The 472,500-nt window shown below is 46.2% G+C and overlaps 9 protein-coding genes across 26 annotated transcripts in view; 3 read left to right on the forward strand and 6 right to left on the reverse strand.

Annotated features, from left to right (window-relative positions):
- Window positions 1-4,934, reverse strand: part of LOC129704454 (dynein axonemal heavy chain 12-like) — a 14,423-nt gene extending 9,489 nt beyond the window's left edge. Inside the window, exons 1-3 of the mRNA XM_055647535.1 lie at window positions 3,554-4,934; window positions 1,923-1,972; window positions 158-289 (exon numbers count right to left, since the gene is read on the reverse strand). Of these exons, the coding sequence (XP_055503510.1) occupies window positions 158-289; window positions 1,923-1,972; window positions 3,554-3,678 (307 nt within the window). The 5' untranslated portion in view covers window positions 3,679-4,934. The remainder of the gene's footprint in view (window positions 1-157; window positions 290-1,922; window positions 1,973-3,553) is intronic.
- A 4,655-nt stretch (window positions 4,935-9,589) lies between these two features.
- Window positions 9,590-146,098, reverse strand: dnah12 (dynein, axonemal, heavy chain 12). Its single transcript, XM_055647536.1, has 74 exons — window positions 145,977-146,098; window positions 145,076-145,251; window positions 143,659-143,749; window positions 143,492-143,518; window positions 141,347-141,536; window positions 137,187-137,268; window positions 135,679-135,837; window positions 134,282-134,477; window positions 132,102-132,290; window positions 131,082-131,244; window positions 130,112-130,203; window positions 129,088-129,266; window positions 126,905-127,040; window positions 125,201-125,326; window positions 123,921-124,055; window positions 121,007-121,200; window positions 119,628-119,874; window positions 117,715-117,900; window positions 116,303-116,503; window positions 112,287-112,481; window positions 110,793-110,914; window positions 109,293-109,575; window positions 105,838-105,957; window positions 103,908-104,064; window positions 102,947-103,119; window positions 101,037-101,189; window positions 99,800-100,039; window positions 98,397-98,642; window positions 96,943-97,062; window positions 95,471-95,580; window positions 93,352-93,535; window positions 91,713-91,853; window positions 89,748-89,831; window positions 88,982-89,170; window positions 87,132-87,251; window positions 85,725-85,913; window positions 84,664-84,815; window positions 81,376-81,514; window positions 79,880-80,046; window positions 77,784-78,039; window positions 76,403-76,702; window positions 75,461-75,639; window positions 73,410-73,602; window positions 72,147-72,308; window positions 71,155-71,349; window positions 69,298-69,431; window positions 66,037-66,199; window positions 65,165-65,245; window positions 63,431-63,607; window positions 62,628-62,759; window positions 57,952-58,041; window positions 54,512-54,652; window positions 51,238-51,479; window positions 49,089-49,236; window positions 45,610-45,755; window positions 40,764-40,978; window positions 40,195-40,387; window positions 36,876-37,068; window positions 34,670-34,842; window positions 32,907-33,047; window positions 32,139-32,297; window positions 30,252-30,396; window positions 28,671-28,821; window positions 26,213-26,466; window positions 25,300-25,440; window positions 23,862-23,999; window positions 22,060-22,293; window positions 19,244-19,432; window positions 17,747-17,850; window positions 16,588-16,792; window positions 13,953-14,090; window positions 12,794-12,885; window positions 12,164-12,231; window positions 9,590-10,157 (listed from the first exon to the last, which is right to left on the reverse strand). The coding sequence occupies exons 2-74, from the start codon at window positions 145,249-145,251 to the stop codon at window positions 9,967-9,969; spliced, it is 11,916 nt and encodes a 3,971-aa protein (XP_055503511.1). The 5' UTR covers window positions 145,977-146,098; the 3' UTR covers window positions 9,590-9,966.
- Window positions 146,099-149,125: 3,027 nt separating this feature from the next.
- rps23 (ribosomal protein S23) lies at window positions 149,126-154,092 on the reverse strand. 3 transcript variants are annotated; one of them, XM_055647537.1, is made up of 4 exons: window positions 153,942-154,092; window positions 151,870-152,029; window positions 151,172-151,292; window positions 149,126-149,339 (listed from the first exon to the last, which is right to left on the reverse strand). In XM_055647537.1, exons 1-4 carry the CDS (start codon window positions 153,943-153,945, stop codon window positions 149,193-149,195), a joined length of 432 nt encoding a protein of 143 aa, XP_055503512.1. In that variant the 5' UTR covers window positions 153,946-154,092; the 3' UTR covers window positions 149,126-149,192. The 3 variants fall into 3 exon arrangements, with proteins under 3 accessions (XP_055503512.1, XP_055503514.1, XP_055503513.1); XM_055647539.1 differs by lacking the exon at window positions 153,942-154,092 and adding an exon at window positions 153,616-153,634; XM_055647538.1 differs by lacking the exon at window positions 153,942-154,092 and adding an exon at window positions 153,397-153,468.
- A 2,179-nt stretch (window positions 154,093-156,271) lies between these two features.
- On the forward strand, window positions 156,272-165,077 carry pde12 (phosphodiesterase 12). The gene is made up of 3 exons (XM_055647554.1): window positions 156,272-158,189; window positions 161,122-161,200; window positions 163,322-165,077. The coding sequence occupies exons 1-3, from the start codon at window positions 156,603-156,605 to the stop codon at window positions 163,762-163,764; spliced, it is 2,109 nt and encodes a 702-aa protein (XP_055503529.1). The 5' UTR covers window positions 156,272-156,602; the 3' UTR covers window positions 163,765-165,077.
- Window positions 165,078-168,795: 3,718 nt separating this feature from the next.
- Window positions 168,796-185,485, reverse strand: LOC129704463 (ADP-ribosylation factor 4-like). The gene is made up of 6 exons (XM_055647558.1): window positions 185,329-185,485; window positions 177,088-177,168; window positions 175,636-175,745; window positions 174,901-174,972; window positions 173,118-173,243; window positions 168,796-170,012 (listed from the first exon to the last, which is right to left on the reverse strand). The coding sequence occupies exons 1-6, from the start codon at window positions 185,393-185,395 to the stop codon at window positions 169,926-169,928; spliced, it is 543 nt and encodes a 180-aa protein (XP_055503533.1). The 5' UTR covers window positions 185,396-185,485; the 3' UTR covers window positions 168,796-169,925.
- Window positions 185,486-188,672: 3,187 nt separating this feature from the next.
- On the reverse strand, window positions 188,673-225,848 carry dennd6aa (DENN/MADD domain containing 6Aa). The gene is made up of 20 exons (XM_055647555.1): window positions 225,606-225,848; window positions 222,459-222,497; window positions 222,328-222,370; window positions 215,819-215,922; window positions 214,694-214,774; window positions 210,657-210,762; window positions 210,311-210,390; window positions 205,965-206,027; window positions 202,469-202,524; window positions 201,310-201,432; window positions 200,111-200,206; window positions 199,869-199,963; window positions 197,440-197,505; window positions 195,615-195,679; window positions 193,874-193,963; window positions 193,274-193,327; window positions 193,063-193,172; window positions 191,884-191,986; window positions 189,913-189,987; window positions 188,673-189,471 (listed from the first exon to the last, which is right to left on the reverse strand). Exons 1-20 carry the CDS (start codon window positions 225,798-225,800, stop codon window positions 189,340-189,342), a joined length of 1,776 nt encoding a protein of 591 aa, XP_055503530.1. The 5' UTR covers window positions 225,801-225,848; the 3' UTR covers window positions 188,673-189,339.
- Window positions 225,849-226,907: 1,059 nt separating this feature from the next.
- On the forward strand, window positions 226,908-349,950 carry slmapa (sarcolemma associated protein a). Of its 13 annotated transcripts, XM_055647541.1 has the most exons (25): window positions 226,910-228,025; window positions 259,723-259,870; window positions 261,227-261,299; window positions 265,808-265,844; window positions 273,224-273,286; window positions 274,689-274,784; window positions 275,775-275,846; window positions 278,721-278,861; window positions 281,053-281,190; window positions 284,447-284,615; window positions 285,317-285,367; window positions 293,746-293,796; window positions 296,696-296,761; window positions 304,231-304,290; window positions 312,009-312,089; window positions 312,939-312,998; window positions 321,636-321,698; window positions 329,810-329,935; window positions 332,326-332,400; window positions 333,978-334,298; window positions 339,974-340,091; window positions 343,124-343,295; window positions 344,746-344,883; window positions 347,757-347,849; window positions 349,786-349,922. In XM_055647541.1, the coding sequence occupies exons 1-24, from the start codon at window positions 227,828-227,830 to the stop codon at window positions 347,841-347,843; spliced, it is 2,604 nt and encodes an 867-aa protein (XP_055503516.1). In that variant the 5' UTR covers window positions 226,910-227,827; the 3' UTR covers window positions 347,844-347,849; window positions 349,786-349,922. The 13 variants fall into 13 exon arrangements, with proteins under 13 accessions (XP_055503515.1, XP_055503518.1, XP_055503520.1 ...); XM_055647540.1 differs by lacking the exon at window positions 347,757-347,849 and having other exon boundaries at window positions 226,908-228,025; window positions 349,786-349,950; XM_055647546.1 differs by lacking the exon at window positions 321,636-321,698 and having other exon boundaries at window positions 226,911-228,025.
- An 8,408-nt stretch (window positions 349,951-358,358) lies between these two features.
- On the reverse strand, window positions 358,359-380,932 carry LOC129704462 (uncharacterized). 2 transcript variants are annotated; one of them, XM_055647556.1, is made up of 9 exons: window positions 380,357-380,932; window positions 377,906-378,328; window positions 376,386-376,492; window positions 372,795-372,875; window positions 366,123-366,242; window positions 365,159-365,224; window positions 364,142-364,245; window positions 360,896-361,045; window positions 358,359-358,882 (listed from the first exon to the last, which is right to left on the reverse strand). In XM_055647556.1, exons 2-9 carry the CDS (start codon window positions 378,237-378,239, stop codon window positions 358,507-358,509), a joined length of 1,338 nt encoding a protein of 445 aa, XP_055503531.1. In that variant the 5' UTR covers window positions 378,240-378,328; window positions 380,357-380,932; the 3' UTR covers window positions 358,359-358,506. The 2 variants fall into 2 exon arrangements, with proteins under 2 accessions (XP_055503531.1, XP_055503532.1); XM_055647557.1 differs by lacking the exon at window positions 380,357-380,932 and having other exon boundaries at window positions 377,906-378,653.
- Window positions 380,933-390,539: 9,607 nt separating this feature from the next.
- LOC129704464 (filamin-B) overlaps window positions 390,540-472,500 on the forward strand; it is a 171,675-nt gene continuing 89,714 nt past the window's right edge. For 2 of the 3 annotated variants that reach the window (XM_055647559.1, XM_055647560.1), the window contains exons 1-10: window positions 390,540-390,697; window positions 424,152-424,597; window positions 454,363-454,611; window positions 459,651-459,748; window positions 466,315-466,462; window positions 466,563-466,681; window positions 467,476-467,553; window positions 470,115-470,277; window positions 471,050-471,244; window positions 472,151-472,288. In XM_055647559.1, coding sequence (XP_055503534.1) covers window positions 424,240-424,597; window positions 454,363-454,611; window positions 459,651-459,748; window positions 466,315-466,462; window positions 466,563-466,681; window positions 467,476-467,553; window positions 470,115-470,277; window positions 471,050-471,244; window positions 472,151-472,288 — 1,546 coding nt within the window. In that variant the 5' untranslated portion in view covers window positions 390,540-390,697; window positions 424,152-424,239. The remainder of the gene's footprint in view (window positions 390,698-424,151; window positions 424,598-454,362; window positions 454,612-459,650; window positions 459,749-466,314; window positions 466,463-466,562; window positions 466,682-467,475; window positions 467,554-470,114; window positions 470,278-471,049; window positions 471,245-472,150; window positions 472,289-472,500) is intronic. The other variant, XM_055647561.1, reaches the window with a different exon arrangement.

The following is a 472,500-nucleotide window of genomic DNA, read 5'->3' on the forward strand; positions in this document are numbered from 1 at the left end:
GTATTGTGTTCAGTTCTGGGCACCTTGTTACAGGAAAGATGTTGTTACTCCAGTTGAGTAGAGGAACAAAGAGGTCCTCCTGCAGTTGTACAGGGCCCTAGTGAGACCACTGGTGTAGTTCGGACTACCGTGGCGCGGTTAGATCTGGCGCGGTCACCTTGCAGCGTGGTGGCGAGGACAGCTTGGTTTAACTTCACTGCAGCTTCGTGTAGAGGGATCCAGCCCCTCTCATCGGCTTCATCAAAGGCAGACTGGTGCACGGACAGCCGGACAACCTCTGCCTCCAGACCTGGACATAAATGCACAGCAGTCTCGACAATACCACGGTAACGTCCATAATGCCACGCCACCCCGCACAGCCCACCTCCATCCCAACCAACTGAACTAGGGCACAGATAGATAAGGTAGACAGTCAAAACATTTTTCCCAGGGTGGAAGCGTCAGAGACTAGAGGGCACGGCTTTATCATGTGGGGGTCAGCGTTTCAAAGGAGATATGTGGGGTAATGTTTGGATTTAGTTAATTTAATTAATTCAGTTAGTTTGGTAAGTTTAGTTAGCTTAATTAATTTAGTTAGCTTAGTTAGCTTAGTTGGCTTAGTTACTTTAGCTTAGTTAGTTTAGTTAGCTTTGTTAATTTAGTTAGCTTAGTTAATTTAGTTAGTTTAGTTAGCTTAGTTAGTTTAGTTAGCTTAGTTAGTTTAGCTAGCTTAGTTAATACAGTTAGTTTAGTTAGCTTTGTTAATTTAGTTAGCTTAGTTAGCTTAGTTGGCTTAGTTACTTTAGCTTAGTTAGTTTAGTTAGCTTTGTTAATTTAGTTAGCTTAGTTAATTTAGTTAGTTTAGTTAGCTTAGTTAGTTTCGTTAGCTTAGTTAGTTTAGCTAGCTTAGTTAATACAGTTAGTTTAGTTAGCTTAGTTAGTTTAGCTAGCTTAGTTAATACAGTTAGTTTAGTTCGCTTAGTTAGTTTAGCTAGCTTAGTTAATACAGTTAGTTTAGTTAGCTTAGTTAGTTTTAGCTTAGTTAATACAGTTAGTTTAGTTAGCTTAGTTAGTTTAGCTAGCTTAGTTAATACAGTTAGTTTAGTTAGCTTAGTTAGTTTAGCTAGCTTAGTTAATACAGTTAGTTTAGTTAGCTTAGTTAGTTTAGCTAGCTTAGTTAATACAGTTAGTTTAGTTAGCTTAGTTAGTTTAGCTAGCTTAGTTAATACAGTTAGTTTAGTTAGCTTAGTTAGTTTAGCTAGCTTAGTTAATACAGTTAGTTTAGTTAGCTTAGTTTGTTTAGTTAGCTACACTTAATTTAATGTAATTACATGCAGTGGGTGGCGGGTGCCTGGAACGTGCTGTCACAAATAGTGATCGAGGTTGATACAACAGTGGCGTTTAGAAGACTCGAGGACTAGATCGTGTAGATGCACGGAGCCTCTTGCCCAGAGTAGGGGAATCGAGGACCAGAGGACATAGGTTCAAGGTGGAGGGGAAAAGATTTAATAGGAATCTGAGGGGTAACGTCTTCACACAGAGTGGTTGGTGTATGGAACGAGCTGCCAGAGGAGGTAGTTGATGCTGGGACTATCCCAATATTTAAGCAGCTAGGCAGGTACATGATAGGACAGGTTTACAGGGATATGGACCAAATGCGGGCAGGTGGGACTAGTGCAGCTGGGATATTGTTGGGCGGTTTGGGCAAGTTGGGCCGAAGGGCCTGTTTCCACACTGTATCACTCTGTGACTTTAGGACAGGCATATAGAAGATATGCAGGGAATGGAGGAATATGGATCACATGCAGGCAGAGTGGAGTTGGTCTTGGTATCATGTCCAGCACGGCCATGATGGGCCGAAGGGCCTGTTCTGTTGGACACTGTGTCGGAGCAATACCGTAACAATGTATTTAGTATGAAATCATCTGGTTTTATTAATTCACCTGTCTTTATTGCTTCAACAATCTCCCTGTTCACCGTGCTTTGTAAAGACCTGCACACAAAGGGTAAATTACAGTTGAACTGCACATTCATTATTGTGATACATCTCACAATCACCTCTATCCCTGCTCGCTCCTTGCTCTGGGTTAAACTGGCACTGAACGTTATTGCCTTATCATGTATCTCTGCTCTATAATGGTTGCTTGGTATTCATGTGGATAGATGCAAAATGCTGGAGTAACTCAGCGAGACGAGGAAACACTTTTTCTCACAGAGAGTGGCGAGTCTGTGGAATTCTCTGCCTCAGAGGGCGGTGGAGGCCGGTTCTCTGGATACTTTCAAGAGAGAGCTAGATGGGGCTCTTAAAGATAGCGGAGTCAGGGGATATGGGGAGAAGGCAGGAACGGGGTACTGATTGGGGATGATCAGCCATGATCACATTGAATGGCGGTGCTGGCTCGAAGGGCTGAATGGCCTCTACTTCTGCACCTGTTGTCTATTGTCTATTGTCTATTGGCAGGCAGCATCTCAGGAGAGAAGGAATGAGTGACGTTTCGAGTTGAGACCCTTCTTCAGACTGTAATTGTGTGTTGCCTTTCTGCTGACTGGTTAGCACGCAACAGAAGCTTTTCACTGTACCTTGGTACACGGGACAATAAACAAAATTGAACTGAGAAGAGTTAAGATTGTTTAATTATCCAAAGTGGAACGATGGCATTCATACTTGCAGCAATGAGGAAGTGAACCAGATGAATTCCGACCCGTCTGAAGAAGGGTCTCGACCCGAAACGTCACCCATTCCTTCTCTCTGGAGATGCTGCCTGTCCCGCTGAGTTACTAAGCTTAGGCAGAAGTGAAGTTACTTACTTTACACCAGATGACATGAAGCTGATGAATTCTCAACAACAGCGTGAAATTACTTCACTTGATCATCGATGTAATTATATTACTTCAGATACGTGAAATATCCAGTGGAGGCAAACAACACATTTAAATTATAGGAGCAGAATTAGGCCATTCGGCCCATCAAGTCTACTCCGCCATTCAATCATGGCTGATCTATCTCTCCCTCTCAACCCTATTCTCCTGCCTTCTCCCCATAACCCCTGACACCCGCACTAATCAACAATCTGGCAATCTCCGCCTTAAAATATCCAATGACTTGGTCACAGCTTTCTGTGGCAAAGAATTCCACAGATTCACCATTCTAGTGCAAACCCTCGTTTCAAGCTTGTGCAATTGGGTAGGTGACGTTTCGGGTTAGGGCCCTTCTTCAGACTCGAATCAAAACGTCACCTATCCATGTTCTCCACAGATGCTGCCTGACCCGCTGAGTTACTCCAGCACTCTGTGAAACGTCACCTATCCATGTTCTCCACAGATGCTGCCTGACCCACTCAGTTATGGTGCAGCAACATCTATGGAGCTAAGGAAATAGGCAACGTTTCGGGCCGAAATCCTTCTGGAAATAGGCAACGTTTCGGGCCAAAACCCTTACGGGTTTCGGCCCGAAACGTTGCCTATTTCCTTAGCTCCATAGATGCTGCCTGACCCGCTGAGTTACTCCAGCACTCTGTCATTTGATGCATTAGCCAGCATCTACAGTTCCTTGGTGTAACATGCCAAAATGTACCTGATCTCCTCCACTTCAGCGGCTGGGCAAGAATCTCCGGTACAGATGCGGGAGAGACTTTCTTCTATAGCGTGCTGCAAGATGGCATCATCATCCCACTCTTCATCTGTCGCGGGCACATCCATGGCCAACTACGTGTGGGACCTAGGTGTCCCTTTAGTCCAAGTGACCAATGGTCCAGCACTCCTGTCAACTCATGCAAGTAAAGAACATCACTCTCAATATATTATTTTCATTCATTTAACTGAGAACAATGTGTACATACCTGTTGGCTGGTGCAGCGGTAGAGTTGCTGCCTCACAGCGCCAGAGACCCGGGTTCCATCCTGACCACGGGTGCTGTCTGTACGGAGTTTGCACGTTCTCCCCGTGACCTGCGTGGGTTTTCTCCGGGATCTCCAGTTTCTTCCCACACTCCAAAGACACGCAGGTTAATTGTAGGTTAATTGGCGTTGGTAAGAATTGTAAATTGTCCCCAGTGTGTGTGTGTAGGATTGTGTTGGTTAGGGGATCGCTGGTCGGCGCGGACTCGGTGGGACAAAGGGCCTGTTTCCGCGCTGTATCTCTAAACTAAACGGTGGTGGACAGGGCCATCTTGTCCGCTGATGTGTGCCGGGGCAGCAGGGCCTAGGGTGCAGACGGCAACAGGATCAACAAACTCATCAGGAAGGCTGGCTCTGACCTGTTGAATTCACGGGAGGTTGGTCTTGGAGGGGAGGATGCTCCTCAAACTGCGGAGCATCCCGGCCAATACAGCTCACCCCCTCCGTGACACACACTGGTCAACCTGAGGAGCACCTTCAGCAACAGACTGGTTCCACCAAGATGCAGCACAGAACTCCACAGGAGATCCTTCTTCCCTGTTATCTTATCGTATCGTAAACTGAAAAACTCTTTTACATAGAAACATAGAAATTAGGTGCAGGAGTAGAGGCCATTCGGCCCTTCGAGCCTGCACCACCATTCAATATGATCATGGCTGATCATCCAACTCAGTATCCCGTACCTGCCTTCTCTCCATACCCCCTGATCCCCTTAGCCACAAGGACAACATCTAACTCCCTCTTAAATATAGCCAATGAACTGGCCTCGCCTACCCTCTGTGGCAGAGAGTTCCAGAGATTCACCACTCTCTGTGTGAAAAAAGTTCTTCTCATCTCAGTTTTAAAGGATTTCCCCCTTATCCTTAAGCTGTGACCCCTTGTCCTGGACTTTTGCACTTCCAATGGCCAGGAGCCATCAGAGAGACAGATTATTTGTGCTATTTATATTCAGTAACTGCAGTAAACAACGACATTGATGAGGTGAAGGTAGACACAAATGCTGGAGACACTCAGCGGGTGAGGCAGCATCTATGGAGCAAAGGAAATAGGCAACGTTTCGGGCCGAAACCCGAAAGCGTTTCGGCCCCGAAACGTTGCCTATTTCCCAAGGGATTCGGCCCGAAACGTTGCCTATTTCCCAAGGGATTCGGCCCGAAACGTTGCCTATTTCCCAAGGGATTCGACCCGAAACGTTGCCTATTTCCCAAGGGATTCACCCCGAAACGTTGCCTATTTCCCAAGGGATTCGGTCCAAAAAGTTGCCTATTTCCCAAGGGATTCACCCCGAAATGTTGCCTATTTCCCAAGGGATTCACCCCGAAACGTTGCCTATTTCCCAAGGGATTCGGTCCGAAACGTTGCCTATTTCCCAAGGGTTTTGGCCCGAAACGTTGCCTATTTCCTTCCCGACTACCTCATTACAGACATTGGAATATTGTAGGCGGACGAAAAACGCTGGAGAAACTCAGCGGGAGAGGCAGCATCTACGGGGTCGAGACCCTTCTTCACACTGAGTTTCTCCAGCATTTTTGTCTACCTTTCCAATTGTTCCAGCATCTGCAGTTCCTTCTTAGCCGTTGACAAGGTGTCACGTTCAGCCGACAGAAACACACGGGGACTCAAGTACAAGTTGGCGAGGACTCTGGAGACAAAGCTTCCGGCAATTTCTACTCACCCACTGCTTTGTTAGTCAAAACGTCGACAGGCCTGGGTTGCCTGTTGTTGTCGTTGCTTGCTGTCAGCGACACCGACTCTATCCAGGGCTATATATACACATCACCCCTGCGCTCTTCCATCTGTCTGTCTGGCACAGTTCGCACCCTCGAAGGAGCCAAGCCACAACTGGCAGGGAGGGAGAGGTGTGGGGGAGGAGCAGCCATGGAGTATGGTGTACAATTCTGGTACGCCAAATTATAGGAAAGATGTCAACAAAATAGAGAGAGCGCAGAGGAGTTTATTAGAATGTTGCCTGGGTTTCAGCACCTAAGTTACAGAGAAAGGTTGAACAAGTTAGGACTTTATTCTTTGGAAGGGCAGGAGGTTAAGGGGGGGTACACAAAAAAGCTGGAGAAACTCAGCGGGTGCAGCAGCATCTATTGAGCGAAGGAAATAGGCAACGTTTCGGGCCGAAACCCTTGGGTTTCGGCCCGAACGTTGCCTATTTCCCATGGGATTCGGCCCAAAACGTTGCCTATTTCCCAAGGGATTCACCCCGAAACGTTGTCTATTTCCTTCACTCCATAGATGCTGCTGCACCCGCCGAATTTCTCCAGCTTTTTTGTGTACCTTCGATTTTCCAGCATCTGCAGTTCCTTCTTAAAAAGGTTAAGGGGGGGCCTGATAGAGGTCTTTAAAATGATGAGAGGGATAGACAGAGTTGGCGTGGATAAGCTTTTTCCCATTGAGAGTAGGGAAGATTCAAACAAGAGGACATGACTTGAGAATTAAGGGTCAAAAGTTTAGGGGCAACATGAGGGGGAAGTTCTTTACTCAGAGAGTGGTAGCTGTGTGGAATGAGCTTCCAGTGAAGGTGGTGGAGGCAGGTTCGTTTTTATCATTTAAAAATAAATTGGATAGTTATATGGACGGGAAGGGAATGGAAGGTTATGGTCTGAGTGCAGGTAGATGGGACTAGGGGAGAATATGTGTTCGGCACGGACTAGAAGGGTCGAGATGGCCTGTTTCCGTGCTGTAATTGTTATATGGTTATTATATGGTTATGGACGGGAAAGGAATGGAGGGTTATGGTCTGAGTGCGGGTAGATGGGACTAGGTGAGAGTAAGTGTTTGGCACGGACTAGAAGGGCCGAGTGGCCTGTTTCCGTGCTGTAATTGTTATATGGTTATATTTTGAGGCCAGACCTTGCACAATGCTGCAGATGCCGGATATCTGAGAGCCGGTCTCGCTGGAGATAGGAGCAGATCTTCAGGTCGTACAGCACGGAAACAGGCCCTTCGGCCCAACTCAGGATGCCCCATCCAAGTTAGTCCCACCTGCTGGCGTTTGGCTCATGACCAAACCTCTGACCTATTGCAGATGTAGCCCAGACCATCACGATGACCATACCCCCCCACCGTTGACTCCATCTACACTTCACGCCCCCTCGGGGAGAGCGGCCCACACAACAGACGACCTCTCCCAACCCGTGATAATTCCCTCTTCTCCTCTCTCCCACCGGGCAGGAGATACAGAAGCTTGAAGCACGCACCACGAGACTCAGGAACAGCTTCTTCCCCTCTGTTAGGGAATTTCTGAATGGTCCTCCCTTAAGCCAGAATGCGACACTAATCTTCCAACCTACCTCATTGCAACATTGCACTTTTTCTGTGGATCTGTAAGGTTACAATAGACAATAGGTGCAGGAGTAGGCCATTCGGCCCTTCAAGCCAGCACCGCCATTCAATGTGATCATGGCTGATCATCCCCAATTAGTACCCCGTTCCTGCCTTCTCCCCGTATCCCCTGACTCTGCTATTTTTAAGAGCCCTATCTAGCTCTCTCTTGAAAGCATCCAGAGAACCTGCCTCAAATGTCTCCGTTCTAAATGTCTTACTCATTATTCTTAAACTGTGGCCCCTGGTTCTGGACTCCCCCACCATCGGGAACATGTTTCCTGCCTCTAACGTGTCCAAACCCTTAACAATCTTATATGTTTCAATGAGATATCCTTTCATCCTTCTAAACTCCAGAGTGTACAAGCCCAGCCGCTCCATTCTCTCAGCATATGACAGTCCCGCCATCCCGGGAATTAACCTGGTGAACCTACGCTGCACTCCCTCAATAGCAAGAATGTCCTTCCTCAAATTAGGGGACCAAAACTGCACACAATACTCCGGGTGAGGTCTCACTAGGGCTCTGCACAACTGCAGAAGGACCTCTTTGCTCCTATATTCGACTCCTCTTGTTATAAAGGCCAACATGCCATTCCCTTTCTTCACTGCCTGCTGTACCTGCATGCTTACTTTCATAGACTGATGCACAAGGACCCCCAGATCCCGTTGTACTTCCCCTTTTCCCAACTTGACGCCATTTAGATAGTAATCTGCCTTCCTGTTTTTGCTACCAAAGTGGATAACCTCACATTTATCCGCATTAAACTTCATCTGCCATGCATCTGCCCACTCCCACAACCTGTCCAAGTCACCCTGCATTCTCATAACAAGTCTGTAAAACTATTATCTGCGCTTCATATTCTGCGCCCTGGTGGTTTTTTTGGAACTATCTGTTGTACCCACGCATGGCTTGATTGTACCCATGTATATATAGTATGTTCTGAACTAATTGGAGAGCGTGCAAACAGAAGTATTTCACTGTATCTCAGTTTGCATGATAGAAACATAGAAACATAGAAAATAGGTGCAGGAGTAGGCCATTCGGCCCTTCGAGCCTGCACCACCATTCAATATGATCATGGCTGATCATCCAACTCAGTATCCTGTACCTGCCTTCTCTCCATACCCCCTGATCCCTTTAGCCACAAGGGCCACATCTAACTCCCTCTCAAATATAGCCAATGAACTGTGGCCTCAACTGCCTTCTGTGGCAGAGAATTCCAGAGATTCACCACTCTCTGTGAGAAAAATGTTTTCCTCATCTCGGTCCTAAAAGATTTCCCCCTTATCCTTAAACTGTGTGACCCCTTGTTCTGGATGATCTGGATGATCCTAAATTAATATCAATAACAACATCCAGAAGCTGTTTTTCTAAATTATTCCTGACCCTACCGCAGAGGAGTTCCAAGGTATATATAATGTGGAAACAGGCCCTTCAGCCCAACTTGCCCGCACCGGCCAACATGTCCCAGCTACACTAGTCCCACCTCAACCAATCAACATTTATTGTCATCTTGCAAAGCAACAGCTGTACAGTGCGAAATGAGAAGAGGTTTCCCAGGGAAAACCGGAGCATCGCACATGAAACTTAAAACATTGCACACATAATAACACTAAAAACAGTCCAGTCCCTGATGAAACAGTATAAATAGTTAAAGGCAGGTAAACCTGCCCGCGTTTGGTCCATATCCCTCCAAACCTGTCCTATCCATATACCTGTCTAACTGTTTCTTAAACATTGGGATAGTCCCAGCCTCAACTACCTCCTCCGGCAGCTCGTTCCATACACCCACCGCCCTTTGTGTGAAAAAGTTACTCCTCACATTCTATTAAATCCCTTCCCCTGCACCTTAAACGTATGTCGTCTGGTCCTCGACTCCCCTACTCTGGGCAAGAGACTGTGTTTGGTCCACAATGTCTTGCTGTGCTTAACTGTGCAACAGAGAATATTTACAGGTAGTCAGAAATGCTGGAGAAACTCAGCGGGTGCAGCAGCATCTATGGAGCGAAGGAAATAGGCAACGTTTCGGGCCGAATCCCTTGGGAAATAGGCAACGATTCAGAAATGCTGGAGAAACTCAGCGGGTGCAGCAGCATCTATGGAGCAAGGAAATAGGCAACGTTTCGGGGCGAAACCCCTTGGGTTTAGGCCCGAAACGTTGCCTATTTCCCAAGGGATTCGGCCCGAAACGTTGCCTATTTCCCAAGGGTTTCGGCCCGAAACGTTGCCTATTTCCCAAGGGATTCGGCCCGAAACGTTGCCTCTTTCCTTCGCTCCATAGATGCTGCTGCACCCGCTGAGTTTCTCCAGCATTTCTGACTAGCTGTAAATATTCTCTGTTGCACAGCAAGACACCCGCTGAGTTTCTCCAGCACTTTTGTCTACCTTCGATTTTCCAGCATCTGCAGTTCCTTCTTGAACAGAGAATATTTACACATTGTTTGTGAATTAGAAACACTTTGGTCTTTATTAATTTGACCTGATTTTCACATTTGATTCCTTGTGGAATGCGCCAAATGTAACCTTTTTTTATCTATGAAAGGCGAGACATACAAAGGAATCCTCATCCGTGTTAAGTAGAAATATCATCTATCTTATAGTTAATATAGTTTCGAAAAAACAATAGTAAAGTATTTTTGAATGAATGCTAAGTTGAGATGGGGGTTGGGCACGCACGTGGCTTTAACGGAGCGCATTTGGAAGGAGTTGAGTTTGGTTTTGCCGTCCTTTGAGAGAGAGAGAGAGAGGTCCATGCCGCTAGTCGTCCAGCTGGCAGAGCAGAGCCACTCCTCGCTTGATCCACTGTTCGACGGGCTTGTCGGTGGGCAGCATCATGGCGATGACAAAGTTGGTGGAGTGGCCCGTGGTGGACAGCGTCCCCTTGCGCTCGCTCGTCTTGTAGACCGGGCAGACGTAGTCCGACGAAGTCCTGAAGTTGACTCGTTTATCTTCAAGGGAAAAGAAGAGTTTCATTTCAATGTGGAAGGAACAAAAACTGCGGATGCCGTCTTACACCGAAGATAGACACAACAAGCTGGAGTAACTCAGCGGGACTGGCAGCATCTCTCGAGAGCGTGTTCTTCAGACTGAAGAAGGGTCTTGACCCAAAACGTCACCCATTCCTTCTCTGATGTTTCGAGTTGAGACCAAATATATTTCACTAATTTGTTCTATATCTCTCTTTACCCTAGTCTGACGAAGGGCCTCGACCCGATATGTGGCCCATTCCTTCTCTCCAGAGATGCTGCCTGACCCGCTGAGTTACTCCAGCACTCTGTGAAACGCCACCTATCCATGTTCTCCACAGATGCTGCCTGACCCGCTGAGTTACTCCAGCACTCTGTGAAACGCCACCTATCCATGTTCTCCACAGATGCTGCCTGACCCGCTGAGTTACTCCAGCACTCTGTGAAACGTCACCTATCCATGTTCTCCACAGATGCTGCCTGACCCACTCAGTTATGGTGCAGCAGCATCTATGGAGCGAAGGAAATACGCAACGTTTCGGGACGAAATCCTTCTGGAAATAGGCAACGTTTCGGGCCGAAACCCTTCTGGGTTTCGGCCCGAAACGTTGCCTAATTACTTAGCTCCATAGATGCTGCCTGACCCACTGAGTTACTCCAGCACTCTGTGAAACGTCACCTATCCATATTCTCCACACAAGCTGCCTGACCCGCTGAGTTAAAAACTAGTTTTAAAAACTAAAACTCTAAAAATGTTAACGTTTTACATGAATTGATTTTCTAAATGTTTAGTTATTAGTTTATCAAATTAGATGTTGATTGGTCACAAAACTAAAACAGAAGTGGGTGGGGGTGGTTATGCATATTGAGCGGTGCTGAACTACTATCTACCACATTGGTGACCCTCAGACTATCCTTGATCGGACTTTGCTGGCTTTACCTTGCACTAAACGTTATTCCTATATCATGTATCTGTACATGGTAAATGGCTCGATTGTAATCACGTATTGTCTTTCTGCTGACTGGTTAAGGCCCTGTCCCACTTGCACGACTTTTTCGGCAACTGCCGGCACCTGTCATAGGTCGCCAACATTTTCAACATGTTGAAAATTCAGCGGCAACCAAAAAGACGCTACAACTCTTTGGAGACCTCTCACAACCTCTCAGGACCACGGGTGCCGGCAGTGGCCTGTAAAGGTTGCGTAAGTGGGTCAGGCCCTTTAGGTCGCAACAAGAGCTTTTCGCTGTAAACATAGAAACATAGAAATTAGGTGCAGGAGTAGAGGCCATTCGGCCCTTCGAGCCTGCACCGCCATTCAATATGATCATGGCTGATCATCCAACTCAGTATCCCGTACCTGCCTTCTCCCCATACCCTCTGATCCCCTTAGCCACAAGGGCCACATCTAACTCCCTCTTAAATATAGCCAATGAACTGGCCTCGACTACCCTCTGCGGCAGAGAGTTCCAGAGATTCACCCACTCTCTGTGTGAAAAAAGTTCTTCTCATCTCGGTTTTAAAGGGTTTCCCCCTTATCCTTAAGCTGTGACCCCTTGTCCTGGACTTCCCCAACATCAGGAACAATCTTCCTGCATCTAGCCTGTCCAACCCCTTAAGAATTTTGTAAGTTTCTATAAGATCCCCTCTCAATCTACTAAATTTTAGAGAGTATAAACCAAGTCTATCCAGTCTTTCTTCATAAGACAGTCCTGACATCCCAGGAATCAGTCTGGTGAACCTTCTCTGCGCTCCCTCTATGGCAATAATGTCCTTCCTCAGATTTGGAGACCAAAACTGTACGCAATACTCCAGGTGTGGTCTCACCAAGACCCTGTACCTTGGTACACGCGACAATAAACTGAACTGATGGAAAACAATTGTTGCACAATGCAGCTTAATTTTGAATAGATCTGCTTTTTGTCCACAAGCCAGCTGCGCAAGGAATCATCGTCTGGCAGGGATCAGACATGCATCATTATTTACTCACTTGGTTGAATCCAGATGACAGGCATTGCATCAAAAAGGAGCTTTGGAAGCTGTTCAGCTATTAAGCCACTGAAAGGAGAGGGAATATAATATGTCACATTTGTTTTTAGTTCCATTTAGTTTAGAGATACAGCGCGCAAACAGGCCCTTCTGCACCGACCACACTAACACTATCTTACACACACTAGCGTCAATTTACACTTGAGCCAAGCTAATTACCCTTCAAACCTGCACGTCTTTGGAGTGCGGGAGGAAACCGAAGATCCCGGAGAAAACCCACGCAGGTCACGGGGAGAACGTGCAAACTCTGTACAGACAGCGCCCGTAGTCGGGATCGAACCCGGGTCTCTGGCGCTGTGGGGCAGCAACTCTACCGCTGCGCCACCTGATTTCAGAAGATTACAGAAGGCTGATAAAATAACTCGTCAGTTCTAGGAGCAGAATTAGGCCATTCGGCCCATCAAGTCTACTCCGCCGTTCGATCTATCACTCCCTCCTAACCCCATTCTCCAGCCTTCTCCCCGTAACCCCTGACACCCGCATTAATCATGAACCTGCCAAACTGCATCTTTAAAACTGCCCACCATTGTCTCCGTTGAATGGGAATAGTGCGCTGATTGATATTACTCACCTGCTTCTGTCCCATCGGGCTCCATCCAGGAACAGTCCATGGACATAGGCTCCGTCTTGAGGAGATCTCATCATCATATCTCGGGGCAGGACCTAAAACAGAACACGTTGACAATCTCAGCTTTCAAGTAGGAAATGCAGAGCTAAAACTTCACATATGCAGTAACTTTAGACCTTAGAGATACAGCACGGAAACAGGCCCTTCTGCCCATCGTCTCCGTGCTAACCAGCAATCCCTGTACACCAGCACAATCCTACACAGTAGGGACGATTTACAATGTTACCCACTAACCTGTCGGGACTTCTCTTAACGCTCCGATGTTAATAACCAGGGCGCACAGCTGTTGGAGCCGCTGTCTCAGTGCCAGAGACCGGCGTTCCATCCTGACTGTGTGGAGTTGGCATGATCTCCCCGTGACCACGTGGGTTTCCTCCGGGTGCTCCGGTTTTCCTCCCACATCCCAAAGACGTGCGGGTTTGTTGGCTAATTGGCCCCTCTGTAAATTGCCCCCCTAGTGTGTGGGGAGTGGATGAGACTGTGGGATAGCATAGAACTGGTGTGGGAACGGGTGATGGATGGTCGGCGTGGACTCGGTGGGCTGAAGGGCCTGTTTCCAATGCCGAAAGGTGAGATGCTCCCGATGTTGGGGGAGTCCAGAACCAGGGGCCACAGTTTAAGAATAAGGGGTAAGCCATTTAGAACGGAGACGAGGAAACACTTTTTCCACACAGAGAGTTGCGAGTCTGTGGAATTCTCTGCCTCAGAGGGCGGTGGAGGCCGGGTCTCTGGACACTTTCAAGAGAGAGCTAGATAGGGCTCTTAAAGATAGTGGAGTCAGGGGATATGGGGAGAAGGCAGGAACGGGCTACTGATTGGGGACGATCAGCCATGATCAATAGACAATAGACAATAGACAATAGGTGCAGGAGTAAGCCATTTGGCCAGCACCACCATTCAATGTGGGGATGATCATGGCTGATCATTCCCAATCAGTATCCCGTTGATCACATTGAATGGCGGTGCTGTCTCGAAGGGCCGAAGGGCCTACTCCTGCACCTATTGTCTATCTTTCAAATTCTAAAGCACAAGGTGCGATGTGTTTATGGATGAAGGGGTGAAATTTACACTGGAGATTGGCAGATACAACGAAGCACTTTACCTCGTACTCGAATCCCAACAGGTCGATAGGGATGGTGTACTTCCTGGCATAGTTCTGCATGACTCCCGTCAGGAACGCCTGGGTGAAGAAGAATCCAGACAGCCAGAAGACATTGGGCTTCGAGTCATCAAACCATTTCTGTCAAGTGGGGAACAAGACAATGAGGATTAAACCTTCATGAGAACGAGAGTCAGGAGTGTTTCATTGTGAGGCAGGAACTGCAGATGCTGCTTGCAACCAAAGAGAAACACAAAGTGCTGGAGTAACTCAGCGGGACGGGCGGCATCTCTGGAGAGAAGGAATGGGTGACGTTTCGGGTCGAGACCCTTCTTCAGACTCTTTCTTTAGTCTTTTCTTTGGCAGACTTATTTTTCTGAAGAAAGGTCTTGACCCGAAACGCCACCCATTCCTTCTCTCCAGAGACGCTGCCTGTCAATAGACAATAGACAATAGGATCAGGAGTAGACCATTCGGCCCTTCGAGCCAGCACCGCCATTCAATGTGATCATGGCTAATCATCCCCAATCAGTGCCCCGTTCCTGCCTTCTCCCCACACCTTCTGAACCTTCCGAATGTTGTAGTCGGCAGGGCAGTACTCTGCATACCGCCAACTTGGACAATTTTACATTTACACCAAGCCAATTAACCTACAAACCTGCACGTCTTTGGAGTGTGGGAGGAAACTGAAGATCTTGGAGAAAACCCACACAGGTCACGGGGAGAACGTGCAAACTCCATACAGACAGCGCCCGTAGTCGGGATCGAACCCAGGTCTCTGGTGCTGCATTTTGCTGCAAGGCAGCGACTCTACCGCTGTGCCACCGTGTGCCCGCCCGATCCCCTGACTCCACTATCTTTAAGAGCCCTGTCTAGCTCCCTATTGAAAGTTTCCCCCTGTTACTCCAGCATTGAGTGTCTACCTTGAGTATAATTGTCTTAATTGCCGACCACGTGACATTACTCATTTCTGCACGACATTAATACAAGGGTTAGTTTAACATGGACATTGGTGGCGGTTTTGTGGTGTGAGGGATTATATTCATGTTGGTTCTCCCAGCTCTTTCATCCATCAGTGACAATGGGTTTTGCATTTCAACTTCATCAATTAAATTAAAGATCAGAGTCAAAGGGCCACAGGACACAGAAACAGGCCCTTTGGCCCAACTTCATAAGGTCAGGAGCAGAATATAGGCCATTTGGCCCATCAAGTCTACTCCGCCATTCAATCATGGCTGATCTATCTCTCCCTCCTAACCCCATTCTCCTGCCTTCTCCCTGTAACCCCTGACACCCGTATTAATCAAGCAGGTGTCAGCTTGGCCAACATCCCCCTTAACCTTTCCTTTCCGACTACCTGTCCAAAGGTATTTTAAAAGCGCTCTCAGCTGCCACCACCTCAGGCAGTTTGTTCCATATACAATCTGAGTGAAAAAGTTGCCCCTAAAGACTGAGCTGGTATGGGAGTGAGTTTCACCTATTTCTGGGCGGCTAAAGCCCTTTCAGGTTAGTGGCACAATGAACAGCGGATGCTGGAATCTTGCTTAGAACATGAGATGCTACAGTAACTCAGAGGGTCTGGCAGCTCAGAGGGTCTGGCAGCATCTCTGGAGGCTGTGGATAGGGACCATTTTCAGAAATAGAGGCTACACTGCAAAGGTGAAGTCATATTGAGGAGCCAAGATTATGTGTAGGAATGAACTGCAGATGCTGGTTTAAACTGAAGATAGACACACAAAGCTGGAGTAACTCAGCGGGACCGGCTGCATCTCTGGAGGGAAGGGATGGGTGACGTTTCGGGTGGGGACCCTTCTTCAGCCAAGATCACGTGCCTGTTTCAGCTGATCAAGGGGCTTTAAGGATCAAGCAAGGCACAAACCTATATAACAGGGCGGCACGGTGGCGCAGCGGTAGAGTTGCTGCCTCACAGCGCCAGAGACCCGGGTTCGATCCTGACTACGGGTGCTGCCTGTACGGAGTTTGCACGTTTTCTCCCCGTGACCTGCGTGGGTTTTCTCCGGGTGCTCCGGATTCCTCCCACACTCCAAAGGCGTAAAAGCAAACTAAACAAAACTAAACTATGACGTGCAGGTTTGCAGGTTAATTGGCTTCTGTAAATTGTAAATTGTTCCTAGTGTGTAGGATAGTGTTAGTGTGCGGGTCTGCGCAGACTCGGTGGGCCAAAGGGCCTGTTTCCGCGCTGTATCTGTAAAGTCAACTTTTGTCATTCAACGACGACTGATTGTTGTGAATATTTTGGTGTCCAGCTGTCGACAATCACAACTTCACAAGTTATAGAAGTAGAATGAGGCCATTCGGCCCGTCGAGTCTACTCCACCATTCAATCATGGCTGATCTCTGCCTCCTAACCCCATTCTCCTGCCTTCTCCCCATAACCCTTGACACCCGCTCTAATCAAGAATTTGTCTATCTCTGCCTGAAAAATATCCACTGACTTGGCCTCTACAGCCCTCTGTGGCAATGAGTTCCACAGATTCACCACCCTCTGACTAAAGAAGCTCCTCCTCACCTCCTTTCTAAAAGAACGCCCTTTAATTCTGAGGCTGTGACCTCTGGTCCTAGACTCTCCCACCTGTGGAAACATCCTCTCCACACATCCAATTGAGGCTGTAGTTACCTGCAGGAACTCGAGGCGGGCCAGGAAGTCGGTGATGTAGCTGCCGAGCGGTTTGAGGCTGGGGTAGGAGTGTTTGGCCCACCTCTCGGGAAGTTTCCCCACCAGCAGGCTCCCCGCCAGGGCCTCCAGCCCCGAGTCCATCACCACCAGCCCCTTGATGGCCTTCTGCAGGTTCTGCAGGGTGAAGGTGCAGGTACGGATCAGGCTGAAAAACAAAGAGGAGAACTGTAGGGAAATGAATCACCATTCTTGTACCGTGTGTGGTAGATTTACCAGGTGTTGACCATTGGTCTGTCTAAAAGTAACGTCCAGTAAACCCTCCTTATAATGGGCCATAGGAGGAGAGGGGGGAGGGGGTGTTAGAAGGAACTGCAGATGCTGGTTTAAACCGAAGATAGACCCAAAACGCTGGAGTAACTCAGCGGGGCAGGCAGCATCTCTGGAGAGAAGGAATGGGTGACGTTTCGGGTCATAGAAACATGGAAAATAGGTGCAGGAGTAGAGGCCATTCGGCCCTTCGAACCTGCACCGCCATTCAATGTGATCATGGCTGATCATCCAACTCAGTATCCCGTACCTGCCTTCTCTCCATACCCCCTGATCCCCTTAGCCACAAGGGCCACATCTAACTCCCTCTTAAATATAGCCAATGCACTGTGGCCTCAACACCCTCTGTGGCATAGAATTCCAGAGATTCCCGAGGGTCGAGACCCTTCTTCCATCTGATCATTATTCCTAGTCCTGATTTACACTTACACGCTGGCTAATTTAAATGAATTTTAATTTTATAATTAAAAAAAAAATTATGACGCGGATAGATCTACATCTCCAGATTTGAAAAATTCTCTTTTAAGGGGCCTTCTCTTCTACTTTCCACTTTCCACTTTCTCTCTTCCTTTTTTATTTTTTATATACACACTTCACGTTTTTCTACTCTTTACCATCTATTTTTCCACTTTTTCCTCTTTCTATTGTTTTCTTTTTCTTGTCCTGCTTACTTCCTTCTCAAAACATAAAACTAGAGGTTGTACATAGAATGGGTTACGGTATTACATAGTTGCCACCTAAAATTAGGTTCCACTGTACTGTTTTGTGCTGTATTAACTTCTAATAAAATAAACAAAACAAAAAAAAACAAGTAAATGAGAAGTGTAGTTACGTGTTGAATCTCTCCATCTCCTGCACCAACACGGTGTTCATGCTCTCTTCATATTTCACCGGATATTTCAGCAGCGCATTGTCAATATCAAAATCCTTCGGCAACTGTAGACAAATAAACTTGTGTTACAAAACTACCAGAACCAGGCAAATGATATCGAAGGCAGACTCGCTGACTGAAATGTCAAGTCATTTGAACATGGCATGCAAGGGCGGCCCCGGTGGCGCAGCGGTAGAGTCGCTGCCTCTCAGCGCCAGAGTCCCGGGTTCGATCCTGACCACGGGTGCTGTCTGCGCGGAGTTTGTACGTTCTCCCCGTGACCTGCGCGGGTTTTCTCCAGCTGAGGGGCACAATCTCGGGGTAAATAGCTGGGAATGTGGGGCGGGTGAAAGTGGGGTTAGCGCGGACGGAGAGTTGAGGAGCAGTGTGAGTATGATGGGCTGAAGGGCCTGTTTCCATGCGCTATGTTTCTATGACAAGGGCGGCGCAGCGTTAGAGTGGCTGCTTCACAGCGCCAGAGACCCGGGGTTCCATCCTGACCACGTGTGCTGCCTGTACGGAGTTTGCACGTTCTCCGGCTTCCTCCCACATTCCAATGACGTGCAGGTTTTTGGTTAATTGGCTTTGGTAAAAATTGTAAATTGTCCCTAGCGTGTGTAGGATAATGATAGTGTACAGGGTGATCGCTGGGCAGCGCGGTTGGTGGGGCAAAGGTCCTGTCTGCGCTGCATCTCCAAAATCTAAGGTCTAAAGACTCTATGGGCATGCTCTTTGTCATAGTCACATTGATGGGGAACTTGCATAACAAAGTGTGTTCTTGCCCCATCTACCTTGGTCACTATGCCCCATCTACCTTGGTCACTATGCCCCATCTACCTTGGTCAGGATGTCCCATCTACCTTGGTCACTATGTCCCATCTACCTTGGTCACTATGTCCCATCTACCTTGGTCACTATGTCCCATCTACCTTGGTCACTATGTCCCATCTACCTTGGTCACTATGTCCCATCTACCTTGGTCACTATGTCCCATCTACCTTGGTCACTATGCCCCATCTACCTTGGTCACTATGTCCCATCTACCTTGGTCACTATGTCCCATCTACCTTGGTCACTATGTCCCATCTACCTTGGTCACTATGTCCCATCTACCTTGGTCACTATGTCCCATCTACCTTGGTCACTATGCCCCATCTACCTTGGTCACTATGTCCCATCTACCTTGGTCACCATGTCCCATCTACCTTGGTCAATATGCCCCATCTACCTTGGTCAATATGCCCCATCTACCTTGGTCACTATGTCCCATCTACCTTGGTCACTATGTCCCATCTACCTTGGTCACTATGTCCCATCTACCTTGGTCACTATGTCCCATCTACCTTGGTCACCATGTCCCATCTACCTTGGTCACTATGTCCCATCTACCTTGGTCACTATGTCCCATCTACCTTGGTCACTATGTCCCATCTACCTTGGTCACTATGCCCCATCTACCTTGGTCAGGATGTCCGAGGCGATGTTCTCCAGCATGTGATCACTGGACCCTGAGGTACCACCCTGGCCACTCCCTCCCTGGGTCAGCAGCAGCGAATCAAACAGTATCTTGGTTTGGTGCAGATCTTTTGAAATGTCTACATTTTCATGCATTCCAAATACTTCCGGGTGCTGCGTAGAAGGCAGTTTCTGTGGAGACAACAACAGGCTTGAAACAAGGGACAGAGATCCAGTTTTAAGGAACTGGTTTGCAAAAAAAAATAAAACACAAAAAACCCACAAAGTGCTGGAGTAATTAAGTAGGTTTGTGTGTTGATTATGGGCTGGCCGACAATTGTCCCAATATTTAACAGCTGGCAAAGAGAATGTCATGACCCGAATCGTCACCTACCCATTCCCTACACAGATGCTGCCTGACCCGCTGAGTTACTCCAGCACTCTGCATGATTCCAGCATCTGCAGTTCCTTCTTTAACAAATCTCAAGATGGAGTATTAGTTAGAAACTTTGAAAATAAGTGCAGGAGGAGGCCATTCGGCCCTTCGAGCCAGCACCACCATTGAATATGATCATGGCTGATCATCCAAAATCCTGCTTTCTCCCCATATCCCTTGATTCCGTTAGCCCCAAGAGCTAAATCTAACTCTATCTTGAAAACATCCAGTGAACTAGCCTCCACTGCCTTTTGTGGCAGAGAATTCCACAGATTCACAACTCTCTGGGTGAAAACGTTTTTCCTCATCTCAGTCCTAAATGGCCGACCCCTTATTCTTTAACTGTGACCCCTGGTTCGGGACTCCCCCAACATCGGGAACATGTTTCCTGCCTCTTAGTTATTCTGGTCTAAACTGGTTAAGTTTGAAATTGATTGCATCTCTCCGATACGGACAACTACATTTAACTTGCTTTTGAAAAAATATCCTAATGTATAAACTTCAATGATTTTACATGTTCATAAGGCCATTCAGCCCATCAAGTCTACTCTGCCATTCAATCATGGCTGATCAGGATGGAACACGGGTCTCTGGGGCTGTTAGGCAGCAACTCTATCACTGTACCATCTGATTTCATAGAAACATAGAAAATAGGTGCAGGAGGAGGTCATTCGGCCCTTCGAGCCAGCTGGATGTTTTCAAGAGAGAGTTAGATTTAGCTCTTAGAGCTAACGGAATCAAGGGATATGGGGAGAAGGCAGGATTTTGGATGATCAGCCTTGGTCATTCATTGTGATCATGGCTGATCGTCCCCTATCAATAACCCGTGCCTGCCTTCTCCCCATATCCCTTGACTCCACTAGCCCCTAGAGCTCTATCTAACTCTCCATTAAATCCATCCAGTGACTTGGCCTCCACTGCCCTCTGTGGCAGGGAATTCCATAAATTCACAACTCTCTGGGTGAAAAAGTGTTTTCTCACTTCAGTCTTAAATGATCTCCCCTTTATTCTGTAATTTCAGAAGATTACAGAATGCTGATAAAATATCTCAGAAGTTCATAGGTTCTAGGAGCAGAATTGAGGCCATTCGGCCCATCAAGTCTACTCTGCTATTCAATCATGGCTGATCTATTTCGCTTCGATCGTCCCGACAACGGATGGTTGGACTGCCCCGGCCGCGGGAGAAGATAATATGTTAGTGCCTTCTGTCACCGTGCGTGTGGTGGATGTTTATGTTCATTTTTATGTAGTTGAGTGTCTTGTTGCTTTTGTGGTATGACTGTGGCAAATCAAATTCCTTGTATGTTATTACATACTGGGCTAATACATTCTATGGATCTTGTTGTTTGTATCTCTCCCCCTCAACCCCATTCTCCTGCCTTCTCCCCGTAACCCCTGACATCCGTACTAATCAAGAATCTATCTGTCCATCTATCGACCTCACCCATGGCGGTAAGGTCGAGGGGGAGGTCTCTGACAAAGAGCCAATCCAACCAAGACCTCAACGGTGGAACAGGCGGAGGACGATGGCTGACCTTAGTGGAGCTAACGTCACAACGGCTGGGAAGGCGGATGAAGGCTGCGGCAGAAAAGGGTCTCCGGTCATCTTGGGCTCCATGCCACTGGATCCTGACCCAGATCTGTCAAGGACCGTGGGGTGGCTGTCTGTGCACCAGTCTCCCCACGTTAAACAAAGTCACGGGGCACAGGCGTCCTTGATCAGCCATGACTGAAGGGGGCCTAAGGACATCTATCTCTGCCTTAAATATATCCACTGACTCAGCCTCCACAGCCATCTGTGGCAAAAATAATCCCACAGATTCACCACCCTCTGACTAAAGACATGGCTTTACATGGTTTATTCTCACACCAAAATGAATTTCAAAATATAATATTGATATTGAATGTGAAAACAGAATGGGTTTAAGTTAGCTGCGCTGAAATGGAAACAATATAAATATGATTTTTATAGTTTCAACATATTAATAACATAGAAAATAGGTGCAGGAGGAGGCCATTCGGCCCTTCGAGCCAGCACCGTCATTCATTGTGATCATGGCTGATCGTCCTCAATCAATAACCCATGCCTGCCTTCTCCCTTGACTCCACTAGCCCCTAGAGCTCTATCTAACTCTCTCTTAAATCCATCCAGTGACTTGGCCTCCACTGCCCTCTGTGGCAGGGAATTCCACAAATTCACAATTCTCTGGGTGAAAAAGTTTTTTCTCACCTCAGTCTTAAATGGCCCCCCCTTTATTCTAAGACTGTGTGTGGCCCCTGGTTCTGGACTCGCCCCAACATTGGGAACATTTTTCCTGCATCTAGCTTGTCCAGTCCTTTTTTATAGAATAGGTTGAGTGAGAAGCAATACACTTGTAAATACCTTAATGAAGTCAATGTAGTCATTGTAGGTGCCTCGAGGGGGAGATGTGTAGTTCCCACTGGGGGAGAAGATATATCTGGGATTCTCGATCATTTCAATGTTGTAGAAATCGGCCAGAATTGTCATCAGCAGCCGCCGGTCCCAGTCATCAGTCACACGGCCCCCGTAGTTACATTCCCCAGTTAGGTACGTGATGGCCTCGAATGGAACACTGTCGTACTCATTGATGAAGAGCTGGGAATCACAAGGACAGGAATTCACATCCCAGACACCACGTCATTCTGATGGTCACAACACGTCAGAGTAACTCAATACCATAGCACGCCTCAGCGGGACAGGCAGCGTCTCTGGAGAGACGGAATTGGGGACGCTTCGGATCGAGACCCTGCTTCAGGCTGAGAGTCAGGGAGGGGAGAGGGAGGCTAGAGATACGGCAGGGTAAGGTGTGAAAACGACCGATCAAAGCAGATGTTGATAAGGAGATGTAGAGCGTTTTATCCATATCCATATCTCTAGTTTCCCTCTCCCCTGACTGAAGAGGGGTCTCGACCCGAAACATCACCCATTGCTTCTGTGCAGAGATGCTGCCTGTCCCGCTGAGTTACTCCAGCACTCTGTGAAACGTCACCTATCCATGTTCTCCACAGATGCTGCCTGACCCGCTGAGTTACTCCAGCACTCTGTGAAACGTCACCTATCCATGTTCTCCACAGATGCTGCCTGACCCGCTGAGTTACTACAGCACTCTGTGAAACGTCACCTATCCATGTTCTCCACAGATGCTGCCTGACCTGCTGAGTTATGGTGCAGCAGCATCTATGGAGCTAAGGAAATAGGCAACGTTTCGGGCCGAAATCCTTCTGGAAATAGGCAACGTTTCGGGCCGAAACCCTTATGGGTTTCGGCCCGAAACGTTGCCTATTTCCTTAGCTCCATAGATGCTGCCTGACCCTACTGAGTTACTCCAGCACTCTGTGAAACATCACCTATCCATGTTCTCCACAGATGCTGCCTGACCCGCTGAGTTACTCCAGCACTCTGTGTCTTTATTGTAAACAAGCATCTGCAGTTCCTCGTGTCATCTCAATGCCATATAAAATCTTATGTAAAAGCTTAAATGCCATTGGGTGTGAAGCAAGCTGGAGATTGGTATTTAGAATAAAGGGCAAAATATGTGCAGCAAGCTTTAACATTTCGAATAGCTACATATGTTCAGAATGCTAAGCAGTTTATCATTAATATTTATGTTACTCAGATTATGATTCACCTGCATAGAAATATATTATTAAAACAAAAACATATTTACAATTAACTATATCCAGAGGACACGGGTTCAAGGTGAAGGGGAAAAGATTTAATCGGAATCTGAGGGGTAACTTTTTCACACAGAGGGTGGTGGGTGTATGGAACGAGTTGCCAGAGGAGGTATGTGAGGCTGGGACTATCCCAACGTCAAAGCAGCAGTTAGGCAGGTACATGGATAGGACAAGTTTGGAGGGATATGGATCTAAGCGCAGGCAGGTGGGACTAGTGTAGCTGGGACATGTTGGCTGGTGTGGGAAAGTTGGGCCGAAGGGCCTGTTTCCACGCTGTATCACTCTGTGACTAGGACTCTAATCAGGCAGCAGGAACAGACAGACAATACTGCCGTGATCCTTATCTATGTATCACTCTCCCTCCTGACGTCAGTCTGAAGAAGGGTCTCGACCTGAAACTTCGCCCATTCCTTCTCTCCAGAGAAGCTGCCCGTCCCGTTGAGTTACTCCAGCATTTTGCGTCTATCCGTGCTGCCCACCGCTCACCTGGAGTTGTCTAACGCTGATCCGGAGATCAGACTCGTTGAACCCGTACGCAATGTTCCAGCCAAGAGGTCCAAACTTCCTCCTCTCCTGCACGATGGCGTGGAAAAAGCAGAGTCCGTAGAGAAGTTTCTCCCAGGCCTGAGAGAGAGAGAGAGGTGTGACTGGATTGTAAATGCAACAGGTAAACCACTGAGGTACAAGGACATAGAAACATAGATAATAGGTGCAGGAGGAGGCCATTCGGCCCTTCGAGCCAGCACCACCATTCACTGTGATCATGGCTGATCGTCCCCTATCAATAACCCGTGCCTGCCTTCTCCCCATATCCCTTGACTCCACTAGCCCCTCGAATTCTATCTAACTCTCCCTTAAATGCTTCCAGTGACTTGGCCTCCACTAACCCTCTGTTGCAGGGAATTCCACAAATTCACAACTCTCTGGGTGAAAACGTTTTTTCTCACATAAAAACATAGAAATTAGGTGCAGGAGGAGGCCATTCGGCCCTTCGAGCCGGCACCGCCATTCAATATGATCATGGCTGATCATCCAACTCAGTATCCCGTACCTGCCCTCTCCATACCCCCTGATCCATTTAGCCACAAGGGCCACATCTAACTCTCTCTTAAATGTAGCCAATATTCACCTCAGTCTTAAATGACCTCCCATTTAGTCTAAGACTGTGGCCCCTGGTTCTGAACTCGCCCAACATTGGGAAAATCTTTCCTGCATCTAGCTTGTCCAGTCCTTTTATAATTTTATATGTTTCTATAAGATCCCCCCTCATCTAAACTCCAGTGAATACAAGCCTAGTCTTTTCAATCTTTCCTCGTATGACAGTCCCGCCATCCCAGGGATCAATCTGGTGAACCTACGCTGCACTGCCTCAATCACTAGGATGTCCTTCCTCAAATTAGGAGACCAAAACTGTACACAATACTCCAGATATGGTCTCACCAAGGCCCACCTGCAGTACAACTGCAGTAGAACCTCCCTGCTCCTATACACAAATCCTTTTGCTATGAATGCTAACATATCATTCGCTTTCTTTACTGCCTGCTGCACCTGCATGCCTACTTTCAATGATTGGTGTACCATGACACCCAGTCCAGTCCTTCTATAATTTTATGTGTTTCTATAAGATCCCCCCTCATCCTTCTAAACTCCAGTGAATACAAGCCTAGTGTTTTCAATCTTTCCTCGTATGACAGTCCCGCCATCCCAGGGATCAATCTCGTGAACCTACGCTGCACTGCCCCAAACACAAGGATGTCCTTCCTCAAATTAGGAGACCAAAACTGTACACAATACTCCAGATGTGGTCTCACCAGAGCCCTGTACAACTGCAGAGAGAGACGTGAATGAATTGTAAATGCAACAGATGAAGCACTGAGGTGATTAAACGTGACTGGTGTTTGCATGGCCTGAGATGTTAACTCACCAAGTCCTTTCCAGCGCAGTTGCTGAAGAAGGCTGGGTCGGAGATGGGGTCAGTGAGGTAGGACTGGAGGAGGTTCAACCTCAGGCCGGTGGGAGGCTCGTTGGTCATCTTGACTCCGTTCTGTAAGATGGTGACTGGGAACTACAACAAGACAAGCAGGCAATCAGATGTAACGCAGTCCCGTTTAGTTTAGTCCAGAGATATACCGCGCGGAAAATAGGTGCAGGAGGAGGCCATTCGGCCCTTCGAGCCAGCACCGCCATTCATTGGGATCATGGCTGATCGTCCCCTATCAATAACCCGTGCCTGCCTTCTCCCCATATCCCTTGCTCCACCAGCCCCTAGAGCTCTATCTAAATCTCTCTTAAATCCATCCAGTGACTTGGCCTCCACTGCCCTCTGTGGCAGGAAATTCCATAAATTCACAACTCTCTGGGTGAAAACGTTTTTTCTCACCTCAGTCTTAAATGACCTCCCCTTTATTCTAAGACTGTGTGGCCCCTGGTTCTGGACTCGCCCAACATTGGGAACATTTATCCTGCATCTAGCTTGTCCAGTCCTTTTATAATTTTATCTGTTTCTACAAGATTACCCCTCATCCTTATAAATACAAGCCCAGTCTTTTCAATCTTTCCTCATATGACAGTCCCGCCATCCCAGGGATCAATCTCGCGAACCTACGCTGCGCTGCCTCAATCACAAGGATGTCCTTCCTCAAATTAGGAGACCAAAACTGTACACAATACTCCAGATGTGGTCTCACCAGAGCCCTATACAACTGCAGAAAATCCTGTTTACTCCTCTACTGAAATCCTCTTGTTAGGAACCAAGTATGATGGTCAAGCCTTTGGCAGGGGCACGAGGGCGAGGGGTACCGCCTGGTCGGTGGCGGGTCAACGCTCACGCCCATCACCTTTGGGGAGGGGTAGCTGGTGAGCCAGAGGCGGAAGTCGGGGTGACACGTGTCGGCGCTGAACTCCTCACAGATCTTCTCCAAGGTGGGCATCCAGGACACGGCAAGGTGGCAGTTCTGCAGGCACACCCAGGAACCGTCGAGCATGCCATCCTTGATCATCTTCCCCGCAATGGGACCCTGGCCCTGGCCCAGAGAGATGGCCTGGAACTGGCTGCCGTCCATGTTCTTGTCGTTTGTCAGCTTCAGTAAACCTGCAACGATTCGGATCAATTGTCAAGAGTGTCACAAAGAACTTGCAGATGCCGGCTGAAATCAAAGGGAGACGTGAAACACTGGAGTAACTCAGCGGGTCAGTTTAATTTAGTTTTAGAGATACAGCGTGGAAACAGGCCCTTTGACCCACCGTGTCCGCGCCGACCAGCGTTCCCCGCCCACCAACACGATTCTACACACACCAGGGACATTTTACACATTTAGACCAAGAAAATTAACCTACAAACCTGCACGTCTTTGGAGTGCGGGAGGAAACCGATGATCTCGGAGAAAACCCGCGCAGGTCACGGGGAGAACGTGCAAACTCCGTACAGACAGCGCCCGTAGTCGGGATCGAACCCGGGTCTCCGGCGCTGCATTCGCTGTGAGGCAGCAACTCTACCGCTGCGCCACCGTGCCGCGATTAAATGGCGGAGTAGGCTTGATGGGCCGAATGGCCTGATTCTGATCCTATCACTTATGACCCCACTGGGCTCACATTTCTACCGCCGTCTCCCACCACTACACCCACCCTGCTCCCATAACACTCATCTCCCATCCCCCAGTCTCTCAATCCCCTTTTATTCCCCCCCCCCTCCTTTCCCCTCCCCCCCTCCACTACACTAATGCTTATCTGACATCCTTCCCCAGCCTCTGTCACTCACTCCACTCACCTGCTAATCACACCTGCCCCCCCCCTTACCTGTATCCATCTATCACTTGCCAAGCTTTGCCCCACCCCCTCCCCCCACATTTCCCCATAGTCTGTGGATATTTTTAAGGCAGAGATGGACAAATTCTTGATTAGTCAGGGTATCAAGGGGTTATGGGGAGGGGGTTAGGAGGCAAGGATAGATCAGCCATGATCGAATGACAGAGTAGACTCGATGGGCCGAATGGCCTAATTCTACTCCTATAACTTGTGAACCTTTCTTGAGCAGCTTTCTCTCCCCATTCCATCAGTCTAAAGCAGGGTCCCACCTCCTTCAGTCTGAAGTTGGGTCCACAACTATTCTGGGTCCATAGTTCATCTATCATTCCTGCCCATTCCTCCACAGATGCCGCCTGACCCGCTGAGTTACTCCAGCACTTTGCACAGTGATTGGCTACAGATGTCGACATCTGCAGTTCCTTGTGTCTCTCTTTTATATTACTTACTACAGGTACTGCATTGTTGGTAAAAAGCTGAACTAACGCAGACGTTTCACAGAGTGCTGGAGTAACTCAGTGGGTCAGGCAGCATCTGTGGAGAACACGGATAGGTGACGTTTCACAGAGTGCTGGAGTAACTCAGCGGGTCAGGCAGCATCTATGGAGCTAAGGAAATAGGCAACGTTTCGGGCCGAAACCCGTAAGGGTTTCGGCCCAAAACGTTGCCTATTTCCAGAAGGATTTCGGCCCGAAACATTGCCTATTTCCTTAGGACACAAAATGCTGGAGTAACTCAGCGGGTCAGGCAGCATCTGTGGAGAACATGGATAGGTGACGTTTCACAGAGTGCTGGAGTAACTCAGTGAGTCAGGCAGCATCTATGGAGCTAAGGAAATAGGCAACGTTTTCGGGCGAAACCCGTCAGGGTTTCTGTGGAGAAATGGTTGCCTATTTCACAGAAGGCTGGAGTAACTCGAAGCGGGTTGCCAGCATCCTTGGAGAACATGGATGCTGCGTTTGCAGAGTGCTGGAGTAACTGAGCGGGTCAGGCAGCATCTGTGGAGAACATGGATAGGTGACGTTTCACAGAGTGCTGGAGTAACTCAGCGGGTCAGGCAGCATCTGTGGAGAACGTTGACGTTTCGGGTCGAGGCCCTTCGTCAGGCTTCGGTATAAACCAGCATCTGGTGGCACGGTGGCGCAGCGGGTAGAGTCGCTGCCTCACAGCCCCTGAGACCCGGGTTCGATCCCGGCCACGGGTGCTCTCTGTACGGAGTTTGCACGTTCTCCCCGTGACCTGCGTGGGTTTTCTCCGGGTGCTCCGGTTTCCCCCCGCACTCCCAAAGCCGTGCAGGTTTGTAGGTTAATTGGTAAAAGTTATAAAAGTGTCCCGAGTGTGTGGAGGGTAGGGCTAGCGTTACGGGGACGATCGCTGACGGGGCAGCGCGGGCTCAGTGGGCGCAAGGCCCTGTTTCTGCGCTAGTGGTAGAAGCATCAGCAGTTCCTTCCCGCACGTTACTAATCGATGATCGAAGCATGCAGGAAAACTCACTTGCCATTGGATCGGCCCCCGGGGAAAGAATAAATAAAATTGGAATGGTCGCGTTGGAGTCTCCGAAACTCTTAGATAAATCGAACGGAGGCGGCTCCACAAAACGCCTGCCTAGTTTCTCCGTCACAAAGTTCACCACCGCTGGAATGATCTGAAAAACACAGCATATCGATCTAGAAAGACGGCCGAAAGAATTCGATTTATTGAAGCTAATTTTTTTAATTTAGTTTATTGAATTTTGTCTCGTTTATTAGACAATAGGCAATAGACAATAGGTGCAGGAGGAGGCCATTCGGCCCTTCGAGCCAGCACCACCATTCAATATGATCATGGCTGATCATCCCCAATCAGTACCCCGTTCCTGCCTTCTCCCCATATCCCCTGACTCCGCTATTTTTAAGAGCCCTATCTAGCTCTTTCTTGAAAGTATCCAGAGAACCGGCCTCCACCGCCCTCTGAGGCAGAGAATTCCACAGACTCACCACTCTCTGTGTGAAAAAGTGTTTCCTCGTCTCCGTTCCAAATGGCTTACCTCTTATTCTTAATCTGTGGCCCCTGGTTCTGGACTCCCCCAACATCGGGAACATGTTTCCTGCCTCTAGCGTGTCCAAACCATTAACAATCTTCGTGTGCACAGAGGAACCTTTTAGTTGCGTGCTATCCAGTAAAAGAAAAGTCTACGCAGGATTAGACTCGATTATCTATAATAGCGTCTACATTTGATTACAATCGGGGCCTGTCCACGGTGCCCAGATATCCTTCTTCCCAGGACCTTCACAAACCCACCTCTGTCTTGGGGGAATAACCGTTTAATGCAAGATAGGATTCGGCCCTTCAGGATCAGGGCTGATCATCCACGAGATCCTTTTTCTGGTTCCCTTGGCCACAAGGGCCACATCTAACTCCCTCTTAAATATGGCTGGCATCAACCTTCAGAGAGTTCCACTCACCACTCTCCAGTTCCCATCTCTCTGTCGTGACCCCTTGGGACTTAGACTGAGACTGACCCCTTAAGAATATAAGATCCCCTCTCAAATTCCACGCAAGCCACGCCTCCTCGATGTACCAACAATCGAGCTGCTGGACGGCCCGATTGCAATCATGTACAGTCTTTCCATTAACACACAACACAAAGCCTTTCACTGTACCTCGGTACACGTGACAATAAACTAAGCTAAACATGGTACCAAACTGCCAAAAGTACTCACTAATATTTTTCACTCATAAGACCATAAGTGATAGGAGTAGAATTTGACTATTTGGCCCATCAAGTCTACTCCGCCATTCAATGATGGCTGATCATAAGGTCATAAGAGGTAGGGGTAGAATTAGGCCATTCGGCCCATCAAGTCTACTCCAACAATCATTCATGGATGATCTATCCCTCCCTCCTAACCCCATTCTCCGGCCTTCTCCCCATAACCCCTGACACCCGCACAAATCAAGAATCTATCCCTGCCTTAAATATATCCAAATCTCCCAAATGCTGGAAGAGCTCGGGTAGTCCAACAGCATCTGCGGAAAGGGAAAGCGGTTTAATATTTCAAGTTTTCTCACAAACATTGGCTTGTTTTCATTTACCTTGTCGGGTCTGAGAGTCCTCAGGACAATCATCTTCTGCAGCTCATTGATCTTTTTATCCCAAGGGTTGGGCAGGGGCCGGTTGTGGGGTTCCTTGCTCTCGTAGATCTTGTGCCAGTCCCCGATATTCGAGGAGAAATGATCCCTGGTGACAGAATGTGCAAACTCAACATTTATCATTTTCACTGCTCGCCGTTGGATGAATTCAAAACCATTGTGTGTTCACCACTCACGGCCCACAGGAATCTCCTGGGGCAAAGAGAATGTCCCACACAGATATTCTCCACGGCTCTGCGGGCAGCGCTGGCACACGGTACATTTTAAGAATAAAGGGTAAGCCATTTAGAACGGAGACGAGGAAACACTTTTTCACACAGAGAGTGGTTCTCTGGATGCTTTCAAGAGAGAGCTAGATAGGGCTCTTAAAGATAGCGGAGTCGGGGGATATGGGGAGAAGGCAGGAACGGGGTACTGATTCTGGATGATCAGCCATGATCACATTGAATGGCGGTGCTGGCTCGAAGGGCCGAATGGCCTACTCCTGCACCTGTTGTTGACTGGGCCAGCACTACACTGCTATGTGGAGCAAATCCCTTACTCTGTTATAGCGGACAGTCGGCAGGAACGGACACCAACTTCCACCCCCCCTCCGTTATAACCAGGGTTATCTGTATAATAAGATTTCATGGAATTGTATGCAAGGAATGTTTTCATAAGTTCATAAGTGATAGGAGCAAATTAGGCCATTCGGCCCATCAAGTCTGTTCCGCCATTCAATCAGCTGATCTATCTCTCCCTCCTACCCGCATTCTCCTGCCTTCTCCCCATAACCCCTGACACCCGCACTAATCAAGAATCTATCTATCTCTGCCTCAAAAATATCCACTGACTTTGTCTCCACCACCGTCTGTGGCAAAGAATTCCACAGATTCACCACCCTCTGATTGAAGAAATTCTTCCTCATCTCCTTCCTAAAGGAAGTTGGGATGTACTGTTAAAATTGTACAAGGCATTGGTGAGGCCAATTCTGGAATATGGTGTACAATTTTGGTCGCCTAATTATAGGAAGGATGTCAACAAAATAGAGAGAGTACAGAGGAGATTTACTAGAATGTTGCCTGGGTTTCAACAACTAAGTTACAGAGATAGGTTGAATAAGTTAGGTCTTTATTCTCTGGAGCGCAGAAGGTTAAGGGGGGACTTGATAGAGGGTCTTTAAAATGATGTGAGGGATAGACAGAGTTGATGTGGAAAAGCTTTTCCCACTGAGAGTAGGGAAGATTCAAACAAGGGGACATGACATGAGAATTAAAGGACTGAAGTTTAGGGGTAACATGAGGGGGAACTTCTTTACTCAGAGAGTGGTGGCTGTGTGGAATGAGCTTCCAGTGAAGGTGGTGGAGGCAGGTTCGTTTTTATCATTTAAAAATAAATTGGATAGGCATATGGATGGGAAGGGAATGGAGGGTTATGGTCTGAGCGCAGGTAGATGGGACTAGAGGAGATTATGTGTTCGGCACGGACTAGAAGGGTCGAGATGGCCTGTTTCCGTGCTGTAATTGTTATATGGTTATATGGTTAAAGGAACGCCCTTTAATTTTGAGGCTGTGACCTCTGGTCCTAGACTCTCCCACTAGTGGAAACATCCTCTCCACATCCACTCTTTCCAGGCCTTTCATTGTTCTGTAAGTTTCAATGAGGTTCCACCCCTCCCCCCCCCCCCCCCCCCCCCCCCCCCCCCCCCCCCCCCCCACTCTCCCCTATCTAAGTCATAGAGTGATGCAGGGTGGACACAGGCCCTTCGGCCCATCTTGCCCACACCGGCCAACATGTCCCCGCCTCTTGTCTGTGACAATGAGGCACACCGTTGAACTATGGTGAGCTCACCTCAGTCCGTGTAAACTTTGCAGATCACTTGCTCGGCAAATCTCATCCCAGCTCCTGTCCTGGAGCCAGGACGGGTCGGGATTCTTCAACTTGTTCTGTAGGCCCACTCCGCCTGTCAACAGGAACATGAACTCCTGGTAGTTGATGTCGTGCTTGGCCCTGGACAACGGATAAAGTCAAAAACAAATCAGCTGGTGCAGACTGCAAAACCTGAACGGGCGGGGACGCACGGTGGCGCAGCGGGTAGAGCCACTACCTCACCGCGCCAGACACCCGGGTTCCATCCTGTCTTTGGGTGCTGTCTGTGTGGAGTTTGCACGTTCTCCCTGTGACCCCGTGTGTTTCCTCCCACATCCCAAACACAACGTTAATCGGCCCTTTGTAAATTGCCCCCCTAGTGTGTAGGGAGTGGAATAACATAGAACCAGCGTGAGGGGGTGATTGATGGTCGGTGTGGGTTTTCTCCGGGTGCTCCGGTTTCCTCCCACATTCTAAAGACGTGCAGGTTTGTAGGTTAATCGGCCCTCTGTAAATTGTCCCTGGAGCATAGGATGGAGCCAATGAGCCGGCGATCGACTCTGTGGACGTGCAAACTCCGTACAGACAGCACCCGAGGTCAGGACCGAACCCGGGACCCTGGCACCTTGAGGCAGAGGCTCTACCCACTGAGCCACCGTTCCAACACCGCTCGTTCATTGCCCATAAAATAACTGATGGAAGGTCACCAACGGTACGTGGGTGGAACCTCTGGTGGTTGCTGATACTTACAAAAGCAGATTGCTGCACAGCAGGAAGGAGAAGAGTAACTTGTCTTTCTCAAACAGAGACCGGCAGACATTGGAGTACAGGTTATACGTGAAGTGATCGTTCAGATAACGCAGTCGTTTCTCCAGGATCTTTGACTTATTGCTGGCGAGGAGAAGGTAAGAGAGAAGATAATAAGGCTTGGGTAGCCTATGAACATTGACTTCTCCAATTTCAGGTAGTCCCTGCTTTCTCCCTCCTTCCCCTCCCCTTCCCAGCTCTCCCACAGCCCACCATCTCCGCCTCTTCCTTTCTTCTTCCGCCCCCCCCCCCATCAGTCTGAAGAAAGGTCTCGACCCGAAACGTCGCCTATTCCTTCGCTCCATAGATGCTGCCTCACCCGCTGAGTTTCTCCAGCATTTCTATCTACCTTCGATTTTTCCAGCATCTGCAGTTCCTTCTAAAACAGGCTTGGTCACGAGCCACTGAATAAGCAGGGAACATTTACAAGGAAGTTGCCAGGAACGGGGTACTGATTGGGGATGATCAGCCATGATCACAGTGAATGGCGGTGCTGGCTCGAAGGGCCGAATGGCCTACTCCTGCACCTATTGTCTATTGACTATTGACTCCTGTCTTGGAGCGCAGGGCATGTATGTTATGGATGTCCTGGGAGAACATGCAAACTCCACATGGACAGCACCAGCTGCCACGAAGCAACCCGGGTCTCTGGCGCTGTGAGGCAGCGGTTCTACCCGTTGCGCCGCTGTAACGTAACGGGGCTGTCCCACTTACGCCACTTTATCCGGCGACTGCCGGCACCCGTCATAGGTCGTGAAATGTTCAACGTGTTGAAAATCCAGCGGCGACCAGAACAAGGTACGACTCTTTGGGCAACTACTCACGCCCGTACAGGCTTCACCCCGCGCGCGACATGTCGCCTGTACGGTCGTGAGTCGTCTCCTCAGTCGCCCAAAGAGTCGCACCTTGCGTAAGTGGGACAGGCCCATTATGGTTCAACAGACTGTGAGCTGGAATGGAGATGCCAGCACTGTATATGGAACCTTGCTGGGGGAAACAAGTAAATGCTTGGGCCAATCCAGAGACCAGTAGATCACCAGGACACCACCGAGGTCACGGAGATACGCTGTGCTTTCCCAGAGACATCCGAGACTAGCTCGGTGTCTGATGGACAATAGGCAATAGGTGCAGGAGGAGGCCATTCGGCCCTTCGAGCCAGCACCGCAATTCAATCTGATCATGGTTGATCAACCCAAATCAGTACCCTGTTTCTGCCTTCTCCCCATATCCCCTGACTCCGCTATCTTTAAGAGCCCTATCTAGCTCTCTCTTGAAAGTTTCCAGAGAACCTGCCTCCACCGCCCTCTGAGGCAGAGAATTCCACAGAATTCCCCTTGTTCCATAGGGAACATAACTCATGCCATAATGCTAGCAAGCAGGACAGCTAGCTTGACACATAGTCACCTGGTGTTCTTAGTGATAACATTATCATGTAAATGCATGCTTCTACCATGAGAGTTCCAGCTTCATCTTTGGGGCGAGACAAGAGTTTCACCAAGGAGAGGGAGAGAGGGAGAGAGGGAGAGATGAATCATTACAGCCACCGTGCTGCCCGGACCACCCCAGTGCCACATGGGCACCACCGCCACCCTATCCCCCCCCCGTGTTGCGACCACCAAGCTGTTCCTGTGGTGACGGAGGTCTGGGACCCCATCGTGATTCTCCCAGTGAAAGCATCGATGGTCCTGCTACGGTGATGAACGCACCTGTCGTGGATGGAGTTGACGTACAGGTTGACGAACCAGCTGAGGGAGTACTGGTACATGGGGTCAATGTTGGCCAGGTCAGCGATGCTGAAGAACAGGATGGCAGAGTGCTTGGCGATGGGGCGGTATCCCTCACGTGACTCCGCAATCTTCAGCTCCGTCCTCTCCGCCACCTGGCACAGACGACAAATGTTACACCGCCAACAAAGGTAATGGCATGGCATAGCCTGGCATGGTATATATAGCATGGCATACCATGGTATAGCCTGGCATGGTATAGTATAGCATGGTATAGCCTGGCATATATATAGCATGGCATAGCCTGGCATGGTATAGTATAGCATGGCATAGCCTGGCATGGTATATATAGCATGGTATAGCCTGGCATGGTATAGTATAGCATGGCATAGCATAGTATATATAGCATGGCATAGCATAGTATAGCCTGGCATGGTATAGTATAGCATGGCATAGCCTGGCATGGTATAGTATAGCATGGCATAGCCTGGCTGGCATGGTATAGCCTAGCATGGTATAGCATGGCATAGTATATATAGCATGGCATAGCCTGGCATGGTATAGTATAGCATGGCATAGCATAGTATATATAGCATGGTATAGCCTGGCATGGTATAGTATAGCATGGCATAGCATAGTATAGCATGGCAAAGCCTGGCATGGTATAGTATAGCATGGCATGGCATAGTATATATAGCATGGCATAGCATAGTATATATAGCACAGCATAGCATGGTATAGCCTGGCATGGTATGGTATAGCATAGCATTGTTATAATATAGTGTAGCATGGTATAGCACACCATGGTATAGTATTGTGTAGTGTAGCATAGAGGGTGGCACGCTGGCGCAGCGGTAGGGTTGCTGCCTCACAGCGCCAGAGACCCGGTTTCGACCCTGACTACGGGCGCTGTCTGTACGGAGCTTGTATGTTCTCCCTGTGGGTTTTCTACGGGTGCTCCGGTTTCCTCCCACACTCCAAAGATGTACAGGTTTGTCGGCTAATTGGCTTTGGTAAAATTGTAAATTGTACCTAGTGTGTGTAGGATAGTGATAGTGTGCGGGGATCACTGGTCAGCGATGGACAGATTCTTGATTAGTACGGGTGTCAGGGGTGTCAGGGGTCATGGGGAGAAGGCAGGAGAATGGGGCTGGGAGGGAGAGGTGGACTAGCCATGATTGAATGGCAGGGTAGACTTGATGGGCCGAATGGCCTGATTCAGCTCTTAATCAAAAAGAAAGGCAGCAATTTATCAGCGTAGTTAAGTAAAGATTAAATGTTTTAATGTACTGCGGTTGTCCAACCCTGAACCGCTGTGAAAAACTCATCCCAAAGTCGGTCACGGCTCAGCGCTGATCAACGCAGAATCCACAAAGCAAATTGCTTTCTGGAAATAAAAATTCAAGAGTGACTATCAGGAAAAAAATGGAGACACGAGGAACTGCAGATGCTGGAATGTTGAGGAAAACACAAAGTGCTGGAGGAAACTGCACTGTGGAGAGTGCAGGAAGGAACTGCAGGTGTTGGTTTAGACCGAAGGTCCGCTACACAAAATGCTGCAGTAACTCAGCGGGACACTCAGCTTGTATTCACTGGAGTTTAGAAGGATGAGAGGGCATCTCATTGGAACATATAAGATTGTTAAGGGTTTGGACACGCTAGAGGCAGGAAACATGTTCCCGATGTTGGGGGAGTCCAGAGCCAGGGGCCACACAGTTTAAGAATAAGGAGTAAGCCATTTAGAACGAAGACGAGGAAACACTTTTTCTCACAGAGAGTGGTGAGTCTTTGGAATTCTCTGCCCCAGAGGCGGTGGAGGCCGGTTCTCTGGATGCTTTCAAGAGAGAGCTAGATAGGGCTCTTAAAGATAGCAGAGTCAGTGGATATGTGGAGAAGGCAGGAACGGGGTACTGATTGGGGGTGATCAGCCATGATCACATTGAATGGCGGTGCTGGCTCGAAGGGCTGAATGGCCTCCTCCTGCATCTTTTGGCTATTGTCTATTGACAGGCAGCATCTCTGGAGAGAAGGAACGGGTGACGTTTGGGGTCGCGACCCTCCATCAGTTTGAAGAAGGGTCTCGACCTGAGATGTCACCCATTCCTTCTCTCCAGGGATGCTGCCTGCCTGCCCACCCGCCCGCGCTGAGTTACTCCAGCACTTGGTGCCTCTCTTTGGTGTTTCTTACTTGCTGCTTCTTGGAGATCTCGTTGGACATGATTTTGGCGGAGTCGAGGATTTTAATGGCGCTCTCGTCTTCCAGAATGTTCCCCTCCGACCCCTCGAGGGTCTCCAGGATTTTATCCTCGATCTCCTTCAGCTGCTTTTTGTTGGACGCAGACTGGACGATCAAGGCGTTCCGCTCGTGCTCCAGCTCAGGCCTGGGGCAGGGGAGGTGAGGGACTGGACGTTAAACCACTTAAAAGCCTCAGCGACTCCAGCACCAACGTGAAGATTCCACACCTCCCTCCTCAACAACACTCAGTACAACTCTTCTGAACTTTTGGAATATTGGAACAGACATAGACAATAGACAATAGACAATAAACATTTCGGGGTGAATCTCTTGGGAAATAGGCAACATTTCGGACCGAATCCCTTGGGAAATAGGCAACGTTTTGGACCGAATCCCTTGGGAAATAGGCAACGTTTTGGACCGAATCCCTTGGGAAATAGGCAACGTTTCGGGGTGAATCTCTTGGGAAATAGGCAACGTTTCGGACCGAATCCCTTGGGAAATAGGCAACATTTTGGACCGAATCCCTTGGGAAATAGGCAACGTTTCGGGCCGAAACCCTTTCGGGTTTCGGCCCAAAACGTTGCCTATTTCCTTCGCTCCATAGATGCTGCCTCACCCACTGAGTTTCTCCAGCATTTTTGTCTACCTTCAAATATCTCTCAATCATTTATTCTATCTCTCTCTATATCTCTCTCTATATCCCTTTCCACTGACTTTCTGTCTGAAGAAGGGTCTCGGCCCGAAACGTCACCTATTCCTTTATTCTCCAGAGATGCTGCCTGACCAAACTCCAGCTTTTGGTGTCGATCTTCAAATAAAATCAATGCACTTTATCAAAAGCAGCTTTGCAAACTGCATAAAGAACCAGCTAGAAGTGTATAATACTGCGCCATGTACAGGCAAAATAGTATTTGGATAATCAGTCACCTTTGTGGTTAAACACTGCTTGCAAAAGTGATCGACAATAGACAATAGGTGCAGGAGTAGGCCATTCGGCCCTTCCCCGCCATTCAATGTGATCATGGCTGATCATCCCCAATCAGTACCCCGTTCCTGCCTTCTCCCCATATCCCCTGACTCCGCTATCTTTAAGAGCCCTCTCTCTTGCAAGTATACGACTCAAAATCGAATATGTGCATGTCCATGTCACCACATAGAGAAATTAAATAAATTAATAGACAATTAATTACTTATTTGGCTTATAGGGCATAGATGTTAGAACATATAGAACATGGAGAAAATATAGTCAACAATATCCCTTCTACACTGGTCCCACCTGCCTGCGTTTGGTCCATATCCCTCCAAACCTGTCCTATCCATGTACCTGTCTAAATGTTTCTTAAACATTGCGATAGTTCCAGCCTCAACTACCTCCTCCGGCAGCTTGGTCCATATACCAACCACCCTTGTTGGAAAAAGTTGCCCCTCAGGTTCCTACTAAATCTTCTCCCCTTCACCTTGAACCTATGTCCTCTGGTCCTCGATTCCCCTACTCTGGGCAAGAGACTCTGTGCATCTACCCGATCTAGTCCTCTCATGATTTTGTACATCTCTATATAAGATCTCCCCTCATCCTCCTGCGCTCCAAGGAATAGAGACCCAGCCTACTCAACCTCTCCCGATAGCTCACACCCTCGAGTCCCGGCAACATCCTCGTAAATCTTCTCTACGTCCCGTTAGAACATGGAACATAGAACAGTCCAGCACGAGAACAGGCCCTTCAGCCCACAATGTCTGTGCCGAACATGATGTCGGATCAACTCTTATCTGCCTGCAGGTGATCCACCTCCCTCCATTCCCTGCATATCCACGTGCCCCTCTCGCCCAAAACCTAGTATTTGACCGCCTAGTATTTGATTTTTCCACCCTGGGTGAAAAGGTTGTGTCCACCCTATTTTAGAATAAAGGGGAGGTCATTTAAGACTGAGGTGAGAAAAAACTTTTTCACCCAGAGAGTTGTGGATTTGTGGAATTCCCTGCCACAGAGGCCAGTGGAGGCCAAGTCACTGGATGGATTTAAGAGAGCTAAATTAATAGCGAGTTAGATAGAGCTCTAGGGGCTAGTGGAGTCAAGGGATATGGGGAGAAGGCAGGCACGGGTTATTGATAGGGGACGATCAGCCATGATCACAATGAATGGCGGTGCTGGCTCGAAGGGCCGAATGGCCTCCCCCTGCACCTATTGTCTATGTTTCTATGTTTCTATCTGTGTGTTTTATTGTTTTATGCTGTTCTATTGGGTCTCCCCCTCAACCTCTGGTGGGTGGAGCTGCCAGATGTGTTGTCAATGGTCTTTTGTTCGGCTTGAAGCAGTGTCACCTGACTCTACTTACTATCTCACCTCAAATCTAACACCGAGAAGTATTATCACAGGCTATTTCTTTGTACGTTTAAGAGATATTTCGGCAATCGGTTGAATAGGCAAGCCCCCTAAATGGACATGCGCCTAATGTGAACCAGAAGTTCAAACGAGGGCGGCAGGGTGGAGCAGCGGGTAGAGCTGCTGTCTCACAACGCCAGAGACCCAGGTTAGATTCTATCCTTGGGTGCTGTCTGTGTGGAGTTTGCACACTCTGTGGGGCCAGTTCAGTTGGGTCAGTATGGGCAAGTTGGGCTGAAGGGCCTGTTTCCGTGCTGCATGACTCTGTGACTGGGTGATGGCTCGGTAGCAGGTTTTTAGTTTACAGGGACACACGTGGCAACAGGCCCTTCGGCCCACCGGGTCCGTGCCGACCAGCGATCCCCGCACCCCAACACTATCCGACACACCAGCGGCAATTCTACTGGGGCCAATTAACCTACAAACCTGCACGTCTTTGGAACGTGGGAGGAAACCGGAGCTCCCGGAGAAAAACCCACACGGGTCACGGGGTGAAGTGGGCGCATGTGCGCATGTGCGGAGCTCTTCTAGTGTGTGCGCATGCGCGGGACATTTCGGGAGTGTGCGCATGTGCAAAGTATTTCGGGCGGGAAAAGCCTGCAGAATCAGCCATGTTTGCCAGACGTTTCTGAGTTTGTGTATTGCAGAAATAAGTTGCTTAAAGCTTAAATAAAGTTAAGTTAATTACAAGTAGTGAAAGTTTCATTTATCTCACAACACGGGGGGAACGTGCAAACTCCGTACAGACAGCACCCGTGGTCGGGATGGAACCCGGGTCTCTGGCACTGTGAGGCAGCAACTCTACCCGCTGCGTCTGGCTGCTTTGATGAAGTGAGAAGATGAATTAAAACTTTGGGAGGAGCGTACTCTGCGAAAGGCTTCGCTTACCTCTCCTTAGCGACAACAATCCCCAACAACTGGTCCTCCAGACCCTCGGGGGTGATCATGAAATTGAGCAGAGACACCTTTGTCGCCAGTTCCGGCAGGTAGTGCGGGTTCCTCAGCTTGGTGGTGATATAGAGGCGGAAATCCACCGAATACTCCATGATGGCATCCCCGAGCTTAATGCAATCCACGCCCGCTGGAAAAATAAATACATCGGCGGGGAACTCATTAGGTACCTCGTTACCAAAGAGGACAAAGATGGTGGAACGGACTAACACAGAGAGTGGTGCGATGCAAATCGTGCAGGTACGCCAACAATGTGGGGGGGGGGGAAGGGAATCAGTTGATACCTTGTTTAAAGGGGGGATACAGGTGAGGGGGGGGTGATACCTTGTGTGGATACAGGGGAGAGGGGGCTGATACCTTGTTTAAAGGGTGGATACAGGTGAGGGGGGGTGATACCTTGTGTGGATACAGGTGAGGGGGGGAGTGATACCTTGTTTAAAAGGTGGATACAGGTGAGTGGGGGGTGATACGTTGTGCAGATACAGGAGGGGTCGGTGTGCATCTACCTTGTTTAAAGGTCTGTTTGAGCAGGAGGGGCTCTAGTGATGGGTCCAGTTCCTCGGCCACGTTCTCCAGGAGGAGCGGCGTGCCGAACTGCATGCAGTTCTCCAGTGTGCGCATGTAGTCCAGGTCGGTCAGCTTGATGATACTCAGCTTGTTATCCCGCTCCGAGTTCCTCACCCACTTATTGGCTTGTCCTTGTGGGTCAATCATCAACGGCCTGAAGAAAGCAGCAATATTATTATTCATCCTCTCCAACTTATAACCATATAACCATATAACAATTACAGCACGGAAACAGGCCATCTCGGCCCTACAAGTCGGTGCCGACAACGTTTTTTCCCTTAGTCCCACCTGCCTGCACTCATACCATAACCCTCCATTCCCTTCTCATCCATATGCCTATCCAATTTATTTTTAGATGATACCAACGAACCTGCCTCCACCACTTCCACTGGAAGCTCATTCCACACCACTACCACTCTCTGAGTAAAGAAGTTCCCCCTCATATTACCCCTAAACTTCTGTCCCTTAATTCTGAAGTCATGGCCTCTTGTTTGAATCTTCCCTATTCTCAAAGGGAAAAGCTTGTCCACGTCAACTCTGTCTATCCCTCTCATCATTTTAAAGACCTCTATCAAGTCCCCCCTTAACCTACTGCGCTCCAGAGAATAAAGACCTAACTTATTCAACCTTTCTAGAATAGAATAGTTTCTTTATTGTCATTGTAACATGGACCATGTACAACAAAATTTAAAATGTCAGCCAGTCAGTGCAGCATTCAAACATTTCTAAAAGCTAACGATACATACACGGTAAAATAATAAAGATAAACAACTAAATAAATATCACGAACACAGCACGCATGCACACCCAACCCTCCATCCTTCTGTCGATTTCACAGTTACCACAGTCCCTTAGTCTGTATCGCCCCTGCGTTCCTTGGCGGCTACATTTAGTGCCTTTATAGCAGTGGGGTAAAAACTGTTTTTGAGTCTGTTTGTCCTTGTCCTTGTAGATCTGTACCGTCTGCCTGACGGCAACAGTTCAAACAGGGAGTGTCCGGGGTGGGAAATGTCCTTTATGATATTCTGGGTTTTTTTGGTGCAGCGGGAACTGTGTAAGTCCTCCAAGGTAAGGAGAGGGCAGCCGACAATCCTCTGGGCGTTGTCAATGGCCCTCTGGAGCGCTTTCCTCTGAGCCGCTGTGCAGCTGGTGTACCACACGCATACACAGTATGTTAGTATGCTCTCAATGGAGCACCGATAAAAGGACAGCAGCAGTCTCTGAGTGATGTGTTCTTCCTGAGCACCCTCAGGAAGTGCAGTCTCTGCTGGACCTTTTTCAGCAGCGCAGTGGTGTTCACGCTCCACGTCAGGTCCTCCTCAATATGGATTCCCAAGAAGCGGAAATCCACCACCCTCTCTACACAGTCCCCTCTGATAGTCAATGGTACCATGTCCGTTTTGTTCTTCCTGAAGTCTATTATTACTTCCTTTGTCTTTAAGGTGTTGAGGAGCAGGTTATTTTCTTCGCACCACACTGTCAGCTGCTCCACCTCATCCCGGTAGGCGTACTCGTCCCCCCCGGAGATGAGTCCCACCACTGTAGTGTCATCCGCAAATTTGACAATGGTGTTGCTGTGGTGGGCGGGGGTGCAGTCATGTGTGTAGATGGTGTAGAGCAGGGGGCTCAGTACGCAGCCCTGTGGAGAGCCGGTACTGAGGCTGAGGGCCGTGGATGTGTGATGGCCCACTCTGACTCTCTGGCTGCGACCCGACAGGAAGCTATTTATCCACGTACAGGTGGAGTGTGGAAGTCCCAAGTCCCCCAGTTTGTCCACCAGTTTGTGGGGAAGGATGGTATTAAAAGCAGAGCTGTAGTCCACAAAGAGCATCCGCACGTAGCTCCCCTGCTGCTCCAGGTGAGACAGTGCAGCATGGAGAGCTGTGGCTACAGCGTCCTCTGTGGATCTATTTGCTCTGTACGCAAACTGGTGGGGGTCAAAGCTTCGGGGCAGAAGTGATGTGATATGACCCCGGACCAGTTTTTCAAAACACTTCATCACCACTGGTGTGAGTGCGACTGGCCGGTAGTCGTTGAGGCTGGAGATGTTGGTTTTTTTGGGCAAGGGGACTATGGTGGAGGACTTCACCATAGTCCCCTTCATAGACTTCACAACTTCTCTGTAACTTAGTTGTTGAAACCCAGGCAACATTCTAGTAAATCTCCTCTGTACTCTCTCTATTTTGTTGACATCCTTCCTATAATTGGGCGACCAAAATTGTACACCATACTCCAGAATTGGCCTCACCAATGCCTTGTACAATTTTAACATTATATCCCAGCTTCTATACTCAATGCTCTGATTTATAAAGGCCAGCATACCAAAAGCTTTCTTTACCACTTGAATCAACTCATGGTTCACTGGTCTCAATCTGCCTTGTGGCATTTTACACATGAAGACGCAGAATGTGGAACTGTAACGATGTGAAGTTCAACTTAGTTATCCATAACCAGTCTACATGCAAGAGGTGACATGTTGGTGGCAGCAGCTCCACCCGCTGCGCCACTGAGCCACCCTGGTCAAGTCAAGTCAAGTCAAGTTTATTTGTCACATACACATACGAGATGTGCAGTGAAATGAAAGTGTCAATGCTCGTGGACTTTTGTGCAAAAGACAAACAACAAAACAACCAAACAAATTATAAACACAAACATAACACACATATTCTTTTACATAATAAATAATAGAAGGAAAAACGTTCTGTAGAGTTAGTCCCTGGTGAGATAGGCGTTTACAGTCCGAATGGCCTCTGGGAAGAAACTCCTTCTCAACCTCTCCGTTCTCACCGCATGGCAGCAGAGGCGTTTGCATGACCGTAGCAGCTGGAACAGTCTGTTGCAGGGGTGGAAGAGGTCTCTCATGATTTTGTTTGCTCTGGAGTTGCACCTCCTGTTGTATAGTTCCTGCAGGGGGGTGAGTGAAGTTCCCATAGTGCGTTCGGCCGAACGCACTACTCTCTGCAGAGCCCCAGGTGAGACCAGCCTGAAAGAGTTGCCACCTTCTGGTGACATTCTGTCAGCAATTTGTTTAGTTTAGAAAGAGTTTAGACATACAGGGCAGAAACGGGCCATTCGGCCCACTGAATCTGCACCGACCAACAATCACCACGCATTATCAGTATCCTGCACAAGTTACACCTACACCAAGCCAATTAACCTGCAAACCTACAGGCACGTCTTTGGAGTGTGGGAGGAAACCGAAGATCTTAGAGAAAACCCCATGCAAGTCACGGGGAGAACGTACAAACTCCGTACAGACAGCACCCGTAGTCGGGATCGAACCTGGGTCTCTGGCGCTGTGAGGCAGCAACTCTACCGCTGCGCCACCGTGCCGCTCTAATTGCTGATTGCTAATATTAATAACCAATTATTGATATTAACGGCCAAAGACAAAAACCAACAACTCGTTCCTAGTTTCGATAGTCGGCACTCGATTGTAAACCAGATCACAAAAGAGAAACTAGACACAGAATACTGGAGTAACTCAGCGGGTCAGACAGCATCTCTAGAGAGAAGGAACAGGTGACGTTTCAGGTCGAGACCCTTCTTCAGTCTCAGAGTCGGGGGGAAAGGGAAACGAGAGATATAGACGTGATGTAGCGAGATGTAGAAAATGAAAGATATGGAAAAAAGTCACGATGATTTAGGAAACAGGTTATTGTTGTGTGGGCTAGATGAATGAGTTACGGACAATGAGACTCACCAGAAGAGCAAAGAAAGTATTTTATCGGGACGCATCAGACCACCGTTTGTGAACAGCTCCACCCATGACCCGCCCAGACCATCACACAAACCAACCTCCCTTCCACTGACTCCATCTACACCTCACGCTGCCTCGGCAAGGCCAGCAGCATCATCACAGACATGTCTCACCCCGGCCACTCCCTCTTCTCCCCTCTCCCCTCAGGCAAGAGGTACAGGTGTGTGAAAAAGCACACCTCTAGATTCAGGGACAGTTTCTTCCCAGCTGTTATCAGGCAACTGAACCATCCTACCACAACCAGAGAGCGGTGCTGAACTACTATCTACCTCATTGGTGACCCTCGGACTATCCTTGATCGGACTTTGCTGGCTTTACCTTGCACTAAGCATTATTCCCTCATCATGTATCTGTTCACTGTGAATGGCTCAATTGCAATCATGTATTATCTTTCCGCTGACTGGTTAGCACGTAACAAAAGCTTTTCACTGTACCTCGGTACACGTGACAATAAACTAAACTGAACTGAAACTGGAGAGAGAAAGTAGCCTGGTATCATTCAGCAGCCAGAGAGAGGCTGGCCAGCCACGTGCCCATGTTAGTGTTCTACAGTCTGTGTTGTGCAGTTAGTACTCACCACCGCCTTGAATTACTAACATTAATACTCACCACTGCCTGGAATTACTAACATTAATACTCACTACCACCTGGAATTACTAACATTAATACTCACCACCACCTGGAATTACTAACATTAATACTCACCACTGCCTGGAGTTACTAACAATAATACTCACCACCACCTGGAATTACTAACATTAATACTCACCACCACCTGGAATTACTAACATTAATACTCACTACCACCTGGAATTACTAACATTAATACTCACCACCACCTGGAATTACTAACATTAATACTCACCACTGCCTGGAGTTACTAACATTAATACTCACCACCACCTGGAATTACTAACATTAATACTCACCACCACCTGGAATTACTAACATTAATACTCACCACCACCTGGAGTTACTAACATTAATACTCACTACCACCTGGAGTTATTAACATTAATACTCACCACCGCCTGGAGTTACTAACAATCACTCCGTTATCGATCGAGAAGCTGTCCGTGGGTAACCCAGCGATGTTCCAGGCCCGTATTATAATCGGGTCGCCCAGGGTCTTGCTCAGGGAAAATTCACCTGAAGACGGGATGTTTTTAGACTGTGAGCAGAGAGAAAAAACAGTGTCCGTCAGTGAAGGGCATGCAGGGCAAATAACAAATACAAATCGTGTAAAGGAAACTATAGTGAGAGAAGGAGATCCCTCTTCCCTGTGGTTTACAATTCATCCCCCTACTGTCGTGGGGTAGATGGAGACTGAGACTGACTCCCTCCCTTCCCCTCCCCTTCCCCCTCCCCTTCCCCCTCCCCCTTCCCCCAACGCTTCCCCCTCGCTTCCCCCTCCTTCCCCCCCTCCCCCTCGCTTTCCCCCTCCCTTCTCCCTCCCTCCCCCCCCTCACTTCCCCCTCCCCTTCTCTCTCCCTCCCCCTCCCCTTCCCCCTCGCTTTTCCCTCCCTTCCCCCTCCCTTCTCCCCCTCCCCTCCCCCTCCCCCTCCTCCTCCCCAATCTTTGCTCATCCCCCAAGCCAACTGCAACGACCAGGTTCAGGAATAACCACTTCCCCACAGCCATCAGGCTATTAAACTTGGCTCGGACAAAACTCTGAACATTATTAGCCCATTATCTGTTATTTGCACTTCATCAGTTTATTTATTCATGTGTGTATATATTTATACAATGGTATATGGACACACTGATCTGTTCTGTATCCATGCCTACTATGTTCTGTTGTGCTGAAGCAAAGCAAGAATTTAATTGTCCAATAAACTCCCTTGAATCTTGAATCTTGAAGCCTTTCCACTCATCACTTTAATGCCATGTCTCGAGAATCTTGTGTTTTTAGGATGGTTGGCAGACCAATTTCCCTCCTGGGATAAATACAGTTCTATTGCATTGTATCAATAAAGCTGTGGATACAAGGCATGTAAAAGACACTTCAGATTCAGATTCAGATTCAGATTCAATTTTAATTGTCATTGTCAGTGTACAGTACAGAGACAACGAAATGCATTTAGCATCTCCCTTGAAGAGCGACATAGCAAACGATTTGAATAAAAAAAATAAATAATAAGTGTCCGGGGGGGGGGGGGGGTGATTGGCAGTCACCGGGGTACGTTGTTTAGTAGAGTGACAGCTGCCGGGAAGAAGCTGTTCCTTGACCTGCTGGTTCGGCAACGGAGAGACCTGTAGCGCCTCCCGGATGGTAGGAGGGTAAACAGTCCATGGTTGGGGTGAGAGCAGTCCTTGGCGATGCTGAGCGCCCTCCGCAGACAGCGCTTGCTTTGGACAGACTCAATGGAGGGGAGCGTGGAACCGGTGATGCGTTGGGCAATTTTCACCACCCTCTGCAGTGCCTTCCGGTCGGAGACAGAGCAGTTGCCATACCATACTGTGATGCAGTTGGTAAGGATGCTCTCGATGGTGCAGCGGTAGAAGTTCACCAGGATCTGAGGAGACAGATGGACCTTCTTCAGTCTCCTCAGGAAGAAGAGACGCTGATGAGCCTTCTTGATCAGAGTAGAGGTATTGTGGGTCCAAGAGAGGTCATCGGAGATGTTGACTCCCAGGAACCTGAAGCTAGAAACACGTTCCACCTCCGTCCCATTAATGTGGATGGGGGTGTGCGTGTCATCTCTGGACTTCCTGAAGTCTACAATGAGCTCCTTGGTCTTCTTGGAGTTAAGGGCCAGGTTGTTGTCAGCGCACCATGCTGCTAAGTGCTGGACCTCCTCCCTGTAGGCCAGCTCATCGTTGTTGCTGATGAGGCCAATCACCGTTGTATCATCTGCATACTTGATGATGGTGTTAGTACCATGTACAGGTGTGCAGTCATAGGTGAAGAGGGAGTAGAGGAGGGGGCTCAGCACACAGCCCTGAGGAACGCCGGTGTTCAGGGTGAGGGTTGAAGAGGTGTGCTTGTCTAACCTCACAGACTGGGGTCTGTTGGTTAGAAAGTCCAGTATCCAGTTGCAGAGGGAGGGGTCGATGCCCAGGTTACCGAGTTTGGTGATCAGTTTTGATGGAATAATGGTGTTGAATGCTGAGCTGTAATCGATGAACAGCGTTCTTACATAAGTGTCTCTGTTGTCAAGGTGGGAGAGGGCGGAGTGAAGTGCCGTTGAGATGGCATCCTCCGTACTCCTGTTCTTGCGGTAGGCAAACTGATAGGGATCCAGTGTGGGGGGTAGGCAGCTTTTGAGGTGTGCCAGGACCAGCCTCTCGAAGCACTTGGTGATGATGGGGGTAAGTGCAACTGGGCGGAAGTCGTTGAGGCCTGCCGCAGTGGAGTGTTTTGGCACTGGCACGATGGAGGTGGCTTTAAGGCAAGTGGGGACAACTGCTTGGGCAAGTGCCAGGTTGAAGATGTCAGTCCAGACGTCTGTCAGCTGCGCAGCACAGGCACTGAGCCCTTGATGGCTGTCTCTAGATTGTCCCTGTCGAAGCGGCCATAGAAGTGGTTAAGCTCCTCAAGGCTTAGCCACTTGTGAAGGAAGGAACAGCAGGTGCTGGTTTAAACCGGAGATAGACACAAAGTGCCGGAGTAACTCAGCGGGACAGGCAGCATCTCTGGAGAGAAGGGAATGGGTGACGTTTCGGGTTGAGACCCTTCTTCAGACTGAGAGTCAGGGGAGGGGGAAACGAGAGATATAGACGGTGATGTAGAGAGACAAAGAACAATGAATGAAAGATATGTAAAAAAGTAACGATGATAAATGAAATTAGACAAAAGTGCCGGAGAAACTCAGCGGGTGAGGCAGCATCTATGGAGCGGGGGAATAGGTGACGTTTCGGGTCATGTTAGCCAGTGGAACGACAGTCAGTGAAGATTAATAAATGAACAGCGAAAATCGACAAAGATGGTTTGTGAGAATGATCCCAGGAATGTGTGGGTTAGCATACGATGAGCGTTTGACGGCACTGGGCCTCTACTCGCTGGAGTTTAGAAGGATGATGGAGGACCTCATTGAAACTTACAGAATAATGAAAGTCCTGGATAGAGTGGATGTGGAGAGGATGTTTCCACTGGTGGGAGAGTCTAGGGCCAGAGGTCACAGCCACAGAATAAAAGGACGTTCTTTTAGGAAGGAGGTGAGGTTTTTGTGGTCAGAGGGTGGTGAATCTGTGGAATTCTTTGTCACAGAAAGCTGTGGAGGCCAAGTCAGTGGATATATTTAAGGCAGAAATTGATAAATACGGGTGTCAGAGCTTACGGGGTGAAGGCAGGAGAATGGGGTTAGGAAGAGAGATAGATCAGCCACGATTGAATGGTCGAGTACATTTGATGGGCTGAATGGCCCAATTCTGCTCCTATCACTTATGAATTTATGAAAATACAAAACGACATCCCAATTGTTGGCAAAATCTGTGTATGTATATATATATATTTCAGTTGATGGTTTCCAGAAGAGCTGCGTGATAAAATGCGTGGGAGTACCTTGCAAATATTGGTCCAATCAATGATGCATTCGTGACGGAAGGCTGCAGTGAATGCGCCCAGGTAGGCGATCACACCTGCTGACACCAATATATCGCCAGTCAGGTTGTCGTAGACCAGCTGGAGATCGTCGGCTGCCTTTGACCACCTGCAGGAAAACACGGCTGCAGTAACAGACCACGCATAGAGTCAACGAACCAGGTGGCAACTTCCACACCAATAGTCGAAGTGGCAAGTGAAATATTAGCAACTCAGCAACATATATCTATCTATCTATTAATATATAAAACTCAAATCCGTCCGTCCGCCTGCAGTACGGATCCCTTCCTGCCTTTTGATTCGTTGACGGCTGCTCCTTCCTATCAGCTTCCAACACACTTCGAAACAAAGTTGCAAGACAGGAACACTGAACTTTTCACTGCTGCAGCAGGCAGGGGAGGTGCAATTGAGGGAGGCAGGGGAGTGCTGGAAACTTACATTTGGCAACGGCTTCAGTTCCATTGGAGGAGACGGGTGCATGGTGGAATATTGGGTGGAATCACACCATTGGGGAGCAGACCCAACGGGTCTGCACTTGGTCTAGTATATATATATATATATATATAACACAGAGGGTGGTGGGTGTACGGAACAAGCTGCCAGAGGAGGTGGTTGAGGCTGGGACTATCCCAACATTTAAGGAACTGTTATTCAGGTACATGGATAGGACAGGATAGGTTTGGAGGGATATGTACCAAGCGCAGGCAGGTGGGACTAGTGTAGCAGGGTCACGTTGGCCAGTGTGGGCTAGTTGTGCCCAAGGGCCTGTTTCCATGCAGTATCACTCTATGAGGAAGTGAAGATAGTTTGTGAAACCAACAAGACCTTGCTGTTGTTGGATATGAGAATATACTGGTTGGATAAAGGGTAAATGACCCTCACTACAACCTTAAGCCTACATCATGAGGGAACGTGCCTCTTTTAACACCTATTAAGCCCCATAGCAGAAGCATCCACATCGCGGGGCTGGAGACTGGAAGTATCCTGAGCTAATTCTGTTACCACCATCATCTACTGCCACAAGCGATGGCTTCCACTGATTGCCGCCGGAGGTGTGCGTCCTTTTCCGGGCGGACGATGGCAGCGAGGCCAACGTTTGTAACAAGATGGACACGAGAAGGAGAAGGGAAACACCAATTAGGGGAATCGAGAAGCAGTAGACAATAGACAATAGGTGCAGGAGTAGGCCATTCGGCCCTTCAAGCCAGCACCGTCATTCAATGTGATCGTGGCTGATCATCCCCAATCAGTACCCTGTTCCTGCCTTCTCCCCGTATCCCCTGACTCCGCTATCTTTAAGAGCCCTATCTAGCTCTCTCTTGAAAGTATCCAGAGAACCGGCCTCCACCGCCCTCTGAGGCAGAGAATTCCACAGAGTGAAAGGGTGTTTCCTCATCTCCGTTCTAAATGGCTTACCCCTCAGTCGCAGCAGAGGCCAAAGGTTTAGGGTGAGGGGGGAAAGGTTTAATAAGAACCTGAGAGGTATTATTGAACTATTAACACGTTTCTTCTTCTTCTTTCCATATAACCATGTAACAATTACAGCACGGAAACAGGCCATCTCGGCCCTACAAGTCCGTGCCGAACACATTTTTTTTACCCTTAGTCCCACCTGCCTACACTCATACCATAACCCTCCATTCCCATCTCATCCATATGCCTATCCAATTTATTTTTAAATGATACCAATGAACCTGCCTCCACCACTTCCACTGGAAGCTCATTCCACACCGCTACCACTCTCTGAGTAAAGAAGTTCCCCCTCATATTACCCCTAAACTTCTGTCCCTTAATTCTGAAGTCATGTCCTCTTGTTTGAAACTTATTTCGTGTGGCGTGCACAGCTTAAAGTTGTAGGACAACTTGTTCTATTTGATCTTCTGTTTGTGCACGTCTAGTTGATTGCATTAGTCGAAACAGGGTGGACCATGTGAAGGTTGCAATCTTACACCCCATTAACACGTTTAAGAAACATTTAGACAGGTACATGGATAGGACAGGTTTAGAGGGATATGGACCAAGCGCGGGCAGGTGGGACTAGTGTAGCGGGGACGTTGGCCGGTGTGGGCACGCTGGCCTGTTTCCACACTGTATCACTCTATGACCTAACCTTGACTTTTCTCCACCTAATCCTCCAATGAGTTTTGCAGCTCTCTCCAACTTCTTGGCACACAAGTCCACCTGAAACTCCAGCTGCGCTTTCTCCTCAGTCTTGTCCTGAAAGGTCTTCTTCAGGTCCGCCAGGTGGTCTTCCACGTCCTTGAGTTCCGCTCGCTTCTGGTTCAGAATCTCCATGGTCTCGGCCAAGGATCGTTGCGCCTCATTTAAACGAGCCTTCTTCGGGGCAACGACCTGAAAGGATAACGTCACAAATCAACTCTCATTTCCAATCAGAATATCGTCTGCAGTTTTCAAAAAGGACACAGAGTGCTGGAGTAACTCAGCGGGTCAGGCAGCATCTGTGGAGAACATGGATAGGTGACGTTTCACAGAGTGCTGGAGTAACTCAGCGGGTCAGGCAGCATCTGTGGAGAACACGGATAGGTGACGTTTCACAAAGTTCTGGTGTAACCCCCGTCTGAAGAAGGGTCTCGACCCGAAATGTCACCCGAGTCAGATGAAGGGTCCCAACCCAAACCTTCTTCTCCAGAGATGCTGCCTGACCCGCTGAGTTACTCCAGCACTCTGTGCCCTTTTGTGTATTAATCAGCATCTGCAGTTCCTTATTTTTAACATCTGGGTGTGAGGGGTTATGGGGAGAAGGCAGGAGAATGGGGTTAGGAGGGAGAGATAGATCAGCCATGATTGAATGGTGGAATAGACTTGATGGGCCGAATGGCCTAATTCGGCTGCTATCACTTATGGCCTCATGATCAGGTACATTTAGAGTTCTTAGAGTGGAATAACACAATGGTATGAAGTAATGAATTTAAATTTGCTACCAAGAGATTAACGAGAGAACTCTCGTGCGTATTCTATTGTCTGCTGAGAAAACCGAGTTGATTAATCAACACATGGCAGCAGAATTTATGCCGAGATATTCATGAGCCATGTTGAAGAATTAGAAATGTGATCATTTGGAGCTATCCAATTTACAGAAAGCGGATTAGCATAAATTGCCATTATTACAATGGATATTTGCTAAAACTGTGCAAAAATGCTGCAATTAATAATTGCATTGTTGCGTTTCGTAACAAATGTCAGTAAAACATTTAGACAGCCAGACTTAACTCCTGACAGCCAGAACCTTTTCCCCAAGTTGGTAATGACTAAACACTTCTTTCTCAGGCCCCCTTCAGTCATGGCTGACCACGGGTGTCTCCAGGGTTGGAGGACGCCTGTCTGTGCCCCGTGACTTTGTTTAACGTGGGGAGACTGGTGCACAGACAGCCACCCCACGGTCCTTGACAGATCTGGGTCAGTATCCAGTGGCATGGAGTCCAAGACGACCGACCGGAGACCTTTTTCTGCCGCAGCCTTCATCCGCCTTCCCAGCCGTTGTGACGTTAGCTCCACTAAGGTCAGCCATCGTCCTCCGCCTGTTCCACCGTCGAGGTCTTGGTTGGATTGGCTCTTTGTCAGAGACCTCCCCCTCGACCTTACCGCCATGGGTGGCCCTACCAGGAGCGTAGCTCCAGACGGCATCGCTCTCAGGATCTCAGGTCCACACACGCTTCTCCACCACCACAAGGTGATGATCCACGGAGGGCACAATTACACAGTGAGACGGAGGAAGTTTAACGGAGATGTGTGGTACACAGAGGGCGGTGGGTGCCTGGAACCCTCTGCCAGGGGTGGTGGTGGAGGCAGATGTGATCGCGATGTTCAAGAGACTTGTAGATAGGCACGTGGTGGATATGCAGGGAATGGAGGGATGCAGATCATGCACAGACAGAGGAGATCAGTTTTACTTTATATCATGTTCGGCACGGACTTGGTGGGCCGAAGGGCCTGTTCCTGTGCTGTACTCTTCTATATTCTATGATATTTAGATTAGTTCAAGTTCAAGTTGACATTTATTGACACATGCACCAATTGGTACAATGAAATTTGAATTACCATACAGCCATACGAATAAAAATAACATAATACACGATAGAATTTAACATCAACTTCCCCCACACACAGAATCAATGTTTCCCACTGTGAGGGAAGCCAATAACTGTTCAATGATATTTAGTTTAGATGTGTTTATTATTGTCATGTGTGCCGAGGGTTAATGTTACTGTAGTGAAAAAAGATGTTTGTGTGTTATCCAGTCAGTGAAATGATTACAATCCAGATATTTATAAGAAGGAACTGCAGATGCTGGAAAAAATCGAAGGTAGACAAAAATGCTGGAGGAACTCAGCGGGTGAGGCAGCTACTGTGGAGCGAAGGAATAGGCGACGTTTTGGGTCGAGACCCTTTGGGTCTCGACCCGAAACGTCACCTATTCCTTCAGTCTGAAGAAGAGTCTCGACCCGAAACGTCACCTATTCCTTCGCTCCATAAATGCCTCACCCGCTGAGTTTCTCCAGCCTTTTTGTCTACCTTCGATTTTCCAGCATCTGCAGTTCCTTCTTAAACAAGATAGAAACATAGAAACATAGAAATTAGGTGCAGGAGTAGGCCATTCGGCCCTTCGAGCCTGCACCGCCATTCAATATGATCACGGCTGATCATCCAACTCAGTATCCCGTACCTGCCTTCTCTCCATACCCCCTGATCCCCTTAGCCACAAGGGCCACATCTAACTCCCTCTTAAATATAGCCAATGAACTGGCCTCAACTACCCTCTGTGGCAGAGAGTTCCAGAGATTCACCACTCTCTGCGTGAAAAAAGTTCTTCTCATCTCGGTTTTAAAGGATTTCCCCTTTATCCTTAAGCTGTGACCCCTTGTCCTGGACTTCCCTAACATCGGGAACAATCTTCCTGCAAGATAGACTCTGGATTCATTTTGAAGGGGAACAACGTACAAAGTCACCAAACCATTGCACTTTGTTTTAGAATATGGCACATATACACTGTAAAATTAGCCCGTGAGGTTTTGGTAAAACATCGAAGGTAGACAAAAATGCTGGAGGAACTCAGCGGGTGAGGCAGCATCTATGGAGAGAAGGAATTGGTGAGGTTTCGGGTCGAGACCCTTCTTCAGTCTGAAAAATAGCAAAATAATTAATTTTATTGCTTAGGTAGACAAAAATGCTGGAAAAACTCAGCGGGTGCAGCAGCATCTATGGAGCGAAGGAATATTCCTTCTCTCCATAAATGCCGCCTCACCCGTTGAGTTTCACCGGCATGTTTGTCTACCTACAATCCAGATATTTATCTTTGCATTATTAATTTTGCCAACGATGACTAAAGCTAACGGTGTTTCACTGCAGAAGGGCGAGGACAATACCTTGGCCACGCGGTCGTACACCTCCATGGCGAGGATCCATTTGCACAGACCTTCCGCTGCGGATGAAGCTTTCACCACTTTCTGCGGATCGAAGTCGGGATTGGTGAGGTATTCCGTACGTATCTTTTGCATGACTGCGACCTGCGGGTGGAATTAGGATGGTGAATGTAATGTAAGCCAGGCAGAACGCAAGTTTTGACAATAGACAATAGGTGCAGGAGTAGGCCATTCGGCCCTTCGAGCCAGCACCGCCATTCACTACGATCATGGCTGATCATCCCCAATCAGTACCCCGTTCCTGCCTTCTCCCCATATCCCCTGACTCCGCTATCTTTAAGAGCCCTATCTAGCTCTCTCTTGAAAGCATCCAGAGAACCGGCCTCCACCGCCCTCTGAGGCAGAGAATTCCACAGACTCACCACTCTCTGTGTGAAAAGGTTTTTCCTCATCTCCATTCTAAATGGCTTACTCCTTATTGTTAAATTGTGGCCCCTGGTTCTGGACTCCCCCAACATCGGGAACATGTTTCCTGCCTCTAGCGTGTCCAAGCCCTTAATAATCTTATATGTTTCAATAAGATCCCCTCACATCCTTCTAAACTCCAGAGTGTACAAGCCCAGCTGCATGACAGTCCCGCCATCCCGAGAATTAACCTTGTAAACCTACGCTGCACTCCCTCAATAGCAAGAATGTCTTTCCTCAAATTCGGGGATCAAAACTGCACACAATACTCCAGGTGTGGTCTCACTAGGGCCCTGTACAACTGCCGAAGGACCTTTTTGCTCCTATACTCAACTCCTCTTGTTATAAAGGCCAACATGCCATTAGCTTTCTTCACTGCCTGCTGTACCTGCATGCTTACCTTCAGTGACTGATGCACAAGGACCCCCAGATCTCGTTGTACTTCCCCTTTTCCTAACTTGACACCATTTAGATAACAATCTGCCTTCCTGTTTTTGCCACCAAAGTGGATAACCTCACATTTATCCACATTAAACTGCATCTGCCATGCATCTGCCCACTCACCCAACCTGTCCAAGTCACCCTGCATTCTCATAGCATCCTCCTCACAGTTCACACTGCCACCCAGCTTTGTGTCATCTGCAAATTTGCGAATGTTACCCCCCAATCCCCTCATCTAAATCATTAATTACCCAATTAAAAGCACTTTGAGCAGGAATTTATTTCCCCTGCAAAATTATGTTACTCCTGCCGCTAGTTCATTCATTCCTCTGCCATTTGGGTGTCCACCTCATTGTTCTTCCTCAACAATAAATAACAACAATGCTATTTTACTGCAGTTGTAGAGGCTAAATAATTGAGCAATCTCTTGCTCCTCAGGACTGAGTTACAGAATAAAATGATGCAGATAAAATTTAATATATCAAAGTTCATAAATGTTTCCGTACAACAAGACAGTCCACAATGTCCGTGCTGAACACGATGCCAGCTTAAACTAATCCCCTCTGCCTGCACGCGATCCATATCCCTCCATTCCCTGCATATCCACGTGCCTGTCTAAAAGCCCCTTAAAAACCACGGTCGTATCTGCCTCCACCCCCACCCCTGGCAGCGTGTTCCAGGCACCCACCCCCCTCTGTGTGAAAAAACCTGCCCTGCACATCCCCTTTAATCTCTGCCCCTCCCACCTAATAGTGAAGGTCCTCGAGTCCTTGGCATTCACACCCTTCATAAAGGGGCTGTCCTACTTGGGCAACCTAATCCACAAGTTTGCCCTCGACATACTCGCAGCATGGTCGACACGAGGTCCTAGGAGGTCTTTGTAACTCTCCTTCATGCTCGAGAGTAGTCCCCGTGTACTCGAGGCCTCAGCTAGGTCGCGGCGTACTTTTCAACATGTCGAAAAATGCCCGCGAGTAAAAAAAGGTCACCATGGAAAAAATATTCGATACTTTTATTATTCGTAGGTTCAGTCGATGTAGGTCGTAGTAGGTCGGCATGTTATTCGTAGGTAATCGAGGGTAGTCGAAGGTAGTCGTAGATAGTGTTAGTATAGTCAAAGAGAGGTCGAAGGAGATTGGCTTCACTCTCCACTATTCGGTGTCCAATTTTCCCATAGCTAGTCGAAGTTGGTCTTCAACATAGTCGAAGGAAGTCTTCAACACCACATTTTTTCAAACTCTCCTAAACTCTTCTAAACTTGCCAGTGAGGTCTCGGCAGTGGGACAGGCCCTTTACCCTTTTAACTGTCGACTGGATAACTCTGACAGATCACAATATATCAGCTCATATCTACAGCCAAAATATCACAGAGTACAATCATATCTCATGCTGGACACAAAATGCTGGAGTAACTCAGCGGGACAGGCAGGCAGCGTCTCTGGAGAGAAGGGACGGGTGACGTTTCAGGTCGAGACCCTCCTTCAGATTCTTTCTTCTGCAGAAATATGTGGATAAATGTGATGTTATCCATTTTGGTGGCAAAAATAGGAAAGCAGACTATTATCTAAATGGTGGCCGATTGGGAAAGGGGGAGATGCAACGAGACCTGGGTGTCATGGTACACCAGTCATTGAAGGTAGGCATGCAGGTGCAGCAGGCAGTAAAGAAAGCGAATGGTATGTTAGCTTTCATTGCAAAAGAATTTGAGTATAGGAGCAGAGAGGTTCTACTGCAGTTGTACAGGGTCTTGGTGAGACCACACCTGGAGTATTGCGTACAGTTTTGGTCTCCAAATCTGAGGAAGGACATTATTGCCATAGAGGGAGTGCAGAGACGGTTCACCAGACTGATTCCTGGGATGTCAGGACTGTCTTATGAAGAAAGACTGGATAGACTTGGTTTATACTCTCTAGAATTTAGAAGATTAAGAGGGGATCTTATAGAAACTTACAAAATTCTTAAGGGGTTGGACAGGCTAGATGCAGGACGATTGTTCCCGATGTTAGGGAAGTCCAGGACAAGGGGTCACAGCTTAAGGATAAAGGGGAAATCCTTTAAAACCGAGATGAGGAGAACTTTTTTTTTCACGCAGAGAGTGGTGAATCTCTGGAACTCTCTGCCACAGAGGGTAGTTGAGGCCAGTTCATTGGCTATATTTAAGAGGGAGTTAGATGTGGCCCTTGTGGCCAAGGGGGTAAGGGGGTAGGGAGAGAAGGCAGGTACGGGATACTGAGTTGGATGGTCAGCCATGATCATGTTGAATGGCGGTGCAGGCTCGAAGGGCCGAATGGCCTCTACTCCTGCACCTAATTTCTATGTTTCTATGTTTCTTCTTTTCTTTGTCCGATGATGAATCTCGACCCGAAACGTCACCCGTTCCTTCTCTCCAGAGACGCTGCCTGCTTGTCCCGCTGAGTTACTCCAGCATTTTGTGTCTACGTTCGGTTTAAACCAGCATCTGCAGTTCCTCCCGGCACATGTCTCATGATGGTTAAGTGTGCTCAGGAATGGGAGGGGCAAAATCGCAGAGAACTTACCGGAATGTTATCCTTGTCATATTCCCTCAAATCCCGGAGGAAATTCATATCACCCAGCAACTTCTTACTTGGTCCCCAATAGTCAAAAATCTTGAAAATAAATCAAATAACAACATAGTATTGATCAAAAAGATGATCACACATGATCACAATACTGCCAACTAGAATGGCACTGGATAAAACACATGAAGTTCAGTTTAGTTTATTGTCACGTGTACCGAGGTACAGTGAAAAGCTTGTGTTCGGCAATAGACTATAGACAATAGGGGCAGGAGTAGGCCATTCGGCCATTCGAGCCAGCACCGCCATTCAATGTGATCATGGCTGATCATCCCCAATCAGTACCCCGTTCCTGCCTTCTCCCCATATCCCCTGACTCCACTATTTTTAAGAGCCCTATCTAGCTCTCTCTTGAAAGCATCCAGAGAACCTGCCTCCACCACCCTCTGAGGCAGAGAATTCCACAAACTCACCACAATCAACAAAACCGAGGCTAGAACATTTTAAATATCGACACTTTTTAAAAACTTTTTATATATATTGATTTTACAGAACCATGCACATGAGGCATTTTTATCGACGCACCTAGCACTTTTTACTATTACCTGATTTTGGAGAGTCAAATGCAATGAAATTTCGTTCAAGGTGCACTGTGTCTAGGTGTATATCTGAATGACAATAAAGTTTTCATTCATTCAGTCATTCATTCATTCATTCATCAATCATTCATTCGTTCATCATTCAGTCATTCAATCATCATTCAGTCATTCAATCATCATTCAGTCATTCAATTATTCATTCATTCATTCATTCATACATGCATTAATTCATTCATTCATACATTCATTCACTCTCTGTGAGAAAAAGTGTTTCCTCGTCTCCGTTCTAAATGGCTTACTCCTTATTCTTAATCTTTGGCCCCTGGTTCTGGAGTGCTATCCAGTCAGAGGAAAGACAATACATGATTACAATCGAGCCATTTACAGTGTACAGATACAGGATAAGGGAATCTTTAGTCATTCCATTGGTTCCAAAAAAGTTGGCTTCAGGACATCACTCACCCTCCCCGGCACAAAAGTCCTCATGTTTAGTTTAGTTTAGTTTCGAGATACAGCACAGAATTAGGCCCTGCAGATCAGTGTGGCCGCAACAACCAGCGATCACCCCGTACACTGGTTCTATCTCACCGCCGTTTCACATCTGACACACACGGGACAATTTACAGAAGCCAATTAACCTGCAAACCTGCACGTCTTTGGAACGTGCAAGAAAACCCACGCAGGTCACAGGGGGAAATGTGCAAACTCCGTACAGACAGCACCCGTAGTCAGGACTGAACCAGGGTCTCTGAGGCAACAACCCTGCCCCTGCGCCACCGTGCTACACATGCGTGTGACTGCTTTACTGCCTCTCTCCACTGGCTCCCTGTGTGGTTCCGTATACATTTCAAGACCCTCCTCTATGTCTACAAATCCCTCAACGGGTTTGCCCCCACCTACATCAAAAGTCTGCTCACCCACCACACCACCTCCAGGTCCCTCAGATCGGTCGACTTGGGGTTACTGAACATCCCGCGGTCTAGGCATAAGCTCAGGGGCGATCGACTGTGCCTTTGCGGTTGCAGCTCCTAGACTGTGGAACAGCAGCGTCCCTCTTCCCATCAGAACGAACTGCCCCCTCCATCGACTCCTTTAAGTCGAGACTTAAAACTCATCTCTACTCCCAAGCCTTTCTTGACGTCCTCTGAGAGAGGGCTACATGTATGTAGTGATGTATGTACTTAATCTATGAACCACCGTTGTATAACATTAACCATTTCCTTTCCCAGTTCGGTTGAAAGGAAACAGTAAAAATTGGAAAGAGCCTGGTTTTCAAGGGAAATTGGACACTTGGTTCGGAAAAAGAGGGAGATCTACAACAATTACAGGCAGCATGGAGTAAATTAGGTGCTTGAGGAATATAAAGAATGTAAAAAGAATCTTAAGAAAGAAATTATAAAAGCTAAAAGAAGATATGAGGTTGCTTTGGCAAGTAAGGTGAAAGTAAATCCAAAGGGTTTCTACAGCTACATTAATAGCAAAAGGATAACGAGGGATATAATTGGTCCATTAGAGAGTCAGAGTGGACAGCTATCTGCAGAGCCAAAAGAGATGGGGAGATATTGAACAATTTCTTTTCTTCGGTATTCACCAAGGAGAAGGATATTGAATTATGTGAGGTAAGGGAAACAAGTAGAGTAGCTATGGAAACTATGAGATTCAAAGAAGAGGGAGTACTGACACTTTTGAGAAATATAAAAGTGGATAAGTCTCCAGGTCCGGACAGGATATTCCCTACGACATTGAGGGAAGTTAGTGTAGAAATAGCAGGGGCTATGACAGAAATATTTCAAATGTCATTAGAAACGGGAATAGTGCCGGAGGATTGGTGTACTGCGCATGTTGTTCCATTGTTTAAAAAGGGTTCTAAGAGTAAACCTAGCAATTATAGACCTGTTAGTTTGATGTCAGTGGTGGGCAAATTAATGGAAAGGATACTTAGAGATAATATATATAAGCATCTGGATAAACAGGGTCTGATTAGGAACAGTCAACATGGATTTGTGCCTGGAAGGTCATGTTTGACTAATCTTCTTGAATTTTTTGAAGAGGTTACTTCAAATTGATGAGGGTAAAGCAGTGGATGTTGTATACATGGACTTCAGTAAGACCTTTGACAAGGTTCCTCACGGAAGGTTGGTTAAGAAGGTTCAATTGTTGGGTATTAATGGTGGAGTAGCAAGATGGATTCAACAGTGGCTGAATGGGAGATGCCAGAGAGTAATGGTGGATGGTTGTTTGTCAGGTTGGAGGCCGGTGACTATTGAGGTGCCACAGGGATCTGTGTTGGGTCCACTGTTGTTTGTCATGTACATCAATGATCTGGATGATGGTGTGGTAAATTGGATTAGTAAGTATGCAGATGATACTAAGATAGGTGGGGTTGTGGATAATGAAGTAGATTTTCAAAGTCCACAGAGAGATTTATGCCAGTTGGAAGAGTGGGCTGAAAGATGGCAGATGGAGTTTAATGCTGATAAGTGTGAGGTGCTACATCTTGGCAGGACAAATCAAAATAGGACGTACATGGTAAATGGTAGGGAATTGAAGAATGCAGGTGAACAGAGGGATCTGGGAATAACTGTGCACAGTTCCCTGAAAGTGGAATCTCATGTAGATAGGGTGGTAAAGAAAGCTTTTGTTGTGCTGGCCTTTATAAATCAAAGCATTGAGTATAGAAGTTGGGATGTAATGTTAAAATTGTACAAGGCATTGGTGAGGCCAATTCTGGAGTATGGTGTACAATTTTGGTCGCCTAATTATAGGAAGGATGTCAACAAAATAGAGAGAGTACAGAGGAGATTTACTAGAATGTTGCCTGGGTTTCAGCAACTAAGTTACAGAGAAAGGTTGAACAAGTTAGGGGCTTTATTCTTTGGAGCGCAGAAGGTTAAGGGGGGACGATAGAGGTCTTTAAAATGATGAGAGGGATAGACAGAGTTGACGTGGACAAGCTTTTCCCACTGAGAGTAGGGAAGATTCAAACAAGGGGACATGACTTGAGAATTAAGGGACAGAAGTTTAGGGGTAACATGAGGGGGAACTTCTTTACTCAGAGAGTGGTGGCTGTGTGGAATGAGCTTCCAGTGAAGGTGGTGGAGGCAGGTTCGTTTTTTGTCATTTAAAAATAAATTGGATAGTTATATGGACGGGAAAGGAATGGAGGGTTATGGTCTGAGCGCAGGTAGATGGGACTAGGGGAGAATACGTGTTCGGCACGGACTAGAAGGGCCGAGATGGCCTGTTTCCGTGCTGTAATTGTTATATGGTTATTAGTACCTCCACCAATGTAAAGCACTTTGGTCAACGAGAGTTGTTTTTTAAATATGCTGTAGAATAGAATAGAATAGAATCTTTATTTGCCACGCAACCAGGGTTGGTGGTATTTGGGTTCGGTACATGATGGTACACTGCTTTAGTTACATACCACTAATAACACAGATCACCGTAATAAAGTGCATCCATACCACATCACAAATCACACATCTCACCAACAATACATAGTGCAAAAGAACAAACAAAGACCATAGACAAGACACTGTATACATCAAAAGTCATATTATTGTCAGATTATTGGACGGAATTGAGAGTTCTTATTGCTGAGGGGAAGAAACTGTTTTTAAAGCGGGTGGTTTTAGTAGCAAGTGACCTGAGGCGCCTCCCTGAAGGGAGAGACTGAAAAAGGTGGTTTGCTGGATGGGAATGGTCCGAGATGATCTTTTTTGCCCGTTTTGAGGTACGTTGGAGATAGATGGAATGGATTGAGGGGAGGGGGGAGTTGATGATCCTGGAGGCCTTGGAGACAATGCGTTGTATTCTGTGTAGTGAGTGACTATCGGTGTTACCGTACCAGAGACTGTGATTGAGGAGGTGATGATGCTTTCAATGATTGATTGATAGAAACGGACCAGGAGGTGTTTATGGACTCTGAACTTTTTGAGCTGTCTGAGGAAATATAGGCGTTGTTGACCTTTCTTGATGACGTGGTCTGCATTGATGTGCCATTTTAGATTATTGGAGATATAGGCACTATAGAAATAAAGTGACTTGACCGGACTTTACTGCTTGAGGCTTTACCTTCTCCCCAGTTCCAGAAGGGTCATTGATCCTCTCAGGCTTGATCAGTTTCATCACACAAATCGCGGCCATCACCAGCTTGACGCCCTGCGGAGGATTCTTCATCGACTTCACTATCGTGATGTCCGATGGCTAAAATACAAAGAAAAGATACAGCTCGGCTTATCATCAATTCAAGCAGAAATTCCCATTACAACGAGTGAGATTTAATTTAAATTGTTTCCCAAACTAAATGCAATTTAAGAAGTGGTAACAATGAAATGATGATGCAGGTTTTCCAAGGAAGCGCTGGAGTAACTCAGCGGGTCAGGCAGCATCTGTGGAGAACATGGATAGGTGACGTTTCACAGAGTGCTGGAGTAACTCAGCGGGTGCAGCAGCATCTATGGAGCTAAGGAAATAGGCAACGTTTCGGGCCGAAACCCGTAAGGGTTTTGGCCCGAAACGTTCCAGCCTATTTCCAGAAGGATTTCGGCCCGAAACGTTGCCTATTTCCTTAGCTCCATAGATGCTGCTGCACCATAACTGAGTGGGTCAGGCAGCATCTGTGGAGAACATGGATAGGTGACGTTTCACAGAGTGCTGGAGTAACTCAGCGGGTCAGGCAGCATCTGTGGAGAACATGGATAGGTGACGTTTCACAGAGTGCTGGAGTAACTCAGAGCGGGTGCAGCAGCATCTGTGGAGAACATGGATAGGTGACGTTTCACAGAGTGCTGCCTAACTGGCTGAGTTACTCCAGCATCTTGTGTCGGTGTTCTGCGCCTGTGGATTTCTGATTCACCGCGGACTGCGCGACGTACCTTCAGCGTGTCCAGGGCGGAGAGGGCAGCCTCCAGAGCGGGAATGGCCTCTGCTAGCTCACTCTCGCACTCGTTCTTCAAGGCCTGGGCCTCCGTGGCTTTCTCAGTGGCTGCCTCCTCATCGACTTTCACAACCTTGCTCTTTGCTTCCACCTCCGCTGATTCCACCTCGATCACCTGGTGAACGACACAACAGGCAGATTTTATCTACTCAACAGCCAAAAATCTGTAGCCTCCCTTTGATCTGGTATTTTGTTGGTTCACATGCTTGTTCAATGGTGTTTTATCATTAATGTTTTATTATTATGAATGTTTAGTGTTTTCTGAGTCATTCGTAACTGTCACTGTGTGTCATGTTGTTACTTGCGGGTGGAGCACCAAAGCAAATTCCTTGTATGTGAATACTTGGCTAATAAACGTACTTACTTACTTCTACTTTTGGCCACTCAGTACTCTGTCTCAGTGCCCTACTGCTGCACACTTGTACCTGAGACTCTTATCTAAGATGTATCTAAGTGAAGATAGACACAGTAACTCAGAGAGACAGGCAGCACCTCTGTAGATGAGGAATGGGTGACGTTTCGGATCGAAGCCCTTCTTCTGAAGAAAGGTCAACAAAAGCTTCTTCTGGAGATAGGTCTCAACCCGAAACGTCACCCATTCCTTAAACCAGCATCTGCAGTTCCTTTCTACACATGTACCTGAGTGCTTCCTGACCTGAAGCATCATCCATCCATGTCCACCACAAATGACCCTGGCCCACTGAGTTATCAGAACTACACCATCCGACCATAACCAGAGAACAGTCCTCAACTAGTATCTACCTCATCCAGGAACTTGGACTATCCTTGATCGGACTTTGCTGGCTTTACCTTGCATTAAATGTTATTCCCTTATCATGTATCTGTACACTGCGAATGGCCCGATTATAATCATGTATTGTCTTTCCGCTGACTGGTTAGCACGCAACAAAAGCTTTTCACTGTACCTCGATACACGTGACAATAAACTAAACTTAAACAGAACTGGGTTACTCCAAGACATTGAGTTGGAGATTGAAGGTGGACAATAATGCTCAGCTGGTGAGGCAGCATCTATGGAGCGAAGGAAATAGGCAACGTTTCGGGTCGAAACCCTTCTTCAAGAAGGGTCTGAAGAAGGGTTTCGACCCGAAACGTCGCCTATTTCCTTCGCTCCATAGATGCTGCCTCACCAGCTGAGTTTCTCCAGCATTTTTGTCTACTGGAATCTGCAGTTCCTTCTTAAACGTGCTGGAGATTGGTCTTTGTTTGTTGGTTCCGTGACTTGAGGCAGCAAATCACTTACCGTAACGTCCCCTGATCTAAATCAGCTCGACGGGGCCGGGACCGGAGCAACGCAGCCTGCTGGAGAACGTGCCGCCGGGAACGAAGGTGGGCCCGCGCGGGGGTGCCGCCGTGAGAGATATACGGGGGGGAGGGGGGGGAGGGGGGGAGAACAGAGAGAGGGGCCGGTGTTGGGGGACTGCCGTGAACGGGGGGACCACAGGTGGACCTGGCGTGGTGGGCTTTGTCACTTTGTCAACGCCCTTTATGTGGCCACTCTTTGCATACCTTGGGTAAGAAAATCACTGTGACAATAAAGTATTCTTTCTTTCTTTCTTTCTTTCTCTCTCTCTTTCTCTCTTTCATACCTTCATTCATTCATTCATTCCTTCATTCATTCATTGTTCCAGAGTGTATATCTGACCATTACCTTCATCATGTTGGCATTCTCCACTTTTGCCGTCTCCAGTTTGGGCTGCAGTTCCACCAGCTCTTTCTTCATCTCTCCCACCTGCAGGAGCAGGACATCAAATGGTCAGTTTGACTGAAGCCCGCAATGACTGAACATCTCCTCATGGCAGGGTGGTGCCAGGGTGCGGCCACTCTTTGCCCGATCTTCGCAAAGGAAGGATCTACGACCATCCGATACCACTCTTCTAAATCGCCAGGTGATTTGCACCGACACTTCAGGGACAATTTACAAAGCCCAGTTAATCACCAAACCCGCACGCCTTTGGAGTGTGGGAGGAAACCAGGGCACCTGGAGAAAACCCACATAGGTCACGGGGAGAATGTACAAACTAACGGCATGTTGGCCTTCATAGTGAGAGGATTTGAGTATTGGAGCAAGGAGGTCCTACTGCAGTTGTACAGGGCCCTGGTGAGACCGCACCTGGAGTATTGTGTGCAGTTTTGGTCTGCACACTTGTACCTGAGACGCTTGTCTAAGATGTATCTAAGTGAAGGTAGACACAAAGTGCTGGAGTAACATAGCGGGGCAAGCAGGACCTCTGTAGAGAAGGAATGGGTGATGTTTCGGGTCGAGACCCTTCTGCAGAATTAAAGTGCGGTGGGGTAGGAGGGTGGAACTGGAGGGGAGAAAAGGCCAGAACAAATCAGGGCCGGTAACAAATGACCAAGGAAGGGTGGAGCCCACAATGGTCCATTGTTGGCTGGGATAGAGGTGATAATGAGAGGGCTACGAGGGTGCGAACAGTGGGACTAGTAGGATGGTTGGGGAGAGTGGGAAAGCAGGGGTTACTTGAGGTTGGTGTGTGTTTATTGACTGTACATGGCCGTTACCTGGGACTCTGCGAATGCCAGCTTGTCCAGGCCGTTGGTGTACCTTTTCTTGGCTTTTTTCACCGTGTCCCGCTGCTTGGTGAGGAGCTGGCGGAACGCAGCGATCAGTTCCAGGTAAGACGTGGGGGTGACGTAATTGTGACGGTTCAACTCGAGAAGAAATCTAAAATCAACAAATATTGCTTTCAATAGACAATAGACAATAGGTGCAGGAGGAGGCCATTCGGCCCTTCGAGCCAGCACCACCATTCAATGTGATCATGGCTGATCATCCCTAATCAGTACCCCCCGTTCCTGCCTTCTCCCCATATCCCCTGACTCCGCTATTTTTAAGAGCCCTATCTAGCTCTCTCTTGAAAGCATCCAGAGAACCTGCCTCCACCGCCCTCTGAGGCAGAGAATTCCACAGACTCACAACTCTCTGTGAGAAAAAGTGTTTCCTCGTCTCCATTCTAAATGGCTTACCCCTTATTCTTAAACTGTGTGGCCCCTGGTTCTGGTTTCCGTCTGTTAAAATCCTTAAAACATGATTCATCAAGTTCCTCGAGGACAGAGTGGACAAAAATGCTGGAGAAACTCAGCGGGTGAGGCAGCATCTATGGAGCGAAGGAAATAGGCGACGTTTCGGGTCGAGACCCTTCTTCTGACCTAGAAGACTGAGTAACCCTCGCCCCTGAACCCCAAAGTTCTTATGTGAGGGAAGAGAACTGCAGATACTGGTTTACACCGAAGATAGACACAAAGTGCTGGAGTGACTCAGCGGGACATGTGGCATCTCTGGAGAGAAGGAATCGGTCGAGACTCTTCTTCAGAAATCTCCGCCCAGAAACGTCACTGCAACTCCAGTCACCAAACCCATACACTGGAAAGTTGCTAGTTACCATAGACTAGAGGTGGATAAATAAAGCACTTGCCCAGAAATAACTATTATATATATATATATACACCCTCGACTGCTATCGAATAAAGAGGATAGACACAAAATGCTGGAGTAACTCAGCGGGACAGACAGGCAGCATCTCTGTAGACAAGGATCGAAACCCTTCTTCTGAAGAAAGGTCAACAAAAGCTTCTTCTGAAGAAGGGTCTTGACCCGAAACGTCACCCATGCCTTAAACCAGCATCTGCAGTTCCTCCCAACACATGTATCCGAGTGCTGATGTGTTCCTGACCTGTAGCATCACCCATCCATGTACACCACAGATGACCCTGGCCCACTGAGTTATCAGAACTACATGCGACCATAACCAGGGAACAGTCCTCAATTAGTATCTATCTCATCCGGGACCCTGGACTATCCTTGATCAGACTTTGCTGGCTTTACCTTGCATTAAACGTTATTCCCTTATCATGTATCTGTACACTGCGAATGGCCTGATTGTAATCATGTATTGTCTTGCAGTGATTGGATGGATTGGGACGAAAGCTCTTCACTGTACCTCGGTACACGTGACAATAAATGAAACTGAACAGAACTGGGTTATTCCTTCTCTACTCTGGAGAGAAGGAAAGGGAGACCCTTCCTCAGACTGGGTTTTCAGACTGACATTCCATCAGTTCCCACTTGCCCCTGGGTCCAACAACTCGGCAGTGGGGGGGGCCGGGTCTGGTTGTCCTCTCTGTGCGGAGACACAAGGAACTGCAGATGCTGGAATCTTGAGCACAACACAAAGCGCTGGAGGAGCTCAGTGGGTCAGGCAGCATTCGTGGAGGGAATGGACAGGCGACGTTTCGAGTTGGGACCTTCCTTCAGGCTGATGAAGGGATCTGGTAGACTAAACACGCTGGAGAGACTCAGCGGGTGAGGCAGCATCAGTCTGAAGAAGGGTCTCGACCCGAAACGTCGCTCATTCCCTCTCTCCATAGATGCTGCCTCACCCGCTGAGTTTCTCCAGCAATTTTTGTCTAACTTAGATTTTTCCAGCATCTGCAGTTCTTTCACAAACATGATGAAGGGACCTGGCCTGAAATGTCATCTATCCATGTTCTTCAGAGACCCTACCTGACCCGCTGACTTACACCAACACTTTGTGGGATGAGAAATGGGGATATTTTTGCACAAATTTCCAAATTAAAATCTATCTAATTTTTACTGAAAAGCCTAAAACCCCTGTCCCACGGTACGAGTTCATTCCAAGAGCTCTCCCAAGTTTGAAAAAAAATCAAACTCGTGGTAAGCACGGAGAACGAACGTAGCGGATACGTCGGAGCTCGGGGACGCCTCTTAGCGGCTCGTAACGCTAACGGCAGGTACTCGGGAAGACTCGCTAACGGCAGGTAAGCACGGGAAGGCTGGTGAAGATTTTTCAACACTTTGAAAAATGTCCACGAGAGCCCCGAGTACCGACGAGTGGCCATTACCGTAAATCTCCGAGTTCGAATCGGGGCAAACTCGGGGAGAACTCTTGGAATGAACTCGTACAGTGGGACAGGGGTATAAAGGTTCCAAGTAGAAACAATACATTCCATGTCGATATATATCAATTATTAAGAATGAAACCTTCCATGCATGTAGACACAAGGTAAATATAACACGGGTCCACACCACCCATTTTCCGGCCCCCTTTGTTCCGGAGCCCTGCCCGGATTATCCGTTGTTGCCGGACCAACGGAGGTCCCGGCCTCCGAGAGGAGTCCAGCGGTACCGGAATGTTCCGCCTCGGCCGCCGGTGGACCGAGACACCGGCCCCGCAAAGTCGGTTATGGGACCGGATCTGCCGGCTCCAGCTGGGCCGCAGTTCCAGCGCCCCGGCTGCAGGGGGCAGATTCCACCCGCCGATCGGCCGCAGAAGTCCCGACGAGGTGGAGATCTAGGCGGGACTTCACGGGGGGGAATTCCAAGTGCGCTCTCGTCATTTTTTGTCGGGATTTAAGGAGGTGTCGGACAACCAGTCGCCGGAATATCGTTGCTGGACCTGTAACCGCAACAGAATAGGGAAAGGCTTGGATAGAGTGGATGTGGAGAGGATGTTTCCACTCGTGGGAGAGTCTAGGACTAGAGGGCACAGCCTCAGAATTAAAGGGAGGAGATGAGGAGACATTTCTTTAGTCAGAGGGTGGCAAATCTGTGGGATTCTTTGCCACAGACGGCTGTGGAGGCCGAGACATTGGATATTTTTAAGGCAGAGATAGACAGATTCTTGATTAGTACGGGGGTCAGGGGTTATGGGGAGAAGGCAGGAGAATGGGATTATGAGGGAGAGTAGACTTGATAGGCCGAACGGCCTGATTCTGCTCCTGACGCCTCTGACACAGACTTACTTCACTGACAGTTTTTTAACAGACGTGTGGAAGAATTTACAAATAGGGACAATTTCAGCTCGTTCAAACTCTGTCAAATCCAGCGTCTCCAGAAAACTGTTGGCCACACGTTCCAGCGCATCTTCAGGCCAAGGCTGCCCAGAAAAACACACAACATTTTAATACATTAATAAATAATCATCAAATCATTTTTGTGTAACATTTTAATTATTAAAAGATTTAATGAAACATTAATAAATAATCAGCGATAGACACTAAACGCTGGAGTAACTCAGCGGGACGGGCAGCATCTCTGGAGAGAAGGTATGGGTGACGTTTCGGGTCGAGACCCCCTCTGCAGAATTAAAGTAGAGGTGAGTCTATCTTCAGTATAAACCAGCATCTGCAGTTCCTGCCTACAGACGCTCTTCAGAATCTGCGGAATTCTCTGCCACAGAAGGCAGTCAAAGCCAATCCACTGAATGTTTTCAAAAGAGAGTTAGATTTAGCTCTTGGGGCTAATGGAATCAAGGGATTTGGGGAGAAAGCAGGAACGGGGTACTGATTCTGGATGATCAGCCATGATCATATTGAATGGCGGTGCTGGCTCGAAGGGCCGAATGGCCTGCACCTAGTGTCTATGTTTCTACGATTAGTACGGGGTTATGGGGAGAAGGCAGGAGTATGGGGTTGGGAGGGAGAGATAGACCAGCCGTGATTGAATGGCAGAGTAGGCTCGATGGACCGAATGGCCTAATTCTGCTGGGATGGCTTATGAACTTGTGAACATGGACCGGCAGAGATGGGGAGAGTTGGGTTCCCTTCCCTCCCTTTGAGCAGCGAGGATTAGGAAGAGATTCAGGAGAAGTGTGGAATATCACCAAAGCTTTGATGAAGTAAGGAGCCCTGTGTTGGGGGATGCAGGACACTACCATGAGAGGAATAGATCGGGTCGATGCACACAGTCTCTTGCCCAGAGTAGGGCAATCGTGGACCAGAGGACATAGGTTTAAGGTGAAAGGGAAAAGATTTAATAGGAATCCGAGGGATAACTTTTTCACTCAGAGCACGGTGGGTGTATGGAACAAGCAGCCGGGGGAGGTGGTTGAGGCTGGGACTATCCCATCGTTTAAGAAACAGTTGGGCAGGTACATGGACAGGACAGGTTTGGAGGGATATGGGCCAAGCGCAGGCAGGTGGGACTAGTGTAGATGGGACATTGTTGGCCGGTGTGGGCAAGTTGGGCCAAAGGGCCTGTTTCCACACTGTATCACTCTGTGACACAGATTTAAGGTTCCTGATAAACCTCAGGGGGGGGGGGGAGGGACACTATGCACTTCACAATCCAACACGTTTGACATCACAGGATTTATTTCCTGGGGATGATAAATGATTTATCAATGTGTAGAAAAGAACTGCAGATGCTGGATTAAATGGAAGATACACAAAGTGCTGGAGTAACTCAGCGGGACAGGGCAGCATCTCTGGAGAGAAGGAATGGGTGACGTTTCGGTTCAGAATATATTGTTGCTGTAGCTCCAGATGAAGTGTAGATTAGAGGGCGCACACGGTGTTAAGGGCCAGTCCCATTTGCCGATTTTTTCGGCGACTGCCAGCGTCGTATCAGCGTCGGCAAAAGATTTTGAACATTTCAAAAATCCAGCGGCGACAGAAAAAATGTTGCGACGCTTGAAAAAAACCAGCACGGGTCAATACATCATCACGCCGCGAATGTTTCGGTGACCTGATATGTCAGTCAATGATGACGGCAGTCGTCGAAAATAAAATCGGCAAGTGGGACAGGCCCTTTACTGGAGTGACGGCAGCTTTTTGTGTGTGTGTTTCTTTGACAGCGTTAACGAGGTGGGCTTGGGTCACCTGGAACCAGTCGATGGTGCAGCAGTTGATGAGGGAAGGGAACTGCCGCAGGCGGTTACGGAAGGCGTCACCGATGGGGCTGAACGCCACCACCACGTGCAGGTTCTCCCTGCACCGGCTCACAAAGAAGGCAAAGAGCGCCAGGGGGCTGAACTCCGCGTGCTTGTTCCCCGCCTGTGCAGCAGGCCGCACCCCCTGCAACAACAACAACACACCAGTCACATCACTCTGCAACTGCTCCTTCCCTGCTGATATCACACTACGGGGTAGACGGAGACGGAGACTGAGACTGACTCCCCTCCCTCCCCCCCCTCCCCTTCTCCCCCCCCCTCCCCTTCTCCTCCCCTCCTCTTCTCTTCTCCCCCCTCCCCTTCCCCCCCCTACTCTCACCCCCTCCCCCCTTCTCCCCCCTCCCCCCTCCCTCATCTTCTCCACCCCCTACCCATTCTCCCCCCCTCCCCTTCTCCCCCCTCCCTCCCTCCCCCCCTCCTCCTTCTCCCCCCTCCCCTTCTCCCCCCCTCCCCTTCTCCCCCCCCCCCCCTCTCTCCCCCCCTCCACTTCCACCCCCTACTCTCTCTCCCCCTCCCCTTCACAGTTGGCAGATCCATTTCCCTCCTGGGATAAATACAGTTCTATTGTATCGTATCGTGAACAATCTTTAGTTTTTGTTTTGGAGATACAGCACGGAAACAGGCCCTTCGGCCCACCGGGTCTGTGTCACCCAGCGATCCCCGCACACCAACACTATCCTACAGACTCTAGGGACAATTTACACTTACACCAAGCCAATTAACCCACAAACAGGCACGTCTTTGCAGTGTGGGGGGAAACCGGAGCACCCGGAGGAAACCCACACAGGTCACGGGCAGAACGTACAAACTCCGTACAGACAGGACCCGTGGCCAGGATCGAACCCGGGTCTCTGGCGCTGTGAGGCAGCAGCTCTACCAATATTAAATGTTTACAGTTCGGACAAGGCCACGTCTTTGTACCTCCATGATCTCCCCCTTCTCGTCAGGTGCAAATAGATTTGCCACTTCGCCGGTGTTGAGCAGACTGTCGACGTCTTCCAGGAACGCCTCCTCTTTGATCTGTGTGTCCGTGATCAGGAACACAGTGGGGTGGCCCCTCATGCCCGCACTCCGCAACAGGTTCTGGCAACACCAACACAGAACCATTAGGTAAATGCAGGTAAACCACCGGGGCGGGGAGAGAACGGGGGGAGAAGGGGGAGAGAAGGGGGAGAGAAGGGGGGGAGAAGGGGGAGAGAGGGGGAGAGAAGGGGAGAGAAGGGGGAGAGAAGGGGAGAGAAGGGGAGAGAAGGGGGAGAGAAGGGGGGGAGAAGGGGGGGGGAGAGGTTGGAGAGAAGAGGGGGAAGAAGAGGGGGGAGAAGGGGAGAAAGGGTGTGGGAAAGGGGGAAAGGGGGAGAAGGGGAGAGAAGGGGGGAAAAAGGAGGAGAAGGGGAGGGAGAAGGGAGAGAGGGGGAAAGGTTGGAGAAGAGGGGGGAGAAGGGGGGGAAAGGGGGAGAAGAAGGGGGGAGAAGGGGGAGAGAAAGGGGGAGAAAGGAGGGAGAGGGGAAGGGGAGAGGAAAGGGGGGGGGGGGGGAGAGATAAAAAGGGGGGAAAATGGAAGGAGGGGAAAAAAAAATAAAACCAATAATAATAATAATAATCGGGTAGGCAAAGTGATATAAAATGGTGACAGCTGTGATGGGTCCAAGGCACCGATATTTGTCGACTCTTCCATATGGCTGTTTCTATCCAACCTGTAGTTAACCGGGGATTGTACTTATGTACAGCAATAATCTCACTGATCTGTATGCAAGAAGGTAATTTCACTGTAACTTGGTACACAAGATAATTTTGTTTCAGTTCAGTCCAGTTGAGTTTATTGTCACGTGCACCGAGGTACAGTGAAAAGCTTTTGTTGCGTGCTATCCAATCAGTACCCCGTTTCTGCCTTCTCCCCGTATCACCTGACTCCGCTATCTTTAAGAGCCCTATCTAGCTCTCCCTTGATGGGCCGAATGGCCTAAGTCTACTCTTATCACATAATCTTATGAACAGCTGAGAAGAAACTGCAGATGCTGGTTTAAACCGAAGATAGACACAAAGTGCTGGAGTAACTCAGCGGGACAGGCAGCATCTCTGGAGAGAAGGATTGGGTGAGGGTTTCGGGTGGAGACCCTTCTCCAGACTTGGTTGGTAACGAGGGAAGCCAAGAAGGGAGGCATTGAGACCAAGGGCGATCCTCACCTTCAAGTCCTCCCGCCATTCGTTGATGCCGTAGGCCTTGGAGATTTCGGGCTGGAAGATGCTCATCTTGGCCATGGCAGTGGCCAAACGGGTCAAGGACTGTCGCCCGCTGCCGCCCACACCCACCAGGAGAGCGTTGCCCCGTGCCTGCTTCAGCACCCGGCAGATGCGCGACAAATGCTCCAGCACGTACCTGCAGGGAAGTTTAGTTTAGTTTAGAGATACAGCGTGGAAACAGGCCCTTCGGCCCACCGGGTCCGCGCCGACCACCCCGTACACTAGAACTATCCTGCACACACTGGGGACAATTTACAGAAGCCCATTGGCCTACAAACCCGCACGCCTTTGTAGTGTGGGAGGAATCCGGAGCACCCGGAGTAAACCCACAGGGAGATCGTGCAAACTCCGTACAAACAGCACCTAAGGCCAGGATCGAACCTGGGTCTCTGGCGCTTTGAGGCAGCAATGTTACCACTGCGCCACTGTGCTGACCAGTATTAGCACCTTAAACAAGTGGAGCTATCCGCAGCTAAACTGAATAAAAACAAAATATAGTACTAACAACAATAATTCCAAATTAAATTTCTATTCAGAAACCAACATGTGGTTTTATATAAAAAAGTCTTCAAGGTTTTGTTGGTAGTTTTCACAGAAAATTAAAAATGCTTTTATTTTACGAAGGAGCAATTGCGTCAGCAAGTAAATAGTCCCTTCGGCCCATCAAGTCCATGCCGACCAACGATCACCAATTCCATGTTATCCCCCTGTTCCACTCTACACACTAGGGGGCAATTTACAGAGGGGCCAATGGACCTACAAACCCGCACGTCCTTGGGATAATGGAGGAAACCGGAGCACCCGGGGGAAACCCACGTGGTCACAGGGAGAACGTGCAAACTCCACAGACGCAGCATCTGAGGTCAGGGTGTTTGGTGAAACAGTATTGTTAACTTGTAGGTCAGAGGCCTAAATTAATTCATTCTGTTGCTTCGCGTTACTTCACAAAGTATCCAGAATTCAATATTGACTGAAATTTGATGATGCATGCTGATCTTGTATAAGTTAGAAAGGGTACAGAGAAGATTTACATGGATGTTGCCAGGACTAAAGGGCCTGAGCTATAGGGAGAGGTTGAGCAGGCTGGGTCTCTATTCCCTGGAGCGCAGGAGGATGAGGGGTGATCTTATAGAGGTATATAAAATCATGAGAGGAATAGATCGGACAGATGCACAGAGTCTCTTGCCCAGAGTAGGTGAATCGAGGACCAGAGGACATGGGTTTAAAGGGAAGGTCAGGTGTTTAATATGAATCTGCGGGGTAACAGTTTCACACAGAGGGTGGTGGGTGTACGGAACGAGCTGCCGGAGGATGTATTTGAGGCTGGGACTATCCCAACATTTACGAAACAGTTAGACAGGTACATGGATGGGACAGGTTTGGAGGGATATGGGCCAAATGCGGGAAGATGGGACTAGTGTAGCTGGGACATGTTAGCCGGTGTAGGCAAGTTGGGCCGAAGGACCCGTTTCCGCACTGTATCACTCTATGAATCTTTCTTCTGCATAAATACGATCATATAAAATGATGCAAAATAGCCTTTTAAAAAGTTTGAACATTTTACTTTCACTTGAATACATTTTTGTTTTAATCTATGTCTGAAATGTCAGTACCCTGTGCGGTCTGCCCCAACAATTCCTGACGCTCAATCAATTAAAAAGCCAAATGGAAATTAGTTGTTCCTTCAAACCAAACCACGCAGTAATTGCACGGGGGAACGTTGACCAAAATCGAGTACCTGAATATAACCAGCTTCCCAAAATGGAGTACCTGAATATAACCAGCTTCCCAAAATGGAGTACCTGAATATAACCCGCTTCCCAAAATGGAGTACCTGAATATAACCCGCTTCCCAAAATGGAGTACCTGAATATAACCAGCTTCCCAAAATGGAGTACCTGAATATAACCCGCTTCCCAAAATGGAGTACCTGAATATAACCCGCTTCCCAAAATGGAGTACCTGAATATAACCAGCTTCCCAAAATGGAGTACCTGAATATAACCAGCTTCATCTGTGTTTTATGGGTCTGATTATACTCGTCGAGGCACAATACAACGACTTCATTAAATTCTTTAACCGAGGGAATCTCCGAATACAAGCGGTCGTCTCCCTCCAAATCAGGATTCATGTAATCTCCAAACAACAGACTTCTCATGTCCTCTTCCATAACCTGCGGTAAAGTCAGATGTTTAGTCGTTGTTCACCATGAGCCTCAGACGTTTACTGTATAGAAGGAATCCCCTCCCACCCCCTTTAGCCAGTGGATGGGATCTGTGGAACTCATTGCCACAGCAGGCTGTGGAGGCCAAGTCAGTGGATATTTTTAAGGCAGAGATGGATAGACTCTCGATTAGTACGGGTGTACGGGGAGAAGGCAGGAGAATGGGGTTAGGAGGGAGAGATAGATCAGCCATGATTGAATGGGGGGGTCATAACTTAAGTTCATAAGGAATAGGAGTAGAATTAGGCCATTCGGCCCATCATGAATCAATCTGTCTCTGCCTTAAATGGTGCGAATGGCCCAATTCTGCCCCTACCGCTTATGAACTTATGAACCAGCATCTGCAGTTCTTTGTTTCGACATAACTACATTTGCACCAGGCTGAATACACAACTCTTAAAATTATATGTGATAGGAGCAGCATTTAGGCCATTCGGCCCATCAAGTCTACTCCGCCACTCAATCATGACATCTATCTCTCCCTCCTAACCCCATCCTTCTGCCTTCTCCCCATGACTCTGGCCTTAAATATATCCACCTACTTGGCCTCCACAGCCTTCTGTGACAATGAATTCCACAGATTCACCACCCTCTGACTAAGGAAATCCCTCTTCATCTCCTTCCCAAAGGAACGTCCTCCAACCATGGCTGATCTATCTCTCTCCCTCCTAACCCCATTCTCCCTGCCTTCCCCCCGTAACCCCTGACTCACGTGCCCCTTCTCTTTGGCCAGGTGATCAAATAATGAATCGAAACTCTCCCTGAAGTGGTCCTTGACGATGGTCCTGGTCAGGTTATAGAGCCAGGTGCGGTCTGTGTCGTCCACCAAGCGGTCGTAGAAGACTCGGAACACCTCGTGCACGAAGAGACGCATGAACACGCGCTTGCTCTCCACCGCGTCCTTCTTGATCAACAGGCAGCCTTGGATAACACGCGAGAAATCACGCAGGTTAAAGGTGTAGTGGGACTTGGCTGGTGTAGGGAGCAGATTTTCGATCGCCTTTTTGTAGACCTGGTAAATGATAAGAAGAAGAAAAGATGAAGTGCCTCCATCATCACCCCTCTCTACAGCTGAAACTATCCTGGCTGGCAAGTGAGACTAGTGTAGCTGGGACATGTTGGCCAGTATGGGCAAGTTGGGCCGAAGGGCCTGTTTCCACACTGTATCACTCTATGGCAGTAAATCAAGAGACACAGAGTGCTGGAGTAACTCAGCGGGTCAGGCAGCATCTGTGGAGAACATGGATAGGTGACGTTTGACAGAGTGCTGGAGTAACTCAGCGGGTCGGGCAGCATCTGTGGAGAACATGGATAGGTGACGTTTCACAGAGTGCTGGAGTAACTCAGCGGGTCAGGCAGCATCTATGGAGCTAAGGAAATAGGCAACGTTTCGGGCCGAAACCCATAAGGGTTTCGGCCCGAAACGTTGCCTATTTCCAGAAGGATTTCGGCCCGAAACGTTGCCTATTTCCTTCGCTCCATAGATGCTGCTGCACCATAACTGAGTGGGTCAGGCAGCATCTGTGGAGAACATGGATAGGTGACGTTTTTCACAGAGTGCTGGAGTAACTCAGCGGGTCAGGCAGCATCTGTGGAGAACATGGATAGGTGACGTTTCAGGTTTGGACCCTTTTTCAGACTGGTTTAGTTTTTAGTTGTCGAGATACAGCGCGGAAACGGGCCCTTTGGCCCACCTAGTCCGCGCCCACCAGCGATCACCCCACACACCAATACTATCCTACACACACTAGGGACAGTTTCCAATCTTTACTGATGAGTTGGATGATCAGCCGTGATCATATTGAATGGCGTTGCAGGCTCGAAGGGCCGAATGGCCTACTCCTGCAACTATTTTCTACATTTCTATGTTTCTCTGCCATTTAACCTACAAACCTGTACGTCCTTGGAGTGTGGGAGGAAACCCGGAGAAAACCCACGCTGGTCACGGGGAGAACGTACAAACCTCGTACAGACAGCGCCCGTGGTCAGGATTGAACCTGGGTCTCTGGCGCTGTGAGGCAGCAACTCTACCGGTGCGCCACCGCGCCGCCGCCCCCTGGCGTTATCACGTCCGTGGCTGAACGAACACCCACCTCGAGCGTGGCGTTGACAATCTGGTTCCCGATGGTGAAGAAGTCGGTGGGAAACTCGTTGTTGCGCAGGTAGAAGGCCACGACGTTGGAGAAGATGCGCACCATGGTCTCGTCGCTGAAGATGTTGATGGTGCAGATGTTGAAATGGCGCAGGAACCGGGGCGTGACCGGGTTACGGCCCCCTCCCGGGGGACCCATGGCCGCCACCAGCTGGATGTCCACCAAGGTGATCCTCGACGTGTCCTTCAGGTCATACCTGGCGCAGGTAAAACAGGGAAGTAATGCTGAGGCTTGGAATAGCTAGATAGGGCTCTGAAAAATAGCGGAGTGAAGGGATATAGGGGGAAGGCAGGAACGGGGTACTGATTGGGGATGATCAGCCATGATCACATTGAATGGCGGTGCTGGCTCGAAGGGCCGAATGGCCTCCTCCAGCACCTATTGTCTATTGTCTATTTGAAGCATGTCGGGCCCCTATCTGTGGGAGGATGTGCTGGCAGTGGAGAGGGTGCAGAGATAGAGATAGGGACATGGACATGGGGTGTGTGGGAGGATCTGCAGATGCTGGATTAAAGTGAAGATAGACACAAAATAGAAACATAGAGAATAGGTGCAGGAGTAGAGGCCATTCGGCCCTTCGAGCCTGCACCGCCATTCAATATGATCATGGCTGATCATCCAACTCAGTATCCCGTACCTGCCTTCTCTCCATACCCCCTGATCCCCTTAGCCACAAGGGCCACATCTAACTCCCTCTTAAATATAGCCAATGAACTGGCCTCAACTACCCTCTGTGGCAGAGAGTTCCAGAGATTCACCACTCTCTGTGTGAAAAAAGTTCTTCTCATCTCGGTTTTAAAGGATTTCCCCCTTATCCTTAATGCTGGAGTAACTCAGCGGGACAGGCAACATCTCTGGAGAGAAGGAATGGGTGACAATACGGGTCGATTCCCTTCTTTAGAGAGTCTCAGACTAGAGGTCACAGCCTCAGAATTAAAGGACGTTCTTTTAGGAGGGAGATGAGGAGGAATTTCTTTAGTCAGAGGGTGGTGAATCCTTAAGAGCTCTATCTATCTCTCTCTTGAAAGCATCCAGAGAGTCGACCTCCACCGCCCTCTGAGGCAGAGAATTCCACAGACTCACAACTCTCTGTGTGAAAAAGTGTTTCCTCGTATCGTACCAGTTTAATGCTCAGCGTCCCGCCCCCTGCTCTGCTAATTGGTGATGCTTTATGCAGATCATAGGATCAGAAAATCATGACCTTAAGTGATAGGAGCAGAATTAGGCCATTCGGCCCATCAAGTCTGCTCCGTCATTCAATCATGGCTGATCTATCTCTCCCTCCTAACCCCATTCTCCTGCCTTCTCCCCATAACCCCCGACACCTTTACTAATTAAGAAACTATCTATCTCTGCCTTAAATATATCCACTGACTTGGCCTCTACAATCTTCTGCGGCAAAGAATTCCACAGATTCACCACCCTCCGACTAAAGAAATTCCTCCTCATCTCCTTCCTAAAGGAGCCCCCTTTAATTCTGAGGCTGTGACCTCTAGTCCTAGACTCTCCCACTAGTGGAAATATCCTCTCCACATCCACTCTATCCAGGTCTTTCACTATTCGGTACATTTCAATGAGGTCCCCCCCCCCCCCCCATCAGAACCAGGGGCCACAGTTTAAGAATAAGGGGTAAGGAGGAGGCCATTCGGCCCTTCGAGCCAGCACCGCCATTCGTCCCCTATCAATAACCCGTGCCTGCCTTCTCCCCATATCCCTTGACTCCACTAGCCCCTAGAGCTCTATCTAACTCTCTCTTAAATCCATCCAGTGACTTGGCCTCCACTGCCCTCTGTGGCAGGGAATTCCACAAATTCATAACTCTCTGGGTGAAAAAGTTTTTTACTCACCTCAGTCTTAAATGGCCTCCCATTTATTCTAAGACTGTGGCCCCTGGTTCTGGACTTGCCCAACATTGGGAACATTTTTCCTGCATCTAGCTCGTCCAGACCTATGGCGTTACCAAAGAGCAAACCCACTCGTGGAAACATCCTTCCCATATCCACTCTATCCAAGCCGGCACCAGCTGGTGGAGTTACCAGTTTCCGTGGTCGAAGAACTGCCTCAGCAGCTCGATGGGCGGCTGGGCCCCGTATATCTCCAGCGCTGGCATGTTCATGTCGTCCACAAAGATCACACATTTCTTTCCCATGGGCGGGCCATACACGCCCTTCCGTCGCTTATCCAGACGTGACATGATAATGGTCTGTGCAACAGAATCGTACAACAAGTCAACGCTAATTGTAAGTAAGTAAGTAAGTAAGTTTATTGGCCAAGTATTCACATACAAGGAATTTGCCTTGGTGCCCTGCCCACAAGAAACATCATGACATACAGTGACAGTTACGAATGACTCAAAACATTAATAATAATAAAACATTAATGATAAAACACCATTGATCAAGCATGTGAACCAACAAAATACCAGATCAAAGGGAGGCTACAGATTTTTGGCTGTTGAGTAGAGCAACTACTCGTGGATAAAAACTGTATTTATGTCTGACTGTGGCAGTTTTGACAGTCCGGAGTTGCCTTCCAGAGGGAAGTGATTCATAGAGTTTGGGTGAGAAGGGTCAGAGATGATCTTGCCCGCTCGCTTCCTGGTTGTAATGATTAAGGAAGAGCCACAGATGCTGGAAAAATCAAAGGGAGCCAAAAATGCTGGAGAAACTCAGCGGGTGAGGCAGCATCTATGGAGAGACGGAAATAGATGACGTTTCAGGTCGGGTCAGTCTGAAGAAGGGTCTCGACCCGAAATGTCACCTATTCCTTCGCTCCATAGATACTGCCTCACTAATTGTAATGCGATGTGCAGGAAGGAACTGCAGGTGTTGGTTTACAGCAAAGGGAAACACAGAATGCTGGAGTAACTCAGCGGGACAGGCAGCATCTCTGGAGAGAAGGAATGGGTGACGTTTTTGGGTCGAGACCCTTCTTCAGACTGAGGGTCGGGGAAGAGGGAAACGAGAGATATAGATGGTAACGTAGAGAGATGTAGAACAAATGGATGAAAGATATGCAAAAAAGTAACAATGATAAAGGAAACGGGCCATTGTTAGCTGTTTGCTAGGTGAGAACGAGAAGCTGGTGCGCCTGAGGTGGGGGAGGGATGGAGAGAGCGGGAGTACAGGGATGACTTGGTTAGAGAAATCAATATTCATGCCACTGGAATAAGTATAAGTATAAGCTGCCCAAGCAAAATATCAGGTGCTGTCCCTCCAATTTGCATTTAGTCTCACTCTGACAATGGAGGAGGCACTGGACAGAGAGGTCAGTGTGGGAATGGAAGTGTCCAGCATGCTAGACCATTCACCCTTCACCACCTATTTGAAGATGGTTAGTTGTACATTGGGAAGGTGCAAACATCCTGCCAATCTGTGCATTGAGACACAAAACGGTGAAGTAACTCAGCGGGACAGGCAGGCAGCGTCTCTGGAGAGAAGGAACGGGTGACGTTTCAGGTCGAGACCCTTGTTAAATTTTCGGGACCACAGACTGAGAGCAACTTTCGAGAGAGAGTTGTTGGAAGGTTTACCTGGACCTGGTTGGCGCTGGTTCTTGCAGAGAAGTTGATGAAGAAAGGGACGTACAGCTCCTTGTTTAAGTTGTTCATCAACTTATCCTGAACGTACAGTGATTTGCCAGTACCCGTGTGGCCCACAAATAGTAACGGTCTGTGTGGATGAACAAGAACTTGTGTTACGCAGGGACTATCGCAACGTGCAAGGAACATTTAGACAGGCACATGGATAGGACAGGCTTCGAGGGATGTGGGCCAAATGCCAGCAGGTGGGACATGTTGGGCAGTATGGGCAAGTTGGGCCGAAAGGTCTGTGTCCACACTGTATCACTCGATGACATGGAGAGGGCAGGTTCAGGGGGATTCGGTCCAAACGCGAGCAGGTGGGACTAACGTAGGTAGATGCGGCATGTTGGCCGGTGTGGGCAAGTTGGGCCGAGGGATCAGTTTCCACACGGTGTCAGGAGTCAACAGTGTTTTATTGTCATGTGTCCCAGATAGAACCATGAAATTCTTACTTGCTGCAGCACAACACAATATGTAAACATAATAAATAATATGGCAAACGAGAGAGAGAAAATAAAAGCTCAGTGTGTATATGTACACACATACTCATATATGTCTATATATAATAATAATAATAATAATAATTTTATTTATGGAGCACTTTAAAAACAAACATAGCTGCAACAAAGTGCTGTACATCACTAATCATTGACAAAAAAGTTAATACACACCAAAAATAACAATCAAAAGAAATAGCAGGAAAAGGCATGTAAAATAAAGAAACATCAAAAACACCACAAACAGAAGCAAAGCCTCAGGCATGGTCAAAAGCCAGGGAGTACAAATGTGTTTTAACACTGGATTTGAAGATGGACAGTGAGGGGGCCTGTCTGATGTGCAACGGCAGGGTGTTCCAGAGTGCCGGAGCAGCAACAGAAAAGGCTCTATCCCCTCTGAGCCTCCGACTAGACCTCGGTACCTCCAGGAGCAGCTGACCAGCTGACCTGAGGGACCGGGCAGGAGCGTATGGGTGGAGCAGCTCAGAGGGGTAAGGCGGGGCGAGCCCATTCAGAGATTTAAAAACAAATAACAGTATCTTAAAATGAACTCGAAAGTATATATAGATATATATATGCATACATACTCAAAAAACAAGTTGCAAATCCAACGCCGACCAGAAAGACGCCGCTTTGGGCGACTGAGGAGACGACTCACGACCATACAGACAACACCCCGGAGACCACTGGCGACCACTGGCGACAGTCTAGTCGCCTGTTGTCACCTTAAAAAGCGCCTAAGTGGTACAGGCCCATAACTCTCTCTTGAAAACATCCAGTGAATTGGCCTCCACTGCCTTCTGTGGCAGAGAATCCCACTGATTCACAGATTTGATGAAGAAATATACAAGATCCGTAATATGAAGCATAATTCTTATTGCGAGTTTGAAACAAGATGCTAGTTTTTGTTCCTCTGACATCTGGGTGCAGAAACTGTGCAGATCACTTATTGGTGCCAACAGTTTTAACCCCATGTGGGTATCAGTGGTGCAAGTTGTATTTCCAATGTCCCAGACGTATCTAGGATGTTGCCAAGACTCGAGGGCTTGAGCTGTAGCGGGAGGTTGGGCAGACTAGGTCTCTATTCCTTGGAGTGCAAGAGGCTTTCTTTAGCCAGAGGGTGGTGAATCTGTGGAACTCATTGCCACAGAGGGCTGTGGAGGCCAAGTCAATGGATATTTTTAATGCAGGAATATAGACACATTCTTGATTAGAACTGGTGTCAAGGGTTATGGGGAGAAGGCAGGAGAATGGGATTAGGAGGCAGATATCAGCCATGTTTGAATGGCGGAGTGGATTCGATGGGCCGAATGGCCTAATTCTATACCTATAACGTGAACTTGTGAAGCCTGAGGGGTGATCTTATAGAGGTGTATAAAATCATGAGATGAATAGATCGGGTAGATGCACAGAGTCTCTTGCCCAGAGTAGGGGAATCAAGGACCAGAGGACACAGGTTCAAGGTGAAGGGGACCCCAAGAGGCAACTTTTTCACACAAAGGGCGGTGGGTGTATGGAACGAGCTGCCGGAGGAGGTAGTTGAGGCTGGGACTATCCCAACATTTAAGAAACAGTTAGACAGGCACATGGATAGGACAGGTTTAGAGGTACATGGGTCAAACACGGGCAGATGGGACTAGTGTAGCTGGGACATGTTGACCAGTGTGGGCAAGTTGGGCCAAAGGGCCTGTTTCCACACTGTATCACTCTAGGACTCTATCTGCTCACCAGCCTTAAGTGTGGAACTCACTGGCTTTGAGTGTCGGGACAGAGTTTAAAGATTCCCCCACATTATTGGGCGCCTCCCCACATTCCAAAGACGTGCAGGTTTGTAGGTTCATTGGCTTTGGTCTAATGTAAATTGTCCCTCGTGTGTGTAGGATAGTGTTAGTGTGCGGGGGGATCGCTGGTCGGCACGGACTCGGTGGGTCGAAGGGCCTGTTTCTGCACTGTACCTCTCAACTAAACTACTCAGTTTGAAAGCCCAACGTCAGGAAACCTAAGCAATTGAGTTGGGTGTCGTAGGGGAAGGAGAAGACACAAAATAAGACTAGAGGCTGTAGCTTTAAGGTGAGAGGGGTCAAGTTTAAAGGAGATGTGTGGGGCAAGTTTTATTTTACACACTGAAGGCAGTGGGTGCCTGGAACTCTCTGCTGGGGTGGTGGTGGAGGAAGATACAATGGGGGCGTTTCAGAGGCTTTTAGTTAGGTGCATGGATATGCAGGGAATGGAGGGATATGGATCACATGCAGGCAGAGGAGATTAGTTTAACCTGGCCTCGTGTTTGGCACCTTAAAGACAGTCACCTTAAAGACAGTCACCTTAAATACAGTCACCTTAAAGACAGTCACCTTAAATACAGTCACCTTAAAGACAGTCACCTTAAGTCACCTTAAAGACAGTCACCTTAAAGACAGTCACCTTAAATACAGTCACCTTAAAGACAGTCACCTTAAAGACAGTCACCTTAAATACAGTCACCTTAAATACAGTCACCTTAAATACAGTCACCTTAAAGACAGTCACCTTAAATACAGTCACCTTAAAGACAGTCACCTTAAAGACAGTCACCTTAAAGACAGTCACCTTAAAGACAGTCACCTTAAATACAGTCACCTTAAAGACAGTCACCTTAAATACAGTCACCTTAAAGACAGTCACCTTAAAGACAGGCACCTTAAATACAGTCACCTTAATGGTAACCAACGTGAATGGAAAGGTACTTTTAAATAGCGCTTACTTTCCTGATGTAATGCAGAAATCCAACAGGTAGGTATACCTGACAGTGTCCATTGTCGGAACAATGATGTCCTGGACTTTCGTCGTCTTGTCACCCAAATTAATGTTTTTGATCGATTCATTCCAGTGAACCCAGTGGCCTCTGCCTTTAAACTGGAAGAAATGCTCCATGTTTAGCTGGAAACTGCACAGTTAAACTTAACAATCTCGGAGCCAGAGTCTCGCAGAGCAAAAGACAGGCCCTTCAGCCCAACTTGCCCACACCTGCCAACGTGTCCCAGCTACACTAGTCCCACCTGCCCGCATTTGATCCATATCCCTCCAAACCTGTCCTCGGGCTAAATAAATATCTCCTCATCTCCTTCCTAAAAGAACGTCCTTTAAGTCTGAGGCTATGACCTCTGCTCCAGGACAATGAGGTTCGGAGGGAGAGTTAGATCAGCCATGATTGAATGGCGGAGTAGACTAGGTGGGCCGAATGGCCTAATTCAGCTCCTATCCCTTGTGATCTTACGACAACAGAATATGTAAACATAGTACACTGTAAACAATATAACAAGGAAAAAAGTTCAGTGTGTATCCATGCACATACCCACGTAAACACATATATAATATATAAACATACATATATACATACATTGTACACACAGATATGTACACAAAATCAATTGCCAAGGGGGCCTTTCAATGAGGGTTTACTGATTTCATTCTCCGTAAAAAAACAATTTGATTTAGTTTTCGAGGCTTCTGGCTGATGGACTGGAATAACATCATGTCTCACGCATGTAGTGATAGACATAGAAACATAGAGACATAGAAAATAGGTGCAGGAGTAGGCCATTCGGCCCTTCGAGCCTGCACCGCCATTCAATATGATCATGGCTGATCATCCAACTCAGTATCCTGTACCTGCCTTCTCTCCATACCCCCTGATCCCTTTAGCCACAAGGGCCACATCTAACTCCCAATGAACTGTGGCCTCAACTACCTTCTGTGGCAGAGAATTCGACAGACTTTAACTCATACATGTGGCGCATACTTCATACATGTTGTACATCATACCTCATACATGTAGTCATAGACCAAACCCTTTTCTTCAAAGGGACACTCCCACTTTCCCACAGAGGCAGGAAGAGGCTGATATGAAGACTTGATGGATACAATCTCACGCAGGAAGGCATCGAATATTATGCGGCCCGCCATGTCGCAAGATGCCCCGATGGACCATATCAGGGAAAAGGTAAACGCAGCCTGGGAAAGGGAGACAAGGAGACATCACCTTGGAGAAACAATTGCTGACAATCCAAACATACAGGTGAGCTGCAAGAACATGGTGTCAGGGGTTAACGGGGAGAAGGCAGGAGATGGATTGGCCATGATTGAATGGCGGAGTAGACTTGACGGGCTGAATGGCCTAATTCTGCCCCTATCACTTATGGCCTTATGATCGTACGCTATGCTCAACCTATCGCACTTGAGTTTGACTTGACTGTATTTATGTACAGCGTGCAAACCAACGCTTTTCTCTGCACCTCGGCACGTGTGACTATAATAATGGTAAACTTTTAAAAAATGTGGCATTGCAAATATAGAAAGTTGGGTCTGTTAGGTAATTGGACGTTGCAGAGGAACAAAGAAGAAAACAAAATGAGCAATACCTTTCCCCAAGGTAGTCAAAAATGCTGGAGAAACTCAGCGGGTGCAGCAGCGTCTATGGAGCGAAGGGATAGGTGATGTTTCGGGTCAATACGTGTGTTGGTTGGCGTGGGCGTGTTGGTTGGCGTGGGCATGTTGGTTGGCGTGTTGGTTGGCGTGGGCGTGATGTTTGGCGTGGGCGTGATGGTTGGCGTGGGCGTGTTGGTTGGCGTGGGCGTGATGGTTGGCGTGGGCGTGTTGGTTGGCGTGGGCGTGATGGTTGGCGTGGGCGTGTTGGTTGGCGTGGGCGTGTTGGGTTGGCGTGTAGGTTGGCGTGGGCGTTGGTGTGGGCGTGTTGGTTGGAGTGAGCGTGTTGGTTGGAGTGAGCGTGTTGGTTGGCGTGAGCGTGTTGGTTGGCGTGGTCGGTGTGGGCGTGTTGGTCGGTGTGGGCGTGTTGGTTGGTGTGGGTGTGTTGGTTGGTGTGGGCGTGTTGGTTGGTGTGGGTGTGTGGTGGTTGGTGTGGGTGTGTGGGTTGGTGTGGGTGTGTTGGTTGGTGAGGGTGTGTTGGTTGGTGAGGGTGTGTTGGTTGGTGAGGGTGTGTTGGTTGGTGCGGGTGTGTTGGTTGGTGCGGGTGTGGTTGGTTGGTGTTGGTTGGGTGTTGTTGGTTGGTGAGGGTGTGGTTGGTTGGGTGGCGGTGTGTTGGTTGGTGTGGGTGTGTTGGTTGGTGTTGGTTGGTGCGGGTGTGTTGGTCGGTGTGGGCAAGTTGAGCTGAAGGGCCTGTATCCTGTATGTAACTGTATATCAGATGGCGATATGAAGGGTGCAGGTTGGTACCATTATCCAGATGCGAACGTTCTTGCTATCGTGGTCGACCGCCAGCTGGTCCCAGAGAAGCATGTCGAACAGTCGGGTCAGTGAGATCACAGTGTTGCTGTCAGTGGTCGGCACCAGCTCCTGGGCATTGGACACAGAACCTGCATGAGTCATATCACTTCCAAGCCTATCCCATTAATCACCAGCAGCACTGCTGGAGTATTTTATTCTTTTAACTATAAAAGTTATATCATTTGCCTATATTATTACAGCCAGTCACAACATTGTTTTTGAGGAAGATAGGCACAAAATGCTGGAGTAACTCAGCAGGTTAGGCAATATATCTGGAGAGAAGGAATGGGTGATGTTATGGGTCGAGACCCTTCCTCAGACTGATGAAACGTCACCTATTCCTTTTCTCCAGAGACGCTGCCTGACTCGCTGAGCATCTGCAGTTCCTTCCTAGACCATTTTGTTTATGATGAATCCTGGTCTTGGGTTTGGACACTAAATCAGATAATGCAGTGTGTCTAAAGGTGCAGTTGGAGCTGAATGTAATCCACACCAGCAAAATCAAGGACCAGTCTCACCCTGGTCACTCCCTCTCCTCCCCTCTCCTTAGAGGTACAGCAGGCAACAGGTACAGAAGTGTGAAAACGCACACCTCCAGATTTAGCGACAATTTCTTCCCAGCTGTTATCAGGTAACAGAACCGCCCTATCATTAACTTGAAAGCGGTCCTGACCTCCCTCCCATCTACGAGCCATTAGGGACCGTCAAACTATTTAAAAAATCAGACTTAATTTCTTGCACTAAATGTGAACAATATGCACTAAATGACTTCCTGCCCTTTATCCTGTATCTGTAGACTGTGGACAACTTGATTGTAATCACATTTGGTCTTTCCACTGACTGGTTAGCCCGCAACAAAAAAGTTTTCCTCTGTGTCCTCAGAGGGCGGTGGAGGCAGGTTCTCTGGATGCTTTCAAGAGAGAGCTAGATGGGGCTCTTAAAGATAGCGGAGTCAGGGGATATGGGGAGAAGGCAGGAACGGGGTACTGATTGTGGATGATCAGCCATGATCACATTGAATGGTGGTGGTGGCTAGAAGGGCCGAATGGCCTATTCCTGCACCTATTGTCTATTGCCCTTTGCCCCACCAGGTCCACACAAACCCGCCCATTTGCACTAGTTCCTTGTTGACCCACGAATGCATCCGCTCCCTGCACACGATAGCCAATTAACGTACAAAGCTGCACATCCTTGGGATGTGAGGGCTTCAGTTTGTGAGCTCAGTTGAACAGGAATGGCAGCGTGCAAAGCATTTCATATTTACTTTCGTTTATCATTGCCACATGTATTGAGATAGACAATAGACAGAGGATTCCACAGACTCACAACTCTGCGTGGAAAAAGTGTTTCTTCGTCTCCGTTCTAAATGGCCTACCCCTTATTCTTAAACTGTGTGTGGCCCCTGGTTCTGGACTCCCCCAACATCGGGAACATGTTTCCTGCCTCTAGCGTGTCCAAACCCTTAATAATCTTATATGTTTCAATAAGGTCCCCTCTCATCCTTCTAAACTCCAGAGTATAAGTAAGTAAGTTTATTGGCCAAGTATTCACATACAAGGAATTTGCCTTGGTGCTCCGCCCAGCCGCTCCATTCTCTCAGCAGATGACAGTCCCGCCATCCCGGGAATTAACCTTGTGAAGCAGTGGGCCTGTCCATCATGTATCTTTCAGTCAATCAATTGTGCCCCCCGTTCTATTGCAAATACATTTTTGTTTCTTTAGTCAATTTAAATCATTGATCTGTGACGACCTAATGTTTAGTGATATGTTGCAGTGTTCTCGTGAGAAGGCGTGTTTACCTTGCATTGCTTCCGTAGAACGTGCAGGGCAACTGGGACCAGCCAGTCAAAGAGGTCCTCCAGCATGATGCGCAGGTCCTTCTGAGGCACCACCTTAGCCAGCCCGTTCAGCCAGGACACAACGAGAGGCTTCCAGCCCAACTGGGCCGGCTCCAGATAGATCATACCACAGCGGCTAACGGTGGCCGGCTGACAAGGCAAAGAATGACTCGCATCACATGATATCATCGGAAAGATGCATGTCAAGCTTGAAAGGGTTCGGAGAAGATTTACGAGGATGGGGCCAGGAATGGAGGGTGTGGGCTCCAGAGGTATAGGGAGAGGTTGAGCAGGCAGTGCAGGAGGATGAGGGGAGATCTTATATAGAGGTGTATCAAATCATGAGAGGAATAGATCGGGTAGATGCACAGAGTGTCTTGCCCAGAGTAGGGGAATCGAGGACCAGAGGACATAGGTTTAAGGTGAAAGGGAAAAGATTTAATAGGAATCTGAGGGGCAGCCTTTTCATACAGAGGGTGGTGGGTGTATGGAACAAGCTGCCAGAGGAGGTAGTTGAGGCTGGGACTATCCCAACATTTAAGAAACATTTAGACAGGTACATGGATAGGGCAGGTTTGGAGGGATATGGGCCAAATGCGGACGGGTAGAACTATTGTAGATGGGACATGTTGGCCAGTGTGGGCAAGTTGGTCTGAAGGGCCTGTTTCCACACTGTATCACTCTATGATCTTTCAATATTCTCGGAGACAATAAAGAGGAAGTTTACCGAGGCTTGAGACAGATCCATGACTTCAAATATCAGGCTCATCTGTTGGGACATCTGTATGATCTCCCCACTCATCAAGCAGAGCTGTAAATGAAACAAGCAGCAATTGTAAGGAACTGATTGAATGAGTAACGGCTATCAGACAGTCAACCTCAAACTCAGGGGGGCACAGTGGAGCAGCGGGTAGTGCCACTGCCCCCCAGCGCCAGAGATCCCGGTTCAACCATTTAATCATTTAAGCCATTTAGAACGGAGACAAGGAAACACTTTTTCTCACAGAGAGTGGTGAGTCTGTGGAATTCTCAGCCTCAGAGGGCGGTGGAGGCTGGTTCTCTGGATGCTTTCAATAGAGAGCTAGATAGGGCTCTTAAAAATAGCGGAGTCAGGGGATATGGGGAGAAGGCAGGAACGGGGTACTGATTGGGGATGATCAGCCATGATCACATTGAATGGTGGTGCTGGTTCGAAGGGCCGAATGGCCCACTCCTGCACCTATTGTCCATATAATATCCACAGACATGTGCTGTAAGCTCCTCGGGTAAATGACATTGTTGGTAATTTGAGCTTGAGTTAAAGATAAACCTAAATTAAGTTGCAACTAAACCCCCTCCTGCCTTCCAGCTCTCTGCCCCTTCCCCCCGCCACAATCAGTCTGCAGAAGGGTCCCGACCCAAAAGGCCACCTATCCATGTTCAATGGAGTAGACTTGATGCGCTGAAGGCCTAATTCTACTCCTATTCCTTATGAACAGAGATGCTGCCTAACCCGCTGAGTTACTCCAGCACTCTGTGAAACGTCACCTATCCATGTTCTCCACAGATGCTGCCTGACCCGCTGAGTTACTCCAGCACTCTGTGAAACGTCACCTATCCATGTTCTCCCACAGATGCTGCCTGACCCGCTGAGTTACTCCAGCACTCTGTGAAACGTCACCTATCCATGTTCTTCACAGATGCTGCCTGACCCGCTGAGTTACTCCAGCACTCTGTGAAACGTCACCTATCCATGTTCTCCACAGATGCTGCCTGACCCACTCAGTTATGGTGCAGCAGCATCTATGGAGCTAAGGAAATAGGCAACGTTTCAGGCCGAAATCCTTCTGGAAATAGGCAACGTTTCGGGCCGAAACCCGGAAGGGTTTCGACCCGAAACGTTGCCTATTTCCTTAGCTCCATAGATGCTGCCTGACCCGCTGAATTACTCCAGCACTCTGTGAAACATCACCTATCCATGTTCTCCACAGATGCTGCCTGACCCGCTGAGTTACTCCAGCACTTTGTAATATTTCCTGTTTAAGAAGGAACTGCAGATGCTGGAAAAATCGAGGGTAGATAAAAACGCTGGAGAAACTCAGCGGGTGAGACAGCATTTATGGAGCGAAGGAATAGGCGTCGTTTCGGGACGACACCCTTCCTCAGATTTCTTGTATTATTTCCTAGTTATTGTTCTTGCTGAATGGTATTTTGTACCTGTCCTCATTTAATAAGGACAGGGTTTGTCTGCTTTGCAAAGGATAGGAAGCGAGCCTAGCAAGATCATCTCTGACCCCTCTCACCCTGGCCACAAACTCTTTGAATCACTTCCCTCTAGAAGGCGACTCCGGATTGTCAAAGCTGCCACAGCCAGACATAAAAACATTTTTTTATCCACGAGTAGTTGCTCTACTCAACAGCCAAAAATCTGTAGCCTCCCTTTGATCTGGTATTTTGTTGGTTGCTTGACAATGGTGTTTTATCATTAATGTTTTATTATTATTAATGTTTAGTGTTTTCTGAGTCATTTGTAACTGTCACTGTGTGTCATGTTGTTACTTGTGGGTGGAGCACCAAGGCAAATTCCTTGTATGTGAATACTTGGCCAATAAACTTACTTACTTAGATGCTTAACAAAAAGCCGTGAGAACGTTAGGTTTAGTGTGTATTAAGAGTGTGGAGCATCACTGCAATGACCCCCCCCTCCCCTCACCTTCTTGTTATCATCCAGGACTGTGTTCATGCTCTCAATCCACAGCGTGTCGATGGGCCCGTCAAATATCACCCACTTACGATCGGGGGTCTCGGCCGAGGCAAATTCCCGGAAGGTGTTTGCCACGATTCCGTCAGTCCACTGTGAACGATACAAACACTCAGTCGAGATCAATCGTGAAGCAGAGACTTACAACGTATGCTACTGCAGTGTCGTAAAAACCACTAATAAATATAACTCTGCAACTAATCACGGTGGCGCAGCGGTAGAGTTGCTGCCTCACAGCGCCGGAGACCCGGGCATGATCCCGACTACGGGCGCTGTCTGTACGGAGTTTGTACGTTCTCCCCGTGACCTGCGTGGGATTTCCCCGGGATCTGCGGTTTCCTCCCACACTCCAAAGACGTGCGGGTTTGTAGGTTAATTGGCTTGGTGGAGGTGTAAATTGTCACAAGTGTGTGTGGGATAGTGTTAGTGTGCGGGGATCGCTGGTCGGCACAGACTCGGTGGGCCGAAGGGCCTTTCTCCACGCTGTATCTTTAACCAAACTAAATTAAGTTAAAATAATACCATGTCAAAAATACACAAATTAAAATCTTTCATATTTCAACAAAGTGAATTAATTTTACTGCTGCAATAAAGATTTTTTATAGTTTGAGTTTAGTTTATTGTCACGTGTACCGAGGTACAGTGAAAAGCTTATGTGGCGTGCTGACCAGTCAGCGGAAAGACAATACAGGATTACAATCGAGCCATTCACAGTGTACACATCGGAAATAATGTTTAGTGCAAGATAAAGTCCAGCAAAGTCTGCTTAAAAAACTGCAGATGCCAGTTTACAAAAAAAGATACAAAGTGCTGGACTAATTCAACGGGTTAGGCTGCATCTCTGGAGATCATGGGTAGGTGACGTTATTGGTTGGGACCATTAAATTAGTCTGAAGAAGTGTCCCGATCCAAATGTCACCTATCCACATTCTTTGGAGATGCTGCCTGACCTGCTGAGTTACTCCGTTGTTTAAGAAAGAACTGCAGATGCTGGAAAGAATCGAAGGTAGTCAAAAATGCTGGAGGAACTCAGCGGGTCAGGCAGCACCTGTGGAGGGAATGGACAGACAATGTTTCCTTGTCCAGACACAAAACGTCACCTTATCCATGTTCTCCACAGATGCTGCCTGAACTGAGTTACTCCAGCACTCTGTGAAACATCACTTATCCATGTTCTCCACAGATGCTGCCTGACCCACTCAGTTATGGTGCAGCAGCATCTATGGAGCTAAGGAAATAGGCAACGTTTCGGGCCGAAATCCTTCTGGAAATAGGCAACGTTTCGGGCCGAAACCCTTACGGGTTTCGGCCCGAAACGTTGCCTATTTCCTTAGCTCCATAGATGCTGCCTGACCCGCTGAGTTACTCCAGCACTCTGTGAAACATCACTCTCCCAACAGCGGAAATATAGAAACATGGAAACATAAAAGCAGGAGTAGAGGCCATTCGGCCCTTTGAGCCAGCACCGCCATTCAATGTGATCATGGCTGATCATCCAAACATCCTTTCCACATCCTCTCTGTCTCTGCCTTATTCCAGGGAGCCGTACGTGTATATTAACTGTTTGTAAGGAGTGACTTAAATCACTTGCCTCGTGCGAGACCAGATCAAACTGTCCGAAGAGTTGGCCCATGGTAATGGCTTTAGGATTGACAGTTCGATGGACAACCTTTTCTTCCTCGTTCAGTCCACGTTCATTCATGAGCGTCAACGTGTCCGCCAGCACTTGTAGAGTTTTGGTCTTCCCAGAGAAAGGCTCTCCAACCAGCATGAACCTGCTCAGGAGAAAAAACTAACGTCAACTCTCATTCATGTGGTAATACACTCTTCATAGAAACATAGACAATAGGTGCAGGAGGAGGCCATTCGGCCCTTCAAGCCAGCACCGCCTTCAAAGTGATCATGGCTGATCATCCACAATCAGTACCCCGTTCCTGCCTTCTCCTCATATCCCCTGACTCTGCTATTTTTTAAGAGCCCTATCTAGTTCTCTCTTGAAAGAATCCAGAGAACCCGCCTCCACCGCCCTCTGAGGCAGAGAATTCCACAGACTCACCACTCTCTGTGAGAAAAAGTGTTTCCTCGTCTCCGTTCTAAGTGGCTTACTCCTTATTCTTAAACTGTGACCCCTGGTACTGGACTCCCCCAACATCGGGAACATGTTTCCTGCCTCTTGCATGTCCAAGCCCTTAACATTCTTACATGTTTCAATAAGATTCCCTCTCATCCTTCTAAACTCCAGAGTGTACAAGCCCAGCCGCTCCATTTTCTCAGCATATGACAGTCACGCCATCCCGGGAATTAACCTGGTGAACCTACACCCTGCCCTCAGGATGGGGTACATCTTCAGACTGAAGAAGATTCTTTCATCACAACCTTTGATTAGGTTGGTTGCTTTCCTGAGGCAGTGTCACCCCCCCCCTCCGTGATACACTGGTCAACCTGAGGAGCACCCTCAGCAACAGACTGGTTCCACCAAGATGCAGCACAGAACGACACAGGAGATCCTTCTTCCCTGTGGCTATCAAACTGTACAACCCCTCCCCCTTCTGTCATGGGGTAGACTGAGACTGACTCCCCCCCCCCCCCAATCTTTGCACATCCCCAATCCTTTCCACCCATCACTTTAATTTCATGTTTCACGGATTTTGTGTTTTTTTATGACTGTTGGGCAGCTATATTTAAGAGGGAGTTAGATGTGGCCCTTGTGGCTAAAGGGATCAGGGGGTATGGAGAGAGGGCAGGTACAGGATGCTGAGTTGGATGATCAGCCATGATCATATTGAATGGCGGTGCAGGCTCGAGGGGCCGAATAGCCTCCTCCTGCACCTATTGTCTATGTCAAGTCAAGTCAAGTCAAGTTTATTTGTCACATACACATGCGAGATGTGCAGTGAAATGAAAGTGGCAATGCTCGCGGACTTTTGTGCAAAAGACAAACAACAAAACAACCAAACAAATTATAAACACAATCATAACACACATATTCTTTTACATAATAAATAATGGAAGGAAAAACGTTCTGTAGAGATAGTCCCTGGTGAGATAGGCGTTTACAGTCCGAATTGCCTCTGGGAAGAAACTCCTTCTCAACCTCTCCGTTCTCACCGCATGGCAACGGAGGCGTTTGCCTGACCGTAGCAGCTGAAACAGTCCGTTGCAGGGGTGGAAGGGGTCTCCCATGATTTTATTTGCTCTGGAGTTGCACCTCCTGTTGTATAGTTCCTGCAGGGGGGCGAGTGAAGTTCCCATAGTGCGTTCGGCTGAACGCACTACTCTCTGCAGAGCCTTCTTGTCCTTGGCAGAGCAATTCCCAAACCAGATGGTAATGTTCCCGGACAAGATGCTTTCCACCGCCGCTGCGTAAAAGCACTGGAGGATCCTCGGAGACACTCTGAATTTCTTCAATTGCCTGAGGTGGTAAAGGCGCTGCCTTGCCTTACTCACGAGTGCTGAGGCGTGTGATGCCCATGTTTCTATGTTTCTAATTTCCCTCCTGGGATACGTATCGTATCTTCTTCTTCTTGCGTATGACGTGCACAGGCTAAAGTTGGAGGACAACTTGTTCTATTTGATCGTGCACGCGGGGTTGGGTGCATTCGTGGAAACGGGGCGGACCCCGTGAAGGTTGCAATCTCCCAGCCCTCGCACGGTTATATATACAGCCGGACGCTACTCCAGTTGTACAAACCTGTTGTACATACACTCACCCATGCCTCACAATCATCATTTCGTAGGTCTGGATCATTTTGGCCAGGAAGGGCTTGACTGGCTGAACTCCTTGTTTAAAGCAGCATTCAACTGAACACTCCAGGAAAAGCTAAAGGACAAATGAAACTCGTGTTATTTTATACGAAGGAACAACAAGAGGAAAATGGTGGGTACAACATTTCAAATAACTTTGACAGTGATAAGGAGTGATAAGGAGAATTCAAGTGGGGGAAACACAATACAAATATTGTTATTCATTAGATTTGTGGAATCAGGGACAGTTATTGTAGACAAAAGTGCTGGAGAAACTCAGCGGGTGCAGCAGTATCTATGGAGCGAAGGAAATAGGTAACGTTTCGGGCCGAAACCCTTGGGTTTCGGCCCGAAACGTTGCCTATTTCCCAAGGGATTCGGCCCTGAAACTTTGCCTATTTCCCAAGTGATTCACCCCGAAACGTTGCCTATTTCCCAAGGGATTCGGCCCCAAAACATTGCCTATTTCCTTCGCTCCATAGATGCTGCTGCACCCGCTGAGTTTCTCCAGCACTTTTGTCTTCCTCCGATATTCCAGCATCTGCAGTTCCTTCTTAGACGGTTATTGTAGGTCTACTAGCTGAAGGAGGTGTGGCCAGCATGGGAAAGATGGGTCGAAGGGCCTGTTTCCATGCCGTATGACTCTATGACAGCCAGCGACTGAAAGAGATCCTTCTGCGGTTGTACAGGGCCCTGGTGAGACCACACCTGGAGTACTGTGTGCAGTTTTGGTCTCCAAATTTGAGGAAGGACATTCTTGCTATTGAGGGAGTGCAGCATAGGTTCACCAGGTTAATTCCCGGGATGGCGGGACTGTCAAATGCTGAGAGAATGGAGCGGCTGGGCTTGTACACTCTGGAGTTTAGAAGGATGAGAGGAGATCTCATTGAGACATATAAGATTAGTAAGGTTTTGGACACGCCAGAGGCAGGAAACATGTTCCCGATGTTGGGGGAGTCCAGAACCAAGGGTCTCAGTTTAAGAATAAGGGGTTGGGGTGGGAAGATTCACGTGGTCCGCCCTGTTTCGACGAATGCAATCAACCTGGCGTGCACAGTCCAATAAGATCAAATAGAACAAGCTGTCCAACAACTTTAGGCTGTGCACGTCACACGCAAGAAGAAGAATGAGGGGTAAGCCATTTAGAACGGAGATCAGGAAACACTTGTGAGTCTGTGAAATTCTCTGCCTCAGAGGGCGGTGGAGGCCAGTTCGCTGGATACTTTCAATAGAGAGCTAGATTGGGCTCTTAAAGATAGCGGAGTCAGGGGATAAGGGGAGAAGGCAGGAACGGGGTACTGATTGGGGATGATCAGCCATGATCACGGTGAATGGCGGTGCTGGCTCGAAGGGCCGTATGGCCTACTCCTGCACCTACTGTCTATTGTCTGTGACTCTATTTTACTTTGATTACCCAATCGCTGAAAACTATTCCTACCTGGTAATCAGCTTCAGGGAGAACAATACCAGGAAACAAATCACTTGTGATCCCACTAAACAGCGGAATATCGTGCGAGAGGAACTTGGGCTCATTCACATCTTTGATCGATCGCAGTAACTAGAAGATACATGGTTTTTTAATCAAATTATTTAAACAGAACCACTGCAAATTGAACAAGAATATACGCTGGAACATGCGTACTAGAGAATAAAGACCTTTTTAAATGCCTCTAAATTGTAAAATCTCGTTTCATGACAACTTAATGCCGGCATGAAAGCAAACTCAATGCTAGCATTTATTTCAAGAGGGCTTGTATACAATAACAGGGATGTAACGCTGAGGCTCTACAAGGCGCTGGTCAGGCCACATTTGGAATCTTGTGAGCAATTTTGGGCCCCATATCTGAGGAAGGATGTGCCGGCTCTGGAGAGGATCCAGAGTAGGTTTTGATCCCGGGAACGAGTGGGTTAACATACGATGAGAGTTCGTCAGCACTGGGCCTGTACTCGCTGGAGTTTAGAAGAATGAGGGGGGAGACCTCATTGAAACGTACAGATTAGTGAATGGCTTGGATAGAGTGGATGTGGAGAGGATGTTTCCACCAGTGGGAGAGTCTAGGAGTAGAGGTGACAGCCTCAGAATTAAAGGATGTTCTTTGAGGAAGGAGGTGAGGAGAAATGTCTTTCGTCAGAGGGTGGTGAATCTGTGGAATTCTTTGCCACAGACGGCTGTGGAGGCCGTCAGTGGATATATTTAAGGCAGAGATGGATAGATTCTTGATTAGTGTGGGTGTCAGGGGTTATGGCCTAATTAACCAAATGGCCTCATTCCACTCCTATTCCTTATGACCTTTTCCTCATGAACTTCCTTGTAGCATTTAATATTGAAGCAAAGTGCTGGAGAATCTGAATGGGTCAGGCAGCATCTGTGGGGGGAATGGGCAGACAACGTTTCGGGTAGGGGATCTTCATCGGACTGATAATGGAGTGGGGAGGAAACACTGGTTCTATGGAATTCCGCCTTCCCATCCACTTCCTACACACTAGGGGGGGCATTCAGAGAGGGTCAATTAGCCTACAAACCTGCACGTCATTGGGATGTGGGAGCAAACCGGAGGAAACCCACACGGTCTTAAAGAGAACGTGCAAACTCCGCACAGTAGCACCAGAGGTCAAAATTGAACCTGGGCTGATAGACAATCTGCAGTTCCTATCCAAGACATCTTTGAAGCTGGAGGATAGACACAAACAGCTGGAGTAACTCAGCGGGACAGGCAGCATCTCTGGAGAGAAGGAATGGGTGGCGTTTCGGGTCGAGACCCTTTTGCAGACTGAAGCGAGTGCATCTTGGGTGGGGGAGGGATGGAGAGAGAGGGAATGCCGGGGTTACTTGAAGTTAGAGAAATCAACATTCGATTTTCACTTTAGTAAAACACTGCCAAACCCACTCACCAACACATCTTCATTCTCAGTGGGGAATTTCAGCTTCAAGTTGCCGGCGGCAACCAGGACAGCCTTGACCGCCCGCATGCCGTAATCGTAGTGGAACTGAGACGAAAGCTGCTCCGAACACAACCTGTAGGTCATCACTATTTTCACCGACAAGGGCTTGGCGTTCAGGAAACCGTAGGAGTAGAGGGAGATCTCGGCTATCAGCGCATAGTTGGGAACCATCATCGCAACTGTCCGGAACAGCACCTACAGTACAGGCAAAACGGCAGGCTCACTCAGGAGTGTCCCCGATACAACAATGACATTCTCACTTACAGCAGCACAACACTATATGTAAACATGGTACACTGTAAAACAATATAATACACGACAGAGGAAGCACAGTGTGTATATAATATGTATATAAACTCATTGCCACAGAGGGCTGTGGAGGCCTTGTCAGTGGATCTGCTTAAGGCAGAGATAGACAAATTCTTGATTAGAACAGGAATCCAAGGGTTATGGGGAGAAGGCAGGAGACTGGGATTAGGAGGTACAGATAGATCAGCCATGATTGTTGAATGGCGGAGTACACTTGATGGGCCGAATGGCCTAATTCTACTCCTAAAGAAACATAGAAAATAGGTGCAGGAGTAGGCCATTCGGCCCTTCGAACAAGCACCGCCATTCAATATGATCATGGCTGATCATCCAGAATCAGTACCTAACTCTCTCTTGAAAACATCCAGTGAATTGGCCTCCACTGCCTTTTGTGGCAGAGAATTCCACAGATTCCACAATTCTCTGGGTGAAACATTTTTTCTAATTTCTGTCCTAAATGGCTTACCCCTTATTCTTAAACTGTGACCCCTGGTTACGGACTGCCCCAACATGGGGATCATTTTTCCTGCATCTTGCCTGTCCAATCCCATAAGAATTTTGTATCTTTCTATACGCTTTTTTAAGCCATTTAGCCACCACGAGTAGTAGCTCTACTCAATAACCAAAAATCTGTAGCCTCCTTATGCTCTGGTATTTTATTTAATTCACATGTTTCATCAATAATGTTTTATTGTTAATGTTTAATGTTTTATGTGTCATTCCCAACTGTCAATGTATGTCATGTTGTCCTTGCGGGCGGAGCACCAAGGCAAATTCCTTGTATGGGAATACTCGGCCAACAAACTTATTCATTCATTCAAGATTCCCTCTCATCCTTCTAAATTCCAGTGAATACAAGCCCAGTCGACCCATTCCTTCATCATATAACAGTTCCGCCATCCTGGGAATTAACCTGGTGAACCTACGCTGCACTCCCTCAACAGCAAAAATGTCCTTCCTCAAATGAGGAGACCAAAACTGCACGCAATACACCTATAATTTGTGAAGCGGTGAAGTGCGGTTGGATACGAGACGGTTTGTACCTTCAAGTTGTCGGGCAGTTCAGAGCGGCCGGCATAGCCCGGATTCATGGTGATGGCAACAAAGCAATTTGGATTGAGTCGTAGTTCGGTACCCTCGAATACGAAGGTCTCCATAGCGTTCTGCTTTGCTCTTTGGATGCAGAGGATCTGCTGCGCTACCACCGACAACACCTCCAGCTCAATCCGATTGAACTCATCGAAGCAGGCCCAGGCTCCTGAAGAGGCCAGCCCCTTGAAAAACTGGAGAGAAAACAAGGTTTTGTTTTAGGTTTAGAGATACAGCGCATAAACAGGCCATTCGGCCCACCGCGTCCGTGCCGGCCAACGATCCCCGTGCACTAACGCTATCCTACACACACTAGGGACAATTAACAATAACGCCAAGCCAATTAACCTGCAAACCCGAGATAGACACAAAATGCTGGAGTAACTCAGCGGGACAGGCAGCATCTCTGGGGAGAAGGAATGGGTGACGTTTCGGATCGAGACCCATCCTAGTCTGAAGAAGGGTCTCGACCCCAAACATCACCCATTCCTTCTCCCCAGAGACGGAGCTTGTCCCACTGAGTTACTCCAGCTTTCTGTGTCTATCTTCGGTTTAAACCAGCATCTGTAGTTCTTTCCTGTACAACCTACAAACTTGTAAATTTTTGGAGCGTGGGAGGAAACCGGAGCTCCCGGAGAAAACCCACACAGGTCACGGGGAGAACGTACATACTCTGGAGTCCCAGGTCTCTGGCGCTGTGAGGCAGCAACTCTACCGCTGAGCCACCGTGCCGCCATGCTGCCCCATAGCCCAATCTCTGTGAGAGATACAGGGAGCGCTCATATCACCGGGCAGTGCCCACAGTGTTTGGTGACAGATGTGCCACATGTTTGAGTAGCCCGTTAAACAGTACAGCTTCAATGGAGGCATGAAGTTTCCTTCCCGACTACATCATTACAGACATTGGAATATTGTAGGTAGACAAAAATGCTGGAGAAACTCAGCGGGTGAGGCAGCATCTATGGAGCAAAGGAACTCCTTCCCTTTGAATCCCTTGGGAAATAGGTAACGTTTCGGGCCGAAACCCAAGGGTTTCGGCCCGAAACGTTGCCTATTTCCTTCGCTCCATAGATGCTGCTGCACCCGCTGAGTTTCTCCAGCACTTTTTCCAGCATCTGCAGTTCCTCTTGAACAAATCTCTTGACGTTGTCATTCACGATATCATGGGTTGGATTTGGGAACGCGAGTTACTTTGCCCATGGCGATGTAATCCAGACCATCGGAGCAGTTGAAGACCACACACTGGACGGCCACCGCCTTGGCCAGGTCCTTGACCGATTCCGTCTTGCCTGTTCCCGCTGGGCCTTCGGGAGCCCCGCCCAAGTCCAAGTAAAACGCTCCGATCTATCAGCAAGAGAAACATTCTGGTCAAAGATTACCCCACGACAATCAGTGCCTGCCCAGAGTCGGGGAGTCAAGGACCAGAGCACATGGGTTCAAGGTGAAGGGGGAAAGATTTAATAGGAATCTGAGGGGTAACTTTTTCACACAAAGGGTGGTGGGTGTATGGAACAAGCTGCCAGAGGAGGTAGTTGAGGCTGGGACTATCCCAACGTCTAAGAAACAGTTAGACAGGTACATGGATAGGACAGGTTTGGAGGTATATGGGCTAAATGCAGGCAGGTGGGACTAGTGTAGAGGGGACATGTTGGCCGGTGTGGACAAGTTGGGCCGAAGGGCCTGTTATCACGCTACATGGCTCTAATCAACAAGCAAAACAAAGCTTTTCACTGTCAAATAAAAAACCCACAAAATGCTGGAATACCTCAGTGGGTTAGGGTGTCAAAGGTTACGGGGAGAAGAATGGTGTTGAAAGATGAAGATAGATCAGCCATGAATGAATTGTAGAGTAGACCCATTGGGCTGAATACCCCAATTCTGCTGATGTGAATTGTGAGCATCTATGGAGAACATCAATAGATGGCGTTATGGGTCAGGGACCTTCTTCAGATTTCTCACCGTGCCTTGGTGCAGCTGACAGTATGAGCCTATTATAGTCACGTGTACTGAGGTACAGTGAAAAGCTTTTGTGTTGCGTGCTAACCAGTCAGTGGAAAGACTATACATGATTACAATCGAGCTGTCCACAGTGTACAGATACAGGGGTGAATGGGATAACATTCAGTGCAAGAAAATTTACAGTATAGTCTGATTAAAGATAGTCTGAGGGTCTCCAATGAGGTAGATGGGAGGTCAGGACTGCCGCTCTCTAGTTGGTGGTAGGATGGTTCAGTTGCCTGATAACAGCTGGGATGAAAAACTGTCCCTGAATCTGGAGGTGTGCGTTTTCACACTTCTGTACCTCTTGCCCGATGGGAGAGGGGAGAAGAGGGAGTGACTGGGGTGAGACTGGCCTTATAACGAGGTTTTTGGAACATTCATGGCAAGGACAGGTTTCGGGATGATATTTTTGGATTTACCAAGGTGCGGTGACCTTCATCTGCCAGTGGGGTGACTTCTACATTTTTATATCGACATTTTGCAAACTTAAGAAAAATGACAAGTTTAGGAATGATGTTAGGCACAAAATGCTGGCGTAACTCAGCGGGACAGGCAGCATCTCTGGAGAGAAGGAACTGGCGATGTTTCGGGTCGAGACCCTTCTTCAGAATGGACCTGAAACGTTGTGTGTTAAAGGGATTCAGACAATTGGAGATATTCAGGCAGAGGGTACCAGAGTTCTGGGTCCAGCCTATTGAAAGCAGCGACATGTAGATTCTGAAGAAGAGTCTTGACCCGAAATGTCACCCATTCCTTCCCTCCAGAGATGCTGCCTGTCCCGCTGAGTTACTCCAGCATTTTGTGTCTATCTTCGGTGTAAACCAGCATCTGCAGTTCCTTCCTACACATTAGGGCTGGTGTTAGGGAGTTCCGGGACCGCTGGGCTCCGCAGGGTGTTGAATGTATCCTCAATAAGGATTGTATCATAATTGTATAATGGTGTATTATGGATATATGTTTGTATTGTATTTATGGTGGTGGGCTCTGGCTTGTTGTATTGTAGTGTAAATATTATTTTTTAATAATTGAATACATTTTTTGATTAAAAAAAAAAAAAAAAAAAAAAAAAAAAAAATTAGGGCTGGTGTTTGTGGACTTACCAGAGTACGGTAACAGCGGTCTGTGAGTGGGGTGATCACCAGCCGCGGCGAGTTGCCCAGATACTCGTAAGCATACTTGACGTTGCAGTTGATGATGTGGACCCGGACGTTCTCATTAGTCCAGTAGTACCGCAGCTGGGCAAGCCAGTTGAAGTCCGTCTGACTAGAAACCTCTGTGGCAAAGAGTGGCTAATGTCAATCAAATGCATCACGGGACACAGAGTAACACTGGAGTACAGTGCAATGTTACATCCAAGTCAAGTCAGCTCAATTTCCAATCAAGGACCCAAGCAGTCATTCCAGGTGCGACAGAGGTTTACCTGCATCTCCTCCAACCTCATCTATGTCGGTGAGACCAAGCGTAGGCTTGGCGATCGTTTCGCCGAACACCTCCGCTCGGTCCGCAATAACCAACCTGACCTCCCGGTGGCTCAGCGCTTCAACTCCCCCTCCCACTCCGTATCCGACCTCTCTGTCCTGGGTTTCCTCCATGGCCAGAGAGAGCAACACCGGAAATTGGAGGAACAGCACCTCATATTCCGCTTGGGGAGTCTGCATCCTGGGGGCATGAACATTGAATTCTCCCAATGTTGTTAGTCCTTGCTGTCTCCTCCCCTTCCTCAGCCCTCCTGCTATCTCCTCCCATCCCCCAGCCTTCGGGCTCCTCAACATTTTTCCTTTCTTCTCCCCGCCCCCTCACCCCCCCCCAGTCTGAAGAAGGGTTTTGGCCCGAAACGTTGCCTATTTCCTTCGCTCCAATAGATGCTGCTGCACCCGCTGAGTTTCTTCAGCTTTTTTGTCTACCTTCAAGTCAGGTCAAGTCAAGACAAGACAAGACAAGACAACTTTATTTGTCACATGTTGTCACTTGCGGGCGGAGCACCAAAGCAAATTCCTTGTATGTGAACATACTTGGCCAATAAACTCATTCATTCATTCATACATAATCTCTGCAGAATACCTTTCTCGATCAAGCCTTCGACCACATCCCGGGAGTGAACATCGATGGTGACCAGGGCACCGAGTGTGATGCGCGTTTGTTTGGACAGTTTCCCCCTCACCAGCTCCACGATGTTGTTCAGTTGCTGCTGCAGTTTGCCATTGTACACGTTGAGGCCCTGTGGTGCAATCACAAACCACCATGATTCAAATATCCCAGCTTAGTTTAGTTTAGAGAGATGGTGCCGAAACAGGCCCTTCGGCCCAGCGAGTCCGTGCCGACCAGCGATCACCCCGTACACTGGTTCTATCTAAAACACTTGAGTCAATTTACAGAGGGCCAATTGACCCACAAACCCGCACGTCTTTTGGGAATGTGGGAGGAAACCGGAGCGCCCGGAGGAAACCCCCCTAGTCACGCACGGGGAGAATGTACAAGCTCCGTACTGACAGCACCCGTAGTCAGGATCGAACCCGGGCCTCTGGCGCTGTGAGGCAGCAACTCTATCGCTGCGCCACCGTGAAGGCCAGTGATGGAATCTGTTTCTGGGACTTTCCCTGGACACGAGAAGACAGAGTGGGGGGGGGGGGGGGCCGGGGTGAGACTGGTCTGTGCTGTTGTTCCTGCTGGCCTTGCCGAGGCAGCGTGAGATGCGGACAATGAAATGAAACAATTTAATGAAACACTACTGTAATAATCTGATGTCAGTATTGAATTAAACAAGACAATAGACAATAGGTGCAGGAGGAGGCCATTCGGCCCTTCGAGCCAGCACCGCCATTCAATGTGATCATGGCTGATCATCCCCAATCAGTACCCCGTTCCTGCCTTCTCCCCATATCCCCTGACTCCGCTATCTTTAAGAGCCCTATCTCGCTCCCTCTTGAAAGTATCCAGAGAACCTGCCTCCACCGCCCTCTGAGGCAGAGAATTCCACAGACTCACATCTGTGGAATTCTCTGCCACAGAAGGTAGTTGAGGCCAGTTCATTGGCTGGATTTAAGAGGGAGTTAGATGTGGCCCTTGTGGCTAAGAGGATCAGAGGGTATGGAGAGAAGGCAGGTACGGGATACTGAGTTGGATGATCAGCCATGATCATATTGAATGGCGGTGCAGGCTCAAAGGTCAGAATGGCCTACTCCTGCACCTATTGTCTATGTTTCTATGTTAACTCTCTGTGTGAAAAAGTGTGGCCTTGTCCCTGGTCTAAATGCCTTATTCTTAAAGGACGGAGTGGATGGGAGGGAAGACAGGGACAAAAGTGCTGGAGTAACTCAGCGGGATGGGCAAGTGCCTCTGGAGAGAAGGAATGGGTGGCGTTTCGGGTCGAGACCCTTCTTCGATGGAAGGGACGTTGGCTTTTGCGTGACGGTCTGGGCTGCGTCCACTACTCCCTGCAGGTGTCAGAGACGTTACATGGCTCTGGTGAGACCACCTCTGGAGTATTGTGTACAGTTTTGGTCTCCTAATATGAGGATCCCTGGGATGGCGGGACAGTCATATGAGGAAAGATTGAAAGGACTAGGCTTGTATTCACTGGAGTTTAGAAGGATGAGGAGGGGGGGGGGGGGGGGTCTTATAGAAACATATAAAATCATAAAAGGACTGGACAAGCTAGATGCAGGAAAAATGTTCCCAATGTTGGGTGAGTCCAGAACCAGGGGCCACACAGTCTTAGAATAAAGGGGAGGTCATTTAAGACTGAGATGAGAAAAATCTTTTTCACCCAGAGAGTTGTAAATTTGTGGAATTCCCTGCCACGGAGGGCAGTGGAGGCCAAGTCACTGGATGGATTTAAGAGGGAGTTAGATCGAGCTCTCTAGGGGCTAGTGGAGTCAAGGGATATGGGGAGAAGGCAGGCACGGGTTATTGATAGGGGACGATCAGCCATGATCACAATGAATGGCGGTGCTGGCTCCTCCTGCACCTATTTTCTATGTTTCTATGTTACCTGCGATCCGATTTGAATTGCCTTCTCAACCTCGGCCGTCCAGAAGATCTGAGACACACAGATGACCACCTGGCCGGGCCAGCTGACCACCCACTCATTCCTCTTCCTCTCCGGGTAATCCTACGGGGAAAACACGAGCAACATGACGCACCAAACACAGCGACCCCACAAAGAAATGTCCGCCACCAACTTTACAAATGTTCTTCTACTAATGGCTGGAAATGTGTGATTTCTCAATAAATGTTCAAATGGGGAAAAAAGTGGTGTCTCTCGGTCTATCCTTTGTTTAAGGAACAACTGCAGATGCTGGAAAAATCGAAGGTAGACAAAAATGCTGGAGAAACTCAGCAGGCGAGACAGCATCTATGGAGGGAATAGGTGATAGACTTGATAGACTTGGTTTATACTCTCTAGAATTTAGAAGATTGAGAGGGGATCTTATAGAAACTTACAAAATTCTTAAGGGGTTGGACAGGCTAGATACAGGAAGATTGTTCCCGATGTTGGGGAAGTCCAGGACAAGGGGTCACAGTTTAAGGATAAGGGGGAAATCCTTTAAAACCGAGATGAGAAGAACTTTTTTCACACAGAGAGTGGTGAATCTCTGGAACTCTCTGCCACAGAGGGTAGTTGAGGCCAGTTCATTGGCTATATTTAAGAGGGAGTTGGATGTGGCCCTTGTGGCTGAGGGGATCAGGGGGTATGGAGAGAAGGCAGGTACGGGATACTGAGTTGGATGATCAGCCATGTTCATATTGAATGGCGGTGCAGGCTCGAAGGGCCGAATGGCCTACTCCTGCACCTAATTTCTATGTTTCTATGTGATGTTTTGGGTCGAGACTCTTCAGACTGAAGGAATAGGTGACGTTTCGGGTCGAGACCCTTTGGGTCTCGACCCGAAAAGTCACCTATTCCTTCGCTCCATAGATACTGCCTCACCCGCTGACTTTCTCCAGCATTCTTGTCTACCTCGGACTATCCTTGATCGGACTTGCACTAAACGTTATTCCCTTATCATGTAGCTATGCGCTGTAAACGGCTCGATTGTAATCATGTACTGTCTTTCCGCTGACTGGTTAGCACGCAACAAAAGCTTTTCACTGCACCTCGGTACATCGGGGGGGAGAGAGTGCAGTGGAGAGATAAGTTTATTTGGCCTTCCATCACAGCTATGTGATGGATGTTTATGTTAAATGTAATTATGTTGTGTCTGGGGTCTATTTGTGTGTAATGTATGGCTGCAGAAACAGCATTTCGTTTGGACCTCCGGGTCCAAATGACAATTAAATTGACTCTTGACTCTTGACTCTCTCTTGGTACACGTGACAATAAACTAAACTAAAGTGCCTGAGTACTTACATAGAAACATAGAAATTAGGTGCAGGAGTAGGCCATTCGGTCCTTCAAGCCTGCACCGCCATTCAATATGATCATGGCTGATCATCCAACTCAGTATCCTGTACCTGCCTTCTCTCCATACCCTCTGATCCCCTTAGCCACAAGGGCCACATCTAACTCCCTCTTAAATATAGCCAATGAACTGGCCTCGACTACCCTACTTGAGGCCAAAAATTACATTTCATGCAGGTCTTGAACCTAATGTAGTCAATGAAATGTGTCGGAAGGATCTGCAGACACTGTTCAAACTAAAGATAGACACAATAAGCTGGAGCAACTCAGCGGGACAGGCAGCATCCCTGGAGGGAAGGAATGGGTGTCTGAAGAAGGGTCTCCACCCGAAACGTCACCCATGCCTTCTCTCCACTTGTACAAGACGTTGGTGAGGCCGCACTTGGAGCGGTGCGTTGGGCTTCAGCCACCCTGCTATAAGAGGGATGTCGTTAAGCTGGCAAGAATGCAGAGAAGATTTACGAGGGTGTTGCCAGGACTAGAGGGCCTGAGCCACAGGGGAGAGAATGGGGTTTGGAGGGAGAGATAGATCAAAACTAGTCTTTGTGCCTCACCTTAACGTTCAAAGTTAAAAGTAAACTTTATTGTCAATTCAATTATGCAACAGTAGTTACACAGAGGATTGAAATTACGTTTCCCCATACTCCAAATGTGCAAGTAATATTAAAAACACAGACAGACAACATACCAATACAAATAGACAATAGACATTACATTATTTAAAATATTAGAATATTCACAGTGTGCCAAAATGTAGCAAAAACATTGAGGTATTTTAAACAGGGTGCAACAATGAAAGGTGCAATATAGAAAAAGTGCAAATTTCGTACTGGCGACATTGAGCCAAAGTTATTTTCACAGTTTGTTTGTCTTTGTTTGGGTACTGTTCATGGAATTTTCTTAAGTGTGTTGAGTAGTCTGATGGCCTGAGAGAAAAAGCTGTTTTTGAATCTGGTGGTTTTGCTCCGCATGCTGCGGTAACGCTGTGGCCTCTAGTCTTATTTTGTGTATCCTCCTCCCCCTACAGCACCCAACTCAATTGCTTAGGTCATCTGACGTTGGCCTTTCAAACTGAGTCGTTTAGTTTAGAGATACAGCGTGGAAACAGGCCCTTCGGCCCACCGAGTCCGTACCGACCAGCGATCCCCGCACACTGACACCATCCTACACACACTAGGGACAATTTAACATTTACATCAAGCCAAGTAACCCACAAACCCGCACGTCTTTGGAGTGTGGGACGAAACCGAAGATCTCGGAGAAAACCCACGCAAGTCACGGGGAGAACGTGCAAACTCCGTACAGACAGCACCCGTAGTCGGGGTTGAACCCAGGTCTCTGGCGCTGTGAGGCAGCAACTCTACCGCTGCACCACCGTGCCACCAACTTTGCTCTCTAGTTTTTGATTTTTCCATCCTGGGAAAAAGGTTCCTATTGTCTAAGGACGTTCTAAGGAGATGAGGAAGAATTTCTTTAGTCAGAGGGTGGTGAGTCTGAGGAATTCTTTGCCGCAAACGACTGTGGAGGCCAAGTCAATGGATATTTTTAAGACAGAGATAGATAGATTCTTAATTAGTACGGATATCAGGGGTTATGGGGAAAAGGCAGGAGAATGGGGTTAGGAGGGAAAGATAAATCAGCCATAATTGAATGGCAGAGTAGACTTGATGGGCCGAATGGCCTAATCCTGCCCCTATCACTTATGATATTGTGACTACACCTATGTGCGGCACGGTGGTGCAGCGGTAGAGTTGCTGCCTTACAGCAAATGCAGCACCAGAGATCCGGGTTCGATCCCGACTACGGGTGCTGTCTGTACGGAGTTTGCACGTTCTCCCCGTGACCTGCGTGGGTTTTCTCTGAGACCTTCGGTTTCCTCCCACACTCCAAACATGTACAGGTGTATTAGTTATTTGGTATAAGTGTACAAGTGAAGATTGTCCCTAGTGTGTGTAGGATAGTGTTAGTGTGCGGGGATCGCTGGCCGGTGCGGAGCCAGTGGGCCGAAGGGCCCGTTGCCAAGGGGACGGCGGACATGTACGTACCTCCTGTGATCGAGCTATGACATCCAGTACACTCCTCAACATGATGTCTTCCACTTGAACCAGCCACTTCTCCACGGCTCCGCGCGCTTCAGACGTGGAGATCCTCTGGATCAGCTCAACCCTCTCGCCCTCACTGCTGAACATGGCGCTGATGTCCAGGTTGGGCAGGAACTCCAGCCGGTTGATGCCCTCGAAGCATTTCTTGAGGTGGGGCTGCACCCTCAGTGGGTCCTTGGTCTCCGACAGGATCTCCAGCATCTCGTCATTCGAGAGGAAGAAGAACCTGGAGGCAGCAAAGCGCAGGCTTAGATGGGGCATCTTGGTCAGCATGGGCGAGTCGGGGCGAAGGGCCTCATAGAAACATAGACAATATATGCAGGAGTAGGCCATTCAGCCCTTCGAGCCTGCACCGCCATTCAATATGATCATGGCTGACCATCCAACTCAGTATCCCGTACCTGCTTTCTCTCCATACCCCCTGATCCCTTTAGCCACAAGGGCCACATCTAACTCCCTCTTAAATATAGCCAATGAACCGGCCTCAACTACTTTCTGTGGTAGAGAATTCCACAGATTCACCACTCTCTGTGTGAAAAAAAAAATTCTCATCTCGGTCCTAAAAGACTTCCCCCTTATCCTTAAACTTTGACCTCTTGTTCTGGACTTCCCCAACATCGGGAACAATCTTCCTGCATCTAGCCTGTCCAACCCCTTAAGAATTTTGTAAGTTTCTATAAGATCCCTCCTCAATCTTCTAAATTCTAGCGAGTACAAGCCGAGTCTATCCAGTCTTTCGATTACGGTTACCTGGCAGACAGCTTGAGTGAATGCGCGGGAAGGAACTGCGGATGCTGGTTTCACTCGAAGATAGTTTGCCGGTCGCAAGAACGGCAGCTGGGTTTTTCCGACGTATTTTTATTCACAAAAAAAATCACTTCTCAGCTCACAGGCTCCAAGGACACGTCTAGCCACAACAGTGGTCAAGTCAAGTCAAGTCAAGTCAAGTTTATTTGTCACATACACATACGAGATGTGCAGTGAAATGAAAGTGGCAATGCTCGCGGACTTTTGTGCAAAAGACAAACAACAAAACAACCAAACAAATTATAAACACAATCATAACACACATATTCCTTTACATAATAAATAATGGAAGGAAAAACGTTCAGTAGAGTTAGTCCCGGGTGAGGATAGGCGTTTACAGTCCGAATTGCCTCTGGGAAGAAACTCCTTCTCAACCTCTCCGTTCTCACCGGAGTGCTCTCCGGTCTGCACTGAACTTCCACCCGAACGCAGAACCGCGCGAAAACAAACAGCCCCCTCCCGAGTCACGTGACCGCGGCTTCCGAACGCCGGGTTCGATACCTGCGGTGTGCCAGCAGGCGCCGCTACAATAGACGCAAAATGCTGGGGTAACTCCGCGGGAGAGGCAGGCAGCATCTCTGGAGGGAAGGAATGGGTGACGTCTCGGGTCGAGACCGGTCTTTGATTCTAACGTACCTGGGAAAGAAGAGACGTTTTTTCTCCAGGTACGCGTTGAGTCCCTTCATGATTTTCTCCAGTAGATTGTTACAGTCCTGCAGTTTCGCTAGTAATCCCGTCATGGCTGTAGCTGTCAGAACCTATCGCCGGGAATGGATTAAACAGCAAATAAACACAGAGTGCTGGAGTAACTCAGCGGGTCAGGCAGCATCTGTGGAGAACATGGATAGGTGACGTTTCACAGAGTGCTGGAGTAACTCAGCGGGTCAGGCAGCATCTATGGAGCTAAGGAAATAGGCAACGTTTCGGGCCGAAACCCATAAGGGTTTCGGCCCGAAAGGTTGCCTATTTCCAGAAGGATTTCGGCCCGAAACGTTGCCTATTTCCTTAGCTCCATAGATGCTGCTGCACCATAACTGAGTGGGTCAGGCAGCATCTGTGGAAAACATGGATAGGTGACGTTTCACAGAGTGCGGGAGTAACTCAGCGGGACAGGCAGCATCTGTGGAGAACATGGACAGGTGACGTTTCACAGACTGAGTGCTGGAGTAACTCAGCGGGTCAGGCAGCATCTGTGGAGATAGCCTGGCGAATGATAGGTGGATACGCGTCCATGGAGGGGGGGCTTGATGGGCAGATGGGTGGACAAAGACCAAAGATGAACAAAGAAAAAGTGTGAGATAAAGAAATATGGATGGTAGAGATATGAAATGTGAAGCCGGAGGAAGGAAGATAGGTGGGGAGCGGGCAGAGGGGGAGAAGGAGAAAGGTAGAGATGGGTGGAACACAGGGAAGAAAGGGGGGAAAAGGGAGGGGGGGATTAGTTTACCTAAAATTGGAGAATTCAATACTCCCACCATTGAGTTGTAAGCTGTCCAAACGGATATGGAATAAAGAAAAATGTTTGTACCAAAAATACCAGTTCTTTACTATTTTGGACATATTCATAAGTTCATTTATTCTAGGGACAGAGATAGGCCACTCAGCCATAAGATAAGGAATAGGAGTAGAATTAGGCCATTTGGCCCATCAAGTCATGTCGAGTCATCAAGTTAACTTTATTTGGCACATACAAGGTGTACAGTGAAATGAAAGTGGCAATGCCTGTGGGATTGTGCAAAAACAGAACAGAACAGAACCAGTATTTACATTTTTTTTTAAAAGACACAACAGTAAGTTAGTGCCTGGTGAGATTTGAGTTTACAATTAGGGACTTCAAGGTAGAAGCTCATCTTTCATTTAGGTCGAGGGAAGCAGGAGAATGGGGTTAGGAGGGAGAGATAGATCAGTCATGCTTGAATGGTGGAGTAGACTCGATGGGCCGAATGGCCAAATTTCACTCCTATTCCTTATGACCTTATTTGAGCAGAATTGGGCCATTGGGCCCATCAAGTGTACTCCATCATTCAATCATGGCTGATCCATCTCACCCTCCATACCCCATTCCCCTGCCTTCTCCCCGTGACCCCTGACTCCCGTACTAATCAGGCGCTGATTTGCTTGCGTACGTACCTTGGGGTTTTTCACGCAGTGTCTCATGATGTCCTTCCAGTTCCTGTCGACCGTCTGGAAGAGCCGGCCCTCCTCGGGCATCTGCTGCATGATGTCCTCGGAGGAGAAGATGGGGTCGAGGTAGAGCCACTGTGCCTGGACCTTCAGCCATTCATCGATGGTCTCCTGGATGTTGATCAGCCGCTCCTCCCAGAGCTAGACCACACAAGCAGAGAGCAGTGATGTTATGTTGCAATAAATGCACCGCGATTGTCTGTTTAGTCTAGTCTAGTCTGGTCTGCCGCTCATAGACCCGGCACAGGCCTATTTGCACATTAAACTGCTTTACTGTTTGACTTTTTTTTTTAAATAATTCATCTTTCTCTGGGTATATAAATTTTAGTTGTTTAAGTTATGACATCGGATGGAAGCTGCGTACCAAATCTCGTTGCACCTCTGTGCAATGACAATAAAATATATGTGGGGTACCGCAAGGCTCAGTGCTGGGACCCCAGCTATTTACAATATATATTAATGATCTGGATGAGGGAATTGAAGGCAATATCTCCAAGTTTGCGGATGACACTAAGCTGGGGGGCAGTGTTAGCTGTGAGGAGGATGCTAGGAGACTGCAAGGTGACTTGGATAGGCTGGGTGAGTGGGCAAATGTTTGGCAGATGGAGTATAATGTGGATAAATGTGAGGTTATCCATTTTGGTGGCAAAAACGGGAAAGCAGACTATTATTTAACTGGTGGCCGATTGGGAAGGGGGGGAGATGCAGCGAGACCTGGGTGTCATGGTACACCAGTCATTGAAGGTAGGCATGCAGGTGCAGCAGGCAGTAAAGAAAGCGAATGGTATGTTAGCTTTCATTGCAAAAGGATTTGAGTATAGGAGCAGGGAGGTTCTACTGCAGTTGTACAGGGTCTTGGTGAGACCACACCTGGAGTATTGCGTACAGTTTTGGTCTCCAAATCTGAGGAAGGACATTATTGCCATAGAGGGAGTGCAGAGACGGTTCACCAGACTGATTTCTGGGATGTCAGGACTGTCTTATGAAGAAAGACTGGATAGACTTGGTTTATACTCTCTAGAATTTAAGAGATTGAGAGGGGATCTTATAGAAACTTACAAAATTCTTAAGGGGTTGGACAGGCTAGATGCAGGAAGATTGTTCCTGATGTTAGGGAAGTCCAGGACAAGGGGTCACAGCTTAAGGATAGAGGGGAAATCCTTTAAAACCGAGATGAGAAGAACTTTTTTCACACAGAGAGTGGTGAATCTCTGGAACTCTCTGCCACAGAGGGTAGTCGAGGCCAGTTCATTGTCTATATTTAAGAGGGAGTTAGATGTGGCCCTTGTGGCTAAGGGGATCAGAGGGTATGGAGAGAAGGCATGTACGGGATACTGAGTTGGATGATCCGCCATGATCATATTGAATGGCGGTGCAGGCTCGAAGGGCCGAATGGCCTACTCCTGCACCTAATTTCTATGTTTCTATGTTTCTATATTATTATTATTATTGTTTAGAGATACAGCGTGGAAGGTTTGCAGGTTAATTGACTTGGCATAACTGTAAATTGTCCTTAGTGTGTGCAGGATATAGTAAGTGTGCAGGGATCGCTGGTCAACAGGAGTGGAAGGCAACCTCATCTCAGCTACTTCTCTTCACCAGATAAAAGCTGTCCAGGGTGTGACCTCCCTAGAGGAGCAATGGTGAAGCTAAACAGACTTGGTACTGGAGTTGGGCGTTTCAATGCCAGCGTGTGGAGATGGGGGCTCCCTCCGCCAGAGCCCAGCCTGTGAATGTGGAGCAGAACAACAGACAGCCAACCATGTCATCTCTGGGTGCCCGCTCTACCACCCACCACATACAATACAACAATACAATACAATACAATTTATTTGTCACTTGAACCTCATAGAGGCTCAAGTGAAATGTTGTTTCTGCAGTCATACATACAAGAAAAAAAAGACCCAAGACACAACACAATTTACACAGACATCCATCACAGCGCATCTCCACCTCGCTGTGATGGAAGGCAAAAAAAACGTATCTCTCCCCTGCACTTCCCTCTCCCCCCGATGCCAGAGTCAAAGTCAGAGCCCCCGGCGGGCGATAACAATTGACCCGCGGCCATTAACGCCGCGCCGGGTGATGCAAGGCCGCGCTCCGGGTCTTGTTGTTGGAACCCCGGGCGGGCGCTGGCAAAGTCCCGCAGCCGTTGAAGCCACGCCGGGCGATGATGCAAGGCCCCGCTCCAGGTCGGGTCGCAGCAGCGCGCCACCACCGCTCCTCCCGCTCCGGACTCGGCCAGCTCGGTGATGGTGAGTAGGTCCGCAGCTCCGCGACTGGAGCCCCAGGACATTCCTGCTGGAGGCCGCTCCACGTTGCAGCCCCAACGACAACGGACACCCGATAGGGAAAAGTCGGGTTCTCCGTGCAGGGGAAAAATTTTAAAAGTTCCCCCCCACCCCCACCCACCCCCCCCACACACACACACACACACCCCACCACCCACACACACACACACACTCCCCCCCAAACACTCTCCCACACACACACACACACACACACACACACACACACACACACACACACACACACACACACACACACACACACACACACACACACACACACGCACACACACACACACACACACATACCCCATCAAAAAAATAAAAACTACATTAAAACGGGACAAAAAATAACAAAAAGACAGACGGACTGCAGAGGCCGCTGCGACGTGAGTCGTGCCGCCCACATGGAGCTGTGTCAGGGCCTGGCAGACATTGGCACCAACAGAGACAACAACCTGGCTGCTCAACACCCACCCGGCTTGAGATCTAACTATTCCTTTGGTTTATGTTTCATTCGCAAGAAGAAGAAGAAGAAGAAGCTGGTCAGTGTAGACTCGATGGGCCGAAGGGCCTGTTTCCACGCTGTATCTCTCAACTAAACTAAACTTTGATGAATGTTCATTCATTGCCCACTGTTCATCCATCGCTTTAGAGCATCAAATAACACGGAAGAAATGTCCGTTGAGGTCAAAATGTTGTACATACAGCTGATTAAAAATACAGGCCATGCAACTATCTCTTTATAATCCGATTCAAATGTTCGCTGGTGCCATAAAAATGAAGTGGGAGTGAACTGCTGTTGACGGTTTATAGCAAGGATCGACACAGAGTGCTGGAGTAACTCAGCGGGTCAGGCAGCATCTGTGGAGAACACGGATAGGTGACGTTTCACAGAGTGCTGGAGTAACTCAGCGGGTCAGGCAGCATCTGTGGAGAACATGGATAGGTGACGTTTCACAGAGTGCTGGAGTAACTCAGCGGGTGCAGCAGCATCTATGGAGCTAAGGAAATAGGCAACGTTTCGGGCCGAAACCCTTCCGGGTTTCGGCCCGAAACGTTGCCTATTTCCAGAAGGATTTCGGCCCGAAACGTTGCCTATTTCCTTAGCTCCATAGATGCTGCTGCACCATAACTGAGTGGGTCAGGCAGCATCTGTGGAGAACATGGATAGGTGACGTTTCACAGAGTGCTGGAGTAACTCAGCAGGTCAGGCAGCATCTGTGGAGAATATGGATAGGTGACGTTTCACAGAGTGCTGGAGTAACTCAGCGGGTCAGGCAGCATCTGTGGAGAATATGGATAGGTGACGTTTCACAGAGTGCTGGAGTAACTCAGCGGGTCAGGCAGCATCTGTGGAGAATATGGATAGGTGACGTTTCACAGAGTGCTGGAGTAACTCAGCGGGTCAGGCAGCATCTGTGGAGAACACGGATAGGTGACGTTTCGGGTCGGGACCCTTCTTCAGACTGATTAGATTGACCCAGCGAGGAAACAGGCCCTTCGGCCCATCTTGCCCACACTGGCCATCGTCCCAGCTACACCTGTTGTGGTGGGGGCGGGGCTGAAGCTGGAAGAGAGGCAGGGCAGTGACAAGTGATAGGTAGATACAAGTGGGGGAGGGGGTTCACTTTAATTTACCTGGGATTTCTACTGTTTGCAACCTACACCCACCTTGATTTTATCTTCAAAAGGTTTACAGAATGGTGACCCCCTCATCGTCTGGGTCTTGATGATTTGGTCATCGAGGATGGTTTGAATCTCGTCCACAGCCGACAGGATGGAGACACCGGAATCTCGATACAAACTTGTATTGAAGCTGATGGACTCCCACGCCTCATCCATGGTGTGCATGGCCTTTTCCAACGAGAATTCCTAAACACAGAATAACGTTTTTACTTTGTTGATCAATATCGATCGATTGGTTGATAGATACTTTATCGGCATGAGTACTTGGTCTGAAGAAGGGTCCCGACCTGAAATGTCACCCATTCCTTCTCTCCAGAGATGCTACCTGCCCCGCTCAGTTACTGCAGCACTCAAAACTTGAAACATATAAGATTGTTAAGGGTTTGGACACACACGAGGCAGGAAACATGTTCCCGATGTTGGGGGAGTCCAGAACCAGGGGCCACACACAGTTTAAGAATAAGGAGTAAGCCATTTAGAACGGAGACGAGGAAACACTTTTTCTCACAGAGAGTGGTGAGTCTGTGGAATTCTCTGCCTCAGAGGGCGGTGGAGGCAGGTTCTCTGGATACTTCCCGATGTTGGGGGAGTCCAGAACCAGGGGCCAAGAGCAGGAGTAGGTGCAGGAGTAGGCCATTCGGCCCTTCGAGCCAGCACCGGCCATTCAATGTGATCATGGCTGCTCATCCCCAATCAGTAGCCCATTCCTGCCTTCTCCCCATATCCCCTGACTCCGCTATCTTTAAGAGCCCTATCTAGCTCCCTCTTGAAAGTTTCCAAAGAACCGGCCTCCACCGCCCTCTGAGGCAGAGAATTCCACAGACTCACAACTCTCTGTGTGAAAAAGTGTTTCCTCATCTCCGTTCTAAATGGCTTACCCCTTATTCTTAAACTGTGGCCCCTGGTTCTGGACTCCCCCAACATCGGGAACATGTTTCCTGCCTCTAGAGTGTCCAAACCCTTAATAGACATAGACATAGAAACATAGAAATTAGGTGCAGGAGTATGCCATTCGGCCCTTCGAGCCTGCACCGCCATTCAATATGATCATGGCTGATCATCCAACTCAGTGGCTGATCATCCAACATTAATAATCTTATATGTTTCAAATAAGATAGCCTCTCATCCTTCTAAACTCCAGAGTGTACAAGCCCAGCCGCTCCAAGTCTGTAGCCTCCTTTTGCTCTGCTATTTTATTTCATTCGCATCTTTAAACTGGAATGTTTTATTCTTAATGCTTTAATGTTTTATGTGTCATTCTTAATTGTTCAGTGTATGTCGTGTTATTACTTGCGAGCGGAGCATCAAGGCAAATTCCTTGTATGTGACTATACTTGGCCAACAAACGTATTCATTCATTCATTCATTGGTTGCACACAATACAAGTCTACATTTACCTTGCTGGCCGCAGCACTGGTCTCTTCAAACTTCTCCAAGAAGGGAGTGAGATTCAACCTGAGCATTTTCCTCAGAGTGGTGCCCGAGTCTGGGGTTAAGTCATATCCCACCACCTCGGACATCTGCGACCAGTGGCGGGGTCTCATTCCCGGGTTGCACAGTATGGACACAATGGGAACAACTTCCTAGAAGATACAACAAAGTCAAAACCAATCAGCCATGGAGTCTCGACCCGAAACGTCACCCGTTCCTTCTCTCCAGAGACGCTGCTGCCTGTCCCGCTGAGTTGCTCCAGCAATTTGTGTCTATCCATGTAGTTTAGTTTGCGTTTATTTTATTGTCACGTGTCCGAGGTGCGTGCTGACCAGTCGGTGGAAAGACTACACAGGATTACAAGCGAGCCGTCCACTGTGTACAGATACATGATAAAGGGAATAACATTCAGTGCAAGATAACGCCCAGTAACGTCCGGGAGTCTTCAATGAGACAGATAGGCCGGGGGTCTCCAATGAGACAGATAGGAGGTCAGCACCAAGTGGGATATTTAACATGTCGGAATATAAATATATGGTATATAAATGAAGGCACAATTTGCTGGAGTAACTCAACGAGTCAGTTTGGATAATTAAAATCGCAATGTTATTTTTTATCACTTTTATTATTGTATGAGGGGGGGCTCTTATAGGAACATATAAAATTATAAAAGGACAAATAAGGTCATAAGCTAGATGCAGGAAAAATGGTCCCAATGTTGGGCGAGTCCAGAACCAGGGGCCACAGTCTTAGAATCAAGGGGAGGTCATTTAAGACTGAGGTGAGAAAAAACTTTTTCACCCAGAGAGTTGTGAATTTGTGGAATTCCCTGCCACAGAGGGCAGTGGAGGCCAAGTCACTGGATGGATTTAAGAGAGAGTTAGATAGAGCTCTAGGGGCTAGTGGAGTCAAGGGATATGGGGAGAAGGCAGGCACGGGTTATTGATTGGGGACGATCAGCCATGATCACAATGAATGGCGGTGCTGGCTCGAAGGGCCGAATGGCCTCCTCCTGCAACCTATTTTCTATGTTTCTATGTTTCTTTGACGGCACTAGGCCTGTACTCGCTGGAGTTTGGAAGAATGAGGGGGGGACCTCATTGAAACTCATCGAATAGTGAAAACCTTTTTGTAAAGTTTAGGTTACTGTCAATCGAGCTGTCCACAGCACACAGATACAGGAGAAAGGAAATAACATCTAGTGCAAGATGAAGTCCAGTAAAGTCCGATTGAAGATAGGCCGATGGTCTACAATGAGGTAGATGGGAGGGCAGGACCCAGTGGGAAATTTAATATGTCGGAATGTTATTTTTAAATCACAATTATTTTGAAGGCTGTTCTTCCTGGAGTTTAGAAGGATGAGGGGGGGCCTCAATGAAACTTACCGAATAGTGAACGGCCTGGATAGAGTGGATGTGGAGAGGATGTTTCCACTAGTGGGAGAGTCTAGGACCAGAGGTCACAGCCTCAGAATTAAAGGACAAACCTTTTATAAAAGAGATGAGGAGGAATTTCTTTAGTCAGAGGGTGGTGAATCTGTGGAATTCTTTGCCACAGACGGCGGTGGAGGCCAAGTCAGTGGATATTTTTAAAACAGAGATAGATAGATACTTGATTAGTACGGGTGTCAGGGGTTACGGGGAGAAGGCAGTAGAATGGGGTTAGGAGGGGGAGATAGATCAGCCATGATTGAATGGTGGAGTAGACTTGATGGGCCGAATGGCCCAATTCTGCTCAAATAAGGTCATAAGGAATAGGAGTGAAATTTGGCCATTCGGCCCATTGAGTCTACTCCACCATTCAAGCATGACTGATCTATCTCTCCCTCCTAACCCCATTCTCCTGCTTCCCTCAGCCTAAATGAAAGATGAGCTTCTACCTTGAAGTCCCTGATTTGGGACAGGACCACGTCACACATGGCCATGGTGGCGTTCTCCTTCTTCTCCTCGGCCACCTCCTCCTCGGCCACCACCCGCCTGCGGGGGGCTACCTTCTTCTTCTCCAGCTCGGCCTTCTTTTCCTTCTGCCGGAAGTACTTCAGCATCTTGTAAACCTCGCGGAAGAACTCGTCGACCTCCGCCTCCAGGCTTTCTCCGTTCAGGTCGAGGAATGAGCCGTCCATCCATCTGGGGGGGGAGTGGGGAGAAACGCGCCGAGGTTAAGGTCCGGCGGATCGATACTCGTACACGCCGCACATCGGCGCCATTAACCGGTTGGATGGAACCACAAGCTCGTGTGCCACTTCGCCAAGGACGAGCACTCGGCCCGCCAAGGCCCGTTGAATCTCCTGGTTGCCGAGCACTTTAACCCCCTCTCCCCATTCCCACACTGAACCTCCCGTCTCCTACATTGCCAGAGTGAAGCCACACGCAAACTGGAGTAGCAGCACCTCGTATTCCGCTTGGATAGACATCGGACAATAGACAATAGGTGCAGGAGTAGGCCATTCGACCCTTCCAGCCAGCACCGCCATTCAACGTGATCATGGCTGATCATCCCCAGTCAGTACCCCGTTCCTGCCTTCTCCCCATATCCCCTGACTCCATTATCTTTAAGAGCCCTATCTAGCTCTCTCTTGAAAGTATCCAGAGAACCGGCCTCCACTGAGGCAGAGAATTCCACAGACTCACCACTCTCTGTGAGAAAAAGTGTTTCCTCGTCTCCTTTCAAAATGGCTTGCCCCTTATTCTTAAACTGTGGCCCCCGGTTCTGGACTCCCCCAACATCGGGAACATGTTTCCTGCCTCTAGCGTGTCCAATCCCTTAATAATCTTATATGTTTCAATAAGATCCCCTCTCATCCTTCTAAACTCCAGAGTGTACAAGTTCACAACACAACTGAATCTCTAAACATTGAATTCTCCAATTTTAAGTAAATTTCTTCTGTCCCCCTCTGTCTTTCCTGGGCCCGACTGCCTCTCCCTCCATCCCCATCCCCCCCCCCCCTCCCCCCCTCACGCAGAGTCCCCCCCCCCCCCCCCCCATATTCCCCCCCCCGATCTCCCCTCCATATCCATGTGCCAATCTAAAAGCCTACCTGTACCAACACTAACCCCGGTCAATCCTTCATCTTCCCTCTCCCATCAGTTTAGTCTAGTTTAATTTAGTTTAGAGATACAGCACAGAAAGGATAGCGTTAATGTGCGGGGATCGCTGGTCGGCACGGACTAGGTGGGCCGAAGGGCCTGTTTCCGCGCTGCATCTCTGAACTAAATATCGTTATCTCACGATCGTGATCACCCTCTGGACTCTATTTACTTCTTTTCGCTGCGTTGCCATTTGAGAACCAGAGCAAAGAGTTTCTGGAAGGGCTCAGTGTTGACTTTGATGATATCAGCCAGTGGATAGGTGGTCAAGTCCCACTTGTACAGGACCTCTTCACTGTTGATGTATTCGATTAACTCCTCTGCATCTTGCAGCCTCTTCTGGACCGTCCGTACATCATTCACGTACTGCAAGCAGAAGGATACGTTGTGAAAACTACAATTAAAAAATGGCAATTGCGTTTTAAACATCATAGCATGGTATTACGAGATGTTGAAGAATGAACTGCAGATGCTGGAAAAGTCGAAGGTAGACAAAAATGCTGGAGAAACTCAGCGGGTGAGGCAGCATCTATGGAGCGAAGGAATAGGCGACGTTTTGGGTCGAGACCCGGAAGGGTCTCGACCCAAAACGTCACCTATTCCTTCAGTCTGAAGAAGGGTCTCAACCTGAAACATCACCTCTTCCTTCTCTCCATAGATGCTGCCTCACCCGCTGAGTTTCTCCAGCATTTATGTCTACCTATGGCCTTACAAGAGCTTGTTGCAGGAATTCACCCCCTGCACATCTCCTTTAAGCTTTGCCTCCCTTGCCTTAAAGCTATGCCTCTAGTCTTTGACTTTTCCATCAGAAATATTGATAGTCCACCCTATCTATGCCTCTCATTATTTTATATACTCCCCTCAACCTCTAATAAACTATTACCACTATTGAATGAAACACTACTGTAATAATCTAATGTCAGTATTGAATTAATCAAGACAATAGACAACAGGTGCAGGAGTAGGCAATTCGGCCCTTCGAGCCACCACCACGCCATTCAATGTGATCATGGCTGATCATCCACAATCAATACCCCGTTCCTGCCTTCTCCCCATACCCCCTGACTCCGCTATCTTTAAGAGCCCTATCTAGCTCTTTCTTAAAAGTATCCAGAGAATTAGCCTCCACCGCCCTCTGAGGCAGAGAATTCCACCGACTCACAACTCTCTGTGTGGAAAAAGTGTTTCCTCGTCTCCGTTCTAAATGGCTTACCCCTTATTCTTAAACTGTGGCCCCTGGTTCTGGACTCCCCCAACATCGGGAACGTGTTTCCTGCCTCTAGCGTGTCCAAACCCTTAATAATCTTATCTCCCCTGACTCTGCTATCTTCAACAGCCCTATCTAGCTCTCTCTTGAAAGTATCCAGAGAATTAGCCTCCACCGCCCTCTGAGGCAGAGAATTCCACAGACTCACATCTCTCTGTGTGAAATTTAAACATTTGAAATGTGAAACACTACTGTAATAATCTAATGTCAGTATTGAACGAAACACTTCAGTAATAATCTAATGTAACTATTGCATTAAATACTACTGTAATCAACTTTTGTGTTCTTGTTCTATGTCTGTATAAAACTTGAGAGCCTTCAAGGTACAACAGAAGTCTTGATTAGAGTAACTCAATGCTGGCAGCAAGAGAACGTGCAAACTCCATACAGACAGCACACTCACACTGTTGTACTCTCTACACAACATCTCCCTTTGTCCTGTGCAGCGCCACCTGCCGCACAGGAGGAGCAACAGGTCCTCCCACACCACACGGGTCCACCGAACATCACATCAACAAGACCACTATTTGAATAAAACACTGCTATAAATTAACGCCACTGTTGAATGAAACACTCATCAGCGGTCGCTCATCGGCGGCGAGTCTGACTGTCCTCTCATGGAGGACGCCTGTGCCCCGTGACTTTGTTTAACATGGGGAGACTAGTGCACAGACAGCCACCACACGGTCCTTGACAGATCTGGGTCAGGGTCCAGTGGCATGGAGTCCAAGACGACCGGAGACCCTTTTCTGCTGCAGCCTTCATCCGCCTTCCCAGCCGTTGTGACGTTAGCTCCACTAAGGTCAGCCATCGTCCTCCGCCTGTTCCACCGTTGAGGTCTTGGTTGGATCGCTCTTTGTCAGGGACCTCCCCCTCGACCTTACCGCCATGGGTGGCCCTACCAGGAGCATCGCTCCAGATGGCATCGCTCTCAGGATCTCAGGTCCACACGAGCTTCTCCACCACCACAAGGTGATGATCCACTACTATAAGTGACATCTATTGCATTAAACACCATGATAGTCAACTAATACCACAATTGAATCAAACACTACTGTATATACTGTGAGATTCAAAAATCACACTACTATAAGTGACATCTATTGTGTTAAACACCATGATAGTCAACTAATACCACTATTGAATCAAACACTACTGTATCTACCAATGTTACTATTGCATTAAGATCATAAATGATCATAAAGTGATAGGAGTAGAATTAAGCCTCTGTCCCACTGTACAAGGTAATTCAAGAGTTCTCCCGAGTTTTCCCCTGATTTGAACTCGGAGAATATCCATAGCGGGTCTGTAGGAGTTTGTGGATGTCTTGTAGCGATAGGTACTCGGGGCATCCGGTAAATGCGTGACGTTTATTCATCCCTGTAAAAAATGTCCACGAGTAAAAAAATACTCGTGATGAAAACAATTGTTGCTTTTTACTCGTAGTTGACCATTAGGAGCCGCTGGGAGACATCCACGAATGCCTACGGACCCGCTACGGGCATTCGCCGAGTTCGAATCAGGGGAAACACTCTGGAGAACTCGTGAATTACCTCATACAGTGGGACAGGGAGAACTCGTACAGTGGGACAGGGGCTTTAGGCCATTCGGCCCATCAAGTCTACTCCGCCATTCAATCGTGGCTGATCTATCCCTCCCTCCTAACCCCATTCTCCTGCCTTCTCCCCGTAACCCCCGACACCCGCACTGATCAACACACGGCGGATTGAGCAATGCCACTAATGAATCAACCACTGGTTCAGTAAACCACTGCCACTGTGGCGTTGAACAGGACTGGGATAGGAGGTGGAGCTGTAACCTGGGGCATCAGGTCAAGTTCGGAGCACTGGGTAAATTCCTCCGAGCGGTGTGACAGTTTCTCCAGCTCCACGATCAGTTTCTCCCGCTTGGCCAGCAGCTCCGTCTCGCCCTTCAGCTTTGCCTTCTCAACCAGCTGCAAGATCACAGAAAGAAAGCGTTCAGACTCACCGCGTAAACACCGCTAAATAGTCTCACTAACTAATACACCACATAAGATCTCGTGAGATAATTTTACACTTTGGATGCGCCCCCATTTTACAGGTATCCTGGTCTAATTCATAAAGGAACAGTCGGAGTGTAGAACACACAACAACACAATGTGGAGGAAGGAACTGCAGATGCTGGTTTATGCCAAAGATGGATACAAAGTGCTGGAGTAACTCAGCGGGACAGGCGGCATCTCTGGAGAAAAAGGATGAGTGATGTTTGAAGGAGGGTTCCGACCTGAAACGTCGCCTATCCATGTTCTCCACAGATGCTGCCTGATCCGCTGAGTTACTCCAGCACTCTGTGAAACGTCACCTATCCATGTTCTCCACAGATGCTGCCTGACCTGCTGAGTCACTCCAGCACTCTGTGAAACGTCACCTATCCATGTTCTCCACAGATGCTGCCTGACCCACTCAGTTATGGTGCAGCAGCATCTATGGAGCTAAGGAAATAGGCAACGTTTCGGGCCGAAATCCTTCTGGAAATAGGCAACGTTTCGGGCCGAAATCCTTACGGGTTTCGGTCCGAAACGTTGCCTATTTCCTTAGCTCCATAGATGCTGCCTGACCCGCTGAGTTACTCCAGCACTCTGTGTCTATCTTTGGAAGGGAGCAGCATCTTTGTTTCTACATTGTATTACTTACATCAGCGGTCGGCAACCTAAGGCCCCTGGGCCGAATGCGGCCCGTAACCCCAAATGATAAGGCCCGCAGGCGGATTTTTTCTCCCCGTAATATCTGACCGTGCCGCATCCTGCGCAAAGCCGCCAGCACTGCCGCGCACCTTCCGTGAACACGTTTAACAAAGAACTGCAGATGCGGGAAAAATCGAAGGTGGACACAAATGCTGGAGGAACTCAGCGGGTGAGACATGCAAGGATTGCGCGAAGCTGCCTCACCCGCTGAGTTCCTCCAGCATTGTTGTCTACCTTCTGTGAACACGTGATTTGATGCCTGCCATCGGGGGCGGGATCCATGTGTACACACGTGATAGATGTGGCCCGCCATCCACTCACGGACATGCGTCCCGGCCCCCGATACAGAACAAGGTTCCCCACCCCTGACTCACGTCATCATTTTCATCAAAAATAGGTACGATCTTCTTGGGCCACAAGAGAACAGTGACATGTAGATCGAGGTCTGTCTGATCGAATATATAAACGTCCAACAGATACTCCAGTCTCAGGTGAAGCTCCTGTAAAACAAATGTTTATGACACAGTCACACTGTAGCAGGACATAACTGTGGATAGCACGCAACAAGGCTTGTCACTGTACCTTGCTATACAGTAGCTGATAATGGTATGTTAGCTTTTCATAGCAAAAGGATTTGAGTATAGGAGCAGGGAGGTTCTACTGCAGTTGTACAGGGTCTTGGTGAGACCACACCTGGAGTATTGCGTACAGTTTTGGTCTCCAAACCTGAGGAAGGACATTATTGCCATAGAGGGAGTGCAGAGAAGGTTCACCAGACTGATTCCTCGGATGTCAGGACTGTCCTATGAAGAAAGACTGGATAGACTTGGTTTATACTCTCTAGAATTTAGGAGATTGAGAGGGGATCTTATAGAAACTTACAAAATTCTTAAGGGGTTGGACAGGCTAGATGCAGAAAGATTGCTCCCGATGTTGGGGAAGTCCAGGACAAGGGGTCACAGCTTAAGGATAAGGAGGAAATCCTTTAAAACCGAGATGAGAAGAACTTTTTTCACACAGAGAGCGGTGAATCTCTGGAACTCTCTGCCACAGAGGGTAGTCGAGGCCAGTTCATTGGCTATATTTAAGAGGGAGTTAGATGTGGCCCTTGTGGCTAAGGGGATCAGAGGGTATGGAGAGAAGGCAGGTACAGGATACTGAGTTGGATGATCAGCCATGATCATATTGAATGGCGGTGCAGGCTCGAAGGGCCGAATGGCCTACTCCTGCACCTAATTTCTATGTTTCTATAATAAACTACACTCAACCTTCGGTGGGAATGGTCGGGCCATGGGGAGAGTTGTAGAGCAGAGAAGTCTTGGAGTAGGGGTGTACAGAGCGCTGGAAGTGCTGTCACAAGTAGAGGGTGGTAAAGAGGTCTTCTGGTACACTGGCCTCCATCAGTCAGCCCTTCACCGAGTATAGAAGTATGGGATGTGTAGAAAGGAACTGCAGATGCTGGTTTACACCGGAGGTAGACACAAAATGCTGGAGTAACTCAGCGGGACAGGCAGCATCTCTGGAGAGAAGGATTGGGAGATGTTTCGGGTCGAAGAAGGGTCTGGACCTGAAACGTCACCCATTCCTTCCCTCGAGAGATGCTGCCTGTCCCGCTGAGTTACTCCAGCATTCTGTGTCTCCAGAAAATAGACACAAAGAGCTGCAGTAACTCAGACAGTCTGAAGAAGGGTCTCGACCCGAAACGTCACCCATTGCTTCTGCCCGGTTGTACAAGACATTGGTGAGGCCGCACTTGGAGCGTTGGGTTGGGCTTTGGTCACCCTGCGATAAGAGGGATGTCATTAAGCTGGCAAGAACGCAGAGAAGATTTACGAGGGTGTTGCCAGGACTCAAGGGCCTGAGCCACAGGGGGAGAATGCTGTTAGGAGGGAGAGATAGATCAGCCATGATTGAATGGCGGAGTAGACTTGATGGGCCGAATGGCCTAATTTTTGCTCATATCACCACTCAAATGGGCCGCGCCAGTTGTGCCGACAATTCGCGACCTCAGCTTCGTATCGATCGCCACTCCACACTCTAACTGGCGCAGGAACATTTAGAGGAATTTGACTACTTACTTTAATTCTCTCATTCAACGCCGCGATGCCTTTACTCTTGGCTTCATTCACGTAGTCTATCATCTCCAGCATTTCCTTCGTGGCCTCGGGAATGTTCAGAGCCTTGTCAACAATATTCTCAAACTCCTGACAAATTCTACACAAAGAAATCACAAATTAAACGCTCATCTCGGAGCCCACTTCTTATCCAACCAAACCTTTGGTGGTTCCTCTGTCACTCCGTATTTTATGCCAGAGAGACACAGAGTGCTGGAGTAACTCAGCGGGTCAGGCAGCATCTGAGGTGAACATGGATAGGTGACGTTTCACAGAGTGCTGGAGTAACTCAGCGGGTCAGGCAGCATCTATGGAGCTAAGGAAATAGGCAACGTTTCGGGTCGAAACCCTTTGGGGTTTCGGCCCGAAACGTTGCCTATTTCCAGAAGGATTTCGGCCCGAAACGTTGCCTATTTCCTTAGTTCCATAGATGCTGCTGCACCATAACTGAGTGGGTCAGGCAGCATCTGTGGAGAACATGGATAGGTGACGTTTCACAGAGTGCTGGAGTAACTCAGCGGGTCAGGCAGCATCTGTGGAGAACATGGATAGGTGACATTTCACAGAGTGCTGGAGTAACTCAGCGGGTCAGGCAGCATCTGTGGAGAACACGGATAGGTTACGTTTCACAGAGTGCTGGAGTAACTCAGCGGGTCAGGCAGCATCTGTGGAGAACATGGATAGGTGACGTTTCACAGAGTGCTGGAGTAACTCAGCGGGTCAGACAGCATCTGTGGAGAACACGGATAGGTGACGTTTCACAGAGTGCTGGAGTAACTCAGCGGGTCAGGCAGCATCTGTGGAGAACATGGATAGGTGACATTTTGGGATAGGATCCTTCAGTCTGAAGAAGGGCCCCGACCTGGAACGTCACCTCTCCTCCAGGCTGTTACATTTCTGCCATCCTTAATCAAAGTTGACATTTCTTTGATTAGGTTTTCGGTCATTTCCTCCATTTTCTTTTGCGTTGGACTCATTATTTTTCTCAACTCCCCTGTGAAACATGAACCAATTTTTTTCAACATGGATGGCATTTATGGGCCGGTGCCACTTGGCGATGTTTAAGGCGACTACGGGCGACTGTCATAGTCGTGGCAGGTCGCCGAAGAACCGGCGGCAACTTACGTCTTCCTGGCGACAACCTACGACAGCTCCTACGTCAGAAGTCAAGCAACGCTCATTGGCGTCAAACCCACCGTTGCCGAATTTTTTTCAACGTGTTGAAAATTTAGCGGGGACCAGAAAGACGCTACGACTTTTTACGCGACTCACAGCGACCACCGGCGAACACGTGGCGACAAACTAGTCGCCTGTAGTTGATGAAGCCGAATAAAGTTACAAAAATAAGAAAAACATTAAAATAGGTTTCAGGGCTAGCTTACAGTTTATATTTAGTGTCAAATTAGGCTTGTCTAAGGTTGCAGTGTGTGGGATAATAAATACCATAACATTGTCTCCCAAGTGAGGAAGTGACAACAAGGAAGAGAGACATAGCTAGTCAAATCTTTGAAGTGAGATGCCATAAAGCAAATGACCAATGTTTATGGGGGGGGGAGGTGATAGAGGAAGAGAGACATAGTTGGTCACATCTTTGAAGCAAAAGGCAATCAAGCAGATGGCCTATGTTTATGAGGGACCAAGTGACAAAGAAAAACCAGGGAAGTGGAGATAAAATGACCTAAAGCAAATGGCCAATGTTTTTAGTATATATTGTACCATGTAAACAAAAGGCCTTTGATGTGATGCAATCTGTGGACACCTTTTCCTGTACCTCTGACATGATTAATGTCTGTGGAATGTGCTAAGGGGACAAAAAAACCCTATTTAAGGCAATGTAATTCTGTTGTTCAGAGAAGAGGACCGGGGACAGTTGAGTGTCTACATTGGTCACTTAGCTGGAATTCTCGCTCCCTTCCATCGGCCGATGTTAAGTAAAGGTTTGAACTGGTCTACCAAACAGTTTGTGTGGTGTCTGTTTATTAAGAAGCGAACCTGGTTTAGTTGTTATAAAAGTAACTTTTTCATAGTTGTGCTGTTCTGTTCCAAGCACACGTGTGCAATTTCAGAATGAACAACTGAAATCGACATTCATTGACCATTTCGGACGTTGATTTCCGCCTGTTGTGTGTCGTGCCGTGCCGACTCACCGCTCGTTTTCCTCTCGATGTTTCGCGACCAGCCCGTCCAACAGCATTTCCGCAAAGCTCCTTGCTTTCTCCGAGAGCCCGTGTTTGATGTCCTCGCATTCTAGCCGCACCATGTGGAAGTGAGCGACCTTCTGCAGGCTGACGATCTCCACAGCCAGGTGGCGGAACTGGTCTATAAACTTCACACACATTATTTGGTCATTATGGGAAGGGACCCGTTTAAATGTTTAAATTGCTATATTTAAGAGGGAGTTAGATGTGGCCCTTCTAGCTAAGGGGATCAGGGGGTATGGAGAGAAGGCAGGTACGGGATACTGAGTTGGATGATCAGCCATGATCATATTGAATGGCGGTGCAGGCTCGAAGGGCCGAATGGCCTACTCCTGCACCTAATTTCTATGTTTCTATGTTTCTAAATGTTGGGCTTGCATTGGATGTAAGAAATATCAGACCCAAAGGCATAGCACTGAGGTGAGATCACACTACCATCGAGCAAAGGAGCAGAATTAGGCCATTCGGCCCATCGAGTCTACTCCACCATTCAACCATTGAAACCTATAAGGGTTTGGACGCGCTAGAGGCAGAAAACAAGTTATCGATGTTGGGGGAGTCCAGAACCAGGGGCCACACAGTTTAAGAATAAGGAGTAAGCCGGTTAGAACGGAGACGAGGAAACACTTTTTTCTCACAGAGAGTGCTGAGTCTGTGGAATTCTCTGCCTCAGAGGGCGGTGGAGGCCGGTTCTCTGGATGCTTTAAAAGAGAGAGCTGGATAGGGCTCTTAAAGATAGCGGAGTCAGGGGATATGGGGAGAAGGCAGGAATGGGGTACTGATTGGGGATGATCAGCCATGATCACATTGAATGGCGGTGCTGGCTCAAAGGGCTCCTGCACCTATTGTCTATTGAATGGAGGGATATGGATCATGCGGTCATCAGGAAGAGGTGATTACTTTAACTTGGCATGGACATAGTGGGCCAAAGGGCCTGTTCCTGCTCTGCCTGCGTTTTCTGAGAGAAACTTACTTTGGTGTATTCATCAAAGGTGTGATCTTCCTCCATGAATGTCTGTATCCGTTGTTTAGCCGTCCCGTTTATCAGCCAGTCGTAGTTATCGACTACGGACACAAAGACAGGCCATTTATAAGCATCACGACCACAGTAAAACACAGAGTGTCGGAGGAACTCAGTGGGTCAGGCAGCATCTGTGGGGGGGGTTTGTGGAGACAACATCTCGCGTCAGGACCCTTCCCCACTCCGACTTTCTGCTGCACTTGGTTTTTTTTTTTGCTGGAGATTCCAACCTCCGCTGAATCTTGGGTCCTGCCTCCAACATTCCCACTCCCAAAAGAGGGACAAAAGGTCGAAATACGGGACAGATTCCCCACGGCAACTCGTTGACCGACTGGGCCGTGTCTGGGTGAATGATGAGTTGGCCCCGGGTGCTGGACTGCACGCAGAGCCCAGCCGGCGGGGCCAGCTGTGGAGTTTTGGCCCAGGGGCCGCGCGCAAAGTCCGGTGCCCCGTCCGACTCATGAACCGATGGTCGGGCGTGAGAAGGGGGGGTGGTGGTGGTGTGGGCGGCAAGCGAAGGTCCGAAGGTCGGACAGCTGGCCTGGCTACCGACGGGGCCACGGGCGAGGCGCTGCTGCTGCTGCTGCGCTCCACGGGCTGCACCACGTCGGGATGAGTGAGGCGGGGCCGGACACGGCACGACAGTCCCGTCGACCCGAGTAGTAGCGGTCAAATACGGGACAAGGGCGGTCCCGTACGGGACAAACCAACTTAGCCCAATATATACGGGATGTCCCGGCTAATCCGGGACAGTTGGCAACACTAATCTTGGGTCTCCAGTAAACCACTCTCGCTGTTGATGTCAGCAAGTTCACCAAAAGGGTAAAGCTCACCAGACAAATAACCTGCTCTGTATCCACGCTGTACCTTCACAACGAAACTAAACTAGACTGAGATCAATAACAAGGACCACAAAACTTACCGTACTGTTGGAAATGTTCAGCTGCTCCTTGGAAGTTGTTTTTGACGGTGACTTTGAGGGTTGCGTACGCCCACTTCAGGAGGTCAGCCGATGGTTTGGCCTTGATATTCTCAATTTCGTCGATGTTATTGTCAGACAGCCAGGACTGCACCGTCAGGACATTCTGATCGAACGGGAAAGACACAAAATGCAATTTAATAAGACAGACGCAAAGTGCCTGAGTAACTCAGCGGGTCAGGCAGCATCTGTGGAGAACATGGATAGGTGACGTTTCACTGAGTGCTGGAGTAACTCAGCGGGTCAGGCAGCATCTGTGGAGAACATGGATAGGTGACGTTTCACTGAGTGCTGGAGTAACTCAGCGGGTCAGGCAGCATCTATGAAGCTAAGGAAATAGGCAACGTTTCGGGTCGAAACCCTTCCGGGTTTCGGCCCGAAACGTTGCCTATTTCCAGAAGGATTTCGGCCCGAAACGTTGCCTATTTCCTTAGCTCCATAGATGCTGCTGCACCATAACTCAGCGGGTCAGGCAGCATCTGTGGAGAACATGGATAGGTGACGTTTCACAGAGTGCTGGAGTAACTCAGCGGGTCAGGCAGCATCTGTGGAGAACATGGATAGGTGACGTTTCACTGAGTGCTGGAGTAACTCAGCGGGTCAGGCAGCATCTGTGGAGAACATGGATAGGGGACGTTTCACAGAGTGCTGGAGTAACTCAGCGGGTCAGGCAGCATCTGTGGAGAACACGGATAGGTGACGTTTCACAGAGTGCTGGAGTAACTCAGTGGGTCAGGCAGCATCTGTGGAGAACATGGATAGGTGATGTTTCACAGAGTGCTGGAGTAACTCAGCGGGTCATGTTCTCCACAGATGCTGCCTGACCCGCTGAGTTACTCCAGCACTCTGTGAAACGTCACCTATCCATGTTCCCCACAGATGCTGCCTAACTGGATAGCACGCAACAGAAGCTTTTCACTGTACCTCGGTACACTTGACAATAAACTCCCACTGATAAACTACCTGCATGGCATCCTCTATCTTGGTAATCACAAACAGAACAGTTTCCTCCAGATCCGAGTAAGTGGGGTAGAATTCCATTTTGTCTTCGTCGAAGATTAAGTCCATCTTAAACTGGGGCATCTTGTACTTGTCCACGTCATCGAAAAGGTCGATGTAGGCCTTCACTGTCCTTCCAAGGAATTCTTGCAACTTAGGTATACAAAAAAATATAGAAGAGTTTAAAATCACCTTTAAAATCAACAACGAATAACCTGATCAGTTTGTCATTTGGCGTAAAAGGTTTTTTTTTTTTAATTTTATTTTTATTAGCAGTACAGTAAATCACATTAATACATCGCATATATCTTATTACATTATGTTGTACCACTTCATTTTTTGAGCTTTAAAAAAGATAGAAATAAAAGAAGTAAGGAAAGTAAGCAAGAGTCGAGAAGGTGCAGGAAAGTGTTGGGAGAAGAGAACCCCTTGGGGAAGGAATTAGAGAAGGAAGTAAAGAAAAGAAATAAGACCCTAGAAAGAAAAGAAAAAAAAGAAGAAAGGAAAATCAATCGCTCTATTGTAACACAAAACTCCGCAAAAAAGGATATACCAACCATGTTTTTATTAAAAGTTTATTTTATACCCCCCGTTTCCAGGTCTTGGTAGCCTTTATGTTTTAACTTATTATTGCACCTTATGCTTGTAATAGTTCCATAAATGCAGACCACGTCTTTTGGAAGTGATCTGCTTTGCCTGCTAGGAGGAGTCTCATCTCTTCCAAGTGTAGTGTTTCGAACATGTTTGAAATCCACATTTTTGTTGTTGGTATTGGAGCATTTTTCCAAAATTTGAGTATAGGGTGATTTCACTAAAGGTCACTGGAGCGTAGATCCGCACCCACGTGACCAAAAATCTCAAGTGGAGGACATTCTAGAGTTCCTGTACATGTTAGTGGATGGGAAAACATGCACTTTCCCACCCATTAAAAACATAGAAAACGGCCAGGTTTTGATCTGCTATTTATTGTGAACAGCCAGTCGGGGTGACCGTGAGGCACAGCTACCTAGATTTACAGGGGAAAAAAAAGATAGAAACTAAGGTAAAAATTAAAGAGGGAGGTGAAGGTGCCAATCCAGCGGAAGTGAACAGCGGACATTTACCGTGGAGATTTAAAGGTCCAAAATATCGGGAATTATCGCGTTTGCTTGCTGAATTTCATCAAAAGTAAGGCATTATTGACATAGTGACCATTAGTGAAATCACCCTATAAGCTTTTTTCCCATTATTAGCCCATAATTAAGTAAGTTCTTTTGAAACATACTTAATTCATTTGACGTAAAAGATGATCTATTTGGTAACATCTAGCAAGAATTTCCACTTTGAAAGAAATACAAATGTCTTATGAAACTTTTGTCTTTAATTCATTCGATCATGTCCAGCTAAGATTATCATTTATGTGTTTTTTAAAACACAACTATAAGACCAGATGGCGGCACGGTGGCGCAGCGGTAGAGTTGCTGCCTCACAGCGCCAGGGACCCGGGTTCCATCCTTACTACGGGTGCTGTCTGTGCGGAGTTTGCACGTTCTCACCGTGTCTGCATGGAGTTTCTCCGATGCTCCGCTTTCCTCCCACACTCCAAAGACGTACAGGTTAGTAGATTAATTGGTGTTGGTAACATAGTAAATTGTCCCCCCTCGTGTGTGGAGGATGGTGTTAGTGTAGGAGGATCGTTGGTCAGCACGGACTCGGTGGGCCGAAGGGCCTGTAACTCTAAACTAAACTAAAGATCATGCAATTCGAGAAGTTACATGGTATTCCAGTGGGCGGCGCAACTCTCGTCAGCAGCGGCCTCTGCAGCCCGTCCGCGTTTTTATTATTTTTTGTCTATGTTTCTATGTAGTTTTTGTTATTTTATGTTGGGGGTGTGTGTGTGGGGGGGGGGTGGGGGTGGGAGGGAGGGGGCAACTTTTAAATCTCTCCCTGCAATGTGATGGATGTTTATGTAAAATGTAAATTATGTTGTGTCTGGGGTCTATTTGTGTGTAATGTATGGCTGCAGAAACGGCATTTTGTTTGGACCTCAAGGGGTCCAAATGACAATTAAATTGACTCTTGACTGTTGACTTCCTCTTGTATATCCCCTTTACCTGAGCCAACAGGCACTATGGGAGGCCATGATAAATTGTAGCGCAGGTTACCTGGTTACCTATCAGTACACTGGCACTGCAGTAGAAGCATTCGATTCTCTCATTCTTGATTTGCTTGATCTTGTGTTTGTCGGTGAGGAGACTGAGGACTTTGGGGTACCATGTGGTCATTATTTTCTTCTCCATTTTGCCGTGCTCGATCACCACATTGTTCTTGAAAGATTCACATTCAATCGGCCCTTTGCCTCTGAATCAATCATGAAAACATTCAAACATCGTTAACTAATTAACAAAACCACTCACTTGCAGCTTACAACGCAGTGAGTGTCGATCTCGCCACCTCCCAATTAAAGGGCCTGTCCCACTTGGGCGTCATGTTGTGAATCCCAAAATCCCGGGGCGCTGCACGCAACCGTGCGTCTCTGCCTTCGTCACCACGCCTCACGCGCGTAATGCACGCCATGCGCGCGTCGTGACACGTAAATGACCCGCAAATGACGCCCAAGTGGGACAAGCCCTTAAACCTTGCTTGTCCCCTCTCTCCGTCCATCCCCCCCCACCCTGCTTCCCCGACTAGTTCCACTGTCCTCCTGATTAAATATTACTGATAGTTCCTCGTTGTCACCTTCCCCTCAGCCAACAATCTTGATCATGATTCCTTGACCATCGTCCCCTTTGATCTGTGTTTTCACACTTTACTCTTCCACATCTCTCTGTCTCCCTCTCCCCTGACTCTCAGTCTGAAGAAGGGTCTCGACCCGAAACGTCACCCATTCCTTCTCTCCAGAGATGCTGCCTGTCCCGCTGAGTTACTCCAGCATTCTGTGTCTATCTTCGGTTTAAACCAGCATCTGGTTCCTACCTACACCACTAGGTGGCGCAGCGGTAGAGTTGCTGCCTCACAGCGCTAGAGTCCCGGGTTCGATCCCCACTACGGGTGCTGTCTGTACGGAGTTTGCGCGTTCTGCCCGTGACCTGCGTGGTTTTTTCCCCCCGAGGTCTTCGGTTTCTCCCCACACTCCAAAGACGTACATGTTAGTAAGTTAATTGGCTTGGTATAAGTGGAAATAATCATCCCTAGTGTGTGTAGGATGTGTGTAGTGTTAATGCACAGGGATCGCTGGTCAGTACGGACTCGGTGGGCCGAAGGGCCGGTTTCCACGCTGTATCTGTAAACTCAACCACAAAAAAACCCACTGAGTTCATTACCGTCTAATTTAAATACCATTAATGATTTTTAAATTCTAGTTTTATAAACTTCATTACCAATGAAATGCGATTTTAAAATGACCCGTTGCGTAATGTTTAAGAAAGAACTGCAGATGCTGGAAAAATCGAAGGTGGACAAAAAATGCTGGAGAAACTCAGCGGGTGAGGCAGCATCTATGGAGAGAAGGAATGGGTGAGACCCCTCTAATGTTAGCGTTTTGAAGAATGCCTTTACATACCTACAATCGGACAGATCCAGCAGCAGCAGGTGGGCGAAGGTGAGGTACCCTAAATCCAAAACCGCCTGCAGCACTGGGTGTAGGATGTAGAGATTTTTTTTAATCTCCTCTCGAGCTTTTACAAAGCTCTCATGCCAGGGGTTCGAGAAGTCCAAACCACTGCAGAAAGGGATAAGATTAGCATCTAAATAAATTGAAGATTAAAGGGAATAAAACGTCGTACATCAAATCAGAAGAGAGAATACAGATTTCAGGATATTGGACAATAGGTGCAGGAGTAGAGGCCATTCTGCCCTTCGAGCCAGCACCGCCATTCAATGTGTTCATGGCTGATCATCCCCAATCAGTACCCCGTTCCTGCCTTCTCCCCATATCCCCTGACTCCGCTATCTTTAAGAGCCCTATCTAGCTCTCTCTTGAAAGTATCCAGAGAACCGGCCTCCATCCGAGGCAGATAATTCCACAAACTCACAACTCTCTGTGTGAAAAAGTGTTTCCTCGTCTCCGTTCTAAATGGCTTACCCCTTATTCTTAAACTGTGGCCCCTGGTTCTGGACTCCCCCAACATCGGGAACACAACAGTGTTTAATTGTCATATGTACTGAAGTAGATCAATAACATTCTTACTTGCTGCAGCATAACTGTTTCTGTGTTATATGATTGGAGTGGGAAGGAACTGGTTTACATAAAAGATGAACACAAAACGCTGGAGTAACTCAGCGGGTCAGGCAGCATCTCTGGAGAGAAGGAATGGGTGACATTTCAGACAGAAACACCACCCCTTCCTTCCCTCCAGAGACGCTGCCTGTCCCGCTGAGTTACTCCAGCATTTTGTGTTCATCTTCTATGATTAGAATTCATTTTGTCGATGGAATTCATGATTCTACTGTCTGTGGGCAGTTTTATACCATCTGCGCTAACTTCAGTTATGGGGGGACAATCTTCATTCTAGCATTATTAAGGGTTTGGACGCGCTAGAGGCAGGAAACATGTTCCCGATGTTGGGGGAGTCCAGAACCAGGGGCCACAGTTTAAGAATAAGGAGTAAGCCATTTAGAACGGAGACGAGGAAACACTTTTTCTCACAGAGAGTTGTGAGACTGTGGAATTCTCTGCCTCAGAGGGCGGTGGAGGCAGGTTCTCTGGATACTTTCAAGAACGAGCTAGATAGAGCTCTTAAAAATAGCGGAGTCAGGGGATATGGGGAGAAGGCAGGAACGGGGTACTGATTGGGGATGATCAGCCATGATCACATTGAATGGAGGTGCTGGCTCGAAGGGCCGAATGGCCTACTCCTGCACGGATTGTGTCTTGTCTAAACTAACCTAAACTACAGGCTGTTGTTCTTGTGCTATACCAGTGAACTGATCCCTGCAGTAAATAGGTCTATTGAACATCTGGAAGTATACGGGGAGAACTTGGTCCAGAACGGTGCTGGCATGTTCAAGGACAAAGATGATTAACCGAACACAAATGAAACCTTTTGTTTTGTAGCCGGCCCTTGGTACTCACGTGGGGGTTCCTGTGGAAGTGGCTCCGAATCTTCATACTCAAGCCCCTTCACTTCTGGCTTCACTAGAACACTCCTCACTGAAACACAAAATTCAAAGCGTCTTCAGGCTGTGGAGGCCAAGTCAACGGATATTCTTAAGCCAGAGATAGATAGATTCTTGACTGGAGCGGACTCAGGAGGGAGAGATAGATCAGCAATGATGGAATGGCGGAATAGACGTGATGGGCCGAATGGCCTTATTCTGCTCCTATCACTTATGAACATGATCTATGAACTACAAACGCAAATAAAAATCTAAAACTTGCACTATATAAAAACATTCTGTTCATCAACAAAAACTGTTCACCAGCTTGATTGAAAGAAATTGGGAGACGTGCATTTAAATTCAAAGCTCCTTCTGACTGGAACACTCTGCCTAGTACCATAAGAACTATTAGCTCATTTCGTCTATTTAAAAATACACTTTTACCCTTCCTTATAAAACCATGTACCTGTTTCTAGTATTAGAGTCTTCAAGCTCTTTTATCTAGCTTGCTCTGCGTGTGATCATTTGGCATAACTATTGTATATGCATGGCCATTACACTTATGTATTATTGTATTGCATAGTGTAGCAAGGTCTTATATTGTATTATGTCACAATATCATGTAATAATGTTGATAGTATGTATTAACGTACGATGTATGATAGGTGGTATATGGTATTATGCATCAACATTATGCTGTAACACATAACTATTGTTATTATTGGATGTGTAAAGCCAATTAACAATTGTTATAAACTATAACAAGTGGGGATGGAGGGGTTTTGGGATTGGTGTGTGGGTAGGTGGGTCAATGAGAGCCTCTATGTATGTTATGTCTTGTGCTGTATGTTCTATGTTGGACCCCCTCGAAAACGAGATGACTGTCCATCTCAAGGGGTTATCCATGAATAAACTTGTTTCAAATTGTAATTATGTACAGTCTTTCTGCTGGTTGACACAAAATGCTGGGTATAACTCAGCAGGACAGGCAGCGTGTCTCGAGACGTTTCGGGTCGAGACCCTTCTTCGGACTGCTGTTGACTGGTCAGCACACCACAAAAGAGCTTCCACTGTACAAGGTTAATTCCCGGGATGGCAGGACAGTCATATGCTGAGAGAACGGAGCAGCTGGGCTTGTACGCTCTGGAGTTTAGAAGGACGAGAGGGAATCTCATTGAAACATGTAAGATTGTTAAGGGCTTGGACACACTAGAGGCAGGAAACATGTTCCCAATGTTGGGGGAGCTCGGAACCAGGGGCCACACACAGTTTAAGAATAAGGAGTAAGCCATTTAGAACGGAGACGAGGAAACACTTTTTCTCACAGAGAGTGGTGAGTCTGTGGAATTCTCTGCCTCAGAGGGCGGTGGAGGCAGGTTTTCTGGATGCTTTCAAGAGAGAGCTAGATGGTGCTCTTAAAAGTAACGAAGTCAGGGGATATGGGGAGAAGGCAGGAACGGGGTACTGATTGTGGATGATCAGCCATGATCACATTGAATGGCGGTGCTGGCTCGAAGGGCCGAATGGCCTACTCCTGCACCTATTGTCTATTGTCTATTGTACCTCAGTGAACTTAAATAGTATGACTGACCTGGCCAGTGAATTTCACTTCACCAATTGGTGTATGTGACAATAACAATGAACTTACGAATTTAATAACTTATCTTCATTCATTTCTAACGCCAGGTTCTGAGACCCCCACTCAAACGAACAAGTGCCCTATTCCGCCTGGGTTGCTTGCGTCCGAATGGCATGAACGTTGAATTTTGCTAGCCCTTGCTGTCTCATCCCCTTCCTTACCCCTCGAGCTGTCTCCTCCCATCCCCCCGCCCTCGGGCTCCTCCTCCTCCCTTTTTCCTTCCTTCTCCCCCCCCCACCCCCCATCAGTCTAAAGAAGGGTTTCGGCCCGAAACGTTGCCTATTTCCTTCGCTCCATAGATGCTGCTGCACCCGCTGAGTTTCTCCAGCATTTTTGTGTACCTTCGATCTTCCAGCATCTGCAGTTCCTTCTTGAACACAAGTGTCCTGATCCAGCTGATTATGCTTCAGTTTAGTTTAGAGACACAGCGCGGAAACAGGTCCTTTGACCCACAGAGTCCGCACCGACCAGCGATTGCCCCGTTCACACTAGTTCTATGTTGTCCCACTTTCTCATCCACTCCCTACACATTTTCTAGTAGACAATTAACCTACAAACCTGTACTTCTTCGCAGTGTGGGATGAAACCGGAGCACCCGGAGAAAACCCACGCAGTCATAGGAGGAAGGTACGAACTCCCCACACACACACACATCAACTGGAGCAAAGACTGGCCGCCAGGATAATCCAGGGACCACCAGCGTCGCCTCTTCAAGTCCAACGTTGGGTTGCCAGGAAGAAACCTGGAGACCGCCAGCACCTTCTCTCGGGGCACTAATGGCAAGAGACAGCGCCTCCATGCGGTCTGGACTACTGTACCACTGTAAATGTTAAACGTCACCTATCCATGTTCTCCATAGATGCTGCCTGACCCGCTGAGTTACTCCAGCACTCTGTGAAACGTCACCTATCCATGTTCTCCACAGATGCTGCCTGACCCGCTGAGTTACTCCAGCACTCTGTGAAACGTCACCTATCCATGTTCTCCACAGATGCTGCCTGACCCGCTGAATTACTCCAGCACTCTGTGAAACGTCACCTATCCATGTTCTCCACAGATGCTGCCTGACCCACTCAGTTATGGTGCAGCAGCATCTATGGAGCTAAGGAAATAGGCAACGTTTCGGGCCGAAATCCTTCTGGAAATAGACAACGTTTTGGGCCGAAACCCTTATGGGTTTCGGCCCAAAACGTTGCCTATTTCCTTAGCTCCATAGATGCTGCTGCACCCGCTGAGTTACTCCAGTACTCTGTGAAACGTCACACCTATCCATGTTCTCCACAGATGCTGCCTGACCCGCTGAGTTACTCCAGCACTCTGTGAAACGTCACCTATCCATGTTCTCCACAGATGCTGCCTGACCCGCTGAATTACTCCAGCACTCTGTGAAACGTCACCTATCCATGTTCTCCAGATATACCCACCGGATTACACTGCCTCTCCTCTATTTTCACAAGTTAGGTCGAGTCCATTGCAGTGTAATTACCTTCTATAACAATGTAGAAAGTCTCAAATTTGACCAAACTATTTATCTGACAATGAAAATCAGCTTATACAACTGTGGTATCATTCTGTCCACTGTGAATAGATTTGTAACCCAATATTTATACCACATTGTCTGGGTGATCAGATGTCGAGCTAACTGTTCCAGTCCCACTTCCTGGTTCAGATTCCAATCAGGTCAGTAGGGATTGTGAAAGGTGAATAGTTGCATTCCCATGCTCCTTGTAAAGGGAAAAGCACCAAAGCAACAGGTGGCACTGTGGAGTAGCGGTAGAGTTGCCCCCTCACAGCGCCAGAGACCCGGGTTCGATCCCGACTACGGGTGCTGTCTGTACGGAGTTTGTACGTTCTCCCTGTGACCTGCGTGGGTTTTCTCTAGGTGCTCTACATCCAAAAGACGTACAGGTTTTTGCAATAATGTATTGTCTCTCCGCTGGCTGGATAGCGTGCAACAAAAAAGCTTTTCACTGTATTTAAGAGGGAACTGCAGATGCTGGAAAATCGAAGGTAGACAAAAATGCTGGAGAAATTCAGCGGGTGCAGCAGTCCTGTGCAGCAACGGAAATAGGCAACGTTTCGGGCCGAAACCCTTCCTCAGACTGATGTGGGGGGGAGGTGGGGTTGGCGGGGAGAAGAAAGGAAAAAGGAAGAGGAGCCCAAGGGCTGAGGGAGAGCTGAGAAGGAGAGGAGACAGCAAGGACTACCAGAAATTGGAGAATTCAATGTTTATGCCGCTAGGGTGCAGACTGCCCAAGCGGAATATGAGATGCTGCTCCTCCAATTTCCGGTGGTGCTCACTCTGGCCATGGAGGAGGCCCAGGACAGCGAGGTCGGTTTCGGAATGGGAGGGGGGGGGTTGAAGTGCTGAGCCACCCGGAGGTCAGGTTGGTTTTCACTGTACCACGGTACACGTGACAATAAACTAGAATTGAGAACTGAAAAGAAAAATCGTTGGGTGGAATCAAAGGGTTAGTATTGAAATACATACCCAGAAACCTCTTCATGCTCTTCTCAAAATCTTTGGTGACTTCTTCAAACAGATCCCGCACGATGAGCTCCCGCACCTTCCCCTCTCTCAGTGACGGCGGCACCCGGGTCAGGATGGAGTCCAGCCACTGCTGCTGGATGGGAACCACAGGACTGCTCTCTACACAACGCTTCATGAACAGGTAGTTCAGCTGAAAGTGAAGAGAACTCAGCAGGAGAGGCACTGCAGGTAACATCCAACGCCCCAGAGCCCCAGGCATTTCTTCAACCCCCCCTCTCTCCCCCCCCCTCCCCCCCCCCCATCCCCCCCCCCCATCACCCTTTCATATTCCATCGCCACATATCTTAGGTGGACAAAAAATGCTGGAGAAACTCAGCGGGTCAGGCAGCATCTGTGGAGAACATGGATAGGTGATGTTTCACAGAGTGCTGGAGTAACTCAGCGGGACAGGCAGCATCTGTGGAGAACATGGATAGGTGACGTTTCACAGAGTGCTGGAGTAACTCAGCGGGTCAGGCAGCATCTGTGGAGAACATGGATAGGTGACGTTTCACAGAGTGCTGGAGTAACTCACGGGTCAGGGCATCTATGGAGTACATGGACAGGTGACGTTTCACAGAGTGCTGGAGTAACTCAGCGGGTCAGGCAGCATCTATGGAGCTAAGGAAATAGGCAACGTTTCGGGCCGAAACCCACAAGGGTTTCGGCCCAAAACGGGTTTTGGCCCGAAACGTTGCCTATTTCCAGAAGGATTTCGGCCCGAAACGTTGCCTATTTCCTTAGCTCCATAGATGCTGCTGCACCATAACTCAGTGGGTCAGGCAGCATCTGTGGAGAACATGGATAGGTGACGTTTCACAGAGTGCTGGAGAAACTCAGCGGGTCAGGCAGCATCTGTGGAGAACATGGATAGGTGATGTTTCACAGAGTGCTGGAGTAACTCAGCAGGTCAGGCAGCATCTGTGGAGCGAAAGGAATAGGTGATGTTTCGGGTCGAGACCCTTAAGGGTCTCAACCCAAAACATCGCCCATTCCTTCGCTCCATAGATGCTGCCTCACCCGCTGAGTTTCTCCAGCATTTTTGTCTACCGTCGATTTTTCCAGCATCTGCAGTTCTTTCTTAAACACCACATATCTTAGTTTAGTTTAATTTATTATAACGATACGATACGATACGAATAGATAGAACTGTATTTATCCCAGGAGGGAAATGGATCAGCCGACAGTCATAAAAACACAAGACGCATGAAACATGAAATTAAAGTGATGAGTGGAAAAGATTGGGGATGTGCAAAGATTGGGGGGGGAGAGGGGAGTCAGTCTCAGTCTACCCCACGACAGAAGGGGGAGGGGTTGTACAGTTTGATAGCCACAGGGAGGAAGGATCTCCTGTGGCGTTCTGTGCTGCATCTTGGTCGAACCAATCTGTTGCTGAAGGCGCTCCTCAGGTTGACCAGTGTGTCATGGAGGGGGTGAGCTGTATTGTCCAAGATGCTCCGCAGTTTGAGCCTTCCTGATGAGTTTGTTGATTCTGTTGCCGTCTGCGGCCTTTGCCCTGCTGCCCCGGCACACGGCAGTGAAGAAGATGGCACTGGCCACCACCAACTGGTAGAACATCTGCAGCATCTTGAAGGAGCATGTACCGAGGTACAGTGAAAAGCTTTTGTAGCGCGCTATCCACTCAGCAGAAAGACAATACATGATTACAACCGATCCATTGTTGACCATGGTCGATTGTAATCATGTATTGTCTTTCTGCTGGCTGGTTAGCACGCAACAAAAGCTTTTCACTGTACCTCGGTACACGGGACAATAAACTAAACGCACACTCAGCTCATAATAACCAAAGTGTAATTTTATTTCTTGATGTTTGGTGTTTATAATTGGGTCAATGGTGGACAGGGAGTGGCACCAAAAACTGCACGCAATACTCCAGAGTACACAGGAGAAGGCAGGAACGGGGTACTGATTGGGGATGATCAGCCATGATCACAGCGAATGGCGGTGCTGGCTCAAAGGGCTGAATTCCCTGATCCAGCACCTATTATTTATTGTCTATTGTCGATAGAGTTGATTCAAAATTAATTTTTTATAACTTATTTTTTTAACAAATATTTTATTTGGAAGCATCTTGCTGGAACTTACCCTTCGCTGCTTCTGCTTGCTGTTCATCTGCAAATTAAAAAAACAAACAGTGTCTCTGGACGGGTAACTTGGTCCAATAACTACTTTATACAGCACCATAAAAAAATATTCAAAAGCCTGGAAGGTTTTCACAATAATGAAGCTTTCTATCTGAGGTAAACACTCACTGTGGATGGAAACTGAGGTTCAGGGGGAGTTGGTTCTTTCTTCTCAATCTCCTGCATCACTTCATCATAAATCCTACGCGCATCATCAATCCTACCCACGATAAATCACAAATGGAAGTCTTTAACGGTGAAATATTTTCGTGCAGGTACAGGCAAACTAATAAATCACGCATTTATTATAAACAATGAAAAGATCCATTCCATTCAGTTCAGTTTACTGTCACGTGTACTGAGGTGGAGTGAAAATAGACAATAGACAATAGGTGCAGGAGTAGGCCATTCGGCCCTTCGAGCCAGCACCGCCATTTACTGTGATCATGGCTGATCATCCCCAATCGGTACGCCGTTCCTGCCTTCTCCCCATATCCCCTGACTCCGCCAGTTTCCGCGCTGTATCTCTAAACTAAACTGAACTACAGCAGTTAGTGCAAAGAGAAAAATACCAGAGAGGTCCAGATATCCATGTGTTGAAGAAAGTAGTCGTCAATATAGTGGAGGAAGGTGTGGCAAGGTGGCAGAGTATGTGGGCAACAAGTACTCGTCATCACAACAGTCTCGAAACTAAACAATAGACAATCCAGGAGTAGGCCATTCAGCCCTTCGGGCCAACACCACCATTCAATGTGATCATGGCTGATCATCCTCAATCAGTACGCCGTTCCTGCCTTCTCCCCATATCCCCTGACTCCGCTATTTTTAAGAGCCCTCCCTGAGTTTATTTATTGTCACGTGTACCGAGGTACAGTGAAAAGCTTTTGTTGCGTGTCTAGGAATAGGAATACTTTATTGTAACAGGTGACCAAGCACAGTGAGATTCTTTGCTTGCATGCACAATGTATGCAGATAGCAGCCACCTATGACACTGACAAAGTTACAAAGCACGCCGGCTTTTAGCGGCAATTTACTTTGAATAGTAAAGTCTATGCAGTATTTTAAATTGAATTAACGTATGTCTAACGTTAATCGAACAATTGTGTATATATAGAGGGATAATCAACCTACAAGCCCGCACGCCTTCTGGGGCGCGTGAGGAAACCGGAGCACCCAGAGGAAACCCACGTGGCCACAGGGAGAACATGCAAACTCCACACAGACAGCACCCAAGGTCAGGATGGAACCTGGGTCTCTGGTGCTGTGAGGCAGCAGCTTTACCAGTGCACCTTTGTGCCACCTAAACCTTTGACCCTCTTCACCCTGGGAAAAAGGTTCTGACCACCTGTCCTACTTATGCCTCTTATAATTTCAGACCTCTATCAGATCTTCACTGTGTCTGTGAGGCAGTTGAGATCAGATGTTGATAATGTATCCAAATGACATTAAATAGCAAAAGTTTGACATGTGCTTGCCAAAGTGGCAGAAAACCTGGTCATGAAACTCTTTTCCAATAAATCTGACAACTTCGAAACGTTCGACTTACATGATTTTGCCAAGTAACTGCTGGTAATATTTGCTGGAACTGTAACTCATGAGTTTGCTTGTGGAAATTTCATTATTCACAATTGATTCGGGTGTTGGATGGATGGGAGGGAGCCGTTTCCGAATGTCGTCACTCTGAGGTGCACAGACATTTCTAACTTTCTTTGTGGCCTTCATCTAAATGAATGGGGTAGAAAAAAAAATTAACAACATTGAATTACACCAAAATATCATTTAAGAATTCAACCCTCACGACTACTGTGTTTTGTTACTTCCAGGTCTGACCAGTAGGATCTTTCAAAGTCTTTCCAGTTTATAAAGCAGGCAAAGCATGGACATAATACAAACACATTCATCGTTATCGGTGAATAATCATTTAAAGCCATGTTTAATAATCAAAGCGAGATTGCCCATCAGTGGTTAACGTTATTGCTGGTGTGCGCTAGCAGTGGCGATGTTTTCCATGGTCATTGTTTGTTGGGGAGGATGAAGCCATGGGGCAGCGGGAACCGTCTTTGGGAGCAACTTCTGTCCTGAGAGGTCAAAGCCCAGGGAACACGGGTACACACCACCCTCCTTGTAGAGACCCACCCTCCCGCGTACACACCACCCTCCTTGTAGAGACCCACCCTCCCGCGTACACACCACCCTCCCGGGTGACCCACTGGGTACACACCACCCTCCCGGGGTACACACCACCCTCCCAGGTACACACCACCCTCTCGGGATACACACCACCCTCCCTGGAGAGTGACCCACCTGGGTCCACACACCACCCTCCCTGGAGAGACCCACCCTCCAGGGTACACACCACCCTCTCGGGTGACCCACTGGGTGCACACCACCCTCCCAGGTACACACCACCCTCTGGGGAGACACACCACCCCCTGGGGGAGACCCACCTTGCCGCCCGGCTCAGCTGAGGCTGGGGCAGGATTGAGGGGAGGGGAGGCTGAGCTACACGGAGGCTGAGCCGAGGTTGAGGGGACGTCAGGCTGCGAGCCGCCGCTGCCCACATCCGCAAACAACCTGGTCGCCATGGAGACGGCGAGTCCCCGCCTCCCCGGCACGTGATCCCCTCGAAACACTCCCCCCCCGACACGTGACGCCGCCTATAACACTCTCTCTCTCCCCCCGACACGTGACTCTGACCGCAACACCCCCCCCCCGCCACGTTCCGCCGCCTGTGACACTCTCACCCCCCCCCGACAAAGATCTTACCATCTCTGGTACCACCTTAGAGAAACTGAAGAGTTTTACATTAACAATGCACAAAGTCTTTTTTTTGTACGTTTGTTTTGATTTGCACATGTATTTTTATTTCCCATAAAAAATATTTTTGAAATATATAGGAAATATACTCAACCAGATTTTGGGTCAACTCATAATCTGCTTGAAGAGTTTGTTTTTTACGTGTCCTTATGTATGCGTGCATATATATATATATGTAGGTGTGAGTGTATATATATATATATATATACACACACACACTGAACATTTTTTCTTGTTTATTATATTGTTTACAGTGTACCATGTTTAAATATTCTGTTGTACTGCTGCAAATAAGAATTTCATTGTACTATCTGGGATGTTAAGAATAAGGGATAGGCATTTAGAACTGAGATGAGGAAAAACATTTTCACACAGAGTTGTGAATCTGTGGAATTCTCTGCCTCAGAAGGCAGTGGAGGCCGATTCACTGGATGCATTCAAAAGAAAGTTAGATAGAGCTCTTAGGGCTAGCGGAATCAAGGGATATGGGGAGAAGGCAGGAGCGGGCTACTGATTGGGGATGATCAGCTATGATCACATTGAATTGCGGTGCTGGCTCGAAGGGCCGAATGGCCTACTCCTGCACCTATTGTCTATGTATCTACTTCTTGCGTATGGCGTGCACAGCCTTGTTGTTGGTCAACTTGTCCTATTTGATCTTTTGTTTGTGTACGTCGGCTTGATTGCATTAGTCGAAACAGGGTGGACCACTTTGGTGAAGGTTGCAATCTCCCACCCCTATGTATTCGCTATAAGATCTTTGGTCGAAACAGGGTGGACCACGTGAAGGTTGCAATCTCCCACCCCTATGTATCTATGACAATAAAACACTCTTGACTCCGCAGCATCTTGTGTCTGCCTTTGGTGTAAACCAGCACCTGCATTTCCTTCCTACTCATATTCTGCTTGGGCAGCTTACAACCCTAACTGTACGAACGCTTAATTCTCCCATTTTAGTTAACTAAAATTCCCGCTCTATTGCTTTTGCCCCAAAGGGATTTGCACTTGTTTCTCCCCTTCTCCCACCTCGAATTGTTGCAGTGGCTCTGGTGGAGATAAAAGATAATCCAGCAAGAGTTTGAAGAGAGTCCCTGGATTTAGACCCAGTTGGATTGAACGGAAACAGTGGAGATAGTGTATGTACAGATAGCAGTGTTCCTCCAACATACCTGAAGCGCTTGTTGATGGAAGAGATTGCAGGTCTGGGAGATGCCGACTGAGTAGCCTTCTCAGTCTGGAAGGGTCCTGAACGAAACGGCACCTGCCCATTTCTCTCCACAGATGCTGCCTGACCCACTGAGTTACTCCAGCACTTTTGTGTTTTGCTCAATATTCCAGCACATGAATTCTCTTATTCCCTCCTTAGCAAATTAATGTAGTGGAATGTACTCCGTAGATACAAGGTGTAGGTGGAGAGAACTAATGTTTTGAATGAGGAATGGAATACCAGTCAAACATTGCCATGTCCTGGATCAAAGGTATACAAAAATGCTGGAGAAACTCAGCGAGCGAGGCAGCATCTATGGAGCGAAGATATTTCTTGTCCACCTTTGGTTTTTCCAGCATCTGCAGTTCTTTCTTAAACATGTCCTGGATTGTGTTAGTAGTTATCATAACTACATTTATCCTGGTAAGCATTCAGGTGAAGGGGAAATAATTTTAAGGTGAAGGGGAAAAGATTTAATAGGAATCTGAGGGGTATCATTTTCACACAAAGGGTGGTGGGTGCATGGAACGAGCTGCCAGAGGTAGTTGAGGCTGGGACTATCCCAACATTTAAGAAACAGTCATAGACAGGTTTAGAGGGATATGGACCAAATGCTGGCAGGTGGGACTAGAATGGCTGGGACGTGTTGGCTGGTGTGGGATGAAGTGCCTGTTTCCACATTGTATCACTCTATGAATCTAAGCAGAGAAAACTCCACCATGTTGCCTCTTCTTCTTGCGTATGGCGTGCACAGCCTAAAGTTATAGGTCAACTTGTTCTATTTGTTTGTGCACGTCAGGTTGATTGCATTAGTCGAAACAGGGTTGACGTGAAGGTGGCAATCTCCCAGCCCAACAAGTTGCTGAAGTATACCTTGTAGATGGAGGTTGTCAGGGAATGAACCACTGATGGGCCTGGTGGTGCGGAGGTAGAAACGCTGCCTCCCAGCACCAGAGACTTGGGTCCGATCCTGCCCCCAGGTGCTGACTGGGTGGTTTGCACATTCTCCCATTGACCGCGTGGGTTTCCTCTGGGTGCTTCAGATATCCCTGTACACACACCTCAAAGATGTGCGTGTTTGTAGGTTAATTGCTCTTGGTAAATTGCCCCTAATGTGTAGGGAGTGGGTGTGAAAGTGGGATATCATTGAACTAGCAACAGGTAATTGATAATCGGCGATGATTCTGTGGGCTAGTCCACTTTTCCATTCTTTAGTTCTCCAAACTAATCACATAAAACTCACATCAGTCTGAAGAAGGTTTCCCCACACACTCCAAAGTCTGGCAGATTGGTAGGTTAATTGATTTCTGTAAATTGTCTAGTGTGTAGGATAGTGTCTAATGTGTAGGTGGGCTGAAGAGCCTGCTTCCACACAGTATCGCAAAATTCTAACTCTAAAGAGTGCTACCTGAGACAGGTTGGGCTGACTGCTCACAGAACCTTCACCACTTTATGGGCAATGCAAGCATTTGACAAGAGAGTAAAAGACATAACGATGACAAAGCATGAACCCTCTGGTTAATACCATGAACATTTATGGGCATTGCAAATAGTAGGAAGCCAATGAGACAATTGTTAGGTTTTGAAAAAGCATGACTTTAAAAGATTTTATTTAGCATTTGTCAATGTAATGACAAGTTTAAGATCTTGGTCTCTCCTTCTTGCCCTTGTACAGGGCCAACAAAGACACGTTGGCAACTTTAACCACCTTGAAGCGGACGCCAGGGATATCACCAACGGCATGTCCCTTACGGCCAAAGCCAGCAACCAGAACCTCATCGTTTTCCTAAAGGACACAATTGAAACAATTAAACATTTACAATAGTAAGCAATTACAAACTTGAAAACATGCACATGTAAGGAAGAATTAATTATTGTAAAACAAAGCCTGGAGTATGAAGAAGGGTCCCAACCCAAACATCACCTATCATGTCCTCCACAGAGGGTAGACACAAAATGCTGGAGTAACTCAACGGACAGACAGCATCTCAGAAGAGAAGGAATGGGTGACGTTTCGGGTCTAGACACTTCTTCAGTGCAAAATGTCCTCCACAGATGCTATCAAAGTTGCTCCAGCACTTTGTTTTACTCAAGACGCCAGCATTTCCAATTCCATGTCTCCAATTAACTATTAGAATTGCTCTGCATGTTAATTCCATACTGCTTATATCACCCAAAACACCAATAGTGGAGTTAATGGGAAAATGTGGGTGTGTTTGACACTGCAGTTGGTAAGAGTAGTGGTTTTTAATAGAATTAAATGAGATTTTTGTCACAGTCTTGGCCAGATTTATTGGCCGACCTCGATTGCCCTCAAGCAGATGGTCGCGGCCCTCCTTCTAAAACCATCCACTGAAGGGCCTCTCTCAAGCTGAGACAGTATTTCAACAAGCAAAGATGAAGGAAGACCAAAATATTTCTAATTCAGGATGGTTTGCATCTTAGAGGGAAGTGTATAGGTGATGTGTTCCCACACATACCTGCTCGATTATGATGGTTTGCATCTTAGAGGGAAGTGTATAGGTGATGTGTTCCCACACATACCTGCTCGATTATGCCAGTCAACTTGTCAATTTAGGAGGCAGTAATCATATAGGTTGCAGTTTACAAGTTCCTTGCCATTAGCTCACAATGTGCCACCATAAACACAATTAATTGACCTGCACCTACTTGCAACAGCAACAATGGGCCAGGAAGCAAACACAAAACCGTTAGACTCAAGATCCACCTTGCTTCCCAATACATCTGTGTCTCATATCTGGCATTCCACAAACTATTGCCTGCTTCCACATTGATAAGCAGTCGGATATTTGGGCAATGTTTTCTGCAGTGCCTTCATCTATATAAATTATAAATTAAGATTGACTAAACTATTCTTCTGTACCCAAATGGCCCCAGGGAGAAGTGGCTCCTCGTGTGAAAGATCTCTTCAAGGCAAAAATCCCTTTTCACACTCTTCAGTTCAGTTTCGTTTATTGTCACGTGTACCGAGGTACAGTGAAAAGCTTTTGTTGCGTGCTAACTAGGTAGCAGAAAGACAATACATGATCTAAAGTGATTAACATCATTTTTAGCTGTTCAATGTGGTCATAACATTTGAACAGAAATATTATTGTGAAGATCTTCAAATATCTGCAAATAGGGGGTGTCAGGATTTTATCCCAGTGACGAGGAAAACTCAATTGAGGCTGCAGTGAAATTTCAAACTACTTTGAAGGTAGTACGTTACTTTGAGGTTTCAGGGTTGGTAGTATCCATTATTTATCTTGCAGGTTTCAGGGTTGGAATTTCAAAAAAAATAACGGAAATTTTAAAACAGAAATGTTTTACCAAATCTATTTTTGTATACCCAGAAAACTATAAAAGGCAAAAGACACCATAGTTGATTAACACCAAACAAAATGATATCAAGTGACCACATTTTCCACTAATAGAAATTAATTCCGTACCGAGCAAGTATAGTAAACATAAGTGCTTAAAAATAGCGGAGTCAGTGGATATGGGGAGAAGGCAGGAACGGGGTACTGATTGGGGATGATCATCCATGACCACAGTGAATGGCGGTGCTGGCTCGAAGGGCTGAATGGCCTATTCCTGTATCTATTGTCTATTGCTTACCTCGATGAAATTCAAGCAACCATCATTTGGAACAAAGGCTGTGATTTTCTTGCCATTCTTAATGAGCTGCACTCGGACGCACTTTCGGATCGCAGAATTGGGCTGCTTAGCCTCAACGCCACTGAAAGAGAATAAAGAGTTATTTGCAAAACGTCGACATTTAACTCGTCTTCATTCTTTGCCCTCTCCGAAAGGTATGTTTTGAAACATGGCAACCTAGAAATTGGCCGAGAGGTTTTCAGTGGGTTTTACTGTGTAATAATATACATATCAACAATTGAGTGAACAGTCGTAACGATTTATGTATTAATATGTTTAATACTTTCAGTTACAAGTCTCATCAAATGAATACACTAATACACGTGCAGATAAAAATGCTGGAGAAACTCAGCGGGTGAGGCAGCATCTATGGAGCGAAGGAATAGGTGACGTTTCGGGCCGAAGCGACCCGAAAAGTCACCTATTCATTTGCACCATGGATGCTGCCTCACCCGCTGAGTTTCTCCAGCATTTTTGTCTACCTTCGATTTTTCCAGCATCCACAGTTCCTTCTTAACCGATACAAGTGTGATATTTTCCAAACAAGAGATTAGTCTTTTTTTTAACAATTCCTTGTGAGAAAAGAGGAAAGACAAGTACCAGATGCTCCAGGGAAGTAAACTACTGCTGTAACAGGCCCTGTGTTTATAAATACTTACACTTTTTCCAAGACTATTCCTTTGGCATGGGAAGCACCCCCGAATGGGTTAGCCTTCAACGCTGTCCCCAAGTGGGCCTTCTTGTATTGCTTGTCGTGCCATTTCTGATCACGACGGAGGTTACGTAGCTTTCTTGCTGTACGGAGACCACGGCACTTACCTAAACACAAGCATTACAATCACATGTGAATGAATACATCAACGTTTCTTACAGTACAGTAATCGGGCAAGGAATTGACGTCTGACACTGACAGGTTCACAAGGTTAATTCTCGGGATGGCGGGACTGCCATGTCCTGAGAGAATGGAGCGACTGGGCTTGTACACTCTGGAATTTAGAAGGATGAGAGGATATAATTGAAACATATAAGATTAAGGGTTCGGACAAGCTAGAGGCAGGAAACATTCGCTTTCTTCACTGCCTGCTGCATCTGCATGCTTACTACAAGGACGCCCAGATCTTGTAGTAAGCATGCAATAATAATAATGTTATTATTATTAATGTTTAGTGTTTTTGTAACTGTCACTGTATGTCATGTTGTTACTTGTGGGCGGAGCACCAAGGCAAATTCCTTGTATGTGAATACCTGGGCAATAAACTTACTTACTTATGCACTGCCTAAATTTTATCAAGCCAAGGGTTATTTCCGCTTGCAAACATTTTTTTTACCCCAATTTGCCCTGCTGCTTTCAATCCGCCTCCTTCCCTGCTCTTTTTGGGGGGCGTGGGAGCACCCGGAGAAAACCCAGGGAGAGGGTACAAGCTGCGGACAGACGGGATCGAACCCGGGCAGATCGACACCAAATGCCGGAGTAACTCTTTCAAGAGAGAGGGCTATTAAAGATAGCGGAGTCGGGGGGTATGGGGGGAAGGCAGGAACGGGGTACTGATTGTGGATGATCAGCCATGATCACATTGAATGGCGGTGCTGGCTCGAAGGGCCGAATGGCCTACTCCTGCACCTGGTGTCTAACTCAGCGGGCTGTGGACGTTTCGGGTCCACGTGGAGCTGTGTGTGTGTGTGTGTGTGAGCGGCTAGGCCCGAGGCCTGGGCCTCGCGTACTGAGTGGGCCGGAGCAGCGGGCGGGCGGGCGGGACCGAGGCCTCACCCGCGGCGGCCGCTCCTCAATCAGTCTCCCCTCACCCGTGTGTCTCCCCCCGAGCGGGGGGGTGTGGGTGTGTGATGTGTGGGTGATCAGCCATGAGTGCGTGTGAATGGCGGTGTGTGTCGAAGGGCCGAGTGGCCGTGTCCTGCACCTGTGTGTGTGAGTCAGCGGGCGTGTGTGGACGTTTGTGAGTGTGAGTGTGAGTGCGCGTGTGTGCGAGTGGCCTCTCACCCATGTGTGAGCGGCTAGTGCCCGAGGCCTGGGCCTCGCGTACTGAGTGGGCCGTGAGTGCGGGCGGGCGGGACCGAGGCCTCACCCGCGGCGGCCGCTCCTCACACAGTCTCCCCTTCACCCCTGTGTCTCCGGTGTAAGTGTGAGTGAGTGTGAGTGCGAGTGCGTGTGTGAGCGAGCGGCCTCTCACCCATGTCTCTCCCCCGGTGCCGGGCGGGCGGGTGTGAGCGCGAGTGTCAGTGTGTGTGAGTGAGTGTGAGCGAGTGTGAGCGAGCGGCCTCTCACCCATGTCTCTCCCCCGGTGCCGGGCGGGCGTGTGTGTGAGCGAGTGCGTGTGTGAGCGGGCGTGTGTGAGTGTGAGCGCGGGTGTGAGTGTGAGTGCGAGTGTGAGCGAGCGGCCTCTCCTCACCCATGTCTCTCCCCCAGTGCCGGGCGGGTGTGAGTGAGTGCGAGTGCGAGTGAGTGTGAGGGCGTGTGTGTGTGAGTGCGAGTGTGAGCGAGCGGCCCTCCTCACCCATGTCTCTCCCCCAGTGCCGGGCGGGCGGGTGTGAGCGCGAGTGTGTGTGAGCGTGTGTGTGTGAGTGTGAGCGAGCGGGTGTCAGTGTCTCTGAGTGTGAGCGAGCGGGGTGTGAGTGAGTCTCTCCCCGAGTGAGTGTGAGGGCGGTGTGTGTGAGCGCGAGTGTCAGTGTGTGTGAGTGAGTGTGAGTGCGTGTGTGAGCGAGCGGCCTCTCTCACCCATGTCTCTCCCCCGGTGTCCGCGCCGGAAAGAGCGCGCCCCGCCCGCGCCGCCTCACCTAGCCGCAGCCAGGACCCCGGCCGCGCCTGCCCCGCCCGCGCCTGCTTCTACTCCACACCCCACATTTCCCTCTACCCCACACACACACACCCCCACAACACACCACACGCGCCCCAAATAAAATACTAAACTACCCTCTCTGTATTAAAGCCGCAAACATACAAATAAACACCCACACACGCCAGGTCCCGCCTCCCGCGGCCGCTGATTGGCTGCGGGGCCGGATCTCCCCTGGCGATGGTTGGTCGGGGCGGGGTCAGTCAGTCAGCGGGGCCCGGGGGGGGGGGGGGGGGGGGGGGGGGTGAGGGGGTGCGCACCGGCAATGGCGCCCCCCCCTGCTCACAGTGTGGGTACTACACCCTCCCTCACAGTGTGGGTACTACACCCTCCCTCACAGTGTGGGTACCAAAGATTATAGAGTGGAGCTCAGCTCTATGATCAGCGGGTCAAGTCAAGTCACATTTATTTATATAGCACATTTAAAAAACAACTCTCGTTGGCCAAAGTGCTTTACATTTATTATAAGAATAGTATAAACAAACAAACCTCTTAAACACTTACACTATGAGCTGGAGAAACTCAAGTGCAGCAGCATCCATGGAGCGACAAAATAGGCGACGTTTCGGACGAAACCCTGCTTAACATTGATTATAAGGGGGGTATAAACAAACAAATTCCCTTCTTCAGACTGATCAGTCTGAAGAAGGGTTTCGGCCCGAAACGTTGCCTATTTTCTTTGCTCCATAGATGCTGCTGCACCCGCCCACTGAGTTTCTCCAGCAATTTTGTGTACCTTCGATCTTCCAGCATCTGCAGTTCCTTCTTGAACAAACTACATACATATATACATATAGTCCTCGCTCAGTGGACGTCAGGAAAGGCATGGGAGTAGAGATAGGTTTTTAGTCTTGACTTAAAGGAGTTGATGGAGGGGGCAGTTCTGATGGGAAGAGGGACGCTGTTCCACAGACTAGGAGCTGCAACCGCAAAGGTGGTTACTACACCCCCCTCACAGTGTGAATACTGTCGTTATCTGAAAGCCTCTTAAACCCCTAGGTGGCACAGTGGTGCGGCAGTAGAGTTGCTGCCTTAAATGGCCAGAGACTCAGGTTCAATCCAGACCTCGGCTGCTGTCTGCGTGTAGTTTGCACGTTCTCCCTGTGACCACGTGGGCTTTCTCCGGGTGCTCCAGTTTCTTCCCACATTCAAAGACGTGCAGGTTTGTAGGTCAATTGGCTTCTGTAAATTGTCCCTGCTGTGTCGGGTAGAAACACTGTATGGGTGATCGCTGGTCGGTGCGGAATCGATGGGCTGAAGGGCGTGGTTCCATGGTGTTTCTCTAAACTAAACTAAACTAAAAACGCTTGAATTGCGATGTTACAACCAAGAACTATAGCTATGTTCAATATGGTTTGAAACATAGAACAGTACAGCACAGGAACAGGCCCTTCGGCTCACAAAGTCCGTGCTGAACATGATGTCTATTCGAAATCCTCCTAAACACCACTATTGTATCTGCCTCCACCACCCCTCCCTCGATGATAAGAAAGCTGGTAGATAATTCCGTTGCTAGACATATAAAACAATTTATGGATAATAAATTGGAAAAGCTGAATGTAGGGTTTCGAAGAATGAGGGGGGACCTCAATGAAACTTACAGAACAGCAAAATGCCTGGATAGAGTGGATGTGGAGAGGATGTTTCCACTAGTGGGAGAGTCTAGGACTAGAGGTAATAGCTTCAGAATTAAAGGACTTTTTTTTAGGAAGGAGATGAGGAGGAATTTATTTAGTTACAGGGTGGTGAATCTGTGGAATTCTATGGGGAAAAAGCAGGAACGGGGTACTGATTTTATATGGTGGACAAAAGTACTGGAGAAACTCAGCGGGTGCAGCAGCATCTAAGGAGCGAAGGAAATAGGCAACGTTTCGGCACGAAACGTTGCCTATTTCCTTCTCTCCTTAGATGCTGCTGCACCCGCTGAGTTTCTCCAGCACTTTTGTCTACCTTCGATTTACCAGCATCTGCAGTTCCTTCTTAAATACTGATTTTAGATGATCAGCCATGATCATATTGAATGGCGGTGCTGGCTCGAAGGCTGAATGGCCTACCCCTGCACCTATTTTTCTATGTTTCTATGTTGCCTGACCCGCTGAGGGAGGTATTTCAGTTTAATTCATTGTCACTGAGGTACAGTGTAAAGCCTTTTGCTGAGTGTCTTCCAGTTACTCCAGCACTTTGTGTTTTTGTTGTTGTTGTTGTTGTGTAGTATTTACCAGCATCTGCAGTTAGTTTCAGGCAAAGATCTTAACAGAGGATCTTTGGTTTCAGGTGTCCTCAAGTTCACCTCAAGAGTTAAAACCTTTTGCATGCAGGCTCCATCGTCACCGACAAACTCTCTCCGAGTTGCAATGCTGAGTTCACCTCTCTCGCTCTCCCGCAGGCACCATCTTCTCCGTTAAACTCGCCAGCAGAGGGACAGAGTCAGGCCGAGTCCCCGCGTCACGGCGTTAACTCGCTGCCCGGCGCCCGCTGTCTCTGTCTCTATCCCGGGGTGGGGAGTGAAGCCCCGGCGGGGGTGAGGGAGAGGGGCCGAGTCCATGCCCGCCCTGCTGGGCCGCGCCCTCCGCCTCCTGCAGCGATCCTTGGCCGCGGGCCCAGCTCTAGGCCGCGGCTCGTCTCTCGGCCCAGCCCCAGCTCCAGGCTCAAGCTTAAGCGCAGGCCCAGCTCCAGGCCCAGGCTCAAGCCCAGCTCGAGGTTCAGGCCCAGCCTCAGCACCAGGCCCAGGTTCAAGCTCAAGCGTAGGCCCAGCCTTAGTACCAGGTTCAGGCTCAGACTCAGCACCAGGTTCGGGCCCAGCCCCATTTCCAGGCCCAGGCTCAAGCCCAGCTCCAGGTTCAGCACCTGGCCCAAGCTCAAGCCCAGCTCCAGGTTCAGGCCCAGACTCTACTCTAGGCTCAGCCTCAGCCTCAGGCCTACGTCCAGGCCCACCTCAGGCTCCAAGCCCTTACCCAATGCCAGGCCCAGCCATGCAGACGGCCGTGGTCCGCTGTGTCCCGAGTGAGACCAAGATGACCATAGCGCTGGAGGTGTGCGGGGGGCGGCGGCGGCTGGAGCGGGAGCAGAGCGAGTGCCTGCGGGCCGCGCTGGCTCGCATCGCGCACCACCTGCTCAAGGCCCAGGCCGGGGCCCGCAAAGGCAAGAAAGGTGCTGCACAGGCCTCGGCTCAAGCCCAGGAGCAGGCCCCAGACCAGGCCTCGGCCCAAGCCCAGGAGCAGGCCCCAGACCAGGCCCCGGCGATCAGCCTATACATGGGCGAGCAGGCCATACCAGGCGACACGAGTAATGCGGAGGCCTGGCAGGAGGGCGCCGAGCTGCGGGTGGGCTCGGTCCACTACCGCGTGCAGCGGAACCCGCCCGGGCTGACGCTGCTGGCGCTGCCCGCCTCCATGTTGGCGGGATTCCCCGTCTGCCCCCGGCTCCAGGTGGAGTTTGGGCAGGCGGCCGATTGCAGCTTCGAGTGGCTGCAGGAGACCGAGGCCGGGCGCTGGGAACATGCGGCCTACGGCAGGGTCTTCACCCCTCCGCCCGACCTGGTGGGCCGCAGGCTGAAGCTGCGCTGCTGCCCGGGAGATGCCAGCAGGTTGGGGCCGGAGTCCGAGGCCCTGAGCTCGGGCCCTGTGCAACTAGGCCCCGAGGCCTGCACTTTTGACGGCCGCCACTCCTTCACCCAGCAGGCCGCGGCTGGATCTGTACTCCGGGTGGTCTCCTACAACATCCTGGCTGATATCTACGCCCAGACCGAGCTGTCCAAGACCACCCTGTACCCCTACTGCCCGCCCCATGCCCTGCATGCCCATTACAGGGAGAACCTGGTCAAGAAGGAGGTGCTGGGCTACCAGGCCGACCTGCTGTGCCTGCAGGAGGTGGACAAGGCCCTCTTCAACTACAGCCTGCGGCCTGCGCTCGATGCCTTCGGCTACCAGGGCCTGTTCCGCCTCAAGGGGAAGCAGCACGAAGGCCTGGCCACCTTCTACAGAGCCTCCCGATTCCAGCTGCTGTCTCAGCACGACGTGACCCTGGGCCAGGCTTTGGCCTCCGACCCTCTGCACACTCACCTCCTCCAGGATGTAGCTGCAAACCCCAGCGTCCAGGAAAAGGTGCTGCACAGGTCAACCACCCTGCAGGTACCAACAATATCTCTTAAACCACTGCATTTCAACCTTTGACCACACATATGTGGAAATGAGGCACTGCAGATGCTGGTTTGTACCAAAGATGGACACAAAGTGCTGGAGTAACTCAACTGGTCAGGCAGCATCTCTGGAGAAAAAGCAGATGAAGAAGGGTCCCGACCTGAAACGTTACCTGTCCTTGTTCTCCAGAGATGCCACCCTGATTTAATCCAGCACTTTTTTGTCTGTCTTTCATTGTTCCTTATGTTTTAAATATCATACTTCATACAATGTCATACATACTTCCTTATGTTTTAAGCCACTGTTTCAACCAGCAGGCAGGTGGGACTAGTGTAGATGGGGCATCATCTGTGGAATTCTCTGCCTCAGAGGGCGGTGGATGCGGGTTCTCTGGATGCTTTCAAGAGGGAGCTAGATAGGGCTCTTAAAAATAGCGGAGTCAGGGGATATGGGGAGAAGGCAGGAACGGGGTACTGATTGGGGACGATCAGCCATGATCACATTAAATGGCGGTACTGGCTCAAAGGGCCGGATGGCCTACTCCTGCACCTATTGTCTATTGTCATGGTCGGCATAGGCGGGTAGTTTATTATTGTCAAATGTACCGAGGTTCAGTGAAAATCTTTTTTATTGTTTGCTATCCCGTCAGCCGAAAGACGGTACACGATTACAATCGAGCTGTCCACAGTGTTCAGATACAGGATAAAGGGAATAACCTTTAGTGCAAGGTAAAGTCTGATTAAAGATCGTCCGAGGTCGATAAAAATGTTGGAGAAACTCTGTGGGTGAGGCAGCATCTATGGAGTGAAGGAATAGGTGACGTTTCGGGTCGAGACCCGAAACGTCACCTATTCCTTTGCTCCAAAGATGCTGCCTCGCCTGCTGAGTTTCTCCAGCATTTTTGTCTACGATTTTTTCAGCATCTGTAGTTCTTTCTTAAACACTAAAGATCGTCCGAGGGTCTCCAATGAGATAGATGGTACAGGATCGCTTTCTCGTTGGTGATAGGATGGCTCAGTTGCCTGATAACAGGTGGGAAGAAACTGTCCCTGAATCTGGAGGTGTGTGTTTTCACACTTCTGTACCTGTTGCGTGATGGGAGAGGGGAGAAGTGGGAGTGACCGGTGTCCTTGATTACGTTGCTGGCCTTGATGAGGCTGCGTGAAGTGTAGATGGAGTAAGGCTGAAGGGCCTGTTCCTGTGCTGTACGATGCTCTGGCATCGTGTTTTAAAGCTGTGTTTCAACCTTTGAGTATGTGTCAAGTCAAGTCAAGTCGAGAGTTTATTGTAATGTGTCCCAGCCGAATATTCTTCAGCCGAATATTGTGCCCCTGTTTGGTCCAGGTCATCCCACACACACCATGTGGACACCCAATTGAACTCAACAATGAGGATCATCACAGGAACAATCCGCTCAACACCACTCCCCTGGCTCCCTGTCCTATCCAACATAGCCCCTCCACACATCCGGCGAGTAGTCCTCACTCAAAGGATGCTCCAAAAGACCAAAAACTCCCCTCACCTGCCAATTCACATGGACATCTTCAACCCACCCACTGCTCGACTTCCATCTAGACGACCAATTTGGAAGAACCCACCACCAGCTGATTTCACCATCCAATCAGCTTGGAAAAAGGAATGGGAGTCCAAGGATGTCCCAAATAAACATCTGGTGTCAGACCCCACCCTACCGGTCCCTGGCACCAATCTCCCAAGGAAGCAGTGGACGACGCTGAATAGATTCAGGACTGGACATGGCCCCTGCTTGGCCAGCCTTCACAAATGGGGCAGCAGTCCAACCCCACGGTGTGCTTGTGTAGAGCAGCAAACAATGCAACACATCATTGAAGCATGCCCTCAACAAAGACTCAAAGGAGGACTTGTCACCCTTCATACAGCAAATCAAGAGGCAACTGCTTGGCTAAAGGACTTTGCATTCGCTAAATAAATGTGTCCCAGATAGGATAATGAAATTCTTGCTTGCTGCTGCACAACAGAATATGAAATCATAATACAGAACATGAGATAAAAGTTCAATGTGTCTATATACTGTTGACCATATATATACACAATAAATAAACAGATAAAGTGCAATAGTAAAAATAGACAGTTATTGTTCAGAGCTTGTTTGATATTGTGTTTAATAGCCTGATGGCTGTGGGGAAGAAGCTGTTCCTGAACAGAGCCCCAGTGAGACTACACCTGGAGTATTGTGTGCAGTTTTGGTCCCCTAATTTGAGGAAGGACAGTCTTGCTATTGAGAGTGTGCAGCGTAGGTTTACACGGTTAATTCCCGGGATGGTGGGACTGTCATATGCTGAGAGAATGGAGCAGCTGGGCTTGTATACTCTGGAGTTTAGAAGGATGAGTGGGGATCTTATTGAAACATTTCAGATTATTAAGGGTTTGGACACACTAGAGGCAGGAAATATGTTCCCAATGTTGGGGGAGTCCAGAACCAGGGGCCACAGTTTAAGAATAAGGGGTAAGCCATTTAGAATGGAGACAAGGAAACACTTTTTCTCACAGAGAGTTGTGAGTCTGTGGAATTCTCTGCCTCAGAGGGCGGTGGAGGCCAGTTCTCTGGATGCTTTCAAGAGAAAGCTAGATAGGGCTCTTAAAAATAGCGGAGTCAGGGGATATGGGAAGAAGGCAGGAACGGGGTACTGATTGGGGATGATCAGCCATGATCACATTGAATGGCGGTGCTGGCTCAAAGGGCCGAATGGCCTACTCGTGCGCCTATTGTCTATTGTCTATTGAACCTGGATGCTTCAGATTTCATTCACTTTGAACTTCATTGTCCTCTTCTCTGCAACTTAAAACATGCCTGTTCTCTCACTTTCCCAGTCCAATAAGGGTTATTGATTTGAAATATTAACTGTTGTTTTATTATTACTTTTAACACTTTTTTGTTGTTTAGGTTTGTGTGCTTCAGTCCCTTGAAGATCCATCAAGGAAAGTGTGCGTTGCTAATACTCATCTTTACTGGCACCCAAAAGGTACACATTCAGCGTTATCGTGTTAGCATCATTTCAGGGGGAGGGAGATTGCAACCTTCACGTGGTCCGCCCTGTTTCAACGAATGCAATCAACCTGGCGTGCACAATCAAATAGAACAAGTTGCCCTACAACTTTAGGCTGTGCACGCCATACGCAAGAAGAAGAAGTATAATTTCTTTGGCCCATCCACTTATTTTAATAATTTATCGCATTTTTCCATTATAAAAATAATTTAATTGACTAATTATGATTGCAGAACAGAGAGATGCATGGTTCCTAAAAGTGGTTCCTAAAAGTTCCCTTCAGTTCCCTTCAGTTTATTGTTACGTGTGCCCATGTGCAGTGAAAAGCGTTTGTTGCGGGCTATCCAGTCAGCAGAAAGACACTGGTTTAAACCAAAAATAAGACACAAAAAGCTGGAGTAACTCAGCGGGACAGGCAGCATCTCTGGAGAGATGGAAGACAATACATGATTACAATCGAGCCATTTACAGGGTACAGATACATGAAAAGGGAATAACGTTTAGTGCAAGGTAAAGCCAGCAACGTCCGATCAAGGATAGTCCGAGGGTCACCAATGAGGTAGATAGTAGCTGAGCACTGCTCTCTGGGTGTGGTAGGATGGTTCAGTTGCCTGATAAATCAGGCAGGGTGGTGAAGACGGCATTTGGCATGCTCACTCACACCGGGACAAGTACTGAGTAAGAAGGTTGGGAGATCATGGTGCAGCTGTACAAGTGTTGAGTGAGACCACACTTGGAGTTTTGTGCACAGTGCTGCTCACGCAGTTGATGAGAGGATGTCATTAAGTCAGAAAGGATGCAGCAGGAATTTCCAAGGTAGTTGCCTGGGCTTGTGGGCTTGAGTCAGGGAGAGGTTGCATAGGCTGGGAGGGCAGTAGGCCGAGGAGTAACCTTATTGAAGTGTACAAGATGATGAAGGGCGTGCATAAAGAGGAGTCTGAGGCTGGATGGCTGAAGGAGCAAGGTTTACGGGGGATTTCAGGGGCAGCTTTTTCACTCGGAAGGGAGTCCATATCTGGAATGAGCTGCCAGAGGAGGCTATAGGAGTGGATATAATTATGGCTTTTCAAAACATTTGAGCAGATGTATGTTCAGGAAAGGTTCCTAATTGCTGGGAGCTTGGATTGGCATTGACAAGGTGGACTGAAGCCCCGTTTCGCACTATATTGAATTGTGACTGACCTTAAATTACAATGAATGAAAGATAAACCGTATTGCCTTCATGAGTGATCTTAATATTTTGATATAACTTCAGTTATTTAAACATTTTAATGTTGGCATGATTGTTGTACAAAGATGAGAGGCAGCATAGTGGTGCAGCAGGTAGAGCTGCTGCCTCACTGCGCCAGAGATCCGGGTTCAATCCTGGCCTTGGGTGCTGTCTTTGTGTAGTTTGTATGTTCTTCCCGTGACCATGTGGGTTTCCCCCGGGTACTCTGGTTTCCTCCCACATCCCAAATTTGTGTAGGTTTGTAGGTTAATTGTCCCTCTGTATACACAGAACTAGTGTGAACAGGTGAGCAATGGTTGACATGGACCTGGTGGGCCGAAGGGCCTGTTTCTGTGCTGTAACTTCAAACTACACGCATAAGTTTTTGATATTCACAATTCTTAGGACATTCTCATCATAGTTAAAGCTGTCGATTAGTGGTGCAATTTGTAAGAGGACAGAAAGGAATCACTTGTTCATACATCTGTGCTTTGCAGATTAGAATCTATTATTAGTTATAAACTGATAACATTTCCAACAGATTGTTTGTTGACCAAACTATGAGTTTAGTTTAGACATACAGCATGGAAACAGGCCCTTCGGCCCACCGAGTCTGCACTGACCTGTGATCCCCACACCGTTACACTATCCAACACACACTCGGGACAATTTACAATTTTACCAAGCCGATTAACCTACAAACCTGGAATGTGGGGGAAAAGCCCAGGTAGGTCATGGGGTTAAAACTCATGTAGGTCAAACTCCACACAGTCAGCACCCGTGGTCAGGATGGAACCGGGGTCTCTGGGGGTGTGAAGCAGCAACTCTACCGCTGCCCCACCGCGCAGTTTGTTGATGTCTGATTTCTCGTACGTTGTTTTTTCCAGGAGGCCATATTCGACTTATTCAGATAGCGGTAGCCTTTCGTCACCTTCAACAGATCACTTCCGAGCTCCATCCCAATACGCCAATCATCTTTTGCGGTGACTTTAACAGTGCCCCGTCCTCGGGCTTGTATGACTTTGTTACCAAAGGAAGCATTTTGCCCGATCACCAAGACTGGACTTCAAACGGCGAGGAGGAGCAGTGCAGAATGGCCCTCACTCACTCCTTCAAACTGGGAAGTGCCTGCGGGGAGCCTGTGTACACAAACTACGTGGGGGGGTTCCAAGGTTGCTTGGACTACATATTTATGGATGAAGACGCGCTGGAGGTTGACCGGGTCATTCCCTTCCCACCTCATGAAGAGATCACCCGACACTTGGCCTTGCCCAGTGTCTCCCACCCATCAGATCACATTGCACTGGTCTGTGATCTAAAGTGGAAATGATCAATAGACAATAGGTGCAGGAGTAGGCCATTTGGCCCTTCGAGACAGCACCGTCATTCAATGTGATCATGGCTGATCATCCACAATCAGTACCCCGTTCCTGCCTTCTCCCCATATCCCCTGACTCCGCTATCTTTAAGAGCCCTATCTAGCTCTCTCTTGAAAGCATCCAGAGAACCGACCTCCACCGCCCTCCGAGACAGAGAATTCCACAGACTCACAACTCTCTGTGAGAAAAAGAGTTTCCCCGTCTCCTTTCTAAATGGCTTACTCCTTATTCTTAAACTGTAGCCCCTGGTTCTGGACTCCCCCAACATCGGGAACATGTGTCCAAACTCTTATCAATGTCCTGTGGCCTGCGGATCCCACAGCTGCTGAGAGAGTTTACAAGGTGAACAAGTGCATCAGCATCAGCATGGACACCTAGAAGCATCTTCACAGAAATGGGCAAACACAGGATTTTTTGTAAAACAAGTCAATGGAATGCATGAGAATAATAATTGAAGCAAAATTGGAATGTGATAATGATGATAACTAATTACGTCTGACAGGAGGGAAACACAAAGTTGGAGCCACTCAGAGGGCCAGGCAAGTGTGCAATTGCTTCGGGTCAGGACAATAGACAATAGGTGCAGGAGTAGGCGATTCGGCCCTTCTAGCCAGCACCGCCATTCAATGTGATCATGGCTGATCATCCCCAATCAGTAGCCCGTTCCTGCCTTCTCCCCATATCCCCTGACTCCGCTATTTTTAAGGGCCCTATCTAGCTCTCTCTTGAAAGTATCCAGAGAACCGCCGAGAATTCCACAGACTCACAACTCTCTGTGAGAAAAAGTGTTTCCTCGTCTCCGTTCTAAATGGCTTACCCCATATTCTGAAACTGTGGCCCCTGGTTCTGGACTCCCCCAACATCGGAAACTTGTTTCCTACCTCTAGCGTGTCCAAACCCTTAATAATCTTATATGTTTCAATTATATGTATACCATTCCTCAGATTGATCAGTCTGACGAAGGGTCCCAACCTGAAACATTGCTTAGTCCATTCCCCTCACAGATGCTGCCTGACCCTCTGAGTTACTCCAACACTTTGTGTTTTGCTCCAGATTCCAGTGTGTGTGCAGTTCCCTGTGTCTACACTAGGCCCAGACTTATAATGCATGCAGGAGTTTACATTTAATTGGGAGCAGAGTGTTGCTGGCATTAAGTTATGGAAACCATTGAAGCAAATCAAATTCAATGGTCAAGTGATCCAATTGTATAATTTGGTTTAGATTTCCAGAAAATGTAGGGAATTTCCATCTAACCAAATAATGCGCTGGTCAAATGCAAAATATGTAGTCTGCATTGTGTTCAACATTAGATCTCAACTGTAAATAAACACAGATGTTTAAACATATGGAACCGGCTGATCTGAGTTTTCAAATGTCAAAGTGAAATTGTACCTTAATCAAAGGTAGACAAAAATGCTGGAGAAACTCAGCGGGTGAGGCAGCTTCAGTTCAGTTTTATTTGTCATCGGTAGGTTAACACAGGGTCAACGGTACAATGGAATGTGTTTGACAAGACAATGGGTCACCTCAGCAGTGATATTACAAGGATAAAATTAAGGAAAAAAAAAAATAAGAGTGACATTGGTCGGTGAAAGACAATAATAAATAAAATAATCAACATATATGATGTGTTTATGAGTTCAGAAGCCTGATGGCATGATGGTAAAAACTGTTCTTGCGTCTGGTGGTACGTGCAGCCATGCTCTTGTATCGTCTGCCTGACAATAACAAGGAGAAGTCTGCGTGCTGGGTGGCTGTGGTCCTCGATGATGCTGTCTTCCTTCCGCGGGCAACGCCTGTGGAAAATGTCCTGAATGGCCAGTGATGTACTGTGCCACCTTCACCAATCTCTGTTGTGATTTGCGGCTGTGGGCAGAACAGTTCCTGTACCAGACTTCTATGGAGCGAAGGAATAGGTGACGTTTCGGGTCGAGACCCGAAACGTCACCTATTCCTTCGCTCCATAGATGCTGCCTCACCCGTTGAGTTTCTCCAGCATTTCTGTCTACCTTCGATTTTTCCAGCATCTGCAGTTCCTTCTTAAACATTGTACCTTAATAATCAAAGTACATTTCTAACTTTACAAAGCTTTAACAAGTGTGAATATTCCTGGTTTGTGATGAGGTTACATTTTGGAACATTCAATAAGCATAAACAATGAATGGATAGCTATTAATAAAACTGACTGGAGCATGACTCAGTGTTCATTATGAATACATTAATCTGTTGTTAGATTCAAGAGAGTTTATTGTCATGTGTCCCTGATAGGACAATGACATTTTTGCTTTGCTTCAGCACAACAGAACATAGTAGGCATGACTACAAAACAGATCAGTGTGTCCATATACCATTATATAAATATATACACACATGAATAAATAAACTGATCAAGTGCAAATAACAGATAATGGGCTATTAATGTTCAGAGTTTTGTTGAGTTTAATAGCCTGATGGCTGTGGGGAAGTAGCTATTCCTGAACTTGGTTGTTGCAGTTTTTCAGGTTCCTGTACCTTCTACCTGAAGGCAGCGAGGAGATGAGTGTGTGGCCAGGATGGTGTGTGGGTCCTTGATGATGCTGCCAGCCTTTTTGAGGCAGCGACTGCGATAGATCCCCTCGATGGAAGGGAGGTCAGAGCCGATGATGGACTGGGCAGTGTTTACTACTTTTGGTAGTCTTTTCCTCTGGAGTGGGCTAATTCTCAAAATCAGTCATCTGAGCAAATTCAAACAAACTTTAGGGAAAATATTTGATTTGAGGGGGTACAAGTCATCTTGGATGGATACAGAAAATTAGCAACCACTTTGCCTTCTACCCAATTAGTGCGAGATGCAAACAGAAGCAAAGACCTATTGGTTTGGACATGAATTTGTTTTCATTGCATTATATGGCATATGCCATTTAATTTTCATTAAAACATTGACAACTGAAAGGCTGCTGCCATATCCATTACACTCTACCAGTCTATTTCTCTTCTCTCTTGATGTTTAGTCAGGCCACATGGAAACAGGCCCTTCAGCCCAAAAAGCCCCATATACTCTGTTCCCACCTGCCAGCATTTGCCCATATCCCTCTAAACCTTTCCCACCCATGTACCTGTCCAAATTAATAGTACCTCAACTACCTCTTCTGCCAACTCCGCATATGATCTTATCAACCTCCATAATGGTGATTGTAGGAAGGTGGCTGTTCCTGAACCTGGTGGTGTGAGACTTCAAGCTTCACTACCTCCTGCCTGATGGTGGCAATGAGAAGAGGGCACAGCCCAAATGGTGGAGATCCTCGATGTTAGATGCTGCCTTCTTGAGCAGCGCCTCATGTAGATGTTGTCAGTAGTGCTGGTGATGGCCCTGCACGAGTCCATCACTATCTGCAGCCTCTTGTAATCCTGTGTTGGACCATGCAAAGCCATGGTCACACCCAAAGATCCTAGAGGAGCTATAGGATCTTTGGTCACACCTGCCAACTCTGTATTTCTCTAAAACTCTCCTTCAAGAACTTGATTAAAACCTTTCATCTTCAACCAAGCTTTTGCTCACCCGTCCAAATACCACCCATCTTAGGCTTGCTGTCAATTTTTGTGTTTATGTTAAAAAAAAGAAAAAAAAGAGTGCTTTGGTTTACCTGTAACTGGCATCACCAGAAGGTGCAATTAATGTCATGTGATTGGGCAGAATTAGGCCATTCAACCCATCAAGTCTACTCTGCCATTCAATCAATAGACAAATAGGTGCAGGAGTAGGCCATTCGGCCCTTTGAGCCCAGGAGCACCGCCATTCAATGTGATCATGGCTGATCATCCCCAATCAATACCCCGTTCCTGCCTTCTCCCCATATTCCCTGACTCCGCTATCTTTAAGAGCCCTATCTAGCTCTCTCTTGAAAGTATCCAGAGAACCGGCCTCCACCACCCTCTGAGGCAGAGAATTCCACAAACTCACCACTCTCTGTGAGAAAAAGTGTTTCCTCATCTCCGTTCTAAACGGCTTACCCCTTATTCTTAAACTGTGGCCCCTGGTTTTGGACTCCCCCAACATCGGGAACATGTTTCCTGCCTCTAGAGTGTCCAAACCCTTAACAATCATATATGTTTCAATAAGATTCCCTCTCATCCTTCTAAATTCCAGAGTGTACAAGCCCAGCCGCTCCATTTTCTCAGCATATGACAGTCCCGCCATTTAACCTTGTAAACCTATGCTGCACTCCCTCAATCATGGCTGATCAATCTTTCCCTCTGAAACCCATTTTCCTGCCTTCTCTCCATAACTCCTGACACCTGTAATAATGAAGAATCTATCTCTGCCTTAAAAAAAATCAAGTGACTTGGCCTCCACAGCCTTCTGCAGCAATGAATTCCACAGATACACCACACTGACTGAAGACATTCCTGCTCATCTCCTTCCTAAAGGAATGTCCTTTCATCGACTCCCACCCAGTGGAAACATCCTCTCCACATCCACTCTATCCAGACCTTTCACTATTAGGTAAGTTTCAATGAGGTCCCCCCCTCATCATTCTAAACTCCAGCTGGGAGAGGCCAAGTGCTGTCTGCACAGAAGTATTAGATTTTAACAACTGACACTTAGGTAGAATATGTATATTCAAAATTTTAATTAGGTAACTCATGATGTCACATACGAATTAAAACCAAGTCGTTTTCAAAAAGTAGGGACAGCAGGACTAGACATTGAGATAAAACTTTTATATTGTCAGCTTTGGTGGTTATTCTAAACATTAGTTCTTTATGTTTTCATTGTCTATGATGCAAATTTTCCACAGTCAATATTTATTTGAGTGATACCATCACAACATGACCACCTAGACTTAAGACTATGACTCAAGCTATCTGTCGCTGTTTGCCCAGAAATAAAATAAAATTATATACATTTTTTAAATACCTATAAAACAGCTATTACCGTAATTATACCTGGGGCAATCAGTGCCCTCCAAATTTAAATTGCACAAAATTAATATCGGAATCAATTAAATTGACAATGTTGTATAAACTTTTATTTCATCTGATTCATGTCAATGCATTACACAGACACCTTTCATTATCCAAATTTTGATTATCCAGTTTCATTAAGACATGTCAGCCCTGGAGAAATAACCTCAGTCACACTGAATAACATCGCACCCTGATATCAAAAGCAACATGCAACACTTAAAGAAGTTACAACTTGCATTACAATAGAGCCCTAAGTAGATAGAAATGCCATCGTGAAACCAAGCATGTTCAAGAATTTGTTATATAAAAGTTCTGATATTTACACTGCAATAGGGCCCGCAGCCTGATGCTTGTCTTCCAGCAGAAAGAAAGAATGGTGGAGTGTGTAGCATTAAACATGAGTGATGATGGATGAATGAATCTGGTCTACTGAAACCAGCCATAGTGCAAAAAACATGTACTAATTTAAACATGTCATCTTGCATTAAACTAGCCAGCATCATAAAAGATTATTGACGAAAGACCTTTGAAGTTGTTACACTACATAACAGGGTTGCCCTGGCTGTTATGGTGGATCCAAGGGTGAAACGTCAAAGGAATTTCTACACAATCAATGAATTTTCCAGAACGAAAATATGCTTTCCCAATTCTAAATTGAGCATCCACCATTTTGCTCAAATCTATGCTGCGGCCACACCCAATATTATTAAAGTGACAGTAACAGGTGACAGTTGTCACAGAATGGAATGGTATCAAAGCAAAGTGTTCTGGAATGATCCGATGCATCACAAAGTCCAAACAAAAAGGGTGAACAAAATGTTAAAATAATCATTCATTGGGTACAAATGTATTTGATGTTAAATTCTTAAGCTATTACAGAAGTTATGTACGGCCAGTAGCTTCAATTGGAAGATAAATTGGAAGAAATGTACTTTCACCACAATGAGAGAACTAAATTATCGGTTTAAACTTCCAACTTACAAACAACCTACCACAAATGTTGGCAACAATTAAGAGGTCAAAAATCAAGTTGTGCTATTCCCAAAAAATGCTCCAGAGACCACAATATTTAAGAGTTGAAAACTAGTCAATAGCAATAGGATAAAGTTACCAATCATGTCCTGTTAAATAAAACAGAGTCGCCAGATTGAAGGTGGTGCCAGGTCTAGGATTTGGACAGTTCAGCTGACAGCCAGTCAAGTCCTTCATACAAGCCGTTTCCTTCGGAAGCACACGTAGCCTGAACGTACCACTGTCCAAAAACAAAACCGCGTTAGACAAGGGACCACGTCAACGTATCTATCAAATTTAGTACAGAAACGGTTCAGAAAATAACAAACGCTTGTGATAGAAATGGACGTTTTCCTAGATATTACAGATTAAATTTGACAAATTTAGCGTGGAGTTTGCATGCTCTCACTGTGACCCCGCGGGCTTCCTCCCACCCCCCCCCCCCCAAACATGCAATTCTGTAGGTTAATTAGCCTCTGCAAAATTGCCACTGATATGTAGGGAGTAGATGAGAAAGTGGGATAACATAGAACTGGTGCGAGCAGGTGATTGATGGTCAGTGTGGACTCAGTGGGCTGAAGGGTCTATTTCCATGCTGTATCTTTCAATCTAAATTCAAGTAGATTGCCCATGAATTAGCGGGTCAGCGATCAGGAGCTAGTGTCTGGAAGGGCATCAGAACTTGTTTTTGAGAGATACCGCGCGCCCTTCGGCCCACCGAGTCCGCACTGACCAGCGACACCCGCACACCAACCTACACACACGGGGGACAATTTACAAGCCAATTAACCTACCGACCTGTACATCTTTAGAGACATAGAAAATAGGTGCAGGAGTAGGCCATTAGGCCCTTCGAGCCTGCACCGCCATTCAATATGATCATGGCTGATCATCCAACTCAGTATCCTGTCCCTGCCTTCTCTCCATACCCCTTGATCATTTTAGCCACATCTAACTCCCTCTTAAATATAGCCAATGAACTGGCCTCAACTACCTTCTGTGGCAGAGAATTCCAGAGATTCACCACTCTCTGTGTGAAAACATTTTTTTTCATCTCGGTCCTAAAAGACATCCCCCTTATCCTTAAACTGTGACCCCTTGTTCTGGACTTCCCAAACATCGGGAACAATTAGAGTGTGGGAGGAAACCGAAGATCTCGGAGAAAACCCACGCAAGTGACGGAGAGAACGTACAAACTCCGTACAGACAGCACCCGGAGTCAGGATCGAGCTCGGGTTTCTGGTGCTCTGAGGCAGCAACTCTATCACTGCGTCACCGTGCCAGCCTGCAGAGTATTGTACTTTCTACAGAGAATCCCCAACTTTCCAGCAAGGATTACTGATTTATGATCAGATGACAATATCTGGAATTATTTTGTGGGAATGCAACTTCACAAGCTTTGATATAAAGCTGTATAAGTCAACCTTTTGCCAAGTCTTCAACTACAAGCAGAGCACCCATTTCATATAAACGCATCCACTGTGGACAAGTTAAACGCTTTGTGCTCAGGGTGAAATACTTTAAAGAACACACTTTAGCACAGCTGTTGCCTCACAGCGGCAGAGGCCCAGGTTCAATCCTGACCCCGGGTGCTGCCAGTGTGGAGTTTGCATGTTCTTCCTGTGACCAAATGGGTATTCTCCGGTTTCTTCCCACATCCAAAATACCTTTGGGGTTTGTAGGATAATTGGCGTCTTTCAATTGCTCCTGGTCTGTCAGGAGTGGATGTGAAGCTGGGATAATATAGAACTAGTGTGAATGAGTGATTAATGAATGGTCAGCGCAGACTCGGTGGGTCAAAGGGTCTGTTTGCATGCTGTATCTCGAAAGCAAACTAAACTAAACCACAGAACACTAAAGCTAATAAAGTTCTTTAGAACCTGCAAAAATGGACCATAGTTCTGTGGTATGGGAGTTAGATGTGGCCCTTGTGGCTAAAAGGGATCAGGGGGTATGGAGAGAAGGCAGGGATGGGATACTGAGTTGGATGATCAGCCATGATCATATTGAATGGCGGTGCAGGCTCGAAGGGCCGAATGGCCTCTGCTCCTGCGCCTATTTTCTATGTTTCTATGTGAAACATCTTTTTAAAAATTGGCTTATTTTTCATATTCTTTCAACCATTTCTTCTCCAAATAATAGATGCTGTTATCGAATAATTCTGAATCACTGGCCCCTTGCTCTGCAACACCAAGAACCAGGCACAGTGGCGCAGCAGTAGAGTCGCTGCCTTACAGCGCCAGAAATCCGGGATCAATCCCGATTACGGGTGCTGCCTCTACGGAGTTTGTACGTTCTCCCCGTGGGTTTTCTCCGAGATCCTCAGTTTCCTCCCACACTCCAAAGAAGAGAGTCCTAAGTAGGTGAATTGGCTTGGTATAGGTGTGAATTGTCCCTAGTGTGTGTAGGGTCGTGTTAATGTGTGGGGGTCGCTGGTCGGCATGGACTCGGTGGGCCGAAAGGCCTGTTTCTGCACTGTATCTCTAAACTAATAAACTAAACTCCTCTTTTTTATTGATGTTAATGGAAAGAATGATGCGTACGATATGATGCTGGCTATAATGTATAAACTATAATATTGGCCAGGTGTCACTGGGAGGGAACAGCTCTTCACTGCTTTCTGGTCCTTTAATCCCTTCTCGTCTTTGTTTCTATAGCCTGTAACTACCCATCTCCCAATCCACCCTCCTTCCCCTCACCTGTATCCAACTATCCCTTGCCAGGCATTGTCATGCCCCCATCCTTCTCATAGTCATAGAGTGATACAGTGTGGAAACAGGCCCTTCGGCCCAACTTGCCAACAGCGGCCAACATGTCCCAGCTACACCAGTCCCACCTGCCTGCGTTTGGTCCATATCTCTCCAAACCTGTCCTATCCATGTACCCGTCTAACCGCTTTTTAAATGTTGGGATAGTCCCAGCCTCAACTACCTCCTCTGGCAGCTTGTTCCGTACACCCATCACCCTTTGTGTGAAAAGGTTACCCCTCAGATTCCTAGTAAATCTTTCCCCCCTTTATCTTAAACCCATGTCCTCTTGTCCTCGATTCATCTACTCTGAGCAAGAGACTCCGTGCATTCTGCTCCAGCTTTCTCTCCCCCACTGCAATCAGTCAGAAGAAGGACCCTGACCCGAAACATCGGCTGTCCGTGATCTCCAGAGATGCGCCTGACCCCACAGAGTTACTCCAGCACTTTGTCATCTAGGCAAGATTCCAACACCTGCAGTTCCCACTGTCCCAAGTGCAATAATACCTCTGACACATATATCGAATGCCTACATTGTAAACAGTAAAATATGTATGTTAGTGACATTCGGCGGGTTATCAAAGACTCATGATCCTTACAACTTTGTTGTGAAGGTTCCGCAGTCCTAATTTATCTGTGATTTCGGTGACGGACAAGGCATTTGGCAAGTCTTGTTTGTTGGCAAAGACTAGTAAAACGGCATTTCTTAATTCATCTTCTTGAAGCTGGAAATAAAAGGCATGAGTTAGTTCGGTACGGAAGCAGAAGGTGACTAATTGTCCCGGCACGATGCTCAGAGACATCTCCGGAGCAGGAAACCTTCTCACAGCACCAACCTTCTCAGTCATGTTCCGAATCTTACACGTTTCAGCAAGATCACAGCGCCCTTCCACACTCCATGGCACACAGAGCCATTCTGCTGCTATGTGTACAAGATCATGAGCAGAGTAGATAGGGCAATTACCTAAAGCAGGGGAATCAAGAACCAGAGGACATGGGTTCAAGGTGAGAGGGGAACAATTTAAAATGAACCAGAGGGGCAACTTTTACCCCCCACAGAGGGCAGTGGGCGTATGGAATGAGCTGCCGGAGGAGGTAGTTGAGGCAGGTAGTATAACAGCATTTAAAAGACATTTGGACAGGTACATGGATAGGACTGGTTTAGAGGGATATGGGCCAAATGTGGGCATGTTGGTCGGCATGGGCTGAAGGGTCCTTGTCCCAATCCCTGTAAATAAGGAGTCCAAAACTCCCTTGAATTTGTCCAATTGTGCTATCCTTTTCTTACATTTCCTTAAAAGAGTTGAGAATTTAACCTGGCAAGCTACTTGTTGTTAGACATATTAGTTTGTAGAATTTCCTCCTTTCTTGAAGGGAACAACATAGACTTGGGGTTATTGGCTTAGTCTTTTGCACTATTATTGTTTGTTTTTATGTGTTTATATATATGTATATACACACGCACACCCACATACATACAGTGGCTTGCAAAAGTATTCATACCCCTTGAACTTTTCCACATTTTGTCACTTTACAACCACAAACGTAAATGTATTTTGTGTTGGTCTATCACATAAAATCCTAATAAAATACATTTACGTTTGTGGTTGTAACGTGACAAAATGTGGAAAAGTTAATGGGGTATGAATACTTTTGCAAGCCACTGTATCTACACACACACACATGTTGAATTTTGTTCTCGTTTATTATATTGTTTATAGTGTACTATGTTGACATATTGTGTTGTGCTGCTGCAAGTAAGAATGTAATTGTTGTATCTGGGACTCACGACAATAAAACACTCTTGACTGTTATATTTGAAGTTTGCTGACAAATAAACATTTGGTGCTTGGCCTTATTCCCATTAGGCCGAATGGAGCAGCTGGGTTTGTACACTCTGGAGTTTAGATTGATGAGAGGGGATCTTATTGAAACATATAAGATTATTAAGGGTTTGGACACGCTAGAGGCAGGAAACATGTTCCCGATGTGGGGGGGGGAGTCCAGAACCAGGGGCCACAGTGTAAGAATAAGGGGTAAGCCATTTAGAACCGAGATGAGGAAACACTTTTTGACACAGTTGTGAGTCTATGGAATTCTCTGCCTCAGAGGGTGGTAGAGGCTGGTTCTCTGGATGCTTTCAAGAGAGAGCTAGATAGGGCTCTTGAAGATAGCGGAGTCAGAGGATATGGAGAGAAGGCAGGAACGGGGACTTGTTTGGGGATGATCAGCCATGATCACATTGAATGGTGGCGCTGGCTCGAAGGGCCGAATGGCCTACTCCTGCACCTATTATCTACTGATATCCCTACAACCGGGATTTAATGCAAGAAGTATTTACTTATAACCATTCACAAAGTGGCAAGAGTGACAGAAACATACCATTTTATTCAGCTCCTCTGCTGCCTCTTGAATTCTCTCCCGATCATTGCTGTCGACCACAAAGATAAGACCCTGTTGTAAGATAGAAACATTTTGCATTTGAGATTTACTTTGTGGAAAAAACAGGGAATAAGAATTTTTTGCAATCATAATCACAGAAATGTTGGTGGTTATGAGTTAAAACGCGCTTTCATTTTCATGGGCGGCACAGCGGTAGAGTTGCTGCCTCACAGCACATGATCTTAACTACGGGTGCTGTCTGTACGGAGTTTGCACGCTCTCCCTGTGACTGTGTGGGTTTCCTCCCACATCCCAAGGATGCGCAGGTTTGTAGGTTAATTGGCTCTCTGTAAATCGTCCCCAGGCTAGTTAGCCTGGACTTCGGTGGGCCATTTTCCACATTGCATCTCTAAACTAAGCTGAACCATACCATCTCTCTCATGTACCTACGCGTAACACACAACCCTTCCACAATCCTAAGCACTATGCTGAGCAGAGGTATGCATGTAGACACAAAATGCTGGAGAAACTCAGCGGGCGAGGCAGCATCGATGGAGAGAAGGAGCTGCTGACGTTAACGTCACCTATTCCTTCTCTCCATTGGTGCTGTCTCACCCGCTGAGTTTCTCCAGCATTTCGTGTCTACCTTAGATTTTACCAGCATCTGCAGTTCTTTCTTAAACAGAGGTGTGCATGCAGTATGTTGCCGCTGTGTTCTGGGCTGTGATGATTTACCTCCGTGTTCTGGAAATAGTGCCTCCAGAGAGGCCGGATTTTGTCTTGTCCGCCAACATCCCACACAGTAAAACACGTCCTGCTGTACTCCACTGTTTCCACATTGAATCCTTAGAAACAAAGAAAATTATTGAATGAACGAATGTTTTTTGCCCAAGTAGTCACATACAAGGAATTTGCCTTGGTGCTCCGCCCGCAAGTGACAACATGACATACAGTGACAGTTAGGAATGACACATAAAACATTAAACAACAGAGACAGCAGCAGCGCCGCAGCTTGGCGCCAACCCGGAGCATGCGCCCTTTTTAGGACGGGCACCTACAGAAGTTGAACCGGATGGCATCACCCTGCTGCGGACTTCTGCTGCCTCAAACGTCAGAAGCAGAAGATTAATAATAAAACATTAAGGATTAAACATGTGAATTAAATAAAATACCAGAGCACAGACCAGAGGTACACAAAAATGGAGTCTCTCCAACATTTTTGTCTACATTCGATTTTTCCAGCATCTGCAGTTCTTTCTTAAACAGAGCATATACCAGTATCTGTTCATCATTAGTTGTTCATAAATAAGTGAAATAACACTGTTATGTGCTATTAAAGTTGCCAGGGGTAAACAGGATGAAAAGGTTTGGGAACCCCTAATCTAGGTAAAAAAATGACAGCGTCTCAATAACTCTAAAGCCATTATCAGAACATTAACTTCCACACAGCTGGTCGTTTTTACTGATCACACAACTTGCAATAGCTGCACTGAAAGTTTTACTTGCAACCAATTCAAAATTGCTCAGTGGAGGGTTATATTATTCCTTTACTAAGCTTACACCGCTTGACGGTTTCTGTGGCAACCAAAGATATTAGTCAGTAAAATAACCCTGCTCAGAATAAAATGTCCTTCCTTTTGGTAAGTGCATCAATCTTGTTAATTTTTAAAAATCTAGAGCAAGGGTTCCCAACCTTTGTCGTCCCGATTACCCCAGGCAACTTTAATAGCACATAACAATGTTATTTCACTGATTTATGAACAACTAATGATGAACAGATACCAAACTATAGATAATAGATAATTTCTGATGCTAAATCAGAATGAGGCACCTAAATCTAGAAATTAGCAAGAAACACGCATAACAGATCTTGAAGATAGACAAAAATGCTGGAGAAACTCAGCGGGTGAGGCAGCATCTATGGAGCGAAGGAATAGGCGACGTTTTGACCCGAAACGTCACCTATTCCTTTGCTCCATAGATGCTGCCTCACCCGCTGAGTTTCTCCAGCATTTGGGTCTACCTTCAATTATTCCAGCATCTGCAGTTAGTTCTTAAACAGATCTTGATGCTGAGTCAATAAGTGGAGCTGGGGGTAAAATATGAAGACCTGACAAATGAAGCGTTCCTATAATATTCAAGAGAAACCATTCATCAATAGTTTATTGACACTCAGTTTAAACTCACCAATGGTCGGAATAGTTGTTACAACGTCCCCGAGTTTCAACTTGTATAAGATGGTCGTTTTACCAGCAGCATCCAAACCAACTGGAAGGAAAAACAAGTTACGTTTATTTTACTATTGAAGGAAAGAAAACATACCACTGCAGATGATAACTCTGGGTTTTGGTGTGGCCACAGAGGACCATCAGGGAGACAGGAATGAGGAAATAGATGATATATAACGTGAAAAAATGCAACATCGTTCACTTTAGTGGAAAGATGGTGCCATTGATTTTTAAATGGTGCAAGATTGAAGGCTCTTGTCTGAAGAAGGGTCCTGACCAGAAACATCATTTATTCATGTTCTCCAGGGATGCTGCCTGACCCAGTGAGTTACTCCAGCACTTTGTTTATTTTTTGTTGTTGTAATCCAGCATCTGCAGTTCCCTGTTTCGATATTCTGAAATGTAATATTTAGATGGAACTGGCCTGTTTTGCAAACATTTTAAGTTAAAAAGCAGTGTCCAAAAATGACTGGAATGTAAAAGCAAACAGAATCTATTAGGAGTGCCACAATCTAATGAATTGGTCATCATCGGATTTTATTGCCTTAAACATTCCAGGATAAAAACTGGCTTGCTGACACTGTCAACAGTACAGGTCGATTGCTCTGACAATTCTTCCCTCGTTACACTCAGTCTAAGGAAGTGTCTTCACCCAAAGCATCACCTGTCCATTCCTTCCACAGATGTTGCCTGACCTGCTGAGTTGCTCCAGCATTTTGCTCAAGATTCCCGCGCCTGCAGTTCCTTGTGTCGTCATCTTTTTTTTGTAATCTAACCTTCTTCTGCCCCCAGAATAAAATGAATCAACTTGCTTCCAGGTTTCACTCAGATCAGGAGACTAGTAAATTAACCTCAATGCTGTATTGCAAGTCCTGAGTTTAAGCAAAACTTGGCAAGATCTTCCCAGTCTTTAAATAAACTCACTCTTGCAAAATGCAGCAAAAGTTCAGAGTCAAACAGCACGGAAACAGGCCCTTCATCCCAACCTTTCCATGGTGAACAACATGCCCCGTCTAGAATAGTCTCACCAGCTGAATTTGGCCCATATCCCTCTAAACCTTTCATGTCCATGTACCTGTCCAAATGTGCTTTAAATGTTGTTATAATACCTGCCTCAACTACATCCTCTACCAGCTCGCTCCGTATACCCACCACCCCTCTGCGTAGAAAAGTTGCCCCTCAGGTTCCTAATTCCCCCCTCCCTCCTCACCTTAAACCTATGAACTCCATTACTTGACTCCCGTGCCCTGGGTAAAAAGACTGTGCATTCTTCACTTGATCCATTCGCCTCATTTTATACACCTCTGTGAGATCACACCTCAGCCACCCGAGCTCTGAGGAAAAAAACCCTATCCTACCCACCCTCTCCCTGTGACGCAGGCCCTCGAGTCCTGGCAACATCCTCGTAAATCTCCACTGTACTCTTTCCAGCATCGGAAACTCCAAGCCGCTGAGAGTGTTCTCCGTTCCAACGCCGGAGCTGCTCCGATCATCCCGGCGAGAGGGCCTGAAACATCGGGCCGCCCGTAGCGGCGACTACGGAGGGCTCATAGACCCCGACCACGAGTGGACAAAGAGGAAGATGATTTAACTTTGCCTTTCCGCACAGTGGGAAACGTTGATTCTGCTGTGTGGGGGGGATGTTGATGTTAAATTCTATCGTGTGCTTTCTTTTTATTCGTATGACTGTATGGTAATTCAAATCTCACTGTACCAATTGGTGCATGTGATAATGTCTCATGAGCTTAACAACATCCTGCCCACAGCAGTGCGAGCAAAACTGAATGGAGTACACCAAATGCGGCCTCACTAACCTGTTGCACAACTGTGACGTGATGCGCCAAGTTCTGTACTCATTACCCTTACAGGTGACGTGTTAAAATGTGCCCATTCTTTGCTGTTTCAGTGGGTATAAGAACACTGTTGGCAGAACACCAAACTAGTAGCATAAATACAGACAGGAGCGGCAACATCGACTCACAGGCTCCTCGCAAGGTGGTAAGCACACCACACACTGCCCTGACTCCATATGGAATGCATTTCCAGAATTGAACATTAATTTTGCCACACGTGGAATAAAACCATTCCCAAATCAGCCCTAAACTTAAATTGAAGATAGCACACATTTTATTTATCTATTATTCCGATGTAGAAACATAGACAATAGGTGCAGGAGGAGGCCATTCGGCCCTTCGAGCCAGTACCGCCATTTATTGGGATCATGGCTGATCGTCCCCTATCAATAACCCATGCCTGCCTTCTCCCCATATCCCATGACTCCACTAGCCCCTAGAGCTCTATCTAACTCTCTCTTAAATCCATCCAGTGATTTGGCCTCCACTGCCCTCTGTGGCAGGGAATTCCATAAATTCACAACTCTCTGGGTGAAAAAGTTTTTTCTCACCTCGGTCTTAAATGACCTCCCCTTTAGTCTAAGACTGTGGCCCCTGGTTCTGGACTCGCCCAACATTGGGAACATTGTTCCTGCATCTAGCTTGTCCAGTCCTTTTATTATTTTATATGTTTCTATAAGATCCACCCTCATCCTTCTAAACTCCAGTGAATACAAGCCTAGTCTTTTCAATCTCTCCTCATATGACTTGTTTTAATTGATGGCCTCCCACAGGAAGCTGTACTACATTCTCATGGACAGAGCTAAAGAAACAAGGGCAGGAGAGGCCCCAGCTACAACCTCCACAAACCGGTCGCACCAGTTCACACTGGGCGGGCGCTCTGCTGAGAAGCTTCACTGACCCGAAACATCACCTATTCCTTCGCTCCATAGATACGGCCTCACCCACTGAGTTTCTCCGGCATTTTTGTCCACCCTTGGAAAAGGTTCCGTGTAACAATAGAAGGACTAGGAAATGACGTGTTGGAGATTATGTGGGAGGAGATGACATGCGCGTGCAGTTTTGCGATTTGCAAAAACAAAAAAAGTACCAGCTTGTCGCTGCTTATGTGGCAGTTAGCAGAGGAGTAGCAAGGGACAGGGATTTCAGGACATCAATGGAATGCGGTTGAAAGAGCCAGGTGCAGATGAGGAGGCAAAGAGATGCGGCAAACTGAAATAAGCACAGATCAGCATTATAGCGGAAACAGGATAAAAAAGAGGGAAAATTATAAACTGAAGGTAGACAAAAATGCTGGAGAAACTCAGCGGGTGAGGCCGCATCTATGGAGTAAAGGAATAGGTGGCGTTTCGGGTCGAGACCCATCTTCGGACCCTTTTACCAGCATCTGCAGTTCCTTCTTAAACATCTTGCAAATTAGCAACTTCTCTTTTTTTCTATTATTTATCCAAGATTATAATCTAAATTCTTATGTTTGCACTTCAGCCATGGGGTTTGTGGAGTTACAAGTGAAATTGGGGATGCTTGAAGCCAGCCCAGATACACGAGAATTTCCAAGAATCCAGCGGACAGATGTTAAACCAAGCAAACATCTACTCCGAGTGTAGTGAAAATTCAGATGTTCTCACTCCTACAGACTTTAAATGCTGAAGGTGTCAAAGAATTCTCAAGTGTCTTTAAAGGAGTGAAATCAAATACGCATTGACAGCAAGCCAAAAAGGATAAAATTAGGGTAGATTTAATATAGACCTTTAAAAGAGATGGGGAAGAGGGGGGGGGGAAATTATGTAGCAGTGCCCTGGGAAGAAGAGATGATTAAGTAAATATGACGGGACACAATCGACCAGAGGTAGAGGTGGACAGAGATCTGAAACACCTTGCCAATCGGGATGATAAAGCAAGGGCAACACATGAAAAGGGTTTGGGTGAATTAGATTGCGAGTCACAGAGTTAGGGGTACAGTCTCTGAACATTTCAATAGACAATAGACAATAGGTGCAGGAGTAGGCCATTTGGCCCTTCGAGCCAGCACCGCCATTCAATGTGATAATGGTTGATCATCCCCAATCAGGACCCCGTTCCTGCCTTCTCCCCATATCCCCTGACTCCGCCATTTTTAAGAGCCCTATCCAGCTTTCTCTTGAAAGCATCCAGAGAACCTGCCTCCACCGCCCTCTGAGGCAGAGAATTCCACAGACATTTCCTCACATGGCTGTCCATTTGCATCTCCAACCTCACTTTCGCCTGCACATCTACACATTTGAAATCTCAGCTGAGTCTTTGGCTGCTTTCCACAACATTCCTCAACCCACTGATGTATCGAATCATCCTCACCTCCACCGTTACCCCAACAGAGTCACCATGCCCTCTTTTGTATTGTTCATTCTAGGTTGTCGCATGTTTCGGTAAACAGACACAATCAGCAGCACTCATCGAAGCCGGATATTGAGCAAGACAATTCAGGCAGCATCCGAGCAGCAAGTACCATGCGACATCACCGCTCCCCGAGCAGTATCTGACCAAATCAGCATTTGGCAAAGGCAAGTGCTATTGGAACAGCTCTGCCCAGGACAGGAAGGCTCTGCAGAGAGAACGCACTATGGGACTACAATCACCCCCCTGCAGAACCTATACACCAGGAGGTGCAGATCCAGCAACATAATGAAGGACCCCTACCACCCCAGCAACGGACTGTTCCAGCTGCTACGGTCAGGCAAGCACCTCCGCTGTCACACTGTGAAAACAGAGAGGATGAGACGGAGTTTCTTCCCACAGGTCATCAGGACTGTAAACTCTTACCTCACCTGGGAGTAATCTACTGTTGTGTTGTGTCTTTTAATTTTTTTTCTTCTAAAATGTAAATACTGATTCTGTTCTATTCTGTTCTGTAGTTTTTGCACAATCCCGCAGGCATTGCCACTTTCATTTCACCGGACAACTTGTATGTGCATGTGACAAATAAACTTGACTTGACTTGGCCTTATTGCCATTTGCATTACAAATTGTGGACCATGAATGGTGAACACATAATGTCACAAATGCTTCAATATACAATGACTGACTTGCCTCTCTGACACACGAAGGTGCAAGCTCGGTTCCCACCCCCATAAAGCAAGTGACCGGGTGTTGACTCAATCCACTAAACATTTCCAACATCACGTACTACTGTGAAAGGAATTTCTTTCCAGCTGTTATCAAGCTACTGCACCATCCATTCAACAACTAAAGAGCCTCCTGACCTCATTAGAGCCCCTCGGTCTACCTTTAATTGTACTTTAGGCCCCCCATTCTTCCTCACGTGTGACCACAAATATGAAACATTGTGGAATACATATCTTCTAATTCTGAAAGCATTGCTGTCATATGTTGATAGATTGGAGCGGCTGGGCTTGTATACTCTGGAATTTAGAAGGGTGAGAGGGAATCTTATTGAAACATATAGGATTTTTAAGGGTTTGGACACGCTAGAGGCAGGAAACATGTTCCCGATGTTGGGGGAGTCCAGAACCAGGGGCCACAGTTTAAGAATAAGAGGTAAGCCATTTAGAACGGAGATGAGGAAACATTTTTTCACACAGAGAGTTTTGAGTTTTCTCTCTGCCTTAAAGGGGGGTGGAGGCCGGTTCTCTGGATACCTTCAAGAGAGAGCTAGATAGGGCTCTTACAGATAGCGGAATTATGGCAGGAACAGGGTACTGATTGTGGATGATGAGCCATGATCATATTGAATGGCTCGAAGGGCCGAATGGCCTACTGCTGCACCTATTGTCTATTGTAGGTATGTCGTTTTGTTCTGCATAATTCATATTTTTTTTCGAAGCTTATCAAGTTAAATATTTATACTATGTCTGTTTAGGGTCAGAGGTCAAATACGGTGGGTCACGTGTGTGACTTCACACGGAAGCATTTTTCATAACTCACTTTTATCTTACAAACTCTTGTGAATTTTAAATAGCTACCAGAATATTCATATCTTTAGCAGACATGCATTATAGTTCTGTAGGAAGGAAAATAGCCATGAATAAGATTAATCTCTTACACAAATCTTTTAATATATTACTTCATGTGACGCCATTTGGTAACGTGTGTGACATTTTGGTGCACTTTCCAAAGAATGGCCCTTTACTGGACTTTATCTTGCACTAAACGTTATTCTTTTTATCTTATATCTGTACACTGTGGACAGCTTGGTTGTAATCATGCATAGTCTTTCTGCTGACCGGATAGAACGCAACAAAAAAGCTTGTCACAGTACTTCAGCACAAGTGACAATAAACTAAAGTAAACTTTAAATAGACAAAAGATTCTGGAGGAACTCAGCAGGTGAGGCAGCATCTATGGAGAAAAGGAATAGGTGACATTTCGGGTCGAGACCCTTCTTCAGACTTATTCAGGCGGACACAGTAGGCTATGTGGGAGAGCTGGGATGGGGAGGGGAAGGAGGGAGAAACCAAGGACTACCTGAAATTAGAGAAGTCAATGTTCATACCGCTGGGGTGTAAACTACCCAAGCGAAATATGAAGTGCTGTTCCTCCAATTTGCGCTGGGCCTCGCTCTGGCCATGGAGGAGGCCCAGGACACAAAGGTCAAATTCGGAATGGGAGGGGCAGTTGAAGTGCTGGGCGACCGGGAGATCAGGTTGGTTTGTACGGACTGGGCGGAGGTGTTGGGTCAAGCAGTCGCCGAACCTACACTTGGTCTCGCCGATGTAGAGAAGGTGACACCTATGACAACGGATGCAGTAAATGAGGTTGGAGGAGGTGCAGGTGAACCTCTGCCTCACCTGGAAATACTGTTTGGGTCCTTGGATGGAGTCGAGGGGGGAGGTAAAGCGACAAATGTAGCATACCCTGCGGTTGCAAGGGGAAAGTACCAGGGGAGGGGGTGGTCTGGGTGGGAACGGATGAATTGACCAGGGAGTTACGGAGGGAATGGTCTCTACGGAAAGGAGAAAGGGGAGGAGATGGGAAGATGTGGCCAGTGGTGGCATCCCATTGGAGGTGGCGAAAATGTCGGAGGATTATATGTTGTATGCGACGACTGATGGGGTGGAACGCGAGGACAAGGGGAACTCTGTCCTTGTTACGAGTGGGGGGATGGGGGAGTGAGAGCGGAGCTGCGGGATATAGAAGAGACCCTGGTGAGAGCCTCATCTGTAATAGAAGAGGAGAACCCCCGTTCCCTAAAGAATGAGGACATCTCCAATGCCCTGGTGTGGAACACCTCATCGCTGTCCGGAATACCACTGACACATAGCTATCTTGACTACACTTGTTCCCACCCTACTTCCTGTAAGGACTCTATCCCCTACTCCCAATTCCTCCGTCTACACCGCATCTGCAGGTGGGGGGGGGAGGGGAGATAGTCAGGGAGGGGAGGGTCAGAGGGAGGGGAGAGTCAGGGAGTAGTCAGGGAGGGAGGGTAGAGTCGACGGGGTAGTCGGGGGGGGGGGAGGGAAAGTCGGAGGAGGGGGGGGGGGGGGGTTCAGGTGGAGGGTAGGGGAGAGTGAGAGGGTAGTCAGGGTGGGAGTGAGTGGAGAGTCTGGGAGGGGGGGTTCAGGTGGGAGTAGTAGGGGGGGAGGGGGAGAGGGTGGGAGGGAGGGGAGAGTCTGGGGGGGGGGTCAGGTGGGGGGGAGGGAGGGGGGGGGGGGGGGGGGGGTTCAAGGTGGAGGGGGAGGGGTAAGGGAGGGAGGTGAGTCAGGGGAGGTGTAAGGGAGGGGGAGGGGGGGAGGGGAGGGAGGGAGGGGGGGGAGTGGGGGGGGAGGGGGGAGTCGTGAGGGGGTGGGGGGGGGTCGGGGGGGGGGGGGGGGGGGGGGGGGGGGGGGGGGGGTCAGGGGAGGGGGTAGAGGTGGAGAGTCGGGGGGGGGGGGGGGGGGGGGGGGGGGGGGGGTTCAGGTGGAGAGTGAGATCGGGGGGGGGGGGGGGGGGGGGGGTTCAGGTGGAGGGGGGGGGGCGGTAGTCAGGGGGGGAGGGAGGGAGTGAGGGGGAGAGGCGGGGGGGGACCGTGAGGGGGGGGGGGGGGGGGGGGGGTCGGCCACCGGGTTCAGGTGGGGGGGTAGGGAGGGGGGGGGGGAGTCGGGAGTCGGGGTAAGGGGGGGGGGGGGGGGGGGGGTGGAGTGAGAGGGGGGTAGTCAGGGGGAGGGAGTGAGGGGGAGTGGGGGGGGAGGTTCAGGTGGAGGGGGAGGGGGGGGGGGGGGGGAGGGAGGTGGGGGGGAGAGTAGGGGGGGGGGGACCGGGAGGAGGGAGGGGGGGGGGGGTGGGGTCGGGGGGACCGTAAGGGGGGGGGGGTCGGCCACCGGGTCCAGGTGGAACCCCGGGCCCGCGGCAGTTCCCCTCCATCCACTCACCCATGAGTATGCGCATCTGGCGGGAGCCGAAGTACCTCTTCAAGAGGGATGAGATGCTGAGACCCATGGCTGCCGCCCGACCGTCCACCCGCCAGCCAGCCAGCCGCGCCACGTCACCCGCCACCGCCAGCGCGCTGACGTCGCCGCCGCCCCAAACGCGCTGACGTCAGGCCGCCGCCACAAACGCGCTGACGTCAAGCCGCCGTCGTCGCCACAAGCGCGCTGACGTCAGGCCGCTACAAACGCTGACTTCAAGCCGCCGCCGCTGCCAACGCGCTGACGTCAAACCGCCGCCGCTGCCAGCGCGCTGACGTCAGGCCGCGACCGCTGTCAGATGAGGGCGTCAGCACACCTGGAGCCACAGGTGTCACAGGTATGTATACCTTCCATTTACCAGCATCTGCGGTTCTTTCTTCAATGTTACGGGTGAGCACTTATTGAGCTGACTACGTGTGTTTTCATTTACTTAGTGAAATGAATAACTCATTAATAATTTATAAAATAAAGTCCCCATAAATAATAAATTATTTCACCAAATAAGTAATATTTAGTAAAAATATCATGATATTGCAATTATTAGTGAAATAAGATCACGTGATAGGAGCAAATTAGGCCATTCGGCCCATTAAGTCTACTCCACCATTCAATCATGGTTGATCTAACAAGATGAAATAAGATGCCCTGTTTTTAACACCTCTTCTGTCGGGATTTTGCTGATGGGTCTGCCCAGGACAGAGCTGCTCTTCGGAACTAATGCTCCTCCTCAACACAAGCCCCGTCAATAGTTCTATTGTCTCTTCCGCTCCCCCAACAATCATCAAAGTCTTCAACACTGCACAACATCAACCTCAGCTCTGAACAAGAGGACACAAAGTGTTGGAGGAACTCAGCAGGTCGGCGGCATCTCTGGAGAAAAACGATGGTTGACATTTCGGGTTGAGTCCCTTCTTCAGATCGACCCAAAACGACAACATTATGAACCATGCATGGGTGCACGCAGGACTTGTTTTTATTTTTGCTCTAGTACAAAGGTTATTAATTTCTTGTTTTTTAAACTTTAGTAATATCTTATCTATGTATTGAGTTCATAGGCCTGTTACTGCTGCTGCATTTCGACAGGCACATGGATTGGAAAGGTTTAGAGGGATATGGGTCAAACAAACAGGGAGGATTAGTGTAAAACGTGGGCAAGATGGGCCATAAGGCCTGTTTCCCTGTGTGTGGCTCTATGATTCTACAAGAGTATCATTGTTGGTACACATGACAATTAAACACTCTTGACCCTACACTCACTGCATATTATCTAAATTAATTAATAAGTTTATTGGCCAAGTATATTCACATACAAGGAATTTGCCTTGATGCTCCACCCGCAAGTAACAACATGACATACAGTGACACATTAAACATTAATAAGAAAACATTATCGTTTAAACATGTGAATGAAATAAAATACCAGAGCAAAAGGAGGCTACAGATTTTTGGTTATTGAGTGGAGCTACTACTCGTGGAAAAAAAGCTGTTTTTATGTCTGGCTGTGGCAGCTTTGACAGTCCAGAGTCGCCTTCCAGAGGGAAGTGCTTCAAAGAGTTTGTGGCCAGATTGAGAAGTCAGAGATGATATTACCCGCTCACTTCCTGTCCCTTGCAGTGTACAGCTCGTCAATGGGGAGAAGGTTGCAGCCAACAATCTTCTCAGCTGATCAGACGATTCTCTGCAGCCTCCAGATGTCGTGCTTGGTGGCTGAGCCAAACCAGACCATGATGGAGAAGGTGAGAACAGACTCTACGATGGCCGTGAAGAATTGGACCATCATTGCCTGTGGCAAATTGTGTTTCCTCAGCTGCTGCAGGAAGTACATCCTCTGTTGTGCCTTTTTGACTGTGGGATCGATGGTGGCCCCCATTTAAGGTCCTTGGAGATTATGGTTTTTGGGAACTTAAAAGACTCCACAGATGTGACTGTGGTGTTGTTGATCGTGAGTGGGGTGGTCTGCTATCAATTCCACTGTCTTGAGAGCATTGAGCTCCAGGTTGTTACGAAGGCACCAGGATGCCAGCTGTGTCACTTCCTGTCTGTAGGCAGATTCCTCGTCATCCTGCATCCGTCCAATCAGGGTTGTGTCATCCGGAAACTTGAGAAGCTTGACAGAGGAGTCAGTGGAGGTGCAGTCATTAGTGTAGAGCGCGTAAATGAGAGGGGAGAGTACACAGCCATGCGGTGCTCCTATGCCGAGGGTCTGCGGGTCCGAGATGTGCTTTCCCCAGCTGCTTTCTGTCCGTCAGGAAGTTGGTGATCCACTGACAGTCATTAAAACCAGTAAATCATGGGTACAGGGACAATAGTGGAGGTTTTGAAGTACACAGGGACTGGTTGAAAATGTCTGCGTAGACTGGTGCCAGTTGTTCGGCACAGAGCTTGAGGGTAGAGGGGGGGGAAAACATTGTCCGGTCCTGGAGGTTTTCGGCTTGTCTGTCTTCTGAATGACTCACCTCAATTTCTATTGTTGGTGATGGAGAAGTGGGCAGACTGAAGCTGGGCAGCAAGGAGGGCGAAGGGTTCAATCTTTGCAGACTGGAGTCAGGCTGTGAGTAGGCATGAGGTGTTGGTGGGGGAGGGGGTACCATGGTTAGATTTCTGTTTATCGAACCTGCAGTAGAACTCATTCAGGTTGTTGGTCAGCTGAAGTCCAAGAAGTGGGGGGGTCCTCTTGTAGCTGGAGATTTTTCTTGCCCTTCCAAACTGAAGAAGCATCACCAGTTGAGAACTTGCTCCTCAACTTCTCAGAGCACCTTTCCCTGGCAGCTCCGATTCCTCTTCTCGGCTTGGACATGACCTGCCTGTAGAGGTCTGCATCCCCGCTCCTGTAGGCCTCATCTTTAGACTGGTGGAGCTGTCTGAGTTCTGCCGTAAACCAGGAGTCGTCGTTGTTGAACCAGTTTCGGGTCCTAGTGGGAATGCAACTGTCCTCACAAAAGCTGACATACAATGTCACAGTGTCTGTATACTCATCGAGGCTTGTGGTTGAAAAGCAATCAATATTGCATTTTCCATTACTTTGTCAACCAACACTTGCAGTTCCTTTTATCTCATCTCCCTGCTTGATCAGTGCTGCTTGCTGTCATTTTGAGATAACACCTATAGATCTCTCTGCTGATGCACAATCTTCTGTGGTATGCACTAATATAAATCAAAGGTTCAAAGGTTCTTTATTTGTCACATACACCAATTAGTGCATTGAAATGCGGATTGCCATCCGCAACAACAAATGCCAAGTAAGAACCTCAATTTGATAGTAACATCGAGCAACTGCAGGTTTCAATTATATATCCACAAAATAAACAAAGTTTTAAAAATAGTTTATTAGAAATGTTGTAGGGTGACTTAGTGCTTTGGTAAAAACAAAGCCTGGCCATTTCTCTGAAGACCAATGTATGCTTGTGAATATCCTGATTTTTCATTCTTAAAAGTTAGACCACATTTAAATACAAATATTCATTATTCTACAAATTAGTAACATCTTTTCGTATGAGAATAGAAATCTATATAAAAGTGTAAGCAAATTAAAATATACATTTATGCAAATAACCAGCAGAGGTCTTTGCTCAGCTTATATGAATATGGATACGTAATTTGCATTAGTAGTGAGACCTCCTAGGCCACATTGCTCTGCTTGCACAATGCTGGCACCAAACATGTCCTGTGCTTGACACCGCACCGTGAAACTTGATTGTTAAAATCATCACATTCTGAACACAGACACACACTCAGTTTTAGGCAGTGATTTGTTAGTTTTTTCCTACATCTTCATCCCAGGCAAGCATGCTCGCACTGACGAACCTCCTGGAAAAGCCACGAGCAACACTCGGCTCAGTCTTCCCACGTCCCGCTCCGCTGTGCTGCAGGGTTACTTTCCTTGCCACGCTTCTTCCGTTTCCCAGTACTCCTCTGGAATGCATGTCCGTGCCCCCTTTTTCCGATTAAATATCTTTAAGCAGAACCGTGCAAAGATCATGTTGTGCCGTTCTTCAGCAGGATGCTTTGCAGGTCTTCTGGCAACGATAGAATTATTGCTTCAATATGCATCTGCAGCTTCTGCAGTGTGTCTTGTTTCACGGGAAGGCATTGCTGTTTGGCCTGAAACTTCATTCATAAAATATGTATTAAGAACATCTCTTATTATTTTACAAATATTACAGACATATTTCAACAATAGAAACATAGAAAATAGGTGCAAGAGTAGGCCATTCGGCCCATCGAGCCTGCACCGCCATTCAATATGATCATGGCTGATCATCCAAATCAGTATCCTGTACCTGCCTTCTCTACATACCCCCTGATCCCATTAGCCACAAGGGCCACATCTAACTCCCTCTTAAATATAGCCAATGAACTGACCTCATCTACTTTCTGTGGAAGAGAATTCCACAGATTCACCACTCTGTGTGAAAAATGTTTTTCTCATCTTGGTCCGAAAAGACTTCCCCCTTATCCTTAAACTGTGATCCCGTGTTTTGGACTTCCCCAACATCGGGAACAATCTTCCTGCATCTACCATTAAGAATTTTGTTGGTTTTTCCTTACCAATTTCTCTTTCAACTTTAGCACTAAATCCACCACCTCGACCTCTGTGTGCTTCTGAATCCAGATCAGTAAATCCTGGGAAGAAACAGGTCAGATTGATGTTAATCTAAACATGTGGTCTGATGCTTTTCACAGATCATCTCAATGGACAGTAGTCAAGTGCCTGTCCCACTTGGGTGACGTTTTCGGTGACCGCCCGATAAGAGGTCGTCACGGCGCGGTTGGTGCGTGATGCGGCATGACGCAAGTAGTGACACGCAGTGTCTCCCTGCCGCCCCTGGATTTTGGAATGTTCAAAATGTTCAGGCGACATTTGGTGTCTTATCATGTCGATTGCCATCACACGCTGACGTACGCTGCCCTGCGCGTGACGCCCAGTGACGTGGGTATCTAAAGCGCCGACTTAACCATTAAAAAGTTATTGGTCTTTAAATTTATTGTAGACTAGACCAAGTGCAGACCCGTTGGGTCTGCTCCCCCAATGGTGTGATCCCCCAACCCAATATTCCACCATGCACCCGTCTCCTCCAACGGAACTGAACCCGTTTCCAAATGTAAGATTCCAGCTCTACCCTGCCTCCCTCAGCAGTGGATTGAAAAAAACTCCAATTTCACCTCCCCTGCCTGCTGCAGCAGTTCCAATTGCAATACCAATTGGCCCTCCCCCTCCTGTTGAAGCACTTGCTGTGATATCCCATTGAGGTGAAAAGTTCAGAGTGTTCCTGTCTTGCAACTTTGTTTTGAAGTGTGTTGGAAGCTGATAGGAAGGAGCAGTGAATCAAAAGGCAGAAAGGCAGCCAGACGGCAGCCACACAGTTTTAATATATAATAGATAGATAAGTTCATTTCCAATTATATTATTATACTTCGGTGTAACCTTCTTGTGTTGTGAAGGCGGGTGACGCGGTGTGTCGTAGCTTGACGTGACGCGGAGTGTCGTTAGGGCGTCAGTCACTGACATTTGCAGTCGCCGAAAAAAATCGCAAAGTGGGACAGGCCCTTAAGGATAGACATTGGTTTTGTTCAGTCAAGGGTGCTTAATTGTCATATATCAAATAACTGTTCAAACTGCTTCATTAGTTGGAAGTTTCTCCTCCTTGGTTGGGAGACCCACCTCTCAAAATAGTGATTGACAGCTTGACCCTTACATATAGAGACTAAGGTTCGTCTTAGAAATATAAGTTGTTATAGTATAAAACTCCCAAAAGGTGAGAGTAGTTACAGATGCTCTAAACAGATCATCAGTCATAAGGAATAGTAGTAGAATTAAACCAATTGGTCCATGAAGCCTATCTGCCATACAATCATGGCAGGTCTATCTCTCCCTCCTAACTCCATTCTCCTGCCTTCTCCCCATAGCCTCAGACACCCGTGCTAATCAGACAAGGCTTAACATCTTGACTTTTAGGACTCTAAAGTGTACGCTCAATATCATAAAGGAATTATAGGGCAGTTGGCCAAATATTTAAGAAGGAACTGCAGATGCTGGAAAATCAAAGGGAGACAAAAATGCTGGAGACTCAGCAGGTGAGGCAGCATCTATGGAGACCGAAGGGTCTCGACCCGAAACGTCACCTATTCCTTCAGTCTGAAGAAGGGTCTCAACACGAAACGTTGCCTATTTTCTCTGCTCCATAGTTGCTGCCTCACCCGCTGAGTTTCTCCAGCATTTTTGTCTACCTGACCAAATATTTATTTGTCCGGATTGATGATAGAGGGGCAGACCATTTGAAAATGTTCCTCTGATCACGATCGATGTACTTGCTTTAAAAGAAAAACCCGCCAGTTATACATCACTGCTGATAGGTTCTGAGGCTCACTACTCCATCCTCAACTGAGAGAAATAAATATTTGGCCAACAGGCCTCCCATTCCTTAGATGACATGTCCCACCTGTCGTACATTGTAGAATGAAATATTGTTACAAGGCAGGAAACACAGCCTACGTTTCGCTGCCTTTGCTTGTACTCACTGCCTCACACAAAGCCTCCAAGTGCAGGGCCTCCAGTTTTTGTGTCATCTCCTTCCACCTCGACCTGAACCAACCGTCAAAGTTTGGCGATTTCAGGAACTGCCTTAAGTGTAATAGGAAACAATTATAACAAGTCAGCAAAACGCAATGGATGACTGCGCACGCCTCTTTAAGTTTCATTTTTCTATGCGCGGCACAGTGGTGCCGTGGTAGAGTTGCTGCCTTACAGCGCTTGCAGCACCAGAAACCTGGGTTTGACCCCGACTACGGGTGCTGTCTGTACGGAGTTTTGTACGTTCTCCCCGTGACCTGCGTGGGTTTTGTCCGTGATCTTTGGTTTGGTTTGGTTTGGAGACCATTTCTCCGTGATGGTCGTAAATATGCAGGTACATACTTTTTTCCCCGCAAATCATCCCGCGGGCCGGATTGGGCCCCTTCGCGTCTCCCCGCAGTGGGACCGGTAGTTGGGGCGGCAGCCGCACATGCGCAGTCGGGGAAAATTACCCGAAGACAGCCAGAATCTTATTCTCTTTTTTCTACTTTCTTTTCATCAACTTTCTTCATTCATTCTTCTTTTTTCGTCTTCTTCACACACTATATATCTCGCGTCTTTCTATCCTTTACTATCTAATTTATTTTTCTTATTCTTATTCTTCTTTATTATAACAAAAAAAAAAGAAGTTGTACATAAAATGTATTATGAAAATATATATTAAGCACTTTGGTGCCATATGATTGTACTTCTAATAAAATAAAATATTTAAAAAAAAGACAGCCAGAATTTCATGAATTTCGGATAATTTCCTTCAAAGTGGAAACACTGTGCTCTGGTTTCCACCCACAGCCCAAAGATGTGCGGGTTTGTAGGTTAACTGGCCTCAGTAAATCGCAGCTGGTTTGTGTGGAGTGGATGCGAACACTAGACCTCTGTGGGACAACAGAGGTCTAGTGTGAGCGGGTGATCGATGGCCCATGTGGGCTGAAGGGCCTATGCCCATGCTGAATCTCTAAACTAAATAAATAGTTCTGGTTTGTGTAATTTCTCCACGCATTTTCACACTTGGTGTCCATTCCGGTAACTCTGCAGCATCCAACTGAGATCAGTTGAAAGTTTTAGACAATGTGGGAACATTTCTCCAGGTGTATAACCAATTATTGGCACCAGCAGTCACATCCTACCTGTAGAGACCTATCCAATCCCCTTTTAACCGGGAGGTCAGTTGAGGTCCTGCTTTTTCCAGAGTTTTCATGAACTCGTCTTCACTGAATGGCTTCAACTGTGGAGGACTCTGGAACCAGCATTGAGACACAACATGGAAAGTCCAGGTTATATATACAAGCAGCAATGAAAAAGGACAATTTTCTGAAAAGGTTGAATGTCCTGACTTACCTTCCACGGTGTGATACTCTTTTGCAAAGGCATCAAGCTGGCTACATATCGTTCCTGAAATAAAATGTGTCCAGTCTACAATTGAGAACATATATCACCGCTTAACTAGTTCCTAAAACCCCCTCAAAATTGAGGATGGTCTGTCCTTTTCGCCATGGCAGGGGATCTAAAACTGGATGGACAGCACAGTGGCGCAGTTGCTCACAGCGCCAGTGACCCAAGTTCAATCCTGACCCCGCCGTGACCGCATGGGTTTCCTCCAGGTGTGGGAAGAAACGCAGATGCTAGATTAAACCGAAGCATCTCAGGAGAGAAGGAATGGGCGACGTTTAGGATCGGGATTCCTCCCACATCCCGAGGACATGCAGGTTTCTAGGTTAATTGGCTTTGGTAAAAAATCCTAAATTGTCCCTAGTGTGCAGGATTGTAGCTAATGTACAGGGTGATCCATGGGCGATGAGGAATGGTTTAGAGGGATATGGGCCAACCACGGGCAAATGGGACTAACTCAGGTTGGCACCTGGGGAGTGAAGGGCCCCATTTACCAGCTGTATAACTCTGAGAGTTTAAAAACGAACGTTTTCAATTGGGTTAACTTACTAGTGGAATGATGAAGCTTTGAGTCAGTTCCAAGAAGTATCGTCTGAGGATTACACACTGTGCTTCTGAAGGACGCTTTTGCTGTATACCCTGAAGGGAGACAAACAAAACCCAATGTGGATGGGCAATATTGAACAGATACTCAAACTTACACCTCAAAACACACTTGCAAATTTCACCAGCAAGGTTTATTGATTTTGGACTGAATTTACAACTCCTGTGAAATCAAAGCAGCATTAAAAAGCACATCCAGGCCTGCATCATCCAGAGCACATCCGAGTGAGACATGCTAAATGAAGTGAAAAGTTGTTCTTTTTAAATCATCAAAAAGACTCATGAACAGATTCTTCCCCTCTGTGATCAGACTTCTGAACAGCCCTTCCAGAAACTAAGGCATAGTCCCAATCCTCCAACATTCCCCATTAGACAATAGACACTAGGTGCAGGAGTAGGCAATTCGGCCCTTCGAGCCAGCACCGCCATTCAATGTGATCATGGCTGATCATCCCCAATCAGTACCCCGTTCCTGCCTTCTCCCAATATCCCCTGACTCCACTCTCTTTAAGAGCCCTATCTAGCTCTCTCTTGAAAGCATCCAAAGAACCGGCCTTCACCGCCCGCTGAGGCAGAGAATTCCACAGACTCACAACGCTCTGTGAGGAAAAAGTGCTTCCTCATCTACATTCAAAATGGCTTACCCCTTATTCTTAAATTGTGGCCCCTGATTCTGGACTCCCCCAACATCGGGAACATGTTTCCTGCCTCTAGCATGTCCAAATACTTAATGATCTTATATGTTTCAATAAGATATTCTCTCATCCTTCTAATCTCCAGAGTGTACAAGCCCAGCCGCTCCATTCTCTCAGCATATGACAGTCCCGCCAGCCCGGAAATTAATGTAACCTACGCTGCACTCCCATAAAAGCAAGAATGTCCTTCCTCAAATTAGGGGACCAAAGCTGTACACAACACTCCAGGTGTGGTCTCACTAGGGCCCTATACAACTGCAGAAGGACCTCTTTGCTCCTATACTCAACTCTTCTTGCGATAAAGGCCAACTTGCCATTTGCTTTTTTCACTGCCTGCTGTACCTGCAGCTCTACTCAATCTGTGGACTGAAGGGCCATTAAACAGGATCCACCCATTGAGGACACTGGACTTTTACTCTGGGTCTGTTACACTACAGTGCTGTAAAACTATATTCCACACACTGATATTATTCTCTTTGCTCTACCTTTTGTACTTGCATTTGGATTGACTGTATTTGTGTACTGTATTATCTGCTCTAATTGAATGAATGAATAAGTTTATTGGCCAAGGATGTTCACATACAAGGAATTTGCCTTGGTGCACTGCCCGCAAGTGACAATTAAGAATGACACATAAAACATTAATAATAAAACTTTATCGATTAAACATATGAATTAAATGAAATACCAGAGCAAAAAGTGGCTACAGATTGAGTAGAGCAACTACTCGTGGGATAAAGTTGTTTTTATGTCTGGCTGTGGCGGCTTTGACAGTCCGGAGTCGCCTCCCCGAGGGAAGTGATTCAAAGAGTTTGTAGCCAGGGTGAGAGGGGTCAGAGATGATTTTACCCACTCACTTCCTGGCCCTTGCAGTGTACAGTATTTACATTAAAAGCTTTTCACTTTAACTTGGGTACATGCGACAACAATCAACCATGACCAATAAAAGATCACTCTAAAAATGATCGGACCATTTGCCATTTCACGCTTACCTTCTGCACTTGTTTAATGATCTCCTCATCTTTGCCCAGGTATGTTTTATATGAAGTGTACACCCCTGCAGAATGAAATGTAGTGGTAACTGTAGTTTTTTTTAATTTATATCAGAAACGTTAACACACCCGTGCAAAGCAGCCATGTCAAATTGCACTACAATGTTGTGAAGGAAAAGAAAACAGGTACATTCTTGCAATAAAAGAAAACCACACCGAAAACTCACTCCCCCAATTGTCTTAATTAAATAATGTTTCGTGGTTGAAGTTTATTTTCATTAAACAATCACTGATAGCCCTGTCCCACGGTACGAGTTCATTCCAAGGGCTCTCCCGAATTTAAAAAAAAAATCAAACTCGTGGTAAGCACGGAGAATGCACTTGGCGGGTACGTCGGAGCTCGGGGACGTCACTTAGCGCTAACGGCAGGTATTCGGGAAGACTCGCTAATGGCAGGCAAGCACGGGAAGTCTCGTGAAGATTTTTCAACATGATGAAAAGTGTCCACGTGAGCCCCGAGTACCGACGTAAATCTCCGAGTTCGAATTAGGACAAATTCGGGAGAACTTTTGGAATGAACTCATACCGTGGGACAGGGGTTTGAGTTTGTAAAAAATGGCCCACGAATTGAAAGAAACTCTAATTATTTGACCATAAAACATTGGACAGTACAGCACAAGAACAGGCCCTTCAGCCCACAATGTCTGTGCTGAACACGATACCAAGTTAAACTAACCTTCCTGCCTGCACATGATCCATATCCCCGCAGGGATCAACCCTGCACCAATCTAAATACCTCTTAAATACCACGGTGGTATTTGTCTCCACCGCCACTTGTCAGCACGAGACCAAGCAAAGTCGGGACAATTTCCAGGTCATAGGTTTAAGCTCGGTTCAAAAATGTAAATTACATATTGTGATACGAACCTTGGCTGCTGTACAAGATGATAAGACGATAAGTTACGGTAATAATCAACTAGTTAACGGACTAGTAATTTTCTGTCTAGTGGACCGAAGATTACTTTCAGGATCTAGATCAATTGGGAAAGTGGGCTAAGGAATGGCAGATTGAATTAAATTCAGCCAGTCCAGGAATTAAAGTGACGAGTGGAAAGGATTGGGGATGTGCAAAGAATGGGGGAGTCAGTCTACCTCATGACAGAAGGGGGAGGGGTTGCACAGTTTGATAACCATAGGGAAGAAGGATTTCCTGTGGCGTTCTGTGCTGCATCTTGGTGGAACCAGTCTGTTGCTGAAGGTGCTCCTCAGGTTGACCAGTGTGTCATGGAGGGGGTGAGCTGTATTGTCCAGGATGTTCCGCAGTTTGAGGAGCATCCTCCCAGCCAAGACCATCTCCCGTGAATCCAACTCATCCAAGCATGAGGACAGACCCTCCAGGTATAGTTAACTCCAAAATGGTCTAGCAACCCCAGTGAGCTGTAGCCTGCCTATTCGCTAACTTGTCGCAGCTCTCATATTTTGAAATAAATCACGTGCTGTTTTAGCAGCGATAGCAATATTAACCCAATATTATTGAACTATTAAAATAAAAATATCTATAGAAATGTGAGGTTAAAACAAATTGCTGGAAATAATCAGGTTAAGTAACATCTGTGGATGGAGACAAAGTCTAAGTTTCAATCCACAATGTGCTACCTGGTGCCCAATTATTTCCACTACTTTGTTTTCATTGTTAAAATAAAAATTTAAATCTGCAAACATTTACAAACAAATAATCATCAATTAATTTTACCAGTATCTGCAGTTCTGTCTTACATAAATCATCAATTAATTATACTCTAAACACATCAATGATATATATTACCAGGTTTAGAGTCCAAAGTCTTTAGATTTTTCAGTTTCTTCACTTTGACCTGCTTTGGAATATCGCCTGTAACAGAAACATCAGATCAGATTTGTTCAAGGAGTGAAAAACGAGTGGAGGAAGTGAAAGAAAGAAAAAGATTAAAAATACACAAAACACTCGCCAATTATATTCTCCAAATGCATTATAGTGCAGCAGCAACTTAAAGCGACTCGACCCGAAACGTCACCGATCCATGTTCTCCACAGATGCTGCCTGACCCGCTGAGTTACTCCAGCACTCTGTGAAACGCCACCTATCCATGTTCTCCACAGACACTGCCTGACCCGCTGAGTTACTCCAGCACTCTGTGAAATGTCACCTATCCATGTTCTCCACAGATGCTGCCTGACCCGCTGAGTTACTTTAAAGTTTTAACTCTATTGCCCAAATTAGAAAGAGATAATCATTCTTTATTGGGTTCTATAACTGTGGCAATTGAAGCAAATTAAGATGCCAGAATCATGAATAAAACAGAGGGCTGGAAGGACTCAGTCAGCATATGTGGATGGAATGGACAGGCAATGTTCCGGGTTGGGACTCTTCTTCAGACTGAGGAAGGGCCCTGACCCCAAAAGTCAACTGTCCAATACCTCCATTAACAAGGTAGTCAATCTGTGGAACTCATTACCACAGAGGGCTGTGGAGGCCAAGTCAGTGGATATTTTTAAGGCAGAGATAGACAAGTTCTTGATTAGAACGGGTGTCAAGGGTTATGGGAAGAAGGCAGGAAAATAGGATTAGGTGGTAGAAATCAGTCATGATTGAATGGAGGAGTAGACTCGATGGGCAGAATGGCCTAATTCTAGTCGTATAACCTGTGAACTCCCCAGATACTGCCTGACCTGTTAAGATCTTTCAACACTGTGTTAGGCTTGCGGCAATTCATTTCTTAATGAAAACAGGTGGGGCTGGGGAGGCCATCTTCAAGTCGTAGATGGGAGGATTATGAATATTGATTAAATTATGAGGAAAACCAAAACAGACTGCACAGGATACAGGTCCAAAAAAAAAAGTGGTCTCACCAAAATCTGAAAATATAAAGACCAGAGTAACGCAATGAGCAACCATCAATTAACTTTGTAATTTCCAAAATGAGTCTTTACTTTAGAGATATAGCACAGAAACAGGCCATTCAGCCCACCAAGTCTATGCTGACCATCGATCACCCTGTACACAGCACTATCCTGCACACTCAGGACAATTTTCAATTTTACCGAAGCCAATTAACCAACAAACCTGCGCGTCCTTTGGAGGGTGTAAGGAAACCGGAGCACCCGGAGAAAACCCACGCGACCACAGGGAGAACGTACAAACTCCGTATAGACAAACTCCACTGCTGCCCTAATATTTGTACAGCTAAAGTGACGTGCAAAGGTGGAAGAGAGTACTTTTTGATCCTGTTGATTCTCTGTCGATCTTTATCTCAACTGGAGTATGACAAAATACAATGAAGCATTTGTGTGTAGACGTCGTTAAATATTTTTATTATTTAAATCAAAGTATAATGAGTGAATGCTGCAGGAACGCAAATGGCACCCAAATGGCATCAGATAAGAATAAAGGGTAAGCCATTTAGAACGGAGACGAGGAAACACTTTTTCTCACAGAGAGAGGCGAGTCTGTGGAATTCTCTGCCTCTGAGGGCGGTGGAGGCAGGTTCTCTGGATGCTTTCAAGAGAGAGCTAGATAGGGCTCTTAAAGATAGCGGAGTCAGGGGATATGCGGAGAAGGCAGGAACAGGGTACTGATTGGGGATTCTGAAGAAGGGTTTCGGCCCGCTCCATAGATGCTGCTGCACCCGCTGAGTTTCTCCAGCATTTTTGTGTACCTACTGATTGGGGATGACCAGCCATGATCACATTGAATGGCGGTGCTGGCTCAAAGGGCCGAATGGCCTACTCCTGCACCTATTGTCTACAATGTCAGTGCGCGAGTGGAACAGGGAGGCACGCCTTAGCTGCAACTCTGTAGGTACGTGTGGAATGAAGGCTTCTCTACTATTTGAGGGCAATGGGGAGGAAGAAGGAAGAAAACATTTCAAATATGGAACGGGTGAAATGCAAGGATGTGCCCGGGATACTAGGCACGGCTCACAATCTTCTAGTGACTGATCCAGAAACTCAGACACACACAGAACAGATTACATGGCCGAATATCACATTGGCAAGACATATTCATTCCACTGGCTAACAGACTTATTGGCATTTGTGCAAAGTGATCCAATTGTTGAAATGCAGAATTTGACCAGAAACAACAAAAATCTGAAAAGGGCAAAACTGGAGAAAACTTGCACCGTTTTAAAATTGAAGGTAAAGTGATCAAGATTGTTACTTAAAAGTGAAATCTTAATAGAGATTGTCAAAAAGAATATATCACACCAGGTTTACCTGCTGGTTTCATGTCTCCTATTCGGATAATGTGCGGCCAGTGTTGTAATGTTTTGGCAAAGAAAGGATTGGTCACACCAAGAATAACAGACGGTCTATATAAGAGCAAAGAGCAAACAATAACACAGCGTTTCATTAATTAATTAAAACCATAGCTTTGCAGTCTGTTGGCATTGAACAGCCATGCACTCAAATATTAATCTGGGAACAGGTTAAGGCGATGTACGGGAGATGGCACTCACGGGGCCTGAGTCCGAGTGGTGTACTCTTTGAATTCGCTGTCGTGGATGGTGAAGTAGGGCCTGAAGTCACTGCAGTATTTCAACGGTGAAACACAGCTGCCAACATCAAAAGAGACAATAATTGTTAATTTCCCCAGGACATTTGTGCCCGACTTTTGTATCTTTTCTATTTTAATAATGAATGAGATATTCTTTGGACGAGCAGGTTTAAGTTACTTTAAAAGCTTTGATCTTTGTATTTTCTAATAACATTTGCCGTGATTTTCTTTATGTTCGGGTCATGCAACATCTTTGTGTGGAACATTTATCCTATTCTTACAAGAGCATGTGCTTAAATATGCGCTTCAAATACGTTCAGCTCCGGAAACATAAACCCATGCATTCTATTCACCACCAGCTCTCTGCAAATTCATTCATACAGCATCCACACATCACAAGTTACACCTTACACCTTTAACTTCCCACCCACCAAAGCATGTACATATAAACTACAAAAGACGTCCAGTGAAACAAGCAGCCTTATGATATGGTTGTCAGTGTAGTTTATAATGTGCAGGAAAGAACTGCAGATGCTGGTTTAAATCGAAGGTACACAAAATGTTGAAGTAACTCAACGGGGTGGGCAGCATCTCTTGAGAGAAGGAATGAGTGACGTGAAGACTAAGTCAGAAGAAGGGTCGTGATCTGAAACGTCACCCATTCCTTCTCTCCGGAGATGCTGCCCGTCCTGCTGAGTTACTCCAGCATCTTGTGTCTACTGTAGGTTATAAGTTGGATTGCAAACTATGAACATCACTGATCACATCCGAAACTCTCCGTAGTTAGCATGCAACAAAAGCTTTTCACTGTACATTAAACTAAAACTAACTAAACTTGAAATTTAAGTTTAAATTTAAATTAAAATCTTGCCGAGTATTACATATATTGCTGTAGAAGTTGATTAATATTTACTGTTCCTTCACATATCTCATTAATAAGTTCTTGGAATCAATATATTTGACAGAAGCTCTTTAAAAATAGCTCAGTGAAAAATAAAAGTTCAATAACTTTGGACTCACATACGTTGAATCCTCTGCCAGAGTGCTAAATATGCATTAAAATGTGTGCATGCAGCTTACTTTGTAAAAAGCTCTGCATCGTTGCGAAAAGTTTATCTTTTATTATCTGTGAGATTCCATTCACAAAATGTATTACTTTACCAGACCAAGGCCAGAACAGTCTCCGATGACTCAGCAGGTGATGGTGCCATGACAATCAGAGGCTCCCCAAGCAACACAAGCTCCCAAAGCATCTGAATGTGGAAGAATATTGGACAAAAACATCTACAAATGAAAATAAAGGAAAAAAAATTACCACCTGATAAAACGTCCAAGTTTGGTCCAAGTTCACCCTTGTGGTTTGGGCGGCTGCCTCAGCCACAGAAACCCAGGATAGGTTTGGGCCTTGTGTGCTGCTTGTATGTTCTCCCCATCACCTCTTGGCTTTCCACCCACACCCCAAAACGTGTGTTGCTTGGGTTGACTAGCTACTGCAAATTTTCCTCTGTATAGATTTTACAACATAGAACAGTGGTGCGGTTGGTAGAGCTGCTGCCTCACAGCGCAAGAGACTTGGTTGCAGCCTTGACCTCGAGTGCTGTCTGTGTGGAGTTTGCCTGTTCTCCCTGTGACCGTGGGGGGTTTCTTCCGGGGGCTCTGGTCTCCTCCCACATCTCAAAGATATGCGTGTCATAAAACACAACATACATGAAGCATGTAATTAAAGTGACGAGAGAAAGGGATTGGGGATGTGCAAAGATTTGGAGGGGGGGGGGGCAGGGAGAGGGGAGTTAGTCTCAGTCTACCCCACGACAGAAGGGGGAGGAGTTGTACAGTTTGAGAGCCACAGGGCAGAAGGATCCCCTGTGGCGTTCTGTGCTGCATCTTGGTGGAACCAGTCTGTTGTTCTCTTTGTCTTAAACTTACAAAATTCTTAAGGGGTTGGACAGGCTAGATGCAGGAAGATTGCTCCCGATGTTGGGGAAGTCCAGGACAAGGGGTCACAGCTTAAGGATAAGGGGGAAATCCTTTAAAACTGAGATGAGAAGAACTTTTTTCACACAGAGAGTGGTGAATCTCTAGAACTCTCTGCCACAGAGGGTAGTCGAGGCCAGTTCATTGGCTATATTTAAGAGGGAGTTAGATGTGGCTCTTGTGGCTAAGGGGATCAGAGGGTAAGGAGAGAAGGCAGGTACGGGATACCGAGTTGGATGATCAGCCATGATCATATTGAATGGCGGTGCAGGCTCGAAGGGCCGAATGGCCTACTCCTGCACCTAATTTCTACGTTTCTATGTTTGTCAGATTCCGTGGTACATACCTGAACAAATCTACTTCATGAACTGTGGGAAGTGCAAAAGAGACCTGCGATTCAACCTAAAAGAACAAAGGATGACTGTCGGTACAATTCATGGCATGCTATCAATCCGGCCTATTACACTGACCTAGATAGGCCTGCTTGCACCCCGACCACCCTCAATAACCTGTTCAAATCATTGATTTATATATGTTCAAGAAGGAACTGCAAATGCTGGAAAATCGATGGTAGACAAAATTGCTGGGGAAACTCAGCGGGTACGGCAGCATCTATGGAGCGAAGGAAATAGGCAACGTTTCGGGGCCGAATCCCTTGGGAAATAGGTAACGTTTCGGGCCGAAACCCAAGGGTTTCGGCCCGAAACGCTGCCTATTTCCTTCGCTCCATAGATGCTGCCGTACCCGCTGAGTTTCTCCAGCAATATTGTCTACCATTGATTTATGTAATAAGGCATACAGATGTCTCAATGCTTTGAAGTTACTTATTTAACAAACTGGAAATGTCCACATGTACTTATAAGTTGTTCAAGAAGGAACTGCAGATGCTGGAAGATCGAAGGTACACAAAATTGCTGGAGAAACTCAACGGGTACAGCAGCATCTATGGAGCGAAGGAAATAGGCGACGTTTCTTCAGACTGATCTGAATTCTGATTCTGAAGAATTCAGTCTGAAGACTGATCTTCAGTCTATTTCCTTCGCTCCATAGATGCTGCTGCACCCGTTGAGTTTCTCCAGCAATTTTGTGTACCTTTGTACTTATAAGTTGTTTTTTTTAAAGACACCACAGTTAAAATTCCAACTACCATGAGAAGATTTATTGATGAAATTGATTGAAGCAGGCGTTTAGGTAATTGGACTACCATTGTGATTGTAACTTGCCCATTGTCAGTGAGGAACCTCTGTACATTTCCATAAATGATATATTGATATATTGTCCTGTTGGACATAGATCAAAGACCCCCACCACCCCGGCCATGCTCTCAGTTCTCTCCTGCCATCAGGCGGAAGTGATAGGAGTTTGAAACTGTGACCACCAGGTTCACGAAGAACTTTTTCCCCCACAACCATTGGGCTCTTGAACACTAAACAACCCTACCCTCAACTATCAACTTCTATGGGCTGTCATGGTTGAACTAAGGACTTGTAGACAATAGGTGCAGGAGTAGGCCATTCAGCCCTTCGAGCCAGCACCGCCATTCAATTTGATCATGGCTGATCATCCCCAATCAGTACCCCATTCCTGCCTTCTCCCCATATCCCCTGACTCCGCTATCTTTAAGAGCCCCATCTAGCTCTCTCTTGAAAGTATCCAGAGAACCGGCCTCTGCCGCCCTCTGAGGCAGAGAATTCCACAGACTCACAACTCTCCATGAGAAAAAGTTTCTCGTCTCTGTTCTAAATGGCTTACCCCGTATTCTTAAACTGTGTGTGGCCCCTGGTTCTGGACTCCCCCAACATCGGGAACACGTTTCCTGCCTCTAACGTGTCCAAACCCTTAGCAACGTATATACGTATGAACTAAGTCATTTGTCTAAACTAAGGACTTTTTACAGGCCTGTTAAGCTGCAGCAAGTAAGAACTTCATTGTTCCGTTGTCAGTACGTGGCAATTAAACACTCTTGACTCTTGAAAAGAAAACTGATCATGTTTTCCCTGACTATGCATTGTGCAAGGGCTTTAAACGGAAGTCAGTGGACATGGCAACCAAGACAACAACGGGACAAATCCCGGTTCTGTAAATTTTGGAATAACTCTTTAACAATTATGCGCAATGCTGGGATGCAACTGGCATGCGGAAATAAACCCCAAAGCAACAAAGGAGAGGAAACTGGTTTAGTGCAAAGATGTGGGGAAGTCCTAGACACAAAATGCTGGGGTAAAGGGCCTGTCCCACTTTCACCACCTCTGCCGAGTTTGCCCTTGACTCGTACTCGCAGGATGGTCGTCACGAGGTCGTAGGTAGGTCGTGATGCTAGTCGTAGGTACTCGTGGCATCAAGCAGGTCGGGGCGATTTTCCAGCCTGATGAAAAATGTCCACGAGTAAAAAAAGTTATGAATTAGGTCGTGAAAGTGGGACAGGCCCTTTACTCGGTGGAACAGGCAGCGTAGCGTCTCTGGAGAGAAGGAATGGGAACAGGAAAGTCCAATCTATGCAGACACTAAGTTCACACAGTGACTTTCTGTAAACATAAAAAAAATTTCCCAAGGACTGACGACAGGTCAAGCCTCGGTGAAATTTGTCATGGATGGGTGAGAATTCTTGACATGTATCGTGAACGGCATCTCCAGGAAAAACAAAATGAAGAAAAAAAATCTGGATAAACAAAATATTTGAACTGTGTATCATGTATAGAAGAAATAACATTTGGAAGTGGTTTCAAATCTTACCAAAGAAAAAGTGGCATGAACTGACCAAAGTTTTCTAATTTCAAAGTCAAAGCGCACCACGTTATTATGTGGACAAAAATGCTGGAGAAACTCAGCGGGTGAGGCAGCACCTGAAGAAGCGTCTCGACCCGAAACGTTGCCTTTTTCCTTCGCTCCATAGATGCTGCCTCACCCGCTGAGTTTCTCCAGCATTTTTGTCTACCTACAATATTCCAATGTCTGTAATGAGGTAGTCGGGAAGGAAATAGAAACATAGAAACATAGAAATTAGGTGCAGGAGTAGGCCATTCGGCCCTTCGAGCCTGCACCGCCATTCAATATGATCATGGCTGATCATCCAACTCAGTATCCCGTACCTGCCTTCTCTCCATACCCCCTGATCCCCTTAGCCACAAGGGCCACATCTAACTCCCTCTTAAATATAGCCAATGAACTGGCCTCAACTACCCTCTGTGACAGAGAGTTCCAGAGATTCACCACTCTCTGCGTGAAAAAAGTTCTTCTCATCTCGGTTTTAAAGGATTTCCCCTTTATCCTTAAGCTGTGACCCCTTGTCCTGGACTTCCCTAACATCGGGAACAATCTTCCTGCATCTAGCCTGTCCAACCCCTTAAGAATTTTGTAAGTTTCTATAAGATCCCCTCTCAATCTTCTAAATTCTAGAGAGTATAAAACCAAGTCTATCCAGTCTTTCTTCATAAGACAGTCCTGACATCCCAGGAATCAGTCTGGTGAACCGTCTCTGCACTCCCTCTATGGCAATAATGTCCTTCCTCAGATTTGGAGACCAAAAGGGTTTCGACCCGAAACGCTGACTATTTCCTTCGCTCCACAGATGCTGCCTCACCCGCTGAATTTCTCCAGCATTTTTGTCTACCTTCGATCTTCCAGCATCTGCAGTTCCTTCTTAGACATTATTATGTGGAGTTTTTTTTTGCAAGTATAACTATAAATGCCACTGTAAATACGGTATCAGATCAACAACCCATTCCTTTAAACGACCCACAATACTGAAGATTTCCTGGTTGCATCATTAATGAAAAATCCTTGTAAGAGTCTATAGTAAAATGTATCAATACTGTAAAATATCCTTTGCCCCCCCAACTTACCTCATCTGTGGACTGTATAATCTGTGTTGCGCCAGGTTTATCTTGCCCAGTAGGAATTCTAACCTATTAAAAATTGAACAAAAACAGGTACATTTTTGGTGATCAGACTGCAGGACCACATAACCGATGTGACAATGATCTGCTTCTCTTCGCAGGACTGCCAACCGCTCCCTCTGCAACTCTCATGAACCCTGGGACTTATATACAGTGGCATTTTTAAGTAGGGGGTGCTGTCCTGTGTACGGCTGCCCAGCCAGCAGCTGTCTGTCTCTTCATCTTTTTATTTTTTATTTTAGTTAGTTAAGTGTTTTGTTTGGAGGTCTAGACTTTATGTGGGGGGTGGGAAGGGGGAAACTACGTTTCAGGGTCCCTACCTGGTCGGAGAGGCAGCTTTTCTCTGGGCTGCAGCTTCGACCCGTCCTCGCGGCCTACCAGCGGGCCTGGAGCGGCGTTTCCTGTCGGGGACCGCCCAGAACCTCGGCTTCGGCACAGCGCTGGAGCATTATCGCACAACGGGCGATGCCTTGCCCGGGTCGCCGCGCTGGAGCTCCGGTGAGCTGAGGATCGCTGGGGAAAACATCGCGGAGCTGCGGGACTGTGGAGCGACCAGCTGCGGGCGGCGGCGCTGAACTTTACACCGGGAGCCTGGGATCTCTAGATGAGATCGCCAGTTGTGGAGCTCCAACCGGCGCGGCCTTGTTGGCTTCGGAAGCCGTGGCCTCCAGTGCGGAAGCGGCCGTTCCAGGGTTCCCAGGCCGCTGTGAGGACTCTCCTGATGCCAGAGCAACATCACCCGGCGACAACAGCCTGGAACATCGGGCCTCCGTAGAGGCAACTGTGGAGGCCTCAATAGGCCCGACTATGGGTGAACTGGGGTTGGGGACTGGACTTTGTGCCTTCCCTCATGGTGGGAGCCATTGTGGGGGGATGTTCTTTGTGTTTAAGACTCTTATTGGTGTTATGTCTGTATTCTTTTTTTGTGTGCTGCAAAATGGCAAAAAGCATTTCACTTCACTACACCTGGGTGTATGTGAATGTGACTAATAAAATACCTTTGATACCTTTGACTTGTGGATGCTCACAAGCTCTCGGGATGAACTCAGCCATTTACTAATTACACTCCAATAATGCATTCCCACCCGAGAGCCAGGTTTGATACTGACCTAGGGCGATGTCTGTGTGTACTTTGCACCTTCTCCCTGTGGCCACGTGGGTTTCAATAGACAATAGGTGCAGGAGTAGGCCATTTGACCCTTCGAGCCAGCAATGCCATTCAATGTGATCATGGGTGATCATCCCCAATCAGTACCCCGTTCCTGCCTTCTCCCCATATCCCGACCGCTATTTTTTTTAAGAGCCCTATCTAGCTCTCTCTTGAAAGCATCCAGAAAACCTGCCTCCACCGCCCTCAAGAGAATTCCACAGACTCGCCACTCTCTGTGAGAAAAAATGTTTCCTCTTCTCCGTTCTAAATTGCTTACCCCTTATTCTTAAAGTTCCTCCGGGTGCTCTGGTTTCTCCCACATCCCAAAGGCGAGTGGGTTTGTAGGTTAATCAGCCTGCAAATTGCCCCAAGTGTGTAGTGAGTGGATGAGAAGGCGGGATAACATAGAAACAGTGTGAATGGGTAATCGCCAGACAGCATCGACTCAGTGGGCCGAAGGGCCTGTTTCCATGCCGTGTCTCTAAACTAAACTATAAACTCACAGGCGAGGTGCCTGTTCCCCCAATTTCCCAGCAGTTGCAGTGGGAAATCTTGCCAAACTACCCACAGCAGATTAACGCTGTACGAAAGCGAGTAATGTTTTAAAAATGCAATTAATTGTTTTAAAATGTTTTCCGTTCTTTAAATGTTAATTGTTTTAAATTTCATTAATAAACGTTTTTTGTTGATTAACTGTTGAATGGGATACTGAGTTGGATGATCAGCCATGATCATATTGAATGGCGGTGCGGGCTCGAAGGGCCGAATGGCCTACTCCTGCACCTATTGTCTATGTATCTATGTCTATGAATGACAGAAGCATTCAAAGTACGGTGGCAACATAATGCAATGTAATTATTAAATATATTTTACAAATTGAATGACAAAGCATGCAAATTAGTTGCCCGTCATGGCCCATCATTGGTGACGCAGAGGTAGAGTTGTTTCCTCATAATATTATTGATTACTGTATATTTATATATTGTGTTATTGCGTCAAGGGACCCGTTAAACAACAACAAGTACAAATGTAATTGTTCTGTCGCCAGTATAAACGACAATTAAACACTCTTGACATAGTTGAGATCATGGTATCTGCCCATTGACATTAAACAACTTCGACTTTCATATGAAGAAAGACTGGATAGACTTGGCTTGTACTCGCTGGAATTTAGAAGATTGAGGAGGGATCTTATAGAAACTCACAAAATTCTTAAGGGGTTGGACAGGCTAGATGCAAGAAGATTGTTCCCGATGTTGGGGAAGTCCAGAATAAGGGGTCACAGTTTTAAGGATAAGGGGGAAAAGTCTTTTAGGACCGAGATGAGAATTTTTTTTTTTTTCACAGAGAGTGGTGAATCTGTGGAATTCTCTGCCACAGAAAGTAGTTGAGGCCAGTTCATTGGTTATATTTAAGAGGGAGTTAGATGTGGCCCTTGTGGCTAAAGGTATCAAGGGGTATGGAGAGAAGGCAGGTACAGGATATTGATGATCATCCATGATCACATTGAATGGCCGTGCAGGCTCGAAGGGCCGAATGGCCTACTCCTGCACCTATTTTCTATGTTTCTATGACTGAATCAAGCCAGTAAACTTCCTGGTCAGATCATCAAGAATTTAAATAATCATAAGGAAAAAAAACAATTACATAGAAACATAGAAATTAGGTGCAGGAGTAGGCCATTCGGCCCTTCGAGCCTGCACCGCCATTCAATATGATCATGGCTGATCATCCAACTCAGTATCCCGTACCTGACTTCTCTCCATACCCCCTGATCCCCTTAGCCACAAGGGCCACATCTAACTCCCTCTTAAATATAGCCAATGAACTGGCCTCAACTACCCTCTGTGGCAGAGAGTTGCAGAGATTCACCACTCTCTGTGTGAAAAAAGTTCTTCTCATCTCGGTTTTAAAGGATTTCCCTCTTATCCTTAAGTTGTGACCCCTTGTCCTGGACTTCCCCAACATCGGGAGCAATCTTCCTGCATCTAGCCTGTCCAACCCCTTAAGAATTTTGTAAGTTTCTATAAGATCCCCTCTCAATCTCCTAAATTCTAGAGAGTATAAACCAAGTCTATCCAGTCTTTCTTCATAAGACAGTCCTGACATCCCAGGAATCAGTCTGGTGAACCTTCTCTGCACTCCCTCTATGGCAATAATGTCCTTCCTCAGATTTGGAGACCAAAACTGTACGCAATACTCCATGTGTGGTCTCACCAAGACCCTGTACAACTGCAGTAGAACCTCCCTGCTCCTATACTCAAATCCTTTTGCTATGAAAGCTAACATACCATTCGCTTTCTTCACTGCCTGCTGCACCTGCATGCCTACTTTCAATGACTGGTGTACCATGACACCCAGGTCTCGCTGCATCTCCCCTTTTCCTAGTCGGCCATTTAGATCCTGGGATCTAAATGATCTTAGCGCAGAGGATCATTGGCTGCCCTCTCCCCTCCCCGATGGACATCTACACCTCCCGCTGCCTTAGCAGGGCAAAGAAGATCATCAAAGACAGCTCCCATCCTGCGTTTGGACTGTTCGACCTGCTGCCCTCTGGAAGGCGCTATAGGTGCATCAAATCCAGGACAAATAGACTCAGGAATAGTTGCTTTCCGAAAATTATAACTACTATTAATTCTAATTCACACATGCACTGACTTCACTGCCCAACACGGACTTCCATCTGTATATATGTATATATGTATGTAGCGCCGCAGAAATTGTGCACCACCTATTCCCGCCCCCATCCCCCCCCCCTTCTCCCTTCTGTTTTTTGTTTTTTCTGTTTCTTGTTTTTTGTGCTAAATTGTATGTATGCACTGAGTACGAGCAGCTTTCATTTTCACTGTACATGTATAGTGACAATAAATGGCATATCTATCTATCTATATCTATATCTAGATAATAGTCTGCTTTCCTGTTTTTGCCACCAAAATGGATAACCTCACATTTATCCACATTATACTGCATCTGCCAAACATTTGCCCACTCACCCAGCCTAGCCAAGTCACCTTGCAGTCTCCTAGCATCCTCCTCACAGCTAACACTGCTAACAATTGAATTGTACTGATGGTGGAAACAAGAACTATATGAAACAACATTTAATATTTAAGGAATTAAACCAAGGTTTTAAAATCAGTACCTTTATAATAACTCCCGTGGTGGGAAGGGTTAGAATTCTTCCTGGGATTGGTTCGGGCCAATGATCGATATCATGACAAACTGGAAAAAAGGAAAGTTAAAATTAAATTATTGATCATTTTCATAAATTCAAAAGTGATAGGAGCAGAATTAGGCCATTCGGTCCAAGTCTACTCCGCCATTCAATCGTCGGAGGTCCTCAGAAGAAGAGAAAAATACGCCTGTGGGCCGGATAATCTCGGGTTATGAAGCATGTCCCGCCAAAAAATGTGATGGGGCTGCAGCCCTCACCCCCAACCACCCGGTTCCGCGGCCCATGCAACATATAAACAAACCACACTTCTCACCAGCTTCCAGATAAGGCTCATTCTTGTCAAAATATTCTGGAGCAATCAACTTCAACAGGAAGTGGAAGAAGTTAACATATGGAAGTTTGCTAATCAGCACCAGTGACTGGAAGAGAAAGAATATTCACTGTTAGTGGAAACCAGTCATTGTGCTTGCTTCAAGATAACAATGAAATCTTGTCCTTCTCTCAAAACCTTGATTTCTGCACTAAAGTTTAAAATATAGATAAAAATGCACATTTCCAAATCAACATTCTAGTTAGTAAATACAAATATTTGCACTGCCCAAAATCTGAATAGGTGTCTTTATGCAGACAAGAATAATATGAACATGCATCCTCTATCATTTTAATGTTAAAATTTGTCAAAACCTATTTTCAAGAGAGTTACTGAGGGAATAAACTCAAAAGGAGTCGATTGGAGAGATTAGAAAAGTGGTTTAGCAATAGGAGGAGAATGTTGTGACGTTTCTGGTCAACTCTTATCCAGTCCCAACACATGTACCATCGAATTTACCACCTGCACGGATTTGGGATGTGGGAGGAAACCCACAGAGTCAGAGAGAGCATGCAAACTCCACACAGACAGCACCCAAGGTCAGGATCGAATCCGGGTCTCTGGCCCTGTGAGGCAGCAACTCTACCAGCTGTGGCAGTGCGCTACCCACTACCAAGTTTATGTCAAAGCTTCATCTAGCTTCTCATTTAGATTTTTGGTGAGAATCTTACGCTCTGAAATTAAAATGTATTGACGAACTACAATATCAATACCTAATACCCTTCTTGCACAATGGGATTAAATTGGCTTCTCCCTACTTCTTAACCAAGACTGGGGAACTGCTTGAAAGACTATGGAACTGTTCTTTTAAAATACATGTTCTTTTTAAATACGATCTTTTCAGAATTCCTCATCAGTTTGACTCAAATCCTGCTTTGCTCCTTTTTCCAGTGGAAATTTTAAGCCACATCTATATTGAACTTGTTTTGCAAGGCAATATGGAAAATGCATTACAACACCTAGTTCAGCGTGAAGCCTTACGTACAAAGGACTGTGCAAGCTTTATTTTGCTGGATAGACACAGTCTGAAGAAGAGTCTCGACCCGAAACGTCACCCATTTATTCTCTCCTGATATGCTGCCTGTACCGCCGAGTTACTCCATCGTTTTGTGTCTATCTTTGGTTTAAACCAGCATCTGAATGCAGGTTCCTTTAGTTTGCTGGGTCAAGTTTGCAACAAAGAGTAGATTTACGTATTTTTCACCAGCCAGCCAATTCTATCCCAACGATAGACACAAAATGCTGGTGGGACTGGGCTGGGTGACAAAATCAGCGGGACTGAGACTGAGAGAAGGAATGGGTGATGTTTCGGGACGAGACGCTTCAGTCTGAAGAAAGGTCTCGATCCTAATCATCACCCATTCATTCTCTCCAGAGATTCTGCCTGTCCCGCTGAGTTTCTCCAGCATTTCGGTTTAAACCAGCATCTGCAGTTCCTTCCTACACACTTTTATCCCTTCTCTAACTTTCAAGAGAGAGCTAGATGGGGCTCTTAAATATAGCGGAGTCAGGGGATATGGGGAGAAGGCAGGAACGGGGTACTGATTGGGGATGATCAGCCATGATCACATTGAATGGCGGTGCTGGCTAGAAGGGCCGAATGGCCTACTCCTGCACCTATTGTATATCCCAATAGTTTTCCCTCAGAATGGTAAATCTTTGCCAATGTAAAGGCAAAATGTTGTAGTTTCCAGAAATCTGAAAAGTAGTTAGACGGTGAATACCAAATTAAACAGCATCTGTACTAATATTGCAAGGCCACCAGCCAGCCAGCAGGGGGAACGAGAATACTGGGCAACGTCAAGCATTGAAGTAAACAGACATTTTTAAACAGAAATTACACCAGTATTGCTTGCACCTTGTTAAAATAACTGTGTATTGTTCTGTTTAATGCAAGGCAAATGATTGATCACGTCATGTAATGTAGAATATTCATGATTTTATCTAGTGCAGTAAATGCAATCTTCCACAAAACAATGGGATTTACCCATTCCTTCTCCAGAGATGCTGCCTGTCCCGCTGAGTTAATCCAGCAAAAGGTTAAACCAGCATCTGCAGTTTAATCGTACACATTGGGATTTAAAAAAATGTTTTTATTGCTTTAGACATTCCAAGAATATCATTGGAACATTGCTAAAGAAACTGCTCCTGGCAGATTTGAATATCAAACCTGTTCTGTAACTTGCAGACTGGTTTCAGCTCGCATCAGTCTACTGAGCAAAGCCATTTGTACTCAAAAAATGCAAAGAAAATTTAAGATTAGTAGCAAATATTGTAAATTGGTTAAGAGACAGAAAACGCCACAGGAGTTGTTTTTTGGGAACAGGAATTCATTACTGAAATCAATGATTTGGCTGATCGGAACAAATGTCATTTTCCCGGGTTTAGTGACGACACAAAACTAGGCGGGGAGGAGGATACAAAGAGTCTCCAAGTTCAGGTTAAGAACGAGGCAGTTGGAAAACGACGGGGAAAAATCTTTTTTGGTGCACGAAAAGTAGTGCAATTTTTAAATGGGAACATATTGGGACATGACGATGTTTAAAAGGGATGTCTTTGCCCTTGTAATCAAAACACTGACAAGTTAAGTGAAGGTGTGAGTTCGTCGATAGATTCAGAACTGGCTTACTGAAATTCAGAGGTTTGTGGTACAAGCACCTTGTTCTGGGGGGGGGGGGGGGGGGGGGGGGGGGGGGGGGGGGGGGGGGGGGGGGGGGGGGGGGGGGGGGGGGGGGGGGGGGGGGGGGAGTCTGTGACCAGTGGAGTTCCACATGGATCTGTGCTGGGACATCTGCTGTTTGTGATACATGTAAACGACTTGGACGTACATGTAGGTGTAAATATAAATTGCAGACGGTACAAACATTGGCCAAGCTGCTGACAGTGAGGAAGGCTGTCCACGTATACACGGGACATAGATCAGCTGCAAAAATAGGCGGAGAAACGGATGTTCTAATAGAGCATCAAAACAGACTTTTTAAGAATAATCTGATTAAAATCAGATTGGGTGTAACTTAAGTTAATATCTTGTGCAGCTTCACAGAAGAAACTTTGATTTTTAAACAACATTTGGACAGATACATAGATAGGGAGGGTTTCTGGGTCCAAGGGGAAATCGGACAAGGCCAACATGCTAGCATAGATAGTATTGACAAGGTGGGCTGAAGGGCCTGTTTTCTGGCTGTAGAACTCTACGAGTAAGAAAGGGACAAAACATAAATCAACTCTTTCAACAAAGGTAGACAAAAATGCTGGAGAAACTCAGCGGGTGAGGCAGCAACTATGGAGAAGGGTCTCGGCCCGAAACGTCACCTATTCCTTCGCTCCATAGATGCTGCTTCACCCGCTGAGTTTCTCCAGCATTTTTATCTGCCTTCGATTTCTCCAGCATCTGCAGATCTTTCTTAAACTCTTTCAACAAGGTCTGTGCAAATGTTCTTTGAAAATGACGACAGGCAACAGCTCGTGGCATCAAGCAGGTTGGGCCGTTTTTCTTGCCTGATGAAAACTGTCCACGAGTAAAAAAGGTTGTGAATTAGATCGTGAAAGTGGGACAGGCCCTTTACAGGAAGGGTATGCAGTGCTCCTCAAGTACCTACTGTAAATGTGTTTACAATGATTTAACGATGACAATTAATGACAGAACTGTACATTGTAATTTGCCAACACTAAAAATACAGCCTGCAAGCTAATCATGCTTCTCAATGATACAAGGGATGAAAATAACCCCTATTGTACACTGAACATTAAGCGTCAGCTTGATATGTATAGGTAGCACTCCAGGTTGTCACAGATGAGCATTCAACGTTAGTACTCAGCCACAATGCTGCCGAACATCATGTAGAATTGAAATCAATACCCGGCATTCTGTTCAGCTGCACGGAAGCATTTTTCAAATAGTTGGCATGTTTGTCTTCTGTCCAACAAAGATATATTATCATTTTATTGTTTGTCTGAAAAATTCAACTTGAAGCATTTACCTTTTGAAAGTAACCTCTTTTTAATGATTTGTCACGAACTTGTCTAAAGTAAACATATCCATAGTAATGTGCAGAATCTGTCTGTTAAAATAAAGAAAGATAAGGATGAGGACGGAAAAGCAACACAATTCGGTGTAGTTGAGATACAGCATGGAAACGGGCCCTTCGGCCCATCAAATCCACGCCGACCAATGATCACCCATTCACACTAGATCCATGCTATCCCACTTCCTCATCCACCCCCAATGCACCGGGGCAATTTACAGAAACCAATGAACCTACAATCCCGCACATCTTTGGGATGTGGGAGGAATGCAGTGCAATAGACAATAGGAGGAGTAGGCCATTCGGCCCTTCGAGCCAGCACCGTCATTCAATGTGATCATGACTGAGCACCCGGATAAAAATCATGTGGTCACAGGGAGAACATACCAACTCCACACAGACAGCACCCGAGGAGTTTGGTTTGATTGCATCTATGTATGGTATTATCCAATGAGAATGGATAGCCTGAAAAACAAAGCTTTGCACTGTACCTCAGTACACACGACAGTAATAGTAAACCTATATGTAAAGCGTTGAGTGTACATGTACTGTCTCCCCAAAAGGAGGCGCAGCAGTAGAGCTACTGCCTCACAGCGCCAGAGACCCGGGTTCGACCCTGACTACGGGTGCTGTCGGTACGGAGTTTGTACTTTCTCCCCGTGGCCTGCATGGGTTTTCTCCGAGATCTTTGGTTTTCTCCCACACTCCAAAGGCGTACAGGTTTGGCAGGTTAATTGGCTTGGCATAAATGTAAAATTGTCCCAAGTGTGTGTACGATAATGTTAATGTGCGGGGATCGCTGGTGCGTAATCAGTGGGCCAAAGAAATGTATCCGCGCTATATCCCTAAACTAAAAAATAAACTTTGAAATGCATTTGGTTGTAGGATTCGAGTGAATTCATGGCACTACACTCAATCGAGTATGATTATCACATCTGAGGTAACACCCAACATAATATCTATGAGCGAGAGCAAGATTTGAAAGTTAGATGTTAATCAGTTATTACCTTTGTGATTTAAAAAACATGAAAAATCAACAATCCAAACATGCACTACATGGTAACTGGAAGCATATCTAACCTTCAAGTAAACAGGAGCATCTCCATCATAAAGGCAGTCAAGGGGGTTCTTTTTGCTAGCTGACTGACGAATTCTGAAACAGAACTGTGTATCTCCGAGACAACCTGTTAAAGACCAATGCAGACAGATTTGTTACGTTTTACCCCCACTCTGCGAGCAACTTCCATACAATTAAAAAAAGATCTTAGTCAGTGCAATCTTTTTTATATATCGGCTGAAATTATAATAATAATAATAATAATACATTTTATTTATGGGCGCCTTTCAAGAGTCTCAAGGACATATTACAAAAATTTAGCAGGTAGAGGAAAAACAAGGGGAATGAAATAAATAGTAGAGACATGACTAGTACACAAAGTAAAGACAGAATACAATTCAAAACACAATACGAGGCAATTAATGCACAGATGAAAAGGGAGGGGGACGTGGGGCTAAGGATAGGCAGAGGTGAAGAGATGGGTCTTGAGGTGGGATTGGAAGATGGTGAGGGACACGGAATTGCGGATCAGTTGGGGGGAGGGAGTTCCAGAGCCTGGGAGCTGCCCTGGAGAAGGCTGTCACCAAAACTGCGGAGGTTGGACTTGTGGATGGAGAGGAGACCGGCTGATGTGGATCTGAGGGACCTTAAGGGTTGGTAGGGGGAGAGGAGGTCAGTGAGATATGGGGGGGCCAGATGGTGGAGGGCTTTGTAGGTGAGGGTCAGGATTTTGTAGGTGATCCGGTGGGAGATGGGAAGCCAGTGAAGTTGTTTGAGGACTGGAGTGATGTGATGCCAGGATTTGGTGTGGGTGATGAGTCGGGCGGCTGCGTTCTGGACCAGTTGGAGTCGGTTGATGTAGGTGGAGCTGATGCCAAGGAGAAGTGAGTTGCAATAGTCCAGTCGGGAGGAGATGAAGGCATGGATGAGTCTTTCAGCAGCGGGAGGTGTGAGAGAGGGTCTGAGTTTGGCGATGTTGCGGAGATGAAAGAAGGAGGCTTTAATGACATGGCGGATGTGAGGCTCAAGGGAGAGGGTGGAATCAAAGATCACGCCAAGGTTGCGGGCCTTGGGAGATGGGGAGACAGTGGTGCCGTCGATGGTGTGAGTGGGGTTATTGATTTTGCTGAGTGTGGCTTTGGAGCCTATGAGGAGGAATTCTGTCTTATCGCTGTTGAGTTTGAGGAAGTTATGTTGCATCCAGGTTTTTATAGCTGACAAACAGGAGTTGATATGGGAGAGGGGGGGGGGGGGGGGTGTGGGGGGATTTGGTGCCGAGGTAGATCTGGGTGTCATCGGTGTAACAATGGAAGTCCAGGTTGAAGTGGTGGGGTATCTGACCAAGGGGGAGGATGTAGATGATGAAGAGGATGGGGTCGAGTACGGAGCCCTGGGGAACGCCTTGAGTGACTGTGGCTGTAGCAGAGGTGTGGTTGTGGAGAGAGATGAAGTGGGGTCTGTTGGAAAGGTAGGAACGGAGCCAGCTGAGTTCAGAGCCTTCAATGCCGAGGTCTTTGAGTCTGGGTGAGCAGGATGTTGTGGTTCACTGTATCGAAGGCTGCGCTCAGGTCGAGGAGGATGAGGATGTTGAGGGAACCAGTGTCAGCAGAGGTGAGGAGGTCGTTGAGGACTTTGAGGAGAGCAGTTTCTGTGCTACGGAGGGGGCGAAAGCCAGATTGGAGGGGTTCAAGTAGGTTATACGCAAGGAGGTGGGAATGAAGTTGCGACGCAATGATACGCTCCAGGGTTTTTGAAAGAAAGGGGAGGTTTGAGATTGGGTGGTAGTTAATGAGAGAGGAGGGATCCAGACCAGGTTTCTTTTAAGATTGGTGCAACAGCAGCAGTTTTGAAAGCGGAGGGGACAATTCCTTGGGACAATGAGGAGTTGAAGAGATTAGTGAGGGAGGGGCAGAGAACGGGGAGACAGGACTTCAGCAGGGGAGTGGGGAGATGGTTGAGGGAGCAGGTAGTGGGTTTGGAAGAGCTGATGATTATACAAATAATATTATCTTAAAAGGGAGTGGCATTCCAACTTTCTGCTGGCTATGTACATATCTAATTTGGGAAAGCCAAAGTACACATTTGTAGACTGGGTGACGTGGCAAGATCAATGCGGAAACCAATTTGAAAACCATTAATAACGCAAAGATTGTTTTTTGTTTAGAAATACAGCGTGGGAACAGACCCTTCGGCACATAGTGTCTGTGCCAGCCAGCAATCACTCATACACTAACTATATCCTACACACTAGGGACAATTTACAGAAGCCAATTAACCTACAAACTTGCACATCTTTCGAATGTGGGAGGCAACCAGAGTACCAGGAGAAGACCCACACACTCACAGGGAGAACGTGCAAACTCCATACAGACAGCACCCGTACTGAGGATTGAACCGGGGTCTCAGGCGCTGTGAGGCAGCAACTCTACCGCAGCGCCACCGTGCCACCCATGTGCTTGCTGGAAACAAATTGTTTAAGTTTTACAGTCTCAATTTATTGCCAACATTAATTAATATCCTCATTGGTTTATAAAATGCGACTTCACTGAGATAGTCAAATTGATAATTCACTGTGCAATTATTTGGAAGTCCCGCTAATCGAGCATCTGGCTCTAGAGGTGCTCGCTTGGTGCTCACTGGGGGTTTTACGCACCATGCTCTCCTGAAACTCAACGGGACACTGGAAAATTATATTATCTTGCAACATTAAAAAAAACAAATTAAAAGCCGGTTTAAGATATGAATAGAGATAACAGCCCTTGGGTCTAGAAGCAGGAGAGGTGGAGAAAAGCAGAAGGAGGAGTCACAGACCAAGGTTTGGAAGAAGCCATTTCAAACTGAGAAAAGAACTTTCCTCACCAAAGAGTGGTGAAGCTGTGGCATTCCCTGCCCCCCCGAAAGCGAATGTGATCATGGGAAACAGCCAAGGAATTCGGTCAAGGAATATGGCGGGAGAACAGGACCAGGGTACTCGAAGGGACAATCGATCTATTCCTGCCTCCAGTTCCTACATTCGCATTAGGATCAGAGAGCACGCCCAAGGCGTGTTTAAGAAGGAACTGCAGATGCTGGAGAATCGAAGGTAGACAAAATTGCTGGAGAAACTCAGCGGGTGCAGCAGCATCTATGGAGCGAAGGAAATAGGCAACGTTTCGCCCCGAAACGTTGCCTATTTCCTTCGCTCCATAGATGCTGCCGCACCCGCTGAGTTTCTCCAGCAATTTTGTCTGCCCAAGGCGTGTTTGGTTACTCATGCCCCAAATTACAACATTCCTATGCTCCATTACTGATGATTAAAAGTACTCTTCAAATACACCACTGTTCATGAATTCAGAACTCGAGTTAAGGTGTAGTTCCCCATATAATTAACTAAATATCATACCAGTCAAGACTGGAAAGTTACTCACTTAGCAAAAGTAACATCAATGCCAATCAGACTTTAATTAATAAAATAGATTACATTTATATGTCATACGCCAACAATTATAAGTTAATGTCCCATGATCAAGTATTTCAACATCCAGCACAGCACAAGCTGTTGCAAGTCAGATTTACTGCTTTCTTGCTTTTAGTGCAAACGCACAAATTCTTACGTTGCGAGTCATAAACCTACCCAGACCAAAAACAAAAAGATCTTGATCACTAACCATCTCCTTGAAATAACGGATGGATGCTGAAGGGCAAGTCTGAGGTCATTTCCATATTTAACATGCTCCACAAGTGGCACTGCAAGGAACTTAGCACTGATTGTTTGAAAGACACAGCAATGGAAACAGGCCCTTCGGCCCACTCATCAGCTGTTCACACTAGCTCATCCACTACCTACAGATTAGGAGCAATTTGCAGAGGCCAATTCACCCGCAAACCCGCACATCTTTAGGATGTGGGAGGAAACCAGAGCACCGGAAGAAACTCATGTGGTATGTATTACTATATTTGAATGTGATGCCAGAAAATGGAAAAGATCCTGAATTGCTGTTCGATTCAATGAGTCAACTAATTGTTCACATCACACATTTCCCCCTATATTTAAATCAGCTTCTCTTTCATAGTGCCCATGTAAAATGTATTACATTTAATTAAATATAATCAGTAAAAGTACAAACTAAATCTTTATTTTGTGTTCTGTTAAATATGCAAAACGGTGGTTAAGTAAAGATTGTGGTTTTTGCTTTTGTTTGCAGTACGTGAGAATTCTTCACATGCGCGGCTAGATTAATGTCAGCAAGGGATTCCATTGGCCCAATCCGGCGCCAGAAAATAGGAAGCCTGTGCCCCAAAGATTATTTGATCGTTGGCTAGGCTTCGAGGTTAGCTGTAAAGGTCATTGCTCAGTTATGAATCACAAAATCCAACTACGAAGCTTCAACTGCCTTCTTATAGTTTTGTTTGAACATTACATATCCCTGATGCTTCAACCACATTTTGTCTCATCTTTACCTCCTGGGTTGTGCCCTCTGCACATCTATACTATTACTGAAACTCTCATCTTGACCACTTACGGTCGGCGTTGTATTTAAATTTGCGCATAAACGCTACCCTATATCGCTAGGATTACTCGCCGTTCCCCTCTGCTCCAAGCCACCAAGTTTTGTTCCGATCGGTGGAAGATCACAAACGTTATGAAGGGTCAAAAAATTGTGAGATCAGCAGATGGTCTTCTCGCCTGTCAGTCACCATGAAGGTAACGCCCCTTCTGGCACCCGCTGTTCCGGGCGGGGTGAGGAGAATAAAGCCCCGGAGGCGGGACTGAGTCCTCAAGTCGTGCTGATTGAGTCCTCGAGCCTTGCGGAGGAGGGAGACCAGCGAAGTGACCAGCGCCCGCTGTGAGTCCACATCGCACCCCCAACCCCTTCCCCTCTGGTCCCCCTCGCTGGCTCCTGCCCCCCTCCCCCGTCTTTTCTCCGAGCTCTCTGCCCACACCCCCCCCCCCCTGCCCCCACACCCCCTATCCCTCCTGCCCACCCACACCTCTCCCCCCCCTTCCCCCCTGTCTTTACTGCCAGGCACTGGATGAGCCGGCCCCTTGACCCCCTAGCACACCGCCCTCTTCCCCACATCCCCTTCCCCCTGCAGCCAACAGCCCCTCTCCCCCCCCACACCCACAGCCCCCTCCCTTCCCCCTCTACACACCCCTGCATAACGCCTCTCTCCCCCGCACAGCCCCTCTCCCCCCCTCTCCTTCCCCCCCCCCACCACCCACCCCGTGGTGACAGGAACCCAACAGGTCCCATTTATTCTGGTATTAGTCTAAAGGCACCATTTTATATTGTTTGGAAGCTTAAAAGACCAGGCTCAGCCTTTAACCACGTCAACCATCTTGGCACCATGTGCAAACTCCAACAACACTCCCTCTGGGCTTATTAACCATCATGCCGTGATACATAGTAAACAGAATCCATCACTGAACACAGTGGGACATCACTATTCACCACCAAGCAGTTTGTATCCATTTGTGCATTAACCAGCATCTGTAGTTCTTTGTTTCTACTCAGACAGTGGTGACTTGTCAAAGGTTATCCTCAAGTCAACTACAATTTCTCTCATCATCTACAACGGGTAACACATCACAAGAATCTTCTAAGTCACCTTTTGAAGTCAGTGCTGGAACACAGAACAATATTCTCCTTAGATATGTTGTCGTTTTACTTTTAATTGATGCTAGCATTTTTCTTTCTAACGGGCAAATATTTACTTGGATTAGGCATTTGGGTTCATGAGATTCACCAGCGGCTGGCCTGTCAGCAAAGATTATCAGCACGGGAGCTTGGAAAAGTCCAGAGCCAGCAAGCAGTAATTGGTTTTTCTGTTGGCTGTCCAAGCAATTAAAGAGAGGCAGGCTCCAGAGGAGCAGAGAGGGTGAGAAGATAGATTAAACCTGTGTTGGCTTGAGTGAGGAAGGTGAGCAACAAGGTAAGATTTATACAACCTGCTAGAGTAAAGCAGTGGGTTAGCAGTATCTCTGGAGAACATGGATTTGTGATGTTTTGGGTTAGGACCCTTCTTGGTTGTCCATCTGCAGCTCCCTCAAACCACAGATCGGTTGTAGTTTCAATTTCTGATCACCTTCATTCTGCGTATGAACTGCAGATGCTGGTTCAAACCGAAGACTATTGACTAGCTCCCTCAAACCACCAGATCGGTTTGTAGTTTCAATTTCTGATCACCTTTTTCTTCTGCGTAAGAACTGCAGATGCTGGTTCAAACCGAAGATAGACACAAAAAGTGGGAGTAATACAGCGGGACAGGCAGCATCTCTGGAGAGAAGGAATAGGTTATGCTTCAGGTCGAGACTCTTCTTCAGACAGGGTCTCGAACCTAAACGTCACCCATTTCTTCTCTCCAGAGATGCTGCCTGTCCCGCTGAGTTACTCCAGCTTTTCGTGTCTATCACCTTTTTATTCTGATTTTTTCCATTCAAGTCGGAATAGCTTTCCAAGAGATCTCAACCATCAATGACTGTATTTAGAAGTTTGCATTTTAGAGTAGCACAGGTTAATTTGATGAAGAGAGAAATAATAAAAAAAAATACCTGAATTAGAGTCTGGGAAGGACAAGTAACAAATGCTTGTTTTCTGCAAATATAAGAAAAGGCGATTTTTAACATTACCACAGTGGTTTCCCAAAAGTTAAAGTAGAATTTGCAGGTCGTCCGATACGAACCTCTTTGTCTGATAGTTTTGCATGTGGAGGATATATTACCTAGGAAGAAGCAACATACAAGCGCTATTAGCATCTTTACGCAATGCACTGAAGTTTCTATAATGCCACAAGCTCCAATTATCTGATTTTACCCAAAGCACAAACTTCATGAAAGTAGACTCTCATTCAGTAATTCAAAAAGGAGTAAATTCTAATTTATAATACAATTTTCCCCAAAAATAGGCGATGCATAACAAAGAACATACTGAATATTTTCTCTTGCACTTAACATTCAAAGGCAGTCAGCCAGAGTACCATGTAATGTTTTACAAGTTTGAGCTGGATAATGTTATCAAAACATATTATTACATACTGGAAAGATGTGCAAAACTGATACATAGACCTGAATTTTGTGTTCAGGAGTTTTTATTGTTTTCATTTATGTGTGAAAGGATTTGAGTATAGGAGCAGGGAGGTTTTACTGCAGTTGTACAGGGTCTTGGTGAGACCACACCTGGAGTATTGCGTACAGTTTTGGTCTCCTAATCTGAGGAAAGACATTCTTGCCATAGCGGGAGTACAGAGAAGGTTCACCAGACTGATTCCTGGGATGTCAGGACTTTCATATGAAGAAAAACTGGATAGACTCGGTTTGTACTCGCTAGAATTTAGAAGGTTGAGGGGGGATCTTATAGAAACGTACAAAATTCTTAAGGGGTTGAACAGGCTAGATGCAGGAAGATTGTTCCCGATGTTGGGGAAGTCCAGAATGAGGGGTCACAGTTTAAGGATAAAGGGGAAATCTTTTAGGACCGAGATGAGGAAAACTTTTTTCACACAGAGAGTGGTGAATCTCTGGAATTCTCTGCCGCAGAAGGTAGTTGAGGCCAGTTCATTGGCTATATTTAAGAGGGAGTTAGATATGGCCCTTGTGGCTAAAGGGATCAGGGGGTATGGAGAGAAGGCAGGAACAGGATACTGAGTTGGATGATCAGCCATGATCAGATTGAATGGCGGTGCAGGCTCGAAGGGCCGAATGGCCTACTCCTGCACCTATTTTGTATGTTTCTATGTTTCTAAATGTTTAAGTTTTATGTGCGATGCTCTGCTTTTCTCTGGGAAACTTCTTCTCATGTTGCACTGTACAACTGTTGCTTTGCAAGATGACAATAAAGATTGATTGATTGAAATAAGCAGGACAGTGATCTAAAAAAACCCCAAATTGACGCATTATGGCAAGCTCCAAAAGTCCAGGACCGGTGAGAATACAACAGAAATTGGATCACCTCATCCAATTATGCAGAAGAATTATTATTCTAATGGCCAGGCTTCAACTATCAAATGAAAATAGGAACATTCAGGTCAATATAAATCATTAAAAAAAATAAAATCAAAAGAGAAGGAAAGATGATAATATGAGAAAAAGCAAAGAAAATAAAAAATACCAATCTGAATTTTTTTTACTTTACAATCTCAAACAATAATTGAAAGTTAGATATTAGACTCCATGCTAATAAAAAAAAAATTCCAGGTTAGGGAGGTAGCAGATAAAATACCAGATAGACACAAAGTGCTGGAGTAACTCAGCGGGTCAGGCAGCATCACTGGATTAAAGGGATGGGTGACGTTTGTGTCAGAAAGAAGGGTCCCAACCCAAAACGTCACCCATCCTTTTTCTCCAGAGACGCTGCCTGACCCACTGAGTTTCTCTGGCACTTTGTGTCTACCGTCGGTTTAAATCAGCAACTACAGATCCTTCCGACACAAATGATCAGATAATGTTGTTACATTACTGATCAAGATAAAGACGATACTGGATGACTCCACTAATGTTAAAAAAGTACCAAAATATCTATTACATCTGCAGACAGCAAATAAGTTAAATGTCTCAACGGACAGGTAGTGGTGCTCAGCACTCCTATAGTACTGTGATGGATGGAGCTTTGTCCTTCATCACGTTTTAGTCTTTAGAGTGAGAAAGATCAACAGTCTGTCGCTGAGACAGAAGTAATACCAATTAAACTGCAGTTCAAATAGTTATAGAGTTGCAACCATACACACAATTAACAATATCATATATACGGTAATTATGGTAAGATCATAGACTTAAATTATCATGTAACTCAAGAAGCTCAATATTTTGTCCAAAACATTTTGTCTTGACATTAAATAAAAGCAGTTACATCTTCCTCATGTTATTCCTTACTAGTGATGCCTCCTTAGTGTTTCAAATAGGATTGCAGCTCCCAGATTATTTAACAAACAGTGTGTTGCATAAATTGCATATTATTATTCAAGTTTGAGGAAAAGGTACTAGTTTACAGTTTGCAATTAGCTGATCATACACAAGGATCAATTAAAAAAAAATCAAAGACTAAAGAGGCAATCCTCATGCTTTGAAAATTGGAACAGCTTTGATAATGTACTCATACATTAGCTATTAAAGATAGACACAAAATGCTGGAGTAACTCAGTGGGACAGGCAGCATCTCTGGATTAAAGGAATGGGTGACGTTTCAACCTAACACAGGTCCGGACCCCCAAGTTAAATCCTTCCGAACCCATGCAAAGACGTTTCCATTGACAGATGTGTGAGGCAGTGAATGAGGGGGTGGAATCATGTGACAGTCTTATGACATGGGCCATAAAATTAAATTAAAATTAATTTAACGACAGACAGCTCCTGATGAGGTTTAGGGAATGGGGGGGAAGGGGGAAGGGGGGGATTCATAGACAGGAAGCTCCCTGGACAGGGTTCAGAGTCGGGGGAGACAGGGAGCTCCAGGCGGGGTTCAGAGGAGAGGGGTGTTCAGAGTCATGGAGCTCCCCCAAATTACAAATAAGGTTCAGAAGGAAGGGAGACAGTGAGCTCCCGGCGGGTACAGGGAGGGGGGGGGGATCATCTTCACCTGACCATGACATTCGCACTGCACCCGACGTCAAGACCAAGTTCGGAAACAATCGATATTAAGACGCTGAATGCTAAGGCCCACTTTAATATTTAATTGCTACTTTGCACATCACCCTCCTAACATATGTGACAAGCAGTGGTGGTGATGGTCCGTCAAGATACAGATCCCCCACAGGGGAGAGGGGTTCAGAGAGCGGGAGCGGCCGGCCGGACACAGACAGACTGTGGTAATCCCCCCAACCCCAACCCCGACTCACTTCCACAGCCTGCCCCAGCTCCAGGTCGAAGCCCACCACGCACACGCAGTGGACCCAGGCACCGAACCTGTCCCAGGGCAAGGCCGGAGAGGAGCCGGGGTCGCGCAGGAAGGCCGGGCCGAGCACGGCAGCAGCGTCCAGCAGCTGCTCCAGGTCGAGGTCGAGGTCGGGGCCGGTCAGCGCCCGCAAGGCCATGGCGGCGCCGCTCCGGCAGGCCCGACGCGATGACGCATTCTGCCCAAACTCCACCCGACGCGATGACGCATTCTGCCCAAACTCCACCCGACGCGATGACGCATTCTACCCAAACTCCACCCGACGCGATGACGCATTCCGCCCGAACTCCACCCGACGCGATGACGTACACGCCCAAGCTGTACGTCTGACGTAATGAAAGGTGTTGACATTCCCAAACTCTTGCCCTCAACTTCACTTGTGGCCCCCTTCCACTTTATTTGGCACATGCGACGATACGCAACTTACGTGGACTATCAGAATAACAACTTTACTGTCTCTTGTTTGTCCCCGCCTCACACCTCTGGCCCATTGAATGAAGCCAAGCTCCTGATTGACGTATCCGCCCGCTCCGGAGGTCCCGCCCTCCCTCCACTCGCGATCCGTCATTGGCCGAGCCGTGTGTCAGTCCGGAGGTCCCGCCCTCCCTCCACTCGCGGCCCGCCATTGGCCGAGCCGTGTGTCAGTCCAGAGGTCCCGCCCTCCATCCACTCGCGACCAGTCATTGGCCGAGCCGTGTGTCAGTCCGGAGGTCCCGCCCTCCCTCCACTCGCGGCCCGCCATTGGCCGAGCCGTGTGTTCCAGAGGTCCCGCCCTCCATCCACTCGCGTCCCACCATTGGCCGAGCCGTGTGTCAGTCCGGAGGTCCCGCCCTCCCTCCACTCGCGACCCCTCATTGGCCGCGCCGTGTGTCCGTCCGGAGGTCCCGCCCTCCCTCCACTCGCGGGCCGCCATTGGCCGACCCTTGTGTTCCAGAGGTCCCGCCCTCCATCCACTCCCGGCCCACCATTGGCCGAGCCGTGTGTCAGTCCGGAGGTCCCGCCCTCCATCCACTCGCGGCCCGCCATTGGCCGAGCCGTGTGTTCCAGAGGTCCCGCCCTCCATCCACTCCCGACCCACCATTGGCCGAGCCGTGTGTCAGTCCGGAGGTCCCGCCCTCCCCACACTCGCGGGCCGCCATTGGCCGAGCCGTGTGTCAGTCCGGAGGTCCCGCCCTCCCCACACTCGCCGCCCACCATTGGCCGAGCCGTGTGTCAGTCAGCGGCCGGCGCTCCCGCCCCGCCCCTCCCCCGGGTTGTCGCTGAGGCGATGGCGGCGCGAGTGAGCGGCCGCGGACGTGTTACAGGCCGGGGCCCGGCGGAGAGCAAACACCCCCGCGGACAATAGTTCCTGTTCCGTCCTCCTCCTACTCCTCCCGCCGCCGCCACTACCACCACCACCAGTAACGGCCCGTCCACCTCACGGCTGCAAGGCGCGCTTTACCCCCCCTCACTCCCTCCCTCCTTCTCCCTCCCTTCCTTCCCCGGCCCGGCCCGTCCCCCACAGCCCCGAGGCTTTGCTGCGATCACAAGTTCATGACTTTGGACTCGGCCGTGAATCATCGAGCGGATCAAGCCTGAGGCCTAGGCTGTTGCCTTGGGGTCGGCCCGGGGGAGAGAGGCAGGCGGCCAGCGAGCAGAGCCGGGCGTGTGTGTCCGCAGCCAGCCAGCCAGCCGGGGCGGGGACGAGGGGCCGGGTGGCCGGGGCCCGGCCATGAGCCTTTGAAGCGTGTGTGAGGGGAATGCGGCGGTAACCTTGTCCCGCTAACTGAGGCGAAACCACCGCCCCCGAGACAGAGACTGCTGCTGCCTCTCGCCTTCGACTGACAACTTTCTATTTATTGGCATTTCTTTTCACCGTTGTAACATCTAAATGACGGTAAATAAACTCGGAGCCCGTGGAATAATCTGCAAACAAGGACAGGAGATGCGTCGAATTGCTGCTGATTTATCGAGATGGATGTATTAGTGGATGAAAGATGAATCTTTCCTTTTGTACAGAAATCGTTGGTGGATGTTGTGTGTAAATATTTTCGCCTGGATATCAAACCCGGGGTTGTTTTTTTTTATAATTTCTAATCTTTGAACGACGTTGTCAGTCTGGATCAGGAAGTAGCTGAAGGCGAGTTTGCCGTCTTCACATTGACTGAGGCTCGTCACCAGTCCCATATGCCTTCGGCACTCGCCATCTTCACCTGTCGGCCCAACTCTCACCCCTTTCAGGAGCGCCATGTCTACCTGGACGAACCTGTCAAAATCGGTCGGTCGGTGGCTCGCTGCAGACCTGCCCAGAATAACGCCACTTTCGACTGCAAAGTGCTTTCCAGAAACCATGCTCTTATCTGGTTCGACCACAAAACGGGCAAGGTAAGAATCCAACAGTTCCCCCGTGTTCAAGTGGGAAAGTTGTTCGCAGACCTGTCGGTGGAGTGTTTTGCTTGCAGTCATATACTCTCATATTCTCGAGTTAAACATCGCCTTTATTAGAATGAGTGAACATTTCGCTTGAGAGAGAGATTGACTCTCTTTAGCTGACCGGTTATGAATTACTGTCAGTATGATTCGCCAAATTGAAAAGTTTCTGAAAATGAATATCTACTGAGACAGTAGGTATTTTCATTGTTTATTTTTCTATCACAGTACAATATAATAGGTTTGGAAATTACGTTTAGAATTCTCCTCTGTGTGCATATCATGATTTTTAGATTCAGCATTTCATTTTCATTTAATTTCTATAAGGATAGCTATGAAAATATATTATAGACGATGGAAATTTCAAATAAATCCAGCAAATATTAGGCATGTTGGGCAGCATCTGAATAGAACTGAATTAATGTTGTGGGTCAGTTATCTTTTATTGGAGGTGTTCTGATAAAAAATGATCAATCTAAAACCTTATTCTATTTCTATTACTGCAGGTGTGTATGATAAAAGATCTTACACTTTAATTCGGTTAGGGTAGATATTTGACGCAACTTTAGTGATGTGCTGTTACTTAGCATAGTGTAATGGACAGGCAATATAATAACTTAACAATTATAACCGTGACTTTTTTTCCTGGTATCTATCTTTTATTCTGTCAGCGGTTATTGCCCCATGCACCCTCTTCCATCTGTGGAATACTGTCACTTCTGTTACGATTTGTGTTTCATTCACAAACCTGATAACGTAAGCAAGTCAGTTTAAAATCGACAGTTGGGGCCGACTGAAACAGTAAACTGGGTGGAAATTAACATCCACTTGAGCAATCATGGACTAATGATTGTCTAGATAGATTGTTGAGGGTGAGTTGTGTTTGACCAACTGTTGTATTTTGTGATGTGATACCAGAGAGAGCACTAGTACCTGGAATTGTAGAAATTTACAAACAGTAACACAGTGGGGAAAATAGTAGCAAGTTTAGATTATTTTCTACCATTTGATTACACTATGACTGATCTCCGACAAGCCAATGTTCCCGTCTAAAACATTGTCCTATACTGTGAGTAAAACTTTGACTTTGGTCTTGAATATACTCCATGACTGGATATCAATGGCACGCAAGGAGATTAACTCATTATGCAGGCCATAAAAAGGAGCAATCTTGCCCAATCGCACATCGTGTCTAACTCCTGAACACGCGGCATAAAACATGCCAGAACTTGCAATCAAGTTATTTTTTTATTGCAATAAAGCTTTATATCTTTGCTGTCTTTTTATTTAGGGAGATCCAGACTTGCATCACCCTCTAGTTGAATTTATGTTTCCTCTAATAATAAGAGCAGACAAATATAAGAAATGGAAGGAGGGGTAAGATATTTGGCACCTTGGGTCTGCTTCACCTTTCAGTTTAGTTTATTGTACATGTACAGAGGTACAGTGAAAAGCTGTTGTTGCATGCTATCCAGTCAGCAGAAGGACAATACACGATTATAGCCGAGCCATTTACAGTGCAAAGATTCATGATGAAGCAATAACGTTACGTGCTAGGTAAAGCCAGCAAAGACCGATCAAGGATTGTCCGAGGGTCACCACTGAGGTAGATAATAGTTTGGCACTGCTATCGGGTTGTGGGTAGGATCAACAAAATTATGGTTGCCCTACCTGAACTCATTTTCCTGTACTGCCCCAATCCGTTGATTCCTTTAACTGCTAGAACTCTAGCTGGTTTAGGTTTATTATTGGTTTAGATTTATTATCAACTGGACAATGAAAAGGTTTGTCATGCATGCTATCCAAACAGATCAGTTATACTCTACATAGATGCAATCAGTTCAATCTCAAGTACAACAGATGGAGAAAAGGGGAAGATACAGAGTGCAGTATATCGTTCTCAGCATTGTAGCACATCTGTTCCTTCAACACAGTCCGATGTCCGTATTGGGTGGCGGTGAATCAAACAGTACCCTAGTTAATGAAAGGACCTGATGTCGGAGGGGAAGAAGCTGTCCCCGAGTCTGTTGATGCACCTTTGTTCAAAAATATCTATCGATCTTTGTTTTGAATTCAGGCAGTAACTGAGTTTCATGTGACGTTAACAGTTTCAAAGATTTGCACCCAATGACTCGGGAAATTCATTTCATTTCTAAATGGCCCATGTGTTTATTTGGCGACTGAGACCTGAGACTTGTTTTAGACTCCTGAACTGCGAGATAAGTCCTTCCTGTAGCTATCCTGTCAAATCATGGAAAAATATTGTACGTTTTCACGAAGACACTCTCATTCTTCTAAATTCTTCCATCTCCAAATGTGACAGATCTACCATCCTATGAATCTCTGCTGCACTCCTTCTAAAGAAAGTAATTTCTTCTTTAGATAAGGGGACCAAAATTGTCTGGAACACATCAGGCGTGATCTCGCCCAGGCTTTATGTAATCATAGTGAGACGTATTGTTTGCTTGATTCCTTTTTTTGCAGTAAAGGCTGATATGCGATTTGCAATCTGAATTGCCTGCTTCCCAAGCATGTTAGTTCTTAGTGACGTGAGCAAGGGAACTTGGGTATTTTTGCACAATGTTTACCAGCAAGTCACCATATAAAAAAAAAATCAATCATTCTGTTTTTTTTGGATGGATAACCTCACATTATCTCACATTGTACTCTATGTTGTTGCCCGTTTACCCTGTTCCGCTGTCTCTTGGAGACTCTGTTCCCGTCCCTCTCAGTCACAAGATATCAGCAAATTCACAATGTTATATTTGGAACCCTCAGCTAATATAAATTTTCAAGAGTTCAAGCCCAGGTACAGATCCCTGTTGAGTTCCACCAGCCTCTGATTCCGACAAGGGCCGATTTGTTCCAATTCTTTGTCCGTACAGGCAGTGTTAAAACTAGTATTTGATCCCTCCATTCACCAAAATTCAAACGCATTACATCCGCAGAGAGTGGTGAGTCTCTGGAACTCTGCCACAGAAGGTAGTTGAGGCCAGTTCATTGGCTATATTTAAGAGTGAGTTAGATGTGGCCCTTGTGGCTAAAGGGATCAGGGGGTATGGAGAGAAGGCAGATACAGGATACTGAGTTGGATGATCAGCCATGATCATATTGAATGGCAGTGCAGGCTCGAAGGGCCGAATAGCCTACTCCTGCACCTATTTTCTATGTTCTATGTTTCTATCCACCGATTCCCACTCAGACTTTTATATGTCAATGAGCAGAGAGAAAAAAGTACATTTGAAATTTGGTTATACAGTACCTGTACTGAGGAACAGATATTCATGGATGGAATGGACGGGGAATGAGAGGCAAAATTCGGTTGATAACCAGGTGTGATGCATCTTATTACAAAGAATGAGAAAACACCATGTATGATTCAGAATAGTACAAACCTGGTGATGTTTATGGAAAATCTTTGGTGGATGTAGGACACAGCACTTGATAATAAACGTGAGAGGTATCTGGCTTTAAAAATAGAAACATAATCATGTTAATGTTACGCTCGGCTTACCTAAGTATTTTGGTCATGCTGGAGAAGTCTATCCAACTCTCCAATACACTTCAGAAAGAACCTAGCCTCTTCAGAAAGAACCAAGAAAATACCCAAAAGTGGATCTGTGGGGGGATGAGGCATTACGGTGTCACGCTTAGATAGGAGAACTTGATTTTGTTGCAGGAGACAATTAGCTCATAAGAGATTTGATAGATTTATTTGAAGGTACACAAAAAAGCTGGAGAAACTCAGCGGGTGCAGCAGCATCCATGGAGCGAAGGAAATAGGCAATGTTTCGGGCCGAAACCCTTCTTCAGACTAGATAGATAGATTTATTTGAAACTGGTATTGGTTTACTTCTCTACATCGGTGAGACCAAGCGCAGGCTCGGCGACCGCTTCGCCCAACACCTCCGCTCAGTTCGCAGTAACCAACTTGATCTCTCTGTGGGTCAGCACTTCAACTCCCCTTCCCATTCCGAATCTGACCTTTCTGTCCTGGGCCTCCTCCATTGCCAGAGTGAGGCCCAGCGGAAATTGGAGGAACAGCACCTCATATTTTGCTTGGGTAGTTTACACCCCGGCGGTATGAACATTGACTTCTCTGATTTCAGATAACCCTTGCTTTCTCTCCCCTCCCTCTCATCCTTCCCAGCTCTCCCACAAGCCCACTGTCTCCGCCTCTTCCTCTTACTCCGCCCATCCCCACCCCATGCCCCCCCGACATCAGTCTGAAGAAGGGTCTCGACTTGAAACGTCGCATATTTCTTCTCTCCATTGATGCTTCCTCACCTGCCGAGTTCCTCCAGCAATTTTGTCTACCTTTGGTTTATTATTGTCATGTTTACTGAGATACATTGAACTCTTTTGTGTGCTATTCTGGCAAATCATACCATACATGAGTGCATCAGGCAGTGCAAAAGAAATAAACATATAGTGTTACAGCTACAGATAAAGTGCAGATTTTGTTTTAGTGCAAGTGTCGTAACAAAATGGATTTGTAAGTTTGCAGCTCTCTGCAATGCCAAGTTGAGACACATCTGAATAGGATACTTACTGTGGTGATCTGTAGACATTGGTAAAAGTCACTGGAGGTGCAGAATTTATTACTCAGTCTAATGCTGAGTCCTCGCACTCTTAAGCTTGGTATGGTGTTCCAGCACAGTTACAACACTAGCACCTACCTGACAGTATGGAAAATGTCTGAAGAAGGGTGTCGGCCCGAAACGTTGCCTATTTCCTTCACTCCATGGGTGCTGCTGCACCCGCTGAGTTTCTCCAGCATTTTTGTGTACCTTTCATTTTCCAGCATCTGCTGTTCCTTCTTAAACAGTATGGAAAATTAGCTAGGTATGTCCACAATTTATTATCCAACCCAGTCTAGTGTCAATGGTAGCAGAAATGATGGAAGCTGTTGTTTACTGTGCAACAAAGTGGCCTTTTTGCTAATGTCCATCCTGGGTTTGGCCAGGACTACTTGACTCCCGCCTTGTGACAACCTTAGTCCAAACAGTGGAGCTGCACTACAAAGACAAGGTGATAGTAACTGCACATGAGGCAACATTTGATCGCGTGTGGCATCAAGATGCTCTGGTGCAGCTAAAGTCAATCGCTCTCAAAGGGTTAACACTTCAGTGGCTGAACCCAGCCTTCTGGAGGGAAGATGGAAGTGGTTGCTGAAGGTCGCCTATCTTAGCTGAAGATTATCTTGGTTCATCAGGTCGCTATCCCTGGCTCAACTTCCTTCAGCGGTTAAGTCACCGACCTTTCTTCCAATGGTCCAAACATCCCCAATATTCATTTGACATTCGAGACATGGATAGAGGGTACTTTCGGGTCGAGACCCTTCGAACTTCTTCATTTTTTGATTTTTACTATGTTCTGTTTCATTCATAAGTCCTCAACAAATAAAGCATGTGTTGGAGCATGAGGCGTAACCTACACAGCATAGTCACAGACTGCTGCAAAAGTGCCAGGCAAACATTCCAACGAGTGCGAGACTAATGTTTACTGTAGATATTCACTGGCTGAATCTGCCAGCATCAATGTTCCTTGGGTCACCGTTGACCTGAAACTCACCTGTACCAATACACTGTTGCTGCCAGAGCAGATTAGAGCCTGTGTATCCCATAGAGAAGAAGTCACCTTTAACTACCCAAAGGCACATATGATAGAATGCTCTGCATTTGCTTGTAGGAGTGCAGCTACAACAATGCCATCCAAGATAAAGCAGCCTGCTTGATTTGCACTCATTCAACCACCTTGTATATTCATTCCTTCCAACATATTGTAGAATGTTTACCGTGGCTGTACTTTGATGCCCTCTCTCTGCCTAGATTACTCAACAGCATGCCTGAAACCACCACCTCTGCTGCCAAAATAAGTGCTTCAGATCATTGAAAACATCACCAACTGCAGGATCTTGGACTGTCATGTACTGTTCTGACCATGAAAAATATTATTGTTCTTTCGGAATTGCAAGATTTAATTCTAGAATTCCTATCCAATAGAAATGTGTAAATGTTTTCACCAAATGGACCATTGTAGATGATCATTCCAAAGGCAATTGGGGATGGACCTAAAATGCTGGCCCAGATTCTGAAAAATATATATTTTTTAAAAGCCAGAGATTATTGCTTACCTAGCTCAATCAAGGTACATTCTATAATTGCTTTAACAAAGGACGTTTTAAAACATTGAAGGGCAAAATGTTGATTTGGGGTGAAAAGATATTCTCTCTCACTCTATTTTGCCCACTTGCTCTTGTTCCTGCTCTCTTGCTTTCTCCCCTTTCCTACGCACGCGTGCACACACGCCTTGCTTTTTATGCACCACATCAAGTGTGGAGAATAGGAGTTAAATTAACAGTTGGGGGTTAAATAACTTCTAGTTGAAAGAAAAGGTAGGAACACAGCTCAATCTAAAACTGTAGGGTCCGTCTCGACCCGAAATGTCACCTATTCCTTTACTCCAGAGATGCTGTCTGACCTGCTGAGTTATTCCAGCTTTTTGTGTCTTATCTTCGGTTTAAACCAGTATTTGCAGTTCCTTTGGAGAGAAGGAATGGGTGACGTTTCAGGTCTGAAGTCTGAAGAATGGTCTCGACCGAAACGTCATCCATTCCTTCTTTTATCTCCAGAGATGCTATCCATCCCGCTGAGTTATTCCAGCTTTTTGTGTCTATCTTCGGTTTAAACCAGCATCTGCAGTTCCTTCATGCACATTTCATCTGCAGCACATTTCATCTGCAGTTACTTCCTGCACACTGCAGGGCCCTGCTTTGAGTTTTGCTAATAATGGCTCTCCCTCGGAGTAAAGACATGCCAGATCTCTTCTGCTATTACTTAATCGGTTAAAGTGTAATGTCCAAATATGACTCTTGCAGATAGCATGTGATGTGTGTAAGACTAAATATTAACTTTGTTTGAAATTGGATGATTCATGATATGCCGAGAATGGTAATTTAGTGCCATACAACCAACCTGGTCCCATATACAAAACAATGCAATCTAGTAATGCACTGTGTGTCACCACTTTTTCTAGGGTGGTGAAATTTACCTCATACTCTGAGTTCATACAGATAAAAGACTGAGGAGTTTGATCATAGTAAATGGGTGGCATATTTTCCATTAGGATCCATGAATGAGTGGTCTTGCAAAACATCTGATAGGTGATAAATGGAATACAACAGTGTGTTTGGTTTCAATATAATATAAGAATCTGGTTGGCCACTGGCTTTGTTGTGGTGGTTGTGAATTCTTGATGAAAAATAATAATTTCTTGGTAACATTAAATTCTGTCAGAGCATGAAAAACAAAGTGCTGGAGGAACTCAGTGGATCAGACAGTGGACAAGCCACATTTCAGGTTGGGATGTTTTCTTCAGACCAATGTAGGGGGAATGGTGGGTTGGACAAAGCCTGACACATTGTCAATAATGAAGCTTTCCCGGTGGGGAATAGAGGTGTGATGACCAAATACTAACTAAATGCACTCTCCACATTATTAGTCTTAATGAAAATTCCTATAGCTTGGGGAAAAATAGTAGTAGTTTCATCAATAATTGTAATATCTTTCAATTAACATAAAATTGACTTGAACTTGTTGATGGAATTATTGGATTGTCTTTCATCAAAGTGCATTGTAAGTTTAAGAAAGTCCATTTCAAAAGGTTGGTGTGAATGCACTCCTGTATAACAGTATTTTATGTAAACCATGCAAAAATTCTGCATGATAAAGAATTTGAAGCGATGCATTCACTGCCTACCTGTTGAATAAAACCAGCTCAGCATATGGCTATACTTACTGCATGGAAATTTCAACTCCTTTGGCATTGTTAGACATTTGAGATTTGTGTTAATTGCACCAATAAAATATTGCGAATACAGTCAACCCTCAATATTAAGGACCACTTTTTAAGGTTTTCAGTTGCGTGCGGATGAAATCTGTTGTAACAGAGGTGTCCGTCCGTATCGAGTTCATTGTTTCATGGCGTGACTGCTTGGTGAATGGAGCGAATCTTGTCTCAGTTTGTGTTCACCTTTCCTGTTTAGTGTATGCTTATTGGCTGTTTTTGCCAATACTGTACATATTTACCCCCGCCCTCTTACTCAGTTTTTGCAAATAATCGGAAATAACAGATACCATTCCCCTCCCCCACCACCACTACGGTCCGTTACAATGAGAGTTTTAGAGTGATACAGCGTAGAAACAGGCTCTTCTGCCCAACTTGCCCACACCGGCCGACATGTCCCAGCTACACTCCATTTGTATTTGAAACAGAAAATGCTGGAAATATTCAGCGAAGCAGGCACCATCTTTGGAGAGAGAGCATGAGGTAATGCGTTAGATTTCTCTGGTAAATGATGGATCCTTTGGCATTTATCCATTTTAAAATAGCAGCAAGTTTTGGATTTCTGTGCAGTGCTGTCAAACATGGCACATCCAAATGTACTGAATGACAGATGGTGTTGCATCTGTCAATTCATTCCAGTGCTGTTGACATTCTCCTGCATTGATGCTGGGGAATTGCCTCCCTAACCATGCGCACAATCTGAGTCCCATTGGGACTGCAGGGCTGTCCTTATAAGTGTTTGTCTGTAAATATTTTTAATGATGGATGGCATTCAATAAGCGGATTAAGCCAACACCTCAAAGCATTGCATTGCTGGGTTCAGTCATAAGTCAATTAGAATGAACAAAGAAAAATAAGGATTACAAATATATTCTTCTCCAATATGGCCCATATGTTGTAGTTATTTATGGAGGGACAATACTAACCTGATACATCTACTGTGCCAACCAGGAAATGTAACTTGGAATCTTTAGTATGCTTGTGTGATCGAAGAAGAAAAAGAGACTAAAAAAACAACACAATAATTTCTCCTGTTTTATTTGTCAAGCTTGTCAAATTAAATATTCAAGGACTTGAAGCACATGGTGTAGCAAATCAAGATTCATAATAAAGTTCCTAAATGAAAAATCCCTTGCACCTAATTGCATCAGCCCTATCTTTTCATTTGTTATTTAGTGGGTAAGTATCACAACTTGTTCAAGAAGGAACTGCAGATGCTGGAAAATCGAAGGTAGACAAAAATGCTGGAGAAACACAGCGGGTGCGGCAGCATCTATGGAGCGAATGAAATAGGCAACATTTTGGGCCAAAACCCTTCTTCAGACTGAAGAAGGGTTTCGGCCCGAAACGTTGCCTATTCTTTCGCTCCATAGATGTTGCCACACCTGCTGAGTTTCTCCAGCATTTTTGTCTAAGTATCACAACTTAATTTCTTCGGACCGATTAGTTGAGGCATCGATATCCTTGCGTTTTTGCCCAAATCTGCCCTTACTGTTGGTTTGGCTATGTTACTTTCATAGCTATGAAGAAGCACTGGGGACCCATGAGTCCATAATCCCTGTGTGGTGTTTCACAAGGACAGTGAAATGTCTTTTTAATTGTTGTAGCACATTTACAATTTAATTGTATTTAAATATTTAACTCCCTGAAGTCTACTGTTTCACAGCTTCATCCTTTGTCAATGATATTTAAGAACAGGCAGTCAGATGCATTAAGATAAGAACTATCCAACTGAAATTAGTCTGTAGAAATTCACAATGAGCAAAGCTTGATGCCTTGAAAAGGTTTTTGTTCAGTGACGTGCAAATTTAACCGGGAACATTTTTTATCAGGTTTGTTGCAGTTTGAGTAGTTTTTAAAGTGGTCTATGAATAATTATTGGTCTGCAACAACACTGCTTAGATTTTCTGAGGACTTGTATTTTTTTTTGGTTCTTTTTTAATTTTGTGTTTGCTACATATCACATGGTAATTAGAGAACCACTGGGCATGTGAATACATCTTTTGATGTGCAGAACATAACATTCAGAGTAAACAAATTACTTTCTTTAATTTAGCTGTCATCTCATTTATTTTCTTGGAACCTATTTTTCTTTTATAGGACATATTTAAGGAATAAATGTTGTTCTAATCAAAACATTTTGCACATTTTGTATATTACACGTTTTGATTTTTGATAAATGTTCCTAGGTTTTCTTATCAGATTTAAAACATCTGTATTTGAAACTAAGAAGGACTTATTAGAAGGGGCCAAAGATGGGGTTTAAGGAAAATCGAGTAGGGGGAAAAGTATAGGGAGGTCAGCTTGAAGATAGACACGAAAATGTGGAGTAACTCAGCGGATCAGACGGCATCTCTGGAGAAAAGGAATAGATGACGTTTCGGGTCGAGACCTTTCTTCAGACTTGAAGTTGGAATTGGAGATCATTTTTAATTGAGTGTATATGATTTGATGCTGAAATTTGAAATGGTTTGCATCAAAGTGGGGCAGTGGATGAAAGGCAAGACTTGTGAGATTAGGAAAATTATATAAGAAAGAACTTCAAGCTCCATCCTTGCTGTTGTGAAATTCTGCCCATTTTCGTTTGGGACTCTTTGAGATTTTCCCTCCCTCCTCCTTACATAACCTAGGGTCTGAAGCTCCCTGTTGCACTCGTTTATTGTGACTGAACGTGGCTTCCTCAGTGCATAATAGAAATTGCACGATTACTTCTGAAGAATTTTAATCTGGTTCTACTGTTCCTTTGTATTGAGCTGATGGAGGAGTAACAGGAATTTCAAAGGAAATCCCTCTATGGTATAATTGAATGCTGGCAAAGATACAGGATTGAAATTGTACAAATAAAGCCATGATATAATTAAATGGGGGTGGGGTGAGGATGTAATAACAAACGTATTTGGTTATCAAAATCTAAAAACCTGATAATGCTGGAAATCTGAATAACATGTTGGTCAGCTTGGACAAGTTGGGCCCCAGTTCCTGTTTTCATGCTGTATGGCTCTATGGTGGAAACTGCTGAAAATACTCCACAGGCCAAATAGTAACTGAAGTTAGAAATCCAGCATATTTTAAGTTTATTTAATCTTGGCAACACATTGAGGGTTTAAGGAAAATCGAGTAGGGGGAAAAGTATAGGGATTGTCAGCTTGAAGATAGACACGAAAATGTGGAGTAACTCAGCGGGTCAGACAGCATCTCTGGAGAAAAGGAATAGATGACGTTTCGGGTTGAGACCTTTCTTCAGACTTGAAGTTGGAATTGGAGAACTTTTTAATGGAGTGTATATGATTTGATGCTGAAATTTGAAATGGTTTGCATCAAAGTGGGGCAGTGGATGAAAGGCAAGACTTGTGAGGTCTGAATGACAATAAAGGAATTCAATTCAATTTCAATAAATATTGATCGTGCATGGTCTGTCAATTAATTTTTTTGCAGGCCACATTTTTTTAGCGCAGTTAGCTCTGTGCGACTGAAACTACACTTCAAATAATTTGTGAATGAAGACTGTTTATCATTTTTGTCAACGTGTTGGGTAAAACTCTGGTTAATATTGATGTAAAATTGCCTTGAAACATGGGTGAGCTCATTAATTGGTCCTGGAGATGGACCCGCACATGAATTCTGCTTTGCTTGAATATGTATCTGATAGTTTGTCAAGCTGCAGCAGGGCAGCAAATGATCTGCTTTGTGAGCACCAACTTGTTGCGTGTTGCTTGCGTGTTGTCACCGCAGTATGCCTGCGGATGATTCATTCAAGGGGAAATTCTCAGCAGTAGTTTATAGAATCTTGAAAACTAATAGACATAACCTGCTTTTCAGCTTCTAAATAGTTGAGTACAATTTAGCAGCAATTTGCAATTTAACATTTTCTGGTACAAAGTAAACCTCAGTATGATTTTTATTTTCCAATATTCTCTTCAATGAGCCCAGTCTTGACAGTTGTGGGGAGTTCATGGACTCTGTAAATACTCTTCTTCTTGGCCAGTTTACTGTCACATACTTGCAAGGCATGACGATGTATTAATATTATTGAAAATCCATAAACCTGAGCTTAGTTCTGTCTTTACCTGATGTGCACAGTTGAATAAAAATGGCTTCTTAACTATATATTTTTTTTAACTACCTGGAGAGCCAAGAGGCTGCTGATGTTGGATTTTGGGCTGGGTTACTGCAAATAGGTGGCACCCTTTCAATTTGGGGTCTTTTCAACTTGGGTCAGGTAGGACACCTGGATTATGGATACATAATCAATGTTTCAGGTCACAGCCTGCATCTTATTTTGACAATTGCTAGAATATCTTTGCTCGGCAGATGCAATGCCGGGAGAGAAATGGCACAACTTAGTTTCTTGATGACCACAAGGCTAATAGTGCGGCTCTCCTCTCTGCATTTTGTTTTACATCAACTCAGTGTTTGTGAATTAGTGATTGAGAAAACGTTCATCTTGTTCTGAATGACTCATTGCCCTGCCATTGGCTATATTTTCATCAAATGAATGAAGGTCATCAACATTTCTGTACAACGTGCAAATTCTTTATTACCAAAAAGCAATTTAATTTCTGCAGCCAAAAGCAATTGGCTTCAATTGCATTGTGCTCCTTTTTTAGAAGCTTGGGATAATCAAATTAAATGAATTAAATGAAAAGTGCTGGAGGAACTCAGCGGGTCAGGCGGCACCTGTAGACAGAATGGATAGATGACATTTCCTTTCTTCACACTGATGGCATTGGGGGTCAGCTGATGTACAACCCAGTAGATCCGGGTTGGATCCTGACCTGGGACATTGTTCAAGTGGAGTTTGTGACCACATGGGTTTCTTCCTGGTGCACTGGTTTCCTCCCACATACCAAGGATGCGCAGGCTTGTAGGTTAATTGGCTGCTGTAAATTGCTCCCTAGTGTGTAGGGAGTGGATGAGAAAGTGGGATAAGATAGAACTAGTGTGAATGGTTGGTCAGCGTGGACTCGAGGCCTGTTTCCATGCTGTATTGAGGTTTTTTTTCTGAATGGCTGAGGAAAGCAAGTGCATTGTTCAAAACAGTAATGGAAACTAGTCATTTATCTGATTTTTTTTTTTCTGAGACCTGGCTGTACGTACAATATTTGGCCGCCGTGTTCTAGCTTTTTTTTCAATTCAATTCAACTTTAATGTCATCGCACAAATACAAGTATGAGTACAACAAAATGCAGTTTTGCGTCAGTCCGTAGTAGTTGTGCATAAAGAAATAAAAAAAAAAAAAAAATAGAAAGAGAGAAGATACAGAATAATCAAAAAATACAGAATAATTAAACAATGGGGTCGGAGGGACCGGAGAAATCTATTGGTGGGACTCCGAGTTCAGAAATGTGATTGTATTGTTGTAGAAGCTGTTCCTCATCCTACTAGTACGTGACCTGAGGCTCCTGTACCGCCTCCCTGATGGGAGGAGGGCAAACCGTCCATGGTTGGGGTGTGAGGGGTCTTTGATGATCTTCCCAGCCCGTCTCAGACACCGTTTTCGGTGGAGGGCATCCATGGCAGGGAGCGGGGCACCGATGATGTGCTGCGCGGTTTTCACCACCCGTTGTAGTGCCTTCCTGTCCGCAGCAGTGCAGCTGCTGTACCATACCGTGAAGCAGGTGGTCAGGATACTCTCTATGGTACAGCGGTAAAAGTTGGTCAGGATCCCGGGGGACAGGTGGGCTTTCTTGAGCCTCCTCAGGAAGTAAAGGCGCTGCTGTGCCTTTTTGATCAGCTTGGAGGTGTTGAGGGACCAGGACAAATCCTCCGAGATGTGTACTCCAAGGAATTTTTAGCTGGAGACGCGCTCCACCTCAAGCTTGCGTTGTTTATCTGCACCCAATCAAATTGGTTAATCTCAATTAAATCATTCCTAAAAGATATTATTGTCAAGGAAATGCAAACCTAATCCATTCAAATGACTTTCATAATTTACATTTAAATTGGTTCTGCGAGGATGAATCTCCGAGCTTTAAAGTGAAGATTGCAGATGCAGAATGGGCCAAATCTGAAATGTATTACGCTTTTGCTAAGTTATGTTAAAGCCTGTGAATCTAAGTGTACAATGGACTGTAAACCGAGTGATACATAAAAATGTATTAATTGGTCACACCCAGTCAAACCAGTAAAACAGAAAAGGTGTGTCTGACAGGTTTTGTGCTGTGCACCACGTATATAATTAGTACTTCAGCTGTGATTTAATGTGGCCATGTAGAGCATACAGGTGACCCTGTGTCACAGTGGAGGCCGGCGGGGCAGGGGGTTTGTGTTTCTAGACGTACGGGTTTGTAAGGTTTATGGCTCTCTGTAAATTGCTCCTAGTGTGCAAGGAGTGAATCAGAAAGTGGGATAATAGAACTGGTGTTAACGGGTGATGCATGGACTCAGTGCTTCAAGCTGTGTCTTTCAATTCAAACATTGACCATATCATAATTTTCCATAATACAAAGCCCTGCCTTCTGTGCAAATGTCAAGACATGCAAGCTAACATAACAGCATCAATTTCATGTTCATTTATTTACTTCTTTCACTTATGACAGTACATTTTATTCCATATTTATAAATTTGTGATTTGTTAATTCTGCAAGGGTGAATTTCTGTATCTGAATTGCCATAATGGAGTCATCGTCTCTATCGATTCCTTGCATCGGGAAAACATTAAAATGTGAGCTTCCGAGTTTTTGTAATGATTACAGATGAGATTAGTTTATCTTGGCTTTGTGTTTGATTCTGACATAGTGGGCTGAATGGTCTGTCCCTGTGCCGTACTGTTCAATGTTCTGTATTATCATTCTTTTGAATTTGATGTGGCTAGTTTACATGTGTGCAGGTGTTGAGTAGATTGCCTTGTTTATTGGCCATTGTATATATTGCTTGGCTGAGAGTGTGTGGGGCCCTCACTGGCAGACCCTTGTTAAGAAGAAAAAATGGCTGGCTTTCAAACATGTATGGTACTTCTCATTATTCCCAATTGTCCAAAGCTATGGTTACATCCTTGGTGTAAATGTTGTTGCACCGTTGGAAACTCAGCAGCCAAGTTGCATAAAACAAACTCTGTCCATCAATGGAGTAATGACTAGATAACTGATTGTCATTGCGGCATGAAAGATGACCAGGCATTAGGTTTAAGAAAGAACTGCAGAGGCTGGAAAAATCGAAGGTACACAAAAAAGCTGGAGCAACTCAGCGGGTGAGGCAGCATCTAGAAGGGTCTTGACCCGAAACGTCGCCTATTCCTTCATAGATGCTGACTGTCCCGCTGAGTTTCTCCAGCTTTTTTGTCTACCGTGCATTAGGGATGATTCCCCTGCTCTTTGAAATATTACTGCTGGATCTTTTGTGTCCAACTGAAGGATCCGAAGGGCTTGGGAACAGCATCTGATTTTGAATGATAACTCCTCCCAGTGCTGCAGTGTTAACTTAGGTTACGGTGCTCTTGAATACCAATCTTTTCATACAAAGGTGAAGCTGCAACTTATATGAATTACAGGAAGTAAAGTTGAAATATCTAAACTATCAATAACCAATTCGAAGACCTGTATCTGAAATATAAATAGGGCAGAGAATAACTGACAGATCTAGGACATTTATGTATAGAACTCCTAGATCACACACTTTTCGGTACTCGTAATTGATATTTAGGAACCTACCTAGGAACTACACTTTGCGACACTAGAGCAATTACATGGGTTGTGTGTGCACTTCCAAGAGACTTATTTATACTTCTATTATTGATTAAGAATGGAAAATGCCCATGAAAAACTTGGCGTAAATTAATGTGAACCTACCTATGGTTACAGCACAGATATTAAGAAAAATACAGGATGTTGACCTCTACCTGACCCGAAACGACCCACGGTCAACCCAGGTCTAATACTGTAACTTTGCAAAGACACTTAAACATCTGTATCATTAAATGTTAGTCAGTTTTGGAGGGCAGGGGGGGTTGAATCTTTAATTCTTTCCCCTACCTGGTAGACCGGGTCGCCGTGCAGTAATTACATGGGTGGGGCTGTGTGCTCCGACCCCGGCAAAACTTCCAAGAGACCCCTTATGTTTATACTTCAATGCCTTATCGCTGATGCGGTAAGCTCCATGGCCTTCTCCCAAAATGGGGCCGCGGGCGGCGCTGGATATGGAGCGCCTCGCAGCCAAACGGAGCTGGCACCGGACAGAGCCCCCAGCTTATGTTGGGAGTCGCCGACCAGGTAGGGGGACTAAGGTTTCCCCCTTATTTGTATCAATGTAAGATTTAAATGATTATGATGGACAGCCGCTCCAGACTTTTCAATGCTACCTACCTAATCTACGCTAAAAATCTTCCATTCGGAAATCCGAAAATGTCCGAAATCCGACAAGTGTCTGGTCCCAAGGCTTTCGGATAAAAGGTTGTGCACCTGTACATGAATGAATGAAGAAGTTTATTGGCCAAGTATTCACATACAAGGAATTTGCCTTGGTGCTCCGCCCGCAAGTGACAACATGACATACAGTGACAGTTAGGAATGACACATTAAACATTAATAATAAAACATTATTGATTAAACATGTGAATTAAATAAAATACCAGAGCAAAAGAAGGCTGCAGGTTTTTTGGTTATTGAGTAGAGCTACGACTCTTGGGGGTATAAAACTTTTTTCATATATAACATGTAAACAAATAAAACCAGAATGAAATACTTAAAAGCAATTTAATTATATATCCAAACAAAACCTTTGTTTAAACAATGTGATGAAGTGTAATATTTTGCACTTTATGTTGGATGTGCAAGGCTGACAGATCAACCGTCTGTCATAAGACGTGGTTTACTCACCACCTTAGTCCACAGCAATACGTTGCTAAGCATCCCACCATTATCATTCTGTAGAATGCAGCCAAAACACAGGAACAGATCCTTTCAATGTTTTTGATGAACTTGATACCACGTTAAATTAATTCCTCTGCCTGCATCATATCCGTATCTTACCACTCCCTGCCTGCGCCTATCCAAAAGCCTCTAAAACACTACAAGCATGTTTGGTTGCATTACCACCCTTGCTGCAAGTCCCAGGCATTAAACACGCTCTGTGTTTAAAGCAAAACCTACCTTCCTTGAACATTACCCCAATTGGATACTGAGTTGGATGATCAGCCGTGATCATATTGAATGGCGGTGCAGGCTCGAAGGGCCGATTGGCCTATTCCTGCACCTATTTTCTATGTTTCTAATTCTTAGTAGGGATTGAAACTTTCACAACCATACTCAAGGTCTGGCGTTTGCCATCCATTCTCTTATTCCCCTGGTTCCTCAGTAGATCCTGTAATCCTGCAGAAATGATCTGAATGAATGAATCATCTAATCATAATTATATTGTCAACAGTTTTGATTTCACTTTGATCTTTCCCATTTGGGTTAAGTAGCAAAATGTGGTTCAGATGAAGCAAAGCTATATCCCAAGGAAACACATGCTGACATGAATTGCTTTGTATAACTTGAGACAATACTTTAAGGTGACATACTGGGATTCATTTAAAATTGGATCACCATCAAAATACAAGGCTGAATCTGTTATGAATTCAGAAACTGTGTTTGTGAACTATTAGTGACACGAGACTGCTGATACTGGAAATTAGAGCAAAAGGAAATACTGGAGGAACGCAGCGGGTCCAGCTGCATCTGTGCAGGGAAATTCGTGTTGAGACCCTTCTACAGACTGTTTGTATGCACCCATGTTTTATAGTTGCCTTGAGAGTTACAACTTTTGAAGTGCAGCATATTTTTGAACTTGTCAACCCTGCTCGAAGCACTGGAGAACAATGTCCACGGAGTGCGTTTGGAAACTGAATCTGAACCTAGCTGCTCTTTCTTCCACCAACTAACGTGGCCATGATAACCTATCCATAAAATAAGGAATGGACACAATGAATGAAAAAGCACATTGCGTGGACACTGTTGGATGGCAACAGACCCTACAAGTAATACACACGGGTTGGTTTGTAAGTTTGCAAATGACGCCAAGATTGCTGAGGTTGCATCAGTGTGGAAGGCCATCAAAATATAAGGCATGATATAGATCAGCTACAGAAATGGACAGAGGAATGGCAGATAGAGTTTAATCCACGTGTGAAGTGTTGTACTTTGGGAGGTCCAATGTAAAGGGAAAGTATACAGTTAATGTCAACTCCCCTAACAGCATTGAGGTCCAAGTCCATAGCTCCTTGAATGTGTTAACGCAAATAGTGTAGTAAGTAATGTGTATGGTATGCTAGCATTCATCAGTCGGGACATTGAGTAGAAGTGTCAGGAGGTCATGATGTGGATTTTGGTTAGGCTGCATTTGGAATATTGCATGTAGCTCTGGTCATTCCATTACAGGAAGGTTGTGGAAGCTGTGATTGGAGGGGTGCAGAAGTAGTTTACCAGAATGCTGTCTGGATTAAGGCGTATTGGCTGCAAGGAGAGGTTGAACAGACTTGGATTGCTTTCCCTGTAGCCCCAGAGTTTGAGGGGAGACCTGTAATACAAAGTTATGAAGTTATAGTATGGGGAGACAATCAGTCTTTGCCCCAGTGTGGAAAATGTCAGACAAGAGAGCATCACTTGAAAGTAAGAGGGGCAAAGTGTAAAGGAGATGTGTGGGGTAAGTTTTTTTAACGTGGTGGTGGGTGCCTGCAATGTGCTGCCTCGGGTGGTGTTGAAGCACCAACAACAATGGTGATTAAAAGGTTTTAGATTGGTGAGTGGATATGCAGGGAGTGGATGGATATAGATCATGTGCTGGCAGATGAGATGTGTTTAACAGCATCATGTTCGGCACAGACATTGTGGGCCAAAGGGCCTATTCCTGTGCTGTACTATTCAATGTCTATGCACTTCATATCATTTTACCAGAAATTAGTTGTTTGGAAGAGCTGAAGTAATTTATTTTGGTCTATTTTTAAATCATTCAACGCATCGCAAACTCCAGTCGGATTCCTGATGAGTTTTGGAATACGATTTGACAGAAAAGGCACCCACATTTTACCAGTGTAGCTTCTAAAAAGACTGCTTCCTAATTTGGAGCATAGAGCATGTCGTGCATAATACACCAGCCTTGGTAACAATTTGTAGGTCATTTGTTGCTCTCACACTGAAGAATATGAAGTATCACATTGTTCCTGATTAGTTGGCTCTGTATCCATGTGACACTGTGGAATTTATGTTTCGAGGCAATTCTTTATCACAACAAACTTGGAAATTTCACCTGACACTCGAGTAGTGCACTCAAGTCAAGTCAAGAGAGTTTATTGTTGTGTGTCCCAGATAGGACAATGAAATTCCTGCTTGCTGCAGCACAACAGAATATGTAAACATAATACAAAACGGAAGATAAAAGTTCAGTGTGTGTATAGACCATAGACACACGATAAATAAACGGATAGAGTGCAATAATAATAATAGATTGTTATTGTTCAGAGCTTATTTGATGTCATGTTTAATAGCCTGATGGCTGTGGGGAAGCAGCTGTTCCTGAACCTGGATTTTACAGTTTTCAGGCTCCTGTACCTTCTTCCCGATGGCAACGGTGAAATGAGTGTGTGACCAGGATGGTGTGGGTCTTTGATGATGTTGGCAGCCTTTTTGAGGCAGCGACTACGATAGGTCCCTTCGATGGTGGGGAGGTCAGAGCCGGTGATAGACTGGGCAGTAGTCACAACTTTCTGCAGTCTTTTCCGCTCCTGGACGTTCAAGTTGCCGAACCAGGCCACGATGCAGCCAGTCAGCATGCATTAAATGAGATAGGAGCGCATTCTTAAACTTTGGCCCCTGGTTCTGGACTCCCACAACATCGGGGGGGGGGTTTGCCCTAAAAGGAACAGACTTACCAAATCGAAAATAAATATTACCACTAAATATTATCCCACAGATTAGATTGTCTACATTCATCATTGTTGATCCTTTAAATGTTGACACTTCTGCCAATGGTGATGCCTTATTTCTCTATCTACTTTTCTCATTTTTTTTTAAAGTAGCTCTGTCAGATCCCCACCCAACTATTTCTAATTCACGCAGCTTCTCCATTTGGTCCGCATTAACACAATTTTTCATGCCTGGAATCGTTCAAATAAATCTATTCTGCATCATCTCCAAGGCCTTGACACCATTCCAAAAAATGAGACACAGGACTGGAAACTGTAGCCCACGTGGCCGACTCAGCATTTCATAAAGATTGATGTCTGTCTTCATCCTTGCTCGATAATTGAAAAGCATTTTGAAAGCTCAGGATCCTTTGGTTTTAATCACTTTCTCATCCTGCTTTGTCACTTCCAATGATTCATGCACACATATCCTCAAAGCCTTCTGATTTGCATGTGGACAAAAATGCTGGGGAAACTCAGCGGGTGCAGCAGCATCTATGGAGCGAAGGAAATAGGCAACGTTTCGGGCCGAAACCCGGAAGGGTTTCGGCCCGAAACGTTGCCTATTTCCTTCAGGGTTTCGGGCCTGAAGCGTTGCCTATTTCCTTCGCTCCATAGGTGCTGCTGCACCCGCTGAGTTTCTCCAGCATTTTTGTCTACCTTCGATTCTCCAGCATCTGCAGTTCCTACTAAAACACTTCTGATTTGCATCCCTTGTGGTACCGTCTCCTCCAGTTTTATTTGCCTCTCTTCGTTCTCTCTTCCAAAGTGTAATATTCACAAATTTTCTGCATTCGATTTAATCTGCCGTTTCATATATCCACCATTGCACTGGCTCATTAGTCTACATCCTCTTGATGTCTATTGCGATGCTCCTCAGCACACCCTACACTTCCAAGTATTGTGTTGTCTGCAGATTTGGAAATTGGGTCCTAAATACCCAAATCAGCCTCGTTAATATATGTTAACAAAAGCAGTAGCTCCAGTACCGAGGAACGTCCGTGTATATTTCCCCCTCCAGTTACACAAAAAAAAGCACTTTTATTATTTTTTTTTATTTTGTTCCTTGTCACATGACCAATGTTCTGCCACTTTTATTTCAGGGGTTTAAGTCTTAATGATAAGCTTTTATGGGGCTCTATATTAAACAATGTAGTTAGTTAAATGAATGAATGAATAAGTTCATTGGCCAAGCATTCACATACAAGGAATTTGCCTTGCTGCTCTGCCCGCAAGTGGCAACATGACACACAGTGACAGTTAGGAATGACACATAAAACATTAAACAATAATAATAAAACATTATTGATTAAACATGTGAATTAAATAAAATACCTGAGCAAAAGGAGGCTACAGATTTTTGGTTATTGAGTACAGCTACTGCTTGTGGGGGGAAAAAGCTGTTTTTATGTCTGGCTGTGGCAGCTTTGACAGTCCGGAGTCACCTTCAAGAAGGATGTGATTCAAAGAGTTTGTGGCCAGGGTGAGAGGGGTCAGAGATGATAATTGTCGACTGTATATCGTGTTGTTATCCTTGCGAGCAAAGCACCGAGACAGATTCCTTGTATGTATACATTCTTGGCTAATAAAATGTATTCAATTCACTTTAGTAATCTTTGCAATTTTCCCATTAACTACGTGGAATCATAGAGTTGTACAACATAGACACGGCCTTTCACCTCACCATGTATAAGCCGACCAGTGCGCCGATTATTACAAATACCATTTGTCTGCATTCCATATGCATCGGTCATCGGTCGTGGCTATCCCTCGAGGTCGAAGATGATGGTCTACGTTCTGTTGTTTTTATGGACTCTCAGGTGGCTTATGCGTCTAATCCTGGCTTTGCAGCTCACATAGAAAAATAAAAACATAGAAAATAGGTGCAGGAGTAGGCCATTCGGCCCTTCGAGCCTGCACCACCATTCAATATGATCATGGCTGATCATCCAACTCAGTATCCTGTACCTGCCTTCTCTCCATACCCCTTGATCCCTTTAGCCACAAAGGCCACATCTAACTCCCTCTTAAATATAGCCAATGAACTAGCCTCAACTACCTTCTGTGGCAGAGAATTCCAGAGATTCACCACTCCCTGTGTAAAAAATGTTTTTCTCATCTCAGTCCTAAAAGATTTCCCCTTTATCCTTAAACTGTGACCCCTTGTTCTGGACTCGCAGAATGAAGACACCAGTGCATGTGTTTGTTTACCGTGTACTTGATGTTGCACTCCAAGAAGCACACGGTCCTTCACAAATCAATCCACTCATTCCAATGGCAAGGGAACCAACATGATCGGAGCTGATAGATCTTCACAGCCGTTTAGTTCAGGATAATTTTGTCGGCCTGGTTCGCCGTTGGATCGTTCTTAGTCTGGGCCCTCATCCTCGACCTTACCGCCATGGGTGGCCCTACCAGAAGCTGGTGCTTCCGACGGCATCACTCTCGGAATCATGGGGTCACGCAAGCCCCTTCACCACGACATGGTCAACGATCCGAATATGCCTCGGCATCCTACTATAACTATGTCGGATCTTGGCAGGAATATGCCTGGAATGTTGTGTAAAGTCTAATCTTCCGAAGGAAGGATATGTTTTTGACAAGATGTGCAAAATTAATTCCTGGAATTGAGGGGACGAGGTTGTGCTCTGAGGAGCTATTAAGCAAACGAGACCTTGTACTTTCTACAGTTTACACGAATGAAAAAGAATTGAAATATGCAATATTCTTCAGGGGGTGACATGGTAAATGGAAGGTGGTGTTTCCCCAGTGTCTGAAACCAAGGGCCACAATCTCAAAGCTATAAAGCATTGCCATTTGGGGCAGGGATAAGAAGAAATGATATCATCCAATTCACGATGGAACAGGGCTCATTATGCTCAAGGCAAGGATTTCTTAACATTTAGGGGAAGCGGGTATGTGTGGTTTTTGGGTCGAAACAATATGATCAGCCATGATTTATTGAATGGTAGAACAGGTGCAAAGGCCAATTGGACACTTCCTCCTATTTTTTATGTTCTTGTGACTTCAATCTGTGAAGTTCATGTACTTGAACATTACATAGTTGCTGAAGTATTGTAGATACAACAAATCTGCCTATAGGGAGGAGGTCCAGAACCTGGCAGCCTGGTGTGCCAATAATAACCTCGTCCTCAACTCCAAGGAGACGAAGGAAATCATTGTTGACTTCAGGAAGACCAGAGGTGGCCACAGACATACCCCCATCCACATAAACGGGACTGAGGTGGAGCGCGTCTCCAACTACAAATTCCTCGGGGTACACATCTCAGATGATCTGTCCTGGTCCCTCAATACCACCAAATTGATCAAAAAGGCGCAGCAGCGCCTTTACTTTCTGAGGAGGCTCAAGAAAGTTCACCTGTCCCCCCAGATCCTGTCCAACTTCTACCGCTGTACCATCGAAAGCATCCTGACCACCTGCTTCACGGTATGGTACAGCAGCTGCACCGCAGCTGACAGGAAGACACTGCAACGGGTGGTGAAAAGCGCTCAGCACATTATCGGTGCCCCGCTCCCTGCCATGGGTGCCCTCCACCAAAAACGGTGTCTGAGACAGGCCAGGAAAATCATCAAGGACCCCTCTCACCCTAACCACGGACTGTTTGCCCTCCTCCCATCAGGGAGGCAGTACAGGAGCCTCAGGTCTCGCACAAGCAGGCTGAGGAACAGCTTTTTCAACAACACCATTACACTGCTGAACTCAGAGTCCCATCGCTAGCTATCTTTAGACTCCCACATTTGTATACAGTTATTTGCCTATGTACCAATTTTAATTCATCCACAATCCACACATTGTTAACCAGTATTTTTTTTAATTGTATGCTTATTTTGTATTTTTATTTTTACTTCTACTATCTTGCACTATGACTATGACTAGACGCTAAACTGCATTTTGTTGTACCTATACTTGTATTTGTGCAATGACAATAAAGTTGAATTGAATTGAAAAAATGATTTATCCCCGCCCAGCCCCAAACCATTAGTTCCTGTGAATTTTGCTTTTTGTAATTTCTTTTTTACATTAGAATTAATTCAACGTTACTTTGTAAATCAGTATGATGAACAGTTATTTTTAGTAGAGTTTGAGCAGCTGTAGTCCACATACCTTGCACCTGGTGCCCACCAGTGTCCCTCTGTGAACATATGGATTGAAGGCTTTGAATGATTAGCATTAGTGTACAAGATTTAATCTGCATGATCAGATTGCCTTGCAAAGTGGTAGCTTTCATTGGTTGCTTTCCCCTCCATTCTTTTAAGTATTTTATGACACTGTGCATGTTTGCTCTTTCCAATTCACATGTTTCTCATTCCCCAGTAAGCCTGCCCCGTCAAATGTACCTGTCTTCCATCTGTCCGACTGCTCTCCTGAATCCTCGACACTCCCACCAGGTCTGTTTTGATTGTTCATGCCCTTCCCGCCTTCCCCACCCCAGCCCCTGCATCCCCTTACTCAATTGACCATGTTCTGTTATAGTATCATGTTTCTCGGCAACACCAGACCCTTTCCCCTCCCCACTTTCCCCTTCTGGGCAACTTGTGCGCACTTTCAACTACACACCCCCTGGGCAATTTTCTGACACTTTCTGTGTTCCCTGTGATAACTGCCCTCTGTTCCCTTGCATATTGCATTTCTTGACTTGCTCCCTGACTCCTTCACAATGCCCTCCTCGATACTTCACCTTCCCTGCCCCCCCCCCCCCCCCCCCCCCCCCCCCCTGCACTCTCCACACTCACCATGTCCTCCCCAACTTTCTTGTGACATTAACCTCTGGGTGGTGCAGTCACACAGCTGGTGGAATCTTAACATTTTCTCCTCCAGATTTGTTGTCGGATTTGTCCTTCTCAATCTTTCCTCTGTTTACTTTCCAAACACTTGAGAAGTTCACGGGTTCTAGATCAGGTGCCCTTTCTGCTCTGTTATCATGCTTTCAACATTCATTGCCCAGAAAATGTTAGCTTACGGTGATGTTAGATATCCCTTGCAGTAAATTCTGGCTTCGTGGCTGATAGAGAATCTCGGCAATGAGGTGTAATTGATGTTTTAGAGAACATGCGTGTCTCACAGTGAAGGAAATGAATACCAAAAGCTGCTAATTTTGGTACAGAGCAAACCAGATGACAAATCTGCAATCAGTGGTTTCACACAAGCCATGAGTCGATGCGGAAGTACTGATTAACGGTCAATCTGTCAGAATCTTCTTAAAAGCAGTGTCTTCCCTTTTTGATATCGAATTGGAAAACGTGTTAAAAGATCCTTGAATTTGTTTAAACTGTGCAAATCCTGAAAATTGCAGTAATGTTGAATATCTTTTCTACCCCAACCCCTTTGCCACCAATTAAGAACAATATAGGGGCCTTACCATCTTTAATTATTGTGGTGTTTTTATGTGAAAATCGCCTTTATTTTGCAAGATACTCTATGGATATTTTTGTTGTACATTGGAATATTACTGAATGTTTGAATTGTGGAATGTGATAACTAGAATGCTGACATTGAAAAATATTTTTTTTAGATATCTTCAATTAGTGTACTTTGCACCATGCCATTGGAATTGCTCTCTTGCACTTTGCATTGATAAGACTTGTTATATCTGAATCTTGCAATGTCATTTCTCACTTTTTTTTGTGTAGTGCTGGCACATCAGAACCATTGTTTAGTCCTGGAACATTGTGTTGGTGCCAGTCAATGAATGAAAGTTATTTGTATTGCTTGTGCAGTCAACTGCTTTTTTTCTACTTGTTGGATCTATCTGCCGCAATCTAAATGAATATCGATCAATAATTTATGTAGAGTTGAAAAGGGAACGGTTCTTCCAAAGTGTTTAAGAAGTAACTGCAGATGCTGGAAGATTGAAGGTACACAAAAATGCTGGAGAAAATCAGCGGGTGCAGCAGCATCTATGAAGCAAAGGAAATAGGCAACGTTTCGGGCCAAAACGTTGCCCATTTCCTTCGCCCCATAGATGCTGCTGCACCCGCTGAGTTTCTCCAGCATTTTTGTGTACCTACAGTTCTTCCAAAACCTGATAGAGGAGGGAGAATGTGTCTGATTGTGGAATGTTGCTGGAGCTGCTAGAATTGTGAAAGATGATCCATTGAATGCACAGTCTCTGGGGTGGACGTTGAGAATTGGAGAATGCTATTGTTGTTTTGTAAGGACCTGTCCCACTTAGGCAATTTTTTTTTTTTAGGTGACTGCAGGTGACTAGGCTGTCGCCGGGGTGTCGCCTGTATGGTCATGAGTCGTCTCCTCAGTCGCCCAAAGAGTCATAGCGTCTTTCTGGTCGCCGCGGGATTTTTAACATGTTGAAAAATGTTCGGGGACAGTCGGCGACAGTGGGTTTGACGCCAATGAGCGTAGCTTTACTTCTCCTAGCGTAGGTGCTGTCGTAGTTGTCGCCAGGTGACGTAGGCTATCGCTGGCGCTGACATCGTTTTTTTATTGTTGTTAAAGTAATGATTCTATTTCAAATTTTATGTCGAAGGGGGCTCCAGTCGCCGGATTTTCAGTGACCTGCTCCGACTATGACCGCCGCCTAAAAATAGCCTAAGTGGGACAGGCGCATTCGGGGTGAGGGGGTGAGAGCAGAAAATTGGGCACTTTATGTGTGGTCCCCTGCAGCAGATGAAAGCCTCACTTCAAGAAGTGAAAGACTTTTGAGAGACACCTTTGTGATTGGAAAAATTGCAGTTGTCGATGTGCTGGAAAGATAGTGGTAGGGAATTGGATGAAGCTCATTGCATTTTCTGGGAGCCAGGTTGAACGCCAAGGCTTTATGATGTTACCAAGCAATGATTCAGTGCAGTGAAGCCAAACACATTTATTTTCATATAAGTAGAAAAATATGGTTAAACAAATAGGGAGAAACTCATTCAAAACAAAAATTAATACTGCACACTTGGGTTTGTCCATGATATCAAATACAATTAAAATTCTTTGCTTATTTTAATGGAATTTAAAATGAGATTAACCAGGACTGGCTAACAAAGCAGCGTTGCAGTTCATGACTCAAGCTGTTGAAGTTAACGTCGTGAGTAAACATTCAAATCCGACAGGAACAAACTTGCTCTCAGAAGTTTGGTTGGATGAGAGGTAACAGTATTGCAGTGACCTTGACAACCACCTGCCCCTGTTTCATGCGGGTGGCAAACCTGGCCTGCATCTCTGTCGTATTTGTTGTCCATCATTAATAATGGAATTAGAATGCGAGAATGAGAGAGAAACAATAATAATTGTTGCGAATTCCAAAATTACGTTTTTCAATTTAGGAACATACAGTTTAAAAAATCTTTCTTTTCTCGTGAAAAAGTTGTCAGATTCGAGGCTCCAATCTCAGTTCTCTGCAAGTGGCATCTCAGTTAGGCAGGGTGGTGAAGATGATGTTCGGCTTGCCTTCATTAGTCTGGGCTTAGAGTACAAGGGTTGGGACGTCATGTTGCAGCTGTATAGCAAGGATGTTACCAGGATTGGTAGTCTTGAGTTAAAGGAAGAGACTGGTTAAGGACCCGTCCCACTTGCCGATTTTTTTCCGGCGACTGCCGGCACAATTGACTGACGCATCAGTAGCAATGTTACAAAATTTTGAGATTTAAAAAAGAAATCAAGTCTGCAATTTATCCCATCAGAAAAAGCATAAAAAGAAGTTTAATTTGACACCTATTTCACTTTCATATCTTCAGTATTAAAAAGGTTATGGCCATTTTCATACTCGGAAATTAGCATCTTGTTCCCTATTGATTTTCCATTGACTTAACACAAAAGTTGTGATCAAGGACAGTGAAATGGACATAACTTTATTAAAAATTAAGAGAACCGAAAGACATTTTCAGTTATTATAGATAGAAGCATTCTGAAACAAATATTAAACAATCTTACTTGGATGACCTGAAATTAAAGCATATAATTAGTTAGTTACCCAATTGTAGCTAATACCAAAATTCAATTACTAGATCTAAACATCTATCCATTTCTTAAGAAAAGATTAACATTTTTAAATAGCCTAAGTGTCCAAAGAACATTCACACAAGAATTCACAATAAAACATGATTTTTAAATCTCATTGACATTAATTTATAGGCCAAATGGAAGGGATTTAGTGTTCAATTGCTGTAAATTAATGGCCATTTAAATCAGCTTGCAAGTGGGATTCTGAGGAACGCGCTGGTTTGGAGCGCTGCCATTGCGGTGGATTTGTAGCCCATATGCCCAGAAAGATACTGCGGGATTGAATGTGTCCCCAAGTCAGCTACTCGCAACATAACATTTTGAATAAAGGGATCTTAAGAAGCCCTTTTTAATGTAAAAATAAACAACCTACCTTGCCTTGTCCCCAACATAAGATCCGTCCCGTTGTCGGCGTTCGCGGCTTTAGAGGAGGATTTTTAATCTACTATATGCCATGATCATATTGAATGGCGGTGAAGGGCCAAATGGCCTACTCCTGCACCTATTTTCTATGTTTCTATAACATTTAAATAACCCAATTTAGTTTAAAAATACCTGCAGTGAACGAATTTCGCAGTGATTTTTCATCAGCAACTAACTAGGCTGAACAACCTCGATTTCAACAGCCTAGAGAAAATCGCGTTTGAAACCCGCCCCCCTCTCAAAGGCGCCAAAGTCACGCACACGGGCAGCGGCAGAACTGCAGCGCCGCTGAAGGTAAGTTTTGCAACATACCTAGTATCAGGACACCGAAAAATGTGCGGCGTGATGATGTATTGACGCCCGATGTTTTTTCAAGTGTAGCAACTCTATTTTATCGCCACTGGATTTTGAAATGTTCAAAATCTTTTGGCGACCCTGATATGACGAAAAAATCGCCAAGTGGGACAGACCCTTCAGGCTTTGGTCTTTTTTCTCTGGAGTGTGAGAGGTTGAGGGGTAACCTTATAGTGGTATGTATAGGCATGAAGGGCATCGATAAGGACAAGGGTCGTAATTTCTTCTCCCAGTTTAGGGAGTCTCGTATTCTAATACAGACAAGTTGGGCTGAAAGGCCTATTACACGCTGTGTATCTCTAATTGTTAATTTTAAATAATGTGTCAATTGATCCTTGCTATTTTGTAGCAGTTAACTGTTGGGTAACAGCAGTATCTTTTACAAGAGCATCGCATCATCTGCGATGGAAAAGCCATTTAAAAATGAGAGAAGAGTTGAAGCATTGAAGCAAACAGCAGTAATGAACAGCAAAATATCACACAGTCAAGAAATTGAGCAAGTCAATAAAGACCACTGATGTAAAATATTTCAAACATTAAATGAAATAGTTCCAAATGTTTCCTTACCATTGATATCTATAGATTATATCTCTACCGTAAAGCTAAAAAAAATGTTTAAAGTCTGCAAGCAATTTTTGGACCATAAGTCTGAGTTGTAACAGGCTTTGTTGAACTTAACACCAATGGATAAAACGGGAGACCTTTAAAAAAAATAGCCTGGTGATTTTCAGAAACAAACTTGTGATGTAATCCAATGTAAGGCCAGTATATTTAAAATAAGGATAATTGTTGACTAAGGCTGTTTTTAGAAAAAACATGCACAAAACAAAAGTTGTCCGATTTATTCTCTTGTTGTGCAAGAACTTGATAGAATTCAGAGAATTACTATTGTGTTATGGCTGTGATCTGGCTTTTATTTTGCATTCGATTTTATTTGAGCAGTGAGCATCACTGACAAGTACAATATGTATTCCTGAGCTCTGAATGGTCTTGAGATATATCCCCTATTTCCACCTGAGAGCTAAAATTACATGATTTGCCCAAAGTGTACCCTATACATGACAATTAAGTATGCACAGTGTTGCAAAAAGGAACTGCACATGCTGGTTTATACCAAAGATAGACTCAATATGCTGGAGTAACCCAGCAGGTCAGACAGTCTCTCTGGAGAAAATGGATAGGTGACATTTTGGGTCAGGACTCTTTTTCAGTCAATTTTGTTTATCAGGTCTTTACAGTGGCTGTTTTATACCATGTTTCTGATTTTTATGCATTTTTGCTTGAGGTAGCAGTATAGCTGTGGAAACAATAATTTAAATCATTTTTTATGTTTACTGCTACCTCTTCCTATTGATCAACAATGTGGGTAGACACAAAATGCTGGAGTAACACAGCGAGACAGACAGCATCTCTGTAGAGAAGGAATGAGTGACGTTTCTTCAGACAATGTGGTGCAATCATTTTCAAACTTGTTTTCTGAATCTGACCTGTCTGGTATTGGTTATTTGAATGTGTTTGCCAATGAATAATAAAATGTTGGTATGCTTTTTTTTTGTGGTTTTGGCTGTGCATTTTACTGGCTCTAACAAGATTGTACATGAGAAAGCCCAAGGATTTTTGCTGGTAATCTTGTCATAGAGACATCCTGGTTGGTTGCTGTTACTGAAGCAGAATGCTTCCCTGCCAAGACACACATACAGCTTGAAAGAATGCTCCTCCTTCAACGTTATACTTCCTCCACTATTCTACTCCTGACTCCTGAAACCCAAAATGCTGTTCAAATAGAAAATGTCAAAAAGTATTTTGTTTCTAAAAGAAAATGCATTTGTTAACTACTGTTATTTTTAGTTTTAAAAGAAAAGTGTGAGCACGTTCTTCTCTAAATGCTTTAATTTTTGAAGTAGCATTTCTTGTTTCTATGGATACAGACCAATCTTGTGTAAAACAAATATGGTTTCACTGAAACCCTGAAAAATCTCAGCAAGTCTTCTTTTCCTTTCTTCTCCAAGCTCTTGCAATAACGGCTGACAATGTGATAGCGATCCCTTTTCACTGTACCGTCATGTTTCTCTCCGTCTCGTGACACCATGCAGAGTGTATTCTGTACACCGATTATTATTGGCATTTCATTTGAAAAATATATTGTGTTTTGCTGTGTTTCAAGAGAGAGCTAGATAGGGCTCTTAAAGATAGCGGAGTCAGGGGATATGGGGAGAAGGCAGGAACGGGGTACTGATTTGGGGTGATCAGCCATGATCACATTGAATGGTGGTGTTGGGCTCGAAGGGCCGAATGGCCTACTCCTGCATCTATTGTCTATTGTTGTACTTCCCATCAGATTTCAAAACCTCACATGTTACCTTGTACTCTAAGTCCCCATTAACCTGATTGCATCCCTCTGTAGACTCAGGAACTGCAAAGATGCTGCTTTACAAAAAAAAGACACAAAATGCAGGATGAGTTCAGCAGGCCAGACAGCATCTCTGGAGAACGTGGATAGGTGACTCGTTGAGTCAGGACCTTTTTCAGACGTGTTTTAATACCCACCCTACCCGATCCAAAACGTAACTTATCCGTAATTTAGATATCTGGGTCAAGAAATAATACAGGTTGAACACCGATTTTTGCAGCACTCCAGGTTCCTGAACCTTTCTGGATTATACGTTTTTCTGGACCAACAGAGGTCACGTGGTAATGAAACGACAATATACCCCTGTGCCCGCTAGTGACTCTCCGTCAGCATCTGGTTGAGTGAGTTTTGAGCTGATCGTAGCAGTACATTGCAGGACATTCTCATTAATATGTGACCTCTCATACCTAACTGGTGGTAATGTTTTTTGTTGTATCATCAATCAGCATTGTTTGTGCTCACAAGTTGATAAAATTAAATCGTGAATTGCAGCCTGACGATTTTTGGAGTTAGGAGTTGATTAAACACAGAACCTTATTCAGTGCAGTACATTCTTGTTATAAATGTATAGTTTTAGCTAATATATGCAAGGGTAATGTAATAAAGCTTTGTTGCTGAATTGTCTACTTTAAATATAATTCGTACATAGCTTTGATGCTATTTGAGCAGTCGCAAATCTATATAATTCTGAAGATGGATGAAATATTTTGCCAATGGCATTTGCAGATTGGTGGAATTCATTGAAAAATGACACATTTTTGCTTTCTCTCCAGTTCTATCTACAGGACACTAAAAGTAGTAATGGTACGTTTATTAACAGTCAGCGGTTGAGTCGGGGATCGGAGGAAAGCCCGCCATGTGAACTCCTGTCAGGGGACATTATTCAGTTTGGCGTAGATGTGACGGAGAACACCAGGAAAGGTCAGAGCACAAATTCAACATTATATTTCTGCACAACTGCTCTACAACTCCCATGTGCCCACACAAATAAAAGTCATCCAGAAATTTGTTACATTTGTCCTGTGTTCCAACTGTGCTGCTTTGTTATCAGTTATTAACAGCAGTTAGTTTTATTGAGGTTGCAATGGGCTTGCTACTGGTGTTTCCACCTCATTACACCACCACTTTGTATATGAATTTATGTTTGTTTGTTTATTTTGTTATTGGAATTATACAATTCAGATTTTTGTCAATCATTTGTCCATGAAGTACGTGCACCATCTCACTATTCATTTTTATTGATGTACAATACAAAAAACGCTGCAGATCAGGTAGCATCTGTGGAGAACATGGATAGGTAATATTTCTGATTGGGATCCTTTTCCTGAAGGATTCCGACCCGAAAAGTCACATTTCCGCAGAGATGCTGCCTCATCTGCTGAGTTGTTTATACTCTCTAGAATTTAGAAGATTGAGAGGGGATCTTATAGAAACTTACAAAATTCTTAAGGGGTTGGACAGGCTAGATGCAGGAAGATTGTTCCCGATGTTAGGGAAGTCCAGGACAAGGGGTCACAGCTTAAGGATAAAGGGGAAATCCTTTTTAAAACCGAGATGAGAAGAACTTTTTTCACGCAGAGAGTGGTGAATCTCTGGAACTCTCTGCCACAGAGGGTAGTTGAGGCCACTTCATTGGCTATATTTAAGAGGGAGTTAGATGTGGCCCTTGTGGCTAAGGGGATCAGGGGGTATGGAGAGAAGGCAGGTACGGGATACTGAGTTGGATGATCAGCCATGATCATATTGAATGGCGGTGCAGGCTCGAAGGGCCGAATGGCCTACTCCTGCACCTAATTTCTATGTTTCTATGAGTTGTTCCAGCTCCTTGTGTCGTTATTTTTATGTAGCCATGGGCACTCACATGGGCCTTCGCTATGCTATGTCTGTCTTTTTGTTGGCTCCATTGAACAATCCTTGTTCCAAACACATTGCCTCCATTCTGTAAAGCCTGGGGCAATTGTTATTGTCCTTTCATTCCATCCACTCCACCCCACCCCACCCCAGTTCAAAAGCTAACTATGTTGCAGTTATGACAGGAAAGGAAATAAGCGACATGTCTTTATAGCTAATGCAATAGAGCGAAGAGGAAACAAGTCTTTCTTAATCTCAAAATTGTGTCGAATGCAAGTCTGTGCATGAGGAAGAAGCAACTTGATTGTTGATTTTAAAAAGCTGCAATGTCAAAGTATTCCTTTTCAACTGGATGGTTACAGACGCATTTTAAAGCTCAGTTAGATGTACTGTATTGATGTAAACAATATATATATATGTTTCTAGTTACACATGGATGCATAGTATCTACTGTCAAGCTCTTTATGCCAGATGGTATGGAAGGTCGTCGACGATCTGAGTAAGTATGCGTCACTTTGTATGTACAAGGCCACAGATTTTCCAGTTTGGCCTAGATGTGCTTTAGGGTGCTTTATTCATTATCAAACGAGTAGGGAAGAGCAAATTGAGTATATTGGTGTTCAACCCCCGTCATCCCCCCCCCCACCCCCACCCCTCCAGCCATATTATTTCTTCTGGCTTCACAATCCTTTTTTAACCATATAACCATATAACAATTACAGCACGGAAACAGGCCATCTCGGCCCTACAAGTCCATGCCGAACAAATTTTTTTTCCCCCTTAGTCCCACCTGCCTGCACTCGTACCATAACCTTCCATTCCCTTCTCATCCATATGCCTATCCAATTTATTTTTAAATGATACCAATGAACCTGCCTCCACCACTTCCACTGGGAGCTCATTCCACACCGCCACCACTCTCTGCGTAAAGAAGTTCCCCCTCATATTACCCCCAAACTTCTGTCCCTTAATTCTGAAGTCATGTCCTCTTGTTTGAATCTTCCCTATTCTCAAAGGGAAAAGCTTGTCCACATCAACTCTGTCTATCCCTCTCATCATTTTAAAGACCTCTATCAGGTCCCCCCTTAACCTTCTGCGCTCCAGAGAATAAAGACCTAACTTATTCAACCTATCTCTATCTTATCTCAACCTATCTTAGTCTTTTTATCTCTGACCTTTGTCCAAACTTCTGTATAACAAAACTAAAAACCTCACCTATCACTTGCCAGGCTATGACCTGCCCCACCTCTCTTCCAGCTTTCTCCCCCATCCGTCCCGTCCCGTCCCCCCCCCCCAATCTGTCTGAAGAAGGGTCCAAAATGTCGCCTATTCATGTTCTCCAGAGATACTGCCTGGCCTGCTACATTACTCCAGCACCATGTGTCTTTTTTGAGCACTGAGGGAAGTGTGTTTGAACATGTTGTTTCAATAGAAATGTCCTTATAGGTGTGTGGGGTGTTTTGCTTTCTGTTTTATTTTTCCCCCAAAACAATGTTTGTCATAATCAATGCTAATATAATAAGTTTAATAAATAAGTTTAATTTCTACATTTGTGCTGCTTTGGGGGAAGTAGTACATAAATACAATCAACCTCAAACATAATCATAGAAACATAGAAATTAGGTGCAGGAGTAGGCCATTCGGCCCTTCGAGCCTGCACCGCCATTCAATATGATCATGGCTGATCATCCAACTCAGTATCCCGTACCTGCCTTCTCTCCATACCCCCTGATCCCCTTAGCCACAAGGGCCACATCTAACTCCCTCTTAAATATAGCCAATGAACTGGCCTCAACTACCCTCTGTGGCAGAGAGTTCCAGAGATTCACCACTCTCTGTGTGAAAAAAAAAGTTCTTCTCATCTCCCCTTTATCCTTAAGCTGTGACCCCTTGTCCTGAACTTCCCTAACATCGGGAACAATCTTCCTGCATCTAGCCTGTCCAACCCCTTAAGAATTTTGTAAGTTTCTATAAGATCCCCTCTCAATCTTCTAAATTCTAGAGAGTATAAACCAAGTCTATCCAGTCTTTCTTCATAAGACAGTCCTGACATCCCAGGAATCAATCTGGTGAACCGTCTCTGCACTCCCTCTATGGCAATAATGTCCTTCCTCAGATTTGGAGACCAAAACTGTACGCAATACTCCAGGTGTGGTCTCACCAAGACCCTGTACAACTGCAGTAGAACCTCTCTGCTCCTATACTCAAATCCTTTTGCAATGAAAGCTAACATACCATTCGCTTTCTTTACTGCCTGCTGCACCTGCATGCCTACCTTCAATGACTGGTGTACCATGACACCCAGGTCTCGCTGCATCTCCCCCTTTCCCAATCGGCCACCATTTAGATAATAGTCTGCTTTCCTGTTTTTGCCACCAAAATGGATAACCTCACATTTATCCACATTATACTGCATCTGCCAAACATTTGCCCACTCACCCAGCCTATCCAAGTCACCCTGCAGTCTCCTAGCATCCTCCTCACAGCTAACACTGCCCCACAGCTTAGTGTCATCCGCAAACTTGGAGATATTGCCTTCAATTCCCTCATCCAGATCATTAATATATATTGTAAATAGCTGGGGTCCCAGTACTGAGCCCTTGGGGTACCCCACTAGTCACTGCCTGCCATTGTGAAAAGGACCCGTTTACTCCTACTCTTTGCTTCCTGTTTGCCAGCCAGTTCTCTATCCACATCAATACTGAACCCCCAATGCCTTGTGCTTTAAGTTTGTATACTAATCTCTTATGTGGGACCTTGTCGAAAGCCTTCTGGAAGTCCAGATACACCACATCCACTGGTTCTCCCCTATCCACGCTACTAGTTACATCCTCGAAAAATTCTATAAGATTCGTCAGACATGATTTACCTTTTGTAAATCCATGCTGACTTTGACCAATGATTTCACCACTTTCCAAATGTGCTGCTATCCCATCTTTAATAATTGACTCTAGCAGTTTCCCCACTACCGATGTTAGACTATAATCGGTAGAGTAAAGGGGAAAATACAGAATATGGCTATCGCAGTCTATTCACCATTGCCAATCTTCCACCATAAGTTCTAGGAGCAGAATTTGGCCATTCAGCCCATCAAGTCTACTCCGCCCAATCATGGCTGATCGATCTCTCCCTCCTAACCCCATTCTCCTGCCTTCTCCCCATAACCCCTTGACATCTGTACAAATCAAGAATCTATCTATCTTTGCCGTAAAATATCCATTGACGGCCTCCATAGGCTTCTGTGGCAAAGGGGATGTACAACGGGATCTGGGGATCCTTGTTCATCAGTCTATGAAAGTAATCATGCAGGTACAGCAGGCAGTGAAGAAAGCGAATGGCATGTTGCCCTTTATAACAAGAGGAGTCGAATATAGGAGCAAAGAGGTCCCTCTGCAGTTGTGCAATGCCTAGAGAGACCACACCTGGAGTATTGTGTGCAGTCTTGGTCCCCTATTGTATTGGTCCCCTATTTTGAGGAAGGACATTCTTGCTATTGAGGGAGTGCAGCGTAGGTTTACAAGGTTAATTCCCGGGATGGCGGGACTGTCATATGCTGAGACAGTGGAGTGGCTGGGCTTGTTTTAGAAGGATGAGAGGGAATCTCATTGAAATATATAAGATTTTTAAGGGTTTGGACACGCTAGAGGCAGGAAACGTGTTCCTGATGTTGGTGGAGTCCAGAACCAGGGGCCACAGTTTAAGAATAAGGAGTAAGCCATTTAGAACGGAGACGAGGAAACACTTTTTCTCACAGAGAGTTGCGAGTCTGTGGAATTCTCTGCCTCAGAGGCAGGTTCTCTGGATTCTTTCAAGAGAGAGCTAGATAGGGCTCTTAAAAATAGCGGAGCCGGGGGATATGGGAAGAAGGCAGGAACGGGGTACTGATTGGAATGATCAGCCATGATCATATTAAATGGCGGTGCTGGCTCGAAGGGCGGAATGGCCTACTCCCGCACTATTTTCTTAAACATACAGTTTTCATAATTAGATTCAGAAATTGTTCCTGCAGATAGAAAAATGTCTAATGTCACTCCATTGGTTAGAATGGAAATAATGGATGCCAAATCAACACCGTTCCCAAAAGAATTATGAATCTGTGGAATTCTTTGCCTTAGGGCTCTTAAACATAGTGGAGTCAGGGGATATGGGGAGAAGGTAGGAACGGGGTACTGATTGTGGATGATCAGCCATGATCACATTGAATGGTGGTGCTGACTCGAAGGGCTGAATGGCCTTCTCCTGCACCTATTGTCTATTGTCTATTTTCTTTTTGAAATCTATAGGGTTGAGAAAGATTCCAAAACGCCAATCAAAGAAGAGGCGGATAGTTATCTCTGTGTCCTGATCTTGATTTTATTTGCCTTTGTCCTTTTATAAAAATGCAGAAGAAGATTATGTTTCTTTGTTCCTTTGTGATTTGTACTTTTTTTAAAAACGTAAAGGCCATTAGGATCGTTTGCTAAATTGAGTTCTGTTATTGATTGATCATGGGACCTAATCCGCTCAGACTAAAGCATGCTGTCATGATCACAAGGCAGCTTAGCTTTAAAGTGTTCCTGGAAATAGTTAAAATAGGGTAGTCCTTAAATATAAATGATGTATGAACTTTTGCTCTTGGTTCAAGTTCTCTGATCCTTGAAAAGCGTTATTCATTAAATAGACGAACAGTATTAATCACCCTTGTGCTTTTCAGAAAAAAAAGTCTGCCTCTTTTTTTTCCCCCACTGTCTCCATTGTAACACCATAGACAACAAGAGCACATTGTACTGCTGTTGAGGACTTCTCAGCCGCTGCAAGATATCTTCACCAGCAGCGACACATACATATGCAAAGACATTTATGGACTTCAAGCAGAGATGCACATTTATGGAATTGTTCAGTGATTAATTTTTGCTTCAACTTGTTTTCGGGTGTATCCACTTTATATTCTTCACTGGCACAGAGAGAAATAGAAGTCAGTTTGTTGTTGAGGATTTTTTTAAACTTATCTTGTGATTTGTCTTCTAGTGTCATCCAGGCTCCTCTCCCACTTCCTATTGAAAAGGTAAGTGGCTCTTTTGTAATTTGGAATAATTATTTCCATGTTAAAGAAATGTCTCAAGTGTTTCATTGAAATATATTTCTGATAGGCATATATAGTTCTGAATATTAATATCAATATAAAGTTTAAAAACATATTATTATACGTGCACTGGATTGAAAAGCCGTCTGTAAATCAGGCATGCTCCAATTGTAATGGAGTGCAGCACAGCTGGATTTAGTGAATGGAATTATTTTGATGCTAACAGTTCACTCAACATAAAATTATTTTATTAGAAATGTCCTGCATAAGAGCAGTTATGTTGTAAGTTGACAGAAAATATCTACCTTGGGGAGGCTAAATAGACACATTTTAGTCATTTACAATTGTTTAAGAAGGAACTGCAGATGCTGGGAAATCGAAGGTAGACAGAAATGCTGGAGAAACCCAGCGGGTGAGGCAGCATCTAGGCGAGACCTAAGGGTCACCTATTTCCTTCACTCCATAGATGCTGCCTCACCCGCTGAGTTTCTCCAGCATCTTTGTCATTTACAGAGTCACTTGCTGCCAGGTTCAGTTTATGACAAGCTGCTTATCTTGCTCACGCTTTGTATTTCTCTGTGCGGTGTAAAGATTCAATGACATCATGGCCTGTGTTTTCCAGGATAATCTTAGCAGTTTCCTGCATTACTGCTGAAATTGGCCCACTAATAAATTGTTTGGGAATTCTGCACAAGCATGAAAGTTGTGAATTTGTGATCAGCTCAGTATGTCCACTCTGTGTGCTTCACCATTGGACTCCTCAGCTCCTCATTAGTTACAAAGGGGGCAACCAGGTTAAGACTGACACTGAGATTGGTTTTCCGTTGATTTCAATACCGCGTGACTGCAAGGACAGGAATAGCAATCCTTTAATTTAGATCTTTGTTAAATTTTAATTAAAAAAAAAAAAAAAAAACTGAGTATCAGTTTCCTAAAATTAACAACTTGACTGTATAATCTGATTGATTTTATACATTACTAACGATAGAAGCAAGCAAAGGAACAACTCTCATCTTTCGTGGGCTCTTTAAATTTGCTAGTACAGCCAGAAAAAAGTAAGAGCAGTTTTAAACCATACAGACCTTCAAGTCTCCTTTGCTATTTACTAAGAAAGGATGGGAAAGAAAATGTGAAGCATCATGATCTTAGTTTCGTTTATTGCCAAGTGTACTGATGTACAGTGAAAAGCCTTTTGTCCTGCGCTAACCAGTCCAGTGTACAGTCTTTCCGTTGATTGGTTTGCACGTGGCAAAGCTTTTTACTGTACCTCAGAACACCTGACAATCAATAAACTAAACTAAGATCATGCTGTGTCAGATTTTCTTTTCTATCCTTGTCCAAAGGTTTACTCCTGTCAGTCTTGACAATTGAGTATTTACAACTTGTACAGTGCCCTCCATGATGTTTGGGACAAAGACCCATCATTTATTTATTTGCCTCTGTACTCCACAATTTCAGATTTGTAATAGAAAAAAATCATGCGGTTAAAGTGCACATTGTCAGATTTTATTGGGAAGGCGGATGAAGGCTGCAGTAGAAAAGGGTCTCCGGTCGTCTTGGACTCCATGCCACTGGATCCTGACCCAGATCTGTCAAGGACCGTGGGGTGGCTGTCTGTGCACCAGTCTCCCCACGTTAAATAAAGTCTCGCTCGGGCGTCCTCCATATAGGGAATAGCACCCTGGAGACAAACATGGTCAGCCACGACCAAATGGGGCCCAAGAATAATTTTTATACATTTTGGTTTCACTATGTAGAAATTACAGCTGTGTTTCTACATATCCCCCCTATTTCAGGGCACCATAATGTTTGGGACACATGGCTTCACAGGTGTTTGCAATTGCTCAGGTGTGTTTAAATGCCTCCTTAATGCAGGTATAAGAGAACTCTCAGCACCTGGTCTTTCCTCCAGTCTTTCTATCACCTTTGGAAACTTTTATTGCTTTTATCAACATGAGAACCAATGTTGTGCCAATGAAAGTCAAAGAAGCCATTATGAGACTGAGAAACAAAAATAAAACTGTTAGAGACATCAGCCAAACCTTAGGCTTACCAAAATCAACTGCTTGGAACATAATTAAGAAGAAAGAGAGCACTGGTGAGCTTATTAATCGCAAAGGGACTGGCAGGTCAAGGAAGTCCTCCACAGCTGATGACAGAAGAATTCTCGCTATAATAAAGAAAAATCCCCAAACACCTGTTCGACAGATCAGAAACACTCTTCAGGAGTCAGGTGTGGATTTGTCAATGACCACTGTCCACAGAAGACATCATGAACAGAACTACAGAGGCTACACTGCAAGATGCAAACCACTGGTTAGCCGCAAAAATAGGATGGCCATGTTATAGTTTGCCAAGTACTTAAAAGAGCAACCACAGTTCTGGAAAAAGTTCTTGTGGACAGATGAGACCAAGATTAAATTATATCAGAGTGATGGCAAGAGCAAAGTATGGAGGAGAGAAGGAACTGTCCAAGATCCAAAGCATACCACCTTATCTGTGAAACACGGTGGTGGGGGTGTTATGGCCTGGGTATGTATGGCTGCTGACGGTACTGGCTCACTTATTGTCATTGATGATACAACTGCTGATGGCAGTAGCATAATTAATTCTGAAGTGTATAGACACATCCTATCTGCTCAAGTTCAAACAAATGCCTCAAAACTCATTGGCTGGCAGTTCATTCTACAGCAAGACAATGATCCCAAACATACTGCTAAAGCAACAAAGGAGTTTTTCAAGGCTAAAATATGGTCAATTCTTGAGTGGCCAAGTCAATCACCCGATCTGAACCCAATTGAGCCTTTTATATGCTGAAGAGAAAACGGAACTGGACTAGCCCCCAAAACAAGCAAAAACTAAATGTTTAAGAAGGAACTGCAGATGCTGGAAAATCGAAGGTACACAAAAAAGCTGGAGAAACTCAGCGGGTGCAGCAGCATCTATGGAGCAAAGGAAATAGGCCTAAACTAAGCATAAACTAAAGATGGCCGCAGTACAGGCCTGGCAGAGCATCACCAGAGAAGACACCCTACAACTGGTGATGTCCATGAATCGCAGACTTCAAGCAGTCATTGCATGCAAAGGAAATGCAACAAAATACTAAACATGACTACTTTCATTTACATGACATTGCTGTGTCCCAAACATTATGGTGCCCTGAAATGGGGGGACTATGTATAAACGCAGCTGCAATTCTACATGGTGAAACCAAAATGTATAAAAATGACCTTTATTAAAATCTGACAATCAGCACTTTACCCACATGTGAGTTTTTTCAATCTCAAATTGTGGAGTACAGAGGCAAATAAATAAATGATGGGTCTTTGTCCCAAACATTATGGAGGGCACTGTACGCAACTCTTCCTTAAGAATTTTTTTCTCCACAGCATTTCATCTTAACATTATGACCTCTCGTTCTGACCTTACTGCCGGAGAAACAACTCAGTCAAGTTTCCAAGTAGATTGTTTCAGGGAGATCTCATTCTTCTAAACTCCAGAGAATACGGGCCAATTCAAGTCAATTAACCCTTTCTGTAAGCAGTTTAGTGAACCTTTTTCCTCGGACATATACGGTACGAAAGCCCATGGCTCTGGTTTAGGTGTTGCCAGAGCTAGTTCGATGTCAGTCATTATTACATTGGCAGCATTCTCAACTCTGATTCAGAAACTAATGGGACTTAAGCCTGAGAATCTATGGCAAGAAAAGCCAGTGCAGTAAAAAGGAAGCACTGTGTGGTGAGAGAAGCCAACTGCCAGTGTGGTTTTGTAACAATGATTGAGAAATAAGTGTCGTCATCATCCCGGATCAATATTTATCTCTCAATGAACACGACTTATCTTGTTATTTGCTATTTGTAAAACTTTATTGGACACAAATTGCCTTTTGATTGTAACAAAACAACCGTATAATTATTTCATCAACTTTGCAATATTTGCAGGTCAAGAAAGATGCTACCTTAATGTAAGATCTTGCATTCTCCTGTGGTTTTTTATACGACCATCTTGCAATAAAGGCCAATAAATTGTTTACAGAAACAGGAAATGCTGAAAAAACTCAGCGTCGGGTAGTATTTGTGGAAAGAGAAGTGGTCTGTGTTGTGGGTCAGTTGCTGAGTTCCAGCACTTTTATTTCACATTTCCATTGTTTAAAATTGTTTTTAAAAATCCACTAAATCACCCCTTTCCTATTCATTGTTGCACCTGGATGTTAACTTTGTTTCAATAGAAGGAACCTAAGAATTACTGATCTTTTTTCTGAAAGGAGAAGAAATGTAATTGTCGACTGTAATATTAGGTGGAGAGAAACTGAAGGGATTAATAGAGCAAGAGAGCTTGCTCATCCATACTCCAACCCTGTTTTGATTAAACTCCAGATGCACACCACCTTGTTCACATACTTAATGTCCAAGGTTAATTCCCGGAATGGCGGGACTGTCATATGCTGAGAGAATGGAGCAGCTGGGCTTGTACACTCTGGAATTTAGAAGGATGAGAGGGAATCTCATTGAAACATATAAGATTGTAAGGGCTTGGACACACTAGAGTCAGAAAACATGTTCCCGATGTTGGGGGAGTCCAGAACCAGGGGCCACCGTTTAAGAATAAGGAGTAAGCCATTTAGAACAGAGATGAGGAAACACTTTTTCTCACGGAGAGTGGTGAGTGTGTGGAATTCTCTGCCTCAGGGGGCGGTGGAGGCAGGTTCTCTGGATGCTTTCAAGAGAGAGTTAGATAGGACTCTTAAAAATAGCGGAGTCAGGGGATATGGGGAGAAGGCAGGAACGGGGTACTGATTGGGGATGATCAGCCATGATCATATTGAATGGCGGTGCTGGCTCGAAGGGCCGAATGGCCTACTCCTGCACCTATTGTCTATTGTTCTAATGTCCATACTGGAGTATGGACATTAGAACAATGTTGGAGTACCTCAATGGGTCAGGCAGCATCGGTGAAGGGAATGTCAGAATTCATGATAGTCAATGATAATAGGTCAACGATGTCAGAGCTGTTTCTCTGTTTTTGCATGCCTGCGAATAATGCAGTCTGCCACAGTCCAAGAAATAATGTCCAATGCGCTTGCGAAGCCATGTGTTTTGGTTGTCTTGTGGTATGCAGGGATAGAAATGCCTGCTTATGACTGTTGTATATTTTTTTCCAGAGTGTAGGGTGTTCCCAGGCTACAGTGGGACTCCCACTGCTGAGAGCTGTCTGTAACACACAGTTTGCAAGTTGGAAATGTGAGGCCACCTGATGATATATTTAAATAAAGACATAGGCCAACTAAGGCAACGTTAAGTTTAGTTTAGTTTTGTTTAAAGATACAGCGCAGAAACAGGCCCTTCGGCCCACCGAGTCCGCACTGACCAGTGATCCCCGCACACTTACATCATCCCACACACACACACACGAGGGACAATTTTACCAAGCTAATTAGCCTACAAACCTGTATGTCTTTGGAGTGTGGGAGAAACCGGAGCACCCGGAGAAAACCCACGCGGTCACAGGAAGAAGCTACAAGCTCCATACAAACAGCACCCGTAGTCAGGATCGATCACGGCTCTCTGGCGTTGTAAGGCAGCAACTCGACTGCTGCGTCACTGTGCCACCCAGGATAGTTAAGCCAGGATGTTTAATGCAACTCCTCAGATCTCTCTGCAAGATGCAATAACAATGTCTTGATGTGAGTACCACATGGCAGAAAATGTCGACAACCTTGCAACAGCCAACAAATCCATCCCAATGGTGTCCCAAATGCGTGATTATATGTACAGGCTGTCTGTAGTCAGGCATTCGTATCCTGAGGACGTCTTGTACTATTTGATGATTGGCCACTGGTAATTGTGTGATGTTTTGGAATAAGTTATTTTCTTTTTAAAAAGGATTTATTCTGTTGGCTGGAAATCCCGTTTTGCCTTTCTCATCCTCGTGGACCTTTTAACTGCGATTACATGACATAACACTGAGCAGAGGAGTAGACGAACTGAAGGCCTCTTGGATTTATGAAACAGCCTCATTGTATGCTGCTCCAATTACATAAATCACCGTCAAGTATGAGCGGATATTTTGCTTCAAGCGTTTGACAAAGTGAAGGAATCGATATATTCCAGAATATGTTGGAGTCACACATTGCATCATTCCAGGCAGTTTTCCACAGTGTGGCTTGCTATTAAGTGGAGGGAGGCATTTTTAATATTCCACATGAGTTTGGTAGAACTGCTGAGCTGTGGGGCTATAGGAGTGTTGTTCAAATATTTTGATTATTGTAATATGACATTCACTCTCTTTAACTTGCCCTTGAAAACTCAGATAATTACTACGACCCACAGCAGCCACCTTGGTTGAGATAAATACACAACTGGGCATGGAAGATTGAATCAGGGCTTTTGTGTACAGTTCAGCTTCATAATGTGCAATAGTTTTATTTCAAGTACCAGCAGGAGCTGGTTCGTGTACGTTTGACTGGTAGATATTCTGCTAGATTCATGTTTAAGAAGGAACTGCAGATGCTGGAACAATCGAAGGTAGACAAAAATGCTGGAGAAACTCTGCACGTGAGGCAGCATCAATGGAGCGAAGGAATAGGTGACAGATTTTGGGTCGAGACCCTTCTTCAGTCTGAAAAACAATGAAAAATGGAAGTTAAGTTTAGTTTAGTTTATTGTCACGTGTACCGAGGTATAGTTGCGAGGTCACCAAAGAGGTAGATAGTAGTTCAGCACTGCTCTCTTGTTGTGGTAGGATGATTCAGTTGCCTGATACCAGCTGGGAATAAACTGTAACTGAATCTGGAGATGTGCGATCTCACACTTCTATACATTTTGCCTGATGGGAGGGGAAAAGAGGGAGTATATCATTGGGATCTTGCTCATGCTATTTTGTAATCTAAAATATCACTATTTAAAAATTGGTTCCCTCAATAAGAATTTTACACCACACTATCAAGGCAGAATGGATAATGAAATGCACAGGAATTTAAGTAACTTTGTTGGCAAGAGAAACTTGTATGAAATGTTAAACGTGTTTCTTTCACCAAGCTGCTGCCTAACTGCTGAATATTTTATAGATTTTCTGTTTCACATTTCCAACATCTGCAGTGTTTTGCTTTATAACAAAATGTGAGACTCAGCAATGAAATTCTTTTAACCTTTCAACATTTGAGTCAGAGTTGAGTTTATTGTCACGTGTACCGAGGTACAGTGAAAAGCTTTTGTTGCGTGCTATGCAGTCAGCAGAACGACAATACATGATTACGATTGAGCCATTCACAGTGTTTTAGATACATGATAAAGGGAATAACGCAAATACGTTTCCTCGCACTCCTCTCAAATGGTTAACAAGTGTCCCCTTCCCTTCCCCAGGTAGCTGCTAATTCTCCCAGTATGTACTCTCAGGAACTATTCCAGCTGTCACAGTATCTACAGGTAAAACCTACCAGTGACTGTACTCTTCGCTATTCTAGCGATATAGCTTATTTGCTTTTTATCCTGTTAACTAAGGAATCTGTCATCAACTTGTTCGTATTTATTACTACGATTTACCTTTTCTGATGTATTCAGTCGTGGAGCTAAGTTTTTTTGTGTGTTATATTTTATATATATATATATATATATATTACATATATATATATATATACACATACATATATATAGCATTTTGGGATTTTGAGGTAATATTTTGTGATGATTGCAAAGGCCACATGAAACGTAACAGGAATTCTAATTCTAAGCAGAAATAATATGGTTGTGGATCAATCACTGAGGAACTCCAATTTTAAATAAAGGAATGCCAGGGGCGTGATGAATTTAGGCACAGAAATTAAATTGGCATAAATCAAATGAAGAGAATGTTAGCGATCAGCTGATGCTTTAGGAAATGTGGATGAGCAAGTAATGATTGTTGACCAAGAAACAGGATCAGCGCAGTGTAACACAAAACAACAAGCCTCAATATAATTCAGCGTTTCCCATGGATATAGGCAGGAAAATATGCAAACTTAAATTGTTTGTTGTCAACAAGACGGTTCATGTTTGCCGAAGGAGAGCTGAATGTGAAATTAATACGATGTGCATGGTATTCTGCAAATGTGAGCTACTAAACCAGATAAGGGAGTAGTATCCACATGAGATGAAATTAACAATTGAAAAGCTGAAAATAGTGACTGAATAGATGAAATGGGATAAAACCTGTGAGCAAAGGGATTAGTAATTAGGATAAAGAAAATTAATTTTAGTTTTTCCAGATGAAGGTTATGTAAAGGTTATGAAGTATTTGGAGTATAGAAAATAGATTAATAGTGTGAGGTTTGGGGTGGCACAGACTGAGTGAGCAAAATAAAACTCCTGTCTCTTTTTTCTCTCCGCACTTTTTATTTATCTTGCATTGATTCTTTTAGTTTAGTTTACCGAGGTACAGTGGAAAGCTAATTTGTTGCATGCTGTCCAGTCAGTTGAAAGACTATACATGATTCCAATCAAACCATCCACAGTGTAGAGATACAGGATAAAGCTAATAACATTCAGTGCAAGATAGAGTGCAATTAAAGATAGTCTGAGGGTCTCCAATGAGGTAGATGGCAGGTCAGGACTGCCCTCTAGTTAGTTGTAGGATCGTTCAATCGCCTGATAACATCTGGGAGGAACCTGTCCCTGAATCTGGAGGTATGGCTTGGAAATGTAGACTTCTGTACCTCTTGCCTGATGGGAGCGTGGGGAAGAGGGAGTGACCAGGGTGAGACTGGTCCTTGATTATGCTGCTGACCTTGCCGAGGCAACGTGATGTGCAGATGGAGTCGAATGTTGCTGATTTCTTTTTCCCAAATATCAGGAGGCCTTGCACCGAGAACAGATGTTGGAACAGAAGTTGGCCACCCTTCAACGGTTACTAGCTAATACCCAAGAGGCATCAGACAGTAGCTGGCAGGTACTTACAAGACGCACAGAGTGATGTCAATGCTGGTTTTTAGAGTATGTTTGGAGCAACTTTGGCAGCACAGTGGTGCAGTTGGTGGAGCTGCTGCTCACAGTGCCAAAGACTTGGGTGCTGTCTGTGTGGAGTTTGCACGTTCTCCCTCCGACTGCACGGGTCCATGCCGACCAAGATCAAGTCAAGTCAACTTTATTTGTCACGTACACATAAAAGATGTACAGTGAAATGAAAGTGGCAATGCCTGCGGATTGTGCAAATACCCCATCTACGCCGGTTCCACCTGTCTGCATATGGCCAATATCCCTCTAAACCTTTCTACTTTTACCGCTGTACCGCTGTACCATAGAGAGTATCCTGACCACCTGCTTCACGGTATGGTACAGCAGCTGCACTGCTGCAGACAGGAAGGCACTACAACGGGTGGTGAAAACCGCGCAGCACATCATCGGTGCCCCGCTCCCTGCCATGGATGCCCTCCACCGAAAACGGTGTCTGAGACGGGCTGGGAAGATCATCAAAGACCCCTCACGCCCCAACCATGGACTGTTTGCCCTCCTCCCATCAGTGAGGCGGTACAGGAGCCTCAGGGCACGTACCAGCAGGATGAGGAAAAGCTTCTATAACAACACAATCACACTGCTGAACTCGGAGTCCCGACGATAGATTTCTCTGGTCCCTCCGTCCCCCTTTGTTTAATCATTCTGTATTTCCTGATTATTCTGTATCTTCTCTCTTTCTATTTTGTTCTTGTTTTTTCTCTTTATGTACAACTACTACGGACTGACGCAAAACTGCATTTCGTTGTACTCATACTTGTATTTGTGCGATGACATTAAAGTTGAATTGAATTGAATTGAATACTAGAATCATTGTAGTGGTGATAATGCTTCCTATGTGAAAATTTAATTGATTGGGATTTGGAAAGATTCTTTGAGTACCCGACATTGAAGTGACTTTCTCCCCAATTTTCTGATGCTATTGCAGGCTTTAATAGATGAAGACAGGTTACTATCTAGGCTTGAAGTAATGGGAAACCAGCTACATGCTTACTCAAAGGTAAGTAGTATTATTATTATTTGCATTGGTACAATTATATCTGAAATGGGTGGCTATGGTTTTAAAAATAGATTCAAAATGATTGTTTTAATTGTATGTAGAAGATTAAGTGGAGTCTCAATAGATCTTCAAAATTATGAAAATGCATGAACATTACAGCATTTTACCAAAACACTGAATTCCCTCGAACATAATAATCAACCTAACTATTGTTTAAGAAGGAACTGCAGATGCTGGAAAAATTGAAGGCAGACAAAAATGCTGGAGGAGCTCTACGGGTGAGGCAACATCTATGGAGCGAAGGAATAGGCAACGTTTCGGGTCGAGTCCTTTCTTCAGTCTGAAGGAATAGGTGACGTTTCGGGTCGAGACCCTTCCGGGTCTCGACCTGAAACGTTACCTATTCCTTCGCTCCATAGATGCTGCCTCACCCGCTGAGTTCCTCCAGCATTTTTGTCTACCTTCGATTTTTCCAGCATCTGCAGTTCCTTCTTAAACAATCAATCTAACTAAATGTCTTTAGCTCATGAAATGTTCTTGAGACTTAAGGGCAGCATGGCAGGGCAGCAGTAGAGTTGCTGCCTGACAGCACCAGAGACCCAGATTCAATCCTCACTACTGGTGCTGTCTGTACAGAGTTTGTACCTTCTCCCCGTGGGTTTTCCCCAGGATCTCCAATTTCCTCACACGCTCCAAAGGACGTACAGGTTTGTAGGTTAATTAGCTTTGGTAAAATTGTAAATTGTCGCCTAGTGTGTAGGACAGTGTAAGTGCGTGGATCGCTGGTCGGCGCGGACTCGGTGGGCCGAAGGTCCTGTTTCCGCGCTGTATCTCCAAACTAAAAAAACGAAACTTTAACGTTGTGTATAAAAGAATTGGTAACACACCTGAGAGTGAAGTTGATAAAGGGATACAGACAAAATACAGGAAAATTGATCAAAATAGTTTCACAAACTCAAACCAAATAGAAACATAGAAACATAGAAATTAGGTGCAGGAGTAGGCCATTCGGCCCTTCGAGCCTGCACCGCCATTCAATATGATCATGGCTGATCATCCAACTCAGTATCTCGTACCTGCCTTCTCTCCACACCCTCTGATCCCCTTGGCCACAAGGGGCACATCTAACTCCCTCAGCTAGGTGCTTGCTTTTTTTAAAATTTGTGCTGATAAACAAATACGCTAATTGAAATGCTTTATGATAAAATAAATCAAGGAATTATATTGGACACTGTTGTCTAAAGATTATTACCCTTTTTCACTTGCCTCTTGGTTTTTTATTTCCATCTCCTTGCCCATTTTTTTCCAGTTTGCTTTGCTCAGTTGTTAATGTTATGTTTGGCTCTGATTTTATTGCTGAACCAGTTTGCAGACAAAAAAGATACAATGAAAACTGTGACACTGGCTCAGCAATGCCTTCAGGCTAATGTGTAACACTCAAAGCTCTCAAACTCCGAATACTTTTTAAAGAACTTAGCATTCAAAAACTCTTAAAACTAATTTCTTGAAAGATCCCCTAAATACTTTAAAATATTCAAGCGATTGCTATGATAAAACTAACTCTCACTTAAGTCCGTCCCGATCATTTTTGTCCAATACCTGTAGCAAAGACCTCATTATCCACCTGATATGGGCAGGGCCTTCATAAAACATGAAAACAAACATAAATACCACTTTATCGAATAATTCCCCACCCACCCCGTCATAAATATGCCCTAAAATGTCCTGAATGCCCCTAAAACCTGCCAACAAACGAGTGAGGTGGAGGACATTTGTCAATGGCCTATGCTCCATAGAGGAGCAAAAGGCTTAAGAAGAAGAAAATGTTCTGAAACTTAACATGCGTAATAAACACATTAAGATGTTAAATAAAAAGGAATGACATTAGCCGTCAGACTTCAGTTGAATGCATTAATACTGGCATGTAGTGATCGTTTCACAAGATTAGACTGTGAACAAAGACTGCCCTCTGTTCAACAGTGCACAGCAGGGAGCCATTTGACGCAAGTGGTCTGGAAACTGATGGGCATATTTATGCCAACACTGATTGTCTCCTCAATGCGTACATGTATATTGATCTACTTGTTCAAAGCAGCTTGAGCTAGGACTGGGGCCGCCTTCCTGAGCACGCAAACCGTGGATAATGTGGACGGTGCAATTGGATAGAACTTGTCCTGCCAATTCCAACCCCAGCACAGGATATTTGTGCATGTTTCTCTACTCTATTTGCACCACTCTGTTATGGATTCTCTTTGGAGTACATCGGGCAGGGAATACAACCAACCAAACCGTTGGGAACTTCTGTCTGCAGCTTTTGATCTTCCACATTCAAAGATGGATGTGCAGAAACAGAAAAATTGGTCATGGCTTCCTGTAAAATCTGGGCAAATGAATTCTACCCTTGGAAAGGGAAAGTTAATAATAGTTTAAAATAATGCGTTTAATTATGTTGGAGATTGCAGTTGAAAATAACTACTCTAATTAAAAGAACTACGACCATTTATGCCCAGTAATGATTGTGCCACCACCTAACAACACATAAGCTTAGCCTTGTGACTGAAATCTCCCGTAATCCTCTGAAAAAGAGAAAGAAAGAAGAAAATAGTATTTTTTTTCACAAGATACCTCTGTTTTGTTCCATTCAACTGAATACAAAAATAGATTTTCATCAGAAATTCTTTCACGCTTAAGTGAATTATTTTTAACATCCTCAGTCTTAAAGTTGGATCAGTTGTTAATATAAAATAGTCACTCAACGGTATTTCAGTTAAAAATGTTTATTGGAAGGATAAAAGTAAAGATCGTATTAACGTTCCAGTGGCTTGTACTACTGGATTTTAATCTGCCATTGCTCTCTCTGTCTGTACACAACAGAACCAAACTGAAGATGGCATACGGAAAGAGTTGGTAACATTACAAGAAGATAAGCATAGCTACGAGACGACAGCCAAAGAGTCCTTGAGGCGGGTCCTTCAGGAGAAAATAGAAGTAGTCCGGAAGCTATCGGAGGTTGAGGTAATTGTGTTATGGAGTCATCGAATCATACGGCACAGAAATAGCCCAACTTGCCCATGCCGGCCAAAGTTCTTACCCGAACTGCTCCCATTTGCTTGCAAGTCCCCTGAAACCATTCCTATCATTGAATTTGTCTAAATGTTTTCTCAATGTTGTTTCAATAGTTTGAATCTGCAACGGCGTCCATCCCATTTCTACAACTATTTTTCCACATCGATTGGTCCTGCTTTGTAACTCTTAATTTTACTTTCTCATAATTTTTAAAAGGTGGACTCTCTACTTTGATTAAAAAAAAATCTCTGGCGTATTCATTCGGAAGGCTGGACCAAGACCAGTGCGATAACCCTCCAGTGTCTCATAACTCTTGATAATTTAAGCATGCAAAATTCGGTTTGTTGATCTTACTTCACACAAATTGGGAGCTCGGATCTATAGGTACAACATGCCAGTGAACCATGGATGAGAAATGCTTTCCCCCTGAGAAGTAGACATGCGAACAGGCACTGTCAAATGTAATCCTCTTAAAATAGTTGTACAAATAGGGTAGATGTTGCTGATATTTTCTTTGGAGTACTTATCGTTTTTAGATAATCTTTGTGGAAACAAGTAGTTTTAGAAACTTTAACAATGTTATTTGTTGTACGCCGTGTAGTACATGGGCTTTTCATGCTGTAAACCTTTTTTGAAAGAGGTTGTTTGTTAATGAAAGGTATTAAAGCATGTAAATGGAATTAGGTCACAGATCATCCATGATCCTTCTCATTGAATAACAGAATTGCTGCAAGGGACTAAATAGCACACAGCTGTGCCAGTACCTTTGTATCAACTAGCTAATTGGCTTAATTTTAGACTATTTTTGAGACACCTTAAACTAAATACTTTAAATTTTACAGACTAATTTAAAAAAAAAATTGAGACACCAAAATTATCATCACTTCCTCCCACCCTCCATAACCCCTCTCACCTCCCTACCTCCCTCCTCTCCCTCTATCCCCCTTCTCCCCTTATCTCCCTTCTCTAAGATGGCGGACTGCGGGGGTGATGCGCTGTTGTGTATGGCTGCTCCTCCTGCAGTCCGTCCTTTCTCCCTTTTTTATTTTTATTTTTAGTCCTGTCTGTGGGAACTTTTAATTGGAAGTCTTCTTTTCTGTGGTGGGTGGGGGGGGGGGGAAGGGGGAAACTGTTTTTATCCCAGTCCTACCTGGTCGGAGATGCGGTTTTCTTCCGAACCGCTTCTTCGTCCTCTCTGTGCGGCCTACCATCAAGCTGGAGCAGCGCTGGAGCGACGATTTCCTGCCGGGACTACAGCTTCGCCGGCGGTGCAGATGCTGGGACACCAACACCAGCACGGAGCGGGCGATGGCTTACCGGGTCGCCTTCGGGTAAGCTCCGGGGCACTGGGAACGCCGACTGCAACATCGCTGAGCTGCGGCTGCAGAGCGTCCAGCCGCGGGCGGGCGGCCCAGGATTTTAACACCACGGGGCCTGGTGTCCGAGTTCGCCAGTGTCAGCGGTCCGGCCAGCGCGGCCTGAGAACTTTGGACATTGCAGTCTTCAGGGAGGAAGCGGCCGCTTCAGTCCAGGCCGCTGAAGAATGTTCACCCGACGCCGATGATCCAGCTTCGCGGCAGAGGGCCTGAGGAAATCGAGTTGGCTAAGGAGGCCACATATAGACCCCGACCTCGGGTGGTCTATGAGGGGGAGAACTGGATATTTTTAGTGCCTTCCCTCACAGTGAATTCTGCTGTGGGGGGACGTTTCATGTTGATTTCTATAGTGTACTGTTCTGTGTCTTTTTTTTCTTTTTTCTCTTTTTTGTTTTTGTATGGATATATTGACATTTGGTCTGTTCTATTAATTTAATCAAACTCTGTAAAGCACTTTGGTTCAAATACTGGTTTTGTTGAAAAGTGCTATATAAATAAAGATTATTATTATTATTATCTCTATTTTGGTCCAATGCTTCAAATCAATGCACGTTCTGTCCTTGGGTTATTTTTGTTAAGATGTAGAGAAAATAGGTCAATTTGCGCCATATCTAACCCTGTAAAAGGAAGGACAAAGTGATGCTAAATGTAAGTCATGCCTGTCTCTCGCGCTGCATGAGTAAGACGATCGCAGGTGCATCTTTGGTTCTAAAGGTGTTCCATAAATATATACTGTACATAATTCTCTTTGTTTTAATGTATAGCGAAGTCTGAGTAACACTGAGGACGAATGCACTCATTTGAAGGAAATGAATGACAGAACACAGGAGGAATTAAGAGAACTGGCTAATAAATACAATGGAGCTGTGAATGAAATAAAAGAATTTGCAGACAAGTTAAAGGTGAGTTTGAATATTTACATTCTTGAGTTGAAAGGAATTTTAAAACTACCTTCTTCTTGTAATGAGATTTTTTTTTTGTCCTGTTTTAACCTTTTTGTGAGAAGCATGAGAAAATTGCTATATATAATGTTTCTGTTTAGGTAGAACAAAGGTAGCTCAGAATTTACTTTCTTTGTCCTTGTTTTAATTAGTTCTTATTAATTGATTTGGACACAAACAGAAAAAATATATTTTTAGTTGCGAGACTTACAACTGACCGATGTATTGTGTGAGAATGAAAGGATGATTCATTTTGAACATTACTTCTTGCGAATGAAACATAAATAGACCAAAGGAATAGTTAGATCTCAAGCCGGGTGTTGAGCAGCCAGGTTGTTGTCTCTGCGTCAATGTCTCTGCCAGGCCCCGAGCTCCATTCGGTGGGAGGTAGAGCGGGCACCCAGAGATGACATGTTTGGCTGTCTGTTGCTCTGCTCCGCATTCACAGGCTGGGCTCTGGCGGAGGGAGTCCCCATCTCCACACGCTGGCATTGAAATGCCCAACTCCAGTACCAAGTCTGTTGAGCTTCACCATTGCTCCTCTAGGGAGGTCACACCCTGGACAGCTTTTATCTGGTGAAGAGATGTAGCTGTGTAATGGAGATGAGGTTCCCTGAACATTACTAAAGGACAATGATACTGTACCTTATAAAAAGGCAGTTGAGAGTATTGTTTATTGAGGTATTCTTATAAAATATGTTATGAAGTATGTTTTACTCAACCTGTTTTTTCTATATCTGATCAATTCATTGGTTCACTGATCAATAATCAATTTTAGATTATCGAAAATGTTGAGATTCATTTTTGTGGAAGGAAATTATTTTGCTTCAAGAAGCTTTGTCAAGAACTTACAAAGCTGAGTTAGGCATGTTTAACATTTTCAGAATGAAAAGCAAAGTAACAAAATTACCAGAGGTAAATTAGACTAAAATACCTGGAAAGCCATTGAATGAAAAGCAATTGTGTATGCTCAAGATGCGTATTATTGATTATATCAACTCAAAGTGGAAGGGTGGGTTGGGTCAACTATTTTTGCTGTAATTCTTTTGTGTAAAAATATTAATTTTAGTTCAGTTATAGCCATAAGAGTCAGACAGCATGATGTATATAAGCCCTTCAGCCCATCTAGCCCACACCGACCAACATATACACTCGCCCCAAATACCTGCCTTTGGCCCATATCTCTAAACCTATCCTATCTATGTACCTTCTTCTTATCGAATCCACACACAAGATTAGAAGTTGTTCAGCCAGAGCTGAACACACTTCTCGGCATCTGCACAATGTAGGTATGTTACAAAACCTACCTGAATCGCCATTGGGAATCTGCCCTCAGCCATGTCGGCGATTTTGGCGCTGTTTGGAGGGGGCAGGTTTAAAACGCGATTTTTACTAGGCTGTACTAATCGCACATGTTCAGCCTAGTAAATCATTAACGAAAAATCGCTGCAAGACCCGGTCGCAAAAGGTATTATTAGTTTTATAGGCCTCGATAATAAAGTTATAATAGTCTTAAAATTACTGTTTTATTCCGCGACCTCTCGCAGCCCCAGGGTTTTATAGAGCAAACAATTAAAGGTATGTACCTTATTTTTACATTAAATGGGGCATATATATAACCCTGTAATTAAAGTTATCTATAGCGAATAGTTTATTTTGGGCTTTTTATATCCCGCAGTATTTTTTTTCTCGGCATTTGAGGGCACTAATCTAGCGCGCTGTCAACATTCTAAACCAGCGCGTTCACAGAAACCCACTGGAAAAGCCGATTTAAATGGGCATTTATTTACAGCAATTGAACACTAAATTCCTTCCATTTGGCCTATAAATTAATGTAAATTAGATATAAAAATCATGTTATATTGTGAATTATTTGTGAATAATCTTTGGACACTTAGGCTATTTAAAAATGTTAATCTTTCCTTATGAAATGGCCTGTTGACTATCCAAGATCACAGCTTTTTTGTAATGTCCATTGAAAATCAATAGGGAACAAGATGCTAATTTCCGAGTATGAAAATGGCCATAACTTTTTTAATACTTGAGATATGAAAGTGAATTTGGTGTCAAATTAAACTTATTGTTATGCTTTATCTGATGGGATAAATTGCAGACTTGATTTTTTAAATCTCAAAATTTTGTAACATTGCTACACAATGGTGTCTGTCTTGCGCTTCTTGTGCGTCTTGTGCGTGGTGGTGGAAAGATTGGTTGAAACAGGGCCGCGACGTGAACGCTCTTCCCTTGACCCCATCTATGTACCTGTGTAAATGTTTCTTAAACATTGTGATAGTACCTGCCTCAACGACCTCCTCAAGCAGCTCGTTCCATACATCTACAGTACCACCCTTTGTATAAACAAAAAAGTTGCCCTTCAGGTTTCCATGAAATCCTTCTCCCCTTAACTTAAACCTATGTCCTCTGGTTCTTGATTCATCTACTCTGGGTAAAAGACTGTGTATTTACCAAATCTATTCCCCCTAAGTCAAGTCAAGTCAAGTCACTTTTATTTATATAGCACATTTAAAAAACAACTCTCGTTGGCCAAAGTGCTTTACATTGGTGGACTTGGTACACCTCTACAAGATCACCTCTCATCCTTCTGCGCTCCCAGGAATAAAGTCATGGTCTGCTCAACCTCTCCCTATAACTCAGGCCCTTGAGTCGTGGCAATGTCCTGTGAATCTTTTCTGCACCCTTTCTTAACAACATCTTTCCTGCAACAAGCTGACCAAAACTGAACACAATATTTTAAGGTAGACAAAGGTACTGGAGAAACTGAGCAGGTGAGGCAGCATCTATGGAGCGAAGGAAATGGGTGACGTTTTGGGTCGAGACCCTTGAAGGGTTGCCTATTTCCTTTGCTCCATTGATGCTGCCTCACCCGCTGAGTTTCTCCAGCATCTTTGTCTACCTTCGATTTTCCAGCATCTGCAGTTCCTTTTTAAACAATATTCCAAGTGTGGCCTCACCAATGTCTTGTTCAACTCTAACATGACCTCCCAACTTCTACACTCACTACTCTGACTGATGAAGCCCAAAGTGCCCAATTGACCTATTAAACAAGTGTGCTATATCCACTTCAATGTGAAAGAATGCAGCTTGGAATCAATGTCATATAAGATAGTCAAACATGAACATTGGTGATAAAATGTAAAACATTGACCCGATGATTCAGTTTGCATTAATTCAAGGTGTGATTTTTGTCTTTGAACAGCAAGCAGAAGGCAGACAAGAGGAGATTCAACAAAAGGGTGTATCTGAGAAAAAGGAGTTACAGCACAGAATAGATGAAATGGAAGAAAAGGAACAGGCACTTCAGGCTAGGATTGAAGCTCTGCAAGCTGACAACGACTTCACCAATGAAAGGCTCACTGCTTTACAAAGTAAGTAGAACTTACAGATATTTGCTTAAAGGAAAATTATAAGGGATTAACAAAACCTCAGCCATCTTGGATTTTTAAATTATGAACAATACGGCACATTATGAATCTCTGGACGTCGTGAATCAAAGGGGTTGTACTGTGTTGTGTTCTATGTTATTCAGACATTGTGCTTATATTCTTCTTCTTTCGCGTCCATCTTCCACGTTTCAAATGTTGGCATCGCTGTCATCGTCTGTCCTAAAAATGACGCCAGCTACCAGCAACAATCAATGGGAGCCATCACTTGTTGCAATAGATCAGTGGTTCTTAACCTGGGGATCGTTTGGGGCTTTGCCAGGGGTCATGAAGGGGACACAAATAACATATCAATTTGTTGAGCCCATGTTTAGAAACCTAACAGGTACATACCACATACAGTATTTTGTTCACGGATGCGCATATTGGTGCCAAAAAGGTTAATAACAACTGCTTAGATGATGGTGGTAGCAGAATTAGCTCAGGATACTTCCAGCTTCCAGCCCCGCGATGTAGACACTTCTGCTATGGGGCCGTGCTTATAGTAATGTCACAAGTCGTTGCTCATACAAGAACTAGAATGGAAGATTTATTTCCCATTCCACTCAAATAGTTTACTTTTTAATCTATGTTCATTTCTGACCTCAATTGCAGTAGAGTCTAAATTCTGCTTTTTTTAAATTTAGTACGGTTAGAACAACTTCAGGAGAAAAACATCAAGGAACACAACAGCACAGGTGAGTTGAATAGAAATGATTTAAATGTATCTGGAGGATGCATTGTTTAATGTAATTGTTTTCTTGGTCTTTCAACTCATATCAGAGTCTGGGGCTAAAAGCTAGATGATTTTAATATATTTAATCACTCGTTGTGTCATACTGTTTTTCGAACATCAAGAAAAATTGCTTCAGTATTGATTCAGTTCGTGAAATAATTTACTGCAGTGAAATTCTGCTGTTCTTCGCAAAAATATTACCCAGTTTGGAATAATTGAGCAAACTTAATAATTATAGTGCAAAACCTGCTTTTACGACTGCATCGAACGAAACCATGAGAGATTGATTTGATTTCTCTAATCTGTGAAAATACCTTGTACGCATTCACCCAAAATATCCACAAATGTGCAAGTCAAATTGATAGTAGATTCAATACTGATAGCAGCATTTTAACAGGTCAAGGCACTAATTCCCAGCCACAAGCCCAGTTTTGAATGGTTGAAACGACCATGAGGATGTCTAAAATGTTTTTATAATTAATTTGAATTTTATTTTCTGCTTAAATGTTTTCCAATTACTTAATTTGATTTCTCATGCTTTTATTTTGTTAATAATAATCTGCAAAGCCAAAATATAATGTTTTGAAAACTTAAATCCATTTGACAGAATGATCAATGTATTGACCATGCCATCTTTAAAATATGGGCCGTAAGTCAAATTGTTCGATCAATTTTTTTGGCTGTGGATCTAAATGTTTGGGAGCCACTAGTCAAGGGTATCAGAACTGTAATTAACTAAATAAGCATTAGAAATGTTCTGAATTAAGATGGTATGGTCAACTCTATTAAAGGCTGCAGATAAGTTGAGAAGATGAGAACGCCATGGTCCCTCAGATCCACATCAGCCGGTCTCCTCTCCATCCACAAATCCAACCTCTGCAGTTTTGGGGACAGAGCCTTCTCCAGGGCAGCTCCCAGGCTCTGGAACTCCCTCCCCCAACTGATCCGCAATTCTGAGTCCCTCACCATCTTCCAGTCCTGCCTCAAGACCCATCTCTTCACCTCTGCCTATCCTTAGCCCCACGTCCCCCTCCCTTTTCACCTGTGCTTGAATTGTTGCTCATTTTTTGGTTCGTTTTGTTTTGTTTTTTGCCTTGCCTTGTAAAGCGACTTTGAGTCCCCGAAAAGCGCTATATAAATTCAATCTATTATTTTAGTCTTTGTGGATATTATTGACTTCTATTTATGGTTATTTTAATGGTGTGGCAGTACTTGAAGTCTGTTTTACGTTCAGACATATCATGGGTAAAATGAGCATGAATTTAGGAGATGCTAACTTGTTTGGGTACTTTAGTGAGTGAAAGATATGGGGATGCGGATGACAGCCACATACAGTGTTTCGGACAAAGACCCATCATTTATTTATTTGCCTCTGTACTCCACAATGTGAGATTTGTAACAGAAAAAAATCACATGTGGTTGAAGTGCACTTTGTCAGATTTGAATAAAGGCATTTTTTATACATTTTGGTTTCACCATGTAGAAATTACAGCAGTGTTTATACATAGTCCCCCCATTTCAGGGCACCATAATGTTTGGGACACAGCAATGTCATGTAAATGAAAGTAGTCATGTTTAGTATTTTGTTGCATATCCTTTGTAAGCAATGACTGCTTGAAGTCTGCGATTCACGGACATCACCAGTTGCTGGGTGTCTTCTCTGGTGCTTGTCTGCCAGGCCTGTATTGCAGCCATCTTTAGCTTGAGCTTGTTTTGGGGGCTAGTCCCCTTCAGTTTTTTCTTCAGCATATAAAAGGCATGCTCAATTGGGTTCAGATCGGGTGATTGACTTGGCCACTCAAGAATGTACAATTTTTTAGCTTTGAAAAACTCCTCTGTTGCTTTAGCAGTATGTTTGGGATCATTGTCTTGCTGTAGAATAAACTGCCAGCAAATGGGTTTTGGGGCATTTGTTTGAACTTGAGCAGATAGGATGTGTCTATACACTTCAGCATTCATTATGCTACTACCATCAGCAGTTGTATTATCAATGAAGATAAGTGAGCCAGTACCTTCAGCAGCCATACATGCCAAGGGCATAACACCCCCACCACCGTGTTTCACAGATAAGGTGGTATGCTTTGGATCTTGGGCAGTTACTTCTCTCCTCCATACTTTGCTCTTGCCATCACTCTTGTGTAATATAATCTTAGTCTCATATGTCCACAAAACCTTTTTCCAGAACTGTGATTGCACCTTTAAGTACTTCTTGGCAAACTGTAACCTGGCCATCCTATTTTGCAATATAGCCTCTGTATTTCTGTTCATGGTTTTCTGCGGACAGTGGTCATTGACAAATACACACCTGACTCCTGAAGAATGTTTCCAATCTGTCGGACAGGTGTTTGGGGATTTTTCTTTATTACAGAGAGAATTCTTCTGTCATCAGCTGTAGGGCTCTTCTTTAGCCTGCCAGTCCCTTTGCGATTAGTAAGCTCACCAGTGCTCTCTTTCTTCTTAATGATGTTCCAAACAGTTGATTTTGGTAAGCCTAAGTTTTGGCTGATGTCTCTAACTGTTTTATTTTTGTTTCTCCGTCTCATAATGGCTTCTTTGACTTTCATTGGCACAACTTTGGTCCTTGTGTTGATAAACAGCAATAAAAGTTTACAAAGGTGATGGAAAGACTGGAGGTGCTGAGAGCTCTCTTATACCTGCATTAAGGAGGCATTTAAACACACCTGAGCAATTACAAACACTTGTGAAGCCATGTGTCCCAAACATTATGGTGTCCTGAAATGGGGGGATATGTATAAACACAGCTGTAATTTCTACATGGTGAAACCAAAATGTATAAAAATGGCCTTTATTAAAATCTGACAATGTGCACTTTAACCACATGTGATTTTTTTTCTATTACAAATCTCAAATTGTGGAGTACAGAGGTAAATCAATGATGGGTCTTTGTCCCAAACATTATGGAGGGCACTGCTATCTCTCTGTCCATATGTTGATGACTATTTTGGAATATTGAAGTACTTGTCATTTCATGCAGATTGTATTTGATTAAATACAATGCTTTTTAATGCGCTGTCAATCTGATAGATTGCAGTCATTTCCCATAGCTAATAATAAACTAAATCACAACATTTGTTTCTTTCCCTTTTGAAATAATTAATTATCCCACTGTGAGTCACTGCTGCCAGATGTGGATCTTTGCACAATTCCCACCAGAAACTAACAACTACAGATGCTGGTTTACACCAAAGTGCCGGAGTAACTCAACTGGTCAGGTAGTATCTCGGAAGAAAAAGGATGGGTGATGTTTCTGGTTGAAGAATGGTCCCGACCTGAAACATCACCCAATCTTTTTCTCCAGAGATGCTGCCTGACCCGCTGAGCTACTCCGGCACTCTGTGTATTATCTCCCACCAGAAACCGCCATTTTTCACTATTTCGGACTCACATTTATTGTCACATGCTCCAATTAAGGTATTTTTAGATCTTCCCAGGTTCCCACCGAGATGCAACGTTTGTTGCCTCTTTTGCGTTATTGCCTCTTTGTAAATCCAAAGTATGTTAATTGTCATTTATAAAATAGTATCAGCAATAGTGGGTAGACAAAAATGTTGGAGAAACTCAGCGGGTGCAGCAGCATCTATGAAGCGAAGGAAATAGGCAACGTTTCGGGCCGAAACCCTTTGGGTTTCGGCCCGAAACGTTACCTATTTCCCAAGGGATTCGGGATTCGGCCCGAAACGTTGCCTATTTCCCAAGGGTTTCGGCCCGAAACGTTGCCTATTTCCCAAGGGTTTCGGCCCGAAACGCTGCCAATTTCCTTCACTCCATAGATGCTGCTGCACCTGTTGAGTTTCTCCAGCATTTTTGTCTACCTTCGATTTTCCAGCATCTGCAGTTCCTTCTTAAACACTTCAGCAATAGTGGGAATTATTGACCAATACCAGAAAAACCAATGTGGTTCAGCCAAAGGATACATCAGTAATTAAAAAAAAAAAAAAAAAATTAATAGAACATCTGATGTTTAATTACAAGGCAGGCCACTTCTGCGTTTAACTTTGAGATATATTTATTCAAACATTTGTTCATTTTTGCACTTTCTATCTGCCTTTCAAAAGTTGCACATGAGTTCTTTTGTTCAGCTTTGTGCTTGTTCAATGCCTAATTGTGGAATGTTGTGGGCGCACAGTTGCCACCAGAGGGCACTGTGTGCTCGTTACCACTGCCATAACTCATATGCCTTAGATCAGTGATGGAGAAGCCCTTTCTCAGAGCAGTCATATTTATAGATGATCAGAAAGACTTGTCTCGGGGGCAAGTGGAGTGTTTTAGAAACAATAGACAATAGGTGCAGGAGTAGGCCATTCGGCCCTTCGAGCCAGCACCGCCATTCAATGTGATCATGGCTGATCATCCACAATCAGTACCCCGTTCCTGCCTTCTCCCCATATCCCCTGACTCCGCTATCTTTAAGAGCCCTATCTAGCTCTCTCTTGAAAATATCCAGAGAACCTACCTCCACCACCCTCTGAGGCAGAGAATTCCACACACTCACAACTCTCTGTGTGAAGAAGTGTTTCCTCGTCTCCGTTCTAAATGGCTCGCCCCTTATTCTTTTCACCTACATAAACCTTTGTTTTTGTAGGTGCAAACTTGCATCTTGATGCTATCCCATCCTCCTCTAATCTCATTCTATTTAAGATTGTTTATCCATATTTATTGTCAGCCAAGTGCTGCTACCTCACATAATCACTTTATTTCACTCACAGATGGATCAGCTGTGACCACTATTTAGTCTTGATTTCCACCACATCCCCTTTCTCCCTCCCATCTCCACTTTTGTTGCTTCCACCAGAAAAAAGATCTCGCCCATTCACAGATTTCTGCAGTTCCAACTTTGCAACAGCCAAGTCTTTGGCACTTTGTTTATCACGATACCTCTCTAGCTACTAGTCTGCTCAATCGCCTTTGATAGCCCCATTAAAGGAATTGCCCTGCCATCACAACAGCTCCCTCAGTGAAGTCCTCATCTTCTCTCCCCTCAGTCCAAGGGATGCAGAAGGAAGGAATTAAAACTGAGTTTGTCATTGGCATGAGTGCAGCAGAGGTTTACGGGACAGGTTGTTGGATGCAGGGTTGCCAGGTGAGGAGAGGTTGAGAAAACTAGAAGAGCAAGCAGTAATCTAATTGAAACTTTAAAGAAATTCCGACTCGGTGAGCGGTACGGCCTGTTTCCGCGCTGGATCTCCAAAACTAAAGACCTACACGGGAATGGGCAGGTGGTCTTGTGAGGAATGTTTAGGTTCATAAGGTTCATTTATTGTCATATACACCAATTTCACTGGCCAGGTCAGTCATACAATTTAAAAAAGCAACAGACTCAAAAAACACATTTTAACATAAAACATCCATCACAGTGACTCCTACATATTCCTCACTGTGATGGAAGGCGTAATTAAGTTCAAGTCCTTCCCTTGTGTTCTTCCTTGGTCGGGGGCCTCGAGCCCTCCGTTGACGGGGCAGTCTTGAGTCCCGTAGCCGGCGGCGTTCGGGCCCTCCATGTCGAGGCGTTCAGCTCCCGCATCGGGGGGATGTCAGCTCCCCCCGCACCGGGCAATCGGCAGAGTGAGAGTGACTTAGATGAAAGCTATGAGATCGTAAAAGGCCTTGTTCGGGTAGATTTGCAAAACGGGTATCATTGTGGAGGAACCTAGCACTAAAAATCACTATTTACAAGAGGTTGTCTGTTTAAAATGGAGATGAAGCAATTAATTTTATCTTTGGCAAACATTTTCCCCAAAGAGTGGTATAAGAAAAGTCTTTGAATATTTTTACGGTGAATGTCGATGAGCAGTTGGTAAGCAAGGTGGTGAAAGGTTAGCACCAATAAAGAGGAATGAATTGTTACGGTAACATCGGCTGTAATCATATTAAACAGTGGAGATGACTTAGGGATAGCGTGTGATAGTGTCTCACCGATTTGATGTTTTTATAGCAAGTGATGAAGATGATTGAGGACAGGACAGTGAATGTTGTCTATTTGAGCGTTTTGACAATGTCCCTTGTGGTAAGATGGTCCAGAAGATTCATTCACATGTCGTCCGTGATGACTTACAAGTTGAATCCAAAGAACTGCAGATGCTGGTTTAAACCGAAGATAGGAACAAAAAGCTGGAGTATCTCAGTGGGTCAGACAGCATCCCTGGAGAAAAGTAATAGATGATATTTCGGGTCGAGGCCCTTCTTCAGACAGAAGGGGTCTGAAGAAGGGTCTTGACCCCAAATGTCACCTACTCCTTTTCTCCAGAGATGCTTTCTGACCCAGTGAGATACTCCAGCTTTTTGTTCCTATCTTCGGTTATAACCAGCATCTGTAGTTCCTCCCTCCACATGTTGAATCCAAAATTTGCTTGGTCAGGGAAGATAGAAGGTAGTAAAGGATTCAGCGTACTGGTCTGTATTATGGAGCTTAAAACATCATTAAAATATGCACCTCGTTGATAGCACTTCTACATCTGAATCTTCAGTGACCTTTCTTCCTTCATGCAAATCTGTTTATTGCAATATGATCATCGGAACAATTTGCTTGTTTGTTGTGTCAAGTGGACAGCTTTTTCTGCAGGGGCTTTAGAATTGTGTCGATATTCTCCTTTTGTTCCTGAATAAATGAGTTGGCATCCATCACCATGAAGCCGATGGCAAGTTCTACAACAATCAAGCCGCTTTTGTAGCCACAAGAGGAGCTACCTTCTTTATAAACTAGAAGAAAATTATGTGACAAATAACTTGCTAGCCTTTGTGACGTCATTCCATTAGTTTGTGTAAATATGAAGCCCTGCCAACTGCATCCTTCATTTTAAAATCATTAACAGGAAGGCATCATTTATTTATTGTGGTGCCACTTATTTTGCATTTTAGAATCAATCTATTATGTGGTATAGAGTTTGGTTATGGGCCTGTCCCCACTTAGGCGATTTTTTAGGCGACTGCCAGCGACCAGGACAATAGAATTCACCAAAGTCAGCACCGGCGACAACCTATGTTAATCTAGCGACAATCTACGTCAGCCCAAACTGTCGCCGAAAAATGTTTAACATGTTGAAATTTACAACAGAGTCTTCCCTCTCTGTTGTAAATTTTTCATGATTCTTGGTTCACCACACATTTGGGTGACGTACTACAGAGGCAGTCCGAACACAAAAGTGGCCCCAAGTTGTCTTTGTTTAAGAAAGAAATGCAGCTGCTGGAAAAATCGAAGGTAGACAGAAATGCTGGAGAAACTCAGCAGGTGAGTCAGGCAGCATCTATGGAGCGAAGGAATAGGTGACGATTCGAGTCGAGACCGTTCTTCAGACTAAAATGCTGCCTGACTCACCCGCTGAGTTTCTCCAGCATTTTTGTCTACCTTCCAAGATGTCTTTGAAATGGATGGATTAATGTTTGGATGAGAACGGCGTGTGTTCCCTCTCTCCCGCAGTTACAATTCTGTACGTTATTATCCAAAATGCCATATCGCTGTTATATCTAGACTTGCATTGCATTAGCAGAAATTATATTGTATGCTAACTCCAGAAGTAAATGCTGGAAATACACAGCAGGACAGTCTGCACTTGTGAAGAGAAACAGTTAAGGGCCTGTCCCACTTGCCGATATTTTTTCGGCGACTGCCGGTGTCATTGACTGACGTATCCGGGTCGCTGAAAGATTTTGAACATTTCAAAATCCAGTGGCGATCAAAAAAATGTTGCGACTTGAGGAAGCACCGCGAGTCAGTACGTCATCACGCCGTGACTTTTTCGGTGACCTGATACGACAGTCGATGATGCCGACAGTCGCCGAAAAAAATCGCCAAGTGGGACAGGTCCTTTAATGCTTTAGGTTGATGACTTCTCCTGAGAACAAACCAGAGTGAACATCATTTGTGCTTGCCAGATTTGGCAATTATGTGATATAGAGTTTGGCTATGGGCCTGTCCCCACTTAGGCGATTTTTTAGGGGACTGCTCTTGGCCAGATTTGGCTTTGCTTTCTTCTGCTTTATGCCTGTTGATGGTTTGTAAATAATTTGGAGTTGTATCATGAATAACGTGGTATTTCATGTTTGCTTTGATCATTCTGGAAAAGATATATGGATAACAGAATGGCGGAAAAATATTTCAACATTCAATTATTTCTTGACGCACTAAACAAGATAAAGTTTGAAACTTGTAAACTGATCTTTCCAATGGAAATAATGCAAAAATTAATATGCAGTTGGGTTTTGAAAGTAAGCCTTACAATGCCTTCAAATAGTTGTTTAAATGAAAGTTTGTGTCATGCTTTTGTTATAAGACAACCACTCATTATTAGAACTAAAGTGAATTTTCTGTTTTGGTAACAATAGGAATCCAAGTTGATGACTTGTTGTCTAAAATTAATGGAGGCACAGATGAAGGTAGTGTACCAATGCAATTTTTCACAAACTATTGATGAAAAACCTGCTGATCAGGTTATTGATATCAGCACAATTTATCTGTTAAAATGCATTCAGTTTTGTATATTAGAAAAGAGGAACTGCAGGTGCTGGTTTACACATGGGCACAAAGTGCTGGAGTAATTCAGCAGATCAGGCAGTGAACTGGGGTTCTGACACTAAACGTCACCAATCCACGTTCTCCAGAGATGCTGCGTGACCTGCTGAGTTACTCCAGCACTTTGTGTCCTTTCAGTTTTGTCTTCATTAAGGAGAAGAAGTCGAGGAGAGGGAGAGGAAGGGGAGTAGGGTCATTCCTCAATTTTAGAGATTCATTGTCTGCTCAAACAAGGATCAGGTGTCCAATGATCTGTGGTAGTTTAAACCCCTTCTACCAGAATGTCCTTTAGCCCAATTTTCAGAGCAACACACGCTACTTTAATTTTCTATGTAAGCCTTATGCTGTTTCAGGAGGAAAACAAAATATGAATATATGTTTGCTTTGGGTCCTGGAGGAGGGGGGGGGGGGGTTTAGATTTCAAATTTACAAAGGTCCCTTGCAGCCTTCAGAAGAAGGGATGTTTCTCATTGTTTGGTTGAGACTTAGATCCAGTCTGATGTTTTAAAAAGATTAAGACAACAAAATTGAATCATTTTCAGCTATCTGTTTTTATTGCAGAGCTATGCTGCCTTTATCATAGAGATGAAGCAGTTTATACAGTTAATATTAGTGGACCAATGTTGTAACTGCAATAACTTTTTTTAAATTGTAGTCTAAATATTTAAAGCTTTTGGATAATCCTTTATTTAAGTCAGGGGTTCCCAACCTTTTTCATCCCGTTTACCCCATGGCAACTTTAATAGCACATAACAACGTCATTTCATAGAAACATAGAAACAGAAAATAGGTGCAGGAGTAGGCCATTCGGCCTTTCAAGCCTGCACCACCATTCAATATGATCATGGCTAATCATCCAACTCAGTATCCTGTACCTACCTTCTCTCCATACCCCCGATCCCTTTAGCCACAAGGGCCACATCTAACTCCCTCTTAAAAATAGCCGATGAACTGGCCTCAACTGCCTTCTGTGGCAGAGAATTCCACAGATTCACCACTCTCTGTGTGAAAAATGTTTTTCTCATCTCGGTCCTAAAAGACTTCCCCCTTATCCTTAAACTGTGACCCCTTGTTCTGGACTTCCCCAACACCGGGAACAATCTTCCTGCATCTAGCCTGTCCAACCCCTTGAGAATTTTATACGTTTCTATAAGGTCCCCCCTCAATCTTCTTGATTTCACTTATTCATGAACAACTAATGATGAACAGATACCGGTATACCAGAACCAAACACAGTCAGTCAATGAGAAACAATATGTACAAATCCACAATCAACAAATGTGCCCCCTGGTTAGGTGAAGTGTACCCCCTGGGGGTACATTTACCCCAGGTTGGGAACCCTTGATTTAAGGTCTGTACTGACCATGCCGGTGTCATTGACAAACCTAAGGGTTGAAGTTTAAAATCAAACTGGTCACTTTTGTAATCAATAAATGCAACGTTGGAGCGAGAATGTTGAATTTACAGTTTACAGCTCTAAAGTTACATTGTCAATTGCTGGTAGATAAAAAAAAGCTGGAGAAACGTGATGTATGAATTTAGACTGCAAATCCATCCAGAAATATGCTGTTGCATTGTAACCAGCATGTTCACCCCGACTTTATGAATTTATTGTCAGAAAATAATTTATCCGTTCACATTATTGATTCCAGTCATTCTCGTTTGCCAAGCAGGACACTTTATCCAAGTTAGTCACAAATTGCTGGGGTACCTCAGCGGGTCAAGCAGTATCTCTGAGTAATGTCAGGACTCTTACGATACGATACAACTTTATTTATCCCGGAGAAAAATGATGTTGGCCACTGGTCAAAAAATACAGTTACAAGGCATTGAAAGTGTCAAGTGCATTGTAATAATAGACAATAGGTGCAGGAGTAGGCCATTCGGCCCTTCGAGCCAGCACCGCCATTCAATGTGATCATGGCTGATCATCCCCAATCAGTTCCCCGTTCCTGCCTTTTCCCCATATCCCCATATCCCCTGACTCCGCTATCTTTAAGAGCCCTATCTAGCTCTCTCTTGAAAGCATCCAGAGAACTTGCCTCCGCCTCTAAGGCAGAGAATTCCACAGACTCACAACTCTCTGTGAGAAAAAGTGTTTCCTCGTCTCTGTTCTAAATGACTTACCCCTTATTCTTAAACTGGAGCCCCTGGTTCTGGACTCCCCCAACATCAGGAACATGTTTCCTGCCTCGAGCGTGTCCAAACCCTTAACAATCTTATATGTTTCAATGAGATCCCCATTCTAATTTCCAGAGTTTTCAAGCCCTGCTGCTCCATTCTCTCAGCGTATGCCAGTCCCGCCATCCCGGGAATTAACCTTGTAATAATGACGTTTACGTGACCATTTATTGCACAGCACATGTGTAATATTGCACAAAGATGAAATAAAATGATTGAGTGGAAAAGTTCAGGTTGAGGGATGGGCAAAAATGGAGGGGGGGGGGGGGGGGGGGGGGGGGAGATCAGTCTACCCCACGATAGAAGGGGGGGTGGGGGTGGGGGGGGAGAGAGAGTTGTACGGTTTGATAGCCACAGGGAAGACGGATCCTCCTGTGGCATTCTTTGCTGCACCTCGGACTCTGTGTCTGAAGAAGGGTCCTGACCCGAAACGCCCCCATCCTTTTTTCTCCAGAGATGCTACCCAACCCGCTGTGTTACTCCAGCACTTTGTGTGTCTATCTTTGGCATAAACCAGCACCTGCAGTTCCTTTCCACACACTTTATCCAAGTACTTAATTGAAGATTCTTTCTTTCTAATAGAGCACTTCCTACTAAAGAGTGGAGGGAACTGCTCTGAGCTATTGCAACAATTCATTCAGTGCAAGAGTGAGTACACGTATGATTTACACTGTTGATATTCTAGGGTTCAGAAAAAAATGTTCACAACATCAATATTTAGCAGTTCATGATATTGGAATGATTCCATAATATCAAGAATGACTTAAAACTGAAAGCTTAAGTATTTTAAATTGTAAGCTAATTTAGAAGGAAAATTAAGCTTCTAGTTCTTTGTTTATCCTTGTTCCTTTTTGAAGCCAACAATTTGAAGTTGTGTGCCATTGCCGTGAATAGCGCACTGTATGCAACTAAAAGAGAAATTGATGACTTTGAGAGGGAAATTTCCAGTTTCCGACTTAAATTTTTTTTAAGGATTTCTATTAGGTGATTCCTGCATTTGACATTTTACTGATTCAGTTGTGGTGGTTAATTGTATTTATGGTGTAAAGTGGCAAATTCTGACCATACCTCATCATCAAAGATTTCCATTGCCAGCACATGGAGTCGTTCGACGGAAACAGGCCCTTTGGCCCAACTTGTCCATGCTATCCAAGATGCCCATCTAAACTCACAATTGTTGAAATACTTATAGAAGTTGATGTCAGTGCTAAAGTTAAATTGTAACTTCTCCTGAAAATAATTTATGATGGAGTATAGTTAGCTTTAGTGTTGTCCTTCATGTTGTTCCCAGGGCATGTATGTTTTCTTTCTGATTCTGGGAAGAGATTGTTGGTGAGTTCTTTGTCCACAATCATTGAATTTTCCAGGTCTAACAGGTAAATAAGGAGCCTGAAACCTGACCATTCTGAACCATGAGCCAGAATGAAGCTTGGTCAATCGGTGTCTACCATTTAGTCTACAATAGTGGTTTAAAGTGGATGGCTGGAGTACTCAACTCCGTTTTCCATTTGTTTTTTCCTGAATTTGCCTTGGGTTTTGATTTTTTTTTTTTTTTTTACAGTGGTGATTTAAGTCTGAGGCGGATTAGGTCATGAATCTTAAAATAAATTATTACTTATGCATTATGCTATTTTGAATTGGATAAGGTAAAGGTTTTGTATCCTTGTCTCCGTTCTAAATGGCATACCCCTTATTCTTAAACTGTGGACCCTGGTTCTGGACTCCCCCAACATCGGGAACATGTTTCCTGCCTCTAGCGTGTCCAAACCCTTAATAATCTTATATGTTTCAATAAGGTGTCCTCTCATCCTTCTAAATTCCAGAGTATACAAGCCCAGCAGCTCCATTCTCTCAGCATCCTGGGAATCAACCTTGTAAACCTACGCTGCACTCCCTCAAAAGCAAGAATGACTGTGGTGTTAGAGGCGCTACTTGCAAATAAGCAAGCGTTTCAACCCCAGTCAATTTTCACCCCTCGGCAAGGTTGCCAAATCAGGTGACCCCTACATTGAGGAGGGAGCTGGGAAGTTGTAACCCGATTAAAATGGCCCACATCACAATTCATCATCTGCACGGGAATGAAAATTGCTTTTGAATGAAATTTTGCTTTTAGATAAAAGTGCTGGAGAAACTCAGCGTGTGAGGCAGCATTGATGGAGTGAAGGAATAGGTTCCTTCGCTCCAAAGATGCTGCCTCACCCGCTGAGTTTCTCCAGCATTTTTTTTCTACCTTCGATTTTTCCAACGTCTGCAGTTCTTTCTTAATCAATTTTGCTTTTGTTTACTTTTCCACATAAATTCCAGAGAGCTAACTTTATTCCCAATTGCAAATTTTTGCTTAGTGATTTGCGAATTTTGTGAGAGCAAGCTTTTGCTAACCAAACATGGATTTTGTCTGTGTTAAATGATTACAGATTTGTGACAGTGTGCAGAATGCATATTGTAGTGAATGTACAGTGAGTACTCGTCGACAACATTTAAATGGGTTTGACAAATCTAAAGATCCTGAGGGTTTATCTACATGTCCTTTTTATATATTTGCAGCAACACTTACAAACATTTCTGTTGAAACTACAATGGAGGCAAATATATAATTGCAATCCTACTTCACAGAGTGCTGGAGTAATTCAGTGGGTCAGGCAGCATCTGTGGAGAACATGGATAGGTGACGTTTCACAGAGTGCTGGAGTAACTCAGTAACTCAGTGGGTCAGGCAGCATCTGTGTGGAGAACATGGATAGGTGACATTTCACAGAGTGCTGGAGTGACTCAGTGGGTCAGGCAGCATCTGTGGAGAACATGGATAGGTGACATTTCACAGAGTGCTGGAGTAACTCAGTGGGTCAGGCAGCATCTGTGGAGAACATGGATGGGTGACGTTTCACAGAGTAACTCAGCGGGTCAGGCAGCATCTGTAACTCAGTGCTGGAGTGGGTCAGGCAGCATCTGTGGAGAACATGGATAGGTGACGTTTCACAGAGTGCTGGAGTAACTCAGTGGGTCAGGCAGCATCTGTGGAGAACATGGATAGTGACATTTCATAGAGTGCTGTAGTAACTCAGTGGGTCAGGCAGCATCTGTGGAGAACATGGATAGGTGACGTTTCACAGAGTGCTGGAGTAACTCAGTGGGTCAGGCAGCATCTGTGGAGAACATGGATAGGAGACGTTTCCCGTTGCGACCCTTCCTCGTAACTCCCAACCCGAAACGTTGAGCGTGCCTTCTGGAGATGCTGCCTGACCTGTTGAGTTCCTCCAGCACTTTGTGTTTTGCTCACGATCCCACCATCTGCAGTTCCTTGTGCTTTCCCATGAATTCATTGCACCTGGATGTATGGTCCAGGTCAGTTCATTCATAGAGAGCGCACGTTCGCTGGGAGTATCTGAATTTGATGCGTCACTTCATAATGGTAGAATTATTTAGGCTTTTTTTTTTTTTAATTCATCACTTAAAACAAAGTCACTAATTTTTCATTAACAAAGTTATATTCCAAGTTTAAAATATGTAAATCTCCCAGTGAAGCATATAAAAATAAAGCTGCTCTGAACAGCACATTTTAGTTTATATTTCAAATCTTTCTCTCTCTTCTCTACACCCCACAAATATCTTCCAAGCATGGCAGTTGCAATGACTTATGTTCCCTTTGCAGAAACATCTTTCCATATAACAGATTATTGTACTTGTCGGTACTGTGAATTTCTAGATTTGTTTGATGTCCATTTATAAAATAACGAAACCACAGTGAATGGTTTGGAAATGTTTATTGGCCTGTTGTCTGGGGGGGGGGGGTGGAGAGAGAGCGAGAGGAGAGAGAAGGAGCATTTCTGTTGTTAATGTCTTTGTGCAGCACTTCACCAAAAAAGGAGTGTTCAGGCAGTTAAGATAATCAGTGTTCTGAGGGCTGGTTTTTGTCACAAAGCAATCAAGTTTTCTGGAGGAAAACATTTCCTGAATAACTTCTCATTGATTTAATATCGTCTTAAAATAGCAATGAAGCATGGCTTAAGTAAGCCTTAATAAGGTAATGCCTCTTGTGCATTGAATGAAGTAAACGGCTAAAATAAAATGATTCAGATCTCAGAATAATTGTAAATATAAATGTTTTCCGGTCTTCAAACATCCATGTGTTGAACAGAAAAGAGAACATGCTTATTTTGCACATCTACAATAAATGTTCAATAAAATATTACGTCAGAAAAGCTACTTATTAAAAAAAACCATAAACAATATTTAATCTCAAATTTTCCCAACTCCGTTAACATTAAAAGGCCATTGTCTTGGTGTATGTTACCTAGTAAACTTGTTCAAATTCTGTTCATTAGTGGTTTATTATTGTCTTGTGTATCAAGGTACAGCGAGAAGCTTTTGTTTGCGAGCTATCAGATCAGATCATGCTGTACATGAGTGCGATCAAGCCGTATACTACAACAGGTAGTGCTGATAGATAAATACCAGAGTACAGCGTATCGTTAATGGCATAGTAATCTTCTTCTTGCGTATGGCGTGCACAGCCTAAAGCTGTAGCACAACTTGTTCTATTTGATCTTATTTGATTGTGCACGCCGGGTTGATTGCATTCGTCGAAACAGGGCGGACCCCGTGAGGGTTGAGCATTGTAATAAAGATTTAGAAGAGTAGAACGCTTGTCGTGGATGATGTTACATTCTCTTCTGCGACTGGAATGCAGAGTTGCCTATTCAGAGAATTTCATTTGCTAAACCCAAAAAGAAATATCCTTGTATCATACAGATACGTTGATCTAGGAGGGTATAAACATTACTGGCTAGGTCTATTGACTTGCAGTGGCATTTAATTTACAGAGATAATTGTGTTCTTTTGGAAGCACTAAGTATTAACGTTCTAACTTGCAGTTGCTGTAAAGGTTTAGTTTCAATGCCCTTCCTTTCTCGGGGGCAGTGGCAAGACAGATGTTGCAGAAAGGGCTCAGTCTCCCTGTGAAACCGCTCAGTTTCAAGAGGAGGGCAAACCTGTTGCATTTACACAAGGACGTTGTGTAACAGCAATAAGGAGCAGTAGTCACTCGCGATGTGAAATTTCATCTGCTATGGCATAAGAAAGTTGAGCCGATTGTAGTAGTTAGTCTGATATAATCCTGCATGTGTTATGGATTAAGATATATCTTTCCACATGAGAACCCTTACACATCGTAATCAGACTATGAAGAATGTTCTGAGCACTGATCTTGCAACATGAACAAAATGTTAATTATTTGCTTTCTCTGAAGTGTTCGACTGTTAAGGGGCTTAGCGGGTTAGATCTGCAAATCACAGTAACTTAATACATGATCTGCTTTGGGTTTCAAGAGTTTGGACAACATGCCGTGTTTGGTACAATGCATTATGAGGACCACTGGCTTGCAGCAATTATGATCTCTCTCTGGGCTCGAGCTCTTTATCAATGTCTATTTTTATTTGGATATTCGGAATACTTAATCCCCAAAGTTTGTTTCATTGTCTAATTGTAATCATGTCTCTTTAGATACAATGGTGGCATTCAAGAGACTTTTAAATAGGATTATGGATGTGCTGGGAATGGAGTGATATGGATTATGTGCAGGCAGATAAAAGTTGGTATTGGCATCATGTTCGGCACAGACATTGGGGGCCGATTGGACTATTCCTGTGCTGTACTATTTTATGTTCTAATCTGGCCAATTTTTATAAACGATGAAAATATAGCAGCCAGAATTGTTTTTTAAATGGTGCCAAGTTCCTTGTACATCCTCTGTGCATCCCAAAACAATAGCCAAGAAGGTTCAATCTTCACCTCGGCATTGTCCATTCATCATCGTTGGAAACATTAGCGACGCAGTGGTGCTGGTTTCCAACGGGAACGGTGACGGACGCACCACACGTCTCTGTCCTCAAGTTCCTGCGGACTTCCGCCGCTGGAGGTCTAGGATTTTGGTGTGTGTGTGCTTTATCATCATTCCTCACAAGACTGTGTGCGACAGTGATCGCAGCTTCTACTGAAGTGTGGATGGCTGTTGGCTCGCCAGAAGCTCATCCGCCCTTTGACAGGTCTTGTTTTTGGTCCTGCTGGGGGTCCACAGCCCCCTCCTCACCTGGCAAACCAGGTGGGGGAGACGGTTTAGTCGCCGACTATCCGACCATGGAGCGGGTAGCGCGGGATTACATGGTACCCGTGGCGGGGGGGAACGTCCCCCCCCCCCCCCCCCCCCCCCCCCCCCGACCTGACCTGCAGTGTTGGACTACAGAAATGTAACAAAGGCTGACAGCCACAGGGCAGCCTCTGACATACAAACAAAAAATGCCCTAGGCACTCGCCAAATGGGACAACTGTAAGATGAGATGATTCGGATCAAAAACTCGTTGTTCTTTGCTTGAGCTCATGTACTGCTCTTTGAAGTCTTTTACATTGAATCTTTCACATTGGCCTGATAAGACAGTCAGGGCTTCAGTTTCATGCATCATTGAAAAGTTGCCATCTCAGCTCTCTCTTAATACCCTAGATGCAAGACTTTTACATAAAAATAGACACAAGGTGCCGGAGTAACTCAGCGGCTCATGCAGCATCTCTGGAGAACATCTCGAGAGTCTGAAGAAGTGTCCCGACCCGAACGCCACCTATCCATTTTCTTCAGAGATGCTGCCTGACCCGTTGAGTTACTCCAGCACTTTGTGTCCTTCAAAGGTCATGATGGATTTGAGTGTTTTTCATGCCAAATGTGTTTTGGGTAGAGATTGTAGGATATTAGAATATGCCAGTGTGTTGTTGATGTTGTTGGCAATACATGTAGTCTGTGCAAACGTGGGACATTCTTTCTCTGATTTATATCAACAATGCCCAATGCAAGGGAATGTCGGTGATTGTGAACCCATTCAAAACATGCATGCAATCATTTACACCACAGGATTCTTTGAAACCTAAAGGGCGTGCCCCACTTACTCAATTTTTTTTGGCGATTTGCTGGCACCGTCATAGTCACAGCAGGTGGCTGAAAATGTTCAACATGTTGAAAATCTAGCGGAGACCAGAGAATCTAGCGGCGACTACTCACGACCAAACAGGCATCACCTTTTTCTGGTCGCCACTGGATTTTCAACATGTTGAACATTTTCAGCGACCTGCTGCGACCATGACAGGTGCCGGCAAGTCGCCGAAAAAAAATTGTGTAGGTGGGACAGGACCTTACGTGTGGACATCTGAACATCAACCCTTGTTTTTGTTAGTGGGTAGACAACGTAACTCGAAGTATAATTATAACTAATATAATTTAAAGGAAGTGTGTGGGCAAGTTTATTTTTGTTTGCACAGAGTGCTGAGTGCCTGGAAAACACTGCGAAGGGTTTGAGTTTAGTTTATTGTCACGTGGACTGAGGTACAGCCAAAAGCTTTTGTTGTGTGCTAACCAGTCAGCGGAAAGACTATACATGATACATGACATGATGCATGGCAATACATGAGAGGTGGTAGAGGCAGATACGTGTAAATTGGCCCTAGTGTGTAGGGAGTTGGCATGAACGTGGGATAACCGGACGAGTGTGAATGGGTGATCGATGGTCAACATAGACCTGATGGGCCGAAGGGTCTGTGACCATGCTGTTCGGGGTGTTTTGGAGGCTTTTAGGTAGGCATGTAGATATGCAGGGTATGGATGGGCGTGGATCATTTGCAGACAGAGGAGGTTAGTTTAACATGGCTTTGTGTTTGGCATGGACATTGTGGGCTGAAGGGCCTGTTGCTGTGCTGACTGTTCTAAGTAGTACTGCATCTGGGGCGGATTTAAACTCTCTGGGCACCAATGAACCAAAGAGTACATTCAATCATTGTATGAACCAACAGCAGGGACATGGGTTGGTTGGACCACATGTAGTACTATTATGTGCGGGGTGTACATCACCCTAATGAGTTTATTGTTCTGCATGATATTCAAGTTCTTATTTGGAAATTTACCACAAGACCCATTTAACAAAAAACTTTAAATCGCGTTACCCTTTGCAGAGAGAGGGAAAAATAGGACCTGAGGTGAGACCTTGACTGAACTTAGACTAATGGTGGATTGTAACACTTTCCTGCAATCTGGCATGGCCCTGTTTTAGCATTGTATAAATATTATCTCTTCTTTCAAACAGCCACCCTCATTGCAGAAGACCATCATACGAAGGGCCTGGAAGAAGCTAAAGTGTTGAAAGGTTTGTCATGTTCAGTGTATTTGAATTGTTTCATTGTAGAGCTTTCAAAGTTGAGCAGTTTACTGACATGCCCTTTGAATCAATCTAGATTTCTGGAAAGTTTATTGGTATGTCTGTCATTATTTTGTGTCAAAACTTTGCTGTCGGGGATAATGCTGGGAGAAGTTAAGGAACAGTTGTCTACAACTAATTAATGCCGTTATGGTTTTATCGAAAGAAAAATTAATTTGAAGGGAAATCTGTGGAATTCTCTGCCTCAGGTGGAGGCCGGTTCTCTGGATGCTTTCAAGAGAGAGCTAGATAGGGTTCTTAAAGATAGCGGAGTCAGGGGATATGAGGAGAAGGCAGGAACGGGGTACTGATTGGGGACGATCAGCCATGATCACATTGAATGACGGTGCTGGCTCAAGGGGCCAAATGGCCTACTCCTGCACCTATTGTCTATTGAAAGTGAGGCCTGGTTTTGGAAGGGAATGATACTGCCAACATCTATTGGAGATAGGGCACTAGTTTTCAAGGTGTAGAGTTTTGAGGGTGGTTTTAAGGAAATTATAATGAGAGTAAGGTAGACAAAAGTGCTGGAGAAACTCAGCGAGGGTGGCAGCATCTATGGAGCGAAGGAAATAGGCAACGTTTCGGGGTGAATCCCTTGGGAAATAGGCAACTTTTCGGGCCGAATCCCTTGGGGAAATGGGCAACGTTTCGGGCCGAAACCCAAGGGTTTCGGCCCGAAACGTTGCCTATTTCCTTCGCTCCATAGATGCTGCCGCGCCCGCTGAGTTTCTCCAGCACTTTTGTCTACCTTCGATTTTCCAGCATCTGCAGTCCCTTCTCAAACAAACTATAATGAGAGTAACGCAGGCTGTATCCATTATAAAAGGAAGCTTCACAATATCTGCCGGCATTGGTGTCTGGAAGGGGAGCATGGTAGAGACAGCAGTTTGTGAAAATGGAGTGGGTTTCAGGATTTTCGAGGAGCTGGTATATAATTCTTTACAAATAAAAGTATTGTTGCAAGGAAATATAAATTGTCGTTCTCCTTTAGCAGATATGAAACTAATGATTGATTGGAAAAAAAATTTACAGGATTGTCAATTTGTACAAAGTAAAATGCAATGTGTATGAATTAAAGATCATAATATGTTTCTGCTCTAGTCCATTAAATAATGCATATACAAATGAATTGTTATAGAATAATTGGTTCCTGGACCTTGATTTTCTTTACAGATCTATTGTGTCGGACTTTTGACAGTTTGTGTTCAGGCCATTAATCCATGTCCTCTGATCCACATTGTCACTTTATCAAATTTGTTCAGCGTTCACCATGATGGTTAAATTATATTCATTCTCGTTGTTCCTGTAGGAATGTACACCACGATATGTTTATCCCCCACCAATTGAAAATTCACGCACAGCAACAGTTGCTGGTGAACCAGTACTCGTATTCTGACTTAAATATAAATCTGCTGAGACTGAAGACTGAGTTACTATAATTTCTTTTCCTTTTTAGGATATTTATGTGATAACAATTGCGCTGCAAAAGGTTAACAAGTCGTATCAACTCCCCGCCATGACTTGTTGGTATATTTATAGCCACATTACCAGCTTCAGAGGCATTTTAAGAATTGCTGTAGCTGTCACTGGTGGTACTCATACACTTGAATGGGTATTTTGGCGATCAGTAAAAGTAAGAAAGTGCACGTCAGAGTTGTTGAAATGTTTGTTAGCGAAGCAGGAGGATCAAGAGTGATATCTTGTGTCACTGCAGAGTTTATTTGTGGTGTTCGTGAGTAGTGCTTGCCTATGAAGTCATTTGTTCCATTTATTTGTGATTCCACAGTGGGTAGAAGCCATAGAAACATAGAAAATAGGTGCAGGAGGAGGCCATTCTGCCCTTCGAGCCAGCACCGCCATTCATTGTGATCATGGCTGATCGTCCCCTCTCAATAACCCGTGCCTGCCTTCTCCCCATATCCCTTGAGCCCCACTAGCCCCTAGGGCTCTATCTAACTCTCTCTTAAATCTATCCAGTGACTTGGCCTCCACTGACCACTGTGGCGGGGAATTCCACAAATTCACAACACTCTGGGTGAAAAAGTTTTTTCTCACCTCAGTCTTAAATGACCTCCCCTTTATTCTAAACGTGTGGGTTCTGGACTCGCCCAACACCCTGCATCTAGCTTATCCAGTCCTTTTATAATTTTATATGTTTCTATAAGATACCCCTCATCCTTCTAAACTCCAGTGAATACGAGCCTAGTCTTTTCAATCATGTGAGGAAGGGCTAGAATGCACGATCTCAAGCTGAGGACAACGTAATTGAGTGGGAAATACTGATGGGTGCGGTGGGGGGGGGGGGGGGGGGGGGGGGGGAACAGTTAGTATGGGATGGTTCTGGAAACCTAGAAGAAGTTGGCAAAAGTAGATAGCTGGTGAGCTACCCTTGGTCGATTGTTGCATGTGGTCAGCAAAAGGAGGAAGTAGGATTGTCAAGGAGTGATGTTGCAAGACAAGGAATGTTTAGTAACAGGGAACTGCAGATGCTGGTTCACCAAAGAAAGACATAAGAAGCTGGAGCAACTCTGTGGGTCAAGCATCATCTCTGAAGAACGTGGATAGGAATATAGGCACAAAATGCGGAGTTAACTCAGCGGATCAGACAGCATCTCAGGATAGCAGGAATGGGTGGCGTTTCGGGTCGAGACCCTTCTTCAGATCGCAGATAGGAACGTTTAGTTTTAGAGATACAGCACGGAAACAGGACCGTGTCCACGCCGACCAGCGATCCCCGTGAATTAGCACCATCCTACACGATAGGGACAATTTACAATTTTGTTGGACGAACTTGGAACCTACCACAGAATCCACAGTTCGTGCTTCATCTATTGTGGATATATCTACACAATCAAGAGAGTCAAGAGTCAATTTAATTGTCATTTGGACCCCTGGAGGTCCAAACGAAATGCCGTTTCTGCAGCCATACATTACACACAAATAGACCCCAGACACAACATAATTACATTTTACATAAACATCCATCACATAGCTGTGATGGAAGGCCAAAAAAACGTATCTCTCCACTGCACTTGTCAGAGTCAAAGTCAAAGCCCCCCGGCTGGCGATGGCGATTGTCCCGCGGCCATTAAAGCCAGCGAGGTCGCATGGTAGCATTTGTAAATGGTAGCATTTGTGTATTAGCTACCACTTTATTTTGTAAACCTGATGGGGAAACTATTTCAACTTGGACGTTGTTTTTTGATTTATCAGGAGCACATAAAGTGATTTTTAATCTTGCGTAGACAAAATTGCTTGAGAAACTTAGAGGGTGAGGCAGCATCTATGGAGCGAAGGAATAGGTGACGTTTCGGGTCGAGACCCGGAAGGGTCTCGACCCGAAACGTCACCTATTCCTTCGCTCCTTAGATGCTGCCTCACCTGCTAAATTTCTCCAGCATTTTTGTTCATCTTCGATTTTTCCAGCATCTCCAGTTCTTAAACATTTAATCTTGTGCAGTCATTCCCTGGGGTCCAGAACGTTTGTGCTGATGCTTTGCTTCTACAAGTTGAACCTTTGGCTTGGCCACTTTAAACACAAGATTAATCTTATCTTGTCTTTGAAGATAATGCAGGAATTTAAAGTAATTTCGAGCACAGTTTCCAAGCAGGAAAACAGAATTTACAGATCATCGGATTGTGGTGTTTAGTTTAACATTACAAACCAAGTCCCCAGTAACACAACTGCATGAAGGACAAAGTACATCAACGTGCTATGCTGCACAACCATCAAACGCTGCTGTTTATGCTTCACTTTCCAGGATAACCTCTGTTCCCTCACCCTAAATGTTTTTCTTAAAACATCCTGTGGTGTGATTTCTACCATTCTTATCATGCTCCCGATTGAGAACTTCCTCTGAATTCTCTCGTTGGTTGTTCGCAGACTTACACGGGCGAGTTCTAGCTCCTCTGCAAAGTGTTTGCTTTTTGCTTTGTCAAGTCAAGTCAAGATGTACAGTGAAATGAAAGTGGCAATGCCTGCGGATTGTGCAAAACAACAGAACAGAACAGAACCAGTATTTACGGGGTTTTTTTTTGTTTATTTTTTTTTAAAAGACAAAACAACAGTGGCTAATTTTTGCCAACTACAGCGTAATCCATTCTAGCTAGTTTTAGAGAAAGATGAGGATTAGAGAATAGAAAAAACGTGAAGTGTGTATAAAAAAAAAAGAAAAAGTGGGAAGTAAATAGAAGAGAAGGCCCCTTAAAAGAAAATTTTTTTTTAAAGACAACAGCATTTACAGCGAAAGCAGAGAGGATGAGGATTAGGACTGTAACTTCTAATCTCACCATGGACTCATTTACTGTTGTGTCTTTTTTTGAAATGTAAATACTGTATGGCAAGACTTTCATATGAAGAAAGACTGGATAGACTCGGCTTGTACACGCTAGAATTCAGAAGATTGAGGGGGGATCTTATAGAAACTTACAAAATTCTTAAGGGGTTGGACAGGCTAGATGCAGGAAGATTGTTCCCGATGTTGGGGAAGTCCAGAACAAGGGGTCACAGTTTAAGGATAAGAGGGAAGTATTTTAGGACCGAGATGAGAAAATCATTTTTTACACAGAGAGTGGTGAATCTCTGGAACTCTCTGCCACAGAAGGTAGTTGAGGCCACAGTTCATTGGCTATGTTTAAGAGGGAGTTAGATGTGGCTAAAGGGGTCAGGGGGTATGGAGAGAAGGCAGGGATGGGATACCGAGTTGGATGATCAGCCATGATCATATCGAATGATGGTGCAGGCTCGAAGGGCCGAATGGCCTCAACTCCTGCACCTATTTTCTATGTTTTGCACAATCCTGCAAGCATTACCACTTTCATTTCACTGTACATATGGTATGTACATGTGAGAAAGTTGACAACTTGAATGTCAGAGGATTATAGCTGGATTTTCATTGTCGCTTCTTATCATTGCCGGGCAATTACGTGGCGTGAATTGTACGTTCCACCCATCGGCCCAGACAAGTCTTGCTGCATGTTGTTGTTGAATGCTTTGTTACCCGAGGAGCCACAGACGATGAGCATTGTGCTCCCGTCTGTGAACATCCCTACTTCTAACCTTAGCATTGAAGGCAGATCATTGAATGAAGATATTGAAGTTGGTTGGGCCTTGGACACTGCCCTGAGGATCTCCAGCACACATGTCCTGTGACTGAGATGATTAACCTCCAACTTCAACAACCTTTGTGCTTGGTATAATTCCAACCAAAGATGGTCACAAAGTGCTGGAATAACTCAGCGGATCAGGCAGCATCTCTGGAGAAAAGGAATAGGTGATGTTTTGGGTCAGAACCCTTCTTCATACTCAGACATTCCAACCAGCTGGGATGTCCCCACTGACTCCAGTTTAAGCCATGGCTCCCTCATGCTCAGATTCAGATTCAATTTTAATTGTCATTGTCAGTGTACAGTACAGAGACAACGAAATGCTACAGTCCATCAAATGCTGGCTTGATGTCATAGAAACATAGAAAACAGGTGCAGGAGGAGGCCATTCGGTCCTTCGAGCCAGCATGGTCGGCATGGAGAAAATGGCCAAAATTGGTCGGCATGGAGAAAATCGATATATTTGTAGTCGAGGGCAGTCATTCTCGTTTCTCCCCAGAGTTGAGACCCTCCGTCCATGTTTGGACCAAGGCTGTATTAAAGCCAGGAGCTGAGTGTCTTTGGAAGAGGCCAAACTAAGCTTCTGTGAACAGGTTGTTGCTGAGCAAGTGTTGCTCATTAACACCTGTCATTGTCCCTGCCACCACTTGGCTGCTGATTGAGAGTAGATTAATGGGCTGGAGATTGGCTGGGTTGGTTTTGGCCCGCTTCTTGAGGACAGGGCATTTTTGCCACGGCTGGGGAAAATGTCAGTGCAGTCGCTGAACTGGGATGGTTGAGCCAAGGGTACAAGACTTCAGTACTGCTGCCAGAATGTTCTCTTCGTCCATTTGGATTCTATTTCTGATTGTAACAACCAACCCACTTATTATCTGCTGCCTTCACTATTTCAGCTTCAGCACCTGTTTCATTTCCCTCTCTCTCCTTTTCCATCCATGTGTGGTATGCAATGTTTAATTGACCTTTCTCTAATTATATCTCAACAGTTCCTCTGTGTTTGGTTCTCGTCACAACATTGTGTCGCCTTTTTGGAAACCCAAAGTTTCTTTGGGCAATTTCATTATGTTTAATCCATCTTTAAAAATGATTCATTTTCATTTGTCTATTTACATTCCCATAATTATCTATTTCCAAACATTTTAGTTCACACATTTCTACAAGTCCCTTTCTTGTTTTAATTTACTTTCCAAATACCTGCAAAGATGTAGAAGGATGCAAAGAGTTGGAAGTCAAGAGTTTTAAAATAGATGCTTTAGTTATAAAGCTACTCTTAATGGGCCTGTCCCACTATGGCGACCTTATTGACGAGTTTAGGAGACTCTGCACTCGCAACGTGGTCGACACTTGGTCGTAGGTGATCTCTGGTGAGTCTCCTTCATGGTCGAGAATAGTTCCCGCATGCTTAGTGGTTACTATTCGCGGCATGTTATCGTAGGTAATTGAAGGTAGTCGAGATAGTCGTAGATAGTGTTAATATATCGCCATTGCTCGTTTCAATGGCTCGTTGATAGTCGAAGCTAGTCTTCTACATAGTCGAAGGATGCCAACTTTTTGGCGATTCAACAAGACCATGACAGTCTCCTAAATTCGCCAATAAGGTCGCCATAGTGGGACAGGCCCTACCTTCCACTACCCTCAATTGCCTACGAATATCATGCCGACCTACTACGACTAGACCCACGAGTAAAAAAAATATTGATTTTTTTCCGTGGCGACCTTTTTTTACTCGCGGGCATTTTTCAGTGTGTTGGAAAATATGCCGCATGGCCTCGAGTACGTGGGGACTACTCTCGAGCATGAAGGAGAGTTACAAAGACCTCCTATGACCTTGTGTCGACCATGCTGTGAGTATGTCAAGGGCAAACTTTTCTGAACTCGCGGATTAGGTCACCGCAGTGGGACAGCCCCTTTAAGATATTGCTGCTTGTAAAATAAATGCTGTACACTAAAATAACAGCAACAAAAAGGTGATGAAGAATCTCGTCATTCCCAGAAGTAACAGTGCGCCCGGTTAAACTGCTTAGTTGTTTGTTGTTCATGGACCTTCACGGAAATAATTTAAGGACAAATTATTTAGTATCTCTATATTGAAATTCTGAAGGCATTGACAAAGTAATGGGACACTTGATGCTGAATGCTGTTCATCTGTGATGGCAACTTATCAAAGTCATGTTGTGAACAAACAACTCGGGATCTTCAGCCAGTTGTCAAGGAATTAGTTTCCTCTTCCAAACAAAAGCACGGCTATTTTAGCCGGGCAGCTGCGCACTTACTCGAAGCTTCAACTCGATAATGTGACCATTTGTGGAAGATGAGAGAAGCTGACAGCATTTTGAGAATATGTGGAAGGGCTCATGTGAACTTTTAGGGACAAGTTCTTTTTTGCATTGAAATTTTAGAATCCATTCCAAAAATCTTGCGAAAGGTGCAGTTTTCAGTTGTGTCCGCCCATATTCGCCGCGATTCAGTGATTGTAGAGGAAAGGAGTGACTTAGCTTAGTGAATTGGAGTTTAGTTTTGAGTCCCTCTGGTCACAGTGGACTCTTCTGTCTCCTCAGAAAATCAACCGGAAGCAAAGGAATCTGATATGTCCGACACTCTCAGCCCAAGTAAGGATCGCAGCAGCGACGACACAACAGGTAACTGTTCAATCGCTTTCAAACTCATTCCTTTTTGTTGTTTTAAGTAGTCTCAAATAATTTTTTTTTTTTTTAAATACCCTTCCTTAGTTCTGTAATCTAATTAAATATTTTAAAGATAGTGTTTCCTAGTTTTGGTAATCTTACAGTGAAAATAATTCTTCCAAGACTTAGTGTACGAAAGCATGCAAGTTGTCTGATTTGGAATGAAAACTCTTTTTTGTCATTATAGTTTAAGATATGCTCTGCTCGTATTTCAGTTCAGTGAGAATTTAATTTTTCATATCAATAAATTTGGGCCATTTTTTAACATTTAATTTCTATTTGCTTCAAACATCTTTACTTGAATAGCTATTGTTTCACTGTGGTCCTTTTTATTCTGTTTCTCTTTGTCTCCTGAGCCAGAACTTCATGCTTTATTTGTGTCGTACTGAATGTCAGACGATATATATTGATTGTTTCAAATGGCTTTGTTTTATGCATGTAATTGACGTTAAAATATTTCAAATATTTACTGAAAACTAAATCTTATCAACCACATTGTTCTAGTCATGGCAAACAAATTTCCCTCTAATTTTGACCTTAAATCCATCGGAAACCGAACTTTAAATAACTTGGATGTACCAGTGCCAAATCAGTATTTGCATATCTTATTTGCCAAATATGTCATCTAAAATTATCACTGCCTTTGGGGAAGGCGTACTGGTTTTAATATCTTCCCTACTTAAGACATACTCTTGCCGTGACCAGTTGTTCTGTTGTGCCTGTCTGCCTTCGCTGTTTTAAGAAAACATATCTACCACTGACTGCTGTGTGAATTTAAACTTGTGCTTTTAAAACAAAAAACAGATTGCCAAATGGATGAACAAGAACTGAATGAATCTCTCACTAAGGTTTCGTTATTGAAAGGTAAGGTTTATATGTCTTGAGGTTGGGTTCTGTGAGGGGGTTTTGCAATGTACTCTTTAATAACATGTATAATCTTGCAATTGTTCCATTCCTTTCTACGTTCAATACATTTGTGGATGTTATCCAATAAATCTCAACTTGTGGTTATTTCAATTTGAATAACATTTTGTTCCCTTTCAGCTAAAGCTTTAGCATTTCTATATAATTGTAGGATCTTGGCAGCTTTCACTTATCAAATGTCTGTATCATCCAAGGCAAATGTTTGCCTCATGTAAAAACAAAGGTTGTGGTGGTTGATGTTTGAGTTCTAATACAGAGAGCATGGTCGTAACAGAATGTTTCAGGTGGTTTTCTAATGATTTGTACCTTTGCTGAATTCTACATATTTTTCAGTGCATGGGTAAACTACCCTACCCTCACCCTTGAGCTTCATGAGATTCTCAACTGTATCTTAGGAAACATTAATTTGTATTTGGATTGATGTGTCCCTGTTTGATCCTGTTAATGCTGACACCGACCTCCGTGTGACATCTAGTGTTCGCGATGAGAACTGCACCATTGGGTACCAAGCTTATTCCATTTGTGGTTGTTTGATGGTATGTCACCCGACATTTTTCGGGGTGCAATAAAATAATGATTTATCATTTGCAGCATAACTTGCTCATACTTTGAGAAAACACTTAGCTTTATTGAGTGGGATCTGCTTATAATGTGGAGCGGAAAAAAATTCTGCATTGGAAAGCTGTTTTTAAGAATGATCATGGTATCATTTTCTTGAAAAAAGGCAACATCTATATATTTTTTTAAATTGCTGAGCTGCAATAATATTTATATTTGTTTTCGGGAGATTAAGAGGTACCCAACAGTGACGTATTCTGAGTGGTGAAAGTTTAACCAGTGAAAGGGCGTGTTTCTCCTCTGACTATGTAAGGACTTGTGTAGTGTATACTGAGAAACATTGCATGGCATTCCTGCAACTAATTGACCTTGCATCACAGAATATCATATCTAAAATGGCTGCAAATTTAGTTTTACTAGTCCTCTACATATTCTTAAGAATTATTAGTAATTATGTTCTCAAAATTGCAATAAAAATTAAATCTCGTTCGTGATGTGTAAAGTTTCAATCACCGGAAAAGGCATTGATTTAAATACTCTCCATGTTTACCTCGTATTTAAATTTTAAGATTTTAATCTGTATGTCTTTATTTTATTTCTGGAAAGGTTCCACCATTGAAAATAATTCAGGGTAGCGTATGTTATTTTAAAGGCGCATATTGGAATTACAGCTTTTTATAAATACATCTACCATGCAAACTATAGCTTGGCAAAACATATTCTGCCAAAGAGTAAATGGGCATTGATTATGTAGATTAATTCCATTTACATTGATAAACATCAATGCCAGATACTGGAGATGAATTATGCTTATATACTGGTGCAAATCTGAAGTAATATGTTGCATTTTTTCTCTTCACCTCAGTAATACAAAATAGCAGCAATATCATGTAATTATTTAACTGCGCTCCCCTCTTTCCATTTCTTGTCCTGCTTGTGAAGCATGTCCATTTACCGTGTTATAATTACATAGCATTAAATATTATTTCCAACTACAAATGTGTTTCTGCTTGGCAGACAAATAATAAGTAATTTGTGTTTTTCTTCTAAAATGCTTAAAACAATCACCTAACTGATCACCTAACGGTTGAGTTTGATTTTGTTGTGTGGAAAGCCAACCTACTGGGGGCAAGAAAGGTTTACGTGGATGTTACAGGTCTGGAAGGTTTGAGTTATAACGAGAGACTGGATGGGCTGTTTAGGTTTTAGTGGAGTTCAGGAAGCTGCGGGGTGATCTATAAAGGCTTATAAAATCAGGAGGCGCATGAATAAGATGAATTGCCTGCCTTTTCTCCCACATAAGAGAGTCTAAAACTAGAGGGCAAGACGTCTGAGATGAGAGGGGAAAGATTTAAGAGACCTGAGGGCCAACTTATTCACACAGAGTGTGGTGCATTTAAGGAACGAGCTGACAGATGAAGTGAGAGAGCTAGATACAATTGTGGCCATTAAAAGGGACTTGGACAAGTGATGTTCATCCTCTGTGTGAAAAAGTTGTCTAATTTGAGACTCTCCTATCCTAGGGCAAAGGCTGGCTATTCACAGTGCCGGATTTACGTATAAGCTAAACAAGCTATAGCTTAGGGCCCCCACTTTCTAGGGGGCCCCCCGAAAAAATTGATGGGCCTCGAGGTCTATGGGGGCCTCCGGCCAAGGCAGAACACCTACCGTTCAACTCTGGGCGGCCCCCCTCTCTATCTCTCTCTCTCTCCATCTCCCCCCCCGCTATCCGTGTCCGGGCCGCCGGGCTCCGCTCGCTCCTCATCCGCCGGCACGGCAGGCCGCCTTGCACATGCGCACAACCACGGCCAGCACATCATCGGCCGCCCTGCGCCTGCGCACTGCAACGGCAACTGGTCGGCGCTGGGCACTTTCTCCCTCGCTTTGAATTGTGGGAGATTTGGCCGCCATGGCTGTCCGGTCGTTGGGGGCCTCACAAGTGGAACAGCTTAGGGCCTCTCTTCATCTAAATCCGGCACTGGCTATTCATCTTATCTATGCACCTCATTATGTTATAAACCTCTATCGGGTCACCCCCTCAGCCTGTCTGAGGATTATTTTAAGAAAGGTTCCATCTGGTAACTCCTCCACCATGCCTGCACTTTGAAGAACTGGGAGTCTGAAGAAGGGTCCTGCCTCGAAACATCACCCATCCTATTTCACCAGAGGTGCTGCCCAACTCACTCAGTTAGTCCAACATTTGGTGTTCTACACAAGATTACAGCATCTGCAGATCCGCTGTCTTGACTCCAATCAAATTTTATGCCCCAGTAAAACAGGTCCATGCTGGAAAACAGGATTCACGTCTTAAATCTCAGAGACCACATCTCACCAAAGGGGAGCATTGACAGAATTCACCATTATCTTCAGTTTATGCCCCGTGGTCTATTGGAAAGAGTTCCGTCTTGCACTCAGCAGGCATTTCAAGGCTCCTGTGAGACAATAGACAATAGGTGCAGGAGTAGGCCATTCGGCCCTTTGAGCCAGCACCACCATTCAATGTGATCATGGCTGATCATCCACAATCAGTACCCTGTTCCTGCCTTCTCCCCATATCCCCTGACTGTTATTTTTAAGAGCCCTATCTAGCTCTCTCTTGAAAGCATCCAGAGAACCCGCCTCCACTGCCCTCTGAGGCAGAGAATTCCACAGATTCACAACTCTGTGTGGAAAAAGTGTTTCCTCGTCTCCGTTCTAAATGGCTAACTCCTTATTCTTAAACTGTGGCCCCTGGTTCTGGACTCCCCCCAACATCGGGAACATGTTTCATGCCTCGAGCGTGTCCAAGTCCTTCTTCTTCTTTCGTGTGGCGTGCACAGCCTAAAGTTGTTGGACAACTTGTTCTATTTGATCTTCCGTTTGTGCACGTCGAGTCGATTGCATTAGTCGAAACAGGGTGGACCACGTGAAGGTTGCAATCTTCCACCCCGTCCAAACCCTTAACAATCTTGTATGTTTCAATGACATATCCTCTCATCCTTCTAAACTCCAGAGTGTACAAGCCCAGCTGCTCCATTCAGTGAGGTATCATCGCTACCGTTTGTGTAGGGTCCTCCAACTTCATTTGCAGCATACGTGAACCAAGTTCAAGGCGGAATCAAGGGTCCACAGATTCAGCATAGCCGATGGGCAGGCATTGCTTACGTATCTGATGTGGATATCTGAACAAGTGCTCTAGTTGAGCTTAGAGATACAGCATGGAAACGAGCTGACCATCGATCACCCGTTCACCGTTAAGCCACATTCTCATCCACTCGCTACACACTAGGGGTCATTTAGAGAGGGCCAATTAGCCAACAAACCCGCACGTCTTTGGGATGTGGAAGGAAACTGGAGCACCCGGAGAAACCTGAAAACCAACCCATAAAGACTCAAGGAAGGAGGAGCGTTCAGAATGGCAGTGGGAACCTCGAGTCCCTACTTTGGGAGCAGGTAAAAGTTCAGTGTGAACTTAGAAACATAGAAACATAGAAAATAGGTGCAGGAGTAGAGGCCATTCGGCCCTTCGAGCCTGCACCGCCATTCAATATGATCATGGCTGATCATCCAACTCAGTATCCGGTACCTGCCTTCTCTCCATACCCCCTGATCCCCTTAGCCAGAAGGGCCACATCTAACTCTCTCTTAAATATAGCCAATGAACTGGCCTCAACTACCTTCTGTGGCAGAGAGTTCCAGAGATTCACCACTCTCTGTGTGAAAAAAGTTCTTCACATCTCGGTTTTAAAGGATTTCCCCCTTATCCTTAAGCTGTGACCCCTTGTCCTGGACTTCCCCAACATCGGGAACAATCTTCCTGCATCTAGCCTGTCCAACCCCTTAAGAATTTTGTAAGTTTCTTAAAGGAGAGCACCACCTCGCAAGCTATCCATTCACGACCCCATCAAGCTCTCTCTATGGAAGAATGTGTGCTCATCACTCACTCTGGAATCCATAGAACTGGAATGCAAAACCAATCCTTCATCTCCGAGTAATGCCTCGAAGAAAAGTGGAAAACTTGTATGTACATGACATGCAGTTTATTGAATAGATTTCCATTCAAGTTTTGTGTAGGAAGGAACTGTTTCAAGGTCAGTTTATTGTCACATATACCAATTAAGGTACAGTGAACTGCAGAAGAAACTCAGCGGGTGAGGCAGCATCCATGGATTGAAGGAAATAGGCAGCGTTTCGGGTCGAAACCATTCTTCAGTCGATCTGAAGAAGGGTTTTGACCCGAAACGTTGCCTGTTTCCTTTGCTCCATAGATGCTGCCTCACCCACTGAGTTTCTCCAGCATTTTTGTCTACCTTTAATTTTCCAGCATCTGCAGTTCCTTCTTAAACAGTGAACTGCAGATGCTAGTTTAAACTGAAATGGACACAAATGCTGGAGTAACTCACCGGGACAGGCAGTATCTCTGGAGCGAAGGAACGGGTGAGGTTTTGAGTCAAGACCCTTCTTCAGTCGGAGACCCTTCTCCAGTCTTCAGTCTGAAGAAGGGTCTCGACACAAAACGTCACCCGTTCCTTCTCTCCAGAGATGCTGCCAGTCCAGCTGAGTTACTCCAGCACTTTGTGTATCTTCCATTAGAGTTTTGTATACTATTGCAAATCAACAACGTAGTCTTGAAAGGGTCTGAAGAAGGGTCCCAACCAAAACGTCACCAATCCATGTTCTCCAGCAACTTTGCCTGAGTTACTCCAGCACTTTATCTCTTTTTATTGTCCAAGAGGTTGTTGATAATTGGAGGGCAATGAGCATTCAATATTCTCATTGTTGTCGCAGTAACATAAAACAATATTTATGCAGCTATTCATTAATAAGGTGGCTTGTCACATAAGTTGTTTCCGTGCAGAAGATGGTAATAGCATTAAACCGACAGTGACATTCAATAATGATGTCTGATAATAAGGTAGCTAATGTTTCTGAAAACATTCACATGCACATCGGAAAGAAAATCTTCCAGAAAATTAAACTGCAACCATGTCTTCCATTCAGGTTTCTGATTTATTCAATCTATCTTTATTTTTAAAAGTGTTATCTAAGTGTGTATTTTGGAAATGATAGTTTGATTACCTTAAAGTCAACATTCATTGGATGAATGTAGGAACAAGGAACTGCAGATGCGGGGCAAAGTGCTGGAGTAACTCAGCTGATTGGGCAGCATCTCCAGGGAACATGGCTAGGTGAAGTCTCGGGTCAGGACTCTTCTTATGTCTGAAGGGTCATGACCAAATTCACTTTTCCATGTTCTCCAGAGATGTTGCCTGACCCGCTGAGTTACTCTGTCTTCAATTCATATGCAATCTTAATTCTAGAGTTTTTATTGTTTAGATTAGATCAGATATATTAATACTGTTGCATTATACAAACAACGGCTATCAGTGCAATGACATTATACTAGTTAAGTATACCATAAAGTTGGTACATGCAAACGTGTGTGTGTACATATATATGTACATACTTTCACCTCCAGCATTGAGGCAGCCTTCCTTTAAGTAGTCGCTGTGAATAGGGTTCTGTGTTGTAATACCCTAAAGAGTTCATGTAGATTTTCAGCTAAAGTTTGGAATGGGATATACAAACTCCAGACTCTTCTGTTATGTAGAACTTTAGTATTAGGAAATATGGGAGACCAGTTCTTTGAAGTGTGGGCAGCACCAACAAGGCTGATGAGCATACAATCTTTTTGCTAATTCTGGTTGAAAAGTAAATACTGGCCAGGAAACTGTGAAAACCGCCCTGCTTTAATTTGAAAACCGTGACGTGATCTTTCTGAGATGACTAAAGAATAGAACGCCCAATTGTGCAATAGCCCTTCAGTATGTCGTTTATGTATTTGAGTCTCTGCAGCGAGATAGATTCTGCTGCCTTCTGACCGAGACAAACGTGTTAACATTGAATTGAGGCTGTGGCCAACATTACGGCCATGTTGTCGTGCCTTAGGCATGAATGTTTAACCAGAGGTTTGTGTGATGGTGCAGGTGATCCATAAACTCAGCAAAACTGAGACCCCTTGTCATTGCCAGCTCTGGCCACTGGGTAGCGCAATTTCTTTACGATTTCTGAATCTGCAATGATCATTTTTTTTTCTCCTGCATTTTGTTTCTGGGGTTTTTTTTTAAACTGTGTTCAGCTCGTGTCTGAGGATGGGTCTGGTGAGGTGGGGACGGATCTTGGTGGGGCGGGGATACAGTGAACAATGCCAGAATCATGCAACAATTACACCCACAGGCGGTTGTGATAGTTGGAGCCGTATATCAGACAAGGCTGCTTCACCTTCCTCATTGCAGAGTTCCCTGTGGTCCTCTCCAGTGTAAAACCTGCCCTCTAACGCAGCTAACCAAGCCCGCACCCAACTCCCATCCAGTGGATAAAATTAAAATGGATTAACCAAATGAGGGAGAGTAAGTGGGTTATACAAAAAAGCTGGAGAAACTCAGCGGGTGCAGCAGCATCTATGGAGCGAAGGAAATAGGCAACGTTTCGGGCCGAAACCCTTCTGGAAATAGGCAACGTTTCGGGCCGAAACCCGGAAGGGTTTCGGCCCGAAACGTTGCCTATTTCCTTCGCTCCATAGATGCTGCTGCACCCGCTGAGTTTCTCCAGCTTTTTTGTGTAATCTTCGATTCTCCAGCATCTGCAGTTCCCTCTTAAACACGAGTGAGAGTAAGTGTTCGGCACGGACTAGAAGGGCCAAGATGGCCTGTTTCCGTGCTGTAATTGTTATATGGTTATATGAAAGAAAAGGGACATGCCTCTTTCACTGATGTAAGGATAAGGGGGAAGTCTTTTAGGGCCGAGATGAGAAAAACATTTTTCACACATAGTGGTGAATCTGTGGAATTCTCTGCCACAGAAGGTAGTTGAGGCCAGTTCATTGGCTATATTTAAGAGGGAGTTAGAAGTGGCCCTTGTGGCTAAAGGGATCAGGGGGTATGGAGAGAAGGCAGGTACAGGATACTGAGTTGGATGATCAGCCTTGATCATATTGAATGGCGGTGCAGGTTCGAAGGGCCGAATGGCCTACTCCTGCACCTATTGTCTATGTTTCTATGTGAGAATTTCAATGCAAAGGATAGACTTATTATTCTTAGAGCAATTTATTAAAACTGATCATTCGCTCTTATGCGCTACCAGTTATTCAATATTTGTATTTATAAATTGGTATTAGACTGAATAATTTGCAAAGTAGATGCAGATTGAGCTATAATAGATACATATATTGACTATCGAACTAGAATACCAAATGTAGAGAGCTACAACATCACTCTAGGTGGTAGAAATATTTCATTAATTTTTCTCCTCATTTTTTCCCTCTCTTTTCCAAAATTGAAAGCAACCAAGTACAGGGTGGGTTAGCCCATGTACTAAACTATTACATGGCCGCAGCAGCGTTTATTTTTCTCCTGTGCGTTGTGCGCTTTGCTCTGTCCTGCCTGTCTCTCACTGTGGCCGCCGTCTTGCTTTAGAACTCGTGTTGAAAGGCCAGTGGACGATTCTGCCTTCAAGTCCTGTTGCTCTCCTGGATTTTGCGTTGAGCGGTGCACTATAATTTCTGACAAAATTCGTCCAAAATCTGGCAATTCCTTCAATCCTTACAAGATGAAATTAGTGGTTCCTACATGAAATCGGGAATTAAACTATATTAAGCTGCAAGCAACTTTGCAGACAAATGTGTCAGAAAACAATACGCTCCTCATTGGCCACAGCGGCAAATGTGAACTTTGTAGATTATATTCTTTGTTTGTTGTTCAGCTAGAGTGCATCAAAGATGATGTTACTCCATTTATACCTTGAATTAACATATTGGGGAGTTTGAATTAAACGTGGGGAAATATCATACATTATTGAATTCTGCAAGCTTTCCTCTTTTATATGGTAGCCGTGACCCAGCACTTTAAGGGTTAAGGCTTTTTGTGTTGGCTTCTGTTTCATTCTCACACAGCTCTTCTTGCTTTTCTGTGTTCTATGTTTGCTGGCTTCTGTTGCGCCTGTACTGTTCTTCCACTTCTCTTCTGCTTCACCCCACCGCAGACCTGTTGTCAGAGGCGAGGGCCTCCAGCAGAAAGCATGAAAGTGATCTGGATCATCTCAAGTGTAAGTACAGGGTGGGTTCATGTGACAGCCGGCACAGCATAAGCCTTCCTTGGTAAGGCGATTGCTGTTGGCCAGTTTCTCGTTCTCCCTCACTCCCCCTCCCCCCTCACCCCCCCCCCCCCCCCCCCCCCCCCCCCACCCCCATCCTCCTTCACTCCTCTGATTTCTAAACATCTGAACAGATCGTTAACATTATACTAACTTTTTTTTTCATGGAATATGATCATTTTCCAATAACAAATTATCTGCTCATTGGAATTTATCTTTGATCTCAAAATGGATGAGTTTTGTTTAATATTTATTATAATGCTGGCCAACGATAGACTTCACTTTGACTTTGCATGTGCTTTAACTGTGGTCTGGATAAATTGATAGTTATACCAAGTTATGGGCATTTTAAGCAAAATTCATCAACTTTGAGGTGACAGCTTCTGTAATTGTATATGTATGAGTAATATTATTCAAACATTGTCTTGGGGTCAGCACATTGGTTGCCTTGAAGCATATAAAAACTATTTTTACCTTGTGAAACATGACAAAATGTCAAACGACATCTCAGATCAAAGGTGTTGGAGCCTATTCAGACATTCAGCCTAGTGGTGCAGCGGTAGAGTTGCTGCCTTACAGCGAATGCAGCGCCAAAGACCTGGGTTCGATCCTGACTACGGGTCCTGTCTGTCCGGAGTTTGTACGTTCTCCCTGTGACCTGCGTGGGTTCTCTCCAAGATCTTCGGTTTCCTCCCACACTCCAAAGACGTACAGGTTTGTAGGTTAATTGGCTTGGTAAAAATTGTCCCTAGTGGGTATAGGATAGTGTCAATGTGCGGGGATTGCTGGTCGGCGCGGACCGAGTGGGCTAAAGGACCTGTTTCTGAAAACTAAATTTCTGCGGCCTTCTAGTCTTATCCCAAAGCCTCTTGTATTGGTATTCCAGTATTGGGTTTGGTGACGTTTGTGTGATATTTTACCTGAGCATATCCTGAGGGAGCTGAACTGTTTGGGAAGCGGGCAGGATTTGACAGTATGGAAGTTTCATTTCTCCAGGCACCAGGGTTGCAAGTGAAGCAGTTTGACGTCTGTATCCAGGGTCTCCGTCAGCAGCTTGCAATTGCGCAGAGGTTTGGTCATCTCATTTAAGTGTGCAAGTGAGACAGAACAAGCTCTGCCCTTTTATTCCAGGATTCATAAGTAACCGTGAAATTAAACCAGTTTCATGCTTGCAATAAGTGTTGTGAAAAGCTGACTCAGCCTGCTGCTATCATCGCCAGTGACATCTGTCTTCCTACAGAAAACAGTCATGTACAACTTCCCAGGGATGTGAGATGATAACGCTGAAGGAAGGGTCCTGACCCAAAGATCACCTGTCCATTCTCCCCACAGATGCTGCCTGACCCGCTGAGTTACTCTACTGTTTGTTTAATTGATTGAAGGTACACAAAATTGCTGGAGAAACTCAGCGGGTGCAGCAGCATCTATGGAGTGAAGGAAATAGGCGACGTTTCGGGCCGAAACCCTTCTTCAGACTGTTTAATTGATTGCTCTTGTTTACAGCTATCCATTTCAGAGCGTAAATTTGTTGCAATGTTCCAACTTCTTATAATAGGTGCAAACAAGGTGCCATGACGTTTATCAAAACATTCAAACACTCAGAAAATGTTTTGCAGCCAGTTATTTGAGTTTTTGAAAATTGGATGGAAAAACATTTTTTTTAATTAATGAAATGCTTCAAGTTATGTAAATTATAGCATGTGTTTCCATTTTAAGAATTTCACATATTCATTTGAGAGTTAGATTCAGATTCTGATACATCAGTAGTGAATGTGCACATTTTCTCCATAGAAGCACTTATCTCTGTATGCTTTAACAAATATATAGCCTTTGGGACTGCTTAGGTATTAGTCTGGAAAACCCCCAATTAATTGGCACAAGTCTGCCACTTTTAATGTGTAGGAAAGAACTAGATGCTGGTTTCAATCGAAGATAGACACAAAATGCTGGAGTAACTCAGCGGGACAGGCAGCATCTTCTTCAGACTGAAGAAATGTCTCGACCCGAAACGTCATCCATTCCTTCTCTCCGGCCTGTCCCGCTGAGTTACTCCAGCATTTTGTGTCTAAATGCCACTTTTAAGTTTGCCTTTGTTTAATATGAATTGGTCTAACGTTCTGTTAGACGGTATACTTGGTCAAAGTGACCCATCCCACATCGGAGTCACTTTTTGAGTGCCTGATTCAACCAGTTGAAGTTTACTTCCATATAGTGACAGCCAGCTATCTTACACCATGATCTGAATGCACCACCTGCACTGAACAATCAGAACCAGGACCAAGAGTGTGCTTTTTCGGCGACTGCCGGTACTCGTCATGAGTCGTTACAGGTCGCTGAAAATTTCCAACATGTTGAAAATCCAGCGGCGACCAGAACAAGGTACGACTCTTTGGGCGACTACTCACGACCGTACAGGCTTCACCCCCGCGACATGTCGCCTGTATGGTCGTGAGTCGTCTCCACAGTCACCCAAAGAGTCGTGGCGTCTTTCTGGTCACTGCTGGATTTTCAACGTTGAACATTTTCGGCGACCTGCAACGCCCCATGAGGAATGCCGGCAGTCGCAGAAAAAGTTGTGCAAGTGGGACAGGCCCATAACTTACTTTGGTGGTGTGAGGGAAAAATATTAACGTGATTAAAGGGAGTGTTTTCCATTCATGGAACTAAATAACCAAAGAGCCTGTTGCACTATTTGAAACGCAGGAAGGTTTTCTGAATATCCTGGTAAAACTTGTGACCTCACTGAACACAAAACATTAAACTGCAGATGCTGGAAAAATCGAAGGTAGACAAAAATGCTGGAGAAACTCAGCAGGTGAAGCACCTATTCCTTCGCTCCATAGAGTTTCTCCAGCATTTTTGTCTACCAAGCACAGAACATTAGTTTGTTTCTTGTTTGCAAGATAAATTGTGCAGAAATTGGATTCAAAATCTATTTCTATTAAGTGTGTTTTAAAACTAGGGGTTCAGCAATTTGAAGTACCCAAAATATTTTGGAGGGCAAACATAGAAAATAGGAGGAGGCCATTCGGCCCTTCGAGCCAGCACCACCATTCATTGTGATCATGGCTGATCGTTCCCAATCAATAACCCGTGCCTGCCTTGTCCCCATATCCCTTGATTCCACTAGCCCCTAGAGCTCTATCTAACTCTCTCTTAAATCCATCCAGTGATTTGGCCTCCACTGCCCTCTGTGGCAGGGAATTCCACAAATTCACAACTCTCTGGGTGAAAACGTTATCTTCTCACCTCAGTCCTAAATGGCAAATTAATCTAAGCCTCTCGCTTTTTGTAAACTTAATTTTAATTCGACCGGAATCATTGTAAAGATGGTTATGCAACGTACGGACCCAGGGGTAACATTGTTAGCGCATTAACTGAATGATATTGCGGTATGGATCTTTTTCAAGTTGGCAGGCTGTTATTGGTGGGATGCCACAAAGATCACTACCGTGCTGTCAGCAATTTACAGTGTGTATTAACGAAAGGTGAGAAGACCTACTGTGCACAAATGTGCTGGCTATACATGGAAGATAGAAACAGCAGGAGAACAGATCGACAGGTTCATTCATCGTATAGGTTCAGATTTATTATTGTCATGTGTCACTGTACCTAAATTGGTTAAGTGACAATAAACACAAACTTGAACTTGAGATACAGCAAAGTTTTGTTTTACATGCTTTCCGACAGATCTGATAAAACCATACATAAATCCAATCAAGACATACTCAAGTTCAATAAAATGTAATTAAGTAAGTAAGTTAGTTTATTGGCCAAGTATTCACATACAAGGAATTTGCTTTGGTGCTCCGCCCAAAGTAACAACATGACATAAAGCGACAGTTACGAATGACTCGGAAAACACTAAACATTAATAATAATAAAACATTAATGATAAAACACCATTGATCAGGCATGTGAACCAACAAAATACCAGATCAAAGGGAGGCTTCAGATTTTTGGCTGTTGAGTAGAGCAACTACTCGTGGATAAAATCTGTTTTTATGTCTGACTGTGGCAGCTTTGACAGTCCGGAGTCGCTTTCCATGGTACGCCTTCCATAATTATGGTTGGAAAGGGTGGAAATCTAAGCTTGTTCACTTTGGTAAGAAGAAAAGAAAATGATGAACTTATCATCGGTGACGCTCCACTAAATGTTGTGCAAGACTTTTGTGAAAAGATAAAATTGCAAACAAATGAACAGTTAATCTTCATTGCCAATGGGTTGGGAAAACGTCAATAAAGTCTTGCTGGGATTATGCAGGCATTTGGCAAGACTTTATGTGAGGCAAGAAGTAGTTCCAATCTCCATATTAGCGTCAGGTAGATATTCCTGCCCCTTGACTGCGTGATCGGCTGATTTCTAGGGTAGCTGATGGCCCTGTGGTCCGACAATAAATAAGGTTGACTCCAATATCATTTGTGTTGGGAAGAATGAGTACCTGGTCCGCCGCAGTGCAGTCGGATAAATCTGAAAATTGCTGGGATTACCCAGTCTGTTAAATTGTGCCCCGTAAAGTGGTTTTGATTGTCTGATATTGTTCAGAAACGTCTGAAATTGTTGTGCTTCATGCTTAAAATCTTGGAGGTAGAGTTTAAGTGAAAGATTAGGATGTTCATCAGATGTTTTGCAATCTACTGCTCTTGAACGTGAAAAAAGCGATGCTGAAAATACAAAAACAAGTGAATAAAAGCCAGCGCTGCAGATGCTGGAGACTTCAGCTGCCTTTGAAATACTGGGAAGGCAGACAGCTTGCGGAAGAACAGATCCGTGTTAACATTTCATAGTTTCATAATATTGCAATGCCACAAAGATATGATATCATCTTGGCAGAATAATTAGATGCATTTTATAGATTGATCGTGACTTTAGACACAGTGCAGTACAATTCGTGGTTTTTGATTCATCGGATCAAAAATGTGTCCGATATGAAGCTATTTTGCAAAGTTCATTTTGCACATGGTTAATTTTGCAAATTAAGTAAGAAAGTTGCAAAAAAAAAACCATCTTCAAGGGTAACTACACAAAAATATGATGCTTGAGAAAGTCGTTGTATTATGAATATTAAACCTTGGGGTACAAGTTTGTCTGCATTCCTGATAACACCATCGTACACTGAGTGCTCCAGATTAATTGTACTTTAGTTGCTGGAGGTATTATGTAAATATTATTGTAGACAACCATTGTTTTCTACAATAATAGGTTGTTTTTTTCAAGAAAGATGGAAGAAGGTTTTACAATAAATATGTTTAATGGTTTAGGCACAAATGCTTAGATTGTGAAAAAAATCACACATTTGGCCATGTGTGATTATATTTGCAAAATAAAATGTATTTTAATAGTAGGCTTCACTTGGGCAATCATTCTCCATTGTGGCTGTGAAATAATCAACATGTAATGCCCAGCCATTGATAATTTCGGGGAGTTGGTGAGGAATAGCTGAATGTTAAGCATAAGCACGTATGCATGCGTGTGAAAAATGACTGTGTATGTAACTGATGTTGACATGCAGCATGGTGGCGCAGCAGTAGAGCTACTGTCTTAAGGGCCTGTCCCACTTTCACAACCTAATTCACGACCTCTACCGAGTTTTCTCTTGACTCATACCCGCAGCATGGTCGCTGGAGGTCGTAGGTAGGTCGTAGCAGCACGTGATGCTAGTCGTAGGTACTCGTGGCATCAAGTAGGTCGGGGCGTTTTTCTAGCCTGATGAAAAATGTCCACGAGTAAAAAAGGTCGTGAATTAGGTCGTGAAAGTGGGACGGGCCCTTTATAGTGTCAGAGACCCGAGTTTGATCCTGACCACAGGTGCTGTCTGTATGGAGTTTGTACCTTCTCCAAGTGATCAGCGTGGGTTTTCTCCAAAGACGTACAGGTTTGTAGGTTAATTGGCTTGGTGTAAATGTAAAATTGTCCCTAGTGTGTGTAGGGTAATGTTAATGTGCGGGGGTCGCTGGTCGGTGCGGACTCGGTGGGCCGAAGGGCCTGTTTCCGCGCTGTTTCGCTAAACTGTTTAAAGTGAGTGAAGGGAGCAAGTAATAGGATATTGAGAGACTCCAGAATAAACATGGGGGAAAGATACTACTTCGACAGAATTTCAGCCATCTAATAATTGGATTAATTGTGGGAAATCAAAAACCAGATCGCGGGACATATACGTCAACTAGGAGGACCTCTGTTGCAGTTAGACCAGAAACCAGATCGGAGAAACCACAGAACTAGATCCACAAGAATTACCCCCGTTAGAGTCCTGACCTCACTTTTAGCAGTCAAGGACAAAGATACTAGAGGAGTTCTTTGGTCAGGCACATGAGAGAAGAAACCACGTCTGGCAAAGAGCTGGCGGTTTCCAAGGACAGGGAGGATATGGTTTGAGCATTTCGTGGAGAGGAAGTTTGATTGTGGTATTTGAAAGAATCATGATATTGTTTCTGAAACAGCAGTTATTTTTAACACCAGGAACATGAGATCAGAAGATGAAGTTGGATAACCTGGTTAGTAAGAAGAGTCTGCATTGCTGTATTGTTCCATAAGTGTAAGAAATTCCAAAGAACAAAACTTGTGTCTCTTGAACGGGGAAAAAAAGTCATGAAAGAAAACTGCAGAGAATTTGTGAAAAAAAGTGGTTTTATGGCAAACTGTCCTTTTTTTTAGCATAACAAGGTCATTACTTCACCAGATGTCATGGTTCAAATTGTTTTCTAATTAATCTCTGGGGAACAAAGTTCTTAACCACATTAGTTAATGCCCATAGGACATTTTTGTACTGTGGTGAAAGCTAGTTCATTAAATCACAATGCAGAAAACATGTAAAGTTGTGCAATCATGCTGTTTGAGGAGATGAATTCCAGTTCACACTGACCATCGATCACCACTTTCACATGCACTCCACTCCATACACACCAGAGACAATTTACTGAGGCCAATTAACCTACAAACCCGCACCTCTCAGTGATGTGGGAGGAAACTGGCGCACCTGGAGGTAACCCACACAGTCACAGGGAGAACGTGCAAACTCCACCCAGATAGAACCCGAGGCCTGGATCCAACCCGGGTCTCTGGCACGCTGAGGCAGCAGCTCTACCTGCTGCACCACTATGTCGACCATGCCTTAAGATGTCCAGTAGGTCCATCTACTTCTGCTTGCTGCAGTTGGAGTGCAGGAAGTCGTTGTAACCACTTGAATCTGAGCTTCCTATACTTATTATTTGTTTAAAAATAGAATGTAAGATTGTTGTTCTGTTTCGTGCAAATGTTGTTGCGTTTGGTAATATTCAATCAACAAAGGTAACAAAGTCCCGGAACCTTTTAAACGGGGAGAAATCGATACTAAATAAAGCAACAAAAACGTTGGTTTTAGAACAACATAGAGAATTAGGGAATGCAGCATCTTTGAGAAAATTCTTCATCGTAGGGTCTGCCCCTAAGAGCAAAAGAGGCGAAGAAAATCAGATAATGGGATTAATGCAGATTGTTATGGATGAAGGGTGGGACTGGTGATTCTGGTTTGCAGAGATCATGGAGGTTTGCGTGTTGGAACAGGCAAGAGGAAATCTGAAACATGCAGGATTTATGCATTTTGGGTTTTTATATTCATACGAGTGAGGGGAAAAGGCGATGTGTATGGAATTGAGTAATTATGATGAGTAGAATGGAGATTAGGAATAATTATATTGTCGAGTTTCTTGTACTGTGCTTATAAATAATAATCTTATAACTAATAAGCCTGTACTTATTTGAAGACAATTGGTGACCATGCCATCTCGAGTCGAGATATTTTTAAGAAATAAGTTGGCCGCTGCCAACACTTTGATGCATTAAAGCAAAATGTTATCTGTTGTAGATTGTGCAATAATCTTCAAGGTCAAAGGTGCTCCATTAAAGCAGAGAAGTGCTGCTCTCTTTCAGATGAGCAGATTTTCAGTTACTCGTGACTAATATTGTTCAAGACCGCTCACTTCAGAAATGTATTATTCACCGACTGATGTGGATGTTTGGCTGAATTGTGATTGTGACCGATGACGGATGCGGGTCTAAACGTTGATGCGCTGTGCGTTTTCAGATGAACTGCGGCGCGCCCACGCAGAAACGGGCGATTCTGAGCACGAGATACAACAACTGCAACAGGAGCTGAAGGGAGCGCAGGACTTGGCCAGAATCAACAAGCAGAAATGCCTTGAAGTACAAGGTGAACCACACGGGGTGTTATTTACTGATGATAAATGGCTGTGTTGGAAACGAGCAGAGTGATTCACAGGCAGTACAAATGAGTGACAAATGATTCAGTTTAGCCAGTGTTCACTCAATTCAAAGACCACTGCCTTTTCTGTGTTTCAATTAAAATGATGCAAACATTTATGTGTGGGGATATGGCCACTGCTAAAATCTGCTGTTCCCTTGCCATGAATGGTTTTGTTCTAATTCAAGGCATAGACAAAGTGAATAGCTGCGGCCTTTTTTTCATCAGGTTGGGGGGTGGGGGGGGGGTCTAAAACTAGAAGGTACAGGTGTAAGTTGAGAGGGGAAAGATTTAAAAGGGACTCGAGGGCATTTTTTTCACATGGGGGGGTAGTGCGAATGTGGAACTAGCGGCCAGAGGACATGGTAGAGGCAGGTGCAATGATGACATTTAAAGTACATTGGGATAGGTTCCTGGATTGTGAAGGTTTGGAGGGACATGGGCCAGTGGCACTGGCTCGGTTTGGCAACTTGATCAGCATGGGCTAATTGGGCCGAAGTGCCTGTTTCCGTGCCGTCTTTACCTCTTTGACTCTTGAGTACATTTAGATCTAGAGGCTTCATTTGTTCCAATGGATCACTGTTTTAAATATTTTGCTAATTCGTTAAGTAATCTGATTTCTTTATCCTGCTTTTCACTGACTTCCTGCACGTTCTGGATGATTTGTGAGGAACTGAATGAGGAAAGAGAGAAATCAAAAATCTGGCGTAAAGCTAAATGACAAGCAGTTTGTTTTATTTCAGCGGTTAACTAATTAAAGTAGTAAACTATCGAAAAATATACCGAAACCGCTTCATTACACAATACAAAGCCAAACTCTTCATGCCTGAAGGAAAAATAGTTTTCTGCCAGTAGTGTAATTTATCACATGCCAACGCTTGATTTATTTAGTTGGAACGTTCAAATATGCAGTTTTACTGAAATAAATGAATGTTGGTTCTAGACAAGCTGAGACATTCCCTTTGTACTCCACATCCTCCCACTTCCCCGCAAGGAAAACATGTTTTTTTAAATCTAATTACTTCTTGTTCCGATTAAAGGACGTTGATCTGAAATATTAATTCCAGTTTCTCTGAAGCTGCAACTTCTGCTTTTTTCGTCATTATTTCCAGCATCTGCATATTTTTAATTCTCTTTCTGCAAATACGTTAGTGTTATAACTTGGACGCGTTTAATCATCTATATAGTGATTATTTTTTTTAAACACAGAAAAGGCAAACTAAAGGGGCTGTCCCACTTGGGCGCCATGGAAAAAATCGATACTTTTTTTTACTCGTAGGTTTAGTCGTAGGTCGGCATGTTATTCATCGGTAATCGAAGGTAGTCGAGGGTAGTCGAAGGTAGTATTCATCATAGTCGAAGGAGGTCGTCTTCACTCTCCACTATTCGGTGTCCAATTTTCCCGAAGTTAGTCGTAGCTGGTCGAAGCTAGTCTTCAACATAGTCTAAGGAGGTCTTCTACATGACATTTTTTCAAACTCTCCTAAACTCTTCTAAACTCGCCAATTAGGTTGCCCAAGTGGGACAGCCCCTTTAGTGTGTTGCTGCAAGAGAAATCATTTTGAGGAGTAATTTTCAATTTGGTATTTCAGTTCCAACCCTAAGAACTTCCATGTTTTGTCACAGCAGCATACGTCCAGTCAAATGATAAATGATACTTCAACATTTTATCTCTACCAGAGTGTATTTGCCTTTCAATGGCCAGTAGAAATGGTTGGATCATGCAACCTTAAGTAAAGTCATGTCAAAAGCTTGGTAACAAAATCACGTTAGATCTGAGTGTCAAAGTCTACAATTCTGAAAATGTAGGTGTTGGCTAGGTAGTGTGTAATATAACGTAACAGAATGGAATTGAAATAAATTGGGTCTTCCAGTAGACAACATGATCTATGGGGTAAAAGGAGATCAAAATGACACTTTGATCCTTAAAATCTCTAATGTGCTAGTAATTAACTTCTTGGATTCTTTCTTGGTGCGAATTGCCGTGTTATAATTAACAATTAAAAGTTGTAATTACCCATAGAATCGTCAGATAAAGTATAAAAAAATATCCTGTTCCGAAATGCATCAACTGACTCCATTTATGTAGTTTATTTTTCATTGAGTTCCATCTCATTATTGTCGTATCACCTACTTTTAATTTTAGTTCTCCAATGTATTTAAAAATACCTCGCATGCAGCTTTCTTTCCAAATTGACAATAACCCTGGTCAGTTCTATCGATTACATTCTTGGATTGTGTTTGCTGCAGGTAAAAAACATTCTGACTGGATGCAATGTATCAAAAAGTGCACTTTGAAACTAAAGTTTGTCAAACACATTATCTTTGTTTCTTTGCAGCACTTCTTGAAGATGAAAGAAAGGTGAATAAGCAGCAAGCGGAAGAATCAGCCAGGCAAATCCAGGTGTTGCAAGGTACAAGCTGTTTATGTGGTGCATGTTGGATTTACAGACTCTTCAATATGGGTAAAATCTATCAGATCACTTCAAGTAATATGTCCTGCTTTTATGTGTAAGATTGTGGTTTGTTAATATTATCATACTTAAAATACCATGTAGAAGCAAGATTAAATTGTAATGCGTTAGGGGTTATGTGTCAGGGGTTATGTGGGGAAGGCAGGAGAATTGGGTGAAGAGGGAGAGATAGATCAGCTATGATTGAGTGGTGGAGTAGACTTGGTGGTCCGAATGGCCTAATTGTGCTCCTGTTACTTATGACCTTGTGATTAGCTTGGTTGTAAATTAAATTATTGAAGTCCTGTTTGAAAGCTGTTATAATACTCTTGGTAACAGTAAGGACGTCAAAGATTAGGGGGAGAAGGCAGGAGAATGGGGTTGAGAGGGAGGATTAGATCAGCCATGATCAAATGGCGGAGCAGACTAGATGGGCCAAATGGCATAATTTTTGCTCCTATATCTTATGATGTTATGAACCTTTAAAATAGGCCCAAAGCCTTTAGTTAGTTTGAATAGGCACAACACTGTATATGGAGTATTGTGTGGGGTTTGTGCCCAATTACAGGAAAGATGTGGAAGCTTTGGAGGTTTCGCAAGTTCACCAGTTATAGGAGTAGAATTAGGCCATTTGGCCCATCGAATCTACTCCGCCATTCAATCATGGCTGATCTCTGCTCCTAATCCCATTTTCCTGCCTTCTCCCCGTAACCCTTGAACACCCGTTCCAATCAAGAATTTGTCTATCTCTGCCTTAAAAATATCACTGATTTGGCCTCCACAGCCCTCTGTGGCAATGAGTTCCACAGCCGAACCACCTTCTGACTAAAGAAGTTCCTCCTCATCTCTTTTCTAATTCTGAGAAGAAGAATTCTGAGGTTTACCAGAATACTGGAGTGTTTCAGCTACAGGGAGAGGTTGGCAAGACTTGGATAGTTTTCTTGGAGCATCGGAAGTTGAGGAGAGACTTGAGAGAAGTAGATTAAAATTGTGTGAGGCGTAGACTGGGTAGACAATCAGAACTTTTTTCCCCAGGGTAGAAATATCCACCGTTAGAGGGCGCAGCTATATGGTGAGAGGGGGAAAATATAGCTGAGATGTGCGGGGTATTTTGTTTACAGAGAGATGGGGAGTGGGGGGGGGGCTGCAAGGCACTGCTAGGGATAGCGGTGGAGACAGATTCGATAGTAGCGTTTAAAACAACCTTTAGATAGGCTCGTGGATTTGCAGGGAATGGAGGAATATGGATCACTTGCAGGCGGGTAGTTCAGTTCAGCCGTGATCACATTGATCGAAGGGCTGAATGGCCCACTCCTGCACCTATTGTCTATTGTCTATTAACCCATGAGTTAAAAAAAAAATAAAAAAAATTTCCATGGCGATATTTTATTACTGGTGGGCATTTTTCAACATGTTGAAAAATACGCTGCGACCTAGCTGAGTATGCGGGGACTACTTTCGACACCTACGCCTGTTGTCTATTGACTGCCATGCCTCTTCATTTGGGTGAAATGATTATTTTGTTCCTCTGTGTGCAGCTCAGCTGTATGATTTACAGAAGGATATTGAGATGGTTCGCGAGGAGAAGGATGTTGAGGTTGTGAAGACCCGTGAGCAGTTGGCGAACACACAGGAGGAGATCGTGGCCCTGCGTCACACGGCGGTGGAGGCAGCGACGGGCCGGGAGACCGACATCGCCATCCTGCAGGGGGAGCTGCTCAACGTGCACACCGAGCTGGAGCGATGGCGGCAGACCGCCTCGCATTACGAGTCGCAAATCCTCAATCTCCAAAACAAGCTGCAGCTGCAGACACAACAGCAAATGGACAAGCAGAAAGGGGAAGCCATCCAACTGCAGGGTGAGGCCAATGACGCTACGTGTCTCCGTGCCCACGGCGTTTTCTAACATGCCTTGTTCGTGATCGCCCTGTCAGTAAATAAACACAATCAGCAGAAGTGTGGTATTGGAATCCTGGAGTGTTTAATGCCATCAGTTACTCTCTAGGGGCGGCACGGTGGCGCACAGGTAGAGTTGCTGCCTGACAGCGCCAGAGACCAGGGTTCCATGCTGACTGTACGTTCTCCCCGTGACCGCGTGGGTTTTCCCCGGGTGCTCCGGTTTCCTCCCACATTCCAAAGACGTACAGGTTTGTGGGTTAATTGGCTCCGGAAAAGATTGTAAATTGTCCCCAGTGTGTAGGATCGTGCTAGTGTAAGAGGATTCGCTGGATGGCGTGGACTTGGTGGGCCGAAGGGCCAGTTTCTGCGCTCTGTCTCCAGACTAAACTGAACTGACTGACTGATCTTGCACCTCAATCAGTCTGAAGAAGGGTCCCGTCCAAAACATCACAGATCCATGTTCTCCAGCAATGCTGCCTGCCCCGCTGAGTTACTCTGGCACTCTGTGAAACGTCACAGATCCATGGTCTCCAGCAATGCTGCCTGCCCCGCTGAGTTACTCCAGCACATTATATTTTTGATAAACTTTATCTTACTGATCCCCTTTATCACTGTCAATTTTGAACATACTCGGAGACTGAGCAAAGTCCCTTGTAGAAGGGGAATGAATTTTAACCTTCAACCTGTGCCCTCTAGTTCTTCATTGCCCCTATTCTGGGAAAAGCACTCTTGTGCATTCACCCCAACTATGCCCCGGGCCATCTTCAGACAGGGTCGGAGTTAGGGTCGCCAACTTTCCCACTCCCAATTAAGGGACAAAAGGTCAAAGTAAGGGACAAAATCCCAACGGCAATTTGTTGACCGACTTTGCTGTGGCTGGGTGAATGCACACAAAGCCCAGCCGGCGGGCCAGCTGAGGAGTTTTGGCCCGGGTCTTGCGACGTCGCGCGCAAAGTCTGGCGCCCCATCCAACTCATGAACCGATGATCGGCCATGAGAAGGAGGGGTGGTGGTGTCGGCGGTAAGCGAATGTCCGAAGGTCGGACAGCTGGCCGGGCTGCCGACCGACAGGGCCACGGGCGAGGCGCTGCTGCTGCTGCTGCACTCCATGGGCTGCGCTACGTCGGGCCGGGTGAGGCGGGGCCGGATGCGGCTCTCCGACCCGACAGTCTCCTCGACCCGAGTAGTAGCGGTCAAATACGGGACAAGGGCGGTCCCGTACGGGACAAACCAATTTAGCCCAATACACGGGATGTCCCGGCTAATACAGGACAGTTGGCAACTCTAGCCGTGAGGTACTTTACACCCAACTGAGAGGATTTGTGAGACTATTCAGTCATGCCTCATTCACAATGAGCTTCTCCAATAAGTTTATTTGCAATGAAACAGTTTTATATTAATAGTACATTCAGTAAATCGGCATTGTATGTACAAGGAGCTGTGATTGCAGCTCGAAGATTAGTTCCCTCTCACTCTTGAAGAAACTAAAAATCCAGATTATCAAAGTAATTTCACTGAGAAAAGAAAATGAGACCCCCCCCCGCCGAATTCCAAACCATTGCATTTTTTGTCCTTGTTTAGTCAGCGGTATTAACTTTTGCACAATGTTATGACATCCTCCCTGGTGGCAGCTTATGTCAGAAATGACATCATCTGCTTTTCACTCTCTGAATGCCAGTAATTCCAAGAAGACTGACTATCACTTTTGATTACATCCAACAGAAATGTGGAAGTGTGCAACATATCTGGTGGAAGTGGTTTCAGAGCCTCAACCCTCAGTGAAAGTGGCTAATAAATTGCAAAAAGTAAAACAAACCGAATTTCCGTCAATTTTAATTACAAATTACCCAGAAGAAATTCTTCAGACTAGAAACTTTACATAAATAACATTCCTATTTTTATTATTGTTTTTGTTTGAGATAAATCATAGATCTATAGATTTTACTTTTTGCATTTTATTAGCTATATATATATTTCAACTGAAACTGTAGATGAAGGTTTTTTGCAAAAAATGAGCAAGTCAGGCAATATTTCTGGAGAACATGGAAAGGCCTTGCCCGAAATGTCACCTATAAATGTTCTCCAGAGATGCTGCCTGAGCTGCTGAGTTATTCCAGCACTCTGTGTCTATCCTTTTAAAAGACAGTGTGAACATTGAAGGCCCCTCCTCGGTCATGACTGACCATGCGTGATGCATCCTAGTTTGCAGGTGATGTGTGGTCGGATGCAAGCCTGGGCGATCGATGTCATATGGAGGACAGGCTGTTGCCCATGCAGCACACCCCCCCTCTCCACGTCGCTGTTCCTGAAAACGCACACCTCCAGTTTCAGGGACGGTTTTCTTCCCGGCTGTTATCAGGCAACTGAACTATTCTATCGCCATTAGAGAGCAGTCCTGAGCTACTCTCCACCCCATTGGAAACCCTCGGACTATCTTTAATCAGTCTTTATTTAATATTATCTTGCGCTAAACATTATTCCCTTTATCCTGTGAATGTACACTGCAAGCAGCTCAATTGCAATCATGTATAATCTTTCCCCTGACTGGATAGCACGCAGCAAAAAGCTTTTCACCATACCTCGTACACGTGACAGTAAACTACACTAGCTCCCACTTACCATCTGAAGCAGTTATGTAGCTGGATCACAGCATTGAGGTCAGGCCTAGCTGCCCCCTTACTATTAAAGTGTCCCCTGGGAAGTCCCGCTGGAGCAGGGCAGCCAACTACTAGATGTTCTTTATAGTCCTCCATATATTACGGCACTTTAAGAAATGAGGGAGGAAATGTTAAGCACTCCCTGGTGACTGCTCAGTAATGTCGGCACATGCCTGAAGACTTACCCATTCATTCTCTCTTTCAGTGTCAGGATTCTTACAAGGTTGGAGATAACGTGTTTAAAATGAAAAACAAATGGTGAAGTTATTCTTGTGTTCTAGAGTTCCCTCACAATTCCCAAACAATCATTTAACCCCCAAAAATAAATCTCTTTGCCAAATCACGCCTGCAGTGAATTGCCCATTAATTCTAAGTTTTATTATTTTACGAGATTTCCCATTTAATTTCTCCCGTAAAATTGGCCGATTGTAAAGTTCACTGGGTCAGCCATTGGTCACGTGGAATTCTGCAAACATTACAGAATAGGGTGGGTTCTGTATAATAGCCACAATCTGAATCATGGTGTACATGGAAATGAGTGAGAAAGTTTAGATAGTCAAAACAATGGCCAAGATTCTTGTTCAGTGAGGAATGTTTGTTCACTTGGCTTGTTCTGAAGTTGATTAGATTTTTAAAGATCTAATGAAATAAGGTATCTAATTGTATCTGAAGAAGGGTCCCAAGCTGTAATGTCACCTAATCCATGTTCTCCAGAAGTGCTGCCTGACCTGCTGAGTTACTCCAGCACTATCGTGCCCTATCATGTAAACCAGCATCTACAATTCCTATTATCTTATCTATTTTATAAAGTCAACTTTAACACAATGGAAGAATTCATTCTTCCCTTCAGCAGCTTAAATGAAATTCCTCGTATGTTGCGAAACATACTTGGCTAATAAAGTATGATTAGGATTAATAGACCGGTAAAACACGCAGATAAAAATATGGTCAGAGATAAAGACAAGTTTTGGACTGGCTCGCGATGTTTTCTCTCCAGCACATGCTTTGTGTGGATGACAGTGAGTGTATTACGTGTTCTCTTCCTGTAACAATGTCCCACAGGGCCACAACAGTTCTGCTGCCCTTGTTTTCTTTTCAATGTGTCCACCAAAAAAAGCATGATGTCACTGCGAACCAGTCAAAATCAACGTTTGGTGCAGGAGGGAACGTTATGTTCAAGTGAAAGAATGTCACCACTGCATTTATGTCTGGCAAAACATTTAGTCTAAAGTCTAACCTTGTTTTATACATGGTAGTAAATATATTCATGTTGTTCACCTTGCTGGTGCAGGTGCAGGAATCACAGTAAAGAGAAGGAACATTCCCTTAGACAATTAAGCCTGAATATATATATTTTTTAAACATTTACTTTCATTCATTTTCGGGTTGCAGACAAAAGAATTGTAACTTGTAAGTTTGTGGAGTAACTCCAATACTATCTGACTTTATTAACAAGTTACGATACTCAATATTGAACAGCAGTCCAGCTGCTTCCAGCAATGAGTCAAGTACTGATGGAGGACCTCACTTATTCCACAGCATTAGATGATCTTCTGGTTCGTTATTGTCACATGTACAGAGGTACAGTGAAAAGCTTTGTTTTGCCTGCTATCAGATCAGACAATACCGTACTGCTTACAATCAAGCCCATCTCAAGTCCAACAGGTAGAGCAAAGGGGAAGATACAGAATGCGGGATATAGTTCTCAGCATCAGCTCCGGAGACAAAGTCCGATGTCCGCAATGGGGTAGAGGTGAATCGGACAGTAACCTAGCTTACGGTAAAACCATTCAGAACAGGGGAAGGTGTTCCTGAACCTTAAGCTATATTTTGTTACTCAGCATGCCAAGCATTGAAGTTCTTGCATTGTTAGCATCATAACAAAAGCTGAATTACTGGAAACATGGACCTTGGATAAGCATAGACACAAAATGCTGGAGTAATTCAGCGGGACAGGCAGCATCTCTAGAGAGAAGGAATGGGTGACATTATCTCTGCTTGCTTTGTTGCTACCTTCTCCCAATTAACAGTGATCTATTCCACATTTTCCTTGACCTCATTTCCCTTGGTCCTGTTTTCACATCCTACACTTCCTTATCTACACACTTACTTATCCATGCACCACCCACTCCAGACATTGGTCTGAAGAAGGGTCTCAACCCGAAAAGTCACCCATTCCTTCTCTTCGGAGATGCTGCCTGTCCCGCTGTGTTACTCCACTATTTTAGACAATAGACAAAAGACAACAGGTGCAGGAGTAGGCCATTTGGCCCTTCAAGCCAGCACCGCCATTCAATGTGATCATGGCTGATCATCCACAATCAGTACCCCGTTCCTGCCTTCTCCCCATATTCCCTGACTCCGCTATCTTTAAGAGCCCTATCTAGCTCTCTTGAAAGCATCCAGAGAACCTGCCTCCACTGCCCTGTGAGGCAGAGAATTCCACAGACTCACAACTCTCTGTGAAAAAAAGTGTTTCCTCGTCTCCGTTCTAAATGGCCTACTCCTTATTATCAAACTGTGGCCCCTGGTTCTGGACTCCCCCAACATCGGGAACATGTTTCCTGCCTCTAGTGTGTCCAAGTCCTTAATAATCATATGTTACAATGAGATTACCTCTCATCCTTCTAAACTCCAGAGTGTACAAGCCCAGCCGCTCCATTCTCTCAGCATATGCCAGTCCCGCCATCCCGGGAATTAACCTTGTAAACCTACGCTGCAATTGGGACTGCATTTTGTGTCTACCTTCCATTTAAACCAGCATCTGTAGTTCTTTGGTTATGCATATTTAACATGTTTCAACATTGAAAATTCTCACCCATATAACGAAGAAACTATTGAACCTATGATTGCCTTCAATAATTTTTCTAAAACATTTGTGGAACCTGGAGACAGCAGCGTTCTCAATCGTTGTATTGTAATTGAGTTTTGAGGCGCTGCCATTCTGTTATAATCTTTTTCGATGTTGTTCTTGATAGGTAAACTGGAGGACCTGCAGAAGCAGAGCAACGTTCTGCAGTATGATTGTGATTCACTCAGACAAGAGAAGGATTATCTGACCGAAAAGTTGCAGCAATATGAGGCTGAACTCCAAAGGCAAGTCCCAACAGTGCTTCTTCGTGATGGTTGACGATAATGTGTGCATTTGTTCCGATGTCCCCATTCTGATTCAATCTGATGAAGAATTTCCTAATTAAGCAAAACAGTGTTGGAAGAACTCAGCGGGTCAGGCAGCATCTGTGGAGAAAATGGACTGACGCCGTTTCAGATTGGTACCCTTCTTCAGACCAATATGCAGAAGAGTCCCAAACAGGGGCCGCAGTTTAAGAATAAGGGGTACGCTATTTAGAACGGAGATGAGGAAACACTTTTTCTCACAGAGAGTTGTGCATCTGTGGAATTATCTGCCTCAGAAGGCAGTGGAGGCCAATTCTCTGGATGCTTTCAAGAGAGTTAGATAGAGCTCTTAAGGATAGCGGAGTCGGGATATGGTGAGAAGGCAGGAACGGGGTAATGGATTATGGATGATCAGCCGTGATCACAGTGATTGGCGGTGCTGCTTCAAAGAGCCGAATGGCCTACTCCTGCATCTATTGTCTATTGTCTAAAATGCGCTTCCATTCCCTCCACTGATGCTGCCTGATCCACTGAGTTCCTCCAACGCTTTGTGCTTTGGTCAAGATTCTAGCATCTGCAGTTCCTTGTGTCTGCAATTTCTTAATTAAATTGTTAGGTTTAGTTTATTACTCATTAATCGCTCACCCAAAATTGGGCCGTTCATGAGACATAAAGGAAGTAAATTTAACAACTCAATTTAGAACCCTTAAAAAACATAACTATGGATCACTGTTTCATTGTTTAAAAATGGGTTTTGGATTACTACTTGCATTTCTGATGGTGAAATAATGTTGAGTACCTCTTTGCTGCACATGGACAGTTTCCTGGACACAACCAAGCTGTCTGGTGCAGTTGAGGTGGCTCCCAACAGCATGAAAAGCATTGAGAAGTTCCATCCCTTCATATTTGAGAAAGAACTGCAGATGCTGGAAAAATCGAAGGTAGACAAAAATGCTGGAGAAACTCAGCGGATGAGGCAGCATGTATGGAGCGAAGGAATAGGTGACGTTTCGGGTCGAGACCCGAAGGGTCTCGTCCCGAAACGTCACCTATTCCTTCAGTCTGAAGAAGCCTCTTGAAACATCACCTATTCCTTCAGTCTTAAGAAGGGTCTCGACCCGAAACGTCGCCTAGTCCTTCAGTCTGCAGAAGGGTCTCGACTCGAAACGTCACCTATTCCTTCGGTCTTGAGAAGGGTCTCAACCCGAAACGTCGCCTATTCCTTCGCTCCATAGATGCTGCCTCACCCTGCTGAGTTTCTCCAGCATTTTTGTCCACCACCCCTTCATATAATCTGCTGCAAGCTCTAAAGTGGGAGTGTAACAAAGATTCCTCTTTGGCAAAAATAATACCCAAGGAAAGGATTTTCCTTTATTTTTCTCGTGTCTTCGATATTTTCTGTGTCTTGTGAACACGAAATGTATCTGCAGTATAGACCAGCGATCTAAAACTGACTGAATTTATCATGAAATATTGTTTGCTGCCATTTATTTCTGCAATTTGTCCAGCAAACAGGAGGCAAAATTAACAATCATCAGTCTGTTGAAAGTAAGGGACAAGCTTAATATTGTCCTCTTAAAAATTGAGATTGGGGAATAAGTAATGGGGAAAAGGCAGTAAAGAAAGTATTTTGTCATCTGTCTTCACAAAAGCAAGGAGAATAATCATATCAATAATAACAGGACATTGCAGACAAATGAGAGGGAAGAACTAAGAGGGTAATCTAACCAAACCTTTTCTTCAAGAATCATCTTTATGCTTAAAGTAAACTTGCCCCTTGTAATGGAGGATTGCTAAAACGCGTGGCGAGGGAACAGAATAGAATAGAATAGAATAGTTTCTTTATTGTCATTGTAACATGAACCATGTACAACGAAATTTTAAAATGTCAGCCAGTCAGTGCACCATTCAAACATTTCTAAAAGCTAACGATACATACAAGATAAAATATTAAAAGATAAACAACTAAAATAAATATCACGAAAATAGCACGCATAAACACCCAACCCTCCATCCTTCTGTCGATTCCACAGTTACCACATTCCCTTAGTCTGTATCGCCCCTGCGTTCCTTGGCGGCTACATTTACTGCTTTTATAGCAGTGGGGTAAAAACTGTTTTTTAGTCTGTTCGTCCTTGTCCTTGTAGATCTGTACCGTCTGCCTGACGGCAACAGTTCAAACAGGGAGTGTCCGGGGTGGGAAATGTCCTTTATGATACTCTGGGATTTTTTGGTGCAGCGGGAACTGTGTAAGTCCTCCAAGGTAAGGAGAGGGCAGCCGACAATCCTCTGGGCGTTGTCAATGGCCCTCTGGAGCGCTTTCCTCTGAGCCACTGTGCAGCTGGTGTACCACACGCATACACAGTATGTTAGTATGCTCTCAATGGAGCACCGATAAAAGGACAGCAGCAGTCTCTGAGTGATGTTATTCTTCCTGAGCACCCTCAGGAAGTGCAGTCTCTGCTGGACCTTTTTCAGCAGCGCAGTGGTGTTCACGCTCCACGTCAGGTCCTCCTCAATATGGATTCCCAGGAAGCGGAAATCCGCCACCCTCTCCACACAGTCCCCTCTGATAGTCAATGGTACCATGTCCGTTTTATTCTTCCTAAAGTCTATTATTAATTCCTTTGTCTTTAAGGTGTTGAGGAGCAGGTTATTTTCTTCACACCACACTGTCAGCTGCTCCACCTCATCCCGGTAGGCGTACTCGTCCCCCGCGAGCTAGCGAAGAATTAGTTTGAATTGTTAGTTGGGTATTATTCATGCCTACTATATTGTGTTGTGCTGAAGCAAAGCAAGAATTCCATTGTCCTATCTGGAACACATGACAATAAACTCTCTTGAATCTTGAAGCTTGATAGCATTGAGTGCTGCTTGATAGCATTCAGTGCTGCCAACTTAAGTGATTCCATGCATGTAGAAAGTTCTGAAAATGTGTGTAATAATTCAACTGGTATTAATCTTTGTTGTAAATGGGTTCCACCTAAATGCAAAATAACCACCTGTTACAGTGCCCAGCAGCAGAGTATCAAGTTGTCCAATGATGTCAGTGGGTTGGAAGTTTCCCGCAAAGAGCTGGAACAGCAGGTTGGAGTTTTGAAGGAACAACGAGTGCAGGAGACAAACGGACTGAGAGCGCAGCTTGCACACGCTGAGAATGAGACGGAGAAATATCAGAAGCAGGTAACTTCACCCATTACGAGTAGTGTTATTGTCAAGATGACGTGCTGGGGGAGTCGTGGCCTCACTGCGCCAGAAATCTGGATATGATGTGGACTTCAGGGCATTTAGTTGTGTTACACATAGAAACATAGAAATTAGGTGCAGGAGTAGGCCATTCGGCCCTTCGAGCCTGCACCGCCATTCAATATGATCATGGCTGATCATCCAACTCGGTATCCCGTACCTGCCTTCTCTCCATACCCTCTGATCCCCTTAGCCACAAGGGCCACATCTAACTCCCTCTTAAATATAGCCAATGAACTGGCCTCAACTACCCTCTGTGGCAGAGAGTTCCAGAGATTCACCACTCTCTGTGTGAAAAAAGTTCTTCTCATCTCGGTTTTAAAGGATTTCCCTCTTATCCTTAAGCTGTGACCCCTTGTCCTGGACTTCCCCAACATCGGGAACAATCTTCCTGCATCTAGCCTGTCCAACCCCTTAAGAATTTTGTAAGTTTCTATAAGATCCCCCCTCAATCTCCTAAATTCCAGAGAGTATGGCACACATAGGGCACTGAACACAAGGTGACACAGTTGGGCAGCTGGTTGAGCCATTGACTGCCCTAAAGCACAGAGAGCCAGGCTCGATCCTGGCCTCGGGTGCTGTCCATGTGGAGCTCACCCCTTCTCACTGTGACCTTGTGGGCTTCCACCCACACCCCAACGATGTGTGGGTTTGTAGGTTAAATGTCCACCAGAATTTCCAGTAGTGTTTGGAGAGCGGATGAGAAAGTAGGATCACATAGACCTAGTGTGAACTGGTGATCGATCGATGGTCAGTGTAGGCCGATGGACCTGTTTCCATGCTGTATCTGCGGCATGGTGGCGCAGCGGTAGAGTTGCTGCCGTACAGCCCTTGCAGCACCAAAGACCCGGGTTCGATCCCGACTACGGGCGCTGTCTGTACGGAGTTGGTATGTTCTCCCCATGACCTGCGTGGGTTTTCTCCAAGATCTCCTGTTTCCTCCTGCACTGCAAAGACGTGCAGGTTAGTAGGTTAATTGGCTTGGTATAAGTGTAAAGTCCCTAATGTGTGTAGGAAAGTGTTAGTGTGTGGTGATCGCTGGTCGGCGCGGACTCGGTGGGCCAAAGGGCCTGTTTCCGCGCTGTATCTCTAAACTAAAATCTTTCGATCAATCAAGTGCATGTAGGAGCTGATGCATCAGTGGTCACATTCTGTTGCTGCACAATGGGGAGAATGTCACAGAGAAAGCTTGGGTGGAGGGAGGAGACGGAACCACATTTAACTAACAGCATCGTTGGAGAGTGCCCATGATGATAATATGAAGTTAGCAAAGCATTTGTTCACTCAGAATGATTGATTCAAGTCATGGCACAGTTTAAAACCAGTGCTTGTGATTGTACGTATCATAGTATATGTGAAGTTCTACCATCATTGATTTTCGTTCCAGTATGATACAGATCAGACCATGTATATGGAGGTAAAGGAAAAGCTCGATCGAACTCTGAAAGAGAACGAGTCCATCACTGAAGAACTTGAACGTTATAAAGAGAATGTAAACTTGCTACAACAGAAGGGAAACAATAATGTAAGCCATCTCAATTATTTTTCCCTGCCCAGAGTTTGGAGTGTTTTTATGCCTAGTCTCTTGAGTTTGACTTCATCTGAACTAATACGTGTTGGGGGATATTTGCTAAGTATGATAAATCAAATCGCTGTACTACTACTAGTCACTGCTGTGGTAAATTATGGCTCATGGTTTAATGACGATTTGGATAAGATTCTCCACTCTTTCCCTGCCAAAACCATCACATTGATGTTGGAATATAGTGTCTGTGACCCCTGGCTGGAGATTTAAATGCCTATGGCCTGGATTTAAATGCAGTTGGCCTTTTACTCAGGGGATGATGTGCCTGATTATTTTACTCTGAAACACCCTGTATCTCCATATTCGGTATTCATTTCCTAAATGAAGTGGGAAAAAAACAAAAAAATGAAGATCGTGGGCTCTGCTCTTAGAAACATAGAAACATAGTTTATATGTGCAGGCGTAAAGGCCATTCGGCCCTTCGAGCCTGCACCGCCATTCAATATGACCATGGCTGATCATCCAACTCCGTATCCTGTACCTGCCTTCTCTCCATATCCCCTGATCCCTCTAGCCACAAGGGCCACATCTAACTCCCTCTTAAATATAGACAATGAACTGGCCTCAACTACCTTCTGTGGCAGAGAGTTCCAGAGATTCACCACTCTCTGTGTGAAAAAAAATGTTTTCCTCAGCCCTAAAAGACTTCCCCCTTATCCTTAAACTGTGACCCCTTGTCCTGGACTTCCCCAACATTGGGAACAATCTTACTGCATCTAGCCTGTCCAACCCCTTAAGAATTTTGTACGTTTCTGTAAGATCCCCCCTCAATCTTCTAAATGTCTTGTGTTAAACCAAGAATCAACTTGTGTTAAATCAGCTTGGGTTGGTTATGGGTGATGCACGGCAGGCCTGATCACTTGTCTGTAACACAATTTAGATGTAAAATAGGGACAGAAACACTTGCAGTTTCCAATAGGCATCTCATTCCCATTGCTCGTTCAACATTTAGAGAGTAAGTCTTCACGCACGGTCAGAAAGGAGAATTGTGTGCTCCAAAGTGTATTGGGGAAATCCATCTCCCTGCAACGATGAGGAGAGGTGAGAGTCAATCCATTACATGTGTGAAGATGACTACCGGCGGCCAGTGCTCACATTTGTGCTGCTGTTCCAGTGGCGTAGTGTGTGGAAGGCCCTGCCACTGAGACTCATTTTAAATTGGGCTCCCTCCATGTAATTGTTAAATGCACTAGTTATTGAGGTGTTCTTTGTACCCCTCTTACATCCTTGACCTCCCCAGTTTTCTTTTGGTTTTCTCCACAAACTTGGTGCGTAGAGTCCGAAATTATTTTGTAAGGGGTGCTTGATAATTGCTTGCCTACGAGGGATGTTGAAGGAACAGGAGACTCCAAGGGAGCGTTTGATTCCACTGGTTTGCTGATGTGGACAGTGGTGACGGTGCGACCTTAATGGGGAACCATCTCCTGGTGCACTAACCCAGGAGATTGCTAAGTCTGCAGCAGGGCTGGGGATGCTGGGCGTTCCGTTACAGTCCCTCGTATGTTACATTCAATGAAGTGCATTCCAAGAGCAGTCATAGTATTAAGTGTGTAGGAAAGAACTGCAGATGCTGGTTTAAATCGAAGATAGACACAAAATGCTGGAGCAACTCAGCGGGACAGGCAGCATCTCTGGAGAGAAGGAATGGGTGACGTTTCGGGTCGAGACCCTTCTTCAGACTGATTCAGTCGGGAGTGGGCGGTACATAGATAAGTAAGTGTGTAGCTAAGGAAGTGTAAGGTGTGAAAACAGCACCAAGGGAATGGAGGTCAAGGGAAATATGGAATAGATCACTGTTGGTTGGGAGAAGCTAACAACAAAGCAAGCAGAGGTAAAATGTAGTCGGAGACAGTAAGATGGTCGGAGAACTGGGAAGGGGGAGCGGATGGAGAGAGCGGGAAAGCAATGGCTACATTGGAATATATTCCCGTGATTCAAAATCTGTGCAGATAACTTCCACTGGAGTGAAACTTGTACAGAGATTTATTATTCTATGTGGTAAAATCATTGTTAATTCACAGTAGTTGGTAACAAATAGTAACTAATTTGTTGATAACTATTTGGCTATTAATGGTAACTAATTGCTAATTAGTTGGTACTAATTGTGACTAGTTACTAATGATGGTTAGTAACTTATTAGTTAACTGGTTATTTTATGATGAATTAGTTACTGATGTTAAGTTAGTAACTAATTGGTTAATTAGTAACAAAGTAACTGTTTAGTTGCTGTTGGTTACTAACTAACTAATGGTAACTAGTTAAAGGTAGACAAAAATGTTGGAGAAACTCAGCGGGTGAGGCAGCATCTATGGAGCGAAGGAATGGGTGATGTTTCGGGTCGAGACCCTTCTTTCAACTTTCAGAAGGGTCCCGACCCGAAACGTCACCCATTCCTTTGCTCCACAGATGCTGCCTCACCCGCTGAGTTTCTCCAGCATTTTTGTCTACCTTCCATTGTTCCAGCATCTGCAGTTCCTTCATTAAACAACGGTAACTAGTTAGTAACTTTGGCTGCCTCGAGGTTAAACGGTGTTAAACTGTTTCCCATGCCTCTTGCTAATTATAATTTTGAAAAGTAATGTCAGGAAATATTGTCCATCGATCCAAAAATATATTTGAGAGAATTTGGACCTGATCCTGATGTGTGGGCAAAATGGTGAAATATGTTAGTGATACGATGTTTGGAGTCGGTGCAAGGGCCGTGTTTTCTTTCCCCTTGGTACAGTCGAGTTTCAATCCCCTGAAAGTGGCCACTCTGTGTTCTGCTGCTTGGCACCCGGTCGGTGACTGTGACTATCCCTTCCCTCCCTCAGCCTTCCACCATTTTGCAACCCATCCCCGCTGTAGGCGTGGCCCTAATCCTGGCTTTCCTGTACTGGTGGTCCGCTCACCTGTGGTAGATCAAGGTACGCAGCTACAATCTATGTCTGCGTGTTCCTCTCATCATTTGTGTCCTCTCTTCACAAGATGCATGAACAGTCTGAATGCAGCGTTAACTTGCTAATATGTACAATACAGGATCTTAATTTGTGTTTACTGTTTGTTCCACCTCATGCTTTATTGACTGACTTCTTACATGTTTAAATATAACCAGGTGTGTGTTTTGTTGCCCGTCTCCCAGTGTTTTGCTCTAACATGCCACTAATGCCTCTCTAGCATGTCTATATTTCCTGCCATGTGCTGAATAGTCGTACACTGTAGGTTATAATTGTGCAGCAGGTTGGGGTAACACTTGATTAAAGACTCCGTGATTTAATGTCCATGTTTCAATATGTTTTTTCTAATATAAGCATTCAGGTGAGCGATATGTGTGAAATTACAGAATTTCAAAGTAACATTAGCAAATTTGCTGATGACACAAAGCTGGGTGGCAGTGTAAACTGTAAGGAGGATGCTATGAGGATGCAGGGTGACTTAGACAGGTTGGGTCAATGGGCAGATGCTTGGCAGATGCAGTTTAATGCGGATAAATGTGAGGTTATCCACTTTGGTAGCAAAAACAGGAAGGCAGATTATCCAAATGGTGTCAAGTTGGGAAAAGGGGAAGTACAAGGGGTCCTTGTTCATCAGTTAATGATAGTAAGCATGCAGGTACAGCAGGCAGTGAAGAAAGTGAATGGCATGTTAGCCTTTATATCAAGAGGAATCAAATATAAGAGCAAAGAGGTCCTTCTGCAGTTGTACAGAGCCCTAGTGAGATCACATCTGGAGTATTGTGTGCAGTTTTGGTCCCCTAATTTGAGGAAGGACATTCTTGTTATTGCGGGAGTGCAGCGTAGGTTTACAAGGTTAATTCCCAGGATGGCGGAACTGTCATATGCTGAGAGAATGGAGCGGCTGGGCTTGTACACTCTGGAGTTTCGAAGGATGAGAGGGTATCTCATTGAAACATATAAGATTATTAACGGTTTGAACACGCTAGAGGCAGGAAACATGTTCCCGATGTTGAGGGAGTCCAGAACCAGGGGCCACAGTTTAAGAATAAGGGGTAAGCCATTTAGAACGGAGACGAGGAAACACTTTTTCTCACAAAGAGTTGTGAGTCTGTGGAATTCTCTGCCTCTGGAGGTCGGTTTCTCTGGATGCTTTCAAGAGAGAGCTAGATAGGGCTCTTAAAGATAGCGGAGTCGGGGGATATGAGGAGAAGGCAGGAACGGGGTACTGATTGGGGATGATCAGCCATGATCACATTGAATGGCGGTGCTGGCTCGAAGGGCTGAATGGCCTATTCCTGCACCTATTGTCTATTGTCTCCTTATTTGGAATGGCGTTGTAGTGCAGCGGTAGAGCTGCTGGCTCTCAGCGCCAGAGACCCGGGTTCGATCCTGACTACGGGTGCAGCCTGTACAGAGTTTGTACGTTCTCCCCGTGACCTGCGTGGGTTTACTCCAAGAGCCCTGGTTCCCCCCCACACTCCAAAGACATGCAGGTTGATAGGTTAATAGGTCCTCTGTAAATTGTCCCTGGTGCACAGGGAATGGAGGGCCAATTAACCTACAAACCCGCACATCTTTGGGAGCGAACCGGAGCACCCTGATGAAAGCCACAACATCACAGGAAGAGCGTGCAAACACCACACAGATAGCACCCGAGGTCAGGATGGAGCCTGGGTCTCTAGCGCTGTGAGGCAGCAGCTCTACCTGCTGTGCCACCCTTCTGACCATTGCTGCCTCTCACCATGATGTGCAGAGTGATTTTATGTTAGTGCCGCGCCTCTCCACAGTGAAATATCAGGTCGTGAACTTGTTTTACCCCAAGCCGCTGCTTTGTAATTTTGGGGAAATGGTGGTGTACAAATTGCCACGGTGACAATTGTTTAAATTGCTTTCTTGTTATTTCCAGGGTGGATTCATCAAGTGGATGCCAGTGGTGGCAGTGCTGGTGGCAGTGACTGTCGTAGTGTTATATCCAGCATTGAACAGGGCCTCGCCCTGAGCCTGCCTGAGATCTCCAACCACAGAATGTCTCCAACCCCATTGACTCTGCCTTTCTTTTAGCACGGGGTGGGGGGGGTGGGGGGGGGGGGGGGGGGGGGAGGGGGGGGGGGCAAAAGGATCTCTTTCCATCCTTTTTACCTCTCTAACAAACACAGCTGTTTCAAAGCACGACAATAGAGTCTTTGCTTGAACTGTATAAAATGTAATTGTATATATAGAGAGAGAATAAAACTTGTGACTGGATTCTACTCTAGATAATGTATTATTTGTAGTTTTCCATAATTTTAAAAAAGGATTTGTTTGGGGTTATGTGAAGAGTAGTGGTAGCCTTACGCAAGGCTTCTTGGTACCAACATTTAAAAGGATGTGGAATTCAACGTTTTGGTTTCACTTCGGAGTTGTGTTGTTCCCTTTAGCTGCGGTGGTACAACCCCACCAACTGATGCACACTGGCCCGTAGAGCGGTCACTTTGTGGCAGGAACCGTCAGCTTGCCATCCATCTCATTCACCTGCAACACATCATGACTGTGCTGTTACATTGCAAACGTCAAACGCAATGCTATTGCAGGCCTTTCATGGGAGCTCGACTTCTCCCAAGTTTCAAACCTCCGCCTTGCTGAAGAGTTTGAAGGAACAGCCAAAAGCTTGCATTCTTCTCATCATTATTCTCCCCCACATAGTTTTTTATTATCATTGATAAACAGCCGAGTTGAGGTGTAACCAGTGAAGGTAAGTGGATCACAAACCCTTCCAAAGCATCTCCAAACAACCCCCTCTGTGCATCAGTCGGTGGGAAGCTGTGTATCGTTGGGATAGAAGCTGAAAGGATGAATGTCTGTTTGCGTTCCCTAAGATCAGGGATGTCTATGTTAGAGGCTGACTCAAACTAATTCTGCTGCACAGCGCGAAGCTCTTTGCTCAGATGTTAGCCATGACCGGCAACTAAAGTCTGCAGTCATCCAGCAGTGGCTTGCTACTACTGCCTTAATCACTACATTCCCAGGGCCGGCCTTCTGATGTCTATATCAGACAGCTGACATGTTCACTATAGGAGTCACACCAGCAAGCACTTTGTTCTAAAGCAAAGGACAGGAGAAAATGGATCATCACCACCTTGATTTTTTTTTTGTTGTTGTTGTTGTTGTTTGTCCACGAATCTTAGCCAGAATGAGTTGGAAATTGCCTTATTTGAGAAAAAGAAAACAAAAGAATTCAATTTTTACATTTTCAACCGCAGAATGTTGTTGCAATTGTGCAATGTAAATGGCATTGCTATCGGTACAAGGTTCCGCAGTCAAGCAAATGAAAGAGAACACTTTAATATAAAGCTTGTTTAAGATATTCTGAATGGGGGAAAAAAACAATCGATCTTCAAGGACATATTGACGAATCTGTTATATCATTGATTTTGAGCACGTTGAGGATGAATGTAGGGTGAATTAGGTGTCCCCGTCACCTGGGGATTTTTTTTGTTTTTGTTTGGTTAAATGGTTGTGTGGGGGGGGGGGAAGTAACACTTGTCCACCTGGAAACAAACAAAAACTGCTCAAAAGTTTGAAGGTAGACAAAAATGCTGGAGAAACTCAGTGGGTGCGGCAGCATCTACGGAGCGAAGGAAATAGCAACGTTTCGGGCCTACCCCTTCGGGATTCGGCCCGAAACGTTGCCTATTTCCCCAAGGGATTCGGCCCGAAACGTTGCCTATTTCCCAAGGGATTCGGCCCGAAACGTTGCCTATTTCCCAAGGGATTCGGCCCCTGAAACGTTGCCTATTTCCCAAGGGATTCGGCCCGAAACGTTGCCTATTTCCCAAGGGTTTCGGCCCGAAACGTTGCCCATTTCCTTCGCTCCATAGACGCTGCTGCACCCGCTGAGTTTCTCCAGCATTTTTGCCTACCTTCGATGTTCCAGCATCTGCAGTTCCTTGTTAAACACTGCTCAAAAGTTTGTCAGTCTGAACAAATGTAAGCTCTGATACTGCAGCTCAGCTGTGCACACACGTACACGCACACGCACACACACTCACACTCACACGGCAGTGGTTTTTGGTACCTCCTGTATATAGGTTGTTTGCAAATATTGTTCTGATATGCTGAATTGCAGAAATGATTTTTTTAAAGTTAAATAATTGTTTTAAATCTATTTTGTAAAAAAGGTTGAAAAGTGAAGTAGAATTTCTGGAGTACAAATGAAAGTAATTGCACTAACATATGTGATGTGCATGATTTAATAAAATAAAAGTTTGCTCTCCCGTTGTGACATTTTGAGTTTGTTGCTCAGAGAAGATGCATAGATGTAAACAAATATATAAAGCTTTCTGTCTGCAATAACCTTTCTTGTACTGTTGGTAGAGACAAATGCTGGAGAAACTCAGCGGGTGAGGCAGCATCTTTGGAGCGAAGGAATAGGTGACGTTTCGGGTCGAGAGCCTCCTTTGGACTTTCTTGTATTCTTACATGGTGCGGTTGTTTCTGTACAGAACTGCATTTAATGGCAATTTCCAATTCTCTTTAGACTTGAGGGAAACGCCCCGCAGAAACTGGCCCTTAGGCCCACCGAGTCCACGCCGACCAGCGATCACCCCCGTACACACTCGCACTATCCTTCCCACACACTAGGGACAATTTACAATTTTGCAGAAGCCAATTAACCTACAAACTTGTAAGTCTTTGTGGGAGGAAACTGGAGAAATCCCAGGTGGTCACATGGAGAATGTACAAAACTCCATACAGCAGTCGCAGTCAGGATTGATCCGGGGTCTCTGGTGCAGTAAGGCAGCAGCTCTACCTCTACAACACTACCACCCCTTAACAAATTGCTTGCCGTGAAGACAAGGTGCATATAGAGAGTTCCAGGACTTTGACCCAGTGACGGTGAAGGACTTAGACAATAGACAATAGGTGCAGGAGTAGGCCATTTGGCCCATCGAGCCAGCATCGCCGTTCAATGTGATCATGGCTGATCATCCCCAATCAGTACCCCGTTCCTGCCTTCTCCCCATATCTCTGACTCCGCTATTTATAAGAGCCCTATCTAGCTCTCTCTTGAAAGCATCCAGAGAACCGGCTTCCACCCCCCTCTGAGGCAGAGAATTCCACAGACTCACCGCTCTCTGTGAGAAAAAGTATTTTCACGTGTCCGTTCTAAATGGCTTACTCCTTATTCTTAAACTGTGGCCCCTGGTTCTGGACTCCCCCAACATCGGGAACATGTTTCCTGCCTCTAGTGTGTCCAACCCTTAACAATCTTATATGTTTCAATGAGGTACCCGCTCATCCTTCTAAACTCCAGAGCGTACAAGCCCAGCTGCTCCATTCTCTCAGCATATGACAGTCCCGCCATCCCGGGAATTAACCTTGTAAACCTACGCTGCACTCCCCCAATAGCAAGAATGTCTTTCCTCAAATTAGGGGAAGGGATATATATTTTCAAGCAAAGATGATGTGCAACATGCAGCAGTGATTGTCCCACAGCCTTGGTAAAGATGGTTGTAGATATAGGAGTTGTTGAAGAAACCGCGATGAGTGACCACAGATGGTACACGGACGCACGCTGGTAAGTAGATCCCAATCAGGACGCCTGCTTCCTCCTCGATGTGCCACATGTCTCGACTAACTGTTAGCTCTAGACTCAATCAAGCAAAAAGAGAATATTCTATTGTAATTCTGACATGCTTTTGCAATAAGGTTTTGGGAAAACACAGGTGCTCAGCCATTTGCCTCATTAGACCTAATCTCTCTCATTGCGTCATTGCCACTATGGGGGCAAAAGCAACTGCAGATGTTGGAATCTCGACCAAAATACAAAGAGCTGGAGGAACTCGGTGGTTCCGGCAACATCTGTGGAGGAAAAGGGACAAGCATCGTTTACATTGCACCCTCCAGAAATCTTCTAGTGACCCAAAACATCATCTGCCAACTGCCTTCGTAGATGCTGCCTGACCTGCTGAGTTGTCCACTGCCTTCGTAGATGCTGCCTGACCTGCTGAGTTGTCCACTCCCATCGTAGATGCTGCCTGATCTGCTGAGTTGTCCACTCCCATCGTAGATGCTGCCTAATCTGCTGAGTTGTCCACTGCATTCATAGATGCTGCCTGACCTGCTGAGTTCTTCTATAACTTTATGTTTTGTTGCAACAGGTGGGGCTATGTTTCTGGTGAACCCAGGAAGATGCTTAGTTTTTGGTTTGTCACGTGTACCAAGGTGCAGTGAAAAGCGGAAACATAACATATTACAATCGACCCACCACAGAATACAGATACATGATAAAAGGAATAAGGGGAATAATGTTTAGTGCAATGTAAAGTACAATACACTACAACTTTATTAGCCAAGTATGTTTTGCAACGTACAAGGAATTACATTTGCCAAGTCAGTCATACAAATAAAAAGCAACGGAACACACAAAACACATTTTAACATAAACATCCACCACAGTGAATCCTCCACATTCCCCACTGATGGAAGGTGAAAAAAAGTTCAATCTCTTCTCTTCTGTGTCCTCCCGCGGTGGGGGGCCTCGACTCTTGACTCCCGTCGCTGGCGGCTTTCAGGCCCTCGTGTCGGGGCAATCAAGCTCCTGCATCGGGGGGGATGTCAGCTCCCCCGTGCCGAGCGATCCCGGGTCAGAGCTGGTCGAACCTTCTGCGGCGTTGGAGCTCCCGACATCCACGGTCTCTACCCGGGACTGCGAGCTCTCGATGATAAAGTCCGCAGGCATCGATCCTAGGCAAAGGATCGGCTCCGATGGTAAGTCCGCACCCCGCGGTGGGGCCCAAAGTCAGTCGCGAGCGAGGCCTCGAGCTCCAAAATGTTCGGCTGCAGAGCGATCGCAGACACGACCCAGAAAGTAATCACATCTTCCGCAGGGTAAGAGGCTGAAAAAAATGTTTCCCCCTCCCCCACATCAAACAAACACATGCAGAAAAACAGACAGACTGTTGGCGAGACTGCCAATCGTACGGTGTCCGATCAAAGATAGTCGGAGGGTCTCTGATTGGGTAGATAGTAGCTCAGGACAGCCCTGTGGTTGTTGCTCGTATGGTTCAGTTGCCCGATTACAGCTGGGAAGAAATGGGCAATTTGCAAACAGCGATTTCATAGAACGTGCCGAGAATAGTCATTGGATTGCTGTGGAGTGGTGAATGAGTTACTCATCGGCCCATGCCCAAATATTGTCCAGGCCTTCCTGCATGTGCTCCATTATCGGATGTAGACAAAAGTGCTGGAGAAACTCAGTGGGTGCAGCAGCATGTCTGGAGCGAAGGAAATGGGCAACGTTTCGGGCCGAAACCCTTTCGGGTTTCGGCCCGAAACGTTGCCTATTTCCCAAGGGATTCAGCCCGAAACGTTGCCTATTTCCCAAGGGATTCGGCCCGAAACGTTGCCTATTTCCCAAGGGATTCGGCCCGAAACGTTGCCTATTTCCTTCGCTCCATAGATGCTGCTGCACCCGCTGAGTTTCTCCAGCATTTTTGTCTACCTTCCATTTTCCAGCATCTGCAGTTCCTTCTTAAACACCATTATCGGATGGATTGCCAGTGTAACATCATCTAGCTTCTGCCCCACTGATGACCTGACACAGCAATACACATAGAAAGGTGTGGAATCGCTCTCCATTGACCAGTAAACATTAACTCTTCACCATCCACCCCCGACCTCCCCCTCTCCCACACCCAACGGTCTGTCCTCAGCAGAGGTCTTACCTTTGTCCCCCTCCGTCCCCATCTCAATGAGTTCCGCGCCCACCATGACTTGGAGCGCTTCTACCGTCGCCTCCGCCTCACAGCGCACTTCCATGGGAAGGAGTCCTCGCCCCCCAATGATGACCCTTTTTCCCGTCTCCAACGCACCCCCTCCTCGTGGAACCCCCCTCGTAACGTCCCGGCTCTGGAACTCTTTATCCAGAACTGCCGCCGCGACGTCAACGCCTCAACTTCTCCACTCCCCTGTCTCACTCCAATCTCTCCCCCTCTGAACGCACTGCCATTGAATCACTCCGCAAAAACCCAGATTGGGTTATCAAACCAGCCGACAAGGGAGGTGCCGTGGTAGTCTGGCACGTCGATCTCTACAAAGCTGAGGCCACGCGCCAACTCTCGGACACCTCCTCCTACTTACCCTTGGACCATGACCCCACTGACGAGCACCAGGCCACCATATCTAGCACCATCACCGACTTCATCAATTCCCACGCCCTGCCCGACCGAGCCTCCAACCTCATCGTTCCCCAGCCCCGCACGGCCCGTTTTTACCTTCTCCCCAAAATCCACAAACCCGGCTCTCCCAGCAGACCCATTGTCTCTGCCTGTTCGTGCCCCACCGAACTCATCTCCACATACCTTAACTCCATCCTATCCCCATTGGTCATATCCCTCCCCACCTATGTTCTAGACACCTCAGACACTCTCCGCCGCCTCCACGCATTCCACTATCTAGGCCCTCACCCCCTCATCTTCACCATGGATGTCCAGTCACTCTACACCTCCATCTCCCACCAGGATGGTCTCAAAGCCCTCCGGTTCTTCCTCAACCAGAGGAGCAACCTATACCCAGCCATTGACACTCTCCTCCGCCTAGCGGAGTTGGTCCTTACCCTCAACAACTTTACATTTGACTCCTCCCATTTCCTCCAAACACAAGGCGTAGCTATGGGCACACGCATGGGCCCCAGCTACGCCTGCCTCTTTGTCGGGTACGTTGAACAATCCTTGTTCAATACGTACCAGGGCCCCATCCCCGACCTCTACCTCCGCTACATCGACGACTGCTTTGGTGCCACCTCCTGCACCCGCACACAACTGACTGACTTCATCCACTTCACCACTAACTTCCATCCGGCACTCAAATACACCTGGACTATTTCTGACACTTCCCTACCATTCCTTGACCTCACCATCTCCATCGCAGGGGACAGACTTCTGACCGACATACACTACAAACCCACTGACTCACATGGCTATCTGGACTACACGTCTTCCCACCCTGCCCCCTGTAAAGACTCCATCCCCTACTCCCAATTCCTCCGCCTATGCCGCATCTGTTCCCAGGATGAGACGTTCCATACCAGGGCATCGGAAATGTCCTCGTTCGTCAGGGAACGGGGATTCCCCTCCGCCCCCATAGATGAGGCTCGCACCAGGGTCTCTTCCATACCCCGCAACACTGCTCTCTCTCCCCATCCCCGCACTCGCAACAAGGGCAGAGTCCCCCTAGTCCTCACCTTTCACCCCACCAGCCGGCAAATACAACACATAATCTTCCACCATTTCCGCCACCTCCAACGTGACCCCACCACTCACCACATCTTCCCATCTCCCCCCATATCTGCCTTCCGCAAAGACCGCTCCCTCCGCAACTCCCTTGTCAATTCTTCCCTTCCCTCCCATACCACCCCCTCCCCGGGCACTTTCCGTTGCAACCGCAAGAAATGCAACACCTGTCACTTCACCTCCCCTCTCGACTCCGTTCAAGGTCCCAAGCAGTCGTTCCAGGTGTGACAAAGGTTTACCTGTATCTCCTCCAACCTCATCTACTGCATCCGCTGCTCTAGATGTCAGCTGATTTACATCGGGGAGACTAAGCGTAGGTTGGGCGATCGTTTCGCCGAACACCTCCGCTCAGTCCGCAATAACCAACCTGACCTCCCGGTGGCTCAGCACTTCAACTCCCCCTCCCATTCCCAATCCGACCTCTCTGTCCTGGGTCTCCTCCATTGCCAGAGTGAGCAACAGCGGAAATTGGAGGAACAGCACCTCGTATTCCGCCTGGGTTGCTTGCGTCCGGATGGCATTAACATTGAATTCTCCCAATTTTGCTAGCCCTTGCTGTCTCCTCCCCTTCCTTAACCCTCTAGCTGTCTCCTCCCACCCTCCCATCCACCCACCCTCGGGCTCCTCCCCTTTTCCTTCCTTCTCCCCCACCCCCCATCAGTCTGAAGAAGGGTTTCGGCCCGAAACGTCGCCTATTTCCTTCGCTCCATAGATGCTGCTGCACCCGCTGAGTTTCTCCAGCACTTTTGTGTACCTTCGATCTTCCAGCATCTGCAGTTCCTTCTTGAACACATTAACTCTTCTCCTACCACATACGCTGTCTGACCTACTGAATACAGCGGATTTTGTTGTTCCAGTCTCGGAAGCAATTTGTGTTTGATTTAATGGATAACAATTAGAACATAGCAATGTACAGCACAAGAATAGGCCCTTCAGTCCACAATGGCAACTATGATGCCACGATTAAACTCATCTCCTCTGCCTGCACGTGATCCATGTCTCTGCTATCTTTAAGAGCCCTATCTAGCTCTCTCTTGAAAGCATCCAGAGAACCTGCCTCCACCGCCCCCATTGTCTATTGTCTGTTGTTAATTGGCTTCTGTAAATTGTCCTTCGAGTGTTGGACAGAACTGGTGTTTGTTGGTCGGGCTGGACTTGGTGGGCCGAAGGGCCTGTTTCCACGTTGTATACACAAAACAAGACTGAATGGTGTACAGGTTTTATTTTGATAATTATTGGAGTATAATATTCATTTCTCAGGAATATATTTATTTTACATCGAACATGAAAAAAATTATCATCCATAAATGTTGCCACCACTTGTTCAAAGCTCCCATTATAGTTTTAATATTGTTTTACACCTTGGTTTCATGCATGACCGTGAACGGGTGGAATGGCAGAATGCTTTGGCGGAAGTTATGCCTCCGTGAAATGCTGCTGAAATAATGATCGATCTCCTGTTCTGTTATTCCAAAGTCCATGTCCTGACGGAGCGAGCCCCACTCGATCTCATTGTCCACCAACTCTTCTCCGTCCTGCGGACCATGCACGTTGGAGTAGGCAGAACGTGGCCTCTGCTGGGGGTGACCTGTGATCGCCAGGTCCATGTGCTCCAGGTTCAGCAGGTCCTGCTCTGTCCACAGCAGAGCTGAAGGATGGCTCCACGATGCCTCAGCTCTGGGCGTCGACTGCGTTTGATGGTCTTCCAAAACGTGGTCCAGGCAGGTACAACTTTTGTAGAGAGATGGGGATAGTATTTAAACGAGTGCAAATAATAATAATAATAAATGCAAACGAGCTTTAGAAAGGAGACGAGGAGGAATTTCCTTCGTCAGAGGGTGGTGAATCTGTGGAATTCTTTGCCACAGACGGCTGTGGAGGCCAAGTCAATGGGCATTTTTAAGGTAGAGATAGATAGATTCTTGATTAGTACGGGTCAAGTCAAGTTTATTTGTCACATACACATATGCGATGTGAAGTGAAATGAAAAGTGGCAATGCTCGCGGACTTTGTGCAAAAAGACAAACAAACAAACTACAAACGGAATGGAACAGAATCACATGTTATTTTACATATTAAATATTGTGGGCGGAAGGAAAAAGGGATAAACAGCAATTTTTTAAAAAAGCAGTGGAGTGGAACAGTAAAAGTTGGTCCCTGGTGAGATAGGAGTCTACAGTCCTAATGGCCTCCAGGAAGAAACTCCTCAACCTCTCCGTTCTCACAGCGTGGCAACAGAGGCGTTTGCCTGACCGTAGCAGCTGGAACAGTCCGTTGCAGGGGTGGAAGGGGTCTCCCATGTCAGGGGTTATAGGGAGAAGGTACGAGATTGGGGTTGTGAGGGAAAGATGGATCAGCTATGATTGAATGGCGGAGTAGAGTTGATGGACCGTCTTGATGTGCATTTCCTCCCGCACCCCAGAGACGTACAATTACAGATGTGTAACTTGTCCCCAGTGGTGACGTTCTGGACAGTGTGTGCGGCTGATAAGATTGCTCCCGATGTTGGGGAAGTTCAGGACAAGGGCAGCTTAAGGATAAGGGGGAAATCCTTTAAAACCGAGATGCTCACACAGAGAGTGGCGAATCTCTGCTTGAAGGGCTCCTCCACAAGGGCTGATCTGGCCTACAGAGGGTAGTTTGCACATATTGTGTGTATTTAAGAGGAGTTAGACAGTGTTGGTAAGTGTGAGGGATGGAGAGAAGCGGGGTCCGTTGCATGATCAGCCTCCGTGAGTGCAGCTTGAAGGCCGAATGGTTTCACCTATTGTGTGTATCGTGTTGGTGAGACAGCTAAACTTGCAGAACGTGAGCCGAAAATGTTTCCGCGCTGTATCGCTGAGCTAAACTGAACTGAAAAATGCTGCCTGAACCGCCGAGTTCCTCCAGCACTTTGTGTTTTAATCAAGATTCCAGCATCTGCAGTTCCTTGTGTCTCCAGCATATGGTGTGGTAGATACTATTTGGGGGGAGAAAACATTCAGCTGATCCGCAGCTGATAGAACCATGTTGAGAATCCTCTCAGTAACACTGCAACAGTAATTGCCTGACATGATTCCATAGAGCACTTGTATGTGGGAAAGACCAGAGTTCTCACGTTTTGGCTGACGCATTTGGTAGTGTGTGCATGTACGTGTGCATGTGTGTGTGTGTGCGTATGTGTGTGTGCGTGTGTACGCCTGCACGTGTGTGTGTGCATGTGTGTACGTGTGCATGTGAGTGTGTGCATGTGTGTGTGTGTGTGCATGTGTGTACGTGTGTGCGTGTACGTGTGCACGTGTGTGCATGTGTGTATGTGTGTGTGTGTGCGCATGTGTGTACGTGTGTGTGTGCACGTGTGTGTGTGTGTGTGTGTGTGTGTGTGTGTGCGTGTGTGTACGTGTGTGTGTACATGTGTGTGTGTGTGTGTGTGTGTGTGTGTGTGTGTGTGTGTGTGTGCACGTGTGTGTGTGTGTGTACGTGTGCATGTGTGTATGTGTGTGTGTTTAGACGTGTGTATGTGTATGTGTGTGTGTGCACGTGTGTGTGTGTGTGTGTGTACGTGTGTGTGTGTGTGTGTGTGTACATGTGTGTGTGTGTGTGTGTGTGTGTGTACGTGTGTGTACGTGTGTGTGTGTGTGTGTGTGTACGTGTGTGTGTACACGTGTGTGTACGTGTGTGTGTGCACGTGTGTGTGGTCTCGTAAACAATGTGAAGAACTGGTGAACAGGGATATCGTGACCGCTCATTTGTTGAACAACTAACCTCAGGGAGCCATTGAGCACTGTTGGATAATTGGGAAGATGGGAATTGTGCTGGTTGCCGTGGCGACAGGCTATTCTGCTCCTTCTCCGGCGTAGTTCCAGTGGGGTCCTGGCCCTGGCCGCCCGGCGGTCCAACACAGCGTTCAGCTTCCTAAGGAAGATGGGAAAGAGTTTTTGAAGGGGGGGCCTCGACCCAAAACGTCACTGATGATTCCCCTTCCCTCCAGAGATGACAACAGGTACAGGAGTAGGCCATTTGGCCCTTCGAGCCAGCACCGACATTCAATGTGATCATGGCTGATCATCCCCAATCAGTACCCCGTTCCTGCCTTCTCCCCATATCCCCTGACTCCGCTATCTTTAAGAGCCCTATCTAGCTCTCTCTTGAAAGTATTCAGAGAACCGGCCTCCACCGCCCTCTGAAGCAGAGAATTCCACAGACTCACAACTCTCTGTGTGAAAAAGTGTTTCCTCGTTCTAAATGGCTTACCCCTTATTCTTAAACTGTGGCCCCCGGTTCTGGACTCCCCCAACGTCGGGAACACGTTTCCTGCCTCTAGCGTGTCCAAACCCTTAACAATCTTATATGTCTCATCCGGCAAAATTTCAGTGAATACAAGCCCAGCCGCTCCATTCTTTCAACATATGACAGTCCCGTCATCCCGGGAATTAACCTGGTAAACCTACGCTGCACTCCCTCAATAGCAAGAATGTCCTTCCTCAAATTAGGGGACCAAAACTGCACACAATACTCCAGGTGTGGTCTCACTAGAGCCCTGTACAACTGCAGAAGGACCACTTTGCTCCTGTGTTCAACTCCTCGTGTTATGAAGGCCAACAAGCCTTTCGCTTTCTTCACTGCCTGCTGTACCTAGCCCACAGCCAACAATTGCCTGTTTCGATTATCATCGTTAGTTTTTTGTATATCTTCCATTCATTCGTTCAACATCTTTCCACATCACCGTCTATATCTCTACTTTCCCTTTTCCCTGACTCTCAGTCTGAAGAAGGGTCTCGGCCCGAAACGTCACCTACCTTTTCCTCCAGAGTGCTTGCTGTACTGTTTTGGTACTCCAATCTGAGGAAGGACATATTTGCCATAGAGGGAGTGCAGTGAAGGATCACCAGACTGATTCCTGGGATGTCAGGACTGTCTTATGAAGAAAGACTGGATAGACTTGGGTTATACTCTCTAGCATTTGGGAGATTGAGAGGGGATCTTATAGAAACTTACAAAATTCTTAAGGGGTTGGACAGGCTAGATGCAGGAAGATTGTTCCCGATGTTAGGGAAGTCCAGGACAAGGGGTCACAGCTTAAGGATAAGGGGGAAATCCTTTAAAACCGAGATGAGAAGAACTTTTTTCACACAGAGGGTAAAGGAATCTCTGGAGCTCTCTGCCACAGAGGGTAGTTGAGGCCAGTTCATTGGCCATATTTAAGAGGGAGCTAGGTGTGGCCCTTGTGACCAAGGGGCTCAGAGGGGACGTAGAAAAGGACGAGACGGGCAACTGAGTTGGATGATCAGCCATGATCATATTGAATGGCGGTGCAGCGCTCGAAGGGTTAATGGCCTACTGATAGCACCTAATTTCTATGTTGAGAGGGATGTATGTTTGATGTTTCTATATTTCTTTCTCCTGAGAGATGCTTGATTCTGTTGAGTTACTCCAACTTGTTTTGTGTCTATCTTTGGTTTAAACCAGCATCTGCAGTTCCTCCCTACACATCAAAAAACTGCAGCATCTCTGGAGAGAAGGAATGGGCGACGCTTCAGGTCGTGAACATGCAAACTCCACACAGACAGCGTGGTCACTCAGGATCGAACCCGGGTGTCTGGCGCTGTGAGGAAGCGGATCTAACAGCTGTGTCTATGCGGACACTTCTATTTTTTTTTTAAACTGCTTCCAGTACAGAATGTCGTTCTGAGTTCATTCAAGTTAAACTCAGTAACAGTTCGAATAAAGGACCATGTACAAGACCTAACTTGTCCAGTTGCTGCACCAATAAGGGAGAAAAATAGAGAGTCCTGTATTGTGAGAGAACTCCCGACCCGAAACGTCACCAGCACTAATGTTCTCCAAAGATGTCGCCGAGTTACTCCACCATTTTTTTCCTCTATATGTGGTTCTGTTGTCATTTACAGTCTCAGAACAAAGTCACCTCCTGAACTTTAGGGACACAAGATAAAATGCAGAACAAGCCTTCGCCCACCTGAGAGTCCGTGCCGATTCAAACGAGGGGACATGACTTGAGAACACTCTCCTAAGTTTACTAGGGAGGGGAACTTCTTTAGACAAGAGTGGCAGGCTGTGTGCCATTCTTCCAGTAGAAGGTGGTGGAGGCACCATTCAATATGATCATGGGCTGATCATAAATCAGTATCCTGTACCTGGATTCTCTCCATGGAGGGTTATGGGCTGAGCGCACAAGGGCCACACTACTCCCTCTTAAATTTCGGCAATGGACTGTTGGGGCGAGATGACTACCTTCCGTGGCAGAGAGTTCCAGATATTCACCACTCTCTGTGTAAAAACTGTTTTCAGATCTCTGTCCTAAATGATATATTCCCCCTCTACCCTTAAGAACTATTTTACCCTTGTCCTGGAACTTCCCCAAGGGTCCCGAACAATCTTCACTGCATCCAGGTTGTCCAACCCCTTGCCGAGTTTTCCAGTTTCTATAAGATCCCCCCCCTCAATCTCCTAAATTCAAGAGAGTATAACCCCAGTCTATCCAGTTTTTCTTCATAAGACAGTCCTGACAGGCCCAGGAATCTAGTCCGTGAACCTTCGATGCACTCCCTCTAGGCGAATAATGTCCTTCCTCACCTGGGACATAGAAACCAAAACTGGTGCAGGAGTAAGCCAGGCCCTTCGGCCTGCACCGCCATTCATAGACCCTGGCTGATCAATCTCCCTGTGTAACCTGTACCTGCCTTCTATACTCGAAAATCCCCTTTGATATGTTTGCCACAAGGGTTACATCTAACTCCCTCTTAAAATAGCCAAAATTGGCCTCAACTACCCTGTGTGGCAGGAGAGTGTTCGTCTCTGGTGGTGTGTGGGAGGATTTCCCCCTTATCCCGGAGGAAAACCCACTTGGCCTGGACAAGCCCCCCTCGGGAACCCTCCCCCCCCCCCCCCCCCCCCCCCCCCCCCCCCCCCCCCAGTTACAAATGATATTCTCTCAGATGTATTACAAATTATATTATTACAAATAATAGATTTATTATTATTGTTCTTTACCTTCTTTTCCGGCAGTCAAACAGAATAAATCCACTTGCTGCTCCGTAGCCCAACAAGCAGAGTGCCGGCCACAGCATTGAGTTTACTGCCATTCCCAGTGTCAGCTGTAAGGTTTGTGTTGTCAATAATGTTATGAGAAACATAAGAAAAATAATTAACAGCATTTGTTCACAAAGATTTAAAATGCCCGCAGTTTCACCAGAGTTTGCCGTTTACAATAGACAATAGGTGCAGGAGGAGGCCATTCGGCCCTTCGAGCCAGCACCGCCATTCAATGTGACCACGGCTGATCATCCACAATCAGTACCCCGTTCCTGCCTTCTCCCCATATTCCCTGACTCCGCTATCTTTAAGAGTCCTATCTAGCTCTCTCTTGAAGGCCTCCAGAGAATTAGCCTCCATGGCTTCCACAGATTCACAACTCTCTGGGTGAAAAAGTGTTTCCTCGTCTCCTTTCTAAATGGCTTACCCCTTATTCTTAAACTGTGGCCCCTGGTTCTGGACTCGCCCAACATTGTGAACATGTTTCCTGCCTCTAGTGTGTCTAAACCCTGAACAATCTTATATGTTTTATAAGGCATACCCCATATTCTTAATCTGATCTTGCCACCTGCAGCCCGCTGCATGTGTTCAGGACACAGAACCTTGAACTGTCAGTGGAGTTTCCAATGAAAACTCGCTGTTACACATTGCTGTTCTAGTCCGTGGCCAACACAAATTTCCTTCCATTCTTACGTCATTTCCAAAGTGTTTTCCCTCAATTGTCTTACTGGGTCGTTGGACATAAGTACTATCCTTGCATAGTAATGAAAGTATTTGTGCCTTTGGCTGCTTCCTGTGCTTGTATTTCCCCAACATCTGTTTTCACGTGAAAGTATTGCTTCAGAGAAAACAATCCGTTTTTTCCTATTCCACCACACAAAAAATTAAAAACTCAGTGAGGAGTTTTCCCGAGGTTGGTGGTTGGAGATCGGCGGCAACTTGTATCGATACGCATATTGTTTCTGTCCAGCTTACCTGCTTGCTCCTGATCACCTCGTGTGGATTAGCGGGATTGTAGAAGCAGGGAGAGGTGGCGTTAATCTGGAATTGAATGGGATCAGTCGTACAGATGAAAAGATCCGTTTACCAAATACAATTTTTTATTTTATATATTTATTTATTTTAATTAATAACTTCTCTTTTGAGATTCAAGGAGAGGGAAGAATTACATTTTCATGTTTTTGTCCACTCCTTACAATGCAAAGATATGATCTATCTCTCTCAAGAGAGAAAAAGATAGATCAGCCAAGATTGAAAGGTGGAGCAGACTCGATGGGCCGAATGGCCTAATTCTGCCCCCATGTTTAAGCTTGATAGTTCTCATATATAGAATGATTTTATTTAATTGGATGGTACGCAAAGAAAAGTTTCTCACTGCACCTCGTTACCAGAACCAGGGGCCACAGTTTAAGAATAAGGAGTAAGCCATTTAGAACACTTTTTCTCACAGAGAGTTGTGAGTCTGTGGAATTCTCTGCCTCAGAGGGCAGGTTCTCTGGATACTTTCAAGAGAGAGCTAGATAGGGCTCTTAAAGATAGCGGAGTCAGGGGATATGGGGAGAAGGCAGGAACGGGGTACTGATTGGGGATGATCAGCCATGATCACATTGAATGGCGGTGCTGGCTCGAAGGGCCGAATGGCCTACTCCTGCACCTATTGTCCATTGTGTACGACAGTGATCGCAACTTCTACTGAAGTGCGGGTGGCCGTTGGCTCGCTAGGAGCTCATCCGCCCTTTGACAGGTGTTGTTTTTGGTCCTGCTGGGGGTCCACAGCCCCCACCTCACCTGGCGAACCAGGTGGGGGAGATGGTTTAGTCGCCGACTATCCGACCATGGAGCGGGTAGCGCGGGATGACATGGTACCCGTGGCGGGGGGGAACGTCCCCCCCCCCCCGACCTGACCTGAACAATACGAAGTCGTTTTGTCAGACGTTACCTGTCCATGTTGGTCAAGGTATTTTGTGACACAAGCGAGCTTGTTGAAGTCGTCTCTCCAGCCCTCGCACGCTGTTAATCGATCAGCAAGAAGCCCGTGATGACCAAACGTGAAAGAACACTATAGGAGGGGAGAGGTCATTAAATATCAGACTTCCAAAGGGCCTGTCCCACTTAGACGAGTTTATTGGCTACAGGCGACTGCGGCAACATTTTCAACATGTTGCAAAATGTTTTGGCAACAGTGGCGACAATGTTTGATGATGTAGGTTGTCGTAAGTTGTCGCCAGGTGTCGTAGGTGAATTCCATTAAAACTAGTCCCTGGCATCCGCCTAAAGAGTGGCCTAAGTGGGACAGGGCCATAACTAATACACCCATGTCAACAACTGTATACACTTCCAGAATTCCAGCATCCTTACCAACTGCATCACAGTACGGTATGGCAACTGCTCTGTCTCCGACCGGAAGGCATTGCAGAGGGTGGTGAAAATTGCCCAACGCATCACCGGTTCCACGCTCCCCTCCATTGAGTCTGTCCAAAGCAAGCGCTGTCTGCGGAGGGCGCTCAGCATCGCCAAAGACTGCGCTCACCCCAACCATGGACTGTTTACCCTCCTACCATCCGGGAGGCGCTACAGGTCTCTCCGTTGCCGAACCAGCAGGTCGAGGAACAGGTTCTTTCCGGCGGCTGTCACTCCTACTCAACAACGTACCTCGGTGACTGCCAATCCCCCCCCCCCCCCCCCGGACACTTATTATTATTTATTCAAATCGTTTGCTATGTCGCTCTTCCAGGGAGATGCTAAATGCATTTGTTTAAGAAGGAACTGCAGATGCTGGAGAATCGAAGGGACACAATAAAGCTGGAGAAACTCAGCGGGTGCAGCAGCATCTATGGAGCGAAGGAAATAGGCAACGTTTCGGGACGAAACCCTACGGGATTCGGCCCGAAACGTTACCTATTTCCTTCCTGAAGGGTTTCGGGAAGGGTTTCGGCCCGAAACGTTGCCTATTTCCTTCGCTCCATAGATGCTGCTGCACCCGCTGAGTTTCTCCAGCTTTTTTGTGTACCTGCTAAATGCATTTCGTTGTCTCTGTACTATACACTGACAATGACAATTAAAATTGAATCTGAATCTGAATCTGATCTGAATCTGCTTCGTACCAATGATTTATCGATGGGAGATTCTGTACTCACACCTTTTATTATTGGTTTTAATTTATTCATGTATTTGTGTTTCTCCTCGGCTATCATCATGAGGGGCAGAGACAAGGGTTGACGGTTTGGCAAAGTCAATAACTAGAGGGCATGATATTAAAGTGAGGAGGGCAATGTTTGCAGGAGATGTGCGGGGGGCAGGTTTGTGTTCACACAGAGGGTGGTGAGTAAGGCAAGGCAGCGCCTTTACCACCTCAGGCAATTGAGGAAATTCAGAGTGTCTCCGTGGATCCTCCAGTGCTTCTACGCAGCGGCGGTGGAAAGCATCTTGTCCGGGAACATTACCATCTGGTTTGGGAATTGCTCTGTCAAGGACAAGAAGGCTCTGCAGAGAGTAGTGCGTTCGGCCGAACGCACTATGGGAACTTCACTTGCCCCCCCCTGCAGGAACTATACAACAGGAGGTGCAACTCCAGAGCAAATAAAATCATGAGAGACCCTCTTCCACCCCTGCAACGGACTGTTCCAGCCGCTATGGTCAGGCAAACGCCTCCGTTGCCATACGGTGAGAACGGAGAGGTTGAGAAGGAGTTTCTTCCCAGTGGCCATTCGGACTGTAAACGCCTATCTCACCAGGGACTAACTCTACAGAACGTTTTTCCTTCCATTATTTATTATGTAAAAGAATATGTGTGTTATGATTGTGTTTATAATTTGTTTGGTTGTTTTGTTGTTTGTCTTTTGCACAAAAGTCCGCGAGCATTGCCACTTTCATTTCACTGCACATCTCGTATGTGTATGTGACAAATAAACTTGACTTGACTTGGTGGGTGCCTGGAACGCGTTGCCAGGGGTGATGGAGGCAGATACCACAGTGGTGTTTCAAGAGACTTCTGAATAGGCTGGGAATGGGGAGATGTGGACGCAATTCAGGTAGATGAGAGATAGGCTCGGCATAATGGGCCGAAGGGCCTGTTCTTGTGCTGTACTCTTCTATGTTAAGTGTTTTTCATCAATGATCGGAGCAGAATTAGGCCATTCAGCCCATCAACTCTACTCTGCTATTCAATCATGGCTGATCTATCTCTCCCATTCTCCTGCCTTCTCCCCATAACCCCCGACACCCGTACTAATCAAGAATCTGTCAATCCACTGACTTGTGGCCTCCACAGCCACTGTGGCAAAGAAATCCACAGATTCACCACCCTCTGACTAAAGAAATTCCTCCTCATCTTCTTCCTGAAGGAACATCCTTTAATTCTGAGGCTGTGACCTCTGGTCCTAGACTCTCCCACTAGTGGAAACATCCTCTCCACATCCACTCTATCCAAGCCATTCACTAATCTGTATGTTTCAATGAGGTCCCCACTCATCCTTCTAAACTCCAGCGAGGTCAGGCCCAGTGCCCTCAATCGCCCATCATACATTAACCCACTCATTCCTGGGATCATTCTCGTAAACAGTCCTCTCCGCATCCACTCTTTCCAGTTCCTCCAGCACTCTGCGCTTTGCAGAAGACCCCGGCACCTGCAGTTCCTTTAACATGGTCTCCAAAAATGTAACCCTGTCTGCAACATCCCCGCTGCCAACATTGTGCAAGGAATGTCGATCTTTGTCCCCAATGGCTCTTCCCAGCCTTGTGTCTGACTAATGTTGGAACAACAGCCTAGCCCCTTGCCGTTATCCTGACTGGAGAATGGACAATTAGCTGAACAATGTTCCCATTGTGGATCGGCCCGCCCTGTGACTCATTGTAACTGCAAACCCTTCACCATCGATAAATCCTCCATTTGACAACCTTCTCTTTCCTGCCTTCAAGGATAAACAGGGGCCTTTTCCTTGGAGGAGAGGAAGCTGGTCTAACAGAGGTGTATGTACAGCAGGCAACATCTCCGCAGAACTTGGACGGGTGACGTTTCGGGTCAGATAGCGGAGTCTGGGGGAGAAGGCAGGAACGGACTATTGATTGGGGATGATCAGCCATTGAATTGCGGTGCTGGCTCGAAGGGCCGAATGGCCTCCTCCTGCACCTATTGTCTATTGTCTGTTGAAGCTTCTTCAGACTGATGCCTGAAGAATGGTTCCCACCCAAAACATCACCTCTCATTGGGCACAGTGGTAGAGTCACAGCGCCAGAGACCCGGGTTCGATCCTGACTACGGGTGCTGTCTGTGTGGAGTTTGTACCTTCTGCCTGTGACCTGTGTGGGTTTTCTCCGGGTGCTCCGGTTTCTTCCTACATTCCAAAGCCGTGCAGTTAATTGGTTAATTGGCTTCGGTAAACTTATAAATTGTCCCTAGAGTGGGTAGACTGCGCGTAGATTGTCGGCACAGACTCGGTGGGCCGAAGGGCCTGTTTTTGTTCCGTATCTCTAAACTAAAAAAAAGCTAAGCTATCCACGATCTACAAGTCAAGTCAAGTTTATTTGTCACATACACATACGAGATGTGCAGTGAAATGAAAGTGGCAATGCTCGCGGACTTTTGTGCAAAAGACAAACAACAAAACAACCAAACAAATTATAAACACAATCATAACACACATATTCTTTTACATAATAAATAATGCAGGGATGCCGCCTGACCCCGCTGAGTTACTCCAGCACTTTGTCTTTTTTCCCCCCCCCCGTAAACCAGCATCTGCAGTTCCCTGCATCTAACAGACGCACACGTTCTGGTTGCCCTGTGACTTTGAAGGGAGTACAGGAAATGTTTACAAGCATGCTACCGGGAATAGAGGATACTAGCTCAAAGGAGAAGTTGGACTGGCTTGGGTTGGAGCATGAGAGGAGACTCTAATAAAGGTATATAAGATGAAGAGAGATGTAGATAGGGTAGACAGTCAGAACCTTTTCCCCCAGTGTAGGCATGTCAAAGACCAGAGGGCACAGCTTGGAGGTGAGAGGGGCAAAGTTTAAAGGAGATGTGTGGGGAAAGTATCTTTAGACGGAGGGTGGACAAAAATGCTGGAGAAGGGTCTCGACTCGAAACGTCGCCTATTTCCTTCGCTCCATCGATGCTGCCTAACCCGCTGAGTTTCTCCAGCATTTTTGTCCACCTTCGATTTTTTTCCAGCATCTGCAGTTCTTTCTTAAATGTTTCGCCTGTACAGAGGGCGGTGGCTGCCAGGGGTTTGTTGTGGAGGCAGATACGATAGTGGCAACGACAAAGTGTTTAAGAAGGAACTGCAGATGCTGGAAAAATCGAAGGTAGACAAAAAGTGCTGGAGAAACTCAGCGGGTGAGGCAGCATCTGTGGAGCGAAGGAAATAGGCAACGTTTCGGGCCGAATCCCTTGGGAAATAGGCAACGTTTCGGGCCGAATCCATTGGGAAATAGGCAACGTTTCGGGCCGAATCCCTTGTCTCCTCCATGGAAATAGGCAAAGTTTCGGGCCGAAACCCTTTCGGGTTTCGGCCCGAAACTTTGCCTATTTCCTTCGCTCCATGGATGCTGCTGCACCCGCTGAGTTTCTCCAGCACTTTTGTCTACCTACGATCGTGGCGGTATTGGATAGGAGGCTTTTTGGATAGGCACATGGATATGCAGGGAATGGAGGGATATGGATCACGCACGGGCTGAGATTAGTGTAACCTGGCATCACGTTGTGGGCTGAAGGGCCTGTTCCTGTGCTATCCTGTTCTATGTGGATCTGGTACACTGTAGGTAGCGGGAGTCAGTTGTCTGTGTGGAAGGGGCCGGTGTGTGGAGGTCACAGTTATTCACTGGTGGGGAAGATAGTTAACAGGAGGCAAAGTCGAACCTTTTATTTACACAGTGGCTGGGTGTTCTGTGGATATGACGGAGGTGGCTTTAGAAAGGAAACTGGAAAATATACAGCAAGGGGGAGAAATGTGCCAGATTGCACAAAGGCTGGCAATCTGCCGAGCTTGTGTGTTGGCTACTGCGGACAGGGTGAGTGAGGAGCCCCAGGGTCACCGTTTGTCCTCAATCAGCACTTTTACCGTGGGACACGCCATCCAGTTCCTTGCTTCGTCTAGTTTTAATTTCGTTTCAGGTTCAGAGACACAGCGTGGGAACCGCCCAGTCCGCGCCGACCAGCGCTCACCCCCCCGTACACCACGCTATCCCACAGCAATTTACAATTCTACACCAAGCCAATTAACCCCCGCAAACCCGCGCGTCTTTGAGATGTGGGAGGAAACCGCGGCGCGGGCGGTGAAAACCCACGCGGGTCACGGGGAGAAGATCCAAACTCCACACGCAGGCAAGATGGATCACGCATGGGCGGGATTCTCTGGCGCCGTGTGGGCCAAAGCAACTCTACCGTGGGCCACCGTGATCCACTAGGAGCCTTGCTTGTCTGTGTCCAGGGGCCGGTCCTGGAGGTCACAGCTATTCACGCGGGGAAGCTGTGCTAACAGGAGGGTGCGGCGGCTTATTTACACACCCCGGGTGTTCTGCCTTGAATGACGGAGGTGGCTTTAGAAAGGAAACTGGAAAATATACAGCAAGGGGGGAAATGTGCCAGATTGCACAAAGGCCGGAGCTGCGGGACTGTGTTTGGCCCATGCGGACAGGGTGGGGAATCGCCCCAGGGTCACCAGTTTGTCCTCAATCAGCACTTTTTACCGTGAGAGACTGCAACCAGTTAAGATTTTTGCCTCCACCACAGTTGAGGAGGTGTTTGGAGGACTCCCAGTCTGTGGTGGAAGTCAAATTTGTGTTTATTGTTGTTATTGCAATTGTACAATTGTGTACACCGATGACTGCCTGCAAACAAAACCGTCAGACCATAAGGTCTGAATGACCAATAAAGGAAATTCAATTCATTCAATTCAAACCTATGACCCTTAACCCCTGACTTCGATGACCCTAACTCCCCTCCCCTCCCCCCCCCACCCCCATTCACTCTTCACTCGGACTCTTTCATCTCCCTGGTGTCTGTGACTGTTTGACCAGTGACAAGCCCGTAAACAACTCTGATACTGGGCTGAGGCAGATTATTAATGTCCCCACATAAACACAGCTCGCTGCTTGGAAATGCTTGAGTTTTTATCCCTGGTGTCAGACAATAGACAATAGGGGCAGGATTAGGCCATTCGGCTCCTTCGAGCCAGCACCGCCATTCAATGTGATCAAGGCTGATCATCCCCAATCAGTACCCCGTTCCTGCCTTCTCCCCATATCCCCTGACTCCGCTATCTTTAAGAGCCCTCTCTAGCTCTCTCTTGAAAACATCCAGAGAACCGGCCTCCACCGCCCTCTGAGGCAGAGAATTCCACAGACTCACCACTATCAGGTGTGGCCGTCTCGCTGCAGAAACCAACCGGCAGTGAGTGACACAACTTAGGGGCTTGGAGTGGCGAACAGTCGATGAACGGGCTGACTCGGAAACTTGTGATGGAGTTAATATTGGAGCTGGGAGATTTTCCCCACTGCACCACCAACACAACTTTGAGCTGCCATGAATCTCGGAGCTGCTGTTTACAATTTTGAGTTTTGATTTTCCTTATTCGGCAGTAGCACGAGGATTATGGTTAGAGCTTCCCACCTGCTGGCAATTCACCAAAGCTTGTTCGTTCTCCATGATCACCGCCTTTCCCCTCGAACCATCGCTCAGCTGCACCATGACCTGCGGTTCCAAGGAGAATCCTGTTAATTCGGAAAATGGTAACATCCGGAAACCATCAGGTCAGCAGTAGTGTTCTTATTAGTCCAATTCGAAGAAGAAATAGATAAATGTGAGGTTATCCACTTTGGTGGCAAAAACAAGGGGGCAGATTATTATCTCAACGGGGTTAGGTTGGGTAAGGGGGAGGTACAGCGAGACCTGGGTGTCCTTGTACACCGGTCACTGAAAGTTGCCGTGCAGGTACAGCAGGCAGTGAAGAAAGCTAATGGAATGTTGGCCTTCATAACAGGAGGATTTCAGTATAGGAGTAGAGAGGTTCTTCTGCAGTTGTACAGGGCTCTGGTGAGACCACATCTGGAGTATTGTGTACAGTTTTGGTCTCCTAATTTGAGGAAGGACATCCTTGTGATTGAGGCAGTGCAGCGTAGATTCACGAGATTGATCCCTGGGATGGCGGGACTGTCATATGAGGAAAGATTGAAAAGACCAGGCTTGTATTCACTGGAGTTTAGAAGGATGAGGGGGTCTCTTATAAAAACATATAAAATTACTAGACTAAGTGGGGCCCGTTGGGTCCCATGTTCACACGGGAGGGCTGGTCCCCCGACGCATTATTCCACCAATTCCAATATTGGTGGCCAGTGCGGGGGCTTTCTGGAGCGCTGGTATGGGTTCTTGGGGTGACAGCTCAGTCCCTCAAGCCTGATCTGCTGGCAGCTCACTCATGGCTGGTGGGCTGGCAGTTGACTCATGACTATTCCTTGAAATTCCATTTCAAGCAGGGTGCAAGGCCACCGAGTTCAAATCCATGTTCCTACCATTTCAAGCAGGGCGCAAGGCCACTGAAATCAAGTGCAGTTTCTTACCACTATGAGCAGGGTGCAAGGCCACCGAATTCAAGTGCAGTTTCCAACCACTTCAAGCAGATTCCAAGGCTACCAAATTCAAATGCAGCTTCATACCATTTCATGCAGGGTGAAACCACCATAAAACCACACAAAACACCAAACTCACAGTTCAGTAGACATTTAGTGTGTTCAGTTGATTCACAGCTCAGACAGAGTTGTGATCTCTCCCTCCCCCATCATGCAGAGACTGAGCCACACCCACACTTCTGGGTTTTATAACCCCTCCCCCTCCCACCGGAAAATGTGTGGCTTTCAGGGCGTGATTGACAGGGTTTTATCTAAAATCAATATACAGTGCAAACAAGTGCATTTGCAGTAGTGCCTTTCAACTTCAAGTCAAAGCACCCAAGCCGCTATTTGAAGTAAGTAGTGCCTTTCAACCTCAAGCCAAATCACCCAAGCCACCATTTGCAGTAAGAAGTGCCTTTCAACTTTAAGCCAAAGCTCCCAAGCCATCGTTTGCAGTAAGTAGTGTCTTTCAACTTTAAACCAAAGCACCCAAACAATCATTTGCAGGCAGTGTTTTTTACTTCAAACAAACCATAGTTTCATTTTCAAACTACATTAAGGGGACTCACAGTTGTGTAGACATTTGTTCAGTGTTATTGAGAGCTCAGAGAGACGTTATCTTGGCTTCATCCATCTTGCAGAGACTGAGTGAGGCACACCACTTCCTGGTTTTATAGTCCCTCCCCCTCCCTCCAGCAGGGGCAGCAGAGAGAATGGTGATTTTAAAAAAAAACATTAATATCTCTCTGATTTATCATCGATAGGAAATATCCTCCGCACCCGTAAGGCGGAGGGGGGCTCTGAGCGAGGTGGCAAAAAATGACGGCCGTAGGTGGTGGCGTTCTGTCGGAAATCGGAACACAGTGGACCAGAAGCGGTCAAGATCAGAGTTTTAGTAATATAAGATAAAAGGACTGGACAAGCTAGATGCAGGAAAAATGTTCCCAATGTTGGGCGAGTCCAGAACCAGGGGCCACAGTCTAAGAATAAAGGGGAGGACATTTAAGATTGAGGTGAGAAAAAACCTTTTCACCCAGAGAGTTGTGAATTTATGGAATTCCCTGCCATAGAGGGCAGTGGAGGCCAAGTCACTGGATGGATTTAAGAGAGAGTTAGATAGAGCTCTAGGGGCTAGTGGAGTCAAGGGATATGGGGGAAAGGCAGGCACGGGTTATTGATAGGGGACGATCAGCCAGGATCACAATGAATGGCGGTGTTGGCTCGAAGGGCCGAATGGCCACCTCCTGCACCTATTGTCTATGTTTCTATGTTTCTAAGAAATATGAATGAACTATTTAGTTATCAAAGTATCCCTTCCTCTAAAACACAACCCTTAAACACGGTCCTTCCACAAGCTAGGCTCTACCCCATTGCGGACATTGGACTTTGTCTCTGGAACTGATGTGCTACAATGCTGAGAACTATATCCTGCACTCTGTATCTTCCCAGGTAGACAAACATGCTGGAGAAACTCAGCGGGGTGAGGCAGCATCTATGGAGCGAAGGAAATAGGTGACGTTTCGGGCCGAAACCCTTTCGGGTTTCGGCCCGAAACGTTGCCTATTTCCTTCCCGACTACCACACTACAGACATTGGAATATTGCAGGTAGACAAAAATGCTGGAGAAACTCAGCGGGGTGAGGCAGCATCTACAGCCCGAAAAGTTGCCTATTTCCTTCGCTCCATAGATGCTGCCTCACCTGTTGAGTTTCTCCAGCACTTTAGTCTACCATCGATTTTCCAGCATCTCCAGTTCATAGAAACATAGAAACATAGAAATTAGGTCCAGGAGTTTGCCATTCGGCCCTTCGAGCCCATACCGCCATTCAATATGATCATTCTGATCATCCCACTCAGTATCCTGTACCTGCCTTTCTCCATACCCCCTGATCCCCTTAGCCACAAGGGGGGAATCTAACTCCCTCTTAAATATAGCCAATGTTAACTGGCCTCAACTACCCTCTCAGCAGAGAGTTCTAGAGATTCGGGTCACTCTCTGTGTGAGTTGAGTTTTTTTTCTTACATCTTGGTCCTAAAATATTTCCTAAAAAGTTCTTCTCATCTGAATTGTAAAGGATTTCCCCCTTATCCTTAAGCTGCAGGCCCCTGGACTTCCCTAAGCACGGGAACAGTTCCTGCATCTAGCCTGTCCAACCCTTAAGAATTTTGTAAGTTTCTATAAGATCCCCTCTCAATCTTCTAAATTCTAGAGAGTATAAACCAAGTCTATCCAGTCTTTCTTCATAAGACAGTCCTGACATCCCAGGAATCAGTCTGGTGAACCGTCTCTGCACTCCCTCTATGGCAATAATGTCCTTCCTCAGATTTGGAGACCACAACTGTACGCAATACTCCACAGTGTGGTCTCACCATTTAACACTCTGGATCTTCCCCTTTGCCCTTGTTTGGCTAAAGGGATCCCATCCTTATGGAGAGAACCCAGGTACAGGTACTAACCTTCATTCTATCTTGAGCTATTTTATATCGCAGTGGGGGAATATAATAGCAAGGTTAACGTTGGACAATAAATATCTCAGTAGGAGTCCAAATTCGGGTCTACTGGAAGATGGAGTTGAGTTTTAGATGTTCTTACCTCAATTTGAACACAAGGTGAGAACAGGTCTCTGTCTGAATTGCAGCTGCCTTCAGGCAGGCCCCAGACTCCAAGCACCGTGCAGTTCCCCGCGGTGAAATCCAATACTATTGTTGGGTTAAAAAAAAAAAACTATTATCCAAAGGCATACTCGTTGTCAGGATTCTTTATTGCACCTGATATTCCTTGACGCAGAAGCATGACGTGACGTTTAGTTTAGTTTAGAGATACAGAGGCAGCATCTCCCGAGATCTGCCACAGAAGGTAGATGAGGCCACAGTTCATTGGCTACATTTAAGAGGGAGTTAGATGTGGCCCTTGTGGCTAAAGGGATCAGGGGGTATGGAGAGAAGGCAGGGACGGGATACTGAGTTGGATGATCAGCCATGATCATATTGAATGGCGGTGCAGGCTCGAAGGGCCGAATGGCCTCTACTCCTGCACCTAATTTCTATGTTTCTATGAGAACATGGAACGTTGCCTATTTCCAGAAGGGCTTCGGTCCGAAACGTTGCCTATTTCCTTCGCTCCATAGATGCTGCTGCACCATAACTCAGCGGGTCAGGCAGCATCTGTGGAGAACATGGATAGGTGACGTTTCACAGAGTGCTGGAGTAACTCAGCGGGTCAGGCAGCATCTCTGGAGGAAACGAATGGGTGACATTTCGGGTTTGGGAGAACTGGCTGGTTGTTTTCACTGCTGTCAGTGCACTAAGGGCGGCGCAGTGGCGCAGCGGGTAGAACCGCTGCTTCACATCGCCAGAGGCCCGTGTTCGATCCTGACCTCGGGTGCTGACTATGTGGTGTTTGCACGTTCTCTCTGTGACCATGTGGGTTTCCTCCGGGGGCTCTGGTCTATCAGTTCATGTCATAGAACCAGAATTAGGCCAATTGGCCCATCAAGTGTACTCCACCATTTAATCATGGCTGATCCATCTCTCCCTCCTAACCCCATTCTCCTGCCTTCTCCCCATAAACTCTGACACCCGCACTAATCAAGAATCTATCTATCTCTGCCTTAAATATATCCCCTGACTTGGCCTCCACAGCCGTCTGTGGCAAAGAATTCCACAGATTCACCGCCCTCTTTGTGTCTTGTTCAAGATCCCAGCAGTTCCTTGTCCCATTCTGTGATCTTATTGAAAAATAGAAGATTATTAAGGGCTTGGACACGCTAGAGCCAGGAAACATGTTCCCGATGTTGGGGGAGTCCAGAACCAGGGGCCACACAGTTTAAGAATAAGGGGTAAGCCATTTAGAACAGATGAGGAGACACTTTTTCTCAGAGAGAGTGGTGAGTCTGTGGAATTCTCTGCCTCGGAGGGCGGTGGAGGCCGGTTATCTGGATACTTGCAAGAGAGAGCTACATAGGGCTCTTAAAGATAGCGGAGTCAGGGGATATGGGGAGAAGGCAGGAACGGGGTACTGATTGGGGATGATCAGCCATGATCACATTGAATGGCGGTGCTGGCTGGAAGGGCCGAATGGCCTCCTCCTGCACCTATTGTCGATTGTCTTACCTTTGTGAAAGGGTCTCAGGATATAAACGCCAAATAGAATGAGCAGTAAGAGAATGATGAGAATGAGGGGAGCGAGGAAGATGAGTGGACACTTGAGTCTGTCGGCGATGAGTTCCCGTTGGAGATCCAGTGGGGACAGATCCCGTCTCCGCGCCGCCCTCCGCTCCGCTCTCTCGGCGCGGGATCGCCCGATGGTGGGGAACGCCACGCGGGAAGGCTTGCCCTCCTCCCCACTACCACTGCCCGCGCAAAGCCCAGCGCTGGGCGTCTGCACGCTGGTGACAAACATGGTGCAGGAGTGAAGCCTCGCACTGCGCTGCCTTCCAAAGGACATGTAAGTGGGACAGGGCCTTAACGCTCAAGTGGGCCGCTCGAAACCAGTTGTCCATCTGACTCCTTGCATCTTCACCAATGCTACCAGACCTGGGGGGGGGGAAAAGTGATTCAATAAACACATGTATGAGGTTTACTGATGGGTAACGTGTTGTTAACACAATAACAACATTGGGATGATTTATATTACAGATCCACCGCAGGAAAATGGGTGGTGGACTGGTGATGGTGTCTGCAATGTCTGTGGAAACAGAGAAACATAGACAATAGGTGCAGGAGTAGAGGCCATTCGGCCCTTCGAGGCTGCACCATTCGCCATTCAATATGATCATGGCTGATCATCCAACTCAGTATCCCATCCCTGCCTTCTCTCCATACCCCCTGATCCCTTTAGCCACATCTAAATCCCTGTCCCACCTACGCCACATGTTTGCCGACTGCCGGCACCCGTTATAGGACGCCGAAAATGTTCAACGTGTTGAAAATCCAACGGCGACCAGAAAGACGCTACTACGACTCTTTGGGCGACTGAGGAGACGACTCACGACCGTACAGGCGACATGTCGCGGGGTGTGAGTAGTCGCCCAAAGAGTCGTACCTTGTTCTGGTCGCTGCTGGATTTTCAACATGTTGTTGGCGGGTGGCAGCAGTCGCTGAAAAAGTCGTGTAGGTGGGACAAACGCTACCATGGTATCTGCCTCCACCACCACCCGTGGCAGCACGTTCCAGGCACCCACCGCCCTCTGTGTAAAAAAAAAAAAATTCTCCACGGATCTACTTTAAGCTTTGCCCCTCTCACCTTAAGGTTATGCCCCCTAGTTTTTGATATTTCTATCCTGGGAATAACATTTTCTGACTGTCTTTGCCCTCTCATAATTTGACATTTTCTACATTCTATCACAGTATTTATATTCTACACTTGCCTTACCTTGCACTAAATGTTATCCCCTTATCGTGTAAGTAAGTAAGTTTATTGGCCAAGTATTCACATACAAGGAATTTGCCTTGGTGCTCCGCCCACAAGTAACAACATGACATACAGTGACAGTTACAAATGACTCAGAAAACACTAAACATTAGTAATAATAAAACATTAACATTGATCAAGCATGTGAACCAACAAAATACCAGATCAAAGGGAGGCTACAGATTTTTGGCTGTTGAGTAGAGCTACTACTCATGGATAAACATTGTTTTTATGTCTGGCTGTGGCAGCTTTGACAGTCCGGAGTCGCCTTCCAGAGGGAAGTGATTCAAAGAGTTTGTGGCCACGGTGAGAGGGGTCAGAGATCATCTTGCCCGCTCGCTTCCTGGCCCTTGCAGTGTACAGTTCGTCAATGGAGGGAAGGTTGCAGCCAATAACCTTCTCTGCTGATCGGACGATTCGCTGCAGCCTCCAGGTGTCGTGCTTGGTGGCTGAGCCAAACCAGACCATGATGGAGAATCATCTGTACATTGTGAATGGCTCGAAGGCAGATAAAAATGCTGGAGAAACTCAGCGGGTGAGGCAGCATCTATGGAGGGAAGGGTCCTTTTCTCAGGATCCAGTGAAACCTTTACCATTCACCTGCTGATTTACCTCTGTTGCTGTTGCCATTTGCAGCTCCGTGGGTTTTCAATTCCTTGTTTAGATTAGTTTAGAGATTCAGCGCGGCAACAGGCCCTTCGGCCCACCGAGTCCATGCTGACCGCCGCACACTAACACTATCCTGCACGCGCACGCACACACACGCACGCACACACACACACGCACACGCACGCACGCACACACACACACACGCGCATACACACACACGCGCACGCATACACACACGCGCGCGCACACACACACACGCACACGCGCACACACACGCACGCACACACACACACACGCGCACACACACACACGCACACGCGCACACACACACGCGCGCACACACACACGCACGCACACACACGCACGCACACACACACACGCACACACGCACATGCGCACACACGCACGCACACACACACACACACACACACACGCACACGCGCACACACGCACACACACGCGCGCACGCACACACGCACACACGAACACGCGCACACACGCACAATAATTTACACATACACCAAGCCAATGAGCCTACATACCTGTACGTCTTTGGAGTGTGGGAGGAAAGCGAAGATCTCGGAGAACGTACAAACTCTGTACGGATAGGACCCGTAATCGGGATCGAACCCGGGCTCCGGCACTGCAAGCGCTGTAAGGCAGCGATTCTACCGCTGCGCCACCGTGACTGCCGACTATTGCCAGGGCTCAGGAGGATATTGGAGCCCCTTCGATCAGCACGAGGTCTCTCTCCCAGTGTAAACTCGGGGCAAGAGCCGGTGATACAATTGCTTTCCCAAGACTGAAATTACGCAGCGTCTTAAAAACCGGATCTGCGGTGATTTTCAGCTGTAAACACACATTAAAACTGTACAGGCGGAGTTCCCTGCAGGGAGCCGAGTCATGGAGTTACACCCAGAATCAGAAGCACTTTGCCAAAACACACGCACACACACATTTCCTTCCAACCTCGTTAGAACATAGAATGGTACAGTGCAGGAACAAATCCCTCGATCCACAATGTCCTTGCCGAATATGATGCCAAATGAAACTAATCTCCTCTTCCTGCACATAAGTTCATAAGTCCAGAAGTCGTGGGTGCAGAGTTAGGCCATTCGGCCCATTGAGTCCATTCTTTCTCAATCCCATTCTCCTGCCTTCTCCCCGAAACCTGTTCTAATCACCTTTACCATTCTACGTTTTTGATCTCCTTCCCCTTTGATGTCTCGTTTTCACACCTTACTCTTCCTTATCTCTGTATCTCCCTCTCCCCCGACTCTCAGTCTGAAGAAGGGTCTCGACCCAAAACTTTGCCCATTCCTTCTCTCCAGTGATGCTGCCTGCTTGTCCAGCTGAGTTACTCCAGCGTTTAGTGTCTGAGTTCTAATCAAGAACTTCTGTCTGTTGGACCACCAAACACTTGGCCTCCACAACTATCCGTGACAATGAATGAATGAACTGCCGGCCAATGGGTTTTGGGGCATTTGTTTGAACTTGAGAAGATAGGATGTGTCTATACACTTCAGAATTCAGAATTCATTATGCTACTACCATCAGTAGTTGTATCATCAATGAAGATAAGTGAGCCAGTACCTTCAGCAGCCATACATGCCCAGGCCATAACACCCCCACCACCATGTTTCACAGATGAGATGGTATGCTTTGGATCTTGGGCAGTTCCTTCTCTCCTCCATACTTTGCTCTTGTCATCACTCTGAAATAAGTTAATCTTCGACTATGTATAAACACAGCTGTAATTTCTACATGGTGAAACCAAATGTATAAAAATCTGACAATGTGAACTTTAACCACATGTGATTTTTTTTCTATTACAAATCTCAAATTGTGGAGTACAGAGGCAAGTAAATAAATGATGGGCCTTTGTCCCGAACATTATGGAGAACACTGTAGAGGGCAAGTATGAAACGATCTTTTCAGCCCCTCCACCTTTCGTTCAAGTGTGTGAGACACAGGATATTGGAGGGAAATTATAGACGTCGTTTAAAAAAAATCTAACTATAAAGGCGTCATAAAATGTCATGAAGGGAAGAAAAAAGTCCCTGCAAACCTGCAGCGATAAATAAATAGTGCCGTGTTTTAGTTCACAGGGAATAAGGAGTCAATGTGTCAGAAAAGTGATCGGCTTTCCTGCAGCTCCTGAACCAATGCTGGAACCCTGCACCTGCTTTGTATCAGCGTGACGTGCTGGTAGTGGGGGTCTCACCGCAGCCGCAGGGGGTCTCGTCTCAGCCACGGGGGGCCAGTCTCGTCTCAGCCACGGGAGGTGTTGGTCTCATCTCAGCCAAGAACCCTCAGCCTCAGGCACTTATGAACACTCAATGAAAGTGAGGGTTTTCCAAGCACAGAATTATGACTCCAGTGTACATGTGTAACTTGATGGTAGACAAAAATGCTGGAGAAACTCAGCGGGCGAGGCAGCATCTATGGAGCCAACAGCGAAGGAATAGGTGAATTTTCAGGTCGAGACCCTTCTTCAGACTGATGTGAGGGGGGGGGGGGGGGGGGGGGGCAGGGCAGGGGGAAGAACAAAGGAAGAGGTGGAGCCAGTGGGCTGAAGGAGAGCTGAGAAGGGGAGGAGAAAGCAGGGACTACCTGAAATTCACCTTGTTATATACAGACAATAAAACCTGCTGGCAAGTGAGAGCATTAATAAATCTCAAGAGTCAAAGAGTCAAAATAATCTTTGATCTTCACAAGTTCATAAATACAAAGTGATAGGAGCAGAATTAGGCCATTCGGCCCATCAAGTCTACTCCGCCATTCAATCATGGCTGATCTATCTCTCCCTCCTAACCCCATTCTCCTGCCTTTTCCCCATAACCCCTGACACCCGCACTAATCAAGAATCTATCTATCTCTGCCTTAAAAATATCCACTGACTTGTGGCCTCCACAGCTGTCTGTGGCAAAGAATTCCACAGATTCACCACCCTCTGACTACAGACATTCCTCCTCATCTCCTTTCTAAAAGAACGCCCTTTAATTCTGAGGCTGTGACCTCTGGTCCTAGACTCTCCCACTAGTGGAAACATCCTCTCCACATCCACTCTATCCAGGCCTTTCACTATTCTGTACGTTTCAATGAGGTCCCCCCTTCATTCTTCCAAACTCCAGCGAGCACAGGCCCAGTAAAGATACGACCCTTTATTCTGGGGCTGTGCCCCCTGGTCCTGGACATTACAAGCAGTTGGAATGTTGAAGAGTTGTGAAAATGGTTTTGATTGCATTTTTAACTAATTGGAATTGGGAGTAAGATGGTTAAAAATGAGACCACTGTCGAATCGAGGCGATCGGAGGATGCCTGTGTTTATGTGTTTGAGCAATCTGCCGCTTTTGTTTATGCAATCGCTGCAGAAGATTAGTGCGGGCAGGAAGTATCGTTTGCTGCAGGTCCAGTCTGAGTGAAACTGTTGCAGCTGCAGTGAAGGGAAGCGTGGAGGAAATATCAGGAACGCCACTGACTCTGGGAAAAATTACCGAACACAAAACACTAAGAAGCTGTGTTCAGGGAAGGGGGTGCAAACCTGATCCACGATAGCAAAACATCAATTATAGAAACTTATAAAGAAAGATTGAAAAGACTGGGCTTGTATTCACTGGAATTTAGAAGGATGAGGGGATATCTTATAGAAACATATAAAATTATAAAAGGACTGGACAAGCTAGATGCAGGAAAGATGTTCCCAATGTTGGGGCGAGTCCAGAACCAGGGGTCACAGTCTTACAATAAAGGGGAGGTCATTTAAGACTGAGGTGAGAAAAAACGTTTTCACCCAGAGAGTTGTGAATTTGTGGAATTCCCTGCCACAGAGGGCAGTGGAGGCCAAGTCACTGGATGGATTTAAGAGAGAGTTAGATAGAGCTCTAGGGGCTAGTGGAGTCAAGGGATATGGGGAGAAGGCAGGCACGGGTTATTGATAGGGGACGATCAGCCATGATCACAATGAATGGCGGTGCTGGCTGGAAAGGCCGAATGGCCTCCTCCTGCACCTATTTTCGGAGTTTCTACGTTTCTATGTAAATGTGACGATCAGAAGAGATGAGTCTGATTGCTGCCTTGTTGCCGACGTTGCTGCTTGCACTGACGTGCGCATGCCTTGGTGCAGCGGCAACATCTGCTGCTGTGTGCAGTGGTGCAGCTGGGAGTGGTTAGCGTCGGGGGGGGAGGGGGCTCTGATAGTTACCCAGAGGGAAGGCATGACTCAACACACGACTAAAACGCTGCACACTCTCTTATCCAGTGGTTGTCGGAGAGGATCCATAGTAACGATACAACACGACACGATATGACACGCATTTCTTAAACTGTCTGAGGAAGGGTCTCGACCAGAAACGTCACCTATTCCTTCGCTCCATAGATGCTGCCTCACCCGCTGAGTTTCTCCAGCATTTTTGTCCACCTACAATATTCCAATGTCTGTAATGAGGTAGTCGGGAAGGATATAGGCAACGTTTCGGGCCGAAACCCGAAAGGGTTTCGACCCGAAACGTTGCCTATTTCCTTCGCTCCATAGATGCTGCCTCACCCGCTGAGTTTCTCCAGCATTTTTGTCTACCTTCGATTTTCCAGCATCTGCAGTTCCCTGTTAAACATCATAAACAGTGGCCCCTGGTTCTGGACTCCCCCAACATTGGGAACATGTTTCCTGCCTCTAGCGTGTCCAAACCCTTAACAATCTTATATGTTTCAATAAGATCCACTCTCATCCTTCTAAACTCCAGAGTGTACAAGCCCAGCCGCTCCATTCTCTCAGCATATGACAGTCCCGCCATCCCGGGAATTAACCTTGTAAACCTACCCTGCACTAAACCTCAATAGCAAGAATGTCCTTCCTCAGGTTTGGAGATCAAAACTGCACACAATACTCCAGGTGTGGTCTCACTAGGGCTCTGTACAACTGCAGAAGGACCTCTTTGCTCCTATACTCAACTACTCTTGGAGATCAAAACTGCACACAATACTCCAGGTGTGGTCTCACTAGGACTCTGTACATCTACAGAAGGACCTCTTTGCACCTATACTTGACTCCTCTTGTTATAAAGGCCAACATGCCATTCGCTTTCTTCACTGCCTGCTGTACCTGCATGCTTACTTTCATAGATTGACGAACAAGGACCCCCAGATCCATTGTACTTCCCCTTTTCCCAACTTGACACAATTTAGATAGTAATCTGTAGAGCCAGGATTTTGCCATAAATGCCAGAAGTGCCTTTTCATGCCTTTTTTGTTGAGTTCTCCAGGATAATGCCTTTCTCACAGCTCGAGGTAAGATTCACACAGATGTATCTTTCCATAAGTTTGTTCCCGTCAATTAGTGGATTCCCGCTTTAGTTCCACTGGGGATATATTTAAGGCAGAGATGGATGATAGATCGAGATGGAGATAGATAGATTCTTGATTAGTGCGGGTGTCAGGGGTTATGGGGAGAAGGCAGGAGAATGGGGCTAGGAGGGAGAGTTAGATCAGCCATGATTGAATGGCGGAGTAGACTTGATGGGCCGAATGGCCTAATTCTGCTCCTATCACTTATGACCTTATGATGTATAATAACAAAGCATAAGGAAACTCTCTCAATTTACTGAAAGACAATAAATTTAACGAGAGAGAATGTTAAAACAACAGCCCATGAACTTTAAAAGTGAAATAAGTTTCTATTTGGAGAGTTAAAAGTTTATGTTTTAAATTGTTTTTTCCGGTGCTAAACTATCTCGGGAGTACAATTGGCATAATGAGGATATATCTGTAGGAAGGAACTGCAGATGCTGGTTTAAATCGAAGTTAGACACAAAATGCTGGAGTAACTCAGCGGGACAGGCAGCATCTCTGGGGAGAAGGAATGGGTGACATTTCGGGTCAAGACCCTTCTTCTCCAGGATGATGCCTTTCTCACGATCATGCAATATCAGCTTTTTTTTGCCGTTTTGCTAAAAGGTTGTGCTATTTTCTCTAGTTGTACCGTGATTACAATGACGTTTTCTCTGTTAACACGTTAATATCAATGTTTTTATTAACGTGTTAACATAGAATAACTTACAAGAAAACTTCCACCACTACGGGGCGAAACCGGGTGCACCACCGTCGGTCGTTCATTCACTCGTGCTGCTGCCCGCTGGCTCAGTCTTCTCTACGATCTATTTAAGAAAGAACTGCAGATGCTGGAAAAATCGAAGGTAGACAAAAAATTCTGAAGAAACTCAGCGAGTGAGGCAGCATCTACATCTATGGAGAGAAGGAATAGGCGACGTTTCAGGTCGAGACCCTTCTTCAGACTGATTTGGGGGGGTGGGAAAAAGAAAGGAAGCGGCGTAGAGAATAGGACTAGAGAGGACTAGGAGAGCTGGGAGGGGGAGGGGGAGGAGGGAGAAGACAAGGGGCATCTAAGATTAGAGAAGTCAATGCTGATATCGCTGGGGTGTAGACTACCCAAGTGAAATACCCAAGCTTGTCGCCTCACTACATTTACTGCTGGCTCCAGGCGCAAATCTGAGTTTTCGAGTGATCTGTGCAAGGCATTCATTGATGCTGGAATTCCACTGTGGAAATTGGAAAACAAATCTCTCAGAGGTTTTTTAGAGAAATACGCAGAGGAACATATACCAAGAGAATCATCATTGCGGTAAAATTATGTTGACAGCAACTTCAACATTGTTGTGCAGAAAATTAGAGATGAAGTTGCATGCAACAAAATATGGATCTCAATAGACGAGACTACCGATGCTGTGGGGAGATATGTTGCCAATGTGGTCATCGGTAAACTGGAGGCAGGTCAACCATCAAAGGAGCATTTGTTGATATCGGGTCACAGTTTAAGGATAAGGATAAGGGGGATATCTTTTAGGACCGAGATGAGGAAAACATTTTTCACACAGAGAGTGGTGAATCTGTGGAACTCTCTGCCACAGAAAGTAGTTGAGGCCAGTTCATTGGCTATATTTAAGAGGGAGTTAGATGTGGCCCTTGTGGCTAAAGGGATCAGGGGGTATGGAGAGAAGGCAGGTACAGGATACTGAGTTGGATGATCAGCCATGATCATATTGAATGGCGGTGCAGGCTCGAAGGGCCGAATGGCCTCTACTCCTGCACCTATTTTCTATGTTTCTATGCTTTTTAAGTCAAACTGCTCAACTATTGCTCAGTTGTTTACATATCCACTGTGATCATGGCTGATCATCCACAATCAGTACCCCGTTCCTGCCTTCTCCCCATACCCACTGACTCTGCTAGCTTTAAGAGCCCTATCTAGCTCTCTCTTGAAAGTATCCAGCGAACCGGCCTCCAGCGCCATCTGTGCCAGAGAATAACACAGACTGACACTCTCTGTGTGAAAAAGTGTTTCCTCATCTCCGTTCTAAATGGCTTAGCCCTTATTCTTAAAGTGTGGCCCTGGTTCTGGACTTCCCCAACATCGGGAACATGATTCCTGCCTCTAGTTCCCTCTTGAGAGTATCCAGAGATTAGGCCATTCAGCCCATCTAGTCTACTCTGCCATTCAATCATGGCTGTTCTATCTTCCCCTCTCAGCCCCATTCTCCTGCCTTCTCCCCATAACCCCTGACGCCCGGGCTAATCAAATCAATGGGGAATGTCATTAACCAGAGTGTGACTGGGAACTGCATCTGAAGCAGATTCATTCTCAATAATTTCCCAAACATTTTTTCACAAACATTTTTCCAATGGTCGTGGAATTTAAAAGAGAAAGTTTACTTTTGATAAAATCTAAGCTTTGTGGGTCAGCTCGGCTGGCCAGCGATGGGGAGGAAACTGCCTGAGCAAAACCAGACATGCCACCATGACATCATGTTTCTGTAACAGGCGTGTGTGTGAGCTAAACACATGACTCGTGACCTTACACTAAATACGTTTCACTTTAGCACTTATCCCTCGGCAAAACTGCTCCAATCACACAGACACAGCTGCAAATGTTGCCAGACCATCGCTGTATAACTACATCAAATGTCCAGGAATTAACTGCAGATGCTGCTGGTTTAAATCGAAGATAGACACACACACACACACGAGATGCTGGAGTAACTCAGTGGGACAGGCAGAGAGACAGAGACAGAGAGACACGTCACCCATTCCTTCTCTCCAGTGTGCTGCCTGTGTGTCCCGCTGAGTTGCTCCAGGATTTTGTGTCTGTATTGTAAACCAGCATCTGCCGTTCCACCCTGCACACTTGGGCTGTTTAGGTATCTAACTTTTAGCGATGTCTGTCTGTATAATCGCCCCCCCCCGCACTGCGGACCGACTGTGTGTAAATAATAGACGTTATTCAGAACGAAGAATGTATTCAAAAGCAAAAACGGCGCAGAACTCCGAATACATCCTCGTTGTCTCTACATTGAATTTTGCGAGTGTTATACCCAGGAGTTGTTGAGTGTTGACGTGTATTGGCGTGCGTGAAGCGCTGGAGAGGCGCTTTAGCACGCGTCAGTACTAAAGTGGCTCTCGACTTCAGCCCACCGTGGCTTATTAATTCATAAGCGATTGGAGCAGAATTGGGCCATTCGGCCCATCGAGTCCGATCCCCCATTCAATCATGGCTGCTCTATCTCTCCCTCCTAACCCCATTCTCCTGCCCTCGCCCTATAACCCGTCCAGCTAGGCACAGACTGTCCACGCCATCCTGTAGAGCCCTCCTTGGGAACATTTGGAGAGACCTTGGAATTGTTAGAGGTCATTGCTTGGTACAGTTCATAAGATTTTAAGTAATAAGAGCAGAATTAGGCCATTCGGCCCATCTTGGCTGATCTATCTCTCCCTCCTAACCCCATTCTCCTGCCTTCTCCCCACAACCCCTGACACCCGCACTAATCAACACATACTATTTGAACCAGTGACATGTTGGGGACGGGATGGGGGTGGGGGCGAGTAATCAGTAATCTCACCCTACTATGATTGAACCATCCTTCTGACATGTGTGGGGGACGGGATGGGGTTAGGTGGGAGATGGATCAGTCGTCTTGAATGGTGTTGTGGGCCCAGTAATCTCAGTACCCTAATTTAGCCCCCTGATTCCATAGCACTCACCCTAATCCTTCTCGATCGGGGGGGGGGGGGGTGATTGGCAGTCACCGGGTACGTGTTTTAGTGTGGGTTATGGGAAGCTGTTCCTCGACCTGCTGGTTCGGCAACGGAAGGTAGCGGGAATGGGTTAGGAGGGAGAGATGGATCAGTCGTGATTGAATGGTGGAATAGACTTGATGGGCCGAATGGCCCTATGATTATGAACTAAATCAATTCGGACTCCGCATTGCCAGTTCTAACTCGGAATTGGATTACCCATTGATAATTGACATTCTATTATTTGCAACTGAACCATCCTATCACCAGCGGTCCTGACCTCCCATCTACCTCATTGGAGATCCACAGACCATCTTTCATTGCACTAAATTTACCTTGCATGAAACACCACCCCCTTCATCCTGTACCTGTATACTGTGGACGGCTCGATTGTCATTGTGTATTGTGACTCTATAGCATGCAACAAAAACACTTCTCATTGTACCTCGGTACACGTGACAATAAACTCATCTAAATGTAAGCATCATTCACAAAAAATGAAATTGCAATCTACTAGAGACACGAGAAAATGCAGACTATGATTTGTGTCAGAGTAACTCAGTCTGAAGAAATGTCACCTATCCATGTTCTCCACAGATGCTGCCTGACCCGCTGAGTTACTCCAGCACTCTGTGAAACGTCACCTATCCATGTTCTCCACAGATGCTGCCTGACCCCCTGAGTTACTCCAGCACTCTGTGAAACGTCACCTATCCATGTTCTCCACAGATGCTGTCTAACCCGCTGAGTTACTCCAGCACTCTGTGAAACGTCACCTATCCATTTTCTCCACAGATGCTGCCTGACCCGCTGAGTTACTCCAGCACTCTGTGAAACGTCACCTATCCATGTTCTCCACAGATGCTGCCTGACCTGCTGAGTTACTCCAGCACTCTGTGAAACGTCACCTATCCATGTTCTCCACAGATGCTGCCTGACCTGCTGAGTTACTCCAGCACTCTGTGAAACGTCACCTATCCATGTTCTCCACAGATGCTGCCTGCCTGTTCCTTGTTTCTACCTAACTCAGCAGGTCAGGCAGCATCTGTGGAGCAACATGGATAGGTGGCGTTTCGGATGGGGACCCTTTTAGTTATCTGTATTAACATTCATAGAAACATAGAAACATAGAAAATAGGTGCAGGAGTAGGCATGAATGTCTTTCCTCAGATTAGGAGACCAAAACTGTACGCAATACTCCAGGTGTGGTCTCACTAAGATCCTGTACAACTGCAGTAAGAACCTCCCTGCTCCTATACTCAAATCAATTCAACGCGATTAATTTAAAATTGATAGGAAGGAACTGCAGATGCTGGTTTACTGGACAGACACAAAGTGCTGGAGTAACTCCGCCGGGCAGGCAACATCTCTGGTTCTTCTTCTGAGGAAGGGTCTCGACCCAAAACATCACCCATCCCTTCTCTCCAGAGATGCTGCCTGTCCCGCTGAGTTTCTCCGGCCCCCTGTGTGTGTGTGTTAGTTACACGCTGTATAGACATGTTTGGCTTCCATCGGGAAACAAGACAGCGGGGGGAAGGGGTTAATTTTTTTTGCTGTTGACGATGAATGAACATAGCAGTGGCATTACGTAATGTTTTAAAAGACGGACTGGCGGCGTGGGGGACCGGACCTCGGCTTTCTCTCACTGCCATTGTGGTTTACGCTATCCTGGCTGGAACAGCGAAGAACTAGCGCTCTCTCAAGGAATTTCAAAGGGACCTTGTTGCGCTGGGATCGCTGCTCGGCGTCGGAGGGAAGCAGACAGGCAGATTATCAGTTTCACTTGCCCACAGCTCGAGGTAAGTAAGTTTCACACAGATGTATCTTTCCATCAGTTTGTTGCCCTCAAATCGTGGATTAGTTCCACTGGGGATATCTTTAAGGCAGAGAGAGATAGATCGAGATAGAGATAGATAGATTCTTGATCAGTGCGGGTGTCAGGGGGTTATGGGGAGAAGGCAGGAGAATGGGGTTAGGAGGGAGAGATAGATCAGCCATGATTGAATGGCGGGGTACACTTGATGGGCCGAATGGCCTAATTCTGCTCCTATCCCGTATGATTTATAATAACAAAGCATAAAGGAACTCTCTCGATTTATTGAAAGATAATACATTTAACGAGAGAGAATGTTAAAACTTTAACATTGGCCAAGAACTTTAAAAGTGAAATAAGATTTCTATTTGGAGAGTTAAAAGTTAATGTTTTTGATTGTTTTTTTACAAGTGTTAAACTATCTCGGGAGTACAATTGGCATAATGAGGATATATGTGTGGGAAGGAACTGCAGATGCTGGTTTAAATCGAAGTTAGACACAAAATGCTGGAGTAACTCAGCGGGACAGGCAGCATCTCTGGAGAGAAGGGATGGGTGATGTTTCGGGTCGAGACCCTTCTTCAGACTGAAGAAACGTCACCCATTCCTTCTCTCCAGAGATGCTGCCTGTCCCACTGAGTTACTCCAGCGTTTTTGTGCCGCCTTTCTTCACAAGATATTCCGTCTCAGGTGGGATTTATAACTAATTGGTCCTGAGTCTCATCTACTCTGTTAGCAGGGCACGTGTTGGGGGGTTATTCACCTCCAACCAACCCCTTAGTGACCCAGTGTGGAAACATTCCCAACTTGCCAACACAGGCCAACATGTCCCAGCTACACTAGTCCCACCTGCCCACGTCTGGCCCAAACCCTTCTAAACCTTCCCTGTCCATGTAGCTGCCTAAATGTTCCTTAAACAAATGAATTTGGTCTTTCAAATAAAAATTCAATACCTTTAAAATATGAAATATCTTTATAGATTGGCCTTTGAACAATACAAACAGGGGTGTCCTGGTGCAGACTGGCCTTTACCGTGGTAGCTCTGTGAAAGTTGTTATCACCTATCCCACAGCCAACAATGGAGCATTGTGGGCTCCACCTTTGCTTTTTGCATATCTTTCATTAATTTGTCCCAAGTATCTTTTATGTCTCTCCTTTCCCTTTCCCCCTTTCCCCTGAAGAAGGGTCTCAACCCGAAACGTCACCTTTTTCTTTTCTCCAGAGACGCTGCCTGTGAGTTACTCCAGCATTTTGTGTTTATCTTCGGTGTAAACCAGCATCTGCAGTTCCTTCCTACACATTGGGACTGAGTTCCTCTTGACTGTACCTCAGGGCTGTGCCCTCTGCTGGCGACTGCCAGTCACACCGGCTGGATAATATTCCATCACCAGGTGCTTTCAATGAAGTCCCCACAAGTCAAAATACACCTTACTTATACATTGATGGTAACCTTATGCAATCATTCTTGTTGTAAATTGTGACCAAGTATATTGCTCTGGTTTAATAGGGACAATCCCGTATGTTTCCAGTGGTAGAACAAATAGACACAGAGTGCTGGAGTAACTCAGCGGGTCAGGCAGCATCTGTGGAGAACATGGATAGGTGATGTTTCACAGAGTGCTGGAGTAACTCAGCGGGTCAGGCAGCATCTATGGAGCTAAGGAAATAGGCAACGTTTCGGGCCGAAACCCTGAAGGGTTTCGGCCCGAAACGTTGCCTATTTCCAGAAGGACTTTGGCCCGAAACGTTGCCTATTTCCTTAGCTCCATAGATGCTGCTGCACCATAACTGAGTGGGTCAGGCAGCATCTGTGGAGAACATGGATAGGTGACGTTTCACAGAGTGCTGGAGTAACTCAGCGGGTCAGGCAGCATCTGTGGAGAACATGGATAGGTGACGTTTCACAGAGTGCTGGAGTAACTCAGCGGGTCAGGCAGCATCTGTGGAGAACATGGATAGGTGACGTTTCACAGAGTGCTGGAGTAACTCAGCGGGTCAGGTAGCATCTTGTGGAGAACATGGTACAGACTGAAGAAGGGTTCTGACCCGAAACGTCATCAGGTCACAAGTTCTATGAGTAGAATTAGGCCATTCGGCCCATCGAGTCCACTCCGCCATTCAATCATGGCTGATCTCTGCCTCCTAATCCCATTCTCCTGCCTTCTCCCCGTAACCCTTGACACCCGTCATAAACAAGAATGTGTCTATCTCTGCCTTAAAAATATCCACTGACTTGGCCTCCACAGCCCTCTGTGGCAATGAGTTCCACAGATTCACCACCCTCTGACTAAAGAAATTCCTCCTCTTCACCTCCTGTCTAAAGGAGCGCCCTTTAATTCTGAGGCTGTGACCTCTGGTCCTAGACTCTCCCACTAGTGGAAACATCCTCTCCACATCCACTCTATCCAGGGCTTTCATTATTCTGCAAGTTTCAATGGGGTCCCCCCTCAACCTTCTAAATTCCAGTGAGTTGAGGGACTTCTAGTCCTTCTCTCCAGAGATGCTGCCTGTCCCGCTGAGTAACTCCAGCATCTTGGTGTAAACCAGCATCTGCAGTTCCTTCCTGCACATGGAACGGTGCAACACAGGAACAGGCCCTTCGGCTCACGATGTCCGTGTTGAATATGAATCCGTGAAACTAATCTCCTCTGCATGCATGTGATCCATATCCCTCCACTCCCCGCGAATCCGAGTGTCTGTCCAAAAGCCCCTTCAACACCACTATTGCACCAGCTTCCACCAGTGCCCCTGGCAGCACGTTCCAGGCACCCACCACCCTCTGCGAAAATAAAATTGCCCCGCCCATCCTGCTTTAAACTTGCCCCCAACTCACCTTAAAGGTACGCCCTCTAGTATTTAACTTGTCCACTCCGGGTGAAAGATTCTGACTGTTAATCCTCTTCTGCACCCATTCGAAAGCCACCGCATCCTTCCTGTATTGGGGCGATCAGAAGTGCATGCAAATACTCCAAATGTGGTCTAACCAAAATCCTATAAAACTGCAACATGACTTCCTGACTCTGGTACTCAGTGTTCAGACAGACTAAAGCAAGCATACTACAGTATACACATCCATTCCCACTATCTACTTGTGTGGCCACCTTCTGGGGGCTATGGACTTGCACCCCAAGATCCCTCAGTACAACAATGCTGTTAGGAGTCTTGTCATTAACTGTATATGTTCCCCTTGCCTTCAACCTCCCAAAGTGCAAATAGCTCCTCATGGTTGGGACTGAGATTCTCTTCGAGCCAACATAGATATGATGGGCCAAATTGCAGGATCTGCACTGTGAATGGTCGGGCTGTGGGGAATGTTGTGGAGCCGAGGGATATAGGGGTGTGCAGTTCCTTGAAAGTGGCATCACAGGTGGTCGGAAAGTTATTTAGACAGGTACATGGATAGTAGACACAAGATGCTGGAGTAACTCAGCGGATGAGGCAGTTACTCCGACCCGAAACTTCGCCAATTCCTTCTCTCCAGAGATGCTGCCTGTCCAGCATTTTGTGTCTAACTTCGATTTATAGACAATAGGTGCAGGAGTAGGCCATTCGGCCCTTCGAGCCAGCACCGCCACTCAATGTGATCATGGCTGATCATCCCCAATCAGTACCCCGTTCCTGCCTTCTCCCCATATCCCGACTCTGCTATGTTCAAGAGCCCTATCTAGCGCTCTAGATTTAAACCAGCATCTGCAGTTTCTTCCTACAAATATATCTGCATTCTGCCAAATGTACTCCTGAGATAGTTTAACACTTGAAAAAAACAACTCAAAACACAAACTTTTAACTCTCCAAATAGAAATCTTATTTCACTTTTAAAGTCCTTGAGCAGTTGTTTTAACATTCCCTCTCGTTAAATTTATTGTTAAATATAGATGCTGCCTCCACCCGCTGAGTTACTCCAGCATTTTGTATCTGCCTTCGATTTTACCAGCATCTGCAGTTCCTTCTTTAACAGATGCACGCTAGAGGCAGGAAACATGTTCCCCATGTTGGGGGAGTCCAGAACCATGGGGCCACAGTTTAAGAATAAGGGGTAAGCCATTTAGAACAGAGACAAGGTTTTTTTTTTTCACGCGGAGAGTTGTGAGTCTGTGGAATTCTCTGCCTCAGAGGGCGGTGGAGGCCGGTTCTCTGGATACTTTCAAGAGAGAGCTAGATAGAGCTCTTAAAGATAGCGGAGTCGGAGGATATGAGGAGGAGGCAGGAACGGGGTACTGATTGGGGATGATCAGCCATGATCACATTGAATGGCAGTGTTGGCTCGAAGGGCCGAATGGCCTACTCCTGCACCTATTGTCTATTGACTATTGTCATCATGGATTGGACATGTTTAGAAAGATATGCGCCACTTGCAGGAGGGGGGGGGACTAGTGTAGATGGGACATGTTGACCAGTATGGGCAAGTTGGGCTGAAGGGCCTGCTTCCACAGTGCAAGACTATGACTGGCATGCGAGCCAACATCGATGAGATGGGCCAAAGGGCCTTCTATGTTTCCAGTGAGCAGGGGCGGTATGTGTGGGAACACTGTTCTCTGCGGGAGATACATTTCAGTGAAACTCACGAGTTTTGTTTGAAGGACATCCAATCCCTTTTGCCCAGAGGCTAGTGAAGAATGTATGCAGGTAGACCTTGGCTTCAGGGCTGTTGAACAAGATAAATGTAACCCAGCTGGGCGGGAGGAAATGCGTCCCTGGACTAAACCAGCCCCCGCTCTCTGAGAGTTTGTGGTTGTGATTCTCGGTGCATTTCTTTCCCTGTACGTCATCTTTTTTTTTTTTCAATTTTGAAAAGAATTGTCCTGGTTACTCGAGATAAAATGAAACGATACCTTAACACCAAGGTTCTCTTTTAAAATTCCCAATGACATGAACTTTTTAACTGTTTAAGAAGTAACAGCAGATGCTGGGAAAATCGAAGGTAGACAAAAAATGCTGGAGAAACTCAGCGGGGTGAGGCAGCATCTATGGAGCGAAGGAAATTGGAAACGTTTCGGGCCGAAACCCAAAAGGGTTTCGGCCCAAAACGTTGCCTATTTCCCAAGGGATTCAGGAATAGGTGACGTTTCAGGTCGAGACCCTTCTTCAGACTGAAGGAATAGGTGACGTTTCGGGTCGAGCTGCCTCACCATCTCCAAATATCACCTATTTCCTTTGCTCCATAGATGCAGCCTCACCCGCTGAGTTTCCCCAGCATTTCTGTCTACCTTTAACTTTTTAGCTGATATGCTGAGAAAAAAAAAATCTAATTATTGCAATCTTGCGTCTTGATGTTGTTCTAAGACATAGGAGCTGAGTCCCATTTCGACCCATCGAGTCTAGTCCGCTATTCGATTGTGGCTGATCTATTTTCACTCTCTCTGCCCCCATTCTCCTGCCTTCTCCTCGAAACCTTTGACACCATTAGAAGAGACGAGGACTTTAAGACGTTTGCCTTCCATCGCAGTGAGGAGGTGCCTGGTAGACTCACTGTGGTGGATGTTTAATCTGTGTTCATTGTGTGTTTTGTTATTTTATTCTATGTTATGGCTGCAAGGTACACAATTTTGTTCAGACTGAAAAGTCGGAATGACAATAAAGGATACTTTAATCAAGAACATTGTAGATTAGTGGCTCATGCGGTGAGTCATGCATTTGTAGTTACACCCTGCCGAGGAACCTCTGCAAGCTGGGCACATCCGTGGGGTGCTGGAAGTTCATTAATAGCGGGTGCAGCAGCACCTATGGAGCGAAGGAAATAGGCAACGTTTCGGCCCAAAACCCTTCTTCAGACTGATCTATAAACCTGTACGTCTTTGGAGTGCGGGAGGAAACCGGAGCACCCGGAGGAAACCCACGCAGGTCACACGGGGGACAAACTCCCGACGGGCAGCACCTGTAGTCGGGGTTGATCCTGGGTCTCCGGCGCTGTGAGGCAGGAACTCTACCGCTGCACAAACTGTGCCCTCTCCCTGCGCTTACTTTGAGACCTTGCTTCAAACCCCTTCCAGTTCTGCGTTTATATCAGCCAACAAATATGAACTGTTGATGGCTCACCCCTGTCGAGCATGACCGCACTCTTGTGGAGCGGCTGGTTCAGTTCCAGGCACTTACTGGGAAAGGGATGGTGTTGGAATGTTGCTGATGCCAGGACTCAAAGGTGAACTCTTGTGTCTTATCATCATTACTGGATGAGTCAGGGACTGAGCAGAGACACAGATAATGTGATGTTTCCTGTAGCCACCGCGCGCTTGGAAACCGTTGCTATGTTTTAGATGTTGTTGTTGAGAGACAGTTTGGATCATAGAAACATGGAAAATAGGTGCAGGAGTAGGCCATTCGGCCCGTTCAAGCCAGCACCGCCATTCAATATGATCATGGCTGATCATCCAAAATCAGTACCCCGTTCCTGCTTTTTCCCCCCATATCTCTTGATTCCGTTAGCCCTGAGAGATAAATCTACAGTTTGTTGAAGGCGGGCAAAGGGAACTCCTCTAGTGACACAAGAAATTGTGAGGAATAGTCTGAAGAAGGGTCCCGACCCAAAACGTCACCTATCCATGTTCTCCACAGATGCTGCCTGACCCGCTGAGTTACTCCAGCACTCTGTGAAACGTCACCTATCCATGTTCTCCACTAATGCTGCCTGACCCACTCAGTTATGGTGCAGCAGCATCTATGGAGCTAAGGAAATAGGCAACGTTTCGGGCCGAAATCCTTCTGGAAATAGGCAACGTTTCGGGCCGAAATCCTTCTGGAAATAGGCAATTCCATAGGCAAAACCTTACGGGTTTCGGCCCGAAACATTGCCTATTTCCTTAGCTCCATAGATGCTGCATGACCCGCTGAGTTACTCCAGCACTCTGTGAAACGTCACCTATCCATGTTCTCCACAGATGCTGCCTGACCCGCTGAGTTACTCCAGCACTCTGTGAAACGTCATCTATCCGTGTTCTCCACAGATGCTGCCTGACCCGCTGAGTTACTCCAGCACTCTGTGAAACGTCACCTATCCATGTTCTCCACAGATGCTGCCTGACCCGCTGAGTTACTCCAGCACTCTGTGAAACGTCACCTATCCATGTTCTCCACTAATGCTGCCTGACCCACTCAGTTATGGTGCAGCAGCATCTATGGAGCTAAGGAAATAGGCAACGTTTCAGGCCGAAATCCTTCTGGAAATAGGCAACGTTTCGGGCCGAAACCCTTACGGGTTTCGGCCCGAAACGTTGTCTATTTCCTTAGCTCCATAGATGCTGCCTGACCCGCTGAGTTACTCCAGCACTCTGTGAAACGTCACCTATCCATTTTCTCCACAGATGCTGCAAGTCAAGTCAAGTTTATTTGTCACACACACATACAAGATGTGCAGTGAAATGAAAGTGGCAATGCCTGTGGATTGTACAAAACAACAGAACAGACTAGAACAGAATCAGTATTTACATATTAGAAAAAACCCCAGCAATTTTAAAAAAGACACAACATTAAATGAGTCCCCGGTGAGATTAGAGTTTACAGTCCTGACGGCCTGTGGGAAGAAACTCCATCTCATCCTCTCCGTTTCCGCAGCGTGACAGAGGAGGCGTTTGCCTGACCGTAGCAGCTGGAACAGTCCGTTGCTGGGGGGGTAGGGGTCCCTCATTATGTTGCTGGCTCTGGATCAGCACCTCCTGGTGTATAGGTCCTGCAGGGGGGCGAGTGTAGTTCCCATGGTACATTCGGCCGAACGCACTACTCTCCGCAGAGCCTTCCTGTCCTGGGCAGAGCAGTTCCCAAACCAGATCGTGATGTTTCCGGACAAGATGCTTTCTACAGCAACAGAGTAGAAGCACTGAAGGATCCTCAGAGACGCTCTGAATTTCCTCAGCTGCCTGAGGTGGTAAAGGCACTGCCTTGCCTTACTCACCAATGCGGCAATGTGTGTTGTCCATGTCAGATCCTCTGTTATATGTGGACATGATGCCAAGACCAACTCGTATCTGCCAGTTGCAGTAACTCCATGGATCGGGCAGCATCTGCAGTGGGAAGGGACAGGCAACGTTTTGGGTCAGGACCCTACTTCCCTCTGTAGAGACATTCCCCCCTCAGATGCTGCCTGACCCACTGAGTTTAATTGTTCCGCTTTCAGTACATATCGCAATTAAACTCTTGTGTTTCAGGATGAAATGAACATCTGTTAGTTTGTGCCTCTCGAGGAGGATGAGGTGTGCAGTGGAGGGTGAGATAGAACCCAGTGCAGCACAAGAACAGGCCCTTCGGCCCATAATGACTGTGCTGAACACCATGCCCGCCCGTGATCCATATCCCTCCGTTCTCGGCGTAGATTATTAAGGGATTGGACACGCTAGAGGCAGGAAACATGTTCCCGATGTTGGGGGAGTCCGGAACCAGGGGCCACACACAGTTTAAGAATAAGGGGTAAGCCATTTAGAACGGAGAACGAGGGAACACTTCTTCACCCAGAGAGTTGTGAGTGTGGAATTCTCTGCCTCAGAGGGCGGTGGAGGCCGGTTCTCTGGATGCTTTCAAGAGAGAGCTGGATAGGGCTCTTAAAGATAGTCAGGGGATATGGGGAGAAGGCAGGAACGGGGTACTGATTGGGGATGATCACACCTGATTGGTAACCTATGTTTCTATGTTTGTGGCTAAGGGGATCAGAGGGTATGGAGAGAAGGCAGGTACGGGATACTGAGTTGGATGATCAGCCATGATCATATTGAATGGCGGTGCAGGCTCGAAGGGCCGAATGGCCTACTCCTGCACCTAATTTCTATGTTTCTATGTTACTCCTGCACCTATTGTCTATTGATTATATCCACGTGCCTATCCGAAATTCCCTTAAACACCACGATCGTATCTGCCTCCACCTCCACCACCCCTGGCAGCGCGTTCCAGGCACCCACCGCCCTCCGTGTACAAAAAAGAAATCTTGACCCACGCATCTCCTTTAAACTTTTTCTCCTCTCGTCTCAAAGTTATGCCCTCTAGTCTTGGACTTGTTCCACCCTGGGAGTGAGGTCATTTAGTGACTAACACTGGAGCCAACAATGGCCCCAGTTGTGTTCCACTTGTGGGATTGGTCAATGACTAGAACCACACCTGTGTTATTGTGAAATGCAGTTCATTGCATTTTGTTTAAGAAGGAACTGCAGATGCTGGAAAATCGAAGGTAGACAAAAATGCTGGAGAAACTCAGCGGGTGCAGCAGCATCTATGGAGCGAAGGAAATAGGCAACGTTTTGGGGGCCGAAACCCTTTGGGTTTCGGCCCGAAACGTTGCCTATTTCCCAAGGGTTTCGGCCCGAAACGTTGCCTATTTCCCAAGGGTTTCGGCCCGAAACGTTGTCTATTTCCCAAGGGTTTCGGCCCGAAACGTTGCCTATTTCCCAAGGGTTTCGGCCCGAAACGTTGCCTATTTCCTTCGCTCCATAGATGCTGCCTCACCCGCTGAGTTTCTCCAGCATTTTTGCGTACCTTCGTTACAATTTTGTGGTGATTTTTGAATGAGAGAGTGTTCACAGTAGAAACATAGAAACATAGACAATAGGTGCAGGAGGAGGCCATTCGGCCCTTCGAGCCAGCACCGCCATTCATTGTGATCATGGCTAATCGTCCCCAATCAATAACCCGTGCCTGCCTTCTCCCCATATCCCTTGACTCCACTAGCCCCTGGAGCTCTCTCTTAATTCTCTCTTAAATCCATCCAGTGACTTGGCCTCCACTGCCCTCTGTGGCAGGGAATTCCACAAATTCGCAACTCTCTGGGTGAAAACGTTTTTTTCTCACCTCAGTCTTAAATGACCTCCCATTTATTCCAAGACTGTGGCCCCTGGTTCTGGACTCGCCCCAACATTGGGAACAATCTTTCCTGCATCTAGCTTGTCCAGTCCTTTTATAATTTTATATGTTTCTATAAGATCCCCCCTCATCCTTCTAAACTCCAGTGAATACAAGCCTAGTCTTTTCAATCTTTCCTCGTATGACAGTCCCGCCATCCCAAGGATCAATCTCGTGAATCTACGCTGCACTGCCTCAATCACAAGGATGTCCTTCCTCAAATTAGGAGACCAAAACTGTACACAATTGGAATACCAGGAGAGGGCAGCATTACGACAAGCTGGGTGAAACTTCCACTCCTCCCGCTCAAGATAGACACAAAAAATCTGGAGTAGCTCAGCAGGGGCAGGCGGCATCTCTAGAGAGAAGGAAGGGGTGGCGTTTTCGGGTCGAGACCCTTCCTCAAACTTTTTGTGCGGGCCTTTGGTTTAACCCAGCGTCCGCAGTTCCTTCTCCTCCCACACTCCCAGTGTCGACTCCACTACACCCAGCCCTGTGTGCCAACATTATGCAACGTTGCGACATGCCTCTGCTGTGTGTGTGTGTGTGTGCAACAGGCAACAATGCTGCTGCAACCGGGCTCCACCCTGTCCCTCACCCACTCCTCAAATGAGCAAACAAGCCGCAGCCATCCTGGAATTCCTGTCTGATTACACCTCCGCAAATCACCCCCATTCCCCAAATTCCGACTGGGACGTGTAACCCAATCAGAACCAATTGACAACACACAATAGACAATAGGTGCAGGAGTAGGCCATTCGGCCCTTCGAGCCAGCACCGCCATTCAATGTGATCGTGGCTGATCATCGCCAATCAGTACCCCGTTCCTGCCTTCTCCTCATATCCCAACTCCGCTATCTTTAAAAGCCCTATCTAGCTCTCTCTTGAAAGTATCCAGGGAACCGGCCTCCACCGCCCCTCTGGCAGAGAATTCCACAGACTCACAACTATCTGTGAGAAAAAGTGTTTCCTCGTCTCCGTTCTAAATGGCTTGCCCCTTATTCTTAAACTGTGGCCCCTGGTTCTGGACACCCCCAACATCGGGAACATGTTTCCTGCCTCTAGCGTGTCCAAGCCCTTAATAATCTTATATGTTTCAATGAGATACCCTCTCATCCTTCTAAACTCCAGAGTGTACAAGCCCAGCCGCTCCATTCTCTCAGCATATGACAGTCCCGCCATCCTGGGAATTAACCTTGTGAACCTATGCTGCACTCCCTCAATAGCAAGAATGTCCTTCCTCAAATTATGGGACCAAATGTCCCATCCCATCATTCCCTCCAGTTGCTTGTAGGTCCGTGAGAAATCAAAAGTCCCCACAAACACTGTTGCTTCTGGTGAGGTTTCTGTTCAAAACTCCATTCTCAGAAGGTTTTGGAAATCGGCAAAATGAGACAGTATGATTGAAGAAGGGAGGAAACATAGAAAATAGGTGCAGGAGGAGGCCATTCGGCCCTTCGAGCCAGCACCGCCATTCATTGCGATCATGGCTGATCATAACCAATCAATAACCCGTGCCTGCCTTCTCCCCATATCCCTTGACTCCACTAGCCCCTAGAGCTCTATCTAACTCTCTCTTAAATCCATCCAGTGACTTGGCCTCCACTGCCCTCTGTGGCAGGGAATTCCACAAATTCACAACTTTCTGGGTGAAAAAGTTTTTTCTCACTTCAGTCTGAAATGACCTCCCCCTTATTCTTAGACTGTGGCCCCTGGTTCTGGACTCGCCCAACATTGGGAACATTTTCCCTGCATCTAGCTTGTCCAGTCCTTTTATAATTTTTTTATGTTTCTATAAGATCCCCCCCATCCTTCCAAACTCCAGTGAATACAAGCCTAGTCTTTTCAATCTTTCCTCATATGACAGTCCCGCCATCCCAGGGATCAATCTCGTGAATCTACGCTGCACTGCCTCAATCACTAGGATGTCCTTCCTCAAATTAGGAGACCAAAACTGTACACAATACTCCAGATGTGGTCTCACCAGAGCTCTATACAACTGTAGAAGAAAGATAGTAATGTTTAAGTGGCTTATAGTGTGACTCATGGAGGGTTATAAATCACATACAAACAGCGGAGATTAGTTTAATTTGGTATCATGTTTGGCACAGACATTGTGGGCCGAAGGGCCAGTTCCTGTGCTGTACTGTTTGATGTTCCACACTCACCACTTTCTGTATCTTCAATGAAATTCTAAGCATTTGTCATACGGGGTGTGCCTTTCATAAAACTATGTTGACTTAGTTAGATTACATTAATCTTATCTAGGAGACAAGACATTTCAGACTTGATTATAGACTCCAGTGTTGTGCCTACAGCTAAGATACAGTCGACAGACACAAAGTGCTGGAGTAACTCAGCGGGTGAGGCGGCATCTCTGGAGAGAAGGAATGGGTGACGTTTCGGGACGAGACCCTTCTTCAGACTGGTTGGGGATAAGGGAAACGAGAGATAGAGACGGTGATGTAGAGAGATAAAGAACAATGAATGAAAGATGTGCTGCTTACACCGAGCAACTCTTCCCAATGTTGGGCGAGTCCAGAACCAGGGGCCACACACAGTCTTAGAATAAAGGGGAGGTCATTTAAGACTGAGGTGAGGAAAAACTTTTTCACCCAGAGAGTTGTGAATTTGTGGAATTCCCTGCCGCAGAGGCCAGTGGAGGCCAAGTCACTAGATGGATTTAAGAGTTAGATTTTTTTTTAAATTTCAAAATAGACTTTATTCAATTGATAAATATATACAATTCCTGAACCATTCAAACAAACAAAATTCATCCAACATTTTCGGAGACTATACAAATATTTCCAGTACAATTTTTTACATTGGTCAAATTTCACCAAACAGTTCCCCACCCGTGCCACTCTGTGGCCCCCTGGCATGGGATACCTTCCCTTAATTTAATAAGAGAGAGTTAGATAAAGCTCTAGTAGAAATCCACAGTACCCCGTCCCTGCCTTCTCCCCCATACCCCCCTGACTCCACCATATACCCCACTGTGTCTCTAGAAACATAGAAATTAGGTGCAGGAGAAGGCCATTCGGCCCTTCGAGCCTGCACCGCTATTCAATATGATCATGGCTGATCATCCAACTCAGGATCCCATACCTGCCTTCTCTCCATACCCTCTGATCCCCTTAGCCACAAGGGCCACATCTAACTCCCTCTTAAATATAGCCAATGAACTGGCCTTGACTACCCTCTGCGGCAGAGAGTTCCAGAGATTCACCACTCCCTGTGTGAAAAAAGTTCTTCTCATCTCGGTTTTAAAGGATTTCCCCCTTATCCTTAAGCTGTGACCCCTTGTCCTGGACTTCCCCAACATCGGGAGCAATCTTATCAGCCGCACACACTGTCCAGAACATCACCAAGGTTTGTGTCATCTGCAAGCGTATTCACCAGTTGCCCAATTACACGTCTGTCCGAGTGAAGGACACAAATTGTTTGTTCTTTCAATTCATTCGACATTGAATTGGTAAGAGTGTTGCGTGAGAGCCTCTTTGTCTGTGGGCTGGGACATTTCCTTCTGCCCTGTCACCATGGGCTGTCGGCATTCTTGGAATATCTGCAACCTCCACGCGCGCACACACTCACACACACACACACACACACAGACACACAGAGTTCCTGCCCCATTATCCAGCCGCTGATTCCTTAACCTTATCTACACTGATACAAGGCCTTGCGTTATTCACTGAAACGACGCAATTAGTGAGGCAGCATTTTGGGTCGGGTTTGCTACAACATGTCCAAACTCGATTCCCTTCAGGGTCCATCAATGTTTAAGTGATGTTTAAGCAGATGCTGGAAAATCGAAGGTAGACAAGAAATGCTGGAGAAACTCAGCGGGTGCAGCAGCATCTATCGGAGCGAAGGAAATAGGTAACGTTTCGGGCCGAAACCCTTTTGGGTTTCGGTCCGAAACGTTGCCTATTTCCTTCCCAACTACCTCATTTACAGACATTGGAATATTGTAGGTAGACAAAAAAATGCTGGAGAAACACAGCGGGTGAGGCAGCATCTATGGAGCGAAGGAAATAGGCTTTGAGATATGCAAGTGAATATGCAGGGAATGGAGGGATATTAGTCATGCACAGACAGATGAGAACGGTTTAACTCAGCGGGTCAGGCAGGATCAGGCAGCACTCCACAGATGCTGCCTGACCCACTGAGTTACTCCAGCACTGTGCTGGTGCGGCACGGTGGTGCAGCGGTAGAGTTGCTGCCTCACAGCGCCAGAGACCCGGGTTCGATCCTGACTACGGGTGCTGTCTGTACGGAGTTTGCACGTTCTCCCTGTGTCTGCAAGGAGTTTCTCCGGGCGCTCCGGTTTCCTCCCACACTCCAAAGACGTACAGGTTTGTAGGTTAATTGGCTTGGAGCAAATGTACAAATTGTCCCTAGTGTGTGTAGGGTAGTGTTTGTGAGTTGGGATCGCTGGTCAGGGTGGACCCGGTGGGCCGAAGGGCCTGTTTCCATGCTGTATCTCTGAACTGAACTAAACATATGTGTCTGTCTTTAGTATAAACCAGCATCTGCAGTTCCTTTTTATTGCATTGAGAATGGTTTATCTTGGCATTATGCCCAGCACAGACATTGTGGGCCAAAGGGCCTGTTCCTGTACTGTACTGTTCTATGTTCTACATTCAAGCAAGGACTGCCTGAGGCGCAGTCAGTAGAATGGGCTCGTCATTCTGTGTGAACAAGTCACAACTACACTCTCTGCCCGGCCACAAGAAGACTTGATTTTATTCTCAAGAACTGTGTTTACTTTTCCTCTCTCCCACCAGGCAAGTGGGACAGAAATGTGAAAACGCACACCTCCAGATTCAGGGGCAGTTTCTTCCCGGCTGTTATCAGGCAACTGAACCGTCCCATCACCAACCAGAGAGCAGTGCTGAGGGGGAACAGATGAAGTTTATTTTTCTAAATGTAGCAAGCTTTATCCAAGAGATGCTGCTTCACCCGTTGTGTTACTCCAGCTTTTTGTATCTATCTATAATTTAAGGGCTTCTGTGTTACTGCTCCTTGAAGACTGGTCCTTTCCTTGGTCAACGTTGCCGGCTCTGATTTGTTCCGTCCCCTTTCATTTCCCCAGTTTCCCCTCTTCCCCCCGACTCTCAGTCTGGTCTCGACCCGAAACGTCACCCATTACTTTTCCCCAGAAACATTGCCTGACCCTTTGAGTTACTCCAGCTCTGTCCAGTGTCTATCTTGGGTCTCATAGACACCTTTATGCAGAGATAGATGAGATAGAAGGCAGGTTATAGTAATGTAAGGCCCGTGTTTGAACATTGTCACTTATGTAAGTGATGATAAATCAGTCTGGGAGAGGGTGCAACATTGGGAAACCAATTCAGTTTAGTTGATTGTCACGTGTACAGTGAAAAGCTTTCGTTGCGTGCTATCCCATCAGCGGAAAGACAATATATGATTGTGGGACGCACGGTGGTGCAGCGGTAGAGTTGCAGCCTTACAGCGCTGCAGTGCCGGAGACCCGGGTTCGATCACGACTACGGGCGCTGTCTGTACGGAGTTTGCATGTTCTCCCCGTGACCTGCATGGGTTTTCTCCGAGATCTTCGGTTTCCTCCCACACTCCAAAGACGTACAGGTTAATAATAATAATAATAATAATATCTTTTATTGTCATTGCACATAAGTGCAACAAGATTTGAGTCTGCAGCTTCCACCCGTTGTCATAACTTAAATAACTAATAACATTTAGATTTAGATACCCCGAGAACATGGTTTGTAGAAAGAACATTAAAACAGTCAAAACAGACTAAAGTGCAGATGTGTCTGTGCGACGTGACCATCCGAGGGAGACAGTCCAGGGGGGGTGGGGGGCACTCAGCAGGGCCGGTTCAGAGCCGCTATAGCTCTGGGAATAAAGCTGTTCCTGAGTCTGTGCGACGTTTGGCTTGGTATATGCATAGATGGGCCGAAGGGCCTGTTTCAACAGTTTGTCTCTAAACTAAACTAAATGATCACAATCAGGCCATTCAACAGTGTATGGTTACAGGATAAGGGAATAATATTTAGTGCAAGGTAAAGCCAGCTAAGCCTGATCAAGGATAGTCCGAGGGTCACCAATGAGGTAGATAGTAGTTTGGCACTGCTCTCTAGTTGTGGTGGGATGTGGTGGGATGAGTCAGTTGCCTGATAACAAGGAACTGGGGTTCTATTTCTGTATTCTAAATGGCTACGAGCGATTAGATCAAGGATTAGATCAAGGACAAATGAAAGAATCAAGAATCAAGAAAGAACTGCAGGTGCTGGGGAAAAAAAAAATCGAAGGTGGAGAAAAGTGCTGGAGGAACTCAGCGGGTGAGGCAGCATCGATGGAACGAAGGAAATAGGCGACGAAACGTCGATGCTGCCTCACCCGCTGAGTTTCTCCAGCATTTTTGTCTATCATGTACAATAACCTAATGTGACATCTCGGGTCGAGACCCTTCCATCTCGTTGCCTTCCTCTGCTTTCAGTTACTTCAAGAAAATATATACGGGTGGCACAGCAGTAGAGCTGTTTAGAAGGATGAGAGGGGATCTCATTCAAACATATAAGATTGTTAAGGGCTTGGACACGTTAGAGGCAGGAAACATGTTCCCGATGCTGGGGGACTCCAGAACCAGGGCCCCAGTTTAAGAATAAGGAGTAAGCCATTTAGAACGGTGACGAGGAAACACTTTTTCTCACAGAGAGTGGTGAGTCTGTGGAATTCTCTGCCTCAGAGGGCGGTGGAGGCCGGTTTTCTGGATGCTTTCAAGAGAGAGCTAGATAGGGCTCTTAAAGATAGCAGAGTCAGGGGATATGGGGAGAAGGCAGGAACAGGGTACTGATCGGGGATGATCAGCCGTGATCACATTGACTGGCGGTGCTGGCTCGAAGGGCCGAATGGCCTGACTGGTGGTGAGGGGACATGGAATGGTGGCCTATTGGAAAAATGGCCAGTGTGGTCTCGATAGTCCAGGGGTCCTCTATCCAGTGCAGCCCTGATACCGTGACTCTGAGCATACCTTACATGGAAATGGAGAGAGAGTTGAAAGAAAGAGAGAGCGAGTGGGAGAAAGAAAGAGAGGGATAGAGAGAAGGAGGGAGAGAGGGAGAGAAGAAAGGATAGAGATGGGGGAGGGGGAGGTGGAGAGAGGGAGAGAGACAAACACGATGTGTTTGTAATTGAGACACCGAGTGCTAGAGTAACTCAGTGGGTCAGGCAGCATCTGTGGAGAGCGTGGATAGGTGGCGTTTCACAGAGTGCGGGAGTAACTCAGCGGGTCAGGCAGCATCTGTGGAGAACATGGATAGGTGACGTTTCACAGAGTGCTGGAGTAACTCAGCGGGTCAGGCAGCATCTGTAGAGAACATGGATAGGTGACGTTTCACAGAGTGCTGGAGTAACTCAGCGGGTCAGGCAGCATCTGTGGAGAACATGGATAAGTGACGTTTCACAGAGTGCTGGAGTAACTCAGTGGGTCAGGCAGCATCTGTAGAGAACATGGATAGGAGACGTTTCACAGAGTGCTGGAGTAACTCAGCGGGTCAGGCAGCATCTGTGGAGAACATGGATAGGTGACGTTTCACAGAGTGCTAGAGTAACTCAGCGGGTCAGGCAGCATCTGTGGAGAACATGGATAGGTGACGTTTCACAGTGAGGTAGATAGTAGTTTGGCACTGCTCTCTGGTTGTGGTGGGATGAGTCAGTTGCCTGATAACATGGAACTGGGGTTCTATTTCTGTAATCTAAATGGCTACGAGCGATTAGATCAAGGACAAATGTATTTTTTGATATGCAAGCAATAATTGATAAGAGGGTGATGAATAACTTTTAACCCGATCATTTATTGATCTGAGATATTAATTGCTGCTGGCTGCCGCTAGACATCATTCCATTGAAAGGGGAACGTTTGTGGGAGGAAGTAGCCCCACTCTGTGTGGCCCAGCTTCGACAAGTTTCCTGTACTCTTGATGTTAATGTTTTGAGCAGTGCCTTGGGTTTTAATGCTTCATCCTAATGTGGCTACAACCCTGTTCACCACCACAGTGGAGAGGCAGACAGTTATGTTGGACAGGGATCAATAAACACTAGAGGATGCACTTTGCACAGACGCTGAGATTGTGGAGATATCGTTGAGGATATCTTGTTTAAGAAAGAACTGCAGGTGCTGGGGAAAAAATCGAAGGTGGAGAAAAGTGCTGGAGGACCTCAGCGGGTGAGGCAGCATCGATGGAACGAAGGAAATAAGCGACGAAACGTTGATGCTGCCTCACCCGCTGAGTTTCTCCAGCATTTTTGTCTATCATGTACAATAACCTAATGTGACATCTCGGGTCGAGACCCTTCCATCTTGTTGCCTTCCTCTGCTTTCAGTTATTTCAAGAAAATATATACGGGTGGTGCAGCTGTAGAGTTGTTTAGAAGGATGAGAGGGGATCTCATTCAAACATATAAGATTGTTAAGGGGCTTGGACACGTTAGAGGCAGGAAACGTGTTCCCGATGTTGGGGGAGTCCAGAACCAGGGGCCCCAGTTTAAGAATAAGGAGTAAGCCATTTAGAACGGAGACGAGGAAACACTTTTTCTCACAGAGAGTGATGAGTCTGTGGAATTCTCTGCCTCAGAAGGCGGTGGAGGCCGGTTCTCTGGATGCTTTCAAGAGAGAGCTAGATAGGACTCTTAAAGATAGCGGAGTCAGGGGATATGGGGAGAAGGCAGGAACGGGGTACTGATCGGGGATGATCAGCCGTGATCACATTGAATGGCGGTGCTGGCTCGAAGGGCCGAATGGCCTGACTGGTGGTGAGGGGACATGGAATGGTGGTCTATTGGAAAAATGGCCAGTGTGGTCTCGATAGTCCAGGGGTCCTCTATCCAGTGCAGCCCTGATACCGTGACTCTGAGCATACCTTACATGGGAATGGAGAGAGAGTTGAAAGAAAGAGAGAGCGAGAGGGAGAGAGAGAGAGAAAGAAAGAGAGGGATAGAGAGAAGGAGGGAGAGTGGGAGAGAAGAAAGGATAGAGATGGGGAAGAGGGAGGTGGAGAGAGGGAGAGAGACAAACACGATGTGTTTGTAATTGAGACACCGAGTGCTGGAGTAACTCAGTGGGTCAGGCAGCATCTCTGGAGAACATGGATAGGTGACGTTTCACAGTGAGGTAGATAGTAGTTTGGCACTGCTCTCTGGTTGTGGTAGGATGAGTCAATTGCCTGGTAACAAGGAACTGAGGTTCTATGTTCTGTAATCTAAATGTCTACGAGCGATTAGATCAAAGACAAATGTATTTTTTGATATGCAAGCAATAATTGATAAGAGGGTGATGAATAACTTTTAACCCGATCATTTATTGATCTGAGATATTAATTGATGCCGGCTGCCGCTAGACATCATTCCATTGAAAGGGGAACGTTTGTGGGAGGAAGTAGCCCCACTCTGTACGGCCCCAGCTTCGACAAGTTTCCTGTACTCTTGATGTTAATGTTTTGAGCAGTGCCTTGGGTTTTAATGCTTCATCCTAATGTGGCTACAACCCTGTTCACAACCACAGTGGAGAGGCAGACAGTTATGTTGGACAGGGATCAATAAACACTAGAGGATGCACTTTGCACAGACGCTGAGATTGTGGAGATATCGTTGAGGATATCTTGTTTAAGAAAGAACTGCAGGTGCGGGTGCAGCAGCATCTATGGAGCTAAGGAAATAGGCAACGTTTCGGGCCGAAACCCTTCCGGGTTTCAGCCCGAAACGTTGCCTATTTCCAGAAGGATTTTGGCCCGAAATGTTGCCTATTTCCTTAGCTCCATAGATGCTGCTGCACCATAACTCAGCGGGTCAGGCAGCATCTGTGGAGAACATGGATAGGTGACATTTCGGGTCGGGACCCATAACGTCACCTGCTGAGTTACTCCGGCAATTTTGAATCTTTTTTTTATAAACCCGTTTCTGCAGTTCCTTGTGTCTCCATTTGTAATTTAGATGCAAGGTTGGATTTATCATTTAATTAACATAAATTTAATCGCGTGTTCCAACGGAAAGAATCATTCTGGGATAAACACCTTGCAATAATTCCTAAAGCTAATGCCCCAGCTGTGTGTGTTTCTGTTGGATTGAGATACAACAACATCAGGTGCCATCTGTGGAATTAATATTTGATCAACCCTTTCAAAAACCTTTTCTTTTTTTTCCCTTTGGAAACTGGATTGGCAGCCTATTGGCCGAGGTTGATGAATGTTGACCTGCCTTGTTCTGTACAGATCCTCGCTCCTATGATTGACTGTGGAACAGCATCCCCCTTCCCATCAGAACTGCCCACTCCATCGACTCCTTTAAGTCGAGACTTAAAACTCATCTCTACTCCCAAGCCTTTCTTGACGTCCCCTGAGTGAGGGCTACATGTATGTAGTGATGTATGTATTTAATCTACAAACCAATGTTGTGTAACGTTAGTCTCTCCACCAATGTAAAGCACTTTGGTCAACGAGAGTTGTATTTTAAATGTGCTATAGAAATAAAAGTGACCACTTGACTTGACTAAGTGGAACCTCACTCCCACGCAGTATTACCATGCAGCTGCTGAAACAGAATGATTGGATTTATGAACTGAGGAATTCCTCGGCTGCTCATCATCGACATCCTTCGAAAATGCTGACCAGCGTTTGAATACCTCATAGAGCAGCGGGTAGAGCTGCTGCCTCACAGCAGCAGAGACGCAGGTTCGATCCTGACCTCGGGTTCTGTCTGTCTGCGGGTGTGTGTGTGTGTGCGTGCGCGTATGTGCGCGTGTGTGTGCGCGTGCGTGTGCGCGTGCGTGTGCGCCTGCGTGTGCATGCGTGTGTGTGTGCGTGTGTGTGTGCGCGTGTGTGTGCGCGTGTGTGCGCGTGTGCGTGCGTGTGTGTGTGCGCGTGTGTGTGCGCGTGTGTGTGCGTGTGTGTGCGTGTGTGTGTATGTGCGTGTGTGTGCGCGTGTGTGTGTGTGCGTGTGTATGTGCGTGTGTGTGTGCGTGTGTGTGCGCGTGCGTGTGCGCGTGCGTGTGCGCGTGTATGTGCGCGTGTGTGTGCGCGTGTGTGTGAGCATGTGTGTGCGCGTGTATGTGCGTGTGTATGTGCGCGTGTGTGTGTGCGTGTGTGCCCCGTGACTGCGTGGGTTTCCTCCAGGAGCTCCAGTTTCCTCCCACATCCCAAAGACGTGTGGGTTTATAGGTTTCTCGGCCAAACTGTATATTGACCCCAGTGTGTTGGGAGTGGATGAGAAAGTGGGATAACACAGAACTAGTGTGGACGGGTGATCAATGGTCGGCGTGGACTCAGTGGGCTGTATCTCTCAATCAATCAATATCACAAGAGAATAGAATGGTTTGAATGTTGACTGCTAACAATGAACCATTCTACATTTCGTTGATCATCGCCTGTTTTGATCTGTCGCTTTCACACCTTAGCCTACCATATCTCTAGTTTGCGCCACCGTGTCACCCTTCAGAAGCACTACAGTGATTCGAGGCAGTGTTCACCATCATCTGAAGGGCAATTAGAGATGGCCACTGCCATTAAGCCTCGCTGCAGAAAGCATTTTATTGGGATGCACCACAGTTTGGTTTGGGAACAGCTCCATCCATTGCAACCAATTGTGGACTCAGCCCAGACCATCACACAGCCCAACCTCCCTTCCACTGACTCCATCTACACCCCACGCTACCTCGTCAAGGCCAGCAGCATCATCAAGGACCAGTCGCACCCCGGCCACTCCCTCTTCTCCCCTCTCCCATCGGGCAAGAGGTACAGAAGTGTGAAAACGCACACCTCCAGATTCGGGGACAGTTTCTTCCCGTCTGTTATCAGGCGACTGAACCGTCCTTCCACAATAAACTAAACTAAACGGCCTGTCCCACTTTCACAACCTAATTCACCACCTCTGCTGAGTTTGCCCTTGACTCATACCCGCATCATGGGCGTAGCGGGCTGTGATGTTAGTCGCAGGTACTCGTGGCACCAAGTAGGTCGGGGCGTTTTCCTAACCTGATGAAAAATGTCCACCAGTAAAAAAATGTTGTGAATGAGGTTGTGAAAGTGGGGCAGGCCCTTTAACTAAACCAATACTGAATAATGGATCAATGCACGCTGCTGCTGACTCAGCAACTGATTGCAACATCCAAAAATAAAAGAAACAAATAGAATAAATGATTGAAAGCAGGAATTTTATGGAGGGAATAATTCACTGCCAGGACAAGTCTCCTGCCACAGTTGAGAAGAAAAGCAAGCGGGCGATCTGATCTTGCACGTTTGTTAATGCCACTCAGTAACTCACTGCTCAACGTACATGTGCAGTTCAAGGTGACCTTGCCTTTGTTTAAACACAGGCAACTACACTGGTAACTCAGGCTACCGCAGCAGAGTTGATTCTGCAAGTACCACGCAATGGGTCTAAGTTTAGAAGTAACTGCTGGCAGTGCCGGAGTTGTCGGCAATGCCAATGAGGTGAGTGATCCCCAGCCAAACGTATGGACCAATCTCATCCGCGTAACAGCGCAGGTTCACCAGGTTCATTCCCGGGATGGCGGGACTCTCATATGTTGATAGAATAGACAATAGGTGCAGGAGTAGGGCATGCGGCCCTTTGAGCCAGCACCACCAATCAATGTGATCATGACTGATCATCCACAATCAGTACCCCGTTCTAACTCTCTCTTGAAAGCATCCAGAGAATAGGCCTCCACCGCCTTCTGAGAATTCCACAGATTCACCACTCTCTGGGTGAAAACGTTTTTCCTCATCCCAGTTCTAAATGGCCTACCCCTTATTCTTAAACTGTTGCCCCTGGTTCTGGACTCCCCCAACATGGGAGTTGGAGAATGGAGCGGCTGGGCTTGTACACTCTGGAGTTTAGTGGGATGAGAGGGGATCTTATTGAAACATGTAAGATTATTAAGGGTTTGGACACGCTAGAGGCAGGAAACATGTTCCCAATGTTGGGGGAAGTCCAGAACTAGAATCCTATTGTCCAGAGGGATTTGATTCAAAGAGTTTGTGGCCAGGGTGAGAGGGGTCAGAGATGATCTTGCCCGCTCACTTCCTGGCCCTTGCAGTGTACAGTTCGTCAATGGAGGGAAGGTTGCAGCCAATAACCTTCTCTGCTGATCGGACGATTCGCTGCAGCCTCCGGGTGTCGTGCTTGGTGGCCGAGCCAAACCAGACCATGATGGAGAAGGTGAGGACAGACTCTACGATGGCCGTGTAGAATTGGACCATCATTGCCTGTGGCAGATTGTTCTTCCTCAGCTGCAGCAAAGCCAGCAACGTCCGATCAAGGATAGTCCGAGGGTCACCAATGAGGTAGATAGTAGTTCAGCACCGCTCTCTGGTTGTGGTGGGATGGTTCAGTTGCCTGATAACAGCTGGGAAGAAAATGTAGATGGACACTAAATGCTGGAGTAACTCAGCGGGTGAGGTAGCATCTATGGAGCGAAGGAATAAGTGATGTTTCGGGTCGAGACCTTTCTTCAGTCTGAAGGAATAGGTGACGTTTCGGGTCGAGACCCTTCCGGGTCTCGACCCGAAACGTCACCTATTCCTTCGCTCCATAGACGCTGCCTCGCCCGCTGAGTTTTTCCAGCACCTGCAGTCCCTTCTTAAACACAGCGTGGAAAGAGGCCCTTCGGCCCATCGAGTCCGCACTGACCCATGATCTCCACACACACTGTCGCCAATCCTACACACACTAAGGACAATTTAGAATTTCACCAAGCCAACTGGGCTGCAAACTTGTACAATCTTTGGAGTGTGGGAGGAAAGCGGAGATCCTGGAGAAAACCCACGCGGTCACAGGGAGAACGTGCAAACTCTGCATAGACAGTTACGTCCCTGTCAAATTGTCGCAGAGGGAGACGGGAGAATGTTGACTGCGGCTAATATCTGGTTGACAGAGACACGTGATCGTCGGTAATCTTTCCACTCGTAGGATGTGTTTATTCAGCAATACATCATAAAATTGAATTATTGCATTAAACGCTTCCATCAGATAGTAACGCCAGTGTAAATATGGAGCCGAGTAGCTCCGTGATGTGCCCATAAACAAGACGGATGTGTATCTGGAGAATGGCCCTCGCTCAAATATCACCAGCCACACCTTCACCCCTCTCCGCACCGCCCCCCCCCCCCCCCCTCCCTTGCCCTCCTCACCAACCCCTCTCCCTTTCCCCAAATCATTTCTAACATGGCTCGTAAACGACACGTCCTTCAAATTTCCTTTCCCCAATTCTCGTTTAGTTTAGGCGAATGGTATGTTAGCATTCATAGCAAAAGGATTTGAGTATAGGAGCAGGGAGGTTCCACTGCAGTTGTACAGGGTCTTGGTGAGACCACACCTGGAGTATCGCGTACAGTTTTGGTCTCCTTAATCTGAGGAAGGACATTATTGCCATAGAGGGAGTACAGAGAAGGTTCACCAGACTGATTCCTGGGATGTCAGGACTTTCATATGAAGAAAGACTGGATAGACTCGGTTTGTACTCGCTAGAATTTAGAAGATTGAGGGGGGATCTTATAGAAACTTACAAAATTCTTAAGGGGTTGGACAGGCTAGATGCAGGAAGATTGTTCCCGATGTTGGGGAAGTCCAGGACAAGGGGTCACAGTTTAAGGATAAGGGGGAAATCTTTTAGGACCGAGATGAAAACATTTTTCACACAGAGAGTGGTGAATCTCTGGAACTCTCTGCCACAGAAGGTAGTTGAGGCCACAGTTCATTGGCTATATTTAAGAGGGAGTTAGATGTGGCCCTTGTGGCTAAGGGGATCAGGGGGTATGGAGAGAAGGCAGGTACAGGATACTGAGTTGGATGATCAGCCATGATCGTATTGAATGGCGGTGTAGGCTCGAAGGGCCGAATGGCCTACTCCTGCACCTATTTTCTATGTTTCTATGTTTAGAGATACAGCGCGGAAACAGATAGCTTCTGCCCGCCGAGTCCGCACCGACCAGCGATCCCCGCACACTAAAGGGCCTGTCCCACTTTCACCACCTCAATCACCACTTGTTTTTCCTCGTGGACATTTTTCATCAGGCTAGAAAAAACGCCCCGACCTACTTGATACCACGAGTGCCTACGACCAGCATCACGGCCTCCCTACGACCTCGTGCTGCGAGTACGAGTCAAGGGCAAACTCGGCAGAGGTGGTGAATTAGGTCGTGAAAGTGGGACAGGCCCTTAAGACCATCCTGCACACACTGGGGACAATTTACACTTAAATACCAAAGCCAATTAACTTACAAACCTGCGCGTCTTTGGAGTGTGGGAGGAAACCGAAGATCTCGGAGAAAACCCGCGCAGGTCGCGGGGAGAACGTGCAAACTCCGTACAGACAGCACCCGTAGCAAGGATCGAACCCGGCTCTCTGGCGCTGTGAGGCAGCAACTCTACCGCTGCTTCATCGATATCTGTCCTTCCTTCTGTGAAAGAACTTAGAAACCTGGAAGCAGGAACATGATGCAAAGTGAAACTAATCTCCAAAGTAGCTCTTGTTTTCCCTCTCTCTCCATCCCCTCCCCCCTTCCTAGTTCTTCTGCCAGTCATACTGTCTCCCACTGCATTTTACCTTCATATCACCCTCTCCCCTGACATCAGTCTGAAGAAGGGTCTCAATAATAGGTGCAGGAGTAGGCCATTCGGCCCTTCGAGCCTGCACCGCCATTCAACATGATCATGGCTGATCATCCAACTCAGTATCCTGTACCTGCCTTCTCTCCATACCCTCTGATCCCTTTAGCCACAAGGGCCACATCTAACTCCCTCTTAAATATAGCCAATGAACTGTGGCCTCAACTACCTTCTGTGGCAAAGAATTCCAGAGATTCACCACACTCTGTGTGAAATAGTTTTTTCTCATCTCGGTCCTAAAAGATTTCCCTCTTATCCTTAAACTGTGACCCCTTGTTCTGGACTTCAATGTGATCATGGCTGATCATCCACAATCAGTACCCCGTTCCTGCCTTCTCCCCATATCCCCTGACTCCACTCTCAACCTGAGACATCGCCCCTTCCTCCCCACCAGAGATGCTGCCTGTCCCGCTGAGTTACTCCAGCATTTTGTGTCTAACTTCAATTTAAACCAGCATCTGCAGTTCTTTCCGAAACTAATCTCCTCTGCCAATCCGTGATCCACAACCCCCTGTTCCCTGCTTCCTAAAAGCCTCTTAAATGGCAATCCCTGGAAATTAACTGCATGAAGAAAGTATATAAAAGTTGATTGATTGAAAATGGACCCGTTTATTTATCACCCTCTCACAATATAGTCTTTGAAGGTCTTTTTATAGCTTTAATATTTTGTGCGTTTTTGCTACAGAAACCTTTCTTGTTTGTAACATCTGGAAGGCATTACAGTGACATGGTTCATTGGCATTGTGTATAGCGGTATGAAGCTAGTTTATGCCTACAAATACTCCATCGCTAACTTCCCCACTGAGTGATGTTTGAGAAGGAACTGCAGATGCTGGAAAATCGAAGGTAAACAGAAAATGCTGGAGTAACTCAGCGGGTGAGGCAGCATCTGTGGAGCGAAGGAATAGGTGACGATTCGGGTCGAGACCCTTCTTCAGTCTGAAGGAATAGGTGACGTTTCGGGTCGAGACCCTTCTTCAGTCTGAAGGAATAGGTGACGTTTCGGGTCGAGACCCTTCTTCAGTCTGAAGGAATAGGTGACGTTTCGGGTCGAGACCCTTCCGGGTCTCGACCCGAAACGTCACCTATTCCTTCAGTCTGAAGAAGGGTCTCGACTTAAAACGTCACCTATTTCTTCGCTCCATAGACGCTGCCTCGCCCGCTGAGTTTTTCCAGCATCTGCAGTCCCTTCTTAAACACAGCGTGGAAAGAGGCCCTTCGGCCCACTGGGTCCGTACTGACCCATGATCTCCACACACTGTCGCCAATCCTACACACACTAAGAACAATTTAGAATTTCACCAAGCCAATTGGGCTGCAAAATTGTACAATCTTTGGAGTGTGGGAGGAAACCGGAGATCCTGGAGAAAACCCACGCGGTCACAGGGAGAACGTGCAAACTCTGCATAGACAGTTACGTCCCTGTCAGATTGTCGCAGAGGGAGACGGGAGAATGTTTCGGGACAATCTAGCTGCAGGTCATAGAGTCATACAGCATGCCAACAGCTTTGGCCCAACTACACCATGCTAACATCACCTGGCTACCATTCAGATTGGACTGAACGGACTTGGTTGCAGAGATAAATAAACAAGGAGTAGGCCATTCGGCCCTTCGAGCCTGCACCGCCATTCAATATGATCATGGCTGATCATCCAACTCAGTATCCTGTACCTGCCTTCTCTCCATACCCCCTGATCCCTTTAGCCACAAGGGCCACATCTAACTCCCTCTTAAATATACCCAATGAACTGTGGCCTCAACTACCTTCTGTGGCAGAGAGTTCCAGAGAAAAATAACTGGAAAAAAGATACAAAACTCCAGAATAAATGATTTCCGATATTTCTGCTCACAAATTTGGTATTTTTGGTGGCAGGAAACTAAAACTTTTTAAAGAGCAGGTTTTAATAACTTGCGAGAAGTCTCCAGGACTCAGTTGACGACCACTCTGCCCATTGTACCATGTGCTAGCTCTTTGTAACGCTTTCCCATTGCATGGCAAGTATTCGCATTGCACATCAACTCCATCTTGAAAGTTGCTCCTGAATGTTCTTGAACCAACCCCGCCAATCAATCCCAGATCGTCATAAGTCATTGCATTGATAATAAATTTCCCTCGGGGTCTTCTTGCAGTTGGGTTAGATCTGTGGGACACAAGGGTCTGTAGACGCTGGGACCTCGGGCACGACACCAAGTGTTGGAGGAACTCAGCAGCTTCGGCAGCATCTGTGGAGGGAATGGGCAGGGGATATAGAAACATAGAAATTAGGTGCAGGAGTAGGCCATTCGGCCCTTCGAGCCTGCACCGCCATTCAATATGATCATGGCTGATCATCCAACTCAGTATCCCGTACCTGCCTTCTCTCCATACCCCCTGATCCCCTTAGCCACAAGGGCCACATCTAACTCCTTCTTAAATATAGCCAATGAACTGGCCTCGACTACCCTCTGTGGCAGAGAGTTCCAGAGATTCACCACTCTCTGCGTGAAAAAAGTTCTTCTCATCTCGGTTTTAAAGGATTTCCCCTTAATCCTTAAGCTGTGACCCCTTGTCCTGGACTTCCCTAACATCGGGAACAATCTTTCCTGCATCTAGCCTGTCCAACCCCTTAAGAATTTTGTAAGTTTCTATAAGATCCCCTCTCAATCTTCTAAATTCTAGAGAGTATAAACCAAGTCTATCCAGTCTTTCTTCATAAGACAGTCCTGACATCCCAGGAATCAGTCTGGTGAACCGTCTCTGCACTCCCTCTATGGCAATAATGTCCTTCCTCAGATATCTGTTCAGGTTAAATCAGTCCTGGTTTGACTGAACTCCAGATTCTCCCCTTTGACAGCTTTGGTTAGTAAAAATCTATCGGTCCCGGATTTAAAATGTTATTAAAGTGATGTTTTGTGATACACCACGGAAACAGGTTATTCAGCCCATTGACAATAGACAATAGGTGCAGGAGTAGGCCATTTGGCCCTTTGAGCCAGCACCTACCACCATTCATTGTGATCATGGCTGATCATCCACAATCAGTACCCCGTTCCTGCCTTCTCCCCATATCCCCTGACTCCGCTATTTTTAAGAGCCCCATCTAGCTCTCTCTTGAAAGCTCTCTCTCTCTCTATTGAGTCCAGGCCAACCATCTATCACCCGTTCACATTAGTTCTATGTTATGCAACTCCCTACACACTTGGGGCAATTTACAGAGGGGCAATTAACCAGCAGGCTCGCATGTCTTTAAGATGTGGGAGGAACTCAAAGCACCTGGAGAAAACCCACATTGGTTGAGGCCGGAACTATAACAACATTTAAAAGACAGTTGGACGGGTACATGGATGGGAAAGGTAGAAAGGGATGTGGGGCGTACACGGGCAGATGGGACTAGTGCAGGTGGGACTAGTGCAGATGGGGCTAGTGCAGGTGGGACTAGTGCAGGTGGGACTAGTGGAGATGGGGCTAGTGCAGATGGGACTAGTGCAGATGGGGCTAGTGCAGGTGGGACTAGTGCAGGTGGGACTAGTGGAGATGGGGCTAGTGCAGATGGGACTAGTGCAGGTGGGGCTAGTGCAGGTGGGACTAGTGCAGGTGGGGCTAGTGCAGGTGGGAGGGACTAGTGGAGATGGGACTAGTGCAGATGGGACTAGTGCAGGTGGGGCTAGTGCAGGTGGGCTAGTGCAGGTGGGGCTAGTGCAGGTGGGACTAGTGGAGGTGGGGCTAGTGCAGGTGGGGCTAGTGCAGGTGGGGCTAGTGGAGGTGGGGCTAGTGCAGGGTGGGGCTAGTGCAGGTGGGGCTAGTGCAGGTGGGGCTAGTGGAGGTGGGGCTAGTGCAGGTGGGGCTAGGCAGGTGGGACTAGTGGAGATGGGGCTAGCGCAGGTGGGGCTAGCGCAGGTGGGGCTAGCGCAGGTGGGACTAGCGCAGGTGGGACTAGCGCAGGTGGGACTAGCGCAGGTGGGACTAGCGGAGGTGGGACTAGTGGGAGGCGGGACTAGTGGAGGCGTGGCTAGTGTAGGCGGGGCTAGTGCAGGTGGGGCTAGTGCAGGTGGGGCTAGTGCAGGTGGGACTAGTGCAGGTGGGGCGAGTGGAGGTGGGGCTAGTGGAGGTGGGGCTAGTGCAGGTGGGGCTAGTGGAGATGGGACGTGTAGATGGGACTCTTTGCTTGAGGTGGACTTTGGGCTTTCCATGTTAGATAACTTGATGACTCATTGTCTTGATAACTCGATGACTCACTGACAAAATAACGCGATGACTCATGGTTTTATCATTCGATGACTCATGCAGTTGATGAGTCACTGTGTCCAAGGCTGACCTATTGGGGCAGTGCCAAGCCCTGGGGCATGGGCAACATGGGCCTGTGGACCATAGGGTCTTCACTTGAGCAACACCAACATTCCCATCCACTCTGCTGCCGTGTCCATGGGGAATACCTGACGGAATGAATGAGTGGCTTGGCAAAGAAAGATCTCGGACAAGCTGTGTGCAGAAGTAAATTTACGACCTTTTATTGCATATGGGACTTTGGTTTACAGTTCATCTGTGGCTTGGTTTGTCTGAATGTTTGTGTGTGTGTCAGCACTTGGCCACGATGTTTCCATGTACATCACTGAACTACAGCAAACACACTAATGTTCACCCAGGTCCGCACACCTTTTCCCTCCTGGATATCGACCAGTCTAGAGAATAATTCTGGACCCTAACCACTTTACAGTAACTGAAGAAGGGTCTCGACCCAAAAACGTCACCCATTCCTTCACTCCAGAGGAGCTGCCTGTCCCGCTGAGTTACTCCAGATTTTTGTGTCAATACAGAACAATCTAACACAAACATTTATCAGGCATCCAATACCATGTGCAGTAATATTTGACATTGATTTTAGTTTGGAAATACTGTGTGGAAGCAGGCCCTTCATCCCACTGAGTCCATGCTGACCACCTGTTCACACTGGTTCTGTGCTATCCCACCTTCTCATCCACTCCCTACACACTAGGGGACAATTTACAAAGGGGCCAATGAACCTGCAAACCCGAACGTCTTTAGGATGTGGGAGGAAACCAGAGCACCCGGAGGAAACCCACGTGGTCACAGGGAGAACGTGCAAACTGCACACAGACAGCACCAGAGGTCAGGATCGAACCCAGGTCTCTGGCGCTGTGAGGCAGCAACTCTACCACAGTGCCACTGTGAAGCCATCACAGCTAATGGTTCTATTTTGACATCTTTCGTATTTTTGAAATGTTATTCAAATTTCTTCTGGGAGTTGTGAATGTGTTTGATTAATATTTCATCTTAGCTAAATTAAACTTCCATCAAGAATTCTTACTTCTTACCACTATATCAAGTTGAGAGTAAGTCATTGAAACTCACATTAACCATATAACCATATAACAATTACAACCCTACAAGTCCGTGCCAAACAACTTTTTTCCCTTTGTCCCACCTGCCTGCACTCATACCATAACCCTCCATTCCCTTCTCATCCATATGCCTATCCAATTTATTTTTAAATGATACCAACGAACCTGCCTCCACCATTTCCACTGGAAGCTCATTCCACATCGCTACCACTCTCTGAGTAAAGAAGTTCCCCCTCATGTCACCCCTAAACTTCTGTCCCTTAATTCTGAAGTCATGTCCTCTTGTTTGAATCTTCCCTATTCTCAAAGGGAAAAGCTTGTCCACATCAACTCTGTCTATCCCTCTCATCATTTTAAAGACCTCTATCAAGTCCCCCCTTAACCTTCTGCACTCCAGAGAATAAAGACCTAACTTATTCAACCTTTCTCTGTAACTTAGTTGTTTAAACCCAGGCAACATTCTAGTAAATCTCCTCTGTACTCTCTCTATTTTGTTGACATCCTTCCTATAATTGGGCGACCAAAATTGTACACCATACTCCAGAATTGGTCTCACCAATGCCTTGTATAATTTTAACATTATATCCCAGCTTCTATACTCATTAATTCCACAGCCATTGTACATTGACACTGTTGTGCAGCTCAAAGACACAGTGTGTAGGAAGGAACTGCAGATGCTGGTTGCAATACACCGAGCATAGACACAAACAAAGATCATAGAGTGGGTCTTTGAACAAAAACTGCTGGACTAACTCAGCGGGACAGGCAGCGTCTCTGGAGAGAAGGAATGGGTGACGTTTCGGTCGAAACTGAAGTCTGAAGAAGGGTCTCGACCCGAAACGGCACCCATTCCTTCTCTCCACAGATGCTGCCTGTCCCGCTGAGTTATCCCAGCAAGGGTTTCGGCCCGAAACGTTGCCTATTTCCTTCGCTCCATAGATGCTGCTGCACCTGCTGAGTTTCTCCAGCTTTGTTGTGTACCAGTAAAAGTTAGTCCCTGGTGAGATAGGAGTTTACAGTCCTAATGGCATTTGTGTTGGGCAGGGCTTGACCAGACTGCACTATATTGCACTGTATTGCACTATACTGTACTGTACTCAGGGGCGGATTAAGGCTCATTGGTGCCCTAAGCACTGACCAATCTTGGTGCCCTCCTCCTTTCCACACTGACCCAGTCCATTTTAGTTGTTGACCTGTCTGACCAGATATACAATGCAGGTTGCAGCGGTACAAACATTTATTCATATGATAACACAATATACTGTACAAACTAAGCCAAGTTTGGGCTACATAAAGTTCTACAAAAATGCAATACAACATCTATTTTAATATTTCACGTTAAATGTATCAAAGTTGCAATATTCATGACCTGAAAGGCATTTTTCTACATTTCATTTTCGCAAAATCACTGATAACATCCTCGAAATTAATACTTCTCAGAATGTCTGCTTGAATTGTTAATATACACGGTGAGTCGAGTCTTTCTTGAAGCATGACTGATCTATTTGGGTTTTTTTTACACGTTTCAGTTGTGAGAAAGACCTCTCTGTTGTGCAGTTGGTCACCATTAATGTTAAACATATTCTTAAGGCAATTTCAACATTTGGAAAGGCACTGTAATTGTAAATCTTTATTGTCATTTCCTGAGTATTTGCATACCCAGAGGAAACAAAAAAACGTTGCTCAACCAGTGTCCATTCAGTTTGCATTAAAAAATAAATAGGAATTAAAATTAAAAAATACATGTCATTTGTAGAAATACTGTCTAGTTTGTCTTCTGTATTTGCAAAGTTCCATGTGAGTGAAAGACGTTTTCTTGGTTGTTTTAAACTTATGAAGAACATGTGACTGGAACTGCTGAAGCTCTGTAGACAAAGTGTTGTTCATGTCATCTGGATAAACATCAATGAGTGTCTGACAAGTCTTTGAGTGCCTTTCACTTTCTGATAATTGGGAATTAGCATCTTGTTTTTTTTCCACCCTTTTCCCCAACTTTGTGGTGCACTTCGCTCCATTTGGCCCGCTGGTTTCCCTAAGCACGTGCTTACTGTCTGAGTTTAATGTGTGTTGGGCACCCCTGACTGTACTGCACTGTTTAATAGGGAACTATGCAGATGCTGTTGAATGCGAAGGTGTTGGGCAAGGCTGGAGAGACTCACTTTATTGCAGCAGCTACACTATACTGTAGCGAGCTTGTTGTGTACTTGTGTGTTGGGCAGGGATTGACCAGACTGTTCTATATTGCACTGTACTACACTATACTGTACTGAGCTTGTTGTGTCCTTGTGTGTTGGGCAGGGTTTGACCAAACTGCACTGTATTGCACTATACTACACTATACTATACTGAGCTTGACTGTACTGTACCGAGCTTGTTGTGTGCTTGTGTGTTGACCAGACTGCACTGTATTGCACTATACTACACTATACTGTACTGAGCTTGTTGTGTACTTGTGTGTTGGGCAGGGCTTGACAAGACTGCACTGTATTGCACTATACTACACTATACTGTACTGAGCTTGTTGTGTACTTGTGTGTTGGGCAGGGTTGACCAGACTGCACTGTATTGCACTATACTACACTATACTACACTATACTGTACTGAGGTTGTTGTGTGCTTGTGTGTTGGGCAGGGCTAGTGCAGGTCGGTCCGGAAGAGGAGCGCTCGCTTGGTTTGGAGCAGCCCAGCCCAGCCCAGGAGGAGGGACGGAGGGACGGACAATGCTGACGCAGACGCGGCTGAAGGAGCCGGAGCGGCGGGCGAGAGCAGACGACAGAGACGCCGAGATGCCGGTGACAGAGAAGGACCTGGCGGACGATGCGCCGTGGAAGCGGATCCAACAGAACACCTTCACCCGCTGGTGCAACGAGCACCTGAAATGTGTCAACAAGCGCATCGGCAACTTGCAGAGCGACCTGGCGGACGGGCTGCGGCTGATCGCGCTGCTCGAGGTGTTGAGCCAGAAGCGAATGTACCGCAAATATCACCAGCGGCCCACCTTCCGCCAGATGCAACTGGAGAACGTGTCTGTTGCCCTCGAGTTCCTGGACCGGGAGAACATCAGGCTGGTGTCTATCGGTTAGTGCCCGTGCACCCCACCCCCCCCAAAACTACTGCCCCCCCCCCTTCCATACTGCTGAAACTCAACCACCACCACAATACTGCCCCCCCCCACACTACTGCACCCCCCCCACACAATATTAGCTGCACCCCCCCCACCCCACACCCCAAACTACTACACACTCCCCCCCCCCCCCACTGCTGCACCACCCACCCCCCCATACTACTGCCCCCCCCCTTCAATACTGCTGAAACTCACCCCACCACAATACTGCAACCCCCCAGTATTAGTGCACCCCCCCTTCACCCCACACCCCACAAACTACTACACTCCCCCCCCCCCCCAATACTCTGCACCCCCCCTTCAATACTGCTGAAACCCCCCCCCCCATACTACTGCTGCAACCCCCCCCCCCCAATACTGCTGCACCCCCCTTCAATACTGCACCGCCCCCCAATACTACTGCACCCCCATTCAATACTGCTACACACCCCCCCCCCCCCAATACTGCTGCACCCCTCACTAACCCCCTCAACACCAACCCCTCCCCTCAACACCAACCCTCACTCAATTCAATTTCAAACCCTCACTCACTCCAATACAAACACCAACCCTCCTCTCCCTGCACCAGGTGTGGCTTCTCGCACCTCAACACGTCTCCCTTAATGAAAACTTCTCCCCCTCGCTTTAAGCTCGTTCTCTCTCTCTCACTAACTCTCCTCGCTGCCACAAGGTGTGGTTTAGCATCGCACCCACTTCCAACACTTCCCGCCCGCTCTTTGACTTGAAACTTGTTCTCTCTCTCACACACAGTCTCTGTCTTTCACACTTTCTCTCTCATTATCTCTGTTTTCACTCTCTCTCTCTCTCTCTCTGTCTCTGTCCCTGTCTCTCTCTCTCTCTCTCACAGTCTCTCTCTTTCATTCTCTGTTTGTCTCTCTTTGTCTCTCTCACAGTCCCAAACTGTCTCTCATTCTCTCTCTGTCTGTCTCTCCCTCTCCCTCTCTGCCACAAGGTGTGGCTTCTCACCCTCTCTCTCCTTCACTTTAAACTTGCCCTTTCTCTCTCTGACTTTAACCTTGTTCTGCTAAATACTTACCAACCTTGGCAACGCACCCGCATGTCGGAGGGGAGGGTTGGGTTGGGATATGGTTGTTGGCAATAAATGAGTTTGGGGAGTTATAGTTCCAGTGGAGATGTCAGCTCAGTTTGTAGTTCTGTGCGTTAGAGTTCATTGTTCTCGCATGGGTGTGATGTTTGCTAATGTTTCTTTTGTTGCTGAGGGGTTTGGTCACACACTGGTCTAGTGTGTAGCGAACATTCACTGCGTCTTGTTGCATTTTCTCCCCCCTCCTCCCCTCCCCTAACTTGACCTGTCTGAGTCAGGCACACCCGCGAGTGAGCGCGGCGGCTCAACACGGCCATTGTGTGTGCGCGTGTGTTTTACAGTGCGTGTGTTTTACAGTGCGTGTGTGTGTTACTCTGTGCGTAACTGTGTGTGTGTTAAACTGTGTGTGTGTTACTATGTGTGTGTTACTGTGTGTGTGTGTTACTATGTGTGTGTTTGTGTGTGTATGTGTTACTGTGTGTGTATGTGTTACTGTGTGTGTGTTAACTGTGTGTGTGTGTGTTACAGTGCGTGTGTGCAACTGTGTTACTCTGTGTAACTGTGTGTTACACTGTGTATGTGTGTTACACTATGTGTGTGTGTGTGTTACTCTGTATGTGTTACTGTGTGTGTTACTGTGTGTTATAGTGTGTGCGTGTGTGTTATAGTGTGTTACTGTGTGTATGTGTTACTGTGTGTTATAGTGTGTTACTGTGTGTTACTGTGTGTTACTGGTGTGTGTTAATCCAGAGGCAAGTTCCCTCCAGTCTGCAGCAGATGCTCAGCTCTGGGTGTGGCGGGGATGGGCTGTGATCTCACCCCCTCTCTCATAGTGGCTGAGGTCACTGATCAGCTACAGATTCCCACAGATTCACCACCCTCGGGTCCCTCGGCTGTGGGATATTGAGGGGCAGTGTATGTTGGACCCCCCCCTCATGAAACAAGGGACACATGATTGAGTGGCAAGAGGGCCGCTTAGATAGATAGCCTTTATAGTACAGTCTAGTTTATTGTCATGTGTACCGAGGTACATTCAAAAGCTTTTTGTTGCGTGCTAACCAGTCAGCGGAACGACAATGCATGATTACAGTCGGTCCATTCGCAGTGTGTAGATACATGATAAGGCAATAGCGTTTAGTGCAAGGTAAAGCCAGCAAAGCCCCCTCAAGGATAGTCTGAGGTTCACCAAAGAGGTGGATAGTGGTTGTTTACGAAGGAACTGCAGATGCTGGAAAATCGAAGGTAGACAAAAATGCTGGAGGAACTCAGTGGGTGCAGCAGCATCTATGGAGCGAAGGAAATAGGCAACGTTTCGGGCCGAAACCCTTGGGAAATAGGCAACGTTTCGGGGCCGAATCCCTTGGGAAATAGGCAACGTTTCGGGCCGAATCCCTTGGGAAATAGGTAACGTTTCGGGCCGAAACCCTTTCGGGTTTCGGCCCGAAACGTTGCCTATTTCCTTTGCTCCATAGACGCTGCTGCACCCGCTGAGTTTCTCCAGCACTTTTGTCTACCAGGTGGATTCTAGTTCACCACTGCTGCTATGATGGTTTTTGTCAACACTACCAGGCTGAACGCTGACCGATGTATGTATGTCTATGGAGAATGTCGGAGGAATTTTGCACAGTTCTGGTTTTTGTACATTATTTAAAAAAAAAAAAAATCCTGAATAAAGTTTATTCTGTTTTAAAAAAAACCCAATAATTCTAGTGGGGTGTTAAATGTGGGCGGGTTAGGCCTTGCTTTCTGCAAGAGTATGACTTTGGTTCAGTCGGCTTCTGTTCACTCTGGGTCAGCTTAAAGAAAATAGTCCGTATTGGGCAATGTGACTGCGTGTAACTCTGGTTAAATATTGTCTGGTGGGTGGGGCGTAGACTGTTGCACCGGTAGTATGATTCCTAACCTGGAACTCAAGTGGTGCAAGCGTGTCTGTGTGTGTGTGTGTGTGCACATGGTGCTCTTAAAGCTGCAGGCTTGCAGGTCTGGGCACACCCTTGCACTGAGTTTGTTGTCATTAGTTTTTCAAGTCAAGTCAAGTTTATTCATCACACATACACATATACGAGATGTGCAGTGAAATGAAATGTGGCAATGCTCGCGAATTGTGCAAAAAAAACAAACTAAACAGAATGGAACAGAATCACATATTCGCATATTACATATTTGTGGGAGAGAGGGAAGAAACAGGAAAAAACAGCAATTTAAAAAAGACACCACACAACAGTAGAATGGTTCAGTGAATTTAGTCCCTGGAGAGATAGGGGGTTACAGTCCTAATGGCCTCTGGGAAGAAACTCCTTCTCATCCTCTCCGTTTTCACAGCATGGCAACGGAGGCGTTTCCCTGACCTGTGTGTGTGTGTGTGGGGAGGACATTAGCCCCAATGCACCTTGTGTCTAGCTTGGGCAGCTTACGACCCAGCGGTATGAATATTGAGTTTTAGTTTAGAGAAACAGCGCAGAAACAGGCCCTTCGGCCCACCGAGTCCATGCCGACCAGCGGCACCATCCTACACTAGGGGCCATTTTTTACATTTTATACCGAGCCAATGAACCTGCAAACCTGTACATCTACGCAGTGTGATCAAAAAGCAAGGGTTACTACAATTAAACCTCGCTTTCCCCCTCTCTCCCACTCTTCCTGTCCCTCCCCCACCTAGATCTACGACCAGTTTCACTGGCCACCTGATTAATGTCACTGTTTGTATGCCGTGTTGTCAACTCCCCCATAGCTAACAATAAACCAAAGGTAGACAAAAATGCTGGAGAAACTCAGTGGGTGAGGCAGCATCTATGGAGCGAAGGAATAGGTGACGTTTCGGGTCGAGACCCTTCTTCAGACTGATGTGGAGCGGGGGGGAGACTGTGGGCTGTGGGAGAGCTGGAAAGGGGAGGGGAAGGAGGGAGAAAGCAGGGACTACCTGAAATTGGAGAAGTCAATGTTCATACTGTTGGGGTGTAAACTACCCAAGCGAAATATGAGGTGCTGCTCCTCCAATTTGTGCTGGGACTCCCTCTGGCCATGGAGGAGGCCCAGGACTGAAAGGTCGGATTGGGAATGGGAGGGAGAGTTGAAGTGCTGAGCCACCGGGAGATCAGGTTGGTTAGTACAAACTGAGCGGAGACCAAGTGTAGGCATGGCGATCGCTTCTCCCAACACCTCCGCTCAGTTTTGGCTGATCATCTAAAATCAGTACCCCGTTCCTGCTTTCTCCCCATATCCCTCGATTCGGTTAGCCCGAAGAGCTATAACTAACTCTCTCTTGAAAACATCCAGTGAATTGGCCTCCACTGCCTTTTGTGGCAGAGAATCCCACAGGTTCACAGCTCTCTGTGTGAGAAAGTTTTTCCTCATCTCTGTCCTAAATGGCCGAGCCTTTATTCTTAAACTGTGGCACCAGGTTCTGGACTCACCCAACATCGGGAACATTGCTTCTTCTGTATGTTCCAAGTCCAATGCCCGACCCTGTAGGTGTTGTATGCTTAGATTAAACATTGCCGGCCATCTACATGAGAATGAGTCGCACACAAAATCGAAGGTAGACTCTGTCTGAAGAAGGTAGACAAAAGTGCTGGATAAACTCAGCGGGTGCAGCAGCATCTATGGAGTGAAGGAAATAGGCAACGTTTCGGGCTGAAACCCAAAAGGGTTTCGGCCCGAAACGTTGCCTATTTCCCAAGGGATTCGGCCCGAAACGTTGCCTATTTCCCAAGGGATTCGGCCCGAAACGTTGCCTATTTCCTTCACCCCATAGATGCTGCTGCACCCGCTGAGTTTCTCCAGCACTTTTGTCTACCTTCGTTTTTCCAGCATCTGCAGTTCCTTCTTGAGCGTTCCACTTTGTAGATTATCCTTCATTAGTCAGACATCGAAAACCTTTGATCCATGACAATACTACCCTGCTGTTCCTGTTCAGTTCAGGAATTAATTCATCCCTATTGCAAGAGCTGTTATGATCTGCGGAGATTTATTAATGAGCATACAAGGGGTAGACTTGCTGCTTCACAGCACCAGAGACCCGGGGTTCAATCCTGACTACAGGTGCTGTCTGAACGGAGTTTGCATGTTCTCCCTGTGACCACGTGGGTTTTCACCGGGTGCTCCGGTCTCCTCCCATGCAGGTTTGCAGGTTAATTGGCTTCTGTAAATTGTTCCAAGTGTGCAGGATAGGACTAACGTTACGGGGATCACTGGCCGGCGTGGACTAGCTGAGATGACAGGCCCTGTTGCATAGAAACATAGAAAATAGGTGCAGGAGTAGAGGCCATTCGGCCCTTCGAGCCTGCACCGCCATTCAATATGATCATGGCTGATCATCCAACTCAGTATCCTGTACCTGCCTTCTCTCCATACCCCCTGATCCCTTTAGCCACAAGGGCCACATCTAACTCCCTCTTAAATATAGCCAATGAACTGTGTGGCCTCAACTACCCTCTGTGGCAGAGAATTCCACAGATTCGCCACTCTCTGTGTGAAAAAATGTTTTTCTCATCTCGGTCCTAAAAGATTTCCCCCTTATCCTTAAACTGTGTGACCCCTTGTTCTGGACTTCCCCAACATCGGGAACAATCTTCCTGCATCCAGCCTGTCCAACCCCTTAAGATTTTTGTAAGTTTCTATAAGATCCCCCCTCAATCTTCCGGGCTTGTTTCTCTAAACTTAAAAATAAACTTGCGATAAAATTTCTGCCCCTTTTGTTCACCTTTGTGGCTGGGATTTTCCCCCCAATCACTCAGATAGAAGAATTCCAGGTAGTTGCAAGCTCTCGAAAAGTTGAGACATTGTACAGGTTGAGACCTGCTGAATCTCTCCCTTTTACCAGAAGTGTTTGTCTCGAGTTCTGGGATTAGTCACCAGTGCGTTTGCCAATGGCTGTGAATGCCGTCGGTCTATTGAGAAACAAAGCATGTAAACATCGACTCTAGTTGGTCCATTTAATTGTCCAGTCAGTGTCCTACACTTTATTTCACCGCAAAGTGGACAGCAGAACCTTTTGTTCACAGGCGGGATTTTTGGAGTAAGAATTTCATGATTGAAAGTGGGGCGAATCGGTTTAAGACCCGAAAATACTTACTCAGCGGGTCAGGCAGCATCTGTGGGGAACATGGATAGGTGACGTTTCACAGAGTACTGGAGTAACTCAGCGGGTCAGGCAGCATCTATGGAGCTAAGGAAATAGGCAACGTTTCTGTCCGAAACCCTTATGGGTTTCGGCCCGAAACGTTGCCTATTTCCAGAAGGATTTTGGCCCGAAACGTTGCCTATTTCCTTAGCTCCATAGATGCTGCTGCACCATAACTGAGTGGGTCAGGCAGCATCTGTGGAGAACATGGATAGGTGACGTTTCACAGAGTGCTGGAGTAACTCAGCGGGTCAGGCAGCATCTGTGGAGAACATGGATAGGTGACGTTTCACAGAGTGCTGGAGTAACTCAGCGGGTCAGGCAGCATCTGAGGAGAACATGGATAGGTGACGTTCCACAGAGTGCTGAAGAAACTCAGCGGGTCAGGCAGCATCTGTGGAGAACATGGATAGGTGACGTTTCACAGAGTGCTGGAGTAACTCAGTGGGTCAGGCAGCATCTGTGGAGAACATGGATAGGTGACGTTTCACAGAGTGCTGGAGTAACTCAGGGGGTCAGGCAGCATCTGTGGCGAACATGGATAGGTGGACGTTTGGGTTGAGACACATCTTCAGACTGATTCAAGAACCTGATGGTTGCCGGAAAGCCGCTGTACCTGAAGTTGGTGCAGTGGGACTTCAGCCTTCTGTACCTCCTGCCCGACAGTAGCAGTGAAATCTCATGGTTAAACTGCAGGAATATAATTTAACTTGGATCTAAAGCGAAGGCCGTATAACGCAACACAATAGAACAGCTAGGCATGCTTTAATTAAGGGAATAGATGTCTGGAGAGCCAGTTGTTTGGGCTTCTGGGCTGGAGAACTTTTGCAACCTGCTGTTCTGAGATTTAAATAAACTTGGCTTGTGCACTGTAGAATCGCAAATGTAATGTGATACCCAGTTAGTGGGTTGCACTTTAATTTGCTACCAGATGAATGAGAAATCTCATGTTGATCTACTAAACAGGAACTTGGAGTACAAGGTGATCCTTGCAGTTTCTCTATCAGTGTGAAGTATTTAACTGTAAATAATGGTGTCCAATCTGAGTAACCCCACCCAGCTGTTTGGATCATTTACTGGTAACATTAAGGGAGACTTTAATCTTGCTAAATTGCTCCAGAACTTTTGTTTTGTCGTTCCTTGTGTCTCGAGACTTTAATCTTAAACTGTGATATTCTTTTTTTGTTTTGTTTAGAGAGTTTGGTCTGTAAATGATTTTGCTGGCTTTGTGAATACAGTAACAGCAGGAAAGATGTGACTCGTTCGATGCATTCACAGGTTGCAAAACCAGGCCTTTCACAGCATCTGATGGGGTTTTAAACAAAAAAGACACAAAGTGCTGGAGTAACTCGGCAAAGTTAAAGCAAAGCTGGAGAACGTGGATAGGTGACGTTTCTGGTTGTGGCCAAAGAGGGGTCCTGACCTGAAACGTCACCTATCCATGTTCGCCACAGATGCTGCCTGACCCGCTGAGTTACTCCAGCACTCTGTGAAACGTCACCTATCCATGTTCTCCACAGATGCTGCCTGACCCACTCAGTTATGGTGCAGCAGCATCTATGGAGCTAAGGAAATAGGCAACGTTTCGGGCCAAAATCCTTCTGGAAATAGGCAACGTTTCGGGCCGAAACCCTTATGGGTTTCGGCCCGAAACGTTGCCTATTTCCTTAGCTCCATAGATGCTGCCTGACCCGCTGAGTTACTCCAGCACTCTGTGAAACGTCACCTATCCATGTTCTCCACAGATGCTGCATGACCCGCTGAGTTACTCCAGCACTCTGTGAAACGTCACCTATCCATGTTCTCCACAGGTGCTGCCTGACCCGCTGAGTTACTCCAGCACTCTGTAAAACGTCACCTATCCATGTTCTCCACAGATGCTGCCTGACCCACTGAGTTACTCCAGCACTCTGTGAAACGTCACCTATCCATGTTCTCCACAGATGCTGCCTGACCTGCTGAGTTACTCCAGCACTCTGTGAAACGTCACCTATCCATGTTCTCCACAGATGCTGCCTGACCTGCTGAGTTACTCCAGCACTCTGTGAAACGTCACCTATCCATGTTCTCCACAGACGCTGCCTGACCCGCTGAGTTACTCCAGCACTCTGTGTCTTTGTAAACCAGCACCTGCAGTTCCTTGTTTCCACACCTGATCAGGGTGACCGGCCACAAGTTAGTATATTGATTAGCAACTAGTTATACGGTGACTCTGTATTGGAGCAGTGTGGTGGGAACACAATTGTGTATTGTCATTCACAAGATTTTTTTTGAAGTCACAGTAGGGAACAGTTTGAAAAATCAATGATTTGGAATTTTAGTTTTTAATTTGGATTAAAAATTAACCATTTGGAGCCCTGCTTGAGACCCAAAATGTCACTGGTGCTGTCATATGAGGAAAGATTGAATAGACTAGGCTTGTATTCACTGGAGTTTAGAAGGATGAGGGGGGATCTTATAGAAAAATATAAAATTGTAAAAGGACTGGACGAGCTAGATGCAGGAAAAATGTTCCCAATGTTGGGCGAGTCCAGAACCAGGGGCCACAGTCTAAGATTAAAGGGGAGGTCATTTAAGACTGAGGTGAGAAAAAACGTTTTCACCCAGAGAGTTGTGAATTTGTGGAATTCCCTGCCACAGAGGGCAGTGGAGGCCAAGTCACTGGATGGATTTAAGAGAGAGTTAGATAGAGCTCTAGGGGCTAGTGGAGTCAAGGGATATTGGCGGGAAGGCAAGCACGGGTTATTGATTGGGGACGATCAGCCATGATCACAATGAATGGCGGTGCTGGCTCGAAGGGCCGAATGGCCTCCTCCTGCAACTATTTCATATATGTTTCTATGTCACCCATTCCTTCTCACCAGAGATGTTGCCTGTCCCGCTGAGTTACTCCAGTATTTTGTGTCTACCTGCTTAAGTGAAAGCAGACAGCGGGTGAGGAATGTAATACTAAATGCCCATTAGTCTGTTCATTAAACAGTGAGGGTGGGGTATGTTGCCACATGGCCTTGATTACACTCGTTACAATGGTGTTGGCTGTAAATGAGCACCTCCCTTTTGTGTGTTTAAGAAGGAACTGCAGATGCTGGAAAATCGAAGGTAGACAAAAGTGCTGGAGAAACTCAGCGGGTGCGGCAGCATCTATGGAGCGAAGGAAATAGGCAACGTTTCGGGCCGAAACCCCTTGGGTTTCGACCCGAAACGCTGCCTATTTCCCAAGGGATTCACCCCGAAACGTTGCCTATTTCCCAAGGGATTCACCCCGAAACGTTGCCTATTTCCCAAGGGATTCACCCCGAAACGTTGCCTATTTCCTTCGCTCCATAGATGCTGCTGCACCCACTGAGTTTCTCCAGCACTTTTGTCTACCTTCTTCAGACAGAGTCCACCTTCGATTTTGTGTGTGACTGGCAGCCAGAAGGATCTTATTCAATACTTCTCACATTGTAAACGTGCCGTGATCATCGTCCCCTTTGATCTGTGTTTTCACACCTTACCCTTCCATATCTCTCTGTCTCCCTCTCCCCTGACTCTCAGGCTGAAGAAGGGTCTGGACCCGAAACGTCACCCTTTCCTTCTCTCCAGGGATGCTGCCTGTCCCGCTGGGTTACTCCAGCACTTTGTGTATATGTGTGTGTGTGTATATATATGTATGTATATATATGTGTGTGTATGTGTGTGTATATGTGTGTGTATATATGTGTGTGTGTGTGTATATGTGTGTGTGTGTATATGTGTGTGTGTGTGTGTGTGTGTGTGTGTGTGTGTGTGTGTGTATATGTATGTGTGTGGTGTGTGTGTGTGTGTGTATGTGTGTGTGTGTATATGTGTGTGTGTATGTGTATATATGTGTGTGTATGTGTGTGTGTGTATATGTGTGTGTATGTGTGTGTGTGTATATGTGTATATATGTGTGTGTGTATATATATGTGTGTGTTTATATATATATATATATATATATACGTGGGTGTGTATATGTGTGTGTCACAGACTTGGTGCATTAATTATACACTATTATTGCAAGATCTTTAGTGTTGCTTTAATTATTGTAAGTTGTGTGATCGGCATGTTTAGCTCAGCTTGCCTGGTGGCAGGGAGGTTCAAACCATGCAAGTATTTGGGCTTTCTGATGCAGAAAAAGTTAGTGCGCGGGGATCGCTGGTCGGCACGGACTCGGTGGGCCGAAGGGCCTGTTTGCGCGCCGTACCTCCAAACTAAACAATACGGTTGGTTAACTTGGCTTGGTTTGCAAATGGGATTTCTGTGTCTGTTGTGCCTCTCACCCCCCCCCCCCCCCCCCCCCCCCCCCCCCTCGCCACCCATGCGGAAACAAACCCAGCAGCTTCCACATGTGGTTAGTAGCGCCATGATACCGTGAGCTAACACCTCACCTTGTAGATCGCTTGAAGTAAAAGGGGAAGTGGGTCACAAATCATTCTTTGTGCTTTAACTGAGGCCACAGGGTTGAAGGGGGAAGTGTTTCTGTCTGTATCTGATCTTCTTCTTCTTTTGTGTGGCGTGCACAGCCTACAGTTGTTGGACAACTTGTTCTATTTGATCTTCCGTTTGTACACGTCGAGTCGATTGCATTAGTCGAAACAGGGCGGACCACGCGAGGGTTGCAATTTTCCCACCCCACTGCATCTGATGGGGACTGGGGACTATGGAATACGTACTTGTTGCAGATTTACAGACGCATTAAGCCCCAGTCCCCACTTGGGAAACCTGAACGGAAACCTCTGGAGACTTTGCGCCCCACCCAAGGTTTCCGTGCGGTTCCCGGAGGTTGCAGGTGGTTGCCGGAGGTTGCAGGTAGTGGAAGCAGGTAGGGAGACTGACAAAAACCTCTGGGAACCGCACGGAAACCTTGGGTGGGGCGCAAAGTCTCCTGAGGTTTCCGTTCAGGTAGATGCAGCAATGCAACAGATGTACAAATAATTTTCAGCTGGTCAGGCAGCATCTATGGAGCGAAGGAAATAGGTTTCAGAAACATCGCCTATTTCCTTCACTCCATAGATGCTGCCTCACCCGCTGAGTTTCTCCAGCATTTTTGTCCACCTTCGATTTTCCAGCATCTGCAGTTCTTTCTTATACAAAGAATTATCAGTTATTCTAAGTAAATCAGACCATGGTGTTTTATCATTAATGTTTTATTATTATTAATGTTTAGTGTTTTCCGAGTGATCCGTAACTGTCACTGTATGTCATGTTGTTACTTGTGGGCGGAGCACCAAGGCAAATTCCTTGTATGTGAATACTTGGCCAATTTAGTAGTGTTCTTCTTATCCACGTCACAAGATTAGGAATTGTTCCGCTTCTCGGCGTCTGCGTACAACGGCGTCTTGCGCTTGTTGTGCGTGATTGGCGGAAACGGGGCCTCGAGGTGAACGCTCTTTCTTTGACCCCACGATAGTGTTAAAACCCGTGCATGTTGAGCAGCCGTAATAGCGCAAAGTCCATAGTATCTTCTTCAAACATTCAGAAGTGGTAGAGGAATGAGGCCATTCGGCCCATCAGGTCTACTCCGCCATTCAATCATGGCTGATCTATCTCTCCCTCCTAGCCCCATTCTCGGGGTGGGAGATTGCAACCTTCACGTGGTCCGCCCTGTTTCGACGAATGCAATCAACCTGCCGTGCGAAATCAAACAGAACAATTTGTCCTACAACTTTAGGCTGTGTACGCCACATGCAACAAGTAGAAGACCCTCATTCTCCCCCTATAACCCCTGACACCCGTACTAATCAAGAATCTGTATCTCTGAGTTAAATATATCTACTGAAGTTGACTATTTGAGTTGGATTTTGTTTACGATTGCCCTGATTTTGTTAATGCGGGATTATTAATACAGGTTTATAGGTTAAGTTATCCAAATTTTGTTAATTTCAGGGTCCCTGCACGCAAGGTTGACTTGCGCGGATGTTTTTGAGCTCAGTACTTTTAAGTGATGGTATTCAGCAGGAGCAAACTTGTATCACAAAGTGTACCTATTTAAAATTGCCCTGGGTTTGTAAGTAGACTTCTTAAGCAGCTGAGGTCAAGTCATGAAAACTGGTGTTTGCTTACAGACCCTCTGGAAATGAAACTAAATACTCAGTGAACCAACTCGTTCTCACTGAAGTGTGTGTGTCTGTGTGTGTGTGCATTCTTGCCAGAGTTGCTCGTAACTTCATTAAATCCCGTTTCACATTCCATCAGCATAGCCTGCAGAGTAACTGAAGGAAAACAAATCTGATTTGTGGGCTGCTCTTCGGCTTCGACTATCCGGTCGCCCTTGATTAGTTCCCGGATTATTCGCCAGCTCGGTGCTGCAAGATCGAGGCAATGCTGTTGTGGGAATTTAGGATGCAGGCGTTAAAATCCCAACCCTTTTTCCGCCATTTGAAGGGTTTGAATGGCATTCTGTTTGCACATGTGAAAACTAAGCTGGCGGTGAGACTAAAAACTGAGACGAGCTATTGTTTCCAACACAGACTTTCTTCCCCAAATTTGATTGATGAGCTGAAGCTGCCAGAAGTCTTGAAATATTGCAGCAAACATCCAGGCTCTCCTTTTTGTTTAGTTTAGAGATACAGCGCGGAAACAGGCCCTTCGGCCCACCGGAACCGCAATGGCCAGCGATCCCCACCCATTAACACCGTCCTACACGCACACGCACACGCACACACACACACGCACACGCACACGCACACACACACACAAACACACACACACACTAGGGACAATTTACACATACACCAAGCCGATTAACCTACAAACCTGCACGTCTTTGGAGTGTGGGAGAATACCGAAGATCTCGGAGAAAACCCACGCAGGTCATGGGGAGAATGGGTGCAGGAGTAGGCCATTCGGCCCTTCGAGCCAGCACCGCCGTTCAATGTGATCATGGCTGATCACCCCCAACCAGTACCCCGTTCCTGCCTCCTCCCCTTCGTTTTCTGCCCGAAACGTCGCCTATTTCCTTCGCTCCATAGATGCTGCTGCACCCGCTGAGTTTCTCCAGCACTTTTGTCTACCTTCCATTTCCCAGCGTCTGTAGTTCCTTCGTAAACCTCTGAACTATTTGGGCTTGTGTTTGGGTCACTGGTTGACCAGTAGTGCAGCCCTATTTGGGGCAGTGAAATGTATGGGAGTGTTTCAGATCCTCGGGTGGACAAGTCGCTGGGAGTTGGCCAGCTGGGGTTTCATCACTCCTGCCCGATGGAATGTTAATGCAAACTCCACCTGCTGTGTCAACATCGGCGTGGGTTAGAAGTTACAGCTTTGGCAGGCGCTGGATACTGCAATGCGAGTATGGACAAATCCCCAGTGTGGCCCTGCAAGATTATCACTATCACATATCATTCTCACTCCTGCAGCCAACATTCTCTGCATTCTGGTGAGAGGTTTCACTGAGTGAACCTTCAGACTTCCCTGTGTGTCACAGCCTGGTTTGTGTGGGTCTGACTCGTACACCCCTACTCGGAGCAGGGAGGTTCTACTGCAGTTGTACAGGGCCTTGGTGAGACCACACCTGGAGTATTGCGTACAGTTTTGGTCTCCAAATCTGAGGAAGGTCATTATTGCCATAGAGGGAGTACAGAGAAGGTTCACCAGACTGATTCCTGGGATGTCAGGACTTTCATATGAAGAAAGACTGGATAGACTCGGCTTGTACTCGCTAGAATTTGGAAGATTGAGGGGGGATCTTATAGAAACTTACAACATTCTTAAGGGGTTGGACAGGCTAGATGCAGGAAGATTGTTCCCGATGTTGGGGAAGTCTAGAACAAGGGGTCACAGCTTAAGGATAAGGGGGAAATCCTTTAAAACCGACATGAGAAAAACTTTTTTTCACACAGAGAGTGGTGAATCTCTGGAATTCTCTGCCACAGAAGGTAGTTGAGGCCAGTTCATTGGCTATATTTAAGAGGGAGTTAGATGTGGCCCTTGTGGCTAAAGGGATCAGGGGGTATCAGGGGGATACTATGGAGAGAAGGCAGGTACAGGATACTGAGTTGGAATGATCAGATCCCTTCCACTGTCTGATCATAGTTTGAATGGCGGTGTACACTCTGGGCTCGAAGGAGGGGAACCTTCTTGGAACGATTATTGAGTTTGGCCTACTGCTGCCGAATGGCCTATTGTCTTATATGTTTCCACATCACCGTCTATATCTCTTGATTCCCTTTCCCCGACTCTCAGTCTGTACAAGGATCTCGACCCGAAACTAGACACAGAATGCTGGAGTAACTCAGCGGGACAGGCAGCATCTCTGGAGAGAAGGAATTGGGTGACGTTTTGGGTTGAGACCATTCTTCAGTCTAGAACCCGAAACGTCACCCATTCCTTCTCTCCAGAGATGCTGCCTGTCCCGCTGAGTATAGATCTTTAAATCTATACTTTAAAGCATGAGGAAACATGCTCCACTTGGGGAATGGCCCTGCCGCTTCAATATGCTGCCCTGTTCTCAGCTCCTGCAAAGTGCTATTTTTGGATGCTTGCCGCCAAAGCAAGGCGCTAGCTAGACCCTGCACAGGGACCGTTTGCGCAGGTTTAGTCCTTGACACAAGCCGATATATCTGGGGGCCGGTTGAGGAAGGGGCCTGTGAGTGGATTTTATTGCCCATCACCACTGCCACTCCCCCCCCTGCAGGAACGGTGACTTCACCAGCGTGGAATGTCTTCAACAAGGTACAAAAGGTTTTGCTCACAGCTGCTTTTGTCGAAGGCTTGGCAGAAATATGACGTGCCAGAGACTGGCTCTGGCAAACCCCGCAACAGTAAATTTAACTGGAGGATCCTTTCTGTTTCTCCGGCACAGACTTCTTTAATCACACCAATAAACAGTCCGCATCAAAAACATCGGAGACATTTATTGTCCACAAACTCGGGAGGCGCTAGTCAATGGGTGACTACTTAGTTTCGTTTTAGACAATAGACAATAGACAATAGGTGCAGGAGTAGGCCATTCGGCCCTTCGAGCAAGCACCGCCATTCAATGTGATCATGGCTGATCATCCCCAATCAGTACCCCGATCCTGCCTTCTCCCCATATCCCCTGACTCCGCTATTTTTAAGAACCCTATCTAGCTCTCTCTTGAAAGTATCCAGAGAACCGGCCTCCACCGCCCTCTGAGGCAGAGAATTCCACAGACTCACCACTCTCTGTGAGAAAAAGTCTCCGTTCTAAATGGCTTGCTCCTTATTCTTAAACTGTGGCCCCTGGTTCTGGACTCCCCCAACATCGGGAACATGTTTCCTGTCTCTAGCGTGTCCAAACCCTTAACAATCTTATATGTTTCAATGAGATACTCTCTCTCATCCTTCTAAACTCCAGAGTGCACAAGCCCAGCCGCTCCATTCTCTCAGCATATGACAGTCCCGCCAACCCGGGAATTAACCTTGTAAACCTACGTTGCACTCCCTCAATAGCAAGAATGTCCTTCCTCAAATTAGGGGATCAAAACTGCACACAATACTACAGGTGTGGTCTCAGTAGGGCTCTGTACAACTGCAGAAGTACAGCGTGGAAACAGGCCCTTCGGCCCACCGAGTCCGTGCCGACCAGCGATCCCCGCACACTAACACTATCCTACACACACACTAAGGACTATTAATTTTTACAATTACACCAAGCCAAATCCGCTATAAACCTGCACGTCTTTGGAGTGTGGGAGGAAACGGAAGATCCTGGAGAAAACCCACGCAGGTCACGGGGAGAACGTACAAACTCCATTAAGACAGCGCCCGTAGTCGGGATCGAACCCGGGTCTCTGGCGCTGTGAGGCAGCAACTCTACCGCTGAGCCACCGTGCCGCCCTGGTGAGAATGCAGTCCTTCGTGTTCTGAAGTGTCATCTCTATGACTTGGGTTGATAGTTCACTGGAGATTGGCCTCTGTATACGAAAATGTGAGCGCTTTCCACACATTCCCACATGGATGTGGGTGTTTTAAGGTCATGGCCTCTGTTTAGGTTTGTTTTTGTCACCTGTACTGAGGTACATTGAACAGCAGAACACAGAGTGCTGGAGTAACTCAGCGGGTCAGGCAACATCTGTGGAGGAAATGGATAGGTGACGTTTCACAGAGTGCTGGAGTAACTCAGCGGGTCAGGCAGCATCTATGGAGCTAAGGAAATAGGCAACGTTTCGGGCCTAAACCCTTATGGGTTTCGGCCCGAAACGTTGCCTATTTCCAGAAGGATTTCGGCCCGAAACGTTGCCTATTTCCTTAGCTCCATAGATGCTGCTGCACCATAACTGAGTGGGTCAGGCAGCATCTGTGGAGAACACGGATAGGTGACGTTTCACAGAGTGCTGGAGTAACTCAGCGGGTCAGGCAGCATCTGTGGAGAACATGGATAGGTGACGTTTCAGGTCAGACTCCTTCTTCAATCTAAAATATCACTTATCCACGTTCTACAGAGATGCTGCCTGACCCGCTGAGTTACTCCAGCACTCTGTCCTTCTTTTCAAACCAGCGTCTGCAGTTCCTCGTTTCTAGGCTTGTCTTGTAGGCTGTCCAATCATTTCAAATTATTACTGTACATAATCATTCAAACTCTTATCAAACTAGGATTAGGCTTATTATTGCCACGTGTATCGAGGTACAGTGAACAGCTTTGTTCTGCAGGCTATCCAAATAGATCAGGTATACCACACATAGACACAATCAGTTCAAACTCAAGCACAACAGGTAGAGCAAAGGGGAAGATACAGAGTGCAGGATATAGTTCTCAGCATTGTAACGCACCAGTTCCAGAGACAAAGCCCAATGTCCGCAATGGGGTAGAGGTGAATCGGACAGTACCCTGGCTTATGGATGGACCGTTCAGAAGCCTGATAACAGAGGGGAAGAAGCTGTTCCTGAGTCTGGTGGTGCGCGCTGTCAAGCTTCTGTACCTCCTGCCGGACGGGAGCGGGGAGGAGGAGGAATGACCGGGGAGGGACAAGTCTTTGTTTCGTTACAAAACAGGATGGGCAAAACTCATTAGCTCTGCATAGTAACATTTCTTTCCTTCTGTTTTCGAGAACTGATGCAACAATGCTTTGAAATAAAGTCGAGCACTTCTGTGAAATGCTTGATGTGTGTGGCAGCTTTTCCTGTTTTCGGGAAGTGTCTTCCTGTTCCGTTCCATCCGCTAAGTTCCTGTGGTGGTGCAGGAAGATGGACCCAAAATGTGGAGCAACTCAGCGGGACAGGCAGCATCTCTGGAGAGAAGGAATGGGTGACGTTTCGGGTCGAGACCCTTCTTCAGACTGAAGGGTCTCGACCCGAAACATCGCCCATCCCTTCTCCAGAGATGCTGCCTGTCCCGCTGAGTTACTCCGGCATTTTGTGCCTAGTTTCAGGGTCGAGACACTTTCTTCAGACTGAGGTAGACAAAAATGCTGGAGAAACTCAGCGGGTGAGGCAGCATCTATGGAGCGAAGGAATAGGTGACGTTTCGGGTCGAGACCCTTCTACAGACTGATGTGGGGGTGGGGGGGGGGCAAGAAGAAGAAAGTAAGTTTGACATTGACTTCTCCAATTTCAGGTAGTCCCTGCTTTCTCCCTCTATCCCCTCCCCTTCCCAGCCCTCCCACAGCCCACTGTCCCCGCCTCTTCCTTTCATCTCCCCCCCCCCCTCCCCCCCCATCCATCAGTCTGAAGAAGGGTCTCGACCCGAAACGTCACCTGTCTCTAAATCGCTCCATCGATGCTGCCTCACCCGCTGAGTGTCTCTAGCATTTTTGTCTACCTTCGATTTTTCCAGCATCTGCAGTTCCTTCTTAAACGGTTGTTCTGACTGAGAGTGAGAGATATGGAAGGGCAAGGCGTGAAAATGAGAGATCAAAGAGGACTTAACTCAAGGTAGAATAGATCATTGGTTATCTGAGCAGAAGGTGATAATGTTGCATAGAGAGTAAAATGTAATCGGGGGAGCTGTCAGACGGGTCATAGAGGGGGCAGGATGGAGAGAGAGAGGGAAATCAAGGGTTGCTGGAAGTCGGATAAATCAATGTTCAAACCGCTGGCATGTACGCTGCCCAAGTGAAATACGAGCTGCGGTTCCTCCAACTTGCGTTAGGCCTCACTCTCACAATGGAGTCAGTGTGGGTGGGAGGGACTGTAGATAGACACAAAATGTTGGAGTAACTCAGCAGGACGGGCAGCATCTCTGTATAGAAGGAACTGCAGATGCAGGTTTAAACAGGTCACAGAGTCACAGAGTGATACAGTGTGGAAACAGGCCCTTCGGCCCAACTTGCCCACACTGGCCAACAATGTCCATATGGACCAACAATGCGCTTGGTCCATATCCCTCCAAACCTGTCCTGTCTAACTGTTTCTTAAACGTTGGGATAGTCCCAGCTTCAACTACCTCCTCCATACACCCACCACCCTCTGTGAGAAAAGGTACCCCTTGGGTTCCTACTAATCTCACCCACTACCTCCTCGAGATGAGAAGAACTTTTTTTTTTCACGCAGCTTGTTCCATACACCCATCACCCTCTGTGTGAAAAGGTTACCCCTCGGGTTCCTACTAAATCTTCTCCCCTTCACCTTGAACCTATGTCCTCTGGTCCTCGATTCCCCTACTCTGGGCAAGAGACTCTGTGCATCTACCCGATCTATTCCTCTCGTGGTTGGAACGGGAAGGGGAGTTTATGATGGGCACCCAGTGTGGGAAGTGTTAAAGTGGTCACTGCCTGTCTTGGCCCCCTAGGTAATGGCGGCCGTCCACACCAGCGACTGATATTCATATTAAACGTACAATGACTGGATGGTGCAATCATTAATATATTTGCTTGTGTGCTGAACGAAATAGTAGAACGTGTGTTTGAAGCATTCTGCTGCAACAAAGCACTGTTTATGTTGCGTGATTAATGGGGAGGTTTATTTGGAAAAGGTGGCCTGTGAGTCTCTGGTACATGAGGTGGTACAACAGGGACTACTGTAGTTGGTGCTGAGAGTTCATTACATTTACACACCAGCAATAACTTCTCCATTCTGTGAAAAAAGTCTTGCCATGAGTTTTATAGCTTGATAGACAATAGACAATAGGGGCAGGAGTCGGCCATTCGGCCCTTCCAGCCAGCACCGCCATTCAATGTGATCGTGGCTGATCATCCACAATCAGTACCCCGTTCCTGCCTTCTCCCCGTATCCCCTGACTCCGCTATCTTTAAGAGCCTCATCTAACTCTCCCTTGAAAGTATCCAGAGAACCGGCCTCCACCGCCCTCAGAGGCAGAGAATTCCACACTCACAACTCTCTGTGAGGAAAAGTGTTTCCTCATCTCCGTTCTAAATGGCTCACCCCTTTATTCTTAAACTGTGGCCCCTGGCTCTGGACTCCCCCAACATCGGGAACATGTTTCCTTCCCCTAGTGTGTCCAAACCCTTAATAATCTTATATGTTTCAATAAGATATCCTCTCATCCTTCTAAACCCCAGAGTATACAAGCCCAGCCGCTCCATTCTCTCAGCATATGACAGTCCCGCCATCCCGGGAATTAACCTTGTAAACCTACGCTGCACTCCCTCAATAGCAAGAATATCCTTCCTCAAATCAGGGGACCAAAATTGCACACAATACTCCAGGTGTGGTCTCACTAGAGCCCTGTACAACTGCAGAAGGACCTCTTTGCTCCTGTACTCAACTAGAGCGTGGAAACAGGCCCTTCAGCCCACCGCGTTGCCCAGCGATCACACTAGTTCTATCCTACTTATTCAGAACAATTTTACAGAAGCCAATTAACTGACAAACCTCAACGTCTTTGGGATGTGGGAGGAAACTGGAGCACCCGGAGCAAACCCACACAGACAGCACCCGGTAGTCAGGATCGAACCCAGGACTCCGGCGTGTGATATAGCAACTCTACCATTGCCGCCACTTGCCACGTGTTTCTCAGCTGCTGGTTTCCTGCGCACTAGGGACATTTCTAGAGGCCTATTAATCTACAAACCCGCTCGCCTTTGGGATGAGGGGGGAAAACGGAGCACCTGGGGGAAACCATCCGGACACGGGGGGAGCGTGCAAACTCCACCGCACCCATGGTTAGGGTGGAGCCCGGGTCACTGGCGCTGTGAGGCAGCAACTCTGCCAGCTGCACCATCGTGCCGCCCCTTACTCTACCCTCACTCCCCAAGCGTTTTATTCAAGGTAACCCACACAACGTCACAAAATCCTCGGCAATTTTATGGAAGAATATTCAGAAGTGGCCTGGGCAGCACGGTGGCGCAGCGGTAGAGTTGCTGCCTCACAGCGCCACGGACCCGGGTTCGATCCCGACTACGGGCGCTGTCTGTACGGAGTTTGGACGTTCTCACCGTGACCCGCGTGGGTTTCCTCCGAGACCTTTGGTTTCCAAAGTTGTGCAGGTTGGTCGGTTAATCCATTTAAGCCATTTGGAACGGAGACGAGGAAACACTTTTTCTCACAGAGAGTGGTGAGCCGGTGGAATTCTCTGCCTCAGAGGGCGGTGGAGGCCGGTTCTCTGGATGCTTTCAAGAGAGAGTTAGATAGGGCTCTTAAAAATAGCGGAGTCAGGGAATATGGGGAGAAGGCAGGAACGGGGTACTGATTGGGGATGATCAGCCATGATCACATCGAATGGAAGTGCTGGCTCGAAGGGCCGAATGGCCTGCTCCTGCACCTATTGTCTATTGTCTATTAATCAGCTTGGTCTAAGAGTAAATTGTCCCTGGTGTGTTTAGGATAGTTTGTAAAGACTCGGTGGGCCGAAGGGCCTGTTTCCGTGCGAAACAAAACTAAACTAAACGCACACATTTGTGTCGGTGCTTATGTCCATAGGAAGAAGGGATGGAGCATTAAATGCTTCAGTACTATTCATGGGCAATTTAACTGGAGTAAAGGCTTTATTATGCACACTGGCTGGAAAGTTGGCACCTTGTTTCCCCCACAAGGCAAAACAAAGTCATATTTCTCTCAACAGAGAATGTCTAACGGCCCAGCGCACCAACTAATGTGGTGGTAACTGGAACGTTAGATGCAACGTATATTTGACACATTGTCCTTCATCGGTGCATTGGGTATAAAAGTTGGGATGTTACGTTGCAGTTTATTTCAGTTTAGCACGGAGTCTGGCCCTTCAGCCCACCGAGTCCGCGCCGACCAGCGATCCCCAACACTATCCGACACACGTTAGGGACAATTTACAGTTTTTTACCGAAGCCAATTAACCTGCTGACCTGTACATCTTTGGAGTGTGGAAGGAAACCGGAGCGCCCGGAGGAAAGCCATGCAGGCCACGGGGAGAACGTGCAAACTCCGTACAGTCAGCACCCGTAGTCGGGATGGAACCTGGGTCTCTGGCGCTGTGAGGCAGCAACTCTACCGCTGCTCCAATCAAGTGTGGACAACTTTCCACCTCGCCAACTGTGTTGCATCTGCTATTATCATGAATTTTAAACAAATATTGACCAAAGTACTCGGCTGCTATGTTGGGCTCTGAACCGTATTCAGGCTGGTCGATAGAACGCGAATTGCAATAGTGACTTCACCAAAACTTTCCAGGTGAGGCAGAGGTTCACCTGCACCTCCTCCAACCTCCTCTATTGCATCCGCTGCTCTAGGTGTCAACTGCTCTACATCGGTGAGACCAAGCGTAGGCTTGGCGATCGCAAGGGTCTCGACCAGAAACGTCACCTATTCCTTCGCTTCCATAGATGCTGCCTCACCCGCCGAGTTTCTCCAGCATTTTTGTCCACCTTCACCAAAACTGAGCATCTCTTTTGGGGGCATGTTCCTGGTCAAAGGTTCAATCCCAAGTCCGTGTCTCTTAAATCTTCGGGAGAATTATTTTTGGGGAGGTTGCGAGGGATATTGAGCCAAACGCGGGCAGGTGGCACGAGTGTGGATGGGGCATGTTGGTTGGCAATGGCAAGTAGGGCCGAATGGCCTTTGTCCTTGTTGTATGACTCCATAACAATGACTGTGGAATTCTCTGCCTCAGAGGGCGGTGGAGGCTGGTTCTCTGGATGCTTTCAAGAGAGGCTCTTAAAGATAGCGGAGTCAGGGGATATGGGGAGAAGGCAGGAACGGGGTACTGATTGGGGATGATCAGCCATGATCAAATTGAATGGCGGTGCTGGTTCAAAGGGCCGAATGGCCTACTTCTGCACCTATTGTCTATTGTCTAATTCACTGTCTCGTGTCACTGCAGTTTGAGATTTGAGACTTGGCAAAAAAAACTCCATCTGTGAAACGTGTGTGAAAGGGGATATCCAGAGGAATGGGTGGAATGATCAGAATTTCTCGTTGGGGGATGGGGCAAATTGATACCTGGAGGACTGGCTCACTTTTCTCACGCTGCCTGACCTAGTTTGTTACCGGTCTTGCCTGGGTTGGCATAGAACACAGAATATTGCAGAAGCTGCAAGCTGCAGACACAATGCATTGGACATCTGTGAATAGCTCCGTGTGTAGCAGGGAATTGCAGGCACTGGTTTACACCGAAGATCGGCACAAAATGCTGGAGCGACTCAGCGGGTCAGGCAGAGATGTTGAATTACTCCAGCGCTTTGTGAATATCCCAATGGGCCTGTCCCACTTAGACGATTTTTCAGGCAACTACAGGCGACTAGTTCGCCGGCACTCTCCGTGAGTCGTCTCCTCAGTCGCGCAAAAAGTTGTAGCGTCTTTCACAAGGGCGGCACGGTGTCGCAGCGGTAGAGTTGCTGCCTCACAGCGCCAGAGACTCGGGTACGATCCCTTCGAGCCAACACCGCCATTCAATGTGATCATGGCTGATCATCCCCAATCAGTACCCCGTTCCTGCCTTCTCCCCATATCCCCTGACTCCGCTATTTTTAAGAGCCCTATCTAGCTCTCTCTCGAAGGCATCCAGAGAACCTGCCTCCACCGCCCTCTGAGGCAGAGAATTCCACAGACTCGCAACTCTCTGTGAGAAAAAGTGTTTCCTCATCTCCGTTCTAAATGGCTTACCCCTTATTCTTAAACTGTGGCCCCTGGTTCTGGACTCCCCCAACATGGGGAACATGTTTCCTGCCTCCAGCATGTCCAAGCCCTTAACAATCTTATATGTTTCAATAAGATACCCTCTCATCCTGCTAAACTCCAGAGTTTATAAGCCCAGCCGCTCCATTCTCTCAGCATATGACAGTCCCGCCATCCCGGGAATTAACCTGGTGAACCTACGCTGCACTCCCTCAATAGCAAGAATGTCCTTCCTCAAATTAGGGGACCAAAACTGCACACAACACTCCGGGTGTGGTCTCACTAGGGCCCTGTACTACTGCAGAAGGACCTCTTTGCTCCTATATTCGACTCCTCTTGTTATAAACCTATACTCGACTCCTCTTGTTATAAAGGATTTCTGAAGGATAGCCTGAAGGTGAATTCATTTTCAAGTCTTTGGCAGATCCGGTCGGGCGTGCAGGTAAATAATTTGCTTGCTATGGTTACAATATTCAGGTGGTGCTCTGATCTGTCGGGGCAGTTAGGTGGGAACCGAACACAAGTTCCCAGACCGTCTGCAGCAGCAAAGATCCTATTGTTCAGCAGTTTCCACAGCTCATTGATGGGTTAAATTCTTTCTGCCGTTTTCTTGAGGAATTTCAACTATTTTCACACTGCATGGTGTAGATATGCACAAGGTTGAAGATTTTTTTTGTTTGGAGTTTTCACAAACCATTGATGGAGGTGGGTGGAATTTGGAAGTCTCGATGTAGCCAAATATTTGCCTGTTTAAACACTTTCAGATGTGAGGATGGCTGAAAAATGGAGACAATACTAGTTTTGATCGATTGAAGGGAACAGGCCCTTCGGCCCACCAAGTCCACTCCGACCATCGATCACCCGTACACACTATGTTCTCTGTTATCCCACTTGCTCATCCACTCCTTACACACAAGGAGGCAATTTGCGGTGGGCCAACTGGGTGGCACGGTGGCGCAGCAGTAGAGCTGCTGCCTCACAGCGCCAGAGACCCGGGTTCGATCCCGACTACGGGCGCTGTCTGTACGGAGTTTGCACGTTCTCCCCATGACCTACGCGGGTTTTTCTTGAGATCTTCAGTTTCCTCCCACACTCCAAAGACGTACAGGTTTGTAGGTTAATAGGATTGGTGTGAATGTAAAAAATTGTCCCTAGCGTGTGTGTGTGTGTGTGTGTCTGTGTCTGTGTCTGTGTCTGTGTCTGTGTCTGTGTGTTGATCGCTGGTCGGTGCAGACTCAATGGGCCAGAACAGAACCAGTATTTACATTTAAAGCCCTGTTTCTGCGGCTGTATTTTTACCATAACCTAAAAATTAACCTGCAAACCCGCACGTCTTTTAGATGTGGGAGGAATCCCACGCAGTCACGGGGAGAACGTGCAAACTCCTCACAGACAGCATCCGAGGTCAGGTTGGAACTTGGTGCTGTGAGGCAGCAGCTCCACAGCTGCATCACTGTGTTGACCAGTTGAAGGCCGAGGGTTAAGTATTTATCAAATCAGTAGCTGGTGTGTGTGTATTATCACCATCTCGGCTGCAAAATTTTCGCTGATACGGTCTGTTTTGCTAACATTTAATTGTATTCCAAGCTTAATCAAAGAGCAAAGATAAGATTGTATTCTGCAGACGTTACCACGAGAGATTCGACACAATCACAGCATTGGAGTGAAAACATTTCGCTCTCTTGCCTTGGAGAAGTTGCGAATAAATCAGGTGCTACTTTTTGCATTAAGGTACAAAATAGTGATGTGTTTAATTACCTCCTCCATGGCCAGAGTGAGTCCCACCGTAAAGCCCCCCGTCCCACTGTACGAGGTAATTCACAAGTTCTCCCGAGTTTTCCCCTGATTCGAACTCGGAGAATGTCCGTAGCGGGACCGTAGGAGTTCGTGGATGTCCCGTAGCGGCTCGTACAAGTAATGGTAGGTACTCGGGAAATCCGGTAAACTTGTGACGTTTTTTTCAACACTGTGAAAAATGTCCACGAGTGGAAAAAATACTTTTTTACTTTTTACTTGTACGAGCCGTTACGGGACATCCACGAACTCCTACGGACCCGCTACGGACATTCTCCGAGTTCGAATCAGGGGAAAACTCGGGAGAACTCGTGAATTACCTCGTACAGTGGGACAGGCCCTTTAACTGGAGGAGCAGCACCTCGTATTTCGCTTGGGTAGTTTACACCCCTCCTTGTGCAGCACAGCTTGGATTTGGCCTTGGATGGTCAAATAGTCTGGAAATGCAGACGCAGCCCTCAAGGCTAACTTTTATCCACAGTCTTCAAATCCTCAAAACTTGCATTTAGTGTTTTTAGTTTTGTTTAGAGATTCAGCGCGGAAGTCAAGTCAACTTTATTTGTCACATGCACATACAAGATGTACAGTGAAATGAAAGTGGCAATGCCTGCGGGATTGTGCAAAACAACTGTACAGACCAGAACCAGTATTTACATTTTTTTTTAAAGACACAACAGCAGACACAACGCCCTAGTGAGATCAGAGTTTACAGTCCTGACGGGCTGTGGGAAGAAACTCTGTCTCATCCTCTCTGTTTCCGCAGCGTGAAAGCGGAGGCGCTTGCCTGACCGTAGCAGTTGGAACAGTCCGTTGCTGGGGGGGTAGGGGTCCCCCATAATGTTGCTGGCTCTAGATCTGCAGCTCCTGGTGTATAGGTCCTGCACCAGGAGATGCACTACTCTCTGCAGAGCCTTCCTGTCCTGGGCAGAGCTGTTGCTGGTCAGGATACTGAGCCTCACTCAGGTTAGGTCTAGTGTTCAGGCATGCAATTCAAGTCGAGACAACTTGTCTTCTGGCAACCCCACTGATGCCCAACCAATGCTGCAAACACACAAATCACCGTCAACGGAAGCACAAGTCTCACCTGCAACGCAACGTCCCACCTCTGGAGAGGATAAAAAGGCTCGAGACTGACCAGTCCGCCTGATGGGGAATCAGGAAAACGCTGCAATCTATTAAGCTAGTTGAGGTCAGACACTTAGAACCTCACGGTTGTTAAAAGGAAAGGAAGTGTTGACGAATGCACGGTGGCGCAGCGGTAGAGTTGCTGCCTCACAGTGCTTGAGACCCGGGTTCGATCCCGACTACGGGTGCTGTCTGTACGGAGTTTGCACGTTCTCCCCGTGACCTGCGTGGGTTTTCTCCGAGGTCTTTGGTTTCCTCCCACACTCCACAAAGACGTACAGGTTTGTGGGTTAATTGGTGTAAATGTAAGTTGTCCCTAGTGTGTGTAGGATAGTGTTGCTGTGTGGGGATCGCTGGTCTGCGCGGACTCGCTGGGCCGAAGGGTCTGTTTGCGTGCTGTTCTAAACTAAAAAAAATTACCCTCTCCAAAATCCCTCCTTTCATCTCGGCGATGAATACATTCAGCATTTGCAGTTTCGGCGCCGCAAGTTGCAGTCTGAGGTTTGCAGGACTTCTCCTTCACTGCACATGTTGAATACATGGTCCAATATTGACTTGATGCTTGAGGTAATGTCTCAATTACAAGAGTGGAATGTGGCTCGCATTCCTGCTGGATGTGCGGAAATCTATACGACGTTCCCTGCTGGAGCTGCCTGCACTGCTTCCCAGTGAAAGAATCGCGTTAGTTTTAGTTTAGTTTAGAGATACAGCGCGGAAACAGGCCCTTCGGCCCACCGAGTCCGTGCCGACCAGCGATCCCTGCACACTAACACTATCCTACACACACTGGGGACATTTTTACATTTATGCCAAGCCAATTAACCTATAAACCTGCACGTCTTTGGAGTGTGGGAGGAAACCGAAGATCTCGGAGAAAACCCACGCAGGTCACGGGGAGAACGTACAAACTCCGTACAGACGGCGCCCGTAGTCGGGATCGAACCCGGGTCTCTGGCGCTGCAAGCGTTGTGAGGCAGCGAATCTGCCGCTGCGCCATCGTGCAGATAGACACGAAATGCTGTGGTACCTCAGCGGGGACAGGCAGCATCTCTGGAGAGAAGGAATGGGTGACGTTTCGGGTCGAGACTCTTCTTCAGACTGAGAGTCAGGGGAGAGGGAGACTAGAGATATGGAAGGATAAAATGTGAAAATGACAGATCAAAGCAGAGGTTGATCAAGGAAATGTGGAATGGTACACTGTTAGCTGAGGGGAAGGTGCCATCCATAGCCAGAGACCCGGGTTTGATCCTGACTACGGGCGCTGTCTCTAAGGAGTTTGTACGTTCTCCCCGTGACCTGCGTGGGTTTTCTCCGGGTGCTCCGGTTTCCTCCCACTCTCCAAAGACGTGCAGATTTGTGGGTTAATTGGCTTGGTATAAATGTAAATTGTCCCTAGTGTGTGTAGGATAGTGTTAGTGTGCGGGGATCGCTGGTGGGCATGGGCTCGGTGGGCCGAAGGGCCTGCTTTCGTGCCGTATCTCTAAACTAATATCACATTCCAGCTTTTGGAGAATAATCGGTGTACTACTCATGTTTTGAGCTGAATAGGAGCCATTGATAAGGACTATTATTGTTGAGACTTCTAGTGTCTGTGTTATGATACGGTTATTCCCAGAAGGAGGCCCCAACATTTTAAGTGCTGCTTTTTAAAAAATCACCATGTGGGACAGGCCCTTTAGATTTAGCTCTTGGGGCTAACGAAATCGAGGGATATGGGAAGAAAGCAGGATTCTGGAAGATCAGCCATGATCATATTGAATGGCGGTGCTGGCTCAAAGGGCCGAAAGGGCTACTCCTGCACCTATTTTCTATGTATCGAACTGTGACTAAGATCATCTGACCTGTCTACAAGAACGATGTTGACCTGATTGCAACTTTGTGGCACGCATTTACATTTACATTAGGAAGCAGAATCTTCTCAAACATAGATCAAGGCCAAATGTGCTGCTTGTGGATCAAACACATAATATTGTCCTTGGTGTGATTATGTTTAACAAGCGTTCTAAGGCTGGATTTTAAACCTTTGCAAATGGTAATACTTTGTGTCCGTCTAAATTTAGTTTGGTAGTATATAAAACACAAGTAAACGCACCTGCTGGCCATTACAAATAAGAGGCCAGGTTTTCAAGTGTAATTTTCCACCTTGCTTTTGGCTATTTCCCAAAATAACCATAATTTTGTCGTTTAAAAGAATTTCTGAAAGCCCACGAGACATTAGTTAACAAAGCACATGTCAGTTTTGGTTTCAGTGGAAATATTTGAAGACGGTACTTTACCTGCAAGAGCAGTACTCGCATGGAGGGGCGGGGTGAAAACTGCGCCTGCTGGGCCATTATTATCAAACTCATTCTTTAAACAATGGCCTGGATAAATATTGCGACATGACTCATCGTTACAGCGGAAGACTTGTGTCTTAGTGGAGAGGGGCAAAGTTTAAAGGAGATGTATTGTACAGGGCCCCAGTGAGACCACACCTGGAGTATTGTGTGCAGTTTTGGTCCCCTTCAAAAATCCTTTATAACAAGAGGAGTCGAGTACAGGAGCAAAGAGGTCCTTCTGCAGTTGTACAGAGCCCTAGTGAGACCGCACCTGGAGTATTGTGTGCAGTTTTGGTCCCCTAATTTGAAGAAGGACATTCTTGCTATTGAGGGAGTGCAGCGTAGGTTCACCAGGTTAATTCCCGGGATGGCGGGACTGTCATATGCTGAGAAGAATGGAGCGGCTGGGCTTGTACACTCTGGAGTTTAGAAGGATGAGAGGGTACTTCATTGAAACATATAAGATTGTTAAGGGCTTGGACACACTAGAGGCAGGAAACATGTTCCCAATGTTGGGGGAGTCCAGAACCAGAGGCCACACAGTTTAAGAATAAGGGGTAAGCCATTTAGAACGGAGACGAGGAAACACTTTTTCTCACAGAGAGTTGTGAGTCTGTGGAATTCTCTGCCTCAGAGGGCGGTGGAGGCCGATTCTCTGGATACTTTCAAGAGAGAGCTAGATAGGGCTCTTAAAGATAGTGGAGTCAGGGGATATGGGGAGAAGGCAGGAACGGGGTACTGATTGGGGATGGTCAGCCATGATCACATTGTATGGCGGTGTAGCAACATTTTTTTGTCGCTGCTGTATTTTGAAACGTTCAAAATCTTTTGGCGACCCTGATATGAAGCCGGCAGTCGCCAAAAAAATCGCCAAGTGGGATAGGCCCTTTAGTGGGACAGGTGAGGGAGGAGAAATTTCTTTAGCCAGAGGGTGGTGAATCTGTGGAATTCTTTGCCACAAAACTCCCATGGATATTTTTAAGGCAGAGATAGACATGTTCTTGATTAGTACATGTCAGAGGATGTTTCCACTAATGGGAGAGTCTATGACTCGAGTCCATAGCCTCAGAATTAAAGGATGTTCCTTTAAGAAGGAGATGAGGAGAAATCTCTTTAGTCAGAGGGTGGTGAATCTGTGGAATTATTTCACACAGCCGGCTGTGGAGGTCAAGTCAGTGGATATTTTTAATTATTTTAGTTAGATAGATTCTTGATTAGTATGGGTGTAGAAGGCAGGGGAATGGGGTTAGGAGGGAGAGATAGATCTGACGTGATTGAATGGGGGTGCAGATTTGATGGGCCGAATGGCCTAATTTATGAGCCTCTCCGTGCCCTGATTAACTGGTGTCTGTGTTTTTGCTTCTTCAGACAGCAAGGCGATTGTGGACGGAAACCTGAAGCTCATCCTGGGACTAATATGGACGCTGATCCTTCACTACTCCATCTCCATGCCAGTCTGGGACGACGAGGGAGCTGAAGATGCCAAGAAGCAGACGCCCAAGCAGCGTCTGCTGGGCTGGATTCAGAACAAGCTGCCCGACTTGCCCATCACCAACTTCAGCAAAGACTGGAAAGATGGAAAGGCTCTGGGTGCCTTGGTCGACAGCTGTGCTCCAGGTAGGCAGCTGGTCAAGTTTATTTGCCACATACACATCTGGAGTATTGTGTCCAGTTTTGGTCTCCTAATTTGAGGAAGGACATCCTTGTGATTGAGGCAGTGCAGCGTAGGTTCACGAGATTGATCCCTGGGATGGCGGGACTGTCATGTGAGGAAAGATTGAAAGGACTAGGCTTGTATTCACTGGAGTTTAGAAGGATGAGGGGGGGGGGGGATCGTATAGAAACATATAAAATTATAAAAGGACTGGACAAGCTAGATGCAGGAAATGTCCCGAGTTCAGAACCAGGGCCCACACACAGTCTTAGAATAAAGGGGAGGCCATTTAAGACTGAGGTGAGAAAAAACTTTTTCACCCAGAGAGTTGTGAATTTGTGGAATTCCCTGCCACAGAGGGCAATAGAGGCCAAGTCACTGGATGGATTTAAGAGAGAGTTAGATAGAGTTCTAGGGGCTAGTGGAGTCAAGGGATATGGGGAGAAGGCAGGCACGGGTTATTGATTGGGGACAATCAGCCATGATCACATTGAATGGCGGTGCAGGCTCGACGGGCCGAACGGCCTCCTCCTGCACCTATTGTCTATGTTTCTACGAGGTGTGCAGTGAAATGAAAAGTGGCAATGCTCGCGGATTGTGCAAAAAATCAAACAAACAAACTACAAACAGAATGGAACAGAATCACGTATTCCCATATTACATATTTGAGGGAGGGAAGAAAAAAGGGAAAAAAACAACAATTTAAAAAAGATGCCACACGGCAGTAGAATGGTTCAGTAAATTTAGTCAAAAATGCTTGAGAAACTCAGCGGATGCGGCAGCATCTATGGAGCGAAGGAAATAGGCAACGTTTCGGGCCGAAACCCTTTGGGTTTCGGCCCGAAAGGTTGCCTATTTCCCAAGGGTTTCGGCCCGAAACGTTGCCTGTTTCCTTCGCTCCATCGATGCTGCTGCACCCGCTGAGTTTCTCCAGCATTTTTGTCTACTTTCGATTTTCCAGCATCTGCAGTTCCTTCTTAAACACAGTAAAGTTAGTCCCTGGAGAGATAGGAGTTTACAGTCCTAATGGCCTGTGGGAAGAAACTCCTTCTCATCCTCTCCGTTCTCACAGCGTGGCAACGGAGGCGTTTGCCTGGCCATAGCAGCTGGAACAGTCCAACGCTGGGGTGGAAGGGGTCCCTCATGATCTTGTTGATCAGGTATCAAACTGGGTGTAGTTAGCCATCCCTGTCACCACAATACCACTGCTACTGCCCTGTTGACCACACCGTGCTGGACAAACTCCACACACGCTGCCTGACCCGCTGGATTCCTCCAGCACTTTGTGTCCTCCTCGAGATAGACAATAGACAATAGGTGCAGGAGGAGGCCATTCGGCCCTTCGAGCCAGCACCGCCATTCAATATGATGATGGCTGATCATCCCCAATCAGTACCCCGTTCCTGCCTTCTCCCCATATCCCCTGACTCCGCTATCTTTAAGAGCCCCATCTAGCTCTCTCTTGAAAGTGTCCAGAGAACCGGCCTCCATCGCCCTATGGGGCAGTAAATTCCACAGACTCACAACTCTTCTGTGAGAAAAAGATTACAGCTTCTGCAGTCTCTTGGGTCTCCAATTCTTCATAAATCTTCACACGTGATAGTAGCAGAATTAGGCCATTCGGCCCATCAAGTCTACTCCGCCATTCAATCATGGTTGATCTAACTCTCCCTCCTAACCCCATTCTCCTGCCTTCTCCCCATAACCCCTAACACACGCACTAATCAATAATCTATCTATCTCTGCCTTAAAAATATCCATTGACTTGGCCTCCACTGCCGTCTGTGGCAAAGAATTCCGCAGATTGGCCACCCTCTGACTGAAGAAATTCTTCCTCATCTCCTTCGTAAAGGAACACCCTTTCATTCTGAGGCTGTGACCTCTGGTCCTAGACTCTCCCACTAGTGTAAACATCCTCTCCATCCAACTGTGCGGATTACCCGCTTCTGAGCAAGAGACAGTAACACCTGCAACTGATTGTGGAAAAGTGGTGCGATCAGTTCTGATGTTAGTGTTCCGATATTAATTAGACATAGTTATGTAATCAAACATAGAACCTGGAAGAGTACAGCACAGGAACAGGCCATTCGGCCCACAATATCCGTGTTGTACATGCTGCCCAGCTGAACTTCAAATTGGGTGGATGGTGGGATAAATGAATGTCTAAAATCTGTCCTTGGGTTAAACCAATTATTTGGTGTCTATTAACTTTCAAGAGTTCACAAGATATGGTTGTACTAGGTTTAAATTGTACTAGATTTAGTTTAGACAAACAGCATGGGAAAAGGCCTGTCGGCCCACCAAGTCCATGTTCACCACCAATCCCCCATTCGTGCTAGTTCTACATTATCCCACTTTCCCACACACTGCACCCTAGGGGCAATTTACCAGAGGCCATTTAACCTACAAACCCGCACGTCTTTAGAATGTGGGAGGAAACGCACGCGGCCACAGGGAAAATATACCAAGACAGCACCCGTGGTCAGGATCGAACCTGGGCCTCTGGTGCTGTGAGGCAGTGGTTCTACCCACTGTGCCACTGTGTCACCCACCAGGTTGATGCTAATTCTAGATTGTGGAATAGTTGTGTACAGATACTGCTGTAACTATACCTGTGTACCTGATAGTGTACCTGATAGTGTCATCATTCCATGTGTGTGTGTGCCCGATGGTATCATCATTCTATGTGTGTGTGTGCCCGATAGTGTCATCATTCTATGTGTGTGTGAGCCCGATGGTATCATCATTCTATGTGTGTGTGTGCCCGATAGTGTCATCATTCTATGTGTGTGTGAGCCCGATGGTGTCATCATTCTATGTGTGTGTACCTGATGGTGTCATCATTCAATGTGTGTGTACCTGATGGTGTCATCATTCAATGTGTGTGTACCTGTTAGTGTCATCATTCTATGTGTGTGTGTGCCCGATGGTGTGATCATTTTATGTGTGTGTGTGCCCGATGGTGTCATCATTCTATGTGTGTGTGTGTGTGTGTGTGTGTGTGTGTGTGTGTGTGTGTGTGTGTGTGTGCCCGATGGTGTCATCATTCTATGTGTGTGTGTGCCCGATAGTGTCATCATTCCATGTGTGTGTGTGCCCGATGGTGTCATCATTCTATGTGTGTGTGTGCCCGATGGTGTCATCATTCTATGTGTGTGTGTGTGTGTGTGTGTGTGTGTGTGTGTGTGTGTGTGTGTGTGTGTGTGCCCGATGGTGTCATCATTCTATGTGTGTTTGTACCTGATGGTGTCATCATTCTATGTGTGTGTGTGCCCGATGGTGTCATCATTCTATGTGTGTGTGCCCGATGGTGTCATCATTCTATGTGTGTTTGTACCTGATGGTGTCATCATTCTATGTGTGTGTACCTGATGGTGTGTTCATTCTATGTGTGTTTGTGCCTGATGGTGTCATCATTCTATGTGTGTTTGTACCTGATAGTGTCATCATTCAATGTGTGTGTACCTGATGGTGTCATCATTCTATGTGTGTGTGCCCGATGGTGTCATCATTCAATGTGTGTGTACCTGATGGTGTCATCATTCAATGTGTGTGTACCTGATGGTGTCATCATTCTATGTGTGTTTGTACCTGATAGTGTCATCATTCAATGTGTGTGTGCCCGATGGTGTGTGTTCATTCTATGTGTGTGTGTGTGCCCGATGGTGTCATCATTCAATGTGTGTGTACCTGATGGTGTCATCATTCTATGTGTGTTTGTACCTGATAGTGTCATCATTCAATGTGTGTGTGCCCGATGGTGTTATCATCATTCAATGTGTGTGTGCCCGATGGTGTCATCATTCTATGTGTGCGTGTGCCCGATGGTGTCATCATCATTCAATGTGTGTGTACCCGATGGTGTCATCATTCTATGTGTGTGTACCTGATGGTGTCATCATTCTATGTGTGTTTGTACCTGATAGTGTCATCATTCTATGTGTGTGTGCCCGATGGTGTCATCATTCAATGTGTGTGTGCCCGATGGTGTCATCATTCTATGTGTGTGTGTGTGCCCGATGGTGTCATCATTCAATGTGTGTGTGCCCGATGGTGTCATCATTCTATGTGTGTGTGTGTGCCCGATGGTGTCATCATTCAATGTGTGTGTACCTGATGGTGTCATCATTCTGTGTGTTTTTGTTCCTGATGGTGTCATCATTCAATGTGTGTGTGCCCGATGGTGTCATCATCATTCAATGTGTGTGTGCCCGATGGTGTCATCATTCTATGTGTGTGTGTGTGTGCCCGATGGTGTCATCATTCAATGTGTGTGTGTACCTGATGGTGTCATCATTCTATGTGTGTGTGCCCGATGGTGTCATCATTCTATGTGTGTGTGTGTGCCCGATGGTGTCATCATTCTATGTGTGTGTGTACCTGATAGTGTCATCATTCAATGTGTGTGTGCCTGATGGTGTCATCATTCTATGTGTGTGTACCTGATGGTGTCATCATTCTATGTGTGTGTGTGTGTGCCCGATGGTGTCATCATTCTATGTGTGTGTGTGTACCTGATGGTGTCATCATTCTATGTGTGTGTACCTGATGGTGTCATCATTCTATGTGTGTGTGCGCGATGGTGTCATCATTCTATGTGTGTGTGTGTGCCCGATGGTGTCATCACTCTATGTGTGTGTGCCCGATGGTGTCATCATTCTATGTGTGTGTGTGCCCGATGGTGTCATCATTCTATGTGTGTGTGTACCTGATAGTGTCATCATTCAATGTGTGTGTGCCCGATGGTGTCATCATTCAATGTGTGTGTACCTGATGGTGTCATCATTCTATGTGTGTGTGTGTGCCCGATGGTGTCATCATTCTATGTGTGTGTGTGTACCTGATGGTGTCATCATTCAATGTGTGTGTACCTGATAGTGTCATCATTCAATGTGTGTGTACCTGATGGTGTCATCATTCAATGTGTGTGTACCTGATGGTGTCATCATTCTATGTGTGTGTACCTGATGGTGTCATCATTCAATGCCTTGTTGGCTTCCAGGTTTGTGCCCAGACTGGGAAATTTGGGACACGGCCAAACCAGTGGACAACGCACGTGAGGCGATGCAGCAGGCTGACGACTGGCTGGGAGTGCCCCAGGTAAGCGGCTACACCAAATTTCATTATCATTCACTTGGGGCGACCTGCAACCTCCTACCACCCCCCACGCACGTGTTGAAAACCTTCCTCAACTATGAAGAAATCCCGGCTTAGACTAGACCTGCGACTAAAAAATGATCGATTTTTAAAACGGCAACCTATTTTTAGTCGAGGCCGGTTTTAATCATGATGAAAAAATAGCAGCAACCTAGGTGAAGCCTCGACCACACGGAAACCACTTTCCACCATCAGAGAGAGTGACCAAAACCTCCGGTGACCTCATGGAAACCTTGGGTGGCGGGCAAGGTCACCAGAGGTTGCTGTTTAGGTCTCCTAAGTGGGACAGGGGCTTAAAATGTTACAGATCTTTCAACTCGGTCCTTGTTCACAGATATACTCCTTGTCACTGTGTGGAGTTTTGAGTGGTCCTTTGTTTAACAGCTTGTATGTATGTTACAAAACCTACCTGGATCGTCATTGGGAATCTGCCCTCAGCCATGTCGGCGATTTTGGCGCAGTTTGGAGGGGGCGGGTTTAAAACGCGATTTTTACTAGGCTGTACTAATCGCACATGTTCAGCCTAGTAAATCATTAACGAAAAATCGCTGCAAGACCCGGTCGCAAAAGGTATTATTAGTTTTATAGGCCTCGATAATATAGTTCTAATAGTTTTAAAATTACTGTTTCATTCCGCAACCTCTCGCAGCCCCAGGGTTTTATAGAGCAAACAATTAAAGGTATGTACCTTATTTTTACATTAAATGGGGCATATATATAACCCTATATATCAAGTTATCTATAGCGAGTAGCTCATTTTGGGCTTTTTATATCCCGCAGTATTTTTCTCGGCATTTGAGGGCACTAATCCAGCGCTATGTCTACGTTCTAAACCAGCGCGTTCCACATGAACCCACTAGAAAGCCGATTTAAATGGGCATTTATTTACAGCAATTGAACACTAAATTCCTTCCATTTGGCCTATAAATTAATGTAAATTAGATATAAAAATCATGTTATATTGTGAATTATTTGTGAATAATCTTTGGACACTTAGGCTATTTAAAAATGTTAATCTTTCCTTAAGAAATGGGCTTTTGATTATCCAAGATCACAGCTTTTTTGTAATGTCCATTGAAAATCAATAGGGAACAAGATGCTAATTTCCGAGTATGAAAATGGTCATAACTTTTTTAATACTTGAGATATGAAAGTGAATTTGGTGTCAAATTAAACTTATTGTTATGCTTTATCTGATGGGATAAATTGCAGACTTGATTTTTTTAATCTCAAAATTTTGTAACATTGCTGCAGCTTGCCTTCTGTGTGAAACTATTCATAAGGCTTTCCTAACATGGGCCAGCATCTTGTAATGCCTTCTTCACTGGCTGATCTCCAGCTGGGATCTGGACGTAGTGTTGGTCTTCCACCTCTGCTCCATGTAACATTAACTGGGATTAAAGTGCGGCACTGTTTTAGTTTTGAACCTTCCTCCGACCATCGATCGCCCGCCCACACTAGTTCTATGTGATCCCACTTTCTCATCCACTCCCGACACACCAGGGGCAATTTACAGAGGGCCTGGTTAACCTATAAAATGTGGATGTGGGAAGAGACCGGAGGAAACCCACGTTGTCACTGGGAGAACGTGCAAACTCCACACAGACAGCAGCCGAGGTCGGGATCGAACCCGGGTCTCTGGCGCCGTGAGGCAGCAGCTCTACCTGCTGCGCCACCGTGCCGCCCGTTGTCAATTGCCTCGACCAGAAACGTCACCTATCCATGTTCTCCACAGATGCTGCCTGACCCCGCTGAGTTACTCCAGCACTCTGTGAAACGTCACCTATCCATGTTCTCCACAGATGCTGCCTGACCCGCTGAGTTACTCCAGCACTCTGTGAAACGTCACCTATCCATGTTCTCCACAGATGCTGCCTGACCCGCTGAGTTACTCCAGCACTCTGTGAAACGTCACCTATCCATGTTCTCCACAGATGCTGCCTGACCCACTGAGTTACTCCAGCACTCTGTGAAACGTCACCTATCCATGTTCTCCACAGATGCTGCCTGACCCACTCAGTTATGGTGCAGCAGCATCTATGGAGCTAAGGAAATAGGCAACGTTTCGGGCCGAAATCCTTCTGGAAATAGGCAACGTTTCGGGCCGAAACCCGTAAGGGTTTCGACCCGAAACGTTGCCTATTTCCTTAGCTCCATAGATGCTGCCTGACCCGCTGAGTTACTCCAGCACTCTGTGAAACGTCACCTATCCATGTTCTCCACAGGTGCTGCCTGACCCACTGAGTTACTCCAGCACTCTGTGAAACGTCACCTATCCATGTTCTCCACAGATGCTGCCTGACCCACTGAGTTATTCCAGCACTCTGGGTCTTTTGTCAGTTGTGAATACACGCCTTGTCAATGTGCAAAGTATTAAACACTTTGTTGTTTTAAGTCTTGCTCTGTTCGAAGCTATTCATGTAGGCTTTCCAAACGGGGGGCTATAAACCTTTGAAGCCTTCGCTGGCAGAATTCCAACTTGGCTCCTGGTCAGCTGCTGTTGTTTCACCCGCAACTTTAACTGGAATCAAAGCCCGACACTGCTCGCTGCGGCAGAGGTGCAGTCGTAATGCATCTGGTAGCCGGGTGACAGTGCCTTCCATTTTGCATTCATTTTTGTATTCACCAGGCCATAAGTGATAGGAGCAGAATGAGGCCCTTTTGTCAATTGTGAATAAATGTACTGTATTATTATTAAACTTGAATTCAGATTCAGACTCGAGGACCAGACAAGAGACGACATTACATAAAATATATTGCCTATAAAAACACCTTAAAATACTAATAAAAGCTTAGTAAATTACTTATGAGCATTATAAATTATGTTCAAAAACACATTACATGATTTAAAAGCCACACTAAACAAGAATCTAATCAAGTCCCATTGCACAGTGCTACACAAAAAAGCTGGGGAAACTCGGCGGGTGCAGCAGCATCTATGGAGCGAAGGAAAAAGGCAACGTTTCAGGCCGAAACGTTGCCTTTTTCCTTCGCTCCATAGATGCTGCTGCACCCGCCGAGTTTCCCCAGCATTTTTGTGTACCTTCGATTTTCCAGCATCTGCAGTTCCTTCTTAAACACTAAGTCCCATTGCACCTCTGATTTCTGGATTCCAGAACCAGGGGCCACAGTCTTAGGATAAAGGGGAGGCCATTTAAGACCGAGGTGAGAAAAAAACTTTTTCACCCAGAGAGTTGTGAATTTGTGGAATTCTATGCCACAGAGGGCAGTGGAGGCCAAGTCACTGGATGGATTTAAGAGAGAGTTAGATAGAGCTCTAGGGGCTAGTGGAGTCAAGGGAAATGGGGAGAAGGCAGGCACGGGTTATTGATTGGGGACGATCAGCCATGGTCGCAATGAATGGCGGTGCTGGCTCGAAGGGCCAAATGGCCTCCTCCTGCACCTATTTTCTATGTTTCTATGTTTACAGTGTACTATGTTTACATATTCTGTTGTGCTGCTGCAGGTAAGAATTTTTCATAGCAAAAGGATTTGAGTATAGGAGCAGGGAGGTTCTACTGCAGTTGTACAGGGTCTTGGTGAGACCACACCTGGAGTATTGCGTACAGTTTTGGTCTCCAAATCTGAGGAAGGACATTATTGCCATAGAGGGAGTGCAGAGACGGTTCACCAGACTGATTCCTGGGATGTCAGGACTGTCTTATGAAGAAAGACTGGGATAGACTTGGTTTATACTCTCTAGAATTTAGGAGATTTGAGGGGGGATCTTATAGAAACTTACAAAATTCTTAAGGGGTTGGACAGGCTAGATGCAGGAAGATTGCTCCCGATGTTGGGGAAGTCCAGGACAAGGAGTCACAGCTTAAGGATAAAGGGGAAATCCTTTAAAACCGAGATGAGAAGAACTTTTTTCACACAGAGAGTGGTGAATCTCTGGAACTCTCTGCCACAGAGGGTAGTTGAGGCCAGTTCATTGGCTATATTTAAGAGGGAGTTAGATGTGGTCCTTGTGGCTAAGGGGATCAGGGGGTATGGAGAGAAGGCAGGTACAGGATACTGAGTTGGATGATCACTGAGTTGGATGATGAATGGCGGTGCAGGCTCGAAGGGCCGAATGGCCTACTCCTGCACCTAATTTCTATGTTTCTATAGACACAAAAAGCTGGAGTAACTCAGCGGGACAGGCAGCATCTCTGGAGAGAAGGAATGGGTGACGTTTCGGGTCGAGACCCTTCTTCAGATTGAGTTACTCCAGCAATTTGTGTCTATCTTCGATTTTAAATTAGCATCTGCAGTTCCTTCCTACACTCACCCATGTTATTCCCTGTGTGGGCGCGGAGCGTGGAAAGCAGCTGGTCAGGAGAACCCAGTGAGTGAGCAATTCTTGCTTTAGCTGCTTTGGCAATGTGGAGCATCTTGTACAGAAAATGTTGACAGCCGTTCTTCTGCAATCCCCAAAGTACGGCTCTTTTCCCCAAGTGAATTTGGCCTTTTGCAAGTGTGCTCTCTAATTAATGTTTGAGTCATTAACTTCACTAACAAACATAATACATTTAAACAATGCAATTTAGTGCAAAAAAAAATAAACAAAGTACTGGAATAACTCAGTGGGTTAGACAATAGACAATAGACAATAGCGGGTGAGGCAGCATCTATGGAGCAAAGAAATAGGTGACGTTTAGGGTCTAGACTCTTCAATCTCACCTGCTGTTTCTCCAGCATTTTTGTCTACCTTCGATTTTTTTCCAGCATCTGCAGTTCCTGCTTAGAAACATTTTGAAAATTATTAACTTATTAATAATTAAAAGTCTCATTTTGACCATTTCCTGTCTGCATTGTATACGGATTTTAGAAAAAAACGCTACCATATATTGCTATGATTTTTGGCCATCTTACTCCCAGTCCTTCTCCGTCACCTATTTCCTTCGCTCCATAGATGCTGCCTCACCCGCTGAGTTTCTCCAGCTTTTTTGTCTACCTTTGGCTTTTTTTGCCCGATACCTGTATCGCTGATTTGATCTCATTTTGATCCTGATCGGTAATTTGTAACGAGAGTGAGAATGGGAGCAAAACGAGTAAGGAAGTAATTCAGTATTTATTCTGCCGCTTTGCGACGAATCCCGGAGTAATTGAATGCAGCGGAACAGCCAAAAAACTGAAATTCCATTTTTCATTTCACTGTACATCTTGAATGGGTATGTGACAAATAAAATTGACTTGACTTGAAATCACTTTTTATTTTAAAGTATGTCCAGTTTAAACAACTAAGTAAGTAACTCACTATGTCATGTTGTTACTTGTGGGCGGAGCACCAAGGCAAATTCCTTGTATGTGAATACTTGGCCAATAAACTTATTTACTTACTAACTTTAAACATTTAGGAAGAAACCAAATGCGTTTAAATGTATTTATTGAAACAAATACTTTTTGTGATTTTAATGAAATCATGATTGAATTTGTTGCAGTGATGTGTTTACGCATAGAATGAAAACATAAATTTTAATGGCATTTCCAGAATTTTGAATGGCATTTGCAGTGTTTGATATAGAAACATAGAAACATAGAAAATAGGTGCAGGAGTAGGCCATTCGGCCCTTCGAGCTTGCATCGTCATTCAATATGATCATCCAACTCGGAATCCTGTACCTGCCTTCTCTCCATACCGCCTGATCCCTTTAGCCACAAGGGCACATCTAACTCCCTCTTAAATATAGCCAATGAACTAGCCTCAACTACCTTCTGTGGCAGAGAATTCCAGAGATTTACCACTCTCTGTGTGAAAAATGTTTTCCTCATCTCGGTCCTAAAATATCTCCCCCTTATCCTTAAACTGTGACCCCTTGTTCTGGACTTCCCCAACATCGGGAACAATCTTCCTGCATCTAGCCTGTCCAACCCCTTAAGAATTTTGTAAGTTTCTATAAGACCCCCCCCCCCCCCCCCCCCTCAATCTTCTAAATTCTAGCGAGTACAAACCACTTTCATTTCACTGCACATCTCGTATGTGTATGTGACAAATAAACTTGACTTGACTTGACTTGACTTGACTTGATCTTCTAAATTCTAGCGAGTACTAGCCGAGTCTATCCAGTCTTTCTTCATATGAAAGTCCTGACATCCCAGGAATCAGTCTGGTGAACCTTCTCTGTACTCCCTCTATGGCAAGAATGCCATTCCTCAGATTAGGAGACCAAAACTGTACGCAATACTCCAGGTGTGGTCTCACCAAGGCCCTGTACAACTGCAGTAGAACCTCCCTGCTCCTATACTCAAATACTTATGCATATTGCATATTGATGCTATTTCACAGAAGGTGATGGAGCAGGTTTTCACGGGGAGGGTTCATGGATATGAAAGGTTTAGAGGGATCGGGACCAAATGTGGGCAGATGGGACTAGTGTAGATGGGGCATGTGGGCCGGCATGGATGGGTTGGGCTGAAGGGCCTGTTTTCGTGCTCTCTGACTCGACTAGCAAGCTGCATTGAAGCGTGTGTTTTTGCTGGTGAATTGTGAATGAAAGGCACTTATTGACTGATCTCTCTCCCAGGTGATCACTCCAGAAGAGATCATACACAAGAACGTGGATGAGCAGTCGGTGATGACCTACCTGTCACAGTTCCCCAAGGCCAAGCTGAAGCCTGGAGCCCCATTGAAGCCCAAGCTCAACCCCAAGAAGGCAAGGGCCTACGGTCCAGGTGGGTGTGAAGGTGAAACATCGTAATTGGCACGACACAACGACGCCCGCGTTTACGATCCGTGCTGTAATTGTCAACGCTCCTTGTGTCTCCTCCATAGGAATCGAAGCGGTGGGCAACGTGGTGATGCGCCCGGCCATGTTCACGGTGGAGACCATCAGCGCTGGGCAAGGCGAGGTGATGGTCTTCGTGGACGACCCCGAGGGGCAACGAGAGGAGGTAACGTTCCTGAACGGAGACGGGTTCTGCATGATCACCCATGAATGGCAGTACTGGCTCGAAGGGCCGAATGGCCCACTCCTGCACCTATTTACTATGTTCTATGTTTCTATGCCTTTTCACCATGTCTCCTTCCAGCAGAAAGTAGAATGTGAAATCTCCGGCGGAGCAAATCGTTCTGTGTTTGGCCCATAGCCCTCTAAACATGTCCTATCCATGTACCTGTCTGAATGTGTCTTCAACATTGTGATAGTACGTTGCCTCAACTCCGGCAGCTCGTTCTAGACACCCACCACCTTTTGTGGGTGAAACGAAAAGTTGGCCCTCACCTTCCTATTAAATCTTCCCCACCCCTCCACTCACCTTAATCAGACGATAGACAATAGGTGCAGGGGTAGACCATTCGGTCTTTCTCATTCAATGTGATCATGGCTGATCATCCCCAATCAGTACCCCGTTCCTGCCTTCTCCCCATATCCCCTGACTCCGCTATCTTTAAGAGTCCTATCTAGCTCTCTCTTGAAAGTATCCAGAGAACTGGCCTCCACCGCCCTCTGAGGCAGAGAATTCCACAGACTCACCACTCTCTGTGAGAAAAAATAATTGTTGTGGTTTACGTGACTTGAGAGGAACTGGGGAGGGGGGGAGGGGGGAGGGGGGGGGGGGGCTAAATGTTTGCTGCTGATGCTTCATGCTTTAGCCTCCTTCCCAGCGTATCCTTCTGAATGATCTGACTGGGGGATGAGGAGTCGGGAAGTTGTCCGGGTTTAAAACCTCTTTGTATTCCCACCCAGGCCAAGGTGACCAACAACAATGACAAGAACAAGACCTACTCTGTGGTTTATGTGGCCAAGGTCGCTGGTCCTCACAAGGTTAGTGCTCAAGTTCAAGTTCCATTTATTGTCACATACACCAACTGGTGCAGTGAAATGTGAGTGACCATGCAGACACACAAGATACAAGATTCAAGATACAATTTAATTGTCATTGGGGACCCCTTGAGGTACAAACAAAATGCCGTTTCCGCAGCCATACATTACAAACAAATAGACCCAAGACACAACATAATTTACATAAACATCCATCACATTGCTGTGATGGAAGGCCAAAAAAACTTATCTCTCCACTGCACTCCCCCCTCCCCCATGCCCGATGTCAAAGTCAAAGCCCCCGGCTGGCGATGGCGATTGTCCCGCGGCCATTAAAGCCACGCTGGGTGATGCGAGGTCGCACACCGGGTCTTGATGTTAGAGCCCCCGGCGTGCGCTCGCAGAGTCCCGCGGCCATTCCAAGCCGCGCGGGGCGGTGATGTCAGGCCCCGCTCCAGGAGCTCTTCGACCCCACAACTCGGGCGGGAGAAGTCGCCGTTGCGGGAGCCCTGAAAAGCGGTCTCCCTCCAGGGACCCACGGGCTCCCGGTGCCGCCATCCGCCAGACCCGCAGTTGCAGCCTCCGAATCTCCGGAGGTCGGGCCGCAGCAGCGCTCCAACACCGCTCCACCACCGCTCCGGACTCGGCCAGCTCCGCAACGCCACAAATATAAAATAAACACAACACTATAGAATTTAACACGAACATGAAAACCATATGTTGCTCTTGCTCCCCTTGTAGGTTTGGGTTGATTAATGTCACATGTACGGTGAAACACTCAAACCCCTGTCCCACTGTACCAGTTCATTCCAAGAGCTCTCCCAAGTTTAAAAAAAAAAGAATCAAACTCGTGGTAAGCACGGAGAATGAACGTAGCGGGTGCATCGGAGCTCGGGGACGTCTCTTAGCGGCTCTTAGCGCTAACGGCAGGTACTCGGGAAGACTCGCTAACGGTAGGTAAACACGGGAAGACTCGTGAAGATTTTTCAACATGTTGAAAATGTCCACGAGAGCCCCGAGTACCGACGAGCGGCCATTACCGTAAATCTCCGAGTTCGAATCAGGGTAAACTCGGGAGAACTCTTGGAATGAACTCGTACCGTGGGACAGGGGTTTTAGTTCTGCATGCTGTCCAAACAGATCAGATATTAAACGCTACAATCTCCAAATAGGCTCTGGACTATTTAGAGTTGGGGACATTATTTCTGACTTTGCACCACTATTGTCTATTTATTTGTGTGTTTTTTATAACGACTGAAGTTCTTTTGTTGTTTATTAGGGGTTTTTACAGAGTACTCGACTTACCGTATAGTGAAAGGCCAGGATAGAGTGGATGTGGACAGGATGTTTTCACTGGTGGGAGAGTCCAGGACTAGAGGTCTCAGAATTAAAGGACGTTCCTTTAAGAAGGAGATGAGGAGGAATTTCTTTAGTCAAAGGGTGGTGAATCTGTGGAATTCTTTGCCACAGAACGTAGTTTGTACGTTCTCCCCGTGACCTGCGTGGGTTTTCTCCGAGATCTTCAGTTTCCCCCCACACTCCAAAGACGTGCAGGTTTGTAGGTTAATTGGCTTTGGTGTATGTGTAAATTGTCCCCAGTGTGTGTAGGATAGTGTTAATGTGCGGGGATCGCTGGTCGGCGCGGACTCGGTGTCTTGATTAGTGCGGGTGTCAGGGGTTATGGGGAGAAGTCAGGAGAATGGGGTTAGGAGGGAGAGATAGATCAGCCGTGATAGAGTGGATGTGGAGAGGTGACAAAAAACTTTTTCACCCAGAGAGTTGTGAATTTGTGGAATTCCCTGCCACAAGGACATCCTTGTGATTGAGGCAGTGCAGCGTAGGTTCACGAGATTGATCCCTGGGATGGCGGGACTGTCATACGAGGAAAGATTGAAAAGACAAGGCTTGTATTTACTGGAGTTTAGAAGGATGAGGGGGATATCTTATAGAAACATATAAAATTATAAAAGGACTGGACAAGCTAGATGCAGGAAAAATGTTCCCAATGTTGGGCGAGTCCAGAACCAGGGGCCACACAGTCTTAGAATAAAGGGGAGGTCATTTAAGACTTTTTCACCCAGAGAGTTGTGAATTTGTGGAATTCCCTGCCACAGAGGGCAGTGAAGGCCAAATCACTGGATGGATTTAAGAGAGAGTTAGATAGAACTCTAGGGGCTAGTGGAGTCGAGGGATATGGGGAGAAGGCAGGCACGGGTTACTGATAGGGGACGATCAGCCATGATCACAATGAATGGCGGTGCTGGCTCGAAGGGCCGAATGGCCTCCTCCTGCACCTATTTTCTATGTTTCTGTGTTTCTATGATTGAATGTCGGAGTATAACGGTCTAATTCTGCTCGTATCGTGTATGAACGATGTTGACATATGCGTTGCGGTGTCGCAAGTAAGATTTTTGTTCTGTTTTGGGACCAATGATGATAAAAAGCTCTTTGTCTTGACTTGAAATTTGGGTCCTTTGGTCGTCTGGAGTGGGTGGGTGCTGGGCAACCGATCTCCGAACCGTGTGTTTCCGATCCCATCACCGGCGTTGTGCGTTACTTCCCAGATCACCGTCCTGTTTGCCGGGCAGCACATCTCCAAGAGTCCGTTCGAAGTCCACATTGAAAAGGCTCACGGTGACGCCAGCAAGGTGACGGCACGAGGCCCCGGCCTGGAATCTTCCGGAAACTTCGCCAACAAGCCCACCTACTTCGACATTTACACCGCAGGTAAAGGCAGGGAATCCGAGGCTGGGGGAGGAAATGAGCACGCAAGGTCATAAGGCCATTCGGCCCGTCAAGTCCACCCTGCCATTCAATCGTGGCTGATCTATCTCTCCCTCCTAACCCCATTCATTCCCCTGCCTTCTACACCCGTACTAATCAAGAATCTATCTATCTCCGCCTTAAAAATATCCACTGACTTGTGGCCTCCACAGCCGTCTGTGGCAAAGAATTCCACAGATTCACCACCCTCTGACTAAAGAAATTTCTCCTCATCTCCTTCCTAAAGGAACATCCTTTAATTTTGAGGCTGTGACCTCTTGTCCTAGACTCTCCCACTGGTGGAAACATCCTCTCTATCCAAGCCATTCACTGTTCTGTGTGTGTACATCTGTGTAAATCTCTCCTTTGTTCCACTGTAGACGTACTGTTGACATGCGTTGAATTCTCCAATTTTCGGTCATCCCTGCAACCTACGTCATAGACTATAGACAATAGGTGCAGGAGGAGGCCATTCGGCCCTTCGAGCCAGCACCGCCATTCAATGTGATCATGGTTGATCATCCCCAATCAGTACCCCGTTCCTGCCTTCTCCCCATATCCCCTGACTCCACTATCTTTAAGAGCCCTATCAAGCTCTCTCTTGAAAGTATCCAGAGAACCGGCCTCCACCGCCCTCTGAGGCAGAGAATTCCACAGACTCACAACTCTCTGTGTGAAAAAGTGTTTCCTTGTCTCTGTACTAAATTGCTTATTCCTTATTCTTTTTCCCCCCAAGGTGCTGGTGTTGGCATTGTCGAGGTGGTGATTGTGGATTCACTGGGACAGAACACTCAGGTGACGATCGAGGACAAGGGCAACAACACGTATCGGTGCAGCTACAAGCCCGTGCAGCCCGGACACCACACCATCAGGATTATGTTTGCCGATTCACCCATCCCCAAGAGCCCGTACACCATCAACATCGGTGATGGTACGTGACATGCTGCTGTCTGTAATTAAACAAATGGTGCCTGTGTCAGCAAACACGAAAATGCCAGCTACCAGCTCGGAAACCTGTGCCTATGCAATATTCCTCCCCCCCCCCCCCCCCCCCCCACCACAAACTCACCTCTCTTAAAATATTTTTTTTTTTAGTTCTGTTTATAGATACAGTGCGGACTCAGGCCCTTCGGCCCACCGAGTCCATGCTGACCAGCGATCCCCGCACACTAACACTAACCTACATACACCAGGAACACACTAACACTAACCTACACACACCAGGGGCACACTAACACTAATCTACACACACCAGGAACACACTAACACTATCCTACACACACCAGGAACACACTAACACTAACCTACACACACTAGGAACACACTAGCACTATCCTACACACACCAGGAACACACTAACACTATCCTACACACACTAGGAACACACTAACACTATCCTACACACACCAGGAACACACTAACACTATCCTACACACACTAGGAACACACTAACACTATCCTACACACACCAGGAACACACTAACACTAACCTACACACACTAGGAACACACTAACACTATCCTACACACACCAGGAACACACTAACACTATCCTACACACACCAGGGACACACTAACCTACACACAGTAGGGACACACTAACACTATCCTACACACACCAGGAACACACTAACACTATCCTACACACACCAGGGACACACTAACCTACACACAGTAGGGACACACTAACACTAATCTACACACACTAGGGACACACTAACAAACACTATCCTACACACACCAGGGACACACTAGCACTAACCTACACACACTAGGGACAATTGTTTACAATGCCTCTTGTTGATCTGGTTGTACTTTCTCCTTGTTTCCCGTTGCAGCTTGCAATCCCGGTGCGTGTCGGGCCTCAGGGCGAGGACTGCAACCCAAGGGACTGCGGATTCACCAGGTGGCCGAATTCAGAGTCCACACCAAAGGCGCTGGAAGTGGGGAGCTCAAAGTGGTGTTGAAGGGGCCAAGTACGTTTGACAAGAGCATGTTCTTTGGCACGGATCCGTCCCCATGTTCCTGACCTAACCCCTGCCATTGTATCCGCTGGATCATTAATGGTGCGAGCTACAGTCAATAAACAGAGTCACTTTAGGTTTTCACGTGACTACACAGCACGGCGGTGCAGCTGGTAGTGCCGCTGCCTCACGGCGCCAGTGACCCGCGACCCATCCCGACCTCG

The sequence above is a fragment of the Leucoraja erinacea genome, chromosome 16 (assembly GCF_028641065.1).
Source record: "Leucoraja erinacea ecotype New England chromosome 16, Leri_hhj_1, whole genome shotgun sequence".
NCBI lineage: Eukaryota > Metazoa > Chordata > Chondrichthyes > Rajiformes > Rajidae > Leucoraja > Leucoraja erinaceus.

What these genes read in the sequence shown, in the direction of transcription:
- dennd6aa (XM_055647555.1), bottom strand. Translation starts at nt 225,800, where the DNA reads ATGGCCTTGCGGGCGCTGACCGGCCCCGACCTCGACCTCGACCTGGAG. An exon ending in CTTCCCAGACTCTAATTCAG is followed by an intron (nt 215,923 to 222,327) that starts GTATTTTTTTTT and finishes GGTCTTTAACAG; the next exon opens with GTTGTCTCGGAGATACACAG. An exon ending in TTATACAGTCCACAGATGAG is followed by an intron (nt 202,525 to 205,964) that starts GTAAGTTGGGGG and finishes TTGTTCTTTTAG; the next exon opens with GTTGAATCGCAGGTCTCTTT.
- pde12 (XM_055647554.1), top strand. Translation starts at nt 156,603, where the DNA reads ATGCCCGCCCTGCTGGGCCGCGCCCTCCGCCTCCTGCAGCGATCCTTG. An exon ending in ACAGGTCAACCACCCTGCAG is followed by an intron (nt 158,190 to 161,121) that starts GTACCAACAATA and finishes TTTGTTGTTTAG; the next exon opens with GTTTGTGTGCTTCAGTCCCT. An exon ending in TCTTTACTGGCACCCAAAAG is followed by an intron (nt 161,201 to 163,321) that starts GTACACATTCAG and finishes TGTTTTTTCCAG; the next exon opens with GAGGCCATATTCGACTTATT.
- slmapa (XM_055647540.1), top strand. Translation starts at nt 227,828, where the DNA reads ATGCCTTCGGCACTCGCCATCTTCACCTGTCGGCCCAACTCTCACCCC. An exon ending in TAATGGAGGCACAGATGAAG is followed by an intron (nt 293,797 to 296,695) that starts GTAGTGTACCAA and finishes TCTTTCTAATAG; the next exon opens with AGCACTTCCTACTAAAGAGT. An exon ending in CGGAGAAATATCAGAAGCAG is followed by an intron (nt 343,296 to 344,745) that starts GTAACTTCACCC and finishes TTTTCGTTCCAG; the next exon opens with TATGATACAGATCAGACCAT.
- LOC129704463 (XM_055647558.1), bottom strand. Translation starts at nt 185,395, where the DNA reads ATGGGTCTCAGCATCTCATCCCTCTTGAAGAGGTACTTCGGCTCCCGC. An exon ending in CCAGATGCGCATACTCATGG is followed by an intron (nt 177,169 to 185,328) that starts GTGAGTGGATGG and finishes TTTTCCTTCCAG; the next exon opens with TTGGTTTGGATGCTGCTGGT. An exon ending in AACAACTATTCCGACCATTG is followed by an intron (nt 175,746 to 177,087) that starts GTGAGTTTAAAC and finishes TTTGTTTCTAAG; the next exon opens with GATTCAATGTGGAAACAGTG.
- LOC129704462 (XM_055647556.1), bottom strand. Translation starts at nt 378,239, where the DNA reads ATGTCCTTTGGAAGGCAGCGCAGTGCGAGGCTTCACTCCTGCACCATG. An exon ending in CTTTGGTGAATTGCCAGCAG is followed by an intron (nt 366,243 to 372,794) that starts GTGGGAAGCTCT and finishes CCCCTCCTATAG; the next exon opens with TGTTCTTTCACGTTTGGTCA. An exon ending in AGGTGATCAGGAGCAAGCAG is followed by an intron (nt 364,246 to 365,158) that starts GTAAGCTGGACA and finishes CAAACCTTACAG; the next exon opens with CTGACACTGGGAATGGCAGT.
- rps23 (XM_055647537.1), bottom strand. An exon ending in GGAATAGTCTTGGAAAAAGT is followed by an intron (nt 151,293 to 151,869) that starts GTAAGTATTTAT and finishes ATTCTCTTTCAG; the next exon opens with TGGCGTTGAGGCTAAGCAGC. An exon ending in GTTGCTTGAATTTCATCGAG is followed by an intron (nt 149,340 to 151,171) that starts GTAAGCAATAGA and finishes TGTGTCCTTTAG; the next exon opens with GAAAACGATGAGGTTCTGGT.
- dnah12 (XM_055647536.1), bottom strand. Translation starts at nt 145,251, where the DNA reads ATGAAGGCCACAAAGAAAGTTAGAAATGTCTGTGCACCTCAGAGTGAC. An exon ending in TCCTGGATGATAACAAGAAG is followed by an intron (nt 89,832 to 91,712) that starts GTGAGGGGAGGG and finishes TTTCATTTACAG; the next exon opens with CTCTGCTTGATGAGTGGGGA. An exon ending in TGTACGACCGCGTGGCCAAG is followed by an intron (nt 51,480 to 54,511) that starts GTATTGTCCTCG and finishes TTATCCTTTCAG; the next exon opens with GTCGTTGCCCCGAAGAAGGC.